The sequence below is a fragment of the Diuraphis noxia genome, unplaced genomic scaffold (assembly GCF_037042655.1).
Source record: "Diuraphis noxia isolate RWA-SAM2 unplaced genomic scaffold, SU_Dnox_SAM2 contig0002, whole genome shotgun sequence".
NCBI classification, from domain to species: Eukaryota; Metazoa; Arthropoda; class Insecta; order Hemiptera; family Aphididae; genus Diuraphis; species Diuraphis noxia.
The window spans coordinates 44790607-45332272 of NW_028301712.1; the positions used below are offsets into that span (position 1 = coordinate 44790607).

The 541666-nt window shown below is 26.8% G+C and overlaps 6 protein-coding genes, 1 long non-coding RNA gene and 2 pseudogenes across 11 annotated transcripts; 7 read left to right on the forward strand and 2 right to left on the reverse strand.

Moving 5' to 3' along the window:
- Nucleotides 1–17605: 17605 nt before the first annotated feature.
- Nucleotides 17606–33422, reverse strand: LOC149058509 (uncharacterized). Its single transcript, XR_016190355.1, has 3 exons — nt 33304–33422; nt 19309–19645; nt 17606–19250 (listed from the first exon to the last, which is right to left on the reverse strand). It is a non-coding gene; the product is annotated as an uncharacterized LOC149058509 (long non-coding RNA).
- Nucleotides 33423–34327: 905 nt separating this feature from the next.
- LOC149058510 (uncharacterized) lies at nt 34328–36131 on the forward strand (annotated as a pseudogene).
- Nucleotides 36132–65115: 28984 nt separating this feature from the next.
- Nucleotides 65116–85761, forward strand: LOC149058511 (uncharacterized). Its single transcript, XM_089219940.1, has 7 exons — nt 65116–65439; nt 65501–65660; nt 68592–68792; nt 79708–79926; nt 82651–82751; nt 83267–83446; nt 84940–85761. The coding sequence occupies exons 3-7, from the start codon at nt 68616–68618 to the stop codon at nt 85058–85060; spliced, it is 798 nt and encodes a 265-aa protein (XP_089076066.1). The 5' UTR covers nt 65116–65439; nt 65501–65660; nt 68592–68615; the 3' UTR covers nt 85061–85761.
- A 27953-nt stretch (nt 85762–113714) lies between these two features.
- Nucleotides 113715–383938, forward strand: LOC107164817 (zwei Ig domain protein zig-8-like). 2 transcript variants are annotated; one of them, XM_089219193.1, is made up of 9 exons: nt 113716–114231; nt 149397–149529; nt 176507–176587; nt 233205–233222; nt 318585–318745; nt 354712–354922; nt 375140–375267; nt 375403–375571; nt 381044–383937. In XM_089219193.1, the coding sequence occupies exons 2-9, from the start codon at nt 149466–149468 to the stop codon at nt 381154–381156; spliced, it is 945 nt and encodes a 314-aa protein (XP_089075319.1). In that variant the 5' UTR covers nt 113716–114231; nt 149397–149465; the 3' UTR covers nt 381157–383937. The 2 variants fall into 2 exon arrangements, with proteins under 2 accessions (XP_089075320.1, XP_089075319.1); XM_089219194.1 differs by lacking the exon at nt 233205–233222 and having other exon boundaries at nt 113715–114231; nt 381044–383938.
- Nucleotides 383939–385647: 1709 nt separating this feature from the next.
- LOC107164816 (neuropeptide SIFamide receptor-like) lies at nt 385648–438591 on the reverse strand. 2 transcript variants are annotated; one of them, XM_089219191.1, is made up of 4 exons: nt 438342–438591; nt 421381–421673; nt 395563–395813; nt 385648–392270 (listed from the first exon to the last, which is right to left on the reverse strand). In XM_089219191.1, the coding sequence occupies exons 1-4, from the start codon at nt 438491–438493 to the stop codon at nt 391482–391484; spliced, it is 1485 nt and encodes a 494-aa protein (XP_089075317.1). In that variant the 5' UTR covers nt 438494–438591; the 3' UTR covers nt 385648–391481. The 2 variants fall into 2 exon arrangements, with proteins under 2 accessions (XP_089075317.1, XP_089075318.1); XM_089219192.1 differs by having other exon boundaries at nt 385649–392270; nt 438052–438478.
- A 21146-nt stretch (nt 438592–459737) lies between these two features.
- LOC107164820 (uncharacterized) lies at nt 459738–471689 on the forward strand. 2 transcript variants are annotated; one of them, XM_015512779.2, is made up of 12 exons: nt 459738–460344; nt 460434–460993; nt 462152–462302; nt 463567–463638; nt 463730–463801; nt 463890–463958; nt 467039–467292; nt 467387–467520; nt 467682–467941; nt 469489–469614; nt 470614–470798; nt 471643–471689. In XM_015512779.2, exons 2-11 carry the CDS (start codon nt 460543–460545, stop codon nt 470774–470776), a joined length of 1752 nt encoding a protein of 583 aa, XP_015368265.2. In that variant the 5' UTR covers nt 459738–460344; nt 460434–460542; the 3' UTR covers nt 470777–470798; nt 471643–471689. The 2 variants fall into 2 exon arrangements, with proteins under 2 accessions (XP_015368265.2, XP_089075375.1); XM_089219249.1 differs by having other exon boundaries at nt 459738–459929.
- Nucleotides 470885–496451, forward strand: LOC107164819 (uncharacterized). The gene is made up of 16 exons (XM_015512778.2): nt 470885–471387; nt 471643–471689; nt 476687–476794; nt 476982–477200; nt 477852–477933; nt 478012–478236; nt 478351–478493; nt 478596–478767; nt 486223–486563; nt 493182–493388; nt 493879–494114; nt 494499–494657; nt 495281–495349; nt 495576–495644; nt 495769–495924; nt 496033–496451. Exons 1-16 carry the CDS (start codon nt 471324–471326, stop codon nt 496121–496123), a joined length of 2388 nt encoding a protein of 795 aa, XP_015368264.2. The 5' UTR covers nt 470885–471323; the 3' UTR covers nt 496124–496451.
- Nucleotides 496452–520325: 23874 nt separating this feature from the next.
- Nucleotides 520326–524232, forward strand: LOC107164821 (uncharacterized). The gene is made up of 3 exons (XM_015512780.2): nt 520326–520482; nt 520781–522751; nt 523202–524232. Exons 1-3 carry the CDS (start codon nt 520471–520473, stop codon nt 523418–523420), a joined length of 2202 nt encoding a protein of 733 aa, XP_015368266.2. The 5' UTR covers nt 520326–520470; the 3' UTR covers nt 523421–524232.
- Nucleotides 524233–532212: 7980 nt separating this feature from the next.
- LOC107164814 (alpha-(1,6)-fucosyltransferase-like) lies at nt 532213–537287 on the forward strand (annotated as a pseudogene). Its single transcript, XR_016190085.1, has 8 exons — nt 532213–532428; nt 532523–532544; nt 533759–534112; nt 534365–534531; nt 535364–535574; nt 535633–535782; nt 536900–537122; nt 537210–537287. The product of XR_016190085.1 is annotated as an alpha-(1,6)-fucosyltransferase-like (transcript).
- The last annotated feature ends 4379 nt before the right edge of the window (nt 537288–541666 follow it).

Genomic DNA, 541666 nt, shown 5'->3' on the forward strand with positions numbered 1-541666 from the left:
ATATTTTTCAAATATAAGTAGGTTGATTAACAAGAATTTACTGAAATATTAATACATAATAATAATAATAATAATAATAATAATAATATTTGAGGACCCCCCCCACAAAAATTTTGAAAATTCGCCACTGCTTAGTACTTGAAAAAAGACTTACTAAATAATATTATCTTAGTAATATTAATTGTTAATAAATAATACCTACCACACGATTAGTAAACAGATTTTTTCTTGAATATAACTACTAAAATATTTACTTTATTTATTTTATCAAAGTTGGTACCACTTAAAATAATTTTTGGAGCAAATCAATTAATTTGGAATCAATATGTTCTATCGATAGAACGTTTTGTTTTTATAAAAGATAATTGGAAACAAAAAGTTCTATCACTAGAACCTTTTGTTTCCAAACTTGGAATTTTAAAGTTATTTAATATTTTGAGTAATTAAAAGAATTTATTTTTCCAATACCTAATAATAAATCGATAGAACGGAAGTTTGTTGATTTTTTGATGCCAAATATTTCAAAATCGCTTGGGCGAAAATACGATATTTCAATTATTGAATCTTAAAAACGCTCTACTGAACAATTTAGATATTGTCACATAGAACTCTTTGATTCCAAGCCCACGAAATGTCAAATAAGTGGTTATAATATGCTTGCGTTATTAGCAACCATTTATAAATAAACAAAAATTTCCATCCCAAAAAAAGGTTTAGCTGCTCTCGAGAGCACGTCTTGTTTGTTTAAATGGTTGTCATTGACTACCAAAAAATATTATTTTTATTTAGCTCATTTTTCGCTGGACAGATGGCGACACTGTCATTTCATCATCACCTCGTCGTATTCTTCTAACCCGGTTTCTCAAATTTTTTATGCCCAAAACCTTCTCTGTGATGTCCTCTTTAATTTAAAAAAAATTGCAAGACGATCCAATAAGCAGTTTTGAAGCCAAACCGTAACAAAGATTTCCTCTTTTGCTTGATTTCAGTTTTATTTATTATATAGATATAGATTATAATATATTATATAAATATTATACTATTGGAGTTTTGAATAAGCAGACTAATATGCCAGCATTGTCATTTGAATCTAAGCAATTAATTTTCGATCACTCTTTATCTCAAAGGAAGCTGAATTTTACTTGTCATTCAATAATTGAATTTCTACTGACACTATTTAACTTTGTTGTTTTTGTATGTTTTTTTAAAAAGATGGAGAGAATCTTCTTTTGTACGTCATGAATTACCTTTAACCTTCTTATTAATGTATGAGTTGTAAATTCCCATTAGGTAATACTCGTGCATACCTCTAAATGTATTCATAAATAACTCAAAATAACTATTTTTATATTTTCATACCATAAATTTATAACGTGGTACTATTATAAAACAACTTGCTGCGGTATTATTTTTTATAAATGATAATCATTAACATTATTCTATGTCATAATATTATCGTCTTATAAAAGTATTTATTACGCTATTTCTTTAATCAATGAATATGACATGTGTCAAAATATATTTAATACGTATTCGCAATGAATCATGACGTTATAATCAGTTACTATAGTTATCAATAAAAAGGTTTATCAGCTTATCATTTATTAATGAGTGTTATGTAATGTAAATCATTTTGTATTTTTATGGATACACAAAATTCACAGAAACTGTAAATTAAGTATGAACATGTAAACGTAAAGTAGTTACTGATGGATATTATGTAAACAATTTATAATTTATAAATTTTTAATTTTAACTGCATACGACCATATTAAGTTATTGTTGGCTGATATTGTGAGGTGGAATCATCACATAAATGAGTAGCTGCACCTGAAAACGAAGTCCACGCACGCCTATATGCATTAAATTACTATGAAGTGTATGTATTTAATCTTCTGTCGCTATTGTGTCACAAAAATCATCACCACGATTCGAGTTTCTGAACTAGCAACAATAAAAATATGAATTTTGATTGTTATTTTTATAAAAAAAAAAATAACAGTGGATAATATATTGCGTATTATAAGTTAAGAGAAGTGGAACAGTCATGTGTTGATGGAACGAGTTTATTATTTAATATTTTATTTTATATTAATAAATAGACGATTTTTATATACCTACACGTATACAGAAGTTAGGTATGATGTAATAGAAATCTAGAACAACTAAATAGCCTTTTTTTTTTACCAAAACACTCATCTGAGATAAGTTGTACGTCTATTTTATTTGAATGTTGTCAATACCTAATACTAGGGTCATACTTTTTATCAGTATTATTAACCGTGTAAATTAATAGTGAACTGTTGCTTAAGATAATGTTGAAATAACTACACAACAATAAGTACCAAATAGAGAATGTGTGGCTTTGACGAAAATACATTTCTACAGTCTCGAGCATGAGTACATGACGTGTCTATGACTGATCTTATCGGATTAATTCAACACATAAAAACTGACTAAAATAACAACAAAAATGACGCAACGTTAGTATTTGTATTTGGAATATTTAAATTTTAAATAAAATTTGAATTTACCATTATCTCATTTAGTTTGCATTCAACTTGTTTTTAAATAATAATTTAAATATTATTAAAAAAATAAAAGTGGTTTTTTTTTGTGCTTCTTTCTGTTTAATTATTTAAACATCAGAAATTATCTAGGAAACACTAACACTTCTGACTGTAGTACTATTGTAACCAATTAAATGTATTTTAAGTGCGTAATATTTATTATGATCACACGGCGTCTTATATAGGCAATTTAGCTTCATATAGGTAAATAATAGATAAAGTTTGCCGATATTAATTCATAATAAACTAATTGAATTATAATACTTATTTATTTTCTGTCAACAGTTTCAATTTGAAAAACATACATGTGTAAAAATTAAATTGACTTTCATACTGTTACCCTAAGTTATAAATAATAAAAGTGCAGTTGCTTTACATTATTTAATTATCGTTATAACTTATAATTCGTACTATGTCGCACTGTGTATCAACAGTTATTATAATTTTAAAGTTATTTATAAAAAAAAAAAAATGATTTTATAAAATTACACAAGCAATCTATTTTTACATCCGAGACTTTGTTGTACTTGATCTACATTGATAATATTTTAAATATTATGTTTCTGTTAATTTCCACATTCGTCATATAATTTAAAGAACACAGAACTAAATATGCGATTGCCTTTAAAATACTTTACGAATAGTAACGGATACAAATCAAAAATATCATAATATAATTATTATCTCCAAACGTGGCCATAACAATAACACACAAATAAAATACAAATCCATCAGTACACTATATAGTATATATATCAAATATACATATGTCCTATAGGTCATAAAACTTAATATATTAAGTAATGTTGCTATTGGATTTGAAACATTGAATAATACAGCATATCATTTCATCTTATAGGTGCTTTTATTCAGCACATAATCTTATGTACAGGTAAATAATATAGTTGTTTTTAATTTTTAGTAATTATTGTTCTATGTTTGAAGAACTGCACAAAACAGACCATAAGTTAATAAATAAACAGTAATTTTAATAAATCACTTATATTTTAGTCACTTATAAAAATAAATTAAGCAATAAAATATAAATATTTATACCATAGTTCATAAATATATATATATATATGTCAACGTTAATTATAGATTAATATTGTTAGTTTTATTTAAATTGTTGAAAAGTTTAAATTTATAAAGAAAATATTATATCTATATAAATATATTAAATTATATTTAGAGATCTGATTTAAACATAAAACTGTAAGTTAAACTACAATTATTTAAGGGGAAACTTCAAAGATTTTAAGTTTTTATTCTCGATTTCCAAATTGTATATATTAATTCAAAAATAAAGTTAAATATCAATAACCTATGTTTAAAATATTTTGTTGGACACTGAGAATTAAGTGACGTGCTTGAAAAGTATCTTTCTTCAAGTACTAACAAACATTAAATACACTAGTTTCATTGACATGTTGTCAATATCAATACACTTTTAATGATATATTACATTTAATCTCCCTACTTTCAATTATTTATTAAATGTCAAAGTATTTGAAAAAAAGATTTTTTAGTGTCTTAAGAAATCCTTTGAGTTCGGAAAGCATGGAAAAGGCTGAAATGTAGGTATATGAATTTCAAGATAGTTATCGACGTATAAAAAAATATTTTTAAGTTTTAAGAATTCGATTACTTATATTATAGTATTTTAATATAAAAGAGAGGTATTATAGATGTCGTATAGAATTTTTGCTTATCGTTATAAGCAAATACCTAACCTAAATATAATGACAAAGAAGAAGATGCTGAAGGGTGACGACTTCATTATGGTTCCCAGAGAATCTGATTAGTACTTAAAATACAAGGAGCAAACTGGGACTTGAATTGGGAATTGTATTTGTAACATTATATAATATAAAACAGATAATTCCATGATTTATTATCAAATCCTGTAAAATATCAAAATAGAATTTGACACTTTGAAGTTTGGTAACATGTAATAAATAATAATATTTACTTCGAAAAACATATTTCAATAGATTTCGTGTAAATATTCCACCAGATTATTTTTGAAATAATCATAAAAATATTCAATAAAATATCTTCAGTATGTTACTATTAATTTATCAACAAACAAAATTAATATTTAACGGAATCATAATGATATTATTCTATACTGAGTTATTATTGTTTCGAAAACAGATCTAATGATGATAAATATGCAATAATCCGAACATAAGAGACTTTCGCATATTTTTATGTATTCAATAAAATGCTTATTCAACATACGTGACTATTTTAACTACACAAAGCAAATATTAATACTCTTAAAATTAGTACCTATGTAAATATAATAAAATAATTGAAATAATGTTCTATTTATTCAAAGTTTAAGTACAATACTATTAAGTATTAAAATCAAATTTGTAACAATTCGTAATCATAATGTCATAGTGTAGATAATGTAACATTAAAATATAAAATAATATTATGCCATATTCTACGTTATGATACATAGAAAATAATATATTTTTAACCAACTCGACGCCGCGGTAAACTTAATAAGAAAAAAAATTATATTACAGATTTGTTCGGGACATGTTTTATATTTATCATAATGATATATCAAATTGTTCATTCATTTTTTGATATTATAATATTATTATTTCTATGATAGATTGTGAAAAACTTTATAATGGCATTTAAAATAACTTAATAATATCATAATAAAATGGATGATAAGACGTATATCGTAGGTAAGTACGTATCATAAGATATAATTTTATTATAAAATGAAAGATGAATAATATATAAAATATATTATATATTATGGTTTTTTGAGAGCAAAATAAACATCGAGATATATTACTAAAATAATTTTGTAAATACCTACAAGACGTGATGAAATCGAATTATCTTAGAAACTATAGCATCGAAGTAAGTTTTTGTAGGTATATACGATGAGCATCAAACGATTCCGCAGCGATAATAGTTTCGCGCACGTTTAACTTTATGTATTGTTCTTACTGTGAATTAAATTAAATTAAAATTCTCAGAGCGTGACTATAAAATTTTTGTTAAAAAAAAAAAAAAAAAAAAAAAATGGATGTATAGGTATACACGTTTTACGGTTTTTCTCCCTATTTAACGCATTTATTATAATTATTAATATTTCTCTCATGCTCGTCCCACCACGGTAGTATTGTGTGAACACAGCAATACCTGAAAAATACGATATACAACTCGAACAATGCCCGAGGGGTTGTTATTGTTTATGTGAAAAAGTTAATTTTCTCGGGTGACTGTGGAATATTTAATATTCGGATTTCTTAAAGGTAGCTGGTGTAGCTGGAAGTATAGGTGCCTGCTGGATAACTGGTATAATATGATAACAGGGCTACTTGGCTTTTGAGACGCCTCAGGTTTTATTATTATTTTTTTTTTTTAATTTCTTTCTTACCGTTCAGATTTTGTTTCCTGTTTTTTATTTCGTTTGCTTAGGTTTTATTTCATACACTTTTCACCTCGTGGGAAGAATTTTTTCCTCCTACGCATTTTCATTCCGGAGCTTCTAGATGCCGGGTGTAGGCGATGCGTGCAATCTTGTCGTATTTTTTATATATATTATATACGCTTACCGCGTACTGCCCAGACCGCTCACCCGCCTGTCAAGTGATGAGAGTGAATAAAGGGCTGCAACCTGTGACTAGCGGGTGTGATGGCTCAGGATACGACCACGATTGTGTGGCGGAGGGGTGCCATTTTAATCCGAGTAATGGCTCGTTTGTTCTATACCATCTCTTTATGAAAAGGAATGATTTTTCAACCATACTGATGTAAAAATTATTCAACGCATCGTCGACATATGTGCCGAATATACTGCTGGTAATTTATTTTGTCCGCGCGCGGTGCGAAAGAGGGAGAGAATAAAGGAGGAGAGAAAAGACGGAGGGTTAAAAAAAAAAACTGAGGTAGCTTCCCTTTCAAACCGATGTGTTCTGTTCGTGATTAAAAGACCGCAGATTTGTTTTGGAAATGGACTAAATAAATTCTCCCGGTGCAATTTAAGCGACATCGTTCGGGAGGGTATACCTACACATCAAACATTTTTAGCTTTGAAATATTTTTACGGAAATTATTGTTATCTATATTCCTATTTCGGATTTGATGTGTAATTTTCAGGGGGAGGGGGGTTGAAAATAAACATAAATAATAAATAAATAAATTTAGTTTAAATATAAATCACCAACATTGCATCGACGTTTAGGCAGTCCCACAAAATTTTCATCTGAGTAGCGAGCGCAAATAATTTATCGATGTTATTTACTTATATCTATCCTTAAGAACTTTCAAGAGATTGTTGTTTGGATATGGCCAAGGATTTGCATTTAATATAAACTATCAACTATAAAATGATATTGTTTTATTTGTGTACTTTTAAAGTTATTCTGTCCACAAGAAGTTATTAATGTTTGCAACATAAAAAGAGCAATTATATATTATATTTAGTTAATAGTCAAGCACTATTTTACTTTTAAATTTGTTTTATTTTAGGTATTATAAAATTATAAGTAACAGCAAAAACTAGTATAATTCTTGTATAGTATTAATTAATTTACATTTGAAACTAAATGTAAGTAAATGTGAAAATATACAATTATTATTAACTATAGTAAATAAATTCAACTTTTTTATTTACAATAACCGAGTATGATATATTCGCATTAATTATTAGAAGTTTTAATTTGTTCAAACATATTTATTTAATTTATTTTTACTATTTTATTCACACAATGATTTCAAAAAAGTGAACATATATCGTTTGGAATTCATTACCTAAGTTCCTTGCTCCAGTTCCTGATGTAAATATTCATGTTAATCGTGTTTATCATGATAATTATAAACTATTTTTAATTAGGTTGATTAATCAATCATGGCATTGTTTTAGAGAGATTAAAATTTAAAAAAAAATAATATCAATAAATCTGAAATAATATGACTCGACGTTCAAGTGATGTAACTTTCAGGCCTCAACTTTTCCAACATCGATATTTTAACTAGGTAACAATGATTAAACACGTGTAAATACAACTTTTTTCAAAGTAATGTAAGCCCTTCATCAACTATTCAATGGTAAATTCAACCTAATTTCATTTTAGATAACTGTAATACACAATAACAACATATTATATGGTAAAGTGATGTAAACCACAACGTATCCAACAGAAATTGTAAACGAATCCAGTCAATAATGTTGCTCTTACTATAATAATCCATTATTGTTTTATAATATTTACAGTTAACGTACCTCTAAAATTATTATAATATAACCCATCATTTCAAATATCAATCTAGGCGAGTACCTAATGTATCCCACAAGTAGCACGACATCTTTAACTTTGAAGCATAATGGATTTATAATTTAAAATATAATATATACTTACATTTGTCTGTAAAATTATTTATTGAAATAAGCGTTAAAATTTATAAATGATTATCTTTGATGTACAATCAGTAAATTATTCACTAGTGTGTACATTAAATTTATTAATGCATTAATTTAGTCACATAGAGTTGATATAATGAGAAATGCGTATATCACTTCCGGAAATCTATCTCTGTATTTTATAGTTTAATATGCATAGCATATCAAATTTCATTTTGAATATTATCAAATTAAATTAAAAATTCTAAGTTAGTATAACTGCAAAATCATTGTACTGCTCAAATATTTTCATTCTCTAAGCAAGAAAATATCTAATATTATGTTTAATTTATACGTAAAATTTATCATGGATACAAATTTACATTTTTTCGTAGGGTTTAACAAATTACTTAATAATTTTATCTTGGAAGATATTTTACCCAACTTTATAAGACGTAGTTTATTGTAACGTTTGTAGCATATTTTAATATTTTATCAGTAATAAGATAGTCAGCTTGTAGCTGAAATAAATAATAATTGTCACCAATTAAAAGTCATTCAAAATTCCATCGTAATTTAATATTTTTAAATTTTTAATTTAGTTATCAACATTAATAAAACGCAATTAAAAATAGATTTTTGTTTGGATATTACTTAGCCATTAAATAACTGCAATTTTCATAATTAATTTAGAGATAGAATACGTATTTGAAATGAAACTTATTTTAATTTTATGGTTTTGTAATAATTGCTTATTTGTTTAATTGTTTAATATTTAAAAAATATGTCTCAAAGATAACCAGAATAATATTACAATAATACAATTTTTAAGTTTGATAAATTAATATTTTATAAGAGTCGTAGATATCGTGATATTTTAATGATTTGTATGCCATAAAATAATACAAAACTATTATAACTTTACATAAATATTTAAAAATATTTAAACTATATTTGAACGAAACTATATCTACTGGCTGGTTAGTATAGAGTATTATATTATATCATTATAATATTTCTTCTATTATAACATTAAAATATCGAAAAAAATAGTCTGATATAGATTTTAATTATAAATATATTGATCTACATTGTTTATAGTACTTAACAATAGCATTATACAGTTTTGAATACATAAAATAAAGATTGGATTTTGTTGATGTCTGTGAGTTATAAGTATACTCCACGCTTGCACTAGCTTTAATAGTTCTTTTCATTATTTTTCGATGGGTAATTTATAATTTGATGGGAGTTTTCAACCAACTCTAAATCCCCGGGGACAATCGACGACTTAACACGAATTGACAGCCACTTCATACCCACCTAGTTGCAAGTAGACACTTTGCTGTAACTTTGTGTAATGTGGGCATAAAAGAACTAGCCATGCACTTGATAGTTACGCTTTGTATAGAGTGAACCAACTACATATTTTGTAAAAAAAAACACTGGTGAACATCTTTTGATGAAATAAGGTACCTATTCTTTAGGAAATCAGTAATTCATTTTTAAATATCTATATAACTATTCTATGTATGTATAGTGATAATTTTTTTTATCTTATAAAAAATCTAGTATGATGATGGTTATTAAAATTTATTTTGAAAAATTTTATCTAGTATTGAATCAGCCTGTTAAAAAGGAAGTGTGAGCTTCTAATATTTAGACTTAATCTTACCATTTTCGAAGATACACAATGAAGTTGTCTGAAATTTGGATGCATTACAAATTATTTGCATTATAATATCTCAGAAAAATATTTCAAATTATTTTTTTTTCTCTTAAATATAAACTTTTTTTCAGGAATGAAAATGTACTCGGTATTGATTTATCTATTTATAATTATTTATAATATAAAGTATCTGGAATTTTAAAATTTGGATCAAAATACCTGGTATAGTTGTACAAATAGACGGTAGTAAACTATATTATTAAGTATACCAGAGTGAGCGAAGAAAAGACATTATTATAGTAAAATTTTAACGAGAAAAGTTGTTCACAAGATGTCATTTAGGTTACCTATATCATTATACATTCTTAAAGTTATTAAAATGTGAATAAATTATATGCATAAAAATCTTAGCCTAATTTACTTCTATGCTATTCATGAACCCAAAGTTTTTTATTGTTAAATAGTAACCACAAAATGTGCATACTAAATAACCCCTCGTTTATATTTAATATACTTATTAATATACTTTAAAAATAAAGTTAAGAGTAATATCATAGATTATCTAAATATTCTAAATTAAACTTTTTAATTACTATTTTTGTCATAAATTGGGATTGTATTGAGAAATATTTGTCTGAGATAATTTGACTTTTAATTTTTTTATTCAGACCGGTGGTTGCTCAATTGCAATATAGATTGTAAAATAGTATACGATTTCTACATGCATTTTTATACAAATAATTTAAAAGTGTGACAGTTAAAATATGTATTAAACATTAATAAGAAAATAACAGAGAGGTTTAATGTCAAGCAGATCAATAATAGACCATATTATATTTACGCTTTAACAAGTAGTAAAAAAGTACTATAAGTTAAACAAGCCACTTAATCTTGATAGACTTTAAACAGGCATATGACTCCTTGTAAAGAGCAAAAATATGGAGATACTTAAAGCTGTAAGGTTTACTTATAATCTTATAACATAATATCCTATAATATATCCTCAAGACAAACATCGGTGAAAAGAGGAGTATTGAAGGATCGAAATGTGCAGTTAAATTTAGTAACAAAAAATCAGAAGAATTCCAAACAACACGATTAAAACAAGCTGACGCACTATCACCATTACTATTTAACAACATACGAAATATGGCGATAAGGGAATTCAATATCAAGGAATTGACTGTGGTCAAAACCTACCACTAATTACATACGTATATCGATGACGTTGTTATATTAGATGAAAGTGAGCATGGACATTCAAAAATCAACAAGATTTCTGATACAAAATGCAAAAAATCGGAGACTCGTCCTGGTCGAAAGTAGTTGTCTGCGTCCTTAAAATAAGAGATATCGTGACTGCACTTACTACTATCGCGTGTGCGTTAATAAACGGCGTAATAAATTAGTATTCGTTTATGTAACAATGGATTATGTGTGGATTTTGTTTACGCGTTCTTGTTTCAATTAAGGCTGATCAGTGATTTTATTTCATTACCTAGTCTAAATGATGTATGTAAATAAAACTATTCAACTAATTTACAATATATTTTATCCATGCGTGTACGAAAATGTTATATGAAATATTTTGATTCACACCCCTGAGTATGGCACTGTGTCCAATGCTCGAAATCACTGAGATTTACCTATATTAAATTACGTGTTTTAAATTATATAATCAATACTCATATATTAAGAGATATTTTTCTACAATTTTTATGTAATTACACGAGTTTGTTTATTATGATTGGGGTCGTGACTAATATTATAAGCCCTTAATAATTGCTACATTTGTGACTACCATGAATATTCACAAATTTTGATCTCTATCCAAATTTAACTTAAATTGTCAAGTACCTAATACCAATATAATCCAATTTTGTACTTCAAGCTTTTAAGAATCTCTATATTCGCAGTTACCTTCTGTAATTACAGATATTGATCGCCGCCCGAATGTAATTTAAGTTATTGGGTGCTTAATATTTATGTAATCAAATTGTGAACAAAATACTTGCTTTTAAGGATCCTTACACTTGTAGCTACTATTTGTCTTTACAGATATTGATCGTCACCTCAATGCATTTAAGTTGTTGAGCACTTAAAACTATACTTAATAGTAAGTTATGATTATGATCTAATAATAATGCTTTAATTATATTATATTATATTACGACTATAGTCAATAAACTATATAATTTATGGTTAAATAAATTATGAGTGAGGTGGTTAATATAAGGTTTGGGGGAGATTAATAATTAACAAATTAATTTGGTTAATAATGTAATTTTGTAATTAATTATATGTTCATACAGGCTGCTCGAATGATTCAATATACATACGAATATGAACGAATTCGTTTGAATCTTGAAAATATTGTCGAAATGTGAAGTGGTGTGGACGATGTGTCTTGAAGCTTTTACTGAGGGACTACTCTGTTGATTTTTTCTAATCTTTATTTAGAACGATTTTTGTTTAATCCCTTCCATTGTTAGTGTTATCAAGTAGACGGAACTTATTTGAGGTATCACGATGAATTTATGGTTTTATGTTATATGGTACAACATATATGAGTATATTATATTTTTATTTAAGATAAAAGCTTATAGTTATAGTTATAGCTTATAGCGTACCTACATAGTTATTCTTATTAGCCTACATTTTTATATCTATGTGTATTTATGTAGTATATATACATTTTTCATAATCTCACATCCTAGGTATATTGTCCGTTGTAATGAATTATACTGTGTTTTATATTCAAGTATTCTATGAAAATATTTCTTAATATTACATAAGTACAACAGCTTATGCGATATATGAAATTGTTAAATCGTGAATTATGTACGTATTATTATATAATATTTGATGAACTATGATGATATTATTAGAATTCTGTGGAATATGTCATTTGAATTGTGCACAATTATGAGATCTAAAAAAATCGAATTTACAAAATAGAATAGGTATGTAAGTAGATAGTTTAACTTGTTATTAATTTATTATTTTACTGATTTACATTGAATATAATAATATAAATTAAGGTAAACATAAATTAAACCATTGAATAAAAAACAAAAATTTATCACATTGATTGATATATAACAATGTAAATTTTGTATTTCAATGTACAACACATCATCTTAAAGCACAAAGTACGCATTTATTTTGTTATTATATATACACAAGGAAAATATATTAAAAATATGCATCTCTATTGGATCTGACGACTGACTTCTCGGCAAATATATATTATTGTTTACCAATTATGATTACTTTAATCTACTATTAAGGACATTGGCACTGAATCTGCAATGTATAATGTTTCGGGGAGAAGAATCAAGTGAACTCATACATATTATGCATTTCTGGTGATCACAGATTAAACGGTAAAATTTCATAATATAACACTATTCAAAAAATCAATACTTTAAAACCTATTGTTACCATTACAGCTTAGATAACTCAAATATACTGAATAAATATTAATAACCTTTTAGATTTCACTAACACTTTTCTGTACTCATCTCCGTTAGGTACATTAAATCATTAAAAATAGATTTTATTAATTTTGAAAAGAACTTTGTTGAATTATTGTTGTATAAAAAATAACCAATGTTATTTTGCTAGTTGATACGGACTGATTATTAAAATAATGATTGTTTAGAAAATTTAACAAATCAACACTTGTTGATATGATTTATGAAATTAGTATAATATTATATTTTATTGTTGTAGTGATTATTCTATACTATTTTAAAATACTAATGGATAAATAGTGATTTATTAACATACAATATTAATACATCAGAATCAAGGTAGTTCAGCAGGAAATCGATTAAAGCCTTATAAATAATATACATTTTATTGATTATACAACTCAGTATATTTTTAAGGAAAAAAGGATATCATATTCCTATAAAATATGCACGTAAATATTTGCCAAGAATATTATTTGTATTTATTATAATTATTATGTTGTATATTATATATATATATATATATATATTATATATTAATTAAGTTAAAAACGAGTGTTTTTTGTAAGTATAAATTTAAGCATTATGAAGGTTCTTAATTTTAATTATTTATTTTTGGTTAAAGCGTTACTTCTAAGTTTTTAATATTCACTGTGTAAATGTATAAAATATACGCGTATTGCATACATTTAATCAAAAAAAAAAATTTTTACTTTGCACCAAATTACGTCTATTATCCGAAGATTGGGTATTAACTGATAACTATAAATATTATTGTTGACTACGTCGTTTAGAAATTTAATGATGATAACAGAAACTACTTATATTCGATAAAATGACCAAATGAAAACTTTATTTATTGTTCTTTGTTCATAAATGGAATCTACGAACAAAATTCCGGTAAAAAAAATCCCGTGGAAAAAATACGATGTTATAATAGTCCGCGAACAAGAGTTCCGATTTATTTATAATTTAATTATATGTTTATGTACACAATATTGTACTTTTGTATGGTATATAGAATAGAAGAGGTTGGGATCTGGGAATAAAAAAAGATATAGGGATGAACAGGACGATAAAACGTTTTATTTTTAAGTTTGACAAATCATATTTCAACTCCTTTAGTCGCATACAGCACATATTGGACTTAATACAAAACATTTGCATTTAATTTATAGTTGATATATTGGTCGTTATATCGACAAAAATTATAATATAATATTTTTATTGTACCAATAATATTGTTTTGAAATTGAAAAATGTATAACTTATATATAAATATACATATAATAAATAAACTGGGCTTTTTTGCGGACTTGAAAACTAATAATGATCGAAAATCGCAAATACCTATGAATAGTTCAACTTTAGTCGAAAATTTTTGAAAAATACATGGTGGATACTTATATAAACATTCGGTGAAAATTTCATGTATCTATGGTCATTTGTTTTAAAGTTACATCAAAAACCAAAATCGATTTTGTCGAAAACTGATTGTCCGTAAAAATTTCCCGTTTTTCCTTTAATTTTTAGTTTGTTTTTCTCGAATATTTAGAAAAGTATTAAGAATTTTTCACTTTTGACCCCCCAAAGTACCAACTAGATTCACTTTCTGATCGAACGAGGTACTGAAGTCAAAAATCGAAGCACTTTTACTGCCCCAAAACGAGATGACAAACACACACACAAAAAAAAAACACACATCATGGTTAAATCAATACATTCATCGCTCCGCTCAGAATCTAAAAGAGTTAATTGGAAAGTATACGCTATATTTTAAACTATGGTATATTTTCGATTTGTATTATTATTTTTTTTTTTAATTATTACACTTGATTATTATTTATACAACGATCATTTAAAAAATTATACAAAATATTCTCCGCTCAGAATGGTTTTTTGTATGCAATTATTTGTAATTTAATTCAAATATAATACATCCTTTTGTGCATAGTCGACAACTATTTTATAATTTTATAGCAGAGAAATACTAGTCCTCCTTTTTTTTAAAATTTATTCAAAATATCAAAAAACTTAAACACATTAGTGCGTGTTATATGTTTATACAATACGTTTAAGGGTGTGATTTCAGATGAAAGGATCAAAAAAACTAAATATGAACTTGCTGATCGTATAAAAACGCGAGTAGTATCGGTATTTTTCGTATATTGCTATTGCATCGTCATGTGACACTTATTTTTACTTATAATTTGTATTATAGTCATCACATCTGACGAGTGGCAGTTGAAGTGGTGGTGGTGGTCGTGACGATGGTGGAGGCCGTCATTGTGGTCATCATCGTAGTATGGTCGTTGCGGAGACGTCTCTTATACATCGACGGGCGTTATGCATTTTCCGGTCCAGCGGTTCGTGTCCAAAACCACCCCCGGGTAAACGCAGATTCGATTAACCGGCACGTCCGGATGCTTCAAACACTTCAGTTGTTCATTAACTCGGGGCCGACACCGCAGCCGACAAGAGCGAATAATATTATATTATATATATAAAATATATATATTTGTATACCTATAATTGTATACACAATCCTCGATGTTAGCCGGCCCGTATGTCTGTCTATATCTGAGTTTGTGTGTGTGTGTGTGTGTGTGTGTATGTTTGTCTCACTCCCATAAAATTTATATATCCCCGCGAATCGCCAGCGCTCCACGGACGAGAATTCTCTGTCCTGCTAAAATCACCCGATCGTTATAGTTATAATATTATAGTAAACTATCATCATCGTAGTTGTCACCTTAAAAAATGTTCAGCTTTGTCGTATATTCTGCGTAGAACGAGGGGTTCAACTACATCAAAATCCGTTTCGATCGATTCAAAGATAATGCTATGTCTGCATATTGAAACGTTGTAGTATCACACTGTATAATAATATATTATTATTATTATTATTAGTGTGACAAAAATACTTGACTCATTACCGTTAAGCATAATATTATTGTTCGAACGAAGTTGCAGTTATTACCGCAGTGTTGGTACCGTCATACACGCACATATTATTATACTGACGATCGGCCGCAAGCGGTGTAATAAATTGTTTAATTATATATTATACGTATACAACGAAAACCATTCGAGCTGCATTACTTCGCAGTAGTTGTATGGGTCATAACATGACGGTAGTTGGCGTGGATGGTGTGGGGAGGGATAGTATAAGGAATCCGTGATAGTTCACGGCAAAACTAATTTTGCAGCACATCAGACGACGGTGGTGAGACTATTATACCACAGCATCATGTATTCTGTATATTATTATGATCGAGTGCTCGTTTAATGATCCGATAACATCGGACAGGGCAAAACCATCGTTATCTATGCACGGTGTATGTGTATACTATAATTCTAAATATATATGTATACCTATTTCAAGTACGCACTGATATATATATATATAACCGATAATACTTATGTAATTGTTGTGTACTGCAGGAGAGGTGGAGGGTGTGATTATCACGAAGGATATCGAGGAAAATATACATTAACATCGCCTCATTTCAAAAAGAATCAACAGGATCGTTGTAATGCCCAAATATTTGGAAGTCAAACGATAACTATCACTGTAGAACGATTTTTAGTCAAACGGTTTTAAAACGATTAAAGACGAATTGCGCAGACTTTTGATTTAGAAATTCATGCACTCAGAAATAAAATGAAATTTCGAATTTTTTCCAGTATCTATTTGTGTTCCCCGCTCCAGGCGTATAGCAACATGTTATAGCAAGTGTCATGGTCGCTTTGTATATGAAGTTAGATTAGGATAACAACTACAAAATATTTTAAAAACTATGATTGCACATAACAATCTATTTATACATAGTATCCACTTAAGAAATTACATAGGTTGTATTATATTTACAGAATTATTATTTCCTCTGCTTGTACAATATAATAAACGTTATTCATAAAATAGTACCTATGCATATAATATCATATTTATCGCTAAAATCACTTTTTATGTTTAATATACAACTCAAGTATGTTATACAATTAGTGTATTATTATAACATCAAGAAAAGGTTATTTCCCCCTATATATGATTTTATTGGTGTACCGTTTGAGGTGTTAAAAATAAAAAACTTTTCTAATCATAAATAAATCATAAGATTAAATGCGTAGTGAACTGTTTATGACCATTAAACGAAATTAAAAAAATATCTAGGCAAATTGCATCACTTATTACTGTAGATAATAATATATATATATTATACATACACAATGCAACTGCTTGTTCTTACGTCTAAATAATAAAACTTTTATCTATATTCTATAATAAAAGTCAATGTTTAAGCAGAAAAAATTATTTGGCATGTAAGTATTTTTGTTTTTTTATAAACAAAAAATAAACGACAAGGTTAACTTAACGACTCAAATCTATTCAGAACATCTCAGATTATTTCGGCATTAACTTAAAGCCTTGAACTTGTATTTTTTTCTAAATTTTATTATCGTATAAAAAACAATGATAGTGTACTGTACCATTTATTTTAACCACAAAACATATTAACGAATTAAATACAAGCAATATACACCATATTTAGAAATTTCACAAATTGAATATTATAAGGCACTCATTATAATGAAAGTTTATTTTTCTATTATACTATTATGCAGGTAACTTTTTTTTTCCGTTAGTATTGAGAACCGGAGGAGGAACAATGCTGCTAGTACTTCTCCTCCAGCCACCATCGTTTATTGATAATAATAACCAATTAAACATTTAAGCACAGATTGTATAAAACCAGATGGTGCACTTCTTCGATTTACTGATAACACGAACCTACCTCAAATAAGTAGGGCCACATAAGAGAAATAAATTAATGTACAACAACTTTTACCATAATTTTTAATTATTGTATCAAATAATATTTAATACATAATAATATTATATGTACTTTGAATGTCAACGGCTCAATACTAATAGAATTCCAAAAATCATCTAAAATTTTATGTAGCTTATTTAATTCATTATATGGATTAGTCTGTTATAATATTCGGGCTTATGTTTATCAAACCTACTTGTATTTTTTAAAACTTTTAACAGATAATCATTTTAAGCTCACAAATACTTCTCCAATATTTTTTTAGAAGTGTTTTTTAAATATTTAAAATACTTTTTTGTGCATATTATTCCAGAATACTAAATTTGTTTTCTCTTTTTTGATATTATTATTTATACTTCAAGAAACAGGGACTCTGTTACACAATTTAAAAATATGTTACTGTGTTACATCACAAAGACAAAGAGGAAATACATTATTTTAAAAATAACAACAAATTTTCGTTTGTGGCAGGAGTGTTAGCTCATTCATTATAATGTTCTTCACAAATTCAATACTAAAAAGATAAATAAATAAAAAAAACTATAGGTAGAGAAGATTAAAATCAGATTCCGTAAAAAGGTTTAATGAATAAAAAATTTCACACTCAGCATACCGCGTACGTTGAACAATGAGCGTAAGTGCCGTAAGCAAAACAATAACAGTAATTCGGTACGAACTATCATACAACGGCTGAACAGTGTCAAAAAAGTCAGTGATGCGTTGTTAAAAACAATAATTTCTTATAAAGCCTTATTTTCCCTATCCGTGGTGACACTGATTTGAGGTAGGTTTTGATTTTTGCATTTTTGAGAATTACATGGGCCGAATAGGGAGTGCACCCTATAATATGTGATTTAAGTAGCTGTGACGAGCCAGTCTCCCGTTAGCTATTACGATAGATAGTTATGTACAATAATATTCGAGAGCTTGCCTTCGGTTACATTTTTAAAAACTTAACTATGTTATTATTAGTTCGTTGAATCCGGAGGTCTTTCTGCGGCCTGACGACATCGTTCCTCATCCTTCTTTGCAGTAAGGATGTTTTCTACCATTCGATAAAAAAAGTTTGAAAACTTCCTCTGCTTCTATAAGAACCACGTGCTTCTCGATTGGATCCGGCGACAGAGTCTCAAACACTGGACCGCAGATCATGTTGGACACGTCCATGGTGCTCGGACGACGACTTAGCCGGAAGTTTAGTGCTTCCCGGAATCCTTCTCAGTAGACACACTGGAATAACGTGTGTTTGGCGTCGTCAGAATCGTTTGTAGACTGCCAGCAACATGGGCTGGCGTCCTTGCTTATACGATGGAGGTACCACTGGAAACAACCATGGCCCTTGAGTGCCTGTATCATGTGGAACGTCAGAGATACTCACGAGACGGTCCTTTCTAGCCATCTTCCCAAGTCATGTTCACCGTCCCGACTGAACTGATGTCTTGGTGGTCGCGCACGGGGATCTTGTAGCCGACAATTAGGATCTACGCATGTGCGTGCAGAGTGCCTCATGGTTGATCACTGGGCGTGGTTTGGTGTGCCTGCGTACACGGGAATGGACGTAGTTGGCCGCTGGGCGTGGTTTAAGACACACCTGCGCGAACGGATTTGATGATGCCTAGAATAGTGACTGCCTCTGGAGAGCTACCAACCACTAGGTGCGTCTGCTCTGAAGAGCTGCCACGACTCCATTGTTATTATGCAGGTAACTGAATAATCTAAAAAATATAGATTAATCTATTTTAAAACTATCAACGAAACTTACGATACTAATATGTCAAACTTTACTGGATAAAAATACTTCCAAAAATACCGATAGACGAGGACTAATTTTTTAATCAAAATGAATTAAATTATTATTTTTTCCTACTATGGTATTATGGACTATAATATATTCTATTCTAGACAATTTACTATTTTTACATACCTAATATTAAATAATACGATTGTACACAGTTATCAGTTGATTTAAATGATAGGTACATTTTGTTGTTTCCTAAATGATTATTCTAATGTCTTAAACTAAAAACAATTTTAAAAAAGGATTAGGTACCTACTTAAAAGAATTTGTGTTTTTAATCCTAACAAATAAATTTGTTCATGTAAGATTAACTAACCACAATAAATGCTTGTTATACGAGTATTTAATATAACTGGTTAATTATCTAAAATTGTTGTCATCAAGGACAGGGGTTCAGGGACATGAACACTCGTATACTGTACAAACAAAACAACAAATATTTCATTTTTTTTTTTTTTACATAATATATACTTATCATATAACATTTAATTAATGGCAATATTTTTTGAAAATATATTAAATATCACTGAATAATATTTAAAACATGAAATAATATAAAATTTCAAAATTTGTACTTAACCTAAATATAGTATATGGTAGTATAGTTTATAGACGAATATTTCCCACAAACAATTACATTCTTTAAAAATAATTACACTTAAAATATACCTATAATTCGAATAGAACATTGTTGAAGTATTACAGACTCAAACCAAACCGAAGGGTCGAAAAACATGAGTTATGATAAAAAGTAGGTCGATTTTAAACATTTCTAATTCAATATTCGTTTGCTTGTTATATACCTATGATTGTCGATATATCGTCCCATTCTGAACCGACCAAAAAAGTTTAGGACTCACGAGTTTCATATTGATTTGTACATTTAACTTTTTTATTTTTACAAGATATTTATAATCCGTTTGAAAGAGCAAAAAAAAAAAAAATTGATAACAGTTTATATGACATGAGCAATATGACGGAAGAAACCACCCATTAATGGCACTACCTATTTTGAATATTTAGTTAGGAGAATTTATAATCTAGGTTTCATGTAACTAACAAGTCGTTACACCAGTTACTTTTAAGACATGTATCGGGATTACCGGGAATCGTAGATAGGTGCTGCTAGATTTTTTATAAGTGGGTTAGGATTACTATTTAGGTAACTTACTGTGGAAACTTTTATAGTAGAGCTTTGCGTTGTCTTTAACGGATTTAATCCTGATATCTAGATGTATAGAGTGGTTAGAGACATAAGGTGGAGCATTAAGTAGTTTCTTTAGTGCAATATTTTGAAATGTTTGAATTTTGTTGATGTTAGATTTTTTAGAATTACCCCAGAGCTGTTTGTCATATGTAAAGATGGGTTTAATTAGAGATATGTAAATTAGAAGTTATTAGTTTCAATGTGTGTGTATTCATTGTTATTGCAAAAAGTTTTTAATAGACGCAGTCTAAAGTTTAAATTAAGCCTTTAAGATTTTAGGTGGGAGGTCCAAGTAAATGTGTGATCTAGAGTTAGTCCTAGATATTTGACTATAAAAGAAGTAGGGATTTGTGTGCAATGTATAGATACTATCACAGGGCAAACAGAGACGAAGTGTGAATGTAGTGTGGATACATTTTGACTGATTAATTTTTAAATGCCATTTAGTATACCCATCTTCCATCAGGTTTAGGTAATTTTGAAGATAAGGTGATGCTATTACCGGATTAGAATTAATAAATATTATGGCTTTGTCATCTATTTATACATTATAAAATAATTTTTTCGTAATGTACCTATAGCTTTTGAAATCAAACAATCACCGTGATAATATTTTGACATTATCACCGTATCCTATGTTAGGATTGGAATAAAAATTAAAACCAATAGCCGTATTATCTTTTATAGACTCGCATAGTGTAAATTTATAGTAATAATAATTTTTGACAGTGTTTTATTCTGTGACAGACGTGACGCATGCATCACTTATCACTTATGCCATCTGTGGGGCGTTCGCGTCAATGGTTCAGAAACGCATTCGTTTGTATACGTATATATCATGTACACAGCGATGTGTTGTGCGACGAAAGAGTACAAATATAAACGAATCACCCAACCGAATGTTTTACGAGATGCCGTCGACGAACCACTCGGGAAAACTTTTATACTTCCGTGCATGTCCGTAAAAAGGTTAAGATGACGATTCTAATGATATTTTGGAAAATTAAAATAAACTTATAAATACCAATTCAAAATATTTTACGAGTGTTATCGTCAGATTTATTTCCATTGTTTATTGTTGATGATTCATAAATAAAATAATTATTTAAAAACATAACATATGCCTATTGCAGTTTTAGAGTAAAAACACTTGTTATAAAATCGAAATAACCTAAAAAAAAAATGATTACATTTATGAGAAATTATGTAATATCAATTTTTGAATACATATTTTGAATATCAATTCATTTTACAATTAATTGAATTGAAAAAAAAAAATACTACATTTATTATTTAAAACATGATATTTATTTTATATATATATATATATATATATATTTTTTTTTTTTGTAAGGAGAACCCGCGGCAATATGGGCCATTGGGGTAGTACGGTTATTTTTGTATATTTGTTTGTAGGTTTTTAAGTGGGTAGGGTTGTAACACGTGTTTGTGTATGTGTGGCAAGGATATGTTGTTAAAAATCCCGGGTGGTCATCCATCCGGGAGCTAGCAACTGCGGCTGGTACGTACGCTCAGTCTCACCAAGCCACTTATTTTATATTACTAACTAATATTGTCATAAATATTTTACCATTTATTTTATTGTTTGAAACTTTAATTATAACATTATGACCTAACATTGGAATGATTATACATTTTTTAAGAGTGTTTTATTATGCTATATTAGAATTGTATTATTAAAACGCCTATATACTAAACTCGAATCAGTGATATACATAACATTTCCGTCTAAATAATATTGCGTTAAAGAATTTGAAAAATGTTCGTGAAAATTCGATGAAACTTGTACACGAATTTAAATTTTATATATTTAAGTAAGGGTTGAAAAAAATGCAAGAGATTGAAAAATCTATTATATAGTTTATTATTTTATTAATGTCATGTGTGTAACATAATATAACAATAGTGTGATTGTTGTCATACAATGTAAGAGTTTATCTGATTTAAAAATTAATTATTCAAAATATTAGTTATACTTTGTTGTATGTACTATAAAAATCACAGCATATTCACATGATATAGTAAAATGGTCATGAAACGCAAAATCACAACTATATAGATTAAAAAAAAAATGTATAAATAAAATAAAGGCAATTATGAAAGTTTCAATAGATCCCGGAACAGGAAATTTAAGTATGAAACCTTAACACATATACCCACCATAATATCTAAACGTATAAACTATGCATAATATAATATATACGTTGATGAAAGTTTATTTAGATTTCGAAACTTATTAGTCTGATAATTACACATAATATTACAATACGTATATGCTCTCACTAACTAATTACCAACTACCATACCTTTAATAAATTTATCTACTAATAACAATGTTATACTAAATGAGAGATAGGTTGTCTACTGTGTTTTATTTGAATTATTATGTTTTACTTCACCACCCTTCTTGTGATATAAGTCAATGATAAATATCGTATTTGGACAAAGTGGTATGAGCAGTGAGTTGTATACGTTTGTTAGATATTATATCAAAGCCCGCCGGATTGCTTTTGATTTGAGTGGTTTGTGTGACACTTATAAATTTCAGTTTATATGATTAGGATACCATTTCAGTTGCACACTTGCACCTATACTCTAAACTAAATCAACATAATTCATGAACAATACTATTTTACTTTAACTAAGTTTAATATCTGCAATAGAAAATCGTATACTATTATTATTTTGTATACATTTAATATTTTAAATTAAAAATAAATACAACTCTAATTTGTTGAAATATCGCTGCATAATATTGTTAATGTACATATAGTTACTATTATATTTTGACCAACTATTTACTCGCGGATTTAATAAATTAATTAATAAACCCATATTAATAATTGGTATTTATCTTTATTTTATTATTATTATAGAGACTGTATTACAATCTGAATAGATATAAACTAATAATGTAAAAAAACTATTGTATTATTTATATGTAACTAAATACCTTTAGTTTTGTTGCAAGCTAATAACCTTAGCAGTTGAAGCTGTACCGTGAATAAAAAAAAACTAACGGTGTCTTAATTCGTTAATGTTTTATAAAATAAAACAGTCAATTTCCGCCAAAAAAATTGTAAAACATGAAAAATAATATATTTTATTAAAATATAATAACTTTAATGACAAAATAAATTATTGTTACCTACGTTTTATATTTTTTTGAGAATATCTTAACTTCAATAATAATAAAACTCTGGTCACTCAAATCCATAAAAATATAAAATTTAAGCATTCAACTTAAAAAACAACTACTTAAATTATGGATACAAAAATTCCTTATGGGCTATGTAAAAAATTATCTGAAACGTGATTAAATTTAGTTATATAGTCATCTTTATGCTGTAAAACGATTTATCTAGCCGTTTTAAAATTGTATTTTAATCGAAACTATTTTAATATATGGTTCATATTTAATGTAATATTATAAAACCAGCAAATAATATAAATTTTATGTCAATATATATTCCAGCATAAATTTGGTATTTGAAAGTTTAATGTAATACTTATCATTCTTATTTTTTTATAAGATCAAAATGAATAAACTCAGAAATATGTGGAAGTGATTTAATGATGTTCAGTAATATCCATAAAGATCATAAATTCACATTAAATGTCATTAAAATAATACTATTATCACATTTGTGTATTGTAAAGAATAGTAATACTAACAATAAAACTAGTGGTTAGGTAGAACTTGAAGAACTTAAGAGGACGCTACACCCGCATGTGTTGTCTCCGTCTTACAAGTGCGTAACATTGCAAAAACTGTTTCGCGCGGGAAAGAACCGAGAAGGCTACAGTTAGTACAGTTATAACTAAGAAACGAAATTTTCACCACATAATAAGGAGAACATTTACTGTGCAACGTTGTTTTCAATTTTTCGATATCACAAATAGAAAAAAAAGTTCTTATTGTTTCAAAGTTCACTATTTTTGCGTTTTTCAAAATCGAATAACTATTTTTTCAGTTCTAATATCAAAAAAATAAAAACAACGTTGCACAGTCGAAATTCCTTTTTATCTGTGGTGAGAATTTCGTTTCTTAGTTATGACTGTAGCCTTCTCGGTTTTTTCCCGCGCGAAACAGATTTTGCAATGTTACGTACTTGTAAGACGGAGACAACACATGCGGGTGTAGCATCCTCTTAAATGGTTATTTAATTTTTAAGGTGTTGATATCCGCAAACACTCATGTAAAAATAAAATACTCTAACAATTCAATACCTACTTGATATGATTATTTGAGACCTACACTTTATGATATCGTAAATCTGTCTCTTGGGATCAAACAAAAAAAAATAAAAATAAAAATACACGATGAAAAAATATATTTTATTTCTCGATCAAAATATGTTCAATGCTGAAAGGAATCAAACTGAATCGGTATTGTTTAATCACTATATTATGAACCACATGTGTTTAATAATAATAATAATAATAATAATAACGTGGTAGGGGGACCTTGTTACGATATTAGTTATCCAGGGAAGGTTTTCTATTCCTTATGGATAATTTTTTCGTAGCTGGGGGTTAGAATACTGTGTATGAGGTATTTAATCAATAATAACTAATAAGAAACGTTTGGTTTATAGATCCATATTAATTATTAAATTAAAAATAATACTTTACTAATGTAGATGGCTGTTAATAAGTATATTGGTGAGTTCGCTCCTGTTGATGGTGACTGTCGAACTAACTGCTGTGTATCATTTTAATAATAAGTAATTAAGTGCATGGGCAGAAAAGTGTTGAGGGTGTGTATTATGTATTGGTCAATCATATAGTGTGTGTTAAGTGTGGTTATAATATATATACTATAATATATATATATAATATATGGTGTAACGAATGTTACAATATTATTAACAAATAAAATAAAATGTTATAGACAATATCTTTAAGGTGAATTACCAATATAACAAATTATAATAGAAAAGAAAAAACATATTGTTTCCCTTATTTTAAACATATTCCCAATATTATATACGTATAAGGATTAAAAAAACAATAAATACATATAATTCTGTTATTAATTAAATAATGTTAGTCGTTAATTTTTTTTTATATGTCTTTTAGGTCGTCTTAATTCTTTACTTTCATTTGCATCAACTTTTTTCTCACTGCTCCTTCTCTCTTTTAAATTGTGTTGTAACAGTTGATCCACATGTCTCTTTATTTGTCCATACTTTAAGTTAACCAGAAAAATTACTTTTCCTACTTTTTCTTTAATTTTTCATGTAATCCATTTATGTCCTTTACTATAATTCCTTTCCAACACAGTATCACCTATTTTAAATTTTATATTTCTTTTACCTCTGTATGATTTTAGATTCTGAACGAAGTGATGAATGTATTGATTTTACAATGATGTGTGTTCTTTTTTTGTGTGTGTTTTTGTACAAGTGCTACAATTTCAAATTTTGGGGGTGATTTTTGATATGAAAGTGAATATCCTTGGTGCATTGTAGAGGTCAAAAGTAAACATTTTCCAACAGTTTTCAAAAAATTCGAGAAAAATGACAGAAAACGGGAATTTTTACGCAAAACCAGTTTTCGACCAAATCGATTTTTTTATAAGGTTGTAATTTAAAAACTAATTATTGTAAATACTTGACATTTTCACCAAATGTTTATGTTAGTGTGATATATACAGTTCAATTTTTTAAAATTTTTTGAATTTTTTGAATTTTTTAAGTTATTTATAGACTATTGAAATATCGATTTTCATGAGATTTTTTTGTTGTCGGTAGGTGTGTCGGTAAAAAAAGTAAAAGTCGTAAAAGTAAGTGTCGGTAAAAAAATTTAAGATGACCAAAAAAACTTGAAAATTTAATACAAGGTCCCTTATGAGTTGTTCTTTTGCAGCTAAAAAAAATTAAAAATCGTAGGTCGCAATTTTTTTTATAAGCGTTTATAGCATAAAATTTGCAAGTAAGCAATAACTAAGGATTAAAAATAAAACACTAAGTTTTCCGTAAGTTTTCCTTCAAGTAGCTATAGAGAAAACTCGAAGCATCACTATAGGAAAAATTTTAAGTGCGTTTGAATTTTAAATTTATACGAAATAGCGTAACGATAACGATTTAAAATATTTGTTATTGTTCAAAAAGTATAAGTCGTAAATACTTGAAAATTTTACCAGTTATTTAGATTGGCATTTTCTTTATGTGATTTAATTTTCAAAATATTTTGACTTTTTTTGAGATATTTATAGACAACTTTTTGGAAAAATTGATTAACCATGCGTTATGCAAAATGTGTCCTCATTGAAAAATAAAATATTTGTTTCAAAATAGAATATATATTATGACAATATTTAAATATAATATATCCTAGACTGACAAATCATCTCCATTCAGAATCGTTTTTCGTATACAATGATACCTATCATTGTATTCAAATCTAACCTACCCTAGTCAGAGGTCCACCCCACCACCTAATGTACAGCAGAGCGACATCCACTTACCCACTTTTTTAATTTTTCCTGACTTAGTTCAACCTTAGTTTTAACATCAAGATTCAAGATTATTATTTAAGTAAGTTTGTTTTTTTGAACAGTTTTAAAATTAAATCAAATTTATTATTTAATTTCCTCTTCATATGTAATTCTGCTGGACTTTTACCTGTGGTGCAGTTTATAGTATTCGTATAATCTAATAAAAATTTGGAATTTGCTTGTATATTATTTGGAGTATTATCTATTATGTTTTTAATTTTATCCTTGAAAATTCCTACCATATTCTCAGCTGCGCCATTACTTCGTGGATGATAAGGTTGTGTTAAAATGTGTTTAGTATAATTATTTTTTATAAATATTTGAAATTCCTTAGAAGTCCACTGCGGTCCATTCTGTCACAAATGTTCAACAAACACCATACCTAGCAAAATACTCCCTCATAACGTTTATAGTATTTAAAGAAGTAGTTGAAGTCATTGGTATCACTTCTGGCCATTTAGAAAATTCATCGATTATCACAATAAAATTTTTTTTATTAAGTTCCAGAATATCCACATTCGCCCTTTCCCCCGGTTCATTTGGATATTCCCATACCTGTAATGGAGATTTAGTAGGTTCTTATCTGTATTTCATACAAGCACTACCTGAAGCTACTAACTGATCAATATTTTTGTTTAGTTGTGGCCACCAAAAATAATAATTCCTAACCATAATTTTTAACTTCACAATACCAAAATCAGTACTATGCAATTCATTTAAGAAAATTTAATTACTATGGTTTTAAAGTACGTAAAAAGTGATGGTGGTACAAATATACACGTACATAAAAGTTACATGTTCTACTGCAAAAAACAAACGGAAACAAAAACCTATTGGAAAATATGTTCATTGTATAAAAAATATAAGTGTGGTGGTCGTGTTCATGTGGAAAATGACAAAGTTGTCAAAATTTATGAACATAATCATGCACCAGATAATGCTCAAGTGGAGACAAAGGAATTAGGTTAGGGAAATATGTTTCATATAACATGAAACACGATGCACGAACCTCCGCTGCTTTAAGTCATGGAGTCATAGAAAATTTAGCAAGTCAGGTAAATTGAATTATCTAAATATTTTGAATCTTAAATTAAAATTATGAAAAAGTGCTCGATAGTACTTCATAAACATCCCCTTTAGTGTATGGAATTGTTATGATTTAGTAGTGGCATACCTTCCACGAACTAATAATTCAGTTAAAGGATGGCACAATTGTTTTTCGTTTACACTTAAATCATCCAAACATCCATAAATTTGGAGATTTATACATGCACTCCAAAAAGAAGAAAGTATTAATACTTTAAAAATTCAGCAGTTTGTCGTGCGTCAAGAACCACCATAAAAAAATGTATAAAAATTAAAGTGAACATTAAAAATAATATCTGTGCAGATTATAATAACCGCACAACAGTCGATTATCTACGTGGTGTTGCTACAATTTTCAATTGCAAATATAAAAACTATGTGGGTACCTACCTTAATATTATTGACATCCACAAACGTGGAAAAATACTTAACATTGTATTTTATTTGTTATATATTATTAGTATATTATTATTATTTTTATTATTGATTCATTTATCTATTCATTTATTTAATGTTATGTGAACATACGAACAATGTACGCACGAATAATTTTCGTATTCGAACAATTTCCAGGCAAACATTAGACGCGCGAGCAACTGTCGCGCGAACTATTTTCGGCGAACAATTGATGCATATCCAATACTTCAGTACTATTTTTAATAAAATTAAAATAATAATTTACCATCCTTAATAATGACTTAACTTGTGTTATATTAGAAGGAATTGGTGCCTTTACAATTGCTTTAATTTTTGTATCACTTGTATTTACTCCATGTTTATTTATCTTATACCCTAAATACTGTATTTTATCTTGAAAAAATTCACATTTTTCTTCTCTAACTGTTAAACCACATTCTTTAAGATTGTTGAAAACTTCATTTAATTTGTTTATGTGTGTGACTAAATTATCACTATGAACTAAGATATCATATAAAAAACAAACTACACTTTCTATTTTTCTAAATAAGTTTTCCATCTCTCTTTGAAAAAGGTCAGGTGCTGAAGCAATGGATATCCGAAGCAATTCTGTACATTAATCTATTTAGTACATAATATAATCCCTGATGAGTGGGTAAAGTCAGAATTTCTTTTGAATTTTTTTCAACTAATAATTGTATATATGCCTATAATAAATCAATTTTTGACCATTTTACACTACCACTGATGTTAGAAAATAAATCTTTTATACGTGGAAGTGGATAGCTATCTACTCTTAAATAAAGATTTATTGTAACTTTATAATCTTCACAAATACGAATAGTACCATTTGCTTTAAGTACTGGTACTATAGGAGTTCCAAAATCTCATGTTTCTACTAATGTTCATATACCTTCTTTAACCAGCCTATAAAGCTCAAACCCTACTTGGTCTTTAATTTTGTATGGTAATAAGGATCTTGGTTTAAAGAAAATTGGTTTGAAATCCTCTTTCTGATACAATTTACATTCATTTTTATTATAAGTACCCAGTTTATCAGTGAAAACTTCAGGGAACATAGTGACTAATTCTTTAATTTGATTTGAGTAACTCTGACTTGTCATATTATTTATTTCAAAATCAACATTAATTTTAATACCTAAATACTTCAATCAATCGTTACCTCATAAAGATGGGCCACCATTTTCAACAAAATATAATTTCACGTTATAATTTTTTTTATTGAATTTAACTTTTACATTTATTAGTCCAATTGGTGTTATACTTTCTCCAGAATAACTTCTTAAATTTAAATTTTTGTTTTGACAATACGTAAATAATTAAAATTATTTTCATAATCTGATAAAGATATTGGCGAAATAGCTGAACCTGTATCTAATTTCATATCAATTATTTTATTTTCAATTTGAACTTTATAATATTATAATTTTTTGTATTCACTTTTTATTTGGAATAATGTATATATGACTAAATTATCTGATGCCAAAATATTATTAGATTTATTTACTTTGTTTTTAAAAACTTTTTTACTCATTGCTCCAACATTACTTTTATTACAATTCTTATTTTTACTACTTAAAAACTTTGGTTGAACCTTATCAGTTTTATTCTTCTTATGAAAAAACAAACCTTTTTAAATGTCTCTTACTGTTACTTATTTCACAATTTCGATTTCTAAAATAATAATTACTATATACATGACTAATATTACCACAACACGTACAGCATTTGCCATCAGAATTATCACAATTTTTCCCAGTTTTCCAGTTTTGCTCCTTCTATTTGTTTGATGACTTATTTTTTATGATTTTAACATCTCCTTTTATAGCATACGATCACTCACACCATGTACTATTTGATCACGTAATGCTTTCTCCAAATTATTTCCAAAATTACATAACATTGATAGTTTTTGTAATTTTGTAATGAATTCAGTACCTACTAGTTTCATTTTCTTGTAGACAATTCCAGAATTTTTAGCGTTCCGCAAGAACTGAAACTTTCAGATGTAAGTAATTTTTCATATTATTTACTAGCTTTTCATACTCGACATCTTTTGGTAGTACTGGAGTACAAAGGGATTTCAGTACAATAAAATATAATATAAGTATAAAATCAAAAAATTTAGATTTAAATACCAATATTTTTATTCATTTTTAAATTACATCGTAATTCCATCACTAAATTTTATTTTTGGTGTGTAGGTGTTTTCAAATGGATAAATCAAAAACTAAGTTTTATTACCGACTAATGTTAGTCAGGTCATATCAAAACAAACTTTTACGATTGGAGAATCTCTGATAGCATTATTCATTTAACAAAATACTTTTACCGATTAATTATTAGGTATTGCTAAGCATTTTTTGTACAATAGCTCGAAACACATAAAATTCAGTTAAATTTAATTTTATCAAGACCTCGAAAATAACACATCCTGACTATTTTGCTAGGGGCATCATTTTCACCTCTTTTGTTTACAAAATAAACGATAAAGAAAAAGAAACCCTAGGGCATTTTTGTTCGAAAACCAATGTCGGATATTTTCCAACCTTTCACTGGTGTTTGAAAAATAAAAGGAAAAAATAAAATAATACAAAATGTAACAAACCTAATATTTACGGGACGCACAAGGTCTATTGTTGGAGATTTAAAAGAAAGAAAGAAAAATTGTTGATATTTCATTGTTTTTGGAACTAAAATAGATTCCTTAGTATATCATTTAAATTGTTGACAATATTTCTTAAGTATAAAGAAACATAAATATATATATATTTAAGTTCCATAGAGAATATTATGTAATGCTTTATATGGACTTAAAATTATATTTTGGAAAAGTTGAGTCATGAAATGTATTCAATAAACTATCAATGTGAATAAACTCATAGAAGTATACCTTTATATATTATCATTATTATATTGAAACTTCTATAAACATTTGATACATACGATTATTCGCATTCAAGTTATGGACCTTATTTTTTTATTTTGTGACCAATGTATAGTACAGATTATGTGTGACACAACAGTTTTGCATTTCTAAACTGACATAGTAAAGAAGAATGAAATTTAACATATTTCTTTAGAAATATCTTGTGGTCTTTATCATACATCGATTTGCACTAAATAAGGTTTTTATATAAAATCTTGATATATGATTAAATTATTATGAAATAAATTCACCTTTGTTCATAGCTAATGTTTATTAATTTAAAAAACATTTTTATTTTTTATTTGAAAAAACATAATATTTACAATTTTTTATTTACAAGTTATATAATAAGTAAATGTGATGTTGATTGATTGACAGGAGGAAGAAGTTGCCCAGTGGTGGCACCACGATTTAAAAAAAATATATTATAAACTAATTAATAACTATAAGATTTGTAAATATTTTAATTCAAAATGTTTTTATAATATATTTTATGTCAATATTATAGTTAAAAAAATTTATACAAGCTACACAATTTTTTTCTCATTAATAAAATAAAATTCCAACTGTCTATAATGAATGATTTCTAACTTTCTTGTTACATCAAACTTCAAAGTATACATTTTATAACATCAATTTTACTTATTTCAATTTAATTTAATTGTATCATAATATGATCCATTAGTCAATAATTTGAAGAAAAATTTACATTTTAACAAAAGCTATAAATAATATACTTCCTTTATGTATATATTATATAAATATATAATACATTTATTATATCCAAACATCATTAATTATAATATGCATTCAATAAAAAAGGTTTTAAGGTATTGTCCATGTATAAAATATTTTAAAATATAGTGTTAAACATGATAAATAGAGCGTTTTTTTAAAATAAATCCAATCAAAGATATTTCCTATGTATCCAATGTATCTAATAATTTATTTATTTTTATTTGAGATGTTTTTTTTTTTTTTTTTAATAATGATAAAATTTGAACTTTTGTATTTAATTATATTTTTCAAATCTATTCAGTGTTACAATTATATATAATATTAGATACGTATAGGATACGATAATGACAGTATGAACACGTAGATGACATTGCAACACACCTCCTTCGTCTATCAAAACTAAGTGGTTGTCGATATTTATACCAAATCCTATCCAGTTAAGGAGTAGTTGGTTAGCTATTCCTACTACACGAACTAGTCTTGAGAACCGGGTTGTTGGATCGATACAAATAAAGTTTCCTAAGTTATATTTTACAGGTCCTAGGAACTTGTGACCTGCGTTCATAGACTAACACAATGGAACACGATATAGTAACGCAAAACAAGATTTATTAAATAACTGAATAATATATATAGTATATAGTACACTATCACCTGAGTAACCCTGTTCTAGAGGGTAGTATATTGAAGATCACAGGAATAGCGGAGCACGAGCTGAACAATTAAATGATTTTTACAAGGTAGGCTTCAATGTGTGTTTGGACACGACCGTGGTTTAGACTCGACTGTCTGGCTATATATTTTATAATATACATATATGCTCGTACTATACGTTCCTGTGTTCTGTTAACCTAAGCTAAATCGGCGAGCGTGACATAAATGATGAGTCAGTAATCTGTAAATCGTTACAACATGTATAATAATATAAAACAGTTAATGTGGGTAAATTCAATTCATTATTTTATGTGAACTAACTTTTTATTATTTTTTTTTTGTTAAATTTTTATAAAAACTTTTAATTTTTATCGGCGATTAATTAATTAAACCTCAAAACAAATTAACATAATAATATGAAAAATAAGACAAACGCTTAATAGTTTGTTTGGTATTAACAAAAATTGGAGTTTGGAGAAACATTTTTTCTTTGCTTGATGCTTTATCAGTAGGAGTAAATTTGCAACAAAAAAGCTTTTGATTTTTATGATTGTTTACTTTTTTTTTTTACCCAATACTAAACTAGCTCGCAGAAACTTTGTTTAAGTATAATAATATGCACAATGTCTGATTGTATACATAATTCTGGAATGAATAAATTTAAATATATTTGGTATCATATTATTCACACATAATACTTTTATTATCCATAAAAATTTTTGTTTTTACTTCCATAGTGTATGCTGTTCAATTTTAACGAACATCAACACAGCATAGTAAGTTTCCAAAGTAAAAAAAAAAACAGTATCACCATTAGATTTGTTAATGATGCTTAAACTGAAAAGCTAGACGGTGCAGTCAAGAAATTAGTTTAGTTAAAATTGTAAAAGCACAAAATTCAACCTCGTATATCGATAAAAACCAAATCTTCATTATTTTTATGAAAAAAATCATTAATGAATATCTACGAATAATCTATATATATATATATAAAAATTAGCTATTTATAGGTAATCAATGAACGATGACCAGTTATGCCATAGATGTACACTCCAAATCGCTATTATATACATCCATGGTATCATTAATTGGTTTGATTCCTATTATAAATTACTCTATGTAATTATTCATTATTTTTTAGTTTGTAATGTTTATTTCATCATATTTATTTATTTATTCGTATGGCCAAATTAATACATTAACAATACAGATTGATTTTTATTCGTAAAAAATTTTTATTTGTGAAAAATTCCATGACCAAGGCGACAGAATATAGGCCGACGATCACGTAATTATATCGCCCAACAGTATTATAGAAGTTCTCAAAGTGAAAATGCACAATTACAATTTCAACATTTACGAAATGAACATCGAACTAAATCTGCAGGTCCGTCAACAGATCCAGTATCAAAACGAACGTCACGAATTTCGCGTCGTGCACAAGCAATGGAATTTGCTGCATTTCATTACTACAGTGAAATGGATTACAGTGAACATGGTCTTATTGGTGGAACGACGGTGAAATGTCTACATTTTGCTGCAGCTAAATTTCCAGGTGAAACGGCTGGCATGTGTTGTGCTAATGCAAAGTGAAATTGCCAGCATTCGAACTCCACCTGATCCACTGCAATCATTGATTTTTGGAACATCACCAACGTCCAAGCATTTTTTGTCCCACATTCAAGAATATAATACGCCATTTCAAATGATTTCTTTTGGTGCGACGAAAGTTGTAAGAGACAGTTTTATGCCGACGTTCAAGGTAATTATTTCATACGGACTATCTTTCGAAAAATGCAACCTGACCAGCAATTATATTGATATCTTCACGAATTATGATCCAATGTCAAATTGTATTTATCATATGTTACAGATTCAAGGCCAGATTTGTCATAGAGCTGGTTCATTATTGCCATTCCCTGACATTGAACCTCAATAATTTTTGGAAATCTATTTTGTTGGGAATAGCAATGATGAAATGAATCGGCGTTGTGCAATTGCTCCAAGTGCAAGGCGTCAAATTATTTTGGACCTGCAAATTTTTTTCCATCAACACAATGGATTAGTTCAATTGTTCAAAACCGCTCTTGATCTTATGCTATTCGATAATCATAGGATAGTAATAAGAGCCGACAAAACGCCTTTTGGAGAGCATGCAAGACGCTTCAATGCACCAACCATTGATGAAGTGGCCATTGTAATTGTTGGAGAGCAATTTCTATCTCGTGATATTGTGCTACATCGAAGAAATGAGCAATTGCAGCGTGTATCAGAGCTTCATCGCAGCTATGATGCATTACAGTATCCATTATTGCACTGGAAAGGCGACGACGGCTATCATATCAATATACCAATGATAGATCCACGAACCGGTTACATATTTATATGAATTGAAAATGTATTCATTTTAAAACAATCAGACATTTAAATTTTCTATCACTGTATTTATTACAGGTCGCGACATACCAGGCAAGACAGTTAGTGCGATGAACTATTACTCATATAGATTCATGGTTCGTCCACAAGAAGACAACTTCATTTTGAGGTGTTGCAAACTATTCCATCAATATGCTGTGGACATGTATGCGAAGATTGAATCAGAACGTCTCAATTACCTTAGATTCAATCAAACGCAATTGCGATCGGAAGAGTACATACACTTACAAGATGCAATAGTGAATGATGGCGATGTCAGAAAACCTTTTGATTTATGTGTGTACGCACCATAAGGAAGTAAAACAAAATATTGTGTATCCAATTATTAACTTTTCTTGATAAAACGAATATTTATTCGTACATAAACTAAATTGAATATCGCTGTAAAATTATTCCTTAATATATTTTAATCGTTATCTATCTATTTGTATAAAAATTTATTGCTAGCATAATCATAGAAAACGAATTTAACACACAGTTTAAGCAATAAATGTGGAAGGATTTTTAACGGGCTACGAAGTGTACGGGTTCAGCTAGTTATATAATACTATAATGTTATATTATATTACATTATATATTAATATACGTATAATTCTCGTGTGAGTATTATAAAGAATTTATGAAATAAGAATAAAAACAAAGGTCATTCAATTGTCAATTTATCTTATTTTATAAAAATCCACTGTGTGTACCTACCTTTTTTATTTTATTATTCATTATTCCATGTATTCTAACATTATCAGTGTTTTGTGTAATGAAAGAGAAATTCTCAGTTCTCCTTTAACTTAGTTTTTTAATTAAAATATAACGTTGAATTACATTTTATAATTTAATAGTTTCATCTGATAATAGGATGCAAGTGTTTAATTTTTATGGAGCTGATTATTTGGCAATGTCCAGATATAGTGTCAGAAAGTTAATAGTAATAATTTATGTTTATCTGAGATAAATTTGATAAAATTTGGATTTAAAAATAAATTCCATTTCAAGAAACAAATCTAGGTATATTTTTGGGAGCATGAACGATATTACGACCATTACGGATGAGTAAAGATAAAAAATGATAAAACCCATTGAAAGATTATACATTATTTTTAAAACTGAAGTTTGATACTTATGATTTAAATAATTCATATTATTTAGTAATTGTTCGTAAAACTTATCATACAACAATTTAAACATATAGGTAGACGAATCCACGGAGTACATAGGTATATTTTATATTACTGATACTGATATATATTGAAACTAAAATTGTATAAATTGTATTTATTTATGAGAAAGCTTTACCGTAGTAATTCATAAGCTTTTGATTTTCACATTCACACACAAACTTTTTTATTAAATTTAATTTAATACACAGTAAATTTTGCTGTATCTTTAATCGTTATCATATACTAGACATTTGGCACAGAATACAAAAGTATCAATTATTATAGAAAAGTTTCGTTGTACGTGTTTTCTTTACCTGTATTTTCGTTATCGATCTTTTTTTTCTGGAGCCAAAAAAAAAAAAGATAAATAAATAAAAATAAAAAAACCAGTAACACGTCTTTATACAATGCGAGTAGTTTGCAGTTTTTGAAATACATAGTCTTTTGGCACGAAAATGTATTTTTTTCAACTTCTTTCTTGAGCTTGATTCCTATATTACTGTTCCATTATTTTTGTCATACACGAACAAAAAAGATAAAACAAATAGTGCAATGTAATCAGTTTATTTGCTTATTTAAATGTTGAATATATATATATATATACTATTTTATAGGTTACTCTTAGAGGTTCATATTATCAAAACATGATGAGTTGCTACTTAGGTACGTGATAATAATATTTACAATATTTATTGTGTATACAATGTTTAGATGTAAAGTATAATATATTTTACTCTTAGTTTTTAGTTTATTTAGTAGATTAAGATATGCTTCTTATATGTAGGTTTATTATATTGTATATAATTCAAAAAGTTTAAAGAATACTAAAAATAATTATGATCAAAGAGAATTTCTACTAAATATAAAACCCGTTATAATTTTTACTGATCATAAAATTAATTAATTTTTATTTCTGATTAAACGTTTGCAATCAGAAACATATTTTTTCAATGATTGTTCAAAGAAAAATAAATAGTCAATTCAATATTTTGTAATTAATTTTAAATAGGTATATGTAGGTAGGTATAGGTAGATATATATTCAAAATACACCCAACTCAAAGATGCTCACTGAACTTATCTATTGAATATTGATTTTTGGTTATTTAAAAATAATTATGTCACAATAAACTATTCCTAGAGTAGATAAAGGTACTGAAAATAAAATTTTTGGTCTAGTTATAATATTTATTGTAATAAATCAGATCCTTCTGTAAATATTACTTAATATTTAACTACTTAATTAATTTAAACATAACAAAAAAGATAATATATTTGAATAAAATCATAGGCACCACTGTTCTAGATGCCTTCTTTAGAATATAAAATCAAATTATAATTAAAAAAATACTGTTTTACATGAACTGATAGTGTCATACAATGGGAAAAAAATGTATACACAAACTACAGGACTTATTTTAAGATCTGAATAAATCAAAAAATATAAATATGTTTTGTAAGTACACACATATTATAATAATATAATTATTGCATTGTTTTTAGGGTAAATATAATAAATGTACTCATTTGGTGACTACAAAAAGAGCTAATAAATCCTTGTTACTTCTTTCAGCTGTTACTATATTCAAGAAAATATAGAATTCATTTTCAGAAAAACTTACTATGATGGTTGTAACCCACCCCAATACATCAACTGATATTAAAAGAAGTGATTGCCGTTTAAAACGTCCAAAGTTTAAAAGCTGTAGTATCTCAATGTCGTTGGTGATTACATCACTAATATTTCGTAGAAATAAATTCAAATAATATTAATTACAATTCGATATCGGTTTTAGGTGCTACAACTTTTTTTAGTAAATTCTTTATGGTGAATATCAGTTTCTTAAAAAAACACTGCTCAAATAATATTTAAAATAAAAAAGGGAAGTTAAAAAAAAAATTAACAACAATCAAACGGGCAATTAACTGGATTATAGAATCATATTAAGTTTAATAACTATTACCTCTATCAATAATCAACGTTATCAGTGAATGTTTCTAAAATATGGCCAAAGTATTGTAATCGATTAGATATCTGATAACGTCATTGTTCACGATAGGTTTTACATATGTATATTTTTTCAAAATATGATATAATTACATGTCAGTGATGATTCTGATAGCTACGTTTAAAAAGCTTTTCATAAAAAAATTTGGTTTCTCATAAAATAAATATTTTTTGATATATATCAAACACTTTTTCTTCGGTATCCATTCAACGATGCAAGCAAAACTTACCTTTCAAATCTTATTTTCTCGCATTTAACGAGTCGTGTTCCAAATAATTTATTAAGTTTTACACAAATTGTTTACTGATAAATTCAAATCAATATTATTATAAATGAGATTTTTACATTGAAATTAGAAATACTGAATTATCAAATATGTCACGTGAAAAACATTTAATTATTTCTCAGTAAAAAATTAAATGCATAAAATAATGGATAAATTGTACGAATTAAATTTATAAAGGCTGCATCATTATAAAATGTTTAATGTGCAATCATCATAGTTACAATTATTGTTTGGGTAGTTATCTTTGCTTTTTATTTATATAAATTGAATGAAATAACATTGGTTATTGTTAGGTTAGGTTTACTTTTTAAATAAAATAAAGTGACGATTTAAACCACTAACATTATTTATCCTAATTTTTCATGCAAAATATAATAATGTATAATGTAAGTACCTACAGTATTGTGATTGACAAATTTATCAATTTTAATTTTTAAAAATTGGTTTATTTAAATATTTTCTTAATGTGTAATTATTTTGTTTCTTTAAATTAGATTTAAATATTATCCTCAAGTCTTTTTCTTATTATTCTTTTAGTTCTATTTACCCTGTAAGAATTTTTGTCGTGATCAATACTTCATTTTCACTTCTCCTATCATAAATTATATATATCTTATCTTTCTAAATGTTTCTCTAATTAAATTCATTCACCTGTTTCTTGGACGTCATTTTGGTCTCTTCCCTGTCGGGGGGCTCCAGGACATAATTACTTTGACCATGTTACTACCATCTGATTCTTCGGGTTCAGATTATGAGTTCAGCTTAGAATTAAAAACCCTACTTCAGAAAAAATGTGTTTGTTATAAAACCATTCATAAGTATTACGAAACAATATTTATCGTTGTGTAATATATTATATTACACTACATAATTTTGTAATAGGTGAAATTCTCAATTTAGATTTATATATAATATATTATATTATAGTATCATTTAATTTTTTTCTTAACATGTATTATGTTATTAATTTATTTGTGTAGTTATTTTTACTTTTTTGGCAGACAAAGGTCGAGTAACTTAAAAAATCCGATCGATACAATGCAGTATTAAGGCACAACTAGATTGCAGCCATATAATTATATTTATTATTTTTAGTAGTTTCTTTATAAAACATTAGTTTTGATCCTATTTTCAAACCAATAAGTAGATTCAGGTTATATTGTGTAACATAATTATTATTTAGCCTAAATTTTTAACTCAATGTCGAAATCTTGAGCAAATTATATATTCTAACAAACTTATGTTATGATAAGGTACACATACTAAAACGGCTGTTCTGTCAACACTTGACTGACTGGAAAACCAATTGTTTGACAAGCTAAAACAACATCGATGCCATCAGGCGGCAACATAAGATGGGGTGACTTTCACGGTCCCAAATTCAATCAAAAACAACACGGTTGGCACCAGGATTTCATACAGGAACACTCGTCGACCAGATTAATTTCATTACTAAAAAAGCTACCCTCACCATACCACATACTTAACCGAACATGCCCAATTCCACTAATTACTAAACTTAAAATACTTAAACTATACTTCTCCTCCATTTTTAGATATTCTGGCTACTCTTGGGCCCCTTTCATGGGTCCTTCACATTGGAGGCATATAGAAGCCGTCACAAACATCGGTAAACGTACAATAATGAGTATGCCCACTGTCATCAAAAATTACGTTCTTCTTAAATTTGCAAACTTAAAATTCATCCAAACCTCTATTCAATGTTCTACAAAAACTCCTACTCAGATCATGACCACATTGGTCTTCTAGGTAAAACTCACACTCCTTCAACTACCAAAAAAACAATTCAAACCTTACTCATTCACATGGGTTAACCAATAAACAAACTTAATCATCTTCAAACTTCCATCCACTAGTAGAGGTGCAAGCCTGATATAGTTAACGAAAAGCCATCCCCCCCACGCAAAGCAAAAAAAAACCTAAAAGATATCAAGACATCTTAGAAGTCTTAGGAGGGGCTCAGAATTTTATTAGCAACCTAGCAACAGTCGAAGAACACTGCCACCAACCAAAGCAGCCAGACGAACAATAGCTGATGACAGTCACTACCGACCAAACAGTTCGATGATTGAAGAAGTGCCCCATCAGCTGAAACATTACTCGCAGCTACTATATCGACAGCGACAGCAACCCGCACCGGCGCGGCAATATCGAAACCATAACCGTTCTTTTTAGGAGGACGTCAGGGCGCCGAATATAATCAGCTGCTATAGCAAACCTAAACCTGACAGTAGCAAGCCCAAAACTGTCTTTTTCAGAACTGTTTCGGAGCGAGACCAACAAGCATAGACTTCTGTAACGAGTTAAACTCGCCGATCCGAATGACGCTATAAACCACTGACACCGGCTGGGATTAGCTGGCACGGAATCCTCGCCTATTATCTCGGAGTGTCGATCTACATTCCACATACACCGGAATTTCAATACACGCATTCCACTCATCTTCCACCGAGAAACTCCATTAAACGAGAACCAGAGTTAGAAAGATTTTGACGAACGACGAATTGGAGACACATAAAATTGCCTTTCTTAGGGCATTCGTGACTAATCTAGTCCCCCCAAGCGCGCCTTTTTAGGCCACGCTATGCGGGTGGACCCACGAAACGCCACTGGAGTGGTAGTCTGTAACCTCGCCCTAAATTTTACATTGTAAATATACCTTGTTTTGTACTGAGGTTTCGGATCCAACGTTCGTATCCATGGTCGGGGGAACTGTGAACCTTCTATCCCCAAAACTTTGTTTTGCATAATATAACATAATATAGAAATAAACTAGTCTGATTACCTACTCAGAATCAACTGGCATTTTTTTCAATACGTGACGGTCGCTTGTGACCGGCGAACACCATAACAATTACTTACCAGTTTTTTTACTATATATTCAAATAAGTAATCTTAATAAATAATATATACTTTTGAAAAAAATACAATAATATTATACTGTTTAACTATATTGTTAAAGGATTCATAATTATTTAGTCAAATAAATCAATACTTTACAAAATATAAAATAAACATAATAATAACATACATTAAAGATCACCATAGTTCATAAACTAATTTATTGTTATATACGATTTTGTAATTATATTATTTAGGTATCAATGAGTTCTTGTGTAATATAAGCATTATATGTTTCTAAATATATATAGATACGTAATATTATAATATATTGGTAACATATTTATCAATAGCATTATTAAGATATTAATGTGTGTGTGTGATGCATAATCTCAAAGCCGTAATCGAATATACAATGTTGTTAGGGCACTAAATGTTTAGTTTATATTACTTGTATTAAGTTGTTAAGAGCCAAGGGAAATTACGGCATAACATGAATCAACCCGAATTGACATCGTGTGATCAGAACTGGAATACCACGCCTTTGAAATGCTCGGATGAAATAGAAAGGGGTTATTGCAGGGTTATTGCTTGCCGCTTTGCAAACATATATGGTGAATACAAGATTGTTGGGAATGCATCCAAATAAAATATTATTATTGAACTATAAATCATACAAATTTAGAACCATATATCATATTTAACAATTAAATTAGAATATACATTATTTGAAAAAAAATTAATTCAATATTTTAGATGGAAGCAAAAAGAAAAAAACGTTTCTCAAAGTGTTTTGATATGTGTCTTCATCATGTTTGTGTATTTACTTATAAATGTGTGTGTATGTATGTATGTGCACACGTGTCATTTTATATTCAAACAATTATTCATTGAATACATTTTTATTATTGCTGATAACTTATTTGTAACTTATGTATTGAATTCTGCATTTAATCAATGCATAATATTCTAACCTAATAGTAATAAAAAATGTAATGTTTAACTTGACTAAGTTTAGAACTTTAAAAACAAATATATATATATGTATATATATTATATGTATTAAAGTGGAAGCAATATAAATTAATATTAATTAGCCATTGTTATAATGATTTGGTATTAAAAATATATCATTTATTATTTCGACTCTGAAGGTTACGTTAGGCAAAGATATAATTTTGTATTACATACATTTGATGTTAATGACTGATATTGATCTGTATCAATATATCTTAATGTCTCGTGTGTTGATAAGTCTATTAAGTTATTTATATAGAAAAAGATAACCTAAATAAAATAAATTATAAATTATTTTGACTATTTTATTATTTTGTTTGTTAATAATTAAATTTGAATTATTAAATATATTTACAACAAAAAATGTATTATTGTTAAAAAAAATAGTTATGGTTAAAATAAATTATGATCAAAGAATCTTCAGGAAAAAGTCTTATTTGTTTATAATTTATAATTTAAGTTTAGTTATGAAATAATCATCTTATAGCTTTTGAGATTAGACTAAATTAAAATAAACAAACTTTAACTAAGTATTGGGCAGTATTTACTGTACAAATGTTTAGTCAATAACGAATAATTTTAAAAATTCAGTGAATAGTTAGTTAATATGTGTATTAAATATAACGCATTATTATTATTATAATTTGTAGCCTTGTAGGCTAAGTAAGTGTAGTAATTTAATTTAATTATAATTATTAATATACTATAATATTTTGAAAACTTATCAAGGCAATAGCGCAATGATTATTTTTTATTAAAACTTAATATCTATATTCTATCTAATACAAAAATATTTCAAATATTTCAACAAAAAATTTTGATTCGTGAATCTTAAACTACTTAAACCTAATCACTAATATTTATGTTCTATTTAGTTATAAACTAACTCGATTGAGCTTATTTTTCACGCTCATCAAAAAGTTAAAAGTATTATATGGTTGTATAAAATACTTTTTATGGAAAACCAATTGAAATTGATAATTAAAATTAAATTAAAAGATTATTTTAAACACATTTGCTCATCTTAAAGATTCTTTTTTAGTTTGTTTCTTTTCATTGAACAATGTTAACAATACACAAAATTAAAAATATTTAATTATTTATAGTCTACCTACTACATTACCCAAAATTAAATACGAAGATAGAAGCCAAGAATTGTCATGATATGAAAATATTGGATGACGACTTTAATTAATCAAAAGAAACTGATTTTATTGAGAAATATCATAAAGAGTAACAATAAATCATTACCTAATAGTTATAATATTACCTAATAGTTATAATATTATTTTATATCTATACGATATATAGTGGGTGAATAATTATGAATTTTCATTTATTTATTAATCGTACATTATGTTGTAAAACTAAGGTTTAATCAGTGAACTGCAATAGGTAGTGGAAACAAAAGAAACTTTTATGAAGAAAGAATCGTCAAAATAATAATTTGTTTCTTATTGAGATTTGTTGAATTTGTTGATCATTCTATAATGATAAGTATACCTAATTATTTTTAATTGAGTCAATAAATTACCGTACAAATACTACTGCTCTGTAAGGTTAATTGTACTTAAATAGAGTGGGGTATTTTTTGGCTGAAAAAAAAATACAAAATAATCGATTTTTACACAAATTACTGATGGAAATATAATTTGCGATAGTGAATGATACAATAATGCTTTTATTAACAAGAAAAATCAGTATATGTGTGTGTGTAAAATAAGAATTGGGCGTTCAAAACTAATTCGTGAGTATCACACTAATCACAGTGAAGTATATTTTATAAACCTAATTTCACTGATATGAGACCTAAAGATAAGATAACAATAACCCGATCAACTGAACAAAAATCTTTGACTACAAATTGAAAAGATTAACTAAATAATAGTAAAAGTTTCTAAATGTACAAACATTTATAAGTACCAATGAAAAAAAAAAAAAAAAATGATAATATTATTTAGATTTATATCATATCTAAATTCTAAATTTTAAAATTAATAACTAATAACCATTTTTGTTTAAGCATACCATTACCAAAAAAAAAAAAAAAAAATGATTGAATACTGAGGTTAGGTAAATCAGACCAATCATATCTTTTATTAATGGATTGATTGACATATTTGTAGAATAATAATTATTATGTTAAACAATAAAATGATGTGGGATGTGTGGAATAAGACAGGAAATGAGATGTTACTTTTATTTAATCAATATTTATATTCTATATTGACACCAAAGATCACTTTTGATTAGTAGATTGTGCAATTTTGAGTAAGACGTGTTATATATATATATATATAAAAAAACGTTTTAGATAAAGACTTTTACGATCTATGTTGTAAGTATTCATTTATAGTTCACTGCAATTTACTGTTTTTTGAGATAAAATAAACTACTGCTTGAATATATAATATGCTAAGTATATAAAATCTCCATTTGCTTTAATATTCATTTATTCCATTTTGTAATTTACTCTTACTCACTAATTTTTAATTTCCTAAAATGTGTTTAATTATACCTCTTACATTTTACTCTACCATATAATATTTAGCTAACATTTTCTATTGTTTGTTGTTTTGTACAAAAAGATTAATAATATGGCCCAATAAAAAGATCATGATTAAATTTCTGTTATGCATAGTATGCCGTAATTTTGTATTTTCTATTCTATCAATATATTGGACACAAAAATTAAGAATGTATACGCTTCTCATACATAATCACAAATGTTATAATAGTATTCCAGGTGGTTCGAGTTAGCTATTTCACTATAATTTGCTCGTTCAAACATTAAATACATAATAGATACCCATAACTAATTGACTAATTGTTTAAAATTCAATTTTTATACATGGATCAACTCCAAAACATATTCAAGTCATTTAAAAAAGTATAACAATTGTGATATATAGTTGTTCATATAGTGAACAGCCTCATTAATGCGATCACTACAAAGGAATTTGTGAGAAGTTTCACTTTTAGTTATCATCGCGAGATTCCTTAAAATTTCAAACTCGGTTCGACTTTGTTGGGATAATTAAACATTAAACTTCAATTCGTCTACTTTTAGCGGAAACCCCTAGAACTATGATTGGAATTGGAAATTTTTGTTTCACATTCTTCTCGTCCATTCCGATAAAATACAACCCATGTTATCGCGATATTATAATATATCAATGGTATATCATTTTAATAATGTCTATATCTTATTAATGAGTGTTTAATACTATATTTAAAAAAAACAATAACTCTATTTGATGATTCTTTTTCGTCCAACTCGTATGTTTTTTACGACTTATTATTTTATAAATATTACAACTAAAAAAAAAATTGATGCATTTTTTTGTATAATAATTTTAAAATCTTTGTTTAAATTTAAAAAGTACTAATTTAGTAATGAGTAATATATTATTTGTTTTGTTTTATAATATTTTGAGCTTTGTAGTGCATTACATTTATATTTTATATATAATTTTAAAAATAACTCATTGAATTTTTAAATTATCAGCTATTAGAATAATAATAGTATCACCCCAGATTACAAAATGTTTAACAATGAAATATTGTATTTATCAATATGATATGTATCTAAGAACAAATTTTTAAATAGAATTTTTTAAACTACATTTTGACGAAACTTGATGTTTCAAACATAAATAGGAAAAATTTAGTTACTTTGTTGTAATTTAAAAATATATTCATTGTATGTAAATACTTGAAATTTGTATGCAATGGTTTTATCAAATATTTATATTAGTTTCAAGCTACTGTCTATTTATATCGAATAACGGCTAACGTATAAATGATAGTAAAACAAATTACTATGATAACAATATAAATTACCTTGCCCAATACCTCCAGACGTTTTAAAGTAAATTATATAAGAACAAGAATTGGTCATACTAACCTGACCCACGGTCATATTATAACACACGAGGAGCAACCACTCTGTAGTCCAAGCGACGAACGGCTCTCAATCAAACACATTATAGTTTTAAACTGAACGCTATCCTTTAGTGTAAGAAACATCCTCAACCAACCTTCAACGATGTAGGAAGCACTAGCAGAATATAATACATACTTGATCTATAGCTTCTTCAACTCGAAAATTTAATATTAAGATCAAATTGTACAACTAAAAAAAATGCAAATATACAATTATGTAAAAACTACTAACCCCGTGTAATCACCAATCACAACTAAACTAGCCGTCTAATTGACCACAATTTCTAAATTATGTTTTTCACCAATGTACCTACCTGGTTTTTCTAATAACTTAATTTTATGTCAAATACAATATAATATTAAAACCAGAAATTAAAAAACTTATTTTTTACAATGCTCTTTGTGAAAAATTTTAGTAAGTATTGGTTAAACAACGACGATATCGAAGTATATTACTCCAAAACTAAGTAAAAGAACAGATTATTATACAGCATAGCATGTAGTGTCAGATTTAAAAAAAAAAAAAGCGGTGTCGTATAGAAATGTAATAAAATTATCCGATAAAAGAACCTCCGCGCCGTATATGTATATAATATTGTGTGCATATATATTATTTAGTATATACGTGAGAAGCGTTAATGGTATAAAATAAAAAATAAAAAGGTTTTACTTTTCGGCAAGAATCTTTTTGGAACCGCTCCAAAGGTGCGTGACTGGCCATCTCACATGTGAAGTAAGGGTAAGGTAAACGAGATAGTAAACTGCAGTTGAAAAAAAAAACGTTTCAATTCGTCGAGTTTTTGGCGCAAGCCCGGGGGGACGTGTGACACGTAAGCATGTATTTGTGGCTATATGTGTATATAAGGGTGGGCATTAGCAGTAAAGGATAGAAAAGTTGGGTATAGAATGAACAAAGACGAAAAGTTATATTGGATAAGTTTTCAAAACCGATTTTAAATTACAATTGCAAAATCCAGAACAAACCCGAATCATTCGATACATTTTTTTTTTTGAATTTATTGATTGTAATCGTTGTGTTCACCTAATCGAGAGATGAATACGTATTAATACCTATATATTGTATACAACTATATTTTGTTTCAAATAAAAATGGTCGACAAAGATTCAGGTTATTCAAATAACTTTTGTATATTATAAACATTTACATTTTTACAACTTAAATAAGTATTCGTTTGATATACAATTATTAGGAGGTTTCAAATCATTTTAGATTGAAATAATTTGAATTTACAAACTATTATAAAAATCTAAAAACTAGCAACTTGTTTCATATGTATTTATTGAGCAAAAGTAAAAAAAAAAAATTGTTTTGATGGTGATTTTTTTCATACATTATAGTATGAACTTTTTCTTAGCTAATTCGCTCCTAATAAATTATACACAATCAATTGTATTTTATACATATTATATTTTTTTTTTAAAGATGAAATCTTTTTGATTCAGTTTTCAAAATAATATATATATATATATATATATATACATTGATAAAGTTTTAATTTATAGTATAATTTGTCATCATAAAATGTATAGTTTTTTTGTTGAACTGCTAAATATATATTAATGATTGGTCTATTGCAAGCAAAAAATATTTATTTTTTTATAACATTATGACTAAAAATAGAATATTTATCTTAAGTGTTGGATTTAGTGGGTAATTTTTTTTTTTTTATTGACAAATATTTGACATCAGCAGTAAAGATCATTAGTCACAATTAATATGCACAATTTTATTTTTAGATTTTATTATACAGATTTTTTTTTTGAGAATTTGAGAAGCCATGCGATGGTGGTAGTGTCTGGCCCGAGGCTTCAACCAACGTAATGGGTAAGTTTGAATTTCTTTGTTCATCCGTAAATTGGTGGTATTTTGTTATTAAGTGGCAGACTGTTAGTTTTATTCCACAAGAAATGTACGTGGTTTTTCTTCCTTTTTCACGAGGTATCTATGTGTAAGACGGGCGTGGCCAATGCAGAGTCTGTATACGATGATTGTATTATCCCTTCTATTCGGGGGGAAATTAGGACAGCTGAAGATTGTGTTTTTTATTTTTCTTAGTTTAGTGTTCTGATCAAGCCAGTGCGTATGCCATTTCAGAAATATGCGTTCCTTGATTTGATTTTTTGAATCTGCATATGTTGCAATGTATATCTTTTGGACGTATGAGGATTTTGTTGCTTTCTTGGAATTTCAGTCTGATTTTTCGTTACCTTCAATATTACTGTGCCCATGGTTAATTTTGTTTGTTCCTTTAGGTAAACGCTAAAACTACAATGAAATTAATTTAAATTAAAAAAAAATCTATTTATATTCGCAGTAGTAGAATACAGAAGTTCCTGTTTGGAAAATTATTTCCTAAATGTTACACACTATTTAATACAAACAAAAAATACTTGTAGTTAATTAATTTCATTTGGATATATTATACAATACGTCTCTATTGCATTTAAAATTTAAATATTCTTATGTTAAAATATAAATGAAACTAATTTAGTTTATTATCCAAATCATAAATTTCAATTATATTGTGTATTTTGAGCAGAGTAAGGAATGTATTGTTTTTACACTTATTCACCTATACCAGGGATGGGCAACTGGCGCGGCGGCCCGCGAGCCTTTTTTATCTGGCCCGCAATACATTTTCAAATTACTTAATATAAAACCTCATCCTCAAGTATCACATTAAATAATAATTGTAAATATAAATAAATAAAGATAAAAATAAATGTTAGTAAATTTTAAGGACTTTTTTTTTTGCTTTTTCCTGTACACTGCGGCCCGCTAGATTTTAAGGTACTTAAAAGTGGCCCTCTTGTTACTTTGAGTTGCCCATCACTGACAAATACAATGAAGTGTGTTTATTTTTAGATATTATTAATAAAAGTTAAAGTTATTTAATGATGTAGGATCCCGATTTTATTGAGATATAAAAAGTAAAATCCTAAAAATAGAACAGAAAGAGTTTGATTTATTTTGTTTTTGCATTTATTTTATTTTTGCATTAAAAGCTTTGTCAATAATTTGGATAAATTCCCTTTTAATTTATTGATTTTCACAAAGTACTTTTAGTTAATTAATTCTTTTATTATTCATAAACTTGTATTCAAATGCATCTAATTTATTCCAAACATGGTCATATAGATATTTTGTTACGGGATATATTTATTAGGATTACATGTAACTAGAGTCTGTACTATCAAAACATCTACTTACTTCAGTCAAAAAATTTTTCAAATAATATAATTACTGATATGAATTTCGATGTAGGTACATTGCATTATTGTTCTCCAAAAATATTTATGCGTTTCAACCATGGTTTTTATTTTTATTACAGCAACAACTGCGTTGTTATAAAATTACAATTATTGCCTCTAGTTAAAATTAAGTATGGTTGTTTTATAATATACACTTTCATGCATTATTCAATTACGATAAGAAGTTATTTATAATTTTTCGTCAATTTTCATTTTCAAGGAGATCTCACCACTACCATTATTTGGAAAAACATACACCTATAATACGCGTTTCAATAATGTACCAACTTAAGCTTTTCTCAGATAATAACTTTAAAAACATATTTGAATTTATTATGAAGTCTATCTTTTTACGAGCTACATTGTAATACACAAGGTCTTATACCACACGATTTACAACTAAAAAAATAACTTTGTGATTTGCTATCAATGTTTTTACTCAAATTAAAGTAGTATTATTCTAACATTTTATCGTTATCAACAGTTGTTAGAAAATTATTTATAATATTATTATTCTAGTTGTTATTTTTTTCATTTGAACAATTGTTCATAAATATATTATATTATACAATACAATATACATATTAATATTTTATACACTGTTTATTAAATATTTTATTATAAACGCACATCGGTATGTAATACGGTTATACGGGCAAGTATAGGTACGAACATCCTAACATACCTAACCTTAGATATAAAAATACATCTAAATACTGTATGGCTGGTACTAGAAATGACAATTGAAAAAAAAAAATTGGGTCTCGGAGTATAATACAGATAAAGTCCAACCAGGAAAATTATGATATTTTGATGGGCTCTTATCTACTCGTGATAACAAAATAGCAAATTATAATTTTATTGATTGATTGTATATTAAATTATTGCTTTTACTATTATTTTTATGTTATAGTAACTCAAATTAGGATTTATTCTTTTTGAAAACTGATTTATAATAATATTGCTTTATAATATGTTTAAACAAAACACAATGATATTTAAATATTTGATTTACATTATATGATAATAACCTTTGCTTGTGTATTATTCTAAATTTCTAAATAACAATTAATTGAATTAATTGGTATTAATTTATATTTTTTATTTCGATAAAAAAATTTAGGTTGCAATGTTGCATAGTAAACGTGATTTTCAATTGTTTGGCAAATGTAATCTATTGGCGTTTTAATGATTAGTCTCCTCGTTATGTACGTAGTAATAGATAGAAGAAATTTCGTCTAGTGGTGCATGTGACATGAAAATGTTAGTAATGTGAGAAATTGATGTAAGGAACAAAAAAAAATATTTCGAGGAATTTCCTGGCAAGACTATAGAGAGAACTGGTAAATCGATGGTTTGATTTTGGCAACGAATCAAGATCAAATTTAAAATAGAACGTAGGTTTTCGCCATTTACCGTAGCTCAGATTTTAGAATTTTATGATTTATAATTTTTGAAATAACGATTTCAGGGTCTCATAAAAATATTTTTATCAATTCCATATCAGATAGTAGTTTATAGTTAATTTTATTTTAGATTCTGAGCGGAGCGATGAATGTATTGTTTTTACCATGATGGGTGTTTTTTTTTTTTGTTTGTGGCTGTAATCACGTTTTGGGGCAGTATAAGTGCTTCGATTTTTGACTTCAGTACCTCGTTAGATCAGAAAGTGAATTTAGTTGGTACTTTGGGTGATCAAAAGTGAAAAATTCTCAATATTTTTTAAATAATTGGGATTAACAAACTAAAAATTAAGTTCCCTTAAAACGGGAAATTTTATGGACAATCAGTATTCGACAAAATAGATTTTGGTTTTTGATGTAACTTTAAAACAAATTATCATAGATACATGAAATTTTCACCGAATGTTTATATAAGTATATTCTATCCACCATGGAATTTTCAAACATTTTTGACTTAAGTTGAACTATTCATGGATATGCAACTTTCAATCATTATTAGTTTTTTTTTTCTATTAATGTGAATAAAAATGTATTTGTGGGGTTGAAAAGCTTGAAAATTTAATACAAGGCTCCTTACATATTTTTATAATATCAGTTGAAAAATAAAATAAATATATAGTCACAATTTTTTTTTATAAGCATTCAAAGTTCAAATTTTGACTAAATGCGTAAAAATTACGGCAATGTTCAAATTATGTTAGATAGAAATTCATAAAAAATTTCTTTTTAAATCTAACATTTTAGAATTTTTAATAATCTATTATATATTCTAGACAGATAACCCGTCTCCGCTCAGAATCGTTTTTCGTATATAATGATATAATATCATTGGATTCAAATTTAATTCCATCCATTACAGTAACCTACTGTACAGCAGAGCAACAGCCACGACTGTTTTTGGTTTTAATTACATATTGTATGACAGATTTTTATACATTTTAGTGTACTTATATTAATTGTTATATATTCACGTTAATCACTTAATTACGAATTGAATTTTAGGTTACAAATACAAGCGACAAACATAAAAAGTGTTTCAAATATTATTTAACGTTTGAAAAAAGGTAAATGATCAAAAATCAATCAGTACAGATAATATTAATATACCATATAGGGCGTGGGTTTCTTTGATATATAGATATATATTTTTTATGTAAATATTCCTAACTATGTTTAATATAATGAATAAAGTAAAAGAGCCTAACATATTACATTTACCATGTTCTGCTTTAGATCTTTTAAAAATTAGATCTGACAGAAAACTTATTGTACAATGTTTTATCTTATAGTAATATACGTATATTTACAGGAATCACTTATTACAAATAGTTTCTATTCAGAACACAGTTTATATTCTACCGATATTGTATACAGTCGATAGGCACCCCTCGGAATTATATTATAATTTATTCATTTAACCTTAAACAATAAAAAAACGGGAGGGATACAATATAGGTACCGGATGTTTTTGCTCGTCTCAATAGATAGCTAAAAGCACATTCAGTTTTCGAAAAAAAAGAATGTTAAAAAAAATCCTATTTGAGTTTTTAGCTATTATACACATAATACGTATCACATTATATTAATGTTCCACTGATCCCATTATTGTTACAGGTTGTACTTATCATATTTGGGTGCATAGTTGTTAAAAAATTTTTTTTTCTTCATAAGTTGTAAATAATGAACAACACTTTCAGCGTTTTAATATTTACCCTCATTAAAATAGTTTTATATAATGTTTTAACATTGATAATAATAACATCATTATGTTGCATTAGAAAAATAGCAAATATTAAAGAAATAAAAATGTGTTTTAATTAAAATGGGTAAAAAAATAATCAATCTAATTAACTAGCGTAGCTGTTAATATTAGTGACATATAAGACGACTGGTTGACTAACTACTAGCTACTACCTACTCCATGAAGCGCTACTTATTATTGAATAGTTTCTTCAATCAAGCCAACCAAGTCCTCTTATGTGTATTCGTTCATCTATTGAGATAGTTGAAAACTATTTTATACAGATTATTGTACAAATTAAAATAAATATACATAAAAAAAAGATCCAGTTAATAATTTGGGAATTTTAATTCAAAAACGTTCAATCGATACTTAGAATGTAGTATACATGCGATAATTTTATTATCACGCTTGGAATAAATGTATATAAACGTGCTTTACTCAAGACATATCCAAGCCCATAGAAGTCTTGTTATACACCAGTGGCGTGGTTCAAACCCTATGCAAATTGTTAAAAAATGACCCACCCACGTTTACCGCTACCACCATGGCACCATAGTAGGTACTCCATATCTAACTACCACTGCAGTGTGTACGGACCTGAATACAGGTAAAATGTGCAAAATGTTAATGAGCCTTCAAGGTACCAACCTCCCCTGAACAATTTCTAGGGCTAAGCAATTGCATTAGGTAGTAAACGTAGTTCACCACGCCACTGAGTTACACATTAGTACACAAGTTTGTATTAAACGGTGTATCGAACTAATTTTATAAAGATTAAGTACGAATAAACGATTATATTTATTTTTAGTTTAATTTAAAGCACTACTTGTGCTTTCAATGTATATATTATATACATAGTGTCCCGTGAGAATATATCTATAAGCTGTAGATGAGGACTCGCCACCCGGACAAAAACCGGTGTTTTGCCGTTTTATCTGTAATATAATTTTTTTTTTTTAAATCACGGGATTAGTGGAAATACATTGTTGAAAGGTCAAATTTTTCAGCGAAATAAACTCTATAAAATATACATCTTTAGTTTTTTAAATATTAAAAAATATTTATTTTTTAACTTTGCTGCCAAAAAATGTAATTAAAGTAAAAAATAAAGCACATATATCCCTAGTCTATGTGAGTCTCTAATAAAAAATAAAAACAGATTTATGACATATTTATCATCTCAAGTGATATCGCAATGGGTAAATCCTTACGGGACACTCTGTATATGCATACATATAAATGTGTGTGTTTCAAATATTTGACTGCAAATAAATAATAACTAATATTGAAATTTTATCTCACAAACATCGAATAAATTAATTTTTAAACTGGTAAAAAACTGTATATTTGTAATTTAATAAATTGAAATAGGTATACGAATTTTTACAAAGATTTACGAACAAAAAAATTATTCAAAAAACTAAATTTTATATTATTTTAAATTTTAATGAGGAATTTCAATAGCCTCAATAACCATAATAGCCATAATAATATTATGTTGCTTTAATATAAGAACCTACTACCTAAAACATAAAATATTTGTAAATAAATCAGTCTTCAAATAACTTAACATTGTTGATATACACTTAAATTATATAAGTACTTACCTAGGTATATTATATGTATTATACACACGCATGTGCTGTAAGTGGCAACTTTTGTTCTAAAAACCTATCCAAGTATGATAATTTAATTTAAACTACAATTTGAAATATAAATACATTAGATAATTAGGCATGTATACAAGTAAAATGAATTAATTTAGATTATTAAGTTATTATACAATTACTATAACTCGTTTGAGAAAAATCAATTATAAATGTATAAATTAATTAATATAAAGAACATAATTATGGTTTTTTCTATATTATATATATTGAATTATTGTTTGCAATATTCTAAAATTCATATAATTATTATTAATATATCCTATTCATTATTCCATTTAATATTGATATTATTTCATTCAATTTCATGGTTTAGACTTTAGATAGATCTTATTTTGAATATGAACTTAAATATTTTATTGTGGATTTATAGACTTCGATATAATATATAAAAAATATTCAATTGCTTAACAATTAAATTCTTTTTGTCTTCTTTATATAAACATGTATACTATATAGTATTAATTGTTATAACTGGTTTATTTCCGTCATACATAGTAGAGGTTCCTAACGAGACATTGGATACCCATAAGTGAGTTTGGTATTATCTATTATTAGTCTGTTAAAAATCATTTATTTTCTTATGTGTAAAAGTTTGTTTGTCCAGTGAAAATTAGAAAGTTGATTTAATTTAATTTTATATGTTTAATTTTTTGTTTAACCACAATTTATAAATTATTATTCAAAATAAGATGATATCATATAATCCTTATAAAGTAGGTATAGGTTATTTCAAACTAAAAGATTATAATCAAAGATTGTTTTAAATTAAATTGTACATTAGAGTATTATGACTATTTAACTATTGTTAAATATTTTCATACTAATCTCTAACAGTTTAAAATACAACAGAATTAAAATATAACTTTGTAACATTTTCTTTTTCTTTCGTTTAAACCCGTTTTATCGGATCAAAAGTTTGACAAAACCTGAACATAGAAAAAAATAATAATTAATTGTAATATTTTATACACACTTTATACTTCTATAGTTATAATCTGTCTCAAATATTTATAAGCAAATTATATCTCGCGTAAAAGTTTAAATGAAAATAAATTTTTTATTTTAAATAATATTATGTCATACATTTTTTTAAACCACTGAAAATTTTGAATTACTCATAGGTTTACAATTTGTATTTTACGTCAGGTTAGATGTTGCTGTTGATGAATAAAATTCTCACTTTTGTGTTATTTAATACAGATTACAGTAGCTTTAAGCCTTTTCACTGCTATCATATTTATTTTTGGTTTTTGAAAAGTTTAAACATTTTGTTAACCAAAGAGTACAACGCTTATAAATATCTAACATATTGTAATGATTGTTTTGTTGATAAGCTCTTAATGTCAAAATTAGTAGATTAAATCTTAAATAATTCTTATTCATAAATTACTAATTTAATATGTGATAATACGACATAAATCATTTTAGGATAATTATTTGCTTGAAGTTAAAAATGTAGGTAGGTTGAAGTAATTTAATAAATTAAAATCTTTATTCATTATATTATATTAATTAATTTTATCGAATATCGTAAAAAGTCTTTAATTTTATTAACATTATCTATATTAAAAAAGGTGACGTTTTCCATTAAATATACAGTTTTAAATGTTTTAATCATTTGTTTCCATAAAAATGATCACTCTATATTTAAAATTCCTTACTATGGTAGTCCTAATATCTACTTAATATTTTTCTATTTTATTTTCCCACTAATCATTCAAAAAAAAATGTCTAAATAAAATAAAACATATTGAAATTTACAGCCGATAAATAAGTATGATAAAACCAATAATGTATTTTTTCGAGTGAGCACTTAAAAATGTTTCCCATCTCAGATTGGATTTAATATAACCAGAGCAAAATTTCCTCGTATTCGATAGTATTTAATATGTTATTAATATGCAATATTGTTTTGATCTAAATATAAAAATACAACCACGTAAAATCATTATTATGTTTATATATCTCACTATGGCGTTATGGCGCCTATGTTCTAAATTATTTCATTAAAAGTGTGTCACATAACCCGTTAACTCATAAGCCTTAAATCGACACACATGATGTTTCCAGTCAGTTTAATATCCAGGTATAGGATCGAAAGATTATACACGATAAAAATAAAAATGCCTGAAAAACAAACAGACATGAGAATTATGATAACGCTGCAGCTGTGTGTGTACTGCGCGTGTGATGTGAATAAACTTGTGAATATACATATGAAGTACGCAAGAAGGTACTGGTCACGATTTCGTTATTTATTTAAAAGAGAATAAGGCTAAACCGGTGACAAAAGTTTCAAGATGATCTTTTACGATTTTCTTAAACCTATTTTTAAATTCTAAACGCGACCCTATTTCAGCACTACATGGTCATGTTTATATTACATAGATGCTTATAAAATATTTTTCGTGGTAAACAAATCGGAAACATAATTCATATTAGGTATGTATTTTATAAAATTGTAAAATTAAATATTGTATGTTTACATTTTATAGTTAAGATCCTTGAATTGTAATAGTATCATACTCTATAATTACTTATATCGATTTATATTTGTGTTAGTATTCAGCAATAATAAAAACTACAGGATGAATTCCATATCATATCTGTACAATAATCTTTCAAAGCTGTTACTATACTAAAAACAATAGACTTAATTTAAAAAAAACATGTTATACATACAAACAATATAAAAATGCAATATTCATTGCTCATTGACTCATTGATCATTCTAAACAGTATAGATTTCACGATACGTCTATTAAACATCGAAAAATACATAAAAAAAAACCATTGTATTATACCGCAATTAAATATTACCTTCATTTAAATACCGGATCACACAAATAAAGAAGGCTACAAAATAGCAGATAAAGAAGCTGCAAGATAAAAATAACGTACAGCTTCTAAACATCTCATAATATTCTGGCATCAGAATAAATATTTAAAAACTTAATCCGAATAAAATGAATATCTAATTCGCTGGTTGAGATAACAGACTAAACTCAGAAAAATTAAAAACATAATTCTTAATTGGTAGAACCTGACTCTTAACGAGTTCGAAAATATTTAATCATCGTCTGCAAAAAAACTATAGAAGGTTAATACACAAGTTTCTAATGACCGAAAAGAGAAACATATCCAGTATGGTGTTATCTTAATGGCTAAACATTAAAAAAGTGTTATCAATATATCAATGCCCTTAACTAATATCAAATTTCAACCAACATGAACAAGTAGTAGGTACTATTTTCTATCAAAAAGAATAATTTTTGTTATAGATATTTTCTTTTTTTTAGTTCAAGAAAAAATGTATCCAGTTGTGTTAATAGTATTTACAATTCATAAATTTATTTAATTATTAGGCTTACAATGTTGGCCATAAAAAAATTGCACCAATTATAGTTGACCAAATTTACTAAGCAATTTAAATTTTATAATTTTTTTTATAAATGTCTTACCATTTTCTGTTTTCGTAGTAAAATGTATTGTAAAGGTACCATTGATAATCCTTGAATAACTTAGTACATAAAAGTCTAATGATTATGAAAAATTAATAGAAGTGTACATTTTAAACAACCAGGCTATACTAAAATTTAGTTATGTTCATCGTAAAAGAAACACTAAAATACATCATAATAATAATACTTCTATATGTAATTCTCGGGAAATTTGTATATCTACGTGTATTTCATATCACAAGTTATGATCGACAATAAAGTATGTCCATCTAGTTTTAGTTAGGGGCCTTATCTATATGCAATAGCACAGGTTAGGAATATTTTTAGCCCTAATATCCCATACGTCACATAATATAACAAAATGGTTATGGTATATTGTTTCTAAAAAAATATTACAAGAAATGAAAAAGAAGGTGTACAATTGGTAGTTATATATTCCTATAATACAGTTATTGGTGGTTTATAAAGGAGAAATAACTCTCATTGGTATTTGACGATAAACACTATAATAATAATACAGAAGTATTTTCGAACTATAGGTATGAATCAAAATTCCTACAGTTAAAATCCAAAATAATATGTAAATATCAAGATGATATTATATTGTATAGAATAAATCAAATATAATTTTCTGCACAATATTATTCAATTTAATAGAAAATTATATTACATAACATAATGAAATATAATATAATTATTTGTTTTGTTTTGTTTTTTAATGGATCTCTTTCCGATTAACGTCATTCAATTATTTGCGTAGATATATTTTATGAACATAGATAAATTGTATAGGTATGTAGGTGTCAACAATAAAAAAAGAGTAAACTACTAAACTACAACATTAGTGCTTTTAAATTTTATGTATTATTAATATTTTTTTTTTATTTTTTTTTTAATTAAATGTTATTTGAGATTTATAATTTATAAATATTATTTAATTTTACTTTAAAATATTAATTTTTACAATTTATTATTTTAATACGTCATTATAAAAATTGTTATCGATTGATATATGTATTAAAATATATATGTATTGATGGCTTATAGAAATGATCGACATGTATTTTTCAATTTATTTGAAAAACTACACTTTTTTTCCCGTGAGAAAACAATCAACTAAATCCTGATCTCTGCCGAAAGCATTTTATAGAACATACATTTAAATAATAGTTTCCATAAATGGAATTCTGAGAAATATTAGCTTGCTTTGATATCACAACTATTCAGTGTATATAAGAAGTCAATTTCACAATCCCTCTGTAAGCGACCGAGTTCCTCCGACACAACCGCAATAAAACTTTTATTGCACTTGGTCGAATACGCAAAGAGTGGATCTTGAAATGAAAATAACATTAACCAAAAAAAGATCACATAGGTTTACTCATAAAAGGATTATGGAAATAGTGAATGAACTCCTTTAATTATTGTCAGAGTTTGAAAATAGTTTTAGACACTATAGTTTCGGAATAAAAATGGCTTAAATTCTATCAGTAACTGGACATTTTTCCTTTGTGTATTCGTAAACTCTTAACGGTTGATTTTTTTTCGCAGAATATACACGTTCAAAAAACAAACTAATCAAATATTTGATGAGTGTGAAGACACCACTGAGGACATCAAAGCTTGAAAAGTTAGAGTTTTTAAGCTGGCATTAGAATGATCATGCATTTGGCCAGAACTCAGTTCCATTCGAATGAATTGTTGGTGGGTTCATCTAACTGGGTTTAATAAGTGAGCCAAATTTCAATTATTAATCATCGCATTTTTTAAAACGATTCTGAATAAATTATTTTTCGTAAAATATGCAAATTTAGTTAAGAATCTTCACTGGAAGGAGTTCTTTAAAAAAAAAATCATTCTAGTTAAACTATTCATCTTTTTTTTATTCCACTTGGAACATAAATATTAAATGTAACATTATTTTATGTTTTCAAGTAATAATTCATACTTAAACTATTAAAGTTTGGTCGCTTCTTTCAAGTACAATTACTAAAAATGTATATTTGTGATAATATTATTATAACGTATTTTTAGTGAATATCGTTGTAGGTTAATATCATTAGGCATATACTAAAAAGTAATAAAAAATTAATGTTATTCATGTTGTCACATATAATTTATTTTATTAAATACTCGTAAGACGTGTTTAAGTGTAATATAATTAATCAATGCAAGCTTTTTTTTTTCTTACACATTTTTGCAATGATTATGATTATCTGTCGATGTAAAAATATTTGTTCACAGCTAATTCTATGGGCTTAGAATAATATTATAATTATCCATTATTTATATTTAAAATGGATTCATATTTGACAATCTTGTACTATAATATTTAAAATAATATACCGATTCGGCTTATAGGTAGGTACTGAACTTTGGTTCGTCCAAAAATTATTACCATCACGTTGCGTTGTGTGTAGGTACAACACCTGTGTATGCACATTACGACTGTGAACGCAGTTCGGGCGCGAGTTGAAAAATAATGACGGCGCTATAATCGATAACTATTACTATTAGCATCGAATTTTTCTCAGCAGTAGCGTATAACAATATAATGTCACACATTCAGTTATATAGGCCTCGGCCCGCATATAGATTTAGGTCAACGCCAATGACGACGACGGGGGATGATATCGTTCCTGCAGCAGCAGCCGTTCTTTTCCATCTCAGAGAGAGATGCGTGGTTATATACAGCGTCTTTCGGAAGACGGCCATTATCAACCCAACCCACCCATCCACACTACCATGATTCGAGCGGCTGTATACACCGCGGGACACGAATCTCACGCGTTATTTATACAAGTTAGTTGGCACGGTGTCAAATAGCCGAGCCCCCGGTAGTTTGCGCACCATAAGGACGTACAACACATACATACACACGCAGCACGATACTTGCGTTACCTTGCGATGTTCAGCGGCTCTAATGGATAATCTCTTGGGCGCATTCTACACACACACACACACACACACACACACACGTGCAAAACTATAATATACGTACGCTAACGAATAACCTCCAACACTGCAGCTCAACCGATATAGCTTTTATTGCACACTTAAGTTTATTTTATGGTAATCCTCAACGGCTGATAGCGCGTGTAAACGGATTTTTATTATATTACGCCGCCGATGAGATAGTTGTAATAGATACCTAAGCCACCGTCACCACCGTTAGCCAGTTAAAGAAATTCATCGAAATTTACAAAATCAAAAATGATACCCATACGAGTCAGCCACTCCACCGAGAGATAACCTCAAATCATTGAAAATGTTCAGTGTTCGAGAAGTCAAAAAACAAGCCAAAAAGAATAATTAAAGATAATTGTCCAAAAAAATACAATTTCGAATCACTTATTGTCTTCTAGCTAGTATAACTATTATTTAGAAACGGATGAAAATATCACAGTCGAATTATTTATATTCTGATGTAATACTTACTTATATGAATTTGAAACTTATATTAACTATATTCTGACCACAAATCAGAAAAATATTTTTATTTTTATTGTGTTGCATAGTTGTCGTCATCTTATTTTGATCCTTCATTAAGATTGTTTACCTTGGAAAATATATTATACACCAGTATGAACAGAAGCTCAAACTTAACCCATTCAATAATTAAGATTAATACATTTAGCAATCATATTATTAATAATAAATAGTATTGGACAATATATTATTCTAATCAGTATGTGTGACATCGCCATGGCGATTTGTCATTTATACATTGTAAAAAAAAACATTTTACGGTAATATTAATATTATTACGTCAATATAATAAAATATTGTAGTATATGGTTATAGCGTGAGTTATAATATTATCATGTTGGTCACGTTTGTTGTAGTTCTAACGCTCCTCCCAGGGGTGAAATTCGTCGACGATAACATATTTTATTCGGACGGCATAGAAAATATTGCAGGGGTAGGTGTTGAAGAAACTTGGGCTGACGAAGCATTACTGGACGTAGCATTTTATTTAAGGCTACATAAGTTTAACGACTTCGATCGGAGGTAAGCTCAAAAATAACATCTTATAGTAAAAAAAAAAAAATAAATAGAATAGTATGGTTAAATTATGTATAATAAAAAAGCGCAGAAATCGATGTTATATCGTAATAATAATACATCTCCAATATATTATTTATTTTTATTGTCTATTGACACCATAAAACAATTTTAATATTTAAACTTTTAAACTTGTAAGTCACAACACTTTAGTAGTACTGTAACTATAAATTATTATAATTTCAAATTTATGGACACAAACAGAAATAATAGTATTAATACATATTATTAACTTAATCCCTACCTATATTATGATACATATATGTATATTATTATTATGCATATAATTTGGTTAAAATCCACAAAAGTGAAATATCATAGCCTGTGGACTAAGTGCACTTAGTCTTGTATGGCTATTCGACATAAAATATATTTTAATATATACCAATTAGGTGATTAGTCAAACTTTGTACATACCTTAACGATTTTTGTATTACTTTGCCGGTATCTAATCAAAAAAAAAAATCCAATGGAAGCACCAACCTAAATAAATACGTGAATATGGCTTTAGCAGCTTTGTTGGTTTCAAATATAACCGAGTTATAACAAATAATTATTTTTATAAAATATATAGAAAGATGGATATATGAATTTTATAAGTTAAAAAAACCGCAATATTATCAAACGAAATAAGGCAATATAAATATTTCTAAGTAAAAAATTACTTCTTTCTGTTAGTAGGTACGAGATATAAGTATTAAATTTATAATTTCAAAAATGCATCATGTTTTATTCGTTTATTATAACTTAAGAACTTTTTGTTTAAAATATTGAGGGAAGGATGACACCATCGTACATAGTATGTATATAGGGCTTTTTCTTTTTCTAACAAAGGATTATCAAAATGTAATCAAAAGTTAAATGTTTTTGTTTTCACATTAAATATAGTCCCTAATATAATGTTGAGTATCCTGATAATCAAAACGAGCCGTTAAGACTTGCAATAATTACGCAAAGTATAAAATAAGTCTTCTCAAATAATAAATTAATAAATTGTGTTTAAACATTATTAATTATTGTAATGCAATTAATTGTTCTATTCTAGTTCAACAGTAAAATAAGGTATAGTAAAGTACTTGATTACATCTATAATATAGCACTTGTTTATTTTTAATGAATAAATTAAGAATACAAGAAGCATAAAAGCATAGGTAGGTACCTATGTAATTTGAGTGGTTATTGACAATGATTCATAATTAATTTTCCTCTTACTTGTATGTAGCTAATAATGGTATACCTATTGTCCTCCTATTCAAATTCGTTTTCGTCAATATTATTTTTTGTTAATATTTTACAATTAGGACAATATATATTAAAATAATAAGACTTAATAACATTTTATAAAATACATGAAATAACGGAAAAATTTTCTGTTATTTTGTTTTATAGTTATATTAATGTTTGTGTAACTACCTAACGATTTTAATATTTACGGTTCATATGGTACTAATCCTTATAAGCAAGGTGAATTTAGAAGGTAATGACATTAACAATGATATTATTATAAAATTATAATATGGTCTGGTATGGTGTATCGGAGGTACAGGTCAAAATGGTAATAACATACAGACCAGTGTGTATATACATTTCCTATTTAAATAAGTTTAATTGTCTGGGGTAGGAACGTCCGGGACAACGGCGAATTATGGGATACGATATCCGGGTACACGGCAGCGAAAGGAAATAGTGTCCATACGTGAGCAGTAGGAACGTTTGAATTCCGCTTTTGGTTAAATTACAATATTCCGAAGCACGGTTATGATATAGTTAGGTTTGTTTTCCGAGAATTTACGATTTCCTATTACAAATATTATCATCCGATTCCGCCGTTAGGTACGATTTTGTGACTTTTGCTACATATGTTCATAATTTGTAATTCTAGTAAATTCAAATATTTTGTTGGTGAATATTAAAAATATCTTATTTTGAGTAAAATAATATATATTTTTTTTAAATTCAAACTGGTGGATTAAATACCAATAATGAACTATTATAGTTGTAATAATGATAATGATGTTAAATAGGTATATAATATATATTGTAATGACGCATTATAAACAAAATTGTAGTTCATAATATACTAAGAACTATAATTGTTAATTTTTTGTCTAATTTGTACTACTATCAGCATCGTAAAAAATGAAAAAAAAAAAAACTATAAGACTCAAGATAAAATAAAATACCTATGCAGCTATGCGTACACAATCCGAAGAAACATTATATTAATACATAATGTTATATGGTAGAACAATTTTAAGAAATTATGGTTATTTTTAATGTTTAACCAGCCAACCATAATATTTTATCTAAAAAAACATTGTAAATTCACATAATATTATTACCGGATATCATAAATGAATATGCAACTTGCTTGGTTAAAGACATTCCATTATACGTATTATAATATGTCGTCAGCTCAGAGCAATTTTTCACTTTTATGTGCATCGTGTTGTGGCTAGAATATGGTGACTATTTGGAGATCGCAACTACTGAATATGCATTTAAATGTAGATGTATACTTTCAAAAATTTGATATAATCGATACCATGGTAGTCTACACTCCATAAAAATTACTGTCTGGCTACTGTAAACACTGTAACGTACTGTAGCTGAAAATAATTTAGTTTAATACGGGAAATACTTGAATAGATAATTATAATATAAAACGTTTAAAATTATCAAAATAAAAAATAGTGTTTGATTGAACTCATTACTGAATAATTACTTGAATAATATTGAGCTGTATTCGTAGGTAATGTATTATTGTTTTAATGTTATAGATTAAAATAAATTAACATATTTTTTTTACCAAGGTTTTACACGAAAAAAAACGAAAACAATTCATATTTCTATGCTCAGTTTCCCATACCTCCTTTAATAACATTTCATTGGGAAGTATATGAAAAGTGTTCACAAGACTTTCTAATTTGTTTGAAGTACTTGCAAGATGTCGTAGTTGAAACACATTTCCAGGTAATGCGATATTCCTGTATAACAAAATTATGATACAAGCCATTTTTAATAAAAAATTACTCTAATCATTGAATAAACTAATGGTCGGTCGTTTATTGTGTAGCATGTAGATATCGTTTTCAGATATATTTTTAAAATATTAAAAGCCTATGTATTTTTACACGTATAAAATGTATTTTTGTTTTAATGTGTTAAAACCAAATTTGCAAACTGTTTAAAAAAATCATAAATTACTGTCATTGACAAAATTATTTCATGCGAAGAGATTATGAATGGATTTTTCATTGTTATTTTTTAAAATACTATTTCTGAAAACGGCATTTGCTGAATGGTTTTTTCTTACATATCAACGTCTTACGTCTACTTATATATTTTTGATAAAATCATTTTCATCTCAAAGTTCAAGTTTTAAAATTATTGAAAACCATAATATTACGAAATTGGATATTTAAATGAAAAATAATTATTTTTCCTTTAAAAATGTTAATTATAATATTTAGTTGTATGTAGTATTTTTGATAAATAATAATTTCAACCAATCATAACACTATTATATAGTTAAACTGATATTTATAATATAGGTAAACAAATTATATTTATAATATCTTTAATTATTTCAGTATACTCTTTTTTATTATTGAATTTAAATTTAACACTTTCCTTACAGTAAACACATAATTATAAGGTACATTTAAAACGACTTACTAACCATCAAAGTGTTTTCTCGGATTTTCAATTTTTTAATCATATAAAATTGTGTTTCAATTAATTGGAAAGTCGTAGCATTAATTCAAAACTTAATTAGATTATATTGATGCAGTTTTAAAAGCATTTTAGTCTTTATGTGATAGTTCACTAATTTGCAGTAAAAAAATTATCTTTGTAGTTTTTTTTTTTTTTGATTTACGAACGGTAAAATTCATATTTTTCTTTTGTGCAGTATTTCTATTAATATATAAAAAAATTAGAATTACTTTTTTGAACACAATTAATTATATACATCACTACGTAAATCCATTTTCAATCTACCTCGGATACTTATTATTTTATAATTGTTATATATATTTATTATTACTTCATTAAACTAACATTGAAAAACGTACGCGTGCCTCTTATCTTTATTTCAATTACCTCATTAGTTTGTATTATCCATCTGACTACCACGATATTTTTATATTCATATATTAATTTAATGAATGGATACAACATACGCGTAAATCGTTGAATTACGTGCATAACATACTACGGCCACTGCATATTATACCTACTTTACAAAATCAGATACATAAACCAAAAGTATATAAATTCTAAAGATCGATCCACAATTAAAATAACATAAAATAATGAATTTTATTTATCGAATGCAAAATTGACATTCATTTACCAAGAACATAGACATTTTCTTATGAATAAGACGTGTTTATAAATATGTGAAAAAATGTAATCGACAAGATTTAAATCAACCACGATCAAAACATGATGATATCGGTCCACAAATATTAATTTTTCCGAATCAATTCCATGTTCTGCTACTAAATAAGCAAATTACAGTGAAATTAAGACATAAATTATTTTATTGTTTCACTGAAAATCGGTCCCACCACCCCCCATTACAAGATTTAAATTATAAGGAACCTATACATATTTTCTCACTGCGTTTTAAGAAGTCCAACAAAATACAATTAATTTAACCCATTCAATTTTCGTTAGAGATGTACATTTGAACTTAAATTTACTAATATCTAAAACTGATGAACCAGTAGTTGACCAAACATACAAATGTTTGCAATAACTACCGTTTAAATATACAATAATATATGTTCTTAATATTATCAAATTCATGCTTAATTTCATGTCTAAAATTAAAAAAAAAAAAAAAACAATAAATGTTGTTATTTGAATCATAATCCTTTTAAGAAACTATTTTAAGAGCTTACACTTTTTTCACTAATAATAATTATCGTTACTTTTATTTTTGAATCAAATATTCAATATAACTACCTATAGAAGTCTTATAATGAACTTTTAATGATCAGACATTTTTTAATAATTATAAAATTATAGGCAATTAATATCTTTAAAATTAAAATCACCACTACCTTAATTTCTTTAAGCCTTTTATCATGGATTATTTTTTGGAGTATTAAATAAATTTAGTTATTCACACTAATTTTGTGAAATTTAATTAATTTTCAGTAAATAGTGCAGAGTAAATTGACACACACAAAAAAAAAACACACATCATGGTTAAATCAATACATTCATCGCTCCGCTCAGAATCTAAAATAAAATATTAAATGTATATTATATATATTTTTACAGAATTTTTTAATTTTTTAATAATTTTGTTAAAAATTTACATCTAAATAAGGTACCTAGTTCTCATTTGAAAAAAGTTTGAAATGAGACAGATAAATAACAAATATTTAAATACTTTAATATAATAAAAATTAAATAATTTTAAAATATAGTCTTCAAGTACATGATAGTACTTACATATTCCAAAAAATATAATTTTATTTCAGTATATTTTTTTAAAAGCTAAAAAGGTATGGTTGAGCATACATTTTAAATTACTCTGAATAAACATAGCTCGTAATAAATTAAGGTTATGATGGGCGTGTGCTAATCCGATAAATACTTGAACAAAATGATTTTTGAACATAACTAGCGTTTATTTATCCTTTTATTTCATAATATAATATGTTCCACATGTCCTATAAATAAATGTTAAATAATAATGTATAACAATGAAACTGAGAAAGAAACGTTTTTTTATTATAACCTACAAAAAACAATAATACTGATTAAAAAAACACGAGTAAAATAAATACTATATAAATACTTATCATAGGTAGTAATAATATCATCTTCATACATTTTAATGAACTCTCTTGAATTTTTTTCTTATATTATCTATATACGCTGTAGAGAACTTCGTCTACGGATTATATTATGCATCAAATGAACTGGACGGTAGAAAAACATGGTGGTTATATACATATGGTTAATGATGAGTGTGTACGGTTAAAAACATTAGATTGGACCAAACCCGAACCTTTTCGTGGCCCGTTGGACAGATTTCGATGGAGGGTCACAGCAAGTTATTTCATGTGCTGGTATACAATGCAGGTGAATGGTTTTCATATACAGAAAATAATATTATATATACGTAAAATAAGTGTGATTGGGTAGTGTTCCTTTTTGGAGTTAGATTGCCAAATTCTTAGGAAATCAAAAATTGGCCGTATGCCGAATACAAACAAGGTTCTTTTTTTATAATGAATGAAAAAAATGTAATTCATTGGTCATGTAATAATATATCTACGTTTCGGTCCTACTTCAATCAGTTATAAAGTTACAATATTTTTAATTACATATTAAATTTATGAAACAAAAAATCAATAGCTACCTACTTCAGTTTAACATAATACAATTTTATTAGAATTTATAAAACTGTAGGTAAAAAATACTATTTTTTATAATTAATAAGCATAAGTACTTGTGAAAGCTATATTTGTGTTAAAATTATATATTTTCAATACTAATTAAAATTTTCATAGTTTTAAAAACTATTTTAAAAGTCATAATAATTGTTGAATATTGTTGAGTATTTCAACCTATGAACACATTTTTAAACATTATTGTGATATAATACAATAGGTACAGTTATTTTTAGAATTTAAAAAGCTGCTTATTCATTACTTGATATTTTTAAATGGTTTTTTTTTTAGATATGTATTCTGCTTGAGTTATGAAAATTCAATATTCTAGTAATTATTGAAAAAAAAACGAAAAAAATAAAATTTTAGATTAATAGTATAGGTGTAATATATTTGTTTTTAAAAATAGTTGTTTTGTACTAGGTATGTACCTAATTAAAATTATATGAAAGTATTTTTTAGTAAACACGAAAATATACATATAAAATAAATGTTTACTGTAAAATAAGTCATCCTATATATATATATATATAATACATCTTTAATTTATTTAATTCCATTTTTATATTACTATTTAGACTTATAACAAAATAAACGAATTAATTTACTAATACATAGACTAATTATATACATGCTACTGAAAACTTCTTTGTTAATTAACTTAAATTATATTCAAAGTTTATGACTGTTGTTATGGCGAATGCTCTAATAATTTGTAGTACTTTAATAATACTAATAGCAGTATAATTCATGAATATGATGCGTTCATTATTGTTAGGTTAATATTAGTTAGGTCTTTGTACGGTAGACAAATAAATTACTGTACATTTATTTACAAAAAAGCGATAATATATTTATTTAACTAACTGAATATTAGTCAAAAACGTATTATTATATTTGTTATATTATAAAAATCTTTGTTATGAATAATAAATTGTTCTTAACATTAATATGGTGTGTGGTGTGTGTGTGTGTGTGTGTGTGTGTGTGTGTGTGTGTGTGTGTGTGTGTGTGTGTGTGTGTGTGTGTGTGTGTGTGTGTGTGTGTGTGTGTGTGTGTGTGTGTGTGTGTGTGTGTGTGTGTGTGTGTGTGTGTGTGTGTGTGTGGCCGTACTTATAGTACGTTAGGAGATCCGACGTATGGAAAACGAGCAGCGTTACGAGATCCGTTTTCGTTGTGAGATCCGAATGGGTGGATCTCGCAACGTTTGTACCATATATTGGTATAATATGTGTCCTTGAACGATTTCCAGCGAAAAACAACAGGATCTCGCAAAGACCTATTTTTATAAATGTTGTGTGTTCTCCCGTGTATATTTTATTATGTACAATTGTATTTTGTCTATGTTCGCGTTTCATGTAGTAGATGTTGTGAGCTCCGTAACGTTTAATGAGAACGGCAACATTGCACTGTGTGTCCATAGTGCAGTATATGCACTTTACGAGATCCCATTTAATATATTTTATAATTTGTATAGTTTAGATAATTATTTTATGTATGATCTGCGAGCAGCAGTGTCAGAGTGCAATGTTTGTCACTGCACATTCGATAACTTGCTACGCGTGACGGGCCGTGTCTATTTACGTAACGAGTATAATATATAAATAGCAACATAATAATAATCATTACTTGTTATGATTTTTCTGGAATTATTTTAGAATAATAAATAAAATAACAATAATATTATAAGTGGACATAATAGTTATACATTATTGTGCTTGTAATTTGCAATAATTTGTATTGTGCATTTATCAGTAGTTATAAGTTATAACTTATTACTTATCATTTATATTATAGTATACCTACCTACCTATAATATATTGACAAATGTATTGTATAATATAAACTATAGTTACACTTGTTATTATGCATAGTAGAATATACTTATGTATTTATATTATAAGTACTAGCTGAACCCATGCATTTTGTAGCCCGTTGAAAATCCTACCTATTACTCAAACTATGTGTTAAATTCGTTACCTATGATTAGTATGATTATGCTACCTATGTAGCAGTATGTTTTTATACTTATAGATGATAACGGTCTTGATTCATTACGATATCGATGGACTGGTATGTTGTCGTTTCGCCTAGAATTTCGTTTAAAATGGTAATATTGATTGAATTTACATTTTAAATCATAGTTTTTGGCTGCCAATATGGCCCATGCATTGAGTCACTGACGATTACTGTAGTTATCGTTTGTGGTAGATTTGTGTCAATTAACTCATTGGTCGTCGATTGGAAACAAATAATAAAAAAAGCGAGTAAGTGGATGTCGCTCTGCTGTACATTAGTGGGTGGGATGAACCTCTGACTAGGGTAGGTTAAATTTGAAAGCAATGATAGGTATCATTGTATACGAAAAGCGAATCTGAACGGAGATGATTTGTCAGTGTAGGATATATTATATTTAAATATTGTCATATACTTATTCTATTTTGAAACAAATATTTTATTTTTCAATTAAGACGCATTTTAAAATAAGACATTTTTTATTTTATTAAAAACTAAATTTAATTAAAAATAATAACTAAATAAAAAATAAAAATAATTAATAAATAAAAAATAAAAATAATAAAAATTTAATTTGGTAATCAATTTTTCCAAAAACATTGCATGTAGTTATCTTAATTCATAATACCTTATATTGTGATAGATATACAATATACATATACCTGATTTGAGGATAAATCGTTATTGTTACGCGATTTCATAAAAATTTAAAACTCAAACGCTCAAAACATTTTTCCTATAATGACGCTTCAAATTTTCTGTATAGCTATTTGAAGCAAAACTTATGGAAAACTTAGTGTTGAATTTTTTAACCTTAGATATAAATACAAACAATTTTTTGAATTTTGAACTACAAAATTATTTGCAAATATTCATGGTTTTGACGAATTTTTGTCAATATTTGAACTTCAAACGCTTATAAAAAAAAGTTGTGCGTTAGTATTCTTATAATTTTTTAATCACTATAAGAATAACTTATAAGGAATTTCGTATTAAATTTTCAAGTATTTTGATAAGGCCGAAAAAATTTTATCGACACTTCAAAAAAAAATTTTCAGAAAAATTGAAAATTTTAGTTGTCTATAAATATCTAAAAAAAAGTCAAAATATTTCGAAAATTAAATCATGTCAAGAAAATTCCAATCTAAATAACTGGTAAAATTTTCAATTATCTACGACTTATACTTTTTGAATAATATTAAGTATTTAAAATCTTTTCAGGATAAATCGTTATCGTTACGCTATTTCGTAAAAATTTAAAATTCAAACGCACCTCAAATTTTTCCTATAATGACGCTTCGAGATTTCTCTATAGCTACTTGAAAGAAAACTTACGGAAAACTTAGTGTTGTATTTTTAATACTTAGTTATAAACACAAAAAAGCGGGTAAGTCGTGTATGTCGCTCTGCTGTACAGTAGGTTACAAGTGGGTTACTGTAATGGATGGAATTAAATTTGAATCAATGATATTATATCATTGTATACAAAAAACGATTCTGAGCGAAGACGGTTTATCTGTCTAGGATATATTATAGATTATTAAAAATTTTCAAATCTTAGATTTAAAAAGAAAAATCTTTATGAATTTCTAGTTTGAAATAATTTGCGAATTTTCGTGATTTTTACATATGTTATCAAAATTCAAACTTTGAATGCTCGTAAAAAAAAAATTGTGACTACGCATTTCTTTTATTTTTCAATTTTTATTGTAAAAATATATTATGAGCCTTGTATTAAATTTTCAAATCTTAGATATAAAAAGAAAATTTTTTATGAATTTCTAGCTTAAAATAATTTCTGTATTTTCGTGATTTTTACATAATATGTTGTCAAAACTCAAACTTTGAATGCTTAAAAAAAAAATTGTGACTATGTATTCCTTTTATTTTGCAACTGCTATTGTAAAAATATGTTAGGGGCCTTGTATTAAATTTTCAAATCTTAGAATTAAAAAGGAAAATTTTTATGAATTTCTATTTAAGATAATTTGAACATTGCCGTAATTTTTATACGTATTCAGTCAACATTTTAACTTCAAATGCTAATTTAAAAAAATTGTGTTCATGTATTCTTATAACTTTGTAAAAATGTTATCAAATATAGAAAATGCCTATATAAACATTCAGTGAAAACTTCAAGTATCTGCGGTCATTTGTTTTAGAATTTTAGTGTTACACCAAAATAAGAAAATCGCTAAATGTGAAATCCAGTGAAAATCCAATGTTGTAAAAATTTAAATTTCAAATGCTCATAAAAATTTAATATGAATTTCCGGTGGACTTTTTATTTGTGATAAAGATTGACAAACTTGTAAGGAATCTTTTATTAAATTTTCAAATCTTAGATTAAAAAAAAAATTTTTTATGAATTTCTAACTTAAAATAATTTGTGAATTTTCGTGATTTTTACATAATATGTTGTCAAAACTCAAATTTTGAATGCTTATAAAAAAATTGTGAGTATGTATTTCTTTTATTTTTCAATTTTTATTGTAAAAATATATTATGAGCCTTGTATTAAATTTTCAAATCTTAGATATAAAAAGAAAGTTTTTTATGAATTTCTAGCTTAAAATAATTTCTGTATTTTCGTGATTTTTACATAATAATATGTTGTCAAAACTCAAACTTTGAATGCTTAAAAAAAAAATTGTGACTATGTATTCCTTTTATTTTGCAACTGCTATTGTAAAAATATGTTAGGGGCCTTGTATTAAATTTTCAAATCTTAGAATTAAAAAGGAAAACTTTTATGAATTTCTATCTAAGATAATTTTAACATTGCCGTAATTTTTACGTATTTAGTCAAAATTTGAACTTTAAATGCTTATAAAAAAAATCGTGCCTACGAATTTTTAATATTTTTTAACTTCTATTGTTACAATGTATTAGAATGCCTTGTATTAAATTTTCAAGCTTTTCTACCGAACAAATAAATTTTTATCGATATTTATAGAAAAAAAAACTAAAAAAGTTGAAAAATTAAAATGTCAGTAAACAGCTCAAAACAAATCTAAATATTTTGAAAATTTTATCAAATATATAAAACGCCTAGATAAACATTCAGTCAAAATTTCAAGTATCTGCGGTAATTTGTTTTAGAGTTACACCAAAATAAGGAAATCGCTAAAAGTGAAAATCCAATGTTGTAAAAATTTAAATTTCAAATGCTCATAAAAATTTAATTTGAATTTCCAGAGGAATTTTTATTTGTGATAAAGATTGAAAAACTTGTAAGGAATCTTGTATTAAATTTTTAAATCTTAGATTTAAAAAGAAAATTTTTTATGAATTTCTACCTCAAAATAATTTGTGAATTTTCGTGATTTTTACGTATTTTTTAAAATTCAAACTTTGAATGCTTATAAAAAAAAATGTGACTATGAATTTCTTTTATTTTTCAACTGCTATTGTAACAATATGTTAAGAGCCTTGTATTAAATTTTCAAGCTTTTCTGCGTAACAAATAAATTTTAATCGATATTAATTTTAAAAAAACTAATAATGATCGAAAATTTGAAATGCCTATGAATAGTTCAACTTAAGTCGAAATTTTTTGAAAATTGCATGGTGGATAGAATATACTTATATAAACATTAGGTGAAAATTTCATGTATCTATGGTCATTTGTTTTAAAGTTACATCAAAAACCAAAATCGATTTTGTCGAAAACTGGTTTTGCGTAAAAATTCCCGTTTTTCTGTCACTTTTTTTTGTATTTCTCGATTTTTTTCATAACTGTTGGAAAATGTTTACTTTTGACCTCTATAATGCACCAAGGATATTCACTTTTCCTTCGGAAACCACCCCCAAAGTTTGAAATTGAAGTATTATTTCAATTAGTTATGCTGTAAATAATAATAACAAATTCAGGGATATTAATTACCTAATAATTACTTTTGCACTAATTATTATTATTATTGAAACCAATAGCAACTAATTGTGATTACAGTAACTAAAAGCAGTTGTCTATAAACAAAAATGTTCATCGTAAATTTCAAAATTTCCGTTGGAGCACCTCCAGGCGTTGGACCTACCACTTTTTAACTTAGCGTATCTTCTGCCCATAGGTCTAATCATTGATTATAAATACATAAATATTTATAATCAATGGTCTAATATATCTCTGTACCAAATGTTATCACAATCGGTCCAGCCGTTTAGGAATGCATAAAAGACAGATGGACAGAAATCCATTTTTATATTTATTGAAGAAGATAATTTACTACTTACTACTTATAAGGCTTCTCTGTATAAACTATTATTTGTCAATTAGAATTGATAATATAGATATTATTTCTATCAGTTCTACGAATTTTTAGTTATGCTCATTATTATTTTATTTTTTAATACATATTTTCATTTTTATTATCTGATCGTTTACTATTTAGGTATCGAAATATTTTTTAGTAGAAGATTTTAACATAATATGCATTGTATTATATACCAAATGGTACAAGCCGACTATATTTTTTTTATTAAGTTTAAAAGGATACTGTTTCCTAGAACTATACTCATCCCTCTATCCTAAGAAAAAGAAATCATAACTAATTACGCTACCTACTTGAGACTTGATACTGTATTTGTTCATTATTGAACTTTTAATTGTTTTAACTTGTATTACCTACATAGTAACATGGAAAATTAAACTAACATGGTACATATAACGATACACAGCTTAAACTATAAAATATGCGCAGCATAAATCGTAACAAAAAGTTAAGATTTGATATATGTAGTGGTACAGAAATTATATTATGTGCGAATTTACGTATTTTACCCTGTTCCATAATAATCTCTACAAAAATTATTATTTTTTTAAGAAAATATGAATAGTACAATTAAATTTAAAATATTATATTTAAGATACTAAAAAAAAAAAAAAATAATGTAATCAATGTAACGTTTACGACTACTGGCCATTGTCGCCGATGTCTTTTGATCAATAAAAAAAAAAGCGGGTAAGTCGTGGATGTTGCTCTGCTGTACAGTAGGTTACAAGTGGGTTATTGTAATGGATGGAATTAAATTTGAATCCAATGATATTATATCATTGTATACGAAAAACGATTCTGAGCGAAGACAGTTTATCTGCCTATATATATATATATATTAGGATATATTATAGATTATTAATAATTTTCAAATCTTAGATTTAAAAAGAAAATATTTTATGAATTTCTAGCTTAAAATAATTTGCGAATTTTCGTGATTTTTACGTATGTTGTCAAAATTAAAATTTGAATGCTTGTAAAAAAAATGTTGACTATGCATTTCTTTTATTTTTCAACTGCTATTGTAAGAATATCTTAAGATCCTTGTATTAAATTTTCAAACATTTCTACCTAACAAATAAATTTTTATCGATATTAATTTTAAAAAAAACTAATAATGATCGAAAATTGCAAATACCCATGAATAGTTCAACTTAAGTTGAAAAGTAATAAACCGACAGTAATTATACCTACTTGTATTGTTTTTAATTTTTTACTAATTATTTTAAAGAGAAACAAAAATATTATAAAAAGTGTTTTTTATATTATTTTTATTTTTATGTTTAAAGCTATTTTTCGTTTTTTGTTTTACTGAATATATTGTTAATAAAACGATATACATTATTAATTATATAATTAGTTAATACATTATACAATTAATAATATTAATACATTATTAATTGTTAAATTATCATGATACAAAAATAAACATAAAAATCTGTCAATTGTAATTTTAGCCAGCAGTTCACTCCTCAGATAAAAAATCAATTACACTCATTTATTTAACTAATATCAATCAACTTATTTTATGACTTTTTATGTATAAGTATAAATTGCAATATTAATTAATATGTAAGTCCCTAATATATCATTATTTTATCTTATCTTATTTTCGTTTGAATATTACCTAAAGTTCTTATAAAATATATTAAATTAAACAAGAAAACGCCTAAATACATTAAAAATAAAAATTCTTATTTATTAATATAAAGAATCATATTTATCTTAGCTGAGAAATGAATTTGAAGGTAAGTAGTTTTATACTGAAGTGTTAGATAGGTATGTTCCAACACTAAAAATCACGAAAGGTCAAAATAGTTATATGTCGTACGTCGCATTACTACATGATGTAGTAAATTGCTTTAAATTGTTATCTCGATATTAAACCTAAAAGACGTTATCAAAGATTGAGCTATAAGAGCAAATTACAGTACAGGTAAGTAGAAAATAATATTTCTGTCAATACAGTCACGGAAAACCGATTCAACGTTATTGTTACGGCGACGATCGGTGGCCGTGGATTCGGCTTAGAACAGTTAAAACAGTACATAGGTCAGGGTACTAGTACCGTATACAAGTATGAATTCATAAGACGGCAACATCGCATGGATCTCATAAAGTTGATACTTTAAAATAATATACAATTTAGGATCTCGTATGGTGGTGTAGATATAGTGACTAAGCTTAATACACACTGGATCTCACAACGTCTACTATACTATAATTTTAACACGAGTATGTTGGTGTATATAATGAGTATATTATATCCAAATATATTTTTAAAATTTTATATTCTGATCCCGTTTAAAAATACTTATTTAAAGTCATGGATCTCACAACGTCGACTTTTCCAAGTGGATCTCGTAGAGTATTATAAGCCCGTATGTGTGTGTGTGTGTGTGTGTGTGTGTGTGTGTGTGTGTGTGTGTGTGTGTGTGTGTGTGTGTAATATAAAACCAATATAGTTATAAATAAATAGAGTATAGTAGATTATAACTGCCAACAAAGTTAATTTACGTAAGCCAATAGTAAAGTAACTGTACCATCCTTTTCAAAGAAGTAACGTAAGACAACTGAAATCGTATTAAGATGGTACTTCTTATAATATATAATATACGACATTATTTACTGAAGGACAGCATATTATAATATATGAAATTAATTTCAAAAAAGATAGAAATCGGACCAGTGGCTTAAAATAAAAATTTAATATTACTAATTAATTATTTTTATATGTTGAAAGGTATTTCTATTTAGTTTATCATATTACATTATAATATATTATAACTTATTAAATGTATGTATAAGTATATTATGCGATTAATTAATTTGTATTTATAGTTAATGTACCTACCTAATATGGTATATAATAAAATATAGAGTATTTAAAATTCAAACATTTTCGATGAATAAATTTCCTATAATTTTAATTTCCAACATCTACAAAATATATAATACTTTATTTAAAAATGTTCACAAAATCTTATTTTATAATTGTATACAAATCTAATATGGTATAAAAAATAAAACTGATAGCGGTGTTAGGTATAATAATATAATTACGTTTATTATGTTAAAAACATATTGAATTTATTTCATATTCAGGTATTGTTATTTAAATAAAAAGATTAATTAATATAAATATTTGGATTTTTGACGAAGTTATGAAAGCACTGATTTAACCATAGTTATGATACCTATGTCAAGTGTGTGTGTAGTCTTAATTTTTTCTATATCTGAAGATAACTAACTAATTATTAACTTCATATAATAGAAAATATAATCTCATCTTCAATATCGATTCTATTTTATTTGTATAATGGAACTGGTGGAAGATGTGTAAATGCCACAGTAATTATATAAAATGTAAAAATAATAAGTAAATGGTAATATTATATACATAAAACTAGTTTTAGTAAATTTTGTTTTGTTTTTGTAATTCAAAAACATATAGTTTGAAGAAATTAACAGATTTTAAAATAAATTATTATTATTGAAATAGTAACATATAACAAATGGTTAATTTTTTTCATAATTTTACGGTTTTCAAATTATGAAAAATTCGCAATAATCGTACAAATTGCAAAGTATTTTATAGGACGACCATGAAAAATCTATTTGTCTCCGATTAGATTTGATTATTTACCCTGATTTATCATTGAATTCAAATTTATCATATCTATTTTAACTCAATGACGTTGTACACTGAACGCCTACGCTAGATAAATAGCACATTTGCAGAACAATTTTCTAAATTTTTTTTATCTAAACATAATATTATGTGATTAACATATATACCATTTTATCATATTGAAACATCAAACAATTTGAAAAACAGATTTTAGAGATTGATATGAAAATAAATTATTTAACAATGTACATATGTATTTATAAAATACATCAAAACATAAATAATATATTACAGTTAAAATATTATTTTTAGATATGTAATGTGTATGGATTATAGCTTTGTTAGGAATATGATAGAAAATTATCTAGTTAGACAATAAAGTTGATGAAATGCATGGGTAATATTTAAATAGTCTTTTTTTTTAATATTAAGACACATTATTGTATAAAAATGATTTTCTTGTTAAATAAAAGCAAATTGTAGGAGTACCTATTATATTAGTAAATGAATGAACGGTTTCCTTTGTCTTTCTTATTATGTATTAAATCATATTATAAAAGAACACAATTACTGTTGAGAATAACAAACTATTATTTTATAATTAAATTATATTCTTATAGTAATAACAATATAGTTATAAATATATTCTCTGTGAGTGGGTGTTAATTGAATTGATTTTCCAGAACATCACGTTACTGTCACGGTTTAGCGAATCTTGTGATGATATCGGAGAATGTCAAAATGGTGACAAGCTTAATGATTTTCGAGCTATTAATAATGTCCCTTATCAATGCGCCCTGTACAGTTTTTGTCCTGACCAATGCTGCCCATTACGACAGGCTGCTCACCCGACAGAATGCCAAGATGTGAATCCATGTCGACATTCAATAGTGGAAAATAGTGTAAGGTGACTTAAACTAATTCGTATGCAAGATTAAATATTATGCAAGCATGGTTAAACTAAAAGGTAAAACAATAATGCAAGACATTTGATCGTACATTTTACTACAAAATAATAGTAATTTTTACCATTCTAAATGTTGTGTATAACCTCATAAATTGTAATATATCATTGTTTGCAGCTGTCACTATAAGTTACTACTACATTTTTAATCATATAATATGGTAATTAGAAAACAAACAATATTTTATTTTATTTTTATTTTTTGATTGGTACTGTAGGTTTTTGGAACACTTGAATATTTGGCAGAATTTCTAGTGGGCACCCGTAGGTTTCTGCCATGCTTGGGTGGGGAATGGCGGCCTCTCTCTCTCTAGACACCGTGACTGCCCTATGAGAGGTGCCACCTGTGATCAAGGTTCGAACTAGCAACGGCGTGAGTCACAGCTTAGGCCTTAAAACACTTGGCCACTTCATCCCTCATAATAAGTTTATTTAGTTAAGCACCTACATAAATTTACTACATAAATGACTATCTTTTAGGTTAGCCCCTCAAAAAAAATGAAAAATAAAAAAATTGTATTGAAACAATCACCTCAAGATTGAATAATATAGACAAATATACCTTAAAGAATTTTGATTGTAAAAACAGTAAGATGAAAAAATTTAATGATAGATTTTCAAGGTAGTAAAAAAAAAAAACCAAAAAAATGCAATATCATTTTAAATAAGTATGACGTGAAGAATAAATTATAGACAATAAGCGTGACATACCCATAACTTTTATTAGCCATATTTCATATAATAAGGTTAAGGTGATTAGGTACAAGTAACATAATTAGGTACTTTAAATGTTTTTTTTCCAATTTGTTAGAAAATAAATATGATTTACATCATTTTTATTAGCTGTATAATATATATTGCATTTTTCCATGCCTTTCTTTGTAAATTTGATTTTTTTCAACTAAATTTTTTTCATAAATTCAACATATTATCTAATATAATAAAATTGATTTATGGATAAATGTAAATAATTGTTATTATACATTGAAAACAAATTCATTGTTGTTTGTAATATGGTAAAATATATATTTCTAATATTTCGGTAGTAATAATGTTTTTTTGCTTTAAATCAAGTATTTTACCAAGTGTCATTGTACACATAACTCATAAAAATATATCCATTGGCCTACGCTAATATAAATTATAGATTTAAGAATTTTTTTAATTAGAAAATATTTAACTTTAAAGTTAATTTTACGTACCCCTCCTGGGCTTTGTAAAATAGAATACTATTAAATCACTATGGGCAAAAAACAAATTTCAGCAAGTTACAAATCTTATTATTTTCATAAATGAATAAGTACATTTAAAATTTATTTAATTTTGTAGTTTAAATTTTATAATCAATATTGTGCAAATATATCCCAATAATTATGTAGATAAGATATCAGATGAAATTTTAAAATTGAACCTAGATTAGATAATAGATAAAACTTAAATATTCATTTATAGATACCTACTAAATAAAAATAACCAAATTTATCTAAATAATTTACTACTTGCATTTGTAAAATAGCATTTTCCCTCTGTCCCCCTACGCACTCCCACAATTCTAACAATGAATAAAATTGAATAAACAAGCTATATGTGAGAATAATTAACATGAATCCCACCAACATTTTTTTATATGAAAATAAAATTTAAAATCTTGCCACAAAAAATTTTTTAGATAGAAATACAAAGATAAATAATTTAATCTATATAAAACACAAACAATGATGTTGAAAAAAATGTGGATATCGTACTTCATCCCAATTATAATGGAGTAAATAAATGTTTTTCTTTGTTTTGTAGTTAACTTGATAGTATAATATGATGCTATAAATGCATTACAAATATTAAGTTATAATTTGTTTAAATAAAATAAACAGTAGTAGTTTTTTATGCGACTTATGCTCATCTAATGAATTTGTATTTTATTAAATGTCGTATTTTTTTTTTTTTTTTTTTTTTATTGAACTAAAAAAAACATCAACAACAAAGGTTATTAGTTTTTGTTAAGATACAATGTTAACGGTATTACAATGTTTATATGATGCTAACTACATATGGTTACTATTTAAGTTAATGTTACAATTTTTTTTTTTTTTAATCAATACGTTTAAATTTTGCTGTACAAATCCGATCCTTTGAGAAAGGCTATCATGTTCGATGTGGTCTCGTTGCTCGGTCCCAGAGCTCCATACAAGTTGGGTGGAATGTTGTATTTCTCCATAACTTCTAAATATTGATAACACTCTGTTATTATATGTTTCACAGTCAGTGTGACCCCGCAGGCTGCACATTGAGGGGGTTCTTCTTTGGCCATGAGGTGTTTATGTGTCATCCTTGTGTGGCCTATTCAGAGACGATTTATAATAATTTTTTCTCTTCTGCTGAGATATTGATTTTTCCAACTTAAGATTGTGTTTTTTATTTCATTGAGTTTGGTCCGTTGTTTTGACCAGTGCGTTTGCCATTTTATTAGTGTATTGTTAAAAAATGTCGTATTTATTTCACATATTTTATACACTATGAGGTAATTCTTTTTAAATGTATAGTCGAATAATTTAAGCATATTGTTCTTGAAAAAAATACAGTTAAATATCATAGTTTTTATTAGATAATCCGATATTCAATTATTCATATTAAAAAATAAAAATGTTATGTTTTTAATAAACAGTGCAAATTCATTCGGAAATATAACACCTGGTTACCATCTATCATTTATAATGAATGGAATGTGTCATGTACTTGCAATACTGGATATGAATGGGAATCAAGGTGAGCAATGCACCTAATGTGTATGTGTGTTTTATGTATTTATAAATTAAAAGTAATTTTTTTCCATAGTATATTTATTTTATCTTTAAAACATCGTATAGTACATTTTTACTTGGGTGAATATTTTAATATTTTACACTTTGCATAGCGTATAAGTTAATCATCCGTACCAAATGTATCGAAATACCAAGATTTTAGAAATATTTTTTATAAAAATTATTAATGGATTAATCTAAAAGTTTCAATGATAGTAAGAACTAATAATATTTCAAGACCATTCTTCCATTCTTGTTGAAAAATATACATATATTTTACATAATTAAAACTTGTTTACTATTTCACTATAATCTTGCATTTTTTATGTTACATATTAATTATATACTTATGTTTTTAAGCAGATATAAAATGTATGTTCCTCCCTAAAACTTTGTGTTGGCTTTGTTTGTTAAAATGCTCTATGAATAATATAAGATTATCATACACATTATTTAATTTATTATAATTTCTCTTTTAAGGTATAGTATGTGTATTGATATAAACGAGTGTATTAAGAATCTTGATTTGTGTGATAACAAGTCTGAAACTTGTATAAATCTTCCGGGACGCTACAAGTGTATTTGTCGCTGGGGATTCCAGTGGTCAACAGAACAGCAAATCTGTGTACCGGATATGTTGGTGAAGAGTGCGGAAATACGGTTGGTGACTAGAATACATTATCTTAAATTAATGTTTTTATTTGAAGAAATATCTATATTAACTTGTTAAATAATAATTGAAAGTATTAACAGTTAAGTACCCGACCTTTTCTTATCAGCAATTAAAATATTTATTTTTTTTTCTTATTTGGTATAAACAATGTAGTTATGTGGTTAGAGTTAAATACATAGAAATTTATTTTATTAGTCAGGTTTGGAATTAATAGTATAAATATTATGTTTACAGATGATACTTGATATGATAAATTATTCACTAATGACACTCACCAATTATCCTTTTTTTTTATAATTATTTAAGCTATATTGTTTGAGAATTATGTATTCGGATTAGCAGAAGGGAAGGAGTATACAAGTAAATCATGATACAATTTTCTATTCAGATATTAGGGAAGGTTACTTTGAATAGAAAGGACCACGTATAGAATTTCGTAATAAAGGGTTGCTCTAAGAGGTAAGACGATTTTGGAAGCGTTAATAGTGAGTTATGACATATTCATGAACTAATTTGATTTTTAGTTTGAAATGGATAGTATAGTGCTATTCGTAGGGGGGTGGGGGGAGGCAAAAATATTGAATTAAAAAAAAATCGTTTCACATACATGTAGAGACTAGGTTTTCATCATACAATAGAAGACCACCTTATTTTTATCTAATTAACGCATAATAATGGTATGCTGTAATATTATTACGCATGGAAGCAATAATCATCGAATTGTATAGTGAATTTAGTTTAAAACTAAGTTTAATAATATTAAAAAAATGTTTCCATGACGAGTCAATAATTATTTTTCTTGCTTAGAAAAAGTATTCAGAAAATAAAATTTAAAAAATACAAACCATACTGAATTTCCAATTGATGGATTGGATCAAATAAAACTCTGGAAAAAGCGATATTTCCACTGAAAAAGATAATAAAAAGAAAACGCTATTTTCACAATAGTCTTTTGCATTCCAACTCTTTCTTTGCTCCAATTAGACTTTTGAAAACAACAAAGCAACATTTTAAAAATGTATACGATTTTGGTAATTAACTCTGGTTTATCCATTGTGTTGTTCAAAATTTTCCAATAAATTAAATTTCATTCAAATTGAAAGCATAAAAACATAAAATATAAGAAATGGAAAAATATTTCAACATTATTGGTAGATTGAAAGTTTTATGTATTTATCTTATTTTATTTAAAACGCAAAAAGTTTTCTGAAATAATTCATAAGCTATACACACAAAAAATGTCACAAATTAAATCAGAGAAATAATATGTTATATAATATTCCCATGAAATAATGTATAAAATTATAAAATATCACAAGAATCATTATAGGAAGAAGAATAATGAATAGGAATTAACTCTTAAAATAACGATTATCAATGTTTAAATGAATAAAAATAACAATTATTCTAAGTAATTTTAATAAAATTAACATGTATCTGTAAAATATTAACTTATTTATTTATGTAAAATTGTTTTCAGATACGGTCTACGTTATGAACGTGATGAAGTAACATATACATCAACTTCGGTTACAAATATGACTAATTCCATTTTGAATTTCGTCATAAACCTTTGGAATAAATTTCGTCACAAGATTTGACAAAACTACATTTTAGTGAAAATATATGCATCTACTCTAATAAATCGACATTTTCAAGAAGAGTGATTTGAGATCTTGCCACTGAAACCCAGAGTATAATGTTTCAAAGAATTTTTTGATAGATGTGAAAGAAAAATGTATCAACTAAAAAATGAAAAGAATAATATTATATTTAACAAAATAACTTTATTTGGGTGACGGTTTTTGAAATTTCATTTAAAGTTGAATGTTTGATTGTTTTGATAAATTAACTGAGTTTTATATAAGATTTCAAAAAATACTATTTTATAGTATAAGATATTTAAGTTATTAATTCAATAATTGCCAACATTAAAATTTAAAAATGTTGTATAGTCTATTCTATATTTTTAAGGTGACAAAAGTATGAAATTGTTGTTTTGTTATACATTAATTTCGTTGTGCAGTTACGTACCACAGGGAGTGTTTTGGGAGTTCAATCACCCTCTGAAATATTAAGTTCTTGTATAGTTATTTACTTATTCTATTTTAATGTTAATTGTAATAGTATACTTTAATAGACATGTATAAAATAACATTGTGTTTGTGAAGAACCGGCTAAATCAAAATAACTAATTTTCAAAAACAACCCCCAAAACTTTTTTCTGGGTCCGTTACTGTTGTTGTGATGAAATATCAATACTGTGAATGCTAACTACCGCACATTTAACTTATAATTATTACCTGTGTAATTTGAAATAAATTATGATTAATAACAAAATATTTAAATTAATAAAATGTATATACTTTAATGAAAATATATACTTCAAAATCCAATGATTATTTCTATTTTTATATCACTTAAAATAGCAGGTAAGTCGTGGATACTGCTCTGCTGTACAGTAGGTTACAAGTGGGTTACTGTAATGGATGGAATTAAATTTGAATCCAATGATATTATATGATTGTATACGAAAAACGATTCTGAGCGGAAATGATTTATTTGTCTAGGATATATTATAGATGATTAAAATTTTTCAAATCTTAGATTCAAAATAAAATTTTTTTATGAATTTCTAGTGTAAAATAATTTATGAATTTTCGTGATTTTTACGTATGCTGTCGAAATTCAAAATTTGAACGCTTGTAACAAAAAATGATGACTATGCATTTCTTTTATTTATCAACTGCTATTGAAAAAATATATTAGGAGCCTTGTATTAAATTTATAAATCTAAAATTTATATTTCAAATGCTCATAAAAATTTAATTTGAATTTCTGGTGGACTTTTTATTTGTGATAAAGATTGACAAACTTGTAGGGAATCTTGTATTAAAATTTCAAATCTTAGATTTAAAAAGAAAATTTTTTATGAATTTCTAGCTTAAAATAATTTGCGAATCTTCGTGATTCCTACGTATTTTGTCAAAATTCAAACTTTGAATGTTTATAAAAAAAAAATGTGACCATGAATTTATTTTATTTTTCAACTGCTATTGTAACAATATGTTTAAAACCTTGAATTAAATTTTCAAGATCTTCTACCCAAAAAATATTTTATCGATATTAATTTTAAAAAAAACTAATGATGATCGAATGGTGGATAGAATATACTTATATAAAAAATTCAGTGAAAATTCCATGTATCTATGGTCATTTGTTTTAAATTAACATCTAAAACCAAAATTGAATTGATTTTGTCTAAAATTGATTATCCGTAAAATTGCCCGTTTTTCCTTTAATTTTTAGTTTGTTTATCCCGATTATTTAGAAAAATATTGACCCACTAAAGTACCAACTAGATTGACTTTCTGATCGAACGAATCAGAACTGATACTGAAGTCAAAAATCAAAGCTCTTTTACTGCCCCAAAACATGATGACAGACACAAAATAAAAAAATAAAATAAAAACACACATCATAGTAAAATCAATACATTCATCGCTCCACTCAGAATCTAAAATGTAATAAAGTAAGTTCTAGTAAAAATATAATTTAATTCTTAAATTTCATAAATTTTTCAAATATTAAATTTGTAAAATTTTACATTAATAAGTTTAGTCATAATGAAAACACGAATTTAAAAAAAATGAATATACAAAAGAATAATAATTATGATAGCTATCAGTCTATCACTATCTTAAAATTTTATCAGTACTTCATATTTATAAATTATATAATACAATTATTAAAATATTTGTAATACAAGATTTAAATTTTTACTCCACATTTATTGTTAAATACATATTGTATCATAGAAATAAACAGACCTTTTTATAGATTGATCATTTTATTTGAAAACTTGAAATCTCACAAAATTATATTTCAATAATTATATTAAATTTAACGTTGTGTCAAATCGTACTTATATAGTCAATATAAAAATAATAATATTAAAAAAAAAGTTTAACAATGAAAGTTTAGTACCATTGTTATAAATCGTAGACTTCAGGTATGAATATCAAAAGACACAGAAGATAAGTTTTTGTTTTAATAAAGTTTGATACTCTGAGAACAATAAAATGTATCCGACAAAAATGACTGTGAGGATTGGTTCCTAGAAAACAAAATGTTAAAATTATATTTGAGTTTATTTTTCATTCTTTTTGAAAACATAATATTCTATACTTAACATGTAGAACAAAAGTTAAAATATCACTCTGGCACATTCTCATTGAAGGCATTTCTCAAACATCATATTTTTTCATACAAATAATAATTAATCTTGTCCTCCGTGTTTTTTTTTTTTTATCATATTATTGTGAGAAAATAATACATACGGTGGAACAAAAGGAGAAACGATTCACTAGCTAATTTACCCACTCTGTGTTAATCTAGGACATCTCGGCGCCAAGACATTTGCAGGGCTTAACCACTGGGGCGTTTTGTTATCTCAACAAATACAACAATTATAATTTATTTACAGCTGGATTATTCTACGTAAACATAATTAAACATGAATATATATATATACACATCTATTATTTTATATACAATAAACTGAATATTTAAATACTTGTTGTAAAATAAAATGGTCATTCAACAATTCAATATTATATGTATATTACTCAGAAAATATCCAAAAAACCAGACTTTACAGTATTATCAGTATTATGTATAATAATCCATAGCAACAAAATTATATTAAAACCATTTATCAATAAAATTTATAAGTTCGTATTATTTCACGTTAATTGTATTAAATAATAATTTTATTTTGAATTTTGATAAACATTAAGGTTTGGCTAATTTTTGTATTAATATTAAAGAAAATGTACGATGAATTTTCATAAATAATAACTTTATTACACACGAAATTATTAATAATTGAGTATCCTAAAATTATTGTTGCAACTTAAACATTATACTTAATATTGTCATGATGATGACAATGCCATCTACAAAGTCAATATTTTCATAAATCAAATAAATAGAAACATTTGAAATATCTTTCAAAATAACATTATCACTTGTCAAGGTGAATGGTCCTTTTACATGGTGAAAAAAATCTAAAAGGTTATTAATTTGATATGCCGGTTGAAGCAAAAACTCTTTATCAAATTGTATCACAGTGTTTTTACATTGGCACTGCACTGTTATCTTCTCATTTTTTACATCTCAAATGAAAAGGACGTAAATTTAATAATTTTTATCAAATACAAAATATTATTAGATTGTAATTTTAATTTTCAATTATTTCTACCAGCTTCATAATTGAAACCTATTCACACTTTGTGAGTATAATTAATGTTTTATACAGTTCGGTCACGACCGTTGATAATGAAGTGTCGCTATTATATCACTTGTTCTTAATTACTTTATTAAGTTTTCGTCCGTTTAAAAGAAAAAAAAAACATCGAACTTGATCAACAAAATACCAGCCTTCTGACTAGCTAATCCAAACTACAAGTTATCGAAAATCAGTGTATCTAGCTCAAATTTGGTAACTAATTTAATTACCTTAACGAATAATACTGTTACGGTCATATCTAATTAGTACGGTCGCGGTGTTCCGCACCCGACTAGCCCACATTGGGCTTCAACGTTATCTCGCGATCACCCGCACCGACATCTACGACGTCGTACCAGATAATCAAAAATCTAATACTGACCCCCCGTTATAACACAAAAATCTCGTCAACAGTGTGTGTCAAATCACAACTCCACCTGACAATCCAAATCCCTACCGATGGGTTCACCACACCTAAAACCAAAAATACAACCAGTAATTATTCGCTTCCTCACCAAGTTCAGCAACACAAAATAATAAAATGTTTGTTTCAAAAAACCGTTACTCCTTGTTTTCAAATGACACCGAGTCTTATGAAGACAATGACAACCAATCTGACAACATGTATTTAGAGCCCAAAAACTATCATGACTAAGCCACCACCACCGATATTCAATAGCGTAATTACATATTTCAATTCCTTCTGTAACTTCATCAAAGAAATAACTAGAGTTGAACAGTTCTCATGCAAAAATTCAAAAAATGGCGTTAAAAAATTAATTTCTTCATCAGATTCTTACCACTTAGTAAATTTCTTCAAGATAACAAAGTGAACTCCCTTACATATCAACTGAAAGAAGATAGGCCGTTTCGCGTAGTACTGAAAAATCTTCACCACATCACCCCTACAGAGGAAATCAAAAACGAATTACTCATGCATGGTCATACAACCAGAAATATCACTGATGTTCCAATTCATACATTACACTAAGATCAAAAATTGAAGAACCTCGTGCTAATAAATTAACAATATAATGTCTCCACTGTCATGAGTTTGGCCATACAAAATCATATTGCAACCAACCCCCAATATATGATCGCTGTGGAGATATCCACCTGTTCACTTCATGCTTAATATTCAGATTCTTCTAGAAACATGTGCTATCTGCAATAATAATCATTCAGCTAATCACAGCGGATGTTTAGTCCATAAGGAATTCCAATCCACTATATAATCAAAAAAAACCCTACCCCTCTATCCACCTTTGTTAACCCAATAAATGTAAACGCTACTTCAAAACCAACTTCAGATTCTCATAAAATGTATGGCCAAGCCTATTCTAAACCCAACTCTTCCACCACTTCAGATATATTTCTTGAACAATTTAAGCTGACAATCATCTTTTATTGTAAAACTAAAAAATCTGATTTGGCCTCTGATCTTCTTACTAACTACTGTTATCCATAAACTCATATCCAAAGTTGATAAATAATGACCAAGTTATTCATTATCCGATATCCATCCTTCTTTGGAATGCTAACGGCTTATTGCAACAAATAAATAAATTAAAATCTTTTCTTACTGTACAAAATATAGATATAATCTTAACAAGTGAAGCCCACCACACTCTACACTCAACTTTTCATATTCCTAGTTATTCAACATACCAGTCATCGCCTATTATGTATTATTGTAATTTTACTTATACTATTATTTTATTATTTCAAATTATCTCATGTATTTTTAAGACTGAGTATTATATATTGGTTTGTATTAATTTATTAGTGGTAGCTCTAGCTGAAATTATAATATTTATATTTAATGTGTTATGTTTGTTGAAACAGCCCTGCATGCTTTCAAAGGCGTCTTTTTTTATGTTTGGTTCTACGTTGTCTGCGTTGTGATAGGTTCTAGTAGTCGCACGTGTGCGGGTTGTATTACCTTATATTTATTGCTTACGTCCCGGTACGGTCGCGTGCGATAAAATCCGCTACTTGACCTATCACTAGTGAGTTTTGTGTATTTATTATAGGTCGACGAGCCTATTTATTATTACTATATTTATACTATCTAATATTAGAGTTTATATGGAAATATTATGCTGTTGTTAATAATTATTTATATGCTATACTATTTGTTAATAATTCATATTATGTAACAATAAAGATTAAATTGTTATCAACGCACAAGTGTTGTCAATAATATAGTTCCTACATGGATAGCGGCACCTTGTGTTGCCTATCCATTAGGCCGTTAAGGCATTTATCTATTAATATTGTAGATTGCTGAAAGCGAGCCAACAACATCTATTACAATTATTGATACTAAAAAATATATAATCAATTTAACTTGATGAAATACAATTTGTACATAGATAACAACAAATAAACCACTAGATATACTGATATTTAAAACATATAAAGTTCAAAATATTTTTTGAAATAATGATAAGCAATATTTTTATTTTAAATATTAATTTAAAATATTTTAGATCGGAGCTCTTTATCGGAGTTTATTTTACAACGCTTTGTGTTGGTTTTTTCTTATGTGTGTAGATGATAAGGTGTCGAAATAAAGCTTTAATTTTCAATTTCTTGAATTTGGTCGCTCTAAAACTACATACATGCCCCCACTACTACTTGACAACCACACAGTTTACTGGTCCAAACAAGCTATATACCTTGGCGTTATAACAGGGCGCAAACTCAACTTTGGGCAGCACGTCCAAAACAATTCCAAAAAGGTCACTCGCAAACTTCAAATCTATCCAAACCTCTTTTCAGTACCAATCCAAATCAATGTTCTACAAAAGCTCCTTCTCTGATCATCACCACATTCGACTTCTAGGCAAAATTCACACTCCTCCTTCTACCAAAAAACAACCGAAACCCTACCCATTTACATGGACTAATCAATAAACCTAACCATCTTCAAACTTCCACCCACTAGTAGAGAAGCAAGCCTGGTATAGTTAACGACATAGCCATCTCCCCAAAGCAAAGCAAAGCAGAACAATCAGTCTTTAATATCTTCTCAAACAGTCAACTCCTACACTATTATAGAAGAATCGAAGAAACGAAGACCGCCATCAGCCAAACGACGACGCCGCAGCTAAGACGCTTCATAGCCAGCACGCCTGCAGCCAACTACACCGCCCCACAGCGACGAGCAGACTCACCGGGAAAATCGAGACAGCAGACCAACTGGCAGCCAACTCACGAACGTCAACGGAAAGAAGCACAGTTGACACCGCTAGTCACGTCGACTGGTCTAACTCGAAGTAGCCACCTGCATAGACCGTGATCCGACCGTGATGAACTATAAGTGGCGTGACCAATCAGAATTACCGCTTTTTTTAGCCAACGAAGACTAATACTTGCCGGCCCTACGATACCGCCAGACCGACCATCACCAAAGCCGACCATCGCCACACCCGACGCAGTTAGTGACGACCACACCCGGATACGGAAACCTGATACCGGCAACCCACCAAATCCAGACGATTTGTCACCACCGCCAGCGTCCAAGGAGCGTACCGCGGACGATCTAGTAGCCCATAGTCAACGCCCAACACCGGCCGCGGCCATGGGGCCTGAATCATCGAGGAACCCATTATCAACGGCTAGACGGAGTATACTACCGGAACCCAGCTGAAAGCTGAATCATAGTGATGGTTCAACGACGAAACCGTGCTCCGGCACTGTTATATTTTGATTATTTATTAAACAATAAAAGGACATAATATCAATACAATCTTGTATTCACATTCTTTCACGATACGGGCAGTAGCCCTACTGCTCCGTATCAAGGCTACTAATATATTGTTACAATGAAAGTTAATAAATATTAAAAATACATAATCACAATTACTTTTAATAAGCATTTAAAGTTTTAGAGTTTTATTATTTTGAGTTCAAAATTCATAAAAATTAATCTTATTAAATCTTAGGTTTGAAAATTCAATACGAAATTCTTCACGTGTTTCTTCGTTCTTCGTTTATCATTTAAAAAATTTCTACTAGAAAGTTAAATTAAATTTTTATGGGCATTTGATGTAATTCACATTGGATTTTCACTCAATTTCTCGTGTACCAATATTCTTATTTAAATGTTATTCAAAAACCAGTAACTGTAGAAACTTCAAATTTACACGATATGTTTATTTTATTAATTCTCATACTTGATAAAATTTTAAAAATATTTCAACAAGTTTTAAATTATTTACAGACATTTGAAATTTTCCATTGTTTTAGTTTTTGATTATGTTTTAGTTGATATGAAAGCAGTTGGAAAATATCAAAAATATATTGGCACGTTTTTTTTTATTTAACCATTTAAAGATATAATTTTCAAAAAATGTTTAAATTGAAAATTTACAAATTCTTTGGTTTTTAAAAATTTATAAGACCTTTAAATTGTATAGCTAAGGATTTAAAATTAAAAACAATGTTCCATGTAAGTATAGTTAATTCTGCGGCAAAAAATCTAAAAACAATACAAACACAGGTTTTTTTATAGTTATTTTAAGCACCAATTTATATGAAATTATCTATTAAATAACCAAAAATTACAATTTTAGTTATATTATCGTAATTTAAAATAACCCACTTGTCAACTACTTTACAGCAGAGCATCATCTATTCACCCACTTTTTAATATTTTTATAAAGTATATTATTTATTTAAAAAAACAAATAGCTAATTAACAAATATTACAAATTATAACTATAAAATGATGATGCTTTTTTAACTAAATTTTGAAAACAAATCATAAGTGAAAAGTAAAGTAACGTGTTACATGATGCTAAAAATGGTATAGTCTTTGCATATAATTTAACTCTGAACACGTATGATAAACGTAAAATTGGTCCATAAATAATGCACGCAAAAAGAATATACTTTTTTTAGCAATCTTAGCATTTTAACGATAAAAGTATTATTGTAGAGTCACGTCGTACCTGTCTATCAGTCATTTATATGAACGTTGGTACATTGAATTTCAAATAACAATAAATTTCAATTTTCCTACACACCTATTTAAAAAAAAAAGGGAAATACAACAAAGTATCATTTTTCATTTATTTTTTTTTTAAATTCGCTGTCAGCGAAGTTAAATTCTTAAACATTGTAACCTTATAGTAACAGTACCTGAATTTTTTGACTGTGAATGAGGCTTTATTTTAGAAAATACAAGGAATTTAAATTTTGCAGTAATATAGTATCTGTTTTAAGATTTAAAAATTTTAAAAATAAATAATTTAAATATTTAATGCATTTCCTTATGATTTAACAATAATGATATGATAACAGTTTTAACTTTTGATAATTTTTATTTTTATTTTATTGATCTTAAGCCTGGCGATTAAGGCCATTAGCTGTTGGGATTATGAACTGTGATATGAGTAAGGTTTTGGTACGGTATGTTGTTTTTACGGTTTTTACGGTAGGTAGCAAACATGTGTATGTGTGGCAAGGTTTTTAACTACTATGAACCCAGGTGGTCACCCATCCGGGAGCTAGTAGCTGTGGCCGTTACTTACTCCCAGTCGTATTCCGCGATTGGTAGCAGCTAATGCGCCACTCCAAGCCATACATAATGCTTGTATATTATTACAATATTATTGTATTAATTTAAATCATTTAGTATAAATATATAAAAATTACATAACATTCCAAATATGTCGTTGAAATCTTCTAACAATATTCTCTACGTGTTCTGAATACCTTGTACCTATGTCCTATATAAGAAGATTAGTAAATATTAGGTATACGAATATTTTTGAAATCTGGACCTAAATATTATTGGTCAACACAGTATTTTTTGAGAAGTCTTTGGTTCATTTCTAAAACTTTACCAACTATTCGTAATACTGCATCGCTACCCCTATTAAAACTCATTTGTGCTATGACATCCCTTTTTGGCTATATACGTATCGTTCTACAAATGTGTAAAGAGAAGATTATATAATATACCGTTAACTCAAGAATTATACGGGCACTATATAAGTATATAATAATATATAATATATATATACATACAGAATACACTCGGAATTCGGAATTAGCGATGTGGACGGCCCGGTGAAATAAAGTGAGATCGTTGAGCGGACGTGACACTTGCGATTTATGCTCGGTACAGAATTCCATCCACTTTCGATTTGAAATAACCATTACGGCGGTCGTGGTTAGATGAGTGGACGTCTCTGTTTTTGGGTGAATGGTGTGGTAAGGGGAAGGTGAACCGATCTCCGAGACGATTGCCGAGCACTATTGATGTGCCTACCCACAGTAATTTTCGGTTGTTTGCTTTTTGCAAGCGCACACCACCACCATACCCGCTCACTATATATATCATATGGTCATACCTCGACGGTGGCGTGGCATTTACTTGCCACAGCAGCAGCTCCGACCAACGGGCCGTAATTGATTTGGATTGACACAACACTTCTACCGCCCGATCATCGACAAAATGAGGATTCTAAAATGTGTGATCAACAGTCGTTTATATGAATTATAAATGTAAAATCGACAATAACGAATTACAACAAAGGTCGTGAATCCGGAACGACGTGTGAAATCGACGAACGAAGCATGTTGTCAACCATTTTACACAGCGCGTATTAACGCATTTTCGATCGTATAGAACTAACAATAATATATTATTTATATAGGTACATAATACCTATACGTATATCTGCAGCAGACAATAGCTCGGATTAATAGAAAAAGCGGACAAAATTGCGAAACAGTAAAAATCAAAACATTGCAATTATAGTAAAATTATATGTCGATAGTTAAAAAAAAAATCGGGAAAGTGGGTATCACTCTGTTGTACATTAGGTGGTGGGGTGGACCTCTGACTAGGGTAGGTTAGATTTGAATGCAATGATAGGTATCATTGTATACGAAAAACGATTCTGAACGGAGATGATTTGTCAGTCTAGGATATATTATATTTAAGTATTGTCATATATTCTATTTTGAAACAAATATTTTATTTTTCAATTAAGACGCATTTTGCATAAGGCATGGTTAATCAATTTTTCCAAAAACATTGCATATAGTTACATATACCTGGTTTGAGGACAAATCGTTATCATTACGCGATTTCATAAAAATTGTATTAAATATTTTTTAAATATTAAATCAGAGTTAGTTAAAAAAAAAAAAATAATAAATATAACAAACATATTATCATTATAATTTTAAGATTTAGATAGCATAAGATACCTATTATTTTTTGTGAATAGTGTTTAGTATTTACCAACCTATTATTTTCTTATTATTCAATTTTTGCTTTATTTCCTCAAAAATATTATTTTTAACATTATATAGTTTTATAATAAATTACCATAAGTAGTATTTTAGTGGAAAGGTATTGAATCCTATTGTGTACTCGTATTTTCAAATCACACATTGTTTGTCTATAAATATAAATATATAAATGCTATAAATCCAACATATATTATATTGAAACCAAAATTTTGATTTTGATTTGGAATTTAGTTTTTGAATCTCACAAAATTGGATCATCGAATTGAAATTTCAAAGCTGTTGTTAAAAATTTGCTTTTAGTATAATATTTTTTGCCAAACTAAAATAAATTACAAGATATAAAGTTGTTATAGGTATACCAATATATTTTTAATATTATATAAAATTCAATAATAATGTTTATCAAGTTATATTTATGTGATGTATATTCCAATAGCGATACTATGGTTAGGTTATATTAAACAAATAAATGGAATACAATCTTTGAACAAAGTTAAAAGAATTAATATTATTCAAATCTTAATGACACATTTCAAAATATTTTCGTAACTTTGAATTTCAAACAGTTAATAATATATTAAATAATGTATACATAACATTATTATCAAACCATAATCATATTAATATCATGCACTTTAAATGAACAATGATGAATAAAAATAACATTTTTATTTTTGTTCTGACGTTATAGGAGACTTATACAAATTTCAAATAAAGTTATAATATTATAAATAACAATATATTATGATAAAATAATTTATTCTATCGAATTCATTAGGCATAAAAAATATATTTCATATTCTTATCTACTTTTTAGCTGAAAATGTTGGTACGATATGAAAAGTATTTTGCTGTGTAGCATAAATTTTACATTTGATTTTAGATACTTGCCTAGGAAAATATTATTATGCTCATATATACTTTTCATAATTTTCCTTTAGTACATACTTTAAACAACGGTGAAAGTTACATTTCATAGAACCATTTTTTGGTTATAGCTATTTTCCCATGACATATACAGATATATTACAGGGTGATTTTTTATGGATGCTCATTCTACTTCTATGGTTAAATTATGTATATTTTTTTTTTTTTTTTTTTTTATATTCAAAAACAATCTGTACAACAAGCACATTTAGTAATTTTGATATAGAATATATACATAGTTTATTTAAAAAAAAAAAAAAAAAAATTATGTATATATATATTAAAATGCAAATTTTTAAAATTGTAAATAAATTTTAAGACCATTTTCAGAATCATTGACATTTTTTTTACACTTAATGATGATGCTATGAAATTACAAACTTCAGTTACCTAATCAAATAGGACCTCTTTTTATTTTCTTTACTAATAAGCCAGCCGATTTTTTTTGAGAACATAGTGTTTTAATATAAAATTATATCTATGACGGTAATGGGTTAAGTATATATGGGGCTTAGACGATTTGAAAAAGTTAGTGAATAAACATTTTACTAACTAAGAAAATACTTATTAGAATTTTAATCTAAATACATCAAAATTTTCAAAAAAATTATTCGCTGAAGAACAGAAGTTGGTGTCTCTTGCACAGGATAAACAGTACAACAAAATAATATTAGAGATTTTAAAATATGAAATCAAACCTACTCATTAATTATAAATATCAGAATTTTAATAAATATACTATTAAAGAGAAAATAGGAATGAGCATGCTTAAAAAATCCCCCTATATATATAGGTATCCATAAAATACATACTTAAGTTAATGTTGGAAAAATAAATAATAATAATAGTGACAAATAAATACAATTTCATATAAGATATTACATTTTATATGTGATTTAACTATTACAAACTATTCATTTGATAAGAAACATATATTATTGACAATTTAATGTGCATATTTATGTACCTACCTAACTATAAATCCAAACTAACAGATATCTATTATATATAGATAAGTACGGTTTCACAATTTATTATTTTTGAAGTCAGCCAAAAATAGACTTTATTTTTTTTTTTTATATTGATATTATTTATATAATATTTATTATGTCAAGCCTATCAAATAATTTTTTAAATAATTATGAATAAAAGATGCATCGATTTCAGTCTGGGTGTTGATAAAAATGATAGTTAAACTAATCAAAATATATATTATTATTTTCAGCAGCTGTTTTTCTTATATCCTGGTGCATTCTGATTGATCCTACTTATGTCATCGCTGTTATCTGTTATTGGTATAATAGACCCGGTGGTTTTGTGACAATGTGTTTCACGGTAAGCCCAGCATTTTTTTTGCGGATATAAGTTGAAAGTTATTAACCGATGGCTCTCCGAAACACAACGTTTTACAGCTATTATAGCGGCAGCAATGGCTGACGTTAAGATCTCTATCCAGGTTCGTTCTTCTCCAACCCGTTGTTCTTCGCGGCTTTATATGACATAATTCAACATAACTAAATAGCTATCCAAAAGCACGTGTATATATTAAGTATTTAATTAAAAATTTACACTGTCGTTAATATTAAATTATTCGAATTCTTGTGATTACGTGTTTTTTTTTTATTGTCTACTACTTACTGAATTATAATTTTTAGATAATATTATGTTTGCAATTTGGGAGTCATACTAGTGTTTATTCATACATTAATGTATTGTTATTTATATATGTATTTTTTTTTAATTTTATAGTTTATGAATTTAAACACTAGAAAATACTCAAAACTCATTATTAAAAAAATAAATAATTGAATATTTTATTGTGTAGATATGCAATCACAAAGAGCAAAATAACGAGGTGATGTGGTTTCATATAATTTTATAATTAGAGCTGGCTTTTAATGGGATGTAATTATTTTTATGGTGCTTAAAAACTTAGCTCCATAAGTTGATAATTTGTTTTAGACAATACTGATTATTTTAGTTTTGGATTTTTTGGCAAATTAAACTTTAAAGGGGTCTTGTTTTCACATTTTTTAGTTTTACAGTATTATTCACAAAATTGTATAATTTTTCTATTAAATAATAGGTTAAAAGTATCACTATCACAAAATATTTAAAAATTTTAAATTATAAATGATAAAAATTAAAAAATATATATTTCTGAAGAAAAAAGAACCTAAGTTATTCCAATAATATGCTCTAACTTTTGACATCGGTTAATAACGAAAACAGTTTGTTAGACTACAGAATTATATTCTATCAGGTCTTTCGAAAATGATATTCCAGTTAAATGTTTTGTAATTTTCCAAAAAACCTAGGGGTTGTGGCATTTAAAAAACGATGGACGAGAAATTCGTTAATTTTATATTTATTAATATTTGTATTTTTTATTCTTTTCGTTTTTAAGCAATAAATGTATTGATAGGTTATGACGGTTATGTGGTGGATATTAAAAAATGATTAAATATTTTTAATCTGTTAAATCATTTCCCTTTTTAGTTTTGAATAAAATGATTTGATGAAAAATATACACAGAATAAATACCTATATGGTTCTATTAAATATGTTTACTATGGTGTTAAAATATATATGAATACACGATAAATATTCATAATACAATATTGAACCCACTGATCTATAAATTGACTATCATGAATATTATTGTTGAATATTACTAGAGTGACAAAATTATAATAAAATTTCATTTGTCATTGCCTTTAACGATCGAGTACCTGTATAAGGTGTTTTACACACACCAATTGAATACATATTTTCATTCATACAATATACATTGTTAAGTGCAGTCACAAAACTCAGATTTAAAAATTATCAATTGGTTCAATTATATAATAATATAGTGTCTTTAGTCTATGTATGGTAATATTCTACATTCACGATACGTTGAATTACAAGTTTAAACGCTAAGATTGCTCTGACATGTATTGTAAAATACGATGCTAACATAGTATTTTGTGTTAATAACAGTATATTTAATCGATCACATGTAGTTTTCGAGATGTATTTTAATGGAGATGGATAAATTACAAAGCTATGTGTTTGATTATAATTTATATATGCTGTACAAAGACCATCTCACGACGAGTGAAGGAACATTGTAGGATAATTACACATTGCTTCACCCTTTTAAACTTGGCTGACGCCCATAACATAGATTTTTACTTATGTTTTCGTTGAAAAACATTAAATATTTATTTATAATAATTAAAAAAAAAAACATTATACATCGATAAATAGAATTTAATACAATACTTCACAAATAAGACAAAAATAGTGGTTAGCCTGATGTCTCTCTGCTGTACAGTAGCTAGGTTACTGTAATGGATATCATTAAATTTTAATTCAATGATATAATATATACAGGGTGATTATTTAAGCATGCTCGCCCCATTTTTATGCTTAAATTATGCATATATTCAAATTTTGATTTTTGGAATATTTAAGTGTAGTTAAAGGCGATATTTTTGAGTACTTAGATTTTTCACAACTTTTAAGGAGTATCCTGTAGCGATACCAACTTTGGTTTTTCAAATGACAACCTATATGTTTTAAAAATAAATGTGATTCAGATAATTTTTCTGAAAATTTTGACATATTGCAATCAAAATTCGAACGAAAACTTCCAGAGTTATTCTACTTGAAATACTAAGGAATAAGGATAAAAGTCTAATACTTAAATGCCTACGTTGTAAATGGATACACGTACATATTTCACATTTGTGCTATTGTACACTATTGTTCGGTATTTTATTATAAGTAGGTATACCTATGTTATACAAATATTAACGTAGCCTATAAGGTATAGGTAACATGGATAAAATAAAAAGGATATTATTTTATTCATATTTTCTTTTCTTTTGAAAATTGTCAGATGCAATATTTGGCCATTTAGTAATAAGTAGTGATTATTAACAAATATTTTATTTTTATATTGTATACCGAATTATAATTATCGTATCCATTTACAACGTAGGCATTTAAGTATTAGACTTTTATCCTTATTCCTTAGTATTTCAAGTAGAATAACTCTGGAAGTTTTCGTTCGAATTTTGATTGCAATATGTCAAAATTTTCTGAAAAATTATCTGAATCACATTTTGCTTTAAAACATATACGTTGTCATTTGAAAAACCAAAGTTGGTATCGCTACAGGATACTCCTTAAAAGTTGTGAAAAATCTAAGTACTCAAAAATATCGCCTTTAACTACACTTAAATATTCCAAAAATCAAAATTTGAATATATGCATAATTTAAGCATAAAAATGGGGCGAGCATGCTTAAAAAATCACCCTGTATATATATACAATATTTAATACGAAAAATTATTCTGAGATGAGATGGTTGGTCAGTCTAAGGTATTTTATATTATATTATTTTACTTATTTTATTATGGTAGCTGACAGCTTGAATTAATATTATTTGCATATTATTCTTAAATTATCGGTGATGTTCAAAAAAATGTTCTATATAATTATGTTAAATGGGCTGTTTTGGAACTGATGCACACGGTGCTGATAGATATGGCACTAAAAAATATTTTTAGATAATTATCAGGTATTTAGATACTTACTAGATCTGCCATAATGTTTTATTTGGAGATAAAAGATCTGTCTAAATTTGGTAAATTTTAATAATATTTTTGTTGTGTTACCATAGTCAATAAGGACATCCAAACAAATAAACTTTAACGAAGTTACTAGAATTATTACCAAATGCCAATGCTTGATTAGATTCATGGTAGGCAAACACTTAAGTAAAAAATTTAAAAAGTAATTGAGTTTTATAATAATAATAGAGATACTTATTATTAATGTTTAAAGGACCCACAAATTATTTTTATGTATCTGACTTATCCAAATTTTAAATTATATAAAATCTATAAAAAAAAACCTATGTTATTATATTTTTTAGATTTTTGGTGACAATATGATTTATGGTTATGAGTATTCTTTTGTTTAAAATGTTTGATTACTAAATAATTAATGCATTTTCGAGAAGGTTATGCATTTTGTAAAAATGTCAACATAAATTCTTACCTATAAAGAAAATCTTGCATAGGAAACCTTAAAATGTTCTCAACTATTGTTATAACTACTTATGAGTATTTTTACGAATTTCTAGCGTAAAATAATTTATGAATTTTCGTGATTTTTACGTATGCTGTCGGAATTAAAAATTTGAACGCTAGTATTCCCAGTTTTTCTCTATTGAAGTTTTATCTGACAACATATTTTCAAATAATGATAATGATCGTTCGATGTCAATGGTCAACCACTTTGGTTGGGTCAAGTTTGACCGACTAAGTATCATTGTGTCTTGACAATAAATTATTATTTATCGTACAATTAATCATCTTTGCCTATTATAGTAATAATACTGCCTTAATTTTTATTGGAATTATCATGAATTTTATTTGAAGTGTTGCTCTATTTTGATCCAGGAAAATCTTGAATTTTTTCTTTTATTTCATAAATTATTGAAAATTATTTTATAAAATATCGTATTTTAAGTTTCTAATTTCTTTTTTGGTATCTCTACAGTTGAAAATAAATAGATATAAAATATGTTAATTCATTGAAAGCAGTATTTTATATTCAAATATATCTAGTACTTTTTAACCATTTTGCATATCATCCTTTGTTAGTATTTCGATAGCTTATTGATATTGATTTGTTAAAATAATGTCTATAATATAACAAATTACGAGGAAAGAATCCATGTCAAATTGAACTACTAATTTTCGGAATATTTACGGATCGAACTAAACGCACTAAATGGTGTGTCGTTTGGAGTGGTATGTCGATAACTAACTGTCATAACAAGAGCGATTAAGATTATAAATATAATAGTTTAGGTTATGGTTGAAAAGTTATCTTAGCTTTAAATCAATTCGTATTCAGTGCTTATAATCATGTGTATTTGATTTTCTTATAGGTAGGTCAAAATATTATTTTATTGCTTTTTAAAAAAAAAAAAAAAAAAAAAAAAACTATTTGCAATATATTTTAATTTCGTAAAATTATGCATAAATATGTAATAACCATTAAACATGCAGAAATGTGCAAAAAAATGTAAAAATGTTCGTCAGTCACATCAAAATCTTATGATTTGTAGACAAATAACAGATAAAATTCAAAAATATGAAAAGGAAAAAAAATATGCAATCATATAAAAAGTCACATTCTTTTTATGAAGAACATTATATTACATTTTCAAGCATTTTGGTTCAATGAGTAACATTTTACTGACATTTATAGAATAAGAAGCTAAACAATTTTCCATCTATAATTATTTCAAACTCTCGTAAAAAATAATGTAAGAAAACTTAAGGGGAGACTTTGAAATCTTAGATGTATAAAAAAGTTTATACCTATGTATTTCTAATCAAAAGAATTTACGAATCTTCGTAATTTACACAAATTTTATGTATGTTCAAAATTCAAACGTCCATAAAATAATCAACGCAAATTTTTGTTCAACTTTTTTTTAAATTTACACTTACAAAAACACACGAATAACCTTGTATTATATTTTAAAGTCAATTAATATTAATTTAAAAAAACAATCGAATATTTCATAAGCTTATTAATATTTCAACACAAACCAAAATATTTTTAAATTTGTATGGTGCATAGAAAATTCGAATATAAACATTATGTAAAATCTAATGTGTCCACAATATATTTTTTAAATTACTTCAAAAATCAAAATCAATTTTGTAAAAAATAAATTTTTAAGCAAATATATCAGTGTTTTTTGACACTTTTGAAAACTTTACTTTTCAGTCTCCTCTCCCCCAGAGTACTAAAAAGGTTAAATTTCCTATCAGAAAAGATGTCGTTGAATAAATTCGAAGCATTTTTTGGTCCCAAAAGGTGATGAAAGAAAAAAACACATTATTGTAAAATCAATATATCCATCGCTCTCTGATCAGAATCTGAAATGTGTTTTTAACAAAAATACAAATTTCGCAATGATATGTATAAACTACCAAAGTAAAGAATCAAGTAACTACTTACGAATACATTTTTGCCATTGATACTGAGTGTTGTGAGTTGCGACTATAACTTTGGCATATACGCGGTGAAAAAAGGCCTCAAAAGTCAAATGTATACACTAATGACTCAGTTATAATATTTTATACAAAAAAATACAAAATAAATAAATAACATTATTATAACAATTGAAAAAATAATTTATCTATTTAAAAATAACAATATTTTTCAACAAAAGTGTAACATTATTACTAAATGTTATGAATGTGTGTTTTACTAGCTACTAATTAGAGTTGTTCAGTAAAAATAAATTTTTATAAAACGAATTCATCTATAGGTACTGTCATCAGCAGCACCCATATAATGCTTCATAAAAATATTGAATAATTTTCAATAAACGATTCGATACTGAATATCATCGATTTAAAACGATGATTTGCCTTTCAGTCACAAGATAAGGTATGCAATGCTGATTGAAGGCCATAGGCGACGTTTGTGTCTTCTCGTATATTTGTGGTACTTATTTGATCCATATTTCGTGCAGAAAATATTTATTTTTTTTAGTTCATAGAATCGTACGTGATTATTCTACAGACAGTTTAAAATTTCTCGTTTGTCAGCTGATAAAATCGTTGAAATGTTATAGAACGCTGTGGAAGAAATAATAGTTTTGACTGGCCAGAGGCAACTGTGAATTAAATTATATGACATAGCTTAAATTTATTGTAATATAACTCATGTTAAGAGTTATATCGTTGGTTAAATACATTTTATAATAATAATAGTTATTCAGTTCAGTTATTACAGTTATTTCAATGGTCAATGTATAAATCATAGTAAATACTGACGTACCTACAACAATATTATTTGAAGAGTATAAAAAAATAACTTATCATGGCAGTGAATACCTGTATAGCTGTATGCTAGCGGCTACTACACACTGAAGCGTGTTAAGAGTCTATTCCAGCTACCCAGGTGCTAATTTTCTTTTTCTTTTTTTCTTCTTGTAAATGCCAACTCTTAAATTCGAAATACTAGGTTAAGTTATACAATGTATCAATTGATTAAATAAGATATATTGTCAAGTAAAGTAATATTTTTTGCATTGAATTTATAAAAAAATGTATAGGTATATTATCATTAGAATAATAAGTATGGAGTATTCGGAGGCATAATAATTAAATAAATAATTGTGCTCGTCTATCTTCAAATAATAGAATATTGAATATTATCACCTCAACAAACTAAACATCAGAAATTTATATTTTATGGCCTATATAGTTTTTGAAGAAATATGACATTAAAATATTAGTTTTTTTTTTTTACACCAGCGACTAACCACACTCAAACTTAAATAATATATTTTTAGTTCAATTTCGACTAACCATCATCGTTTTTGTAACGCTCCAAAAGTTAACAGTCAGTGTGTCATGAGATAAGTCCCCGCAAATCCCTAATAGGTACTTGCACCCGTGAATGACATCGTACACTCATCAATGACACATAAAAAGGGTAGCTTCCAAGTTTTTTTTATAATAAGAGGTCCAGCCATAATCTGATAACTTTTATTTATCTACTAAAATCTGTGCAATTTAAAACAGATTATTTTTATTTTGAATTAAAAGATTACTATACGTATAATAAATTATACAATATTATGTATATTTTGCAATAAATGGAAAACTTCTTAAATAATTCTTAAGCAATAATAATAAGTGATAACTAAGTATATCATACAAAATAGTGCAATAAAAACGCATTCAGAATACATACGTCCATAGATTAGCATTTAATATCTACTGAATTTATGTCTTAAATAATTTCAACATGGTGTAAAATCCCACTCATTCTTCTTTTATTTTATATAATTACCTACATCATAGTTCAAATTAAAAAATAGAAAAGTATTATTTATCATAATATATAGATGTTTTTTTTTTTTTAAATTATTCCATTTTAAACTAGAGAAAAAACATTATTTTGAGATGTTAGGCGCATTAATATAAATATCTCGTTAATTGTGGATATTTAATTAATTCCATTTATATTGTATGTGTATCAATAATTTATTCAACTTAAAATATAATTTATAATTTTGTTTTTATCCAATTGATATTTTAAAGGATTTGTACGGTTTAATAGTGTTACAATGGATATTTTATTTCCATGGATACTTTTTTGGGTGGTAAAACTGTTTCAAGAGAGTTTCTTTAACATCTTTTTATATTAGTAATAATACCTTTATGTTATCGTGAAAAGGTTATTCTTTTTTCTATACAATTTTCTTGAATACAAACAGAATTCGCAAAATAAATAGACATCTGTGAATTGTATTGAAAACATCTTGAGAAATTCAATTTTAAGTATATTTTTATGAGTGAGATGATTTATCATTATTTTTGTGACGATCCTCGTATTTTATGATAGTTCAATATATTTATTAATTTTACCGATTATTATATTATTTGCCATAACCTACCAGTTTTTTATCTCCTCTACGTGACACTGGACACTTGATCTCGTGTTACTCGTTTAATGTTTTTTATTATTATTATTAAAAACGGATTACCATCTTTCAATCATTAGTGATACAATATATACTCATCTAGCATAGTACCATATTTTAAAATGTTAAAATGTTATATAATGGAATAATGAAGCTTCAGTAATGTGGTAGCCACCATAAAATTAAATGAATAATACAAATTAAGAACACATCACTATTACTTCTTAATGTTTGAGTTAAATTCGAAACAGAAATAATGAATATACATATCATATTCAGATTAATATTATGCAACTTTAACAATAGACAGGTAATGTAATACCTATTGATAACTGATCTATAGTTTCAATGTATGATATGTAAATGAAAATAAAAAACTAGACAAGACACAAATGCCGTACATTTGATATTTGTCCTCAAAAAACAATGAATAAGGCTAAATAATATCACATTTGAAAAACGTTTCTAGACTGAGGTCGGTTACAAGTTTTATGTAATGCGATTTCTGAGATTTTATCAACATTTTTCGGTGGTTAGTGTTAGTTTTAACTCACAGAACTATTGAGAAAATCGTTAACTTACAATTTTAAAATGCTCTCAAGTATAAATTTGTTATTTGAAATTATATCGTTCCAAGTACTTATTCTTTAAAAAAAATATGTTTTATAAAATAAAGTATTATTTTAAACACTATAAAAATAACATGAATATTTTTTTTCAAGATTTCAAGATTAACTCACAATATTAAATCATGGTTATTGATAGGAATACAATTTAAACACATTCATGGTACTCAAGTATAAACTATTGTCATTTTTAAATTAGTTATTGATTAGTTTCATATCTTTATTAAAATATTCATTTATAATTTATTAAAATAAAAATGACGGTAATGTTTCAATATTTTTATACTGACAGGTATGGTGGGTATGGTGTATGCATAAAACAACATTTTAACCCTATTAGAATTGTGTTATCTAAATTTCTTCGTTGAAATTTAATGTAGTTTAATACTAAATCTTCATGACTTCCAGAAGTTTGAACAAAATCGAAAAAGGTTAATCGTCTTTCAGAGAAACGCGTTTCGTTTACTAGTGAAAAGAAGTGGAGTCTGGAGAATACATTGATCACGTTTAATGACTTAATTATCTCTAAGAATACATTAACATGAATAATACTTCCTTTAATGTAGATAATTTAATTTAAAATCGGTAGTAACGTATGTTTAATAACATTGGTGTACTATTTACAACTTTAAAAAAGATTAATATACCAGCATGATTGTCAAAATCAGAATCTTGTTAAAATAAAGTTTAAAATCAAATCAATGACATTGACATCTTTTATTATTCCTCATTTCATGCATGTACAGTAAATGTTGACAAGTTAATTAAAATGCGTAGGAGATTAAATTATCCATTTCAAATGTAAAAATTATAAATGATTTAACAAAATAATAATCTATTAAACGTAAAATAATTGAGCTGAAACAAATAATTAATACATGTATAATGTATATGAAATTATATGTCAATAGTACAAAAGCAATAGATGGGAATAAGAAAAATAATGACAACCGCATCATGTTTTAAAAATTGTTATTGGTTTCATTTTGTTAGAGTCTTATTTTTTTTTTTATCATGTATATAAATTATTGTTTATTTTGATAAAAATAATTGAAAATAGAACGCATCGTTTCATAAGTATGTATAATATTTCAAAATTTAATTTTATGTATTTTAAAGATATATTGTGTTTTAACATATTATTAGTATATAAGTTGGCCTACATAGTAATATCCACTTCAAACCACCAATAAAATTTCGATAGTTATTTTAATGATGGCAAGTTAGGTTGGTACATTTAAATTTTAAAACATGTGCAAGTTTATTTTTTAAATTTACAATACCTACTCGTTCTGATGGTTATAGAGTATATAGAATACATTTAAGTTGTTAATTTAGTCTATCTAAGTTATCCTCAATGGTCAAAATCATTACCAAATGCTTGTTTTTTATTTACATACGATATTTTCACTTCTTTTTCTGGTATTATTAACCCATTCAGACAGTAACTGAAAACTTTTACTATTGCGAACTTAATCTACCAAGTTGTTTTGATTGGTAGAAATTGATACAAAACAATTATTCTTCATTTGCAAAAATTTGAAAATTTGTTTTTGGCATCCGCTCTCCCTCAACTGATCACAGTGAGGTTTTTAGTTTCAAAATCTAAGAGTTGCATTTTCCGATTTGCATTTACCTAAAAAAAATTATATAACATCATTCAGAGTAGATTCTGCACCTTTCTATCAGATTGTAAATTCTGATTTTGATTTTGTTATGCACTCATATTGAGCTCTGTTCGTTTGTATTCATGCTTATAATAGTATATTTCCAATTTTCATTTTTTTTTTAATGTCGAAACTAACACTTAATGCTACAGTTTTAAGACATACATATAGCATTATTAATTTTTATTCGCACTTAATACATTTTGATTTAGGTACTCTTATTAGTTTTTCTCAAAATCCAGAAAAACAAACTTTAAATTTCGTAGCACCAGAAATTTATTCAAAGAAACTTCAAACATTTCGATAAAGGATTAATATATTTTAATACATTGCTACATTTTCAATTTAAAATTTAAATGACAAATTTAGGAATCTATATTTATTTAAGGTTTTCAGTTCCATTAATTCATTATTATCGTAAACATTCATTATCCATTGTTCTTGAGGCTTGGATAATAGATAATGTGATATATAACTGCATTTATATAATCCTACATTTGTATTTACTACTGAAATAAGGACCATAATGTAAAGTGTTAACCATTATCTTCTTGAAGAATAAATAAAAATAAAATAATATATGACAAATATAAATTTGGTTTGCGAGTATCTAATACTTTACATCATGTAAAATACATTTTTTTTTTAATACTGTCAAATAAAAAATGTAAAAAAATGTGCTGCTTCAATAGTTTTCTATACTAATATACTAATATAATTATAAATTATAATCATATTGAAGAGGTCGATCTAAATTATACTGTAAGTTATTTTACAAAAATATGTCTTTTAAAATGTTTAGCTTTTAATTCTACAAAAAGATTTTTTTTAAAGTGTATAATGATAGGAATGACTAAAGTTAGAAAATGTTTTTATTTTTAAACCTTCGCCTCATTATTTCAGCACGCCCACTGTTTTTTTTTTTTGCTTTGGCTTGCGAATTTTTTTTTAAATCCATTATACATAATATCCACTTCATAATTTCATAGAATAAGGTTATGGTTAAAGAAGAATTTTAAAATTTTGCTCCATTTTCCTAGCACGCTAACCGTTTAGTTTTTTTTTCATAATGTGTGAAATTATTTTTTTTTTGCTTTGTAAATGTTCATACTGGTGAAATCATACTTGATGATAAATGAGATGGTTTCGAATCTTTTGTTTTACCCAAAATATGGATTCTAAAATAGTAATTATATAAATATCAAAATGTAGGATTCCTTTACACTTTCGAAATTAAACTGATTATTTTTAAATTTTTATTGTAAATCTTTACGGAGATTTAGTTTTTAGGTTAAATATTTGTTGATTAAACTGCATTATGAATTGATTACACAATAACATTTTGTTTTATGCTTAAGCCAGTATGTATAGTATTTGTATAAAAACTTGTACTCACTAATCGACACTAAAAAATTAAAATTAACGTTCATAATAATATAATATATTTTATACGATTTGATTTCAAATTCAATTATACATAATATTCAATTTGAATTATAACATTTAAAAAAAAAAAAAAAAATTAAAAACAGTTACTTATACTTAATTTAAATGTATGTAATAGAGTACATGTGTAAATTAGAATATTGAGTTCCATAATTGACCACATTTTATAATTTATATAGGACAAAACTAGATTAATTAAAAATATTATTAGTTTTTAACTTATGTTATTAATTTTCAAATATTATTAACTTTAATTATCACTACTATTAAAATCATATTTCACAATCATCACGATAACTAATACGAGTCATGACTCAGTTAGTATAGTTGTTTGGCCAACTTTAAGCAACGGTCTGATAATTAGCATCTCAGTAATAAAGTGAGTTTGTTACTTATATTTAGTTAAATGTATTTAAACGTCCTTTTGGTTAATCACTTTAAACTATGTAAGTTGTGAGACAACGGAGAAAGCAAAGACCTGCTGAGTTTGTGACAAATGTTTGCGTACATTTTCTGTACTGAATACCACATCAACTACGCTCTATAACAAAAATAAAACCGTGAAAAATAAAAAATAATCCAGAAAACACGTTTTTTCTAGATACTATGTTCATCAACATCAAGTACTCAGCATTATAGGTAGATAACAAATTAATTTTGAATTTACTAATAAACCATTTTTCACAGAATAAAAAATCCTGAGAAGAGATACAAATAAACTTATGTACCTATAAAGTGATTAAGACAATCATTTATGATGAACACATCAACTATATAATATGCAGTGACTCCCTGGGTACACTCAATAGCTTAAAAAAACAGTTCAAACCTGATGAAATCACTATTAAAATTTTGGATAAATTAAATGAGGCTGAAACCAAAAACGAATAAATCACTCTCATGTTGGTCTCCGGGCACATCGGCATTGAAGGAAATGAACAAGCTGACAAACAAGCCAAGATGACTGCCAGATTTAAGACTTTACCAAGACCATTCTAAAATTAAATTAAAAGGTACATAAACTATATACCTAAATACCCAATAATGGATAGCTCAACACATGGAAACAACAAACTACCAAACTCAGCATAGTAAAAAATACTCTAAGGTAGATAAATAAATCTTTAAGAAAAATATAACAATCAGTACTAAACCGATTGAGAATCGGACATACACGACTTACACATGGGTACCTAAAATGACAATGGAAGAAACTTCCTCCCCCACAATTAACAGTTAAACATATTATAACCGAATACCTCAAATATAAACAAGATCGATAAATCATTGAGCTAGATAAGTGATCCTTTACGTTGACCTGGGACCTGGAACCGAGGAGAACTAAATTAAGAAGATCCAATTTCTGAAATCGACATGTCTCACAATTTAATTGAATAATATGTTAACTAGTTCTGTTTAAAATATAACCATAATTTTATTTTTTATGTTGTACTATATTATATATATATATTTATAAAAATTGATTAATAAAAAAAACTACTTTGGTGTGTTACTAATCATTATTAGTTTACCTTATATTAAATTTCTATTGTTAGTAATTCAATTGAGTTGAATAATAAAATATGGATTGAGAAAAAGTTGTAAGCTTTACTATTGTAAAAATAACTTATCAGAGACCTCAAGGTATGCGGTAATTTGTTTGATAAGAATTCATAAATTTAAGGCCAAAAATCCAATTTCAAAAAAATTAGTTTGACTTTCTTGATAAATATTTTTTTTGCTAAGAATATGAAATTGTAAGTTAGAAATTGTGTTATTTTTTTAGAATCTTAAATATAAATTGAATTTGTTTTAATGAATTTCTAACTCAAAATAATTTATATATTTTGGTGACTTTATCAAAATTCTAACTTCAGACTCTCATAAAAATTATTGTAGATTTATGTTAAACTTTTTTTAAATTGTTGTGAATAAAAACTTGTAAAGAACTTTGTTTTAAATTTGTAAGAATTATGACTTATAACAATTTTCATTTTTCTTGATACTTTCAAAAACCCCTGGAAATTTTAATTTTTTTTCCTACACGTTAAAAATTAAAACTGGAATTGAAAATCCTAGAATTATTATTTTAACTATTTATTGTGTATACTATATAGTATATACAATACGTAAAGACAAGAAAACACATATTAATTATAAAATTAAAACATCCATTGCTCCATTTAGAATTCAAAATTAATTCAGTGTTGTCAAAAACTCGTGTTTTATACTTTTTATCGTTTTTTTATATTTTTAAAATAAAAAAACCAATCAGTTATTCTTACCTAAATTCTCTTTCTAGGTATCAAATAGTTGGTTCTCAAAATTTCCCTAAATTTAGTACATTTAATGAAATTTACTTCTCCAACATGTAATAAAATATAATCAAACATCATCGTTAAAATTTTCATTTAATTTGGATCTGAGAGCTACTCAAGACTGAAGACAAACAAAAAAAATCAAACATCACTAAACCAATACCATGTTTCAGCATTATACCTCTTTCATGTTCGCAATTAACCATTGTGGTTTATTCCTACAAAAACGAAGAGAACCATGGTTTCTCAAATTACTTAGTGGCACTCGGTAACGGAATGAACCCTATCCAATCGCTTATACAAGTAGACTTTCTGTCAACAAAAATTAATTACAAAAGGAAATTATTTTCTTTACATCTTGGTTTTAGAAAAAAAAACCTTTGAATTATTTGAGTAATTATTAAGTCAATGGCTTAAATTCTGTCCAGAGACCGATCTTCAATTCATCCTACACAATTAATATGAACCTTAATTTCACAGAATATCTTTCTGCCACTCCCTCACCTATCACATCGAGTACTGGTATGCCGCCTGATTGTGGCGCTTCAGGTATATTATGAGGGAACGAATAATAAAATTTTTAAATCTTTGGGAGGATTTTATTAAAATTAAAATTAAAACATAAAAAATACTATTCTTAAGATTATTTAGAAAATAAAAGTTAATCAAACCTAAAATGTTTACAGAATTGAATATAAACGATTTTAAATTCTGGTTTTTTTGTTTAACTTATTTGTCACAAAAAATACACCATTCTTGATGTCTAATATCCTCATGAGTTATATTGATAACCCGCGCATTAATGGAATATAGTAAAAATGTAAAAGATTATTAATTTAACTCTAAATTTAATTAAACAATCGTTAATCATAGGTTTTGGGTTTGTTTTTCGTGTTTATTCAAAACACATTTGAATTATACAATTTGAAATTAGTAAAAGGAATAACGAACTTTCATTAATGCTGGTCACCAGTTATAACGACACCCAAAATTTCGTATTTCACATGTTCTGTGGTGCTGTACGTGATTTTAGGCCCTGATCCCGGTGGGGATGAAAATTATTAATAATATCGTATAATATTCGTAAAGATATCGGCCGGTGCGTTTATAACTGTACCGTAGCGTGCGCCGGTCCGTTGTGCGCCGCCACATAAGTACGGCGCGAAGGCGTATGCCCCGGTACGTAGCGCGTTGCGGTTTCAGTTGCCAAAAAGCCACCACCACCGACACGGGTCGCGCGAACGCTGTCACTTACCCCGCCGTAATCTCCGTAAACATAGTCCCCGTGAAACGTGCATCCGGATGACAACATTATAAAAGTCGCAAACGCCACCATTTTCATCATTTCGATAATGATCTCGAACAATTATACGTGACAACAGCCGAATGAATTTTACAATTATTGTCAAGTTCGCCCGTGTGTGTAGGTCAGTGTTTCGTTATACTTGTAAATCATTACCTACCAGTTACCACATAATATAACTATTAGTGTAGTAATCGGGGTAATGTCGTGTTTTATGCGTTTTCGGTGATAAGTGTGATGTGTGATAATTATTGTTTTGTTGAACATTAACAATTATCCAGGTGAAACCTGTGGTACATCATACAGCGGCAAGAAACCGCGGCCAAGACACTATAGCGGACGTCGACTGGACGGCACGACTTGTAGCCGACCGTATCTACCTATTGTTGTAGACGACTTGGTAAACACATTTGCTTATAATTAATAATATTTCCATGAGGAGTTTATGTTTTGTGGCTAGGCCCGACAACAGAGATGTAGAAATATAATATAATATTGTATTTTTGAATTGAATTGAAAAAATACAAAAATACAAAATATTGTATGTGTTTATATTAATGCTGATCCAATAATTCTGGGATACGGTTCTTTGGAAACACTACTCAAAGTGTTAATGCTCAACCGAAATTATATTAGTGGTGCCTTGTTATGTATATATATTTTTTATGACGATCTCTGAGTCAATCAGTATATAATATATGTTTCAAGAGTAACCACGAAGTAATGTAAAAAAAGCTCTTGTTTAGTGTGCATTAATTTACTTAAGTTTACTTCTGTAAACCATAAAAGTAAATGCACAATGTACTTTTTATAGTTTTGACATTTCTATATTCTAGTGCATTATCGTTATCTTTTTACACGCAATGTGTTTATTAAAAAACAAACACTGAAATACTATAACCTCACCTGTTTATAGCATTTTTACTCTATGGTCTTACATACAATTCATATGAAGGAAACTTTGTACGTAAGCAATACAACTTTAATACTGCAATACGGAATTCTAGAATGTCTAATAAAAGCATTACGCTATTTTGTAAGTTTATGCTAACAAAAGTTTCATGAAATCTGCTCAAATAGGTAGCAACTTGAGAAACGTTATTTTGATTATCATAATTAGTTTATTTTATAATCTCATACCTTATATTATACGTTTAAACAAATTAAAATTATTGTAATTTACATATTATATTGTAATGGTCATAAGAATAAATAATTTATTAATTTAGTTATATAGGTGGATAGGTAATTATTTAATGTTACAAAAGAACATTTTAACATGATGGAATATTATTACTTAAAAAAAAATAAAATACATTTACCTCTTTATAGCTGAATGAAAAATATTGAAACCTCATCAAATTATTGGGTTGTGTTGCATTTTTCATTAAATAACACAATAAGTTCATTGTAATTATTAAATTACCTTTTAATTTTTCAGTTTTACACTAATAAAAACATATTATGTAAATTTAAATACATTCAAACATTTTCAATTAATCAAACTATACTAGGTTAACAGAATATATGGCTGTGAAACCATTTCGAATTGTTTTTTGTATTTAATGATTCATCATTGAATTCAAATTCAACAAATCTATTACAGGAAATACTCAATAATGAGGTAAGTGCGTTTAGATACGTAGCATTTAACGATAAATTAAACTCGTAAAATCAATATAAAACTTTTTCGATGTTTTACAATTTAACACCATTATATGTTATAAAATATTTCGGAAAACGAAAATGTTGCTGGCTCTGCAGCTATACTCCTTTAATATTTTAATAAATGGGGACAGTATAATTTAATATGTAACTAATAAAATAGGATAACTGTTGTATGTTATGTTATGATAAAGGTGATTATATATAATAAAATTCCAATTATTCAACCATTTAGAATTTAAGGGTACCCAATCAATACGAATTATATAAGTAAAACCATTTAAGAAAGACAGTAAAAATTTTGCACAGGGTAGGTTTATAAATGCATACGTATTGAACGCAGCCATGAATGAATAAATAAAAAATAATCATAACGCAATATTGTTATAAGTTAAAAAAATATATAGTTATTTTCAAATATTCAAACTGTTTAAGTTGATAATAATTATTTTCTGACATAAAATAAAACTATAATATATTAATATATGATAAATTGATACAGAAAATTGTATAATGAAGTCAGCTGTAATATTATAAAATATATATTTTAATTTTAATACCACATTGACTTTGATCATAACTTTAAAATATGATAAATTAGTAAAGAAACCAAATTTTTTCCTGTGTACAATTTTTAAAATAGTAAAATTATCTGTTTTGTTATAGAATTCATGAACATTGTAAAAAAAGTCTTTAAAATTTTATATAAAGCAGTTTTTAATTCAATTTATTTAATTATTAGTTGTGAATGTGTTTCCATGAATTTTTGAATAGATTCATTGATTTTGAAGAAACTTTCAAGAATTATAGGGAATATAAATATTGCATCGTTATAACATACAAGTACCTATCTTATATCTACCTGTTGAGTAAATTAAATATAAGCAAAAAATAATTGTATGATAATATTGTGAGATCATACTATTTTGAAAGTATCGACGAACTTTGCGACTACGCCACTACGGTATAATAACTCAGTTGGATGATAAGTTTGTAAATTGTAAGTTTGTATTGTACTAGTTTGTATTTTATAAACTTATAAACTATGTACTTAGTGATTGACTTGGAGGAGGGGAACGCAAGGAGATGGAGCACCTGAGAAATTAATTAGGGTACCCCTAATTTTATTTTTAAGGGAAACGCACGGGGAGCCGCATCATTCCGCATTTTTATCAAAATTCACGTGATAACATCATGATTTTTTTCTATGTAAAATCTTAGATATTAAATGGTAAAATAAATGCAGAAGAAAACCGTTATCCAAAAAAGATAAAATGGAAGATAAGAAAGAACAATATTATGGAATTACGAGTATTTAAACAAATATTTAAAATGCATTGTGTTTTACTTAATTTTTAGTTATTTTTGAGTTTTTAAACATTTTATAAGTTATAACTTATACCTAACTATATAATATTTACAGTATTTTTTTTTTTTTTTATCATTTATAAATATTTTTTATATGATTTAAATATGGGTATTAGGAGTTGTGGTGGCGTAGCCCTTACGACTTAGTAACGTTTAACAAGTGATGGATACAATATTTTTTTAAAGTTAATAGAGTCCCTCTAATTTAATATTGCCAAGTCAACCACTGCTTATACTCCAAGTACTAGGGTACTGAAGTATACACCTAGGTATGTTTAAATAACGCTCTTTGTAGACTCAAACAATAAAAATTCACACTTAATTTTGGTGACTTAATAAACTCGTAGTGATCGAGGTACATTCTCTTTGGTATGTCCAAACATAATAAAAAACATACTAAGTATATGAAGCATGAGTGCGTGACTTCACATCCTCGTGTTCGGTAATTTATCTGCATTTCTGAATGCGCACTTTTAATGCGATGTATGTCAAGAGCATAAAACTCTGAATCACATAGTACTTAGATGAGACCACCGAAAAAATTGATTATCACATAAAATCTAACTTATAATTATTTCGTACAAACAAAAATATATTATAATAGATTGTTAAATTAAGAAAAATTGAAAAAAAATGCAATTTCAATTATTGTTGTTAAACTTGAGTTATTGATCATTATACATCTGTATCATCATAAATCATACCTATTGGAAATGATGCAATGTATATTTTTTTATTTGAACATTAATATGTTAATTTACTGTAAATAATTATGTATCATTAATTAATATCAGTTATAAAATTATATACACGGAAACTATTGTTGTTGGTCATATTTTTAAAAACAATAAATTATTGATATATATAACTATATCTAGATATATATTATTATTATTAAATTTTAACTATGGCTAACAGCTGTTTTTCTAGATTTTTAATAGGTATGTTTGATACTGTAGGCTAGGGTATGGTTGGTTTTTGGATATACGCATTTGGGTTTATGTGGCAATGTGGCAAGGATGTGCTACTAAGAACTCAGATGGTCGTCCATCTAGGAACTATAATAGTAGCATCGGTAAGTGCTTACTCTCAGATCGCATTTCGTGATTGATCAAAAACATCGTTTCAAGACACTCATATATATTTGTTTAAAAATGTAGAAAATTGTTATAAAATATTAAATTAAATTAAAATGGTAAAATTTAAAATGTATTTAAATTACATTTTTAAAGCAATTCAGTGGTGTAAAGAAGCATCATTATTAGATGTCACATAATTATATAGGAGTCTACCTTATATAAAATCAGTTTTTGTTTCATATGATGTAACAGAAGTTAATATAATTGAGAAACCACATTTTACACGATATAGGTAAAAGGTAATAATTTTATCAGTGCATTATGAAAGCCATTTTTTTCAAACTAGAATTATTCGTATGACATTTTTTCGTCTACAGAAAAAAATTATAAATTATTGGCTTAGATTGAATTATTTTCCATGTAAAAAAATGAATTCTATAAAAATAACGAATGAGTTATTTTCTCATTTATATTTGAATAATATAATATAAATATTAAGTATAAACCATATATATATATATATATATTAGGTTGTTAAAATATGGTAGTTTCTTACAAAGCAAAATTAGAACAGAATAATAGATATTAGGTACTTTTATAATGTGATTGTATCAAACCTGAAAAGATAATATTATACTATGATGTACAACAAATTTAATACTGTTTATCTAATTAAAATGTCATAATATAGAACAATTTAAAAAATATTTATATATATATGCATGCATGTTGAGTACTTTAATTTAATTTATATTGGTTAAATAGTAAAAAATCTATTTTTAAGTATGTCTAAAAATAATTTCGTAAACTAACGTATATAATTTATAAGTAAACATTCAAATTTGTTTATATTAATTAAATATGAACACGAATAAACAGATAAGTTTCTAAAAGTTACATAGTAATATTCAAAAATGTATGACAGGTTTATATAATCAATTATAATAAATATAAATGTTTACTCACTTATTTGTATTTCAATTCACTTTTTTCACATTGTGAAAGATAACCGATAAAATAGTTATTATAAAACTAAAATATCAATTAAACTAGTGATTGATATTTAATTAGTTCTTATAATATATTTATATTGCTTGATGTTAAAATTTGAAAAGTCAATCATTTTTTTTTTTTTTAATTCGTTCTGAATACTCTTATAATATGTATAACAATATATGTATGTAATTTAATAATACTTTTAACAGAAAAAAATGGATTAACAAGGTGAGGAACGAATAACTTAATGCTTAAACCCAATTATATGGCATTCTATATAAAGCATAGCGTCAATTCAACATAAAAATCAATGACAAATAACACACATAAAAGTTCTTTTTAATGATAAAATAAATAGCTCACCAATGTGTGCTTTATTATGTAAAAACCCGAAAGACATAATTTAATGATGTGTAGTGGCAAAATGGTGTATGAATGGTTCTTATTCTTAAACATGACAGTAATAGTATGGAATTATAACTCGTACTAAATTATATTAATAATTATTAGACACTGTTTAAGATGAAATTGTACAAACATTTATTTACAGAAACAATTTATACATAGGTATTCAGTCATTAAAAAAAAGCGGGTAAATGGATGTCGCTCTACTGTAAAGTAGTTTACAAGTGTATTACTGTAATGGATAGTATAAAAATTGAATTAAATGACAATTATATCTTTTTATATTAAAAACGATTCTAAGCGGCGAAGGTTTGTCAGTCTAAAATATTTTATACTATATTAAATATATTGTTATTATTTTTTTTTTTTAATGTAGGTACTTATAAAATAATTGTTATGTTGGTGAATACGCGATACAGGAACGGGTGGCAGTATTATGATAAACAATTCCCTCCTGTTCCTTGATTTTGAAAAAAATGGGGACCAACAAAATAAATTCCAAATTAATAAAATCAGATTCATTATGTATCTGACTCACTTAGTCATTCATAGTAGGTATATATGATTTATTAATATTCATATATTTTTAATAAGTATTAATATAAGTCATTAACGACATTAACTATTACAAATAGAATGTAAAATATACTCTAGAAATTTTAAGCACCCACGAATTCTTTTTAAATTACAATAATATATCTAATATTGTTATTTTTAGTTATTTAATAGGTTATTTCATCTAAATCAGAACTTAAAATAACTATATAAAAAAAAACTGCGTTTGTATAGTTTTTAGATTTTTTTGCAGCAGAATTAACTATACTTACATGGCACTTTGTTTTTAATTTTCAATCCTTAGCTATACAATTTAAAGGTCTTATAAATGTTTAAAAACCAAAGAATTTGTAAATTTTCAATTTATACATTTTTTTTTTCAAAATATTATCTTTAAATGGTTATAAAAAAAAAAAAAATGCATATGCATTTTTAATGTTTTCCAATTACTATTATAATCAACTTACGGGGAACCTTGTATTGAATATTCAAGTCTTTTGACCCAATGAATACAATTTTATTCATATTTTTAAAATAAATACTAAAAATAACGAAAATGTCAAATGTCTATAAATAACTTAAAAATTGTTGAAAAATTTTTTAAATGTTATCAAGTATAAGAATTAATAAAATAAACAATTCGTGTAAATTTGAAGTTTCTACAGTTTTTGAATTTTATTTTATTAATTTTTTTTATTGTTTTTGAATAACATTTAAATAAGAATATTGGTACACGAGAAATTGAGGGAATATCCAATGTTGTAATTAAAATGCTCATAAAAATTTAATTTAACTTTCTGGTAGAATTTTTTTAACTAATAAAAGTAGACAAACTCGTGAAGAACTTTGTATTGAATTTTAAAACCTTAGATTTAAAAAGATAAATTCTTATGAATTTCAAACTCGAAATAAATCAAAAATTTTCGTACACCAATATCAAAATTTGATTTTCTTAAAAATTGATTTTGTGTGAAAATCCCAGTTTTTCCTTAATTTTGTTGTTGTTTTTTTTGGTGCTTTTGAAAACTACTGGGAAATTCAAAATTTGACATTTCCAATTCACTAACTAAATTCACTTTCCAACTGGAAAAGCTACTAAAGTTGAAAATCGAAGCATTATTTCGACAACTTATCATTTACACAGACACACGAAAAAAAAAATACACAACATTGTAAAACCAATACACTCATCGCTCCACAAAGAATCTAAAATATAGTATTTTCCATCTAACAGTATAAATAATACTTTTCTTTGTCTTTCTATATTTACTCTGATACAAATCTCATCACAACTATATATTTTATTAGTATTCAGTATATTTTGTTAAATGAAGCCCATGAATTGAAGACCTGAATAAATACAATACATTTGAAACCTATAAAATGGACATAATATCTTTGAAAATATTTTGCGTTCAGAATTATAAATTAAATAATATTTTTGACATAAAAATGTGAATAGATATTTATAGTAGTTAGTAATAATTAACAAAAATATTGCATAAATATGAATACGATATTGTAGAAATAGATAATATGAAACATAATAATTTTAAACCGGCCAAAAATGTAATATACTTTTATTACCATAAATAAATATTCTTAACATAATCAATAATTAAATATACAGATTTAAACAAAATCGTATCTCACATAAATAAGTAATATGAAATGGTGTGCTTAGAACAATGCCTATATCTTGTTGTGTACCTATTGTACCTCATACCGTTTCTGCACCTCGAGCTACCCTTAATAAATACAAAAATTTTTAAATTCAATTTTTATAATTTTAATTAAACACAATTTTAATCAAATAATTTAACCCAAGATTGTAATATATGGTAATATGGTAATATTTTAATCCACGTGTACATTTTCATTAATATTTATTGTTTATATACGTAAAGTATACCTTAAAAAATAATAATATTCATTTTTATTCACATTAACCGTAAAATATTACATTATTATTTGGACTACTCGTATAGGTAATTAATATTTTTAATCACTGAACTCAATCAACTATCAATAATTTTAATTTTTTTTTTTTTGTCAAAGTAATTATTTTCGTTTTAACCTATTAATCATACATACTTAATACATATAGTTACATTTACTTGTAGGTATTATTAAAAATACAATATTTAAAACAAGTGAACTTTACACATAAACTGTATTACGCCTGAACACCTCGGCACGATCACAATATTAAAACCATACTAGGTGATTGCAATTTTAGTGTGAATAAGATTAACTTCTAAGTATAGAAATAAATCTTTTTAAATACGATATCGTTATAAAAGACAAATCAAATCAAATTATCTATTGTTTTACTTAAACAGTTAAATCATTGTGCGTATCTGAGTTGTATTGTTTCACCGCTACATTTGTCACTGACAGAATACTTTCAAGTTACTACATTTTGTTTAATTCATGACCATTATTGCAGTCTAGATTTATTATCTTAATAATATTACACTAAAAGTATTAATTTAAAATTTAAAATAAATACATAGAAATTTAAAATTACGTTGTTTATTAAAAAAATATTGATATTTATAAAGGCATCATTCAAAGAACAAAAGTACTTCAAACTATAGTATATTTTATTTATATTTTTCACTTCACAGATTTTTCATTTTTTGTTCTGCATTTTTTTTTTTTTTTTGCTGAAACCGATAGTGCAATTGTAATTAAATTCTCGGCTTTAATTATTAAGGTAAAGATATTTCAAATTAATTCATACCTATATCATATTAGGTATGTCATATTATATTAGATATTATTGTTTAATATATAGCTAAAAATGTTGTAAATAATATTTACATAATAATATTATTTTAAGCAAGTGGAGGTTAAAAAATTAACCATTTTTTCAGAATTTTTCCAGTATTTTGATACTTATTCACAGTGACGTCTTTTTTCGCACTTTCAAACAGTAAAAAGTTATACAAGTTTTAAGTGGCGTATCACATATTATACATTGGAAAACAAACTTAGCAGAAGATACTTTATTTGTTTTATTTTTACAATTCCTCTTATGTTTGTTAGGAAATCACAATAAAATGAAAAAAAAAATAATAGAAATTGTGTTTTTTTTTCATGAGATAGTATCTCATTTTTGTTATTAAAATTGAATTATAAAAATATATACATAAATACTTAAAAACGATGTGATATAATTCAAAGTTGTATGTATTTTTAATAAGATAATATTATTTCTATGATTAAAGTATAATAGGATATATATAAATCATTTGAATTCCGCAAGTATATAAAATAACCTTTGAATAGATTAATATACTGCATTTATGAAGGCAAACGGCCATAAGTGTATGAAATGTTAATCAGTTAATATAAACTAAAACGTTACATTATAAAAATAAATAGTATTTTAGTTAAATCAGAAGTCTTGAAAAAATGATAAACAGTTAACATGCAGTATAGTTAAGTCTAAATTCTAAAATATGTTGTTTGCCTACGTATTTGTACTATAATGATTTAATGAATGAAAGACGTTAAAAACATATTATAAAATGATAATTCATAAGTCATAGTATTTTAGAAGATAATAAATGAATCGTATTATATAGGTTTTTGTCCAAAACTTGTCAAATATTAAAAGTACCGCATAATATATACTCTCATTTTTTTTTTTTTTTTTTTAAGATATAGTAATTTGTAATTTTTCCTTGTATCACACAATTGAAATAATAACTGTTTAAAAAAAAAAAAAAAAAGTCCATTTATAAATGTTGTAATACCTACAACATTGGCATAATTATGATAAATCAACATTTGTATAGTTTATCAAATTTATTGTGATCTTATTTAATAGTGCAAAAGATAGTATTTGTCGTAGTATAATTTTTTATTAATACATCTGTTTAAAAATGTGTACATACTGATTTGTAACAGTTCTTTTTTTTTATTAGTCTTAAGCTCAGAAACTATGACCATTAGCTATTGTAGGGGTTACGTTTGAGGTAAGTGTATGGTTGGTATAGTATAGACTATAGATTGACAGCAAGTGGTGCAAGGTTTTTGCAACTAAGAATCCAGGTGGTCACGCATCTGGGAACTAGTGGCAGCGGGTGGTGTGTTTTCTCAATCACGTCACTGATTGCATCAACCACGGCCACGCTAAACCACAGTTCGTTTATATATAGTATTATTATTTAATATATTATAGTAGCACTTTCGTTATATTCATGGTAAATATTTTTACATTTAATACCGCGTAATTCATATTTTTTTAATCAATGAAAAGGTAGTTGGCCGATACAATATGTTACACATACATATTATAAGTAAGTAGTTACAAATTACAACAATGCATCGTAATTCAGGGAATAACCTTGGAAAAAATATTTCGTTATATCCATAGATAATCTTATTTAATCAATTAAATCAATATTTTCAGATGGTATTTAAATATAATGAATTTAAAATAATAATGCAAATTACAATAATTTTTGATTATTTAGCTTAAAGTTTAACTCATAAGAAAAATGAACCTAAAATACTCAATTTATACAAAAATAAACTGATTTTGATATGAGGTTAAACGTGTATTCATTCGTGATTAAAATATTATGATTAATGGTACCACTTTATACCTATAAATCTTATTTAATTAAAAATTGTTAATTCTTATCTTCCAATTTTAATTTGCCTTATTTATTTATATTTTTAAATTTGTTTAAAAACATATGAAATTCATATTAGTATTAAAACTTACAATTCACATGGAGTTTTAATAGTTTTAAACAATTTTTAATTAGTTTGAGCTTATTTATTTTTAAATCCCCTTATTATAAATGTATAAGTATAACAAGGTCTTCAAAATACTTCAGTTATTCAGGAAATGTTTTAATTTATTTTGCTTTTAAAATAACTTTGTGCAATGTCTTGTTTTATTAATAATGTTTAACGTTGACTGGATCCCATTGTTATTCGTACCAATTTAGTAAAACAACTTTTATTTGTATGACCGTCTTTGATTTTTGCATTCGTAAATAATGACATCTTAAATAATAGTGATGTAGGTATAATTTAGGTGAAATCACGGTGACGGTATTTCTTGTTTGTGTTGTGATATAACTTATTATTAAATCAATGATAAATCACAAACTTTAAAAAAACTTAATATGGAGTTTGGTTAAACTCGTTCGTGATTTATATTTTAAATATCTTTAATAACTATTTTTAGACTTCCACAATGCATATAACAATGTTTGATAAAACCAAAAAAATACGTTTTCAAATTAGATACTAACTTGAATATTTAAAAAATAAGATATATCATCAATATGGATTATTGTGCATAGAAATATTATACATATTTTACTAATTGTTTGATGTCATTGAAACACAAACAAATGTCTAGATATTTTCTCACGACCTTAAAAAAATACATAACATTCCAACTTAGTTTTTCACTATTATTACGATAATTGATATTACATTTTGCCAACAATGATAGTCACAAATTATATATATGAACTATGAAGGTATTAAAAAAATAAAGTCTTAACGTATTTTTACCGATTATACCATGACTTAATATTCCTAAGCTAATTTAATTACTAGGTACATATATTTTAAATTATTAATTTATTCAATTCTCTTTTTTTCAGTAAATTTATTTCGCGTTTGATAACATTTGAGTATTTATTATACATACATGAACGTTCTCAATTAAAAGTTTATCTTTAGTGTTAAATATAATAGAAACACGTGAGTGTTGTGGATATAACTACCCTTTTCACTATATTCGCATGCATGCAAACACATTTAGATAATCAATAATTTGATATGTGAAAAAAATAATGAAACAATCAAAATATTTCAACCATATAAATTTCAACTAAAAGATATTCGTTATGTTAATTTGTATAATTATATAGTGCACTATTGGACTATGATATGATTAATATGAATTGTATGCTTAAATATAAATTGCATACAAAATAATAATGTAAAGAGTATTTTATGGCACACTAGGGTCTACTATTATAACTTCGAAAATAAAAAAAATCGTCATGTTTTTAATCAATTCGTGTAATGAAAATCGGTATTCTATATTTATTTTGTAAATTTTCAAACTGATAAGCAATGTTTGTGTTTTCTGCCATAATTGCTAAATTGTTCTTGCCACCGAACTCTATATTTATTACAAACTATAATGAACATATCTATCTCTCATGGAAGATATAAATTACCTTTATTTATTTTATTTACCTACTGTGGTGAGGCCAATATATTATGTGAAAATGAGCTATCAAACGCAGTTGGTTTGCTACCTTGGTAAATCATTTGCTAAAAATCTGAAGGCTGCACGTTGCAAGATGTGCAAACCTCTACTATCCAGATGATTGTATGTATATCATTGTAAAAGTAAAATCGTATCCCTAGAATTTGATCTGGGGAGGGAGGTGGTAAGATTTTCCTACTACACAACCTTACATCAAGATCCGGATTAATAAGTCAAAAACAGCATAGATATAATACTACTATGCACCTAATAAACTCATGTTTGGCAATCCTGGAAATCCGTGAACTGATTTTCTTTTTGTGTACGGGAATAAGTACTGGAGTAAATTCATTTTAAGAACCACTTTAATTTTAATTTAAGTTACGATTGATACAGTTTTTAATCATTGGTAATTTAGTATATTAAATATTTATAGTGTATTGTATACTATTTTTTTTTTTAGATTTTAAAGTATTTTTAAGGTTGTTAAGTTTGTTTTTAAAATTTGTAGTATACTTTATAATACATTTTTAAGGTGTTTATTGAATTTAATTCAGAGCTCTACGAATAATAATCTAAATAAAAAGTTTAATTTGCATACATAAACAAATATTATCCTATATAAATATATATACACTTAAGAAAAATAAATTAAGTAGGTACCAACCAAAAATGTAGGTACATACTATCTTGATGAGAAGTAGTACTGTTCACACAGAGCCTCCTCTGTTGTCGGTTTTAACAGGAAAAAAAAATACACATTATCTTGATAATATTGTGTTAGGTAAAAGATCAAAAGAATGCAAATTTATGTTTTGTTATAAATACTTAACAATAATAATAATAAATTGTTACATTTATCATTTTTTAGTATTGTTTGTATTTTTTAATTATATTGTTTAATAATAAGTTTTATTGTATAGCTCAATTATTGTTACACACTTTAATTTAAGTATTCGGTAGGTTTACAAATTTCACTCAAAAACGTTTCATTTATATAAAATTAAATTAAACTATGAACGTTTTAAACAGAAAAACAACAAATATTTTACATTTAACTTCAACCAAATAATGTATAATTGTATACTATTCACGTTCTGTTCGTTTATACATTCACCGTGCATAGTTGCATGTGTATCGACTAGTGATGGGCACTACCGAATAGTTTACACTATCGAATATCTATTCGAATATTTTTTAAATGACCGAATAGTAGTTTTTAAATAAAAACTATCGAATAGGCTGATAAACTATCGAATAGTTCGAAAGACTATTCGAATAGCACTATCGAATAGTTCGGAAGACTATTCGAATAGCACTATCGAATAGTTCGGAAGAATATTCGAATAGCACTATCAAATAGTTCGAATAAGTTTCAAATAGTTTGATTTTTAATTTTTATGGAGAGGGATTATTCGAATATTTCAATTCGTAAGTTATTACTAGAGCATAGATTTATATGCATTAAAAACACTATCGACGTATTGCTATAACGCTAAGCTGCTTCATATCAAAATATTAACGATTATTATAATGGTTTTATAATCATTGATTTTTTCCAATTTTCAAAATATTAGTACTTATTTGTTTGTTTTTTCCTTAATTTAGAAACGCTTTGAATCAGGAAGTTGATATCGTTGAATAATTATGAATAGGTAGTGTTTTTACACCAGTACATTTATTTTAATAGATATAAACTTATTATGATATTCATTATTCAGAGAAGTTTAAAAATTATAATATATTAATTGGCATAATTCTATAGGTAATACAAGCATTTGAAAAGAGTTATTAAACTTTGGAAAAATAATATGAAAAAATTAAAATAAAGTACTTTTGTTATAATAACATGACAACTATTTAACATCAAAATCGAACTTACGAGGTTATAGATTTTTATATTGGATATAACAATAAACATACATAGAGTAAAAAAAGAAATTTAAAAAATAATATTTATTAATGCTATTTAAATTTTTTATAAATTTCTATTGTATTTCTTCTTAAATACATAATATTTTCGTTACAAATAGTGGAAATTTAGAAGAGTGATGTCTTAGAAAACAGAATATCATGGACGTTAGTTAACTAAAAACTGTCATCTCACTGAACTTTCTGCAATTGAAGTTTACTTAAATTAAATGGTATTGTGTTCGTAAACCACAACAACATTACACTGGCATATTTTTATAAACGTTTAGTAAGCCATAAGAGTTAACCATATGTAATTTAAGAGGAGCCTCGTGGTCTAGACACGACTGAGTGAAATATGATATTTTTGATTCATTATACATTTTATAAAAAAAAATATATATATAGTTACGTAATAAAGTGAGCAAAAATAGGAAGTACTTGAAACTTTAAAAATATATTATTGCATTTTATATACACTATGACATTTCCAAATGCATTTTTTTTTGGTAAATATTAATTTAAATTACAGTATGTTAATTGCTTAATAGTAAAATAAATTGCTTTTATCAGAATATATTATCACAGAATATACAAAATATAAAATATAATATTATTGGCTGACAGACTGTTTTTGCTCAGAATCGTTTTTCGTATAGATTGAAACAATTGAAATTGAAATTTTACAAATCCATCATTGCAGTGACAGTACTAGACAAAAAGATATATAGCTAGTAGAATGTTACCCACTTTCTTGCGTTTTTGAATTTATGTAATTAACTTGAAAAATGCCTATTTATTTAAATCAATAATTAATAACACTATATTAATAAGCTTTTAATGAATATTTTAAATATATAACATATTAAATGCCTACATACGTACTAATATAAGACGAAAATATAAAGAAAACATATTTTAGCTAACCATAATGTTCTAATTTCTATAAAATGAAATTTTATTTTGTATTTCAAGACTAATTAAATCTACACGTATTTTGATTTTAATATTTTAACTAAGTTAAGTAAGACATATTTTTAAATGAAAATACGAAAGTCGCATTCATACATCAATGATACAATATTTGGAAAATAGTAATTACTTACTGTACTTATAATTTATATATACAGAATAAAGTGTTTAGTGACTATGCTACTTGGTTTTTATTTATTGTTAAATTAAGATCTTACGAAGATCATTAACAATATTTTTTCAGGCTTTCTTATTATTTAAGAAAAAACAACTTTTTCAAAATGTATAAGAAAAGAAATTGAACATTTTTTAATGTCTATTGATATCTCAAAAGCGTCAAAATAGTTATTTTGAACATTTTAATATGCGTAGACAATTTTTATATAATTATTTTATTAAAATGTATGTTTTCCAAGGTCATACAAACGTATTTGAGTAACACCAAAAAAATATTCTAAATTTGATTCAACCCAATACGTACTAGTTTTGCGTATAAATTCACATTTTTCCTTGATATTCGTCTTTTTTGTGGAAATGAAAGAATTTGTCTCAAAGGGGATAATAGACTGAAAACAACATATTGTTATCGTAAAATCAATACATTCATAGCTCTGTTCCGAATATAAAATTAGAATTTGGATATAATCATTACTCGACAAAAACATTATTGTGATCATGCTTGGTGAACCATCACATTCTACACACATAAAAATGCTGTGAAGGCATTGTTTAGTTGCGATTCTTTGAGAAAATACTCAAATACACACGAATATAGAGGCTTGATAACGTTTTTAGTAATATTTTCTGAATGCCTTTTCGCAGACTCAATAGAATCGCGACTGTGTACCGGGAGAAAAGCTTTGTGTGATTCCACGCATACTGCACTAGCGATGAACGGTACTGAGGCCCTCATAGACTCGACAATCGTAATATTGTATTATAAATCATAATATTATATATAGCTGCTTCTGTGAAATATACATATAAAGCAATTAACTGTGTGCGACTCGTAAGTCAAAACGCCAACGATAATAATATATAACATTCACATGCGCTATATACACACATATTAATATATTATTATATTTAATTTCGTACAGTCTTTTACGGTTATTTGATAAAAAATAATAATAAATTATACACGATTATGGTTTAGAATTCGGAGTTCTAATAAAAGAGATTTATGGAGAGTAAGTTATAGAATTAAAAAAAAAAAATAATAATCATATAATTAATTCAATCCTCTGATTATTAGTGTATAATTATATTGATGTAGATTATAATATGCTCCAACCACATATTCGTCATTCACGTCTTTGTTCTTATAAAAACTAAACTTTTTAATATTTCTATAACAAGTAACTTAAAAAAAAAAAAAAAAAAACATGAAATTATCAAATGAGCATACAATTAGTGAACAATAAAATGTTTTGGTGATTTGGTTTTACAAATTATTTAGATTTTTTAAGATGGGATAAACGACCCCATGATCAGTACTCCACTTCTTTATTATAATGTATTATAGCCCAGTAATCTTGAAGTTCCCCTTCAGAAAAAAATGAAATTTCATCGCATGATATGAAACTATAATATTATATTATGTAAAGCACTGAGTATCACCGATTCGTGTTCGCCAATGTGTTTCGAACATTCTGAATGGAGCAGTTGGTGGACTCTAATCGTGTCGTATAATCAAACCAACGACCACTTAAAAGATATTATTTATTATCTGAATATTTTTGTAAATTTTTACATGAAAAATTGGTATTGTAGAACCTCAATCATTTGGTTAATTTACCGGTTACGCGCGTGCATTATTACGATCCCGATTACAGTCAGTTACGCTATACTATAATGTTATAATAACACGGTTGACTGGGAGAAAAAAAAAATCATCTCTCGTGCATAATGCTTGGCCTAATACTATTATAATATACCGCCGACGCCAAACAGCAGACACGTGCTCATTTCATTCGTGAAAACGACAGTTCAGCGATTGCATAAAATGTATGGGACTCGTCATCCGTATGCCACGCCACCACTTCTGTGTAGATTATAGTTTTTTTTTTTTTAGAGTTTTTTACAACTCCGTCCCAGGATTTTAATATTTTTTTTTTTTTTTTATTCATTTCACCACGTTTAGCTGATTTAAAACAATACTGTCATCAGATGGCTCTGTATTACTGAATTAGTTAAAATATATCTATTATATTTGGTACCTAATCGAAATCTGATACATCGTTAAAAATAATGATAATCTCTGAACAACCTCAAACAGAAAATGTGAAATTATTTAAAACCAATTGTATTACAAATTCTATAATAGGTACTCAAAAAAATTATTAGTAATTTCTACCTAGTAAAGTATAATAAATTATAAAATATTGTTTTTAATTATGCATCAATATAATATAGGTAACAAGATTTTTGTAGGAACCTACCAACGAACCTATATTGTATGTGGCTTTATATAGATAATCACAACATTAATGTCCCCCTTAGTCTATTTACAATTAACACTTCAAATTAAATCGTCACTTAATTTGTACACATCAATTATGAGATCAGTGGTATCCTATGCCTGTCAAGTATGGTCAGTATGGGCTGCTGCTTCATTGACTAAAATAAACTAAATCCAAATTTAACATAATAAATTTCTGAGGATTTTCCTCAAAACACCATGGTTCATGAGAAACCGTTAAACTCACAACGATACGGGTATACCCTTCACAATACATGGTTAAAGATTCAGAAACTTTCACACTAAGCTAAAAAATTCAGACAGAGCCCATCATTACAACCTAGAAAAAAAACAGTCAAAATACGTTTGTAGCCTCGTCACATTCTCTTAACGGATACACAGATTCATCGTAAGAAGATCAATAAGACTTCATACGCTTATACTATTACTATAATTTACTCAATTATATCACTATCAATAATTCAATATCTCTAGTAATAACTCAATTCATTGTAAAAAATAAATACTTGTAATGTGCTGAAATATTTTATAATATTATAATATAGACGTTTATAATATATTATTCGTTTGTAATTCGTACGTGCCGTTATTAATGTAAGCATTATTTCTATAACAAATAATAAAATATATTAGAGTTAACACAATAACACTCTAATTCAATAGGACAAATTTTTATTTAAATAACAAGCTGAGAATATTTTTATTTTATTTTAAATAGGTGTAATATTTAAAAAAATACACCTTTTTCAGATTTCTGACTTAACAGTCTTTGTCACTCGGATGATTCAGTTTTTAATATGAATAATTGTCAATTATGTAGAGACTAATATACATAATACTTACATTATTTAATAACATTTAATTGAAATATTACTTTATCAAGATTTAATAATAACACAATCATGTGTCTTTATTAACAGTAAGATAATAGTTAGGTAAGCCTTAAAAATTATTAATAGAAGCTTGAAGTTATCAAAATGAAGCATTCAATTAACGAAAGTTATTTATTATTTAATCAATGAATAAAAACGAAAAATAAACTCTAAATCTACAATAACATTAATTTAACTTTATGTTTTTACCCAACAGTTAAGTGTGTTAAATGTTTTTAATTCCTCCAAAATATCAAACATACCATATACGCAGTAGTAGATACCTGTAATAACATAGCCTTACCAATAAAATATTGATCCCCCCTTTCCTCAAAAAGGTAATCCTATCTACGGTACTGAATAATAATATTTTAATCAGAACTCGGAATTCTTTCTGAACACCTAAGATTGTAAGCATCATTTTATATTTATGGAAAATGACGTTTATTATAAATAATAAAAGCATATATTGCACATTGATTTGTACGTATTTAAATACAATTAGGTTTTTAAAATAAATTAGTTGTATGAATGAAATATAATAAGTGATATCGTAATTTAAATATACATATTACTTATATCATGTGAATTGTTATCGTAGCTTTTTTTTTCTAATGGTAACTAAATATGTTCGTGTAAGGAAATTTATTTACATGATTCATTTGTCACGTATAAGTTTGTTTATAGTTTTCAGCAAATTAAATTAGATGTATTTTATTTTATTTAACTTTGAGGTGCTGGTAATTCCAATATTAATAAAAGAAACATACCATTATAATATTATAATAATTCAATCATATTTAAGGTATCAGACCCGGTTCACCCAGTTCACCGGGTCAACTTAATTTAAAAAAAAAAATTAGGCAAAACAACGTTTGCCGGGTCAGCTAGTTGGTATATAATAATATAGTAATTATATAATAAAATTGCATAATCACATGATAAAATAATCTTTTTACTGGGGCCCTCCCTTAGATATTAATATCCAGTAGGTACAATATATACCTATCTATTTCATTCCTAAAAGTTATTAGTTGATCCGCATGCTCTTCGTTGCCCATAAAAAATACCAACTCTATATGACTCAAAATGTTTGTTTAATTCGGTGTTTAATAACTGGCTAGTCATGTTTGAAACTTCCTGTGGATTTATAAATTTAAAAAAAAAACTCGAAAATGTAATATGAATAATGCGAAAACAATTTATATACAGTTTAATTTATTTTTCGCTTTACATTTAAATATTATGAATTGTATTCGATCAAAATGATAGTGATATCTAATTGAAACACGTACATAATTAACATAATTAATAATGATTAATAAATTGTAATTGTTTTTCTGAATTTTTCTATTACTCGTCAAGTAACTCCTTCGGAAAAGGACAAACCTTTAAAATGTCATCGCTCAATATTCGAAGTAAGAAAACTATTACTAGATTATTATTTTATTTGATACAAAACTTAACATAAAACTCTTGGAATTTTATATGGTTTAACTAACGAAATTTGTTTATTACATCACATAAAATAACATTAGATTTTATTGTGTGTAATTTAGGTTAGCTCAGTGAAATTATTTTGAATTATCTTCTTGAATATATGGTATGACAGTTCATATAATATTTTGTTATATTTTGTTTGTACAGTACATTTTCAAAGCTGAAGAATATTATTAAGTTCACTTGGTCCATAATGTACATATTACATATTATATATACTCGTACATGAATTCTTCCTTTCAAATGTATTATTGATTCTTTATATTATTAATTTCTAATAATCTCAGACCGACTAAAATATTAACAGAAGCTAATCACGAACAACTGTGATATCAATAAGATAATTTTGAATTAGAGTCTTCATTAACCTTTCTTGTGACGCTGACACGGTTTTATTCACATTTTTGATTTATAAGGAAGCTCAAAACTAATAAATATACAAAAAAATTCATCTCTGGTGTCAATAAATAATTTTATATAACTTTCTAGTTAGTAAGGTTTCCTTGATTAAAAAAATTATATGATCATGTATTGCAAAAAAAAAGTGTTATAAGAAATAATATTTTTTTTTTTCATTTTTATAATAATTATACGATCTACACTTTTTAGCATAATGAGTATAAGTGATAAGAGACAGAATAAAAAAAAAACACATGGTATTCGTGATTAAGAAGTCACCCACTAGTGACTCTTTGCATGATGGGAAATTTGGAAAGAAAGGTAATAATATTTTTATTTATTTATTTCATTTTTTTTTTTCCGGAGAGGAAGAGTTAGAGTGATTATTGTAAGATATCTCTGCATCATCTCCTTTTCAGTCGATGACGAGGATTATCAGGAAGTGTTAATTTATTTAAGTTATTGATTAGTGGGTTATTATGGTTTGCCAGACGTGAGAAGAATCGCTTGTAGAATAATACAGATTCCTCTTCTACTGATTTAATATTTAGATCGTTGTGGAGTGTTATGTTTGAAATGTATTACGTTAGTGAGTTAGTGAGTTGACGTAGAGTGATATTCTGATAAGATTGTATTTTGTTTAAATTCGATTTCTTGGCCGCGCCCCAGAGTTGAAGACCGTAAGTTCAGATTGGTTTTAAAAATGTTTTGTAAATTAGCAATTCATTTTTAAGCTTGTGTATTTATTTTTTGAAAGCATAGATTTGAGCATACGAGAACGAGAGTTTAAAATTAATCTTTTGGATCTGATGTGTGGATTTCAGGTCATTTTTTCGTCTAAGATAAGGTCTAAGTATTTAACTATATCGGATGCAGGTATAGGTGATCCAATGAAACTGGAGGATTCCACGTTTCAATTCAAGGTGAAGCGATGAATTGACTTGGTGTGATTCAGTTTTATTCTCCATTTGGTGTACCATGATGAAATAAGATTAAGATGAGTTTGTAGATTACCAGAGGCTATTTGGGGATTTTCATGAATTGAAATTAAAGCTTTATCATCAGCGTAATCTGCAACAATTGTGTTTTCGGTGACGGGTTGATCCGAGGCATAGATGTTAAACAATAGTGGAGATAGAATACCACCTTGGGGTACGCCTGCATTGATTATAGCCATTTGTGAGACACAAGTTCCAATGCGGATTTGAAAATATCGATCCGTTTGGTATGATTTAGTAAGGATAAACAGGGGAGGGGGAAGCAGTTTGCGAAGTTTAAAAAGTAAGCCATCGTGCCATACCCGATCGAATGCCTGTGAGATAACTAAAAAACACAGGAACAGTATTATTTACGTTCCAGCAAGGTTGATATAGAATCAACCAGGCGGTGTACTTGATGAATTATGTTATGTTTAGCACGAAATCCGAATTGAGATGAAGGAAGAATGTTATTTGAGATTACATGTGGGGATAGTCGTTGAAGAATAAGCCTTTCACAAATTTTTGAGAAAAATTGTAAGAGGCTTATAGGTCTCTATGAGTCTGGAGAGTCTGAAGGTTTTTTTGGCTTTGCAAGACTATGTGTGACAATTTTCACATAAGAGGGAAATATGATAGACGAAAAATTGCATTAAATATTTAAGTCAAAAGGACTATAGCTTTTTTAGGTAGACATTTTACAACCTCAGCTGTTATCAGGTCAAAACCGGGAGATTTTTTATTTTAATGTTTTAAAATTATATGTTTGACCTCGTTGGGTGTGGTGTATTTCACGGGAGGTCCATTAGGTAACGGAGAGTCTAAATATTTTCTAACATTATCTATGTGCTAAGGGTCTAGTATATCAGCGTGAGGTTGAAAAATATTTGATAAATATGTTTGATATACTTCTGCTTTTTCTAGGTCACTGATAGCTAATGTATTGTTTGCTTTTTTAAGAGGAGTAGAGGGAGATTTATATTTTAATAGCTGTTTAGTTTCTCAACAAAGGGAACAGTCAGCAACAGATATAGGTTGCGCAATTTTTGCTCAAAAGCATTTGCTTTGTGTTTTGCAAGGATTTTTTCAAAGAATTAGCAAGTTTGTTATAGGTGGATTTGTGTGAAGGAAGACGAAAGAGGTGGTATCTTGCTCTTGCTCTGAGTTTTTCCACAATTAAACTACGAATTTCTTCTGGGATTAAAGGGTAATTTAAATTATAGTTTATTAAATTGTTTGAGTTAACAGTTTTAATAGGTTTGATGGCGGCCCACGCTGCCGATTGAGTTAGAGCTGTAAAATTTTTGACAGCTTCGTCGATATCAAGATTAGATTTTAACCTAAAATTTAGGTTTATATTTTCATTTACTAAATCGTGAAATCTGTTTTGATCTGTATGGGTTGAGAATAATTTGAGTGGCTTAGTACGTTCTAATGGCGTGGCTGAAATTGTTAGGAGAACCGAGGAGTGATCAGAGTTTAAATCAAGGATGTTTTGGTACAGAAATGTAGGTTGCTGGGTATCTTAGCGGTAAAAATATCAAGAATGTCAGGTTTTTTTTTAGTGAGGTAGGCCAATAAGTAGGTCCAGGAGGCGAGAGAATATTAAAATTTTTTTCGTTGGAAAAGCTGTGTAGTATGATACCACGAGGGTATAAGATACAATATTAAAATTATTTTTTATTTATTTTTATCTACATGTAGTTCTACTAATAATTAAATAATTAATTTCAATTTAGTTTAATCATGCTTTAAATAGAGTAAATTGAGACTTTGAGGTAATCTTCATTAAAATTGAATGATAATCAATATTTTTATAAGTATTTTATAAAAAAAAAATTGTCAATGAAAAATATCATTGAGTAAAGATAAACTTATACAGTTTATGAAATATATTACCTTATGGTTTCAAAAACATTTTTCACTTTTAATTATTATAACTATTGTGAAAACTATTAATGTTTAATTAGAGAAATCCAAGAATTCTTTACATAATATATATGTTTATATGTTTAAATAATTTGAAAAACAAATTTGTTTTTATATTTTCTATAAATACATTTCAGATATAAGGCGAGTTTAAAAATACCATTATATAATAATTTTATAAATCGGAAATTGAATCTTAATGAACACTGGAATGGTATTGTTATAATTTTCTCAATACATTTTTTTGATTAAGAATCATCTTGAAAAAAATGTTTAAGAAAATGCTTGTTAAACAAGCACATGATCTTTACAATTTTTTTTTGTCAATGATTTAAAAGTGTTTTTCAATTTAATAATATTAGTTATTACACATAACTATATTGGTACCTACCTTGCTAAGGTTAAGATAATACAAATCTATGGTTAAATAAATAATTTTCTATTTCCCGACTTTTGATTATTTTATACAATATATATATTATATATATTTTTGTTTTTTTGTCACCTGTAAAATAAAATATGTTAATAACCAATATAAAGAGTGTGGCGTAAGGGACTGATGAGTTTAATAGAGTCATTAGCCTGAGATAAGATAAGTGCAGGTCTTTATCAGAGGGCTATTTTTAATTCCACGGTTATACCGTTTTTAGTCGTAATCGTAATTATGATTTCGACAGGTGTACATCGAGGTTTCATTGTGCGTGTGTATTACGTAAATAACCATTCTATGATTGATACACTAAAAGCTTTTCATCTAAACTTCAGTATTCCACGAGTCCATGTCCTTCTACTAACATTATTAAGTTTTGGATATGGTAATTAGAAGAAACTGGAAGTACCCTAAATTGTCGGAGACATGGGCCATCAGAAATGCTAAGAACTCCGAAAATGTGCAGTTTGTTAGTGAGGCAGTTGAATACTGTCATCAAGACGCTTTTTCCGGAAAAACGTGGTTGCTTTGGAAATCTCAGGCTGTTCTAAGAGTATTATTTTTCATGAAGATTTGTCATTCCATCGCTATAAATTAATGTTTGTCCAAGAGTTAAATGCTACTGACTGTGATAACTGTAAAAATCTCTGTCAGCAAATTCTTCTGCAAATCCTTCCGACAACATTTTTTTTTCTGTAGTGACAAGGCCCATTCTCATCTTTCTACAACTTTAAATCAGTACAATTTTCGATATTAGCTGAAAATAACTCAAAATGCTCCATGAAAGACCACTTAACTCTCCTAAAGTGATAGTTCGGTGCGCTGTGTTCCAATTTGGAGTGATCGGACCGTACTTTTTTAAGGAGAAAAAGATAGTCACTGCCACATCTACTTGTTACGTTGTTATGTTAAAAACTTATCTGCAACAAAATTTTGATGAAATTGCTGATGAACATGGTTTGAGAGATGTATAGTTTCAACAAGACGGGGTTATAGAACACACCGCTCGAATTTTACTTGCAGCTGTTTGTTGAAAAATATTTCCTGGGTGATTAATCTCTCTGAGGGATGACATAGGCTGGCAAACATGTTCCCCCAATTTAAACACGTGCGACTTTTTCCTCTGAGGCCACCTTAAGGATAAGGTTTTCAGACAGAAATTGTCCCTATACCATAGACTTTAATGCATGAAATTAGTGGTTGTGTTATAATACTGTAATACAAATCAATTACCAACGTTTTGAAAAATGTATAAAGACGCATATATCATGACGATATACACAGATGAAAAATTACGTCTTTCTGAAAAATGTACAGTAGGACATGCGGACGTTAAAACTAAACGATTCTTCAGGTTAAAACGATTTGATTAAGTAAAGTGCACGTAACAAATCTCGGAAAAGTTAAACCCTAGTTCGGATATTTAGTGCCATCTACAGCTATCGTATAATAAAATTATACGTTTGTACACGGAAAACGTACACACTTTTCATTCACTGACTACTTCAAAAACTCGTAGCAAAACGACTACTATTTTTTTCGACATAGTTATTATTGATGCGTGAAAGAAATGCCAATGTTTTTCCTATATTCTCATGCTTGGTATGGAACATCGAAAAGGAAATAACAATAAGAACAGACGCTACGGCGCCGCTATAAAATTTTCTAACGACTAGCCGCCTCAACGGACGGACGCATCAAGAGAGACCGGATGAAAGGGATAGCAGGGCATTTTTTACCATTATTTTATTTTATTTGATATTTATTTATTTTTTTATATTCATATATAATATACATTCGAATGAAAATTGTTATTATTTAAGGGTGTGCCCGGTCGATGCCGATTTGGCCGGGAATCAAATGAAACGGACCGGGTGAACTGCGTGTGGTAGCGTCGAATGAATGGGGCGATAAATAATATCCGCGCAATATCAGCCCCCGGTGGGGTATGAATAATTGTAAGTTGCACATCATGTGCATGAGCGATTGGGTAGAAAATAAAGGCGAATGGTGGTGAACCACAACTGTGTTGTACATACCATGAATGTGTCAAAATATGAGCAATGTGAATCACTACTGTAGGCAGAACAAAATATTATGTTCGAAAAACTACTCGTCCAATTCATGGACACTGAAAAATAAATGATAATATAAAAATAATAATCAAATATTTATTACGGGCCAAAAAAATTATATCATTGTCTAATAGTTAATACATTGCAGTAGATCATAATCCATCGTAATATTAGTTTGCTATACGATTAAGTATTTACTGAAATTGTTACTATACTAAATTTTTAACCAACTGTTGTTTCGTAAAATACAGCTATAATAAGTAATTTTTTATCAAAATTATCTAGTCTTTGCCCTTTTGTCATAAACATTTTTTTAATAGTTAAATTATATTTTTTTTCCTAAAGGCTGTTTTTTATCAGTATAGATTTTTTTATTTTTCATATATATATGAGGTCTTTCTATTATGAGAACTATTACAAAAGCTATGAAAACATAATAATCATTAAGTTGCATAATAAATATGTTTAAAAGTGTACAAATATTTAAATTGATCCAATATACTTATTTATTTACTTACATGTAATACTATGTTTGATTCCTTATGAAAGATTAAAAAAATAAAAAACACAAGCGTTCATTTTATTTAAAGTATTTTTTAATTTATTAAGGTTAAAAACAATAATAATTTTAAATCTAGATTGGATAAAGTAATGTAACTAATTTAGTTCATTGGAATTCAGTAAACTTTAAACTATTTGAATTAGAATAAACTTTACAATATAATGTTATGAACTGATAATAAACTCGCAATAATAACATTTATATTGGTATTTTGAAAAACTTTTAACCAAAACTTCTTATTTTCTCATCGTGACTAATAACTATATATTTTCTAATATATAACCCCGATCTGTAAATATTTAGTCTATCGTTGTAGTTGTATAAAGAATATATTTTATGTAGTATAATTTTTTTATACAGACATCAATATGTCACAATAGTACAGTCTATTTATTTATTTATTTATTTATTTTTATTTTTTATTAATATTTACAATTAGACATTCCTAGCCGATAGGCTAACTACATCTATGGATAATAAGTAATATTCATTTTTTGCTATTTTAATATGATAACAGTATAGTAGTGATATAGTGATAATAACAATAGTAAGACGACGATAGCAATAGTTAAGATTGGTTAGACATAATGTAGACAAAAATTTTAGTGTAGATAAACAATAATTACATATTTACATTCTAGTTTATGATTTAATTAATAGTAATTAACGAATAGTACAGTCTATAACAGTGTTTCTCAACCTTTTTGATATCACGGATAATAATATTTTTTTCATGCGGAACCTCTTTGAAAATTATCTTTAGGAACATAGGTTAAGAAACGCTGGTCTATAAAACGATCATGAAATCTTCAAAATTTAGAACCATATTAACTGTCCGAAATAATACTGTTGTTATATAAAATTCTCATACTAAAAACTAAATAGAATATAAAACACCTAATATTTATTTCAAATGGTTAAAGAGATTATTTAACTACTTTCTTGTCAAATTAAATTTATATAAGCCAAATAGAACATATTTGGATATGGGTAATTGATTAATGTGTCAAATTTTGATATTACGGATTTCCCGTTTTCCACTGTCCCACATATACTAGCTGTTATTCTGCGTTCCTACATGGTATAATAATATTATGGTTAATCCACTGAGTCCATTTAAACATTACAAATAATCAATTGATGGATATATTGGGGTTAATTAATAAATTATTATTATGTTCAGTTGAATCTATAACATTATTAAAATAATGGCACTTAACTTATTATAAGCAATTTGCATCCAATAATATATACGGAAGTACTACCTGAAGTCTGAATCTCGGTCTGAATAGTAATTTGACAAAACGTATCTGATTACAACGGAAAAGAGTGTTGTACGTAACAAAAAAAAGTATTGCGTATATTAAATGTTTTAATATAAATGATTACGGTCTAGTCTTGAATTTATTGAGTTATTAAGAAGACGTCAATTACCTGCATGTCATGTATGTGTTTAAGTAGCTAACATGTTTAAACATAGAAAATCTATGTCTCTATCTAATATAGATATTCTATATGATTTATTTATTGTTAATATTAAAGCATATTTGATGTTACGTAAATAAAATTTTTCTCTGTAAATAAATTTTTGATATAATCACAACCAGTCAGGTTTTAAAATAAAAAATAAAAACAAGCTAACTTAACCTAATCTAATCGGGTACGATATACTCTTAAGATGATATCAACGCACTTATTGTTTTCTGTCTACGGCCCAAATGCAACATACCAAACTTACGCTTAGCTAAACTTACTATGTGTTATTAGTTTTAGTATTAGAGTGAATTCACCTATTATCAAACTCTTCCCTACGATAGATTTCTTACGATATTTAAATAGCCAACGTAGAGAAACAAAATAATGTTCTTAACTTAAAGTTTAATAATAGGTGAATTCACTCACTATTAAAAGTAACAACATAGGGTGTGCTAACATACATTTTTTTTTTTAAGATGATTCCAAATATTTTATTAATATTGAAGATAATATAAAGTTTCATTTCATTAAACATACATATGCATATCATACATATCAAGGATAATAGTATGTGGTCGGTTTCAGTTACATGTGTGAAAAATTACAGCATAAAGATTATCCAGATGTAGAATTATCATATTTAACTCAACACTATTGAGCTATAAAGATAGTGATCTTACAAAAAGCTTTTTTTTTATGGTCGTTATACTAACCAACATTAATCTTTATAAATGGTATCATAATATAATATATAGGTAAGTAAAAAATGACGTAATGTATAAAAGTTAAAATGTCAAAACTAAAAATGAACATATTGATGGTTTATTGTCTATTTCTATTAAATTACTGCGATACTAAATGTATAGTTAAATTTCACAAGCTTTAATGTTCAATGTTTGTATCTACTCAAATGCGTTGGTATTCACCACATGATTTCTTTTAAACTTTGATTAAACTTTTTGGGCACCTCATCACAATTGTGTTATATCGTTTAAATTTGTTGTGACTATAGTCATACACAGTTATCCTTTATTCCCCATTATACTATAACTGGATATATCCAGTTCGAATTATGTTAGGTATAGATCATATACCTCATGGTAAACCCATGCCAATTACACCCTTATTCGAGTCAGGGAAAAGACTACCATTTATAATATTTGTTGTTGTCCAATTTCTACATCATTCTTGTATGCTATGAAGGTATGATTTTTTTAGTTTATTTGGTATAGTTTAAAGAAGTTTTCTTTACAGAAAATAAACATATTGTGTAGAAATTAAACCAATGCAAAAGAAATAAAACACACGTTATTTAAATGTTCATAAAGATATAGAAATAAATGGTAAACGAGTAGGGTGGTGATACCATCTTAGGTAACTAAATTTTAGAAGATAAAATTATTGATCAAGGCCTAAAATAAAAATAATCCATGATATGGATTTCATTCATAAATAAATTATTTGTTTCAAAATAAAAAATGAGAAATGGACAAATGGTAGAGAATTTAATCGGTTTTTAAAAGTTAAATCAATCCAACCATATACCATATATATTATGCGTATGATAAAAGTACAATCTTAGATCATATTATAAACATAAGTTTTGCACACTAACATTTTAAGAAAACATTAAAAGATTATATAACTTTTATAATGTTATTCAATATAAGTTTAGAATAATGAAAAACAAGAGTTTTTTGTTTTTCTTTAATAATAAAATATCGTAAGATAATTTTGTAAATGGTGACGAGGGTAATATTACTTTCAGTAGTATAAAATTATTGATTTTGCATAAACAGTCTTTAGTTTTAATACTTAAACATAGGAAATATATGTTATGTAAAATGTGCACAATAGGGTCAAGTTTTGTTGAGAGAAACGTGATTAATTATTATCCAATAGATGGTATGACAAAACCATTTGAAATTGTATATAAACGACTCTATCTGGGTGTGGAAAACACTGACAATTAAATTATTAATGAAAACATACAGCGGATTTGGTCAAAAATCGTATACCTCATAACATATTTAATGGGTATATAGCGTACGCTGTACGCCGAATATCGTACATAGTCTGCATATTACATTATATATATATATATATGTGTATGTGTGTGTGTGTGTGTGTGTGTGTGTGTGTGTGTGTGTGTGTGTGTGTGTGTGTGTGTGTGTGTGTGTGTGTGTGTGTGTGTGTGTGTGTGTGTGTGTGTGTGTGTGTGTGTGTGTGTGTGTGTGTGTGTGTGTGTGTGTGTGTCTGTGTGTGTGTGTGTCTGTGTGTCTGTGTGTCTGTGTGTGTCTGTGTGTGTCTGTGTGTCTGTGTCTGTGTATAATATTAGATATTATTATTTATATAAAGGTCATGATTTAAAAAAAATATACACATTACATATTATAATATATTATAATATATTCGATAAAATTATTATTTGGTGAAATGATCGTGTAGTGATCCCTCACTAACGCCTATATTTTGAGTTCGACGACGTTGGACGACGATCAAGTGTTTAAAAGGAGAAGGTTACAGAGTTTATAAATAGTACAATGTTACAAATTATAATTAAATGTTTTTTTTATTGATCGCAAAAAATAACATCGACAACAAAGGCCATTAGTTACAAAGAAATTAAATGTTTATTGAGTTAAAATAAAATAATATAAATTTTAGCACAGAATGAAAAATAATATAGAAGTTAATAATCTATTCACTAAAAATAATGGGAAGGAACTTAATCTGGAGGCTATGTAGAGTACGCGGACTCTACGACCAGATAAGTTCTACACGTATGGGAGATGATTGAACTAATTACCTATAATTCTGCTATGGACGAAGTCCTGTATTTATGCAGAATTTGGGTGGCTAAATTGTTACACGTAAGATGGAGGTCAGTCAAAAGGTACCGACGTGGTTGTTATTGCCAAATATAGCTGAAAGTAGTTCCTATTCATAGCTTTTTAATAATCAAATATGTTCAATGTTCATGAATTGTAATAAATCAAAAATGGTAATAATATTATGTGGTTTTTCACGTACATGCTCCTGTAATCCTATAAAACTTAAAATAGTAAAGTGACTACGTCAGTTTAGTATAGTATTTCTATTAATTTGCAAGAAATCTGAAATGGTAATAAATTAAAGTTGTTTTGACGTGGTTTTTGACTCTTTGTTAGGTACTAATGTATATTATTTATTTATTTATCGCTACATTGTAATATTTAAAATAGTAAATTGACTTATTCAGTAACAATCGTCTCAAATTTATGAACATGCAATTATGTCAAACATCGATGAATGAATTGCAAATGCCTGAGTATCATATTAATTTATAAAGTTGTAATTGTCATTAATATTTTACAGTGCAGTTGGTCAGACAATCAGGTGATGAGTTGAAAAATATTGGTTATGACAGTAAACTGACAGAGACGGAAATAAATTAATCAAATCGAGAATAATAAACAGCTAAATACGCCAACGATTATATTATGGTTCCTATGCAACCATATTACTGTAATAATATGTTCGTCACTGAGATATGACCAATAAATCCGATTTATCTTAAATTTGTGTTTACGTACAAACTAATGAACATGTTTTAATTTTCCTTATTTATTTTACAACACATATTTATGAAAATTTTTTTTTTAAATTGTTTCACACTTTAAGGTACCTAATTAATAAAATAATAAGTGGTTCTAATTAGATAACATTTTAGTTAAGTTAATATGTCGACTACTAACAATTCATTAAGATAATATATTTATTATTACATACCATTTAACAAAAAAACAAAAAAATCTTGTCAAAAATAATAGTTAGGATGTTATATAGTGTTTAAAGTAAAAGAGCTAATTTCTTAAAAACAGTAATCACCTGGTTATTGCATGAGATACAAAGTCTGAGCTTCGTGCCAAAATATCTATAGTTAAATACACAGAAAATATCGAGATAAATAGCTCGCAGTGTCACGATGAACGGATTGTATAGAATATAATAAAAATACAAATGAAAATTTTATATCAATTTATGCTATATTATTACAGACTTCGAGAAAATATCATTGTCGATTGAATAAAAAAATAAAATAATGCTATTTATGTATAATGTATATATTGTGATTTTTCATGGAAAATAAAAATAGTATTCCCATCGAGATTGAGGTACTTCAAGAGTACAATTGAACACGTAGAGCTCAACACTTCCATGTAATGATTAGAGTGCTAAAAGCTGATATAATTATGATAATTCCACAGTCGTTTCGTTTGATGAGTATTATGATTGCGTTCACTGGTAGATTGATTATGTAATTAATATTATTAACTGTATATTACGAATTACGATTAAATTTTAAAAAAGAAAAATTGTGAATACAATTAGGCAAACATATAAAAAACATTAACAACAATAATACTAAGGATTTTATTGAACAGAATAATTAACCATAAGCTATTATACAATTGGTTGGACAAAATACCATAATATATTATATCTAATAAGATATTAAATAAGTTTTCATTGCACATTACATTACCAATCTCAAAGACATTCTCTATTTTCATGTTGTCATATTTATAATATGTAATTTGTCACAAATGTTTAGTCTATAGAAACGTACACTATATTTGGTAAAATATGATATTTAAATACTATATATTCCTCAGAAACAAACAAAAATGACTGATTGTTTATATAAATATTTTAGTTGTGAATTTGGAAAGTAAATTATAATTAAATATCGATTTTAAAGAAATTTATGTAATATAAATATTTTTAAGTTATTATTTGTAAACCATAATATATGCACGTAAAAAAGATAATGTCTTCTACTGTTGAAGCTTGTGAGTTATGGTTAATAATAATAAAAAAATTGATTTATTCATTTGTTTTTATTTATTGTATTTTATGAAAATTAATTAAAATCAGAAAGACATGGACAATATAATACTATAATAAATTATTTTAAAAGCAACAAATTTTTGTAATCTAATTAGTAGAGATACGTTGTTAGGTTGTAAAATATTAATATATTATTATAAAGCACATAATATCATACACTGAAAAAAAATATCTAACTAAATCTATGAGTTGATTCATATTTTCAATTTTGGACAATAGGAGTACACGCAATTTATTTATTATAAAATAATTACAAATTCAATACACGTACAACAGGAATTATAATTAATGGCGGACGGTTTACACGTGATCATCAAATATTTATAGGGCAGCAAACCATATTTAATAAAACGATATCCAGTAAAATTACAAGATACGTGTGTTACAATGATTTTTTATGGTCTCCACTTTCCAGATGTTTTTTTTTTTACTTTTAAACATGTTTTTACGTTAAACAATTATTATATTGGACTACGTAATTCATTGATAACAGTATTAAACGGGTGCTAAACTATGTTATCGGTAAATGTATAATTTGTTTTTGCTTAGTACCGCTAACAATACAAAGCATTAACCTATATAATTTATGAACAATAACACACTTCATCCTTTTACATTGCAAAATCTATCAAGCAGATTATAAACAAACAGACATCAACACAAATTTCATCAATATTAAATTACATTTAAATATATAATTTAACATTGGCGTGATAAATATATATTTTATTCAACAAACTTATCAACATAAATTGCTATTATTAACATTATATAAAAATAATCTGAAACATATGTTTGTTTTTAAAATATTTTATTTTTATTTCTGTATACTGAATGCGTAATAACAAACAATTTGGTTCTTCAATAATGTATGTAAAAACTTTGACTGTAGTAAACAATTTATTATTACAGTTAAAACTGATCGAGCGATTTGTTTGCATTATTTTTGATGTATAGTATATATGTATGTATGTATATAGCCATATAGGTACACTAAACTTTTTGAATAAATCTTAAGAATTTATTTTTGTTAAAAAGTCCACTTCAACGGTATAAGGAGATTGATCAGAAATTTAAAATAATAGTTACTTGGATTCTTTAAACTAATTTATAACATTACACTAAAATACTACAATATACTACTCCAGAAGCAAGATTGGTCATAGTTTTTAAATTTTGAGCAAAAACGAATGTTTTTTTTTACGTACCTATCTGTTTTGTATAATAATCTATTTATTTCTTTTTGATTAGTATTTTTTCGGGTGGTTTCATACTACAGTATTATAATAGCTATATTTGGAACTTCTTGCATAGTCACCACTATTGGAGAAGGGATTATGTACTCCGAATATTTCCATATGCCTCTTAGATGAAGAACAACAAGTCTCAGAATTGTGTTATACACAAAGCTAAAAACCAACTAAGAATAATAATTGTAATAATTACTATTGCAAATTAATCCGTACAACAACGTTTTGTGTAGTTTTGATAAAATGGGAAAAGGATTAAGTTATAAAGTAACTTTATTCTAAAGTTGATTTTAGTTATAGCTTTAATCAACTAACTTAGAAATTAAAAATCAATTTACAATTACTTAAAAATTGAGCTTTAAAACTTACAATTTATTCAGTGTAATAAGGTGAAAATGGGGAATAATTGCAAACACGTGTAGAGACTTAGGTTGGTTTAAACCGACAATTTTATTTATATTTTGTGACAGTATAGAATTGATGGAAACATATGTTGTTACAATGTCAGTTTATCCTAACGCATTCTGTATTAAAAATGTAATAATGAAAAAACCAAGTTTTCTAAAATGAAATTATTAACTTATAATAGAAACTAATTAAATTATTTAAAAAATAGTATATATAGTGAATAAATAATGCGTGCTATTGATTATAAACTATGTTTTATTTTTTTTTCTACAAGTACTTCTATTACAATGGCATTTAAGTCATTTTTAATTTAATTTAATAGAAATCAATAAGATATTATGGTATTTTAATCAAATATTTCCATTTTATATTTTGTCCGTGTTTTTACTTTGAAAAAAAAAAAAAAAACTAATCTTTAATATACAAAATTATTATAAATAACATTACCATGATGAAAAATTATATATTTGTTTCAATATAGACTTCTGAAATTCCTCCTATCTTTTTCACTGTTTATTTTTGTCCAGAAACGAAATATTCTTATTTTGGTGTCTTGTGTGAGTACTGATTAAGTATATTATACTCTGTTTTATTTGAAATTATTATTTGTTGTACATTGAGAGAAAAATTATTTTTTAAAACAATAGTGTCAAAATAAAATCCTTTTTTTATCGTTATAGCATTAACAACAAGGTTATTCGCATACAATTAAGGTTTAAATTAAAATTATAACGTAAATATTAATAACGTGTACATTATAATGTACATTGGGTGACTTTTAAAGTGGTATAAGATTATATTATTAAGTTGCATACTTACTTAATTCGATATTTTTTAATAAGTTCATTATTTTTTTACAGTCAGCAAAGGATCCTATATATTATCATATATTATCTAAATATAATAATTAGCATAAGTACTATTAAAGTAATACACTTTTTAAGAACACTCTTTCACCGTTGTTAATATTTTAATATTAACCAATCTTTAATTTGTATATTTTGCATTAATTTTTAAATAAAATAAAATACATTTTCCATTTTTGGTAGATGATATTGGCATAATATTTATATAGTTATATAAATACTTATTTGTCGTGTTTCAGGGCGATACAAGAATGCGATGCTTATCAGTGGTACTTTAGCTGTCCAACTGAATTTATAAACCTTAGCGGATGACCTTCATACATTTCAGGGAAATGGTACCAAATTTGTTTTTAGTTGCACTGTTTATCAATGGTAAGTTATACATCTATTTAAATATTTAAAATATAAATATTATATTATTCATTAATATTAATTTATTGTTATGATGTGGTAATTATAACACATACAAAAAACGTGTTTCAACCAACTATATATTCCCTTATAGTTGAAAAAACTACTAAAAATAACCACCCAATAGCTATTGGCCAACTAATATTGGCTAAAATATATGGCTAATGTTGCCACAGATTAATTGATAAATGGTAATAAAATAATAATTTATTGTTGTGAAATGAAAATTTCTTTCTTTTATTTTTTGATTGAAATACAATATCTGCGTATAGTTGTTTTATAATTAATAAAGTTAGATACACATAAATGCATAGGCTATTTTTATTCTTATATACCCTAACACCAACTTCTGATGTTTTATATAGAAAAAAAAAACTATTAAAAATAAATTAATCTTTATTTTAATTTGAAGTGAGTTAAAGGTTAGGTTATGCTAAGTAAATAATAGAAATTAATATATAATACATATTAATACTTATTATAACCTAACTTATAAAGTACGATTGAAAAATATAATCACTTTTGTCGGATCTAATTTATAAATTTTCACTATAAAGGGTTTAATTTAAAATAATCGAAAAAATATAAAATTAAAATAGTTAGACGCCTAATTGTTTAGAAATATTATAATAGTTAATAGTCATAGGTTAATTACTATTGCATAAAAAAATCATCATATTATGGATGCATAGCTGTAATAATTAAGTAGTAAATATTTTTCTCTTCTTTTGTCTTAAATATGTATATATCATTAGTGAAATACAATTTCATTGTATTGTATTGTATTCATTGTATGAATTTATGAATTCAGTTACATGGATTTGTGTACCAAAATAGGTTACTTTTTATAATTTTGAATTTATAACCAACATTTTAGTTTCTTCAAAAGAGTAGTTTTGAATGATTTTCAACTTTTCAACAATAATATAGGTTTGGTTGATATGGAAACTATATTTAAAATTCTTATAAGTTATCACCTAATATAAGCTTATAAAGAATGTATAAGCTAATGGCCTTTGTCGCCGATGTTTATGAAAACAATAAAAAAAGAATGTATAGTTTATACAATTTTCTGAATATTTTAAGTTCATATATACTATATAAATTATGAAATTTATTTTATTTCTTTGTTAAACTATTTTTAAGGATTATCCTAAATATATTTTGATAACTAAGAAGCTCATTAAATTCTTAATTTATAAAAATTACAATAAAAAAAAAAATAAAATCGTCTGATTAACAATTTACTATAAAACAAATTTGGTTTTCATTTAATAAAGTAGGTTTGCATCATCATTGTAAGCTTCTTAAATTATTATAAAATACATACACCTATCTATATTTTTGAAAATTTGTTTCGTTAAATATAATTAATAATAAAAATAAATTGTATTTTAATAAGTTCATTATTAAATGAAAAAAAATGAAATAATAGAGTAAACATGCATCAAGAACCACTCAGCTGTTTGATGAAATATTATAAATAGACATGGTTAATGTTATGCTATTGTAGTTTTAAATGTTTAAGATTTATAAATTAATTTTTAACAATAATATTTTGTTCGTCAAGTTAATCAATACTGTATATTATTAAATAATTTTAGATAATTTATTACATATAATTGTTTTCTTTTTTAATTCAATTTGATTTAAGCTTAAGACAAAACGGTCGTTGTCATCCTATATAATATTTAAATGATCGATGCTGTGGCAAGATTGCAACTTGCAAGACGCATTTATCAAATACCATCAGAGAAACAATAAGAGCTTTTGGTCACAGTTTTAACCCTTGACAAGTGAACTAAAGAAGGACATGAGCAAAATAACAAGTAGTATCTCATACAATAATATGCTCACAGTATATAATAATTTCAAAAAACTTTTGTTTCCGATCACCCGGTACAGGGCCCATATTATATACTATTATATTCTTTAATTCGTTATTAGAGACAAGGCTGTCATTGGAAAATTCACTGCTACATTTTCCTGCACGTTAATAATGAACATGGATCGATATATAACAACGGAAAATAAAGTTATTTCGTTAGATTTCGAATAGAAGTTTTAACCCTGTCAAAAATGATTTATAATTCATTTTTGTTTACCCGAATGCTTTATACTATTATATCACATGACGATATTATTATACCAAAGAGTGGATGTTTTAATTATTTTTTTATTTTTTTTTTAAGACCCTTAAACCATTTATTATTTTTCTTCTTATTTTTGTATAACCATTTATAAACAAATTAGAATCTAATTTGTTTATAATCTAATTATTAGATCATTGTAAACGTTTAAAAATCAATTATAAATTATAATTGATTGATATTTATTGTATATTATAATAAGGATTTTACTATTAAACTATTTCTACTGTATATTAATATGTTAAAGAATAAATAAATAAATAATTGATCACCAATAGTTTAGTGTTGGACAAGCTTTACGTAAAAAAGTTAAAATAACCTTTAATACAGTAAAATAATATATATATTATACATGTTACATACAATGTCCGGAATTGTATATTTCGAAATTTGTACAGTGATTATTGTTCACATCGCGAATTGTACAATGTTGCTGTACAAAGTAACTAGATTGTACAAGTTTCATTATACAATTCGCGATGTGTACAATAATCACTGTACAAATTGCGAAATGTACCTTCATTGTTCAAATCAGATGATAACTGCTAGTTTTAAAGTCTTAATTATTATTAACAAATAAATAGAAATACTGGATATTTTAATATAAAGTTATATAAATTACAATATAATAGGTGGTATTTTTTAAAAGTATTTTCTTAACAAATATTACATATTAGTATATCATATAAAATTTTTTTTTTTAATTAATATTATTTTCAACTTCACTCATTCTGCCCGATTATATATCACACTATTATAAGTTGAAATATTGCAGAAGTTCCGATTACAATGCACTAGTCCGTATTGAAATCTGTTTAAATTATATTTCTGAACGACTCAACGACAGTACTTATTGTAAAGTAGTTTAGATCAACTTTATCATTTTTATTGCATTATACCATTAATAATATGTTAGATTCCACATAACGTGGGAAAAACAACTCATATGACTATACGAGATGAAATTATACATCTTATTATAGATTCACGTATTTTATTTCATATCACAATGTGTACTGTGTACACTGTACAGTGTACAGTAACATGTAGTTTTATACGATTTGTAATTTTTATAATATGTTTTTAAATTTTGAGATTTGTTCGATGATTGTAGTATACTAATACGTAAAGACCAGGAGCATCTAATCATATATGATATACTAATATTTAATATTTGTTAAGAAAATACTTTTAAAACATACCAATTATTAATTATTATATTGTAATTTATGTTTTTAAATGTTGTGATTTGTACAATGAAGCACATTTCGCAATTTGTACAGTGATTATTGTCATATCACGAATTGTATAATGAAACTTGTACAATCTAGTTACTTTGTACAGTAACATTGTACAATTCGCAATGTGTACAAAAATCACTTTACAAATTGCGAAATGTACAATGAAACTATTTGTATAATAACTAGGTAGGTGATATAATTTTAGGTGGTTATTCAATAAAAACATTAGTTTAACATGTCCAATTTATTTATTTTACATCCACGAGTAGTAACATTGATCTAAAAAATATATATACAGCATAAACTGTTTTGTCGACTTTCATATTACCTTTTAGATTCTGAGTGAAGCTATAACGTTTGTATTTGTTTGACAATGATTCCTTTTTTTTTTATTCAATATCTATGTTGTTTTTGTCATCGCCTTTTAGTTCAGTACCTATAAATGCCAAACTACAACATTGTGAATGACTTCTAGAACCAAATTGGATCTTTTTGAAACTTTATGTAGTAAAAAGTAGTATATTCTCTTTTTAAAATAATTGGCAAAAAAAAACAAAAACAAATTTTAAATAACGGAATACTATACTAACGCATCACCAGTTTATAAAATAATCGATTTTGTATTTTATTGCAATTAAAAAATAAATTACTATTGACACTTGACATTACTTAAATATTTATACTAGCCTTTTTTTTACTTACAATAATTTTCAATATTTTGGCTCTTTTTAAGCCATTTACAAACGGTTGAATACTAGACATATCTAGTTATTTTTAAATTTAAATTGATATAGTCCTTAACTAAGTCTAACTTAAGATATTTTTACAGAAATTGAAAATATATAGATGTATATTATCATAATGCACATTTTTATTATTCATTTAAATACTTAAAAATTGATATTTATTTTGAAATTAAAAATACGTAAAATATTTAATTTTTATAGATTATAATTATTGAAAATTTATTTTATAATATTTGATTTTATTTAGATTTATTTTACATTATATTCCTTAAGCATTTATTTTTCTGGAAATTAAAAAAAACAGTTAATTGTGAGACCAAAATATGATGCAAAATATATTCGATTTTATTTGTGAAAATTGATAATTAATTCCACACTCTTAAACTTTCAGTATTACTCTCAGAAGAATAAATAATTGGGTACTAGTATTAGTTCAATAAAATTATAACATGCATTTCTTAGAAATATCGAGTGTCATGTTGTCTCTTATTTTACTAATGCAATGATTCATGTTTTAGCTTAAATTTAACATTTTATCCATTAGCTCAAAGTTGACATCATACACACAATTTACAAGCAACCCAACTATTTTTCGTTTTAAAATGTTTTATTTGAAAATACCTGCATAAGCAGTGGCCATTATAGTATAGATATAGATTAATTTATTGTTTTAATAATAACAGTAACTGTAAAATTATAATGGTTATGGGAATAAGAATCGAGGCCTTGATTGAGCGGTTCAGCTAACGGTTGTAAAAGCTATTTGGTTTTCTCTGGCCTATGCATGATGTAAACTCTGCAGGAGGCGCATATCTGATTTTTTTTCACTCCCAACACTTGACTTTACTTGAATAAGAAAATAATAATCACATGGATATTGATGATGTATTGCATAATATGTTGTAATAACTCTGTAAACAATCATTATTTTATTGTTGTATTTGAATTTTGTAACTTGTGTAGCACGAGTGTTAGTAAAATAAGAACGGCAGAAAAATTACTAATATTTGTTTTTTTTATATAATTATGAAATTTTTTCAATTGTTTTAAAACAATTTTATATTTGAATACCATATCACAAAAGCACTGTATTCAGTATTCTATATTAAAAATTAAATTTCTATATCATGGCACATTGATTTTCATATAAAAATATATAATTATTACATGAAATAATATAAAATGCAATCGTGTTCGGTAAAATATATGACCTATAATAATAAATACATTGAAATCTCACAACATGATGAACAAAATTGAATTAATCGACTAAAATCATCACTAAATTAATACAATTTGGTGAGTAAATAACAGTTAGATTAGTCAAAATAGTAATAAATATCAAATAATATGCATACATTTAGTGTATGATATTATCAAATGAACTTCTCATCTTGATAAAACTATCCATGAATAAATTGAGCAAATAGTACATTTTTACATTATAATATTGACGCCATACGACAATTTTAACATGGTTTAAAATTAATAATTTGATTCAATGACTGGATATAAATATGCACCAACTTATTAAATATTAGGGTTATTTTTACGCAGAAAAAAAATTATTTTAAACATTATAAACTTTTTGGAATTTCCCAGTTTTATGTAATATCATACAAATAATCGATCCTTTGCGAAAAGTAGATATATTATTATTATGACTTATTATAGATTTTAATTACAAAACTGACTTATTAAGGTATAAAATAAAAATGTATTGCTATTTTGAAATAAGTAAATACATAAGATAATATGAAAATCACCAAAACCTATATTCATAACTCCTGAAAGTTTATTTTACGTTTTAACTTGTTAAACCTAACGATAAAAAGATGCCATATGAAATAAAATATTTGAAATGTATAATTATATTTTTTTTCACTAAATAATATTCTAAATCATTAAAATAATACTATAAATACAACGATGTTTTTGAAAATATCGTCGCTTGATTATAAATCACCTATTATTGAAACATTTGTAATCAATATAATTAGATGATAGTCAGTTATAAATAAATCAGTTCTGTAATTTGAATAATATTATATACTTCTTACCTATAAACCGGATGAGACTGAACACTGAAAATTTTTTTATACTTATCAAAACTTTGAACAAATGAAAGAATGAAATCACTGCAGTTAGGCACTAGTATGTGGAAGGTGATTTTGAAAAAAAATTTTCAGTAATTTCATACTACAATCATCATAATACGTATAGATTATTCGAGGAATCCGTTTCTAACACATTCCAGAATACCTTAATTTTGACATTGTTACTAAATAAATGAAGAAAGATAATACAACTAGCAAGTTCTTATCACAAAACACTTTAAACTATTTTATTTTTGGCGTTACCCCATACCGTTTAACTATTAGATAGTGGTAATTATTTTATATTTGTCATGAAAAATTATGCTTAAATCCATTCTACTAAAATAATAGGTGGTAAACTCAAATATTATAAAATATTACTTCAATATTAAAGCTATTACTATATATTATATTATAATATTTCTTAATTATATTAAACCAAAATATGTTGATTGTTATTTTATGATCTTAATTTATAACTCCTATTTAATACTTCAAATATAACGATGATGAATAATATCACAAACACTGTGACCATATTCTGAGAGTATGCGTATGTTTTGGCAACGAACATACTATACAATCCATCATTGACCGATGTCGTGTCACGTGACTCAATTAAGAACGGCTGCTTCTAACGTACTTCAATCTTACTCTTCCCCTTACCGCTACCCGTCAAACGTCACTCTTTCGTTCCCGACCACCATTCTGAGGTGAACGTATAATGACTGCGTGTTTGGAAACGGTATAAACATTCATCATGTTCTCTGTTGAATGGTGATCCATTAAATACGATGGCTCAAACAATTTTTCCACCCCCGCCACCTGAAAAACGTCCTTTTAACATCTATCTAGTCCGTTACGGCATTAATTATGACGCTTTGGTATTTATCGGTCGATGTCGGGTAGAGCCGTCAATAATAAGACATTATACGTTGCGCTGAAATTGGTTTAGATGCCACCCTGCAACGAATATACGCTTTAGAACTCAAATCGGATACAGGAAATTGTCTCTGTTTTAATGGTATTTAGGGAAGTTGGTTTTATTAAGTTAAACGAATAGAAGTTATAGCCTACCCATAATTAAATACGAAGTATAAAACTATAAATACTTATTACGTGTCTTAGTAATGTTTCAAAGACAGCGTTGTGTATATTTAGCAGGTAATTTATGTAACGCTCAACATAATTTTAACTATTTCGATGTTAACACATTATTATTTAATAATTTAAATAAAAATAAAAATATTGTAATTTAAGTATATTAAATTTTAAAAGACAAAAATAAATAAGACAACTTTCTGCATACAATAGGTATCGAGTTTCGAATATACATCGTTCCTGAGAAGTAAACTACGAAAACATAATATATGTAATCAATTTGAATAATTTAATGTTATATCATTACATGCACAAAAGTATTCTGAGCGTAGATTAGTTATCACTTAATAATTATACTAAATGAAAATATATTTTTATATTTATCAAAGTAATTTATTTTATTATAAGACGTATTACGGTTGTTAAATTGTTTTTTTTTACGAAAACATTTTAATTGAAAACGTCGTTACATAAACAAAATATTATAATATACGTTAAAAAGACAAAATAACTAAAACCATTATAGTTTTTTCTCATGATAAATTATTATTATCTAATTGCGTTTAAATTTGATAAACTGTTATGTTATTTTTTTTTATTTGTTGGCTATATAGTTACATAATGAGCTTTTTGGGAAAAACCTTGGATAATATTTTCAATCTTTCGCTATACAATATTAATATTTTATACAATTTTAACTACAAAATTATATTCGAATTTTTGTGATTTTGACTAATGTTGTGAACATTTTTATTACAAATAGTTATTAAAATTTTTTTCCATTTTGTATCAATGACATTCATTAAAATTACATTTCAAACTTTTTGATATTAATAAAAAAAAAAAAATGCACTGGGGATCACTCTAAACTTCAAAGCGTCCGATATTTACATTTATAGACTCATTTAGGAACTAACTAAATATAAATATATCAGTGTATAATACTATTAATTTGAAATAAAATATTACGATCGCCAGCCTACTAGACTTCTTTCTCACCTCAATCACCAGTATTAGGGAAATTATTTGAAAAAGTAATGCTTAAACGAATTAGACCCATTCTCAAGCCCCACAATATTATACCAAATACCCAACTTGGTTTCAAAGAAAACCACTCCACAACCTACCAAATCCACCGAATTGTCGATAAAATAGCCTCGTCATTTGAGATCAAAAACTTCTGCCCGGGAGTATTCTTAGACGTATCACAGGTATTCGACCGTGTCTGGCACACCGGATTACTATTTAACCTAAAAATGTTCCTCCCGACTCCACTCTACTTGTTGACCAAATCATATCTACAAAACCACTCATTTCTCGTCCGCCAAGGAGACTCCTTCTCATCACAATTCCAAATCTTAGCAGGAGTACCTCAAGAAAGTGACTTATCACCAGACCTCTATAACATTTACACAGCTGACATTCCCAACTCCAAAAATACACTGATAGCCACTTACGCTGACGACACGGCAATCCTCTCATCCCATTCCGATTTCACAACAGCATACCAAAACCTCTAAATTCATCTTGATAATATTTCAAAATGGTCCACCAAATGGAGAATACAAATCAATACAGACAAGTCCTTTCACTTTGAGAAAAGCTGTTCTTCCTACAATCTATTTTCAAAACAATCCAATCCAATCCAAACTAAATACTTAGGTCTAATTTTAGACAAGCGTCTAACTTGGTGCCCACACCTCAAAATCAAAAGAAAGACTCTTAACACCAGATTTCATCTTTTACGGTTTATTCTCAAGTCCAAACACTCTATTGAAAACAAATTACTAATTTACAAATCAATGCTAAAACCTATCTGGGCCTACGGCATCCAAATATGGGGATGTGCCAAGCCTTTCCAAATACGGACTTTACAAACCTTCCAATCTATTTCCCTTCACCTAATGACATCTGCGCCATGATACGTCTCAAACCTCTCACTACATAAGGATATTAAAATTGAAACAGTCTCTAAAACAGCCAAAAATACTACAAAAATGTACACATCAAAACAGCTAACCACACAAATCCATTGATTTCCAACTTAGCCAGTGAATTCATACCTAATAACCCCCTACGTCGATTAAAAATACACTGGTGTCGCGATCTCCTGAATCCCGACCCTAATAAAAAAAAAAATAAAAATAAAGCATCTTCCCCGAGCTAGAGGGTATCCACACTGGTGGGCCTCCCTCCTCACGCCATTTATGTTATTGTTTATTTATATTATCAAATTTACTTATTGTATATATATAAATTACAGATTGTAAATATTCTATTTTATCTAATAATAATAAAAAAAAATATATACATATATATATTACGATCCTTCCTATAAAATGTTAAACAATTATTATAAGTTATTTTAAACTTGAAACTTTATTTTGTATTTTAAGTACAAATAGCAGTATTAGTTAATTTTAACTAGCAATAAATATGATATACTCTTTAATTCATCAAAAATGTCCAAGCAGTATGAATATAAAGCCTTTTAATCATTAATTATTATTTTATATTTTATAATATTATATTTGCAGTCTGTATTTTGTTTTTTCCAAACACCATGCCTATCGTAATCATAATATTTATCCCCAACAGTTAATTGCAACACATAATAAAATGCATAGCTTAGTACAATATATACCGTAAACGAGAGTTAGCTGGGTTTATTCACTATAGTTTTTCGTAATCCTCAGTTTAATGAACATTTCAAAATTTAAAGCTAGAACATAGATAATATATCGTTTAAAACATAATATCACATCATAACTTTTAAAATTATACATATTATAAGTTACGTAGTATTTTTCTTTTCTTTTTTTTTTTTGTAAAATATGATTTCATATAATCTCGTAGAAATAATATGAAAATTAAAAAAGAAAAAAAAACATAATAATATTATATAAATAATTTAATCTATTTGTTAGATTAAGAATATCTTCTGTGTTATTGTAGTTTAATATTAAGTTTGATTTAACATAATTTAAATAGTTGTACTGGTGCAGAGACTTAGCAACAACTAAAAAAAAAAAAATTACAATATAATTCAAATAAGCTATACATTTAAGTACCTCACATCATATGTGTTACTTCATAAACCCATCAGTAACTTTTCCAGGATAATTTCATAATGTTTAATCTGTGAATACTGTCTTTTTAATTTTTAATGCAGTATAATAATTTTTAATGCATTAACCTAATAAGCAAATTAAGTTTTATATAAATGTTTCATATTATTTATGTATGCTACATATTATTGCTTATTTATGTATAATATATTATAAATATATTTAAATATATTTTGCTATAACTTTTTTACTTACATATTATATTATTATTACATACCCACAATTTTATTTTTTATACGATATATTTTTACCAAACAAACTCAATAGTATTAATTGACATTACCTTTTTTAAAATGTTTAAAATATTAAAATCTTGATTTTTTACAAATGACTACTGGACAAGTGTTTGAAACTATGTTATGAAAATATTGTTTAAAAAATGGCAACTCCCGTGCATATACGACGGAAAAAATATTTTACGTCCAATATATTAATGCAATTATTTACTATATATTATGATGCAATACATAATATGTAGTACATATTATAAACTAATGATTTTCAATTGAAGAATAATATTTATAGTACGTCTAAAAATAAACATCACTTATACTTTCCGTAGCCAACAATGTGATGATATTATTATATATCACGGTAGGTGTACAGCAATTTAAATTTAAATATTTCCAAAATAGATATTCAAACACTTTGAATTTTATATAAGTGGTTGTCGATATGCCATAATATCGTGATAGAAGGACGTTAAGAATCCGAAAAACTGTTTTATCAGTGTAGTCAGTGTATCGGAAGAAAATCAAACGCATATGGAAAATGTATGAGCCAAATGGGATATCTGATAAATATACGGAGTGATTCATTTATCACATAAACAGTACATAATAACAAAAATAAATATTTTATCAGTAAAAGTTTGTGTTTTTGAACTGTGCATAATAATGAGAAATTATTAAAATAAAATATTTTAGGGTACAATTATTTTTAGGTTTTACTATTTTTTTATAGTGATCATTACCAAACATATTTTAATTTTGGTCAAAATCTTTATTTAAATTCAAGTAATGACTTTGTAATTAACTACTAGATAAAATAAATGCTTGGAATGAACACGATCGAAAGAACTTGTTCCGATGATTTTGTTCAATTTTTAGGAACTTAACGGGAACGTAGTTCTTTTTTCGTGTGAAGGAACATAATGAAAATTCGTTAATTTTTTAGAGAAACATAAAAGACTTTATTTGTTCCATTTTTGTTCATAATATGTTCTTGAATATATGTAATTTAAATAATTTTCTTCTGAAAAGTGTTTCTATTTTATTTATTTAATATTATAATGAGTTATATTACACGATGTTATTGACAATGTTTATAAAAATTTTGAGACAATCATGACAGTATTATGTCGTTCTCAACTTGTATGAAACAAGTTAAATATTTTAAAAAAAAACTATTACTTCATTAAATAATTATTGATAAAAATTATATTCATATGATTTCAAAATGTTTAAGAAACGTAAATGTTCTTTAATCCAGAACGAGGAACAATGTAATTCCTTTTTAACAAAATAAACGAAACATGAACTTATAATTTATTTTTTAAAGGAACTTTCCAAGCACTGGTACAAATAATTATGCCTAGTTGCAATGACTTCAAAATGTGTATCTATGTGTGAAAAAAAAATTACAATCGTACCCTATTTAATAATATAATAATATAACCCCCACATAAGTTAAATGTGGTAAAAAAATACATTTTTACCCAATACAATTTAAGAATATACTTAAAAAACCAAAAAAAATAATGTTTATGTTTGCACTGTAGGCAAATTTTTGAAGCATGATCGTGGACGGTAGTGATGACCAGAATCAAACATAATATACAACTAATATATGTGTGTGCGTTTTATAAAGGATTGAATGGGTTTCGTGTCAAAAGTTACTTAATTATCCGCCGGAACCTAGTGTTGAGGAATGACTATTTGTCGGGTACGACAATGAGCCACCACCTAAGTCTCGCGCGCTGCTCACCGTATTACATTATGTGCGTTTGTGATTCGTAATATCGGAACATTGACCGGTGGCAGAAGCGTTTAAGTGGTCACGCTGCCCTAGGGACGGTCAGGTCGTTTGTTTTGAAAACAGTTATCTGAGGGGATTTTGGGTCGACGGGAAATTGGAAAATTCCATTTGACAGTCACCGAGACTGCAGGATATACCTATCTCACGATATAATAATCGAAAGCACACGGTGAAAACTTTAAAAATTCAATGAAGGATTTTTTTTGTACTACAATTTAATTTCGAATAATGTCATATTGACGGCGACTTGTCGGTAAATGATTGAACACAAGGGGATCGAGTTTCTATTTTCGTACTTTATTTTTATTTATTTATTTTTTGTATCCGAATCGAATTCAATCAACGTCTTAAATCACAGATATCCATTGTTATACCATATAGATGAATATAACTTTTTTTTTGAAGATCATAAAAAATTCCAAATCATTAACTTTTGTTCGGTTAATTATTTTATTACTTGAAAAATCAGTTTATCATAAAGCAATTTTAATAAGTCACAATAAAAACAAACGTGCAGTTTACTTTATTGATGATACAGTTCTTATTAATAATTGCAAAAGTTAATTTAACTAAACCCTATTTAAATGGCTATAAATATTTTTAGACTATAATATTACAATGACATTTTTCATTTATTCGTATAATTTACAGACCAATTTATAAATCTGTGTGATATGACGTAATTTATTTTACTAATTATTGAAGGTAATAAAGTATATTAGTCAATAGCTTAAAAATTATGAATAATCGAAACTTTGTAAAAATCTTATCGCATAAAATACATTTAGAGCAACAATAATGATATACATATTAAATTAAGTATTTCAAGTCCCAATGAATAATTTTGAATTAAAATAAAATAAAAGTTCATCAATGTTTGTTTAAATATTTAATTTGATCGGAATTTGAAATTCAAAAGTCAATAAAAAGTATGAACTACTGATGAGGAACTTCACATTCAATGTTCAAGCCAATCTATCCGAATTTAACATTTTGTAAATTTAATTGATGTTAGCAAAACATACTTTTTTTAACTACAAAATAATTATGCAAAATGTTCGTTATTTTGACGAATTGTATTGAAATTCTAACTCCAATGCCTTATATAAATTATAGTAGATTTATTCAATTTTTTTTTTAATTCTAAAAATGTAATCGCCGGAGGAACCTTATATTACATTTTAAAGGTTTCTATTAACATTTATAGTGTTGCATGGAACTATGTCCTGCAAATACTATTCAATTCTTCTTTAATAATTTTAAACTAGTAAAATAAATAATATAATTTATTTTGATTTAATCACCTTCAATCTAGATACATGGCTTTCACCCCTGAAAAAATTAATCACTTGCAACGAAAAAGTTCAAGGGTGTTGAGTTTACAAAGTTTTAATACTAAGATAATTAAAATTATAATTCATGATCAATTTTTCTTGACTTCATTCATGCCCATTAACTCTTAAAAGCGTGATATAATTTAAAATAATGGATTAATAAATAAATTAAGAGTAATGTTATACAAACGTGTCAAAAAAAATATTTTATGTTTCAAGAATATTCTTTTGGGTGACATGTAGTAAATCAACATTAAAAATGACGGGTCGCGTATTGTATAAAAATCGGAATGTATGAGAATTATGTATGCATTATAATATGTGGAAAAAATATATCCAAACTTTCTTCAACAGATGGATTGAATTTCGTGACATATTAAATGGGAATCATTACGCTGCATTGTATAATATATATATAAAATCATTACCATTGTAGAAAACGTTGAGTCTTAACATTTATGTATCAGGGACAGATGGTATTTTATACGGTACTGGTCGCGAGGGTTGGTAGTGGTAAAATGCACGGTCAGGAATGGTGTGGGACATGGGCAAATTGCTGAGGGGTGACGCCAAACGAGATAAGCGAATGGTAGGAGAGTACCATGTTGTAACGTTGGGTTTACATCAGAGTTACAATCGTTGGACATTTTTTTCTGTTTTTTTTTTTTTTTGTTATTCTACCTATTTTCTGCTGTTGGCGTTTTGTTCCATTCCATCGAAATACCTGTCCTGTAGTCTTAGGTCAGTCAACACGATAACGCTATATCGCCTTAATCTAGATGTCCAAGTGCCGATTTCAGATTAAGTCGTACTTACGCTGACATTAAGAAACACGATATTATATAAAAAAAATAAAGTATTGAGGCTGTGATACTCTGAAAAAAAAAACCAAAAGATAAATTTAAAATATCTTACGATCCATTCTACTGGTTGTTACAATCAGGTTGGAATGTATAATAATAAATAATTTTGAACATGCATTTTATGAACTAAACCAATAAAATATTTACATTTAAAATCCTCAGGAAACGTTATGATGCAGCACCTTTTTGTGAATGAGCTTTAATAAATAATATAGCGTAAAAATATATTTTTTATTTTATTTATTGAGTGGTAGTATACGAAGACATTTTAACTTAAGACTAAATTAATTGTATATTATTTATTTCATATAGGTTTTCCATTTATTTGTGTTAGAGTGACCAAAGTATTGTTTAAAATGTTAGGCTTGAACGTCAAGAAAAATTGTTTGCATTTTATTACAGCCAAAATCTAATTTTAGAGACTTTTAGTTTTTACTGATTATATTTTTAAATATTTTAAGGTTAGCATTATTGTTATAAATTATTTCATCCAGTATTTTACCAGTATTCTAGTCATTAGTTGTATACTCTTGTTCATCTGGGTATAGAAAAAAATTGTTTGATAATATTTTTCCTTTCATTCAGGACTTAATCTTATCAAACCTCACATTTTGAATAGTAAGGTGATTAATGTAATTAATAAATAAATGAAAAGGTACATAGAAAGGTATCTACATTTTATATAAAATCTTTCTAATCTAATCCAATAACAAATAACTATTATTATATATATATTTAACTGAATTAAAATAAAAATGTTCGTTAACATAAACGTTAAATAATACAATCCTCTAATTGATAAACAATATATAGGTATAACAAATTATAAACAATTGGAAAAATAATTATTTAAATTTTGAATCGGTAAAAAAAATTAATTACGAAAATATGCTGTTACTAAGAAATGATTTTTAATAGGTACCTACAATAATTAAAAATACTATGGATAAAATTAAAGAACCATTTTGAAAGTAACAAATTTTAATATTAATTGGCATAAAGTTTAGTTTATTAACTTTAAATTTAACTCAACACAAATGATATTGTTATTTTACAAATCACTAGATACATTTATCATGGAAATCAAAGATACCATATCTTAACTTTGGTTTTTATAACTTCAATAATTTTTATTTTGTAATATTTAGGAATAACAAAATATATTTGTAAATAATATAACACTGCAGCAAAAAAAAAAAAACCCTTACCCACCCCATTTACAAGTGGGGCCCAGGCCCCATTGTGCCTTGTCTGGTACCACTGTACCACTGGTAAGTCACACTGTTGTATATATTTAATTTAATGAGGAAAAATACTCATTTAGGTTTATAGTTATTTCACTAAACAAATACAATATTATTTAACATCAATCATTATTTTATTGAAACTGTATAGATTTTAATATACATTTTATTGTTATTCATATCATAAATTATTACTTGTACATTACTAGTGGTTTTATCCCAATTCGTATTTTTTTGATTGAAAATAAAGAATGTAATAATAAAGAAAAAATGAGAAATATTGAATTCTCAAATCAATTTTTCTATTTGTTCAGCAGTCCAATGGATATTTCTTTGATACCTATGTAACAAAGTTTTATCAGCGGTGATTGGAAAACAGTTATATTTTATTGTGTACAGGTATATATGAAAAGTAAGAATATCCAGAAAGCCAAATACTTTGTAATTCATTTCATTTTTAATGTAATTTAAAATATCATTAAATTTATTCAAGTCATATCGAATTCGACAATAATTGTTAGGCATAATGTGCTTTGACCCTATTTTACTAATCCAATATTTAATTCTTATATTTCGACCTCATTGGTACAATAATTATATTAATAACTGTAAACATGTGTAGAAAACAATTTATTACTTATTCGTAAACATATTATTCAAAGTATCGTAACAATAATAAATCATTATAAATATTTTTTTTCAACCTAACTTTCTGATCAATAGTTTCGTTTCTTCGTATAAATTAATTAAATAACAACATTTTGTAAATTTTTCAATTTACCTATAAATAATTTAAAAATGTAGAATAAATAGTCAATTTAAAATTTTTTATTAGTGAATTTTAATTGTTTTAAAAATAAGAAAAATATCGTCTTAAACGCTTTAGTTATTGTATTATTTAAATTTTAAATGTTACCTAATATAATAATATAAAACTTTTCGTTTCTTCTTCATACAATATGGTATAATTTTTGAAGTATATATTAACATATTATTTCAAAATAAAGTTTAGTTATGTACAATTTTTATTAGTTAAATCTACACTTTATAACTTATGTTTTAATTTTTTTACTGTGAAATATTAATTTTTAACTTGCAGAAAGTTGAGCGATCATAAGAGTTATAATTTTTTTTTATTTGGGTCATAATAATATGATATTATAATATAATACTATATTCTATGATTCATTTAACTATATTCTCTATATTTCAAGATTACATTTTTAATTACACTGGCAGAATTAGGTAGAAGCAGGATTATACTAAAAGATAAAAATTACATGGAATTTTTACCTACTTTTATTCTTGGATGCATCGTATTAAATCGATTCATTAAGATATTATAATAGTAAGGCATTTTTTCTCACAAATAATAATACTATATGTTTATAAAGAATTTATCATATACAATATATATGGTATCATGCATAAAATAATAAAAAAATATGTCATATTTTAGCTGATTGTTCGATTTTAATATTTTAATCTTGAGTGGCTGAAATTAAAAAAATGTAATTCTTAAGAATTATATATTACTTAAAACAATATTATTTTTATTTATACATCAACCTTAAAGAATTTAAAGAATTGTAACAGCTTGATCTAATAAATATGAGAGGGACTTTAAAGCTTTTTTTTTAACTGATTGAATTAAGGTTTTAAAATTTCATGAAATTTATTATTTTTTTAATATTTCATATTTATGAAAAATAATAAAAAATCATTATAATATAAATCTAGAGTAGAAATGTTATTGAAATATTTTTAAATGTCTAGTACATTATACAAATTACATAAAATTCATATAAACACAGCTACTTAAAAAAGTTTCAAAAACATGAATTACTTATATCTTCTTTATGTTTATTTTTTATTTTATAATTACTAATTATATATAGTTATAACAAGATACCCTATTATAATAATCTATGAGTTAAAACCGTACATAGTATTCCTATTTAAATTCAAATAAAACAAAAATTTTATATTTATTAAATCTTTAGTATAATAGTATTATCAATTATCATTATAATTTATGTACATCAAAGAAAAATATAAGCATGCACAGATAATCACTAATCAGCTATGAAATCAATGTGACTACCTAGTGATGATTTTGTCGAACATACAAAAAAAAAATAAATTAAAATATTATATTTTTCAATATTTCAAGGAGGCTAAAGTTTCAAGTTTGAAATATTTCAAAGTGAAAAGTTCATGTGAAATATTTCCTACTCATAATCCTATATTGAAATATTCAACAAAATTAAATTTTATGATCATGGGTTTTAGAATGTTTTTTTTTTATTTAATAAAAACTGCTAAACATTGTTACGTTTTAAGGAAATATCATTTTTAAATAAAAATACTGTTGGTGATCGCAAACTGCAGAGATTCGTTCAAAATGATTTATTAAATGTGATAATGAAGAATATAGATAGACTTAAAACAATTTCTCGAACTTATCAATATAGATCTAAATCACTCAATAATGATAGAAAAATAATAGTGACTTCATTCGGTGGCATCTATTTGTTAGAACCAATGTGTCACATTTCCGTAATTACAAGTACTGTATATTATTTTAAATTTTAATTGTATGATAATATATAATACTATTTACAAAATATGCACAATTGCCTTATTCTTTTATGTATGATGTACATTGTACACAGTAAAAGTAAATTGGTAAAAATAAAATTCTTTTTTACATTCTTAAAATACTTGATTGGCACGATTCGTTATAAACTAAGAACAACACTGGGTGGGATACAAAAATCATGGTTTCCCATCATAGTTACCATTACTTTTACAATTTTTCTTGTTTTAATTTATGTAATTTTTCAAAATTAGTATTTTTTTTTTTTTTTTTTGAAATAATTTAATTTCTACTAACTGCATCATAATATATTAAATAACTGCCTAAGTAACTATTAAACTGATGATATAAGCCAATGCTTAATAATTAGACCTACTAACAACATTATTCAACAAGAGTAGTAAAAAAAAATCTGTACTTACCACCGTATATTTTTATAAATTAATTAATTATTACAATACATTTAAACCACGGATTTCTGGTGTATAAAAAAATGTATCCCTAAAATTTAAATATTTTTAGTAGGTAACACGTTAGAACACGATATAAAAATTGGTAATATATATATAGCATGTATTCACAATTATTATATAATATTCAACTTAAACTTTAACGTAGTTTTAATATTGTTAATATTAATATTGTTAATATTATATTTTTTTAACATTAATTATTGTCGTATAATGTTCATGAGTGATTATGCATTAAATACAAACTTAAAATTAATGTTAATTCCTTTGTTTTCATTATTATCAAGAAATAATGTAATTGCCTTTTTCATTTAAATACCCAAATACACTGGATTATTCGTCTCACATTTTATTATAACTATTATAAGCTATATAACGTGTAAAATTATTTAAAACGTGTCGTTTTTCATTTTTATTCAAAAAAAAAAAAATATATATATTATTCAATCATTCATATTGCTGTATTATAAAATACTACGATTTTAAAATAACATATAAACTCTAATTCATACTTCTCTACAATTTCAAAATGTATCATTTATTTGTGATTAAATCATAATTATTGTATGATAACGGTTTCTTAAATATCAATTTCGTCTATCATCCTTATCAAATATTATTACACATAAGCTTATAAAATAATAGTCTAATAGATTTTGTATTTGTTTTTACTTATCTTATTACATGTCTCTTTTCCTAGATTGGTTACAATGAATGATTGCATCACTGACACGTCAACTCACACGTCATATCGTTACACATATGTGATTCGATGACACAAAATAATATGTGATGATATTTTTTGATGAAAATAAATTCTTTAAAGCGCTTCTACTAGTTATAACGGTGATAATTAAGGAAAAAAATAAAATACCCTGTGTCGATCACATTTTGCTCAGGTGGTTTTATAGCAGTCCCTTCGGTTTTCGATCTAAAACTTCATGAATATTTCATAAGAGTGAACCATCCCAATAGTAGTTTTCAAGGGAACTGGCAATAACAGTAATAACCGATGTGGTATATTTCTACACAATGAGAAGATTTGAATTTACCAGCAGGGGACGATTGTTGGTACCTTTTTAGAAAAAAAAATGAAACATGATACCATTGTACTGTTCAAGTAGTAAATACTAAGAATTGTGCAGCCGAACAGTTGTGTAAAACGTTTAAAATGTACAACCAAAGTTTAGATTTAATGAAAACACGTTTAAAAGATTGCATTTTTGTCTCAAAAATTATATTTAGTAGAATAACAACCAAATTAAAAATATAAATATTTTAAACATATTTTGGACAAATAAATTAATTCAAAATTATATTTTTTGAATCACTGATAAATGATAATACAATATTTTATTAATATTTTAAAGAGCTACTAATCATTACTAATGATCATAAGAACCCCAACGAGGCATATTCAATTATTCATGGTTAATGGTTATAAAGTAATAATAATTTCAGTGTATGTACATTTTTTTTAAATGTTTAAACCTTCGAAGACGCTCCAATGAAAGTGAACAAATATTTAATAAAGTAAAATAATTATATTTTCCTAATAAATTAAAGATAATTCAATTGAATAGGTTTGTAAAAACCTATATTATTGAATAATAGTAATAATTTTGATCGTAAAGATATATTATTAGCATTTATAATATAGTAACTGATATTCTATAATATTCTTGGAAACAGTTTTCCTTAAAAATGTTTAATTGAAATCCTCTCGTAAAAACGTAATTTGGTTTTACATATCTAGAAATACATAATATTGTTATATCAAAATTAATCTATGAACTCACTAACAGTCAGACTAAAAACTGTATTATACACTATGTCCATATATTAGCAACGTAATGAAATAATACACTAATTATAAAAAATAAGTTCAATAATGTATTATGTGTTATAGACATTTAGTTGTACAAGATTAATTCATACAATCTTGGCAATTTGGAAACCCTTGGAAAAAAAATAAAAATAATTTTCAGTCATCCACTTAAGAGAAGACTTACCTAAGATCATTCAAGTGATTATCTCATTAAAGCCTTACGCATGCCATCGCGTAGAAAGCGGCTCTTACAATTTTTATTCATCATAGTATCGGGTGTACAGTAGTTTTTTAGTACAATAGAAACACCGAATTATGCACCATGATATTGCAACTTAAATTGTTTTTAAATAATCAACAGGAATAAAAAAAATAAATAAAAATGATCAAGAAAAGATTCCCCCATCGCCTCCCAGCGTAAATACTCCACCAGTATTGCACAAATAATACAGTCGTAAATTCAATTCCAATTTCACTGATTTTTAATATATCAGTCACAATTAATCTTCGCTTTGGTGGTAAAAATGATAAGAAATAACTTTTTATGGTTGTGTATCGTAATGAAAAAGTTAATTTTAGTATTAATTCCAATAAAGTTTCATATTTATTCATAATCGTGTGATTGATTTACATATATTATGCAAAAATAAATATACATCAACGTACCTAGTAAAGCCTTAAAACTCCGTAACATTATCTGTATATATGTGGAAAGTACATCAAGTGTGTCATACATTCGATCACTCAATTGGTATGTAAATTTATTTTCGATCTCTGAAGCAAAAATAACGAGATTCTACAAAACTTCGGAGTAGTTTGTTGTACGAAAAAGTGAATAATATTTGATATTGAACGCTTAACTTTTCACAATATTTAAGTCAAATTTATTAAAATATATTCATGATTTTTGCAATGGATTTTTATTATTACTAGAATTATTTGATTTACATTATTATTAAGTATTAAAGTATTAATTGAAACATCTGTTTTTTTATTTAAAAACATTTTTATTCGTAAAGAAACCTCAAACATCATTTTTATGTCGTGCACTCGTGCATGTAAAACTCATCGTTTGTCCGCTGAAATAAATCATGTGGCCTTGTCTTTAAAGTAAATCAATAATTAAAATGTTTTATAGTACATTATATATTCTATATATTCATAATCTGATTAGATTGTTAGTATTTACTAAAATCTAAACAAATTGATTAGAAATTTAAATTTAATTCGGAAACGATACTGCAGATGAAATATATGATATTATCATATATTATTATATCCTCGTATACTATTTAACATGCGTGCATATGCTTGTTTAATAACAAGCAAATTGTTCTGCGATTTATGGGCACTTTTGTACATCATTGTTGAATAACAAAACATGAGTATGATAATATACGTTATATCAATTGTGGTTCTGTGAATATTTTATATTATTAGTTGTAGTTCTCGATCATAATTCATTATTTTATTTTTTTTACAGCAATACCTACCTATCAATAAAGAATAATCCTTCTGTATAATATATGATCATTCGTGTTATATCTATTATAAAAATGTATTTAGTAATACAAGCAAACAGGACTTGAAAGGGACTTGATCAATGATAACAATGGTGGTAATATTATCATGAGTCGGCCTTTACAAATGACCGTCTCAAATAAAATACAGAAATCAAGCTACTTAACTCATTCAATGATGAAATATAGAGTGATCACTAAGCATGATCAGTCGTAATTTTTCTCTCATAATGAATTTATTAAATTATGATTTCTGAAATTCCTAAAATATATACTTAAAGGCCATCTTTTAAAATGCTAAAGATTTTGTTTAAACAATTTGACGAGTTCCCTAAAGTCTTATAGTTATATAAACTTCTGATTTTTCCAACAATAATTCACCTATTTTGCTGTTAATCATTTATCGGATATTTTCAAATTTGTTAGGAAATGTTGTTGGATATAATTCAAAATTCTTACAAGTAGTAAGTATGTCAGTTATCAAAATGCCAGTGACAAGGAAAAGAGCCGTTTAAAGTTTAAATGGCTTTACAAACATATATAATAGATGTGATATTATATATAAATAATAATAAATATAATATTTACACCATATTGGTAAACATTATAAATGTATGAATAATTAATAATACATATAATACTTACACCATACTGACAAATATTATAAATGTATGAATAGTTCATATAAATTCGTTGAAATTTTGATTTAAGTAAGAAAATATGTTTAGAAAAATATCTATTAAAATCCGCTAAACAATTTACAGTATGCAATAAATTAGTCGTAGACTCAAACATTACAAATGCAACAATTCTATTAGAGTCTCTTACTGCGATAAACAACATATAAAATGCACACATCACTAACGATAAAAACATGCAGGTAAAAAATTCACTTCAACATAAGACAGGAAAGGGAAACACGGTTGAACTTTGCTGGATACCTGGTCATTCGGGTATCATCGAAAATGAAATGGCTGATAAGGTAGCAAAAGATGAAATTACTAACTCTGTAGCAACAGCATCTCAACTTGTAACTAAACAAGATTTACAACCTGTAATAAAATTGCATTGTACCAATATGTGACAGGCAAATTGGAATTCCTTGTGCACAAAACTCCATGGAATAAAAAAAGATATGTTCATATAAACATATCACATATCCCGCATAGCTTCATAGAAAGTTCGAAGTTATCATAACTTAACTACGGATTGGGTACACACAAATCACTCATAGCCATGCCTATAATGAGTAAAAATGATCCCCGATATTATGCCCAACACGCGGCACCGATCTAATAACTAAATACATAATGACCAAATATTGATTATACTCCGAACCAAGATTAGCCTCCAATCTTCCTGAACACCTATCAGAATAACTAGACCTCAACAGTTCATCGCTCACTGCCAACTTCAAGTTTAGCACATGGGAAAAAATGCAAAATAAAATATAAAAACTGTATTAATAGTAAATTTATTGATGTAAATAATGTAAAAAAAATGTTGTTACCCAAAGCATATGTCACCAACGGTGAGTTTGTGGTGATAAAAAAAAAATGACGATTTGAAAGATGATGTTTATTTGTGAAATTAAAAAAAAACCTAAGATTGTATCTTAATTCTTCACAGAGAATTTTTCGAGTAGTTAAAATTATCAAGAAAATTCAATTATAATGTTAAAATTTGATAAATACTTATAAAGAAGTGGTGAAAATATATTTCACAATATGATATAAATTACATATTTGAAAAATATATGGTAGGTAATGAATCGTTAGTTTTGAATTTTCATAAAACATTTTTGATTATTCAATATTTAATATTTTAACAATACGAATTATTTGAATTTTTCGGCTTTTAATATTTTACATATCTGTCATGGAAATAGTTTTTAATAGATGGTGGTTAACATTAGTTGAAATGTATAGTCATGCAGACATAACATCTATAACACGCACTCTGATGACTGATGTGACCTGATGGAAATGAATTTAACACGAGAAATAAACGTTGTTGAGGGATGCCTAACTCTAAACCCATTAACTAAACGATTTATTTTATTGAATATGTATATAATATAATATACATCATCTAAACTGCATGTCATGAATGCAAGGTTTATATTAATGTTGTGTTTTTGAAATTCAGTTATAGGTATGTAGTATTTTGTATATACTGAAATAGGTACATTATGTAATATTGAACTTTATTTTACAAAATTCATACTGATTAATATATATTTGCACATAATAAAAGTATTTAAACGTTTCGTTATTATTAATTAATTCAGTATTTAATTAACTTAAACTTTTTAAAATGGTTAATTTTATTGTTGTGCTATACAATCGTCGATCGGTTAATAACTACAGTGAAACCTCTAAATACCTTACACTCTCGGTCGCTTAAATGTCGTCCGCTATTTGGAGGTGTCCGCTATTGAGAAGTGTCCGTTAAAGGAGGTTTCATTGTATTCACTTTCGTCCATATTGAAATAAAGATAGATTTTTCACTAGACATTCTATTTGGAAATCTTAATTTTTATTTTTAGTATTGAAAATGTAAGATGAAAGTGTGCAAAAGTTAAACCAATCAATATTATATTACACTTGAATATGTGTTATAGTAAAAATATGATATATATTATTATTGTAGTAATGTTATGGTTCTTTTGTCACGGTTACACGAGTAAAAAGACTTGTACATTTATTTATACATAAGAGTATACAATAAAGTTACATTTTACAGTATCCTATGATTGTATTTTCCATAAACATATTATGAAAGTTATTATTTTTTTAATGATAAAAACTATATGTTGAAGACGTATAAATTAAATGGTTTAAAATAATTTTGTTGAGATTATAATATAGGTATATATATATTAATTCTTAAATTTCTCAGCAAATCTATTAAATGTAATAATTTAAAGAATATTGCGAGGTAGTTTTGTTTATTTTTCAATATTTTGATACTAACATTTTAAAATAATAAAACCTTGATCAAGATACTCATAATTTGTGCGCAAGGAACTAGTATATTTTTTCGCGGCTGCATAATACAGTATTGTATTATTGTTATACTTTTTGAAACAATGATAAAACCATCGCATTCAAAACAAAATCCTGAGCAAAGTTCTGTCTTCTGCAGTGTTTATAGTAAGTTTTTTAAAATTCTAAGTGCTCATAAAAATAATTTACGACCAATGATTTTGAAAATGTATTGAATATTGTATTAGTAATATTGCTTAAATAAAAATGTTTGAATAATACCGGAAATGACACATTAAATCAAAATATTAACATAAAACAATTCATAAAAATATCGTCGTTGTTTCATTTTGCAAATTCAATTAATTTCATCATAATTTAAATTTGAAACTTTAATTAAAAAAAAAAAAAAATACAAATAATTCAGTCCTAGATCAATATAATATAAAATTTTCCACTTTGTAATTTAATTTTCCGTGATAAATTTAATATAAGTACATTTTTAGAGTATCTTTAAGAAGTTTGATATTTTGTTGATTTGTTTTTAACATTGGCCATTTCACGTTAAATGATGGCTGCTACACGTGGATGTGTGAAACATAGTATCATATTATCAACTATGAACAATGAAAAATATAAAAATAAACCACGATTACAGTAGTTTAAAAACAGTTTAACATATCTTAACCTATTTTTTAAACACACGCATAACATAATATGAACCATATGATTACCTTACTGAATTTGAAAGCTATTTGCAAACTTACGTATACCCATGATATTGTCAATTCACAAATTTGAACTGCTAATATAAAATAATATTAGATGCCTATAATAATATCATTATGTATAAATACAATATAAACAATTTAAAAATATCAAAAATGAAAACTATAATAAATTGTTTTCTTTATTAGAAACAATGTACAGTTAAACAGCCTAACACCATATTTTATTTATGTCGAACGTCTCTTACTATTCTTAATATTTAAATACCGATAATTTATAACTTAAGTGATATACGAATTTCCTTCATAAATATTTTAATAGTTCTTAAAATATGTTGAATACATTTATACAAATAGAATGCATTAAAATCAATTCAGTGAAAATTATTACACAAATCAATTGGCATTTCAAAGGCTAGTTCAAAGTGACAGTAGGTACATGCAATTAGACATCATTATAAACGTTATAATTATTGTTTATTGACAAGAAGATGGTGGAACACAAATCAATTCATTATTGTATGCATGTGAATGACGCACAACTACGTTCCTAAACCGTTGATAGGGTAAATCGAGTACCCAAATATTGACGGAGTACAATAGTAGAACCTATACATATAATCAGTTTTCGATGCGTTGTATAATATTATTACATTTTCCCTGTATACACACGAGACAAGTTTTAAATGTCAAATATCACGTGCAGCTGGAAACGCGTTATTGCACGAACTTCGTATTTATGACAACATACAAGTCTATATATATATCACAGTACGACTTACGAATCGTCCGTGTTTAAAACAATATAATATATTAATATAATGTACGTTTAGCTCGTGAGTTTAATCGATTATTTTTTTTTTCAGTTCCCGATTTATGGGCCTCAGACAGACGGCACAGTCGCCATGCATCGGTCGGTGGGGGCATGACGAACCAACTAGACCCGAGTAAGTAATTGCAGTGACTATTATCGCTACGTATAATATAAAGTTTATGTTGATCAGAGAAAAATTAGGATTAACTAAGCCAAGTATTATCTTAGTTAATATAAGGTTATTTTACCTAAGTTACTACCTATGTTATACTTAAAATCAAAATTACAATTACCCAGTATATTATAATATAATTTATAAATTGATTTTATCTGTAAAAATGTAAGTCTGGATGAATTAACATTGTAAATAGGAAACAAAAAAAAAATATAATTGATTCAATAGATACATATTATACAAATATTTGTGTAAATTATAAATACTAAAAGCTCAAAAATATTCATAAAATATATATTTTGATACATTTCATAAATTCTAAATGAACGCTTTTCGTAATCATAAAAATGTCCATGATTAAACCTAAGCATGGTATCATTTTATTGACCTTATATACATAAATAATGGCAACTCATGTTTTTACAATTGTAGTTTGTAGCTTTGATATTCATCCAGGGTAAAAATGCAATATTAAGTTAAACGTTAAACTTTTTATTTAAAAAAAAAAAAAAAAAAAAAATATTGTTAAAATATATAGAATCTAATTTGAAACTTTCTTAACATATACAAAATACGTCTAAATTTTCTAAGAATCGTTTAACAATAAAATCATTATGATCAGAGGATATTATTAATCTATACGACTACCAAAATGATTGCTATTTCAGAGACAGAGAATTCATCTTTATACGAATTATTTTTGCAAAAGTTATAAAATCAGCACCATCTTTCAATTTTTCATGTTTTATTTCTTATCATATTGAAGATAATGTATAATTATCGCACCTGATATTATACATGCGTAATGTAAAATGTGGTGATGTTTAAGTTAATAATGTACGAAAATTTAATGGTGTTCGAAATTAAACAGTAAAATAGTATTATTTTATCCATAAATAATCCATTTATTTACACAACATGCACATGCATTTACATAATTGTCGTTTGATATCATAATTGTCTATTATATCACAGTCATATAAATATTTCATGCTATTATCGAGTTAAATTCGATTTATTCCCAAAGTTGACGTGATCTTTATGAAATTATCCACCTAGTATTAACATTACGAATATTGAATTAAAGCATTAACATATTTACAGTAAATAAACTGTGTACAATCATATATGATATTTACTCACCTGCTTGATAATTATAAAATAACTTAATTATTAGAGCATTAGACTATAACCTAATAAGGCACGGGATCTTCAAATATTCACAAAGCAGATGACAGGTGAAAGATCATGAATAATTACAACGAGTGACAATAATATACGGAAAACAAAACTTAAGACGACGCATGACGAATGATCATTTGTGCTTTTCAAGTTTGTGACAAAGAGCGCAATACTAATAATATGGTAAATTTGATTAGGAAGATTAATTAATGATCAATCACGTAAAAAAATCGCGAAAACTTCGTTTAAAAATAAAACAATAAATTATTAACAATATTTTCCAGTGTGGTCAACTATAAATTCTAGTAAAATATTCAACTCGGATATTGGACTGATCTGTATTATAGCAGAGTTTAGCTAAAAAAATAATAAATATCTGCAGAAAATATTATTACAATTTACCTAAACTGTTGTACTTATATGTTATAATGAATGTAATAATTACTTTTTACACCAAAATAGTTATACTAATTATAGTTTTTGCAACTAAAATTTAAGAGCCATTATTTTTCTCTGTAGTAGTGCACCAAAACTGCAGATATATGTACACCACTGAAGTTGGCCAAAAAGTATTTTAATTTCGTTAAGTGCCATGTAAACGATCAATCGACGAGTTTATGAAATTTTCTCCAAATTCGCATTTTTTTGAGCTGAGTATAGTATATAACGAGGTGTGGCGATGATTTAATTTCGCTTTCTACGGACACGTCGTCACGCGTGTTCGCGTGACAAAGTTTTCACACCGACAAACTTTACACCCACTCTTTGCGTAGTCGTACACGGACAAAGTTACACAGACCCCCGCACATTGGTTGTTAGAACGGCGGTGGCGTACCTATGACGAGTAGGTATACTATTAAATTTGACATTAATGAAAACGGTGGACCGTTGTTTATTATTATTTATTATAATACTGTGGTATCTATATAATGGTTTTTTCCTGCTTGTTGGAATATGAGCTTACCGTTGAGGTATGCGGTATATCTGACACTATTTATACCTATATAATAACACTATTATGCGTGTATAGTACTACATAACTCACATAAAAATTATATATATGTAAATACAGTGTTGAAAAAAATAAAAAGATACTTTTACAAAATATACATAGCACTCGTACTATCAAAACTAATCGTTCAATAAAAAAAATGCGACTTAAAGTTTTCAAACAATTGTAAATAACTATATGATAATTAAGAATTGCATTTTATATAGACAGTAAGCTTACAACTATACACATAGGTACCAAATTATAAGGATTAATAAATTTAATTATAATTGTATTAAAAAGTTTATGTGGCAATCATCCAAATATTATTGTTTGTAGGTATTTTGAAAAGTCTGGATTAGTAATTACCATTTAATTAACTAATTATTAAAACCTCCAGGTCATCATGGATAAAAAACAATATATAAATATTTTTAAGCTGTAATGTAGCATATATCTATATTCTATATATAATAATCTAGATCAAATTATTCAAGGACAAACATAAGCTACGTTATGACACCCAGTTCGCTAATATCTAATTTTCCGAAACCTAGTTCACCTACAATGAGTATTCCATCATTTCAATAAAATCATTTATATATTTACATCTAAGTCCCGATTTTTTTTTCCGACTTCATTAACCATTCCCTGGCAGAGGAAAAAATCTAATTTATAATTATGAGTTATAACTTATGAGATTTATTATTTTTTTGTTTAATTTTAATAAAAAAAAAAATTAAAAAATAAATAATACATAATATTACCAAAGCTATATAAACTCATCTTATAGATCAACGCACACATATGCAATAACATCAATATAATTATTAGATTAAACTCGATTTAAGTTAAACAAAAATATCCAACAATTTGGATATTAATTGCAAAAATACATCTAACAAAACAGAAATTCCTCAGTGTGAATTTGGTACCGCACCACTGATCAAAAATAAAAGAAAAGAAAAATCTGTTAGAAGAATATAATGATTTCAGTTAGGATATTCCAAATTTTTTAAATGCCATTGCTAATTTTATTAAACAATGAGTGTACCTACGGAATTGTTTTATTTGAAATTTGATATTATATGTTATTTAATTATTTGTTTATTTTATAACATAATTTTAGAATTATTTATATTTTTTTGTATAATATATTTTTTTAATACAAAATAAAAACTTTTTTTTTTGATTTTTAGACTTAGATGTTTTATCTATGGATATTTTGTCCAATTGTCTTAGTATAAGTATGCCACATGCATATTAAAAGATGAGTCGTATATTCGATTAGTTATATTATCATAATCACGTGAATATGAGATACTGCATCCACCCTTTGGCCTTTATATACATTATATACCTAATATAATATTACGTAGTTCATATAACACAATATAAACAGTATGACACTATACAACTCCCCATATTATATTGATTTTTCGTACCGTCAATTGTCTTGTTATACGGCATTGTTGTGCAGCGCCGTCATAAAATATTATACATATTCAACGCGTATGGAATCGTATAGTTAATTATTACGAACCCGTAAAAAGTTAAAAGTAAAAGTTGGTAAAAGTTCGAACGAAATATTGACATCAATAATATTATACACCTATAATAGGTAGGCGGGACATATTGTTATATAGTATCTGCGTGGAACGTGCTAATACGCTGTGATGTTATTTTTATTGTTTTAGTTGATATTACGATAATATTTAGCTGAACATCATAATAGACGCGTTTATGATGAGTTTCTGTTTTCAAATTAATCTGGTTTAAATATAGAAATACATCAGACAACCAGTAAATAAGAATGTAAATTGTATGCTCTGAACAAAATTTTAAGTATCTATAAATTTAAAATTTTGGCTATAAATAATAACAAAATAAATAATTATAACATAAAGCCTTTATTTTTACAAACTCATTTTATTTTATCATCAACAATATTTTTGTCAAACATTTTATAGTGATTATTTATGAAAGCGCAACATTTTTGTAAAATTTCAAAAGTTTAAGTAAAAAAAAAAAAAAAAACAAAGCCAAATCAGAAACTGTATAACTTTCTATTTCAAGTGATTCAGTTATAAAATAGTAGTTTTTGAACTACACCTACAAAATAATGTCTTAGAACATCATATTGTTGTAGGTACACATCTTATGTATTATGATCATTTAGAAGGTAATATATAAGACTATTGGGTTTGGATTTTTGTTGGCCAACAAGTATTAGTCCTTTCTTCGATACATAAATATAAAGAAGGGATTTTAGACGACCTTACACCACACCTCGATCAAATACATTTTGTTTATACTGAAAAACGTTCAGCTAAATCTTGGATAGTTGTTATAGAACTTGAATCTCGAGATGTTTTATTTTTTTTTTTATTTTACATACATCATGTATATAAATTTACATGTGAGCTGGAATAGAAGAAGAGTATCGTTATTTTTGGACCGTTTTCATTTCAAGCCCGTCGTACCAATGATAAATGGTCGAGGGAAATAAAGGTTATACTATAAAAGAGGTGGCGTATTGTTTGTTCCATAGGCAATATATGAAATAAAAAAAAATAAACATCGAAAAAACCACAAGAAAAATAGTTGAAAAAACTATAAGCCCCATTAGAATGATAGTAAATGGTTGGCATTTTATTTTTAATTTAAATTCTGTGGAATTTTAACTCTTTGATCATTACTACCACTTCCGTACCTATGCACGTTAATAAAGTGCAAAATGTTGTTCCAAAAAAACCACCAAGGTCGTTTCATAAATTCATTTTTTTCTCTCATATATAATGGATTATTAATGACGTACTCTTGAATTTTACCCATTAATAACACTAGGTAAACAATCTGAAAGAAAAAAAAAACAATAATTTTTCAAGTGAACAAATTATATACGTGCTTGGTAAACTATATTAATAAATTCTCGTAAAGAAAATCTACCTATTAAATAAAATTAATAATTAAATTATAGAGATATATAAAAAAATTAAATGTGAACCCATATAAACTATTTATAAATTGTTTATATCACCATGTGCATTATATTTTATGTTTTTGTGGACAAAACATTCATATGAATTTATTTGATAGCTTTAAATTATTTTTAAAGTAACTGTTTAATCAATATTTAACGTTTAATTTTTTAATATGTTAAAAAATATGAAAACATAATATTATTATGGGCATACAGATTTAATAATATTGGTGCATACGTTAGTTAGTGCTATCGTTATATCTTGTGTGACGTATCATTTAATCTATTCTGTGGACGTATTACTTACTGTAAAATGACCGGCTTAAATATTTTTCGAAATTCTATTAATAATAATAAAGTCAATTGAATTTAAAAAAAAGGTACCTATATTTTATCAATTTTTGTTCAAACTTACTGAACGTAGAATTTAAAATATATGTACGCAAAAAAAAAAAATACAAACAAACACATAAAAAATAAAAAATAATGAGGTAGGGCTAAGCACATTACAAAACCCAATTTCACACCAAACACGCGATGTGTCTAACTTTTAAACTTTATGTTTTGTACTTTTTTGTATTAAAAACTTATTTACTTATTTTAGGTATTATATTACATTGATACAATGGCTGTTGATATTTAAGACGTCGTCGCGTAGTTCTATATCATCAACCTCGAATAGTGGTACTACCACGTTTAAGATCATTATTATTTTTAAGATTACGATTATGGAGTGGAAAAGGAGATATTAAATATTAAATAACGTTAATTTCCAAAAACAAAAAATCAAGCGTTTTATCGTCAGTCCCAATTTTAGCCATAGATAATGACGTGTTTGATGACTATCTCATTAATTTATCGTAATCAAATAATACCTCTAGCAAATATTTGTCATCAATTATTAGGTTTTGATGTGCACGATATTTATTTATTTTATAAAATTCATAAAACATTCAATTTTAATCTATAAACCAGAAAAATATATTATAAGCTCTTTAGTTATTGAACGTTGAACGTGCTCTTAAAAATATTTAGTATGGTATTGTACAATTTATAAAACATTTGAGAATTATTTTAGTTTTTTTTTTTAATTTTTTTTCTATACATATTGATAATTATTTTAATTAAGCCAAAATGTATGAACATAGAATATTCATAAATAATACTTTTTAGAGGAGTAGTATTGTGCAAACGGATCCTCCTCTGCTATCGGTTCTAATTGGAAAAAAAATAATACTTCTAGAAACTTAAAATCATCAAAACTACATTTGCACAATGTATTTTTTATCAATTGAATTTAGAATTATGAAAAAATACGTCAAAATCACTCAATTTTCTAGAATATTCTATAGTTAAAACTATTTTTTTTATGCATTTTTAATTTTTATACATGTTTAAAAGTTGAATGAACAATATTTTTCATAAGTCATTTTTACAGAAAATAAAACATTTGAAGTAAATTTTACAAAATTGAATAATTTGTACACATTTTAAATGAAAAATAACGATTATTGTTATTATAATATAACATGGGTCATTTTAATTTTATTCGATAAAAGTTAATTCATACAATGAACTCGTTGTTTTTGAACATGTTTTGATACATTTTAAGATAAATATAATGCCATGAATCCATTATCACTGTTTGGTACATCAGCATTAACTATTAACATGATACATATTGACTCTGACTTGTGAATAACAGCTAGAAATATTTAATATGAAATAATATTATAATATTTATAGTTATATAATAGGTATATAATAGGTGTATGTGATTTGTTTTTATAATAATTGGTTTAAAGCTATAGTATCCTGGGATACTATCCGAGAGACTCAGTGGGACCATGCATTTTTTCTCTATAGATACAATAAAATAAAATCGATAAAAATGTTTATAACAATATCAATGGAAATATACAGACAATCTCTGCAGAGAATCATTATTGGCATACAGAGATATACCATATCATATCAAACCAAAATGTATATAGGGTTATAGTATTTAAGCATTATAGTACCCTACTACATGATGGTTTACAGTCGATATTTAATATTACTCACTAAGTGAGTTCTTCGTTTTTTTTTTTTTTTTTTTTTTTGATGAAATATTTTTATAAGATAACTTTAGTTATTTATCGTTTTAAACATTGATTTTGAATTTTAAAATTAAAACTTTTTTAGTTTTTAAATATATTGATAGCTTATTTAAATTTTTGGAAAATATTATATCCAAATATACGAATGAATAATTCATAACAAAAACAAATAAAAAAAAATACAGTCGGAAACTAATGATATTGAAGCAATTTCAAGTACATAGCTATATAAAAAAAAATATGGATAGATAATCAATATTATAGAAAGATTGTAATAGCATAATATAATAATGTTGAATATATTTAATATAAATTATGGTTTTATCAGACAAAATAAGAAATATTTTTCTGTTTTAAGTATCCTACAAGAAATTACTAGCTTATTAATTATATGTGTCAAATTATTAATATTCACGATATCTGTTATGGTATTATAATATAATGTATTATTATCATCAGAAAATTAAAAAAAAAAAATATTAGCATTAAGAAGAAAAAGAATGGATGAAGATAATTTTATTTATACTATGCTGAGCTATAATTTAAAATACATTGCAATATTGATGTTTTACATATTTATTAAGAGCGGTCATTTTGTGTTGTACAATGAATTTTTTTTTCTTGATTTTAAGCCCGGCGATTGAGGCCATTAGCTATTATAGGGGTTATGAACTGTGGTAGCGGTAAGGTTTTGGAACGGTAGGTTGTTTTTACGGTTGTTACGGTTGTTACGGTGTAGGTAGCAAACACGTGTATGTATGGCAAGGATTTTAACTACTATGAACTCGGGTGGTCATCCATCCGGGAGCTAGTAGCTGTGGCCATTCCACGATTGGTAGCAGTCAACGCGCCACGACAAGACATAGTACAATGAATTATTAAGATATAAATGTCGCAAAAATGATTATAAATAGATGAAAATCTGTTTAATTATTTCTGTGGTCAAACGGATTCAAATATTTATGTTTTGTACATATAGTTTATTTTTTTTTCAAATGTTGAGTAGACTCAAACATACAATTTAAAACTAATAGTACACTTTGCATTAATTAACTCACATCCATTGTACATTTTAATTACAATCTTTATCAAAAAGGTTATTTTCCGTCAATTAAGTAGTATTATGAATATAATCTAAAAAAAGACATTTATATATTTGTGTTAAAATAATTTTTAGATTTTTTTTTGTTTCAGTATAAACTACTTATGCAATACCTACTTTGAATTAAATTTTTAGGTTACATGAATAAAACTTATTCTAAATGTATATAGAATAAATAAGAATAATTTATAAAAATAAATCCAAAGCTTTTGGCTAATATTAATTCAATCTACCATATTACTAATAGTAGTATAAGCTACTGTAGCAATATTAGTACATTATACAATTATATACTAAGTAAAAATTGCTTAAAAACCATCTTAGCACGGAATTATTTTTCGAATGCGATGATTTATCATTAAAATCAAATCAATTAACCCATACATTGCAGTGGTACACGAGATACACCTGACACTTAGTATCTCCATTATTTGAAAAAATTTTTTAAATGTTTTATAATACATAAATTATTATCTCGTAGTTTTATATAGAATTGAATTAGAAAATTATAATTTACAAATTACTTGAATGTAATATTTTATTATTTTGTAACTTATGATTTTTATACATATAGTTTTTTTTAAAGTTGTCACGATATGTAAATGTTAAAAATCAAAGGTAGTAAATTTAGTGGTTCGTAAAAAAATGAATTTTCACGTTACGAATTTCAAATACTTAAAAACTTACTCTTAATTATAATTATTTTTCAATTTATACAACTTAAGAAATGTTCATTTAACTAATTTTCTGGTAACAATAAATTAAAAATAATGATTAAATTATGATCAACTCGTGAGGGTTTTTAGCCCATTAAATGTTAAAAATAAATAACTTATATGATTTTATACCTAAAAAATAGGTACCTGCTATAGTGCTATGTATACAATTTGTATTAATTTTATATTTAAAAAAAAACAATGATAGAATAATATTTGTAAGTATTAGCAAAATGAAGTTCGAAATGCAATCGGTAAATCTTTTAAATATTAATCAAATAATTTTAATAAATGTTTGTTAATTAAGCAACATGTATATATATTTACAGTTTTGGTAACATAACCAGTAAACTGCTCTTCCTGAGATTTAAAATGATTAAATTTTTTAAGTGTTCTACACATAGTTTCTATTGTTATGTTTTATTCAGAATTATTTATAATAATAAGTCAAATACAAATATGATAATAATAAGAATAATAATTATATATATATAATTTTTTTTTGTATACATATAATTTTTTAATATTTTACTATAAATATAAGTGCTTTACGGATAGAAATATTATAAGAATAAAATAAAATAATTATTATATATATTAAAATTATATTTAGTCCAAGCTTTCATAATGCAGCTGTTTTTTTTACAATTATTATTTAAAATTTATGAAGATACATAATGAGAATTTGTAAATAAAATTATCATACATTAAACCATTTATTTAGATTCTCAGTTTTTATGATTTATCAAAAAATGTTCTTAATGTATTACTTTTTTAAATTTTTTATTCCGTTTTAGTTAAATAACTTTGAAGCAATTTATAACTTCACATATTTATGTCTGTTATTAAATATCTGTAAATGAATAATAATGAATTCGGAATCTAACTTTACAGATTTTATGTGATCCGTTGGATGACAAATAATTGATTATACAATTATTTTACAATTTTAAAATAACTATGAATATATTATATTTATAATTCCAAAGGTCAAACGCAGATTTTTGTAGATTTTTCCATACCTTTTGATTAGTTTGATGTTTAAAAAAATAACTTTAAAAAGTGCCTAAAAACATTAAAAAATAAAATCGTGATCAATTGTGTGCAGAAGATTGAAGTAGTTCACTGACTATAATTAAATGATCTATTTTTAAATGTATTTTTTATATTATAATACATTTAATTAAATGTCAAATTAAAAAAATAGCATTTACTGGATCGATAATAAGTTTCATTGGTTATAGTTAACTTTCTTACCAGATAAATATATAAGGAGTTTTAAATTCCAATCCTCTCAAAAATATCAATGAGATTCCCGTAAAATATCCTAAGGTTCATAAACCACAACATATCAAACATCCCTAACTATTTTTTCACGTATAATATAGGAGGTTTAAGACGTTGGGAAATTGACGTAAATCCTTCTTATACACTTTATTCGATTTTCCATGGGTGGCTAGTAAAACATGAAATAGTAGGTTATCTTGTTAACTTGGGCAAAATAGAATTGTATAAAAAATAAATATAAATGAAGCATTTCCGTCAATAAGTCAAATAGGACAAATTGCACACATTAGATCAAAAAAAAAAAATCTAAATATGATAAACTATCTAGCAAAGAAGATGCATATACCCAAACATGTATTTAATACATAATGAAAAGTAACAATTCAGTTATCACTGATTATGATTGTGGATGATAATGCAGTAGTCTGAGAAATTAAAATATTTTATCATTTTAGTTTTTCAACAAAATAAGAATGAAGTTAATCAAAAAAGTATTCGTATAATTAATTGTTAATTTGTTATATTCGTTCAACCACATTCTTCGTTTTGAAATGAAAAAAAAAATGTCGTATGCATCAAAAATATACCCATTATTTTATAGATAAATTCAAAGAACTGAATACCTTAAACAATATATATAGTTCAAACTATAATACAGTTATTTATATTAAGAATGAAAAACTAATATTTACCTTAGTACAGAAATCATGGCAAAATAAAAAGACCTGCATATGGTAGTATAATAACTGGGTATTGTGCATACTATTTATATTAAATTATGGATCATTCTTAAAAAACGCCAATAAAATTCTAAGAATCCGAAATCATTCGTTAGGTATATTATAATATTATACTTATGTGTAAAAATTTATAATTTGATTAAAAAAAATGACTCTAAAACAATGTCTTACCAATTATTGTAGTATATTAAACAGTGCACATTTTTTTTTTTTTAACACTTACTCTTCAATATCGAAGATTAATCAATAATCATAACAGATTAGCGCATAACAAAAAAATTTATAACCATAAAATTCAAATATTGTTCAATCCTTAAAATATTCTAAATAATATATTATATTCGCATATTGTTTAATTGTAGGATATAATATATAACAATTTTTGAATTAATATAAAATGCAGACTGATCAATCTTTATTCGTATAATCTTAAAATATATGAATTGTAAATAGGTAACACATTTTTTAACAATTTCTATAAATATCAAAAATCTAAAAGTCAGTATTTTTTTTCATTTTTTTAAGTTGTTTTACATATAATAGTAATTTATTGATCAGTAAATCAGATTTGTTTGAATTTATAGTTTTGAATGCTATAGTTCATTGTCATTTTAAAGTTTAGAACGTTAACACAGACCCAAGTTTTTCGCCCAAAAAAATATAAAGCCTCTCTTTACGTACAAATAATACACAGATCGCCTTAAACACGTTATATGTAGGTATAACATATCAAAACTTTGTATTTAAAAAATATTCTAGATACGACTTTTGAGAAAATGTGTGTAGGTAGGTCAATCATTAAAGGTCATTAAGTTAAAAAATGTATTATGGCTTGGCGTGGTGCGTTGGCTGCTACCAATCGCGGAATGCGAATGGGAGTAAGTAACGGCCACTGTTACTAGCTCCCGGACGGGTGACCACCCGGGTTCATTATAGTTAAAAACCTTGCCACACATACACGTGTGTGCTACTTACCGTAAAAACAACCTACCATACAAAATCCTTACCCCTACTACAGTTCATAACCTCCTAATACTTTAGAAATATTTAATTACAATACAGTTGATTAATATGTAATTTCTCATTACTATACACTCAATACAATGTCTTTAATAATGATGTTTTTACATTATACTAAATTGTTTGTAAAAATATATAAGTTTTAAAATACTTGATTCATAATATTGACTGTTATCAGTGGATGTTTATTAAATACAAAACATATAGATACATAAATGTATAAAGAAGTGTTGATGGCGATATTTTTCAAAGGCAACTAGTCAACACAAATTTTATAGAATATATTGAAATTATTCGATGTTTCCTTTGACAATATTTAATAATAAAATACTTTTTTTTTAAATTCTTTTTTTTTTTAAATATAAATTATAATAATCTTAAGAATATTGCATCATTGGCGATTAGGTAATTAGTAATTATATTTTTAAATAGATACTTAAACATTTTTTTTACATATATTATATATAATAGATTTTATAATTAGTCTAACTGCCAAGAAAGAATTGCAAGTGATCATTTATTAATGGTGATTCGCCAAAAACATTAATAAATATATACTTAAATTGGTATGTAAAATTGATAAATAAATACACTGCGTTATGTTGAAAATATGTTGTGAAGAAGCGAATTTCAATAACAAAAAATTAGAGTGATTACTATAAACTCATACAAACAAGAAAAAAAAACAATGCAGATTGTTATTCTTCTTTAGTTGAATACCTATTGTTAATAAAATTGATTAAAATAGATTTATCTTTCATCGATATACCTATCAAAATGTATTTTATTATTTAGCAAAATCATGTAAAACAAATATTCAATATGACTGCCTATTTAGTTATTTGATCATTTAAAAATCATTTAGACATCAGCACACCTGTGATTTGTTTAATTTTTGTAATAATGTTTATTGTAGAAAATAAATTATTATATTCGTAACTATACCTTTTTAGTATTTTATATAACAACACGTTTACTAATTTACTAAATAACTTAACGCACATTTCGTATCACACGAGGGAAAAATAGGAATACTCGACTCGCTCAGTTATAATTTAAATTATGGTATTTATCAACACTATTGAAGCATCATAATCTAAAGACAACCGATATACTCCATTATCATTTCCCAAAAATCCTTCCCTGGATTCATTCAATAGTCAACATCATGAATTTACCAGAATTTAAAAATGCATCCACAAATGGTAAAACCTATAAACACCACTATCTTCAAATATTACACAATTTACCGGATGAAAAAATATACACAGACGTCTCAAAAAGTCAAGCGGGAGTCAGAGTTTCGGTAATTTAGAATGATATAAAAAGTATATAATATAAGGTACTAAATGTCAGCTCTATTTTCACTGCGGAATCATTCAAAATTCTCAAATGTGTAAAATAAGTTGTAGACTCGAACATTGCAAAATAAACAATTCTGTAAGATTCTCTCACTGCGATAAACAAGATAAAAAAATTCACACATCACTAACGATAAAAACATGCAGGTAAAAAATGCACTTCAACATAAGACCAGGAAAGGGAACAAGTTTGAACTTTGCTGAATACATGGTAATTCGGGTATCATCGAAAATGAAATGGCTGATAAGGTAGCAAAAGATGAAGTTACTAACTCTGTAGCAACAGCAGCTCAACTAGTAACTAAACAAGATTTACAACCCGTAATAAAATTGCATTGCACCAATATGTGACAGGCAAATTGGAATTCCATGTGCACAAAACTCCATGGAATAAAACAAGATATGTTCATATAAACATATCACATATCCCGCATAGCTTCATAGAAAGTTCGAAGTTATCCTAACTTAACTACGGATTGGGTACACACAAATCACTCATAGCCATGCCTATAATGAGTAAAAATGATCCCCGATATGTCCAACAAGCGGCACCGATCTAATAACTTACTAAATACATAATGACCTAATGTCAATATTATACTCCGAACCAAGATTGGCCTCCAATCTTCCTGAACACCTGTCAGAATCACTAGACCTCAACAGTTCATCGCTCACTGCCATCTTAAAGTTTAGCACATAGAAAAAACTGCAAAATAAAATATAAAAATTGTATAAATATTACATTTGTTGATGTAAATAATGTAAAAAAAATATTGTAACCCAAAGCATATGTCACCGATAGTGAATTTGTGTCATTGAAAAAATAAAATAAATTGTGGTAAATTTGATAATCAAGTTTACTCGAAGTATACTTTTCAAAAAAAAAAAAATAATATTTTATTTGAATACGATTTGTTTAAAAATATTAGGTCATTATTTTAAGTTATTACTTATCGAAATCAACATGATTTTTTATTACAATTTACAACATACAATTTGAAATATAATTATGTTATTTATTATTATTATTATTTATTTGACAATTCGTCATAAATAACATATATTTGACGCAATAAGGATTTTTATTACAATATTATATCAACAACATTTATTTATTCGAAGGTTTTTTTTTAAGTATTTGCCCGAATGCTCGTTTATAATAATATATGTATATTTTATCTCCAATATTTCACCTCGAAGTTTAAACGCACAAACCGTAAAATATATTTATATTGAGCTCGTTATTTGTACCACCAAACCAATAAATCATACATCAAAAATGTGTTGTCTATTCGCTTGTAGTGGTATTATGTGCATATAAAATATTGTGCCATTCCTTTTGTCAAAATTATTGCATGAAAAATTCAACTAAAGTTCAATTGCTTACTTGTGATTCTCGATACTTGAGCACAACGATGCATCACATGAAATTTGACTCACACATCGTGCCCAAACGACGATAGTTTATCGAGAGAGAATGTACATTTTAAATGGTAAAATATTCTAAGTATATACTTCAGAATAACAGTTTTCTCACTTAGTCGAGATTCAGAAATGTGAATTCTTACGTATAATTTACTTCATATGATATATTATATTTTAATAGTTTTCTGTGGAAAAAATTCGTATTTGATACAACATAGTATGTTTTGAATAACGCTAAAAAATAAATGCTGCAGATCTCTGTAATTCATCTTGTATACCTATTCAAACATAAATTATATTATAAAAATCATGAACAATCATATTATGAGTTAAATATATCGTTTTAAGCGGGTAACTACCTGTATTATATTGGTATTTATTCGAATATATACCTATATTACATATGACATACGTTGTGAAGTTACTTTTAACCTATCAAACCTTATCAACCGATCATAAATCAATAATTAATCACCATACTTAGTGAACCTTGAGTTTTCTGTATTATACCAATATTAAGTTTGCGTATATTTTGATAATTTAGGATAATCATATAAATTTATATATAGTTACTTGTATACTTTTCATATAATGGCCACAGTTGAACTTTCAACTGTTTATGAATATTCTTTAATATACCAATTAAATGTTAATAAATCATTAATACTACCTACCTAATAATTGAAAATTAATTGCAATATAATTAAAATAAGAAACCTAAATACTATGAAACAATTGAAATAAAGATATTTGAATTAAATAATTGACGATAACTGAACATAATGATTAACTAAATCTTTATAAAACGCCCATCTGTGACCCTCAAAATTGCCTTTATTTTCAAGAAACAATAAAATATCCGGGATTATGAAAAAAATAAATTTTTAACTGGAAAAATAGTTTATATTTTTAAATGAATGTCTTGACGTTATAAAAATATATAAAGTTTTACATTACGTAAATATTAAAGATCACAGGTCTACAAAAATATAATGGCAAATAAATACATTTATATTACTATGATATAATTTAATTCAAAATATTATACACCTATTACAGTGAACTACATGAGTACATGACACCAAATACAGGATGTCCCATGAGGATTTACCCATTGCAATTTTTTCTAAAATAATGGAGATATCTAAATTCTGGTTATGTAATTTGACTCGTAAGGATAAGAACTACAAATTTTTCATATTTTAATTTATTTTAATGTTTTGATAACAAGTTTAAAAAAAACATTTAATTTAATTATTTCCAAAAAAGTCAATTTTTTTTCATTATTTTGGTGATTTTAGATTCTGAACGAAGTGATGAATGTATTGATTTTACAATGATGTGTGTTTTTTTGTTTTGTTTTGTTTTTTTTTTTTTTGTGTGTGTCTGTGACCTGTGTACAGCATAACTAGTCAAAATAATGCTTCGATTTCAAACTTTGGGGGTGGTTTCCGATGTAAAATTGAAGATTCTTGGTGCATTATAGAGGTCAGAAGTAAAAATTTTCCAACAGTTTTCAAAAGAATCGATAAGAACAAAAAAAAAAATGACAGAAAACGGGAATTTTTACGCAAAACCAGAATTTGACTAAAACGATTTTTATATATGGTTGTCATTCAAAAACTAATCACTGTAAATACATGAAATTTTCACCAAATGTTTATGTTAAGGTTATCTATATACAGTTTTATTTTCAAAAAATTTTGACTTTTTTGAGTTATTTATAGACCACTGAAATTTTCAATTTTATTGAGAATTTTTTTCTGAAGTGTCGGTTAAAAAAATCTTGGACGATCAAAAAAACTTGAAAATTTAATAAAAGGTTCCTTATGAGTTGTTCTTATTGTAGCTAAAAAAATTTAAAAATCGTAAGTTACAATTTTTTTTAATAAGCGTTTATTGTTCAAAATTTTATGAAATCTGTCGAAAACGCGAAAATTTGCAAGTAATTTCAAAGTTTAAAAATCATAAAAATGTTTGTGTTTATAACTAAGGATTAAAAAAACGATAGTAAGTTTCTCATTGGTTTACCTTCAAGTAGCTGTAAATAAAACTCGAAGCATCATTATAGGAAAAATTTTAAGTGCGTTTGAATTTTAAATTTTTACGATTTATCCTGAAACGATTTTAAATATTTGTTATTATTCAAAAAGTATAAGTTATAGATACTTGAAAATTTCACAAGTTATTTATATTGGCATTTTCTTTACATGATTTAATTTTCAAAATATTTTGACTTTTTTGAGATATTTATAAATTCTGAAATTTTTTTTTGAAATGTCGATAAAATTTGTATGGCCCTATCAAAATACTTGAAAATTTAATACAAAGTTCCTCATAAGTTATTCTTATAGTGATTAAAAAATTATAAAAATAAATATGACTTAATACGTACAAATTACGGCAATTTTCAAATTATCTTAGATCGAAATTCATAAAAGTTTTCCTTTTTAATTCTAAGATTTGAGAATTTAATACAAGGCTCATAATATATTTTTACAATAGCAGTTGAAAAATAAAATAAATGTATAGTCACATTTTTTTTTTTACAAGCATTTAAATTAAAATTTTGACAACATACGTAAAAATCACGAAAATTCGCAAATTATTTTAAGCTAGAAATTCATAAAAAAATTTCTTCTTAAATCTAACATTTGAAAATTTAATACAAGATTCCTTACAAATTTGTCAATCTTTATCACAAAAAAAATGTCCACCGGAAATTCAAATTAAATTTTTATTAGCATTTGAATTTCAAATATTGACAAAAATTCGTCAAAACTATGAATATTTTCAAATTATTTTGTAGTTCAAAATTCATAATATTGTTTGTATTTATATCTAAGGTTATACAATTTAACACCAAGTTTTTCACAAGTTTTGCTTCAAATAGCTATAGAGAAAATTTGAAGCGTCATTATAGGAAAAATGTTTTGAGCGTTTGAGTTTTAAATTTTTATGAAATCGCGTAATTATAACGATTTATCCTCAAACCAGGTATTCGTATAATATCTATGATAATATAAGGTATTATGAATTATGATAACTACATGATAACTACACTAATTGATTAACCATGCCATATGCAAAATGCGTCTTAATTGAAAAATAAAATATTTGTTTCAAAATAGAATATATGACAATATTTAAATATAATATATCCTAGACTGACAAATCATCTCCGTTCAGAATCGTTTTTCGTATACAATGATACCTATCATTGCATTCAAATTTAATCCCATCCATTACAGTAACCTACTGTACAGCAGAGCGACATCCACGACTTACCCGCTTTTTAATATTTTTTTTTTTAGTTTCAATAAAAATTTCAAATTATTTAATTTCGCATTGTTATAAAACATGACGTGCTCTTCCACGCTACACGTGTTTTCGTACAGCCAGTCGAGTCGAACACTTTCAGATTTACTAGAAAATACTAAAGTTAGGAAATTAATGAAAATGCAATTTTGAAACTTCAATTTTTTCCAAAAAATAAATTCTACAAAATGGCTATCTTTATTTTTAGATAGATTAGTTTTACACAAGATCTGTGCATATTAAAACGGTTGGAGGTAAAAAAAAGTAATTTTCTTTAACTATTTTCTGTTTAGTATAGAACGAAAATTATGACGCTCCAGTAAAGCATTATAACTTACAAGTCATAATGAAACAACTTAAACAAAAACCGATTAAAAATGTATAAGATAAATGTGTTTCGAATTACCAATATAATTAATTTTTTTTCATATAAACTATTATTAAGAATAAGATTAAATGTTATTAACTACAACATTCTTCTTAACACTTGAGTCTTAAACACAAATATATATATATAAATTCTGACTGTTGAATGGCCATGGCTAAATATTCGAAATAAATGTCTATATAATATATTATTATTTTTTTTATTGTCCTTGTATTTCTACAATTTTATTAAGAATTAATAATAATAGTTTGTATATTACGGTTTACACGGTAAACATTCAAGGTCACTTAAAATTCAGTAATCACTAAAGAATAAATGGTAGTTAATTTCATTAAACCTATTTTTTGTATAGTTATAAGTTATTACGTTTTATTTAATTTGCCATTAAAATTCAGTCCAGTTTTAACGGTCAACATACGTGGTCGCGTGTTGCTGATTGCTCTGTTATCTATTTAAACTTCATTCTAGTTGGTAATTTATGTTTTAGTTGAACAATGCCAGATAAAACTGTTCCTCCCATAACAATTATTAATAGGAGCTTTGTAGTGCACAGAGTAAAATGGCAACGAAAATAACTTTGAGAACTACCAACATGTCGCTGATGGTAAGCGACATTAATAATATCAACTTTCATCTCATCTAAAGTGGACGAAAAAAAAATTAAATTAAAAAAAAGCGGGTAAGTGGGTATCGATCTGCTATACATTAGGGGGTGGGGTGGACCTCTGACTAGGGTAGGTTAAATTTGAATGCAATGATAGGTATCATTGTATACGAAAAACGATTGTGAACGGAGATGGTTTATCTGTCTAGGGTATAATATAGATTATTGAAAATTTTCGAATCTTAGATTTAAAAAGAAAATTTTTTATGAATTTCGATCTAAGATAATTTGAAAATTGCCGTAATTTGTACGTATAAGGTCATATTTATTTTTATAATTTTTTAATCACTATAAGAATAACTTATGAGGAACTTTGTATTAAATTTTCAAGTATTTTGATAGGGCCATACAAATTTTATCGACACTTCAAAAAAAAAATTTCAGAATTTATAAATATCTCAAAAAAGTCAAAATATTTTGAAAATTAAATCATGTAAAGAAAATGCCAATATAAATAACTTGTGAAATTTTCAAGTATCTACAACTTATACTTTTTGAATAATAACAAATATTTAAAATCGTTTCAGGATAAATCGTAAAAATTTAAAATTCAAACGCACTTAAAATTTTTCCTATAATGATGCTTCGAGTTTTATTTACAGCTACTTGAAGGTAAACCAATGAGAAACTTACTATCGTTTTTTTAATCCTTAGTTATAAACACAAACATTTTTAAAAAATTCGTATTTGATACAACATAGTATGTTTTGAATAACGCTAAAAAATAAATGCTGCAGATCTCTGTAATTCATCTTGTATACCTATTCAAACATAAATTATATTATAAAAATCATGAACAATCATATTATGAGTTAAATATATCGTTTTAAGCGGGTAACTACCTGTATTATATTGGTATTTATTCGAATATATACCTATATTACATATGACATACGTTGTGAAGTTACTTTTAACCTATCAAACCTTATCAACCGATCATAAATCAATAATTAATCACCATACTTAGTGAACCTTGAGTTTTCTGTATTATACCAATATTAAGTTTGCGTATATTTTGATAATTTAGGATAATCATATAAATTTATATATAGTTACTTGTATACTTTTCATATAATGGCCACAGTTGAACTTTCAACTGTTTATGAATATTCTTTAATATACCAATTAAATGTTAATAAATCATTAATACTACCTACCTAATAATTGAAAATTAATTGCAATATAATTAAAATAAGAAACCTAAATACTATGAAACAATTGAAATAAAGATATTTGAATTAAATAATTGACGATAACTGAACATAATGATTAACTAAATCTTTATAAAACGCCCATCTGTGACCCTCAAAATTGCCTTTATTTTCAAGAAACAATAAAATATCCGGGATTATGAAAAAAATAAATTTTTAACTGGAAAAATAGTTTATATTTTTAAATGAATGTCTTGACGTTATAAAAATATATAAAGTTTTACATTACGTAAATATTAAAGATCACAGGTCTACAAAAATATAATGGCAAATAAATACATTTATATTACTATGATATAATTTAATTCAAAATATTATACACCTATTACAGTGAACTACATGAGTACATGACACCAAATACAGGATGTCCCATGAGGATTTACCCATTGCAATTTTTTCTAAAATAATGGAGATATCTAAATTCTGGTTATGTAATTTGACTCGTAAGGATAAGAACTACAAATTTTTCATATTTTAATTTATTTTAATGTTTTGATAACAAGTTTAAAAAAAACATTTAATTTAATTATTTCCAAAAAAGTCAATTTTTTTTCATTATTTTGGTGATTTTAGATTCTGAACGAAGTGATGAATGTATTGATTTTACAATGATGTGTGTTTTTTTGTTTTGTTTTGTTTTTTTTTTTTTTGTGTGTGTCTGTGACCTGTGTACAGCATAACTAGTCAAAATAATGCTTCGATTTCAAACTTTGGGGGTGGTTTCCGATGTAAAATTGAAGATTCTTGGTGCATTATAGAGGTCAGAAGTAAAAATTTTCCAACAGTTTTCAAAAGAATCGATAAGAACAAAAAAAAAAATGACAGAAAACGGGAATTTTTACGCAAAACCAGAATTTGACTAAAACGATTTTTATATATGGTTGTCATTCAAAAACTAATCACTGTAAATACATGAAATTTTCACCAAATGTTTATGTTAAGGTTATCTATATACAGTTTTATTTTCAAAAAATTTTGACTTTTTTGAGTTATTTATAGACCACTGAAATTTTCAATTTTATTGAGAATTTTTTTCTGAAGTGTCGGTTAAAAAAATCTTGGACGATCAAAAAAACTTGAAAATTTAATAAAAGGTTCCTTATGAGTTGTTCTTATTGTAGCTAAAAAAATTTAAAAATCGTAAGTTACAATTTTTTTTAATAAGCGTTTATTGTTCAAAATTTTATGAAATCTGTCGAAAACGCGAAAATTTGCAAGTAATTTCAAAGTTTAAAAATCATAAAAATGTTTGTGTTTATAACTAAGGATTAAAAAAACGATAGTAAGTTTCTCATTGGTTTACCTTCAAGTAGCTGTAAATAAAACTCGAAGCATCATTATAGGAAAAATTTTAAGTGCGTTTGAATTTTAAATTTTTACGATTTATCCTGAAACGATTTTAAATATTTGTTATTATTCAAAAAGTATAAGTTATAGATACTTGAAAATTTCACAAGTTATTTATATTGGCATTTTCTTTACATGATTTAATTTTCAAAATATTTTGACTTTTTTGAGATATTTATAAATTCTGAAATTTTTTTTTGAAATGTCGATAAAATTTGTATGGCCCTATCAAAATACTTGAAAATTTAATACAAAGTTCCTCATAAGTTATTCTTATAGTGATTAAAAAATTATAAAAATAAATATGACTTAATACGTACAAATTACGGCAATTTTCAAATTATCTTAGATCGAAATTCATAAAAGTTTTCCTTTTTAATTCTAAGATTTGAGAATTTAATACAAGGCTCATAATATATTTTTACAATAGCAGTTGAAAAATAAAATAAATGTATAGTCACATTTTTTTTTTTACAAGCATTTAAATTAAAATTTTGACAACATACGTAAAAATCACGAAAATTCGCAAATTATTTTAAGCTAGAAATTCATAAAAAAATTTCTTCTTAAATCTAACATTTGAAAATTTAATACAAGATTCCTTACAAATTTGTCAATCTTTATCACAAAAAAAATGTCCACCGGAAATTCAAATTAAATTTTTATTAGCATTTGAATTTCAAATATTGACAAAAATTCGTCAAAACTATGAATATTTTCAAATTATTTTGTAGTTCAAAATTCATAATATTGTTTGTATTTATATCTAAGGTTATACAATTTAACACCAAGTTTTTCACAAGTTTTGCTTCAAATAGCTATAGAGAAAATTTGAAGCGTCATTATAGGAAAAATGTTTTGAGCGTTTGAGTTTTAAATTTTTATGAAATCGCGTAATTATAACGATTTATCCTCAAACCAGGTATTCGTATAATATCTATGATAATATAAGGTATTATGAATTATGATAACTACATGATAACTACACTAATTGATTAACCATGCCATATGCAAAATGCGTCTTAATTGAAAAATAAAATATTTGTTTCAAAATAGAATATATGACAATATTTAAATATAATATATCCTAGACTGACAAATCATCTCCGTTCAGAATCGTTTTTCGTATACAATGATACCTATCATTGCATTCAAATTTAATCCCATCCATTACAGTAACCTACTGTACAGCAGAGCGACATCCACGACTTACCCGCTTTTTAATATTTTTTTTTTTAGTTTCAATAAAAATTTCAAATTATTTAATTTCGCATTGTTATAAAACATGACGTGCTCTTCCACGCTACACGTGTTTTCGTACAGCCAGTCGAGTCGAACACTTTCAGATTTACTAGAAAATACTAAAGTTAGGAAATTAATGAAAATGCAATTTTGAAACTTCAATTTTTTCCAAAAAATAAATTCTACAAAATGGCTATCTTTATTTTTAGATAGATTAGTTTTACACAAGATCTGTGCATATTAAAACGGTTGGAGGTAAAAAAAAGTAATTTTCTTTAACTATTTTCTGTTTAGTATAGAACGAAAATTATGACGCTCCAGTAAAGCATTATAACTTACAAGTCATAATGAAACAACTTAAACAAAAACCGATTAAAAATGTATAAGATAAATGTGTTTCGAATTACCAATATAATTAATTTTTTTTCATATAAACTATTATTAAGAATAAGATTAAATGTTATTAACTACAACATTCTTCTTAACACTTGAGTCTTAAACACAAATATATATATATAAATTCTGACTGTTGAATGGCCATGGCTAAATATTCGAAATAAATGTCTATATAATATATTATTATTTTTTTTATTGTCCTTGTATTTCTACAATTTTATTAAGAATTAATAATAATAGTTTGTATATTACGGTTTACACGGTAAACATTCAAGGTCACTTAAAATTCAGTAATCACTAAAGAATAAATGGTAGTTAATTTCATTAAACCTATTTTTTGTATAGTTATAAGTTATTACGTTTTATTTAATTTGCCATTAAAATTCAGTCCAGTTTTAACGGTCAACATACGTGGTCGCGTGTTGCTGATTGCTCTGTTATCTATTTAAACTTCATTCTAGTTGGTAATTTATGTTTTAGTTGAACAATGCCAGATAAAACTGTTCCTCCCATAACAATTATTAATAGGAGCTTTGTAGTGCACAGAGTAAAATGGCAACGAAAATAACTTTGAGAACTACCAACATGTCGCTGATGGTAAGCGACATTAATAATATCAACTTTCATCTCATCTAAAGTGGACGAAAAAAAAATTAAATTAAAAAAAAGCGGGTAAGTGGGTATCGATCTGCTATACATTAGGGGGTGGGGTGGACCTCTGACTAGGGTAGGTTAAATTTGAATGCAATGATAGGTATCATTGTATACGAAAAACGATTGTGAACGGAGATGGTTTATCTGTCTAGGGTATAATATAGATTATTGAAAATTTTCGAATCTTAGATTTAAAAAGAAAATTTTTTATGAATTTCGATCTAAGATAATTTGAAAATTGCCGTAATTTGTACGTATAAGGTCATATTTATTTTTATAATTTTTTAATCACTATAAGAATAACTTATGAGGAACTTTGTATTAAATTTTCAAGTATTTTGATAGGGCCATACAAATTTTATCGACACTTCAAAAAAAAAATTTCAGAATTTATAAATATCTCAAAAAAGTCAAAATATTTTGAAAATTAAATCATGTAAAGAAAATGCCAATATAAATAACTTGTGAAATTTTCAAGTATCTACAACTTATACTTTTTGAATAATAACAAATATTTAAAATCGTTTCAGGATAAATCGTAAAAATTTAAAATTCAAACGCACTTAAAATTTTTCCTATAATGATGCTTCGAGTTTTATTTACAGCTACTTGAAGGTAAACCAATGAGAAACTTACTATCGTTTTTTTAATCCTTAGTTATAAACACAAACATTTTTAAAAAATTCGTATTTGATACAACATAGTATGTTTTGAATAACGCTAAAAAATAAATGCTGCAGATCTCTGTAATTCATCTTGTATACCTATTCAAACATAAATTATATTATAAAAATCATGAACAATCATATTATGAGTTAAATATATCGTTTTAAGCGGGTAACTACCTGTATTATATTGGTATTTATTCGAATATATACCTATATTACATATGACATACGTTGTGAAGTTACTTTTAACCTATCAAACCTTATCAACCGATCATAAATCAATAATTAATCACCATACTTAGTGAACCTTGAGTTTTCTGTATTATACCAATATTAAGTTTGCGTATATTTTGATAATTTAGGATAATCATATAAATTTATATATAGTTACTTGTATACTTTTCATATAATGGCCACAGTTGAACTTTCAACTGTTTATGAATATTCTTTAATATACCAATTAAATGTTAATAAATCATTAATACTACCTACCTAATAATTGAAAATTAATTGCAATATAATTAAAATAAGAAACCTAAATACTATGAAACAATTGAAATAAAGATATTTGAATTAAATAATTGACGATAACTGAACATAATGATTAACTAAATCTTTATAAAACGCCCATCTGTGACCCTCAAAATTGCCTTTATTTTCAAGAAACAATAAAATATCCGGGATTATGAAAAAAATAAATTTTTAACTGGAAAAATAGTTTATATTTTTAAATGAATGTCTTGACGTTATAAAAATATATAAAGTTTTACATTACGTAAATATTAAAGATCACAGGTCTACAAAAATATAATGGCAAATAAATACATTTATATTACTATGATATAATTTAATTCAAAATATTATACACCTATTACAGTGAACTACATGAGTACATGACACCAAATACAGGATGTCCCATGAGGATTTACCCATTGCAATTTTTTCTAAAATAATGGAGATATCTAAATTCTGGTTATGTAATTTGACTCGTAAGGATAAGAACTACAAATTTTTCATATTTTAATTTATTTTAATGTTTTGATAACAAGTTTAAAAAAAACATTTAATTTAATTATTTCCAAAAAAGTCAATTTTTTTTCATTATTTTGGTGATTTTAGATTCTGAACGAAGTGATGAATGTATTGATTTTACAATGATGTGTGTTTTTTTGTTTTGTTTTGTTTTTTTTTTTTTTGTGTGTGTCTGTGACCTGTGTACAGCATAACTAGTCAAAATAATGCTTCGATTTCAAACTTTGGGGGTGGTTTCCGATGTAAAATTGAAGATTCTTGGTGCATTATAGAGGTCAGAAGTAAAAATTTTCCAACAGTTTTCAAAAGAATCGATAAGAACAAAAAAAAAAATGACAGAAAACGGGAATTTTTACGCAAAACCAGAATTTGACTAAAACGATTTTTATATATGGTTGTCATTCAAAAACTAATCACTGTAAATACATGAAATTTTCACCAAATGTTTATGTTAAGGTTATCTATATACAGTTTTATTTTCAAAAAATTTTGACTTTTTTGAGTTATTTATAGACCACTGAAATTTTCAATTTTATTGAGAATTTTTTTCTGAAGTGTCGGTTAAAAAAATCTTGGACGATCAAAAAAAACTTGAAAATTTAATAAAAGGTTCCTTATGAGTTGTTCTTATTGTAGCTAAAAAAATTTAAAAATCGTAAGTTACAATTTTTTTTAATAAGCGTTTATTGTTCAAAATTTTATGAAATCTGTCGAAAACGCGAAAATTTGCAAGTAATTTCAAAGTTTAAAAATCATAAAAATGTTTGTGTTTATAACTAAGGATTAAAAAAACGATAGTAAGTTTCTCATTGGTTTACCTTCAAGTAGCTGTAAATAAAACTCGAAGCATCATTATAGGAAAAATTTTAAGTGCGTTTGAATTTTAAATTTTTACGATTTATCCTGAAACGATTTTAAATATTTGTTATTATTCAAAAAGTATAAGTTATAGATACTTGAAAATTTCACAAGTTATTTATATTGGCATTTTCTTTACATGATTTAATTTTCAAAATATTTTGACTTTTTTGAGATATTTATAAATTCTGAAATTTTTTTTTGAAATGTCGATAAAATTTGTATGGCCCTATCAAAATACTTGAAAATTTAATACAAAGTTCCTCATAAGTTATTCTTATAGTGATTAAAAAATTATAAAAATAAATATGACTTAATACGTACAAATTACGGCAATTTTCAAATTATCTTAGATCGAAATTCATAAAAGTTTTCCTTTTTAATTCTAAGATTTGAGAATTTAATACAAGGCTCATAATATATTTTTACAATAGCAGTTGAAAAATAAAATAAATGTATAGTCACATTTTTTTTTTTACAAGCATTTAAATTAAAATTTTGACAACATACGTAAAAATCACGAAAATTCGCAAATTATTTTAAGCTAGAAATTCATAAAAAAATTTCTTCTTAAATCTAACATTTGAAAATTTAATACAAGATTCCTTACAAATTTGTCAATCTTTATCACAAAAAAAATGTCCACCGGAAATTCAAATTAAATTTTTATTAGCATTTGAATTTCAAATATTGACAAAAATTCGTCAAAACTATGAATATTTTCAAATTATTTTGTAGTTCAAAATTCATAATATTGTTTGTATTTATATCTAAGGTTATACAATTTAACACCAAGTTTTTCACAAGTTTTGCTTCAAATAGCTATAGAGAAAATTTGAAGCGTCATTATAGGAAAAATGTTTTGAGCGTTTGAGTTTTAAATTTTTATGAAATCGCGTAATTATAACGATTTATCCTCAAACCAGGTATTCGTATAATATCTATGATAATATAAGGTATTATGAATTATGATAACTACATGATAACTACACTAATTGATTAACCATGCCATATGCAAAATGCGTCTTAATTGAAAAATAAAATATTTGTTTCAAAATAGAATATATGACAATATTTAAATATAATATATCCTAGACTGACAAATCATCTCCGTTCAGAATCGTTTTTCGTATACAATGATACCTATCATTGCATTCAAATTTAATCCCATCCATTACAGTAACCTACTGTACAGCAGAGCGACATCCACGACTTACCCGCTTTTTAATATTTTTTTTTTTAGTTTCAATAAAAATTTCAAATTATTTAATTTCGCATTGTTATAAAACATGACGTGCTCTTCCACGCTACACGTGTTTTCGTACAGCCAGTCGAGTCGAACACTTTCAGATTTACTAGAAAATACTAAAGTTAGGAAATTAATGAAAATGCAATTTTGAAACTTCAATTTTTTCCAAAAAATAAATTCTACAAAATGGCTATCTTTATTTTTAGATAGATTAGTTTTACACAAGATCTGTGCATATTAAAACGGTTGGAGGTAAAAAAAAGTAATTTTCTTTAACTATTTTCTGTTTAGTATAGAACGAAAATTATGACGCTCCAGTAAAGCATTATAACTTACAAGTCATAATGAAACAACTTAAACAAAAACCGATTAAAAATGTATAAGATAAATGTGTTTCGAATTACCAATATAATTAATTTTTTTTCATATAAACTATTATTAAGAATAAGATTAAATGTTATTAACTACAACATTCTTCTTAACACTTGAGTCTTAAACACAAATATATATATATAAATTCTGACTGTTGAATGGCCATGGCTAAATATTCGAAATAAATGTCTATATAATATATTATTATTTTTTTTATTGTCCTTGTATTTCTACAATTTTATTAAGAATTAATAATAATAGTTTGTATATTACGGTTTACACGGTAAACATTCAAGGTCACTTAAAATTCAGTAATCACTAAAGAATAAATGGTAGTTAATTTCATTAAACCTATTTTTTGTATAGTTATAAGTTATTACGTTTTATTTAATTTGCCATTAAAATTCAGTCCAGTTTTAACGGTCAACATACGTGGTCGCGTGTTGCTGATTGCTCTGTTATCTATTTAAACTTCATTCTAGTTGGTAATTTATGTTTTAGTTGAACAATGCCAGATAAAACTGTTCCTCCCATAACAATTATTAATAGGAGCTTTGTAGTGCACAGAGTAAAATGGCAACGAAAATAACTTTGAGAACTACCAACATGTCGCTGATGGTAAGCGACATTAATAATATCAACTTTCATCTCATCTAAAGTGGACGAAAAAAAAATTAAATTAAAAAAAAGCGGGTAAGTGGGTATCGATCTGCTATACATTAGGGGGTGGGGTGGACCTCTGACTAGGGTAGGTTAAATTTGAATGCAATGATAGGTATCATTGTATACGAAAAACGATTGTGAACGGAGATGGTTTATCTGTCTAGGGTATAATATAGATTATTGAAAATTTTCGAATCTTAGATTTAAAAAGAAAATTTTTTATGAATTTCGATCTAAGATAATTTGAAAATTGCCGTAATTTGTACGTATAAGGTCATATTTATTTTTATAATTTTTTAATCACTATAAGAATAACTTATGAGGAACTTTGTATTAAATTTTCAAGTATTTTGATAGGGCCATACAAATTTTATCGACACTTCAAAAAAAAAATTTCAGAATTTATAAATATCTCAAAAAAGTCAAAATATTTTGAAAATTAAATCATGTAAAGAAAATGCCAATATAAATAACTTGTGAAATTTTCAAGTATCTACAACTTATACTTTTTGAATAATAACAAATATTTAAAATCGTTTCAGGATAAATCGTAAAAATTTAAAATTCAAACGCACTTAAAATTTTTCCTATAATGATGCTTCGAGTTTTATTTACAGCTACTTGAAGGTAAACCAATGAGAAACTTACTATCGTTTTTTTAATCCTTAGTTATAAACACAAACATTTTTAAAAAATTCGTATTTGATACAACATAGTATGTTTTGAATAACGCTAAAAAATAAATGCTGCAGATCTCTGTAATTCATCTTGTATACCTATTCAAACATAAATTATATTATAAAAATCATGAACAATCATATTATGAGTTAAATATATCGTTTTAAGCGGGTAACTACCTGTATTATATTGGTATTTATTCGAATATATACCTATATTACATATGACATACGTTGTGAAGTTACTTTTAACCTATCAAACCTTATCAACCGATCATAAATCAATAATTAATCACCATACTTAGTGAACCTTGAGTTTTCTGTATTATACCAATATTAAGTTTGCGTATATTTTGATAATTTAGGATAATCATATAAATTTATATATAGTTACTTGTATACTTTTCATATAATGGCCACAGTTGAACTTTCAACTGTTTATGAATATTCTTTAATATACCAATTAAATGTTAATAAATCATTAATACTACCTACCTAATAATTGAAAATTAATTGCAATATAATTAAAATAAGAAACCTAAATACTATGAAACAATTGAAATAAAGATATTTGAATTAAATAATTGACGATAACTGAACATAATGATTAACTAAATCTTTATAAAACGCCCATCTGTGACCCTCAAAATTGCCTTTATTTTCAAGAAACAATAAAATATCCGGGATTATGAAAAAAATAAATTTTTAACTGGAAAAATAGTTTATATTTTTAAATGAATGTCTTGACGTTATAAAAATATATAAAGTTTTACATTACGTAAATATTAAAGATCACAGGTCTACAAAAATATAATGGCAAATAAATACATTTATATTACTATGATATAATTTAATTCAAAATATTATACACCTATTACAGTGAACTACATGAGTACATGACACCAAATACAGGATGTCCCATGAGGATTTACCCATTGCAATTTTTTCTAAAATAATGGAGATATCTAAATTCTGGTTATGTAATTTGACTCGTAAGGATAAGAACTACAAATTTTTCATATTTTAATTTATTTTAATGTTTTGATAACAAGTTTAAAAAAAACATTTAATTTAATTATTTCCAAAAAAGTCAATTTTTTTTCATTATTTTGGTGATTTTAGATTCTGAACGAAGTGATGAATGTATTGATTTTACAATGATGTGTGTTTTTTTGTTTTGTTTTGTTTTTTTTTTTTTTGTGTGTGTCTGTGACCTGTGTACAGCATAACTAGTCAAAATAATGCTTCGATTTCAAACTTTGGGGGTGGTTTCCGATGTAAAATTGAAGATTCTTGGTGCATTATAGAGGTCAGAAGTAAAAATTTTCCAACAGTTTTCAAAAGAATCGATAAGAACAAAAAAAAAAATGACAGAAAACGGGAATTTTTACGCAAAACCAGAATTTGACTAAAACGATTTTTATATATGGTTGTCATTCAAAAACTAATCACTGTAAATACATGAAATTTTCACCAAATGTTTATGTTAAGGTTATCTATATACAGTTTTATTTTCAAAAAATTTTGACTTTTTTGAGTTATTTATAGACCACTGAAATTTTCAATTTTATTGAGAATTTTTTTCTGAAGTGTCGGTTAAAAAAATCTTGGACGATCAAAAAAAACTTGAAAATTTAATAAAAGGTTCCTTATGAGTTGTTCTTATTGTAGCTAAAAAAATTTAAAAATCGTAAGTTACAATTTTTTTTAATAAGCGTTTATTGTTCAAAATTTTATGAAATCTGTCGAAAACGCGAAAATTTGCAAGTAATTTCAAAGTTTAAAAATCATAAAAATGTTTGTGTTTATAACTAAGGATTAAAAAAACGATAGTAAGTTTCTCATTGGTTTACCTTCAAGTAGCTGTAAATAAAACTCGAAGCATCATTATAGGAAAAATTTTAAGTGCGTTTGAATTTTAAATTTTTACGATTTATCCTGAAACGATTTTAAATATTTGTTATTATTCAAAAAGTATAAGTTGTAGATACTTGAAAATTTCACAAGTTATTTATATTGGCATTTTCTTTACATGATTTAATTTTCAAAATATTTTGACTTTTTTGAGATATTTATAAATTCTGAAATTTTTTTTTTGAAGTGTCGATAAAATTTGTATGGCCCTATCAAAATACTTGAAAATTTAATACAAAGTTCCTCATAAGTTATTCTTATAGTGATTAAAAAATTATAAAAATAAATATGACCTTATACGTACAAATTACGGCAATTTTCAAATTATCTTAGATCGAAATTCATAAAAAATTTTCTTTTTAAATCTAAGATTCGAAAATTTTCAATAATCTATATTATACCCTAGACAGATAAACCATCTCCGTTCACAATCGTTTTTCGTATACAATGATACCTATCATTGCATTCAAATTTAACCTACCCTAGTCAGAGGTCCACCCCACCCCCTAATGTATAGCAGATCGATACCCACTTACCCGCTTTTTTTTAATTTAATTTTTTTTTCGTCCACTTTAGATGAGATGAAAGTTGATATTATTAATGTCGCTTACCATCAGCGACATGTTGGTAGTTCTCAAAGTTATTTTCGTTGCCATTTTACTCTGTGCACTACAAAGCTCCTATTAATAATTGTTATGGGAGGAACAGTTTTATCTGGCATTGTTCAACTAAAACATAAATTACCAACTAGAATGAAGTTTAAATAGATAACAGAGCAATCAGCAACACGCGACCACGTATGTTGACCGTTAAAACTGGACTGAATTTTAATGGCAAATTAAATAAAACGTAATAACTTATAACTATACAAAAAATAGGTTTAATGAAATTAACTACCATTTATTCTTTAGTGATTACTGAATTTTAAGTGACCTTGAATGTTTACCGTGTAAACCGTAATATACAAACTATTATTATTAATTCTTAATAAAATTGTAGAAATACAAGGACAATAAAAAAAATAATAATATATTATATAGACATTTATTTCGAATATTTAGCCATGGCCATTCAACAGTCAGAATTTATATATATATATTTGTGTTTAAGACTCAAGTGTTAAGAAGAATGTTGTAGTTAATAACATTTAATCTTATTCTTAATAATAGTTTATATGAAAAAAAATTAATTATATTGGTAATTCGAAACACATTTATCTTATACATTTTTAATCGGTTTTTGTTTAAGTTGTTTCATTATGACTTGTAAGTTATAATGCTTTACTGGAGCGTCATAATTTTCGTTCTATACTAAACAGAAAATAGTTAAAGAAAATTACTTTTTTTTACCTCCAACCGTTTTAATATGCACAGATCTTGTGTAAAACTAATCTATCTAAAAATAAAGATAGCCATTTTGTAGAATTTATTTTTTGGAAAAAATTGAAGTTTCAAAATTGCATTTTCATTAATTTCCTAACTTTAGTATTTTCTAGTAAATCTGAAAGTGTTCGACTCGACTGGCTGTACGAAAACACGTGTAGCGTGGAAGAGCACGTCATGTTTTATAACAATGCGAAATTAAATAATTTGAAATTTTTATTGAAACTAAAAAAAAAAATATTAAAAAGCGGGTAAGTCGTGGATGTCGCTCTGCTGTACAGTAGGTTACTGTAATGGATGGGATTAAATTTGAATGCAATGATAGGTATCATTGTATACGAAAAACGATTCTGAACGGAGATGATTTGTCAGTCTAGGATATATTATATTTAAATATTGTCATATATTCTATTTTGAAACAAATATTTTATTTTTCAATTAAGACGCATTTTGCATATGGCATGGTTAATCAATTAGTGTAGTTATCATGTAGTTATCATAATTCATAATACCTTATATTATCATAGATATTATACGAATACCTGGTTTGAGGATAAATCGTTATAATTACGCGATTTCATAAAAATTTAAAACTCAAACGCTCAAAACATTTTTCCTATAATGACGCTTCAAATTTTCTCTATAGCTATTTGAAGCAAAACTTGTGAAAAACTTGGTGTTAAATTGTATAACCTTAGATATAAATACAAACAATATTATGAATTTTGAACTACAAAATAATTTGAAAATATTCATAGTTTTGACGAATTTTTGTCAATATTTGAAATTCAAATGCTAATAAAAATTTAATTTGAATTTCCGGTGGACATTTTTTTTGTGATAAAGATTGACAAATTTGTAAGGAATCTTGTATTAAATTTTCAAATGTTAGATTTAAGAAGAAATTTTTTTATGAATTTCTAGCTTAAAATAATTTGCGAATTTTCGTGATTTTTACGTATGTTGTCAAAATTTTAATTTAAATGCTTGTAAAAAAAAAAATGTGACTATACATTTATTTTATTTTTCAACTGCTATTGTAAAAATATATTATGAGCCTTGTATTAAATTCTCAAATCTTAGAATTAAAAAGGAAAACTTTTATGAATTTCGATCTAAGATAATTTGAAAATTGCCGTAATTTGTACGTATTAAGTCATATTTATTTTTATAATTTTTTAATCACTATAAGAATAACTTATGAGGAACTTTGTATTAAATTTTCAAGTATTTTGATAGGGCCATACAAATTTTATCGACATTTCAAAAAAAAATTTCAGAATTTATAAATATCTCAAAAAAGTCAAAATATTTTGAAAATTAAATCATGTAAAGAAAATGCCAATATAAATAACTTGTGAAATTTTCAAGTATCTATAACTTATACTTTTTGAATAATAACAAATATTTAAAATCGTTTCAGGATAAATCGTAAAAATTTAAAATTCAAACGCACTTAAAATTTTTCCTATAATGATGCTTCGAGTTTTATTTACAGCTACTTGAAGGTAAACCAATGAGAAACTTACTATCGTTTTTTTAATCCTTAGTTATAAACACAAACATTTTTATGATTTTTAAACTTTGAAATTACTTGCAAATTTTCGCGTTTTCGACAGATTTCATAAAATTTTGAACAATAAACGCTTATTAAAAAAAATTGTAACTTACGATTTTTAAATTTTTTTAGCTACAATAAGAACAACTCATAAGGAACCTTTTATTAAATTTTCAAGTTTTTTTGATCGTCCAAGATTTTTTTAACCGACACTTCAGAAAAAAATTCTCAATAAAATTGAAAATTTCAGTGGTCTATAAATAACTCAAAAAAGTCAAAATTTTTTGAAAATAAAACTGTATATAGATAACCTTAACATAAACATTTGGTGAAAATTTCATGTATTTACAGTGATTAGTTTTTGAATGACAACCATATATAAAAATCGTTTTAGTCAAATTCTGGTTTTGCGTAAAAATTCCCGTTTTCTGTCATTTTTTTTTTTGTTCTTATCGATTCTTTTGAAAACTGTTGGAAAATTTTTACTTCTGACCTCTATAATGCACCAAGAATCTTCAATTTTACATCGGAAACCACCCCCAAAGTTTGAAATCGAAGCATTATTTTGACTAGTTATGCTGTACACAGGTCACAGACACACACAAAAAAAAAAAAAACAAAACAAAACAAAAAAACACACATCATTGTAAAATCAATACATTCATCACTTCGTTCAGAATCTAAAATCACCAAAATAATGAAAAAAAATTGACTTTTTTGGAAATAATTAAATTAAATGTTTTTTTTAAACTTGTTATCAAAACATTAAAATAAATTAAAATATGAAAAATTTGTAGTTCTTATCCTTACGAGTCAAATTACATAACCAGAATTTAGATATCTCCATTATTTTAGAAAAAATTGCAATGGGTAAATCCTCATGGGACATCCTGTATTTGGTGTCATGTACTCATGTAGTTCACTGTAATAGGTGTATAATATTTTGAATTAAATTATATCATAGTAATATAAATGTATGATATAAACTTAATGTTATTTATTTTACTATTATTAATACATAGGTTTACTTAATGTATGGCAAAAACATTGTATTTTACATTGCATTATTTGTAAAAAACCCAATAATATACTTAATGATTTTCTATAGTACCCTTAATCAATATTTTAAATTAAAACAAAATAACTAAAATAAAATTCTTTGATCGAATCACTTATGATATGTGTATATTGTATTAAATTGTAGAGTCAGAATTATAAGTTCAACACGTGATGGTTTTAATTTGATTTTATACAATCATTATCTATGGACAGAAAGTCGATTATCTGCGAAAGTTTCAAATAGGGCTATCAATCGATTGAACATGATGTCTGTAGGTAATACTTAATAATTTTAGCATTTAACTTGGAATAAATTTATCTAAGTTAAATGAGAACTACAAAAAAATTAAGAAATTTAACAATAACACTCGTATCATGATGTTTTATGACTGTTTTTAGTTCGTGAAGTTAAAATCATTGATTTTACATTTTATATAGCATGATAATAATTGCAACACACTCAGGAACTGCTGACACTTATCAGAACTTTTTAATATCAAACATGTTTTCAAAATAATTTTTTTTTGTTCCAGTTATACTATTATAATTTATAATACATAAATTAATCGATTATTTATATTTTATTTATTTATTTTAAGTTTCTTATGATTTTGACAATGTCACATATAAAAATTCTTTTCACGAAATACGCAATTTTTTTTATGGTTTAGATAAACTTTTAAAGAAATAAAGGAACAAGATTAAGATTACAACAAAGCTAATAAGTTTATTGTAAGTTAGTAAATTACTTACCAAACTATGAAATACTTAAACTTAATTTAGTAATATAACTATGAATTTATTATAAATAGAAATAATAATTATTTGTTATATGTATTTTGTTAACTATGTTTCAAACACACTAATTGAATTTAAAAATAATAATGAATAGAAATTGATAATATAATATCGATAAATTGAAATAGTTAATATTACTCATAGCTAAAATAGATATAGATGATTAAACAAAAATTAGTGTCAGTATTTAAATAGTAAAGTTAAATTTTAAGGTTTACAATATACATTAACAGAAAAAGTCATTACCTATTCATTATTCTGTTGAGTAAAATAATTATATTAACACATTGCAATCAAACGTTTAAAAATATTTTATAGAATTCGTTGGTTTGATACACTTCATTAAAAAAAAATTACATAATTTTATTATTACATTAAAAATTTCACAGCCAACCTAATTTTCATATTAAGAAACAAAATCATATTATAAAAAATTAATTTTTTTTCATGATTGAATTGTATGATTATGAAGTTACGAAATGATCGTCCACTTCAATTACTTTGCCAATTGATCACTATTTTTTTTTTTTTTGAAATTCACAGTTATATTATTAAACAACAAAGTGGATTCACTACTCTGCATAAAAGTTAAATTTGAACAATAACAATAAAAAAAAAAAATGATATTCATGGATTAAACTTATAAACGTTAGTGTAATTTCATTGACCATAATCCCTTACAAATGTAATTCAAAGAATATCACATTTTTTTTTGTGTTCCTTGTAAATTATTAATTACTTATCTAAATAACTTCTTCAATATATATCTAGAAAATAATATAGAATAATCCTTATAATATAGAACGATACGAAAGTACACGGAAACTTTACAACCATATTTTATTTAAATTACTTGACTGTACTAATCTGATGACTTTTTATAATGTCGAATGGTCGAAATAAGTAGTAAAAGTGTATTGAAAAATTTTTATTCAAAATAAAATAGATGTTTTTTAATATATTCCATAAATATGTGTAAGATTGGAAGATTAGAGGATGCAATGGACCGGAATGTATGGAAAAGTTTGGTTGAAGCCTGCAAAAGGCCTTAATATGGCCTGTATAGCACCAACAAATTTAAAAAAATGTGTATAATTTTAATTAATTGTAAAAACATACAATCTCAATATTTATGATTTTTAATGTACAATATAATACTTTAAAAAAAAATGTATGTTCGTGTATATCATTAGTTTAAAATAATTAAATAATACATTTTGTGACAACACAATAGCTTAATGCGAATAATTTCAAACTTGTATGATCATTGATATCAGGTTGCTCGTCGCATATAAAAAATAAATATATTATGTAATTTATTCCAATTTTTCTTTCTTTTTAAAAAATCAATTATTATACTATTTAACGGGTTTTATTTCGATACGTATATAATATGTATTTAATGAACAATTCATATCTGTGATCTTTTTAATGCAATTTATTTTTTTTTTTTTTTTACTCATGGGACTATGGGAGTAATAAATTCAATTTTCCTTTACATAATAATATATTATTATCGTCATAGTGTAATTCACCACAACAAAAGACTAAAATTATTACCACACATTCCAATTTCGAACAATGTTTTTTTCCAAAAAAGATACCCAAATACCAATAACCGTTTTCACGTTTAATTTTAAGTTTTATTCAACAATACACGTTAATACAGGTTTCAAATTGAAAAAAGTCCATTATATAATAATACAATATCGTCAGAGGCATTATACGAATCGTGCGTATAGCTACCATTATGGTGCTTACGTATTACCTAAATAATTTTAATTCACCAGCCAGAAAATGTATAGTAATAAATATAACCCACATGAGAATGGAAAATACCGAATTCGTATTAAGAATCCGTATCCACGGGTTGAGTATGAGATTTTATATACGAAATTCGGACGTAGTCGACGTCGACGCCGCTGTCAAACGGACGTAGGAACTTTAATATATACGCGTAGGTAACGATTAATATTTGGTGATCAATCCGTTTCCACAATGGTGTTGGGCGACCAGATATCAGGTACCTGGTCGGAAGAGAAGTAGGTAGTTAAACAACGGACGTAATTGATCGATACGATGTTGTATTCCCGAGGAGACGTGTTATATACGGTTGACGAGTTCATGACCGAACAGGGAGTGTAGTACATCGCAGGAGTTGTTTTTAGCTGTTAGTTACACTGCGGTTCGTAGATTAATGGACAAAAACAAAAGCCGGCTTTTCGTCAACTGGCATAAAATAGTGAATTAATAAAGGTTTGTAGGACAGATAAAAACGAACGAAAAATGTGTATGGACCTGCGCCACCGCCGTGTCGTAGAGAAGGACGAAACTTGAGAGATACTGCAGATAAGTATATGTTCAAAACGGTAATGAATAATAATTAGGGTCTCAAGCCCTATAAAATATGCATTTGAATATGTTTCGGGCGTTTGGATAGCAAGGTGGGTTTTCAGAATACAAATTATAACGTTACAAAGTTGTATGCAATATTTTACTTTACATAATTAAAATGATGTGAGTCAAAACAACGTTCTGTGGTAAAATCACAAAATAATTTTTAAAAAAAAGTGATTAAGTAGGTAATCACTCATATATAAAGAAGGTGTTGAGAACACCTAGTTATTGTGAAGTCACTGAAATGTAAGTGTTATAAATTGCTGCATAAAAAATTATTTGAACCGAAGATAGTTTATTATCCTTTATTAATAATTATAATTTATACTATAAGTGTTTATATTTCTACTTTATTATTTTTATTTTTAATATTAATAATATGGTAGATCGATTATTTTTTGGGAGAAAAAATGAATTGATTAATGTTTATTAATTTTATATTATTATTAATTAATTGGTTTACGTTACATTTTACATCATGCATCATACTTATTAACTTTAAAGTCAATATAAACTTAATGAAGAACGGTGAAAAAGTACAATTATAATCATAAACATTTCAAGAAATGATGAACTATGTACTTGATAAGATGGTAAAATAAATCCATCATTTAATAGTATAATTCATCTTGAAAGCAACATGTATATTATATAAGTAATACAACGTAGAAACAATATAAAAATTGCTCTAGAGTATCTAATTTGATTTAATTCTTTAATGACAATCAATCACTGAAATTTTATATTTTATAAGTCTATGGTTAAATCATAGTTCAAAATTGCTTTATAAAATCTCGTTTTAGACATAACACCCCGTTATGAAGTCACTTTGACTTCCTCCATCGCCTCTCATAAATATGTCCTTAAAAAAGATAAGGAGCCCATCACACGTTGAAGTTATTAAATTAGTAAATTATATTAGTAAATTGAATTGCAAAAAGCCAAACAGAAATATGATCCACATAAAAAAAAATCGTTACATATTAATTTACAAAATAATAATAATGTTTTGCATTTTTAATATGACATTAATATTATGGTTATATCTGATTATATATAATTATTTGAGGTAAATTGTGCATAAATAAATTAAAAATTTTGTACATACATATTACACATTATATTTAATCAAATATTTTTTTTTCCTAAAAATATGTGTTATACTGTGATACATTTTTTTTTTTTTTTTAATGTATGTATTTGGTATAGCATATTATGTTACTTTCATTGGTCAGTTACGTTTTTAAGGTTGTATTTTACCATGATATGCTTTATAATTAGAAATAATATTATAATATTATATATATACAGAGAAACCTCCAAGTAGCGGACATTTTTCCAGAAACTGGGACATTTTCACTATTATTATACAGAAAACCCCCTCAATAACGTAAACTTTTATGGTAATTTAATTTTAATTTTAACAATTCTAAAATATAGAATAATCGCAGAATGTCTTTATAAATATTTAGCTATCTATTATAGTTTTAAGTTAATCTTATCTGTTCATTATCGCGTCAATTACAAAATTTTTCTAGTTTATAATTTGTGAAGTATCCTACATTACTATTTTCTACTCGTATTAGTTGTTTTTGTGATTCCACTACATACGAACGTATTCGTAAACGTATTGTCTCCAACGCAGTTGAATTACAAAATGCCTTAATACACCGAATTACTATGAATTACGGTCTAAACAAGATAAAGTAACTGAATTATTCATAAAATTTTAAATAATAATACGTACAAATAATATTTTCATTAAAATAATAGAAATATAGAAATATCATTGATTATAAATATTATATAAAATATGTAATTATTAGGTTCTCTGAGTTAATTTAGAGAATCCCCCTCCTTCAAATAGAGGACACCTCTAAAAATAATGGACAATATTACGGTGACCGAGAGTGTAAGGTATTTAGAGGTTTTATTGAATATATACACACAATTATACAAATAATATTAAAATAATTATAAAAACTAAAAATGCTTATTATAGTAGGTATATGTTTGTTCTTAAAAATAGTTTAAACACTTCTTCTCATATAATATAATACAATTTAAAATAGGTACTATTATATTATTCATTTATGAAAACTCCTTCTCACCTTGTTTTTCTTGTTTTATGAACAAAGAAACCTAGGCAATTATAATATGAAGTGTACCATAATAATTCTTATGTGAATAATAAAATAATTATATGAGTGAATACGATAATTATTAATATAATATAGACTATAATTTATTATACAATGCAGTCTATATTAAATCGAATCGTTAAACCAGGTTCACTTTGTCTAAAGTAAATTATTGAACCACAAATGACCTTATGAACCAACGAAGTAAGCCCAAACTTTACGATAATATAGTTTAATATATACTTTAGGACATTATTACGATAGAATAATTATTATTAACCAGCTTATTCCCTATATTAACGTAATACCAATAATAATTGTCCAAGTGGATATTCAAACTATATTTTATGATACAAATGTATCATAATGTCGTTATCAAAATTATTTTGAACGAAATGTCTAATATATTTATCACGCAGATTATGAAATGATACTTAAATCCTAATAATGTATGTCTTAAATTATTGTGGTCGTATTAAATTTATTTTTACAAAATTTGACGTCGTCTTAATAAAATATGGTATTTTAATGTATATTATAATTATTGAGTGTTGAATTGTAAATACAATTTTAGTTTACATAAATATGCTCATTGATAAATGCATGTCTTCAAATTGAATAGCATTACCTTATCAAATAACTTATTTTCATGGCTTCACTCATTGGAATAAAATTATATTTTTGCAAGACTTCCATTTTAATTAAATATAATTATTTCATATTTGTATTTTGTTTTGCATTGGTTTTAGGCCTATTCAAAGAAGTAAATAAAAATTATTATAGAGCTTATAAAAGAGCTTATTTTTAAAATCGCATTGATTAACATATTATGCTGGCTGATTATGGACATTTAATTAGTTTAATACTCACAAATTTATTGTTGGTGTATGAAGTAGATGTGTAATTTTTAGTAGGAAATTTCTATTTTAGAAAGAAAATATTATTTTTGGTGGATATATTAAATGTCTTTAGCACATATTACACCTATTTATTATATTTTCCACTTTTTTTTATGAGAAGAATAAGTTATTTCAAATCTATTCATAGCGTCCATTTCAAGTGAAACCACAGTGAGTGTATCAATACTGAAAATTGAACCGACCCTCCTCGTTAAGCCTTCTAGCCATTTGCACAGACGCTTAAACCACTTTTCCCTTGGGGTTTTTTCCCTGCCCTGATGTTTTTGTCCTAAATGAGCCCAACCCCACAGTCAGAATTAAACTATCTTTAAAATAATATTCGTATCTTCTAGGTCACGCAACCAATTATGTACACCACACTGCTATAATATAAACCACCATAGTGGGTTGTACTTCATTTAATATTCATCCTGTAATGGTGCAAATATAGCTACTTCTCATCCCTACAGGTTTATATTCAAAAAGAACAATTATTTGTCTTCGAATTCACACCAAAATAGTATTTAATCTGTCTTCATTTATTTGTATACATAATATTGTAATATATTAATTTATTATTATTAGATATACAATAAATGTATTATATCTTTGTGGATGATTTTGTGAGGATGAATACAATATCATATATATATATATAATATATGTCCACGTGTTTTGGGGTGGAGGGGTTGTATGAAAAATATGATGGATGACTACCAGCTCAACTTGGAACGAATACCTTTTTAGAAAAGTACCAGCCCACCTCGCTTATCTGTCCAAACGTGTTTTCATTCTTCTATCACTTTCTTTGCCTTGTATGGATCCCTCTATTGAATCTGTCTGATGAAAAGTTGAATACCTATTGGTTGAAACGTTATTTTCGTGAACGACGTGCGATGATGGCTTAGAAACATGCGTACTTCTTGCAAACTATCAATATAACTAGAACTATTGTACTTTTCACGTAAACTGCTATAATCGTTTTAGATTAAACTTACGTATAAAATCGTTTTCATTGTGTTTCTATCGAGAGGTTTCAAACACGATGGCATATTTCGATTTCGATTTAAAATGATATTGAATTTTTGCAATCCATTATCCATTATTGTCGGTTATATCCATTTATGCATGTATAATAAAATATAATTTATTCTTATTGTAGTTATGGTGATGTAATAATCTATCTATATATATCAAGGAATTTATCCTCCGGAGGGATCACCGTAGAGCTTAAACCACTGGGCAGATCTGCTTTAAATTTTCAGGATAGATTAATCTTATAATTTCACCGAGCTTTAAGAAAATTTTTTTGGAAATTCAACCCTTAAAGGTAAAATTAAGTGGTTGTAAGTATACAACAGTAGCGCCATCTATCAAGCAATATCTAATATTATTAATAATATGTTTACTTATTTATATTATTAAATTATTATTAATATTATTATTATTGATTAGAGGTTGTAATTGGAAATATAATATGGGCATAAGATATTATTGATTATCGAGTTATTTTTACCACTTTCATTTATAAAAAATATCATCTTTTTAAGACATTACTGTGAATGGTATGTTGACATCTCAAATAGTTGTACAAATTATTGGTGATGGTGCCTGCCTTTTCCGTCCAATTTCCTTTCAATTATGTAAGACTCGAGAAAGATGCAAGGAGATCCAAAATACAATTGTTGGATATGTCTCTGATAATTGGAATACCTTTGTTAATATGTCTTACAATTCATATGGTGACGACTTTTCCACTGCTGGGGATTATTTTCGTGATATAGAAAATCCTACTGTCTACGGTGGTTACTGAAAATTGTTTGCAGATGGCAATATTTTCCCATATGTATTTAAAATTTATTATAATAATAATCTTTATGCCAAATTTGGTGTAGATACATTTCCAGTAAAAAAATTGGGTCTAACCGGAAATATTAATTGCCGGCATTTTGATGTTTATTAATCCATTTCTAAAAATTTAATTTTTACTTCAGACAGCGATTTGTCTATATTTTGTAATAACGTTAATGTCACAGACAATTTAATGAATAAAAGTAAGAAGCGTTGCCGTGCTAGATGTATATATAGACCTCGAAGCAACTAAGTCAAGGAAGCTAAAAAAAGACGAGAAAACCATTTTTCGGTCTGAAAATCCATTGCTCAAATGGAAAATTATTAAATTAACTGGTCTTGCATATGATCCTACAATTAATTATTATAAAAATTACATTGGCACTATGAACCAAAATTGTAGATTTTGTAACGCTCTCAAAATGAAAGTCAAAACACCTGGAATGTGCTGCAATTTAAGTAGAACAAAAATCGATGACTTTCTACAGTCACCAGAACCGTTACGCAGTTTACTCATGGGTGACCATCCTGATCACGATCACTTCAAATCGTACAAGGAAATATAATGATTATTTACAAATGACATCGTTTGATGCTAAACAAGGGTTTGAAGAAGGTTTTATGCCATTTTTTAAAGGCCAACTATACCATTTGTATGGCAGTTTGATTCAAAACAATCAGGAAAACCCAAAATGTTTACAAATATATTTTGTTGGTGAATATGAAAATGAAATTCAACTTAGATGTTCTCTTTATATAGAAGTTAAACGAGAATTAGTCAAACAGCTACAAAATATTCTGCATACTGAAAATAAGTATATTTGAGAATTTAAAAACACAATAGAAGTCAACATTCTACTAATTTTAATGTGGTGATTAGCGCAGATAGAAAACCTGCTAATGGACACAAAGGATGTTACAATGGAACAACGTGGTTTGTTGCATACTTTTATTGCTCATATAAATATTGAGATAACCAGTTCAATAAATTCAATGAAATACGTATGAAAATATGCCACAAAAGGTAGCGATCACGTAGTGTTTGGTTTAGGAAAAACTGACAATATAGATAAAATGGGCGGTGGTAAACTCTCCGATGGTAAACTCTCCCGAGTTAATATTATGTTTACTTGAAGTAAATGTGTAAACTCTCTCGGGTCAAAATTATGTTTACCAAAAGTAAATGTGTAAACTCTCCCGGGTTAACTTTATAGTTACCTGTAGGAAGTATGTTAACTCCCCCGAGTTGTTTTAAATTTTAAAACATTTTTTTTAAGAAAAAAAATAGGTTCCCTAACTTTTTTTAAATCTGTATGTTCTTATTAGAAAAAACAATAATTTTAACATTTTTACGTTTATTTTGTATTTGTAACTTATATCATTATTATTATTATTATTGACTATTTTTAAAAGAAACTTAAATGCATATTAGATTTTTGAAATTTTATCTTTTATTGTATTTTCAATTTTTTCTATAATATTATAGCTCATAGCATCTAAAGACATTAATTTATATTGTAATTATAATAATATATAATCAACTATTTTTAAACGCAACTTAAATGTATATTAAATTTATTTTATGATTTTTACTAGACCTGGGAGATTTTACATGTTTCCATTAGGTAGTACAGGAATAAACCCGGGAGAGTTTACCATCAGGAGAGTTTACCTCCGGGAGACTTTACAATCGCCCGATAAAATACACCTTGGAAAATTTTAGGTCTTCATATACAAGATTCAGCTATTACTCATTTTGATGTTCACATAGAAAATGGACAGCGTGTTTACTTTACAGCAGATAATGTCACAGAAAGAATAGAAAATCCACCTACAACTACTCTTCAGACTTTTTTCTGAGATGTCAAACCGATGATTTTGCAAGAATATTGGTTTATGCACAAGTTGCTTCGTGTAATGTGTGGATAAATAAGAAATTTGTTAGACGTAAATATGGCCAGAATTTCGCGGGTTGGTTATGAGTTAAGAAATATACAGCTTTGGGTAGAATTTATACAACCCACCTAAAGAATGTTGAATGTTACCATCTTTGTCTTATTCTTCATCTCGTAAAAGGCCCAACATCTTATTTATTTTTGAAGACTTTGAACAACACCAAATATCCGACAGTTCAAGCAACATGTAGAGCCCTTGGATAAAGAGAAGATGACGATCAGTGGAATTTAGTTTTAGAAGAAACAGCAGTATGTCGTTCACCTAATAAAATGAGAGAACTATCCGGTGTAATATCAATACTTTGCAATCCATCGGACGTTTCAAGACTTTGGAATAAGCATAAAGACGATTTTTCGAACGATATCCGGTGACAAAACCATAGAAAACACATGGAAAATAATATAACAGATGATGAACTTTGTAATAAATATTTGGTATTAATTGAAGATTTTGTTTTGAATCAAGGTGGAAAGTGCTTAAAAGAATATGGTTTGCCAACTCCTACAAGATCTTGTGGAATGTTAGAGAATAAAGAATATTTAAAAGAAACAAGCTATGATTCAATTGCTATGCACGAGATTGTTAAGCAAAATGAACACTCATTGACTGAGGAACAGTGGTTTGTTTACAAACAAATATTAAATAGTATCAAATTAAATTTATGAAAATTTATATTGTATATTTTTCAATGCTCATGGTGGAACCGGTAAAACCAACTAAATCAATTTACTTTTGGCTAAAATAAGAAGCTCATATGGGATTGCAATTGCAGCTGCATCATCAGGAATTGCTGTTATGCTTTTACATGGAGGAACAACTGCTCATACTGCTTTCAAATTGCCACTCAATTTGAACACCATTGAAACCTCGACGTGAAATATTAATAATCAATCAAATTTGGCGAAATTTCTGAACAAATATAAACTCATAGTTTGGGATGAAAGTCCAATGTCTCGTAAGAAAAGATTTGAATCTTTAAATAACTGTCTGAAGAATCTGAAATATTTGAATTTATTTATGGGAGGAGTTACGGTACTGCTGGCTGGAGATTTTCGACAAACTCTATCAGTCATACCAAGAGGAAGTCGAGCTAATAAAATTGCAGCCTGAATATTTGTAGACTCTTATAGAAAAAGTTTCTTTGACCATAAATATGCGAGTACATTTAAAAGGAGACAAGACTGCTAAGCAGTTTTCAGAATTACACTAAAAAATAGGAGATGGAAAATATCCGGAGAAGAAATTAATTTGCTGACCGAATTAGGTACTGTTGTAAAAACTATAAAGGAACTCACAGACGAATTATATCCAGGCATCGAAAACATCAAAGATAAATCAATGGACTGAGAAGGGCCATATTGATATCAAAAAATGATACAACAGGAGACATAAACAAAATATTATTGGACTCTTTCAATGCAAAAAATATGGAATTCAGATCAGTGAATTCAGTACTGGAAGTATCTAAATTTTCCAGTTGAATTTCTCAATTCACTCAACCCTCCTAGATTTCCACTACATTTTTTAATATTAAAAATTGGTTATCCTTTAATGCTTCTCAGAAATCTCAGTCCACCAAAATTGTACAATGAAACACGTCTATAGATTATTGGTCTACAAAAGATTTTGATTAAAGCTATTATTATGACTGGAATCTGCAAAAGGAGAATCAGTTCTTATTCCTCGCATACTAATGATACCTTAAGATTATCCTTTCCAATTCAAGAAAATACAGTTTCCTGTTAAAGTATTTGTTTACTTTACAATAAACAAATCACAAGGGAAACCCTTGAAATTTTCAGGGATCGATACAAGAGAAGATTGTTTATCACATAGACAATTGTATGTGGTATGCTCCAGATTCAGTACGCCGACGAGTTTAGTTATTTCGGCATCAACAGGAATTACAATGTAGTTTATGGAGAAATATTAAATTAACGATAAAAATCAGATTAATAAACAATTAATATTTACATAAATATTACAGATGGCTGTAAATAGGCAAAAGTATATCACAGGTAAAATACTTTCAATACAATATTAATTTGTTGGTATGTGCCCATTGCAAACATGTTGGAATATTTATAATTTTTAATTAAAAACAAACCATTTTAAAAGTATTTTGACGATACTTATCTTGAAATATGTTATATAAAATCATTTTAACTTCACTGGAGAAAGCGGTGTTGTATTTATATGATGTTTTTTCTTCAAAACAAATAATCGTAAAAAGTATTGCTTTTTTTTACTACGTCGTTTCAGTTAAATCCTAAAATGGTATCCAATAATGGGATTTAGAAAAGTTTGATATTTGTTGTACAGCAATAATGTGTTTATAATTTTTTTTTACCGACGTCGGCACATCAGTGAAACACAACGGAAGCCTAAATGATGGCTTCCAGGTAGTCCAGTTGTTTTAACGACCTCGTATTAGGGTGAAAACAAATGTAATATTAAATTACTGATGAATACATGATAACCGAATTCAAATATAAATTCAGAGTGAAACAAATAGTATTCTTTTTAATGAACATTAGCTATTGTTTCAAAGAAATAAACTCCCAATTATTTTAAATGTATTTATCTAAAGAGTAAGTCGTACCCGCATGTGTTGTATCCGTCTTACTAATGTATAACATTCCAAAATATACGTTCAACAGTTCCAATGTTGTGTTGTTAGCTTTAATATTACAGTGAATTGACCTATTATAAAACATAGAGGTAAGAACATTATCTGTGTTTTCTCGTTGGGTTTTACGATATTCTTGTTGTTAGGAAGTTATGCGCACCTGTATAAAATAATAATATTTAAAAATGCTCATAACTTGCTTAAAAATATCAAATAAATTGTTACAAAAAGAACACATATAATTCTTAACTTTGTAATAAGTCAATTCACATTTCACTCTAATATTCTAATGTGAAACATAGAAACTCGAAATTGGAACTTCTTAACATATATTTTAGTATGTTGTATTGTTGTTATACTTTATACATTAATATGACGGTGAAAACACTCATGTGGAAACAATGTCCTCATAATTTAAAAACTATTTACTTATAATATATTTAAATATATAAGCTAGATATGAGGTAAAAATATATAGCAACAAAGTATATTAAGTAATATTTAAACCTGTTATCATTGATTCACAAATATGTAACATGAAAATTCTTAAAATATAAAAAAATTCAAGTGGCAATAAAAAATAAAGTTAAAATATTATGTTATTACATTTCTAAACTGCTTTATAATATTATATTTTAAATTAAAAGCACTACATTTTTAAATATTCATTGTGTTTTGAAAATGTATTACTATTTACTATCTCAGGCAGGGCTGTCTTTACCTTTTTGAGGGCCTGGGCAGTAGCGGTTTAATAGGGCCACTACGACTTGGACAGAACACTACTTTATTAAAACAAGTAAATAGTGAGGTGATAGATAAGGAAAGACTAGATTAATTTAACTGAAAATTTGTATTTTTTTTTTTTCATCTCACATTAAATAATGGTTGTATAATACAAGTTTAAAAATAATTATAAAATAACCCTGAAATGTTGAACATTCTATTTTATTGAAGAAATACTCTTCTAAGAGCTAGGGGGCCCTATTGAATGCGGGGTTGTGGGAACGTACCCAAAGTACCCAATAGGAAAGAGGTGGCTGATCTCAGGTCTACTTTATGACTAATGATACATTTTCTGTAGAAAAAATCGTGGGTAGCTCTCACTAAAATCTTTTATATTCTCACATAATACAGAAAATATCAGTATGTTCTAGATTTACATTCAAAAATTTAGTCTAAATTTTGCTTTAATGTAATATTAAACATGTGTAATACGTTTATGTTTATTCTAAGAAATTACTTGATCAAAGACAAAAATATAATCACATGCGACATGCTGATAACCGATAATATATTTCATTTCTATTATCTGTCACTTTAGTTGCCCATAGATAAATATAGGGCACTTGGTTAAAAGAAAAAAAATCGTTTTTGAAGTATAAAAATTGCATTATATTCAACCAGTTTTTAGACGGATTTCATATATTTAATGTAAAATAGTTCCATGCACTCACGATCTGATCATCACAATTCTTGATTTTTTTTTGCATACTGATAAATGTTTGTTGTATAATGGTGTTGTATTGTACACAACAATATTACGTGTTGGTATGTTAGGTGTATTCTGTTTGTTATAATATATATATTCTTTTAAACTCATTGGCCATCAGTTGAACCTTGGAATATTTTTTACTTTTTATACTTTGCTTTTGTATATTAGGTTATGTAGTATTTGATAAGTTTATGAAACTTCAATAAAAAATAAAAACAAAGCCAACTCACATCATTTATAAAGGGTACATACATATAATGCCAGCAATTGTCTTGGAATAACCACTAGTCATATGTTTTTGTCATTTCACAATAATTAATAACGATGATAAATTGTTTTAATCATAAAATTACTCGGACAAGAGAGTATATATTATCTCAATTAAAGAAGAATTAAGAGCCAAATTAAATTTGTTTAATATGTGATTCTATTATATATTATAATGAAATTATAGAGAAAAAAAATATAGGGATTTTGTTTACTTAATATATAACTCTAAAACTGTGTGTACCTTTTTATTGAATCATAGTGATGTATTTAATACGTTAAAATTTTTAATTTAATGATAAATTGATTCATACAAGAAAAAAAAACTGATATTGTTTAGCTTTTTACCTTACAAAGCATTAATTTTATTGACACGTAGAATAGTATTTAAATTTAAATTCTAACTAGTTTTACAGCTCCAGAAGTTGATGATGAATATGAAAATAAAAGCTAAATTCATGTTTAAAAATTCAAACATGTTAACACGGCATAGACATTTATCACAAACATTTTTTCGTGATTGTTTCATGAAATAAAATATTGTATTATATAAACTGTTAATTTATAAGTGTATGATATACACTGTATATTTTAATTTATATTCTATTTCAAAAGGCTTAAAACTTCATAATAAACAGTAACTATATAAGCCAGAGGTGTACAACTTCGGAACGTGAATTAAATCCAACCTACTATCATTTATTTGAAATTATTAATATTTTGGTAGATATTTTTAGAAAATATAATATTGTACATTAACGTCTAAATAGAAATAGTTAAAAAATAAAACATATAATAAATGCATATATTTTTATTAATGTCAATATCAGGTATATAAAATAAAATTTAAAATTATCAGGACACCAAGTATAAATACATTTTATGGTCTTGTTGACCACAGTAGAACAATTTGAAGGTAATTAGTAACTACTATTGACTGTTTTAGAATAGGTATTCAATTTAAACACGCTTAAGAATAAATCGGATGTAGAAAATTACGATATATTTTAGTAACAATAGAAATTGTATATAATTTAGTCATGCGTCCATGTCATTAATGACTTTATATTGATCCAATGAAAAAAAAGAAAATAAAACTATTAAAAAGAAAAACTTTAATATTATATCGTCAAGACTTAATTCAGAGTTGTTTTCAAAACTAATGATTAATGATACTAAAAATAAAAATTTAACATATATTGATGATTGATGAAAATCGGTTCTATTGATTATAAGTTGATAATAGTATAATGCATAAGTATGTATGCATAAATACAACAAAATAAAGCACTATTATATCATTTTAAATTGTGTGAAGAGCAAAAACTTTAAATACTACAATTTCTTTTAATATTTAACAAAAAACAACTTGAACGTTTCAATAACTACAGATTATAAGTGAACATGCTCGGAAATTATATATTCTGCTTAAGCTAGAAGAATAAAATAAAATAAATAAACTGATAAAAATCAACTAAAAGTTCCTAAAATTTTCTCTGAATTGTACTTTTAAATTTGTTTTTTTTTTTGTTTTTTACTTCTTTAGATACATAAATACTCAATATATATAATATATTTGTTACAAGTTATAAAACTGTTGTACATCTACATAATATTATTATACCTTTTTTATTGATGTAAATGGTTACTATAATATTTAATTTGTTATGTTTTATTATACTGTATTACTTTTTTTAAATTTTTTTATCTTGTTAATAGAGTTAACATTTAAAATATAGCACTATTTAACAGTTATACCCAAAATGTATGTTGTACCAGTGAGTTAGCCATATAAGAACCATATCCACGATTAAATTATTTCTATAATTTGACTATATTATGTTTAATTCAGGAGATTAAATATATGTAGAATTACTAGAATTCTTAAACTATACACAGTCAATTTTAGTAAATATTTGAAAAAATAAATTTAAAAGTTGAAATAATGATCTAAAGTTAATAAATAATATTAGTTTTTTAGACAAATTGTTATTAATTCGTATCCATTCTATGAAAATCAAACTTGAATATTATTGAAAAAAAAAAAAAAAAAACGGTTAGTTTTTTCAATATCAACTTAAAATTGAACACTATAGCATATTATATTCCACACATCATGACAGACGATGTATATCTTTTGAATGCAAATTTCTTACAATGATAAATTGAGATGAAATATTTATAAGTTGGAACTTATAAGTGCCAATGCAGTCAAATCTGTTTTTGGTTAACTGCAAGAGAAATAATAGTTCTTAAAATTCATTTTTTTCAAGAACAAAAATCATGGATATTAATTGGAATATAAGTTTTTCGTTGAAAATTATATGTTAAGTGCATTTTATTTGAATATTTCTTTTTAACTATTTTTGGCATCAACTACTTGTATAATGTATAATTTTAAATTATTTATTCAAAGTTCATGAAAACAATTTCGGTTATGTTTCAAGTATTATAGTATCACCATAACTTTGATTTATTCCATGTTAATTTATTTATAAATTCACCTATATTATATAATTTTGCATAGGATAGCAGATGAGTATTATAAATATTCAAACTGGAAAATACATTACTTAAAAATAAGATTACATTGTATTTATATTTTATAATGTTATATGTTAGTTAATATTGGCATAAAGTAAACAATGTTTAAAATAGCTTGGCTTATTTTAATAACACAACATTTTCATACGAAGATCATAATAAATTAAAACATATTTATAATACAAAGACATAATCCAAAAAATGAAACAATTTTTGGAATTCACCTGTTTTAAAACTAGGAAATGTTGTACCTACAATTATTAGTGTTTAAACTATTAAGGTTAGATATCTAACTTATAAAGAATTTTCGTCTTTTTATTTTTGACGTAGCTTTCAGTAAATATAAATATTATAAATATTTAATTATAATACTTTGTATATCACCTATAAAAATATAACAAATGCACTTTATTGTAGGTATTGAATTAATATTTTAAAATACTAAATAAATTACCCATATGGTCATAATATAGTAACGAAAACATATTTTTTTTGAACATAACAAATTAATCCAAATGGTTTCTTCAATAAATTTCAGCGTTAGAACAATATTTTTGTCATTTAAAAAAAAAAAAAATTGGTGCTATCTGTAAATTCATAATTAAATTGATACATTGGTGTAGTATCTGCAGAAACTTGCTTTTGTCTATCAATTGACGCATAGCATTTTTGTTCAATCATGTTAAAAATTAGCTCTCATCATGGTTAAATTATATAATATTTTATACTTCACGTGTACTTTGTAGGGAAGACCGTGGTAACTATCATTTTAGATTCTAAGCGCGATAAATGTATTGATTTTACAATTATGTTTTTTTTTTTTTTTAACAGTATTCATAGTAAAAAATTGTTTTTATTTTCAACGTTAAAAATTGTTTCTGGTAAAACTAGTAATAGTTTACATTTTAGAAAGGTAGGTGGTTGAAATTAAAAATATCAATATTTTAATATTATTATTAAACAATACATTTTTTTGTGACTGGTTAAAATTAGAATATCTTTTTTAGAAAATTATTTTTTATCATGTTGTACTACATATTATATGATATGATTATGTGATTTATCATTAGATACAAATTTTGACACTTACATTTGTTAGTTTAATATTTTATGGGCAATGGAATTTATTCTCAGTTTTTACGTTGGGGTATAACATATCATTGTTCGATTAGTGACGATAGTTTTCACATTTCTCACATGGAACGGTGTGTAGGATGATACATTTCATCAGTTCATATTTAAATGACAGTCAAAATATATTTATACCTACTCAGAATTCTATACCTACTGATCGCGTCACTATTTAAATAAAAACCAATGACTTGTCTATGTGCAGATCATTTCACAGAGTAGGATTTCAATTACATTGCATTACATTATATATGTATACATAATAAAAATCTAATAACAACATAAATGAAGAAAAATACTAAACAGTTGTATATATCATACAGATACCTTTTTATGGCAATTCACGCCGGATGAGGGTATTTATTGGGTTAGTTTGGATATCTGCTGCAAGATATTGCACACAGCGAATTGACAATTCAGGATTTAAATATTAATGCGATGATTCTGTTCGCTCCAATACTCTGCAGTTATATAAAGGATCATAATCGGCTTTTAGCTATCAATAACAGTATAACACGTTCATATCAGAGAAAACCATTTTTTACCCATAATTAAATTGAATTTTAAACTATTTGTACACGTTTAAATTATTATTATTATTTTTTCTTTTTAACTAACGTATCTATGAATATTGAAATACATTCAAATGACCTAAATTAAATACAGGTAACAACAAACGATTGCTTTAATTGCAAAGACAAATTTGATTAGGTATTATAGACAAATATTGTGATATATTAATTCAAGTGTTTAAGGTATGTATTCAATCTGTATTCTATCAAAGTATGCCAAGTATTAAGTATTTATAATGACTATTGGGAACCTTAATAAATGTCCATCCTTTATATTTATTATATGTATATGCAATGTGCACTCTAGATTTATGAAATAAATTATTTAGGTACATATTCCTAGACAATATATTTAATTATAGGTATGAAGAAAAATTTATTGAAATACCTGAAACATTCTAAAATTTGAATATTTAGCACAGCCCCATATTATTTGAAATCCCTATGGCCAGACTGGACTTATTATGATTTTTTGATTTTAAGTTAGCAGTTGAATGCTAATATGGTTTGGTTATTATATAATATTAGTGAAGTTTACGATTTAAGTCAGATACTTGTAAACAATTATGCCTAGGTATTTTAATACGGATATGATAGAAATTATGATATATTATTAGTTTGACCGACATATTTTATTATCCTCAAAACATTTATTTTATATAATTTAGTTATTTAGGTGTATGAAAGCCTAGTAGTGTGTTTTGTGTTTATGTATTAATATACTTTTGTTGAAATTCGCAGGCATAAATACTTTGCATACCGTCTTAAATATATGTAATTACTAATTATGGCTCATACACCACTTGAATGGTATACTGCAGTGATATAAAAGTACCAACGTACCGTTCAATACCGAAATTAATAATACCTTATACTATATTAGTTAATGCAAATAACGATTTTTTCAATATACCTAGGTATCTGTTACAATACCGAAAAGCTACTGATATCGCATTTAAATACCGTACAATAATATTGCATAAATCTTGAGTTAGAAAAATAAAAAAAAAAAAAAAAAACTAAATAGACTATAAGTCTGACATACATGAATAACATTATAATATAAAATGAAGTTCCAACTATATAAGAAACCCACAGAGTAACACTAACGGTCAACAGTTACTGGAAATAATAATATGTCGTGAGTACGGAGAGGAGTTAGAAGAATGCATCCAACACCTTTAATGCAATACAAGGGGACAAAAACCTGAAAACAACCAAAGCATTTAAATTTCCTAAGAAAACAAAATTATACAGTTATACCTAATGAAATAAAATATTTAAAAAATTAACTCATTTAGGCAACATTTTAGGTTCATAGCTATTAACCAATGGCTTAGTTTTAAAAGTATAAATACATATAAATAATATTGTGTACGTATTTTTAATTTAAAGGATTAGTTTAATGTTGACGCATAAAACATTAACATATTCAAAACTATATTATATTATAATCGAATAAGAATTTCGTTATGAACGCCGTACTTAAAATACGCATATTTTATGATAAAAAGTACTTACCTAATACGTGTTCATAATAATGTTACGTACCTATATAATAATTTTTCATGGTAAATTTTTGGTTGCAGAATTGTAGTGTATAACACGTTATATTTATATGTTTACTGATTTTCAATAAAAAGAACGAATGTATATACGAATCGGAAGATGCATTTTGATAGGACTCTGAGTATATATTGTTTATTGTTAATATTATACGGAACCTATATATGCATATAAACAACACAAAATGTAATAAAATAATAACATTAATATAACTTCTCTGTATTGGAAGACACACTGTCTGTGTGTACTAAAATAACCCAAATGATAAATCAAGGTTAGGTGTCATACTTTTTTACACTTTTCTAATCATACATTTTAAATTAAAAATATGATAAAACATATTTCTATGAAAAAAAAACGTGAATGATTTTTCAGGTGTAATTATATTATGTAAATTCGTATGCTCCCTTTTGAGGATGGATTATTTATCACTTAGAAATAGTTATTTATTTTTAAAGAAAGGAATTTCTTTAATTTTTCTCTGAACTAGAGTTTAAGATTTCGAATCACTAGGTACTGCTAAAATAAAATTGATTCGATTAGGTATGTTATTTACACATATCATTGCATCCTGACTAGTATATTTGTAAATTACTTGTAACTCACTTTCTGCTATACTTTATTTTTAACTGGTAAAATATTAAAACATTATTCAACCTGTGAAATTACAAATAATACTGTGATTTTGATATTGCTCCCACATTCTCTGATTCACTAATTATAAAAATAACTATTACTTTAATTTGTTAAAAAAATGTATTATTATTATTTCAGGAAACACGGCTGCAATAAGTAAGTGCTTACGGATGTTTTTCGAAGCTATTATTATGAGGAAATGAAGCTTACCAACATTAATAAATTGTATTCTCTGTTGTTAACTTCTGACTTAATTATTTAAGATTAAAAAAATTTGAATGCTTCATAGAATATTACAATAGAGCTTAGCTGTTACAGGTATTTTACATAAATTATTAAGTGTCCATAGTTTGTGATTTTCAGTGTACATCAAATATATGGTTAAACTAGATTTAGTTATAAATATAATTTATATACTATGAAATAAACATTTAATTTTTAACTAGAAGTAAAATAGTATATTGTTTGAAATTGTCAGTGTTATGTTTTATCTGTTTGTTCAAACTTTTATAGAAATAACAACAGTTTATTTTTTAAGTCAATGTAATGTATAAAATATAATTTCATAACGATTCGGATTATATGACATAATAGTGGATAAACCATCAAAACATATTTCCGTATATCATCGTTTATGACTCGTAGAAGTAGGATTACTTTTTTATTTTATTTTAAATAGAACGAAATGCATTTTATCTTCGTATTTTTTTAGGGGTGATATTTATTTTATTTTATATTCTGTTATTTACAGTTGAATATGTGATAATTTTTGTTTTAGCATAAGTTATACAGGATGTGAAATACATAAAAAAAAATGTCACAATATATAGATAAGGTTTTATTATAGTACAAACTAGAAAAAAATTGTGATTTATTACTATTTTACGAGTTGAAATAAATGCAAAACAAACAATATAGTATTATATATTGATTAGTTTGAAAATTTTCTAAAAAAATAACAACCAAATAGTAGTGATAACAGTGTTGTACATTTCTTATAAACAAATATTAACAAATATGGTGAGAGGAAATAGTGGAATATTGCAGGTGTATTATATTATAGTTGTTAAGCATAGATATGCCAAAGAAAAAATTACCAATATTTTTTAACAAAATACATTTCAGTAGATTTAAAGTCTCAACTGTTTTCTTAATAATTAACACTGGATAATAATGTACAGTAATCGCACTAATAAGTTTAATTTTAAACTCTCTTCATTATCTATTGTATATTTGACATACCATTTAGCCTAAAACTTTGTAAGGACGGTGTGTGTACTATGAAACTATATATCTCCAAGGTTTCAAAAGTTTTCTGTGTCTGTACGAAAGTATGAGAAAACGCAATTACAAGACTAATTAATTAATCTGAATATTATGACGAACGAAATAATTACGATATGTTGCGTGGAGTAGTTTAATATTACCCGCCTATAAAATGTGTGATTAAAAATTGATAACTCTGTGACTCTGCATATTATGCAAAAACGTTGAGCTTCATATAATTATATGATGATAATAATATGTTGTTTAACGAATCATGCACGTTGCCTGGTCTTACGGCACTCATAAATTTCATTGCTGTGGATTTATACGATATTTTTCCGTACTACAACAGTAGTGGTTGACATTCGTTTCCGACAAAATTCGTGTTTATTCGCCAGAAATTTTTGTGAACAAGTTCAATCGGTTATTCAAACTATATAAGAACTGTCAAAAAGTGGGGCTTCCTAAGAGCGGACTTACAGGGCGGGGGGGGGCACATTAATGAACAGGACTTAATACATACATATACGTTAGTAAATAAGTATACATTTTCGTACGCCACGACATGTTGTTAATTATTTACATGTCGCGAAGCACTCTAAATAAAACGTTGGTTGGGAAATACTGTTAAAGACGGAATTCAGTTTTGGATACAAAACACTCGCCCAGTGGCTACCCATGCAAGGATCGCTGCACAACTTGTAGTTTTCCTTATTTTTTTTTTTTTTTATTTAGCTACCACCGCTACGTTAAGCTTAACATAACATATAGGATATAAGGGATAATCTACGAATTTTTACGAAAACTTTCATCCAAAGAATCGGTAACGTGAATACGGTGGAAAAAATGCCGTGGACGGGGTCGTGTGAAATACTGACAGTTGCACGAACATTGTATGGCGTAGGCGAGAACCCTAGAGAAACTATAAATTCGGTATAACATACTGTATTATACCTACACATACATTCGTTATTATTATCCCGAAACATCAGCTGTCGTATAAAATAACTCACCGAGTTCACAATAATAGGCGTGTCTATACAGCCTAATATCAACAGTAATTAAAGGTGTAGTATAATGCATGGGTTTGCCGCTATTTTACTCACGTCATATAATTATAACACATCGTTTATATTAAGCTGGTAGATAGTGTTTATCAAAAGATATCGAAAATTGAAAAATATATACACCCGTTTGAAATTTCAGAATTCGATTTATAAAACAACATCATATTATTATTATGCATTGTATTTCTTTCTTGTACATACATATCAGTATATCACCGTCCTATCAGTCTGATACCTGAGACTGAGACTTAAAATTTTAATAATGTGTATAATACTAAATAGTAGTTATATAGATTCAACCTATATAATATTTAGATAAATTCATTATGATATAAAAATATTTGTTGTATTTAGTGGCTGTTGTCTATGAGAGATACCTTCGCTAATTAATAGCATATTTTTATTCAAAATTGTATTTTAAAAATGATTGTTATAAAAAAGTTACTATCATAATTTTTTCAGTTTATAATAATTTAATTTATATATAATATATATTATACAACTCAAAATATAAAATAAAACTCTCTAAAAAATTAAAATGTTGTCATCTACTAATGATAAAAATAGTACAATATAAACATTTCCACTATTACACTAATTTCTTGTATGCTCTAGCTGTGTCCTGTTTATGTTTCATAACATAAAATTAATTACACTATTTATTAAGTTTTAACTTTGAGTTCTAATTCATTTAATTTTAAATAATAAAATCCAGAGTTATCTAAAATCGTACGGTTATAGGCGATGACATTATTTAAAAAAAACAACGTAATAGTACATTTGGAGCAGTTGAAGGAGTAAATGTTCTGGATGTAACAGTACGCAGTACGTCCATATCAGTGGCGTAATTACGGGGGGGGGGGGGGATTTGGGTGTCGTATCCCCCCATGACCTTTTTTTTTAGACTGGTTAACTACATTCACCTATGTACTTCTTTATCTAATAATATTATTATAATTTTTTTATATATATATATATATATATTGAAATCAAATACTTCGGCGAATTAATATTATTATAAATAGTCCATTTTATACTTTATAGAAATAATACAAAATAAAACAAATCCTTTATGCTAGTTGCACATAAATACTTCGTAGGTACCTAGTTCGTTTAAATGCAGCTACGCAAGTTTATAAGTATCATTATTGCAATATGTTTTGTGCATGTTTTGAGTTTGTTTATGCATTGTGTAGTGGTACAAAAATAAACCACCGAGTAGCAAAGTTTTATTTTATCGTGGATCGACGATGCTCGACGATTATCAGATTATTTTATCTAGATTAAAGACTATTGTCATATCTATCCTATCTTATCCTATCCTACCATTTTTCCGTAGTCCTATTGAACTAAAAATAACTTATCGATTTGTACACTTAATCGGAATTTATTCCATGTCTTATGTGTACATAAATATATTGCTCTGAATTCTGAAAGGTGCTTATAATAAATACTTTTTATTTATTTTTCATGGGGGGGGGGGTATAGGTTAAATGTTAAAACATTTCATCCCCTCCCACAAACACGGCCAAATTACGCCACTGGTCCATATCAATTAAATGGTTAATAAATAATAAGTAGGTACTTAAATTTAAATTTAAAAAAAAATATTTTATGATTGAAGATTTCTTTTCATCTTAATTTCTAAAAAATAAATACATTTTTATTTTATTTATTGTAGACTTTTAATTTGAATCACGTTACATAAATATTAATTATTTCATAACTACTAAAACCTCCCTTTCCATCATATCATAGGTTTATTTTTTATAAGCATGGTATCGATTTAAATCCTTAAAATATTAAAAGGATGTTATCTATGTCAATTTTAAATTAATATAATATCTCGTATCATCAAATTATCATCTATAATTGTTGATATTTCACCTATAACTTGCTTGAAAATTAGAATATTTAAAAATTGTTGACGCTTAAACGTAGATAATGTTCTTACTTAAAAATATGATAGCAGCTAAATTCCCTCTAACATACTAATAAACAGTACACTTTTGAAACCAGTGAAAAAAAATTCACTATGTCAAACAAGTGTATGACAGAGATGATAATTACATATGTAACGTCCTCTTAACCTAAAAAATAATTATTTAGTTTGTAAAAACCCAATCTCCTAAAAATTTTGATTTAATTTGTTTGCAAAAAGCTAGTACTCTACATATAGTTTAATAATTACAATAATCTAATAGTCAGCCTTTTAAAATGGAGAAATGTAAATAATTTGCTTATACAATTTTAAATTATTTTTCTTTAATTATTCATCAATATAAATTTTAAATAATTACTATTTATGAACCATTAGTCTAAAATATTTAGATTAATGGATATCAGCACGATCATTTAAATATTCTCTTTGAGAATTCAATCAAAGATTAAGTAATACCATTATATTCAAAATATATTATTATTATATAAATACAAAGGTATAATAACACGCTTACCTTGGGAACTATAATAAAACTGGGTCACCTAAATAAAAACTGATTGAGAAATTATCACTTTGAGTTAAATCAAGAACGAAATGATCAAGCTATTTCTGATAACATACTAGTTTCATAATATTTTATGAATATGATATCAGCTATTATTATACCTATAATAGCATTAATAATTGTGGCTATACCTTATAGATTAATTTATTCACCGTATTTCCTTGTTCAATAGACGAATAAGAAAATCAAAATTTATAAGTAAAGGTTGACAAGCGATAGGGCACTGTTGAATCATATTTTACTTGTAGTCATTCATCATATCAATGGAAGAAGATAATAGAAGAACTCCTCAGAAAACAGTTCTATATGTTCAACTAAACGAATCCGTCCGTGCGTAGAAATCACTTTTGGTGGTATCTTGATATCGAAAAATAATTTCTTCTGTTATTCGGAATATATATTTTGACCGTTTATAAAAAGATAAGGTCCAAAAATCGACGGCCCGAGTATTGAAAAATTACTTTTTTTTTTCGTTCGCAGTGAAACCTCGGTTATGTTTTTTTCTCAACTTATGCCCACACCCCGCCATCGTCACCACAACTATACGTAGAAGCCAAACAAGTTGAATATCATTGGGTTGAAATTTCGGTTATTATTATTTATTACCACAACATCTCTCCTGGGTGGCTTAAAACCTGCGCTCGTTTTTCTTACACTCTCCGTTCCTCATACACACCCCTTAACGGAAAAGCGTTACCCAACCACTCACGGCACACCTGGCGCCAGCGCTTTACTACTTCACCGGCCGGTCGTCAACTGGTATCGCATTTGTCACAGTGAGGGAAGGAAGGGAGATTCTAGGCTTTTTCTACTTTTTTCGATCTCGATCTCCGCCCTCATCGCCCTACATCACATGTCCCTAACCATCTAGTCAAAATGCATCACCTAAATCTTCTGATATATATGCTTGCACATTTTTTATTCCCACATTTGTGCTTTATATATTATGTACATAATAAGTATATGTCATCAGAATCTGGTATAGTAATTTTTAGACATTTTACGTGTTAAAAACCATGAATCTTCGATGTTATATACATATTTTTTGTCTACAAATATTACGGATAATTCAAATTGGACTAAAAATGAAATACGCCGTTCACTTATTCCTTTATATGAATAAATATACTAATATAACCATGCGGTTTTTATGTATAGTCCAAGTCTCGCTGTAAATTGTCTCGATATTATTGAAATAGGTACAATAACTTATCATCCTAAGCTATGTCGTGTATCAGATTACCAAGAAATTGAAGAAAATATTAAATTACGCATTAAAATTCATTCTCCAGTAACATCCACATTAATTTTAATTTTTTTCCCATGTGATAGTATTTCGGTATATCAAAATAAAATGTTAATTTGGTTTATTTGTTTTAATTAATGTTAAATTATAGTTCAGAAAAAATAACTGTTGTCTTCCACCGATTAGTTTTTTTTTAATTATTTTTTTATTGATCATAGCTTTGAAAACTGTGGCTATTAGCTGATTGAAGGGAGATAGTTGGTTTTTGAAAGTCTAATGTATGTGTGACAAGGATTTTGATACTTATAACAACGGGGGTTAAACATCCGGCAACTAGCAATATCGGTCAGAACGTACACTCGGAGTGTGTACGCAACTGAGTGTAGACATTAGGCAAAAACAATAGCATAACAATAACAAATATTGTTTTTGCAATAAATTCCTATTTGTACGATAAGATAATAATAATGTCAAATATTTTCTCTATGAATTATGGAATATTTGTCCATGAATTATAACAATAGTATATAAATATAGACTAAAAATGTATTTTAAATTTTTTTTTAATGTTATATCACAAATAAAACAAATTCAAGTTATAAACTTCATATAAGTTAAAACTAATGCCATATAAATCATTATTTATTTTATTTTTATAATTTATAACTTAAATTACATTTGGTTGATGAAATTAATTAGTGTTTGGTTAATCAGAGAAATAGCTGTTTTAATTTTATATTTAAATCGAATTTATTTCATTTTTTTTTCACACCACATAGAACACTGTATTTATTAATTGTTTTTCCATACAGAAATAATGACCATCTGCTTTCTAACATTAACACGTTTTTTTTTCTGCAAAATATTTTTCATTTAAAATACGCATTTAGTTTAAAGGATTATGTAAACAACATTAAAATGGACAAAATTACATTATACTATGTCTGTTGTTTTGAATGTTTCTTTTTAGTTGTTTTTGTTAAATTACCTAGTATTGAGAAAATACATTACAAGGCCATTCGTCTACTCATTAACACTGTGCCTTGTTTGACCCTAATCAGAACTATAGTATGCATAGTGTATTAGTGTATACACACGAGTAACTTAAACAAACTAAATAAATTATCGATGGATTGTAACTTAATACGAATTTTATATATCATTATAATAATATATAACACGAATCATGTGAAGGATCTAGTCTCATATTTAGTTATGTTTTTAATGTTTTAATATACTAATGGTAACATTATAATAACAATTATAATACATATAATAGCATGTGTTTTTTTTTTTTTTTGAAAATTTAGAAAAAAAATATTAACATGGTTCTAAAAAATTTATTCAAATATTTATATGACATATTATTTTAAAAAATGCACATCTTATGAGAATTACATTCCACAGGTTTTAATAACTTAAATAATTCCGATTGAATCTAAAATACATTGCAGTTTTTTTTTTATATCCGTGGTTTCCCATGGAGATTGACATTTAAAAAAATTAAATAACTTGTTTTAATCAATATTTAAAAATAAAAATAATATTTGTTTTCAAATAAAAAAAATATTATAATGCATAGACACTTGTGCTACATTTTTGGCGTACTTTTTAATTTTTTTTAATTTTTTAATACTGAAAATAAAAAACTTAAAAATTGATCAAAACAATTTTAAAAATATTCAATATAACCAATTTTTAAATCTTATTTTGAAATTATAAATTTATATAGTAAAAAATGTATTTAAGTCAAATGGCTGATTTTTAAATTATTTTTATTATTTTTATTCTCGTCATAAATAATTGCTATCGATTTGTTAGAGACATTATAATTTCAAAAAATATAAATTTACCTAGGTACATATATTTTTTTAAATTATAATGTTTCTAGCATAAATTATCATAATTTACTTATAACTATAATATTGATGTTTAAAATTTTTTTTTTAAATCAGCCATTTGACTTATATACATTTTTTTTACCATATAAATTTTTCTCAAAATAAGATTTAAAAATTGGCTATATTGAATGTTTAGGAATTTTTCTCATCAATTTGTAATTTTTTTTTTTTTATTATATTTCATTCGTCATATTGTCAGATGTCCGTGGGACACTGTATTTACATTATATATTATATTGTGCCACTGTCTTACTTTTATAGTTTTTAGTCATGTTTTACATCATTATAATGACGTTTATATTGAAGTTAAAATCTCCATTTTATTGAGTTGTAAGTTTGACTATAATCAAAATTTTTTTCTTAATTCAAATTCATTCTCATATTGAAATGTATTTTTGCAATTTATTATATTTTAATTAATAAATAATAAGTTCTATAAGTTTTGTTTATTGATATACATTATTAACAAAATCATTTTTTGAATATTTTTTTTTATCGCATTAAATTCAGTTACGAATCTAAGTTTGCATTTTTTTTCCAAAGTGATGTTTCTAACATTTTGAAAACTTAAAAATGAAAAATACAAATTATTGACATACTATTATTTAAAATGCACTCACAGGACATAACTATTACTTTAGTTGTATTCATTTTTACTTTCTTAATGGCTCGGTAATGGATAGTTATCTAACCAAAATAAACCAATTTTTTCCTTCACGCTGATCGAACTACCTAGTAATATGATAAGAATTTTAAAACTGACTTGTATTTGTTATAATATCTACTTGATATTGGTCATTCGACATTTCACAATTTTACCACCACCCTTCCCCTCCCCCCCATTCAAAGTCTGCCCATACAGACATTTTTAGTTTGTGGCATGATCTTCCTATAAGATAAATAAAATAGTTTTAATAATAAAAGGCTGAAGTAAGACTATAACAGCATTACTTAGAAATTCCCATAGGTGGTTGTTGTTTTAGTTATGATTTCTCTCGAGAAGTTCAAAATAGAATATGAGAGCCAAGAGGTTGATGAATTTATGTATAATTTATTTCAATTGTTTGTATTTTTTGTGATTCTCATCTATATAAGATACTATAATACCTTTAGTATATATTCTTAACGATAACAATACAAGTTGATATTGTACTATAAAAATGTCACTTTCATTTAAATAATTAAATCAGTTCAAGAATACTTACATGTATTTTATTCATATTATAATACTAATTTTTATTTTATTTCATAAATATCATACAATATGTTGAAGCTTTATACATATATTGTTATTATTAAAAGTGTACCTACTGTGAATAATGTACGCAAGCGTACATTACATACCTACAAGATAGATAATTTAATATTTATTTAGCGTAAAATACTGATCTGTCTTGTTTTTTATAATATATGTATTAGGTAAGTATACAGATGTAAAATTATTTTCTTTTATTGAATATCTAAGTCCTAAGAATTTAAAAATATTAAATCTCAGAAGCAAATATGATTGCATCAAATCTTTAGCTATTGTGTAATTTGATATAATATCCACCAATGCTTTTGTACTTAAACTATTTACTTTTATCTTTAAATAATTATTAAAGGAAGTTTTCTGCTTTTTCGGTTCGTTTTTTTAAGAAATCATCTCTTTGACATTATTAAAAAAATCATTTTATACGGGATTCAATCAAATTAATTGTTCATATACTTCAGTTCACTACTGGAAATAATAAAACACACTTGAAGCATACACAAGGTCAAAGCTATGATATACCCTCATCACATCAGCAACAGTTAATAATATTATTAAGCGGTGAACTATTGTTAATTTTGGATGAAAGCTGATGATAATACTGAACATAGACACATCAGTCCATTAGGGTTTTCTAGTCGTCTGGTTGCGTTTATTCGTTCAAGTGTCGATCTGGGTGATGTGCCAACGGAGCTGTTGTCATAAACATTTTAACCAGATAGGATAAAACTACTATCTATTAAACCACTCTACGTGAAAGCAGCATACTTAATCATTGGTATCTAAGTGTTCATTTTATGATTTAGTGAACTTTGAAATGTTGAAACCTCTTGGTTACCAGTTAAGTGATAACTTACCCATGTCCTACATTCCACATAAAATCAATCAAATTCAAATTTTTAGGTTAATTTGAATTTTCGTATGTATTTTATCAATTTTTTTTATTATTATACGTGAAAATTATTATAAAAAGACAAAATATCAAAAATAGAAGCAATATATGTGTGTATTGAGTTCTTCATATTTTATAACAATTGGCATATGGACTAATAATACAGTCACAAATGAGTGAAAATAATGATTTAGCTTGTCATAGTTTTGATGACGATCATTTAGTACATGATCAAATCGACTAAAAAAAAAAAAACTAGCATCAGACTTGTTTGAAAACTGTTACAAAACAAATAATCTTAGCAGAATCATCGTTATTAAATACATGTAATTGTATAAGATTAAAGATCAAATAGAAATACTGCTATAGATAAAATAATAATTATGTGTGTAACATACAATGGGAAGCACATGATAGTCATATATAATTATAAAAATGTTGTGTATATATATATATATATTATATATATATAATATTTAAACGATTGACATATCACTAATATTAATATTAACATAGACTTGCATATAATATGTACATGAAATTAAGATACATGAAATAAATATTACAAAAAGTTAGACCAAGTCAGTGATTTTGGTTCTTAAAAAGCGAGACGCATATTGATTATATAACGGTTTTAACATTTTTTAGGTGGTCTGATAAAAATTTAAAAAGTGTATTATATCCCTGGGTTATTGTTGGAATTAAGTCAAATGAATACTCCAGACATGTTTTTTAAAACGCTGTTAGTTGTTTTCCAAATATGACGGAAATTCTTCAGAAAATACATACGATAAATTAAATTATTTTGTACCAAAAAAAAAAAAAATGTGCATTATGCATAGCCAACTAAATTCTGCTTCGATAATTTTGTTCCAATCGAATGCTTAATTTATGATAATTGTCTTAATATACTAAGATAAATGAAGAATGAGAACTTTTAATCACCTGGTATTTTGTTCCTTTGATTCGTTTTATTTAAAAACAATTTTTTCTCAATTATTTTTATTTAATTTTTATAAATTATTCGTATAGAAATTATAAACTTATTTTCAAAAAAATTAACAAGAAAAATCAGTAATCATTTATTTTTATTTTAGATACCGAAATTATAATCTCGTTCTTCATTATGTAGTTTAACAGTTATGAATTTTTTTTTTCTTAATTGGATATTGTATTTACATGATAAAAATACTATGTACTTAGTTAAATTTCAAAACTAGTTTATAATACTTACTAAACTACTATTATTAAGTTTTATAAAAACACGGCATTTGCAATAATTAACGTAATTTTAAACTTGAATTTGCTGTATTTTCAAAAATTGACGATCATTTTATAGTAACCACATACTACTAGTTATTAAAAAGAAGAGATACATGAGTTGAATATACTACACATTATTTATCAAATGGGATTAATTATGCATTTGATATTTTAAAAATAGTTTTAACGGATTTATAAGTTATAAAACAATAATAAATCATCCATGACAAAAAAGATTCAATTATTGTTAACATAATTATACATTATTGACACAAAACACACACACATTTATTAATTCAACAATGGTTGGATATTATCTAAAGTTAGTGGATCGTTGCATACACAACGCAATAGGTTTTACTTTAGTCACGGTATGGCGTATATCAAATTTGGTATTGTTTTCGAAGACACAAAACTTCTGACCAGACTATTCAGAATCCAATTCCACATTTTTTAACCATTAACTATGTTCAATCGTATCGGCTTATTTGAACGCAAATTGATACTACTTTAAAGTACTCAGCATAATTACTCAAATGTAAAGCATAAAACCGTATATACAACGTTATGAAGGTAATCTATTGTTAACAATTCAATCAATAACAAATCTTAACTGTTTGATATCGGAATCACAGACAATATTCAATTCTTTGTTAAAAAAAATTAAAAATATAATATTGTTCTTACTGATTTAAAATGCCAAAATAATATTATAATTTGTTGTAATGTTAAAAATGTATACATTCCCACAGCAGTCATGTAGTCATTTTGCCTATCCATCGTGCCGTGTTGCAATCCTATAACATTATTTTTATTTTTACATCATATGAAAACGTGATGTCATTATTCAAATTAATAGCTTGATATAATTATAAGTAAAATTATACTAACTGAAAAATGCTTATAAAAATATTTTTTAATGATATTGTATTGTCAATACTAGGACATTATAATGGCAAAATAAATTCAATGCGAATCGACATTTGATAATAATATCATAGGTTCTCAATTTAAATGCATTATAAGTATATAAGTATACTGAATGACACGGCTACCAACTTAATTGGGCAATAAATAAATTCGCGTTGATTAAAAAACAAAACAAAGTATTTTAATAAAATATAAGGAATTTTAAATTAACTAATTGTGTTATCATTAAACAATAGCAAAAATCGATCATTATAGTCTCTGAGTTCTGCGCAACCTAACAAACAGTCTTGTAGTTTTGAATAAAAGATGTTTTCTCGTGGTGCAGCCGTTACTGAAGTAAATAAATTACAGCCAAGGCCCAAGTCTAAATGCACAGAAAACAAGAAGCCTATGTATTCTATCCCATACATCACGGCTGAATAATTTATAGGTGTAGAAGAAAATATGTTGAAACAGAATTACAATTAAATATGGTCATGAATATATTTTTTGAATAGTTATATGTTGACATTTACATCAGTTGTTCTTATTCAGTTACTAATCTAACACTAAATCTAATATTGCATTTAAGTACTTAGTTGACATTTATGAATATTTAAATTATATTTAATCTCAATACAAAACAAATAATCTATGTTCTATTTGTATGAAAGCGTTATCATCGTTATCATTAATAATAAAATTGTAACAAGACATAATTATACTAAATTCTTGTGGAATTATCCACGTGTTTTTAGTACCATTCTATTATTATAACGTTTTGTGTCGTTAATTAAATGTGGTTCTGAGAATGTCATCTTTGGAATAGTTATTTTTTTTATAAAAAAGATCAGTATAAATTTAATAATTTAAGAGTGAAAATATGTATAATATTTCATTTTGATAAATTTATTTTAATTTTTACTTAATGCGTTTTTCATACAAATCATTGTAAAAATAGATTCAATAATTATTAAACATATTATGACTTACTAAGTATATCTTTATTTAATAAAATTCATTATCATGCCTGTTTAATTGTATGATAATAGTTGAGTTCTAATAACCATATATTATATAAAGATACAAAAATATTACTGTTTTTACATATAAAATAGGTTTTTAATTTGTTTATATACTATGCATTTGTCGGTACTCGGTATACCTAAGCTATGCTCAAAGGGGAAATTTAACATACATTATTTCAGCACACATTTAAGTGAGCATTATAGCATAATATATGATATTAAAACAAAATATCACAAAATTATAACTATAATTTAATGAACCAATGTGCTATTTATCATTGATAAGGTGTTAATTTTTAATTTTAATTTTTTTGGTTTTGAAATTTTTTAGCAATGCATTTTATATTACATTTCCACATCTAAGATGTATGCAATATTAAATTCTCAATCAGTTTATTTTTATTATCATTTGTTTTCCTTTTAAATCATTGCCATGTTATACAATGTATCATCATAATTTATCAATAACTCTATAATAATTATATAAATATAATATAATAAAACTAACATATGCCAGAATACTTAAAAAATATTTATAACATGATTTTATTAAAAATAAATATTATAAATCTTACTTTATTTTGTACGTCAATAAGTTCAGATCTAAATTTAATATCTGCGTATACTTAAAATACACGCATATTATTTGAACTTTTTTTTAATAAACAAAGAAAAACTATCAACGTTTTGTTGATGCTATTAAATTTAATTTCTCTTAAACTAGTAAATTTTGCATTTTTAATCTACATACAAACTTGCCTTTTTATACTGTATATTTAGAAGTTCTATTAAACATAGTTGACAATGTACTCAATTTTTAATTTTCAAAACCATGACAATCATTTAATGTGTCATAATTTAACGATTACTTTTATAGCAATTTATTTGAAATTATTTTCTACTGGTGGATTTATATAACCTTGGCACAAAGGATTTTCATGCACCTAAACACATAATATATAATAGAACCAAATAGTAAATTGGCTATCGTGAAACATTCAGCTGGTTCAATGTGCACATTGCCCTATAAACATAATACTCACCAAATAAGACAATTTAATTTTAACTAACAAATAAAATAAATGTGCTTAACGTAACGATAAATTATTGATGAATCAAATATATTAAGTAATTTACAATAAATGTACTGTTTCTTTTAAATTTTTTTATTTTTTATTTATATAAACATACAAGTTTACCGATGTGTAAAATCTATTGCAAGATTGCAATGCTTTGATCATCAAAGTCGACTTGTTATAATATTTTTTGTTATGTATTTTCAAAGACCAACCGACAACCCTTTAAAGAACCAAATTTATTATAAAATTATTATTGCTTTGTTGAAAATAAAATATTCATTATAAGTTTGTATTTGTTATTTACATGTATCTACTTATTCATTAAATTATAAAACCTAACTTTATCGTAGTCATAATGTTGTCTTATATTCAATAAATCAAAAAAAAAAAAAACAATAACATTTAGTCAGAGTTGGTAATAGAGAATAGACACATCATACTAGTTTTACACATATTATATTGTACCTTCATATACGAAATGTCATCAAAATATGAAAAGCAATATAATTTTACCATATTTTATGAACAAATTTTATTTTATTGAAGTCCTAAAACCAATTTCATCGTAGTCCTTTTTTTGTGTTGTAATATCCTACGTTCGCACTTTCTTCTTTTTTTCTCCCTCTTTCTTTCTTTTGTTGCTATCCCATAACTATGCCATGTATTTTATCCATGGCCACTTAAACGAGCCTATTATAAACGATAATAGAAACAATAAATTTTCAAAAAGCTGACATGTTAACCGCTAACGTTCTCGTTGTTTTCATGATTAAGGCTCTCGAATATTAGTAAACCATAATAATTATTGTTATCTAACTTTTCTTAAGTTTGATTTTTATTAATTATATTTAACTTAAAATTTTTTATAATTTCTGTGTAAATTAGGCAATATCTATAAAAACAAACAATAAGGTACATTTTCACATAATATTTTTAAATAATAGTTTTTTATTTTTTTTTATTTCATAACATAAATTTCTTTTGTTTATTTACATTACTTATAATGTGTATAACCATGATCGACTAGCTTATGATTCTTTCCAGCTATTCGTTTACATATGGCATGGTCACATTTTTCAATGTCCATTTTATACGCTTATACATATGTGTATAATATATCTAGTGTATAATAAAGTAAAATGATTGAATCAGTTAGGAAATCATGCTTTTGAATTGGTATACTTTTATGGGTTAAGATACCACATGGTCCGTACTTTCATCTTCTGACCTTCAATACATTTCTATTAGCTATGACCGGTCGTGGAATGGTTCGTGGCTACGGTTCTACACCCGTAACTACTTTTTGTATTATAGAAAACAAATTAAACAAAGATAGACGTTGGAGTTTTATTATAAAATAATATGGTTAGGTCAAATTATTAATTCTTACGAACACCACAAAAAATACCTCTTCAAAGTGTGTAGTATATCTTTTGTTAATTATATTAAGGCGTTCTATTATAACATTTAAATACCCGAATTTGATAGTTATAATATTATTGATAATTATTATGAGAATAATCAATTGAAAGTTACTAGAATATAGTATAAGAATAATGGACATGAAATGATTAAGATATTCTAAAATTGTATATATATCGTATTAATTTTTGCCTAAAACAGCCTATGAAATAATTATGAAATAATATTTTTCATAATTATGATTAAAAATTTATTGAAATAATGATATAATAATATATTGTGTTGTGTTGTTTAAAAATGAATCATGTCTTCAGAATTTCAAAATCATAGAAACTAATAAATTCCGATAAACAAAATAATAGCAAGTATTATTTCGTTTCAAGATTATAGTTATGAATGATGTGGTATTTTTAGGTTATTTATCTAAATCTGATTGTTATTTTTTCCACATTTATTGATTTGTCATGCCACAAAAAAGTACGTTTGCATTGATTGTTATTAAGCTTTAAAATTAAATTATATATCTTAAAGTTGTTATTTTGTTTACTTTGAAACTTCTATAAATATTCTTAATTGAATTCTCATGCATTGATATTATTTTTATAAATAAATCTGCCTTTTTTTAACCTCATTATTAATTTACTGTATAGGTAAGTTAATTAGAGGATTGGTATTTAAAATATTTTATTTTTTGAAAGACTTGCATTATTTATTTAGCGAAAATTGAATTATCTAAATTGAAAATTAAATTGAAGTGGCATAACACCTTTGTATGAATTGTAAAAATCATTAATTATACGATTTAAAACTGTAAGGAAAACAAAAAATCAATATTTAAATGCTTGGTTAAGACGAAATATTACTTACTTTTCAACAGTATACATTTAAAATGAATATCTAGTGACTGCAATGTTCTTGATTGCTATTTTCATCATGAATACTCAAATATAACCTAAAACTTTCTTCATGCTTGCCTCTATATCAGTAGATATAATATATAGTAATATAATATATATATATATAGTAGATTAAATTATTGTTTGAAAAGCCTTTTTATCGAAAACTTGTACAGAGTTTTATTTAAAAGCTTAAACTTTGTGACAACTGGACTGTGCTGGGTGTCGGCTGGGGGCGTACTAGTCCGGAGAGAAGGAATAAATAGATTGCCATCCTGCCTACGATATTTTAATATCTTCAGTACGTCTTGAATCAGCACAGTAGAACCTGATTTTTTTCAAATCACTCAACAATAATACCAATGGCTTGGACTGTATATTTTTCCGTAATGTCGATACGGACCTTAGTGTCGGGCGACATTTATGATTTAATCATGGTTGGTTGATCTTTATACGACAAATGAACTTGAATATTTGTCATTTTACGTAGGCAGTTGGTGATAAAAATATACTAATAATAATGTACTGCTTATATTGCGGACAAACGTAGAGAATTTAATATCGAATAGTTACGGACAACATAATATATAACATGACGTACCAACTACACATAGATTTCATAACAAATCACGCTTGAACGGTGACCGTCAGTATAATAACATACACTATAATATAATACACTTCAATTCGTCGTTTGCGTTGTACGGATCGGTGACACATAACGTAATCACTAGACCGTTACTTTTTGTAGGGCTCAAAACGTTTAATTTTTATAATCTACACGCACAACGATATATTTAACAATATTATTTTCAATATTAAGGAGAGGAGGTAATCCGCAATGACATTAAGACTCTCGATTTATAACGTGATGTGATAATTTTATCCATGGGAAATATTTTTAACAATAGTATACAAACTTGTTATGTGCATCTAGTGATATTTGTATTCTAGGCAATAAACGGTGTTAATCTTCTAGATAGTTTCCCCAACAGTACATTTTTGTTCGGTCATTCTCTGTATCTATGTTTATAAACATGTATACATGTGGGTCTTATGTAGAACCCTATTTCTTTTTTAACAACCCTGTTTTAAAGTACTGAAGCATGAATTGTCAAATGTTTCTATTTCATTCACAATTTTTCACAAGCGCATTTCTTCCAACTTGACCAACTAATTCTGTTTCATATGTTATTTTGTCACTTTATAACAGTTTATATTATACCCCAGGCTGTGACTATGTCAACATTTTTTACTTAAACATGCTTCAAATTTAAGCGACAACCGATACATATCTTGAACTCAACAAAATATTATATAATATAAAATGTTGTGATTTTTTAATTTTTCTATTTTTCAGTGAGGTACCCCTATCAAAATTCAAAATTTCAACCTGTTCTCCCTAAACCTATATTTTTTTTTTCAACATTTACTAGAAATTAATGTTTAAATAATTCAGATCTTCATTCATTAATGTTTTCCAATTTCCATTCTAATCATTTTTAAAATATATTAACTTATAACACCATGCTATTGTCTTGTAATATTGACTTGTTCAGAATAGTAACTTCAGACACATATTGTAACGGTTTTGATTACGTCATAATAATATTCTCATTAAAATACCTACTTTATAAGTAACAAAAAAAAAAAAAAAAAAAACAACAACAAACATAGTATCGCATATTTGATTTATCTGTTAGTAGTTACGTACCTATTCGTGGGATTTGAAGTTCAATCATCACCACATGACTACTGAATTTAATTTTTTTTCTGTTTACGTGGCTATATTATATTATGTACATACATTTATGCAACATTCTCTGTTTAGTATACGCATCCGGTTACACATGATTCGAATATCTCATTTACAGTTATTATTACCATTACAATAATAATTAATGCCCTACCATTAGTAAGACACGAGGCCATAATGCGTATATTATGAAATATACGTTTATTGAAAATTTGGTGAAAATGATCTGGCACGTACATTCTTACCTATATGTATTATATTGAATGTGGGGGACATACCGATAGTACATATTATATACGTCACGAGAGAATGCTGGAACTAAATATACGCCCTTTTTATGTGTCCGCGGTCCATTATCTCGAACGCTATCGGAGCCGCCACGGTCGGCTGGAATAGCTCACTAGGCAGTGCGGTCGGTGCGGTGTGTTTATACACGCTCGTTGACAGGTCCATGTTGGGAGTTAAACTGAATGTATATGACATGGTGTATATAATATGGCACCATGTGGCATCCATTGAAAAAACAAAGTTTTCTACCGAATCACTTTTTGATGTGATCGATATGGTCTTCGGAACACATTTGCCAAATTTACGTGGTAATTTAATCATTATTCCTATTTGGTCTCAAAATAAATTTTTTGCAACTGAAATAACGCGTATACAACGTATTATCGTTATAAATATTAATTATTATAATCAATACCACTTAACGGTGTATATCATTTGTCATGAATATATTACTTACTCTAGTTATTAATACCACTGAGCCTTAAATTTAATATATTTATAAATAATTTAATTAATATTATAAAATTGTTAACTTTAAAAGTAATCTTGGCAGTTATTATGTAAATTTTTAATTACATATTATATTTACTTCCTAATTATATTCTAAATTAATATTGTAAATAATGTACCCTTATTATTATATAAACCATAATGTTTGACTTTTAATAAGACTGTGTTTATTACACAGTATTATTATACCTCCTAGAAATAGCATTATGACTGCCGACTGTTATAAGAAATTATTATTTTTTTTTTTAGAAAACAAATCAATAAAATATAAATTCAGCCTAAATATAGTTTCAGATTTCTATCATCGAAAATTTTCAAATATGTCAAATTGATCTACCTATGATTCCGTGATTTATGGCTAGGTAGTATGAACTGTAAACTACAGTGGATTAAAAATATAATTTATATTTTTTAAGATCGGACGTGTTAGTGAAATTAATCAATCAACTTTCGATGAAACTCAATGCTTTGTAACAATTTGCAGTTGTTTAATTCAAATAGTTTTATTCATAAGTACACGAATTCACTATGGAAGCTGATATACAGAATTAATGGAGAAGGATAAAAACTATTGACTAGGTACGTATACCAATTTTTCAGCTAAAAAATTAAAACGATATGAATTTACCTGAAATAGAGTTATGATAGTTTTGTATTATAATTTATTACTACAAGGAATTTAACATTTTACTATATTTTATTGTATTTTTAAATTTCAGTATACTCTATGGTTAAATAACGAATTAGTAATGGATACTAGGAAATAATATAATATACTACTGATAAAATGTGTGTAATACTTCTTTACATGTACACCATACATATTTTGAGATTTATGAAGTTCAATCCTTAAATATTGCGAAAATAATTTGGAAAATTGATCGATTTTCAGTGTACACGGGTATTCAAACAGAAAATGCTTACAAAAAGTTTCGCGTGAATCTGAGTGATGGTATTTTGAAAAGGTCATTTTTCTTTGTTAACATTGGTTTATCCTAAGAAAAATCTACCTACGGCCATCGGACATTTTTGAAGAAATGCGAGTAGGGTCGGTTTTGAAGAATTGTCAACAAATGCGGTGTATACATAATTTCGTTTAGGATTGTTTTTTGAATGCCATGATTTATGTTGTGGATATTAAATATTTTTTTCAAACGATATAATAACGTTGAGCATTGAACAAACTTAAAATAATACGAAATCGTACATGCAGGTAATCAGTTGTTTTTATTCAAGACGTGTTACAAATGCCCATGTCTTATGTTTGTACGATATTTATACAGTTTCCTATTGTATTTATTTATTATCATTATTATTATAATTACTATTTGCATTATTGTAATTATTTTATTAAATATTCATTTATTATTTACTATTAACTTATGATAAATATTCCACTATCACTAGTTAATAGCATCCAATAATGACTCAGTACCTCACATGCCCTTACCTATAACGGGAAAGTATCACGGAAGAGTCACCGTGACTCATTAATCGTCGGATCACAGTTGCCTGACAATCAGTTGGTTATTTCCCGTCATTCGATTCACTGAATAATCAAGAAGTCAAAGTAAAATAAGTAACTTTCTTAACTGAATGTATAATACTAAAATTTAAGTTTCTATACTTTCCCTACAGTGTAGAATCATAATTGATTTTACTATTGCCTGTATTAATAAACATAAATAAGTATGACAATTTTAAGCAATGTTTAAATGCATGTACAAAATTCAGCAGAGATACTTAATGTTTAATTTATTTTTGTTTAATCAATAGGTATATATATATATTGCAACACTTTCACGGTCATCCACTGTCGAATCTACCATGTAGGATGGACCGCGTTAATAATATACAATAATGCCACTATGAGTTATGACCGCTAACATGTATAATGTTTTTTATTTAATTGTCTTGTCCTAATTCATGAATTTTGTAACTAAAGAGATATTTTTAACATAAAAAATTCTACAATAACTTAATATTGGTAATTTTTTTTTCTTTAATGGATCTAGTTTGTGTTGAATTTGAAGTGATTGATAAATGGTGACTGTAGATTAGTGGTTCATATTGATGACGATAAGTTTATAATTTATTAAACTTACACGTAAATTAATTTTATAATTAAGTTAAAGATCTTATAGTAACTTTTACAGCATTTTATTCGTAGTAATTTAAATGTATGGCTTATAGGTTCATCATTTGAAAAATAAATAATATATAATATTCCATTTATACATAACGTTCACGATCTACATAATTAAATTTAATCAAGTGATTTTCACTGAACTAATACGATTATTTGTTCACACAATGCAGATGAGCATTATATTTTAAGCTCATACTCAATTATTCTGATATACGTAATATTATTATTGTTGAAATAACATTGATTTAGATATTCAGACATGATTAGCGATGATATTTCGTATGATAAAGTCTATGATTATTCGTTGTTTCTATTATTGGGTTTCATCATACAATTAATGCGTATTTCATGAATGCATTAATAATATTATACATCATATACACATAAATAAATTACGCGAATCGTCAGACAGTCGTGTGCAGCGACATTCATTTATACGCTCTACGCATACAATTAAAATAGATTTACTGTAATCTAGGCTCCGTTGAAACTATGGATTTTTCCGAGTCGTATTGTTCTGATTATTAATAATAATATTTTTGTCGGTAAAATATGTCGTTGACGAGGGTAAATGCGAACGGGCTATTGCTGAGGTCGTGGGCTGTGTCGGAGCATGTGTAAATCAAGTGTGTGTGTTTAGGCGAAACCAAAAGGCATAATAAAGAAACGAATTTTCCGCTGGCCCTCCGCCCGCCCAAATCCCTGTAGTGGTGCCATTTTCAAAACGCAGCTCTTACAACACAAAACACGTACGCTAAGCACCCATCGCCTTACAAGCTGCAGTACATAGTTAATATTGATTAAAATCCAGGGATTAAGAAAACCCGTTGCCAAATACGGCTTGTAAGTCGGCGGGTGAGACGCGCGTGGAAGAAGGCAAACTCGTTAGGGTCGTTGTAGTCATATGTTTTTCTGCACTGATACACACCTCTATACGATTGAACTTTAAAATTACAATGTCTGTAGCTCGATCTAGTTGGAACGATAAAAACTGAAAAATTAAAATAATATAATAATGTTATGTAACAGTTCTATTATTATAATACGTTAGAATTTACTGAATACAATATGCGTACGGTGGTCTCACACATGAGCAAGAAATGCAATTTGATTATTTTAAAAGTCCAACACTCGTTTAATTAATATGTCATACTGTTTTTGAACACTTTTTTTATAATTACTTTAAGTATTATGAAACAACAAGATTAATTTCTCGTTATTGGAATCAGAGTAGAGTGATAAACGTATTGATTTTGTTATAGGTTAGGTTAGGTTTTTTTAGGTTATCTTTTTAATGTTTTCATTTTTGTGTACAAATACACTTTTTAGAAGAAAAAATGAACCAATCATCAAATCCTATAGAGTTTTCTGATAAAATGTAATATTGTTTATACTTGGTTGGGTAAAAAGTAGTAATTTTTAAAATAAACGGGATGAAAAAAAATAAAAATAATATTTAACTAAATTTTTCGTAACCTTGGCTACCAAAAATCAGACTGTCTTCTATCAGTATTTTTTTTTTTTTTACATACCTTGATTTATGAACGAATTCAAATTAAAATCATACATAAGAGGACGTTATTTCCGTATGTATTGTCTCCGTCTTACAAATGTATAAACTATAAAATTTTAAGGTCAGCTGATCACATTTAGCTTTCTTATTAAAAAAATTTAAGTTAATTAACCTTTTATAAAAATTAAAAGTAAGAGTATTGTTTAGACGACCTCATCGGCTTTTTACTACATTTTAATTTTGAAGCGAGTTATAAGTATAATAAAATTGTAATTTTTTTGTACATCTTAAAATACATACGAGTATAACTTGCTTCAAAATTAAATTAATTGCATTTAAATAATTCCATTACCTTTAGTTTTTATGAGAGGTCAATTCAGTAAAATTTTTAAAATAACGAAGCTAAATGTGACCTGCTGAGCGTAAAATTTGCCATGCTACGCACTTGTAAGGCGGAAACAACACATGTGGGTATCACGTCCTCTTAATGAGCTATACTTGACACCTAATGTATAAAAGCATATGGCAGAGTGGTTATTTAAATTACCTTTTTTTTTTCAATGACAACATACATTTAAATTTGGACTACAAAATTAGAATATTTTTCTAAACATTTTTCATATTAATTTTATATTTTAAACGGATATGTAATTAATTAGTTATAACTTATAAATATTTTAATTTTTAATTTAGTCTTATAATACGTGTGATTTATTATCATCAAATAATTGAATATGTTTTAATAATTTGTATGCTTTTTTCTTGGATCAAATCTATAAATTTTGGCCTAGAGGTACAGATCAGATTGTAAATTTAATTTAGTTTAATTAAAAAAAAAAAAAAAAAAAAAAAAAACAAACACAAAAAATTCTTATATTAACATATATTGATCTTTAGGAGTACCTATCTTATCTACAACGGTGTTCATCTTAACTTTAAATATGTCGTATATGAAACTTATTGACAACTAGCATGATATGTGATTAGGATCTGAAGGCCACTGAAAAAATATGAGACATAATTTATAAAATGCATAGGTAATATCTCTATTACACGTTTGTTTAAATAGCCATATTTTTATTTATAATTATGCTTCTCCTGTACAAAATCGTTTCCATTTTTTAATATTTACAAAAACTGTTTTAAAATTATAATAATGTAGTTTTTTTACAATCAAAATATGACTCTCAATTTTTTATACAAGATTCATTATAAAGCTATACAGATAAACGAATTAATGGATCTTTGTTTTCCAAACTTTTGTTTTATGATTGATATAACCCGTTTTATCAAGCCTTCATTTTTTTTTCCATAATACATTTTAATACGACCTACATAAACAAGTATGTGGCTTACACTTTTTAGCCAAACAAATAATGAATACAAGTTAAAAGTGTATAACAATACATAAATATATAATGCATATGTTTAATATTTTATCTTACACTGGAGTGTTCTGAAGTGTATTCTTAAAAATGTATGATTAATTTTTTATGAAATGTAACTATAATCTGTAAAATGTTGTAGCAACATGCTTGCATACTAACAAACGTCTCAAAGTTAAAATGTAAGCATGTTGCTACAAAATTTTACAGATTCATTAAGAAAGATTTTATTTCTGACAAATATGGAACAGTGAGAAGTAAGAATATTAAGAAAAAAAATGTTTTTTTCTTTTGATTTATCTACTTAAATATTATATAATATCTTTCGTAATGAATCTGTAAAATTTTGTAACAACATGCTTGCATATTAACTTTGAGACATTTGTTAGAAATGTTTCCAGATGATTACACAAAGGCTGGTTTTAGCGTTTGGTGTACACTTTTGTGGTCCCATGAGGATACTATGGTGTGAATCGATTTTCTAAAACTTTTTGGTATGTGTGTACTTAAGCAATCTGGGTATAAAATACTACTGTGCCTAATAAACTTTTGGTAAAGAGTTTTTACTAAAATAACTAAAAAAAAAAAAAAACAGTGCTTATTGGATTATATTAACATTTTTTTAATGTCAATTATCCTTTTTCAATATTATGATAAATTTCAGCTTTATTCCCTTGAGTCAAGATACCAGCAATTATTATTTAGACGATAAAATACCATTATTATCATATTATAATAACTTTGTTTTGGAATATTTTGAAATACTTTCTTAAGATTATTAAATTTTATTTTCTAAAACTTTTAACTGTAATATTTTCAATACTTTAAAAAAATAAATAAATTTCTATAAGAAAAAAAAAATATATATATTATCACTTTCAACAATTTACCTTATCCATGATATGTTATTAAATCTTTAGCTTAGTAAAAATATAAATACCTAATAGAATAGCTACATCAAAAACTTAAAATTGTTCGGTAATCTGTATATATTTTTTATTCTATTATTCACTTTTATTTAAAATGTATTCGATGAATTGATAAACAGTATTATAACGTTATTTAATTAATAAGTACAATTGAAATTGGTATGATTTAAAAATTATTGTGTTTTTGAAATTTAATACTGGTGTGACTTATCCATATTTTATAATAGTATTTTTTATTATTGGTCGAGCATTAAAATATATCTTATTTTCGTTTTTTTTTTTAAATTTTGCATGATAAATAAATATAATCTTGGGATTAATTATTGAAATTTTTTTAATGTTAAATGTAAGACTATGAATTAGGTATTATGATATTCATAATATGTATGAATTAAATTTTTATAGCTTACCATCATGTAATTTGCTTTAATTCTTAAACAATGATGCATAATTAATTTAAGTTATGAATTAAAAAGACTACGTTACACATTAAATTAGTCATACCTATCTCTGTATTATTTTATTTCTAGAATGAATATCACAACAATGTAAAATATCTCCACTCTCCAGTACATATTATAGTTGATGAGCCAAGTGCAATAATGATAATAATTATGTTGACATATTGACAATACATGTTTGTTAAAAAGAACAAGAATATTGATTTATTCAATGGGTGCTTTTTTTTCTTTTTGCTTTGGGGTAACACTTGAAGAACTTTTAATCATTGTTTTGTATAAGGCTTTTAACTACGGGATGATTATTTGATGAAAACATAAAACTATGGTGAAAGTTCTGCGTCAAAATTAATGTTTATAAATTTCTTTGACTGTTTAAAGGGAAAGTTTAAGTAACCAAAAATACATTGGAGTTGAAATAACCTCATTCAAGTTATAACTCGAGTTTTAAAATTATAATATATTTATTATTTAAGAAGAGCGTTTAAAATTGCTTTTTACATTATCCTTATAATATAAAATTGTATATTATTTATTCTCATCTCGCTGCTTATGTAGTATGTAAAATCTTGTAATAGTCTATAAATTTTCATGATAACAATATTTATCCGTGTTGTTATCATTGTTGTATCTCTAAAAAAATACCTAGAATTTAAATTTAAAAAAAAAAAACAAATTATAATAATATTCAATAATATTTTAGATTTTGAAAGATGGATAAATGAATTGATTTAACGATGGTATGGTAATTTAATTTTGTATCACCTTCTGCATCAAAAGATCTAACGGTTTTTTCTCAACTCAAAAACTAGACACATAAATTAAAGCAATTAAAGTTAAAACTTTGGCAAAATTTAATATTTAAACGTATACAAATCCCAATTTGTATTCTTACTGTATTAGTTCAAAAGATATTAATAGTATAAACTTGAAACATTCAATCATCAATCAAATTTATATTTTCTAACATGATGCAATTTTAGAAGTATTTACATCAGTTTTAAGCTATTGCTTATTTTTACTAGGTAACTAATCACATCGTCTGTGGTACGTCGGTATGACATAAATATTGTTAATGTCGGTTAGTAATAAAATAATTATTACGTGATTATAATATATGGGATTTTTTTTTTTTTTTGACAAAAATATTTCGATTTACCGTATTATCTACCGCAACATAAATGTATAATAAAATATCTTAAAAAAATATAAGGTCGTATCAAACCACCTTCGCTCAGAATCATTTTCCATAGGTATGCACTAATGTATTTTTCATTGAATTGAAATTTAATACATTAATTATAGTGACCTGCACTTCGGCACAAATAGTACATTAAAAAAATACAATAATTGGGATAGAAATATAAAAACTAACAGTAAGTTATCAATATCTTAAAGATGAATACAATTCTATTAAAAATATATTGATTATTATTGAAAAACTTTAACATTTTTTTTTTTATTTTACAAATGCACATACACAATCTATACAATTTGCACAATCAGCGTATACGATAAGAGTTAAAAAAAAACATGGATTGCTTGATGAAGAAGCCACCCATTAGTGGCACTTACTTACTTGACGAAATATTTAGGGTGATTGTGGGATAAGACATTTTTTAAATTCAAAAATACGCAAAAAAATTATAAATTGTTTAAAAATTAACAATTTGTTTTCGTACTTAATATAATTATACCTACAGTCACTTTTACCAAATAATCGATATTCTATAAAAGTTTTCCATGGAAAATATAGGGTTTTATATTTCAAAAAATAAATCTTTGTTCAACCAACTAATTACATACCTATAATTGATTAAAACTCGATTAATCGATTAATCATTCAAGCCATATTTATCTAATTAGTCTAAAACTTAGATACATTAAGAGAGAATACAATTATTTTGAATCAAAATATATTCGTTGTCTTTTATAAGTTCTAGAACCTGTTAACAATAATAAGTAATCCATTTTTTTTTTAAATTTATATTGATAAACAAAAAAATAATTAATTTTTATACAAATAATTTTCATAAAAAAACAATGGCCTAGTTTTAGAATATATTTTATTAAGTATAATTAATCTAACATCACGATTGCGTTATAATAATAGTAGTAGTAATAATAATAATAGTAGTAGTAATAATAATAATAGTAATTATGTTATATTTTTTAATTTACACTATTATTAACTCTATAATATATCAATATAAGATACATTTTAAAACTATAAATTATATTTAAAATAAAAGCAATATCTTTATTTATTGACAATTTTGTGTATATTGGAATTTGGAATTCACGAACTATTCAAAATAAAAATTATGCAAATTTAATTTCAAATAAATGTAAACGTTTTACGGACATAAGCACAATATTATATCTGTAGAAAGCTATGACAAGTAATTTGTACTCGAAATTATATACTGAAATATTATTCACTATTTTTAAAAATATATTTGTTTTATGATTTATCATTCATTACTATTAATTACCAATGATAATTACATAATTGTTCGATAACAATCATACTGTTTTAAAATATAAATAGTTTGATATACTATATTTATATACAATTTTATTTTTAGTTTGAATATTTTAAAAACTCATTATTTTCCAACCATATTAATATTATATTGTTGTGATTGTATAAAACGTACTGCCTGATCGATCGTTCTCGAAATGTTTTATTTTTTACTCGAGCTCGACCAAATCCGATAAATATGTCGATAAATCATAACGATTGCATTTAAACAAAACTCGAGCGACCAACGTTAACGGCATTATTTTTGAGGATGAAAAGCTTAATAGCTTACTGTCTTCCTCTGGGGATAATTTTAATGGCATATAATTGTACATAAAATTATTATATTCGTCGTGCATATAACCTCTGTGTGCCTTTTTATGTTTTGATGAATTATATATTTGTGAGATATTTTTACTTCTATTTTAGTGTTTTATAAAGATTAAATTACTCAATAATACCTACCTTAAGATTGTTTGTAGCAAAAAGGAAGCTTTTAAGCAAAAAACAATTTTAAATTGTGTAAAAAAATATGAAAAATTATGTTGAAAAATTTAAAATTAAATGTTCTTCTTGTAAATTCTATGATACATAGATTCGAATATCATTTTTACAGGGGTTTGTGATGTACACAAACACAAGGTAAAGAACTGCTAGTCCATTCATTTTAATGAACTACAACACTATGTCGATGCTAGAATATATAATATAATAATAATTATAATATCTTTTGTATGATGTATGATATGTTATTGAGTAAAGAGTAAAAGTAGTGAAACCCCGTTATATCTCATTAGAGTCTTAAATTAAAAATAAACAATAAAACATAAAAAATAAAATAAAAAATAGAAAATTATAAATGATAAACTTATTTCATCAAATGAGATGTCTAAAAGATAAAAAAAAAAAAAAAAAATATATTTCACTTAATATTATTAATTATTAAATATCCTATGATTTGAATTCAATGTTTGAATGCGATGCAATAAATGAAAACCTAATTTGAATAAGGCATATATTATATATTATATTTATATCATAAGTAACATGCATATTTAGAATAGTTATGTCATTTTCTCAAGTGCTGCATCTTATATTAAAAACTAGTAATATAATAAAGTGAACCATAAAATTAATGACCGATGCACCCCACAACAACGATGTTTGGTTTTTCGGTTGTTAAAACGCAACTATCATACGATATTATTATTATGTTTGTAATTTTTTGAAAAACATAATATACATTTTTTCAAGTTGTTACCTGAAAAAAGTGATTCATACAAAAATAAAATAAAAACTTAGATGAAAATAATATAGGAGACAATAAACTTCTTTGGTATTAAACAATAAATACGTACTTATTATTTCTAAACTTATAATCGATTATATTAATTATTGATATCGTTTGAACTGTTGTGGACATTATACAATGAAACGTTGACAAGAACGAAATTTCCCGATGCCATGGCGTGTATCATTTAATTCGTTATATAATTTGTAGTTTTACTTACAACTTAAATTATCTTCTATTAGTATTACTATATTTGAGTAGAGGTATTGTGTATAATTAATTTAACTTGAAATTAATATTTAATCAATTAAAATTGAATATTACAAAAGATGATTACAACTACATAGGTAGACGTTAATCAGAACTGTGGTTATGATAAATTATGTATTAATTAAAATGAGAAATGGCATATTATTATTAGATAATCTGAATAAAAATAATAAATACTAAATGCGAACAATTGTTTTTATAATAATTTAATTATCTTATAATGGTTATAATTTTAAAGAATTTTCCGATAACATTATTTCGAGTTTTATATCATGTCAGTTTTGAGTCATAATATATTTTAGTTATGAAACTTTACTTAAGACAAGAATAATTTAAAGCTTACACTTCAATAAACAATCTGAAAAAGGAGATGGAAAAATGGTGATTATTCTTCTTATAATCACAAGAAAAAGTCATTAATATAATTATTAAATTATTAATAATATATCTATTATACTTTATGTATAGTTATAATTTAAAATATAAAAAAATAATATTACTAATATTAATAATAAATAGAATATCCGTACAATTTACTTATTTTATTTATCAACAATAAAGTTTAGATTTTCATCAATAAGAATCTAATAGTTTTTAACTATATGTCATGTTAAATTTTATATATTTTAAGTCAATATTTTCATTAAAGTGCTTTTTTGATTCATTGTTTTTATTTGATCGTATTTTTTTTTTTTATAAAATAAACTGAGACACTGCGTAAAAGTCTAGATTTTTTCCGGCAGGTGTGTTGTAAATACTAAATGTTAATCTATAGATATTTAAAAAAATATATTCTAAAAAATTCTACATTTTAAGTAATTATAAAAACAACATACAGTCTTTAATATTTAATATTTATTTAAAAAATATTCATAAAATGACCGGGAAGAAAGGATATTACTCCTTCAGACACCATTAAAACACACTTGTGCCACGCTGCTATAGGTATTAAAATCGTACCTACTCCATATTACAATCAGTTAATTTAAGCTATGGTAACGTAATAAAAAATGTTATTTATATTAATCATAAATAAAATAATAAGTTTTTACTTTTGAATGATAATAAAATAATATTTTAATATTGTAATTTTCACTATAAAGATGTCTATGTAGTATGTTAAAAACTGGTGGGACTGAGATTGATATATGACAAAAGTACATATTAAATTATATTAATATTCGGTTCTTATATAATCATAAAAGACTGATTTTATTTTTAAACAAAGCAATATAAATACCTACGTAAACAAAGTTAATCTGGTTGTTGATGTTTGTCACTAAGATGAAATAAAGCAATTCATGTTGGGTATAGTTGTAGAGGCCTAAGTTTAATCAAAAATGAGGCTATAAATTTAAGAGATGATTTACGATGTCGCATAATACAACACCCGCAGTAATAACTCATCGACATTGCCACATAATTACACTGTCTACGGTTTTAGACTTGTTCAGTATCATTACTGATGTAATATTATAATATAATATAAAGTCAACCATTTAATTTATATCAATAAAAATTTGTATTAATAAAAAATATTTAATTAATAATATACAAAATAATATGTTAAAATGCAATACTTGATAAAAGGTTAGAATTCAATCTGTATGCATATAATTTCGTATAAAGTGTTTAGTCCCGATCGTCAATTCGTGATAGCCATCAATCAGGAATACACACGAACACATATTTTGTTAAAGTTTCTGAACATTAAAATATTTATAAAAATAAATGATTAATTTGATTCATTTTTAATCATTATGTACAATATCTTTAAACTATGGTAATGATGCATAAATTAGTTTTCTGAAATTGTTTTTTTTATTAGATTTTAGAATTCATAAATATTATACTCTTAAAAAAAAAAAGAAAAAATTTAAATTTTATTTTTTTATACAAATTTATTTGAGTTTTCACAATAACATTTTAGTTTTACACTAATTATTATGCAATAAAAACATAATTATGTATTTTCCGAATGGATTTCCCAATTATCATTGAAATAAATCTTTAATTAAATATATAACTAAATTTAAACACACTGTACATGCCAAATTTATTTTTAGAGTTATTTTCTGTATTTTTTTTTTTATTCTGTCTTGTTTATTTTGTTGGGCGTACGTTTCATTTAACAAATTAAATACAATGTTGATTTAATGATAAACAAACAAATGTGAGCATACTTAAACAATTCCATATAGTACATGTTTTTGATAAAATTAATATTATAATTAATGAATAATAACTAGATGACTGTTTTAATAATATTGATACACATATTAGTTAATAAAAATAAAATTTTAAATAAAAATTATAAGCATGTATGTGTATTAATATTAAATAATGTAATGCCTAAGTAAATTGGTTTGAAATGATTCTCTAAAAAGCAGAAAACTAAAGGTAAATTTTACCGGTATCTACCTATTAATATTCAATGTTGGGATATAATACATTTATTATCTCTTACATTTTATTTTTCATAGATAAAATACCTATATCCAAATTAAATACAGTGCATAATTTTCACTTAATCAACTATATATAATAAAATGAGCAATTTATTTTACAATTAAATATATTGATACGACTACAGGTATAAAGCGTATAATATATAAATATTTATATATATATATATTTATTGAAATATTAATATTGCGTATAATCGTCATTTAACAATATTCTCACAAAAATTATAATTATTTTAAATAATAGGTTTAATTTTATACAGCTAATAAATTTCCACATTTTTTTTTTACCAATGATTTTACTTATTTTTGAAAAATAATTTACGGTTTAATTATTATGATACTATACCTACAATACATATTATTTTTTTTTGCTTTGCGTTGTACACATTTTTAAACAAATTAATTTTAAATTAGTAACATGTTTTCATTATGCAATTTTCCAATCTGCAATTTAAATATTATTTGTTATTATGAATTAAACGCAAGTTTATCTTGTCGACAAAATCCATAAGTTTAAACAAATTCTCACGGGTAACAATAATTAGCATATATTTTAATAGGAATACGCGTAAGAGTGTCATTAAAGGAAGGGACGTTGTTGTTAACTTTGTGGAGAATTATGGTAATATATAAACGTACACTTAACGTTTAACGATTCAGGTAGTGTCTTTTATGTGATTTTAAATCAGTCGTTAAACAGAAATATAAAAACCGATGATAAAATCAATTTTTTGAGGTGTTAAAAAGGAGGCAGTAGAGTGTAGGGCGTAACATTACTATTGAACAATAATAATAATATTAAAAATAAAATAAAATAAACGATCACTATTACCAGAAAGTTGGTAAATATTGTGGCCATCACCACATGCGGACGAAACACGAAGTGTAACCTAACTATTTTCTTCTCTTTGCGTAGCTAAATCATCGGTGCAACATGTCCCCTCACTTATTCTATCACTCTCTCTCTCTGTCCTTCATCTCTAAACCTGCATTACTCATCAACCGTGATACTCAACTTGCTCCAACAATCTGTAACTAGTCGTTATTGGCCAGAAAAAAAAACTGAAAACAATACTTACTCTCTTTATTATTGTACATATAGTTGTAAGTTCGGTAACGATAATGGCTGACAACTGCTGTTGATAGCTAAAGGAAATAGTGGACCCACTCCCCACCAACCAACCACCTCCCCCACGAAACACACCGACACACATAAAAGTAGGCGATGGTATGCGTGTGTGTATGTATGGGAACCTTAGTGCTGGTATGTATGTATAAATATATAGTTCCGTAGATACAACATAAAAGCTTTTAAAGATAATACGGGCGAGAAAATAACATCGTGCCGAGAATGTCGGAGACGACGGGCATCGAGTTCATTGTTGGTGGCCATTGTTAAGCATGACAACGGTGGCGACGAGACTAGCGGTGAGTCGGTCAATGGTGGGGAGGGGATGATAGAAGAGGTTGGTTTGAAACAGCTGAACCATTTACTGTTTATATCGTCATCATAATCATCCGAAAAGTTGCCCGTTTTGTGTCCACGTGCACACCCCTTTTTCGTCACCATCGAATTATATTTGTCCAGTTATTCACGCTAACGTTCCGTATACTCTTAAATTCTAAATACGAAATAATATTTATAAAAAAGGTTTTTTTTTTACTCGTGCCATAATATTATAAACACTGTCGAGTGGCGTTAATTATATAAAGACAAGACTTTAGAGATGCCACCAACCATAAGGCGAATGTAAAAAGATTTTTTACTAACGTCTTCAAATACTGAATATGGTTTCAAAATGAAATGCGTATTTCGCTCCAAACGCCGAAATATAGCAAAGTCATGTTGGTCGACACGAAATGCTTTAGCCAGCTAAGACCGTGCACTGATCAGACGACCAGATGCGTCTATTCGTGATCGATATTATATAGCATCCTAAAATGTTTTTTTCGCGTCCGTTTTCCCATGCAGAATATGTCATTATACTATTAAAATTATCAGATTTTTATAAACCCGTTTCTTTTATTATTTATTCAGTGCAAGTTTTCTTAACAAGTCACTGTAATTCTTGATTTTAATGGATCCATAAAGCGAGTTACTCTATCTACTCGTTGGTGCCTATAGATAAGTATGCTACGAAAAATTCACCTTGGCTCTTGAACTGAAAAACGAGAAAAAAAATTCAAGACTCGAGAGGCGTTGAATTTCATATAGAATTAAATTTTCCATTTAACTTTTTAAAATATATAAAAACTAAACATAATATTTGATGCTTAATGCTTATGTTGGTATCTTAAGAATTTCGGATATCCGTCAGAACTTACCTTGTATACTATCCTCATATTTATATACAATATCTATAATATTATAATTGAATATCGAATGATGATATTATTATGATATAAACATTCAATGCAATTGAAAATATTATCATCTTCATGCGAGATTTTTCAAAAACAATATTCTATTTTCCTATAATACTATAGCTACATATTAAAATAAAACGTGAACAAAATTCGTTTACCTATAAACGTACCTAGTTATGATTTCTCAAAGTTTTGATATTAATATAATTTATTTGGTATCAGATGCATAAATTAGAAATTAGAAAATATTTTCGTACCATGAATGTGTGTATATTGTATAATATAAACAGATTGTACTCTTACAATTTTTTAATACATATTTGTGGAATGAAGAAAATTTTTACAATGGATTAAAACGGTTTCTAACACAAAATTAACCACAGGATATTATTAATAATGCTCATTAAGTACTGAAGTTTTAGCGAAACATGCTCGTTAGTCACATGCGTCTTTAAAAGCCCAACTTTTATTCACTCTTTCACTACTCACACACCGTGTTTAACTAGAAATAGTCTCTTTAAAACGTCTAATAGGAGTGGAGTAAGAGAATAATTAATGTGCTTAGCAAAAACTTCTAGATTAAAACTGTACATGCGTAGTTTTGATCAAGTTTATAAAATTAAGAAGTATAGACGCCGTCAGAAACGTATGCTCTACATATATCAACTTGTCACGTGTGACTAGTGACTACTTGGATAAGTGGTTAGAGGGTAAACGTAGTTATATTTTAAGGGAGATATTTCGTACGGTATCACACACGCCTTGTGCGATAAAATGCTCATCGTCGTATAGCAGTTGTCGTTAAAACCTAAATTTTATTGTTGTAAAGTGATGAGATAATTTAATTTTTTTACCTTTCTAATAATGGAAAAATTTCATAAAAATAAACTAAGACATCTACCAATAATTTGCGTAATGATTGTCAAATAATAAAATAAACGACGACGTTCACGTTTTTGAGTTCATTACAAAACAATAGTTACACTATAGTTTACTGTAGCACGCGTTTGATACCTTTAAAATTGCCTATTTAAGTATCGTATTGTTATTGTTATTGTTATAGTATTTGTAAAATGTTTTGTGTAGTTCGCCTATATTTATATGATTTAAGTGATTGAACAGCATTTAGATTAAACGTGGTGGTTATCTCAACATATACCACACTTGCTGAATTAAACATAAAACTGTTTTGGTTTTTTTAATAAACATTTTTTATTTACATTCATTAAATAGGTATACACATATTTTTTATATATTTTTTAAATATTTCTTATTTTGTGTTGATTATTAAGATACTTCTTTGATAAATAATTGGCTTTTGATTAAATATTTTAATAATTGAGGATGTTTTTCTAAAAATTGTATAATGAAATTTGATATAAAATAACTATAATACTCATTTGAAGTTCAAATGCAAATGAGCGATTGATTCATGATAGTGATTAAATCTTACATTTCTCCGAGTAATTTTTCTTGGGAATTTGTTTTTATTTACTCTTTTACCATTGTACTTTTACGTAAAGTTTTTTGATTACTTAAATTTTTTATATATACATCTAGTGAGTCTACTTGATTGTTACCATTTGTCATCTAAGAATTCTCACTAAACAGTTTGATAAACTTCTTAAACCAAAAATAGTAGTTTTTTTCTAAAATACTATAACCAACACGAGTTTCAAAATCCGATTCACATTAAATATTTTATTGTCTAATATTTCGATATTATGTCTTCTTAATGTTGTTCAGGTTAATAATTAATATAATGTAAGATATAATATAATATAATGAAAAAATTCATACCAAGAATTTAAGCTAAAATAAAGTATGTTGAGTGTTTTATTTTTTAATTCAATTCAAATTGTTTGCATCTCTTATCCTTTTTAACTATGCACAATTTGAGTATTTTAAAATACGATGATTTATTTATTTATTTATTTTAATATCTAAATATATTATATTATATTATATAAATATATATATATTTTTAAGAGAGTGTGGTATTATAATAATAAATGCATCTATAAAACTGAACTTTTAAATAAATGTATTGGTTTAAAAATTCTCAAATTAAATCATGGTGTTTTCAAGAAGTTATACAACAGAAAAATAATGATGTAGCTGGTAATTTTTATTAAAACTGGTTCTGTGTTATGAAAAAAAAGACCAATATCATATCTCGAGGCGTTCATAAAATAAATAATATAATACGTTTTGCGTGAACAATACGATTATAATGGAAAATATGAGGGAGGTACGAATTAGTTTGGTGGTTTGAAGTATTCATTAAAATGCAGGCAATTCTTTAATGCACCAGACGTATCTACTGAATTTCAATTATGATTCAGCATTAATAATAATTTCGATTTTCATTATACCTCATCACCCTTGCAAACATAATTTCGACATTCCTGAGTGATTGGAAAAAATATCGACTACCTTCTGGTTTTTACACGGGTACCGTTTACTGTTCATTCAGGAATGCGTGTCGCCACCATAGCAATATTTTCAAGCCATCCAAGAGGAGACGGCATTTAAACAGATAGGAATTCGGTAAAAGTGAACCATAAAGTTTGGTGTCAACTTGACATAAAGACTAGTTTCAGATAGAATAGAAAGGCGAGACTGTGAGAGGTTTTCCAACAAATGAATTTTTGATTTAAACGTTTTCGAGAATGCTAAGTTCTTAATTTCGTTTTACATCAAGAATAAACTTACTATAAGTAATTACTAAGTATTAAGTTAATTCATTAAATTTCATACCCAGAACAGGGTTTATTTTCAAGTTTTATTTAATTTTGTTACGTGTGGTACTAATGATTAAAGAATGTAAAGATGAATTTCTGACACTATTTACATTATTTTAATAACTAATTATTCATAAAATTATTTTTTAATTTTATAATAAAGGATAAATTAATTGATAAGATTTGAAGTTATTTAAAAGTCATGAACATAATTTATCAGATTTGGACTCATGGTTAATATCAAAGTATATATGATAACACCTAACACTGTTGGACATTGTTAAATTGCATTCAAAGTAGTTAATGAAGAACCATATGTATTATATTTACAATGTTTTGAATCAGACTTAAACATTTTTATTAGCATTTATAGTAAACAATTTGTAATTGTCTATAAAAAGTTAAAGATTTTTCTTGAAATGTATTTTTTAAATTTTATTGAACACAGATAATCATAATTTAAACAATAGTGCAATATTTCAAGTTTCTTTTTTTGAATGATATCAAAATAATGCAAATTATATGTTGATTAATCGTTGTTTTACATTTAATATCCAATTTTGTCACTAATTTAAATTTAAATGCTAAGATTTAAATTGCTTAAATTATAAAAAGATTTTATCAATAAAATTTAAAAAAATGGTATATTTACAGTTATTTTTTGAACAAATGTATGAAACTTTTGAATATAATTATTTTTATACCTAGGTAGTTGTATATGAATAGTATATGAGGCATGTATATTGTATATACCATAAGCGTTGACAAAAGAACACTTCACGCACTATTGAAGCACATAATATAAGTTTTGTTGCGTGTTGGAAATCGCGAGAAATAGGTTTGTACAGTCAAAATATTTCATGTGGTTGACCTCCATCACCTACTACACTAGTATAACAACGTGTTGTGAGACGGACGTGTCTCGAAACCGCAACTAAAATGTCAAACTTGCAAGCAAACATAGTCGCAGCCTTATAGAGAATCTGTTAGCGCAGTACACGAATTGGTTACTTAAGATGTTCAAACATTTTTTGGCCATCCGTTATGTGCAACTTTTACACTAAAATAATCTGTATTAATGTTACAGCAAAATTGTTTGTTATTTTAACTTTTATTTAGAATTAAATAAAAATTTGTTTGATTATTATTATAATAAAGCAACTTATTAAAAAAATAAAATAAAATATAATGCATAAATCAATGTTTGACCGTAAACAATACTGTGAAATTGTATGTAGTCACTGTGAAAATTAAGTGATAATAATATATTTAATTGTAATCAATTTTATTATCTATAGTTCTGGAATTATCAGATATAGACAAAACATCGTAAGTTCTATGAATACATTATATCGGATTCGGGTACTAAGAACCATTTTACAAAGTACAATTTTAAAGATTTTATATGCAATATAATCCACTCGAGAAAAGGAATTTCGTTAACTTAACTCATAATGCGTGACGTAAGCCTTCTCTGAAATGTATGGTCTCCGAAATATCTTTAGTTTCCAAATAAACACTAACAATAATTAAATTCATACAAATATTATAAAATTTATCTAGAACTTACAAAGTTTACATCTTAATAACAACAGTCATTTACTTTTTCATAATAATCAACTTGTTTTAAATGACTAATGAATTCGACACTTTGATTATGTTATCAACAACAAACTATCTATATGTCACCATTGTTGCAATAATTCAATAGGGGTGAAGTTTGTGTTCAACCATGCCATGAATCTTCATTTTTGTTTTATAAAACAAACATAAAATATTAAATGCTTATGTAAATAAACTGATTATATAGTTGGTTCACTCATTTAACAATTACTAATTAAGTAAATTCGTCGCACATTACTAAGTTTGATACAAATTGCTGTATTTTATTTTATATAGATCACACATGTTAAATAATTAATAAAATAACCGGCATTGTAAAACAATGAGTGTGTGGGTACATTAGGGCTGTTAAGGGTGCATCAAGACTTCTTTAAATATAACTTTTATCTTACTTTCTTAAACTACTCAAACTATTTAATATGTTAATTTAATTAATACATATAACTATGTTTCATCTTAAATGTAAATATATGCCTTTTATTGTCAAAAACAGTCAATACCATAATTCTTAAACTTTTTATTTTTTCATTAGATTTAATCGTAAGAATAATATTTATAATTTATCATTAAACATGTCCCCTATTATGCACATACCTCTGTATAATAAATTACTAAATTATTAATCTTTAAAATATTTCAATAATATTCTAATTAGTTCTATTTTGAATGCCTGATTCTTAAATTGTGTTTTATAAATTACAAAATAATTTATGATCTATAAACATTTTATTTTTTTTTTTTTTAAATTATAAATGAATGGTTTATTTTTATCTTCAAAAACAAATTAAAGAACTTACTAATCAAATATACATAATATGACACTAAAAATACGTAAATTGTAAAAGCATTTAGACTTCTGTTTTTTCATTACTGTTTTTTTTCTCGGATACTATTCTTAACTTTCTTGACTTAAATTGATAACCTTTCAAATGTCAGTCAAAGGTACAATCTTGAGTTTCTATGAATCAAATTCTCTTATTGAAACTCGATGCAATGATTATGAACCGAAACGGTAGTATCAATAGTAAAAAAGTAGGTACACATGGTTACTTACTTCAAAAGAAAACCTATCAAGGTATTTTGTTTTATCAGGCATGAATATTACAATTCTATTTAAACTTAAGACCAAAACGAATCAGCGGTACCGAGTGAGCGAGCCGTGGTTTTAAAGTCTTCTATCGGTTAATTCTTACTTTCATTCTGTAGTTTTTAAGTAAGAATATTATTTTTAGTTATTTAAAAAAGTTTCAATGTCCACAATGGTATTATTTTTATTTATTTACATTATGCTTAATATTATTCATCTGAATCAGATGAGGTATTGGTGCACATTTTTTTTTTTTGAGATTGTTAATGGTCTAGAATCTCAACAATGGTATACATTGTCAAACCATTATTAACGATTTTCAGTGCATTACATCTACATGAATGCCATTTGTCAGAGTATACAATTTGATAGAACTGTAAACTGTATAATAGTCGATGATAGAATATTTAAATCATTTTTTTTTTGTGTAACACAATTCACTACTTGGTATAATTACAATAATTCACATTTTCACTCAATACAATATTAGTATTGATATTTAAAGTAATACTTAGGGAATTTCACTGTACTCGATTAATAATAATAAAAAAAAAATATTTAATTTAAAATAGGTAATAGCCAATAGGTATTAAAAATATACTCATATTATATAACAGAAACAAACGATACATTTTTCTCAATAGATAAGAGGGGTATACGTTATTTTCAATTAGGTACAAGAAAAATAATAAGATTTTTACTTATTTATGACACGATAAAAATAATATTCAATATTAAATACATTATTATTTTATATTGTATTTGTAGATGTTCAATATTTTATTTATTTTTTGTACTATCTTGATTTGAGTGTATTCGTGACTATACAGTTATAACAAAGATCATAATTAGTAATATATAATGGAAACATTGTATTTCAGTTTTAATGTATGCCTTCTATTGAATAAAACTTACATATTATTTATTTGTCTGTTTTGGATGTTTTCCAACACTATATTATTACATCTACCCGAACAATTATACATAATTTTGTATAAATTCAACATAATATAATATACTTATCCTAAATTCTGGTTCACATTAACTTGGTTACATACATGTTTCGATGGTTCATTAACGTGTTCAAAGGATCGTTGCCACTAAGCGGTTTAAAGGGTTCTTTAAACCCTCAGGTAATCTTTAATAATATGCTCATTAACATTATTAACTCACGGATATAATTATTACACCTCAATATATTTAATGATACTACCTAGCTAGAATCAACATCATTATTATATTAAAACGATATAACATAATTATCTACATATATTTACCCGATATGAAGCAAGATTATTAATATTAGGTACATTCAAGTCATAAAATACATTTAAAAAAAAATAAAAAAACATTTTTTTCCATTAATCAGGTGAGCTTAGAACATTTTTTGAATATAAATAGATTGATTTTGATTTTAGGAATGCGATGTTTTGTGGTTGTTGCTAAAACTATGCGTTTTGTAAAATTAATTTTTTCATTAAATGTAGTTCCTTAAAATATATATTATAATAAATTACAGTTTTTAATAATTTGTATTATACAGAGTGTAACAGGTATGGTATATTTTACTTATGCTTTAACTTTTGTTCTATTCAATATTTTTAAGTTTTTTTTTTTTTTATGATTTCTAGGACTCTTTGCTATAATTTTTATATGTCATATTTTATTTTATTTTTTTTTTTACAACTAAAATTAAATATTTAAAATTTTGTAATACATTTTTTTCTTATAGGTAATCCAAGATAACTAATTTATAAACAAATATTTAAAAACAGTTTTAGCGTTTAAATCTTTTAAGTTGGTTACGTAATTGATTTTTAAGCAATTTTCAAAGTTTGTTAAAATTAAAATTTACTCCTTTTTAATAAGTAATATGTCATAAGTAAAATGTAGGCAATCAATAATATATCAATATATTTTCTCATTATTTAGAATGACCACATGATGCATATACTATCATCGATACTCAAATAGACTTATTACACCCTATATATCGTATATTGTATTTAAAATATATTATTAAATACGTAGATATGTATGAGCATAATTATTACTGTTTACCTATTTTGTTTTAAGCGTAAAAAAAAATTCATAATGATAACAACAATAATATTGATCTTTATTAAACATTCCAATATTTACCTATAGTTAATATTAAATAATATGTGGTTCGATGAATAAACAAACGAATCTACCAGCTGTTGGAATTATAAATATTATTTTTGAATGATTGATGTGGTATTTCATAGTTAAATTACGTTTCATTAAAATTAATTGTGCAAAGAAATTGTATAGTGTTGAATTGAATTTTACCAGTGTTATTTTTGTATATTATTATTGTGTACCTATTAAGTTTTAATAATAAATTAAAAATACTTTCACATGAAAATTGTTCAAATATGTAATTTACTAAAAAAATTTGTTGTTTTGAGATAGTAATCCGATCATAGGAAATAATATAAATTGCTTACAACATAATTATGATAACGATTAATGATTATATATCGTTAATAGACTAATAAAACTTAGATTTTTTTACAAAAGATCCAGTTCTAAAAATAAAATAAAATACTCTAAAATTAAGTTCACACAATTTTTACGAAAAAAAAATTTTTAAAAAGTGTTATTCTAGTATATATTATATTGAATGGTATTTGTTCGATTTTTATACTTTGTATGTTCGGTTTTTAATTTTTAATTTAAATTCATGCACTCATGATGCACGTACCTATACTGAACAAATTAATCAATTTTAAATGTAATCCAAAGTTTAATTAATTATAAATAGCGTTGTGCTGAAAGTTAATATTTGATAGATATAAAGGAACCTGACAAGTAATAATAATAAACCTTTTGATTTAAAATTATTGTTTTAGATTCTGAGCGGAGCGAAGAATGAATTGATTTAACCACGATGTGTGTGTTTTTTTTTTTTTTTGAGCAGTAAAAGTGCTCTTCGATTTTTGACTTCAGTACTTCGTTGGATCAAAAAGTGAATCTTGTTGGTACTTTGAGGGGTCAAAAGTAAAAAATTCCCAATATTTTTCTTAATAATTGGGATAAACAAACTAAAAATTAAGGAAAAAACGGGAATTTTTACGCACAATCAATTTTCGACAAAATCGATTTTGGTTCTTGATGTAACTTTAAAAATAAATTACCATACATACATGCAATTTTCACCGAATTTTTTTAAAAGTTTATTCTATCCACTATGCAATTTAAAAAAAAAAACGTTGACTGAAGTTGAAATATTTATAGACATATGCAATTTTCGATGATTATAAGTTTTTTTTTAAATTAATATCAATAAAAATGTATTTGTTGGGTAGAAAAGCTTGAATATTTAATACCAGGGTCCTAACTTGCTACAATAGCAGTTGAAAAATATTCAAAATACATTAGCATGATTTTTTTTATAAGCATTCAAAGTTTGAATTTTGACAAAATACGTAAAAATCACAAAAAAATCGTAAATTATTTTAAGCTAGAGATTCATAAAAAATTTTCATTTTAAATCTAAGATTTGAAAATTTAATACAAGATTCCTTACAAGTTTGTTAATTTTTACCACGAATAAAAATGTCTACGGGAAATTCTAATTAAATTTTTATGAACGTTTGAAATTTAAATTTTTACAATATTGGATTATCACTAGATTTCTCATTTAGCAATTTTCTTATTTTATTGTAACTCTAAAACGAATGACCACAGATAGGTACTTGGAATTTTCACTGAATGTTTATATCGGAATTTAATATATTTAATACAACTTTCAAAATATTTTGATTTGTTTTGAGCTGATTACTGACATTTTAATTTTTCAACTCTTTTAGTTTTTTTTTTTCTATAAATATTGATAAAAATTATTTGTTTGGTAGAAAAGCTTGAAAATTTAATTCAAGACACCTAACACATTGTTACAATAGCATTTGAAAAATATAAAAAATACATAGGCACGGTTTTTTTTTATATAAGCATTTTAAGTTCAAATTTTGACTAAACACGTAAAAATTATGGCAATTTTCAAATTATCTTATATAGAAATTCATAAACGTTTTTCCTTATGAATCTAAGATTTGAAAATTTAATAGAAGGCTCCTAACATATTTTTACAATAGTAGTTGAAAAATAAAAGAAATATATTATAATATGCTCTCAATTTTTTTTATAAGCATTAAAAGTTTGAATTTTGACAACATACGTAAAAACCACGAAATTTTGCAAATTATTTTAAACCAGAAATTTATAAAAAAATTTAATTTTAAATATAATATTTGATAATTTTTAATAGCTTATAATATATTCTAGACAGATAAACCGTCTCCGCTCAGAGTCGTTTTTCGTATACAATGATATAATATCATTGGATTCAAATTTAATTCCATCCATTACACTAACCCACTTGTAACCTACTGTACAACAGAGTGATATTCACGACTTACCCGCTTTTTCACATAATATTATACAAAATGAAATATTATTATCATATACAACGTATACGAAAAAAATGAATATTAATACAAATTTCATAATCGCTAAAGCAAGTACAAAAATACTTTGATTAAACCATTATATTCCGTATATAAATATATCGTTATTAACTGATTGAAATACTAAGAAGTTATAGGTGTATTTTGTATTTAAAATTTAAATCATATAATTATTATTAATATAATGTCTTTGTATATCTTAAGGATTTATTATTACAAATATAGGTAACTAAGACACGCTGTTATATTTTTGACACAGGTACCTTAATTTATTTAAGTACTATGTCAATGTCAACTTTCAAGATTTAAAATAAATCTTGAAAAATACAAATAATTTATAAATTGAGCTTATCTTTAACCTCACGTCAACGTCATAAAATCCCACTTTAAAACTAATAATTTTTTGTTTCATAATATAATGAACTTAATATTAATCATAACTTTAGTTTTGAAAAATATTGTTTAGTCTATAAAAATCGAAGTTTTATATATTATTTTAAGAATAGGTTATATTATTTATGGCAGGGGTCGCCTACCTTTTCAAACCAGTGAGCTTCATTTGAAATTTTAGCCCAATTTAGGTCTTTAGGGAGAGATTTGTTTTATGAGCAAAAAAAAAAAAAGGTCTAAGCTCCAAAGAATAAATATTTATTGTTTCTTCATGATGATAATAATAATAATAATAATTTAATATAAAAAAATATATATACTATGATAAAATTAATTTTTATAACGATCGACCTATATTCCTAGAAAGATCGATCAGTCGATCGCGATCGACTGATTGGTGACCCCTGATTTATGACGAAGGTAAAATATGATTTCAGTTGTCAACAATTTTTTTCTATACTGATGGGTAATAAAATCTTCAAAACTCAATTTTAGTGAAATATTATCATAACAAAAACATTTCGTCGATTTCTATGTGAAAAATTGCTGAATAGTATAAAATAATCAGATATTTAAGTACTATAATTAATATCTGATATTATTAATAAAATAATAAAAACAAAGTAAATTTAATTAAAATATACTTATTTTATTTAAATAATTGATTTATTTTGAAAGAAATTGTATAGGGTGTTTACCTTGCTCATTCTCTTTTTTCTTTAATAATGCATTTATTCAAAATCTAATTTTTGGAACATTTAAAATTTAAATATACTCGAAGGATATGCTTTTAATGTCTAGAGATTTTTAATTTTATATCACTTAAGGAGTGTCCTGTGTTGATAAAAACTTTTGTTTTTCAAATGAAACCCCCTTTTTTACTGTTAATCTTTTAGCAGGTATTTTTTTTTTTTGCTGAGCATTTGAAATAAAAACTCTAATGAGTAAATTTTGAGTTTTTAACTTTGTCTTCTAAGGATTAAAGGTCGATGGTTGAGGCTTATAATATTAGTTATTAATTTAGTCAGTAATATTAATCCACAAATATAAATTATTTGTAAACATGACTTAAATATCATAAATACTAGTTAACGTACGTAAATATGTATTTTATACTTTTGTAAAACGATGTTTAAGGACTATCATCCTTAGTGCAAACAATGTAATAACAATTTTTTTTTAATATCAACTAAATAATTAACAGCAAAAAATTGTGGTTCTCATTTAAAAAAACTGAAATTTCTATCGCTACAGGACTAACTCTTTAAGTAGTACACAAAACCTCAAGACTTTTAAAATATGGTCTTAGATTATATTTTAAAATTCCAAAAATTTAAATTTAAATAAATTTAATATTAAAGGAAAAAATGTGGCTGAGCATTCTTGGTGAATCAACCTGTATACTTTATATGACACGGGATCACGTAAAATAAATAAAAGCAATTAGAACTTTATTATAATATTATAATGAACATTTCTACATTTTGTCAAAATAATTTCTTGTCAAGTAAATTGATTATTAAAAAAAAATAAGTGTACTTTAATTCAATTATTAAAATAGTTTGTTAAAGCAATCACATATTTTTTAACTTAACAATTTTTTGCATTGAACTCGATGTAGTATTTTTGATTTGGTATTATCAATTTTTTATAGTCGGTAACGAAATGAAACACGTCGTAATCATGGATAGTAATATTTTTCCCAACTAGTGAATCAAGGTTTTGTACCGAGGACAACAAATTGACTAAGTGACCAATCGGTGCTACAACGAGAGGAGCGAAAACCACGATACCAGATTTTATTATAATTTTCCATTAAAAAATGTAGACGTTTCTTTTACTAATTTAATTTATAACCGCACAATATTGATGATTTTTACATAAAGATCGTCTGAACATTTTTCTGATATTTTACAATAAATTGATAATAATGTGGTGATATCAATTGATTTATTAAATAATTATTTATCCGATCTGATAAAAACGCTTATATTTACATGGTTTAAATGCGCAACTTCTGCTTTGAGATGACAATATTATATGATACAGTGTCACTACTATTTATTTGTTTTTACTTAAATCATGCCATGATATGATGTTGGATTGGACTTATGGAAAAAAATTTAAAATCGCCTAAAGTTGATCAATATTTATAATTTGTACTCGTCTATTTTATTATTTCATCTGGATTGGACAATTTCGCAAGTCAATCATGAAATAACAACTTATGTTTGGTATGCTTTTGTATTTTATAATTCGATTCATTTTGCTCTGAAAATGTGGATTTGTTTCCGCTTATTTTTATTTCGTTGTTAGTATTATCTATATTATATTTCAATATCATAATTTGATAACTATAATCTTTTATTTTTTTCCATCTGATATTAGAATTTTTCACATAAACAATATACCTTATCGTAAACGGTGTAATTCATATAATACTAGTATATAGTGGATAACAATACTATTGTATTGGGATCAATAAAACGAAAAATTGATTGTACCGAGCATAACGTACATGAAGTTTAAATTTACTGTTATTGCCTTTAAGATAATTTAATATTTATTTTTTTAATACAAATGTTCATGCACGAAATTCTTAATCTTAAACCTTTATAGGTATTCTTATTATCTTCTAATTCACTGAACCGGAAATAAACTGAATTATTTTTTAAGATTTAAACCGTCATTAAAATAGACAACATTAACACAATAAGTATTTTCATGGAAAATAATAAATTTTTAGTTATATTTGTCGTATTTTTTTAGAGCCTACAACTTTTATTTTGAGATGCTCGCACTTTTCTTTATCAATATGAAAAGAGTATTTATATGATGTTTTTGTAATAACTTATAAAACAATTGAAGTTTTAGGGAAAATAATTCTCATAAAATTTTCAATTAATCGACACAGGCTGGTAAAATGCATTGTATACTCAGTATAATGTTGCTTAGCACAATGATAAATTTACTACAGTCCACCCTTAAATATAATTTAGCAATTGAGAACTTAAATTTTCAAACGAACTGATTTCAATCTGAACTATGTTTTGAATCGAGTAGAAGAAATAACAATCTGTGTTAACTGGTATACGAATGTAGTTAGTCAGTTTAATCAAGTATAATAGGTAGTTGGTCGTTCCCATATTCTGTCTTAATTGTAACACATTTATCTGAGAAATAATGAATAAGGCTAGTAAGAAAAATTATAGTTTTATCATCTTTAATCATTTTCAAAATAGCATGTTCAATCCTAAATGCACACTGTTTTCTGTACCAAACGGTTTAGGTACTGTACATATTACTGCACGTTCGACGTTTATTATTACTGCTATTATTTTTTTTTTTTTTTTTTAGAATCTCAGTTTTTTTATGTACTATACGCTGCAACATCCGGACTATAATTTAAACTCCTGTGAGTATGAACAAAACGTATTAATGAGAACATAAATCACGACCGTTTCCTGGCGCGTTCGTCTTCGTAAATCAGACGTAGTAATCATTCGCGCAACTATAACAAATAGACATAGTCCGCGCATTTAGAAACAACGTTTGGGCAAAGTGTGGTGATTGTAATGTGAAGATACATTATAGATTTTCAATGACAATTGCTACAATTTCGTATGACGCTGTGAACGTGATTGCAATTGTTAATTATTGTAATGTTGTTTATGTAGTGTTGTTATGAATACAGTTGGACATTTATTGCCTATTTGTATCAGTATAGGTAATTAAAAGTTATAAATATATAATTCAAATCTAGCGTTATGTTTGTACCTAAACGAGGGATAAAGTTTTTTTTTTTAAGACTATTCAAACTTGTTCATATATCATATTATGTTCATTAGTGGATCTAAACTTTTTTAAGGCGTGGAAGTTTTATTAAAACTATATTAAATATGCATAATATATACATATGGTACTAATATTGTTATATGGATATGCATTATTATTTATAGTGAATAATATTGGTATTTCTATACTTATAAGTATAATATGTATGTTTTACTTTTATTAGTTTCGTCACATTATTAAAAAAAAAACTGCCTTAACTATTAATCTAGACGCTAATCTTGTTAGAGAGGCATGTATCCCGTATCCATTTAATAATTTAATGGATATTTAATATGAAATATTAGGAAATTATTGAGAACATAATTTTTTTGTCAAATGTTCATTTTAAAAGGTTTTATTTACATTGCAATTATAATATTATTTTAAATTAGATACTTCGATATATAATTTAAATTAAAGGGAAAGCGGAATTCAGATAAATACAGATATAATGGCAATGTGATGACTGTGTCTTGGTATATTCTTATAAAATAAAGTCATTATTTATTTAATATTATATTATAGAAATATTAATTTTTGTTTCAGTGCATTTTTCATTGAGACTATTGTCTACTTTAAGAACGTGTATATTGTACCAATAATAATATAATATTATAAATGTATTAACTTTACCAAATAATATAATATATATACGTATATAATATATTCATGATTTTACGACTTTGAAGAATAATACTTATATTTAAAGTAAATTTTCAAAAGTTAAAATGCGCATTATGAATACACATAATTGTTATAAATGAAAGAATTATTAGTACCTAATATGAATAACTATTTACTATATTATTATTATAGTGATCACTGATCAGGAATAAGTATTTATAAGCAAATAAAATAAAAATAAATATGCCAATTATGATCTTTTTGCTAAATGGATAAAAATATACAGCCTGAAATACAACAAATATTGTGCGATTAATCAAAATGAATTCAAAGAACATAACATTTTCAAATAATCTGGTTTGTATGAACGTTTCGAAATTATAATATGTACATATCGCTGCTGTAAACAAAATAAATATTATTAAGAATATTTTTTATTTAAACTATCATATCATTATCAATAGTAAAAATTACTACAACTTTGAGCATTAATATGTGAAAGTGCATAAGTAATAATTAAAACAATTTTCATTAAACAATAATACATAATAAAAAAAACTTAATATTTGATGAACGTGTTTTATATGAATACATTTTGAATTGTTAAACATTGTATATTTTTATCTAAAATTATTTATAACACAACAATATTAACATAATTAATGATGTTCAATTATTTAAGATGCTTACATTTAAATAATAAATCATTTATTTATTTATTTATTTATTTATAATAATAAACAGCACAGGCATTCATAGCCAATCATGCAATGTTCTAACTCTTTACACTAATAATTTATACGTATCGTTAGTGCGTCACTGCTGATCGCTCGTTCATAATATTACGAGATTATTACTCTTCTTAAACCAACATATTTTTTCTCTCAAAAACCATTGATAATCGTTAAACTTTATTGCACAATTATTTATAGGTATACCACAATTACCTTCATAATATGTTTGTCATAAGCGTGAGTGGCGACACTTTAACGCTCGAAAAGTTCTCTTTTTCGTTCCTAATGAGTCTGGTGACACTCTTGTATTATTATTTAAGCTTTGAGTTAACGTTTTCGGTTCCCACTAAAGTATACTAAATCACCAAAATTCTCTAGTCGCTGAGCTACAATCTGCCACTATTCCAAATGGTCTTCTCAAGCGTCTAAAATGCAATTAGTTCTAAGAATACAAATTCAACTCTCAACTGTCCAAAGCTTCATTAACGGATGTCCACTTCAATAAGCAACAAATCATGTCTTCCCAATCTCCATCTGCTGATTGTGTAATCAATGTGAAAAACAAAAAGCAAATATATAAAATAAAACCCTTTTGTTGCAAAATATAAAAACAATTAATATTATATTGAATAATAATTTCTAATTATAATGGAAATTAAGCAATATTACCAAATATTGTAGCATTGAGGTTGAAATCTAACGATGGATGTCGAAATAAACCCCATGGATTACCTAACAATGATGTACGATTAATACTAAAAAATATGTTTTTATCATGCTGTTCTATACTATCTAAGACTTTTAATAAACTTATCACATACATTATATGATATGTAAGTTGTCATTTAACAATTAAACGCCATTTACGCAGTATTTCCCTTAATATATATACATATAATTATTGGTCAATTCTTAAACATTTTTTTTATGAAACTTTCCATCTTAGTTAATTGAAGTTGACACGTTGAGTGTATTTTCAATTAAGGTATTATAAAAACAAATAATATTGAAATGATTTCACTAAAACATTTAAATAATAATACCCATCGTGTATAAAATAGTTTAAGAGCTAACTTAACGTCAGTTACTATATGTTCCAATTAATTATTTACATCAAGTTTTTTTTTTATACTCTCAAATACAAGATGTGTATTAATACGATTACCCATCGGTGTATACAAAAAAATGGACGATAAATTAAAAAATAACTTCGTTTGATGTTATACAAATAAAAACATTAATACGTATACATATAACTTGAAAATAAAATAAAATAACAGACAATCTCTTAAACAATTAACACTGTCAACCACCAACTTTTTAAGAATAAAAAATAAATTGGAACTTATAAAAATTGAAAATTATGTATAGCAATTATTTCATTTGAATATATATATATATATTAGTTGAGATAATAACATAACATTTTTACCTAGATTATGGACAATATCATGAATAATATCATACCTATGATTGCTTTGAAAATTAGCTAATTAGTTAGAAAATATTAACTAAAAATTAATATATTTCGCCAAAGTTAATATAATAATATTGATTAAATAAATTTTTTTTAAATCCGTTATTAATATTCTTATTTAAAGATGTGTTTTAATAGTAAAAACTATTACGTTATAATTAAAAAAGAAAATATTCTTAGTGAATATTATTAAATATGTTATGTGTTTAATGACTCTAGTCATATAGGTATGTTAGTTTATTAAAACATTAAACGTTTTATAAACTAAGTTATTATATAACATACGAGCTGAACGTTAGAGATATTCAACTTATTTTAAGGATGTAAGGTGCTCTTGACTCTAAGATATTGCTGTTTCTGACAAATTGGAAGTAAGAAGAGGGCAAGGAAATACAAGAAAGCTTGAACATAAATTATTCCACGAACGGCTAACGGTAACATTTTAACCACAATCCGATTACGAAGATTATTGTCTAGAAACGTCAGTTATCTTTCCTTGAATCGACAGACTACATTATCAATATGCAAACATCATAAATGATACGAAGGTGATAATATCATGGAACGAAAAGCTTATCATAATAGAAAACATCGTTATAACTAATGGTTTGAGATGTAACTAAAATCTATACGAATTTCAATTAATATGCGTACAGAATTTTCACATCATTTATAATCAATAATGTTGGGAAAAATAGTTTTACTGTTGTAATGACAAATCGATATCCGTCAATCCAAACCATAGAATCACACGCAATACATTTGTTTTAAACGGATTTCCTTTTTGTTCATCAAGCCAGATAATGTTTGCCTTAACAAACACTGTACAGTACTGTCATATATATTATTATAATATCTATGCAAAGCTGAGTTGAACATTACATGTTAAACAATTTTAAATTTAAATTGTTTATATTATACGTTCGAATGTTCGTTTGCAAATTTACAATACGCACTGAATTATAATTGTTAAATTAAATTGTTTCTTATTATTCGCAGAAACAATTTAACTATAATACATTGTACAAGTAAGAGAGATATTCGTATTAAAATTACTGTAACCAACATAGAGTTAATTACATTTCCTAATGGATTTTCTCTCATAACAAAATATCTTCTGCATTATCATTTATAGAACACGTAACTATTATTAAAACTATCTTATGCATTTGAAGATTCATTATTTTCGACAGTAACTTATTATTTTTTATAAATATAATTAAAACTAAATGAAAATAATTTTAATTGAAATTTGTTATTCACTGAACATGTAGGTATTACATTTAAAAAATAAGATATTAATATCTGACAATGAAGAATTTCGTCATGATTGAATAACGTTTTTCGTACTTACAATATTATATTGAAATAATTTTGAAACTATGACTTCCACAGCTATCAGTTTTCAATTAAACTAACAAATACTTATCTACAATATCACGTCGATTATGGTGCAACATTACCTTAAATTTAGCAACTTTACAAGATACTGAAAAGATCAATCTCTATTCAGTTGATAGAGTACTCCTATAAATTGATTCAATATCTATCTAAAATGTTTGATATGTGATGTTTCTTCCAAAACATTATACCTACCTAATTATATTATAATATTATATACAAAAATGACGTGTTGTAAGTAATCGTACATTTATGTAGAGTGCTTAAAAACATAATATGTTTGTAAAGTATTTATTTAATACAAACTTTATTGCAAGTTAATGTAAATCAAGAGTATTACGTTTTTTTTACAACAGTTTAACTTAATATTTGAACTAAATGTCAGGGTATTTTGAATATAACCTAACCTGCAGTATTATAGGTTGGCGCGCGGATGGGTGAGGTTGTGAAAATCGTACCGTAAATTTAGATACACCATAGAAAAGTAGTACCTATTCATACTAAAACGCATCATACGTCAATTTTGTATTACTCAGAACTTTTGAGGAAATCGCATTAAAAGTCCATCGGTAACGCATTGTATGGAATGCATGCAATGACCGTCGTCGAAGTGAAAAATTCGAACAGCAACAATCATGCATTCACATTGTTCGACACTCAGTGAGAATCCATTATTTAATTTTCCTGTCTGTACGGTTTCTATTATTCTTCTGTTTGATACGCAGTCGAAATGTCATCGAGAAAATCCTCAAGAATATCACGTGTTAGCATTTTATTTTACTTTTATCTGAAACAACGTTTTTGCCACAGTTTTCAATTTGATTAAAGTGCTTGTCAATAACATTGTAATTTATACTTCCAGGCAGTAACGATAGAAAATGGGTAAGACAAAATAATTAATTTACGTTTATTTTCTACTCCTACCTAAAAATAATAAGTATTACAAACAACTTGAAGAAAATAAACATCAATATTTTCCAAACAAAGATTTAATAATAAATTGTTAGTTAACATTCATATTCCTACACTAAAACAATATGAAAAATTAATTCACACTCATTATAAAAAAAGAATCATTAATACATATAGTTATTATTCAAGACTCATTGAAATATTTTAAAACAAATAATAATAATAACTTATTTTAATGACAAACTCAATCTTCACGATTTAAAATTATGTTGTCTGTGTAAAATAAACATAGTATTATTATATAGTTATACATACGTACTTATGATATTTATGTTTAAACAAATCTCAAAACTTCTTCTCTAACCTTAAACAATTTTATGGTACAAAGTACAAAAACAAAAAATAAATAGTGCCTTGAAAACACTTTCAAACATCATTAACTCGAAAAGTCAATATTTCGAATTTATTTTTTTCTGTCCTTGTAATTTTTAGCCATCGAAGAACAACACTGAACTGTGAACACAAACCATGGGTAGAGTTTTTATACAGAAATACAATTCTATAAAAAAGTACAATAAACTTAAATTTAAATAAAAGTAAAACTATGATGACACTAACAGTAATAAACACAAACAATAAAGACATATATATTTTTTACACAAGATTAAATGAAAATTGTTTTGATTAAATTAATTTTTGTAACTCGCAGAGTAGATGCCAATGTGGTCGGGTGTTACGTCTCAGTCTGTGCAAAAATCGATACTACCTGTTGTAGGTATGTACATTTTTTTTTTATTCTCATACGATAATGATAAAATATATATTTGAGAATTTTTTTCTGAGTATGATTCACTTGAAAATGTTCGAAACATTTTTTTATATTTCGTGGTGTGCAATTTATCACCGTTGGGTATTATTTTTATTCAAAGTCTCGATAATTGCTTTTTCAGTCTATTTAATATTACAATATATAAAAATTACATAATTTCAAAATAGTTTGTAAACGATTTATAATTTATAGAGATAGTTTTTCATATTTAAGAATGTTCTATGAATTCATTCTATCCCGGGGAAAAATGTATATGCTTAAAAAACCATTATCGTAACCACAATAGGTTATAGGTTTTTAGATCATCATTAATACTTATACGAGTACACTTCATAAAGCATATCGTTATTTTATAAAGATAAACTTGTTTTTATATTATTACATCCGATTCCTATAATGTATCACAAATAGGCTCGAGAGACACGTTCAAATGTACCAATCATTACATCATTCATCCTCAAAAGGAAGAAAATACGCCATAATCTAAATTATAGATCTATGAACATTATTATAGTTTAATAAATAATCGTATAAATATTCTAAATTCTATATTCATATATTCCTTGAAATATGATTGTCTTTATTTTAGTTATCACGCAAAATACAAATGAAAAAATCGAGTAATATTACCAAAATAAATGCTGTGTTGAAATAATGCCATATATTCATAACTTAAAATTATTTTTGTAAAAAAAAATATTGAAACGTAAAAATATAATTTGAAATATTAAAAATGTATAAGAATTTTAAAATATCAAATATTAATTATTTTATGAAGAAGAAACATAAATACATTAAATAAATGGAAATATCAAAAATTGTTGTTAAAAAAATATATAAATAGGTATCTACTGAGCGTTATTATTAGGTAAAGTAATTTTAAAAACATTTTTTTCAGTTCGATAGTTTTGTTGATAACGTGCTATTATAAACTAAAATATTATTTTTAGCATTATTTTCTCAATCGATTTAATCAAACTGGTGCATTGTAAGTGTAAGATATTATTTTAAAATTCATATTATTAAGAACTGAGAATATAACAGTTTGCAATAATTACTACGATGATGGTGCATAATGTTAAATATTGCGCAATAATTTTTTAGATTTAATGTGGTGTTAAAATACAACGTTGGTAATAATAATAATAATATTCATGTTTTGTGGTTATTCTGCGGTACCATAATGCAGTCAGATGAAAAACCGTTCGATGGTAGGTACACTGCTTTAGTAGTTTGGTGGAAGTTACCTTATTACCGTGGTAGTCTGTAGAGTATTATAAAAATAAGTCACTTTAATTAAAATTTACTTGTTTTTGTTTTCTAGGTTTTCTGTATTGTAATTATTTTAATTTTATTCCATTTGCTATTATATCCTCAAAAATGTATGTGATTTACTTTAGTTTAAAATAGATTTTGTGAATTGTGTACACAGAGTAAAATTCGGTCTTACAATTAAAATATCCTACAATATGAATTTTTTTAAACTGTATTTTTGGGTAGAACGAGTGATTAAAATAGTTTCATATTAAAATATATCATCGTTGGGCATTGACGAAAAAAATAATGAAGCTATGATTAATCAATTTTTGATTTTTACAATAGTTTGTTCACGTGTAAGTTAAACTACTGATAAAAGCCTTCAAAAATATTTTTTGAGATATAGAAACAAGGATTCAACATTTTTGTAGATCATGGTATTTATACAGATTCCTCTAATTTTTAAATACAATCATTGTCTTAAAATGTTTATTACCATGCACAAATACATATATATTATATAATACATAATATCAACTTTTATCATCATCATTCGTAATAGGTGAAGAAAATGAGATAACGCCAAGTGATTACAACTAAAAAATAGGTTTAACTTTTTTATATTTAAACTGAACTGGAATTGTAAAAAATTACAATGTCTTGAAATTACACACGTATAATGAGAACTCGGTACTTACATAGTATGTATACCTACTTATACAATGTGATCTAGTTAAGCGTATACACTAATTATTAATAAATTTATGAATTTCTTTTAACATATTATTTTTTACAATATTGTATTGCTATAATTAAATACCTAAATGTAAATTTCAAATTATAATTTTTCGGTTTAACTCCTTTTTTGAATGACAACATAATTTTTATTTCATATTTTGAATCATAATATATTTTTGGAATATCTATACATATAACAGTTATATTTTGAACTAGTGTTTATAATTAATTTCAATTATTTAAAGGACAAACATTTTACAGTGTACCACTGTGCCACTCTACTCTTAGATAATATTATTTAACTTTATGTAAAACTGTTGATCGTATTTTTTTTTATTCTTATATTCCAACCACTCTTCAGTTAATGTAAGATGTATTTTTTTTTTAAGTATAATATATATACATAAATATACGTTTTTTTAAAAACTAAATAAGCCAAATATTAAAACTAAAATAAAAAACTTCGGGCATAATGGCTTATATTTATGTATTATGTTATAAGAAGATTATTTTTATAATTTAAAAAATAAATTAACATCTTTACATTAAATAGTTTATATAAGTTAGCTTTTAGCTAAAAATGTCATATAATACATACACATATATGTATACATAAATTATATGTATTATGGATTAATAATATTTTTGTGTGCTTGAGTTGTTATTTATATCGACTGATTCAGTGGTTTTATTATTTTGCATTATAAATAAACATTGTCACCCAACATTCAAATTTATTTAAGCCATTTGTAAATAAAGTGAGCACCACAAAAAATATTTACCATTAATTTTGTTCTTAAACGTTTAATATACTCCCAAATTGTTAATGGGAACTCGGTGTAAAAACAGAGAAATGGGTATAAACTGACCTAATATAAATTATATACGATTTTAAATTGAAAAGTAGGTGATAATTATAACTTTAGTTTTAGCGTTTTTAATAAAGAATTGATTATAATATTGGCTTTAAATAAAATTTACATTTTGTTTATTTATTTTAATCCAGAAGAACTAAAAACATAATATCGATATTTATTTTATTTTTGGCTTATTATATCATATATAATCAATGTGCAGAGATTATAATCTGTGAATATTTTTATAAAGTTAAAATTATTTTTAAAAGGCAGTCGAAATCTATATTTCAAAGTTTATTTTACGATATTATTGCTACAGGAGGTTAATACATTTTTTCCGAGAACATTTCATTTGAAAATGGCATAGTGTGTATAAAACATATAATTTACAAAATATTTAAGTAGATATACGTTAGGAATAGTATTGTTCAAACAGACCTTTCTCTGTTGTCGTTTAATTCGGAAAAAAAGTAGATATCCATGAATAATTTTTAATATTCTACAAAATATTTGAAATTGCTATTCTTCGTTTAAATATCTAATTAAGTCCAAATTTTAATTTAAAATATCTAAATAAATTTGAAATTCACGGTCCTCATTATATAGGTGTGCAATATAACTGCTAGAGGGTAACAACAATAATTCTCATCGTTTGCCTGTCGGTCAGTCTGAGGAATCACAATTATTATCACTGGTTTTCTTCATCATGGTCCCTCATTGTGTAGCCACTTGATATTCATTCAAACTGTTTTCGCTTCGTAAATCACGATTCACTAGCACATATTATAAGCGCTATGACATAACGGACCTTGTCCTGTTCCCTACGTATATTTACCTGTTTCGTTGATTAAGGTTCAACAAAAAGCGTCTCCCGTTTCTCGACGATTATATGTCATATGATCTAAAGATAGCACGTCAAAGTAAGATCATAAGACTATGATGCACTACATCATGCCAACGTTATTATTCACTAGTTGATTAATGAAACGGGTGAGTGTGTTAAAAAAAATGAACCCTTGAATATGTATGTAATAAGTACTATTTTGAACCTTGATAGATTAAATTGTAAAAATAATTGAATGATTTAACTATTGTTACCGTAAAACAAATTTAATCATTACTATTGAGAATATAAACTGTAGATATAAGTTTAGGTAAGTGTAGGTATCTATTAACACCTAGCATGTATTTTGGTTTGAGCTTAAGATTGATGAGAGGTATCGGTTGGTAATCGTTTTATAATCATTAGGTACCTACGCATGCAGCTGTATTCCAATAAACATTATGCTATAATATATAACTGCTATATTATAGCTTATAAAACAATTGAATGACAAATTTTACTACATTTAAAACCAATCAAGATTAAGTGCAGCACCAAACATTATATCATGCTTCTTATACTTATATTAAGTTTTAAAGTTTCATGGAGAAGGGCAAGTAGAAAATCAATGTTTTCAGAAATTATAGTATAACTTTATTATTATTTTTTAAGTCGAACTCATAAGACCAATAGAAAAAAAAAACATTATCATGCATAAAGAGATTAATCTTTTTATTATTATTATTACCGAAATGTATGGTTTTACTTGATATCAAATCTCATTTATTTTTCATAATGAATAAGTATTTTGATTTTCAAAAAATTATGCTGACAGCTAGCTGATTTATCAACCATTTCCATAACCTTAGAGTAACTAGGTATCTGTATGGTCCAAATTGTTCTATCATTCATATAATATATATATACATATTATGTCGTGGTAACTCAAACATTGATAACTCGAAAAACTTATTAACTAAATTTTATTTTATTCCCCTATTTATTAGTTAGACATTTTGAATAATACATAATATTTCGAAGCAAATTTTCACCACTCATCAACTTCGAGTTATCATGACTTGACTGTATATAGTTTTATTTTATGAATAATTTAGTTATCACTTGTATCATTGATCGATGTTTTTAATCTAACAAAGTCAAAGTTAATAATTTACTAGGTACATTATAAGTTATTATATAATAGTAATACATTATCTTAATGTAAAATGGATATTTCTTTTAAAAATATCTGTGTGTTTTAAAAGTATTAATAATTAATATATTTAAACAATATCTATATTATTAATATCATGTATGTATATCATTTTAATACTGACGTATTTTTCTGTCATAAATCTGCAGTCTAATGTGCATAATTTTATTTATTAACGTTTTTGTATTTCTCAAAAATATAAAAAATAATATAATATAGAATTAAGTTATTTTTTTCCATTGAAAAAATATTTTATAAACTTGAACTGTAAAACTGTAGTGATTTAAATTGTACTTGTATGTTGAAAAAAATGGAAACTGAAAGATTATTAGAAAAAAAAATGTTGTGTTTAATGATGTAAAAAACATATGTCATGTTTTCTTGTTCTTCGTGTTTCCTATCATTATTTCATTTGGGTTAAACCAGCCTTTTCAAAAAAAAAAAAAAAAAAAACACAAAACAACACTCAAGGCACATTCTATTCAATTTAAAATCATCTTCTTTTTACTCTACACGTGTCACAATATGCTTTTCAATAATCGCTAACTATCACGTGTTACAATTTTAATCAGTTTTTTTTTTCAAAAATTTTTTTCACATATTAATATTGTACTGCAACGCATATCAGATGAGAGGGAATATAGGTAGGATATGTGCCCCTTGGAAAATATTTTGCTAAATTTTCTGTATTTCTGTATATTATATTATTTTTAAATCTTACGTAATGTTGGTTTTCTAAATATTTTAACCATTATTTTGATTATTATTTCTGATCGTCTATAAAAGAAAAAAATTACGGCGATTTTTAAATAATAGTTAAAAAAAAATGTTCAACAGTAAAGGTAATAATAGTTTTTATTTAAAAGTAAAAATATAAAAGTGCGCAAGTTGTGTAAGCGTGGGTGCCATGAAGGTGCTTAAATTTAAATGGCTTGGTACATCTAATTATGCTATGTTATGGTCTCCCTTATGTGTATATTGTGTTTCATTTTCTTGAATCAGCCTTTTAGATTCTACCTGGATGTGATTAGTGGAGAGTTATCATTTTTAAAATAATGAAAATTACATTTTAATGTTACGAATATAAATTAATATTTGTTTAGATGGATTTAAAAATCATAGTTTTTCTGAATGTATTTTTTTAACACCTGCAGTTGGTCGATTTACAAACTTCTTGTTCTGCAATTGTTTAAATTTTCCAGTATAGTCAACTTGAAATCCACGATTTCATGACTTATTTAATTATAATATGTTTTACTGGTCAAAACTACAAATCTTGACGTCTTATCATTATCGAATAATATCTGCTGTAACCACTAAAAGAAAAAAAATGATTCGAGTGGAATTATTGTAGTAGATTAAAACATAAATAAAACATATATTATGTATAGGTATTATGTTACTTAAGCTTACGTTCAAACTTGATTTAAAAAAAAAAAATTCACTTGCTAGTTAATTTCGTTTACGACGTAATATGAAAAAACTTATTTGGTAAAAGCTGTCGTTTACGCCATTTTGGCTTGAAACAACGAATTATGTGTGTTATTATTAAATCTAACTATTCATCAAAGTTTCTCTACTGAGTTTTACATTACTATAGCAAAAAATGATATAACAGAATAATATCACTAGGAAATAAGTCGGCTTTTCCTACTAATTGAGCTAATTGAGCCTACCTATCTGATTAAAATCAACTTTTTTATTTTTCTTGTTATCGACGACGCTGCCACAACTGCTTTTGCATTACGTAGACAACGTTGCCATCATATATTATACACGAAAATGTAAAGTTGTGTATAAAAACTAGTACAAATATCGAATACACTTACCTATGTTTTAAATTATCAAGTCTTCTTCGATAAGCCGGCTTCACGGGCCGACTTGAGTCCGCCACCCTCGTCATCTGAATAAAATTAACTGTGAATACATGTTATATACCTGTATTTTATATTTTTTTTAAATTATTTTTCATACTGAAATAACAATAAGTCCAAAAACTAAACTTATAAGTTTAATTTTAGAAAATGTTTTATTCGCATATGATAAGTTGGGTCCGGAAGTTCATGTTTTTACTGAATAAACCAAAAAAATCTCTGGACCAGCTACAAATTTGATTTATATCCATGAAATAATATCCATTTAAGTACAACATTTTATTTTGCATATTTTGAGGTTATTTTTCAAATTTATCCAGTTAATTTTAGTGAATAAAGACAAAAACAATTTTTAAAAAAAATGTATCAACACCACCCTAATATTAATCATCATTATTATTTTTGTTAATCGTGAATTTTACTTTAAAATATTGTTTGTGTAAATTATTAATATTTGTGAACTTATTCTACACATTAATTATAATTTGAATGCTTTTAGAAGAATATAATAACTAATCAACCATGGTCAAAGTATTTGCTATCTTTTATCCATTTCAAAATTACTTAAATATTTTTTTTAAAGTGCACACCACATATATAAATAACAAATTACTATAAAACAAATACTTACTATAAATATCAACTAATTTCTGCTACATATTTTAAATTGCATAATAATAATATAATGATCTCATGAGCAATATAAAATTAAAACAAATTTTGGTTATATCTTACTCAATTAATATAAAAATAGACTATAATAAAACAATATTGTCATACATTATGCTAGTTTATTTATACTTAATATTTGTTGAACCATCGTAGTATTTATTAACAGCAAATTAAAAAAAAAAAGAAACAAGTTCTAGTTATTAACTTGCAATAGGTAATATAATCGTTTTCTAAAAATGTTGCGTCATTTGAAATGTTTAGAATATATATTTGGCGTTTAAAAAAATAATCCTGAAATTGTTCACCTTTTAAACTTATTAGAGTCGTAATTTTCCCACCCCAGTGGGGTTATTAATATGATTAGACCAGACTTTTTTTAATTTTCGACCCATTTATAAAATTAAAAAAAGAAAAGTTAATTGAAAAATATCCTTGTTTTTTTAATATGTCTAATGTCTAATGTCTACATAACATAATATTTATGTATGATATTATATTATAGAATTTAGTACACTCATAAAATAATTAAAATGTTTATATCTGATTTTTTTTCTTTGATCATTTAATTGTTAAATACTAATAATTTAAATATTTTGATGAAGTACGTAGTATGTTATTACAGTTTATAATGTTAATTTATACGAGATAATTATAATTACCTACTTAGTACGAATTAAATAAAACGATTAAATATATTTTTGTCCTAACTAAATATTTAATTTATCTATTTTGGCAACAGTTCATTCATTTTATATATGTTTGCCATCAAAATTCAAAACTATTAATTATTGATTTCAAAAACAACGACAATTTCTGGAAAATCACGCCTCCAGTATAGTTAAATTAGACACTAAAATTAAAATTTAAACGGTCTGAATAACAGAAGCCATTGGAAGCTACAGGGATTCGGGATCTGTTCTCGATAGCTTGTTAAAGGGATAAAATGAATAATTTAATTCTGGGATAGGACAAATCAAAATTATAACCATGTCCCATTATTATATTTTCAAAGAACCAAACATGTTGTGCATTAATGTTAATCTCGATAAATATTATGTGGCGTTAGTGAATATGTTCCAGCTTAGAACTTATCACTGTTTCACAAAAATGTATTACTGGTTAATACTAGTTAAATGCATGGAATACCCAAACAATATGAGATGGAATTTAAATTTACATATACATATATAATACCTCATTCTAATTTTTCAATAAAAGTAACACATTTCAAGTGTGTGCTATAATGTATGTATATTCAATGCATATTATGTATATATATATATATATATATATAATGACAATTTTATATATTGTCATATTATATATGTATATGTTTCATCTTATTTATAACCGTATAAATACAATTAATACAACTGTATATACCTTTGATGAGGTTCAAAAAATACATTATTAAGTTATTCGTATGTCCTCATTTTAATTGACGATGGATTGATGGTCCTATGTTAAAACGGCAGTGTATTGAACATTTTGAGTTGTGAATGGTCTTGATGAACCTTCCAGTCAAGTTTTGTAGCATGGTTTTAGACTTTAGAGTTTCAGTATTTGGAGGTGTTTTTGTATGCTAAGGTTTCTTACAAACCATGGATCATTTATTATTACTTTTAAGGTATTATTTTGATATCCATATTTTCATTACTTTAAGTAGGACTTGAGCACATTTTTTTCAGATAGGACAAGCATAATATGCAAATAGTGATATACATATTTTGTATCAAATATTTATCAAAGAGACCTTTGTTATTTTTATTCAATTAAATACTATAAGCCAAACAAATTTATATCCAATATTAGCACTAATTAAATCTAAGTTATGTGATTTCAATTACTATCAAAAATATGATAAAAATCCATTGTTTTTTCTTTGTTCCAAACATTATATTTTACTACTGAACTATAATACATTAATTTGGATATTTAAATTATTCAATTGCATTATTTAGCACTTAGGTAAAAAATAAAACAAATAAAACAAATAGTAATTTTAGACCAATTAAATTTTTATGTTCTATACATTTTTATTACCTGTTAAATTTAAATAGATAAAATTATTAAAATATATCTATGACGTATAATTAATACAAATTTAATTCATAACGATTATATTAACAATTTTTTAATTTAATACTTTTACAAAATAAATATACCATATAACATGATGTACTGACGCAGTGAGATTATTGTAATTTTAAACTATATTATTTGACTATGTGTCATTACATTGTTATTGAATTTAAAACTAAAACCACTTCACAAGAATTTATATTTTATTCATAAATAGTACTCTCGTTACGTCTGGTTCATTAGATAAAATGTAGTTTTATAAGGTCAATGTAAAGCAATAACAGAATGATTCATATTCTGTGAACGTTTTGTAGGGCTCTGTGAGCAAATATAAGTCTTTGAGAAAATAGAATAGTTGAAAGCACGTGTGTGATGTCTCCCCTCAACTCCTTCATAGTAAAGGCCAAATGTTGGTTATATGTCCAAAGTTCACAAGGGTTTGGAAATATAAAAATATATTATTTCCCTTCGTGTTTTCCTATAAAGCGTAAGTTTCCTCAATTTTTAAAGAGCAGAGTTTAATCTGAATGCATGTTTGTATTTTCTTACGCGCAATTCAATACAAACCGAATATACAATTCTGCACGTTGCAAACTCTGATTTCATGATTTCGTTTAATTTTTTTTTCCCCAAAGACATAATCTAACAAAAAACGCCCAGAAAAGAGCATCCATGCTGCTGATTTTATTTTGCCATGCAAGATAGAATTTATAAACTGGAAAAATGTTAAATATAAAGTACAGAAAAGATTTCATATTTTGTAAATTTAGTATTAGCTTAGTGTCACATTAGATTAATAATTAGAATTAGTAAAACAACATAATATTACCCTAATATATAAATGTGAGCTAGAAAACAGAAATACATCAATAATCGGAGATAGATATTATGTTATTATGATTTTTTTTAATATACTAGTACTAAGCTAGCTTACTTGAAAACCGAATAGTTAGAAGATCGTAACTGAAAATATTATTTTTTTATTTTTACGAACAGTATAAAATGTACAGTAAGATTATCACGTTTTAAATTATAATATAAAATATTTATTATATATTTACACCTAATACATATAAATGTAAAATTTACAAATAACATTTACATATTTAGTAGTTTCACGGAGTACTCAGAGATTGCGTCAAGTCACGTTAAAATGTGCTGAAAAATGGTACTAGGTAGTGAAAAAGTGTTTAAAAAAACTATGGGCTACATTATATTATGTCTTCTACCTACAGTCTATAATACGCATACAATAATCGTAATAATATATTACATGAGAATATTTTACGCATCATATAATACTCTAGATGATGTAGACAAATTAGGTACTCACTATAAATGTAACGAACTTAGTTGTGTAACAGATTCATGAAATTTATATTTGTATTAAAACTGTATAAGATTATACCAAGTTTAGAAAATATTGTAGAATACACTTATTTTCACCACAATTCGTTCAACCCCGTCTAGACCACACGCATTGCTTCCAACAAATATATTATTGATTCTACATGGTAATAGTATTACAAAAAGTCTATAGGAAGGGTAAAATATACTGTTTTATATGAATAATGTAATACCTAATCTATGAAAATATGATATTATACGCTACAAAATTTACACAAAACATCATTTTGTATCAGCGATTTACAAAGAACCCACCACCTACACGTACGTGAGTCGATAGGACTATCACGAAATATCCATTTTGGCCATTTATTTAGCAAGAGAATACCATACAAAATCGCTGTTTTTTGAAGTGTTTTGTTACAGTCCGAAAAACCTTCACGACAACTACAGTCTTTATCCTAATAATTTGTGACTTGTTATTTTCAATATGATTAGAAATTTAATATCACTCGTAATAAATGTTTTACCCTAATAAAGAGAAATATTCTATCGTTTGTCATCATTCTCGTATCGTACGTTTTAGCATTGACATCGCTGATGCCATTAGGTATTATCCGTTGTATTATATTATTTAGAGACATTCAACATTTTTCAGAGACGGGTTGACGGTATAATTGATATTAAAATAACAACGAAATATAAAATATTATGTAATCTTTCAACAGATTACTCACCAAGAGTCGGAACAGCAGGGGCAGACAATTTTCCCGCTAAATTTATAAATTAAATAAGTGACCTGACCCCGGTGATTTCTCCACTGTTTTGACGGGGGGTGGATGAGAAAGCGAGTGTAAGGTGAGAACACATTACCTGCTGTCTAGATGGGGTGGCCTGAGAGTGTGGGGTAGACACTTTTCGTAAATACGGTTCCATTTATATTCCATACATTATAGCACGGATAGTGGCGCTTTTTTCAACCATGGCAACAAGATTGCCGCTGTTCGGTCCGAGCACACACGCACACGAGGACACAGTTGATGATGATATTGTTAGAATGCACGCACGTACACGCATTAACGTTTTCTCTCTATATAATATGTACATATATACACTGTGCCAATCGACTGTGTACACGCAAACTATCACACATGCACACATGCATACACATACACACATACTTACTTTTCAGATATGTACGTATATATTATACAGTTACACGTACTTGTCGCACGCGTGGGTAAGTCCCCCAGGGGACCCAGACCATTCTCGTTTCGTTCCGTCACGACGCTATACATAATTTAATATATGTATAATATTATAGTAGGTTTATATATGTATGCGTATATGCATAAATATAATAATAATACTAACACTCTATAGCCTATACGTACCGGTATATTATGTATATATTACACACACAATACCGCTTGGAAACCGGACCGATCTGCAGACAGTTCATACCACGACGAAAGTTTCAACATTAAATCCCATCGCGTCCGATACGCAAACGCGCCGATTCCCCACGTATAGTAATTAGTGGCCTACACGTATATTTCGTCGTCTCAGCCCACCACATACGACGTACGTATAGGTACTCAAAATATTATTACTGTAATGATAATAATATGAATATACCTAGTATTATCATTTTCCCTAGGTATTGCAATAATTACCTTGGCGCGTACTGCAATATAATAATATTATTATAGCCACAGCCACAGCGTGTCGACCATTAAATTATCACCATCATTATTACTATAGTATTACAATATTGAAATTGGCAATCCACTACTAGAACTCTAACATATTTACAATGAACAATACTTAGGTGCCCGTCAAAATAATTGAATCATGTAAACTCGAACGAGCGAAATACTTCAAGGGTGTTGGAGCCTGGAGACGTCTAATGCTTTCTAAAAGCTCTAAAAGTAACCTCAATTTGATTTATGAACCATCATACTATAAGTTATTTTAAAATTATACATGAAATATTATATATATATATATATATATATATATATATATAAAAAAAAAAAAAAAAAACATTAACTTATTAACACACCAGGACAATGCAGGACCAATGAATGAATGAATGAATGTGGTGTATCGAAATTGCCTACATAAAAAGCTGTGTGATTTTATCATTATTTTATTGATACACCTTAAAATAAATGTATAGTTTATATAATGTAATATTACTTTGATATACAAGAATAATACATTCAATGATTTTTCCAACTGCCAACGCCGAAATATCGAAAAATATTAAAAGTCAGACTGAATGTGTGAATATTAAGAAATGTAAAATAATAGGAATTATTCTTAAAATATAATAAAATTATATATATATTCCAATCCTTATGGTTAACTATTAGGCGCAAAACTAGTTAAACTTTTTTTAATAATAATATAAAATATAATAGACTATTGTAAACGTATTCAAAGAATATGTTAGAACATTAAAGAAAAGTAATTTCTGTGTTAAGACATAACACATTCATCACCGTATAATACTTTTCCAAATAACCATTTGAAAGTATCAACTATAATATATTAACTAGAAAGTACGTTTTTACAATATTGTAAAATACATTTGTGATTATTTCAATCCATTAAGCATCAACACCTGTACTTCAGAAATTTAGAAATTTATCATAGTAAACTGCTATCTAAGATATATTACGATAAATTCTAGAATACAAAATTGGGTTAAGTAATCAATATAAGATATACAATTTAGAAGATAATAAGATCTACGTATTATAATTATTATTTTTTGTTATGATTAAATACCTTTACACTAAGTATATGAAATTTTACTAATGCAAATAGTTGAGAACACGTTAAAATAACTTTAATGATTTAATATAATTTCCAAAAAGTTTTTTTTTTTTAATCTTGCATTTATTACAGAAAAATGTCCATGGAATGAATTTCTGCGATGACATTGAGCTATTCTACAATCGTGAATTCAAGTCAATGAAAAGAATCGTTAACGAATGTCTGAATATAGTATGGCGATGTAACTGCTGTAGACGCACTTTGACTAAAGGATACTTTATTATGAGATGGAAAATGTAGAAAAATATTTAGAGAACTATGCAGTATATCTAAATCAATAAAATGAAAACAATAATAACCAAATTGAGATAATTCCATGTAGTCGTTTTTTCGCTTTTGATAAGATTCTGAATTACTTTCGATATATTGTATTTTCGCAGTCATATCAGTGGTTCACATTTAAGAGGATATACGCATGTATTATATATTTCGCTGATTGGAATTCCAGAAAAACTAGAAAAGAATTACATCATTTAGAATTATTATGGGGAAAATGAAAACGTTTTTACGCTTGTGAAAACGATAAATGGGTGTAACGTTCACATTAGGCTAATGTATTTAAATGTATTATTAGCAGCTATAAATGCACATAAAATTACATTTTGTTGGGGACCCAAACAAATACTGGAAGGAATACATAAGTAGAAAAACTTTTGGATTATATCTTTATATCTATTATAATGGTATTGTTTAATTTTCGCCCGAAGATAAGTATGATATAGAATTACCTGTTTTTTATAATAGTAAAACAATTTTACTAAAACTGTTGAATAAAATAATTCTAATAGTGTACTAAAGTTATTATTTATTTTTCTAAAAATATTTTTAAAAATTTAAGAGTGTTCAATTTTACAAAAATAATATTAAACCCAAATACACATCGCAATAATAATTAATTTTAGTTTTTGTATTAATTTAAAATATTACCAACATCTGTTCAAAAATAAATAAAATTGAATTAAGCGTAATATAATGACAAGAGTTAATGAGTTTGATAAAACACTCAATAGTGGTTTTTATGATAATTTATGATTGAAAATAATTGTAAAAATAATTAATTATTAATATAATTAATATTTGTCCACTCAATATCAAAAATATATTTACGGCTTATAAGTATGTAGATAATAAGTAATATAACAGTATACAAATTTAAAAATATAAAATTCAACCATGATTAATATTATTAATTGGTCACCAATTATTGGTATCATAATTAATTACGCTTATTGCACTCAAAACAGCTGTTCCCGATTTACTGGTATAGTGTATACTGATGCACATTTTTCTATTAGTTCCACATACTGGTTAATGGGGTAATTTTAATAGAAGAAATGTAATTCCAATCAAATCTGTATGGATTTTTTGTAAAAAACTCATTAAGTATCTATTATATACCACAATATTATTAATTAAACAACATGCCTATTTTATAGTACATTTTCATACGTTATTTTTACTATCATACATTTAACTAGCTGCAGATCCACATGCACTTTGTTTCCTGTTAAAAATACCAACTCTATATGATTAAAAATTGTTGTCTAATTCGTCATGTATACCAGGCAAGTCATGATCAAAACTTTCTGTGGATTTACCAATCCTAATCTCCATTAAAGATTTTTAACACAGCCGTTTAAAATACAGGACTAAAAGTATATTCAATCATAATAATTTATCGCATGTTTAGCATTGTAATGGTAAAACAAATGAGTGAATAGATATGTTCCTCTATATATAGGTACTATGTATATAGATTAAATAATAACTGAAATCTATATAAATCACATACAACTGTTATCAGTTTCGTTGCTTTCAAGGTTGATGGGCAAAATTATATTTAGCAGTCTAAACTTATCTTTATTTTTGAAGAGTGAAGGGGGATATACTTAAATTGCCTCCCCGAAATTCCAACAATAACGATCTCATGATCATAACAACACGTGAAATTAATAGTGAAATACATAAGTCGTATTATGACATATTATTTCGTCTGTAACGCGATTGCATACCTATTAAATTTAATAATAATGATAAGTCCCGTGCCGCGGGTGTGTGTACGTACATATATTATAATAATAATATAAATGTGTATAATAGTCTCGTGTTTCGCGGTAATCCTACGGATAGATGCGCTGTCGTCAGCGTTTTATTTTCCACTCGACTTTCCCATATTAAACAATACGCGTATGCCGTGAAATCCCCGACGGCGGCGACGCTGACATGTGGGATTAGATATTCTGCGATGGTGACAACGCGCTGACAATATAATGATGTGTTTATACTGTTTTGTGTATACGATCGCTTCACCGTTTGTAGTATACAATATGATACATGAAAATCATAAACAATGATGTAATAAAACAGGAGCGTGTTACTCGTGAGCAAATGTTTGTCAACATTTAAGAAGGCGCTTAAATGTATTTTTTTAATAAAGCTTAAGACTTAAATCAGGCAATCAAAATTCTATAATACACACCCTTTTTGTCCAAATGATAAATATTTATTCAGCTCTACTTTATAATATTTTGCAACCTTATAGTCTAAACTAGTAGTTCCCAAACATGTTTTTCCATCGTGGCACGCTATTATCAGATATTATAAGTCATGGCAGACTTTGAAAAAATATTATCTAAATAAATATAATAATTTTGTAATGTTTTTTTTTTTTATTGAAAAAAGTTCAAGTTGTCACCTTTTAACTTTCATGGAATACCCTTTGGGTTCACTAGTCTATACCTATTATGTAATAATCAAACAAAATATTTCTATAACAACATAAAATCAAAAATGAATTTAACTTGTTGATGTTTGTTGAACACTTTTAATAATACTAAACAATAAATATTTTTTTTTCCAGGATTGTATCAGGCGAAATATAAAAACCATTAATTCCAAAAATGGACCAAAATAGTTTCAAATATAAAATAATAACAAATTGTTCCAATTTTACATAGTTACTACTTGCAATATTAGGTACCAAATTTTAAGTGTTGTGATTAGTAATTATTCAAAGGGACTGAAGAACCCTTTACAATTTACACAAACTGTTGAAACATTACCTATCCATAAGCAGAACTTTGAGAAAAACCGTTTATAAATCATGACGTTATAAATAAATTTAAATATACTTATAACTAAGGATCTGAAACCAACCATACATCGGAAGGTAATTCTATGAGTTTTACAAAAAATTAAAATTAATTTCATAAAACTGAAAAATTGATAGTTGCTTGTCAACAAAATATCGTCTCAGACGGCTAGATTAATAGCTATACCTACCCACAAACCAAGCTATGCTATTATCGTTTATCTTGTAAACACGCGTTCGAAGTCTTAAACTATGAACTTTTATTATCGAATAATATTTTCACTCATCCTATATTATTATTTAAACCACATTTTTCATCGATTGTAATAATATATCGTAATATCTATTTTTCTGACAACTGTAGTGGTTGGTTTTAGATCGGAAGGAAACGCGTGCGTGAAAACATGTAGACAAGTGTCGATGGGGATTTTAAGATCGGCTCGTTATCCCTCAACCGTGTAATTACATGACAATTGTCCTTTGAACGGTCGTTTGTTTGCTGTGCTCTTTCCGGAAGTTTTCCTATTTTAGAGAACGACTTCATAGCACGGCGCACCCTTCTGCCACAACAGTCAATATATACCTATTCCGAACCATCGCTACCGGCAAATCGAGTGCAATACTAAAGTGTTGGTGAAGCAGTTATCGTTAAAAGTTTTCTTGTTTTTACTTTCACAACAGCGATTATGCGGCCAAAAGCGTGGTAATTCGATGGTGGATCCGGGTGGTTTTCGTTTAGCTCTTAACGTTAATTATTATTACAGTGAAGAAAAAATATATATATTATTATCAACGCGTAAAGGTTGATGATGAAATAAAACTTTGAAAAAAAATACGTGAAATGACCACGAGTTTAGATAAGAAATTAAAAATTATTTTTTCAGACATTATTTTTTTTTATCTGAAAATTAATACATTAAATACATAAGATACTAAAAAAAAACAACAAATTGGCACCATGTCTTTATAAAACAGTATTTTAACATAATTATGGTTACGAATATGATTAATGGTTGATCTAAATAGTGATAAGCAGGTATGTGATTTTAAATTTTTAAGTTGTAAATTAAGTTATTATTAGTGCTAAAATATATTTAATAAGCGATAAAATCTAGTTGAGTATGTATTTAGTTTTGTAAAAATATGCTAAATACTATAATCTAGTTATTATATACCTATAGTTACCAAACTACCGTCAACAAAAGCTAAGCATATTCTAATTTTAAAATATACTTAGTGAGCAAACCAATGTTGATGTTTACATAATTTAAGTCATTTATACTCTTAAATACAAATTTATATAATTTTTAATAGATTTTAAAAAGTTTTTGTTGAAGATAAATTTATTTTTGGAATCAAAATTGACAGCAATTATACAACTTGCATTTTTTATGTTTATATTTATAATATGCATTTATTCCCGAAAATTTCTAGCAAAATTTGTCGAATGAAACATGCGTACCATGAATGAATAATTATATGATTTATAGGTATTATCATCGTTGATGATATTACAATTAATAATGATATATAAAATTATAATATGATACTTATTTTATAATATGTATATATATTTTTGATGTGTTAACATTTTTACGCGCCAACCCCCCTCCCCAAAAATAATAATAATAATAATATGTGTAAAAAAATGGGGCTAGAGTGAATTGGTATAAATTCGATGTTACGAAAATAGTGTAACGGAAGTTGCGTAATCACTTAATTGGAAAATATAATAACCATAATATTATCACATTTATTGACCACGTGCAATAACCAATCACAGCGACGCAGTGGGCGTGGCTTGGTGAGCAGTGGTGACCAATGCCATGGGATACCTGCGTTATCGCCACCGCGTGATCACGCGCAATAACTAATCACAGAGACGCAGTGGGCGAGACCACGTCTATAAATACGAGTGCGGAGCACGTAAACATTCAGTATTTTATACGTCTTTGTCGTAGCAAGACCCATTATGCACAGAATGGCGCTGTATAGACGTATTATTTTCTCCTACACGCCTTTGCCGTAGCAAGACCCACTCCAGACAGACTTGCGCGGTTTAGATTTTCTTTAACCGATAAATAACAAATAATGGCAAAAGCAAAACCCCACTAAAAAATGGTAAAAGCATATCGAGAGCGTCAACGTGCAAACAATAAGCCAAGGCCTAAAATAAAGAAAATAAAGAAATCACAAAAATGATGAACAGGTTAATGTACCAAATTTCGACGCTGCATACAGTTCAAACGAATTAATCGTTTCATGGTCGAATTGCAATTTACAAAAACCAAAACAGCAACATTACAATAACAACACACATGACCGTCAACAATCGTCAAGCAAGTGCAATGGGCGTATCAATAGAAGCCATTGCTAATATATGCACAACTGAATTTAAATTGGAGAATGGATAGAAAGTACTTACGGTAGTAGTCTATATCTCACCAAATCAACGAATCCAAGCCATCATGAAGCTTATACATTTCGTACTTCTTCCATTTACTCCAGCTGGTTCAGCACTTCTTGAGGAGAACTATTTTAATTAACCAATAATTATGATAGGAGATTTCAACAAAAATTTTAACGATTCTGAAACACAGCCACTGATCGAATCCTTGAAAAACGAATTCGGGCTACAGATGAACTCAAATAGAAGTCAACACACAACACTACATGGGACAACTATTGATGCTGTTTTCCAAAGGTAATTGGATACATTAAAAACAAAAAATTACGTATCTTATTTCAGCTATTACGATTCCTTTATTTACTATTGTAGCTATTTGTAGGGGGTGGATAGATGGTTTAGAATATGAGTTTTATATGTGGCAAGGATTTGTTGCTAAAAACCCCGGTGGTCACCGCACAGGGAGTTAGTAAAATTGCAACACCTGCCGGGACGTACACTCAGAGCGCTTCCGCAGTTGAGCGTACGACAACGTCACACCAAGACACTATAGGTAATTAATTTCATAATATAATATAGCACATATATATTATGATGTAAAATAAAAATAAATATATTATATATTTAAACTCTTAATCTGCAGACACGTGCCTCTTTTAACGTTCATTGTCGCATATTCAAAAAAATATTTTAACTCAAACATTTTATTTTTAGTACGATAAATACACGTTTTTACTTCAACAAAATTTGTTTTATACTTGGTAATTTTTCTTGTATTGAATCCAACTCGTGTGTGGGGTAAATGTGATCCACTCTCATTTTGCAGCTGTTTGACATAATTTAAAATTTTCTATTTAAAAAAAATCAATGAAACGTTACCATACAAACCCTCAGCTAAATATAGAAAAATAAACAAATTATATTTTTTGTAATTTATAAATTTTATTTTTGATGGGGGTCAGCTAGACCCACACGCGCTTGCTTAAGTATTAATATTATAAATAATACGAGTGTAAATTAGTATGATCTGATAAAAATTCATAATGTTATACATTCTACATATCCACATAATATTTAAGGATCAAGTGAGACAGACTTTCATGATATAGAGTAAGATACTGAATAGTTACCCTATAGTAGGATATTAAATGAAAATATAACTATTGTTTTCGAGATATATGATTCACTAAAACAAATAACTACAATAAACCGCTTAGTGTTAACATAATTCAGATGGTCAATAAAATATTGTCGAATGAGATTCGGTTCTCGTAATACAAAGGCTTATTTTAAAGGCTTCGTGAATAAATAAACTATGACAACCTGCAGTAGTATAGCAAAAAGAGACGTTATAAAATTTTTTTAAAACATGTTTTAGAACTTTGAAAACATATATTTTTTTTAACAAAAAGCATTATTGATGTTTAAAAAACTTTTTGCGTTTGAGTATGAAAATATCACCAAGAATTAAAACGTTTCTGCCATTTTAATTTTTTTAATTTTAAAAAATATCCTAATGTCTCGGTTTATTCGTATAACCACGGTGACAGTTTATTAAATATAAATATTATTTAATATTAAAGGTTAGGTTATTTGTGATTTAAAAGGCATTAAAAAAGGTATTGTAGATTTTATAGTAATGTAGATTATATTAATATTGTATCGACTGTTATAAATCAGTTCCTAGTTAATAATTGATTCATAAAATACATTTCAGACATACATGTCCTATAATGATATTGAGTAGATATAAAATGTTTTTGTATTTGATTTTATCAAATAACTTTGTAAATTATATATTTCTTTAGACATTGTTCAAAATCCATTGGTATTGTAAGACATACTTCTCGTGACACATTCAGACTTGGCATGTTTATTTATTTTATCTCTTTATTTTTTTCTAAGCTTCAATATCATAAATTGATACTGTTCCAAAATTATACGTTTCAAACCATTGCCGAAATTTAAGAGATTTATTGCACACAATAAATTTTCATTGTATTACTTATTTTTCAGCACCCAAAACATACGTTTTATGTGTCATATAGTGGAAGAATGATAATCGCAGAAAGATAATATCTCTATTTGTACCATATTATTAAGTCAATATTAATACGCCAATGCGAATACTATAGTGATATTATGTTTTTAATAGCGAAAAAAATTACGATTTAAATGTATAGTGCTTAACTAAATTATTATTTATGTCAATCATTTTTAAATTAGTGCATATAACTATGAATGATTCATTACTGTAAGTAATTTTATCACTCAGCAAAATTTATTTGTAGTTTAATGTATACTAATATAAAACACAACATTTAAATAAACCTACTGAGAGACAAAAAATTTTTTCATGAACTTAAATTTTTTTTAATCTATTTTTCCAACTATGAGCTCTTCTCCAAATAAAACTAAATCTTCAATCTACAAAAAATGTCACGGCATACGCTAAAGTTTCTTCAGTCACTGATTACAACCAACCTTTCTTAGACGTTAGATGATAAAGAAGTTAATGGTAGCTAAATTAAACCTTCTCATTTCTGTTCAAAGAAAAGCTATATTACAGATATTTATGGTTCTTAAACTCTCAAATACAAAATTTCCACTCATATAAATATAAATGTATATATATATATATAATATATCTTAGAACATGGACATACACAAATTATATTTCCTTTTAAAATTCACTCATTCGTGAAATCAATGATCTTGATCGTATTTAGTAACAATTAATCTGATTCATATATTAAGATTGATTAAATATTGTATTACATATTATAATATGATACAAATATAATTAAATTAAATTAAAAATTAACACTGAATAATTCAAATAAATATTACGCCTTGCCATTACCTAATTATAGTTTGATTTGTCTGTATACACCAAGAACATCGTTCTAATTAAAAAAATTCACCACAAACATTAAAATAGGTACTTGTAAAAATATACCTGCAACGTAATAATATATATTATATTATTATATATCATGAACAGTATAGTAATGATTTTTATTATTTTAAATTTAGATCATTTAAGACTTAAATGTATGATAATATGATGAATTTCAAAATATGTTAACCTATTATTATTATTTTAATGATCAAAGCGTTCATTGACATCGCTCATTATACGGTATAATTAATTTTGACAAAAGCTCCCAATTAAAATTTCAGACAATATGATATTATTAAAAAGTACACCTCAAAGAAATACAATAAATTTATCTTTCTCACAATTATTATTATTTTTTTATTTACGCACTTTTTTATAAACACGTGTTTGTTTTTTATCTTTAGATGAAATTAAAAAAAAAATATATTTTTTGCCTAAATCTTTATTCTTTTCTGCTTTTAAAAATATGAAAATAAGAATACAATATAATTTACTTAGTTAATTAAGTCAGTAAGTTCACACGATTTTTAGTTAAAACACCTACCTATTATGAAATCGTTAATTAAGGTTTTCAAGTCTGTAATTACTATATAGATTTTAAAATTAACTTAACGTTAGCATTTAATCATGAAAGAAGTAAAGTTAATAATCCTCGTCTATCTATAGCTATTAAACTTTGAGCAAATATATAAATCGTCGGTATTCAAAATTCCTATTTATCAGGTAATTATGTAATATACTACATTTTATTTTTAGCCTCATATTTCTTATACTTATGGCATATAAAAAACTATAAAACGAATCGCCTTTTATAACTTGAGATACGAGTTTATACTATTAGGTTATACTATTTAAAAATATTATGTAATCGAGAGAGTTGTTCAAATATGACATATTATTTAGAACATATAGAATTATAAGAATACGTAACACTCTTTGCTTTTAACTAACTCAATGATTTATACTAAAGGTACTATAATACAATAACGATCTAATTTAGATTTAGATTTTATAAAAATAACAGTGAAAATTGTTATATATTTTATATCTATGCTAATGTAAATGCAAATTATCTTCTTTTGAAAATCTGTTTGAGTGAGTATGCATATTTAAGTTTACAGAAATGTTCTCATAAAAATGCTGCTCAAAAACTAATTATAATGCATATAGATTTACATTTTGATTCATGTTATTTTGAGTATAATTACATTAAATTTGTATTTATTGTGTTAAAAATTCTTTAAATAAGGTTCAACGTGACATTGTGCACATTGAATATAAATGTTTATAGAATTTACCTAGTCATTCTTCAACAAAACATTTCATCGACAAATACAAGCGCTATACTCACTGATTACACTATATCGAATTTGCATCCGATTTTTCTCATGGGAGAATCTCTGGGTGTGTGTTGTATGCATTATACACAGTAAAAATCCAACTACTACAAAACCAATGACCTATTTAGTTTAAAAAAAAAATATTGAAAATAAACGTTTGCCAAACGACCGGTCCGTCCCAAGGGAAAGCAACCTAACAAAATGGGATTAGATTATGTCTTAGGTGAACCATTTGGTTTTTGCAAACACGAAGAAGGTTAGTAGGGGACACACTTTACATGCGATTTAAAGTGATGGGATAAAGTATTCAAGTTGGAAGGAAACTGAATTTACATTCTTATTTCTAATTTTATTCTTCCAAATGAAGTTTTCTATCTAACTGGTATAATATTTTGCATGGCTTAAAATAAAATGCTTCCATTAATTTACGAAAAATCTGTCAATAAACCACAGCAAAATTAAACAAAAAAAGTATTTTGTGTAATTTTCCAACCATTTTTAAAATTATTTAGTAATAGCATTTGCTATTCTAAGGTAATTCACTTACAGATCAACTATCGTCATTATTATTATGTATCATATTGAGGCCAATATATAAATGAAAAAATTACTATCAATTAAATTGATCGATCAAGAAAATTAAAAAAAAAAAAATTTTAATCGTAGAATCTAATATTATTATTTTATATTTTGATTATCATAACAAAAAAAATATAATTGGATTGGTAGTATAAAATTTTTATCCTAATAGAGAAGCTGCTAGTCAAACAAAGTTGAGCATTGGAAAAATTAATTATAACTTTAAATGTAATAGTTTAGTTTTATCTTATATTTAGTATGATCGTAAATCAAATCCAAATCATAATTAAGTGAGCATAAACTATTAGTTTAAAAGAATTTTAAATTTTATTTATTTAAATTAATGTAAATAATTTTAAGTATTTTACAGTTGAATAGTAATAAACAGTAAATTACTGTAAATTGTTACTAATACTAAAGCAATCAAGCCTCGCTCATCCACACTGCAGGTATAACCAAAATATTCACCTACGAATACTAGTTGATAAAATTGCATTTATTGCACGTAGTGCACTAAATTTACTATGACTATTTTTATAGAGTTTACATAAAATATTCAAAACTCTTACTCATTAAAATATGCAAATTTACTACAATTATTATGATAATTAATACAAAAATGACATTGTTAGTGATTTATTCCATTACTGTAGTTGTTACTAAATAACTACAATTAATATCCTTACAATTTTCCAATATCTTATCGAACGTTAAAACTGCTACGATTTTTTTAAATATAATGTGTCTATAATAATATGTTACATATATTATGTTTATTTCCATTTTCTTAGCCAATAATTACTAGTTTACTGATTTCACATCGCGTTTACACTCCTCACTACATATTAGGTATACAATATTGGTTATTAGGTATTATAATATTTAGTATTTTAGTTCCATATTATATGTCATTATCACTACAATAATCACTTCAATTACAGTTAAGCTTAAGGCATTTAGTCACAATAAAATGTTTAATACTAACATATTATTAAATTATTTGTGTTGACATATTGTACTATGTCCGTAATGGTGATCACCATCTGCGATTGTCATGTAATTGGACGTATCGTATATAATTATATATCTTGTATATGACGACGTGGGACTATCAATTTTGACTTCGACCTATTGTGATTGTGAATGTTCGTATAGTCTGTTTAACTTACTGATATGCCAGAGAATGAAAATGTTTATACTATACAAACAAAAAGTAGCACTACGGTACTCATGTACGATTAAATATTTAAACTATATGCGACAATTATAATAATATGAAGATTACCAAATTTTTGTCCGTACTAAAAATATCAAAAAATACAGGTCTAATTACATAATATCTAAACTTTTTAGTTTTTACTAACTTTAAATTAGAATTTTTTTTACATATATAATAGTATTAATTATTAGTTTATGTTTGCCATCTATTAGATTTTACCAGACGTATTTTTTTTTTAAGTTATATTATTATACATATTACATGAAACTCAAAATATGATATTGGTGCGACGTTTATTTTATTAATATTAATCAGCGTATTCACAACTGCAACTGTTTGTTTAAATAGTAATGGTTATTATGTTTAGTGGGTCTGAGAATTATGAATGTGAAATTTACATGAACGGATTTAGATTTGTTTTAATGCCTGAAATTGACACACAACTAAATTTTAACGCTGATATCCACAAGAGGCGTGTCAAACATTATTATCCAGCTAGTTTCATTCAATCCAAAAATATTAGTTAAAATCATAATTGTTGATTTATTCTACAAAATTGATTCTTCAATAATGTGAATAAATACACTATCGCTTATAAAAACTCAAAGAGTAAATATATAAGATATTTATCAGTTAGATCAATTTTATAAAATATTTAAAATATGCTGATATTTTTTTAAACTAAACACATATAACTATAATAGAACGCATAAACAACAGTTATTGTAAACAAGAGTATTTTTTTTTATAGCAATACACATATTTATAATATTATAATTACTGATAAGAAAATATATATTATAGTGAGCAATTATACATTTACCCTGTGTGAAATTGTTCCAAATGCATATGCAAAATAAAAATAAAATTCTTTTTCGTTTTTGTATGAAATGTAAATAATTATTTTGAATTCATATTTTTGAGTTTTATATTGAAATACTTACGGTATATATATAGGAATACTCACTTTATAAAAAAAATCATTAAGGTTTAAAATCAAGTATAAATTATGCTTTCAATTTAACCAATAAAAAAGAGCGACACAAAAAAGTTGAATGAGCAAATCCCTACAAATACTGTTTAATAATAATTTAATAAAATTATAGTATTATTTACAAAGGATTATTGTGTATTACACTGGATAAGTATTTATTCACTTCGAGACCCGAGAAGTGTTTTTTTTTTTTTTATTTACCAATAATAAAAAAATAATATAATGTAATCATAAAACAATGTCCTATTAGATTTATGTGAAATTTTTGAATTTATAGGTATAAAATATTATACCTAAATATGTATAGGTACTATGATTGATATTTTTTATTCAATTCGAGTTTAATATTGAATAGAGAATATTTTGTTACAAAAATTTTATAATTGATCTACATAAATAAACCATAATTTTGATAAATAATAATAATAATTATAATAATTTAATGTTTTATTCAAATATTTATGGTCTTGATCATTACATTTTTTTTCAACACACCATTTCTTATCAAATTATTATTATAAACAATTCAATGTTGTTAGTCTACGATAGGTTGATTTAAAAAAAAATTTATTTATAAAAGTTGTTTTACGTTTATATTATCAAATGCATATTTAAAAAAGTTGATATCTCCTCCACATTACCCCTTCATGGTATGCACAGTTATAAATAACTAATAATTTTTATCGTCATAGTGGTATAAATAATCAACCAACCAACCGTATGTTAAAATTAGGGTAGAACGCTCACCTCTGGCCTCACACCCACACCAATGTTTAACAGCGCTCGCTTTTATAGATACAATAAAAAAGACAAGTTGGTGATAAAAAAAAAAACAAAACAAAACAAAAAAAATGTAACATTTATATCTTTAAAATTAAATTTTTGTAATTTTTAATATCTACAATCTACCTATATTAGTTAAAGTCAAATGAATACGTTGAATTTTAAACAAGGTAATTAACGGCGTCGGAGCTGGTGCGTTTTTAGTACAAAAACGTGTTTCATTTTTTTATTTATTCAACTAGATGGATCAAAGACCAATTTTCGAAATTATAATTATAGATAAGTATAAGATAAATATGCATAGTAAATTTTTGTTATTTTTAGAACATATTTTCCTAGCTATATTTAAAATCAAATGAATATTCGGGATTTAATCCAACTTGAAAAAATTTTTCACTTTTAAGAAAAAAATAAAATAAATTATCAAGATCTGATTTATAAATGAGGTGTGAGAGTTTTTCCTATGAAGTCATTTTTTATCCATATAATACATCGTATCAACCTCCCTTAAATAGGTATCGCCGTAGCAGACAGTGGATCAGTAAACAATTACTATAGTTAATGTGGCAACTAAATATAAAACATAATTTTAAAATTAAAATTATTAACATTTTATTTCAGCACAAAGCTGAAATTTATAAAAAAAAATATATCCTTAAATCGTTCACTCCCAAGAAAAATTCATCAATTTAGGTATAATGGACCGGTATGTAACATAAATTATTACCTATATTACGATTAATTATAAAATATAGCGATTTTGTTGACACATTTTCTGATTTAAAAAGTAGGAAGATTAATTTATAATTCATTTTTATATTATTTTACTTGGTATATTTCCCTACGTATATTCAGTTTAAGTATGCAAAGTATTATATTATTAATTTTGTTGTATAGACAAAACTGGACAAGGTACCTATTATATTTTTAAATATATTTCCCCTCATGTATTTATATATCTATAAATACAACTGACAAATTTTTGACATCAATGAACAACAAGTAAAAATGTTAAATAATATTATTGTGCATAGTATAAATGTTGGATAATCACGTGGATATGATTATTTTAAATCAAAAATGGGAAACTTTTAATAAGTACATTGAAATTGGTCAAAAAATATAATTTTGGCTCAAAAGTTTAAAAATTATGCTTTGACTTACATCTTTTATAATATGTTTAATCATTATAGTTATATACTATAGTAATATACAAACCATATTGAATTCATTTGGACATGTCATGTCGTAAATTTGACATATATTTTTTTTGTTTTTGCACAATTTTTCTGTAATCATATTAAATTGTAAGGTATAAATTAAGATATTTATGAGTGGAGAAAAAATACCAAAAATACCAGCTCTATATATTACTGTCTAAATTTAAAAAACCGTTCCATGAAACTTTTGAAAAAACTATTTATAGCTAAAAAATAAACACATCCTCACACGACTGACTGATACAAAACACGTTGTTTGTAATAACGATAAATTCCTCTGTTCACTTGGAATCTTAAATCTCACCATGTAACATGTAAGGTGTTACAAAGTATCGATCAGTAGAAAATGCATTCGTGGTGGCGGCGACTTTTCAAATATTCTCTATAATACCTACTCGACAACAACAGTTTTACGTCCACCGTAGTATAAATCGTAATCGTGCCCGTAAGTTCAGGGTATTATAATAAATTGTATTTTACACGTAACGAGATAACGTCTATTTATCGACGACTATTATTATGCATATAGTAGCGGAGGGTACGGATGTGGCTGCGGTGGTGGTGACGATGATCGTTGTATTAATAGGTACCTATAACCCTAAACTGCGGGAAATTTACATGTTTATAATGTCATTATAATAATATAATGTTTAGCCATTTAAGGGTACACGAAGAATTTTTAATGGGGCCGAGCAAAAGTCTGTATAAAACACTGTACAGAACACTACCACCGACGTGTGCATATCAAAATAAACAATAATTATTATCGCATACGTCCTCCGTCTCTCACAAAACCACCATCCTTTACCACCAATTCGTTATGTCTATACTCTATAGTTATGAAATAATCATAATAATAATACAAGTATAAGGTATACAAAGTCGTGGGCGGGCCGTCTCTTTTTAATATTCAACGTACACGCGTTGAGATAACTTCTGCGTCAGGAATTAATGGAATTATCAACTTTGCTGCATGTACATATATACGAGTATACGTGAGCGTTTGTCGCGCCGGGTAGAACTTTTTGGTGCCCGATACGTGATTATGAATTCTGCTCACGTTATACCGGCCGTCTCGGCATGGTAAATCTCACTAGGTACATGTATTGAAAAATGCCGTATAGATTTAGACACGGAGTTTGCTCAACTTCAGTCTTGGGCCACACGATGCTTAGGCTTTCTCAGTGAAGGTACCCTATTGGTTTCCACAACCTACTAAAATAATAATAATAATAAAAAAAAGTTCGACTTTCAGCAACTATATCTTAACCGGTTTTTACTATAACTACTCATGATTGATGTGACATGTTAGGAGCATAAAATAATATAATAATATCATAATTAATAATATCATAATATGCTAGTCATCGATATCAAGTGAATAATGTTCAACAATAAAAATAACGAATCCATTGCTTTTGTTAAACGATTAATTTATTCGTTTATATAAAGTAAAATGGTACGATTTTTCATGTAGCAATATCCTTACGATATATTATATATTTTTTTTAAATTGTTAGACTATTATTTTTCTAACTAGTTTATAAACAGAGCTGAATACTATAGCATCAATATTTTTATCATGTTTACTGATCACAATTTCCAGTTTAATTGTTTTTCTAAACTAATATTAAAACAAACTAAAAACTAAAAACAGTTCCGTCATACTACATGAATTATGATTAACTCTATACATCAATAATCAGTTGTTATTTCGAATAAAATATTTTAAAATCAATCAATATATCAAAAGACTTAAAATAAAATAAAATTTTCATTCTGATAAATAAATAGACTAATTTGTCCTATAATATATCAGAAAATGTTTTAATAACTTATTAAGCTATATTTGTTTATAAGAAACAATTATCCAATTTTATAGTGAAAGAATTTTCAAAATGTTTAACAATTTTAACCATCTAATATTTTGTTTGTACTTTGTAAATTTTATAATATAATGTTTAAAATATTCACAAATCACAATTCTAAGATTGTTGATCTACAAAATAATCTTAAGTAGATCAGGTATAAGAAACAAAAATCTAACAAATTAAAATGATTTTCATTATTTTGTAACGTTAAAATATACTTTCCTTACTTATAATATAATTTGTAAATACATTCACGTTAGATAGAAATACCTTGAGTCCGGTAAAACAAAAAAAACAATTACACTCCCAAATTTTTAAAGTTACCGTTTCTGGATTAATAAGTTATTTTTTTCGTCTAAAATATTGATATACGTTGATGTGAATTTATAAAATAATAAAATACAGTATTATACTCTACACTGTAAAACTGTGTTGTCTAGACTATTAAATTATATAAGGTTTTGTTTTAAATATACTTGGCAGTCCGTTCATTTCAATTATGGTCGAAGGACTACTTAGTAATGCCCCGTTTATTTCAACAAAAATAAATAATTAATTATAATAGTAACAACAAAATTAATAATTTATTGTTATTAACTCGTATTTTGTTTTTGTTCACAGATACTACTGCTTCTAGAAAGTTCTTGCAGGAGTTTCTACAGGATATCCCACCACCAATTATAGGCCCAGTGTTTGACAAAACAGTGCCGAATAACGTGACTGGGTTAGTTGGTAGAACCGCGTACTTACATTGCAGAGTCAAGAACCTGGGAAATCGAACTGTAAGTAGTTGATACTCGAACATCTCTAAATAATATTTATCAAGAATTGTCTTAAGTAATCAACGGAAAGCATTTAGTGCGTTTTAAATTAAAGTGCATAATGGCATTGTAATAATATTATAATAGTATTACAATTCATTATTATGGGTAGTCTAAATTTTATTGAATAAAGGTTTATGTTGTATCAAAATTATACTGTATATAAATCGTTTGTAATAGCGATAAAAACTTACAACACTAAAATTAACTGCATAGGTTTTTTTCTTCTAGTAATAGTAGTAGGTATATAGTCTAGAAATAATTAACGATACGAATGTAATAAAATAAAAAATAAAACATTTTCTTTTATATCCAAGCAACAATTTATACTTGTTGAAGCTGTTTTGAAATTGCGAGGACAATAACATTTTTCTAAAAACATCTGTAGCGATTGTTTCTGAATTTACTGTGTATTTTATATCTTTCAACATCTGGTAAATATTTTTTTAAGTATTAAAAGTTCAGAAAAAAAAATTCTTGAAATTAAATTTTATTATTTATATATATATATCATAATTCATAATAGGATGTTTTATTGACAATCTTATTGGCTATGCACATTTAAATGTTAATTGTACAGGATTATAATATAAGAACAGAGATGGCTAAATATTTCACAAACTTCGTTTTTTTTTTTAACGAATCAATTTACAATAATAATATCACTTTAATATAGGTTCTTATGTAATATAAAGGTTACTTAACTAAGAATGATAATCTTTCTACAATTTGAATACTTTGTTTATCCTGCCTGTATAATATGATCTTTGCAGATTTATGCAGATAAATGTGTTATTTGGATTTAATTTACCCACTTAAATACTTGTATATTTTTGTATGAAATAACTTCTTTATTACTTTAATCATATATTTGTAGTTAAAATGTTTTAAATAAAATTAAAATTCACTACAATAATAACTACAACAAGACACTTATGTTCATTTTGTAAAATTAATTTTTTTCTAAGAATAAACAATTACATTTTTTAATCTTCGAACAACTTAGATCATTTAAGTCGGATAATTGAAAAACCCTGTGAAATATAACCGTTTTATGGTTATTATTTTTTTTTATGTGATATGGAAACATCTGTTTGAAATTGTTCATGGATGTTATTATGGTTGTGACCAGTTATTTCGTCTTTAAGTGTCCAGGTGTTATTGTTGGATGGAAAGCAATTTTAGTTATAATAATTATTAATGTCGATAAAAAATTAAGCTGGTCAAAAATTCAGATACCACTATAAAATAACAAAAATTATTGTTCATCAATGTTTTATATTTTTTAGATTAAAATATCATACCTACTATATCTAAACACAATAAACAATATTTGGCTTATATTATATATATATATATAGAAACCACACAACTTTTTAAATTTATCAAATTAAAAATTTTTAAACTAAAAAACTTATCGTAAATTGTTTATTTAATAGGAATATAATATTACAACAATTAAAAATAATTAAAATTGATATTATTATCCTTGTATATTTAATATTTGTAGAGCATAAAAATAATTTTTACAATGTGTAATTCTAAGCTGAATGCTGAATGTAAATTATTTGAAATGCTTGCACAATTCATTTTTGAATGATAATATACTTAATATAGTACGTATATAATATGAGTTAAATATTCTTTGTTTAACTATTATCATAGACTAAGGCTAATAATATGCATTTGTAATCATTATTAATCATAGAAATTAGTATAAATTAAATTGTATAATATAACATGTGCCATGAGGAGGTATTTGGGCCATCAAAATAATTAAGTAATCAATAGTGATAAATTGTTCTATTTAGTTAAATTGAATCTAGGGACAATATTTTAAAAATGAAAATTCTATAATTTTACAACTTCTTTATAGTCAAGATGAAATAGTATTATAATAGAATCCATTTTAGAAATTGTAATTAAAAGAGTAATGACCTTAAAAGAACAACTGTTCATATTTGTCATGAAGGTAATTTGTAGAACTAAATCAAACTAAATTAAAAGAAAATACGTTAAAAAATAATTTCAATTTATCTATACATTATTACCCAAATTGATTCATGATTTCAGATTCAACACCCATAACAAATAATAATCTTGAAAAATAATTATTTATAAGTATTTGTATATAATATATAGTGATGAATTAACTATATATTATATTATATATATAATGTAACCTTCGATAATTATTATTATTACAGTAATATAACGAGGAAATAAACTAAGCTTAGGCACTAAGTTTGTAGATTGATAAATACCAGAGATTTAGTAGAATGATAGAAGAAAATAATATTGTGTTTTTCAAATATTCAACACAATAATATTACGTTTTGTAATTATCTGCTGCACTAGGCGTTGAAATTCAATTTTTTTGTAAGCAAGCCATAAGAAACTGCAAGCAATTATTTTTTTTAGCACTATTATGATATAATATAATATTTTGTATCGATAAATTTGCCGTTGGTTCGAGTTATTTTGTAGACTACAAGCTAGCTATGATGAGTCATAAATTCTTCACACAAAAGTAAAATATCCCGTTAAATTATTTCTACGAGAATTTAATAAAACTTATAGGGGCTATAACAACCACTCAGCTAGTAATGCACCCCCCAAAAACAAAAAAAAAAAAACAAAAAAACTCGTGTCAACTTGTGTTTCGTGGATTTAGACGCCGATGTAGTCAGGATACTGGCGACCATCACCTTTCACGTGCATTTTAGTATATATTCTCAATTTATTTCAAACCTGTATATGAAATTTTTTTTTAAAATATGCTATTTGCGTTCGAATTTTATATGTGCATGAAACATTTATTGCATACATAAACACAATACTAACGTGTATTCAAGTGTATATTATTTAGAACAATTTGATGAACCAACTTTTAGTGATTTAAAACAACTATGACAAATTCTCATTAATTTGAATGAATTTCTTAATACAGAGATTGATAATGTGATATATAATTTTCGACATAAACGTAATAAGAATCTGTATTATTTAAATATATAAACTAAATTATTGATTTAAAAATATATTATTATAATTATAAGAATATAATTATGTAATAACTTTAAACTTTTAAACACGCCATACTGCGTCAGTACATAATACTGTCAGTCAAATTCCTAATAAGCCTTGAATAGCGTGAAGGGAAATTTAAATAATAATAATGAATAATTCTGATTCTATCTTTAACGATTTTTCCTGAAACACATACCTAGTCAACAATATAATATATTTTATCACAAATTGTGACTTTAGAATTTCAAACTCTTTTTTTTTGAAATAAATTCTTCCGAAAATGTGATGAACACAAATGTCCAACAAATCTGAATGAGCGTTTATTTGGTCCATAATATTAACATATGGATAAAAAAAATTAAAAGAAAATAAAGAAAATATCTTCCTCTTTACTGCCCGGTAAATAAATTGCCACAAAGGATCACATTTCTGTGTGTATATTTCAAGTTTATTATAACTTAGTCTAAGTTCTGTCAAACACGCCTTGTTATTTATTCTGTACTAGTTAAAATATATATAAACATCATGAAAACATTTTTCTGCTTAATGTTTTCAAGCAAATGTTCGGCAAGGTTATATTTTTTATCAATTTTGACCCTGCTAGAATGCTGTAAAAAGTAGAATTTATAATCCTACATTTTTAAATCAATATAGGTACCATTTACTCATTCATTACTCAGTATTGAAAAAAAAAAATACTTTTAAAAAGTATTTAAAATACTACCAACCAAAATACTATTCTATTTCTTGATGAATAGGTAGTAGGTACCTACTAATAAGTAAAAATGTTTTCGTATAGTAAACATGGTGAGAGGGAGGGGAGGATCTGAACTTATATTTTAAAGGTGTTGATGAACCAGAAAAGGTAAGAACCTATTGCTTCAGATAATTTTTGGTTATTTTTGAAGTTTACTTGATGAAAAATTTTATTTTAAGATTTTTTCATGCTTTTACATGGTTTTTGTATAAGTTTTACAAAGTGGGACTATGTATGTATGTACAGGAAAATAAATATTTGATACTTTAAAAAATAATGTCTGGAAATAAATAATATTTAATTGTTTTTTCTAGATTAAAAAGTCCAAAATGATCAATTTAGTTTTTAATTTAAATCGTATAAAATTACTATTATCATACCTATATAATAATATTATTTACTTAATAAAATATATTAATATTGCATTTTTTTCAGTGTACTACTTAGCCCTAATTATGATTTTTATTACGTTTAATATGTAATATAGTAATTGACATACGCCCTTAGCTGACAGACCGTCATAATTTCAAATCGTATCAACTATCAAAATCATATGCAATGATTTATTATTAAATTAATATTGAACACATCCATTAGTCATTACAATCTTTTTCAATTAAGAGCTACACGTAAACTTGAGTACTCGAAAATTACTGTATTGAAGAATTATTGCTAAAATACTCAACTATTATTATACTAATGTTCAATGAATAATTAATTTATTGTTGTTTTAATCTATATTTTACGGGATTTTTAATAAAAACAATAATTTATTACAGAAATAATTAGTATAATATTCATTTATGCAATTTATTCGCCAAGTTGAAATATATTTGGTTTTTTTTTAACTTACTGTATTTTTATTTTTACTTTATAAAATGATAGCTTACATTTTAAATTTTAAATTCTAAGGAATTTAGTAATTAAATAATTTAATTTTATATCAATATTTACAAGTTAGTTACAATTATTTAAAGTTTTAATGAGAAGATTGAAATTGTACAGGAGTACCCCGAAAAATGTTTATCCACTTACAGCTAATTATCTACTTTTTCGAAATTCAGTTTATATGTATTGAAAATTGAATTGTATGAAAAACAAATAAAATTTATTTTATGATAAATCAGTAATCATAATATAGTTACAATAATATATTTGATAATATTATTTTTAATTTTAATATTAAAATATTATATTACAGAATATGAAATATAAAATATAAAATAATCCTAGCGATAAAAAGTCTAATTTATTTTTCAAAAAATTTAATTTGTAATGACTTATAATTATTAAAAACCAAATATGTATGTACAAAAATGGAAATACTGTTTGAGAAAATTATTTTTTACCTTTAAGAGAACTTTTATGCATATTAATTAATACACATTACACCTACACTACACAGCAAACGCATTGTATTTTGCGAGGTTTTAAATACCTTACAGCAATCGTTCTATTTTCAATAATGACTTTACTGTAGAAAGACGTTTAAACAGTGCATTAGAAATTTATGTATAAATTACATTACGAGATGATTAAAATTGTATATCATAAGCCTTCAAATTAAAAGAAAATCGTTGAGTATACGTTTAAATAACGAATAACTAAGTCACATGACATTACTGCATTACTCCTATAATGGCATAATGTTATTCCGATTTTCAAAACAATTCATGTCAACTGGAAATCATTTAATTGTATAATTACAATTTACTAGTTATTGATAGTTGGTTTATTTAATTATTATATAAATAGAAAAAGTTATATTTAAGAATACTTTTTGTGTAAATGTTATTTATACGCATTTCAGATAGGTGAAAAAAAAAATATATATACAGGGTGATTTTTTAATCATGAACCACTCATTATTTCAAAAAATATCAATGTTTTTGAAAATATTTTTTTACAAAGTTTCATGTTGTTAAAAAATTAACGTTTTTATTGAAAATTATGTTTTTAAATATTTTTTTAAGTTTTTACTTTTTTGAATAACAACCTAGAGTTCTAATTTCATATTCCAAAGCAGAATATTTTTCTTAGTATTTTGATACGTAAAAATCGAATTTTGGACGAGTAGTTTATGAGTTATACGTATTTTAAGTTTAGACAAGCAGAGTAGTGGACAAACATTTTGCGGGGTAACCTCGTACCACTCCATTCCACAAATCTAAACTTTAAATACTTATAACTCATAAACTACTCGTCCAAAATTCGATTTTTACGTATCAAAATACTTATAAAAATATTCTGCTTTGGAATATGAAATTAAAACTCTAGCTTGTCATTCAAAAAAGTAAAAACTTAAAAAATTATAAGGATAAAAAATATTAAAAACATAATTTTTTAATAAAAGCGTTAATTTTTTAACAACATGAAACTTTGTAAAAAAATATTTTCAAAAACATTGATATTTTTTGATATAATGAGTGGTTCATGATAAAAAAATCACCTTGTATATATATATATATAATATATACCAATAACCAACGATAATTGTTATTTATTCTATGTTAAGAAAAATTAATCTATGTAATTGCTGAGGAAAATTCTTAATGCGAAGCACTGAATAATAATAATTTAACTTTTACGTTACTAAGTCAGTCGCGTCACGTTGGTCGTACAGTTCACACGTTTATTAAGTATCTCAGTGTTATGAATAACTCAGTTATCTTAATACCAACTGAATCAAACAGCCACTTAACCTTCCGGTACAGCCAATTGTTTCAATTCAATGTCGGAACCCCAGTTCTGCGAGTCTTTGACACTAACCCTTTTTCTGTGGATAGTAAATATAAGACTCTTGTATTAAAACAACAAAATTAATTTATATTATTTGCATTAAATTGCAATATAGTCGTCAACAACTTATACATACTAGAATATATTATTCTGTTTATTCAAGGCATCATCGCACATGGTGGCTTTTGGACTCCGCGATTAGTTTAAACCGTTGCACCATGTCACATGGTTCACCTTCAAATAATAAGAATAAAACCGTATCGCTAATTTTAATTAAAAATAAGCATAAAGTAATCAAGCACTTCAAGGCTTCATCAAGGCTTCGAAGAACTAAAATAAGAGATGCTTACCTTCATTACCAACGACACCAACAATGCCACCTAATGAAATCACTGAAAAATAAAAGCTATTTGTCTCTCCTAATCGCAAAGCGCTCTCGCCAAATTTCAGATGTTGATGATAATGCTGACTTACTTGAGTTTGTCAGTCAGGAGCCATCCGGTACCGTTATACCTGCATCAACGAAAGTGTCGTTGACGCCACCTGTTTTTTTTATAAAAGGCGTATTAAATTACTCAAACCAACTCTCCAAGCTGACAGAGCTAATTGGTACAAACAGCTTCATTTTTAAATCGATATCTATCCATTTAAAACTGCAAGCCGGTTAACCTGACGACTACAAAAAAGTACTCAATATTTTAACTGAAAACAAAGCATCATTTTATATCTACCAGCTCCAATCAGAGAAATCTTATAGAGTGGTCATAAGAAATCTCTACCTCTCAACCCCAGCTGCAGATATCTCCTTGGAAATAGAGAAAAGTGGATTCTCAGTTAGGCAAGTCACAAAAACAAAACATCACCAAACTAAAACTGCTCTTTCCATGTTCTTCGTTGATTTTGAGCCTGAACCCTCCAACAAAGAAATTTCCAATATCAAGTCACTCTTACACGTGTGTGCTATGCCATAACATCCATCCAGCCAACTACAAAGGCTGCACTGTCCATAAGGAGCTCCAAAACCACCGCCGTCAGCTTTTAACGTCAACCAACCCCAACCAGAAACCTACTAGATGCTAAACATGATGCCTAACTCTTATACTTCTTACTTTCTCCTCACCCTTCTTTGGAATGCAAACGGACTAAAAATCACAAAAATGAACTCGTCCTCGCCTTTTAGGAAAAGAGAATTGACATTGTTTTTATAGGAAATTCTCTCCTACAATCTTTATCAATTACCGACTCAACTGTCATTGCGCCTCAAAATTACACCCACTAGCCTAATTCCCGTCGCAAAATGTTAGATATCTTGAATATTTTTGTCACTATGATTCCTAGAAATCTCCACACTTAAGCTAAAAATAATTTCTCAGCTCTATCTCAATGTCCAACTCACTGGGACAATTTCAGTTAAATTCTATCCGAAAAAACTTCCTTAAATCTCTGCCTAAAGACCACTTTAGATATCGATGACACAGCAATCCTATTCACAGCTAATATTCAAACATCTGTGTGGGACTCAGTCAAAATTTACCCCCACACGTTAAACCTTTCTCTCATCTCCCATCTTACATACGAACTATCATCTCGTGTTATTTGGCAAAGATTTCAATACACTATAGAAAAATTTCATAACAACACACTTTCCCAAAAATTGAAAACTCTGCTAGTAAACTTTAAGTCTGAGTCCTACGCCAACTACACTTCTCCTCTCACTGGTATAGATGGCGCCCAACGGATAGCCACCAAAAAGTTACTGGTGGCAGCTAGGCATTATCTGAATAATCTCCAGCTGACACTTTTTAACCACGCCATAATATTATCTCTCCAACCAAAACTTATGTTGAATTTAATCTAAAAACAGCTTCATAAAAAAAAATCTACTGACTTTGACCTAATTTTATCAAAAATAGTCAAATACCTTCACAGGAAAACCATAATTTTCATGAACCAAATTTATAATGCTATACTTCGTTTATCTTACTTCCATATATTATAGAAATACTCTATCATAATATTCATACTAAAACCAAAAAAAAACCACCTAATTGTCCTTCTCCACAAAGACCTATAATTCTCCTTCCGAAACTCCACAACTATTTGAAAAAGTCTTTCTCTAACGTAGATTAGGTACCAATAGTTGAGAATTCCAAAATACTACGTGACTTTCAATTCCAATAGCCATATTTACTTTCAGCCCAGATCTTGTCTTAGCCTCCTCTTACATACAAGATCATCTCAACTCTTTGAATCGTGGTAAAAAACATGAGTAAATCCATATAAATAAATACATATATATTTACTTTACAAATGAAACCAAATCCAACCACGATACCTTTGCTCTTCGACATGGAATATGCCCAACAGCCTATCTTAATATTCCGGTACCTCGGTATCCTTATTGATAGTCGTCTCACTTGGATATCTAACCTAATCTGCAGGATACGTCTCATCTCATATAATTAGCAAAACCCGTTCACTTAATGATCGCTTCTGACTCCTTCGACCACTTCTAACATCTAAGTACATAAAGCTCTCCAATAAGCTCCTACTCTACAAATTCTTCTAAGGTCCATCTGGACTTATGCTATCCAATTGTGGAGCACTGCCAAAACTACCAACATCAACCACATTCAAAGATTCCAATCTTAAATCTTACGTACAATTCTAAAAGCGCCATTCTATATCTCTTAACCTCCACTCTGATATCAAAATACCTTTTGTCTCTGTACTGGCAAAAACATATTACAAACGTTTCAATAGCCGCCTAGCAAACCATAAGAATCCCCTAATCTCTGATCTTTCATCTGCTTATATACCAGGCCACTCGATTAAAATACTTAAAAGATAGAGGTATAGTGAAATGGTAGCCTAAAAAAATGTTGTACCTCTGCTGGAAGGCTTCTGTAGTCTGTCTAATCTAAATTTTTATTTTATTTGTTTTAGCTGAATCATCAATTGCTCTTACTATTTTTTTTTTTTTTTTGAAACAGATTGAATAAAAAAAAAACTTATTTACCAAAAAAAACGTTACTAAGTCACGATTCGTTAATTCATAAAATATTTTTCTTCTCTCTTCATTAACGAAGAATAAGCATGGTTATTAAACTATCATTGTTTTTTTTTCTCTACGTTGATCAGACAGTCATTCAAACTGCACATATTCGATTATATTTTAATATTACGTCCATCCCGCCTAGCAATGCCCATGATACTCGCATGTGATTATTAAAGCATTATATTATCATTTATCTGGTAGGCAATCCATCTGTGGTGGAATTGCAAACCCCGCGAGGTGCGTACATAAGTGTATAATCTTATAACCTAACCTAACTCTTAAGTTATTAACCACGTTTTTCGTTTTTACTTAATCTAACCCATGACAGATTCAGTACAATGATTCATCCGATTGTTTTTCATAAAACAGTATAACCTGACTTTGACTGGGGAAAAAAGCATACATTAATACAAAATACGGTGTAATATAAATAATTAGTGTATCTCGGTTTTAGTAACTACTTCAGATTTTAATACGCTAGAACCCTTAGGATTATAATATGGTGAATAATATGATGTATAACATATTTTTCATCTGATTTTGTTCGCAATAGCTTAGAACCCTTTTAGATTCTGAACAGAGTGATGAATGTATTGATTTTCCAATGATTTGTTTTTTTTTTTTTGTGTGTCAGTGTACAGCATAAGTAGTCGAAATAATGCTTCAATTTCAAACTTTAAGGGTGGTTTCCGATAAAAGTAAATATCCTTGGTGCATTATAGGGATAAAAAGTAAAAAATTTCCAACAGTTTTTAAAAAAATCGAGAAAAACAAAAAAAAACTGTAATTTTTACGCAAAACCAGTTTTCGACCAAATCGATATTTTTATATGGTTGTAATTCGAAAACTAATCACCACTGTAAATACTTGAACATTTTTAACAAATGTTTATATTAGTGTTGTCTATATACAGTTAAATTTTCAAAATTTTTTGACTTTTTTTGAGTTATTTATAGACAACTGAAATGTTATAAGAATTTATTTTTGATGTTTAGGCAAAAAAATTTTGGATGACCAAGAGTACTTGAAAATATAATACAAGGTTCCTTATGAGTTGTTCTTACTGTAGCCAAAAAAAATTAAAAATCGTTGGTCAAAATTTTTTTTATAAGCGTTTATATTTCAAATTTTTACGAAATCTGTCGAAATCGTGAAAATGTGCAAATAATTTTGAAGTTGAAAAATCAGAAAAATGTTTGTGTTTATAACTAAGGATTAAAAATACAACACTATATTTTCTGTAAGTTCTCCTTCAAGTAGCTACTCGTATATAGAAAACTCGAAGCATCATTAAAGGAAAAATTTTAAGTGCGTTTTAATTTTAAATTTTTACGAAATAGCGTAACGATAACGATTTATCCTCAAACGATTTTAAATATTTGTTATTATTCAAAAAGTATAAGTCGTAGATACTTGAAAATTTTACCAGTTATTTAGATTGGCATTTTCTTTACATGATTTAATTTTCAAAATATTTTGACTTTTTCGTGATATTTATAGACAACTGAAATTTTCAATTTTTCTGAAAATTTTTTTTGAAGTGTCGATAACATTTTTTTGGCCCAATCAATATACTTGAAAATTTAATACAAAGTTCCTTATAAGTTATTCTTATATTGACTAAAAAATTACAAGAATACATTTGCACAATTTTTTTTATTAGTGTTTGAAGTTCAAATATTGACAAAAATTCGTCAAAACCATGACTATTTGCAAATTATTTTGTAGTTCAAAAATCATAAATTTTTTTTTTTATATTTAAGGTTAAAAAATTCAACACTACGTTTTCCATAAGTTTTAATTCAAATAGCTATAGATAAAATTTGAAGCGTCGTTATAGGAAAAATGTTTTTGAGCGCTTGAGTTTTAAATTTTTATGAAATCGCGTAACGATAACGATTTATCCGCAAACCAAGTATATGTAAATCTACGATAATATAAGGCATTATGAATTATAATAACTACATGCAATGATTTTGGAAATATTGATTAACCATGCAAAATACAAAATTGAAAAATATAATATTTGTTTCAAAGTAGAATATATGACAATATTTAAATATAATATATCCTATACTGACAAATCATCTCCGTTCAGAATCGTTCTTCGTATACAATGATACCTATCATTGCTTCAAACTTAACCTACCCTAGTCAGAGGTCCACCCCACCCCCTAATGTATAGTAGAGCGGTACCCACTTACCCGCTTTTTTGGGTTAACCCTACCACGAAGGTTTATCGCAATCGTATGAATGGTTTAGGAAGGCATAAGATGTATATAGAAAAATATTCATTTGTGTATATATATATATATATATATATATATATATATATAATATATAAATAGCTGATCCCGTGTACTTCATTCCCCGTTAAAAATGTATTTTATAAAAAATTCTAGTGTCATTATTTTACTATCCATATGGCACCACCAGTTAATTCTTATTTTATCTCTCAATATTTTATGAACATGCAGAAGTTAAACCTTTACAACTATGATTTGAACCTTCTCCATTCTTTAATTTAAAAAAAATTATTTAAATATTCAGTTGAGTCGTTGCCGAGAACATTAGCGTCTAACGTTTCAATTTTCGATTTTATATTTTAAGTTAAAGGCTAATATTAATACTAATATACAATATAAAATGGTTTTATTTTATTTATGTTCAGTTTGAAAAAAATGTGTGCATTTTTTAATACCAAAACAAGCAGTTGCATATATTATTATATATTATATTGCACTTGTATTTTTTTCCTAATGATAATATATCGCTCCAAAGTGATAAACTGTCACATGAAACACTGGTGATATCTTATATTATTTTCAATTTATAGTCAGATGGCCAATGGAGAGCAAACATGTGCTAAACTAACAGGGTCGTTTTATCCGTTTTACGTGTTTTGTCTTCGAAGCTTATATTTACTAGCCACAATAATATCACCTGCCAGACGCAATATTCAACCACGCAAGACAAATAATAGCATTCTACGCGTATCAATACCGAACGCACAACTACGTTGTCCATAGATAATCGTTGCGTAGTATTCGAAAACGCCTAACTAAACACACTGGGGATTTTCTTCAAGCTATGGCGCATAAATATCATATGAGTTTATTTATAAAAAAAAATTCATAAGTAGAGTGGTTATTCTGTGTCTGGCATCAATTTATATTGTTTCATAACTAACAGATACGTGGACAATTCATATTATAAGATAATAAACCCAACCGTGGGTTACATACCACACTCCCATCGATGGTGTGTGATTAGCGTATTAACATTCTACAATATCATTTCCATGATAACTATCTGGTTTTAAATTTTGGTAATTTGTATTTAATATACACTATTTTATACAACCGATGCTATAAAATTACTGGCGTACCTATTATAAGCATTTGTACATTTTTTTTTTTTTGAAACAATTTAAAATATGCTTTATTTTCGTAAAATGAATAAGTATAATATGATGTAGGCAAGTACCCCCTCACACTATACACAAGTACCTAATATTTGACTAATGTGTAATTTATATAGTAAATTATTCAAAACCCTATAAAATAGTTATAATTTCACACTCATTAAATAGTTCAAAAAATATGTTAAAAAATCGTCTGGACTTTGTTCACATATCCAAAAGTTGGCGAAAAAAAATTGGCAGAAGCTCAGCAAAATACAATTACCCCCAGGGGTTCAGAGTGCAATCAAATATTATTATATATACCCCGTCGTCATTTGATTGACGAATTAAGTGCAATTTAATGAAGTATGTTTTTGACTGTGTTTAAGAGTGTGGGTGAACGTCTGTGTTTAAAGAGTGTGTGTGAGCGTGAGTGCGTTATTCCATCATGTGGGTGCGTTGCAGTAATTTATGCGCACCAGAGGGACAATTTGACTCAGAACCGGATGCAGATATTCATATATGTACACATTACCCATATTATAATATGAAATATTAAGGCTATTTACTTAATAAGCCACCCGGGGAGCGCTTAATACACCATTATTTAGACGAACGCGTAAACACACGCTACTATTGTGCGTGTGTCAAGTGAGGTAATGAGAAGTCAAGACCAATGTGGGATAATTATATCGAGTTCAGTAGTTCACATTATAATTTACTCAAACACGTCTTGTAAAATCGTTTATAATAATATAACAACTGTAGACGGTGATTGGAGTTTCTCCGAGATTTCCACTCGTGTATGGTTGCGGTTGTCTACCGACTTTTTAAGAGTAGGTACCCGACAGCGTTTATCTTTTTAGTGTTTTTATTTTATTTTGTTATGTGGGCAAATAATCGATTATATTTTAATGAGATAATTTCTCTTTTATCATGCTCAAAAAAAAAAAAAATTTATTTGCTGTGTTTTGTAGACTTAAATACAAAATATAATTGCTCAACTGCAATCTGCAGTTAAATTTGTGATACATTATTGTACTTTAGCAATATTTTTAATAATAATAATGTATTATACATTATAATAGTAATTTAATTTTTAGTGGTGGTTTGCCTCATTTCTAATTAGTGACTACTGTCTATCAACGGTCACACGAAATTGTTGTGGAATTTACATATATACGCATAACACTCGTATTATCGAACCTTGACTCTCACGCGTTGAGTAGTCACGATAGTTTTTTAAAAGTTTTAATTTGAAAAGGCTGACGAGCAACACCACCGCACAACCTATCGAGGAGATCCCCGATGGCACGCGACACTACCATAGGAAGTAAAATATTCTAGTATATGATATATTTATATACACGTAGAAATTCTATCCGGTGAAACACTAATGAAAAAACGTTATATTGTTGTTGTTTCGTCGACAATAGCTGTCGTTAATTAAATATTGGTAACATTGTTATTTCGTTGTCCGCGTGCAAGTATGTGGTATTATTTATGTAACACACATTATGCTCTTTTTTCCACCAGAGAGAAAGAAAATTAATCCTATTTTCTCGTCCAATTTTCACAATGTGTGTGTTTCTGTACTGTTTGAAACAGCACTGTGCAAGTGATGAGAGCGGGACTGTTCTTTGGCGGTCATACAAGATAACAAGCGTCTGTCGGCGGCGTTGGTGTGTTGAAGCACTCGAGTTTTAAGGTACCTATTCTTCGTATAATCACACTTGGACATCATTCTCTAACAAAACATGGGTGAGAAGTCTCCCCCTATTAAAAATACCAACTAAGCTTTTCAAGCGCTGATATTCCATGTTCTGTGCGTTTGTACGTAATTTAACGATATAACAGTATTCGATTTCATACACGTGATTGGTCACAGGTTTATACGTCTATATGACACGAGTAACTTACTTCTGAATCGAACAAAGTTTAAATTAAAATATATAATTGGTAGATTATAAATATATTTTATTATATAATCATATTGAGTAACACCGAATTTGATGATCGATATGAATTATTCTCTACTGTTTTATACTGTATTTTTATTTGGTTAACTATTAAGGACTGTGAAGGAAACATAAGGACTGATTTCCTCATTATAACTAATTTTTTATTTACATTTTTTTTTTTAATCAGATTTGCATACAAGGCAGTCAATATTAACATATCACATAATGGCGAGGATAGGATCATGGTTTAAATAGCTCGAGATTGGACGGTTTTCGAGTTTTTACGATCCACATACACAAAATAGCTGAGAAACAATAAAATGTGACAACAAATGAATGAGCCAATTTTTCTCACAATAAAACAAATATAAAATATAACTTATGTTCATTTACTTGTCACCGAGATTCACTATAATTTAAAATATATAAAATAAAAAATAAAACCTAATCACATTTAACAAATACTTTATTACAAAAAATCACATATAAATTACAATTATACCGTAGGATCCGGAAAAAAAATACCCTACAAATCTTGATGAATAATCTGAAAAAGTCAAAATTTGATTATTGCTCTTTGATTTAAACTGTCCGATTAGTAAAGTATTTTTGTTTTTATATGTAATTGCAAGATAAGTAATTTATACAAACTTTTAGTGAAAAATCCTCGACACACTTACCTACACAAATTCCTCAACCAACCTTAACTCTAACGTATAATACTGTAATACAATTCGATAGTAAATATTGTGATATTAGTATTCCAGTGTAAATTAAATATATAAATATAACATATTTTTATATAATATCACAAATTTACTATAGAACAGGCTGTTTGATATGAAGTTTAAAAGGCACAAATGTGCGTAATGACAGTGTTATAAGAATATATTATATATTTTGATTTACTGTCCCTAAATTTGTTGTATCTTCTGTAAAAAGTTTCACTACAATAACAAGTATTATAAAATTATGAACCGTTTTAATTCACGTCAAAGCGCAATCATTTTATGGTTCTTTACTTTCTTTCACCATGACCTCATATCTTCTAAATGTATAAATAATATACAAACGTCATGATTTAGACATATTGTACCACATTTGTACACATTTTACAATCATCTGACTATCTGAGTTAAAATAAAATATATCACTCATGTCTATGTAATAATATATATGTAGAATAAAACTTTGGTGCATAAAATACCAAAACACATTGGAGGTATGTGTTGGAATAAAAAAAATAAATGCTTAAATCTTATATTATATTGTACAAAAAAATGTAAACATTTTGCATACTGTACATGCCAATGGAAAGAATGTTGAAACTAAACAATTAGTCAAGGAACAAATTCTGAACTTTTTGTATTTTATATAATATTTTACGCAGACAACAGTACCTATACTGTTTTACTGCATTTTAGTAGTTTTTAAACAGTTTGAGTTTTTTCTCCTAATAACATAAAATAAATAAATTCTAAAACTAGAACGTATCATCTATACAATTTGTATGGTGTATAAAACGTAATTTAACAAAATATTAGTCTAAAATTAAATTTCTTAATTTAAAATTATTTGTCAACGATAGTTACATCTTATAAAGAGAATAAAAATCATAAAATACTAGGGTAACTTCAATGTTTTCACGAAGAAAATATAATAAAAATACTACTTTCACATATTTTATGTAACTATACAGTCTATAATAATATATATAAAAAATGTACTACAGTGCACAAAATAGTGTATTTTTGTACGATTTTGAAAAAAAAAGATAGCTCCTTATACTTGGTAGTGACGCAAAAATAAAACATATTGTTATCGTCCATTAAAATTTCGTTTATGCATTAGTGACGGATTTATCAGTCATTTAGTTGGAAAATTCCACTGGAGCTCCCACCTATATTTTGTTCTGGGTACCATCTCAATTAAATCAAAATTATTTTTGAAAAGGAGATTAGGGTTACGAATCCAGGACAAGTTATTCACAAGAACAATTCTTATGTTTTTCCGTCTATCTACTATGATTTAAATCTCAAATCTAGCATTATGTATATATAAATATATATTATATAGAAGTCATCAACGTAAATCACTAAAATAAATATGCATTTCACTTAAAAGGTGTATTACAATATACAATTTTAGCAGTTCAATTTTTAAAGATTTTTTCAAAAACTATAAAATCAATATTATTATTTCGTTAAAATAGATTATACATAACAATGGTAATTATAGTAATAACAGTTTTAACTAGAGCTTAGATTTTAAGTTTAAACGTTATAATACATTTCTATTGGGAAAAGTAGAAAATTATATTTTTATAATGACATAAAAATATGACTGGTAAAATCAAACAAATTATTTAATCAATCAATTTTTAATAAGTCAAGTATACAATAAAATCAAACATCGTTGATATAGAAACCTGTATTCAAACCTAAATTATAACCAAAATGGATTATAATTATTTGTTTAACTATTAAATATTTATAGATAAGATAATATTATATGGCAGAATATAATATGATAAATGTATTTGTTTACGTTTTATTATGACTATTACAATTATTTTTAATTCAAATTTAAATTCAAATACATAATATTATCTAAAAATGTCTTAATTTTTTTTTGCATTGGTAAAAAAACATTCACGATTAAAGAAAAAAAATTAAATCACTCTGTATCCCGTTCACGTATGTGGACCTTTGAAGATCCCGCCAACGGCAATTATTAAAACTCGGGCCCTTCGACCATCTTTGACCGAAAATGCCGTTATTATATTACCGAAGGTATGGAATTTGTGCCATTACTACGATATTATTATTATTATTACTATTGTACGCTGGTATTAATGGCTCGGTGGTCGAATGTGCAGCGCGCCCGATTTCACATACTTCTCGCGTGTCTCCGAAATTTGTGGTCTCAACTTTCCAACGACCATCGTGGCCATGATGTGAAACTAAATAGCTGGTCTGAATCTCAAATGGTATAATATCCTATATTCTAATACATTGACTATGAAGAAACGAGCACATGTACTATACAAAGATAAAATAGTCAAAATTATATTATATTTTGAGCCATTAAAATATAAATACTAAGTACGGTGAATCCTCAAAAATGTTCTACTCCCATTTTTCATTTAAAAATATATTCATTAAAATTATGATTTAAAAAATAAAATTTAGTATACTTATATTAAAAACCATAAACGTTTTAAATCATTTATTAGAAGATTCATATTTCATATTTTTTTTTCAGATAAAACTAACTTTTTTACTATGCATTATTAAGACTATGTTTTTTTTATATACATATAGAATATATTATCGTAAGTAATATGTATCTAAATCAAAACCCAAAATAGATTCAAAATTATTACAATTTATGTAAGTACTACAGAATACATTTATGGAATATTATTTTCATTATATATATTATATGTGTTTAATGTATATGCAATTTATTATACCCTAACTAATTTTACAAATTATTTTATGTTGATAAATTTAAATTGATTCATATAGTTTCAAAATTAATTATTATGGACTCATTAGCTTTATTGGGTACACCAAATTAAATATCTCAAAAACAACTAATTTCAATTTAAGTTTCGATACATCAAAATTTCAATAAATAATTTTCTTAATAATTTACAGTAGGTAATAATGGTTGTTGCTCATTTTAAAATTTAAAGGATACTGCGTAAATCATTTAAAAAATATAAGTGTTTCTAAAAGATAAATTCTTTAGATTTCTAAAATTCAGAATTTGAATAAAATCATTATTACTTGTATTGGTTAGGTTTAACTTTTAACTGCAGCCTACGTTATAACGCAATATTTGCGTAACAAATGGCTTTGAGAAGAATCGCCAAAAATATCAAGTGTTTTCTTCAACAAACTAATATAATAAACATTTTTTTATATGTTATAAAAACATGATAATAAGGTACAACATTTTTATTTATAGCTTACATCAGTATACACACACAAAAAGTAAATCGACTAATTTATACATACCATACACATATTATAATACAACCTAAATATTTTGTAGTAGATGATAATATGATAATAATTTTTTCCTTGGAATAGATTTTTGAGATTAAAAAAATACGCGTGACAAACCCATTTGAACGTTCGTTAAATATTATAATGAGTTTATTCGGATTTATCGTTGTTGGTAATTTTTATTAGAGACTTGTACAATTCAAACTAATGACTATTATATTAGTAAATGACTGTTAGCATAATATATGTATTTTATATGAATCGTATAATTAACATTAATTCTTGTAATATTTACCAACATATTATATAAGTACATAATATAATGCTTCAATTAGAACATAATTAAAGCACATAATGTTTGCAAAACATTATGCTTTCAGCGTTCGTATGTAATTAAGCGATAGTTTATTTCTCCCTTATTCCAGTCTGCGGAAAATTTTATCTCAACTTATGAACGTTCATTTCCCGTCAACTAAAAAACCATGATGGAAACAGCAACAAAAAAAAAATAAAAAATCCATTAAACGCATTATACCCGTTTATTATATTGTGGTCTCCGCGTGTATAATAATAATAATATCTTGTTATTTATCGCACTAGATCAAATAAATTCTAAACTGCATTATAATAGCCGAGACCATCCAGGCCTCGTCTGTTTTCCAGTAAAATCACTGCTATAATATTATATGCTGTGATCAATATTACACGCAGACTTGGTCTAACGACTTCCAAGGCTCTCCGCCTCCACGCCTACAAAACAGCTCTAATGTCTGAGTGTTATTATGTTTTAGTAAGTTTCCATTCCATTTTCCAATAGATGTGCCAAGGAAAAGAAGGTTATTATGATATATTGTTATATTCATAAATACAACATATGTGATACTGTAATCCTCAAACGTTGTGTTTTAAGTACATGTGGTATAAATATACTCTTGTTCGGAAAACGAGTATTATGTCAAAATATTATTATTTATTTTCAACAAATCTGTATTATTATTTTTATATAATTTAAATAATTTTTTATTATTGTTTTAAAGTTTCTTAAAATAGTTAAAATTATTATATAATATAGTGCTTACACCATCATGTCTTATCGAACTTCTTGTTCTTCTTCTTATTATTATTATTATTATGTTCAACAGCTGTAACATTTATGTAAATACAACGTCTAAGATTAGTTTTAAATATTGTTCAATGAAACAATTATGATCAAATATTTTATATTTAGATGATTTGAGATTTGATAATTGATAATATGATGTCTAAAATTAATAAGTTGCATAAAAAAAATGTATTGACTATGTTTATTTTATCAACATGTGTACATCACTATATACACTTTATTAAATAATATACAAACTGAATTAACAATGTTTTCAATATGTGATGATTAAAAAAAAATAAACCATAGAAATATATTTTATCTGTAGTTATTCATCAATACGAGTTCAAATTTGTTTTATAACTACGTGAAAGCACTTCAAACACGTACACGTCTAAAATGTATGGATGTTCAAGAGGTAGAAGAAATATACACTGTATTCGTTTTACGTTATTTAATTTACATTCACCACTCCAATGACAGGAATATATACCACAAATTTCATCTTGTTTTTATAATCTGATTATAATTTTTATAACTATACTTGTCTATATATTATATTAGGAAGCTAGTTGGGCTTCTGAAAGTATATTTATTATAATTCAACATTCCATTATTTTAATTTTTTTTATTAAAAATAGTTTGAAAACATTTATAGGTATGCAGTATGTTACCATCGTCCGTCAATTATATAAATTAAATTTTAACAGTGCGACCATGCATAACGAAAACACTCCTTTTCAGGACTACCAATCAGAGTTCAATATTTACGAAACACACTACAGTCTCACTTGGAGGCTAAATTACAATCCACAAGGACACCACACGACTACAGCAGCTAGCCCATCGGGTAGAACAGATAACAGCAAAATTAATAATACCACCCCCTCAACAATAGCTTAAAAACTGTCCAAATACCAAAACAATCCGTACCGATAGTAAGCACATCAGCACACGGTCGCACACCCATAATTTACTGGTCGGTACGGAGAATAATATATGTACCAGGCATTTTCAACAATAGAATCATCATCAGTCAGAATCATCTCAGTTTTCCTGTCTATATATAATAATCAGATGCGGTTCTACGCTTTCTTTAACATGGGTGGCCACCGTAGGTATTGGTTGGACGACTACTACGAGACCCATTATCTCTCCAGTTCTCAATGAAGCAACAAATCGAAAACAAGACCGTCAACGTGAAGCACCCGCTTGCTTCGCCTGATCTGTCAGAAGAAAGCTCCATCTTAGGTGACTTATTTATAAGCAACTCCACTGGAACCCCAAGCCTAAACTCCACTTCATCCACTGAAACACCTCAAGTCATTCAACGGGATCGAATACTACCAATCATCGTGAGCTCTCCACTCTGGGCTACTGTTGCACCTAAGATCATGTCATCATTATCTCAAGACGAGCTCACTGTAAAATTCATCGAAAACAACATTAAGCTACAACTCTAAACACTCAATAAAACCGAGCTGGAGTCCTTAGGATACACCATCACTCATGTGTTCCAGTTCTTGAAAGATAGCAGGAAACTTTGAATATACATAATATGGCATCTGTGACACCCAGGATAGCAAGAGCATATTTGACATCCCTAGTCTGTTCTAAGTGAATGTCTGCGTAGAGGTCTACAAAACATCCGAACCATCTCAGTGATTAACATTTCAAGGCTTCGGCGCATTACAAACTCTAGTCAACATGAGTTAAATGTGGCAAACGACCACGCAACTCAGCCGCCAAAATACTGCAACTGCAATGGTGAGCACACAGCTAACTACCATAAATGTCCTGCCTATATCAAGGCCACCATTGCGAAGAAACTGAATCCTATCCTTCATACTGCTATATCCGCTATATCGAATTACATTATTCTGCAGAGTGTATATACTTATTATTATGTAAAATAAACTATGCAGGGGAGCTGGCAAACTGCTCCATCTGTATTTTCGTCCCCTTTCGATAACATAAAAAGGTCCTAGACATGCGTGAGTATAAATATTATAATCAATAAATTATCACAAGTTTAATTTGTTTAATTTTTATCAGTTTAAACATTTTAAAGATTATGAAGTGGTGTAAACTAAAATGTTAATAAAGTGTAAATATTTATTGCTATTTTATATTATTAATAGTAAATTATATAATATTACAAAATCTTTTTTTGCAATATTTTAAGGCATAACTGTTATATTATAACATAAAAAATAAGTAAAATAATATTTTATATAATTTACATTTAAGTAATGCTATGTTCTATATATATTGGAATATACGTTCCTTCAGATCTAGATGGTCAAACAAATATTTATGTAAAATGTTTTATTTCATTGTAAAGAAACGTTATACATATTTATGAACATTGTCTTACGTATTCCGATTAATCAATGAGAATATTAAGTATGTTGTTAAAGAAAATTAAAATCCTCTTTAGGAAAAATTTCAATATTAGTTATTACCACTCCAAACTTGCTGATGAGAGGTCTATAGGAGAGGTGTAATATTTTTTTTTTTTTCACTTTACCAACGAAGTTTTTAAGGCAACCAAAGTTTTTGGATTACTACCACACAGAACGTCACACACCCCAACATGATTTATCGTTTTGCGACTTTCAATTATTTTCTTACCAACCATGTAGGTCTGTGAAACATCTAATGATGCGAGAAAATCATAATAGATTTTAAACATCCACTGTGACTTGTAGAATTTTATGAACAGCAATTGATTTTTTTTTAATTTATATTTTTTTTTTGTATCCGAGTTTTTACATGGATGATTTCTATTTTATAATATCAAATCAGGAAATATTTAGTTTAAAATCAAACAAAAATTAAATTATTTTTAAAAATATTTTTATCCATGATGTGAATAATAATATGGTACACAGTTCAAAATAAAGAAAAAATCAATATTCATGGCCAATCAACTAAAAACTTCTTATTTTTCTAGAAAGTTACATTTGTAAAATTTGTATAATGCTATCATAAAAAAGTCTGTTTGATCATTTTTAATTATTAGAAATATTAAGAATCGATGTTATTATAGGTTTAAATTCAAATTGGATTATTAAAGTCAGTATTGTACTATTTTTATAATTTTTCATAAATTTCTACTGATTACACAATTTTAAATACACATTAAATAACATCTAATCAATGGTATTATAATGTAATCTTGCTTAGATGAAAATAATTTGTTTATAAAATTAGAAATCTATATAATTTTAAGACTAATATTCTTTATTCTAATATATTTCAACGAATTTTCTTCTCCATAATATAATAATATAATAATTATTTTCTACAAAAAATAAGACATTCTTCAATAAAGATATCCATTATTTAATTACAATAACGTACTTATTATTTAATTAACTCAAAATAGTCAGCAATATAAAGCAATTATATTCGGATTGGTGAAAGAGAATGTTATGAAGAAACAGCTATATAGTGAATGAATAAAATAGTTCTGAACTATCGAGGTTAAAATTATTAATTTATAAAAATAAAGCAAGCCATTGTACATAATTCATTTCACGTTTCCAAGTAATTTTAATAAATAAATCACAAGTTTTCGGGAGTTTTGCGTATATAGGTTACGCATATCACTTTATTGGTAATAGTAATGAATGTTTGAACTACAAAATGTAATATTTTTATGTAGGTGTACCAGTGAATCAGACACTATATGATATAATTTTTTAGCACTAGACGTAACAAATTTATTAAAATATTTATATGTTTATTCTTATTTAGTTTATTTTTACAATAGCTTATTTTGGTAGGTTTTCTTGTAACCCATATTCTTTATAAAACTATGTGTAAACATAAAAGAAAATTAAACGATAGAAACCATTGAAACAAGTTTTTAATTCAGTATTTTTTTTTTTTTTTTTTTTTTGTGATATACAACTAACAAATATTTGACCATTGACTATATTACAATAATAATAATGCAATGAAAAAAAATAACCTATTTTGTCTCTCTTTATTTTTGTCAGTTTCCTGCTAATTTTTCCACAAATATATAGCAGTTATAACTTATAAATTATAAGTTCATATTACGATGAATGACTTTTACCTATGAAATAATCTAACCTACTCTTGACTACTAGGTGTATGATTACAAAAGGGAATATAACTATAGCAATAATTACTTAATAATCTCAAATCTATCAAATACTATAAATACTAAATGATTCGTTTGATTTTCGCTAGTATAATGGTCACAATAAATACCATGTAAAAAAAACATTTGTGTGGATTTAATTTTAAAAATGTATCTGATAATTATGGAAACTTTAAATGCATAATTTGTGGTGCATCAATGATGGTTCATTATTCTGGAAACTAAACAAAAATATCGTATAATATTTATTAGGTTTCATACTACGACATTAAGTTTTGTTCAAACCTTTTAGCCACAATCATACGCTTAAAATTAAATTTATTCTAGTAGGTTTACTCAATAATGACATTAGGTATGTCATGACATAATTAATAGCATTAAACCTGGCAATGATTTGAATTTGGAAAATTATTTATTGTTATGTCCTATCACATTAACGCGGGCTGGTCATATTTTAATCATTGCAGTGGGTCCTGAATGGCTATCTGACATACCAGGAATTATTATCATGGATATTGCGTGGTACCTACTATAATTATTGTTATTATTATGGTTATAATTACAACACTAGTGTTACACTCATAAATCGTGTTAAAATAATATGTGGTATATACCTATAAATACTCTGGTTCTCTTAACAAAAGTGAAGTAGAAAAACATTGTAACATTTTACAATATTTTCACGGATTTCAAACCCTAATGAATGATTAATCAGTTGAGTTTGGTCCAATTAATAAATTACAGGTATTTCAGAATAAGCAATCCATTATTATTCTGATGATAAATGGCTAAAACAAATTGTATATTATTTTTATTATTTTTATTTTAGTTGGTTAATCATTGTCAGGTAAACGGTTTTCGGAGAAATACGTTTTCGATACTGTAAGCGCAAGGAATGAATAAATAATAAAACGTTTTAATTCAATTTGCATACCTTGGATGATATCCAAAATGGTATTATGTCCAGGTCCAACACAGTGCCAAGATAGTTTGACCGTTCCAATCATCCGTGAAAATCTATCTCAATAGGTTACAATATTTCCTTTTTGTGCACCCATTCACGCCTTGGCTTGTCTACTTTCTTTGTTGTATTTTTTTGCAATCGTTTTATAGTTCAAATATTGTTTTATTCTTCTAAAACGCCAAGGTTATAAACTTGATGCTGACTTTCAGATTTGAAAAGAAATTAAATGAATCTACTAAAGATTATTTTTATTGTGTGTGTTTTATGATGAATCAAAACCTATAACAGAACTTACTTATAAGACATATTGCTTGATAAACATTTATTTTTTCAATTCATAATAAATTATTTGAACAAAATATAAAATTATATTATATTTAAAAAATAATTATGAAATTGTATGATAATTTTTGAATTTTTCATAATTTAATAGAACTGTCCTTATCTATTATAACAGCTGATATAAATTTCATTAGATAATTAATAAAAAAGTATTTGTAATACATTTATTTTACACGTAAAATTTACGGAAAATACTTAAAGGATTAGGTGGTAAAATATAATATAATACAAAATATTTTATCACTTTACTTTACAGTATACAAAGAAAATCTATTTTTTGATTAAAAACATTATTAAATTGTGTGTTTTATATTCATTTATAATACAATCTATTATATAACCATGTTGTCTATGATGTCGTAAAATTATATTGATAGACATTTTATTGATATAATTAATAACAAAAGGTAATTAAAAACCTATTTTATATTTATTATTTGTTAACTTTGTATATAATCTTAACTATGTAATATTTTCATTTAATGTTATTGATACATCATACAGCTAACAATTTATTATGTGATCGAAAAAAATATGGTAACTATGTTAAATCACTGAAACTTTACAAAACCGAAACATGTTTAATGACTCACCCTTTATATTTGTCATTATTACCTTATATACAGAATTCAATGTGTTTAAATAAGTTTTAACATCATTATATGACCAGACAATCGTTGGCCATTGCAATTAAATAAGATCACATTTATACATGGCAAATTTTTAATAAGCTGTAATGTATTTAACACGAACATTATTGATAACAATCATTAGATAGAGTGTAATATAATAATTTTATTAAAACACTCAAGATTAAAAACCTCAGCACACGTGGTTGGAAATGAAAGATAGGTAAGAATAGAATGGGAAAAAGAAACTTTGGTACATTTGATCAAGTTAAGTGCCTTCGTTTTTAGAAATCTTTCTATGATTGATAGCAGTAGAAAACTTTTGACGGCTGAATGAACGAAACCAGCGGCAGTTAGTTACCCTCCTGCATGCCGATCTACTTTGAGTTTATAGAAGAGATATTGTTATAAATTCGACAATAAGATTTATGTTAAATGGCTGAGAGTGTAGTAAGAACCGTAGTACGATAATGCTTCTTTTTTTCCGACAGGAAGCACAAGACGTGAAACGTTGTAAGGAAAACTTTCTTCATCGATTATCCAGTAATACAACGGCGACGTGATTTTATGATCCTTGAGCCAGGGATTACCATGCCACTTCCGGTATTTTTTTTACTCTGATTATGCAAACATCTAATGAAAGTTTGTATATTATAGTTAAGTTGAAGGTGAATCCAAAATTATTTCCATAATTTTTATCTACAGTGTAAGGCTTAGGTATACATAAAAATAATAACATTATTGTAAATCATGTAAATTACATTTAGCTTAAAATATTTATATGAAGGTATCTGACATATTAATAGATAATATCATATAAAGCATGTTATGCTTATTTTATTATTTATAAAGATGAGATAAGACGATTTTATTTAATTTAAATATCAATAAAATCAATAAAATATTAGAACATTGTAAATATTGTAAATTATATTTTATATAAGAGTGAAATTCATACTCGAATAGAACATTATCTACAACATTTAAAAAAATAAAAATCATGATTTAAATTTTATCAGGGAAATTTAAATTTCTGATTTATGTTTATTATTCTTTTAATCTATTCTGCTCTATAATATTTACTTCTTATTTTTAATATTTCAAAAAGAAGGGGGATAAGAAGATTGAAAATCTAAAACACTGTAAAAGTGTTAATAATAACAAGCATTATTTTTCATAAGTTAGTTTATTTAGTTATGCCCATTATAAAAAAGCTAAGGAGATAAAATAAGTGACTAAAATACTCTAAAAGTATTTACTGAAAAAGCAGTATTACGTTGTCAAAAAAGCTTACGAAAAAAAATGGATTTCATATTTTCATTTATTTTTTTTTAATGAAAAATAAACATTTATATATAGTTTTAACTTGAACCTTAATACGATATTCTTAGAAAAAAAATAGTATCTTATTCGATCATTGCATTATTCACAAATTTCCTAAAAATTGTTTTTATATTTATGTTTATTTCAATAAAAAATGGTCGTTACAAGATTTCAGTGTTTAAGCATATAACTAATAAATAATATATATTTATATGTGTGTGTGTGTGTGTGTGTGTGTGTGTGTGTGTGTGTGTGTGTGTGTGTGTGTGTGTGTGTGTGTGTGTGTGTGTGTGTGTGTGTGTGTGTGTGTGTGTGTGTGTGTGTGTGTGTGTGTGTGTGTGTGTGTGTGTGTGTGTGTGTGTGTGTGTGTGTGTGTGTGTGTGTGTGTGTGTGTGTGTGTGTGTGTGTGTGTGTGTGTGTGTGTGTGTGTGTGTGTGTGTGTGTGTGTGTGTGTATCATATAAATATAGTAGAATTCAGAAGCATTTTAATTCTTTGGTAATACACTTAGAAATTCCAAAATACCGATTCCCACCTCCTCGATGACTTAGAAGTTAGAACTCATTTCAATCAAAATATATCTTAAACAACACTAACAGCTTGAAAAATGTTTAAACCAAAATCTAATAATCAGCTACAAGTTATCTAAGCAAATTAATGTGATTTATAAATTAATTCAGCAGCACTTGACTAAAATATGATGAATCTGCAGTGGTAGGTACATACATATCAATGAATTGTTATAATAGAGTAATAATTTATAACGGTACTCCTCGACAGTCACTTTATCAATAAGTAATTGTATAATTCAAACAGGAGTAAACAATAATTTGATCTTATCTTGTAAATTTGATGAAAACGCACGTTAAATCCCTAAGGATCACTGTGGTGGTATTGGAAAAAAACACTTTTCCCCGATGAAACAATAATGATCAATAGTCACACGTAAATAGCGAGCTTAGACGGTGTAACATCAAACGGCGTATAGCTTTCGTGTATAAAAGCTTGTCCTAATCACAAAATAACCGCTGCAAAATAAGATTAGGTTGTATGTTATAACATGAAACGTATATAACCTCAGTGAAAAGGTCATATATTAAGTCGATCAAACACAACCACAGCGATTAAAATCACGATCACGTCACCCAGTAGAACATACTGTAAAATATAGTGTATATTATATATTTCATATTATATTTTATAAGTCACACACATAGGTAATTTTATAATAACGTTATAATTATTATGGCGTGTTTAGAATCCAATTTTACGCTGTCAAAGAGGATACAAAACGTGACGAATTCAATCAAAATATATAATTTTATGCAATATATTTTAGACGTCGCAGTCGGAAAGTCGAAATTGCAATACATGGTAACACGTATACTGTAGTGTAGGACGTACAACACCAAATCCATTTAAATTCTTCCGGGGATGCGTTGTTTGACGGTGACATCAAGCAAGCTTAATTTTAAGGTTTCCGTGCGTATGTGTTTATAACTATACTACAAGTTATCACTAAAAGAGGCATAGAAACTTATTCATCTCTGCCTAACCATTTTCTTCTTGATTTTCCCTCATAAATATCCACAAATTTGTCGTACACGTAAATAGTTTGTTAATACAAAAGTAAACATTAAACTATACTGGTAAATAAATACTATTGTTCTTTCTTTTTTTTTTTTAAATGTAATATCATAATACAATTATTACTAAAGTTGTATTTGTATTTACTATAAAATTAAAAAGAGATTAAATCTTACTCATTCCATTAGATACTTAAAAATTTCACTAACCAAGCTGCAATTATTTTTTCTGGTGACAAAAAATCTCAGCGAAAATATCCTCAAAAATCGTCTTAAAACCAAAATATTTTACTATAAATATCCATAACCATAAAATTTGTTAAGAGTAAATTAATTTAATTTAAGTTATTCAGACTAACTATTTTTAATTTACAATTACTTTAGATAAATTACTATCATTCTTCCACGTACGTCTATTCGCAACTTATACAATAAAGGATAAATATGAATTAATACTAACGTGGAATATTTCGACATGGCATATTTCTGGATATTTTTTGTTGTTAAAACAAATTTTTTTTATAATTAATGTGATTTTTCGTTGATCATCGTATAATAAGTTTGCTAAAATTATTATTAAATTTTTTTTAAATGTATTGATAATAGATTAAGGCGTTTTAGGTATTGATATTTTAAATCGTAAGTTTTTTAAATTGCAACTTTTAAATGTAAACAAAACCTATAGATTCAACAAATATAATGTAATATGTCCTAGTTAATAAAATAAGGGTAAGAGCTAACATTGTTAGTTGAAAATATACAAGTGGTTGGCGTACTCAGAAATAAAACATAGACGTTTTCGTTAAGTTCAGATAGCTTAAAAAAAGTAATGGTGGAGTTGATTTTCAGAAACTATGCATTGTACTACAGTATTAAAAATAAAACACATAAAATAAGTATGTCTTAATACAAGTAGTATTTTCTACAAATTAAATTAAAATACGTAATCAATTTGATATTTTATTCGTAAAATATTCAATTTATAAAGAAGATTAGATTTTTTAGTTTGATATTTTCATTACCTGGTTCTTATGAGATCGATATAAATTAAAGTAATTCGTATATACTCGTATTATAAAAACAAATTAATCATCTTATTTATACTTCAGGGAGGTTCGAAAATTCTATCTACGCCACTGAGGAAAATGTTTTTTTTATATATTATGAACGTCAGCTTAAAATTAAACGGTACGAATGTTGCGGGTTGGTAGTAAAGTCTACGAGGGCGTAGCGTAGCGAAAATCTTAATTAAAACCGTTATATAGAGCTAAGGACTAGTTAAAATTTAGGGCCATAAAAGTATAACAGTAGATTTATTACCACCCTCATCCCCCTTACCAACGATACTACCGCCAGCTGGTGACTTTTCGAATACCATGGTTTACATCGACGCGTGGTGGTGTTGGTGGTGACGACGACGTATAATAAAAACTCACCCTGACTTAAAAAAACATAACTGCTAAGACGTTGAATCTAATTGTTTTGTCTTCACTTACCGACATAAATGATTAAAATGATTATTACTTATGTTATATTTTATATTGTATTATTATTATAGTAATTATTACGTTCCGACGACGATAATAACGATTAACGACTACGATGGTAAATACATATGTAGGTATATGAATAGCCTACAACGAAATCACACGTGAAAATCTAATTTTATTTAAGCTCCTCGACTACCAATGGAGTATAATTGACCCATTCACTTTATTTTTATTTTATATTTTCATTCTTTTATGTATAAGAAAAAGAATTGCTGTTGTTCTTTCGTTCTACGGTTCTACCAGTTATCCCGCTGAAACCTGTACAATAAAAGAATCTCCTCCTTTCCCTTTTTCTTTTGCGAATTCACAAATAAAATAAAATTTCAGCACTTCAACGCTGCCGCAGCACTCTACATGCACTTTACGAAAAGTCAGAAAATGATTATTGCTTTGAGTTTGCGTAAGACCATCAAAATATATATACGTATCACCCCGTAAGTACCACACTAGTCTATAAAAATATTATGAAATAGTAATTTATGGTAATTGACCGACGACAAACCAGCTATGCGCACCAAAGCCATTCGTTATGTACAAATTTGCAGTAATTCAAAAAGATTTAATATTAATCTTTAATCTTATAAAAATACATGTTAACAAAAAATAAATAAAATAAAAAACGATTTAAAAAATATATATATGTATTCAACTACGACGCAAATGCAATCATTGGAAGATTTTATTGAATTAACGTGTTGCAGTTCTCATATTATGCTGTATTATTATTTCTTGGCTATATATATAAATTATTAAGATAACAAATTAATTGTAACTTTCCATAATATAGTATTTGATAAATTATCTATGAAAATTTGTGGTCGGTGTGTTCCAGTTGTTCAGCAACCATTTCGATACTATTCTATCAGAAAAATCGGTAGTAGATGGGTATATTTATGAATACCTGAATTTCTTATTAATATCTATTACGAAGAATTATTATGAGTTATTATGAGTTTATGATGAATAAAATGCATCATTACTATTATGATATGTTTAGAATATCATATTTGATAGTGGTGCTAAGGGCTGTTTTAGTTTTTTATAAATTTAAACCAGTTGTTTAAATATATTACAACGGCTTCACAATCGGTGTGTTCTATTATTAGGTAACTAAAATTTCAGGTATATCAGTAATCAAGTGTTTAAGTGGGTATACCCATACACAAATTTCACTAGAAAGGGACTAAAAGTTTTTAAGTGCTTTTGTTACTATTGCTCGGTTCATTAAGATGATTTAGTTTCAAAACCTGAAGTTATTTAAACAATAAGTTAAAATATTGCATAAATATTTAATTGTTTATTATTTTCTTGAAACATTTTTAAAAACAATTGTAATTAGTAATTACCAACACTTATAGCTACTTCATTCCCATTAAAATGAAAAAAAAAATAAAAATATATCTAACCTAAAATAGTTTTAAGCTTAATATAATATGTTGTGACTACTGACTCATGAGCGTAATCTATTTCAAAAATAAACATTAACTATTACACAAAGAATATTTTGTATTTTATTATTAAATCAAACTTGAAATTGTATCTATTTCCTTATATTTACCTAACCTATATTTAACCCATATTTTACGCATAGTGAAACTGCGTTAGAAAAATAACCATAACTTACCTACAAATTTGATTCAACAAAATATTTAATGTCCTTGTGTAAACTATTAAGTAACAAATATTATTATTATTATATTTTTATTTTATTTTTTTTAAATAGTTTTTGTTCAATTACATTAATATTATGATATAAATATTATGAATATACAACATTCATTATATTATTGAACAATACTATTAATACAATCTATTTTATTTAACAAACTTTCTTTTAAAATATACAAAAATAGAGATTACATTTGTAAGAAAATAGATTTAAAATTTTGAAGTAAAAAAAAGTATCGAATATTATACGGATAATACAATTTTGTATAATTGTACGTTCAAACTATGTACGAGTAGGTACCTGCTAAAATACATAATATTATACTTCATTATACATAACATAGTTTTATAAAATAAAATTTAAAATATAAAAATAAATTACTACTAACAATATGGATTCTGGGTTTTAACTAAAATAATTTTAAACATGTCTTTGAACCAAAATTTAGTTTTGTGTGAGTTAATAATTAATATTATACACTATGGTGATATGGTGATTCATTTTGTGAGTGAATCATTATTACTACAATATAATAATTTCGGAAATCTATTAAAAAAAAAAAAAAAATGCCCTTTTAATGCTTCTTACTATAATGCTTTATATTTTCCGAAAAACTCTCTTAACACATTTATTTTTAGTTGTTGACCTTTGAATTGTCCACGAATAAGTTTGTCTATAAATGGTGGTGCAGCTTATACCCCTTGTGGTAAGTGTTTGTGTGTGTATGTGTGTGCGCGTGCCTGCGTGTGTGTTGATTACACAGCTTAATGGATTGTATCGATTATATTTCTTGCATCAGTCTATCAGTTGAGTGCTTAAGATGGCAATAAGGGCAGACAAGTATAATAATATTGGGCTTGACATATATGATTGTTTGCTTGTGTATACGACTAATAACGTAAATTCGGCTTTTACCTTTTTTAAAGTAAAAAGTATAAATCATGATTTTAATTTTTTTTTTTACATAATATTTGAATCACATATAATATAGCTGTTTTAAAATTCATAAAACTTTGACATGCTGACCAAATTAATTTTTCCAAAATGAATTGATTTTAAGATTTTATATTTTTTTATAGGTTATTATTATTTTAATATCAACATGTGACTTAAAAAAAAAAAAAAAAATAATTAAAAATAATGGCTCAGATTATTTGTATATCCTGAATGTTCCTGCCCAACTCCAGTGAAAAATGTATAATATTTTTATGCAAATGTTATTTATTTAGCACATAATAGACAGCATAAAACATGTCACAACTTCTACGCATTTGGCATCATGACGTGTGTCCAGATTTACTTATATCACAAATTAAATTTATTGGTATTTTTCCAATTAGAATATTTTGCAACTTATAATATTAACTTCCATTTATATGACTGGTTCTACAACTCCAACGTTTTCTTAGTTTCCTGAAACATTTGTCCTTATACATATATGTCCCCGATCCTACCTTAAGCAAAATATTTTAATTTTCAAAAAATAAGTTAGTCTTATCATAGAGTTGTATATATGAGTTAATAATAGTATAACTTTTTTAGGTAATTGAGAAGCTACTTCAGCAGTTATTAGGTCAAAGCCTGGGGTTTTTTTTCGAGCAGATATTTTGTCTATGGTATATTTTACTTCACTTGGTCGTATGTGTTTGGGAGGTAGATCCATTGGTAATGGACAGAGTAAAAAGTGATTTACTTTGTGAATTTGACTAGTGGAGAGAGTATCGGCGTTTGGTTTAAATGTAGAGTCCAGATGGTGACGGAATATATTCGATTTTTCAGTGTCGTTTATTGCCCACGTTCCATCTGCACATATGAATATAAAATAAAATTAGACCACTAATATTGTAAAAAAAAATTGTAAATATATATAATTGTAAAGCCACAACTTCTAAAGCCAATGGCCTATGTTGCCGAAGCTATAATCAATAAAAAAAAAAAAATATTTAATTTTATGACAAAATACTTTATAATAGTTTAACCAAAGATCGACGGATTGAACCCATTTTCTAAATATAATATTTTATTATTACATTTTTTCACAATTTGCATTAAATTTTTTAATTTAAAATTTAAATTCTGTAAAATATAATTATTTCAATAAATAAATTATCACTTAATGATATCTTTAGAAAATAACCAACTTTGACATCAAATTTATATATTATAGTGAAATTATTAAGATTAAAAATAAAGAATAACCTTTGAAACTAAATGTTTTTTTTTAATATTCAAGTGACCGAAATGGAAAAGTTTTTATAGATTTTTTTTTTTGAAAATACTTGTGTTTTCAACTTTTCCTGAGGATTTTAAATTTACCTCTATTCTTTTTTTTTATTCTCAACAACTCAAAAACATTAAACATACACGAGGACATTGGAACATCTGTAGTTGTTCTTTAATTTGAAATAACTTTAAAGGCTTTGTTTCATTTCACACCTGTTCTGCCTAAAAATATTTCCAAATCGGTTGTATCAACTAGAAATATTAAAATATACATAAGAGCTTTATTTGTGTGTATCAAGTTTAGTATTTTCCGAAGCTATAAAGATAATATTTTAATATCACTGTTTCTTTTTATATATATATAAGAAAATATCTATTTGCAGTGTTTAGAAAGAACGTCGTTCATGAACGCATGTTCACACATTCACGTTCATAATTAGTGAACGATACGTGAACGTCGATCATTTTTTTTTTAAAATAGAACGTGAACGTGAACGGCGTTTATATTTTTAATGAATTTGAACGATTTTGAAGACGCTCAATTTATTTACTATTTAATAAATATAATATGTATATAATTTAGATACTTTAGAAAATGTATATGCTCTAAAGTCTAAATTGTTTTTATTTTTGGGTTGAGACCTATATGTTTATGGGTTTTTATACAAACTGCTGGTAAACTATTTATAAACAAAAAATTAGATGAACGACCATATGAATGCGTTCATTTTTTCAAAGAACGTGGACGTGAACGAGTTCCTTTTTCAAGGACTGAACGTGAACGAATTCATTTTTTTAGTGAACGTTCCGAACACTGTCTATTTGTTTTATCTAATAAAATGACAAATAGTTTTGTATACACTTATTTCCATTTCTTTAAAGTTACAAAATAGTGAAAAAGTGTCTTCTAGTTCATTTTATTAATACCTACATTTACATACGTACATAGATGTATATTTTATTTGAGGACCTGGGGGACAACAACGAGACATCTCCAATAAACTAAATTTTTCAGGAGGAACAAAACACATCCAGATATGTTTGGATGTTGCATCAAATAATCAACTAGATACCTCCATTCATTTAATATCCCAGTATCTACTATCTATATAGAAGATTTGGATATGTCTTCTGGTTAATGTGCCAATCGATATGTTTTTCAGGTCTTCATTTTTTCTCCTTGTATAGTTAATCCGGTGTATTTGTTTCAAAAATTGAATACTTTTCTAATATTTTAAAATAGTTAAATATTAATAATTTAAGTAAAAATATTAAATTAATAGTGTTTAATGAGCTATAATAAATTAACAATGGATATTTTTAATCATCATGTATATTGATATTATTATATTATTAATACATCTTGTAGATTACGAATAATATTATGTATTTATATTATAATTTATAATGTTATCAATTTGAAATGCTTAACGTGTTTCAGGTATCATGGATCCGACATCGGGATATACATCTCCTTACTGCAGGAAGATACACATATACAAGTGATCAACGGTTCGAGGCCATTCATGAACCACATTCAGAAAACTGGTCGTTAAGGATAAAATATCCGCAAAAAAAAGATTCTGGTATTTATGAATGCCAGATAAGTACAACTCCACCCATAGGACATCCAGTATACTTAACTGTGTTAGGTAAGTCACCATTAATCTAATATGTTATAATACAAATTTTAAAATATTAAAATATGTAAAGGTAGGTAGGAATTTTATGAAACATACTCTGTATATCGCAAAGGTAAACATGACCTAAATTTTTTTACATGCTTAAATAATAAAATAAAATACAATATATTTAGTAAAAGTTAATTTTTGAAAAATATGTACCAAACATTTTTTTTTTTTTATAAAGTTATATTAAATTAACTTATTTTTGGGCAAAATCATATTTCTCACATACATTACGAATATCTACTTACAAAACTAAATTATATCTAACTCCGAATCGTATATTAAGAGATAAAAGTGGAAACTATTTATTTTCTAGCAGTGTATTACTTTGTTTTTATTTTTTGTATCTATATACATTTTTTAGCATTAAAAATGTTGAGTTGTGATAATATGCTGTATACTGTGTAATCTTCTACCGATAGAAAGTTGGATTAAACATATTTTAGATAATAGTTTATTAGTAAACCTTTACAGTTTAAAATATTTAGTTTTTTAATTTAAGTTTTTTAATTATCAGACATTTAAACATATTTACAAAATTATAATTAAAAGTTGAAATTACATTTTAACACTGGTAAATTTAATGTTCAAGCTTATTAAATAGGTATTCTATGAAATCAAGTTTTAATGTTTTAAAAATAAAAACATTCACATACGTTATCTTATTTTTATACTTACAGCATTTTTAAAACAATATAGTTTATTCATAAGAAACTTAAATAAACTGTAATAATTAATGAAGTAATACGATTATAATGATTAATATTATTAATAAATAGACTCCAAATATAATTAAATTAAACAAAAAATGTATAATATGACCTTAACTATCAACAATGACTGTCTCAACAGAATAATATATTATACATTTTTTTTCGTCTAACAAAATATTTAAAGTAATTGACCTTTAATGATTCTATTCATAGCCCGATTAATAAAAATAAAAAATATCTTTCAAATTGTATAATACAAAAATCATCATCATATTATGCTAGTTACATGTAGGCATGTAGCAGATAAAAAATTAGGTTTAATTTATGATCAAAAATATTTGGCATAGTTAAGATGACTAAAAGTACTATAAAAAGAAATAGCTTACAAATATAAATATTAGCTTTCAAAAATTGCCGTTCAGTTGTAATAATTACAATTTTTATTCACTAAAAACTTTTATTATTAACTTACTTAATTAACACTAAGAATTGAATTGAAAATCCTGTTTAATAAGAAAACATAACTGCTGAATTGACTTTTCTAAATTAAAAGCATTATAACTTTTTAATACACAATAAGTACTACCTACAAGTATGCATAATAAAACGTAATGCAATAATACTATAATGTATTATTTACCATGAATTAATATTAAAAAACATACTTTTAATACAATTATGGTAATTGTATAGAATCTATTAGCGTATATTTTATTAAAATTATTTTTTTTAAATACTATCATCACAAAATTCTGACATACATAATACTCGAATTTAGAAAATAATATCTATTAATCACCATTATAATTTCATTAGTTAAGATTATTAAACCTTGGTATTCCATAAGTTAGTAAAATATATTGCTTTCTAAATTTTAAATAAAAACGTGTCCATCGACTTGTATGAATGATAGACCTGTTTGCTATATATCGATTGACAATAATTTAATGTGACTGTTTGATCACTTCGTGGTTGTATATACATTTTGTGATAGTATGTAGATCGATTGAAAAAAAAACCCAACTGGTCTGAATAGTAAGCATTGTATAATACATTTTATTCATCGATATTCCTTTTCTATCTACGAGTACTAACCTAGAAAATAAATGATGCGTTAATAATATTGAATATATATTATATAGTAATATAATATATATATATATATATATATACATACAATGGATAACACATATATCTGTTTAATACATAGGTAAAGTATTATAGCGAATTATTCAATAAAGAGACATACATGACATCCACCATACGGTGAAACGGACACTTACTTTCTTAATTTTTAAACATATATTCTATAACGAAATAGGTACTCGTCATCCCTGTTTACTACAATATACTATTACTGTGTTGTTGAAAAAGGAAATTTAGTATCTTTGTGATAAGTTATAAATGTAATTATATTTCTTATAAAATAAATAACGTGCAACAATAATTATTTATTTTGTATTTTTATGTATTAGTCCGAGAAAAAAGATGTTTGGGCATACTAAAATTATTTTTATTTTTATATTTTACTACAAACAAATTTAAGGTAAAGAGTTTTCCAAATTTTATGAGTTAATAAATTTATCGATAGTAAATTTAGTTTATTATCTCGAAAAAGTTATTTTTCGTTTTTATCAATAGTTTTATTTTAAAACGCTTATAAATAAGATAACACACGCACTTCATTGTAAAATCAATACATTTATCGCTCCACTTTGAATCTAAAAAGCTAAATTTACTTTTTTGGTGATTGACAAATAATTTTTTCTACAAATCTATATTACTGTACATAAAACAAACCTATATGTTAATTTGGTAGGTGTATAAAACATATTATAAATGATATAATATCAAGAAAACTTATATTTGTATTTCAATAATACTTTAATATTAATAATAACATAATAGCAGATTATAGTCGAGTAATATTGAAAACAATATATATTATGTATTCGAAAAATGTTTCAAATGTTTTAAAAAAACCTATACCATGAAATTATATATTTGTACATTGACGACTATTGAAATGTTTTTTATAAAAGTCTATTTATTATATTCGTTAAAAACGTCTCTATGAAAACACATACTCTGAGTGATTTATCAAAATATTTAGCGACACAATAGAAATAACAAACGATTCTCGGCATTTAAATAAAATTAAATCGTTGTAATGTTTGTAGATATTATGTACGTCGATATGAATAAATCTATGTATACTTTATAGTGACATGAAAACACGAGCACGGAGGGAGAGCAAGTTGAATGTAAATTAGGAGACCCCCGTTATCCGATTAAACAAACTGCTTGTGAGTCAGTATTATCGTATGGGGACACACGACCGTGACTCAGATTCTCGGAAAACTTTTTTTACGTTATATCTTTTTTTTTCACTAGATAAATTTGCATGTGACGATATAACCTGGTCTCATGGGATGAAGTAAAAAAATGCAATGCGAAAAAAAGTTTTCTTTGGTTTAATGTAACCAATAAATCTGACAATAACTTATATATGAGCGGAGTCTTTCAACAAAAAAAATGATCATTCACAAATTTATGTTAAATAACTTTTGGGCAGTACCTAATTAATATATTAGTATGGTTTATAAAAAAAAATCAACTGAACTATTCAAAATGAGTATGCTAATTTATCAGATTTTTAACTAAAATTTGAAAAAAAGACAGTATAAAATATATATAATTGTATTTATATTCTTTATATTTAAAAAATATACCCATACCATTAACTTTAAGAGTTGAAATTTAGTAAGACCAATTTCACTGTTTGATTTGCATGTATATTGTATACTGTATGTTGTTAGAGTTTTTGTATGTAATTATCTATAGATTAATTTATAAAATCTCATTGAGCTGAATAGAAATTAATTCAAAATTCACTGCATTACGATTGTAGGTAAGGATAAATTATTTAATATTACCAAAATTATACAAAATATATATAACAATTTATATAATATTACAATAATATTTTGAAACGCATTTGAAAATTTAAATCCAACTTTTGTTGACCTTTTTCACGAATATGTTTTTTCTCGGTATTATAATAGGATACCATAAAAATACACAATAAACAAATATACAATTCTAATTTAGTAAACGCATGTAGGTACCAAGGAAAAATACAGATTTCAAAGCAAATTTAAAAGAAAATAATTTCTTATTTAAAATAAGAAATTCTATATCAAGGAAATAATTATTTTAGGTGGCTATGTCCTTTAAATAATTTTTTTAAATTGTAATTATATTAGCCACTTCATTATATAGTTATAATCATCGAATTGTTTTTACTATATTCAGACCAGAGAGTGATCGATAAAAAAAAAACGATATTGTATATATTATAATATTATTGTATTTTTTCGTTCAAATAAGAACTTTACCAACTAGAATGCTTTCCAAAACTAATTTTAACTTAAAACAATAGTTAATACATACTATATAATATATTTCCTATTTTTGGTTTATCACGGTATTAAAACAACGAATTGTGATGACTGATGATAACATATTATTATTTGTTACGGCATAAGTAATACTGATTTTGACGTCTTGGATAATCGGTTTTCTCGAAACGACTGGAATGAATATCCGATCAATGCACTAAAACATATCGAGCTGTTGCAATGTAAGCACTAATAATTCGGTTTATTTCGACATGCACAATACAATAATATACGAACGCCGTAATCGTGAATTTAATTTTGCTAGAATAACGGTATTCGCGATTCACACACACCTTCTCAGAGGTATAAGCATGTATAGATACATACATACATACATACATACATACATACATACATACATAGTAAGAATATATCCGATGCACTATCACACATTTATTATTATAATAATGGTGTCGCAGCCATTTAACTTGCCAGGGCCTTCGGCTTTATATTAAGTGTCGTGAACCAAAATCAATAGGTAAAACCACTCCGGTGAACTGGACAGGTAAACGTATACCTAGATATATATATATATTTTTTTTTTTCGATGATGCCCCGGGAACTGCTAATATCTAAATACTATATTTAGCGGCATCAAATTATATTACCTACATACCTATAGTATATACCATAATGAATAATGGTATTAGATAATATAAAATTTATTATAAATTATAGTATATTGACTCATTTCGTATAATATTATAGTGTTATAACTGATGCGCATGTTAAGAGTACGAGGCACACGGGCTATGAAAAATAAAAATAAAACGTAACAGTAGAGCAAACTCGGTGGAAAATATAATATAATATACCAACTGAAATGAAACTGTTCATGGCAACGCGACAATGTCGTTGCTGTCATAACACTATATCTACCACTATACTGCAGAGTAACTTATATGTTGTGTTTCATTTTCACTGCTGCGAGCCTGTCCTCTCTGTGCGTGTAGGTTATAATGAATACTTCGCTTTACCCCAATTCGAACGTTAAAAGAAAATTGCTTCCTTGGTATTCAGATTTTTATATATTATACGTATCACAGAAAACGCAGCATTCCGAGCAAGATAAAAATTGTGATAATAATATACATAATATTATATCCAATCCGTTTTACATGAAATGATAATGTTTTGCTGTTGTTTTATATATATATATATATACTTTAATAGTGGTAGAGGTTCGTCTATATACACTATTGAATAACATAAAAATAACAAGTAAAAAAGATCACCTCGATCAGCAATAAACTATTATTTATTTTGTTCGCCTTAATGTTACGGTGAGCTCAATGTTTAATTTTTATTAAATGTATGATTTGTGAATTGGTTTTATTATGGACTTGAAAAAAATTGACTTCCCCCAGGTGTGATAATTGATCCGAGGTAAAAATAATAACTTCCCAATATGGAAATTGTATTAAAGTTTATACCTATTATGAAACATGCAAACATGGCACATGCAGCAAAGATAATATTATAATTGTCCATTTTTAATTTTAATACAATTATTCGAATTAATCTTACTGAATAATTTACAATAAATCAGTGTTTCATTATGTTTGGTGGGTGTAAATATAGTAAATTATATATTTTGTAATCCCCCATAAAATCCTCAAAAAATATAGTAATGATTACCATGATTACAAATACTCAGCTGATCACACAACACCCAATAAAATCAGGCAGAACAAATAAATATATTAAAAATAACAGGTTTCCTAACCATTAATAGGCTGTTACAGTTTTCAATTATAATAACACACTTAATAAATATCATGATATTAAAATAAACTCTTTGATATTACAAGTAACATTATTATTTAAATAAAAAAGTAATAGAGTTATGGGGTAATGCAAAAAAATCAAATATAAACAAAATACAAACTTTTCAAAACATAGCACTCAGGAAACTTCTAAACGCTCCTCCTTACGTCTCAAACCACACTATTCACACTGATCTAAAAATTAAACTGGTACATGAAGAAGCTATAGATCATTACCAACGCTTCCACAATCGTCTTTCCTCAAATAGCAACCCGCTAATACGTAATCTTGCAGTCCATACTATTCCTGGTAACCCACCCAGACGTTTAAAACGTAAATGGTGTCGTGACCTACTTGCTCACCCCCCTGCCCTCAACTAATCATTTACAGAGTATCAGTTGTTTAACTAATTATTCTAAAAAAAATAAAAATAAAAATTTAAAAAATTAAAAAAAAAAAAAAATCAATCAATTTGAGTGTCATTAGTGGATGACTTCTCACGTCAAGCGTATCATGTTGTAAATTCTTTAACCATATAAACTTATTGTGCCCCTAAGGTATAGATTGTTTATCTCAAATAAAGAAAAAAAATAAAAAAAAAATAAAAAAGTGTAGTACTAAAAAAATTATCAATGAAATAGGTTAAATTAATAAAATTGTAAAACAAAAATTGATTTATATGCTAATTTATTTTATTTTTAAATTTATTTTTGGATATTAATACGAAAAAAAAATGATTGGGTTAAAATATTGAAAAAGTATCTAAGAAACAAATCAAAGCTTACATACCACACCCGATTCTCAAGAAGTATGCTATGTTTACAAAACTGATCATTTATGCCTAATAAATAACAGTTCACAGTAAAATTATCAATTGATATTAACTGATGCATAGCATGCAATATATAGAATGATAGATCTAAGTAATAATAATTTTATCTACCTACTAATTTTAATATAATGAAGCCATCCGCAGTAATATTGTGACTTACAAGTAGCAAAAGCCAATTATATGTTTGTACATATTATTATAATTGAAAGGAATTGATCAATGCTCTATAGCACTTAGAAACATATACAATTGTACAATATTATGAACCAAAATAATCAATAATAAAAAAGCATATACAATTATACGTATCATTTATATTTGAAGATTATAACAATATAATATAACGACTTCCTATTCAGCAAGACTTTGTACGATACAAAACTCAAATAATAACATAATAATATAAATTATAATAAGATGACAATTTAAAACATTTTATTGCAGCCCATACCATTTTTAAGCTAAATTTTGTAAGCTTACAAAAATGAAAATAGATTCTAATTTTTTTTTATCTGAAAAAGTAATTGTTAATGAAAAATACAAAATTAGTTGAAAAATAAAGGATATTATAATACTTTTTGATTTGTAAAAATAGTAAAATTGCATAATTTATATAATCAAAAAACTAAAATACAGTTTGATAAATTGTTTCCCGTAATAAGTTTTACCGTAGCTATTTTTATTTATAAAAAAAAAAGCGGGTAAGTCGTGGATGTCACTCTGCTGTACAGTAGGTTGGTTACCTACTGTAATGGATGATATTAAATTTGAATCCAATGATATTATATCATTGTAAACGAAAAACGATTCTGAGCGGAGATGGTTTATCTGTCTAGGATATAATATAGAATGGGGTGGCCACTAATCTTTTATCTTGGGAGCCGCAAATTTATAAAGCTATTTTGAAATGAGCCACTTTGTTAAGATAGGTAGGTATGTTTATATAAAACGAAAATATATTTTTGATTTTATAACAAATAAAGCATCATTCATTTTTTACACTACATAGAGCATAATTGTTCAGGTAGTAAGATAGTAGGTATTAAGAAATGGCCAAATGTGATTTTACTTTTGAGGAGTGTTTTTTATATGTATTATAATATGAATCGATTTTACTCTAAGCTTAGTTTCAAATGTCAAGAGTCACACGAGACTCATTCGGAAGCCGCATTCGGCTCGCGAGCCTCGTTGTGCCACCCCTGATATAGATTATTAAAAATTTTCAAATCTTGGATTTAAAAAGAAAAATTTTTATGAATTTCTAGCTTAAAATAATTTATAAATTATCATGATTTTTACCTATGTTGTCTAAATTCAAACTTTGAATGCTTATAAAAGAAAATTGTGAGTATGAATTTATTTTATTTTTCAACTGCTATTGTAAAAATATTTTAGGCGCCTTGTATTAAATTTTCAAATCTTTGATCTAAAAAGAAAACTTTTATGAATTTCTATCTAAGATAATTTGAACATTGCCATAATTTGTACGTATTAAGTCAATATTTGAAATTCAAATGCTAATAAAAAAAAATTGTGCCTATGTATTCTTATAATTTTTTAATCACTATAAGGATAACTTATGAGAAAATTTGTATTAAAATTTCAAGTATTTTGATAGGGCCAAAAAAATTTTATCGACATTTCAAAAAAAAAATTTTCAGAAAAGTTGAACATTTCAGTCGTTTATAAATATCTCAAAAAAAGTCAAAATATTTTGAAAATTAAATCATGTAAAGAAAATGCCAATCTTAATAACTTGTGAAATTTTCAAGTATCTACGACTTATACTTTTTGAATAATAACAAATATTTAAAATCGTTTGAGGATAAATCGTTATCGTTACGCTATTTCGTAAAAATTTAAAATTCAAACTACTTAAAATTTTTCCTATAACCATGCTTCGAGTTTTCTCTATAGCTACTTGAAAGAAAACTTAGTGTTGTGTTTTTAATCCTTAAAAATCCTAATTATAAACACAAACAATTTTATGATTTTTCAACTTCAAAATTACTTGCAAATTTTCGTGTTTTCGACTGATTTCATAAAAATTTGAACCATAAACGCTTATAAAAAAAATGTGATTAACGATTTTTAATTTTTCTTAGCTAAAATAATAACAACTCATAAGGAACCTTGTATTAAATTTTCAAGTACTTTTGGTCATCCAACATTTTTTTACCGAACTTCAAAAAAAATTCTCATAAAAATCAAAAATTTCAGTGGTCTATAAATAACTCAAAAAATGTCAAAATTTTTTGAAAATAAAACTGTATATAGATAAAATTAACATAAATATTTGGTGAAAATTTCAAGTATTTACAGCGATTAATTTTTGAATTACAACCTTATAAAAAATCGGTTTGGTCGAAAACTAGTTTTGCATATATATTCCCATTTTTTTTGTTTTTCTCGAATTTTTTGAAAACTGTTGGAAAATGTTTACTTTTGACCTGTATAATGCACAATGATATTCACTTTTACATCGGAAACCACCCCCAAACTTTGAAATTGAAGCATTATTTCGACTAGTTATGCTGTACATAGACACAAAAACAAACGAAAAAAATCACACTCACACACATCATTGTAAAATCAATACATTCATCACTTCGTTCTGAATCTAAAAAAAAAACACACATTATTGTAATATCAATACATTCATCACTCCGTTCAGAATCTAAAAATAGATAGTTAATACATTCTATTTATACTATACATAAAAATGTATAAAAATATTTTAAAAACGATGTGAGTGGCTTTTATTTGTTTGTCTGTCATAATTTTTTAAAACAAGAAAAATGTTTTAATCTTTAACTAAATTTGAGTACATCTAAATCGAAATTCGAATGAGTAATTTCAGAATTATTAAGCTTTACGAACTAAGGATAACTATAATAAGATTATTAAATCCTTTATGATTGTTTGACATTAAATATTATATGTATGTAAAATATCTTAGTCTAGTAATTATTATGCTCAGAAAATGATTACAAATTATATAACTGTAATAAATTAAAATTAATAACTGCAAATTCTAAATCACCACGGGGAATATGTATATAAACCTATATGAATCTATAATAATAATTAACTGCTGTTATTATTACTTAAGTTAAATAACTCAAAAACTACTCATTTGGATTTTACATTATATTGAAATCGTCGGTAAAATGAACTGTTTTGGAATATTCAATTTAAACCACAATATATTATTATTATGGTATTGACAATAAAAAACTCGACTATCCACAGGGAAAAATCTACCTTGTTTGATACAATTCCTCTGTTTGATTGTAAACGTTGGTATTAAGATAAGTAGGCTTTCCCTAAATCGTGATTCGGGCCAAAAACGTTCTCGAAAGTCTCTCCTTGCCGACAGTCCTTTGAGAATTATCACGACGACGGTATGGACATACAGTGTTTATTGTACCAGCAACTAGGATAATCGCAAAGACTTGACGTCTTAAAATGACATTTTAATGCGACTTGGATTCAAGTATCTAAATTGTCAAAATGCCGGAGACACTCGCACTATGTATATGGTCGCAGTGCACATGATATTATACGAAGACGCAGTATGTTGCTCTATAACATTAAACTAATATAAATACGATGCGTATATGTATAGTGTGTATATTTTATGACTTCCTGGTACGAATTTTCCCGTCTGTATATTATTATGTACTACTATGCTCCTTTACATTCAGCTCGCGTTCGCATCAGTGATTCGACTTATTCGTATCGGAAATAATTCAATCGTCGAAAGAAATGCGCCCGTTGTATTTCACACATACTTATGTCCTGTGCTGTATAGCCATTTTATTTCGGGAATGCTGCGTGTATATTAGAATACGTTATAGGTATTCATATATTAGCAAATATTATATACGTATATTTATATAAGATATTTTTCACGGAACATACTGTATACAGTTCATATGAAACACTTGAGTTCGTCAATTTATATGTTATATTATTTATATAACTATGAAGAAGGAATTAAGTTCAATTTTATGTATCATAAAAGTACATGGTCTTGTTTGATTTTGTAAACGTATAATTTTGACAAAAAAACTAAACAATAATTATATAGACCATACTGTTTGTAGTATCTCCTGATACATAGGGTATGATTGTAAAATTATGTTTAATTTTATTTATTTCTGACGATATTTAAACTTTATACATGTGTTAAATTTTTTTCTTAAGTAAAATTGAATGAAAAATTTCTCCGTTCAGGTATTATAGTTGTAAAAACTTTTATAACTAATAAGTATTTGGCACATATTTCTTAAATTTTTTTTTAAATTGAGTAGTTGAATGATTTAAAACTGTTTTACTTTTTATGCCTAAAATTAAGCGATTAATCAAAAATTCAATAAGTCTATTCAGAAAAAAAATTAATTCTTTAATTATTGGATATTTATATTTTATTGTTTGACTATTTGTCCATTAAAATATATACTTTAAACGACTAAATAAATAAATGTTCTATCTGAACTTTTATTCATGTTTAAAAAAAAAAAATTAAAAAATTTTTATTGTTTTGTAATAAATATTATTATTTTTTTGAATAATGATGAGCAACACATTCAATCATTGGTTTAGATAAAAATAAAGTAAATTCTATATACAACGTTTTCAAGTTATGTACTTATGTGTTCAATCATATATAAAAAAAAAAAAAAATTAAAAACTACAAGTCAATAGATAACAATAACTATAATTCCTTCATTAATGTATAATTATAAGAAAACGTGATTCATTTATTAATAGACAAAATCTGTACCAGTATATTATTGGGATATAAAGATTCATTGCTTTTGAATTTAAAATGACTATGTCCGCTATAATCCCTGCATGGGTATGTAGCTTATCCTTCGTGCAAAGTATATCCGGATGTTTCCTCTTTTAATCCAAAGCGACATGTTTAGAGATATGAATTAATTATTTTTTTTTATGTATAAGCCTTCTTTTTTTAATGATGAAATACAATATACAAAAAAATAGAAAAAAAAATTATTAAATAAACTAAAACCATTTCCAACAAATATTAATTTTAACTTAACAATATTTTTATAACCTTTAACCTCTACATAAAACATGTATGTTTAGGTACTTAATGTATTAAATATTAAATAATATCATAATACATAGCCACTGTATTATAATATAAATATTCGACCTGTGTATTTATATATGTAAAATAATTTGACCTATATGGGTAACTGAAAGTCACGAATCAGATTTAGCACTCCGTATATTTTTACTCTCATAACTATTTTTACATCTCTAAAAACAATCTTTGAGATTTTCGTCAAATTCAATTGAGTAATTTTTGTGTATATAAGCTATATACACAATACACATATACATCTTGTTTCAAGATGTTGTTTCTTTATTCAATGCTATAAGCACTACAATTTGATGCATGCTTGTACATGATCTTAAACAGGTAACCAATGGCAATTATTTATTATTAAAAATTAAAATACAATTTTTAACTATTACTTTTATAATCCATAGCCAATGAAAATCATTTATACATTAAAAAAAAGTTTTATTTTCCTCTTTGAATCTAAGATCCCTGTAATCACCTTTTTAGAATTCAAATATTGGAAGACATTTTTCTCATTGAACATCTAGATAACTAGGAAAACCACTATTCAAAATTTTAAAATCGAACGTTTAGTAGATTTTGAGATGTATAGATAAATAAGAGAGCAATGATATGTTTCAGATTATCTATACATTTCTACATTGATTGATAAGAATAAATTGACGCAGTTGATAGCTGTTTCAAATCTACAGATTTAAAATAATGAATATAATTGAAAAACTTTAACAATAATAACTGTAGTTTTCCTTCTCCTAAAATGTATTGTTTTTATAAGAGTATTTGCAGCCACGCCATTATACAATCCTCTTCCACATTCCTTGGTCCTAAACTAACCCACTCCATTTATGTAATTCCATTATATCGAGGTCTTATATCACAACTTCTAGGCATATTATCCTGGGCCGACCTAAAGGTATTTATCACACTGGTTTTCAATATTATTCAAGACCACTATATACTTAAATTATCCTCTCTTCTCTCTATCGTGTGTTCCAAACATTGAATTATCTGCTCTGCTGACGAATAACGGTAGTGCATGTTATTTTTCTATTGATAACATTTAGATTATTACATTTGAAAAACTGCAATGTATTTAAAAAATGTGATCGATTTGTTTAATTTAATTAAATAACTTATTTTTTTAAAGAAATTTTTACTTGGTAAGTTTTTTTTTTTAATCTTAAAAATTTACACACTGAGAACGATCAAAAGTTTTGATTTATGCATGTTGTATTTACCATATTTTTTAATAGTAAATCGACAATATTCTATAATAATCCGAGTAATTTCATATATATTTTTTTTCACATAAAAATCACATCTAAATAAAGCACATTTCCATTATTTTCACAAAAATTATTAAAAGATTGTTAAAAAATATGATATATACAATATGCATAAATCAAAAATTTGGCTCGCTCTCAGTAAGTAAATTTTTAAGATAAAAAAAACTTAATAAGTTAAAATCGCTTCAATAAATTAAATTAATATTAAATAAGTAATTAGTTCAAATTTGAACTCAAAAAGAGGGGCTATAATTAAAAAAAAAATCGTTTTGTTGCACGTACGTGATTACATTTTGAAAATGATTGTAATATTAAGTCCTTTATGTGTTATGCGTTTAAAATATTGTGTGTTAACTAAATCGTTGAGTACACTGTATATTATGTGCGAATAGCAATAACTCGTTTAAACAATAATTATATTATGTCTTAAAATTATTACGCACTAAGAGATACTACCGTGGAGTTATTTGTTCAACACAAAGGAATAAACATGATTGTGGTAGAGTCATCCCTTTTACTTTTAGTGAGTATCGGTTGTACGAATTGTTATAGGAGTGTGATATTTTTGCAAGTGTATAATAATATGTGTGTACCTATGTATCTTGAAAACGTACAATTTTCCGGGAGTTCACCTGAGAGGTTTTGTAAAACTTCAGTCCGTTTTCTCACTCGTTTGTTAATGAGAATTATATCATGTATATGCCTGTTGTATTATTTTACACTTCGTGTACCATATCATGGACATATTGAGGTCAACTTATTATGTATATTTATTATAATACAATTTAGATATACATTATACTACAATAAGTATAATATTATAATATATAATAAAAAAAAAACCATGATACGTGAATTTTTCATTAATCGATGTTTTTATTATTCAAAACAGTTAACCAATTATAATCAGTTTATTTTTATTTCCATTAAATCATTTTTGTTAGTTAATTTATTTTTTAAACCATAAATAATACACTGTAAAAAGAAATAGAAAACTTTTCAAACAGCAATATACTATTTATTATTATTAATTCAAATTTTTATATTTTTCAGAGTCCTTTTAAATTACACTTATCCTTATAATCTTCAACATCGAGACTCTAATTTAATACAAAAACACTGACGTAGTATTATATGTATGATTTTGTATCTAAAAATTAATTAATACTATATTTTATCATAAACGTTCATCGGTTGTATAATATTATAGCATCGGCAAATAATATATTATTGAAGGTATTGTTGAAATTAAATGTTTTATATGTGTACGAAACATTTATCAAAAAAAAAAAAAAAATGAATGTTTACCTGAAGTAATTAATCGTGAAAGTATGAACAAAATTAATGGTTTTATTTTCATTTTTGTATTTTTATACATTAACATCGTTGGCAATGGCCATTAGTTAAACATTTTTGTTGTTGCTATATTATTAAATTATACAACTTTTTATTATATTTTTTATTTTTAAATTAGTGTGATAGTATCCACTTTGAGAGGGAGTACCTACTGAATCTAAGGTATATAGTGTAATTTTAGGCTGATTTTATCTGTGTATTGGAGGTATTTGATGATGGTATTCGTATGGTTGACTGAGAGTTCAGTTTCTTGATAATTACTTCTTGGTTTCTGTGTTTTTGTCATTATATATTCATGTAAATCGGGAGTTGCCGATGCGGAGTCTATTGATGATTACCCTATCCATTCTGTTTAGAAAGAGGTTAGTCCAGCCGAAGGTTATGTTTTTATTCTTCTTAATTTGTTCTTCTAACAGTGAGTCTCCTATTTGATTAGAATGAACTTCTATTTTTTAAATCTGCATAAGTCGATATGTTAAGTTTTGGGATATCTGTGGATATTTTTCTGCTTTCTGGGCCTCGTTATCTACTCTTTTATTCTCTTCAATGTTGATGTATCTAAGAATCAAGATTTGAGACATGTTTAGTAATTATTTTATTATTTTTAGCAACAAACATTTATTAAATTATTTAAATTTTAACTTAAAAAACAAAATCGGAAAACTATTTTAAAATATCAAAGTATATAACTTTTTGTATTTTTTTAAATAGAAAATACAATTTTATTGTTTTTTTGTTTTTTTGTTTATTGTGAATAGTAAATTATCACTTGTAACGAACATGAATATCACGCCTATAATGGACACTAGGTGCCGCCACTAATACCATTAATATACCAAAATTATGATAACAAGTGACAACAGATAGCGCACGAGTAGGGACAGAATCGAGTATGGTACTACGTAGGAGATCGTCTCCTCGTGGTACCCCCTGGGCAACGTTAATCTTTTCAAGACGAACGGCTAAATGTCTTTCAACTCGTCGGCCAAACTAGCGTTTATAACGCTCTTCTGGCCTGGTTACATGCAATCAAACCGAAAAAAATAAAATGTAAGTTCATTACACACTATAACGAAATAATAGATCTTAAGGTATTAAATGGCATACTCAAAATAATTATCAAGACAATATATTTAATTCCAAATTATAAAATCAACATTGCTTGGGATTTTCAAGAGATTTCACGGTGTATGAACTTAAATCTGATTATAGAGTTTTACCTATTCGATAATACATGAAACACCCAGCTCAAAGGATTATTAATTATTATTGTGATTTTAAAATATATTTTGCATACAGTCCACGCATAAAAAATATTAAATAAAATATATCAAACATTCAAAAAAAAAAAAAAAAGCGGATAAGTGGAAGTCGCACTGCTGTGCATTAGGGGGTGGGGTGGACCTCTGACTAGGGTAGGTTAAATTTGAATGCAATGATAGGTACCTATCATTGTATACAAAAAACGATTCTGAACGGAGATGATTTGTCAGTCTAGGATAATATATTATTATATTTAAATATTGTCATATTATATTCTATTTTGAAACAAATATTTTATTTTTCAATTAGGACGCATTTTACATAGGCATGGTTAATCAATTTTTCCAAAAACATTGCATGCAGTTATCATAATTCATAATACCTTATTATATTATCATAGATATACATATACCTGGTTTGAGGATAAAACGTTATCATTACGCGATTTTATAAAAATTTAAAATTTAAACGCACTTATAATTTTTCCTATAGTGATGCTTCAATGCAACAATTATCAGAAAATCATAGCATGACATTTAACAAAATTAAAAATACTTTTAAAAAAAAAAATACAAAATCAAAAATAAATATTTTAAGACTTTAATAAATTACCATTGATATTATTATTTATTATTAAACAATTTATATTACAGGAATGGTTTTAGTATTGTTCACGTCAATAAGCATAAAGTTATACGTTATTAGTATGTAGTTTGAGTTAACGTTTTTATTTTTTTTGAATTCAAGCCCTAAGGTGGAAGTCAAATTAATTTTTAAATAATACATAGGAATATTATACACAAATTCAAAATGTATGGCACGAGTGAGATCAGAATTTATAAAATCTCTGTTATATAATATAATGTATTTTACGCATTTATACGTACATGTATAATAATATTAAATATAATATATTTATTATAATCTATTTAAATTTTATTATTATTATTATTATTATTATTAAAACTTTGTAGCAATAATACAACGAAAGTTTTGTGACGTTGACATGATGCTCGTTGCCCTTTTTATTGTGTCAGTGGTGGACAATTGTAAAAAAATGTCCAATACATTGTGAATTGCTTTATGAATAAAATAGATTAATTTTAAATTGAGTTTTATTTTGTATTTATTAATGTATATCTTAAATCAATAATATTCAACAGAATATAAAACTTTTATAATGATAAAAAAAATGGGGTTATAATAAATTATTTATATTACCTCTCCAGTCCTTGAATTGTCTTCTCAATTGAAACCGTGGTTAGCGTCTGAGGTATAAGGTGAGGTAACCGATTTGTATTTTAAAATAATAAAACCTTTTTCTTTGGTCTATTAATATTACTTTTATTTAATTTATTTCTAATGCAAATACTTTTAACTAACTTATTATTTTATTTTTAATATACATATATATGGTTTTGAGTTTTGACTTTAACAATATTACTTATTTCTGTATAGACGATCTGTGTAGTCTTTTACACTCGCTTATGATCGTCAATACCAAAAGAACGATGACATTACGTCTGTCTTAGTGACTAAAGACGGAGCTCCTTATATCTAATGCTGTATGTGTGTGTGTATGTGTGTATGTGTCCTATCTTATCCTTAATGGCTAACAATTATTATAATTATTTTATTATATATATTGAATTAAAAACGATATGATGGCTTAAGTGCACGTCATTACATCCACCCTAGCCTTTTTATGATGCAAGGACGCATCAAAAGGCGAGTATAACATACAAATTCAAATTATTAAAGCATGAAAGTTATACGATAAAAACCACTAGCATAAAAGAATTTATTTTTTTCATTTTTTTAATAAAAAAAAAAAAAAAAAAAAAAAACGTTGGATATTTTACTGACTGAAACGATTTTTGTGAATATTGCTGAATTTTTTATTAAAAAAATTGGTTCATACCCCGTAAAATAAAATATTTTGTCTTCAATTTTATCTCATTATAGATTGTAAACCAATTGTTAATGTAATTATTATACTTTGGTAGGTTGGTCTGAACTTAGACGTACAATTAATTTAAATTTATTCCAACAATATAACACATATATTTTTGTATATATATATATAATATAACCAGTATAGTAATATACTATCATACACATAAATTGCATTTACACAGGAAAGTATACTAAAAATATGTATGAAAAAAAATGATATTATATTCTACCTAAGTATTACATTCACATGGTGACAATTATTAAGGTGAAATTATATATTGGGTTCTACGAAAATATAGAGATACCATTCTATATCGAGTGTGACAGTTTTTTAATATAAAATATTGGTGACAACTTGAGTATGGGTGTTTCAATTTTTATTCTCATATCATTGCTCGTTGGGATTATTCTACATTATTATGTTTATTTTTATTTGTTTAATTGCATTACATTATTATTACCTAATGTTCAAATTAAACCCTTTCAGAGTGTTGAAGTTTAACGGAACTTATTTTGTTGTCAAACAAATAATTATATTGTTAACTACATAAGACACATTTGTTTTTTTAATTACGAATGACATTGAACGAAAATCAAATTAGGTAGGAAAACTGCAAACTATACACCAAATACAACATAAAATGTAATCAATCAGGAATTTATAAATCAAATGTATACAAAATTATGTAGTACATATTTTATTCACAACTAGCTGCTATCAAAATATAATTTTTCAATCTTTACTAAATATTACATCATCGTTATCAACAAAATACGCATTCACTGCCATTTGATTTAGATTTCTACTGTAGATTTGGCGTTTTTGTATAAATACAATGTTACTGGAGATAGTTATTTTCTGGTTGTTATTATTGATTAATTTATTTTGTCTTCAATCTTACAAACAGCATTATCTGCAGCGTATAATATGTTAAATATATAAATCTGTAGTATATAGACTATTATACTTACCACACTTATTGAAAATATTTTTTTTTAAATTTAAATTATTATTTAAACCTATTCATTGAAAAAAACTATTATTGTTCTGTAAAAGAAAAATTGAACGTTTTTGTTTAGTTTTTTAGTATTAAAGTTATAAAATATTATGAATTATTTATACACACTCCAGTTTTTCTTTAAAAAACAAAATTTAGTATTCTGAATTTGTAATTAGTTATATTTGCTTACATTGATCAATATTTACTGAAATCGATAAAGTACATACATTTATAAAGTTATTCGTATATTCAAAATAAATAAATTGATGATAAAAATGCATAATATAGTAGATATTACAATAACTCAACTATAGGTTATATGCATAAAATAATATTTTTAATTACATAAATAGTTAATTCGGAATTAATTAAATAGTTATTTGATTTCACTATATCACTGGTGTTTGAATATAATTATCTTAAGCATCTTCTATGTCATGCATAATATATGCGATTCATATAGAAAACTTTTTATTTAACAAACATACTTATAAATTGAATTTGATTTTAATTCAAGTGTTCCAAAGACGAACATAATATTGAAAAATACTTCGATGTTACATGATAAAAGATAACGTGTAATAATAATACTGATATATACACAAATACAAATTAATATACCAAATTAATTTTATACCTACAGTTCCTTGTTATCTTCTAGAGTCGTCATATGTTATAGTTACATCCATAATATAAGTAATATACTTAATTGTGTCTTACTGATGTCTAACTTACTCATATTTTTTTTTTATTGTTCCTAAAAGTATGATGCATACAATTTAATCGACTTATTAATAGATACCGAATGAATTTACCAACGCCAGAGGTGTAGCTAATTTGCCTATACAAGACATACAAGATGCTGTGTCATCATAATAGTATTATCGGCAATAAAATAATAATATAGTTATTATTATACAAGTATAATTTTACTGCACCGGTCAAAACATAGCGTGAAGGTTCATTACATAGGATTCCATCTCATAGTGACAATTCTTATTTATATAGTAAGATAGATAAATAATTTCCGAAATCAACATTATATAATATTATAATGTGTCAGTTTCTGGTAACACACTGTTTGGAAAATACTCTTCAATATCTGAGGTATTAATTGTACAGCCGTTAATTTGTTTCCTCGTACTTCTACAATTTTTTTGCCGTTTATAATCTTAACAAATAACTTTGAAAATTTTTACATGTGCACAATGTAAATTATCACTAACTATTCTATTGTATTTATTATTATGCGATTAAGTAAACACTGTGTAGCTGAAACACAAGGCAATAATTTGAATTGCAATAATATTTATTCATAAATGAATCTTGGTAAAATTATTAATAATCAACCAAAGTTTCCAAGATGAAAAAATGTGTATTGTGATTTGTTTGCAGAATAGTTTTGAGAACGTTTGCTTTATTTTCAGAACCAACTACCGAAATACTGGGAGGTCCGGAGCTGTTCATTGATCAGGGTAGCACAATAAACCTCACCTGCTTGGTGCAGTTCGCACCGGAACCTCCGCCGACCGTCGGATGGACGCACGAAAAACAAGTGAGTGGCATAATTTACGTTCTATTTTCGACAACATTGACTAAGAAGAATGGTCCATTTCGGATTTGGTTTTCAAAATGATATGTTTTGCTACATGGTTTTTTTTTTTTTTTTATGTGTGTGTGCGGTTCACAGCCCATAAATTTCGATTCTCCGCGAGGCGGAATAAGCCTGGTAACGGAAAAAGGGTCGACCACCAGCAGCAGATTATTAATTCAAAAGGCGTCGTCTTCAGATACCGGCTACTACTCTTGCGATCCGTCAAATGCAAATTCGGCCACCGTCAGGGTTCATATATTAAACGGTTGGTTGCCTTAAATTATACTTGAAAATGCATAGATGGTGGACTATTTTGTACACATTATGCCCGTTATTATATATCCTATCTGGGTCATAATTTTTTTCACCCACAAAATTTAAACAATTGAAAAATTATGAAGACTATTAAAATAAATGAAGGTACATTTCTAAAAAAAAAAACTAAGGTCCTCGGTAATAAAAAAAAAAAAATAATAATAATAATAAAACTATACACGACGTTTTAGGGATGGTAGAGATTTTAAATATGGTTTATTTTATTAAATTATAATTCATAATAATATAGAAAATCGCATTTCAGTGTCAAACAAGGTCTGCGTGTGATGAGTATTTATATAAACATGCGAGTGTAGGTACCTTAACAGATAAACTTTAAACGAATAATAGGTAGCTACATTTTTTATTTTCTTACTGATTAATTCAAATACATGGAAAATTAGTATTAAAGATAATTAGGTATATGATTAAATTAAAATATAGAATAAGTGAATAAACTTTTAACACGTTAGTATTATACATATTATATAATATGTCCAATAAATAGAATACTCCTACTTCTAGTACCATTTTGTTGAGCTGATTGCTATAATAGATGTTTTAAATTTGAACTCGATGGTAAATTTGATAGCTTTCACTTAAAAAAAAAAAGAACAACTATTTGAAGTTGAGATGGACACCCAGCCTCCAAAGAATGTTTCATAAGGCATTTTATTATATTTTCAATTAGTAATGTGATATTTTGAACTGTTTTTTGACCAAAAAAATGCATATTACTTTATAAAAAAAAAGTATTATATTCCTAGCAGTCATTTCGTAACCTTTATGTCAATACTGAGGCATCATAATATTCATAATAGAGTCAATTTAAGTTTTTGGCAAAAATATTTAGCTAAATATTGTTAAAATCTCTTTATTTATAATAAATAATATATTCGAAGAGATAAAAAGTTACGAATCCCTATAATTAATTTATAATTTTTTCTCAAAAAAAAAAAAAAAAAATTGTATTAAGTCTTACTTATGATTGATTTTTTGTTCACACGATACTTATTTTGTTACTATATATTATATTTATTGCGAATTATATGATTCCTGCATACTCCTATACAAGTTGAAAAGAATAAACTAACTTCAATCTTTACTTTTTGTTCAAATGACCAATTTTATTAGCATATTAAATAGAAATGTCTATAAAAAAAAATAATAATATGTATTTTTAATATTTTTTGATTACTATGAGAAAGACTTACGAGGAATTTCATACTATATGCTAAACCTTAGCTTTTAGAAATTTAAAGTTAAATAAAATTTAAATAAAAAAATAATTAAACATTTTTTCATTTTGACAAAATTTGTCGAATATTAATACTTTATTAATCGGAGGAAAAAACAAACAATTGATAACATTTTAATATTATTTGTATTTTATATATCTATATATTTAATTATACTCAAAAACTACTGGGCCATTCTTAAAAAAAATAATTTCAATAAATTCTTTGAGATTTGGGAGTGCTTATGGCTTATTTTTCCGAACTCTAGCTTTATGTTACTATAAAGAAGTACAATCGTGATTAAGTTTGACTCACGTTTTTTTTTTTTTTTACATTTAAATTGTTAAAATGATAATGAATTAAATAAATATAATAACTGCCTAAATAGTAATAAAATATCATATAAAATTAAAATTAAATTCATATGATGAACATGATTTTTTTTTGATAATATTACTTTTATGATTTCTGTAATAATTATCTTTGTACTTCTGGATATAATATTTTGATGATAATACATAATACCAATCTAAATGATATATGTTGGATTATAACATGAACTAGTTGCTTGTGTATCAAAAATATGTCCACAATTATTATGAAGTGGTAAATCATAAAATGAATCATTTTTATTGTGTTAGTGTTATTTGTTTAACCAAATCAAAACAAAAAAAAAACAATTAATGAATAGATTATAATAGAAAATTGTCTAATAAAGAATAATGGGGTTATATTTTAATGATGCAAATTATGTAAATTTGTTGTTTGACCACATGGTACCAAATGTTGCACAAACATTATTTGGGATTGATGAGTTATAAGATTATTAGAATAGAGTCACAGATAAAAATTAATGAGTATGATCGAGTTTTATAGAATTTCTCATTCTCCACCGATTTCAACGATTCGAGGAATCTTTAGATAATTGTGTTTGGACCAGTTATTTCAAGGTGTCTTAACAAATATTAAGAGCATTACATTCATAACCACATATTTATTTAATTATTTAGCTTTTGGTTGGTGTATAGTCAAAAAAAAAGTTACTTTCCTACTAATTATTACTATCTACCACAAAGGTAAAGACCATCTCGGTTAAATTTATCTCTGGGGAATGCCGGGTAAAACAGCTAGGTAGTTTACATTTTTAAAATACATTTAAATTCCAAAAATCTAGTAAATCCTAATAAAAACTGAAACTCACTATACTATGATTATTTTGCATTGTGGGGACATAATTACGATCTATATATTGCCTATATTATTCCACTTTTCTCATTTGTCACTAACCTTGTAATTTTCTTGGTGCCTATTAAATTGTTATATATTATTATAAAAATCTTGATTATTCATTTATATGTGATATTGAATAGTTTTACATTTTTCTATCGATATTTTATTCCGTTTGAGTATTAAGAGTTAATTATTTCTTTACGGAGATTTATATAGCCACTAGAATTGTCAAGCAGTATACCTAAATCACCAACAATAGCAGCAGTGTGATATTGACGAACTCGACCCTCGCGAATTTTGATTATTATCATCATTATTATCATTATAATTACTATTACTTTTAATTCACTATCGCGTGGCACGCAATATAATAATATACAAATTATATAGCATCAACGGTGCGCCTCAACGATAACAATAATCTCGCACAGAGTTCAATCCCATTGTTGATGTGTACACTATTAATCACAATTGGTTACTGGGTAATAATATAACACCTATAATACACTGTATAGTGTATATAGGTTTCTGTATTATTATTATAATAGGCTACGCGAAATAACTCGCTACAACCCGAAGAAGAATGATTCGCATTTTGAGGTGCCGTCGTCGGTCGCGTGATATATTATATAATATTATACACGGCAAAAACACCGTTGCCCTGACTATTGTTCGTATATGTAATATTATAAGTAATAACATGTCTAACAATGCCATTGAGATAGATAAGTATTACACTGGATTGCGTACTAGTCACCAAAAATAAGGTAAGGCGAATAAAATATTCTTGTCAAACAGTACCTATATTGTGGGTAAGGGGGGGGGATAACCCTGTTAGCTGTCATGACGTGACCACTTTTCGGACATTTTTTTTACGTTGTGGTTGTATAGAGGCCAGGGAGTAAATTTTCCAGTATTATTATCTATCTTGATGGTCGACATGTACCTACTAATAGTACTAAATAATATGATAATATACAGTAACTTGTACTCCACTGTAACGGTAGCAGAATTTAACACGAAACGTATCAGCTTGATAATATTACAAACCACCCACTTATGAATTAATATTTATTAAAATTTCATAAACCGATTAACTATCATCATGACATAATATAATAGAACTGGCTTTTCAACAGTGTTTGAAACTATGTGATCAGCATATTGTGTAATAATTATTAAAGTTGGTTTGGATGAATGATATGTGGTGCTATCTACATTCATAAAATAGCTATTTTAATATATCACACTTTCTATCTTGGTGAGATAGATGGCGAAATGATTGGATAGGTACAACTTTACTATCGACAACCTCATACAGTAATATTAAATATATATAATATATATATATCAATTATTTATCACCTAATTTTATTATTATTTGTTTTTACGTCGATACTAAAAAATATACAAGAATGTCGGTGAACATTAAATATAACTATTTTTATACAATATACTTCACTATTATGTATAAAATAATGCTATTAAAATGGTGAAAGGCAAGCAAATAAATAATACAATTAATATTTATATTATTATCATGAAATTAAGACTAAACATTGTATGGTCTGATGAGTAAAGTTTTTTTCTACACTTCACTTGAATAAAAAATCTAGGAAAGGATCCGACCTTATGTATAGCTAAAAAAATGTCATTTTTCAGTCTATACTCTATACTATAGAGTCTATAGTATTAATACTATACTACAAAATATTAGTTTGTAAGTAGACAGTGCCTCATACCAATTTCCCGATGTGAATATAACGCCGCAATAAAGACGTCGAGTTTCCAAACCTATCTTTTTGGCCATGACTTTCACTATAATATAGTAAAAATATTATAAAAATAACTAAATCAAAACATTAATATAATATTTTCAATTTAATATTAACTTGATAACATTAAAAATATATTATAAAAACATTTAAATTTTAATGTTATTAATATAACTAAACTACAACATTATTAAAATATTATTGTTAGGAATTTCCTGTCTGGGATGCAGTTTGTAGTAATCAGTTAGACAACATAAAAGAAAATAACTATAATAATAATATAATTATGTACCTACGTGAGTACAACAATATACAATAATTCTAAATCCTAACCATGATTACTTGAGTTACCGTAAAGCAACCAATAAGTGTTAAATATATTGTTAATAACTACAAAGTGTTGTAGCTAATAACATTTTTAATAGTATTATTTATTTATTTCAGATTATAGGAGTATAATATAAATAATATAAGAGTTTTGGCATTGTTGGAAAATAATTGTTATAAGGGTGGGATGATTATACTAATTATTTTCACATGGTACTTGGTTTGAAGAACTAATATACTGACTACCTACTAATAATCTTCACTGTTGTAGTGGTGAAGAGCAGAGCTTACATACTGTATTCCTAGTATATCGTTAAATATAAAATAATCAAATATTGTATAAAAAACATGAAACCATTTGTCAAAAATAGTTTTTTTAAACATTTTATTTTCACCTTAATTATTCCTAATATTATTTTTATTTTTTTGAAGTTCTTGAAATCTATTCACTGGCCTCCAATCTAATCTAATATAAATGTTTTAGCATTAAAGTTAAAAATCAAAGCATATTTACATTTAAAAATGGTAATGACAGAGACAAAAATAAATACATTCATCATTGTAAAATCATTGAAATCATCGCATCGCTAATAGTATAAACTCTGATCACATAGTACATTATGATTAAAAAAAAAATATATTAAACTATTAATTATATTAATTATATTGAACATAAAATTAAAATGTGCGAAATTAGTCAATGAAATAAAAAAATAAAAATGTAATCTCTTGTTTTTTACAATTGAATTTATAGTGTTATCATTATTGATTTGAATTGGCCAGTTAAAAAATTCCCACAAAATCCGATATATAAAATAACTGAAAATAATTAAATCGTTATTTTGTTTTCAGGTGAACATCCGGCCGCAATGCACCACGGTCAGGGCAGCATTCCACTGTGTCCGCCGATTGTCAGCGCCATGATCGTACCGTTTTTGCTCATCTTTACTGCCAGAGACCTATAGTACCAACAACACACACTTGTTCACCAGAAATATTTAATATTAACATATTATATTATTTTTAAGAATAATAATGTATATTATTATCATAACATAATAATGATATAGGTTGAAACATTTTCTGATTTAAATGTAAATGCCTATCGTAATAATATTGTACATAATATGTACTCATTGAGCAATAAGCTCAAAAACGTTGACGATGCAGTAGACGATTTTGACGTAAGATTTTATCTTGTCTTTTAAGTCACTCGTATTTATTTTCATCGTTAAATACGCGTTTCTTTTTGGAAACTACGTACGCACACAAAATGCACGCCTACATGCGTACTTCTAATAGTATTATTATTATATTATATATACACGTCCGTCGTTGATTTGTTTCTCGTTACTTATTAATTACATTGTTATAACATAATATACCCCCCTAATCGTGTATAATATAATAGTATAATATAAATTATATTAATATACTTCTTTTTGTATTAATTGGCACAGATTACTCAATACGCGCTTCTTCAGCGTATATTTTTGAACCGTACATAACCATGTAACATGATAAACAGGTGAGATATCTCTGCGTAATATTATGCACCACCGATAACATTTCATTGTAATTCATTTATAAAACCGATTCATGAAAAATAATTTTTGTGTAACACCAATTTATGTCTTTTAAATGTATTATCGCCTAGAGAATTAATTAATTGAGAACAGCTCTGAATCGACTAACACAAGATATCTGACTTGATGATAAACTTCTACGTATCCGAAATGTCACACATTTGACTGTTACATGTATAATCTTGGGAACCATTCAAAATTGATGATAAAAATTACGTGGGAAAATATTTCTGCTCATTTTAAAGTTATTAAGATTTTGGTTGTAGGTATAACGATTCTATAAAATAAAATACTATAATATAGTATTTTATTAATACCTTGATCTCATATAATAAACGCAGTGTTGATTTTGTATTGAAAATTAAACAGATTTTGTTAGATACCAATCATAAAATTGTTACAATAATTATTTTATTTGCATTTTTTTAGTCAAATGTGGTTTATGTTTTTTTTTTTTAGAATGTGACATAAATATTTACTATATAATATGGAATATACTGTTTTAGATATACATGAAACTGTGACTCACAAATAACGTTGTATTATTAGTATCAATGTAATGTTCTAGTCTGTTATAACAAATTAACATTTAATATATAATAATAATAATATGTCAACAATTATAATAATTATATAAAATTACAATACATTGAACATACTAGGACTAAATAACCATCATAAATCATACACTTTTTCAATAATAATTATTGTACAAATAAAATATTTTATGAAGTAGGCATATAAATACAATACATATTATATTTAAGAAACGTTGTTTATATGATATTAAAAATAATTCATTTGTTCAAATCTATAAGATATACATGATTATATTATTATGCATAAACAAACAACCCAAGCAAAATGTAAGGAAATTAATACAAAGTTCTTACCACTAATATTATTGTGTATTACTTAAAAATTGAAATCTGTTAGCTTAGTGTAAACAAATTATTAATATGTATTTATAATAACGTAAAATAGTTATATATAATAATGACTAATGAGTAATGATCAAAACAGCAGATGCATTCACCTAAGTTATTATATATTAGCACTACGTTTTATTTCACGTTTATTTCCTCTAGTAATTTCTATATTCGGTCATCAAAAAAACTCGTTAATGTGGTATACATTTTTTCAAAGTTTTTCTAAAATTAGAAACTTTAATATACCAATTTACATATCACAGTAATAATAAAATACTGTTAAAAACAAGACAATTTCTATATTGAATATGATTTGCCAAATTAGTTCTGTATTTTTATAAACGTATTATAAAAGTATTATAAAACAAGGATTTTAACTACTAACGATTATAACTTTTCATAAAATTACAAAATACCTATACCATTGTATTATTTAATCTAGTTAAACATCAGTCTATGCATTACGATACCTTTTTATGATTTCACTATAATTAAAAGTTATGATTCATGCATCAATAATTTAATTTTGTAACTCGGACAACAATTTTTTTTCTTGAATACCTAAAAACCATTTTGTACAGTATATAAATATATAATGTATTTGTTATATATATATCAATATAATGTATAAACATATTGTTTTTTAAATGTCATCAAACGTTATTGTTATAAGATAATTTTTTTTTTCAAACGTTTAATATCTGTTAGATTAAATTAGAACAAAATACTTATACACAGGGTTGTCACACAAAGAGAATAAAAACGATTGTTTAATTTATTTATAAACATAATTCTATACAAATAGTTGTCCACTGTTATAGATTTAAATTTACAAAATAAAGTTTTTTTTTAAATTTAAATTAGTACATATTTACAATCTGTGCACAATAAAGATAATAATATTATGTATCATAGCTCTATATTATTATTTTTTTTTTTTAAATACACCTAAATCTATGTGTAGATAATTATTATACCTACCTAGTTACTAGACATTATACAACGGTATTTTAAAACTAAATTCTACTTTTACTTCACATTAATCTATAAAATTAACTCTTCACGTCAAGTTTTATTATATTTATATATATATATCATCTTTGATAAGTCTGAATTTAATTTGAAATACACGTTTTAGTTTTCAAGTGACAACCTGTATAACTAAATCTTTAACATTGTGTTTCGTTATTAAAAAAAAAAGTTATGAGTTACCTATAAACTATTAAAATATGTTTATAAAAGATTTAATATTTGTTTTGTTGAAAAAAATAAGTTCATGTTTAGTATTATTTTGTACTTACTTGTTTATAATATTAGGTTTATAAATTACATGTATATATAATTCAATATAATTTATTGTACAGTAAATCTTATCTTCGTTTTATTGAATCAATATTTGTTGTATCCAATTTAAAAATATTTATCAATAAACATATTTATTCCATAGCTATTGGTGTTAAGTTATTCAACCATTGGAAAATATATAGATTAGTTTATTACTTAGAAATTAGAATTTTCTTATAAAAAATATGTAGGCATTAAGTTTAGGATTAACTATATGAACTTTTAATATGAAACTATCATAAATAATTGTAAATGTTAATCTTTTAAAATTTGCAATTGAAAACTTTAGGATGAAAGTTGTTTTTTTATTTGATAGACAACAAAATATACAAACAGTGTTTATATAGACAAACCAGTACACTTATAATACATCTAATCTCATAAACATGCTTTTGGTATCTATGTGCAATAGTCGCACTTAAAAAAACTTAAATAAAACTTAATATCTATATGTACATTAAAAAAAATAAATATTTTGTTATATCAATATCATTTGTAGGGGCTTAAATTATCATATAAATCCGCCTATTTTTTACCAGATATTGCTCCCAACTACGGAACAACTTGTCCTACACCTCTATTGAGCCCTGCGTCCCTTCAAATTCTTCTTTAATTGTACTAAAAAATTTTTTTGACAGTTCCTAGACAGTCTATTTTGCCTATCCATCTGTAATATGCAATCTATATAATATGCACAAAATGTTATATAATGAAATATAGAAAATTATTTAAAATGTAAAAAAATCCTTAATGAAGTTGGTTGTAATTCACAACCAAAATTGTGAATCCTAAAAAGCGTTATCGAAACTTCAAAAAAATTGAATATTTCAGTTGTCTATAAATATTTCAAAGAAAGTCAAAATATTTTGAAAATTAAATCATGTAAAGAAAATGCCAATCTAAATAACTGGTAAAATTTTCAAGTATCTACGACTTATACTTTTTGAATAATAACAAATGTTTAAAATCGTTTGAGGATAAATCATTATCGTTACGCTATTTCGTAAAAATTTAAAATTTAAACGCACTTAAAATTGTTCCTATAGTGATATTTCGAGTTTTCTCTATAGCTACTTAAAGGAAAACTTAGTGTTGTATTTTTAGTCCTAAGTTATAAACACAAACAATTTTATGATTTTTCAACTACAAAATTACTTCAAATTTTCGCGTTTTCGACAGATTTCGTAAAAATTTGAACTATAAACGCTTAAAAAAAAAAATTGTGACAAACAATTTTTAATTTTTTTTAGCTAAAACAGTAACAACTCATAAGGAAACTTGTATTAAATTTTCAAGTTTTTTTGGTCATCCAAAATTTTTTTACCGACGCTTCAAAAAAAAAATTTCAGGTCTTTAAAAAATTCAAAATTTTTTTGAAAATTACCGTTTTTTTGCTTTTCTTGATTTTTTTGAAAACCGTTTGAAAATGTTTACTTTTGACCTCTATAATGCACCAAGGATATTCACTTTTACATCGAAAACCACCCCCAAAGTTTGAAATCGAAGCATTATTTCGACTAGTTATGCTGTACACAGACACACACAAAAAAAAAAAAAAAAAAAAAAAAAAAAAAAAAAAAAAAAAACACACACATCATTGTAAAATCAACACATTCATCACTTCGTTCAGAATCTAATAATTAAAAGCTTTAAAACAAACAATAATCTGAAAATCTTGTATTAAATTTTCAAGTATTTTTAGTCATCCAACATTTTTTTACCCACTCTTCAAAAAAAAATTCCCATAAAAATCGAAAATTTTAGTTGTCTATAAATAATTCAAAAAAAGTCAAAAATTTTTGAATATAAAACCGTATATAGATAACACTAACATAAACATTTGGTGAAAATTTCAAATATTTACAGTGATTAGTTTTTGAATTACAACCATATAAAAAAATCGGTTTGTGTCGAAAACTAGTTTTGCGTAAAAATTCCCGTTTTTCTGTCACTTTTCTTTTGTTTTTCTCGATTTTTTTGAAAACTGTTGGAAAATGTTTACTTTTGACCTCTATAATGCATCAAGAATTTTCAATTTCCCATCGAAAACTACCCCCAAAGTTTGAAATTGAAGCATTATTTCGACTAGTTATGCTGTACGAAGACACAAAAAAAAACACACATTGTAAAATCAATACATTCATCACTTCGTTCAGAATCTAAAAGAATAAAAAAACATTTCAAACAATATTTGTTTAGATATATAGATAGATAATGGTTAAACATTTAAAATATACTAAGTACCTAATAATCTTACAGTTCTAATGAATTTAATTTAATATTATGTAATTTTATTCGTTTTATCAAGATAAGTCTGACAATTCAAATATTCGATTAAATTATATTTATTGAAATGAATTGGGTAGACAATTTTTTTTGTTCTTGCTTCTGGTTTGTACACAAATAAATCAGAAGGTTTTCCAACGCGTGAGCACACCACATTATAGAGCTGTACATGTGAGAAGCGTGAATTTTACAAATTCAGTCTAATCTCTTGATTAGGTATTATCTTGTGTATGTTAATTTTATTGTTAATAATATTGTTTCTTTTAATTCATATCATAAAAATAATGTAATATATTTTTTTTTTGTTTATAATTTTGTGTATGTTAATATTAATAATATAATATCTAGAACCAATGAATTTTTACTATAAGATATACAACCTTTTCAACTTTACTTTGTAAACCATTCATGGTCTTTGTTTGATCTTTATCTATTGGGCCCAGGCCATATAAATATAAATAAATAAATGTTTTCGTCAAGTATTATATAACATAGATATTAGACATGTATAATACGCTAGGTACTTACGCTTGTATAATATAATACATTATACAAAATATACATTTATTTTAATATAATTAATGTCTACTATTGTAAATATACACTCAATAATGTCGTAAGTATTATAATATGAACGTATTCTATAATATAATATAAAAAAATATTGTGCTTCTGCAGACGACGTCCCACATAATATAAAGGTAAGCAGTTCCTCTAACATTTTATACTATAATTTAATTACTACATATTATAACATAAAATATGATTACCAATGCGCTTTATTTTTTTTTTTATTTATTATTATTGTCTAAAATTGATACCTATTTTTCCATACTCAACGTTATATTATTGTAATAATTTAATATATCATTCACCTATATTTTATTATTATAACAATTTACATGGTGGTATTACAAGTGTATTGTTGTCAATAATGATAATAATAATAATAATAATATAAAACAATAAAACCTTATAATAATATAGGTAAAACTAATGACTATTGTAAAAATTATAATACTATTAGAACACTGCAGCGATAGTGAAACGCGCGTGCAGATAAAAACTCTTTAATATTATAACAATACTTTATCGGCATGTATAAAATTTATAACTTATAATATAATAAGTATATAACTTTAAATATTTATTTTAATAATTTTTATTATTATTATTTGTGTGAGTCATTGTACACATTCGTAATGAGATCTCGAAGGTATTTGTTTTCATTCGATTACTATGCATAGGTATACATTTGAGCGGGGACGTAATTTTTTATACATAATTTTTTTATACATATTTGATCCATTAATAATATATACTATAATTTTATTATTATACGTAACATAGAACAAAACAGCACTAATGAATATTGATAACATATTAAAATATATTAGTATATGTAACGATAAATAAACACTACGAAGGTAGTGGAATACATGTTATAATGATATCATACATAAATGTATATAATAATATGTTATTCTTTACTCGATATAATATTTATGGTCAAATGACTGCACAGAAAATTCAGTTTTTAGTTGGGATGGCACAGTGCACATTTTCACAAATTATAGGATGCAAGAACATTAAAAATATTTGATATAACGTCGTAATTATATTAAATATAAATCTTAAATATTATTACATCATGTATTATATTTCATCGGCATCGTTCGTTGTCATTATTACACAGTATAGGTTGACCCATTTGATGTAAGCCACTTATTAACTTTTATGTTTTTGAAAATATTTCCATTACATTAAGAACTTACAAATATAATTTTTGAAAAACAATTATTTTTGCTAATTTCTATCAAAGTAATTTTTTAAAAGTTTTTAGTCTTCTAAATGACTACGTAAATTTTTAATTTGATATTTCTAACTCCTAAGCAAACATTATTTTGGAGTATTTGGAGTATCTGATTTCACCAAAGTTGATCATTAGCTATACGAGTATATATATAATAGTAACTGTTATGAGTATTTACATTTTAGATAAACGGAATAGTGGTCCAACATTTTTCAAAGTACCACACTGGCCAATTCCACTCATCTAGTAATCATAAAATCTTCTTTTTGGTTTTTTACAGGTCTTCGGATTTATTGTCGCAACAAAATACTGCCTCCACTCTTATTTTTTTCTGCATTCTTTACTCTCAATATCTTTAAATTATACTCTACTCAAAACATTCACTGTATTAAGATTTTCTTTTGAGTTTCTTTGTGATTTGGATCAATGGTATTATTAGCCCTTCTCCATAATTATATAACCTATCTAAACTTATTCTTGTACTTTTCATAGTTTCAATAATACTTGGTTCGTATTGTATAGCTCTTTATAACTTTCATTGATCTCAAAATTATTGTCATTAATTTCTTTCTCTCAAATATTTCTAACTTTTTTCAACTGATTTTATTTTTGCCTATTGTAATACATGTAATGTATACATGTATGTGTTTGACTTCCTTGATATCAATAATGATATTAATTAATAGTAGTCCCTGTTTGCTGCCATGAGCTGTCTTATTATTTCTTCATGAATCGTGGCTATAAGTATTTTCATTAATACCTAATCCCAAGTATGTACTTCAATTTCTTGGCTTTATAACTTTTAAATAATTTTTTCTTTGGTTCAGTTACACAGTATGATTTTGTCTTCAGCTCAATACTAACTTTCAAACCGATTTCTCTCTCTTCATTCAAAAAAAAATTACTGTATTGTTTAATTCACCTTCCGTTTAGACTATTTAAACATAAACAGTTAAACTCAAAAACTGTTCGTCTGAAATTCGTTTGTATAATGACAAATTAGATACTCCAAAAAATACTCTGCTTTGGAAGAAAATATTGAAAATTCATAAAAAAACAATATATTTATTTATATATGTTTATTACAATAAAAAATAAAAATAACATAATTGTATACAGAAAATTATAGTTTCTTAATGACCTAAAATTAAGGAAAACATATTTTCAAAAACAACAAAAGTTGTTTAGATAGTAAAAATCTTATATTAATTGAATCTCTTATTATAGTAAGTTACGAGTTATGACGATATTCAATTATTTTTATTTTTGTTTAACTGTTAGATTAATTCTTCGATTACATTTAGAGTGCTCGACGACTTCACATAAAATATAAATTAATAATGATAAACACGTGGTATGATATTTGGAGAAATTACCCACTTGTTTAATATAAATTAATATCAATTAAAATAAATCATAGCAGCTAGTGCCTCAAAAAACGTATAGGTACTCCAGGAATAAAATTTAAGAGACTTTTGATTTGAAATCTATTCAGATTCGGTCGAGACATCATGCGTCAAAATTATTAGTGATTGGAATGTTCGTTCAAACTCAATTTCACAATGATCGTGTGCTATCGTATTTTGTGTACCTATAATAATATAATAATATATTAATGTGGGGAAACGCCTCCACCATTTTCATAGAAATTCTTAATCTGATGAAGTTTGTAAACTAATATAATAGACCGCGCAATACATCCTAATACGTACTTGAGTATAATCAAATATGACGTATAACATATTTATGATATTTAATTCGAACGAGGAAACCAAAACTATTTCAACAATTAATTTTTGTCTCCCTTTAAGTATATCCCGAAAAACAATTTATCTAGGTACATAAACGTGGATACCTTCGCAGGAAATCCAGTTTAAGTATGAATTTTTATAATTTATTAAATATTCATGAACGTGGTCGTTTCACTTTAATATAGGAAAAAACGATACTAAGAAATGAGTTTCAAATGTTATTATATTATGTGTTATATTATTTTATTTTGTTCAAATTCCTGAAAATACATAGAATTCCCATGTAATGACCAACCTTGGGCGAGTTGATAAATAATTTTAAACGGTTTAAGTTCAAAAATAAATAATTTTTAAATTGATCGGATTTCCGCTTTACCATTTCATGGATTGACAAGAAAAAAGGTGTTATAGGTTTTAAGCTGTTCTTCTATATTTTTGTCTAAGCTTTATGATATTTCTAGAAAGCATAATATGCAAATTAATTAGTGTTAGAAAAATAACTGAAAAATAAACCGTATTTTTAGGATTAAAACAATATTAATTCCATATGTTTGACAAGGTCGGCTAAGTATTTCGGCGAAGTTGCTTGTTTTTCACGTGCAAGAGTTTTAAATCGTCAATATTCCTCATATTCACAGGTCATCATATCAATTCAATTTCTATTTCATGCAAGTAATATACATTGTGTGCGTCTGAAAAATGTTTTGTTATTATATTACTGTTATGGCACTTCCTGACAGATCTTAAATGAAGTCTATCTTATTTTAAGAAAATATTTATAGATAACTACTCTTCCAATTAGGTAACAATCAATAAGTAATAAATATTCAGATTCACAACATTTTTTAAAAACATTTGTATCCCATTTCTAATGATCTCAAAATCCTATCATTGCTTTAAGTGCAATAAATTATCTTGACTATGAATAGTTTTAGCCAGTGTGTTCGACAGTGATACTATTACTTACTCTGACGGATAGTACATTTGTGAAAAAAATTACCCTATGTCTAACATCTATAACAGCATAGACGTGCGAACGGGTATGTAGGGCATGCACTTGAATATCTTGTGCTAGCAACGTTCAATTTTGTTTAAGCGCATATGAACTATGAACATATACCAAAATATGTCATTTAAAAAAAAAAAATATTTAAGTACGATTGATGTTTATGGATTAATTAAACGATACGATAGCAATTATCCATACCTAGCCTTATTCAATAGACAAGTGTTAATAAAAAATAACATTTTAATCTTGGTGATAAAACAAATTTTGAAGAACCTATCATTCTTATGTATATTATTAATAAAACAATAATAATTTTAATGATAAATATTTCCCTGGCAATTGTATGCCCATTTAGGAGCATTTTTATCAGCCAGATTAGTTTTTGCATGCCTGTGGTCCATAGTTATATATTACGATATTATAAATACAAAATAATATAATTTTGTGGGTTTTAAGTATACACTTCACAGTCTACGAGTCCTTTATATAAATGAAAAATCTATGGTATCTTTCTGCATACGATCTGGCCCGGTGACTGCATATGAATGGGTGGATAGTGTGAGTGTCGGAGATCACACGAATGAATTTTCGCGTTTTGTTGGACAGAACTGCACCACGGAACCGGCAGACCCTTCGGCAACGTGTGTTTCCCTAACCGATGACATCTTGACGGGTCGTTGAGTGGGTGGCTGCAGATGCTGAGTTGCAAAACGTTGCTGCTGCTGAACAGGTCGCCGCTGCTGAGCCGTATGCTGCTGAAGCTGAGACCGCGCGGCGTGTACGTATATGGCACCAATTGTCTTTCGGTTACGATCGCAACGATCTTTGTCGTTGTTGTTGTTGTTGCGCTTGAACAAGGCTGTGGTGCCAGCCCGACCACCGCGCAGGTACCTCACCGAGTTGCTGTAGTCAAACGCTTGGCAAATCTTGCCGGACAACAAGGCCCGGTAACCATCCCGAAACCTATGGTTAAAGATGGCGTACAACAGCGGGTTAATGGACGAATTGGCGGCACCCAACCACTGTGCAACCGGAAGTGAGGCGACAGTATAGCTCTCGACGGCTGGTGGTAGCGGCCAGAACTTGATCAGCGAGAAAGCCACGTACAGTGGTAGCCACGACACAGCGAACAGCACCACCACGTACATAATCATGGTGATCACCTTCATCTTGGACCGCTGCACCATGTTGGCGCCGTTGTGCATCGGCTCACCCGGCACCTTGCGTCTGCTCACCTTCTGCCAGATGAACATGTAACACACTGCGATCACCGTCAGCGGCAGCACGTAACACAGCAACAGGTTGGCCAGGACAAAGTACAGGTTTCCGCTCTCCACGGTTGGCCAAGATTCCAGGCAGATCTATAAAAACACAAGCACGATAATATTATTATATTATAACTGTGTTGTTATCAGTTTTTGAAAAAAATACTCTATAAGCGGATTTAGGCATGTATTGTCACGACAATATATTATTATGATTAAAAGGGTGTCCGTTATGGAGTCTTAGTCTTACAAACATTGGTTACAACGTAAACGATTTTATTGGGGTTTTTTTTTTTTTTTAATGTTTAATTTAAATGTTCATAAAAATGTATGTTATATTTCAGTGAACATTTTTTTATTAAAGATAAGAAACTCATGGATAATATTTTATTAAAATATTTAGTTATATCTGTGAAAATAAAAACTTTTATGAATTTCTAACTGAAAAATAATTTGCGAAATTTGAGTTTAGAATACCTAGTACAGTAGTACCTACATACAGAAATAAAAATCGTGTTTATGTATTATCTTTAATATTTTTGAACTGCTATTGAATAATTGTTGATGATATTGCATTAAATTTTCAAAATTTTTTCCCAAGTGAAAATGGCGTATTGGAAATTACGATTTAATAGCAATATATAAAATGTTGTATCTAAAAAAAGGGTGTGGTGAATGGACAAACTTATAATATGTCAAATAAATTTCATGGATCCAAAAAACAAATGAAAACGATTAGGTAGCAAGTACGACACATGCCTCATTTTGTTCAATAAATTAATAATATATAACCAAGGAAGTCTGTACACTTTACTACAGCATTTAAATTATTTATAATGGTCTCGAAGAGAGAAACATTATATAGATCTAATGGCTATAAAATAGTAGATTTTATTATAGTTTGCATAAAAAATAAAATAGAGTATCATATATTATAAAAAAATTTGTAATCATATTAAAAAATTTTAATATAAACCGCAATACTGAAATTCTTCTAGTCATTCTCTTAAACTGTAGACGTTATACCCATCATATCAAACTTCAAATTGGGGTTAATCTAAGTATAAATTGTAAACTGTATAAAATGTACACTGTTTTATATAGTTTTTATATTTTATATAAAAAAACTGGTTATAACGAACATCGGTTTTACTTAGAGCATGAAAACTAAAATTTGCAATGCGTAAGTTACAAAAAATAATAATAATATGCTTTATAATATAATATATTGATATAGCAGAATTTACAACAATAAATTGACATACGTTTTTATTTTTAGAATTTCTTAAGCTGTAAGAATATAAGTTATTTTTTACTATGTTAAATGCAGTTAAATGAGTTTACCCTATCCAAATTTTTTGTAAGTGTTTTATGTCAATGTGGTATGTATGAATACCCTGCCAGTAATGTCTGTGGAGTCTTATGACTGCATGTTCACATAGGCATAAGCGTACCCAGACATTATCCACAGCATAGACGCATATATGCATTACGCATTCTTTCACTCATCATATTATGTAAATTATTGTGGTTTATTAGTTTGGATAAAATATTATATGAGTTATAAATAAAATAATAAAATTAGCACCACCTGAATTTCATACCAATGTGCGCCTATGATCCGTAGGGTAGTCATAAATAATATTACTATATATATATTTATTATTGATTAAAGGAGAAATAATTTGTATAAATTAGTATTTTAAAGTAATCTGAGTTGTATTAATGTATAGATATACTATATTGATATACTACTTGATATATTATCGCACTTTGTCCACGAACCGACATAGTCGGGTTGCTTAATAGGGTGGCTGAATTGCACTTACTGCTGCAAATTATATCCAAAAAAAAATTGAATAATCACAATTTTTTAAAGGGTTGTAATTTTTAAGGGCAACGAAGTGCATGGGTTCAGCCAGTTGTAATAATAATAAAATGTATTTAATATTTTAAATGTCACGCGTTTTGAGTGATTATGATAATATTAAATATTATTCAAAAGTATTTACCTATATTATTTAATAATTAATTCCAAAAGGGTATAAATAGTTAGTGCTATATATTATCATTGATGATATTCTGAAAAATTACGCGAGTTTTAAACTGATGAGTCTGTTTTAAGCTATAAATATAAATCTGAAAAGTGCTGATATTACAGAAGTCGAATAGCCCTACTATAAATGATGTCTTGATTATAAAACAATGATAAATCACTGAATCTGAAAATATAATCTGATTCAAACTAAATTTTATAAAATGATCAATATATTTTGAATTAAAATTCCGCTTAGCTAATACATTTTAAGAAAAAAAAAATATTAGAATATTAATAAAATCTAGGTGTCTAATATAATATTTTATAAAACATATAAATGCCCAATTTATAAAATGTATTAAGATTTTGTATACTCATCGTAATTCGTAAAATGCATTCCACGTTCTGACTAAACTAGTTTTACATTAGTTATTAAATTTATTTTATTAACATAGATTTTAATTATTTTTTAAGCATATTATATTTTTTATTTTATTTTTTTATTTAAATACAATTCTCGTTTTCACTAACATTCGGTTATATACCAGTGGATAATTTACTGGGTAAAGAAAATGATGACGATGATTATTAAAGTTACTAAAGCTTGTGTACGTTGTGTTATAATAAGTTTTGAACGATGATACATTCCGTAAATTTAAGTCTTTAATTTCTAGTGAAACATATTCATAAATAATCAGGTGGAAAATAAACAACAAAAAATATATGTAATACATATTCGTAAGGCTACAGAAAGTAATTTGTAAGATTATGAAAGCAAGCCACATGGTCAAGATGTATAGCAGCAATATTATACTGGCCAGTACATCCTTCATTTCCAACAAAAGAGATGAGTGGATGCACCAATACATAGTAGGTATAAACTATGCTATAATATTTCAAAATATAAATGTTGCGGTATATATATTACACTGTATTATGATTGTCGTCATGATTATAAATATTTAGGTTTTAATAGCGATATGTGCTAATATTGTGTACTATTATTACTGTGGAAGCTTATAGAATATTATGTGTCACAATAACAAAATAAGAAAAAAATCTAAACTTTATTAGTATGTAGATACGCAGCAGACAATTAATATTCGTAAGTCGATAAAAATATACTATTTATATAATGATTAACAAATGTTTTAAACAAAAAAATATGTCATAATACCAAAGGTATTTTAAACATTTGAGTGACTCCTTATTTTAATGTTATACGGTAGTTGATAGATTGGGAAATTATCGCTCTCCATTATTTTATCTGTAATATATACTATAAAATAAAAAAATACGTGGGTACACATTTTATTACAACAAAAAATTGTTAATTTAAAATAATGTAACCTGATTATCACTGCCTTCCTCCATGGGCTGCAAGTCAAAGTATATTGCCCATGGCATAGTGATGGTAAGCGAAATGATCCATATTATGGCCACGACTCGCTTACAGACGCCTTTACCCACCGGGTTCATAGGGTAGCAAATGGACAAGCATCTTTCCACAGAGATAGCCATCAACGTGTTTATTGAAGCGTTCACAGACACTCCTTGAAAGTACGGCACGAGTTTGCATATGACCAGTCCCAAACGCCACTCTATAAAAAAACACGTGATAAAAATCTATAAAGACAATACATAATAGTAATATATTTTATTTAAATGATACATCGTCAAAATTGTTTAAGTACTTCCGCCTAGTTCAATAAAACGGTACCACATTTAAGGCACTTATTCGGTATTTATTTGTTTACTAAATAATATCTTGTTACACAGTATATTATGATTCCTATGTCTAGTAAAACTTATAAGAAAAAAAACTCTACTAAATATAGAAAAAATAAATAATTAAATTTTTTAAGTTAATTTTAATTTTTGTTTTATTTGTTGTTTCGATATAATATTTCATGATTAAGGAATATTACGTAAATAATATAATTATATTGCGGGAGCCGTATGTTTCGATACTATAATATACCTGTTATACATATAATTGTATTCGAACGCAACATATATATAACATATATGTATATAGTGGTAGAAATTGAAAATTCGAAAATACACAATTAATGATTGCATAGCTGGTGCTTTAACTATACACAGTTGCTGCGCAAACAATCGTTTCCAATTTAATAATATTAACGAGTATGATTTTGGTTTGAAAACTGTACGTGCGCTTTACAGAGATTTTCTTCACTTCGAAAAACACATCATCAATATAAGTAAATGCAATTTCAATATGTCTACGCTCAAGTGTGTCGAGAGAGTACACATCGCAATCGATATTTATATTCCGTACACGTTTCGAGAAAAATTTACAGTTTGTGTACTGCATTTTTATTCCTTTAACTTTGACCTGTAAAAAGAGACTTTACTATGAGAATAGAATGCGTTTTCATTCGAGAAATTAGAAATTTTTTCTCATTTTACGTTTGTGCATCGCTAAATGAAGCATGTCAATTGTTTGACTAAAATTCTTTAATTTGTTTTTTTTTTTTAAACTTTGACCATTTCCATTGCACTATATTAAGACCTTCTTTGAACATGACGTCTTTAATGCACATGTTTAATAACTATGTATTTTAAGTTTACGGCCAAATCCCTTTATGTTCTTAGAGAACTGCAGTACTCCGTGATTACAACCATACTCACCTGAACTTCAAGACTTAGCAATAATAAACTTTTATGTATTAAAAATTATTTAGATCAATCTTCATTTATTTTTTATTACTTTATAAATACTATATATTATTTTTTATTTAACTTTTCCCTGGACATTTAACTAGCCATCTCCAAACACGTTACAATATGTGTCAACTTAAAATGTTATTCATTTAATCAGACGTTATTGAAAATATTTTGTTCAACGACTTCAAGGGTTATAACTCTAATAATAATAGTATTATCATTAATTAAACATATATAAATATATATAAATATATTCTATGTATTTATTGTTATTTAACTATTTTTTTTTTTGTGTGTGTAACCTAATAACCTAGTGTTGTTGATGCTTAAACACGAATAAAAAATAAATAAATAAAGAATAATAATAATAATAATAATAATAATAATTGTATTTGTCAATGAATATTACTAAAAACTAGATTTAATTATAATTAAAGTGCATTATACACTGGTCTCTGTATGCATACTGTTTTCAACGTAAAGTAATTTATTGGAAAGCAATCTCTGGAGTGATTACCATCCTATGCCCAAATACCTTGCTTTCCTTACATGCATGTCCTAAAATTATTATGGTGTTGTTATTGATGACTTAAAGAGGTTTTTTTTTTAAATTATATACCTATAACCTAACCTAACCTGAAAATTATGAATACATAAAAAAAAAATTTAGGAAGTCAATATTATTATACATTTTTATAATCTACACGCAACGGGTTTATTACTGTGAATTGTATACTTATTATATCAGTGGTTCACAAACTTTTTCCATCAGGGCAAATTATTATTACCATTTATTAGTTACTATAAATGTTAGCAAACATTACATAGACATTGTCTATTTGCCTAAATTATGTACTTAAAGATCGGTTAGTTTGGTTGAGAAACACTGCATACTAGATCTTTAACTTGTTATAATAATAACAATGCTAACGACAACGATTTATGGACAAGTGAATAATTTCGTTTTTGATGAACCGAATTCGTGCTGCAGTTTAAAGTGAAGTGTGTATAATAATAATAATAATAACAATGTATATAAAATAAATAGTCACGGCTGGCACTCGTCCTGCCGCCTATTCACCAGAAGCGGGATGAGCAGAACTATTGGATAAAGTTTGCGTTTCCGATTGCTTTTATTGTGATATAATTTTTGAAGTTAACGCTCAATGCCGTATACTTCAACTGCTGTATACAGCATAATAATATAATTATAATAATAATAGTAATATATTATACACGCTGGCCGTACGATTGTGTATGTTCGTTATCGGGTATTCAACGCATGGACGTAGCTGAATTGCCTATACAGGGCGCCGTCTTGTTAAAGCTAACGTAGCAGTATTATATTATTATACGAACGATAGGTCGTCAATAATGATAAATAATTAATTCCAAGACTATGGTTAGAAAACGATGGATTTTCTCGTATTTATATGTAAAATCTGCCGATATAAATACGGTATTTTTCGAACGTTATAATAATTACGGGTCTCTAAATCGTGTGCCACGTATATACTATATAATATGTTATCGTTTGGCGTGTGTACCGCAATAAAATATTTTCATTATTATCTCTATTTTGAAATCAGATCAGAGTGCGAAAATGTAGGCGTATACGTGGTCCACGAAATGCTACCTATATGATATATTATTATAATATATTGTTGTATTATAATATAATACCCATGACCGGAAAAGATTATTTTGTACTTAGTAAGCGAAAAAACGACGTCACGCGATGCCGTTAAATTCCTATAATAATAATAACAAAAATGGTGATTTGTACACGTACACGCATTTACTATTGTTTTTTTAAAACAATATTATTATACCACCGAAAACAATGACGGGAATCGTACATTATTAAACGACGCGTAAACTTTAAACTTAAATTATTTTACAAATTGCTTTTGTCGTGATGTGAGTGATGTGGAAGGAAAGTGTGGTAAGTGCGTTAGATCAAAATATAATTCACTTAAGCCTTAAGGTACGTAAATACATAAACGTCAATCGGGTTTGACGAATGACATAAAAAAACATAGTAAATAATCTGGCACAAAGTTTGCTGATAATCTCCTCAAGTTAATTCAAACCGATATAATTTTATAAATCACAATCGTATAAGTTATTAATATTCTAGTAGTATGTTACACGTATGTTTAAAAATAAAATATATGCGTGTTTCAAACAAATGTATGTACAATATAAGGCATGAAGCTTAGAAATTCTAAAATCGTCTTCAAGTTAGAAATGAGTAAAAATAAAATTATTAACTATTTCTAAGTAGTTTTAATTTTATATAAAACGTGACAGCAGTATTCAACATTTCATACAATTGTTTTCAGAAATCTGACTTGATATTTAAATTATAGTATTATTATTATTCATATGAATTTCATTAACTTCTGTTTTATGAAAATATTAAGATATTTTTCTGTTTAAATACCAGAAAGATAAGTTAATGATTTAAAACGTGGACGTGTAATCACACAAAAGTCACTTTGGTGAGAAAAAAAGATTGTGGTTCATGCAAATAATGTTGATTGTTTTCACTTCGATGAAATATAAGTAAAATCCAAAAAACTATGAACAAAGTAAAAGGAGATAAAAAAAGAATAAAATCATTTAGTCTTATAGTTTACAACATAGAAAACAATTCTTTAGAATATTAGTGTTTCTGTTTGTTCAATATAATATTATAATATGTAGGCGTAAAAATTATTTTTTTTTTTATTAATCGACCCATGGCAACATACACCATTGTGTAAGGGTAGGTACCTACATTTAGGGCGATGAAGATTGATATGGTTGGTTTGAACACGTGTGTAAATTTTTCATTTTTGTTTTACTTATAAGAGATCATGTAGTCATAAAAACGTATTATAATATAACAAATCACAATAATTTTGATACCTACATAGATAATACATTTTAAAAATAAACGGAGTAATCATAAATTCGTTAAGTAACATAGCGGGATTTAGTGTACTATTTGGCGAATATCTCTGTATAATGTACGACAAAAAAGTATTTTATTTTATAATATTCTATTATTTTCACATTATACTAATATTTAACTATAAATTAAAGAAGAATATTTTGTGTACAATATATACGCTTTTGATTATGTTATTTCACAATATCAATACAATTAGCCATAGTCAGTACTTGCGATAAATTGTATAATCAACAACAATTTCCATCGATATGGTTTTGGGCCATACTACCAAATATTATTTAAATGTTTGTTGCACAAACAACGATTATAATATTATATTACGTTTTGAAATTATATATTTTTTCTGTATTATTAAATTATTATTATACCTATATTTGTTTTGTATTGTTGAAGATCGTTAATATAACAATATAACAATATAACAAATAACAATAACGTTCTTTATATATATATATAAAAAAAAGAAAAGATAATTGTTTAAAATTATTACATATTGTAAAGGCGTACTGAATCTATAATGCGAATAAACGTATTTTAACAACGTTATTGAAACATAAAATGTATTACCTATGGTAGATATACCATGGTAGGCGGTAGCCATTATATTATTATATAATGCAGAGATGGACTTCATATATATAAATATTATATTTTTTATCTAGCCTGATTCGGTTTGAAGCGATTTTCTATCCGCGTCCATGGATTTTTCAAATAGTTTTTTAACCGGTTGCCGTTTCATGATATTTCCGTATGTTATTTAGATCAATGTTACCATTTGTACATAGTAAAGTTTAACGATGATAAATTAATATAAACTATCAATATTACGTCATGTTTAAAAAAAATATACTTCTGCGGCGTTTTTGGCCCAACATCAGTGAAAGTGTATATTATAATATATTTTTGTCGTGTAAAATCCATTTTATAATTGAATGAAGTCGAACTAGACAATTGCAAAATTATTTTTACGGTTATTAGTATAGATAATGAATGTCGGAAAGTTAAAATACATATTATAATTATTATATTAATAAAAATTCGAAATTCTTTTCCTATCCTATTGTCTGAAAATGTAGATCGAAAAACTTATTTCAATGATTTAAACAAAACTTAACGAAATAATTATTTAAAAACAAATTTTTTCTCAGTGAAAGTTTTCATGGTAAAATATCAAAATAATCAAATAAAATAAATACAATTCTATTGATTATTTGTTTACATTAATAAAGTGACTGGATGAATCAGTTTGATGTGAGAAAGTGACTAAGGATGATAAAATTGTAATATGTATTGATGACCTGCATATTTTGTAGTTTCTTATTTAACCAGACGACATTATACTCATTAATAAATGCTAAAATACCATTTAAAGTCATTGAAATTTGTAGTAAATGTATAGACAATCTACATATATACAACATTAGCACAAATTTATATCACAAGTGCAACTATTGTTTCTTAAACTGGTTAAATTAACAGCAAACACAATAATAATAGTTATTCTCAAAAATTACATTTACCGAAATCCATTAATTGTTTTAACAGTTTCGTGTCACTGTTTCGTACCTACGTGACTAACACCTTATTTTAAGTTCTATGTACTACACAAAAATAATTTAGTTCTAATTAATGGCTTTTCTACTCAAGAGTGAACAAATTAAAAATATATAATAGATTTTGAAATATACAAATCAACAAGTCAACTTCTGCAGTTAAATATATACAACATAATTATTATACAATATAATTGTGTTAAAATAACAAAATATAACGAATCATATTTTGTAATTTTCGTCAATAATTATAAATATTGCATCTGGATATAATATGACGTCCTGTGCATAATATTATACTATGATACCATCTGTCGTGTATATTTTTGAAAAAAAATAAAAATAAACAGAGGTAAATATTATTTGAAAATATGGTCATTTATTACATTTCAAACATTTAATTCAAAGAATAATGGTAGTGATGGTGTTACACTAATCAATATCAAATTTGATGCTAATGGTGAACCACTTTGATCCTGATAAACGATCCGGATGCAATAACACAAATAGTATCGAACTTAAGAATTAAAGTGATTGTGGGCTATTCTGTATATTTTGTATTATTTTTTTTTTTGTTTTCAACAATGCGTGCACATTCGTCGGACACTCGAAATAAATCTCAGTATAATACGATGCTATGGTAGATATAGAGATGCAGGCTTAATTCCATCGTTGTGGGGCTGCTATGAGGGGTCTAAGCTTATCCACCCTCTTTGCACTCATGTGAACTGACAGGTCGAAATCACTATATCAATTAATGATGAATCGAATAGTTGCATAGTGACACGCTCAAATGTGACCCTAGGACAACCAAATTTATATAAGTCGTTACAAGCGCCAATGAGATTTCAAAAGCGCAAATCCGCTGAGCTTCACTCGCAGAGAGAGAGAGGGGAGTATTAAATAATTATTTAAATCGAGCAAACATTTCGGTGGATAAAATAGGAATGCTTGGAATTAGATTGTTGTGTAATTTATAATTTGAATCGCCTACAACAGCAGCGATCACCTCTCGTTAAAACAAAACAATTTTTATCCGCATAAAATATGGATACATTATGATCGATTCTAAGCTCCTGCTGAAATTCAACCAATTGTTTGACTTAAATTGCTTAAAACATTATATACCAGCCGTAGATTTATGTTCTAGTATTGATAAAATAATATTATATAACTATACACCTGTGAGTGAATTCGTGAACACCAATCAAATATTTTAATATTTTTAAGATATATGATAATATAAAAAGTATACTTGTGTTCAATTAGAATAGTTTTGGTACCAATATTTCATAGTATTTTATTGTATTATTCAATTTGATTTTAAAACTTTTGCTTTTACTCATTTCATATTTCTTAAAATTTTTATTTAAATAAATATTTATTTATTTGTGTATATTTTTTTTCAATTTCTATGGATTTTTATTATTACTCCATATTTAACAAATGCTTTGGTCACGATTAGATAATGTATAACACAGTGACGTTCATTTTCATGTATATTATTTATTTTATTTTTGTTTTTAATAATATTAGATAAATTATATCACATACTTTTCTGTCATATGAAGAGTAATACTAAGGGATCCCAACTCACAGCTCTTTAGTTTATAGATGTATTAGGATAACAAGAAATACAGGTGATAACTGTTTTCGGGGTCCATTAAAATTGATTTTTAATTATTGATATTTTGATATTCTAGTCACAGCTTAATGACTGGTTAAACCTTAGATTTAACAATTGTATAAATAAATATGTTTCATTTGATTTCATTACGGAATTTACGCCAATTTTTTTTTTTGCCTTAAAAAATGGCGAAGTGAATAATGGTCTACTGTATATTAATTGTCTAGATTCTAGCATCACTGTAATCGATGTATTAAGTTTTAAATTTTAGTTAGATGATAATCAAATCATAGTACCTATTCAAGAACGTTCCGTGCGAAGATGATCTGTCAGCCTATATTATTACTTACTGTATTTTATGAAACTTTATAGTCTATTTTGATTAAAGAAATTTATTTTACGATTAAGCATGGGTAAGATAGTTGGTTAAATTCATTTTTGCAAATACAATTATATTTAAAACATGTAATTTTGAGTATAAAATATAATAATTAATTCTATGTTTCATATATACTGTAACGGAGTTCTTATTACCACATAAAACGGTCCTTCTCAGGACCACCAATCACAACACAGCACGCCCAAACGACACCACCGTAAGGGTTAAGTGGTGAATTAAAAAACCTTTTGGTCATTTTACATTCTCAACAAATACGGCTATGGATAAAGGAGAATGTAACGAAATAAAAAAATACTATTACCATAATCAATACCCAAAAATTGTACGAATAGTGAGGCAAACCGTACCGACGGGAAACAGTTACGTACAGCGGCACACCTGTGGTTTACGATTCGGTACGGGACACAGTATAAGTATATAAACCGGTCAAATTTACGAAACATCATCATTCGTCCGCCAACAACACTACCGTCAACATCTACTTGAAACAAGGCGGCAACCGACGATACTGCAGCGAAAACACTCGTCAAAACGAGGCGGCAACCAACGATACCATCGGAGGAAGACAATTGACGATCCCGACGGGTACATCGTGCAATATTCACTGTACGACATAGTACCGACTACCGAGGCAATTGTACGGTAATACGCCGTGTGCAAATACCAGCGGCCCTACACGCAGTTTTGCTCACGGTCGATTCAAAATTGCGACTGACTAAAAAGGCTCTTTTCAGAGCCATCAACCATTCTCCCTAGTGTGCCTGCGTAGGTGTCACTACGAGTTGTATTAACATAACTCACGACTTATTAGAGACCGTGAGAAAGTTAATATAATATAAGCTTATTCCCCTTCAATATTAAATTTCTTGTTTGTAAATGAAATACCAAATATTGTAAAACTATCTGTCGCGCCTCTAAAGGCCTGATACCGCCCGCCGTGGCCGCTTCTTTAAGCCAGCCACGCGGTTCGGATGTAAAAATTATTATTATATGTTTTAAATGTCAATAAACCATCTTGATTATACAAAACTAATAATCAGTAAATGATTATTTCCGTACACGGTACATCGAGTATCGACGCACCGTGTCAATATATATATATATATTTAAATTTACAACAAAGTTACTAACATTATGATTCTTGATTTTAATATATTTATTTATTTATTTCATTCAAATTTGAATAGAAAATGTTTGTAAAAAATAAATTTGTTTATATAATTTATGACATTATATATTTTTTTTAGATTCCTTGGTCACAGTATGAACTAATTATGGAAATCCTTAATTTAAATTTTCAAATCAAAGCTATACAAATTAAATATTTCATAATTTTTTAACTTTAAAACATTTTAAAATGTTTAAGATTTTAATAAATTTTGTCAAAATTTGAAAAATAAACACTTATAAAAAAATTGTACTTATGGATATTTAATATTTTTTAACTGCTACTATAACTGCTGATGAGTGAACTTTGTACTAATTTTTCAAGCATTTGACCCAACGAAATAACGTTATTCACATTTATAGAAAAATGATAATATAAATATTTAATACAAATCTTAAGTACCTACATTAACTACTTTTTGAATAACAACAAAATAAGAATATTGTTGAATGAGAATTTGTTAATATTTAGGAGTTAATTTCTAATGTCTACCTTCAAACAGTTGTAAGTAATTAATTTGACTCTCCGGTTTCAATTTTCATAGTAATTTTGATTGAATTTTAAAAATCTTAACTTAAGACGCTCTAATAAAATATTGTGAGTTAACTCTAAATCTTTATTTTTATTTCCACTAAAAATAAAAGGAACGTTATAGTACATTTTAAAATTATATTTTGTGGCTTGATGAGGCGTGTCGTAGTGGCCGTAAGCTCAATCTGCGGAAACGCACTAAGTGTACGTATCGGCTGGAGTTGTTAGCTCCCGGATAGGTGACCACCTGGAATTTTCAGCAACAAATTCTTGCCACACATACACAAAACACTTCTTCAACCCTACCAACTCAAAAATCTAAAAACAAAAATAGTCTACGCTCCATGCTCAATGGCGATAATTGTCGTAAGTTCTCCCTTAAAAAATTTGTTTGACAAGTTTTTTTGATAAAGCCAAACAATTTAATGGACAATAAATAAATAAAAAAAAACTATCAAGGAATTTTATTATGCATTAAGCTCATTAAAATTAAATCTTGAACATTGTGCCTTACGAGGTTATTGATAACATATAAAAATTCTGTGAAAATTGTATATATCTACGGTTATTTCCGTTTTAAAAACTATTAAGGATTTTTTACTTTTGATCCTCCTGAAGTACCAAATAGCTTCACTTTCCTATTAGAAAATATGCTCTCGAAGAATATATATTAAGTATTTTTAGTATCTCAAAGATGATTACAAGTACAAAAAATGAAATTTAAAAAATACATATTTTTTTAAGATCATTAAATATTTTCAATAAAACAAATCGCATCGCTTAGAATTCAAAATTTAATACTTTTTGTATTTTTGTTTTATATATTATTCTTTACCAAATTAACTGGCGAATTTGCAATAAATTCGTCTATCTCCATAGCGCAATTAAATCTACTTGAATGTTTTTCTTCATACTAATATTATGTAATGATAAGTCGTTGTTCGCTTCTATATCGAGTAACATTCGCGCTAATAGACTACCAGTTGTCACCGAACGCAAGAACCGGGACACTACCGTGACAACAGATCGCGCTATCCGCGACCTATTTATCAACATCATTATAGATGATGTAAATCTAATCCAATTCTAAATAAAATCTGCATATTCAATATTGGAATGAAAATAAAACAACGCTCTAAATACGACCAAATTGTCAGCGAAGAACAAACAACAGAAATAATCAACAACAAAGGTCAAAACCATGAAAAGTGACCTGTGCGAGTTATAATTCGTTACTGAAGACAATTCTGTAGCGTTCGTACCTATATCGCAGTTGAATACTTATGTACTATAATATTGTACTATGTTATCCAATAGTATAAAAATCACAAATTGTAATTCACAAAATATGATTGTATAAAGAGCGCACTCAATTAGCCTTTCAGTTGTTTCTGTGAGCAATTTCAATTGTTATATGATATCGCTCATGAAATAGTCCAACATTTAACCATTTTATCATGCTTGATCCATAGATAATATCGATTAAGAATAAGAAATATCATTGATGACAATCGATCAGTCATAAAATTATTCACAAAACAAAGTGTAATATTAAATGTTTAAAACATTACTTGACACGTTTCTCGCTAACATGGTATTAATTTAACTTATTGGCTGCAGAATGGTTTTTCGTATATTATATAAAACTGAATGGTAAAGAATAATATAATAATTAATAACGTCACAGAACATTATTATTATATTGCTATCATGCCAGAAGTTGCATTATTACTCATTATTTCATTAAAATAAACACAAGTAAAATAGTCTCGAGAATTTTTTTTTTCAAAGGTATGTATTACTACGAAATACGGAGGTATACCAGTTGGTTTTAAATACGCAGCTACAACGTTGTATGGTTGTTTTTTAATTAGTTTGAGTAGAATACTAATAAATGAAAAATAGGTATAACAATATCAATAGAACAACTTTTTTTTTCAAACCAATCGACCAAAACCATGTTTTCTTTCGTGTCATATACTAAAATCGTGACGGAAAGCTATGCGCGTGTGTAGACCCCGTCGCCTACGCACTATTTTGTATTCTCGTTTTACAATTTAATTTTATCGATACTGTAAAATGTATTGATAATACCGTCAATATTATTGTTTTCAATATTATTATTATTATCCGAACCAAACGAACGAATAGCTGCTGTACGTTTTGGCGAGACGACGATGGTGTCGTAACACGTGGTTTGGAAAACCGGCTAAACTGGCTGTCATACAACATAAAATTATGTATAACTGCAGACGAATAATATACATAGTAATGTATAATATCGATTATTATATTATATTATATTATTACGGCGGACCTCATTATCGTTATATGTATATATATATATATATATAAATTACGTGGTATATTAAAAAGCTGGACCGCGTTTCGGAAATCGTCGAGGATGGCAATATTCAAACGCTCATCAATTGTCAGCAATTTAAAAAAATTAATAAATTGTATTATTCACTTTCGCTTTTGTATAATACTTATGTAAGTATATGTCAAAGGAAATATTAGAGAATCGATGGCGATTAACTAATATTGCAGAGGTTCCCAACCTGAGCACCACGAGCTCATTTAAGGGGCACCACGGCTCATCCGAGAGTGAAAAAAAAAATTTAATTATATATTAAATATTAAAAATGTATTGTAGTTGAAAAAAGAAAAAATTGTTTTACGTACAAAATTACTATAGCTATATCTAATATTAAATATAGTGTTTCTAATATGTATCGAATAATTCAATAATAGATAAAAAAAAAAAACAATGTCAAACTTTCCAAAAATAAGCAGCCTCAATATCTCATTGATTATTAGTTTTTCACTATTAAAGCAGAACTTTTTCTTTTTACTTTCAACTATAAAATTATAATTTGTTAATAATATGTTCAATAAAATTATTTAAATCAGTTATGAATGAAAATTAGTGTTTATTTTTATCACATTCCTCGTGATATTCACAGAAGGGCACCTAACAAAATGTGTACAAACAAAAGGCACCGCTGCATAAAAAGGTTGGGAACCACTGTAATATTATAATAATATATGTTCTCACGAGACGATAAATTTAAAACTGAACACCATACATAGATAACGTTTTGTTTAATTGTTAAGTATTCATAACACACGTTTTCAAAAAAAATAAATTCGTGATTTTGAAAAAATTTATAAAATCTCCAGACGCTCATAAAAAAACAAAAATGGATTTACGCTCAACTTTTTTTCTTATTTCCATCTATAATTAACTTAATAATATGAGGAACTTAGTATGAAATTTTTCAAGTATTTTACAGAGTGAATTTTGTATAATGACATAATATTATGTTTAAAAAAATTAATTTAAATCAAAAAATTCACATAGGTACCTGTATAAATAGCTCAACAAGAGTCAAAATATTATGCAAATTTTATGGCGTAAGAAAAGCGATAATATTATAAACATTCAGTAAAAAATTTCTTATACCCATGGTAACTTTTTTAGTTTTATCAAAACCCAAATCAGTTTTGTGTAAATATACTCGATTTCCCCGGTTTTTCTCATTTTTTTTTTTTTTTATTATTTGCTTGTTTTTTCCCAGTGGTTTTTATAACTACCTAATGGGAATTTTAAATTTTGACCCTCCAAATACATCAACTAGATTCACTTTCCTACGGAACTGAAAAGATATTAAAGTTAAAAATCTAAATCTAAGTATTATTTTGTCTACTTACCAATTGTGTACAAAGAAACACAAAAAAAAAACACACACAGATCAGAGTAAAATCAATACGTTCATAGCTCTTCTTAGAATCTAAATGATAATTTTGGACAAGTAATTTATGAGTTTTAACTTAAAATACATAAAGCCAATAACCTACTTATTTGAAATTAAATTTTTATAGATCTTATTAATTTAATATTTTGCTTTGGAGTTTTTGAGAAATTAAAAATGTAGGTTGTCAATGAAAAATATAAAACGTTTTACAGTGTCTTAAATGTATGCAAAACAATTATTTTATAAAAACTTTAATGTTTCCTGAAAAAAAAAAAAAAAATGGTATTTTATACTAAACAATTTACCTAGTGTAGTAACCTAATAATTTATTCCAAACTATTTTATGCTTTTGGATTAATTAGATATAATTTCAACAATCAAAATTTGAAATCACTAAAAACGTAAATAAATTATAATATAGGCTATGAATTGAGTATCTAAGGCATTGTATTTTCAAGGAGATTGATTGAGATAACGAATGAAGACAATATAATAGTTAAATGTTCAAAACAATGATTGCAAACTGTAAAGCAATAGAATATCTGAGTGACTGAGTGTAAGTAGGTACCTACTAAGATTAAACCTTCTCGTTTTGGTCAATATAATATTATTATTATTATTATGGTGTGGTGGAGAAAAATTACAAGCGAGCCAATAATAATAATATACTTATCATCCCGAGTCCCGACCCGAATCATACCACGGTTGCCGGCTCGAACCCATAATGGGTGCATAAAAGTTTCATAATATATCTGTGCGGTGAGCGTGTTCCGCTCAAGTGGAACTCTTTTTTTTTCCGGTGTGTACATACGGCTGCAACGCTCACGGTAATATTAAACAACGGACAATGCGAGCGACTCACACGCTCGCTAGATGCTGCCCGAATCGTTGAATAAAATATGATAAACACTACCAAAAACTTATGTAATACTATAAAAATATAATAATATAATAGGTATATTTATTATGATAGTATTATTATTATTACTATTATTATAATCATCACTACTTTATTAATAAACGTGGTGTACAATGTTTTTCCGACCAATGATGATGAACTAATGATGAAAAATTAAATTTTATTTTTCAATAGAACTTATTTTTTGTAAAAATTTAAAATATTCGTTGAATTTTGAAGTCTATTTCATAACAATAAATATATAATGTACACATTGTATTAATTTAGATATGTTATTTTTAATCATAATTATAGTAAGTATGGAGGTAATTATAATACTATTTAATATTTTCGTGGAAGAATACTTATAACATTCGCAGTATTGCTATTTTATCACAAAAAAATAATAAAGGTAAATAAAAACAGTAATTTTTTATTTCTCTGACGAACAGTTTTTGTTGAGATGCGTACTGTATAGATAACACAAATAAACTGTATACACACTAAAGTCCATCTTCTCCACCAAAACTCATTTTTGTACACAGTACACACAACGATATAATTAGTACGTGTAGTTGTACCCATCTATATACGAGTTAAGAATTTATTTCAGGCAACCTTCTATTTTATTTTATCTTATTTTTCTATGATAGTAATGCAATTCGCTGAAATGAAACTTTGACCAGCACGTCCGTTTTTGATTACGTTATACAAAAGAAAATTTAACTTTTTTTGTGATAGGTAATTTTCACGAGAAAATAATGATTTAAAACTCTCAACGAACGCCAACGAAAGCTCCTCCCCCACGAGATTTAACTGCCAAAAGAACAGCGTTGGCAAAATTATATATATTATTTAGTAATATTTTTTATAACAGAATAGACCATAATAATGTATTAAATAAATTCCACAGTGAAATAATTAATTAATATATATATAAATAAATAAATAATTACTCAGTGTTTACTACATAATTTCCAACACCATTATTGTGTATTGTTATATATACAATATATATACAAATTCTTGAAGTTAATTATGTTATCAATTGAGTAATTATTGAACGACATGACCAGTTGAAGTAAAAATTAAGCCAAATTAAGCCAAAAGATTTATTGAGCCTTGGAGTATGTTTATACCATATTGTTCAACCATGATAGGCAGATAAACAGTAGGTTGAACATGCTTTTTATTTTGAAACACACGCAAATCAAATGTTTTTAGTAGTTTGAATTTTCAGTTAAAAACATTGTGCACAACTATTTGGCCTATAAAAATATTACATAGTGCATGCAAGTATATATGTATATACTGTTCATTATGACAAGCGTACAAGCATTATTCATATCGATATTTGACTGTATCCTCTGTAATTCTTAAAATAATGTACAATTTACGTTTTTGTCTTGAATAATGCACATCAATACACCCACATTTGTACTGTTACGCTGATCGAAAGCAAGTAAATTGTTATTGCCGTTATTTCAGTTTTCGGTGTCGAAGTATTGCACCCTTGTTCAGCAATCTGAGCTTTCTGTATCGCGCCTCTTGTTCAGTGTACATATTCAATATGTGTTTGATTTCGTTACGGTATCCACTGATGTCATTCAACGTGTCCAAAAGCTTGTCAACGTCGTCTTTCAACAACCGCAGACCCAGCTCTAGGTCAGCGTTCTCCGATTCAGAGTAATAAGCACCATTCATACGTCCCCTAGCTATCTCGTAATAGTTGTTCAGGTCGATCACGTTCGTTCTCAAAAATGAGCATAGCTTTATGAGTTTCCTTTTGCCCCCACGAACCAAGAGATCGTGATCGACCGTCAGGTCATCAACGGGTTCTGCAACTAAACGTAATGGTTATTCGATCATTTAGATATTTTTAAATCGTAACCTTAGTACAAATACTAATCAAATCAATTTAATATGTCTTTATAATCTATTTAAATAGTAGTGTACTCGAAACTTACAAATATGCAAAAAGTAAAACGTCAAAGTTTACAAAGATTCGATCGAAGTAAATGTAAAGAAAAGGATTATAGGGATTTATGGTAAGTCTATATTTCATAAAATTAAATAAATGTTTTATTATGTTTAAAACTTAACGATACCGTTGTTATATATTAAAAAAATTATTTAAAAATTGTACAATTTTTTATCTAATTACAAATAGCCAATTCCAAAAAATATAATTTTTTATTAAATTACATTTAATCCAGTCACTCAGTGATAATATTGTTATGATAATAACGATATAAGATTCAAATTTTATGAGAGAATAATAATTTACCAAGCAATTAACAGTATAACAATACAAAATAATACTAGATATACTTAGCACCTACGTAATTTACCAACAATTATGAAAAAATTGTTTTCGCACTCAGTCTAGTAGTTTTCAATTATTATATCACTTACATTTTACATTTTTTTCTTGTGCAGTGTTGAACAGAACACTGCGCACCAATGCACAAATTTTGTCGCACGCCCATAAATTTGATTTATCATCATTCGTTTTGTTTTCAGTTTTTCTCTCTTGATAACGAAGTTTTATGCTCTTTTTCAATGACCTGAGTCTCACATACCGGTTCTCATTTTCAGTGTACATTTTCAACACATATTTGATTTCCTGTCGATTACCAGTGATGCCATTTAACGTATCCATCATTCGCTGAACGTCTTCATCCAACGACCGTAGTTCCGTCTCCAGATCGGCTAGTTCCGATTCGGTGTAATGTTCACCACTCACGCGACGCCTTTTTTTGAAAACGGATTTCAGTTCGTCCACATTCTTTCTTAAAAACAAACAGAGCTCCATGAGTTTTTTCATACCCTTGAGGTCCACGCTCTGGTGATCAACCTCAACGACAGCGTCCACGGGAAAATAATTAGGATTGCAATCTACCTCAAAATTTACATGTGTGTTCCCTGCAAAAACCTTGGATAACTTCTCGAAGTGCTTTCGAACCGAAACTCTTCGATTCTTTTCAATTTGATAATGATTCGGCGATATGTCCCAATGATTTAACTTCGAGATCATGTCATTTGTACACATTTTTGTATTTCATTCTTTCCGATACGTTTTGTAATAAGTAAAATACATTTGCTTTTTTAGAAATAATAATATGACATCTATAGACTGTTTATTTGTTAAATGTTACATTATGCTGAGATATAAGTTTAATTTGTATAGTAACCGTTTTGAGTGTGTGAGGAAAAATTGTAATTTTACGTTTAAATATTTTGCTTAGAATTTAAGAAAGAATAAAATCATGATTTACTATGCTAAATATGTTTAACTATAGAAAGAAAAAATTAAAAAGAACATTATATTAAAATTAAATATAATTAAATTTAACTACCAAATATTTTTTTTGAAATGTCGACCAATTTAGTTAACATTTTACCTAAAAAGTCTATAAAAATATTTGTGAATTTCAAATCACTCTGCGAGATCTAAAAAACATTTTGAATATTGTATTCATGAAATTACTATTTTTAGATTCTTAAAATTCTTAGACTGGTTTAGAACAAAAAAATTAATTTATCGTATACATAGACTTAGTTAAAGAGGTATATAAATGTATAGTAAAATTTAACAGAAAATTGTATGAAAATTTGTGTTAAAGCTTTGTTTTAACCATTGATCAAATTTAAAATAAATACATTAAAATCATAACAAAATATTTATTTTTTTTTAAAACAGAAAAAATTAAGATGAATATTTAGTTAAAAATTAGCACTAAAAATGATTTCATAACATCATAATATAAAAACTTCAAATAATTAAATAAACATATTTAAAAAAAAAAAAAAAATTGTGGGTTTTAAAAATATTAAGCTTTTTGTACGGATTATGTGGTTTTTATTTACTGAATTATAAGAAAACCTTTAGTTTATAATCTGAAATACTTTTTTATATTTAAGGTCTACAACCACTAATTTAGAATCCAAATTACAGTATAATATTTATTATTTTTAATATATTCAAATTCGCTGCCATTCTTATATATAATACTAACATATCACAACACATTTTACCAACTCAAACATAAATTTTTATAATATTATAATACAAAACATTCGTTCAACTATCAAACCAAGACATTCATGGTACAGTATTAATTATATTTTGTGCCGAAGTCTTCGTTAAACACAGAATTAAAAATGATCATTGTGTTGAAAAACCTATCTTATAACAGCTCTTTTGCATGATGGCCAATTTAAACCTTGCACGTTATTGACATATATATATAGGATGTAACAAAACGACCTGACTAAAAAAAACAATTTTGCTAATTAAACGTATGACAAAATTTGCTAATATTATGTGATAAATAAATAATTTAAGAAATATACTCATGTCAGCAAATTCTCAAAAATCATATTTAAAAAAAAAAAATTTTTACGTTCCGAATTAATTTAACCGAAAACATATTGAATTTTAAAAAAATTCTAAAAAATAAGCTTCTTGACTTATATAAATTATTTTTCCACCAAAATTATTCTTATAATCAGATTCACAAATAGCCTATTTTGATTTAATCCAACAATTTTTTATCAAATTTAAATTGTTTTTATTTTCAGTACTAAAATATAAACATTAAAAAAAATACTATACATTTAGTTGTAGGGTCACTTAATGAATAAAAAATAAATAAAAAATATTAATTTTAACAAAAGTTATCCCAAAATTCAGTTCTATCTGTTATATCTTGTATATACTTCTGCAGCAGCCAATGGTGCCATGAGTCGTTTTGGGTATTATTTTCAAGTAACATGGTTCGATAAAATATCTTTCCGAAATTCAGATATAAATAATAAATCAACCGTTGTTCCATCGCGAAGTTTATCTTCCTGTCAAAAGGATTGCTAAGATGAATAATAATAATAATAATTGTATGTCAACATCCAGTGTCCGGTTACCAAAACCTGTCATTTTTTTTCTTTATCCATAATATAGACTTATTGTTTTGGGTTGTTTCAGATGGAGCCGTGATCGTTTGTCATTCTGAACGTTATACAGTTTATTGTAATTCGCGTGTACAAAACGTATAATATAGTCATATAGATCAGAATTATGTCTGATATTCACACATTTTATATGAGATTAACGAGTGTGGGCCGTCTGTGAAAAAAAATAAACAAATCAAAATACGCGTTTCATAGTAATAACATATTATTATTACACTGGAATTTTTATGTTTCCGTGATAAATTCGTTGTTGTTGTAGTTGTTATTGTTTTGAAAGACGTGAGTTATATATTAAGATTTATAATATATTAAACACACTCAAATAATATTTTCAACGAGATGTGACATGCTAGTGTGCGTGTATGTTATATATATATATATGTATATTGTATAACTTATCAAATGTGGTTTTTAATACAATAAAGTATTTAGTAATTTGTTTTCAGAGCAACAATTATGAATCGTGTACGGCAAGATGGACCAAAAACGAGGTATTTTTGGGTGAGTAGTTCTTATATAATAATAAACTATACCGAATAAGAAAATAAGTTTGGTGAATAAGTTTATAGGTAAATTATTAATCTATAATATACTAAATATAAATATGTATTAGCAATTACGCACGATTGTAAATTTATGAGGAACTCTAAGTTAAGTAAGTAAAAAAATATATTGCTAATATTCTATTGTAATAATATAGTACAGAAAAGTAAAATATGAATAAAATAAATAATCATGTGCATTGTGCATTTGTACATCATCAAATGTGCATGTTGCTCACGAAAACAGAATTAATTTCATTCACTCAAACGAGTAATAAATAATTCGTCAAAATTAATTACGCTCACCTTAAATAACAACTGACCATAACTTACTATTATTGACGTATAAAATAAAATTTTAATATAAGATCGAATTAAGTAAACTGCTTATTGATTCAAAAATGGATATGTCAATTATTTGGTTTGGCTAGAGGACAAAATGTTATTAGATCTATCCGAATAGAGTTGGGTTGTTGCATTCAAAGCATGTGTATGCCAACGAATATAGTATAATAAAACAACAATGGCAAAACTAAAATTAGAGTGACAGATTTTAATTTTTAATATTGCTATTCTATAGAATTCTATTATTACAAAATGCATTGATTTTCATTTTTATTAGTAATTCTAAAATTCTAAACGATGTCCAATATGCAATGGACATTTCATAGAGCAAAATTTTGTTTGAAATAACATAACATTGTTAAGTGGTATATTATTACGGTAACTATTAAAAGGCAGCTACTTCTGGTCTGTAGTGATAGAAAAATACCAAAAATTGATGAGATTTGGGTGTTGCACAAAATACTATTAGTTAAACCGATAATAAAATTTAGCATATTTTGATATAAAATATTATAGTCATAGGCCTAAATAGTGTTTTAATTTAAATCTGGAGGGGTTGAATCTGTAGCTCAGATCAGGATACTGAATATTCTTATGATGCTTTTAAATTAAATAATGTGTATCATGAAGTAAAATCATTTGGTTTTTTTTTTTTTTTTTTTTGGGGGGGGGGGGTGCTAAGCCCCCCTAGCCACCTTATTTGCGCCTATGAATACTATAAATTATTTTGCTTTACCTATGACCTAGTAGCCAATGTATGGATCAAATGATGAAGCTAGATGACTGGCTGACGTATATTAGAGGCCGAAGATTTATTATTACTATACATTTTTTTTAAATTATAAACAGTGTTATAGATACCTAATTATTGTGATGGAACTCCGTTATATTATGGAACGGACAAATACGACACACCGGCATATGGGGCACAATATGCATATTATAATAACTGCTGTTATGATGTTTCAAACCATCACAACGCCATTACCGTATTGATTGCTTAAATGAATCATGGTCTCAAATCATAAACTTAAAAAAAAATAGTAATTATCATTACGTAAAACGTATACATAATAATAATTATGAAGCTTCAGGAAAATGTTTTATGACACAAATAATAGTTCGTTATCGATTAATTTGTCATTTTTTTTTTTTTTTTATAAATTAATGCTATAGAACCGATTAAAATAGATTTTAATACGAATAATATTAATAATTATTTAAATCTTCATTATAACAAATAACGACACTTTTTCCAATTGTACGTCTCGGTAAAGCCCCACAAACATATTTTGAAATTTTTACGATTTACTATGATTCTATAGTTATAGTAAAAACTTCAAAATTCAAATGACGAGTCAATATATAAAATACAATAAAAGTATGTGACACAATAGAATACGATACGTGACTCGTAGAAATTGAAGGTCCATTTCAAACAATGTACAATCGGGCAAAGCGAAAATCAGAATATAACAAAAGACAAGCTGTGTCTTATTGCAAATTTCAGGTCACGAACAACCCTCGTAGTACTAAAATTGTTTTCAGAGAAAAATAAATGAATACAAACAAAATTATATACGAGTGATGACTGACCACTGTCTACAAACTTAACTATAGACAAGAGGATTGATGTAGTTTAATGTAAGCCAACTATCAATGGATAAAGATAAATAAGAGTCGACATAAAATAATGCCCATTCAATTTATGTCGGTATTTAAAAACTTATATTTTGAGATATAAAAAGATAAAGTTATACACTATGATAAAAAATACTGGAAAATACCTAATAATATTGAAAAATTCAGAAAAGACAATTTTTCATAAAAAAGTTGACAACAAATTGGAGATAATAGTAAAAAAATGAATTACAAAAGTGTTTGTCGATTTAGCTTAATTCAATTTACTATCTACAACAAATTTCAATTTGTCCAAGAATTTACAAAATAATTACAATAAATTAAAAACAAATTAAAAATTAAATTAGTCTTATATAACATTTTAAAACCAATATTTAATTATTAATGATAAACTTATAAAAATATAAAATACATTTATAAACATGTTGGCTCTTGATATCATTGTATTTATCTATGTGGCTCGTGGACGTATTCATGTTAGCCACCCCTGCAATATGCATTTATATTTCTTACAGCCATTGATTTATTCAACTCGGTGATATAATACATTAAGGTTAATAATCATAGAAAGAAACAATATTTTTGATAAATAATTTGGCCAGTCTTAAAACTTAGATTAAAAACAGTGCTTACAATATAAATATAGTATTTAATGTACGTTGCTTAAATAAGTCTTATACTCGAAATTTTTACGTGCCCAGGTGAAACTGTAGTACCTATTATTTTCCCAACCCATTCTTATAAAATAACTGGATCGTTTAAAATATTATTTTTCATAACAAAGAAAATAACATGGTCATGGCTTTCAATACACAGTGTGTGCCTTTTTGTTCATCGTTAGTTGGTTTTTCGGTGCATAATAACAATAGATTCAATAATTAAAACTAACATTTTTAAACAAGATAACAATTTATGTTATAAAATATATTCACGTAAATAAAGAGTTTCACCCAGGGAATCACCTTAGATAGGCTAACCCATCTAGCCACCCCTTAAATACATAACGAATTATAACAATATTTATGAACCACAACCATATGTAATTTCGACCTATATAATTCGTGTTTTCAACAATTGTAATAAATATTTTTAAATATTTTTTTTAGAGCAAATAAGCATTCGGAAAAATATTTTATTATAAATATATTGCTTTGTAAATATAGAAGTCGTAGATGCATTCCAAACAAACTAGTGTGAATATCAATAATTATGTAATGTGCATTGTACATTGGCGTTTTAATAATTCATAGTACCTAGTTGTTAGTGGTCGACATTATTTGTGCAATTTCAATAAAAAAAAAAACTAAGTTTGTCGGCTATTGATACAAAAAATGTTATTTTTTCTTCAGTTAGCCCACAAATTATTATAGGGATGCTAATTTAAAAACCTAAAGTACTGAGAAACCCCCCTCCCCTTAGATCCAAGTGAAATTACTGCAAATCAAATCATGGGTAAGTAATATTTACACGCTAATCAATTTTAAATTAAATGATAATTTCATTGCATACATTTAGAAGAGAAAATCAATGTCAATTTTATGTAGATTATAAACGTCATTGATGGTTTTTGAATCAACAAACTTAACCTAAATATCGAAAACTAAATCGTTATTTTAAATAGGAAATTTATTTACGCATCGGAATTACATTTTAAATACAAACAGATTAAAAATTAAAAGTGTATGAGTAATTTAGAGTTTTAATCAGTCTTTGTATTAATCCAATAATGAAATAAAACTGAACTAAAATTTTGTTTTTGAAAATTTAATTTAATTAAAATGATCTATAATTGGAAATTATAGTCTTGAAAGTTGTAGCTGTAAGTATAAAAATTAAATACGTATAATACAAATAGTATAAGAAATTGTACATTTATAATATTCATTTATGAAAATCCTTTTTTATAAAAACTAAAAATATATGCAATTGTCATTTATTAACTTCAAATTATAGTTGTTTTCAGATTATTTCAATTATTTCAATTATTATAAAATTGTATTATTTTAACCAACCGATATACATTCAAGTATGTAGCAATAAAACACTATAATAGAATCCTAAAATAGAATATTATTTAATATAACATAATAACATTCAAACCATTATATTATATCCATAAAAGAAAAATATTTTGTCTAATATCTTCATAATATTATTATATTGTTAGGTAAGTAGGTGAGTACCAATTTTGAGTTGTAATAACAAGATGGATGGGTATAACCTAACGGGCGTAAACGAAATATGATTTAGAGGTTGATGTGATAGAATATTTTATATTTATAAGTATATAGATACCTATTTTGATTTTGGAATCAAAACTATTCTGTGTGAAATGTGATTGTTTTTATACAGTAAAAAATAAATAATGAAATAAATAATGAAATAATCTGTAGTTTTCAGTAAAATGAAATGGACAATTTTATATTTTTTTGCAGTTTGAAATAACGAGAATAGTTTGTATTCATAAAATGAAGATCAAATATTATTGTTTTTATGTATAATATAATATATACAGGGTGATTCTTTTATCAAACAACACTCATTATTTCAAAAACTATTGACTTTTTCCAATTTTTTTTTTCTTCAAAATTTTAGATCCATCTTGTTCTAGAACTATACATTTTTAAAATATTTTCAACCTTATATTTATCAGGTAAACCACTATCAACTTTTGATTTTCAATTGAAAACCTATACTTAAAATATCATAAACAAAAAAGGCTATTTTTTCAATGAATTTTCACGTTTAAATTTTCATTTTTCGTTAATCTGTTTACAAGATATATCTTCCCAAAGTTGGGTGGTTTTGGGTGGTGTTTGTGTGTTATAGGTGTATGTTAGGTGGTATTTACACACGAACACCCTATAAGTGTTGTTTGACAAAAAAAATCACCCTGTATATACATATATATTTTTTATCAAATTACCAACAATGTTATGATTTATTTGTTTTTTATAATTCAAAAATTGTTTTGGAATACCTTTAGGATTGATTTAAAGGTTTAAATGCAAAAAAAAAAAGTCAGCTATCAAAGTAAAAATATCTATATTATGACCAAGTTTACTAGTCTACTCTTTCATCAGACCGCAACCTAAATCTACTCCTGATTTCATAAACAATAATAATTGATTCATAGTTTTTTTTTTCATTATAATTACAAAAAATATTTATGATACAAATAAATATAACAACATATTACTAGAAAATTCTCTACGCTGAGATAAAACTCGTACTATTAATCACGATAAATTAATACTAATCATCTTGAAATACAAAAGAGAAGAAAGAAAAATAGTAGGTAATGATAATAATTACAAGAAAGCCAAAACTATTCTTATATTAAAATAATATAAAAAGTAAACGATATGCTAAAAAAAAAAATATTAAATATTGTTCACGACAATTATCTTTTAATTATAATGCTAGTTTTATTTGCCTTTTATTCGTTATCAACACCTGGTAAAAATTTCCTGCAAGTACGAACTTTTATTTTCATTTTGTTCAGTTTCCTCGCCCTCATTGCCATCAACCACTCGTTAGATTTTTAAAATACTAGCCAAGTATTAATCAATAAAAATAAAAAGAGCATTTTTGCTAATTCATGTATGAATGATGTTATAATATGGGCTAAAAAATATTTAAACTTAGCCACGATGTAATGATCACAATTACTTTGATAGGGTAACTTTTTTTGAAATGGCTTAATATGTGCTTAATTTTAAGAGTGCCCAAGTTATTTCAGCTTAACCAATGTTTTAGATTTCAAATTCCAATGAAACAGGAAACAGAAATATAGGTGTAAAAAACTGGGCCAATCTGGTCATGTAAAAGTACACTTGTATGTTGCTTAACTTGGCACTACTAGATTCTGAGTCAAGTGACAAATGTTTAATTCTATATTTTTTTTTATAATTATGTAATGTTTTATTCTATTTTTAGGATCTGTCATTATCACCTATTGGATCGGTAAAAATTAGTCAACATTTGGCTTCAAGGGTGTTTTTGGTAGTAAATATTTTTACCTCATCGGTATACCTACTCTAATATAATATATTAATATTTAATATACATAATAATAAATTACCGGTAGTGATGCTGCCGATAAGTGTGAAAGGCACGCAAACGACGATGACCAGTAGGTCAGCAATAGCCAGGTTGACGATGAATATGTTGGTGGGCGACGACTGCATTCTCACGTTCTTGTACACCACCAGTACCACGGAAATGTTGCCCACGAAGCCCACCAAAAACACAGCTGTATACGCGATGCAGAATAGCACAGTCACCTCGGGTGAGTACCTCATCTGGTACTCCTGCCACGGCCAACCGTCCAGCCCACCATAATCCCAAAGCGCACCACCACTCTGATTGGCGTCCCTGCACACATTTATAGTTAAATATTGTTAAATTATGAGTATTTTGTGTGATATTATAATAGTGCATATAATATGATTCATACAGCTAAAACATATACCACTAAAAACGTACTTTATTCTGTTTAACCTCCTATACTGGCTTTTATATAACAGAATCAAGTATACATTTAATGTTGAAAATATTTAATATGCTCATTTAAAATTATCTGTTTAAATACACAAATACATGAGACTTTTTATTTTACTTTCAGCTCTCAACTGTCAATTTTAATTTTCACTGAAAACTGTAATACTATTTTATACATTATAGAGAATTCTACCCACGTGTGATATCTATTATAGTTGTAATATCTGTTAATCTCATAACTTTTTACCTTGTCATTTAGGTAGTTATTATGTGTACTAATTTTCTATAGTCTATAATTGGTTAGTGGTTACTATTTACTCAACATGAGAATCGTTATAGCAATTAATACCAGTTATTATATCAGTATTTTAATAAGTTTAATAATAAGCTATTATTACAAATATTTTTCAAACCCCGAATCGGCTTAAGAATTCATTTTTGACTACAAAGTAGATTCTTTTTTCTATACACAGTATTCAAAACCTTATAAATAGTGGTTTACTGTACTTACTCAAAAACGTTAAGACATTTATAAAGATAAATTTAATATATTTCACCTAAATAAATCCAAATATATATTTGTCATCATTTTATAATATTAAATTATTAATAGATTCACTTCTGTAAAAATCTAATGTTATCATAATATCATGTATTACACAAAATAATCATAAATCATGAAAAAATTCTTCAAACTATTGATGTAATAGATTTGATTTTATACAATTTAATCAAATAAAACTTTTATTTCCATCTTATTTTATGTTCATACAGTTCAAAATAAACTTAAAATATTTAAGTTATGAAATAATTAATGTTTTCTATTTTATTGTTATTTATAAATTATTTTTTCTGAATATTGATTACGATTGAGTATCAGAGTATAAAATTATATAAAATTTTCATTTAGGAATATAATTTCTACTTGTTCACAAGCTGAGTCTGATTGATTATTATTATTATTATTATTTTTTTTTTGGATTCTATAGAAAATAGAAATGTATTATTGGATAACTTATAGATTGGATAAAAACGTATCTTGTGTGAATTATGTTATCGTTTGCAATTAAAAATCCATGTGTGCGTGTTAAATAAATCAGGTGCCTTCTAAAGTAGACGTTCACAGTTATTTATACGTTTCTAATATAAAAGCAGCTACGAGTATAGTATATACTGTTTATATATATATAAGAGCGTAGCAAAAGTACGCACAAATAGACGGTAAAATAAACAATATAAAAAAGAGAAAAAAACGACTTAGCTGTTATATTTATTTTCTACCCTTACTCGAAATTTAAACGAAGTTACCTCAAAGTTTTATTTTATTCATTAGTTTACTTTATAAAATAAAACATAAATATTTTATAAATACCAAAAAATATTTTGTAGGCACATCGCACATACCATGTACATGTGTGTACAAAAAAAAAAAATAAAATAAAATAAAATAATATCGCATGGTTAAAATAAAACAAAGTTTTTACTAGATACATTATAAATCATAATATTTTACCATGTTTTTTTCATATATAAACATAAAATAATACAACGTTTTGAAAATAATAAGATTCAAAACGACTGTGCCAACATAATTATACAATATATATGAGTTAAATGAGACTATGATGAATATTTGCAAGTACAACAGAAGTCTCTGAATATTGATTAACCCTTACCTATATAATCCATAGATACAAAATCATGCTTGATAATGTTTAATATTGTAAGTAAATTCTGCGTGTGTATGCGTAAAATTCTTAAAATAATAAGTATGTATTTATTCGTAAAATAATTTCAAATCCAAATCCATAATATGTTATATAATTTAAACACTTTAGAGAAATACGCTCTTATCTAAAATATTTAATACTGCATACTAGCTGTTTCTTTGATATACAAAATAAAAATATTGATTTTCAGTTAAAATTTTAAGATATAAATTCAATTTTAATCACAAACATCAACGTAACTATTAATCTACAATTAATATATAAATATATATGTATTAGTAATATACATGTATGTTTATTTATATGGTTTAAAGCAGGTCATTTAAAAAAAAAGATCTTTCCAAAAACAATTTTCTGAATAATGCCTACTTATAGATATTATTTTATATGACAGGAATATCTACACAAATAATAATAGTAATTTTATTTTTTTGGAAATTTTCTGGACTTCGATTGTATAGGTCAATTTATTTAATAAAATTCATATTACGCTGTAAAGAACAAACGATATTTAAGAATCAAAATAACACGGATCGATGAAATACTTTTTATATTAAACAATAAAAATTAACCAAATGGCCTATGTTGCGGCGGGTTCTCCTTACGAAAAAAAAAAAAAATTTAAAAAAATTTAAATTAAATATGAGATTCCATTGCAGTGACATATCTTATGTTTAAGGTGTTAATTTTGTGTATTTTTGTTAAATTTGGAAGTTCAGTTATTTACAGCTGATGAAAAGTTTTTCCCTGATCCTGGGTTTAATAGATTAAATTAACAATCTTACAGTGAATAATTGGAAAAACAAGTCTTGTTTTATGTTTAAAAAAACACAATTTTATTTTAGATGGATCAACAACAAGAAAAAAAACACCTGTTCTAGATATCTGGATATGAAAAAAAATTGTCGAGAGAAAGACTACTATTTTATACTTTTTTTTAATAACCAAGCAATAGCAAATAGACATTGAGTATTATAATGTTAAATTTTTTCTAATAACTCAATAAAAAAAAATTGTTTTTCGTCATAAATTAAATGACATGAAATAAATTAAGTACTTATATAACTACATAGAATATATTTGTATAATTGTATTACTAAACTAAAATAATAGTTAGTTTAGAAAAATCCCACTAAAAACAAAAAATGTATTATATACCCATAAATTAAAATACGAAAAAATAATAATCTTTTTTTTAATTATACATATAATATACTAATTGTTGCATAAGTTGAAATCTGCAAATTAAAGTAATTGTCCAACAGACGTACACACTTTAGTTAAATACGACAAAATCAGGATTCTTAAATTTACCAATCAGTGAACGAATTATGTATCAAAGTCCAGTTATTTACTGTACTAGAAAAGAAAATCACTAACGCTTCAAGTGTTTTGAAGGGTTCGTGACCAGGAAAGATTTTCAGTATATTTAAGCGGAAGGTCATTAAATGGCAATTAGTCCTGGAAAAAACGTGATAATTTGTCTCAATTAAGAGGTAATTTGTAAATTTTTAATTGTTTATTATCTCAAGCTTTAAAAGATTCTAAACAAATTATTTTAATGAAAAAAATAACGTTAGCGTATTATTATAATATAGCCACAGAAACAATATATTTTAACTTACCCTTGCCAAATACGGTATACTATTATAATACTTAATCGAATACACACATTTTTTTTTTTCATTTAATTAAAATGCATTACTTATTTTACTTGAATTGTTTTTATAAACGTTAATTCATAAAATTTAACAAAATCAAAATGAGTAGATTTATGTACTTATAATAATGATAAATTCAAAAATTAATTGTTCTTTAATTATAATCGAAAACAGTTCTCTTAAGTAAAATGCATTATAACAATATAACATTAATAAGTAAAATATTAGAATTGTGTGGGCAAGTTACAATTTATTATTTTTTAACAAAATTATTCAATAGCAATAGGTACAATACAATCATTGGAGAAGAAATATACGATTTTATACGATGATAACGAAATCGCTATATTATATATTTGATGTACAATACGTACACACTATTATGTATTATTGTATCGCGTGTTATATATTATAATTAATATCATTCAAATCACAATAAATATGCATGTATATACTTTTATCACAATCATTAGAATATTGAGCAATTTTGGTGGTCGACATAAGGACGGCTACGGTACATGAATACGAAATATGTATAATAAATAATTTAATTTTCTAAAATTGATTTCAAACGTGTACAATTGAATACGGCAACCTAATAATTGAAAATGAAAACCCTTATTATTTACCCCTAGGGCGTGATGTGAGGCATAAAGAGTCCACAGAAAATTATTGGAAGAATCTTCTATCCTAAATAACTTTTGAAATTCTGGACTTCTGTTTTACTATAAGTACTGGTTCACGAGTTCCGAATTCAAAAATTAAAATAACTAAACTACTAAACAATTGGAAATTTACGTAGATTGTTACCAGAAATACCTAACCTAAATAATTGAAAAAATTATTTTATATCAACCTTTATAACTAAATATGAATTTAAACAATTGAAACTAAGTGGTCATTCATGAAATACATCTTATCCGAAATCAACATCAAATATTTTCTGTAAATAAAATGTATTGACAAATTGTCTTATTAAATATAAAATGTTATGCTAATGAAGCAAATCAAGACGGTAATGTAACATAGGTACCTCATATTAAAAAAAAAAAAAAAAAAAAAACAAAAATAGTCAGCATAAAAACGAACATATCACAACCCAGAGTAATCTAATTCATTTTTTAGTTTAAAGTAATGTCTCATTTTAATATACTGCAGCGTAAGTAATTACATAATGTGATTCTATAATTATTATATTATTATTCATTTGATAAATTTTATAAACTCTAAAAATTTAGAACTGCGCAGAGATCAATTATGATTATAAACTACAAAAGAATATTTTCGCAGTAAGAGGTGGCAGGAACATGAATACAATATTTATCGGATACAAATTATATGATTCGCACAATGAACTCGCAGTTCTGTTTTGTGTTATCATATTGTCTATGAAGTTGAATTTAAATACTCTACCAATAGTTTTATATTTAGTTATAAACACGCAACATATTATACTGATTACATACCCATAACAGTCATTTTAAAACATGGCGTGTTTTAAATAAAATGGAATCCATGGCTTTTCTTTCAATATGTATTATAGTTATTACCCAAGTTATTTCATATTGAAGTATAATATAATATAATAATAATACTGTATAGTATAACATTCACCATCGATTGTCGTGCACAAGCTTAAAAATTATAGGTTTTTATTTTAAATATTAGTTAAAATATAATGCAGGTAACTTGTTAAACTATTTCTGGGATAATAAATCGTGATGTAGGTAAAACGTATAGTGATTCACTAAGCGTTATACCTAATTATCATTTTTTCTTAAATAACTGTGTTATTTAAAATCCTATTTTTAGTATTTTTAAATAGGTATACTTGAAATATTATTGAGATTCTTTGTAATTTTTAAAGAGAATCCTTTAAAAAAAAAAAGAATTTCTGATACTGATCTGATACTGCAACAAGAAGTATCTCAGTTTTCATGATTTTACAGTAGAGCAATAAAACGTGTTTTACTTTATTGAGACTCTTGGCAGGAACAGCGATTTTCAATGTGATTTTAATGAGATACGCTGTGTTATGACCAACGTTTGATATACGTTATGTTATCATTTTTGTGATTTACAGTCTCACCAGTTGTCTAAGCAAAAAAAGTCTGAAATAAAATATTTCCGGACGGTGTTTATCTACCAATATCAATAATAATCTCATTTTGTCAAATTTTGAGATACATCTTGTTGCAGTATCAGCGACGATATGTTTTTCTTCTTTATACTGAAAATTATTTAGCAGATAATTCAAAATGTTGAAGTATTAAAATCAAAATTCAAATGAATAGTTTTTATGTTATTTAAATTTGTGTACAAAGGTTTAAGGATCCGTTAAAGGTCCATAATGATGGGGATAGTTAGGATTTCATGATTTAAATATTTAAGTAATTTATAATAATAATTCAAAATTTATGATACAGTTATAAAAATATAATATATTTAGATCCAAAATCACATGCACAGTATATATTTTTGTAATTTACAAATAAAGTATCATGTTAAGACTAGATTTTTAATTCAAATAATTATTGTTATAAAAATAAACAATTAAAAGGTAACTTTTATATATTTGATGTTGATACTTATAATACAATTGTGTTTAATATTCAATTAATTCAAATTTTAAATAATTACTTTAATAACACAATGAAAATATTTCCAAAAAATAAAGTAATAAGGAAAAACTCAAATAATGAATTATAAAAATATAAATATAAAATTAAATAAAAATGAAACACATACCATTCTGTAATATATGAAATTTGATTTATAATTAATGGCAATTTACTAATATCACTACTTATAGTCTATGTATTAAGTATAACTTAAATAGTTAAATGAAAGTAATAACACAAAATCGTTGTAAACTTGCAAAATAATAAAATTGTACTAAAAACCAAAAGTTTATTTAAAGTTCCTAATAACAAATAATATGTTTTATAATTATAGTAAAATATGTTGTGTGTAATAATGATCTTAAAAATCTGTTATCGAATTGTTTTGATAGTTTGAAAAATTCACGAAAAACCACTTAAAAAACAATTTTTGGTATGCTTAAGGTCGCCGTAGACAATTTTAGTGTACATATATGTACTTATGTTGTTGGTCTTGTGTGTTATATTCACGACGAAGTTTTTTTTTATCATAGAATATCAGAACGTTTTAGTAAAACTCAGAAACTCAGTAGATAGCTATAAGCCACTTAAGTGAAAAAAAAAATAATATTACTAAATAAAACGCAAGGTTCTGCAAAACCATAAATTAAAAAAAAAAAAAATTGAACTTTCAAATTATATAAGTGTAACAAAACATCTAACATTATTGAACGGAATTTTAATTTGAATATGTTGGTATGACTTTTGATCAGATAACAAATAACAATTTTTCTAATCCAACTTTAGACAATTTAAGATTATTTAAATACCTAAGAATAATAAAACATATAATACAGCATCTTGCAATTTAGATAAATACAATGAACAATGATGTCATCATGACTTTTTCATCATAATTCATAGTAAAAATATACAAATTAATGACTATAGACAATGATCAATAATATAAATTAAATACTAATTTATATCAATTATAGACAGTACGAGGTATGTATAATAATATTTTTTCATTTGATGTGTGATTAGCTGTATGAAATAAAATAGTTTTTTATCTTTTAAAAACAATCAAAGAATTTTAACTTAAATTGACTTGCATAATACGTTGTAGAAAAACATATTATTTAAAAAAAATAATAATAATAAACATTTACTATTTCACCATTGTTTTATAAATGTTGATATTAAAAATATTTTAAGGCTGTAAACGATTATGATAAATGGCACTAAAATCGACATGTTCGATCAGTAGCATGTAATATTTTTTAAGAGCGTTATACATATATAAAAAAACAAATGATTTGAAAAAAAAAGAGCTTATTTTATTTTAAATTCATTATTATTACTCAGTAATTTTTCAAAGCTATATGCAATATGAATTCGTTATGAGTAATAACATCAAAAGGTTCAAATGCAAAAAAAAACTGAAAAGTTATTTTAATACTTTTAAACATTAACATTTCAAAGATAAATTATATTTAAATAATTTATTAACAAAAAAAATCTATTAATCATGAGTTTGGATGAACTTATTATGGTTATTAGGTAAAAATATGGCACAAATATCCGTTACCGTTTCGCTGCATATATAATATATATAATGATTTAGTGAATGTAAATTATATCTTTGATCTTATACGAACATAAATATTAAATAATTGTCGAAATATAAGAATTCATTTTTAACCATATATTGATAGAAGAGTATAATTTTTTATTTTGTAATATTATATAATACTATAGTATTCAAAGTTAAGCTAGTTGAATTTAAAAAAAGAAAGTTTATTTGAAATTTGTAACATTAAAAAAAAACCAATAGATTGCTTTCATGCAAATGTGACGTTTTCGCTCGCTGATAACACTTCTTCAGTATTAATTATCTTTTAGTAAATATTGGTACACATATTATTATTTGTATGGCTAGGTTGTGGCTGTCAGTTGGTAGATACTTATTTTTTTAGTTTTTTTAGAACCAAAATAGAATGAATATAAGATGACGTATCTCAATAATTCATACGATCGAGTTGGCCTTGTCGAAAAAAAAATAATATTGCGTTATGCTTGCAAATGTTTTATAGGTGTGAATGATAATATTAAATTTATATAAAAATATATCTATCATCGTCGGCGGGACAATCGAAATAAATCCAATCCCGAAGTAATTTTCCCAAAGGCACAATACGCTGTGTCGTTTATACGTACGTTAATACATATATATATATATATATATATATATATATATATGGAATAAAAAAATGATGGTATAAACACACACGCGCGCGTACGCGTAAACCATTTATAAAATGTTTTAATGGGTTTTTCGTGAGCTTTTGTCACTATACAAAATATACATGGGAGTGAAAATATAATGCGCCGCATAAAAATAAAAACCGTGGAATTTCCGTGAGATTTTTTTTGGATGCAAAAAAACAATACGATACAAAGGGGTTTTATCTTCTTTGCATCTTTTAAAAAGAAATTCAATAGGTCTAAAAAAACCTGGCAGCTCATTTTTTCATTTAGGTACTCGTAAAAATAATTACCTTGATTGGCTAAAACATTATCGTTAAAATCTTTAGTGTTCAAACAATATAAAACGATGTTTTACCCCGCTTTCGGTAACCCAATATTGTGGAATAAAATTAAATCAACATTGATCATCAAAGAACCAAAAGTAAATTAGGTATAATATCTATTGTAATGACATAATATTAGGTATAATATCTATTGTAATGATATAATATTAGGTATCTACAACTTACCATCACGATTTATTAAACTTTTGATAACGACAAGACACAGCCACATTCAAATACAACTAGTAGAAATAATATTATATTATAATATGAGCCAAATGCCTCAACAAATAACTTCTTCAGATTCTGAGCAGGGGTGTGAATGTATTGATTACACAATGCAGTACTTATGTATGTTTTTTGCCGATAACATGATTTTTAGTACTTAAAAACCATAATAATGTCTACTTAGGGTCCTTTTCTATTGAGTAAATGAATATTGTTCTTAATTTTGGGAGATAGTCAAAATTTCAAATATTTTTCAAAATTGTGTGAAAATACTAAAAAAAACCTAAACATTTTCACCAATTATTTATAATGGTGTAACTTCTAAATGATAAAATTTAAATAATAATTTTAGATTAAGATTTAGGTGTACGATCACTGAACGACGCTTTTAGGGCATTTGTATATTAATTTCAAGCTTTGGTTTTCAGTCGAAAATAACATAAACATTTGTTGAGTGTCAAAAAGAAAATAAAACAAGCCGATTTCACAGAAATTACTTGAAAGTATAGTTATATTTAAAATTGACATGCTACAAAATATTCCAATTTTGTCTGATTTAGGCATGAAAATCCTTTTGAGAATAATATATATTATGTTAAATATAATAAACATTGGCATACCTATTGTTCAAGTTGAACTTAAAACGGATTTTCATTGTCACTGTGAGTCACGAACCCGTCCCAAAGTATTTATTGATGTTCATTTGCGGAAGTTTTCCCACAAAACTATCAACTTTCATTTAAAACCATACTACCTACACCTGCGTCAAATCTTTCCGAATCACTGGTCATGATAAACTGATTCAATGAAACTCAAATCGTAAATGATCGATAAACGCTCACAATGTATTCAGTATTGTATTATATATTTTCAGCAAACTATTAATGGTTAATTCATATATTTTAAAATGCTTTCAAATCAAAATAACGATATTAATTTATATTTTTCACATAAAAAGAAAACCAAACAACACGTATAATTATTATTATATTTTCATAATGTTAATTTTTTTGTTCCATTGTTATATTTGTTTCAAAACAAATTTGAGGTATCTATCATATTTTATACCTTCTCTCTAAAATAAATTTGAAATTTTCCATTTGTGCACAATTATTTTGTAATTTATAATAAGTTATAGATTAAAACAAATTAGTCGACTTCGTTTTTTTTCAAATGCGATCAATGATTAGAAGAGGTTAAAGATAACAAATAATAATTAAGATATTGTTAATAGGTATTGTAGAAAAACCATACCTTTATAATTAGCATGTAGAATGAAATATCATCATAACCTAAAACTCGAGGAAGGCAAAGTAATCGAATCTATCAAAAATGTTGAATAATTTATTGAAAGACCTACAAAATTTTATTATAATAACTATTGTGCCTATATATTTTCAGCGTGCATTCAATTTCACGTGAATGATTTATCCTCCATCCAGTTATGGGAAATTTAAATTTAATATTTGAATTCCGTGACAGGTATAATGATATTCTGCTGATTTTTTTATTTCGTGACATTTCACTACGTTTTCATAAAATCATAGTTTTGGTACAAATAAAAACATTTTGTATTTCCACTTGACAATATTTTCAAATCGTATTCTACGTATAAACGCATGCATGTGTTCGAACGTGCATACACATATTTTATGTAAATTAAAAAAATAATAATTACGATGGAATTTTTTTTCACCATTTCCTCTTGAATTATTATTATTTTTATCTCAATGTTTCATATATTTAAATATTTAATCCTGATAATTTTCTTCCATTGAGCTATGCTAACGCATAAAATTAAAAACCATCACTTCAAACTTTCAATAATTTGAAACCTTTGGTAATTTAAAGTAAATTCTAGATCCCTTGAAAATCACGTGGTAATTAATTAAATTTTTGGAGAACTAAACACGTGAAAATTTGAAATTATCATTCGTTCAATGCTCGGTAATTCGAAGTAAATTCACCAAATTAAAAAAAAAATGAAACCAAATTCAATGAAGCAGAAAACCATTACAGATTTCTTCAAAAAATAATAATATTAATTTACATAGTATAATATTATTAGGTATATAATTGAATTTAATTAACAATTTAAAAACAATAAATAAATCTAATATATGTACCACATGATATTTTAAAATAATTAATAATATTATGAAAAAAACAAAACTTTTTCTTAACTCTTAGCTATTAGAATTTTTATTTTTGCTCTTTTGTTACTTTGAACTACTCAAAAATTTGAACTCTCGGTAATTCAAACAATCTCGTCAACTTCGAATTATCGAGAGTCGACTGTAGTACGAATTTAAATATAATTTTATTCACTAATATGTAGGTAAATCTATATTGCATCTATAACTAAAATATAGTAGTATAACATAAGAAATAATCACTATAAATACTATATCAATTAAAAGAAAATTATGTTCGTATAAAATATATTGTACATAATTCAAAAAAAAAAAAAAAATATGTAATAATTTTGAACAAATGATTGATTGAAAACAAGATGGAAAGATTTAGACTGTAAAGGCATAGAGTTACTTAGGGGTGATTCGAATAAGAAGTAAAAATTGTTGGTTAAAGAAAAATGGAGGCTAGATTTAGAAACGGGATGGACTTCAGTAGCTGATAACCAGGAGAAGAAGAAGAGGTAGTCACATAAAGTGAGAAATAATTATCCAAGAAATGTGAATTAAAATATTCAACATACATACACAGAAATGTAGGCTATTTAAAGACATTATTTTATATAATAACTAGTTTTGATTTTTATTAAAAAAAGTTTTATTTTTATTTTTAATACATAATACCTAATTGATTTGATTTTTATACATGCATGTTAGAACAAACAAATAATTTATGAAGATTTATTATCTTGAGTTTTTGTGTTTCACTTGACATAAATGTATTTTAAAAGTATAAAGTCCTTCTTCTATTTTAATTTTGTTCATAGTTGAACTAAATTTTACTCGTTTTAAGGTGGTTTTGATATATCCTTAAGATTAATATATTAGGAATATTTTACGTAAATAAGTTGTTTGCTTTATTAGTATTTGAATTATATTGATATTTAATTCTATGTTTTGTTATATTTGATTAAATTCAATTACACACTAATTTAAATGAATTTAAAACAAGAATGTAATATCAAAATAATCAATATGTAATTTCATACATACCGATCGATGATCACGAATTTTCCAGAGATTGTATTGAATATAATTAAATGAAGTAAGTTATCAACTGCTAGAATCATTTAAATTCCGAAAATTCTTTAAAGGTAATTATATTTCAGTGAAGAGACACTAACGATTAATCTATAACGTATCAAAATCTCAAACGTGCACTGAAAAATTCGATAAATTAAATAACGCATTTAGTTATTTAATTAGTTCTAGTTAATTTCCCAAAATAATCTCAATGAAGAACATGAGTTTCAAAGTTTAAATCAAAAGCTTTCAATTCGTTTATCATCTTGCGATTGATAAATTTATCACATAATTATAATCTGATTTTAATTTTTTTGATGATTGCAACGAATTGAAAATAATAAAAATAAGTTATTCAAATTATCATTATGTTACAAATTGACAATAAATAATAAATGTAATATAAAGAGTGTATAATAGTAGTATAATATGTGACGTTTTTTTGTAGGTAACTATCTAATAAATAATAATAAGATATTTTTATAAAACATACTATGTGAAATTCACACTTTCTTCAATACAGTTAACTAACTAAATTAAGTTTTGAAAAATTTGTAATTATTTAGTGTGTGTTTATGAAATTCAACTAATAATAAATTATTATTATCGTTGATTAATGAAGAAATGTATAACTCACCTTTTTAAAGGTAACCTACTACCTAGTGGTTAGCTGTAAGAAAAATATTAAAATAAGTAATTTAATTTGAAAAATCATATTATATTAAATATTTTAATTGCCAATTAAAAATTATTATAAATTAATTTAAAAAATAAATCTTTATACATTATTTTAGGTCAAATGTAAAATAACTACTAATATAAATTTCATATTCTATATTCCTTGCGTAGAATGAACGCTTTTCTAATTTCCATAATAAACTTCATAATCCATTGTATAAGTAGGATCAATTATTCTTCGTTTTTGTGTTGATAATCAATAATATCAAGATGGCAAGATAAAACATGATTCATGATTAATTATTATTATATCAGTCACACAATGTGCTATATATAAAATATGGATGAGTACTATAAATTTTAATTTGGGTAGTTATTGGATACCTATCAAATATTTAAGTATTTATTTATTTATACAGTTTATCAAAAAATTATAATAATATCGAAATATTTGTTAAATAAATTTACCTAAACGATCTAAACTATATCCCTTATAAATATTTCAAATATCTATTACCTCTAAACTATGATTCGATTATCTGTTTTTAAAATTAGAAATAATTTACATTAGACAGGATTTAGACATGGATGTTGTGTTATAATCTACGTATATTCAACGAGTTAAATAAATGGTGGTATCCGATAAGATAAATATATATTATCTTATGATATTATTTTAAATTTGTTGAATTCTAATATGTATCGATAAAAAAAAATGAAATTGGGTAGTCACTCAACTGTATAGGTACTATACCTATGGGCTGGCTACTTACGTAATGGTAATATGTTGCATGTGGCTATTAATTCTTTTAAAATCTATTAACAAAATTGTATTCCACATTTCATGCAACTGCATAATGGAAATATTTTATATTGACCCCTGTGTTTAGAAAAGAAGTGATATTATTTTATGTTATACTAAAAAGTAATAAACTAAATGTTTTCATTGTATATAAATCATTTGTTTAAAAAATTATTGTTGTAAATAAACTATAGTCGTATATAAACGAACGTGTAGTCTACGATAAAAATCTACCAACGTTAACTTGATTTTAAATTCAATATTAAAATAGTAATTTTTGATGACATATTTTGACATTATGACTATATTATATTCCTTTTATACATAACGCGTTTAGATTTCGATAATATTATACCTACCACCCATTAAGTTTAGAAAATATTCGTGAATAAATATAAATAAAATATCTAATTTGAAACGATTAAATATTATTGTGTTATTTATTTACACGGAACATTTGCTACAAACTACAAAGTACAAAGGTAACCTACTATTTCAAAAATTTACGTTAAGATTTAAGACTATTATTTAGAAGCAAACAAATAACGAGACTATTTATTTATCTGTATCATCCCACTACCAACATTCACCACACAACGATATTACAATCAATATATTATGATATAATAAAACAATTTCTGTATAAAAATGTGTGATGCTTTTGGAACTTAATTTTTTTTACTTCAATTTGTGTGTGTTAAAATTCTTAAAAGTACGCCTTCTTTAGATGTTTTAAATTTAAATTCCCTAACAGAATTAACAGAAGTCACATAAATAAATAAAATCAGATGCTCAACATAAATTTATTTTCCTGTTGGAATTATAAAGAAAACACCTTATGTCATGTAGTTTATAAATAATCTGTTCACAGTTACATACTTTTGTACAACAAACTACGATTATTTATTTTTATAACATATTAATCATAAGCAGTCGGTATAAACAGTCATTGATAAATTATACTATGCCTCGGAACACAAATGTTTATCGTATCATTATACTTATTATTATCTATATACATTTTAGCTTCTGTATACCTATGTACCTACCCAGTGGCGTAGCAAGGATTTTTCAAGGGGTTAAGTAAAAATTAAACTTAGTTTTTTACAGTTTTCGTAATATTTGTTGCCCAATTGAACTATTCAAAAACAAAGCTCAGTTGTGAACTTGTGAAATGTGAATGTACAATATTTTATAATTATATATTATAAACACCTCAATATGAAAATTAATACATTTTTATCTACACAGGTTATAAAATTATACATAACAAATCAAATCCTAATAATATTATGAACATAGCTAGGTATAATATTTACTATTTATCTATATCGAACGTATTCTTCTTTTTTTTATTATTAGTATTACTTAACTCACCGCATTAATTTTTGATGATGCTTGAGATACTGCTAGACTTGTTTTTAGGTGTGTTAACCTGGCACCCCAAGGTCAAAATTTCGACTTGAAAACTGTTTGGTATTATGTAACATTTTGTAACGACATCGGTGCCCCGGAAAACGGCGTTACAAGTTCCGGGTGCCAGGGTAACGTTACCCCAGCACCCCAAACATTAAATAATTAAAATTTAGACTTGAAAACTGTTTGGAATTATGTTATTTATTATGTAACATTTTTGTAAACGCAAAACAAATTTTGTAACCTCATCGGTGCCCCGGAAAACGGCGTTACAAATTCCGGGCATTAATGATGAGATGGATAAAATTCATTTCTGTGATGTATAGAAAAAGAAGCATGTAACGAAAACTATGATCATAAATTGTATTTATTCAATGTATTTAATATACATTATAATGTCTTATGTATAAATATAAAACAATAGATATGGAAAAGCCAGGGGGGCATATACTACTCACCCTCGTCTTAGGCATTATTGGCCTGAGCAGACTATTTGAGCGTGTTTTCCTGTATCCGGATCAAGCCCGGAAATCCGACATACACATAGTGAAACACACAATAATAATTATACTATTTATTTATGATTCCTATTCAAATAATATGTATTTTGTAGTTTTGTACCCATTTGATTAAAATTTACTTTCCTTATTTAATCATTTATTTATTTTTATAACAATACTCGTATACCTGTACTTGGACCGTAGAACAGTGTCCATTTTTTAATGCGAGTCTCCAAATTATTTATTTTCTTTACAATAACCAAATGAGCTGGCAGGTTATTATCAATTATCTGAGGTACAAAAACCACCCTGTAGTAGTGATCCTTTTCTTGTGTGATTTTAATGAAAGGGTTACATTTGATATGTCAGGTCTCAGCGCTATTGGTGATCTTAATGTCCAGACCAAATTATTTAAGTGGATTTCTGGGATGTGTTTTTAATGTACATCTTAAAAAATATTCTTACAATTGATAGGTACCTATACAACTAAAACTATTTTTCCATATTATTTGTCTACAAAATATAAATTCACTATTATATATGATTCATAGTCTAACTATTCGATACATCTTGTATAAAACAATGAATTTTGTAATATATTTTGAATTTTTCAAGTCAAAAAACTTTTTAACATTTTTAATTGAGTATAATATTTTTATGTGATTTTTATATTGGATATTTATTTGTTTCTTATATACATTATTATTATAATATTATACAAATCAACAGGCACTCATAGTCTACAAAAATTTTAAAACTATCATCATGCATCTGTAAAACTATTGTTACCGTGGTATAATAGGCATTTATCTGGTAATGTAGACGTACCTTGGAAACTCCATGTATAATATATTATGATATTATAATATTTAAAGGACCCGCAGCTCTTGTCTGTCGATAAGCAATCCCACTGCCCAACAAATCGACGATGTTAGTTCAAAACAGTTTTCTATAATATGATATAATATATATGTCTAAGCGTTGTGATTTGCGAGTTTTATCGAATCACGATGGTAATAATAACAATAATAATGTATAATTATTATAGTGAGTTCTCCTCTCGAAAATGCCATGGACATTGGTGTGGAGGATAAATGGCTGAGAAAAAGAACCGTAACTCATCGGTGACGACTTTCCCGGTGGCCATCAACAAGTGGTGAGTGGGTGGTCGAGCAGGTGACGGCGTTGACGGTGACGTTGTCGGCGGTGACGGAGTGACTAAGCGGTTCGGACACCGCGGAAGACCGGCAGCGGCGGCGAGATGTCGCATGTTTCCGCGACCTGGAATACGTACGGGAAGTTACGCGAAAACGGTGCGACGACGGCGTCTCGCAACCGATGCGATGTGCGTGCGCGCGGCGGAACGGCCCCCAGCTGTCTGCGAGCACGGCGCGCCGGTTCGCGTATTATTATTATCATTATTTTCGTAAAGCACGCGGCGGTGTTTTATGTACAGAGTGATTCACCTGCAAACATGCTCACAACCTTTTATTGTTTAATGCGGCGTATTAAAGTTATTCGAATTATGTTTTTTTTAATTTATTTAAAAAAATAATATATACTTTTAAATCTGAAGATCATAATATTTTCGAAAAGTTATTTTTATTAATTTAGTGTAATGTATTCAAAGACTGAAATATACGCACTTTAAAAAAAATGTTTCTGATTTTTACATTGATTTTAGTCAAACGCGTCCTATAAAAATGCTCATGGATTTAAATCGCAAAAAAAAAAATAATAATTTGTATTTGTTTTTATATTATAGTGGATCGTGACCTTTGTAAGAATACCGATAGCTTATCATATTAATCCGATGGTTACAATGTAAAATGCTTAAATTAATACTTGAGGCAAAAAGCTGCAGCATTCTATTCATTATTGTTTGAAACATCAGAATTTTAAGAAAAGTAAGTATTCTTAGTGGCGTATTTACGAGAGAGGAGGAGGTCTAGGGGTACTGTACCCCCTCCCCAGAACCTCTCTCTTACAAAAAAAAAAATTAAATTCTTACATATGTGCAAAACCCGATTTATGAACGCACGCGTGGACATAGTTTTTCTTCGTGAACAAAATATTATATAAAATATAGTTTAAAATTAGTTATTACAACAGCTAAAACAGATACATGTTCCTGCAGCATGGTTTTCAGTAATAATTATAAAAATTATACATTTATAGTAACATTATTCTGACCACGGTTTCCAAGTTACGATTTATAAACTGAGAATCCCCAGGAAAATTTGAAAATGAATCACTGAGCTCTGAGTATTCTGCTTCTAATTATTAAAATTTGTGAAAGGACCTTAAATATTGCAAGGATAAAAACTGGAGTTTTTTGTGAGGGAGCAAGGCAGTAATATTAATGAATTCATAGGATGTTAAATTTTAAGTAGAATTCAATATAAATTAACAAAATATGTAAGGTGAACATTAGATTCGTTTAGTTATGGACGATTATTAAATATTATTATTATTATTATTATTAAACTTATTCTAAACAAAACTGAAACTATCACATATTTACTGATGTTTCTTAGAAACTTTTCTACATATCGTATTTTTTTATATAGTTATATCAGTGTATTAACTTACATACAAAATCAAAGCAGAAATTAACAAATTATTTTTATTAAATTAAAAGAAGAAAAAAGTGGGTTAGTGAATGTCATTCTGCACTACAGTAGGTTACAAGTAGGTCACTGTAATGGATGGTATAAACACTAAATACATATCATTGTAGGCATACAAAAAGATTCTGAGAAAAGATGGTTTGTCAATTTAGGATAAAGTCTAGGATAGTCTTTAGGAAACTACATAATTTGTAAGTTTTTAACTAAACATTTTTTTTTCAAAAATTTGAAATTTAAATGGTTATAAAAAAAAATATACTTACTTACTTTTAATATTTTCCAACTTCTATAGAGAGTCATTCATATAATTTCAAGCATTTTGAACCAACGAATAAGAATTTATTGACATTTATGGAATAGAAAACTCAAAAACTTTCAAATTTCAAATGTCTAAAGTATCTTGAAAAAATGTATGGTGAATATAAAATGCTAATACATTTAGTGAAAACTTCATATATCTCCACTCATTTTTTTTTAGGTTACAACAAAAATAAAAATCCCTCTCCCCCCAAGTACTAGATTCATTTTTCAATCAGAAAAAATATTGTTGTAGAAAATTGTAGCATTTATACTATCCCAAATGGTTATGACAGACGCAAAAAAAAAATAATTAAAATAATATTATAAAATTAATACATTCATAGCTCCGCTTAAAATCTAAAATTAACATTTTTTTAAGTTATAAATATAAATTACTAAAATAAAAGTCTCCTGTTGGGACACGTAGTATATTAAATCAATTTATCTCAATTTCACAACGTAATTTTACACGATTTGAAATTTCTCGTAGCCTTTCCGTGGCAACACTATATTAAAAACACTGTCATTAATATATTATTATTATAATAAACCGCTATAATATAATATAATATAATAGTATAGAGGTATACGACTCGTATTATTTTATTACTTAGTACAGACAGTATACATTTCGCAAGCACCTCCCTATCAAGTCAGTAATTATTGAACATAATCAATAAGTTACTGTGATTTTATCACCTATTAATAATATGTTAAGCCGATTTTTTTCAATAAATATTCACACGATTTAAAAATGTTCATTGTTTTTCCGCCGTAACTTTAGACTTCCGAAATAATTTGATAGAATCGGATCGCCCTGTATGCTACAGTCGTAGCACGTAAGTAGTAGTAGTACTACTACTAGTGGTAATAGTAGTAGTATTTGAAGTAGTAGTAGTAGTAGTCGCGTGTAGTAACGTCAGTAGTAGTAGCGAGTGCGTGCCACCCGCTGTCGACGTCGGACGACGGGAAATCCGCGAGAACCGGCCCGCTGATTTTGGCGGGATGCGGGGGTAGCGGACATTTACGATATGAGCGCGCTCTGTCGGGCCGTTGCGCATCGAGATTATTTTATACGCACGACTACCACGATTATACGAAACGTCTGTATATACATAATATATAAATGTATATTTTATATACTATACGGTCGTCGTCTGCTCCTCTTGTTATTATTATTATTATTATTATTGTTATACTCGCGCCCGAGAGCCGCATATATTATTATTGTACGTGTAGGCCAGCGCATACAGGGTGCACTGGACCTGAGTTACTGCAGTGAAGTGCAGTCACGGTTTAAAAACGATTTTTGAATACCTATAGTTCGCATGATTTATTTGTAAAATTATTATACGATCAGTGGCGGACACGAGGGGAAAGGGTGATGGAGCGATCGCCTACCCCCCCCCCTTGGGCCATATTTTTTACGTAATTTTTATATTATAAAATTGGCCTGAAAACTGATATTTTTATTTTCTTGATACTACTATAAAAATTACACACAAGGCATTAGTTATGACTTATGACGTTTATTAATTTCATATTTATTTAATTTTATAAGTGAAATAATGCAAATAATTGTAGCCTCCAATAAATTACAGATTATATAAAAAAAGTAATTTAATTTTGGAAAATTCACACCCCCTCCCCCTTGGGAGACCTCTAGATCCAACGTGACTGTATACGATTTAACAATTTGTGTATTATTATACCACAGTGGTGCATTGTCAACCGGTCAAGTTTAAAATTTATTGTTCTGTTCCAATTGAATGAGCTGCTGAAATGATTCTCATATATGCAGTGAATCTGCCAAACGTTACTTATCTGTTTTACAACTCTTGATAAATTTAAACAACGATTGCGTATGCTATATAACGAAATGAAAATACAAACAAACGTGTCTGACCGGTAGATGTGATGCAGTTTTATCGGGTAACATATTTTATTTTTATTTTTTCTGATATATAATAAATCCGATTGGGATAGAATAGCAGATTTATAATAATATATTGGTACATCTAGTTGGTGGAGGCGTAAGGACTCCACTTTGGACACCCTGTATACATATGTACCTAAATATACGCACATATAAGTATACATTTATTATATATATATATATGATGTATATATATCATATCGATCGGGTCGGCGGCGCAGCAATGCGACTATGCGGCCGTATACATAATGTGCACGGTATAAGTACGCTTATTCACCCGCTAAAAACGCCACCCCCGTCGCCACCTGCGTATACCTTTTGACCCCGTCTCGTCACGGCAATACATGGAGGACAAGGTGCCATATATATAACTACGTGTAATTTACATGGGCCATTGGTATATATATTATTGTATGACGTATGTATATACAAATTAATGCGTACGTCTATATCGTGGAACTTATATAAGCTCGGAAACCAATTGGCCCCAAATTTTGAACTTATAATTTTATCCTCAAAACTTGGAAAGTGTTTATACCTTAGATATAAACCGGTATAGCATGATGTCATCATAGGTGAGCGGTTTTAGATTACGAAAATTGAATACTTTCTATGATAAAGTCTGTAGGTATAGGCATATGTTATACAACCACAGATATCATACGTCGTGTTTGTTACTTAACACCGCTGAAAAGTCACGTGATTTATCGATTTTGAATATATGTATAATAGGTATGGAATACACATGAAAATAATTAATTAATATTGTACTTATGCTCATTTTTTAAAATTTTATATTAAAATAAAAATATATTTTCAAAACCTAACCTAACCTAACCCATTTTACATTAACAGATTATCAGCTGGACAGTGATTTGTATATATTAATTAATTTATACAGTAATAAAGCACAAACTCGATTCACGTGGTTGACGCAATGCAACTCTTCCTGCTGCAGTTATTGTTACTACTTGCTCGCGATAATATTGTTTCAAGTACCTATACTAGCACATAATATATGTCGCAAATTATATTATATATATATATATATATTATGTTATGATATGCAAAGGCCTAAACTATTTTTTGTATATATTGTACAATATTAGTTATAACTACTGTCTACTCGTATATTAATTGAATTATATTTACACTGTATTATTTACGCTTTTTTATTACTATTGAACTTAAAAGTCACATTTCATAAGCGAGGTTGGTAAAAATAATTTAAAAAAATAATATTTCGAATACTAATAATTATGAAAATGTGACAATTTTTCATAAAAAATGAATACACTCTGAATCTGTTATATATTATACCCAATTTTTATTTATTCCCTATTATAACCTAACAATGTTTATATATTTTTCTCTCTCAAACAAAAAAATTAAACTGTCGTGACCTTAATTTAATCCCAATGCTAAATGTAACATTTTTCTTCAATTTTTTTTTTTTCAAATTTTTAGATACAATGTGAGGTTTGAGTGTTAAAATGAGAAGTAATCACCCCTAGAAATAATATAAAATATAAAGTGTTATATATAAACTAATCTGTAAGGGTAATTTTGTTCGTATTTACATTGAAAGTTAATGTGATAAAATAGCAATAGGTAGTTATTGAAGTCGTGCAGATGTTATACTATCACGCAAAGATTAAACAATACCATTACTTTTGTACTCAAAATGTACGATTAAAAACAAAATATTTAAATTAATAAAATGTGTACAGTATATTTTTAATGTTATAGATTATACTTCAAAATCAAATTAATTTTCTAATTTACATGTCTTAAATTAAAAAAAAAGTAAGCTCTACTATAAAATAAAATATAATTTTTAAATTTCAGAAATCTTATGGAAATGTTTTGAATATAAAATTTCTGAAATCTTACATATATTATATTTTGTTATACCTACAAATAATTTATAACTTGCATAATTCAAATATCATATTTTAACAGCAATGTATATTGCTGTTTTGAAGTATTATTTGTTTGCCAAAGTTAAGGAAAGTGTGGATTTATCTAGTTGTTGTACCTAAATCTATTATTTATATCATCGTTTAAGTAATATTTATTTATATAATATCCAATATTAGTAGCATTTTAAATGTTATTCTTGTTTATAATTAGTAACCAATATCTTAGCTTTAAAATATAGATGTAAGACATATCTGACATAGAATTTACTAATTTATAAATTATTAAAACTTAGTGTAAAAAAAAAAAGAGAGAAGATTAAAAAAGAAAAATAACACATCATAATTATTGAACTAATACATTCGTCGCTCTACTCAGAAGAATTTGAAATTGACTTCACGACAGTGCATGATGTGCAATGTGCATCATTCGTGAAACTGCAACGGAAGAAAATTATTATTGTATCTACCTCTATTATATTATTATAATGAGGGGCTATCTAAATTTTAAATTTCAAAATTCTCTGAAACTATACCAATGACCGTATTAAAATTATTATTATTATAACACTGTTGCAATGAGAACGTTTTCGTGGGCCGTTGAAAGTTTCGTCAGAATAATAATCAATTATTGCCGTCGGATACGAGCAGCGACGTGTTGACCCGGAGCGATCGGATTCTGCCCGACAGGTTGCGCTGCTGATGATGTTCAAAGTTTCCCGCGCACGCCGGTCAGCTGTGCCGTCGTTGTCGTCGTCGGGCACCGTAAAATGTGCACTACGCGTAGTAGTATATATATGTAACCCTAATAGTACAATTCTGTACGATATACATATTATGAATATACAGGGTGAAGTGTTTTTTATTGTCTATTATTGTTTTCAGGTTGCGATATTTTATGACTTCTAAACGGTTTCTTTTATATCAATACATCAAACACGGCTGGTAACCATTAAAGGTGCCTTCGATTAATATAATAAAAGTTATTTACTATATATTATGATAGTATTATATGATACGTTCTATCCATAAGAAGGTGTTTCGTAAAATTTTTTTTTTTAAATTTGGAGAATATATTATGAGGAAATGGAGACGAGCGAGATCGTGGTCCACGAATCACCTATATTAGAATATTAAATTAATAAATACTTTGAGATTTTCGTAAAAAACATAATATTGTTATTTATTATGTCAGCAATGAAACGTAAATATTTTAAGACTTCACAATACATAATAACTACCGAATATTGGTTATTATATAATAAACAAATATCAAAATAAGAGTAATTTGTGTAAATCATAGAACATTGGGCATATTTTTTGATCTTCGAATCAGATGGCACGTGTAACACCAGAGGAGATTAAATCGCATAAAATTACAAAAAACAATTTAAGAGTCCAACCGCAGAAAACATGACCGAAAAAACGGCATAATAACATTGCAGCTAGTATGATGATATTAATATCACCCCGTACAAGCGGGTCATGCGGTCGTATAGGCCGTGTGTGTGTATTATGTGCTTTGGTTCGCAGCTGAGCCTCGACGCAGGTTATGGGTAGGGGGTGAGAAGACGTAGGTGCACTTTTGGACCTCAGGAGGGGGGGCTGCGCCACGGAGGAGGGTTAGTGTTCGTGAAAGTTCAAACCGTGCCGTCTGGACGCGTGCGCCGCAGACACTACGGATTATCCGGCACAGGTACCTTTCTCCCGTCTATCCTTTTAATGCGGCCGTTGACGGCAAGCGGTTTTGTTTTTGTTGTGCGTGAGCTCGTATAACGTTCACCACTCGACGACGTGTACTTAGATATACATATTATGTGACTTTTTCTTTGACGCGGGCCCCCCCCCCTCTTCATTATTCAACGCAAACAAACACCCAAAAAACAAAAACAATTTCAACCTAATATTAAATGATATATTTTACGAGTAAACGGGCACGTGTGTGCGTATCTATATAATATGTATTATAATATTAAATGGTTATGCTGCACTGTCTATATCGGGTAGGAGTCCCCAACTTCCGGATCTAGTAGGATGCATAATATAAAAATTAGAAAATGTGTTTATAGAGATTTCGGCTCTTGACATAATTGTGTTAAACCAATGTGGCTCACGAACATAGGTATATAATAAAATTCATGTTGACCAACCCTGATCCATAGTATTGTACACGATCAGAAAGATATCATAAAATAGGTATCTACGAGGAAGATGGTCGTTATGACTAGATAGTTAAAAAGTATTATACCTAAACATAAGTCAGATATAAAAAATGTATTGTTATTATGTTTTAACTTGTGAAGTTAACTTGTCAAAGTATTAACTAATTCTTATAGTTTATCTTATAAAAGTTTTTAATAAAACTTGAGTTAAAATCATATAGAAAAAATGTACATAATATCAATAATTGTTTAACTTATATTTTCACTTAACAATGACGTATACAATTATATTAAATAATATAAATAATAAATAATTAAAATATGCCGTAATAGAATAATGGTTTATACAAACGTGTAGGTAATTACTTAAATCGCAAATTTTTAAGCAAGATGAAATGTTTAATTATAATTTAAGAAAAAATTAAAGTTGCAAAATTATTATAATATTTTTGACCTGATAACTTATTTTTATCTAAGTTAAGCTGATATTTTTTTCCATATTGAATTTGAACTTGTATTAAATATATTGTTGATTCATTTTTAACATGTAACTTAATGTTATTAACGTTAAATAATATTTATAAAATCAAATTAATTGTTTTTACTAAATTGCTTGACTTTGTAGGTATATATGGAAATAAAAAACTCATAACTCCAATGTTATTATAATTATTATATTCTAATATATAACGTCATGTCGATGCAAATCAAGACTTCACATTCTATTTTTTTTTGGACTTAAGTTCTCTGCAATTCACAAATTTGTACGTACCAATAGATTAAATAATAGAAATAATTATTTCATTTTTATATTTTAAAATGGTTTTCTTTTATCTTATATAATATTTTTTTCACATTATAATATATTTATCATATTGTGCTTGATATGATTCAATTTAAGCACAATTATTTTTGTTCAAATTCAATCTATGGTTTAAAACATTGAGCAGTTCTAATCTTGATTTAAGTGTCCTTAAGTCCACCTAACGACCTAACGCCTTACTTTCCGTCATGACTTGTTAGTTGCTGTCATTTCTGTGTAGGTAATATAATCATGTAAGTAAAATTTAAAAAAAAAACTGAGATTGCTTTGGATTTTTTCACCATATAGCAGCACTTATGACTTATTATGGTATTTTCACATTTAAGTAAGTATCTTACAACACCGTTTTAAATATTTGATTAATATAAAGTGAATTTTGTTATCTAAATCTTATGTCACATCCTGCTGCGATATGTGGTAACTATTTTTCAGTGATACGCTTGAATTGATGACGTAGCCTCATTGATTTCTATGAGTATCCGTCCATTTTTTATATTTAATATTATTATTGATTCTCAACAAACGAGTGAGCGGTGGTGATACATATATGGCAATAGAGTTATACCTAAATTAATTCAAACTGTCAAAAGCATATACAAGTACCTCTATATTATCCCCAAAGTTCAAAGCGACGTGTTTTATAATGAAAAAAGACAAAGATGAAACTCTTTAATTATTATTGCTTGTTCTAATGTCCTCTACAGCCGCAGGGATGTGAAACAATTTAAACTGTGAATATTACGATATAATATACAATAGTTTATTAATCATTTTATAATAATATTATAAAGCACAGAAGCCAATCGTACTTCTTGTTTAAATACACGCACATCATAAATACAAAGATTTTACACTGCTAGTGCAGGGCATATTATACATACCCGCACAGTTACCAGCCGTACTTAAAAATAAAATATATGCCTACACGTCTTGTTTAATCGATAAAAAATGGAACGTAGCGCCACTGTTGTATACCTACGTTGGCTTGCGGTTTTCGAATAAGATTTTTTTTTGTATCGTGGCACAATGAAATTTCTGTCTAATATTGAACTATTATTAAAAACAGTTTAAATACGACATGGACCTAGAGAATAATAATTATTTTATATTTTTAAAAAACATATTTTATTTCAACCCTGCGTAATATACACATAAAATATTGTGTTTTGATGAAAGGAGGTTATTTAATAATCTCAACGTCTTTAAAGTTTTATTTTTTTTATAAATGTACATATGATTACGTGTTTATCGATACGTGTAAATATGGGTTTAAACATAAAAATATATATCTAATATATAATAATAATATATATATATATATATTATAGGCTGTAAAAAAATAAACTAAAATGTATTGTGTTTATTGGAAAACGGAAAATATTCTGTACCATTCAGCCTTCGTGAAATCCTTGAACACTGGTTTAAAAATATATACTACTTTGATACCACTATGGACTGTATAGTTTGTGGAGATAAGCGTGGCTTAAAAAACTTTAAGGTGCATTATTATCGATAGTAAATAAATTCTTATGATCATAAACAATACAAAAAACCAATCTGTAAATTGTTTGGCAGAAACATATAATATTCAATGACGAATATTTTACTAAAAAGTTATAAAAGTACAATACTATAGTGAAATATAAGTAGGTATTTAATAAATAATGGGAAATTTCAAAAAAATATTACCTAAATCGATACTCTCTAACTTAAAAGGAATTTTGAACAAGATTAAATCAAAAAATTAAATTACCTTATTATACACATGATAATAATATTTTAGATAAGCATTAGTTTTTTTTTTAGTTAATATCGAGATTATTACCATTATGTCCATTTTTTTTTTTTTTAATGTAATTAAATAATAATTCTAAATACTTTATGTTTTTTGGCATGAAATAATTTGACAAATGATATCAACTTTGGTTTATTTATTATAAAACTGTTAAAATAAAGAGCTAACTAGGAAGACTTCGTAAAGAGGTCGAGAATATTTACAGCCTAGTTGTTAATGTGTAGATAACCTACGTAACGGTATTAAACTTTTATAAGCCAGCTAAAAATGTTCACTACCTTGCATGCATCTATAAAATTCATAAATAATTGAAATAATACATATTTATACTAACTATACACTCGACTTCACTTGGGTTAAAATTAATTAATCTTTTGATCCTTTTCAGTTTTTTTTCAGTTAATATACAAATAATTAATTTTATTATTTTGAAATAATTCATTTTTAATGTAAACATAAACGACGGAAAATGGATTCAACCAGTGTATGAAAATTGACATAAACTCCATACCTATTGAAAAATTTGGTATTTGCCTTTATGTAATTACATCAAAATGATGTCGTGAATCAGGAAAAAAATCTTGATTGGAAATCATAAAGAAAGTAATAATTGTAATATTTGAATATATAAAAAATGTTTGATTCGTTTTTTGTTTCTAAATATATATGCAAAATATAAAACAACCTGTTAACTGACTGATCAATCAGCGAACAGCCAGCCACAAATTTAACACACAGATAGCTACTAAAAATTAGGCATCTACTAAGAAAGGATTATTGGAAACTAAACCCATAAAAAGAAAATAGAGGGTAATAATAATTAAAGGAATACAACAATCGCGCGAAATATCTCTATTTAAATAATATACAATTTTATTGGATTTCAAGGAACACGTTTTTTTTTTTTTTTTTTTTTGGGGGGGGGGGAATTAAAAAATCATCGAGATATTTTCATAAGAATAGTTGACTTGGTTATGGTTACTGATTGGTTAATCTATATAGATTTTTACATTGGCTATATTCCTTTTTAAAAATATTGAAAACTGATTCCATAGGTACTTAAAATGTCACAGCTGTAACAAATTTTGTAATTTATTTTACAATGTGTTAAAAAAAATAAATTTTAACCTAAATGCTAACTAACTAACTAACTAACTAGCTCTGGTAATTGTCAATTGGAAATGGATATAATTTTGTTCAAAAAAACATAATATTATTATACTGCAGTATTAAACAGTATTTCTGTCATTATAATTTATTGTGAAAATAATATTATTTAAATTCAATAATTTATATGGTTAAGAGAACCAAAATATGTCAAAAGATCACAATGACGTCATTAACATATTTTAACAAATAAAGTCATCATCATGATGCCATTATAGTATGCCAATTCAGTTCAAGTAACTGCAATTTAAAGGAAAAATGTTCGAACCATCCACATCAAATTTTTCACTGCAGCATACATTGTATACACAGTTCACCTAAAACCAACAGTTGTATTTTAATAGTTTGTAAAATATGAAAATATGAGAGTACCTAATATCTTGAAATTTTACATGCTACAATAAGCTTAATGTGGCTTATCTATATTTTTCATACCATTATATTTGACACATTTTCCCGATACCAACTTCGTCACATAAGAAGTAAGTACTATAAAAAATAGGTTATTTTATTTGAACGCGTTTCAATAATATAATATTATTATAGTAACACGGCGTTCTGGATATGCAATTTAGGTACAGATATCGCAATTTATTCTAATATTATATTTATATTTTTTTTATTACATTATAACACAATCTTTACACAAAATATTAATTACAATAATTAATTTGATCTTATTAAATATCTCTTAAGTTATAAATTTTAATATCATGAGTCATAACAAACTCTACAAATATTATTAAACTACATAGTGTTATAATTTATTTTTTAACATTCTTTCACTCGTTGATTTCATTATTTTTAGTATACAACAATAATTATCTAATAATAATTAATTTGTTTGTCGGATGATTGTAATATAATTTAATTAAACTCAACAAAATAAATAAAAAAAGTAAGGTAGAATATTATAATATTTGTGTTACATAATATGATGTATACAAATTATAACGTTTCTCTATAATTATTATAACATGTTTATGTTTAAATTCTTGTTTAGTAACAAATATAGCCTTGCACAGTTCTGTTGATAGTAAATGGTCTCAAAAGTGTAGACTGTATCAAAAACTGTAAATAACACAAGCTAAAAAAAAACATATCATGATATTACTATGTTAAATCACAAAAAATCTTAACTTCATTACGTTATTTGCAATAAATCTGTAAAAAAAAAATCAAAGATTTTAGTAGTATATAATAAGCGGGTGGATAAATTGATAGCATCCAATTAATATACAAACCTTTTATATTACGTCTAGCCCGCAATTACTCATTTAACAAGTCATGCAGTAAATATTCCAAATGTTTACTGTAATAAATGTATGGCCTTTATAAAGCATAATTTGAAAGTAAATAATCACACGTAATAATGTATTGGTATAAAAAATATACTATGTTTTCGTGCTGACCATGGTAGGTTACTGGGTTTCCCGTGGAGTCATATTATTTATATTGCTTTTTAATCAACAAACCATAGTAATTACTTAATTATTTTTTTTTAATATTATGTATATATATATATATATATATAGTAGTACATTAAATAATTAGTATACATATTAAATCATGAGATCATGTATACGAAAACTGGTTTAGAGATATACTGTGATTTATGAATTACGTAGAACAAACTATATAAATTAATCATAGATAATTACATATGATATATTATCTACATGCACAATTTAATGTATTTTAAATTTTAATTATAGTATCAATATATATTGAGGCCATTAATCGTTAATATGGTGTTATTATAATTTAAGTCTTATGTAAATCGAATAATATTACATTAAAAACAGTTGCTTACAACAAGGATTTAATAAGATCAATGCTATGACTTTTTTTTCATTACAATATAGGATTAATATTACGTTATTATTTTTTTTTTCTGCAACCAGTAGTTGACTAATTATATCATGATTTCTAAATGCTTAGATCTCTAATGTAATGAGAAAAATATATGATGAAGTAAAATCGTATATTGTTTTAATAAACATGTACGTATGGATCACCTTCTTCCCTAAAACAAAAGCTTGAAAACGTAAATACCCAATTAACTATACACATCAATATTAGATTTAAGTAAGTATGTTAACATGTGTTTTGACTGAAATTAACATTCAGAAAACATCTTAACATTTTTATATTTCAAATACTATAAATCATATTTTAAACTTGGGGCAATAAAATATATAAGCTTATTTTTCAATATTATTTGTGCTTATGTGTTTAAGTTAGAATTTGGGTTAAGATTATAGTAAATGATGACAAATAAATAAAGGACCTTTAGAATGAAGTTTTCATTACATTCAACATTTATTTGAAATTGCAGTCAAAAAAAAAAAAAAATATGATACAAAAGGATTAAACTTTTAAGTCGCATTTATATGAGTATAATGATATACTAATTAAAGCTTTTTTTAAACAGTATCTATTAATTAATTATTTTTTTAATGGAATAACACTAACAGTATAATAAAATACATTAGTCAGAAGTTTAGTACGTAAAAATAATTATTTTCAAAACACTGCATAAACATGTAATATATTTTTTTGATTTGATTTTGACTCTTAATTATTTTATTCTTTAAAAATAAAAAAATAAATAATTTTAAAATTCTGATAAAATACTGAAATAGCTTCAAAGTTTTCTAGTTATTTACGATTTTGCTTAGCTTGTATTTTTAGAATGGTTTTAATATCAAAACTATTTTTTTAAATACATGAAATGAGTTGTAAGTTCTGATATTTCTGATTTTTGTATTTGTACACATGAATTTTAATGCAGTGGATACAATATTATTTATGCGATTTTTTTATAGCCTCATAATATCTTATTTTTAAAAAGCTCGGTGGGTATTATTAATTGTTTATAGTTTTTTTCTTTTTTAAATGAAAAATAATATTTATTATACCTTAATAAGTTATTTTTTCCTGTATTTAATATGAACATTTGATTAATAAATTAATAAAAATAAGTCTTAAATATTTAGAATTATTAGTTCAACAATTTTATTGAATTGTATTAATTAATATTGATAATTAGTTTATCATAATTAGGTAATGAATTTGATTAGAGGTATGCGAGGTATAAACGTGCAACTGATGTGAGCTTTTATTCGATCGTTTGAATTTAAGTTCAACTGAATAAATTAAATTTACAATAAATATAAAATAATTGGAATTGTAAACGCATATATTAATATGTGTTATGTAAATAATCATTTCAAATCCCAATTAATGATGAGTCACATGCATTATTGAGAAAAAAACTCGAATGCCTGAAGCCTGAATAATTTATAATAATTTCGACCAACGATATTATAATCCCACACGAATCAAAACTAGAATAACCCGAAACTAAACCACATACCTAGTACATATCCAAGACCGTCATGATTAGCTATCATCAATGTACCAATTCCATTATGATTCATTGCGTTTTTCATCATTGATTGTAAATAAAATATTGTGAATTATGAATAATATTTCTGAAACAATTATTAGCGTTAAACAAATAACAGCGTGGGTTTATTTACACAAACGAAATAAATCACGTGTAAAAAACGGTCGTTGCCTATCTACAGCTCACATTTAATATCACTGCGTACACAATATGTTTTTACCACAACAAATAGTGTTCGAGGGTTGTTTTACCTGAATAATTGGGGTTATACGTACTTTCCCCTAAAACATTTATTCATTTTAAATTTCGGCTGTTTCATCGATTAAATAACACGCGTACGCACCCTGCAACATTTTCTTGTAAGAGTGGTATTGAATTCATAATAAATCATTACACGTACGTAAAATCAAGTGTTAATGCCCAAAAACGTCGAGTCCGTTGGAATTTAACGGATCGTTTAATGTTTATCAGACATCGAATAAATGATCGGTGATCGGTGTACTTTAATTTTTTACGAACCGTTAATTTCATACAATATTTATGCAACCTGCTACTGAATAAATGTGTTCATAAACAAGATTAATAACAATGTTCAGATGAATCGGAAAAACCATAAGGTATCCCGACGTAAGTATTAATACAAATACGTATTCAGTGCAACACGTTTGGTGGTTTCTACAAAGATATTCATGAAATTCAAAATTCTTACAACGTTTGGGAATCACTCAATCTCCCTAAAAATAAACCACATTGAGGAATCAAAATAAATTGAAGCAATGTTATATTGAATATAATATTATTACACTATAATACTGATAATATTTATGATGATTCAAATAGATACGTTAAAATTAATTAATTAATTAATTAGTATAATGTTCGATGCGCTGTGCCATATTAAACAAGGATTGTTTAACGTGTAGGATAAAATTAGAAATGTTGAAATAAATTTAATATTAAATATTTCTGATGGATTTTTGATCTTGCCCGTGAAATCGTACTTGATCGTGCCAACGATAATAATATATAATCGTATTAAGTTCCATTCCAAAGCCATATTATGTTAATATATATATATATATATACCGTGTGTCCCAAAAACAGGGGCCACTTTACCACTCATTACCATGAAAATATTTTTCAATTCTGTTTGCGGGACATTAAACTAGACTAATGGATCATACATTTCTATGACTTACAATTTTTTTAACTCATGTATCTTGCGCATGCGCAATAAAACTTACATTTTTTTTAATGGCAACCTGTAATTTGAATATCATATTCGGGTTTATTGATTTTTTTCAAGCCATTTTGATGTATCAACTTGTGTCCTAAACCCAAAATTGACTAAACTAGAGCTATGGGGAATTTAAAAAATTAAAAAATTAAATTTATAATATAAGTTCCACATTTTAATAGGTATAGGTAGGTAAATAACAAAAATAGAAATACCAATGCTCATTATTATTTTAATAGATACTTAATTATAGGTAATTCTGATGGAAACAAAAATACACTTCTTCTTCTTTTTTGGTCTCGGCCAATTAAGACCATATGCAATTTCATAATGTGTAATAATAAAATAAGATAATAATTCATAAATAGTAAATAGTTAATTAATTTAATAATAATAATTTTGATTGTTTGGTGCATGGTGTTTAAAAAAAAAATAAGTACGTACTACAGTTAGAAAAAAAAAATTAAATTAATTTAATTTTTTAATTTTTTAAATTCTCCATAGCTCTAGTTTAGTCAATTTTGGGTTTAGGATACAAGTTGATATATCGAAATGGCTTGAAAAAAATCGATAAACCCTAATATGATATTCAAATTACAGGTTGCCATTAAAAAAAATGTAAGTTTTATTGCGCATGCGCAAGATACATGAGTTAAAAAAATTGTAAGTCATAGAAATGTATGATCCATTAGTCTAGTTTAATGTCCCGCAAACAGAATTGAAAAATATTTTCATGGTAATGAGTGGTAAAGTGGCCCCTATTTTTTGGGACACACGGTATAATATGTTACATACACTGTGAAGAGTTCTTTACTTTAAAATCTAAATTTTTAAATATTAATTGCATTGTTACGACAAAAATAACTATAGTTACCTGCTACCAGCCCAAGTCATAAAACGTATGTGAACGTTATTTGTTTTATATTTGTGATTAAATAAATAATTAAGACGAATTATTAAATTATTGACAATAAGAGTTTTTTTCATTTACACGAATGTTTAACACTGCAACAGCTATATCATAAAAAATAAATTAAAAATTTTAAACAATCAATTGAATTTATAACCTCGGATAATATCAATGAACTTGATTTGTTATATAAGTATACCAACTTCATAAATGATAAATTGATAAATTATTTCATTGAATATATTATTATTTACATTAATAAAGATATTATTTTATGTCAAGATTATATAATAATAATATCAATATAGTTATTAAAATAAAATAATATAGTATATGCAAAGCGATCGTAAAATTTTCATCAGAAATAAATATTTATCATTTAATTAAACAAACTTATTTGTCAAAACCACCTATATAGATTTTTACCACACTCGTTTTATGCATAATATTCATAAAAATTATACGTTATAAAAATATAAATTTTTAAATCACCTGTAACTGCGTGTATGTATATCGGATAACTGCATATTGATCTTGCAACCTATGTTAAAAAAAAAAATTTATGCAATATCCATGTTATGATGTCTATACTATGAGTATAAAATTATTTAATTTATGTCACGTCTCATTTCTACGATTTAATATTTTTATGTTTGATTTAAATTGGTTTAAATTATAAACAACTTAGTGTTGCCCACTAGATATATAATATGAAACGTGTCCATATAATGATATTGCACCTTAATAAATATTATATTTCACGTATTATGAACACAAAACTACTAATCAAAAATAATCAGGCTACAATTAGACGATTTATATTCAGATTAATTTAATTAAAAATTGTAAACATTTGAATATCATAATTACACACATGCTATACGCTTTCCAAATATCCTTAATTAAATATTCTGTGATAAAATAGATGTTATAATAGTATATTTAAATTGTATTATACTATAATATGCGTCACTGAAGTGACCAACAGGAATAACCAATGTTGTGTAATTTAATTGCTTTCTTGGGCAACCATTGCATACGATTATATAATGAGTGTGTTTGTATTATATTTTTCATTATCATACTATAAATCAATAGTGTATTACGAATATTTAGAAAACCATTAAGAAAAAAAATACAAGTATACTATATTACTTAAATATATGTTATTATATTCTTGAATCTCGAGGAATACATTTAGCCCCGTTATGTTGTTATATTTTAGAATTTGCTAGATGTAAAACATTTTTCAAGAAAATCTCTTTAAAACGCATATTTTTTAAATTTTTAGATTGTTTTTCGAATTGAAAGATATTACTGGTAATATAATATTACAAAAGCCCATTAAATAAAATATACAGATGTAAATCATATATAAGAGTATATTTTTTTTTTTTTTTTTTATTAATGATAAGGCTTCAACAGTAAAGTCATTAGCCGGAAAAACATGTTTACAAGTTATTTACAATCATCTTAATATTAATATTTAAATAAAGGAAGTACAGTATAATACAGGTATATGGTGTTAATGGTATAAGTAACAGTAATATATAATTATTTAAATTCTATTATAGAGATTAGTTATTTTAAGGAATGTTATTAGGAGGTTAAAATTATCTATACTTAAAATATCTTTTAATGTTAAGTGTGGAAAGATTTTTCTTTGTTCAGATAGATTAGGGCATTCCAGGAGTAGGTGTGCTGTGGAAATCGGTGCGTTGTTGCATAGTTCGCAGTTTGGTCTCGGCTCTCTTCTCATTAGGTGTACGTGTGAGATGTTAGTGTGTCCAATTTTCATCCGTGTCCATATTACTTGTTGTCTTCTCGTACTTGAGGGAGGATTTGAGTTAGGTGACTAAGAGTATATTATAATAAAATATTGAATGAATCATACTTTTACCGATACCATTGTTTTTCTTTTCTTCTGTCAAATAGATGAAACTCACAGTTAAATAATAAATATCATAACTATTATTCACATTTCTAAAAAACTGTTTATGCTTTCAAATTCATATTCTATGTAAAGCAATACTTTTTCTATAAATTTATATTTTATATATAGGATTGTATTTTATGAGCGTTTGTAGTTTAGTGGAGCTTACTGTTAATATACGTTTCTCAGGTGTCCATACTAAACCTCACTTTCAAAAATGCTCATATAGTAAATAATTAACTACTATTTTTATGTAATTATACTTTTATATATCATAGTTTCCAATATATAAATATTTTTTTTAAAGAAACTAAAAATAAAAACATTAAGTATAATAATTAAATGGTAAATAAAAACTTTATACACAGTTTTTAAAAATTAAATTTTTTAAACTCATTAATCTAATATATATATATATATATATATATATAAGTAAGGTGTACTTAGTACTTACATAAAACTATTGAGTACAATTATCAAAACAGAAATGTTGTATACAATATTCGTGTGCACGAAAATGCAGCATGACAAATGTATAAAATTTAAACTAAAATATAATATGTAATCGAAAGCTTTCAGTTCAACCGCATATTCTATTGTTTTTGGCGCATCATTAGTAGTTATTGGTATTGTATTAGATAATCAAGATAATTGAATATATAACCGTTATAAACTATTTCAATACAACTACAATTATTCATAGTGAGAACTTATTTTTGATATTTTTTATTATGCCTTCTCGTAAAAATTTGTTATAAAAGTTATTTAAAAAAATTGAAAATACATATATCCACTTTTTTGATAACATTTGTCAAATTCAGGAGAAAATTTAAAAGCTACCTATTCTATTTTAAGAAATGTATAGCATATATAATATATTATGTACAATGTACATATTATGTAAATGAAAGGTTTAATGTTTAAAACTAAGGTTTGAAAATTCAATAGATGGTTCATTATAAGTAGCTTAATATACTGTGAATATAAAATAAAAAGATTATTAATAAACATTTTTTTCACATTTTACGTTCTATATTGAATGAAATAAACGAAGAAATCTGATTTAAGTTAGAATAAAATTTAGTTGTTATTTAAAAATTTTGTTTGTCGGTACTTGAAACTATTAACGTATTATGACCTATATTTTATAAACAAAATGGTATTTTTAAATGCAATACATTTTCAAATTTTTTTTTATTCCAGAACATATTTTCAATATTAAATACATAACTTTAACTACAATTTAAATATCTTAAAGTATACTTGTTAATATAGTAAAATTATATAGTCTTCACTGAGAATCGTACTTCGTATGAAATGATTTATCATTGAATTTAAATTTAATTACAGTGTCTAACTCAAGACGAAGTAATTAAGAAAAATCTACTCTACTGAGTAGTAACATATTTTTCCCTTATTTTTGAATTGATATTTTTTTAAATACATATATTTTAAACGATAATTTCGAAAATGTATAGTATAAACCATGAACATTTTTAAGATGTTGTTAAATTTCAAAAAATAAACTAGACGGAAGTACTGAAAACGTATGTCAGGTTATATGTGATATTCTGCAAATAATTTCTATGAAAATATTCAAAAAATATTTTTGATTAATAAATTAATAAATACATTCATTGTGTTAAGTTATTCGCTGCAGTGCCATCACAGTTATCAAACTCGAGAGCTCTAAAATCAACATTGCGGCGAGTAAATTGTTACGCACTATAGTTTATGTTTAATACTAAACTTGACAAAATTTAATAAAATATAATGAATGTTTCACGTTGTTGTGTTTCTAAACTTTTTATAAGGCATCGTACAGAAATGCAAGATTGGCAAAATGTAACACATAATGCCACTTTACAGGCTTTAGTAATAATTCTTCAGCACCAACTAGCCAAAAGAATACAAACACGTAATATCATACTTCAATCATGTCTATAATAATCATTATGTTACTGCAGAAATTCCGAAAATGGCGACGACCGCGGTTGATTTTAAACGGGACATCCTGTGGCGCGAGCGACGAACAATAGTACGAGTAAACTGTGTTCTGACAATAATAATAATTATATGATAACATTGAGGGGAAAAAAATTATAAAGAAATGGCCGAAACAATGCACGAAATGCGACGAACCGGACGGAGGTGATGACAAACCATAACGACAACGAACCACCGCGGTCGTACAACAAAAGGGATTTCATGACGGACGTAAAAATGATTACCTAATAATATAATTTTAATTATTTGCGATGTTTTGTATTACACGTGATACAGGGTTAACAGCAGTCGCACAGTTCGACGACGAGAGCTGGCCGAAATGGTGCAACTGTGACGACCTGTAGCGATCTCTTTATACCGGTGATCTTAGACCTTATATTGAACTCGATACCCATTTTAGTTGATACTCGTGATCCATAAATGGATGGAAAAACAAAACAAAAAGTCATTTGAAATAAATGTATATTTCACGAGTGTAAGAACATTTTTATTAATTTAGTGTTTTATTAATAGAACGTCATAACCGCAAGTATTTTATCCGTTTGTACTAACGTATGCAATATAAGCGATGTGTGTTTAGCATTTCCAATTAGAGTGATCTATCGTACCAATCATAAATTTAACAACATTATCCTTGTTTTCTCGTGAGTACCTATTTTATGACATTTTAATTTCTAAGCAAAGTTACGAGAACCTTTAAATATTGTAATATTTTATGCATAATAATGTATACTATCATAACTTTCTCAAAAATTAAAGTTTCGTAAACTCCCTGTATTAAAAGACAGATCATAAGTCATACCTTTAAGTTTAATCATAGCGTCAATTCACTTTTTAAAATCCATCATACTAAATTGAAAATGCTGAACTGAAAATTTTCTATATCGTAGGTACGTACTCGTTTAATACAACACACATGAGTGGGGCGTCCTATTCGCTTTATTCGCTTCGTAAAGGATTAAATGTGTTTTTTTTTTAGTTTAAAATAGTATATCTCGATCTAATCGTTCTAAAGTCGGCGAAATCCCTTACAAAATTGTGATCCACAAGTTGGAGCGACCAAATCAATACTCAGGCCAATCGTTGTCATGTCGCTAACATTCCAAATATGTGGAATTTTCGAAGCGGGTGCAAGGAGGCGACCACGACCAAACAGAGTGGCCACGGCGTTGACCATTGTACTGGCATTTGCCAGGCTGCAGCAACTCACCACGTGGTTCTGGTGCTACGCGGTCGCGGCCACGGTTAATGGCACTCTGTTCAAAGCGGTCGGACCACCATCGCTTGTCCGGCCGGCGTGGATGGACGTCAGCGGAAACGTAACGTCAGTGGGCCGGGTGGACGTGTGTGTGTTGAACGCCTGCGAGGCGTACGTGAGGATGCGCGACGACCTGGCCAACGCAGTGCGGCCGATCAACGACAAACTGCGTGGCGACGATGGAGTTAACGGGTTGGGAGGTGTGGCCGGGGATAGGAGTGCACAGCTAGAGGCCAGGCTACAGAGGTTGGACAGACGACTCCGGTCCGTCGAACAGCCCGGCGAGTATACTTATATTATTATAACATATTGTATAATATATGATACATTTAATTTAAGATAATCATTATTTGAAAAAACGAAATTAGTGCTAATGAAAATATTTTTTTTGCAAAATTTTAACTATAAAGCAGTAAAAAACAATGCATATTCTACTTTACATTTCGTCGTTTTAGTTTTTAGTAGTTTTCTTTTTTAGTGTCAACATGCATTTTAAATTTATCAATTTAAATAAAAATATATGAAGTCATTCAAAAATTGTATAGGTACGCAATTCAGTACACAGTTGCCTATGTTAGTTTTAAACATAGTGAGCAGCAAACCGTCTTTAACGTTCATTTTGTATAAATTACTGTTTTTCTCACTGAGAAAATCGAAACTTTTCGTTCACTCTTTTTACATAATCAACATATACATTTAACTCATACTATAATATTTAAAGACTAGGAATATCCCATGGAGATATACATTTTTGTTTTTGAAATGCGATCCACTTTTTACGGTAAATTATTTAACAGGTGGTTTTTGGGAATTTTGATGTAGGTATCTCAATTGAAATTTAAACGAATAATTTCCGAGTTATTAAACATTATGATGTTGATTATATAATAGTCCATGTAATGGGCTTCAAGATATGAAGGATTTAATGATTTGAACATTTTAGTAATTAATTTTATAGTATGGTATTAACTATTTAAAATTCGTAAAATTATATGAGTATGATACTATAAGTACTTGATCAATCATAACGTCTATTTTATATACATTTTTTAAGCTGTTTTTAAAAATAAAAATGGAAGTTTATTGTTGTTAAAACAGAAGATGGAATTTCTGAAATGGTTCAACAAATCAATGCATTTCCAAAAATAAAGCCATATTAAATAATGTGTATGTTTTAAAAATCAAAAAATTAGAATACAAATGCATTTTTTAAATAAAAATTTTAGGGGGTGAGAATGATGGGAAAATCAGCCTGTATAACTATGGTTATCCCCCAAGTGTCTACTAGAAATGCGTTATATTATAATATATATAATAGGTAGCCCCTGATATGTCTGTTATTATAGAATACGGTGCGGGTGGCGTGTTAGTTATCTAAGATAAAAACGTGCAACAATTAATATTGGTGATGGTATTTAATAATATATTAACCGTTTCAGTGTGGACAATTACTTCCGGAGTCTCCCGGTGGAAGCGCTGCAATCACGGGCCGTGCAAGTGCAGGACTGAAACGCGTTCGGTGAGCTGTTGGAGAAAGGACTTTGAAGAAATTCCACCGGGCCAAACACTGCCGTTCGACGTCAGCGCAATGTAAATATTACGAGAATGTCGTTCAACTCGTGCCTATTACATTATATTATGATATTATAAAACATGGCAATCGCTGGGCCAACAGTTAAAACATAACAAATAACAAATTCCCTTCCTTACAACGTCCAACATAATATTTAATATACTATATTTTAATCATCACTCGCCGATGCTGATTATTAAATCATATCGAATGATCGTTTCGAAACATTCACGATAAATTTACACTTTTTTAGACACGGAGAACCGCTTAAAAACCCATCAAACAACAATAATTCCTCGAACGAGGTCACTAACTCGGCGACCATTATAATAGGTATTATATTATGTATATGTGAAAAATGAGAAATTATTACCAGATAGTTAGGCTTATACCGCTATACATGTATTAGGTCTCAGAAGAGAGACAAAAAATGATTATGTATTTATGCTCTGCAGCTACTGTTGTTGTAAAAACTATAATATTATTTTAGCAATCAATGTTGATACAATTTTTATTTTTAAACCACATTTGCTGCAGACAACGTAAAAAATCGTGTAATGTTTAAATCTTTTTCCATTGTTATCATCGTAGAAAAATTGTGTAACAGTTAAAAAATCACAAAATGTGTATGCTCAACAAATAATCGAGCGCGTGATTTAAAAAAATATGTATCATTTAGATCAAACACTCATATACACGCCTCGATCTATATAAAAAAGAAAAAAATTAAATAAATAAATAAACGAACGATTGAGAAATGTTTATTCCTGATTAGAAGTAGTTTCTATTGACCTCTTTACATTTTATCATAATAATAATATTGTGTTATTTATTTATCTGACATTATTCGGTCAGCGCGGAGTCCTGCAAGTGAGTTTTAATAAAAGTGCAAGACGATAAATTGTCAGATTAATGTTATGAGGTAGGTACTACCTACTTTGGAAATTAGGTACAGATATAGCTATAAGGGTAATACGTTTATTTAGGTTACAAATTTTAATCCGAAAATCGTTTATCTTTGTTTCACGATCTTTATCATCAACTAAATTAATAACAATAAATTAGAAAGAGATAAATATTCAACTTTTACAGCCACGTTTGTAAAAAACATCTCAAGAAGCTTACGGTAAAATGAATCAATGGCAATCGATTTTTGAATGTACATAATATTACGTACAATAGGTTATGATATTATTATAGTCTGTTTAAAAAAGACTATCGTCTCTTGCAATGGTGTTTTTAATTTTTATTTTACGTCTACCAACGTTTATGATTTTTCAGAGACCTGAGCACGAACAGTATAGTGTCCCTGCACAAAGACACGTTTAAGGGACTGACGAACTTAACGGAACTGTAAGTGAAATTCCCTAATATATTTTATGTACCACGGTTAGTGTTGCGCCCGAGCGTTATGCTAAATAACTTGCTCTCGTGTACATTTTAGGGACCTGACGGACAACGACATCGACTTTGTGCCCACAGCCATTTTCAACACACTGGAAAACCTCACAAAATTGTAAAATAAATAATATAGTTTAATACAATTAGTTGTGTATTGTCAATAGTATAAAAATAATAAATTGTTTTGTATGCGACGCTTTTAGGAGGTTTCATCGGAATCACTTGATTGAAGTGCCATTGTTGTTCAAAAGAAACACAAAATTACAGATATTGTAAGTTTTTTTCTAATTGTTAATAATAACTATAAAATATTCAAACTGTATTATGTGAATTACATTATATTACACTTGCATGTATACATATATTAAAATATTTTTTTTCTGTTCAGATAAATCATAGGTTTGTTTCCTTGAAACTTTTTAATAATAATAAATTATGATATGCAGGTAATATTTATTAATACAAATATCGTGTATTGAGTTATTGCATAATTTCAAGGTACCTAAACGATTTGAATACCATTAGATAGTATTATTATCAGAACAAATAGCTGTAGCTCACCAGATTAGAAGAAAATGATAAATTGTATAAGAATAATATTCAAAAAAAGGTCCTGTTTAACCTAGTTGACAAATTTATAAGAGTTACAGCTCCAGCGTTTCAAATTTCAAATTTCATATATATATAAATAATTATTTTCATATCCCCTTTTTTTATCAATAATTTCGGACGACCTACTTCATAAAATATATAAATTACGTGAATAAATATAATAATAATGTGAATTTTACTGTTATTAGAATTGTATGGTGTTAAAGGTAACAATTTTAAATATACATATTTAATAATACTATAACACTATTACTTCCTGATAGCATATTTATTGTGGCACAATTTCAATTAAAATCCGTTTAACTTAACTTTCTACATTACGTTCGTCGTACAATTATTATAACGGTTTGAATTATATTCTCTAATTAAATAACATCAGTCTCTCATTACGTACAACATTTGTTTATTTCTTTTGTTCTTTTATTCGCAAAGATAATTAATACCTAACTGATTTTAATTTCGATGAGTCCAAATAGTTGAGTATGACTAAATCAGTTCAATATAAAAATAACTGCCAAGTAATTGTAATGCAGTGTTAGTTGGTTCTTTTTTTAGAAAATCTCATTATATCGTCGTTAAACATTATCAATTCAGTGATTAATTGTAAAGATTTGATATTTCCTAACACACAAATTAATTTTTTATAAAAATATGCACACATCAATGTACACCCAATAAACTCAGTTGAAAATATTATGCGATAATGAAAAGTCAGCAAATCAACTGCTGTTAGAAAAAAATGTATGACGAAAAAAGTGAATGAACGATTGGAGAAAGGCTGATTTAAATTTTTAAACCAGTTCTATGATTATCGTTATATAATTGTTTTTTTCGCACAAATCGTTTCATTTGCCGCTATAACACATATTAACTACATGCATTAAAAAAAAAAAAAAAAACTGTAATATAACGCGTAGGCAGTTAAGGCAGTTTGAAGGGTGTCAAATATATAATACCTATTGATGTTTAACCGTGATAAAAATCATTTCGATAGATAAAAAAATGAATTTTAAACTTTTAAATTGCAATTTTATTACATTTTTTCTGGATGTAAGATTATTCAATACCTTAGCGTATTGTGAATGTGAATCAATTACAGCTCTTTCATGTTTCGACTTTCATCATAAATATAGAAACGAATAAATTATTATTTTATATTTAGTCTTCGATATAAAATATAATTGAATCGATAAACATTACATATTTTGGTCCAATTTAAAATACTAAATGAAGAATAATAGATACTTATGGCTATAATTTCACACATTTTAATAATTAATATTCATGCTCCATGTTTTAATTATAAGTTATTGAGATTCTACTTAGCATAATTATTGAGCTTAACAAATAAAAATTTTAAATATAACCTCATGATAATTTTCATATGGTAATTACTTGTGTTTTATTTGAATAAATTACTAACAAATAATATGACAATAAACTGAAATGTATTAATTGTATAAGATATTAAGATGACTATGTATCCAAATGATGAAGATAAATGTGTAAATTTCCAGTGAATAATTCATAGTTTTGCTTACTTTTAAGTTATTTCATAATAATATAGCCTATTATAATGACACTGTTTATTAGGGCGCAATTATTAACAAGATTTTGTCCTTTATGCATATTTGTTTCGGTAGTCAAGAAGTTAGCTCGGTAGCTCGATTCCATGCGAAAAAGTTGCAAACAATCAATTAAGTATTTGTATTAAAACTTTTTAGTTTTTAATACTATTTTGTGTTATTATTATTTTTTGGTCTTACGATTTAAATAATATGTTTCATCAAATTCAGCAAATTCCGTTGTTCATTGATGGCATATTATTATCATTACTGTTTTTCTTTATATGTTTGAATCAAAAACTATTGTATTGATATACATTTATCTGGTGCTATACTAACTGAATATTATTTTTTTTTTCATTTCATGCTCATTGTTGAATAATGAGATTTATGTGTCGATTTATCGATCTAATCGTCCTCATACGAGACAGTGATGTGTGATTTTGATTGAGCACTTTATAATATTTCATTGATAAAATTTTATGTTTTTACATCAAACATTCTGCAGAATTGACACAATTTAATTATGCATATATTTAAAAAAAAAAAGCATATCCAATGTTATTTAAATTTAATACAACGTAATTGAACTTATAATATATTAATACAGTTTTGTGTTTATATTTTTTACAGAAATTATTATTTATTAAATATGTTATTTTTATCATGATACTAAATACAGACCATCGCTACAGTGTATACTTGTATCATGAATCATATTATGCTTTATAGTTACCAAAACTTCACTGAATGGTGTTTACGGTTATAGAATAAAAGTTTTATATTTCATCAATCTATCGAGCCGTTCATTTTTACCGACATACATTTAAAATCGTGATTCGTCCGTCAACACGCTTATGTTTTTTAATGATTCATAGAGTTATTATAAATTGTAATTTATGTTGGAAATGGTTGTACCTGCAATAGTTACAAACTTTAAAGTATTTAGTATATTTATGTGTGTGGACAATGGAAAGTGATTATTTCCATTCCAATTTTTTTCGATAACGTTTTGACATATTATATTATAAGATTTTTTAAGATTTGGAAATTATGTACATTTTATTGGAAATATTGTAGGTACTCATACTAATTACGAATTGCAAATTATAATATTTATGAAAATTGATTTTTGTCATTCTAAAATGTCACACTAATAATTTATGCACCCCTAGAGACATGTCGATGAACCATATAAAACAACTGCCGGAAACGTTATTCCAATCGACGAAAAACTTGGTGTTATTGCATCTGTACGGCAATAAGATTGAAGTATTTCCAAAGTCGATATTCAAGGATCTGAGCTTACTAGAAGACCTCGACTTGTCGGCGAACTCATTGTTGGAGATATCGTCCGATATATTCCGAGGCGTGTCGTCACTCAAGAGGTTGAAATTGCAAGAAAATCAACTACAGCAGCTCCCGTTAGGTAAATACTAAATCTTCTGCAATAAACTTACGGTTAGGGACACAAATTACAAACACAAAACCACTATATAATGTTGTTTTTTGGTTATTTTTAGGGGTGTTTGACGACGTCGAGTACTTGGAAGTCTTGTCGTTGAGAAACAACCGCATATCGTTCATTCGTCCCGGACTGTTCAACAACATGCGTAGATTGGTGTATCTTGACCTGACTGAAAACTGGATAAATTTAGTGAGTGATATGTTATATAATATTAGGTATATATAGTAACCAATTATTATTATTATAACTGTCGTGATCCTGACTAAAGCAACAATATTATCATACCCATCACTTTCTGTTTCTGTTTGTGGCATAATATTATTAAATTGTTTACGCACAACATAATATAGCTTAACGGCAACGAGTTCACTGACTTGGTAGCCTTGAACGAGCTACATCTCGGTCAAAATTACTTGGAGTTCATACCGGAACGGACGTTCAAGAATTTGGCGTCGCTCGAAAAACTTTACCTCTTCTCAAACAACATCCAACAGTTGGACGTCAGCAGCTTTTATGGTTTAAAAAATCTTTCGTCGCTGTTTCTCAACAACAACGTGATAAAGATTATCGATGACAGGCTTTTCGAACCGTTAATGAATCTTAGAAAATTGTAAGTTTTTCGTTTTCGAATTGCATATTAATATCAACTATTCGATTTATCTTTATTAAAATACAATTTGGGTAGGTAATTTTCATAGTTATTTCACAATATCTGAGGCCGATGGTCTATTGCGTTATCATTGAAACCCAATTGTTTTTTTTTAAATATTAAGCTACCTATATTTATAAACTGGGGGAAATAATAACATAAAATTAAATAAACAATTAAATTAAATATATTATCATGTTATTCAACAAATATAACATAATTGTAATTCTAATGTATATCACTACTCATGTCAATAACTTATTTTTGATTATTAAATGATTATAAATACAAATAAATTATAAAATCATTATCTACCTAAAAATATCAATATCAAGTGTATAATTTAAACTTGTAATTAATAATGTGTTGCATGGACAGAGGAAATTTTATTTGAACAATAATTTATATTAATTACTATCATAACTATTAATTACATGTTATTAAACTAATAATAACTCAACGCTTAAAAATAATAAGTAAACAGCTCTTATAATAATATTGTGATATAGTAAAATAACCATTTTATCTCAAACAATTTTAGTTATTTTGTTATTATACAAAAAATATTAATCGAAAGGATTTTAAATATTATTCGTGTTACAATGTTGCACAATGACATTTTCAATGAATTTAAATTATTTATACCATAAAGTTATTCCATGGAATTTCGCTTTTGTCTTGACATACAAGTTACAGGTATATAATGTTATATAGGTACTATATAAACTATGTTTATATCGACAATTAGTTCAACCTACTGAGTTCAAAAATAAAATTTAAAATAGTACAAAATAGAGTTTAATAAAACATTAGGTATTCTTGATGAAATATTTTATCAAACATGCTAATTTACCTGTTTCCTTTGCATAGAATCTTTTTTCATGTACGAGTATAATGATTGATTATCGTTGATTTCAATACCACATAACACGTCATGCATGACTGTGATTTACTCAACGATGAGTTACACTTGAAAAAATTATGCAACAAAACGAATAATATTTACTTTTAACATAGTTTAATATTATTACCGTAGGTATAATAAAACGAGTGTCTATAAAATTAACATTTTGAAAACTAAGTATACACACGCTCGTTATAATAATTGACCGATCAATTATTCATCGTTTTTTACTTGATAATTGAGTTTTTAATAACAATAAAAACTAAAATATCATTCCGTGTTCTTGAAATGTGATAATAATTGACGAAAGGCATTCGATAGCTTTTGAATGGAATTTCACACATATTTCACGTTATCTTAAGTTGACATGGCACTGTACTAGACATTTTTCAGACATATTGTTCTCAAAACTTTGTATTCATTCAAAGTGTTATTACATTTATATCATGTCTACTTATTCATTACTTAAACGAATTAATAAATTATGCATAACACTATATAAATCCCCAGATGTCATTTCAAAATAGATCATTTTCGTGACGTTTAAATAGAACAAAAAATAACTAAGTAGAGAAAAGTAAAATTACAACTTTTTACTTTTCAGGCACATCGATAGCAATAAATTCCAATTTCTACCAAACGACTGTTTCAATCATCTACCAAAGTTGGAATCGTTGAAACTCTCAAAGAACCCGTGGCACTGCGATTGCACAATATTATACTTGGCTAGGTAATTATGTCAGATATTTGAATAGAGTAAGTTTATTTGATTGTTTGACGTTTCGGTTTGTCAAACACCGCATGGTAATTACGCATAACATCGTCATATAGGATCGACCGTAGTTGTACTTACCTGGTATAAGCACATTCGATTTCCAATTTGGTATGCGAAATTAATTTATCATACTATATAATTGTATATACCTACTATGCATAATAGTTAATACACACGCATCTACAAATGTTTCAAATAATATTGTTTGCGAACAAAAGTTAATCATTCTTAGTGTTCAGCGAAGAAACTTTTAAATAATTTCAGTATGATTCAATACAACAGTTATTCGACAGACAAGCGACACTACACAAGGTTTGATTGTAATGTGTAGTTGTTCACTAGAAAATGAAAAAATCTCTACAAACCGCGTTACCACCGTTGCAGATTACACGAAAGAAATTTTAAAAATAGTAAACAATAATCTGCGTTTACAATATTTTATCGAATTGATAAAATAATTTTACTGTCAAACGTAGAGTAGGTACCTATAGTGTATTATTTTTAACAGTATGACGAACTATAAGTTGTTCGGTGTTCAATTTTTTTTAAGATTACAATGCGTATAATATGTATACCTATATATATATATCATATTATATACAATATTACCAATACAAGTAATTTGTACGACATAATAATATATTAATGAGTTGTTCGTCAGAGGTAGGTCGTAGGTATTCGTATAATATAAAACCATAAAATGAAACGAGCGATTAGTGTTTTTTTTTTAGTTTTAGCCGTAACCTGATGGTGTTATAATATACGCATAGTTGGTTCCGTTAAAATGAAATATTATGATATTATATACGGATAAATTACATTTTTAAAATCGAAAAAATCCGTGATCATACGTGAAATAAAAAATAATTATTGAATAATAATATTATTACGATGGAACTTAATAATATATTTTTTTTATTTTTTTTTTGCGTTCTTCGTCATATCTGTCTGCAGATGGCTTCGGGCAAACCGGCAAAAAGTGTGGGACTCCAACCCAACGTGTCGTGGTCCAAGAGACTTGGGCGGAAAGCCCGTTGAAGACATGACCTTTGAAGACTTGTGCGATGGCCAATGGGCGAGCATGGTGAAGCTCACACCTCGCGTACCCATTCGATAAACGACGGCAAATATCGTTATCGGTTATCACATATTAATATTATTATAGTTATACATAATATATATATATATATATTAATATTATATTGTTCTGAGTCGGAAACCGCGATTGATAACTTTTTCTCGACAATCTACGTTTGAGTATATTATATTATATTGTATATTATTATATTATATTATTGCGGTGGTGTGCGTGACGCGTGTGCGGACGCGTATTGTTTCTTTTGTTTTTAATTGATCGCACAGTTTAATTGCGCGCAGATAAGAAGGCGGCTGTTATCTGGGATAGGCACTGTGTAATAATTTTAACATTTATTATTTTTTTTTTCCTTAATGTGCCACTCGAGAGTAATAATACTGTGTACAATTGTACAAGCGTGAGTGTGTATGATGTATGTGTGTGTGTGTGTGTGTGTGTGTGTAGTCATTTATAGATAAGAACAGTAAACAATTTTTGATCTTCGTCAAACATTTTTTTTATTTTTCGTACTGCAGTCAGCAATAAGCGTTCTTTACGATCAGTTCGAATCTTAATAAAAGTAATAATTATGGTCGGCATTCGTTCATCGTTGTTTTATTTACTCTGTTTGGTCCTGATTCTTCCCCCCAGCGGTAAATTAAATATTATTTATTTTACATAGTGCATAAGTTATGATAAAAATAGGTACATTGCAACTGTAGAAGATGTAGATCAAAATATATTTTTATTTTTTGTAATAAACATGGCATATTACAATATAAAAATTCGTGTATATTCTAATTTTGTAACGATTACTTTAAAATAGTATGTCATGTAAAATATAAAAAAACATGTTTGTGTCACCGCATAGTTTGATTTTCATTTTTGTGACTTGATTTTGATTTTAGATTCAAACGAGTTGACTAATTTCGAACATCAACGATTGAAAAATTCAGTAAGTAATCCAAATAGTGTAACGTGCATTACACACATTAAACTATATTCGAATACAATCGCAAAGGTAGGTACTAAAACCTACACAAAATATTTTTAGTATCTTAGTTCTGATGTAAAATAATTTTATTTGCGTTATTCTATTTTATTTGCGTTAGTTGTCATATTGTTATAATAAAAATGTACACGATTGCATTTTAATTGATATTAGCTTTTATTCACTATACATATTGTACTGCAGCACACTTCCGTATATTCCCAAAGAACGCCAAATATGTCTAACTTATTAAATTATAATTATTCTAACATGTTTTGATGTAACCAGAATTTTATTCGTAAGTAATAAGGATGAACGACACTTGTTGAAACTCCAAAGAATTATTATCAAAATATATATTATTTAATATTATGAATAGCAAAAAAAACTCTCCGTACAAAATCAATAATTATTTGGCATATTATATAAAAAATAATCAATTATAAGACATATTTTATTATATTATGCAAAACTGATAACACATGAAAAAACATATTCAATAGGTGTTTGTTAGCTTTTAATAAACACGCTTCTACAGTGTAAAAATATAATATTATTCCTGTACTTTTGTTTAGGATTTTTCAACAACAATATTATATTAAAATATTATACGGTACCTAGGAATGTTGTCATTCGTATAATATATGTTAATACCATGAATAAGTTTGAAAAGGTACCTACGCATGGAATAACCGAGATTGACAAACCGAAAATTTTAATAATTAATTAAAATTGCGGGTGGGAAATAAAAAATGTAATTACTTAGTAACATTTCTCGTTACTGTGGTTTTAAATCGAACTGCAGCACCACCACAATACCTATTATTAATTTATGGTAAAATATAAATGTATATTTGTGTAGTTAATCATAAATTGATGATTAATGCTCGTTTATACGAAAACACATGAATATCCACAGTAGGTAAATACTTATATATTGAAAAACAAAACGTTGTTTCGATTGTCATATAGGTACATTATTGTACATGATAATATGATGGCTTCGACTTCTATGCTTTATTATGTGCGTTCAATTATAAGATAACCTCGAACGTCATCGTTTTCGATACATATAATATGTGTATATTGTTATATTATTTTAATAACCACCAAAAAAAAGATCCGTTTGAACTAAAAGCATCGTAAAATAGAACTTATCTCATGTTTGAGCAATGAGGTACATAGAATTTACACTCAGTGGCATAGTGTACATTTTTTATTTTCCATAAATCATATTATTAATAATATTATTATCATAGTGACGATAATTAACATTTTTCGTGTGTCAAAAATATTGCTACTTTTGAACGTTTATGTGTGTATACAGATGAATCCTCTGTTATTGTGTCTTTGGTCGACGCACCATGTATTACACATTACACGCAATACTATACACTTGACCGTTTGATCTGTAAATAATACTAATTGGATTAAAATTTAATTTCACTATAATTATCGAGTTCAATTAAGTGTAGTGTAAGATATATTATTTTCATCGGACCAATTATATAGTTGGACGTAAATTGGATAATTAAATATCGTTTAACCGTGCCCAGGCTTATCTCACGCGTGTTCGTCTGATTACAATTCATAATAATATAAATATCTTCTATTTATATCTGTTTTGTTCTACACTACCTATATCTTAAAAACCACAATGTAATAATAATCTTATTTTTTGTAAGAAGCCACTCGTAATGTGATCAATGATCAAAATATTAGAGCTCATAATACATTTTATCGAATCACATTCCTAATAATACGTAATATTGACAAAACTTGCATAATATACTGGTTGGCTTTTATCATTTTTAATTATTTTTGTACTTTTGTCAAATTATAGTAGTTTAAATATTGTTTATAAATTATACAAAAAAAAAAAATGTGTTATTACATGATAATACCTAATGGCTAATATCAATCATTATCAAATAAAAAATATACGAGTATGTATCTATATTATAAACAATGTACAACAAAATTTATAACGTTACATTTAAAAAAATAAATTTAGTATTCTAATACTTGAAATTTAGTTAAAAAAGTATCTATTACAATACTATGCATATGATAAAAATCCTATCGATTGTGTTTTAGAGCCAACATAAGATATTAGATTAGATATCATTAGAATAATGAGATCAATAATAATCTATTAGTTTCCGTTGTAATTACATTAAATATAAATTATGAAGATTTACATTTTACATAATATTGACGGAATTAATAAATTAATAGGTACGAAAAAACAACAAATATTTGTTACATTCTATTTGAATGATGTCATATGTCATGAAAACCAATTAATATATAAGTGTAGTATTATAAGTACCAATAATATATTAAACAAAGTTGCCAACCGTTTTTGACTTGATTATAATAAATTAAAGACGTTTTTCAAATCACAAATTATTATAATTAACAAGGTAAACATTAAAAAAAAATTTTAAAAATGATAGTTCTTCGAAAATTTTAGACAGCAATTTACTTGGGCTATATATATATATATAATTATTATTTAAAAATGAAGAAAAAACTTAAATATGTATAGTGTTATTGATGAATTGTTCATGTCAAAATATTGTACCCATACGAAATAATAATTGAATTGACTATTAAAACTACTTATATTCAAAAACTACAAAAAATATGAATAAACCTATTCAATAATAATGTACCAATGCATAATTTACATCATGGGCACGCTATATTTATACTTGTCGATTTATTTGAAAAATAAAAGTAACAGGATAATTTTTTTAAGCAAATATTTTGAATTACTATTACACGTAATTACGTAACTATATATACGTGACTGAAATATTAATATTATGGTAGTCTATCCACATTTTTTTTTTTTTGTCGTAAGTTAATTTTAAAAATAATAATATTTTGATATTTTAAAAGACGTACAACAAGATTGATTATAAAGTTGTTCTAAAAAACGAAAATCGTCAATATTGTTATAATAGGTATTTTAGGTAACAGATGAAAGTTGAGTTTTAACACAAGTCACTATCTATACACACAATTATATATAATACAAGATGAATAAAATAAAGCCATCTATGTTTGTCGAAAACTGATGTTGACTCGATTTACTCACTTGTGATATGCATCTGTACATTATTTTGATACTATAGACAGTTTTCCAAAACATTCTAGATAATAGTGTATTATGATCTACCTAAATCCTAATAACGAGAAAAATAGCTAAGAAATGTATTGAAACAAGCTCGGCCGGGACGCTATTTGTTCGGTTCTAGTGGTTCTACTACAAGATATCTAAAAATATATAATATATTGCAGTTTATAATTCACCATTCAATGCAACTGGCTATAAGTACATATACAATTTTAAAATGTGTTATAAAATTCCTCTCGAATTTGGAATATTATATAGTAATTAATAACATATATTATGATACTATGAAATTATATCAAATGCTATACAATTACGTTGGAGCAACTATATCCTCTAGACACTTGCCCGTGAAGAATAAATTACTCTTCATCCAGATTAAAATAAAATTGTATCTATTGAATATTACATTATTATACTATAATATAGCAATAATACCGATATTGACTAACCGATTTATTAGACTTGTTTACTTTGCAGACGTCGTTAAGTTGTTACGTTTTATATATTTATAAATTATCCGTAAAATTTTTAATATACGCCATTATAATTCGTCTTATACAAACGAAAAAGCTGTTGTAATGAATATTATAAGATATTCTATTTAATATGAATTAGAATCAAATTTCAGTAATTTATACAATTTTCAATAATACTAAACTGAAGTTGTTATTATTGACATATAATTAATTATGTTTAGACATATATATATATATATATTTAATATAATAATACGATTTATATAATTTCATAAAAGTATTACATAACGGTATGTATAAGAATATAACTTAAATTAAATAATTTTTTTTTTAAATAACTAATTTTGTTTGATTTTTTCCAGCATACAGATAATTATTTCTGCTGCTTTATAAATCTCAAGAAATTAATTCTGTTTATCCATCTAAAACAAAAATCTCGTATAATTAACAAATATTTTTAGAAAATTTGTTTTGCTATCATCAAAAACTGAACCTTATGGGATTTTTATTAAAAATGAATATTTAGTGCATATTTTTAAAACACCTATAAATATTAAAATACTTAGAATAATAAATTATTAAATTAAAAAAAATTTATATATAATGTTTTATTATAAAAAATCAACCTGTATTATTTTAAGTTTTTAAGTGTAATATATTTAGGTTTTAGTAATAACTTACCACTTATTAGTTATAAATTATAAATTATCTTAATAAAATAAATACATATGAAATTGAATTATTGAGATAATAAGTTATATTTTCAAACGAAATTTGTAGTTGTCAATGTAAGATAAAATATCAATAAGCACGAAAATAATAATATTTATTTAAAATTTAATAAAATATCAGTGATCACTCGAGAATTACGTTTGATAAATAATACAATAACCAATAATTAATTATGAAGACAAAGAAATAAAAATCATAATGCGTCGTAGTGCCATTGATTTAAGTATTATCTATTAAAATAATTACTTAGTTAAAATATTTTACTAAATTTGAAATAAAGTGAATGACAATCAATGTGCATCACATATTTACTGTAACAGCATAGATAGGTTTTTTCATAAACAATTTTAGTAAGCCAGCTTAAAATGTGTAACCTTCTTAAAATAATATAGTATCTAGTATGAATAATAATCACGTTAACTTATAATTGAATACGCATTTACAGCTATTATAATACCTACTTATGTATGTAGGGTTATAGAATTCATTGAATTTAAAGATAAATAGAAAATCGGTAGAGGTGCATTATCAACACATTTGATTTCACTCGCAACGAATGATGTTTAAATACATTGAGTACCTATCAACCTATAAATATTTTTGTTTAGCACGAACTTGGATCAACTACTACGAAAAATGAAGTTGGTGGCGAGGAGGATGAAGAACAATATCCTTTTCAAAAAGCATACTATTCATATAAAGTGCAATCTAATGAGGTAAATAATAAAAATAATATAAACAAACATGATTTAAAATGTAAGATGTGAGAAGCAGTTACGACATGGCTATTTACCGTTTTCCAGTTTTTAGTAGAATGAAAAAACGGTGGTTGGCCACACTGTCAATTATACCTATCGCTTTAAAAACGAAAATAATAATAATTAATAAACGTTTATCTTTCAGTTGTTAAAAGATGTACGTTTAGATCCACCAATTGATTATGTAACGCCTGCAGAATACAGCTTAGTGTTGGAACCAATTGTTCATTTTTGTCAAAATGTGGATCAGAGTATTATCAAGAAATTTTCTTCGTTCGGGTCAAAAGATAAGGTGTATATCAATGTCGATGTGGATTTAAGAGACCAAGTGACCAATGAATCTACGATTGTGTACAAACTTAAGGTAATATGCACAGAACGAATAAGCATTAAAAAAGTAAATAAAAAACTGATATATTATGAAATAAATTGTTAAATATTTATATAAGTAATGAAACAGCTAGAGAAGTATTATATTACTAAAATATTTAATATGGCGTACGCACAATGTTATATTACTAATCTTTAATTAAATTGCACAAACATCAACGTTATTATGTTGTATTTGTTTAAAAATTAATAATTAACGGGTTATCGATATTTTAAAAAATAAGAGCATAATACAAGGATTATCATTATTATTGGTATTTAATTTTCGAGTGAAAAAAAAAATAATAATGCCCATTTAACGTAGTATACCTAAAATCAAAATTGTGATTAAGAGAAAACAAATAAACAAATTTTAGTCAAAACCAATCACAGATATTACATAAATTAAAACATGTTTTGAGTTTTCATAATGGATATTATTTATATATATCATCATAGGCGATTTTTATATTTTGTTAGAATACTCCAAACAGGGAAATTAAAGTGTTCCAAAATAATTAATGACATACAATTTATAGTAACATTGTACTATGTCCATTGAAGTTTTGTTTGAAATGTAATATTTATTGAAATCTATATTGTTGTTATATTTTATTTAAAAATAAATAAGCTATTTAAATTTTAGTCGGTAAAAAAGGATGATTTGAATAAGATCGGTGGTTCTACAACTGTACTCATCAGAATTGTTCAATTCTTACCTATTCCAGGTACCTACATATTATTATACTTTTTATACAAAGTTTTCAGAAAAGATATATTATGCAGTTTTAAATGTTGTTATATAGATACCGTATTAGCGTTTGAAGAACCAAGTTATTCCATAAAATTGTCATATGGCCACATAGGCAAAGTTTTCAAATTTAAGACCACGAAAACCACAAACAAAGCGAAAGAAAAAAATACAGATAATTCGGTTGATTTAGAATTTGAAAAACAACCGGAAAACGATGAATATCTTTCAAAAAACGAATATTCTTTCAAGGGAAATTACTCTTTGGAATACGTACCTGGTATGATAATTTATTGTAACATTTAACAATACTAGTTACAACGTGTGCGTTGTGCACTCTTATTATTTACAACAATGCACATTCATACTTAATATTATATCAAATTAAATTCAGAACAACTTCTAACAAAATTAAGAATTACTGATGACGGTGAATTGGAGGTATTAGGAAATATCGACGAAGGGTACTACGATTTTGACGTCATAGCAGTCGACTATGGTCCTAATTCTACGACTGTTTTAAAAGACAGGTCCAAAGTAATATACATATTATATATATTTTATACATTTTTAAACGACAACTTTACAAAAAATATTTTAATTTGTTAACTATTGTGAATTATTATGTTTAATTTTTAGGTGCACGTGTTCATTGACAATGTAGCGGCGTGTAATTCGTTAACGTCTCAATTCATAAGGGCATTTAGTAAACATTATATAACCGAAGAGACTAAACTAATAACAGCTGTTCCGGGCACCGAATCGAGAAGTCAATGTAAATTTTCGATATCACATCAATATCCATTCGGCGGTAAGTATATACAAATAATATATAGGTTAATTTTTTAATCCAGCCTAAAACTATCAAGGTACACTATACATATCATTAGGTATACGCACAGCCCCTATTGGACTTTTATTGAACCGTTTCATAATTACGAGTATTATTTAAGTGTGAAATCGTAATTTTTCAAACAACAATAACATTGATATAAATTTAATATAATATAATATTATAATGTAGCTCAAGTCATGAATTCCAAATAAAAACGAGGTGAAAAATCTGATTTTACGTCACATATAACGAATTACACACTGTAATTTATGAACACGGTTACATTCATGCTATATTTTAGAATACCGCTCATAGAATAATGGTCTTGCACACAAGCACTAAAATAATGCTCCAGCAACGTCATTATAATTAATTATTTACGTATATTTCCGTAGTGTTATAATTATTGTATTAACAATATACATGCATTTAAATATTTCATTTATTATACATAAGTTGCAATAACATCGACACGATGAGGAAATACATAAGGTTAGACTGTAGTCGATTTATATGAGTAACGATATTTTTACTTAAGATCTTTAAATATTTATCCGTTGTAGTACTAAATTAATAGCAGCTATCGACATTTCTGATGTCCCTCCCTTAAAATGTAGGTATTTGAATAATATATTGATTAATAGGTGAAGTATGTATAATTTATTTTTGAACATCACACAAACTACAGTGGCTCGTATTGAACAGCGAGTTTTTAATTTTTTCATACAAAATAGGTACCTACTTCAAACTATAGTGCTATATAGCGGTACTGCTCGTAAATTGCGAAATTAGTATTATTATTATTCATTAAACATGCCCGATTACGATCGAATATTATAAATCATGTCGATTATTATCGCTAATATGTACGAGCTAATATAACATAAAATTACTAGCATACGATATTCCAATTATTTTACTACGCACGTATCAAATATCGAAACATTATAATTAAAAAGCAACATAAATAATTTTGTAGTTAGTATTGCAACAGTACCACGTGTTGACTTGTGCATAAACGCGCCTATTATATTATATGTTAAACGATGTAAAGACGCCAACGGCTGTGTAGAAGCAACCCATTATAAGTCTGAAAAAAATAATAGTATTCTGCTATTGTAATGAACTAATGAATAATTGTGAGGTGTAGTATTACTCGTAAAACAGTCCAAGTATTGTACTGGTATTTTCCAATGCAAAATAACACGAAGTTTCTCGAGGAGTGCAAAAAAAAATTGATTATTCAAATAAATATTAGTAATTTTCACCGTTACAATATTAAATTAGTACCTAACTATGATATCATTTGTTGAGTACTGCTACATGACGAATATTAAATTAACGAAGTCAAGTGTTCTAATTGTTGTGCGTACAACTATGCTATGATATATTAATATACAGTGTGTAACAGAAAAATATGACAGAATGTTATATTATCTTTTAAATGTTTCATTTGTCATATTTCTTCCCAAATATAGATCGTATACATCTAAAATTTCTAAATCTAAATCAATGATACTTAAGACTTAATATCCAATTCGAAATTCAAATCCAACCGAGATTCCGATTGCATTATTCATACAAAAACACATAATCAGAAAGGTTATAAGTAGGTTGGAACTTGGAACCTATCAGCGCGAAGTACCTATACAGATGCAATCGTAACGATCTCGCGTGTTGCATGAATCCCAAATCTCCCCTCCCCCCCCCCCCCAAAAAAAAAAAATAAAAATAAAAATCGCCACAATTACGCCAATAATGATACTATTATTAAATATTAGTATGGTACTACGAAAACACCACCACTGCCCGGCGAAATCATTAACCGCCAGAGCAATATTTAAAAAAAAAAGTACATAATCAAACCCTTTCACTGGTTTTTCGTGTTGTAAACCCACGTGGAGCTTGTATAATATAACATAAGAATATTTTTTTACACGGGTGGGTTAACTGGGTTATCACAAAGTAAGTATACCAGTGCAATATACCCACGGACGCGTTCGTAACGATCTCGTAGATTGCGTGAGTCGACAACCCCTCGGGACTTCTCATCATATCGTTTGTCCGGCAAAAACGTTATTAAACGTAATAATATCACTACCTGCATAAAAATATTATACTTTTAATATCAACGTATACCGCATGTTCATAATACTATTAATACAATAATAGAACAATAATATTATTATTAGATTGGACTGCGATGGTGGATTTTTCGTATCACATGTTCTATACTTTTTTTATCCAAGTTCGTTATGATGGGCAAAAGTTAAGTTTCGAATATCCATACCGAGAAATATAATTTATTTTAGATAATAGGTTAAATGTTAGATATATTGTTACATCATAAAGTAATAATAATAATATTAAATATAATATAAATGTTAAATTATATTTTTATTATTGATTCAAAACAATTTTAAATTTTTTTCATGCCTATTATAAAGTACTAAAGTAATCGAGCTGTCGAGTTATAACCTATAAATATTGCGAGAAACAAAGTAAAATATACAACTAAGTGGGAAAAAATTATTATCATTATATCACATGATATGCATATTATAATAGGTACTTAGTTTATTAACAAGTAGTTATTTGGAATAATTATTGTAATTTGAAAAATCAATATGGTTGTTCATCGCTGCATTAAAATAATGTATATAAAATCTATATAATAAATTATACCTATAATGTTCTAATATGAATTGAATACAAATTCAATCTTCTCTTCAATAGTAATCATAGCGATTTGAAATATAACCGATATCAATTTCAATTACAATTTGAGGAAAATGAATAAATAATGATTGTATCAAATATTTAGTAACAATAAATTACAATAATAGTGTTAGCTGTAACTAATCGTAAAGCTGTAACCATTTATATACAAGAATTTCCATCGTTAATTTCGATATCCTTTTTAAAATGTCCAATAAAAAAAAATTAAGGACCATTTATCGAAATAATAACTATTCTATATTTAATTTGGACCAAATAACACATATATTAATCATAATCTTATACAAATTGGTTGGGTAATTTTGCATTGCGCGTAAACTCGTCGTTAACGAGATTTTTATACATAAACATTTAATTTGCAAAATGTATCCAATTTTATGAGTTGGACCAAATCACACATATCGATCATTATCTTATGAAAATCAGTTGAGTAGTTTTGAAGTGCATCGCAGACACACCCGTCGTACACGAAATCGTTATACTTATAAAGAAAAGATATAGTATTGATATAATATAATATTGTTCAGTAGTTATTCGTTATTATTATTCTTACGATTACTTTTCAATTGTTTCGTTTACAAGCTAAAATGCATGCTATGGGTTTATGACTTAATTATAATAAAAGTGACCGGCGCCGAAATAGAAACCCAAACAATAACATTAATTGTATGTGTGAGCGTATTAACAAAGTATGTATTATATCATAGTCGTATCTAGTTGAAACAGCGTTATTACAGTATTAAACTACATCAGTTGTCATTACTGGTTGTTTATAGTGTTATTATAATGTTCGAATCTCACAAGATCCCTTTCACCTTTGTTTACGATAAAGCATTCTACTATAAATATAAATTCTACACTGGATATAGCGTAACAATATTATAAAAGTTTTCAAATACTAAAAATAGTAGTTTATATCATGATAGAATCATATAGGCATATCATAGTAGGAAAAATTATTAATAAATAGCATTTTATTTGATGTGAAGACGTTTTGGTGCGCGCAACTGCAGACTTTTATTAGATATTGTGGACAGCTGATGATGATGAGCCGAGATTTTAAATTATTTTTCGTATGAAATTGTCCATATTCGATTCACGGACGTTTACCAAAATTATTAAAATATATATTTTTTTTTTTTTATCATGGTATAAAAATATATAACTACCTAAGATGTATATATCTATAATGATTATTTATTTACCTAATGGGTTCGTAAAACAAAAGTGTTTATTGAGTCCTTCACGGTGAATATGAAGTACGTAGTTACGCTATAATAATATATAATTGCTCGAAATCACAGGTACGAAACGAATGATTTCTCGCATGTACTTGCTATATTATACTAAGAGTAGGTTGGGTCTCGGGGTGGAAAGAGCCGATGTGATATTCCGTCGCTTTTCTCCCAAAGCTCGTGATAATAATAATATTATACATCCATGTCACTGAGTTGAAATGACGAGTAAAAGTAGTATATTATTATATATTATTACGCACGCGTATAATAACTCGAGGCGGCAACGTCGACGTCCAACTACATCCGGATATATGTCTAGTTTAATAATATTTGTCTATTTAGGCCGCCTCGAGCGGTCGAAGAGAAAAAAAATTGGCGCATATCACATTCGTAGGTATACATCTTGTTTTCATATATGAATACATATACACTAACACCTCTGTTTATGCAATACACTTTTATATACGCGCTACTATATAATATATAATAATATTCATTATATATATCATACACCTAATAATAATACATAAAAAATAATTTCCTATATGTACCTTCAGTATAGTATTTGCATAATGATATTTTCGTTCCGGATTCGTATTTGACTTTATTTTATCTCGAAACCGATGCCGCTCATTGACAGAAAATATACAGTGTGCAATTATTTGTTATATTATGCAACTTATGAAACTTATGAATAATCTTGTATTTAACCATCAAGAATTTCGGCCCAACGACATTTCTATTGATATAAATTCAAATTCCAAATATCTATAAATACCTTGTAGGTAGGTACAAAACTAGTCAAAATATTTTAATATATTTCATGTGTAGAACGTTGTTAAATAAAACTTTTTTTTTCTTTTATTACCTATTATATACACAATCTGTACCTCAAGGTTACAATTCTAAGTGTATTAGCTAAAATACAAAAACTGAAATAAAATTTGACAAAAATATTGAGTCTCTATAATATTATAAGTTTTTAAATTAAAACAAAATACGACAATCGTTTGATGATAATTTGTTTATGGATGAATATTATATATTGTATTCATGGTTTTGGATTTTGATTGATGTTTAGCCGCGATAAAAGGGTAAAGATACACCACCATAATATAATGTATAATAATAATAATAAAAAACAATAATTCAACATATTTGTGCTATTATTATAGTATTGCATATTATGGCACGCAATTCATTAAATCCCGGCCGCTTTTTGTTATATCGACCGCAAAACTACTATACACCGTTTAGCTGCATACTTCTCCGAACAAACGAGTTCTGACGTTAATGTACACACGTCATATTATTATATTATTATATAGGTACAACAAATACGACGGCTGTAATATAATAATGTCTTTTATCTCTCAGATTTGCGTAACACACTAGTATTTAATTTATACGTGTGGTGTGTGTGTGTGTGTAGAACATTGATACGCGTATTGTTTAGCGACAATTAAAAAATTTTAATCATCCCTGGAACCGAATATCCATGATAAACATCACTGGTGCCACGATTATAATCAGTGTGTATAATATAAAGAGGTGTACCGATGATTGACGTGGTCGCATGTATGTAACAAGTGTGAAGTTTGCCCAGCCCCAACATGTCCAAATTAAGCCTAGATAATATTGTAAGGCAAAAAGCTCAAAAATTGGCTAGAAATCACAAGTTGAGTTGTAGAATGATTTGTGAGTTCATCGATACGAAAAAATGGCCAAAGTTGACACACACTTACGCGTTTTTACGAGGTGATGGTATGAAACCAGCAGCTCGGAGCATACGATTAACACGTACGATATTACATTTACACGCGTCAAAAGGCATTTGCTTTACAATCGGACTTTTAGATAGTAAAAACTATAGTTATTAAGTGTTTTAACTTTCAAGAGACATTAAATTAATTGCAGTTGTGTCGTTAACATTTTTACGTGTTATGATGCCCTAAATAACTATTATAATATTTTGTATTTACGACGTCTGTTGAAAAAAACATATTTGAAGGAAACTTAATGCACTTAAAAGTCTTTTTTTTTTATCATCTCAGTACCTATACCGTGTGATCTATTTAACATAAGTCTTTAATCATTTCAAAAGCTATAACAGTTTTTTTTTTAAACATTCTACAAAATTTCAAGTCGTTAAAAAACATACGTAGAGCTAAAAAAATTATCTTTCCTGTTTTGAATTATTACATATCAGTTTTTATCAAACAATAAATGAGTTAAACTGTTAAAGAATTGTATGTTACGGAGAGGACACTTAATACTTATATTATATCTTACAATAATATAAAATATTTGTTCAAAATTTGATTAATATATCAATATAATATTCTGCATTAGAATATGAAATTAAAAATTTATATTGTCATTCAAATGAGTAACAAACTAAAAAACTATAATATAAAAATATAATTATTTTCCAAAAATGTTGATAGCATGCATATGAGATATGACTTCAAATTATATAAAATTAATATTTTCACAAACTTTAATTAAGTGACTTACGTCAAATGGATCACTCAGTATATTATATCTATTAAATGGGTATCTAGGTAATTATTATACTATTGGTTTCTCAATATAGGTATTATCATATCATATGATGACAGCAATTTTCATCATATTCCTATCAATTTACACTGAAGATTTTTTTTTTTTTTAAATTGTTTCATAACGAATCGTAAAAGATTTATACAGTGGGTTTGACAGCAATATATTTCTAAAAACAATTAAAAAATCATGTAGTGTATGCGTTAATATAGGTACTTTCTCGAAATAGAAATAAAAAAATACAACTAAAAGATAAATTATTTTGATGGATTTAAGTGATGTTTAACAACTGCGGAAACAAATCGTTGAATATTATTGTCATAAACTGTAGGTAGTAATAAATATATATTTTTTACAATAAAATCACGAATACGGTCGTTTAATAAAATTAGCTACATATAGAAACAAATTTTGTTTCATAATTATTCAGTCCTAAAATTAATTTTATAATATATTAGTATAGTTATAATTTTACATAATATGATTTATATACATTATCTATAAAATATATAAATTTGTGTACAAGAAATTTACAATGTATATCATTTGATATAATAAGAATATGAGCCATATGAAAAATGTATAACTAAATAATAAATCCCAGGTATTAGTCATATCATTTAACAAACAATAATAAATTAATTAAAACTATAGATATCGGTATAAAAAAAACAAACTTAAAAGCAATCACGCAATTATAAAATGTTGTACTTTATTCTGCTAATTAATAGTAATATTCGCTTTAAACTAGTTATTTTTACACAAATTCCAATTAAAACCACTGATTGACTTGTGTTAAATTCGTATTCTCCATGTAGTAATAGATTAAATTATAATAATTTAACACAATATTATTATGATTTACCATGTAACAAAACGTTATTTTGCACAGTGGGAGCGGACTTCTTCACCATTGACGAGATGACTGGTGCCGTTCACGTGAAAAATCCCATCGACAGAGAGGCGTACTCGTTCGAAGACATGGAAGAACCGTCCGTATACTTGAGGCTAAAGATTCACTGTTCTCCTTTGGACGATACGCCAGCCGTTCAGCCTCTACATTTGTCGGACGTGGACCAAATTGTCTACGACCCAACTACGACGTTGGTACAATTGGTCATCGTGGACATTAACGACAACGTGCCAGTGTTCTTCGACAAGCATATAATCGTCGGGTATCCCGTGCAGGACGTGGCTAAAGAAATTATACCCAACCACCTCCTACAGGTCAAGGTAAATAATTATTGACCACCGATTAGTATTAGGTATATTTTATGCGTTATATAAGTACTAAATAACTATAATAGTTGACTGGAAACTTTTGCAATCATCATAATAGGTTCGTCCATATCTAAAAAAGCAAAAATAAAATGTAGGTACAAAAAATCGTATAGTCAACTGAAGAGTGCAATACTGTTGTTAAAAATAAGTTCGTTCCATACAATACGGTCTTATGTATTAATTACCGACTACTGATGTATTTTGGTGACCCTTACTATTACTAAATATTATCATTTAGTACTCTATATACATAAACCATATTTAAAAATAGTATAGAAAGACCCATATTCCATGTATACTATATTGTAAGTATATTATAATTTATAACACAATATATCGACACAGATTTCATGTAGGTACGTACTTCTGGCAGTTTTATCTTAGTTTTTTTTTTCGTTTATGCGTTTAAGTCTTTTGAAATAATTACAAAACAGTTCGATGTTATATAACCACATGTGACTGAACGGTCAATAGAAATTATCGAATTAACTGGCAGTTATACCTGGTTATCGATACACATCTCTCTATATTCGACGATTATCTTCGAGACAATCACTATATACGTCCGTCATTCAATTTATATGCGAAAATCATTGTCTGTATACCCGCTTATTCCTGTACATGAAACAGGTACACAGGCTTAGCGCAAGTTATCTAACAATTCACGTTATAATATATTATTTAAAACATCTAATGAGTCTGGTACTTTTCAAAGATCTAAATACATTTTAGTTTTTATTCCTATCAAATACAACGTTTTTTGTTCAAAAAGAGTGTCAACAAAACATAACTTATCTAGATATAGTATTGAGTAATATTATATGGATTATTAATACTCGTGCTCGTGTGTACGTATCAAGTTTTCGCATCAACAACACGTGTGAAAGTAAAACGTTTTATCGGGTATCTACCTTATAATATATCTAGGTACATTAAACATTACATTTAAACACTATCGACGTTTTAGATACATCATGGTCAACAAATTTAGTGAACTAAATATTGTTATGTTATTAATTATATTACACAGGTTTGTATGGCTATATTTAAATGTGCATATATCATCCACGAAAAATGTACAAGGTCGATCGATATTATTATTATTATTATTAGGTACTGTACCTATATACCTGCTACATTGTCGCGGTTGTGATTTAAAATTGCGCGCGGGGTCTAGGTCACGCACGACATAAATTTACTGTGACCGGACATCGGAAACGTCGTTGTACTAAATATATATATATATATATATATATGTATTACTCTGTATATTAGAACGTAAAATGTGTTTGACGTGGTGTATTTGAGTCGATCTAGTTTATAATAGTATAGGTATATAGGTAGGTACAAAGCGCAGACATTCAAGGCAAAACGGACGCCTTAAATAGACAACGGTGACGATGACGACGACGACGGAGCGATTATTACATGGCCAAAACATGCAGGTTCAGGTCGAATCGTATTATTATTATAAAATCGCGTAGACTGCAGTACTGCCTATGTGTGCCGTGTGCCCACTGTTGTTATGAAAAAAATATCACCCCAGCGGCGGCGGTGGTCGTAAAAATTATTGGTTTAGAACAGTCTCGCGTGTAACCGCAAAATAAAACTATGAACAGCTATAATGAGTACCTGCAGCTGTCATGATCCTCTCAACTCTCAACTGCACTGCAAGTACCAGAGTGTTCGACACCATATATAATAGTATATAATATTATTCTAATGCACTTATAATATAGGTATTTAGTTGTTAGATACACATCAGATTATCAAAATATCATTATTTTATTATTATTATCGAGAGCCCGAAGCAGCGTGGTAGAAATCACCCGCGGCCGACGCGATGTTTTTTCAATTTTTGCAATCGCGTTTCGCGGCGTCTGGTCTGTCCATTATTATTATTATTACTATTATTAGTAGTATTGTTATTACTATTTTGTTTTCGTCGAGCCGTGATTAATCGACTACGACGAGAAGAAAGTCGTATATCGCTTAAGCTGCCTACACTGCACTCTGCATCAGTGGAAGTATCTATTATAATATTATATAATATATATGTGTATACTGTATATAGTATACATATACCTAATATACATACTATAGTCAAACTCACAAACTATATATAGATACGCTGGATATATTGCTGCGCGAACGTATAATAATAATATACACATATATATAATATATATTGTGTATGTGTGTGTAAAGTGTACACGCAATTTAATAATTATTATTATTTTAGCTATTGTTTTCTACAAAATCATATAGTAATACATCACATTATTTTTTATAATATTATATATTATTATTATTATTATTCGTATTATTATTGTCCGCGACAATGTTAACATTTATCGAGGTTTGCCTCTTCTTTTTGACCTTTGACAGTGTCAAACAATGTTTATTGAATATTGATTTATGCACAGTACGTATTATTTAGATCCATAACAATAAATTGCATCCATATTGAAATGATAATATCATATTACAACTTTATGGTTTAATGGTATTTACTACCTACTCCTCATTCAGACAAGTGTTTAAACATCAGCGGCGCCAAATAATCGTAAACACTAATATTGATTTCTTTTTAGGTTTTACCTATTTGACTACCCATTAAATTATTTACAGGCTCTTCCGAACTCCGAATGACTTTGAAATGGTGGAGACTATTCCAGTTCTTACACAATTCCTATAATTTTTGTCTCACAACATTTTGGAAACCCTATATCAGGGGTGGGCAACTGGCGGCCCGCGAGCCTTTTTTATCTGGCCCGCGCTACATTTTCAAATTGCATTAGGTATAGGTATACAATTTTAAACTTTATCGTCTATACTCTGTAATCTATAATGTCTAGTATAGTGTATACTCTATCTTATCGATATAATAATTGTTATCTGGTATTGAACATTGTTAAATGTATAAATGTCACAATATAGTTATAGTAGGTAGGTATATAAATATTTAATTAAATTATTTTTAATAACGCTTTTTGTATTACTTATGTCCTATTTCATTATAAACAAAATAAATGCTATTTAAAATGTATATTTTGAATGACCTTTTTTTTTTTTTTTGCTTTCTATGCTCTGGCCCGCTATATTTTACATTTCTAAAAATTGGCCCTATAGTAACTGTGAGTTGCCCATCCCTGCCCTATATCAACGTATAACAAATATTGTATAAAGGGGAATTTTTTTTTGATAATTATTCACGTTTTATTTGAACATAAAATACAAACTATAAATACAATATAAATAGTAATAAATAATTTATTCTTGTTAAAAATGTAACTCTATGTATTGTAATACTTAGAAAAAATGCAACTATGAAATGTGTAATCAAAAATTCATGACATTGTTTAACAAGCAAACACTTTTTTAATTATCATGGTAAAAATACTATTTTTTACAGACTTCAGATATTTTCAAAAATGTTAATAGTTTTTGAAATGACGATTTAGTGAGAATAACGGTGTCTTACGTATACTCGTAATTAGTTAATGTATGTCTGAAATGTACGTCTGAATACTGATACAATAATATAATATACTTGGTATTTTGTGAACACATTAAATTATTCTTTCGTGTAAAAATCAAATGAAATATTTAAAATTTTCTTAAAATTCTAATATACAGCTAATAACAACGATCTATAGTACAATTTAATAATTAAATAATGTCTTGACAATGGTTATAATCGATAGGTTATATTATCAACTCATGTCATTATAACGAACGGTTTGTTTCATTGCTAATTCAGTATTTTATGCTTAACATTAGACTACAAATATTTATCACTGCCACAGAGATTGATTTATTTTACTTATTAATTCATGAAATATTTATGCCATTACATACTATCTTAATTTTCGCATATATTTTAGTAAACTATTTTGCAAAACAATGTCATTTATAAATTTCATATCACGAACGCTATTTTTCATTACCTATTACGTATTAGTACATTTATTTATTTTCACAATATTGAGTAAGTATACTATCCCTTACAAGGCCACATTTTTTACAATTGTTGAATTTATGTTTTAAAAACAGCATACACTGCAGAATAAATGAAAACTTAAGTTTTCCATATTTTCTGTATTTCTGTAACTCTGCATATAAAAGCAAAACAAAAAAAACGGGTGCAACTATAATTTATTTTGTTACACAACTCGCCTTTATAAGATTTGAGAAGGGCTGCAAATACCTAAAAAGGGTATGTTTTCTGTGTTAAAAACTTGGAAGTAAAATAAGATGCAAAAATATTAACTTTAAGTTGTAAATGTATGATATATTTTTTAATTTTATGTTTTAATTTTTATGAATAGCATCATCCATGTCTTATATTTTCTATAGTCATATTTTGTAGAAAAAGACTTTTATATTATTTTTAAATGATATGGTTTACATACTATTTAGATTTTTCTAAAATTCAAATATTGGTTATTAATATTAAAAAAAAACTTTAAAAAGGTAACTACTTTAAGTGATAATCTTACTTTTTTATAATATTATACTTCAAATGTGTACCTACATATAAAATTTAATTATATTGTCTCTATTTTTAACTTTTACTATATATACGTTTTAATGTCATACATAACGTATGTACTATATAATCAAACAATTCTTCAAATTAAACCTTTAATATTTCAATTAAACCTACTAGAAACCCCACGCAATAACATGATACATTTAGATTGTAATCAGTTCAAAAACTAATCTGTTGTTACTTATACCATTATACCTATTGTGTTGCACATTATACCAACAGTTAACATAATAGGAGGTTACAATCAGTGCAGTTTATTAAATAGTATGTGTGATTATATATATTACGTGTGTAATGTATATATTTAAATATCGGCTTGTCGGATTTATGGTCATCAGATTTATATTGAAAAAAAATATTGAAGAATATTATTTTATTTTACGCTAGATATCAACTCAACATAAATTCATTGTATTAATATATTATATTCATCTTTTGACTCCAGAATACCATTAGTAGGTTTAAGGTTACCTATATTCAGTAAGATATCGCGGACAATATGGCACTGTATAGAATATTTTTTAAATTGTAAAACTGTCTTTTAGTAGTTTCATTTCTGTAAGTTTCAAGTATAAAAACTAAACACCGATAAAGATTACTATTATGTTTACAAAATTTTTATTTTTATAATTGTTGAGCTATAATTGTTATACTACAAAAAGCTAAGAAAAATGACAAAAAATTTAAAAATTATTATTACATTTTTACTTTATTTTATAGTAATTGCTGACATATAACAATAATATTTATTAAAATATAAATCCTAAATTCGATGTATGGTACAAACTAAAAATAAAAATGAGCATATTATATTTGATCTTGTTTAAATAAATATAATATGTTATAACGAAATGATTAGCTTGTGAAATCTAAGATAATAGATGAAGTTCTAAAACAAAAAAATATCGAATTATATTAAGATGTTAAAAAAACCTTTTTATCATTGTATATTTAATAAAAAAGTGCTGCTTCGTAAAAATGGTTAAATTAAACAACATTTCTAAACATTAAAAATTATTTTGTGTAGTAGACAATACTCAAAAATTCATTTTTGATTATTATGCAGATAGAATGTATACAATTATAATAAAATATGTTCCAACTCGATTTTATATTCTTCATTTAAATTATTATTAAATACATAAAATATTCATGTTGTAGAAAATTGTTCAATCAACTCTCGTACTATACACTTAGGTGTTTATATTTATGCTCATTTTTCACGAGTATTTGTAAGTTTATTTTGATAGAAAAAAATTTTTTTTTTCATTCCGAAGGTGAATGTTTATTAAATTGTTTTTTATTAATAAAAATTAGGTTTTTAGTGATTGAGTCAACAAATCAATAATGTGTTATAGCATTATATATCGTTGTATTGTATTATACATTTGAATGCAAACCATTTATTTTATATTTATCTTGATATCGTGAACTATTTGTATTTTCATATTTTGTTAACTGTAAACCCAATAATGGTTTTAAAATTTCATAACATAACTGCATTTATTCTTTCTTGTCAAACTTTTTTATTGAATTCTGTTCAAAAATGTCCAAAAAGTTTTTTAATCATTATACTCCTCATATATATCTTTTGGTCGTTATAAATGGTACATGCTTTCTATCAAATATAATCTGTAGGGAAGACAAATTGTGTAAACATGTTTGTGTAAACTTCTTAAATTACTCTGAAGAAAAGAATTCTTTCTCTAAATTATATATAAGTCGAATAAAAATATATTTGTTCAACATACCTATGTCTGTTTTCTGTTAAGCAATATATATAATACGTACAAGCGTTAAAAATGCAGTTATATAATGCTTACCAACACATATTATGATGTACTTACATAGTATCATAAAGCTTATTGTTTTCTTACCATTTAGTACGAAAATATAATATAACATGAACGTAAAATAACAATGACGAATGGAATGGCATAACATAGTAATTACAAAATATCTATTATAAGCATCATTTTTTTTTTTTTTTATTGTTTGACGGTTTTGGGTTTCAGGCGACAGACAAGGACGCGGGAAAACACGGAAAAATACAATACTCACTGAGAGGAGATGACGCTAACGACTTTATCATTAACTCAGAGACAGGAACAGTATACTGTACTAGTCTGGTAGACGACAGCACTGTGAGCAAATCATTTGAGGTGGTGGCCAAGGACAACGATGGTAAATCCGACGGATCCGAGTCCATGCTGGCCATTACCGTAAGCATCGGGGGATTCAGTGGCGTGACAAATTTAACATTTTCCAGAGGCTAGTTTGATATTTTACCCACCCTGCAGCACCAATGACCTAACAAAAGCAGTCACTGTAATATTTTTAACTTGTCATTATCATTACTATACAATATTATTTCGATACCTAATTAACACAAAATTACCACCAATTGCTCGTTACTTACGTACCCATACCTTTAAAAGAAAATCAGATGTAAATAGCCTTTCGATCTCTTCCTTCGTCACGCCATCACTGTTAGATCGATCTATATTTACCACATCGTATAATATACATAATACATGGTAGTATTGTGGACGCATTGTTTGACGGTCTGTGTGATGGGGGGGGGATGAATAGAATTTTGAAATATTTGAGGATTTTAAGATAACTTGGCATCGTGGTGCATATATTTTAAACGATTATCAAATATTACCTATACAATGAACTTAAAATAGGACCTTGGTCGGACGATTTCAGGTGAAGTTCCTGACGTTTTCGGACATCGTCAGGGTGAACGTCCGGTTCAGCACCACCGAAGACAACGCAGCCGTCGAATCACAGCTATCCGAAATATCAGGGGTTAGAGTCATGTCACTTACCAACGACGTAATCAACACGTTCATAGACGGGCAGTGGCGCACCGAGAGGATGATGATCGTGTATGGGGTGAACAACTCAGATAATTCACTGGTGCTGGGATCGAATTTGGAAAAGTCAGTGGAAATGATTTATATGACATAAAATTTTAAAAAATTAAATTAATTTAATGTTAATTAGTATCCCCTTCGAAAAATTAGTTTAGATGGGCTTATGATAAATTATAAATTTAATAATGCGAATTGCTATTAAAAATTATTGTAAAAATCCTGAAAGTAGAACCTGGTCGGCGCAACTTAGAAAAGTAATACTAATATCATATGGTCTATACAGATAATTTCTTAGAAAACGGTGGAAGTGAAAGGTTGAAGTTATTTTAGCGAACTTCCTTTCAAAAAAATAATTTATAGATTAATTAAGCATTTTATTTAAAATTTATTTTTATACGCCTGGATATGACATTGAAATATAAGCATAATATTGCATGTATAATTGTTCAGACATTTAGGACAGAACGACAAAGTTTTGAGTATAACTCAACTATTCGATATGAGCGCCAATAGCGAATCAAGCACCATGATGTCCTTAGTGTATGCTGCGATGTTTTTCCTGATGCTTTCAATGGTAGCCGTGGGTCTGTTATATTTTGGATACGTCAAGTGAGCACACGCATTATGTAAACTTAATAATTTAAAGCTAAACAATTGAATGATTTTTTTTTTAACTCAGTTAAATTAATTTTAATTACTAAGAAAAAATTGAAAGTTAATACACAAGTTTTTTAAATAAAACACTAGCTTAATTTATTTTTTACGAACTTTGAACTGTTTTTTTTTTATACAGTATGTCTATAAAAAGCTGCATAATTTCTTACTTACTAAAAAACTAAATACCAAACGTTACCAAAATATTTGATGATATGAAAACAAAATGAATTAACTTAATTTCTTTAAATAAAAATTGAATTCATTGATTTCTTGTTAATTAAAAAATAATTAAATCAAGTTAAAAGAAACCCGAAAATAACTATAGTTAAGTTATAAAAATTAAATTAAATAACTTTTGTAAGTTGTCTTTAACCTTTTGACTTTTTAATATTTAGCTTTGCATATTATTATATGTATTATTATAACGCGCAATTTATTTATGTTTATATTATCAAAATGTACGAATCATGTTGAAAAAAAAAAATAAATGTAAAAACAGTTCAGACCACCTTTTGTCAATTTTACTACCGAATAATGTTCATCCAAATAACGTTATGATTTTATATGTCATATAGGAACGGCCGTTACTTGTCATGTATTTCGAGTCCGTCTACGACGCCGCTGAAAGACGATATCGAAAACATGTGAGTACCTTTAGCTACGTACAGGCCGTATAACTCGGCCATTTATCGAATGACTGGCCCACGTAATGATATTATTTTAATAATAATATATAAATTATATATACATAATATTATAACATAGGTACCACGTGCATATTGCGTATACATGTAATATTATATCATTGTACGTCAGTTTAAACCAGTTTTTTATTTATTATTATTATTATTATTTTTTAAACATTCGCAGGAGTCAGAGCAACTGGATTACTACTTTCAACAGAACCAACCTGACATCCAATAGAGTACGATTCCCGGGGTGATTATAAAATTATTTTTTATTCATTTTATTCATTTTATCGCCGCGATATATCAGAGCAGCATCATATAATATTTCGATTTTATATTGTCCAACAACACGTGGTGTTTTGTATGTTTCGCAGAAATATCAACTCCGAGGCGATGTTGTGTCGAACTAAAATTCCGGACAACGCAACCGTAATCGTGGAGAACAGCCTGTACGAGGCCATACCACCAAAAGGAACTTGCAACGCCGCCGTCTTGGCCGTGAATAATAATTCCTCGATAGTTAAACTTGAGTAAATATTCAAGGAGCCCCAAAAATAATAATAATAACATAAACCTAAGATAATATACTGCGTGGTTCTATTGAAATTCATATTATATAGTTTTATTTTATTTTTTAGTTCTAAGGTATCCTTCGAAGACGACTTGATAAAGTTAGAAAAAATGGATGGTGCGCTTTCGCCCACGGACGACATGTCTTTTAACTATTGAGAATCGGACTGCCCGCGATGGTATAAAAACACTATAAGACGTTCGATAGTGGTTCCGGTTCGACGTGCACATTTTTTTCTTATCCGGATAGCACTCTCCGTACACAGATTTCTATACACCTATAACACCTATTACCTATATAATACCTACTGTTAATATGATAATTGTATATTATGTTTAAAACACGTTTACGAGACCTTACAATACTTTTATAATATGTTTGCACATGTTTTAGTCGTTCAATAGTCACCTTGAATATTGATAAGTCCTTGCCCAATACTATATTTTATGTTTATAATATTATATACTCGGAAGCTCACTCAATTTATTAAGCGTATAATATCAACGGCGTTAAAAACCGTTACACTTTTTTGCAAATAGGAGTGGTAATATTTTTTCGATGATATTACTATTATATGAACCTGTTATTAAATTCAACGATTCGCCAACTTCAAAAGTGCTTACCAATCACCTTGTAACACATATTTTATAATACCGATGCAGAATTTAATTAAGATAATAGCCCGTGTACACAAACACTGGTAATACCTTTAATGTACGTGCGTGTGTGTGTGTGCATAGATCAATTTTTAATTATGATTAGTTGTGTAATTTTGAATTTTCGATTTACCATGAAAAAACTGTGCTGCTCGTGGCTTGCTTTAGGGTCAAAACGTGCTCGGCTATACTTGCATTGTTGGCAGAAATTAATCTATATTAAAATCCTATTATCAAAACGATAGACTTGAGAACAAGTGAGTCGAATCATTTAAATATATTGCACTGTTTTGTATAATTCATTTAAGGAACGTATAATAATTAAACTGAGACTATACACCACAATATTTCGTATAGTACAACTAAACTATAAAATGTCATATTACTTTAAAATTTATAATAAAACTATAAACAAACTATTTTATGATTAAACTTTATTGATTTTGGAGAAGCTCAATAACATTTAGCATTTTCAAATTTTAATCATACTATAATCTTTTTTTATTTTCGTATTTTACACTTTATATTATAATATTAGTGTGAACCTCAACTAGTTTCAAATCATTATTCTTATGCTTAGGATGCCATACAAAATAATTAATTTCACATCGATCTCAATCACATGTGTTCACAAAATGACTATCAACAAAATATTAAAGGTTCTTTAAGTGTAACTTTATTTTGAAATTGCATACAGTTATTGAACCTAGTTTTTGTTTTTATATAATTTCAAATATATCAACAATTTAACCATGTAGTAGGCAGCATTACGTTTGAATAGAAAACTATAATTTTCCTTAAATTTATTCAATTCGTTTACCTACTAACAAAATGTCTAACACAAGTACACTTAAAATCTAACATTCGTCATTTACGTGAACACTAATCATTTTAAAAGAGTAGTTTTTATATCGTATTATAATTTTTCTTCTTTCATAGAGAACAATTTATTCTATGTGTATGTATTACCTAAGTTTTTATAGTTATTATTTAATTTAACGTTTATAATTTATAAAGGTATGCATAAATATAATTTTCTTGTACCCATCTTATGATAGTTATAATATTTATGTAATAAAATAGGTGTACATTTTGTTTAGTATACATTTAAGATTTTGTTTTTATACTTCGTTAATATGATTAATTGTATTAACAGCTGAATGGGATCATTTGTAAAATAATATTTACCTATATATATTATATATAAATGAAGTATATATGTATATAAAATGTTTGAATAAATATGTAAATCATAATACATTTTATGCATACGTCATGCAACGATGAACACTTAAATTTTCTTCTTTTTTTTAAACAATTACGTATTTGTATATCTGTATCTCGATAATTTAAATTGTAGAAAACAAGATACAGTTTTATTTTTCGACTTCAAAGTGTGTTCTTTCTTAATGAGTACCCAATCAATAATATTTATAGTCCACGTACACAGATATTATTCCTATTCAATGTAAACTTATTTATATAAATGTTTTAAATTAGAATTTGATTGACTTTCTATAGGATTATTAATAAGTGTGTCACACAACAAATCCGTGGACGTTTCCCAAAGGCCCGCGTGTAGTTGCCATATTTGTGCCCCCTTCAAACCGTCACCGCAGTCTCGCGGAATCCACATATTATTATTATTATTATTATTATTACCGATATGTATCGTGGTCCACTTTCATAATAGCGATAATATAAACGTTATAATTGTTATTATTATAAGCTTTGGAAAAAAATACCAAATCGATCCTAGGGTAAGGGTTTATTGGCATTCCACACGGTATGTTCAGTTACCTATATAGACACATAGACCCAGAACCATAAAGCAATATCCCATGGGTACATACTATTATTATGGATATAAAGTTATGACAGCGACGTTGCAATATCGCTTATAATAATATAATATTATAAATCGGTAATACTATATTATATATTATATGCACCACTGAAGGCGGCTAGTGCCGCCGACGAAACCGGTTCATACGGGTATAATTAGCGTTGGATTGTCATCCGCGCGCGAGATTATACAATTTGCCCAGATACATATCGAGGGAGATCGTGTACCTATATATAATAATTATTAATATCTATAATTCTTGTCTATGTATTATAATATATATTTTTTTTAAATAAAATATCTATAGGTAATGTAATATAATATAATACGAGCAGCAACAACGCGTAACACTGCACGTGAATTATCTCTCCTTCTCTCTCTCTCTCTCTCTTTATATATATATATACTTTGTATATATTTTAAATATTATAATAACCCTCCAGGGATACTCTCCTCAACAAGACTGGATCGTGATGTATTGTGTTACGGTTGGGCTGCATGCTTGTTTTGAAACGGATGCCTCGAGTATACCTAACTATAATATAATATACAGAGTGATTTAACACACAAATGTTCACCCCCTTTTTTTTCATCAATAATGCAGTGGTTCGAAATCTGATTTTCTGAACTTTCAGTATACTTAAACACTACCCACATACATAGGTATTCTCAAATCTTTAGGATTTTTTGTATGATGGAGTGCCCTGTGAGGATAAAAATGTCTTTATTTATTTTCAAAAGAACCCCTACTTTTCACTGAACATCATTCAATAAATAATTTGCTATAAAAAATTAGGATTTTAATTTTTAAAACCGATGTTTATATCACCATAGGTTGTACGGAAAATCTCAAGAATTTGTATATAATATTATGTTATCATAATATATTTAAAAAATCATAAATTTAATTATTAGTGCAAGAAATAGTTGTGAGCATGCTTGGCGGATTACTCTGCATATTGTATAAATATTATAGTAATTAAACGGTGGTGTCCTTTCTTTTTCCACTACATTGTAGCTGGTTGTCACAGTTTTTCAACCGAAATAAATAAGATAGACCGCCGAAAGCCTGACAGAACGCAAACCCTCGATTTGTCATCGACCATTATAATAGTATTATAATAATTATTGGACCTCATATGGACCTTGGTGCGACAACACTTTACCTACGGTCTATAGTGAGCCCGTGGCGGATTCCAATATTATACGCTCATAATAATACTATTATTATTATTATTCGTTTTTGGGCGGCGTGACTCGCGTTTGACCCGTCATCGTCGTACGCTCAGAGTACACGTACATAATGTTTATGGTAAAACGGTCGCCCGCGTGTAGAAGATCAAAACACACACGCTCGGCGTACGATTACGATCGCACAGCGCACATTCCGATCTCGAACGTTATTATGATTAATGACATTCATATATATTATGTATATATCGTATTTTAACATTATACTGTACAATACAACATGCTGCACGGAGGTGGTCAGATATTATATTATTATTATTTCATTTTATTTTTTCCAATCCGCCGCCGTCGCCGTAATACCATAATAATAATATTAATAATAATAATAATAATAATAATAATAATTGCAATATTGATTATTGTTGCGGCGGGATGATGCCCCGGGCCCGTTCCGTGTCGTTTCGTAACACGTACAACTAGTATACAGCAGTGGTGTGTAAAAATCGATTAGACCAATTATTATATGATAATATTATCGAAAATAATTGACAATCTCACTTCACCCATCGTCTCAAAACGAATCTTCAGTACAACAGTGACAGGTTGCATAAGACTTAAAAACTAGTCATAGCCTACTGATAACCGTGATAACCTACTGTTTTCATTTTTTTATCAAATAATTGTTTTAATTACTCTGATATGCCTTTTATAATGGCCCATCACTTATGAAGTTATATTATGCTTACTGTGTAAAATTATGTTTTTTTATTACATAATATGTCGGGTTCGTCGTTTATTGCTATCAATCTTCTACCTACCGTATAATTTATACCTAAAACAATGATGCGTGTTATATAGCTGTGGTATATTACTCCTTATATTGTAGGTTATTATATGAAAAGCTTCATTATAGCTATACAGATAACCACCACGTGGGTTAGTACTTAGCAGATAAATACAGGCCTTATATATAAAAGGAGTGGTTACTGACCTTAATTTTAAGAGTTGAAAATATACGAAGCGAACGAAGTTGTTAAGCATGTTTATAATATATAAAGACAATTTTTTCATTTTACAATAAATGAAGGAAATTTTTTTTTACACTACACAGAACATTATTGTTCAGGTGCACATCAAGGAATCCGATTTCACTTTTAAGAAGTGTTTTAATGTTACATTAATTAGTTAAATTATAAAATTAGTGCCAAGTTCCGCATGCGTCTCTAGAGCCTCATTATGACCTCTCCCCTTGTTATATAATATACCCATTGACTGCCCCTAACTATTATATCACTAACATTATGCACCGTGAGCCGAATGCATTGTATGATTAAGTGACCGATTTACGCAGGCAGTTATTTACATGTAATGAAGTAAAATTTCATTATAACGAAATCGCTTAGAACAAATGATTTTGCCGTTATTGAGAAGTTTCCATTTAAGGAGACTAACAATTAAACGAGATTAAGCTGGTTAAACGGGACTGTAGTTGTTATTTTCTGGAGAATCTTATAAGGCAGGGATTCCCAACCGCCGTGCCGCGGCGCATAAGTGTGCTGTGGAATTATTTAGGTGTGCCATATAATTTGTGTCTTACATTGTAATTGTTTAATAGAAATCTCCTAAAAATAAAAATTGATAAAATATCCAAATGGATATACAAACAGCTATTATTACCATTTTCCACATCATGCCTTTGTAAACAGGCATTTTCTGCTCTGAACAATATAAAAACAAGTAGTAGAAATCGTTTGAAAAATGTTGAACCTGATTTGTGTCTTGCTGTTTCAACTGTTTCACCCCGAATAGAAGAATTATGTAAAAAATATCAGTCTCAAATATCACATTAAAATAATAAATAAAAAAATTTATTATATATCAATATTATGGCATTATGTATTTCATTATTATTTATTTGTGTGCCGTGAAAATTTTTAAAATTATCAAGTGCGCCGTTAGGTAAAAAAAGGTTGGGAATCCCTGTGAAGAAGGATCTGTTACAAGGATGTTTTGGTGTATCTATATTTTATAATATATAATTATCGCTTATAATAAAATGTGGGTCACGGGGATAGGACCAAATCTGAACTGGATTTTTTCATCACAAGAAGTGAGTCAATAAATCTTCAGGCGAGCTCATTTGATCCGTTGACCAATAGAGTGTCGTTCACCATAATATGTTCACATATTATAAAATAGGTACAAAAAATCAGAAATTGTATTTTATTTATTCGAATTTTGCTCTAGCGCACACTCTCAAAATTGTTAAGACTGGCATGCTTTGTGCTATGAATAAGATGATAAATATCATAATAATATGCTCGATTTTATTTCTAAAACTTGGGAGTTCATTCCCTGCTAAGAAGTATCAATAAAATGGTTGCTTGTCTAAAATATTCCGGATTATTTTCATCATTTTCATCCCTTGTTCCTACGGCTCACTCTGTACTATCACTAGCGACCTCTAACGCATGGGTCCGATTTGAATTCACGTAGCAGACTTATAATGAGTATAAACGTCTGCGGTTGTATACACTATACAGATTAACCCCCAAAAAACGTCTACTGAAATTTTGCGCACAAAAATATATTTTATAATATTATAATTAATGTAGCTGTATTGAAGAAAACCGTCAGTTAGTAATATCCTAACAAGAATGATAGTCGATATAAGAAGACATTTTAACGATTTTTCGAATAAAAACCACCAGGTACGTGAATATTACATAAACAAAACACTATAACACTATACTTATACGTTAGTAATGTCATATACATATAATATTATTATTATTATTATTATTATTATTACGGTGTCATTTAAAAACCATTGAAATGTGCAAAATGTGAGTTTCGATTATGGTCAAAAAGAACATAATATTATAGGTACTTAACCATGTTTTTCGTACCGTAAATTTACTTGCATACATGTAGGTAATATCAAGTAATATTATTATAGTACGTATTTACTGAGAATCGTTATAGAGCAATAAATTACAACGTTCTTGTATATTATTATAATACTATATATAAAATGCATATAATATAGTGCACGAGTCATGTGTATAATATATATATACATGTATGTACACACTTTCAGCGTTAAAAAGTGCTAAAACCCACACACTTATGCCATATTATACTACTACAGCAAAAAAGATAACACGTTTTTATCGTAATATGATTTTTATTTTACCGCGTTTTTATTTCTATAATATTATATGACTCATGATCGTTTGCATTCATATTATTATTAGTTATCATGATATAATCAAAATCAGTTTAGTATTATAGTCCATAATGAGTTGGCTATAATTTAATCCATCTTATTAGCACCTACACTACATATTATAGTTATCATCACATTGCATTGCAGTAATTCAACAACTATCTGATTTACCCACTTCACTTGACAATGACCAAAATATGAATACAAATATTTGATTATTCAATGAATAGAATATCTGTGCAACGATTTTACTCTGCGTAATCGATTAAAAGTATTTAGAAATAGGTATTTGTATTATGTGATTTCGTGATTAATCTATACACGATCGACGATCATATAAGTATATAAAAGTAAGATGTGAAACAGGGAGAACGATAAAAAAAAATATGTTAATACAAGACTCGTTATAATTTTTCATTTTTGTAGAATATTAATAATTTTGTTGATTCGTTGTACGATACGTAGGTGCACAAAAAAACTAAGGAGACAAAATACAACTTGCATGTTATTGGCATACAATTAATCGAGTTACTGAATACCTCTATAGGTAATTTAAATATATACTTATCGAGTTTCATTAAAAAATTCTAAACCAAAAATTAAATATCAGATACCAACCGTTTAACCAATATACCCATCTAGTTTTCGTTTTTCGTAGGTGTCAATATAATGAAAAAATATATATTTTTAGTAACTATTAGGTATGTATATGCTTGTGTATGTATAATAGTTATTTTCAAATTTAAACGAAGCATTTTAACAAACATATTCGCGATTGTTTATAATTTCTCTTCATACTTTCAAAACATATAATATAGCTATGACTTAAGTACGTGTGATTGTGCATTGTGTAAGCTATATGTAGGCATGCACAATATTGGAAATTGATATATTAGTATTTCTGTAGTTCTTACAACTAATAGATTCTATTATTTTAAAATAGTAAAATTTTAATTGTGTTATTAATTATTAAATTTTGTTAAATACAGCAGATTTTAAAATAAATTTAATTTTACGTTGGTAGATAGGTATTTAAAGGTTAAATCTAATACAATCACATACGTAGTTAAAAAATAAAATATAAACTTAATATAGTATGATTTGAATGATACAATAATTATATACGAACAGCATTGATAGTAACTATAATAATATATTATTATTATAAATCAGTGCTTGCAAGTTGAAGCATATATAGTATGCTGCCTATGATGTAAAATGTAAATAATACAAATTATAGTTAACACTACAGCTATATATTATATATAATTTGTCTCTTCAAATATAATGTACAACCTGCCATTATATAATGAATCGACTATTTATATGGTAATATAATGTACCTTAAATGTATATTTTATTGTACAGTGGAACCTCGATAACTCAAACCTCTATAAGTCGAATTTTTGATAATTTTAAGGAATGCCTTAGCCCCGGCCTTATAACATATGATATGTGTGATAAATTTTTTTGATAATTTGAATTTCGCTAACTCGAATTTCTCTGTAAGTTGAAATATTTTTAGTGACATTTTGGCTTATAACTCGAATTTATATAATAATATATGTACATATAACACGTTCATACCTTGATAACTCGAAGGTCAAATAACCAAATGTATTATTATAAATTTATAAACAACAATAATCGTAATCAAAAAACAATTAATATTATCAATCTAATCTTTGCCTAATGCTTAAAAGGTTACAGGTTACAGTTATAAATTCAACGATATAATGCCTATATCTCCGATAAATTACGTTTATCTACTACATACATTTATTGTACATTTATTATTGGTAAAATTATACGTCGATTGAACTACGAAATATATATGTTAATATTTAATATATTGCTGTGACAGCAAATTTTCAGTTTATCTTGTGATTTTGTGAAGTCAAGATGGATAAGCATTTCGATAATTCGAAATGCTTTGCTGATTTGAGGTATCGAGGTTTTCCATAAGTTGAATTTTCGATAACTCAAATTTTTTTTTCATCCCATACCAATTCGAGTTATTGAGGTTCCACTGTATATACATATTTGTAATTTTAAGTGTTATTCCATACTAAATATAAGTTCATTCGGCTTAAAGTGAATACGTTAGTCTACAGACCTACAGTATAATATCTGAAAATTTAAAAAAACATTTTTTTTTTTTTACACATACCTTGTGTTTTCATCATTATATGTGACATTGATATTAACAAATACCTAAGATAAAGCAAAGATAAATTTTAATTCACATTTTTTTTTAAATTTAAAACCAAATCAGGTTCCTTTTCAAAGAAAATTTCTGAATCATAGATATGTGTTTGGATATAGTGCAGTGGAAAAATATCTAACAGGATGTTACATTTAGTTAAGAATTTAACTATTTTCTTTTTTTGCACTTATTGTTGATTTTTGATTCTAGATTAATAAACAATGTGTTACAAAAGTCAGCAGCACTAAAATTGGTTAGAAAAAAGCCTAAAATCATATACATGTTTACAAAAAATCTGTAATAAACGTAGCGTGTTATATGGTATACTTGATATTTTCACTGCTGCACAAAAATATTGAATCATTTATATACATAATTATTATATATATATATATTTTTTTTTTTAAATTAGCAAAGTTCCTATGTTGATGTTATTAAATTATGCATATGTCCCAAGGGTCAATCTTACGAAAAATCCTATTACAAAAGTCATGTGTCCATATTATGTTGAGGTGTGTTTATTTTTTTGGCATCTATAGTAACATAATAATTATATCGGTTGCTACGGATAACTTAAGGGCCATCACTACCTATATTCAATATAACTCGAAATTATAACTTTATAACAATAAACCATAAATACGAAAAAAAAATATGTATTCAGCCTAAAAATATATATCTATGTTAAAAAAAATAATAAGCATAATATTATTTTTGAAATTTACATATTAAAAAAATGTTCATGATTAGGTACACCGTATGTGGCCGGGTGCTACGACATGCGCCGATTGTCATATTTTGGCAAATCTTATAATATTTCTGTTACACCGCGTGTGGCCGATCCACAGAGAGAGGATGGCTACCGTGTACCATGATTCGGCTATGATAAAACAGTAGTAGATGTCGGAAGAAAAAGTAAAAAAGAATTAACGTATGCGGTGGTAACACGCTACGGGTGGTATGCATAGGTTGGCGCCGGTTACAATGAAACTTTTTGAGTATGATAAATTATGACGACGGAATGCGCCCGAGAAACTCCGGTTCATCATATAATATTTTACATTTACAACAAGTCATAGTTCTACGATGGATAAATTTATTTATCATGACGTTTATGAAATTTTAAATATCGTTTTATGTAGTTGGTAAACACTCGCCACACCACTGTCGTGATTCAGAAAGCCACCGTTATTTCCGTCGTTGATATTGACAGCTGTTTTGATACTGATTAAGTGTTTATAAAGTATTATTATACAAAACACATTAATAAATTTGACTTTAAAAGAAAAATGTTTATTAATTGATCAATAACGCCAAAGTCATGTTTAAAAGAAATATGAATTAAACCCGAGGAATCTACTTTGATGAATATACTTTTTTATAATTATTATATCATGATCGGAAGCAATGTAATCGAAATTACGAAATACGTTAATGGCATTCTATTAAAACATTTACAAGATCTATATGATACAATTTTAATTCTCAAAACATTATTGATATTATGATTATAATATAAAACTAACTTTTAAATTTAACCACATACTTCAGGTCATTATAATAATTTTATGAAAATAATATAACTTACAGTTTTATATAACATTTATCTTAAAAGTTAGGTAGTAGAACCCAAATTTGGACTGAATAAGTATCAAAATGATAGTTTAGCTAATTATCATTGAAAGTAAAATGATCATGACATATAATTATTTTTTCTTAATTCAATTTTATAGTATCATAAATCATGAAAATATATCAAAACAAGATCAATTTCAAATTCACTTCCATCCTCGCTAAGGCAATATAAAACATCAGTATCCCATAGAAATAGAAAAAAAATACTCTAAATAAGGTCTGATTACATATGATATATATTTTATTTTATACACATGCGTGTTTGGTGCAAGAATAATTCAGCTCTTAGACCTATTTTTTATTTTTTCACTTTAATGGGTCCCCCAATTTTGTCCAAGGACCAAATTCGCAAACATTACATTTATTTTTTATAGATTCTTTAACTTTCAAATCATCCAATACTTTATACAAACGATTCATCGAATCAAACGAATCGGTATTTTTTGGTCGATGGTCACTGTTTAAATTAGTTTCGATATAATTTCGTACTTGAGATTATTGTACCCATATATAATCATATATTATACGCACTACCATAATAATATTAATAATAATTATGACACTTTAACTTTTATTTTCAAACATCGTTTATCGCTATTGGTAATAACGTGTCTATTCTTAAACGATTATTAATTAACGATTAATAATATTATAGATGCTCAACTGCACTCACTCTCGTTGGCCGGCTGGTGCCGTGCTGGAAAATCTCATACACAATATTATCAACGTCATATAACATCGAACTAAATTAAAATATACATTTATCTACAGCAGTGGTTTACGTGCGGCGGCGATTGGCAAGACCTTGCGCGAACGCGGCGCGCGGCTTATTAACTATCTCCTTATAAGCTGTGTGGTCCGAGCACTTAAACCGTTAACATCGTACGGTATGTCTGCGCTCGTGTGTGTGTGTGTGTGTGTGTGTGTTGCTCCGTATGCTCATATTACGAAACTAGCTACCGGTGTTCCCCGTAGACCGCGACTGTCGACTGTCCAAAGGCGTCAGTATTATAGCACCCACACACGCATATATTGGAATTTTACTAGTCTGTACTACCTATGTGCAGACAGTGTACATTATATTACGAGTATATGAGTCTGCACACGCACGCGTGTATGATACGTTTCCTCCGGTCTCCTTACGTTCTAAATTCCCTAGTTATGCGCTATTGTTGCCAAGGTTCGGTGTGATTTAATGAAAAGTTGAAGGTCCCAGAGGTCAACCGGTTGTCAATGAATCATTTGTCGGACCACCAGTATACGAACAAACCAACGAACACACATACGCGCGCGCATTTTCTTCTCAAAGCACAACGGGTGCGTGGACTAAATGCACTTTATAACCAGGTCAACCACCACATATTATAACACTGCAACGACAACGACGACAAACAGTCGTTCGTATAGTAATATAATTGTCGCCATAGTTGGGATATCAGTTATGATATGCACATTATAATAATTGAGTTAAGGATCCATCTTATATTATACTATTTGTTAAGTTATAAACCTTAGATTTAATATTCTAGTTTTAATAGTTAAGAAACAACTAGTTCAAACTTTGAATGAGGCACATGCAAATTTTCAAAAAAATTATCCACTAAATAGTTAACAACTATTAAAAAGGTGCTTTTTATTTGAAACTCACTCCTTAAGTAGCATAAAAAATCTAGGAATTTGAAAGTATATTCTTTGAGTAGGTATATTTAAAAGTTTTAAAAACAAAATTTTAATGTATTCATTTTTAAAAAAAAATGGGGTTGAGCATACTTGGCGAATCACTCAGTATATGGCTTCTCGTAATCAATATACAGCACATATATTATCATATCATTTTTTCTGCGGTAATTAAGGCTTAACAATAATGAAATTTGAGTTTAACTTTGACCTCCTTGTGACTCTTCGATTACCTAAATCAACGTACAGTTGTTGTAGTATCCTCGCCGCATACATATAAATATTATTAATTCGCCGAGTAAACTGAACAGCAACTGATGTATAAATAATACATAATATCGAATATCGATCGATGGCGACACCGCTGACAATTCAAGAATACACTTCACAGTGTCTATACGCAGTGTACACGAACATCGCTCCGGGTGTAGTTAATATATTTTTGCAATACTCGTTTCTGACACTCGTAGTCTAGCCACAGTAACCGCGTTAATCGATCCAATTCGTTTTAAAATAAGGAGCTGCTGATATATTATATTAATAAGCTTATCCCAAAAATCGAACCACTTTTGGTAAACAAGAATGATATATTGCGTAACGTCAATTAATAAAAATGTATGGCGTTTCTATATACGAATGTACGTATTCATGTATAGGTAATATATTATCATAATACCTATCAACGCCGGCGCAATCGTTTCGTTTGGACTTAGCTAAAATATCGCTCGTGTGAATCACGGTCGATTGCGGGTCGCTACGATAATCACGATTTTCTGATCTCCTAAACGCCCGGACTTCAGAATATGCGCGAGGACGTGAATATCAATAGCAATAATAATATCATTATACTCACGAATGAATCATATTTATTATATTTTGAAAGGTTAAATACGACCCACGTGCACTATTATAAACACATTTTCGTCACATGTATCATATTATAATATTATTATCAACCAATATACGTGGGTTACCTATACGATATAATATTTTAAAAATACTCGGCGCCACGCCGTTATGTATTTAAAACGATTTGTAAACACGTTCCCATATTATAACATGCACATTTATCGAACAAAAACGATATTGATAATATGATTATGCATTATGCATAATATTATGATATTAATACTCGCTCACACACGTACGCAGAGTATAATATTATAAAATTGATCGGCGACGGAGAGTTGCACGTATATTATTGACGTTTGGGTGTTACCTTCCCCCCTCCCACCATGCGATATGAGCACGAGAAAAGCTTCGTCGGCAATAAATTATAACAATATTATACGGCTAACGGGCGTGCTGTATGTAATTATTATCAATAATAATATTATCATTATTGTTGTAGCACGGAGGATGACGGACTTGTGCAACGGACCCTTCGCCAAAGCGACGGTGATCGTGTATTATGGTACTACAATGGGAGCGCGCGAGTAAAACGCCGTCCGGCCGATGGACAGCAATAATAATAATAATAATAATCTCAGTGCGCTTTAGGAACGGATCATTAAGCCGAAACTGTCACAAGGTCGGACACTCCTACGCGGGAAAACGTATTTTGTTATTATTATTATTACCAACGTGTATTGTAAAATACGACTGTTGTGTACCGTCTCTAATTGAAACGTGCGTTTTCTCGTCCGGGTACCGCCTCCCACACCCGCCCCCTTTCAGTCGTCCGACTACGCGCCCGAATGTCCGTCCGTTCCGTTTCGTGTACCTTATGAATGCGTGGTGACGACAGCGGTGGCGGCCCGTCCTCGACGAGTTTACACTGGTCGTCTACGTATTATTTTCACAGGCCGCATATACGATGTTTATCTATTGTGAAAATGTTTTATAACTCGATAACGGTAATCTCCACAAAACGGAAAACAATAACAGTTCCGTATCGTCTAAATATCCGGTATATTTTAAGTCACCCTATTTGATGACAAAAAAATCAGTTGACCCACAGCTATGTCTACCCGCACCCAGTGCTTTGAAATAGAATACATCGGCATACAATCGAATGCGATTTCAAAATTTTTGGATTTTAAAGAGAGGCTCATGCGGGATTTAGTATTAGCTCATCAGAATAGTTGTTTGTATTTGTTTAAATTATTTTTGCATTGGTTATATTACTATTATAATATTTATAATAATATTAGTAGACAAATGGTATGGAAAAATATTCACAATAATTATTGCATTGAATAGTTTTATGATTTTCTTTCTTAATCCTAAACATGATATATTGCAGACGAATAGGTACCAATATTAACGATATTCAATTTAAGCTGGATTTTAAGCATTCATTGTATATACTCGTAATGTCTCTAGCCATTTTTTGATAACAAAAAAAAAATATGTTTGGAACACTATAAGAAGCGGAAAATCAAAGAATTATTCTATGTAGTATGTAACTATAGTGTTTTATATTTTAACTGAAATAAAACAGAAAACGATAGAAAAGTAGATTGATTTTAATCCAGGAAAAGTTGGACGTATATAACTATGATTAATAAACCATAAATAAACTACAATAATATTATAAAATCAAAATCAGCTAGTATTATATAATATCATAATAGCCGTACAAATATGGATTTAGAATTAGATTTAGTACTTGTATCGCGCACGTTATTGCACAGAGTTTATCGAATTAAAAAACGATTATTACTAGTTTTAGTACCACAGTATTTTTATATATATTATATTATTATTATTATTACTGTTATTATTATATGCTCGTTCACACGAGTTGAGCAACTCGTCGTATAATATTATGATATGCGTACGGCATTAAAGTCGTTGAGACATCGAGTGTGTGCGTGTCCAGACCACGCGGCTCACCGCCGCATCTCGTATTATCTGGGTCAGACCAGGGGCCGCAGTTTCGATTTCGATAAACGAGATTTGACAAAATATGACATATTTAGCCTACGGTCAACGAGAGATGACGATGACCATTGCAGTTTGAGGGCCGCAGCCTACAAACCCTTTTTTTATTCAATATGTTTTGTAACACCTTGTATTCTTGTATAATAGGTAAGTACTTGAGTAAAAGTATTTAAAGTATTTGAATACTTTTTAAAAAGTACTTTAACAAAGTATTCTGAATACTATCTCAAAGTTTGTGTATTTAAAATTAAATACTAATTTTCAAATAATTATTCTTTTATGTTTGTATATTTTCTATTTTAGTAATAATTTTAATTTAAATCGCATAAAAAATACAATTTATAATTTATATGGTTTTTATTTTTTTACTATGAATTATACTCAACTGAAAATTCTAATACTTTGGCAATAAAATACATATGTCTATGTATAATCTTGATAGCACACCAAATGATAAATGGTGTACAATTCTCACTGTCCTTGAATACTTTTAAAAGTATCTTTTACAAGACTCCGTAAAATATAACAACCAGCTCACGCCATAAGTAATAGATTGACGTGATGCATCTTCAACACTTGTCAAGTTTTTGTACTTGCACATTAACACTTTACGAGAGTAATATAATGTACAGTGGTTGCCTTTGAGAGCCCGTCTAGAATATTTTGAATTATAATTACTAAGATTTTGGAGTTAAAAACGTAGGTGGCTTATACAAGTTATTATGATACTATATTATATTCTTATTTTGATCAACCATGTCTGTATAAATATTAAATAATAATATGTTTTGAAACTTAATTTGATATCCTATAATCGAGAGTGACATTCATAGTTTTAATGAGATAGTTTAAAACTTAGATCGATATCACGCCTACAAAAATTATTAATTTATCTAATATAATATATATACGGCGCTGTGCATCATTTAGGTACGTGCCCATCGTCATGACATACAGACAACGTGACTTTGTTTAGTTCGTGCGTTAAAATCTCTGTGTTTCGTCGGTATTTCTCGCATTATAGCCGATAAGTAATATATAAGCCTATAGCCATTATATATAAGTGTATATGTTATACTTTAAGTATCTACCTACCTGTACTTGTCGGTAATAATCATAATTCAATTTGCACCGGATCACAGCGTTAATTTCAAACGCCCGGGGTCCCCAAATCCAATAAAGCACAAGAATTTCTTGGTGTGACCGCCGATATAATAATATAACAACTAGGACGGATTAATTGTCGTGAAACAATAATCTAAAATTATGTTTCACTAAGCGCTGACCTCAAAGTTCGAGGCTGTCCGCTTCTCCGGCGGAGGTCTCTATTGTCATAATAATGTTTCTGAGACCGTCGTACTGTTTACATATTATATATTGGCATCTATCACCACAGAGAATTATTACGATACACGACGTTAATTTTTCATCTCGATCTTATAGAGACAAAAATGTTATCGTTAAAATGCAAATCAATTTAATGGGTCACACAAATTGTTAGTTGTTTTTCGTTTGGCTGCCAGTCACGAATTTGTCTCGGTGTAAGTATGCCTAGGTGCCTATACTAATAATAATCACGGACGCCGTCGATCATGTAGCGGCTAATGATTTCATTACACATAAACGCACACACAGGCATAATAATAATATATGCGTCGCCCGACTAATGGAGTCTTCATAATCGAAAATACTATTTGTAACATCGTATAACAATTTATGAGGCATATGCGCATATGGGCGGGAGCCGCTCTGACGTGTATTTATTATAATAATAATGTTATACGAATATCCGCAAACCACTCGAAAAACGCGTATATTTACTACAATAATATATTTTTACACATCACCGTGTTAATATACTACACATCGATAGGATACCGATGAGTATGTTTATACGCGTCCCACGCACACTGCTTACATGCACGACTTGCTGTGAATATGAATAATAACGTCCCTCGATCCGTACGTCCTGTAATAATTATCAAATTAGCAATCCTTGTTAGTCCTGAATAAATAACCGACGAGCAGTTGACAAACGGGTGCACAAATATTTAAATTTCACACGACAATTATTATATATATATATGTACTGACGCATAGATGCATCCACCGCATGACATACCTTTACAATATTGGCTCTTTTAATATACAATGTATTTTTATGATTACGACATGAAAATATCTAGGCAATGAATCGTTTATAATGCTGATAGATATTCATCAATATTAATATATTATATAATATAATATTTCACACGTCTAATATAGTTGTACACGAATACTGTGTAGAATAAATACAAATATAAGTGATAATTCACTCATTTTTTTTTTTAATAATGAATTTGTTCAAATTATGATGGTTGACATTTTTAAATGCACTTAATACCATGTTTTTAAATCCTTGATATTTTTTAGTGCAATTCCTGATGATTTAGACTTCTGTTTTAAAAATGACGATCCCTACCTTAATTGTGAATTATTTAGAAGATAATATTTTTTTGAAAGTATTAAGGTAACTAATACAAATTTTAAACGATTAGAGTTTCTCAAATTATTAAAATATTAATATCAATAAATAAAGTCCTAAAAAATGGGTTTAAAAAAATATAAAATATGGTATCAACCATATATTGTACTACTTAATATAAAATCTATAATTTATTATAATATGTTTGCGTCATTCTTAGAAATCATAAATGTTGATAGATTTGACTAATTAATACAATTTTCAAATCATCATATATTCATCAAGCCCATATCTTTTTTAGTACACAAAATAACTCAAAACTACTCGCTTGAATTTTTATTTTTATAGGACAAATTTTTCAGTAAAATTATATGGTTAACTGTTTACAGTAAAAAAGAGGGGAGGGGGTGCTCATACGAAAATCAAAAGCTTATATCTCCACAGTATACTAAGGAGTCTTTAAGCAGTACAAAAATATTAGGAATTTTAAAATATTGTCTTTAATAGTATATTTTATAATTTCAAGTTATTCAAAATTACAAATGAAAACATTATTGAAAAAAAAAGCATACTTATTGAATCACACTGTATAATGTGAATTAAACACGTTGCGTAATTTTTATAAATAGGATACATATAACTAGCGCAAATTCATTTAAGTACGCGTGTATGTCAAAGTATCGTGGGTATACGAGATTGAATAATAACAATAGTAATCTCCATTGCACTTTCCGAAACGATTTTAAAAATAAACAAATTAAAAAACCTTTTTATTGCTGGACACGCCGAATGACCATTGTAGCACAACAATATTACTGTCGTATTTGGGTCATCACATTTATAAAAATATTATATACACAATATATCCTCATCTAAAGGGTCTTTTATTGCCACCAGTTGAATGCTACACTAAAAATAAAATAAAAAATGTAAACGTAAATAATGTGATTTACTATTTTCACTATATTCACAATAATAATATTTCTGACATTCTCATTCTTCGCATAGTTGCATGTCATTTACCACTCGCGTCCTTGTGAATATAAGAATATAACTCGAACGATAGAAATACAATCCAGTACCTACTGAAATTATGTTATCAATTATCATTGTGAAGTGCGACAATGACGACATCGTTTTTGTTAAGGCATGTCATGTAAATATTATAAGTCTATAAAGATATATTGAACATTATGAAAAAAATTGGATTTTTTGTACGTAAAAACAGCATTCAATAGTAGTTATTGTGATTTACGATTCAATAATAATAATTTGTTTGAATCGACATAATATATGTAGTATAGGTACCTACCTAGTATTGTATTATGTTCATATTGAATATTAATTGTAGTATTTAAAAGTATGCAATCGTTTAAAATATTACAAAAATATGATTATTTTCATTTTTAATTGTTTAATTTAACTTTACATCATATTAAATTAATTAATTAATGATCGATTGGTCTTTAAACAAAGAGATGTCTGTCATTCATTATTGGTACAACGAACACCTACGGTTATATTTTAAATCTGTGAATTCGATTTCAGTCATCGGAAAACAACACTAAACGGTTTGTGTAGTCACTTCAAACCATTGAAGATATTTAATTTTTACTATATCTCCTTGACGGAACTATATATAGACAATTTGCTAAACTTTTACAAATGGTAATGACAATAAAACAAAAAAAAAATTTAAGGAGGTTGTTGACCAGTATTTTGATTTCAGTTGAAACTTGAAGTTAAATAAAATAACCAATTACAATAGTATGTTTAAATACTCAATCTTTTTGCAAAATATTGTAATATAGCTTATTATTTCTAATAAGTGTAAATAAATAAATATGTATTTTTCAATAGTTGAATAATTAATACAACAGCCTAATCATATAGTAACGTGATTGAATTATTTCATTAAATAATTATTCTTATTTAATCATTGTCTTAATTATTTCCATAATGATTTTTCTGCATACGGAACCGAATATCATAACTTAGTTTTCTGTAGGATTCCGAGCAAGTAATAATTTAGGACATGATATAAATAAAATGGTAACATGTTTCACAAGTGTTTTGCAATAGTGTAATCTATAGGCCTCGATATATTCTATAGATTTACAATAATAGTGATAAAATTTATACCATATTGTTATGGAAAAATGTATCAAAATAATAAATAATATTTCATTATATAATCAATTTTACAAAAAATAAGTTAGTCTATAACCGTATAATATTGAACGTAGCAAGATTTTTTTAAATTTTGTTGATGGAATAATGCACTGGGATACCTTTATCTATAATAATATATTTATATATGCATGTATATAAATGTATCGTGTTAGGTCATGGCACATTTTCAGTAATAAACTCAGTAATAATACGGACACTGCAGTGATGATAAAATATTAAAAATAAGACGTGCTACACACAAACAGAGTTATACAACGATGTTAGATCGTAAGATAAGCCTCAATATTGTCCATAGATTTAAAATTGTAATACAAAAAAAAAAAAAATCATATGCAATGTCTATTAAAATTCTTAAATATAAATTATAATATTTTGTAATCAATTTTATAGATGAAAAAGTCAACATATGTAAAGCTGTGTGTTTTTTATGAAATCAAGTGCGCGGATACGTCTATAATAATATTATATAATGTACCATACTACAGCGGTAACTGCAATTGCGTGCGTAGATCATGGTACAAATTTTTTTGTACATAATATCAATAACGCAGACACAGTGCAGATGATAAAATATTTAAAAAAAGACGGTACAACGGTGTTATACAACAATGTTAGATCTTTAAGATGAGACTTGATATTTTCAATGGATGTACAATAACAGCAAAAAAAAAAAAAAAATTATTTCTAAATTCTAATTACTCGTAAAAATCTCAAATAATATAATATATTTAATCCGCTGCAGAAATTTAAGTCTGTGACGCGTGTATAAACGTCTTTAACGTTCTTTGTGGAATAAAGCACGTGAAAACTTTCATATAATACCGGTAATACTTAAATATACCGCGGTACCAATTGAATGTCGCGTAGGTCTCCGATTATAAAACGGTCGGAATGTTAGATCACAACAAAACTTCAGAACCAGTTCACTGGGCGTCATGCGTTAAAGCACAAAAAAATAAAATATTTATGCATAATAACATACGCCACGTTCGTATATGTATACGTTGCGCGCTGTACAATTAAAACCGTTTTCCTACGTGCACCTGCCATAACTATACCGACAATAACAATATTTTAATAATGCGGCGCTCGTGATTGGGTGAACTTGTTTGGCCGTTATTCAACTTAATTACACAATGTTTTTTTTTTCCCATTTCTTTTCGGAATATCACGAGCATATTATTTATTATGATCTAAACGAGTCGTACGCGCCAATTGGATGTGGCGAAAATTCTCCGTCGAGTCCGCAACGATTTTAATCTGCCCATAAGTCCGTTTCGTAACAGCGGACCGCTACGACGACGACGGCGACGACTGTAGTATAGGTAATAGCGTCCCGGGGATGATAAGTGTGGGCGTGTGCGGGTTTCGGCGGTATTTACTAGCACACGCGTTCCCTCCAGAGCGATAAATAATATTGGCGTGTGCGGTGGACATGCTGACGGACCGATGATGGTGAGGGGTGTGGGGTCCAACGCACCGGGGGGTGACACGATGCAGCCGCAGCTGCTCGCCCGTCTGATGGCACGCGAAAAAAATTATTAATATTATTGTGTTGTTGTTGTTGTTGTTGTTGTTATTATTATTATTATTATGTATTATCTCGATGACAGTTTGGGTTATCTGCCATCTCGTCGTATATTTCTCTAAGAGCGCACGCGCGTTCCGATTTTATCTCGATGGCGGCGGCTGAGGCGCGTCGTGTGACGCGTGTACCAAATAATTCTACGCCACTGAATAATAATGTAATAAAATTTATAATATTATGATAATAACAATAATAATAATAATAATAATAACGATGATAAATATTATGGACAGTGCGCCTTCGGACATGCGAACGTGAATTCCGTACCGAATCTTTTCTGCGGCTGTATATTAATAAAACAGTCGTGTGTGTGTGTGTGTTTCTCTCTCACTCTCTCTCTCTTTTTCGAAGAGATTGTGCAATGTTTTAATATTATGTTATCTCATAATAAAAGAGTTTTTATTTTGCTTCTAACGAGCGGGGTTTAGTGATTAATGTTTTTTTTTTTTTTGCGCGCAGCAGATCCGTGATCCTTCCCACTCGTGTCCGCAACCGCCGCGAGACGAATACAGACAGACTATATCTCCACGAATTAATCCCTGCGCATAATACGTATAAACAAAACTTTAAAAATTATGGTTAAAGAAGCGAAAATAACAAAGTCCTCGTAAACATATAGGGCTGTCAGACATCATTGTTTAACCCTGCAGAAAAAAAACACGTTTGTTAGTCAAATGAATAACGCAATTATTGAATATTTAATTTTAATTTTAATCCAAATTAATATCCACTCAATTTTCCACTAATTGTAAATTTTTCAAAAGCAATCGTGTGTTTGATTTAATTTTTTTAATTTATTTTAAAATACATTTTAACAACTTTAAATATCAATCGTTTAACCATCGTTAAACTCTTTTTCTGCAGAAAACTCTCATCTTATATCTTATAGAATAATGATTAACTTATTTTACCAAAAAAAAATTTTCAATATGCAAACCGTACTTCTATGTATAAAATGTGTATATTATTATTCTAATTGTCATTTATAGCGTAAACATGCTTAGCCTAGTTTTGTATTTCATATTATTATAAGTACCTAACTAATTTAATGTATACATAACGTATCAAATGCTTAACATAAAAAATATTGATTAATAATGTACCAATTACTATTTTCATGGATTTTAAGTTTAGAACTGAACTAAGACGTTGGTCTGCTGACTTTCAGAGTAATCATATTATTATTAATGTTTGAATGCGTATTCTATATCCTCATTAAAATGCATACATGCGAATAGGGTTCAAAAATATTGGGCTCGATAATAAAAATAATAAAAAATGCTATTTTACAAAATATGTAAGTTTTTAATTATTTATTTTATCCATTATCTGGATAAAAATGTGAGTGATATATCGTTTGTATTATATTATTTAGATTTAGATTTTAATAATTATCTGTTATCTTATTCAGATAATTTTTGGGTGATCTCAGATACTGTGAGTCAAAATATCATACTGAATAAAAATAAACTAAATTGTGTTCTCCATACAATTAAAGTTAAAAAATAAAATAATTACAACCTGTAAATATGAAATTCTTAATTGAACAAAATTACCATCATAGCATGAAATCGTTAATCCATTCTAAGCCCACCCCATTCCTTATTTACGAATAATTAAGTGAAAAATGTTTGCAAATTTTCCCTTGATTTTTGTCAACGATGACTATATAGACCACCAATAAATACTTCATCAGACTACACCAATATACAACAAAATCTGCAATACAAGCGCTTAATAAATCGCGAAAATCATCGTACCTGCCGTCACTGGTCGTAATTTTATTAAACTCAAAGCCCACAGTCACGGTTTTATATTATTATGATAATAGTATAGTATAATATCGCTAGTTAAATGTTTTTTAAATAGTTAATTCTGTACACAATTACTATTCTATTTTTATATTTTTTATTATTGTATTGTCCGACATAGTTTGTTCATACCCACACGCATTGAACAAATGTTCACTGTCAAATACTAGTGTTTCGTTTAATAGTAACAGGTAAAAAAAACCGGTATCATGTCAGCGTTGACTGAATTGTTAATGATTTTTGTTCATTACATCGTATAATGGGCTTGTAATTAAGTACCCCGAGGTATAATTTTATGTATCACTAATGAACATGAAAACCGAAGGCGTTACTTAATAAATTAATCGACGTATTAGCATCGCATAAAAATTAATGCACTCAAAAATAAATCCCAATTAAACGAGATTTGATTTAAATTCAAAGTGGGCGCTAAATATTTTGAACGGTCAAACGTCACATCAATGTATAACAATGTGCACATTTTCGATTGATATTCCCCAAAAGAAAATGAAATCTCGTTTTAAACGTTCTGAACGTATTGTACGGTCAGCGCGTTATCTAATACATTTCAAGGCCGTTCGTAACAACCATAATATTTCATCAGGTCGCACTAGGTATAACAGCTATAATATCTCAGCTGTAAATTGATATTTTGTTTTGCGGTTATGTGGACTGCTTCAAAATATATACCGTGGCCGTTATAATTATTGACGATAAAAACGATGGCTATAATATTAAATAACCATACACAACATCGATATTGACCAGGGGGCAACGTTGTTGCATATTATAGCCACACCAGCGCAACCGGCCCCCTTAGTAACCACACCCAAACGTTTGGACCAAAAAACCGCCTCGGGGGCTCTAACTGGTGACAAGGTGATAGTAATCTGCAACGAGTAGGGGATAACCGTACGTTGTTATGTTTTTTTAGCCTCCTGACAGAAGTGGGATGTATTATGTATAAAATCTTAAGCGCGGGCTTGCACCTAGTGATTGGTGTCCGTCTAACGAACCGCATCGAATCGTGCGCAGTGTGTTGGTTTTCGTGTTAGTTTAAATTCGATTTACTCGCGGGTTTAAGTGATTTTTTTTCCCGAGCATCCAGAGAACCACCGCTATGGAATTAAAGGTATGTAAAAACATTTTTTTTCCGTGTTCGCTGTCTTAAATAACTTTTAAATAAAATATGTATAAAACCAGAGAATACGAAATAGTATAATGTAAATCAATCCAAATATTATTAGTACGTCCATGTTCTATAATATTATACATATTCGTAACATATGTAATATTAAATAGTTCAATTGGTTAATTAATAATTTTATAATTTTATAAATGTGTAAAATGTATTAAATACATAATATTATGTATATATTATTGTCTCTCAGTTTTAAATTTTTTTAAATCATTTTCTTTATAATTAAAAGGTATTAGCGGTTACGCTGTTGTTGGCCGTAAGCTGCAGCTGCCAATACGAGGCAGAAAGTCATCAACACGATGATGGGTGCTCTCATCCACCAAAATATGGACCTAGCAAATCTGATTACACCCAAAGTTTAGTATCTTACGCTCCTGCAGCACCCAAGCCAGCTTACTTCAAGCCCAGCTATGAAGCTACCAAATATTCAGCACCGAGTTACTCGGCACCAAGCTATTCAGCTCCTAGCTACTCGGCTGCCAGCTACTCGTCTGCCAGCTACTCGGCTCCCAGCTACTCGGCTCCCAGCTACTCGGCTCCCAGCTACTCGGCTCCGAGCTACTCAGCTCCGAGTTATGCAGTACCTGATCCGAGCTACGCGTCACCAAGCACTCCTAAATACTCTTCACCGAGCTACACCAACAATTACAAACCAGCAAAGGCTGTGTACTCTGCACCAGCGTACAAACCAGCTGTTTACTCCACACCCAAATACGAAGCACCAAAATACGTGTCAAGTACCACCGAATACACGCCCCATGAATACAAAGGTGATTACAAACCAGCTGCACCATACTCAGTAACCACCCCGAAATGCGAAGACGCTGCTCAACATGAATACACTACCGCCGCACCATCTTACTCATACTCCTCAGCACCACAGTTATACGTAAGCAAACCTGCCTACTCTCCAGCACCAGCTGCATACTCTGCGTCCAGCTACTCGACTCCAGCTCCCAGCTACGCTGTACCCAACCCATCTTACTCCTCAGCATCTTCCAGCTACTCCCAACCTAAATACTCGCCGTCCAGCTACTCTTCATCCAGCTACTCATCGTCCAGCTACTCTACCGCCGCTCCCAGCTACGCTGTACCAAACCCATCTTACTCCTCAGCATCTTCCAGCTACTCTCAACCAAAATACTCGGCACCAAGCTACTCTTCATCCAGCTACTCATCATCCAGCTACTCCGCACCGGCTGTCAGCTACGCCGTACCAGAACCAAACTATGCTTCACCATCCGTACCAAAATACTCTTCATCCAGCTACTCTACACCAGCCCCTAGCTACGCCGTCCCAGAACCAGTGTATGCCTTCCCAGCTGCACCAAAATACTCCCCAGTCAGCTACTCCACACCAGCCCCGAGCTACGCCGTCCCCGAACCAGTATACGCCTCCCCAGCTGCACCAAAATACTCCCCAGTCAGCTACTCTACACCAGCCCCGAGCTACGCCGCCCCTGAACCAGTGTACGCTTCTCCACCAAAATACTCTGCTCCCGCACCCAAATACCAATCATCGAGCTACAACTCGTACTCGAGCAGCAGCTACAAGGCCGCCAAGCCCGAATACTCTGCACCAGCACAGAAATCCATAGCGTACTCTACTCCGTCGTCGTACGTCGCAGTGGCACCACCAAAATGTGATGAGCACGAACAGGAATACGTCACCAAAGCTCCGTCTTACGAGTCCAAACAATCGTACGCTCCAGCTCCAGCATACTCGCCAGCCGCGTATACGTCATCGAAACAATCTTACTCGTCCGCTCCGATCGCCGTGTACTCTCCAGCCGCTTCTTATGGCTCAGCCCCTGAATACTCTGCCGCTCCCAGTTATTCAGCCCCTTCGTACTCTGCTTCCCAGAGCTACCAATCTGCATCGTACTCTTCTGCCGCTCCAAGCTACCCGTCGCCGTCGTACGCCGCTGCCCCTGCCCCGGAATATGCCCCGGCAGCTCAGTCATACGCACCAGCAGCCCCGTCGTACGCACCAGCGGCCTCGTCGTACGCACCAACGGCCCCGTCGTACGCACCAGCGGCCCCGTCATACGCACCAGCAGCCCAGTCATACGCACCAGCGGCCCCAGCATACGGATCAGCAGCACAGTCATACGCACCAGCTAAGACTTACGCGAGCTACGTCACACCACCAAAAACTGGACCGACCAAGAACGTCGTAAACACTCACTTGGAAAATTACGTAAGCATAATAAAATAATAATAATAGTAATATTCTAACAATAGCTAAATAGTTAATAAAATAATATGAGGGCATATATCATACTATACATAATATTTAAATATTTAAATCGATTAATGTTCGTTTCGAAATGTGTATATTTTTTATTTACTTACGTTTTAAAATCGACGGGAAACGTAATAAATTGTTACTCAACAAGAAGTCAGATTTCAAAAATCTAAATTGTATTGTAATATTACGTGGAAACAAATATAAATTGGCGTAGGACAATATTATTATTTATTTTTGCAACGACCGACTCTCGTATGTTAAAAATATGCCATTATGTAATAATCTTACTATTGCAATGATACAAAGACTACGAGTATATATATTATATATATATGTATCGTTAACTAAATACGAATCCCATGACCCAGCGATTTATTATGTTTTGTATACATATTTCAGGATGAGAACCCAAGATACGCCTACGAGTACAGCGTAGACGATTCTTACACAGGTGACAAGAAGAGCCAAAAAGAAGAACGTGATGGGGAAGTTGTGAAAGGAGAATACAGCCTTGTCGAGCCTGACGGTTCCATAAGGACAGTAACCTACTACGCCGATTGGGACAACGGATTTTTCGCTAATGTCTCTAAGACACCAGCAGCAGGAGCTAAATACTAATTTCCAAATAAATATATAAACTTAATGTATTTTTAACTCTTTTTTTCTATACGCCAGATGTTAAAGAAATTTATGCAAAATACGTAAGTCCCATCATATAGCAAAAACGATGCAACTCATCAACACCATATTCATATCAATTATATTACCCGTTTTTTGCGGATATATTTTTAGACCATGAAATACAAATTTTTATATAGATTGAGATCAGTAAAGTTATCTTTCGTTCGAATCGAAATAAAAAGAAACGATCTCACAACATCGAAAAACGTATCAAAATTAAATCCACTTCTACTTGTAACTTAACATTATTATAAACAATCGTATTATTTTTATTATTTTATTAACATTTCAATAGTTTAAAATTTAACTAAAAAATCGAATAAAAACAAATGCTCAAGAATGAAATACAATAAATCAGCGAGATAATAATATTAATCAGTGTAGATTGACTGCCGTCAACAACGGTTTTGTCACTTATTATTATTATTATTATTGAAAGCCAACAACATTTAAATACGTTAATAATAATAAATTGTCTCATTTTATAATAAAATTACGTTCTTCCTAGTTCTGTACCTTATGCAATTGTATATATTTATACTTTTCGATGTAAAATTTTTATTATTATTTTATTATGTTTTGTATTATTATTATTATTATCATTAGTATTAGTATTATTAATCTTCGTGTATAATCTTCATATGATTTTTATATTATTATATTTTATTATGTATCATGACGATAGATCGATAATAATTTTTGACTTATATACATTATTATAAATGAAAACTTCGTAGTTACCAACACAATATCGTGTTTTTTTTTTGGCAGTATCAACGGGAAGAGAAGGGAAGGGAAGAATAGCCTTCAGGGATTTTATCCGCGAGATTTAGGTTACCCGAACGCGTCGTCGTGAGGCGTCCGTGGCGGCGGCAGTGCGGTGGCGTAGTTGGTCTTCGAAAAACCGGTCCGGGGCGCCCCCGGGGCTGATATATATATTTCGTTATTTATGTTAATCTCTCCGATGTGGGAGCGAGCTATATATTATTATGTATAGTACATAATACCTGTGCAGTGCGGCGTGTGAGTGTGTGTGCGCAAACAACCGCCGCCGCATGTATTTTCATGTGCGTTATTTTCTATTCCGACGAGAATGTTGCGGCGGCGTAGGTACACAGCTGCTATATAATATAACCAAGACGAGTGTGTCCAAATCGAGAAGTAACGTATAATATAGTTATGCAACATAATGAGATCGACCTGGAACTGTCACACACACACACACACACACAAATGTGCACTTATTTGCGGCGAATTACGCACGCGTACCAGTTTATAGTAAAATTTAATATAAATTGTTCGTTTTAAACTGACCGAACCAGCTCATCCAGTAGTTGTAGGCAGTAGCTGGTAGTACGAACTGCAAATGACGTAGAGGAGATATCAGATATGGTTCCGACTGAAAACGACGAGGAAATCGGACGACTCAGGGTTGTAGTCGTCACACTTGTTCTGGTACGAGGTCTCTACGATTGAAGATCGTTTTTTCCCCCTCAATCATTAGCACACTTATATATTTTATGACTAAAAACCCAGGTACCCTTCGCGTAAATACTATATTGGTATTATGTTAACCCGTGACCACGGTAACGTGAAAAAGCGCGTTATCGACGGACAGTGGTTGGCCGACAAGCGCGGATACGTAGTCGCGTTATATTTATCGTCCTTGAGCTGTCGGCGAGAGGCCACGAGATTAAAAAAAAAAATGAAACGTTACCCACACGCGAGTTTGAGACGGCTCGGGTGTAATATATATATATTTATTATATATTATTTTAATTCGAGCACTCAAGGTTCGAAAACGTTAATTAAGTCAAATTGAACGACGTGCAGGTTGAATAACGTTTTCATAATCTTAGAAATTATAATTACAGCTGAGGTGAAAGCGTCGACAAAGCTCGCGGATAATACTCGTATAATATCCGCGCGCTGATACGCTGTACCGCTTAGATTTTTCCTTAAATATTAAATACGAAACTAGGTACATACAAATATTATGTTTTACCATTTTTCATGTTTTATTTTCTTCTGAACGTATAATACGTCTTATTATAAGCGCAGATATGTAGTAGGTATAAAATAATATATTTGATTATTATTATTATTTATTATTAACAATTTTTCTGACTTATATCACAATTAAACTTATGCATTACAATTGGAAATTTGTATAGCGTTTGTTCATCAGATATAGCATAGCGTATGACTGTCTACGCACACTGAATGCAAACACTTTGTAATGTTTTTGCGACATGTTAAGCAACATATTTTGTTTTTGATCCAAATCGTTGTGTTCTCGATTAATGCCAGAAATAATTATGAGTACATACCACTTAGTTAAATAAAATTTATTTTATATTTTATGATAGGTGCCTAGTATTATATTATTAAGTTATGTGTGCAACGAAAACGTCTGTTATGGTGATCTCTATATAACCCATAGGCAGGTACGTAACGGATATTGTTGTTTATGAAATAAATAAATAATACCTATACAACTTCACTGGACATCATGTACCTATGTAAGTACCACATCAGCTAATAAATAATTACATCAGTAATGAAAAGAATAGCACACATAAAATAAGACGTTAATAATATGGTATTTAATAACAAGTTCAAAATAGTTATATATATACACGCAAGTACGAATAACCAGTATGCGGTGTAATAATTATTGCCTATGATGTTGAATAAATATTGAAAATTAATTTATGAGTAATTAAACTCACGATTGCGGTCGCGCATCTGGTACACGCACAGCCCTCTAGTACGTAACAAAACAGTTACTTTCAATACGATACTTTCAGCACAGTAGGTACGTGTAGAGATATCCTTCGTACTGCATAATAATTATATTTTTGATTTACGTAAAATCAGGTTATAGTAATAGTATAATGTTGACATCTACACATTGTAAGTATTATATATTATACACATGTTATATTTACGCTTGTTTTTCGTGTGATTGGCCAAACTAATCACATAAATATTTCCAACTGTACATTAAAAATATATTGTATATTATTATTATTAGTTATTACTATTATATATAGCGCTTAAAATCGCATGATATTAATAAATGGTACCATAACAATATGTCACCAACTCATCTGGGCATAACACTAAGTTTATCGATTTACATAGTAATTGTAGGTACCATATCGATGAGTATAGAAGGTATAGTATAAAAACTAACAGACGAGTAATAATTCAAAAATATTTTTGCCATCAATATCGTAGCATTGTTTTAATTCAAATTTATCAAATATATGGTTAACATTTTCAATTTACACAAATACTTATTATAATATTATAAGATTTAATTGATTAGTAAATATAATAATATTATAGTTACAATAATAATATTAATTACAATTTATAAATCAGAGATCAATGCAAATGATAAGCAGACAGAAAGTGAAACCCTGATAAATGTGGAAACTTATTTGATTACGCAGATTAACACTTGATAGGCAGATTATACACAAATAACAATAATAATAAAAAATATTAAATCTTACATAATACAAAATGCAAATTATAAACTAATAATAAATACCGTTTCAATTGGCATTTCTTGACATACTTAGAAAATTTTATTTTGGTATAACTTTGATATTATTATTATAACAGTGGCATTTACTTCAGTTGAAACTATAAAAATTCAAATTTGATGAAGTTCTATTTAGGTATCGTACATTTAAGTTTACTATTGTGCTTGTTGCGAATGACTTTTACAGCTTGAAAATAAAATATTATTATTATTTCTGAAATTTTGTTTCCGCTGAATTTTACTTTTTTAATAAACTATTTATATATTTAAGGTTTAAAGTTATCCAATGGATAGTGTTTTACTGTTTTAAGATTTTACTTTTTTGATTTTAGAATCTTAGTAGTTTAAGTTTTTAATTTTATATTGCAGAACAGCATTTTGTATTTTCTTTACATGTAAATCGACTTTCGAACGAATAAATTAATAAACAACTTATAACTAGTTATAAGTATAGTAAGTATAAATAAATAATAATTATTTAAAGATTATATTATGAGCACAGATGTAAAGTATCACTCAATGGTAGGGTATCTACTGCCAAAAATATTGATCCACTACTCTACACATCTACTCAAACTTCGAGTACTTTAAAATAATTAACTACTCTTTTGTAATTTAATTTGTATGAAAACCTAGAAAATAATTCTGATTCTTAATATTAAATTGAAATATATTATATCGTCATTCAAAACTGTAAACTACTTAAAAATAATGACAGGATACATATTTTAAAAATGTTGCTTCATCAATAATTGTGTTTTAAAAAAAAGTAATACACTTTTAGTAATTATAAGTAAATTCACTGAAATTGATCACTTTCAACCTTATATATTATGATATATTTATATATATATATATATATCTTATTTATTGTAAAAGCGGAATTCAGAAAAAACAAAATCATATAGGAATCATATATAATATTGTACTTATCACTGACGATATTTAAAGTTTAAATATCATCAGTGATAAGTACAACAGTAAATTAAGCTTCAATTTGTATGTAAATTCCATTTTATTAATACCTACTTCTAATTATACTAATAAATTGAAAATTATTATGTCTTAATTTAACTTACCTTTTCTAAAAATACTTTTGTTTTATTCCTTTAAGTGTTGTCAAACGAATCATTGGTTTTAGTACGTTACTATAATATTATTATTATTGATTAGAATATAGTTATGCATCTCTATTGCCTATACAATACGCCGTAAAACATAAATAATATTATGAAAAAAAAAACTATTCACAGTATTAATTAAAGACTAGACTTATTTGACCAATTCACTGGATTGATTAAAAATCACTTTAAAGTGATATGTCCCATTAGTTATTGAAAAATATGATGTTTTATTGTGCCTCCTTATCGTTATGAGTTCAAAAATATGAAATGACGCCGATGCTAACTATAACTATTTATTGTTAATAATGAGTTTTTCAATAATTTACAAGTTTTATGTTAATTAATTAATATAAATGTTATTAAATAATTTTTTTCATTATTACTCTAAGCATCCTAATATTGTCTAGAAATAATAAACTTCCATAAAATATAATAAATGCTCACAAATAATATAGTTAAATCAGGTAATAAAATATATAAATATTATACAGGCCCTTATTCGACCCTATTTGGTTCCGAAATTCGGAAGTGTTGGTGCTAGGGAAATGCACCTAAATAACGTTCTAACTTATATGTTAAAAAAATAAAAGATACTCGTATTAATATCACTCTAAAATTATCATTTTATCAGATTTCATTTGATATATCAGATACTAAATCAATAAATAACAAATAGTAATACGGTCTTGATAACTCTAATCATAAAGGAAATATAAATAAATTTGACTTGCACGTATTTATCACATTATATATTTTAAATGAAACATAAAAACACACCAAGAGACAATCGAAGTTTTTGAAGCTTAAGTTATCAAGACTCGGCTGCATAATAGATATATAATAAAATATACTATAGTTTTATATAATATGTAGGTTTGTAAATTTAAAATAAAGTTACTCAACGATTACTGATGCCGATGTCGGTTTATTGATGTATTATTACCCCATGATAGGACAACCTTATCCTAAATCCATGAATACGATTATAAAAATCTAGTACCTATATCATAAATCATAATATATTATACGTTTCGATATTACAGCGGTATCGCATAATATTAATGCGAAGAAAAGCAATATATTTAGTATATAAGTATTACTTATATATTATTATTGCGACTCGTCGAATAAAGTAGTTGAAATCTGTCAAGCAAACCAGTTTACGTATTAAACTCTATGAACCAATATTTTAATAAATAATAATACACGAAAAAAAACTGTGTACATGTTATGTTATGCAGATAAATATTATATCGTTATGTGATTTCCGTCACGTTATAATAGTCTCCTCGGGTGTACGGTAGCAGTAAAATGGCGTCGTACACGTTTAAAATAGTGTTCATGCACTTACGTTTCAGCGCACTTTCTTTCAAAATAATTATACATTTCGTACAAATAGGCACATTATTATTCTAACTTATTAACGATTTATAGTATATTATTACGTACGCAACTGTTTGTGGGTAATAACTAATAATATTGTAATAAATTATAAATTATTCTGATTATTCTCAACAGCATAAAATACATATTTTATACACAACTCCTATAATATATTATTATAAGTAAACAGTGTCCGTAATGATAATTATATTGTCTTCGATTCGACCGAATTTTTGACGAGTTGAACTTGTTTAACCTAGATATTATTTTACTATAAATGTATAAATGTATAGAATAAAAAATATTATCGACGTTAAAATTCAACTTCACTTGAATTGTAAACCATTTACACAACGGTTTTACGGTTTTATAGATACCTATACTAGCTTCATATATGTATATTATTAAACATGTTTTGATATATAAAGTAATTATTTCAATAAATATTAACTTTTTAAGTTTAAAAAAATATGTTGGCATACTATATTAGCATTATATTACTAAGCTATTTTATTATTTTACTAAGTATAATATAATATCTATAATCTATATAGTCAGTACAAAATTTAAAATATATTTTAGCTGTGTGTCCGATTAAGTATAGAATAAAATCTGTACTTTGTAGGTGACTAAAAAAAATGCTTCGCACAGTATTAATGATATACATATGACTTTTTTAAACTGACCATCGGAATACTTTGAGTGTCGAACAGAAACATTCTTATATCAAATACCTTTTTTCGCAGTTTTATTTATTTTATCTTATATAATTAAATATACTAAAAACTACGATGAAGTTATAATTTGGCAGTCGGACTTAGTTTCAATATATATATGACTATTGCAGAAAGTTTGCCGTTTTGGCTTAAGTTTACTTTACCACACCTCCGGGAAAAAAAATTGTTGAAACTTACGTACTTCACCGAGTTAAGATCGATGGTGCAATTAGAAATTGTCACACAGACTTCGTTTCGAAGTAGTAGTCAAACATTTTATGTTTATAACAGTAATTACGCCTAGTCGGTAAAGATAAATCGTAATCATAAACGATGTTAACAGAATCGATAGAGTTTCATTTACAGACACATCATCCATCTTGTACTTCGATTGTGTACTAAACATTACCTTATGTGATAATCTAACATTCTGACACGTAACGTTGCCAGTTAAGTATGATTAGTAATCGTTCTCTACGCGTCTGTCGTCTATGATCGCAAAATTCTAGGTCCTTGGGAATCACCATCGACCTAACCGAATTTCATCATCGCATCCGAAAAATATTTTAAATACAAGAAACGAATATAGGCATGTGGACAGAACCACGAGTATCATTATATTTTGTAACGATAAAATGAAATGAAAATACCCAATAAAAATATAATGTTATGAATTTGATTGTTTTATATACATAATTTATCTGCCTCCAACGATTCTAATAGGTGATATGTTGACACACGTGACGATACACCTGCTGCTATACAACCAATAACAGTAATAATAGTAGGTAATTTAAATTAATATGAAAACTGAAAATAATCAGTACGCAGAACAACAAAAACCCGACATATCGGTTGACGATAATGCCCAAGGTCTGATCAAGAAAAAATTGCTATGAATCAGAATAATTTTAACGATTTTTTATCACTGTTAATATTAATCTGTTATTATCGAGTAGTAGTATTTGAGCTCAAAAGATAAATTATCAATTTATTTTTTCAAATTTTGTAAAAATTCAAATTTAAAATGATTATCAAAAGCTATTGAGAATTTACGCTCAATTTTCTTTTTAATTTCCAATGACAAGCAACTTACGAGAAACCTTGTATTATATTTTCAAGTTTTTTGACAAAGTAAAATTTTTTGTATCGGCATTAATTAAAAAATTACAAATAATAATTGAAAATTGCATATGTTTATAAATAGTGTAACACATCTCAAAATATTTTTAAAATTGTATGGTGTAAATACTAACATTCAGCGAAAATTGCACGTTTTTACATTAATTTTTTTAAGAACTACATACATCAAACATTAAAATCGATATGGTCAAAACCCGATTTTGGGTAAAAATCTAGGGTTTTCCTTAATTTTTTCGTTTTTCTCAGCCCTTTTTAAATTTACTAGGGATTTCTTACCTTCAACTTCATTTTTCTTTCGGATAAATGCTGTTGGAGAAAATTGAAATATTTTTACTGTGCCAAAAGTATACAAAAATCACACACACATCATTGTAAAATCAATAAGTATAAGTACACTCATCGTTTCACTCAGAATATTAAGTAAAATCTTACTTTTTATTATAAACAAATTTATTCACTACTTTAAATAGATTTTTTTTATATTCGCAAGACTTTGTTATAATTTTAGAAAACTAAATGACACAATTTAAGTTTAAAACACAATAATAGCCGTACATTCAAATTAAAAATGGTTTATTATTTATTTATCTCAATATTTTTTTTATTATTATATTTTCTATGTTCATTTCATAAGTTTCCAAAAATTTTCAACACAATATATTTAACGAAAAGTTCACTCTATGATCCTTACCTATAGTCATTTCTCATAATACAAGTTATACCCTTATTTCATATTCGTAATAATTTGTTGTATTATATCTTGAACATCTTAAAATGTTAAATAGACACTGAATCAGTAACAAAATAATGAAGACCTGTCGGTTATGGCTAAAAATGTGTATTCTTTTAATACTTGTATACCTATATTATTATTCTATTGATGACTATTAAACCAAAACAGCAACAAGTAGTTATCTCCGAGAAAAATACAAATGAAAAGCTGGCCAAAGTTCTATTAGAGATCGATTTTCTGCATAAAAATAAAGCTGAACTAAAACATAAAGTTCTCGTCTTAACTCAAAGGTAGATCGTATTATTAAACTTATTAAATTTCTTCTATGCGTGATTATCATATATTAATTTTTTTTTTTTGTGCATAATTATTTTATATTTTCAGACTAAGAATCGCCGAGAATAGTGTAAGTATAAATGTATAGTATCATGTTCTCAAAGATTTTCACATAACGGAGATATATTATACCTATTAATTTTTTTTTCGTGTTACGCGTACCTACATAAAATTAAAATTCTAAAAATATGTTGCTCTCATATTGTAAAGTATTTCCTCTAAAACATAAATTTAAGTATGAACTAACTTAAAACTAAGTATCCAATATAAATCAATTTAAGATTAATATCGTTTACCGTATTATGTGTAATTCTGATAATAAAGAATAATAAGTAATAATACTTCGTCGAAAAATAATCGTTTTTTAAATTATGGCATAGCAAAATTAATATTCGATATTTGCCGACACCGGAAAAAATCACCAACAACATCATCATAATGTCACGAATTCACAAATCTGGATATTAACGAATTAGAAAGTTAAAGTTAAGTTACTTTAAATAAAGTTCCTGAATTTTAAATCTAAATTTTAACTCAATGAGTATAATTTCTTCCATGATATGCAATAACTTATGGTTTAATTGAATTTATTATGACGTTAGATTATTTTTTCCTAACATGAACCCCATTCACTTAAAATATTTAAATATTATGTGAAAATACCAAATATTAACAGTTCATTTAATTTTTGTTAGTTACGAAAAAAAAAAGGTAAATACTGAGAAATTCTTCATTCTTGACCCCTCAATGTACCAATTAGAAATTATTCACCAGATACGACGCTCAGAGTTGAGGACTAAAACATTTTACCATTCCTAAAGGTGATGAGCAGCAGACATGCCATATAAAAAACACATTATTATGTAAAACTAATACATAAAACACTAGACAAGGTTTAGTTATATTATAACTTACTATACCTAATAAGAATACCGAAACAATAATAAACAGAGGATATTTTTTATTTTTTTGCTTGAGTATTTCATAATTTTTGTTTGTATTTTTTTACTCTTTTGAAAATTACTGTGAATTTTCACTTCCCAATCCCCTGTAGAGTATCAACTAGATTAAATTTTCTTCTATAAAAGATGCTAAAGTACACAATTTAAAATTTTTACTATCCCAAAACGTGATGAAAGATACAAATAAAAAAAGTACACATACACACATCATTGAAAAGTCAATAAACTCGTCGCTCTGCTAAGAATTTAAAATGATTAAATACCATGCATAAATGAAATCATAATAAATATGTATATTATGTTTAATGCACATGGCTTACAGCACTTAAACCAAAAAAAAATTGGGAAAGGCCCGTCCGAGAAGTATGAAGTACTGCGTCGCCGTATTTATTTCAATACAACGGAATTTTGGTATTACGTCAATTATGAACTATGACTGTTGACTAATACCGATAAAACCATATATCCGATCACAATTCAAATTTCAAAAAATTTCAACAAACGCTATTTTTCGTTATTGAATGACATAGCTAAATTAGAATCCGTCGATGGGCATACACGGTGGAGACGTAAAGAATACGTCTATTTGAGGACTCTAGTCCAAAAGAGACTAAGATTTTTACAAAACCCAGAAGACTGTTCTGTAGCGAAAAAACTCTTTTGCAACTTAAACTTGGTAAATATAAATGAATACAAATTTAAATTTAAAATATTATACTTGTACAAATTTATTAGTTTATGAATTTTTCTGTATTATTATACGCGAAAGCGTGCAGTGTTGTATATTTTAATGCAGTGGTGGATATTAGATATTTTCTGGAGAGGGTAGCGCTTTATTTAGCATAAATAGCTCAACTAATGGGCCATGTGGAGTGCAAGGCCCTCTGCCCCACCTTAAATTCGCCACTGTTCAAGTGTTTGCTCAAAGGACCGACGTTCGTGTGGATATGGTTGTCGCCTAAACCATCTCGTCAACTGCTTGGTCGTTGCTTATAGTACCAAAAGGACATTGATCCTCGACAATCCCTACAATTATTGGGGGTTTACAAGCAGTGTCATCATTGGACAACAACGAAACGGTTGTGCCTTGGCCAGGTAATATTATCTTTATGTTTTGACGACGATGAGTTTTACTGATTACATTATTAAAGAAGTATAAAGAAAATGTTTGAGTAAATAATTTAAATTGTATACGAAGTGCAGGTTTACACGTAGAATTTCTATCACCAGTTATTTTATATTTAAATGTATCCATATTACAATAGTGATTATTTAAATAGTTAGGTTAGTTTGAAAATGATAAAAACTAAAAATAAGCACTTGGGATATTTTATTTTACAAATACAACAGCGTTTATCTATTCAAACGATCGTATCTGTAATAGTAATCTATTTAAATACAGTAGACGCCGCTTATAAGACTCACTTTGTGCAGGTCCCAAAGTGAGTCTTTTAAGCGGCGTCCACTGTACCTATATGTAACAGATACTGCCGATAGACATTTTTGGATGACTCGAGTACCCCCGTTCTTAATTTTTACCTTTTTTTTAGTCTTGGTGAGTCTTCCAAATTAAACGAAGACTTTATTTGTTTAAAATGTTAAAAATATATTTGAATAAATCTTTTACTCGAAAAATCTGCGAGTTTGACCTTTAGCAAATTAATAGGCTTTGATACGCAACACGTGATATTATCAAATAACGAAAGTGATCAAGTAGTCAATCTCACTCTTCCCATTGCAGTAACCGATGGTCCAGGTCGTATGAATGGCCACTGTCACTGCTGTTCGAAAACGTAATGACTAAACACTCGATCCTTTCTTTCTGCGTTAGTCTGTCTAATGATAACGATAGTATTATAATAGAAATTACATCACGAAATTCATGTTAAGGTGTATTAAAATAATTACACTAAAACTATTTAATATTGTAATTATTTGTCAATTTGTCAATGTAAATACTTCAGAGTGCACATCAGACGAACGACGGACAAAATTTGTTCGTTTCACAATCTTGAAGAATACATGTACTACGACGTTGAACAGTTTTACAAATTACAAAAAATGAACGGAAGAAACATTTTTAAGACAATATATTTAGCTACAGATGATCCAACGTTGTTCAAGGAAGCTTCTAAAAAGCAAGTTAAAGTTGTTTTGTTTTTATTACATAATTATTATAAAAGTGCTGTGTTTTAGGTATCCTGATTACTATATATTTGGTAACCCAGAACTATCGAAAACTGGGTCTGTTATCACTCGCGAGTTGGACAAGTCGATTTTGAATATCAACATCGACTTATATTTTTTATCCCAGTGTGACTATTTAGTTTGCACTTCTTGTCACATGTATGTAAAAGTCAATATTTTATAAAAATTAAAAGAAGTTAAAAAAATCATTAATCTAGTGACATAATCATTAAATTTATAATAATATAGTTTCTGAACTATTATAATACAATTATACTATAAACAATTCGCTTAACTATATCTATTTATGTGTATGAGAAACCTAAATCAATTAAAATTTTTAATTAGTATCCAATAGATAAAACATTTTAGATTCTGAGCGGAGCGAGGAATATATTGATTTTACTATAATGTGTGTGTGCGTTTTTTTGTGTCTGTCATCACATTTTGGGGCAGTAAAAGTGCTTCGATTTTCGACTTCAGTTCCTCGTTCAATCAGAAAGTGAATATAGTTGGTACTTTGGAGGGTCAAAAGTAAAAAATTACCAATATTTTTTTAAAATAATTGAGATAAACAAACTAAAAATTAAGGAAAAAAACTAGAGTCTAGGACCTAGACAGATAAATCGTCTTCGCTCAGAATCGTTTTTCGTATACAATAATATAATATCATTGGATTCAAATTTAATTCCATCCATTACAGTAATCCACTTGTAACCTACTGTACAGCAGAGCAACATCCACGACTTACCCGCTTTTTTAAATTTACTATAGTATCTAATATTTAAATGTTTATACATTATAATATTGGCTATTATAAGTTTATATTGTACGATAATCAGGTATTTATATATTATATTTCGGTATTATTCTGTTGTTGGATTAATAAATTTAACTTAAATTTATATCACTTACTTCATGAATATATTTTTTCTATATTCCGAGTTATCAATTTTAACATTAAATAAATTGTAAACTAAATATTGATACTGGTAACTATCTGTAAAGTATCGGTGAGATTTAATGAATTGGTGAGACATACAACAAACGAGGTTTTACTGTGTAAACTCTTACTTTGAAATCTAAAACAATTATTATAACTTTGAATTATAATTAATAAAATATTATTCGTAGATTAAAATAAAATAGATTAAACATATTTATGTTAAAGATTATATTTTCATACTGAATGAAAAACTTTGCATTTCAAATAGCTATTTTTCCTCACAAGTGTGCCGATTGGCTTATGAAATAATTAATGGTATTCAAAATACAGAATAGATGCATCAACTCAGTTCACTTCGCTAGATGACATATATCATTTTAGCGACCGAACTCGTAGACTGTATGTTGCTATATCACCACATAAATCAAACAGACCGCAAGAGATGGATCTGCAAGTGGGCGACGAGATCGAAGTCATTGGAAATAAGCATAATGGATATTCGATGGGAACACATTTGAGAACAAACAAAACTCTTCTGTATCCTACTTTTAAGGTATCTATTACTAATAGCTGATTGCATCATTTTATCTATTTTATTATTATGTATTTTATACTGTTTTAATTATAAATATTGTTCTAGGTAATCCAAAAAATCTAAGTAATGTATTTTGCCAGTTATCCTGATATTAAATTAGGCTCTGAAGAATTGGAAGATTAATTATTGCGCAATACCTTAACATTACTAATATATTATATTATAGCATTTATAACTTATGAACATTCTGATAACGTTTTAAGAAATAAAAAAAATAGATATAGGTAATAAAATTGTTCTGTGTATAATACGTTTACAAGTAAGGTCCAAAAATAAGAAAGATACTTTTTTTCAAGGGAAATTTAAACCTTATTCATATAAACAAAATATTGTACACATTGTTATAAATATGTAAAAATGTATACAGTCGTAAGTCATTATATATAGATATTATTAGAGCAAATGTATACATTAACCGAAGAGCTGTAGTTATAGTACTAAGCCATATCGGCTAGTAAACCTTCATCGGCTTAATCATAAGAGCTGATTTTATTTGCATAACAGTCAATACGCTTAACACTTTTATTAGTCAGTCTGAATCTCTGAATGATTCTACGATGTAATTTTTACGATATTTCAATTCTTATGCAAATTATGATATGAAAATGTAAATAATTACAATTCAAAATTTTTTAGGTATATCTCGTGTTAATATCAAAAATAAAAACATAACATTTGATATTAGAATTTAAACAATTTCTTCAATATCTCGGAAGTTTGTAATTTATTTTGTAGCTAAAAAAATGTTAAAATTTTCAAGTTTTATAGATAAAGATTAAACATTTAATACACGAGGTTCCTAGGTTCCTCGTAAGTAGTTTATATTGCAACCAAAAAATCTAAAAAACACACAGTTTTTTAAAATATTTTTATAACTTTAGTATGATCATAATAATTTCTAGAAGGTCTGTAAGGTCAGAGAGGGTAGTTAGTAGTGTTGGCCAACGATATAATTTTCAATATCGATATCGTATTCCCCCCCCCCCCCCGATATCGTATTGCGATATCGGAAAAATACCGATATCGATATCGAAGCATATTAAAAATTTAAAACATTAAAAGTATAGAATGCATATTATATTATGAGTGTATTGAAAGTATATTAAAAGTATAGAATACATTTTGTTTTAATATTATATTATGAGTGTAAACTAATTATTAATTAACAATTATATATTATTTTGTATAAACTGAAAAGTATCCAATGTATTTAATCAAAAAATTTCTTTTTTCTTTTTATTTGTATAAATAATAAAATTAATAACGAACGTAATAACTACGAAAATAATTACGACGTCTCGCCGCGAGTTAACAACCGATACTGAATTTAGATTAAATTGTTTGGTGTGGTGGTTATTTCTTTGGAACATATTAATATCGCCTCGTATCATAATCTAGTAGATTAAATCTACGTTTTTATCTTTATTATATCTGTCAGATATAATAATTTATTATATCTGACATATATTTTTTTTAAATTTAATTTTATACTGTTTACTCAGTTTAGTGTTTAATCATCCGTAAAACCGCAAAATTCCGAGCCCCGATTAATCACACCGATATTGCGATATTTTCGAAAATTATTTTTAGATATCGATATCGAAATTATTGAAAAAATACCCACGATATCGATATCGTATCGAATTATCGATATCGTTGGCCAACACTAGTAGTTAGTATTAGTGGTGGTATTGGAATCAAATCTTAATTTAAGTAGCACTTTATGGGATTGGACAGGAAAAGTACATTTACAGTATTTTTCATAATAACTGTAAATAACTAACAAGATAACAACGGAAAAACGAAAACATTTATAGAATGCCATTTTTTAACAAAATTGACTTTCTTTTAAAATTAATAACTTAAGAGACTTGAAATGCTTATAATATTTATTTTATATCAGCATTTTCTGAAATTATCTAATTTTCAATATACCTCTATATGTTTTTTTTTCTTCAATTTAATTACAATTTTAAGCTTTTATTAGTAATTCATATAATTGTATGTTGGTCAAAAAGCTTAACATTTATTCATATATCGTCGCCTCAGAACCAATGACCAATCTCAAAAAAATTGAATTAGCGTTGTGTAGATTAAAATAGATTTGTATTTGAAAGAATCGCATGATCATTTATAATTAGATATAAAGATATTTAACCACGTAAAATACTCAATAAATAATAATATCTATATTATGTAAATAAAAAATAGCGATGCATTATACGTATTTCAAGCGGACGAGTCTGACCGTGAAATATTCGTTCCAGCCCGATTATTTTAATTCTAATCTCAATTAATTCTATAATATAGTGTGATTAAATAGAATAATACAAAATATAATAATGCCGTTCGGTAGTAATAAGAGGAGATAGGTACCTAGTACTTAAAGCAAACATTGGTGTTGACAGCTTTTCAAAAATAATCTACATACTTTATTAATTAATTACCTATATTTATTTCGTTTGTAGTAATTTCTGAACAGGTAATTGTGAATAATTAAACACGTTGAACAAACAAGCAAAACAATATTCAACTCAAATATAATTTATTATAATTATAATAATTATGATTATACATTATAATTTTATGCAAATACTAAAATATAATATTTAAAGCATTATAATCTCGTACAGGATAATGATTAGGAACACATTTTGCATCACTTGGTTACCTATGTAATAATAATGTGTGGTTGTACGCGTAACCTAATTTTACAATGGAAACGAATAAATTTATAATACATCATAGTAATATAATAACAATATTACAATTTATTCGGTAACACCAATATCGATCGTTAGGACAATATTTTTATGGGATAAGTTATACACGCATTAAATGGCGTCACAAGTGATAATACTTTCATTATAAAGTATATGAAATAAGAAACCGTATCTATACAGTTTTTATTTAAATAAATATTTCAGTAAGTATCTAGTTCAATATTAGGTTATTTCTTTTTCTACTTTCCGACACATCGTGCTGCAGTGCCTGAGTATCATGGAATGCAACTATTTACAGGATACTTTAGATCTAATTGATATAATTTGAATTATAATATTAAAAATATTTAGAAAAAATGAGAAATAACCACATTATAAAATTAATATATACATAAACTTTTTTTCTCCGTTAAAATTCTTCACTTCGAGTTATTAAAAAACATCATAGCAAAGAAATTTGGGATATAATTCTTTGAAATATTTAAGTACAACAGTAGCTTAAGAAATTTGTTTTGATTTCATGTACTTAGTGAGTAGTTTTACGATTATTATTTTTTATATCAATAAGTATCAATGATCCCGTCAAAGAAGTAACGTTCAGTTTTTTTCTCATTTGAATATCAAATGTATAATAGAATAAGAATTTACCCTTTTTCTGACACTTTTGAAAAGTACTAAGAATTTAATTTAAAGCTCAACCCCCCCCCCCCCCCCCCAAGTACCAATTAAATTCAATGTCCTAGGTACCAGAAAAAAATACTGTAGAAGAAAATCTAAGCAGTTAGTTTAGTTCCATAATTAATGTTTGCGAAAAAGCCCACACGCACACCAATCAATACAACCATTGCTCTACTCACATCTTAAATATTATTTTGTATATGTGCTTTTACGTTAACTGAATTGAAACACATCTATGAAATAATTTGAGATAACTCAATATTACCATAAGTTCTGGAAGCGAATATTTATGTACTCAGCCCTCATATGGGTTTTTTCTTTCATATAACACTTTATTTCAATTATAAAAATGACATTGTTGATAATCTAGAACAAACGCTCGCCATAGCACTTCAACATCTCGATGAGGTACACAAAACCAACATCGAACTGATAAAATATAAGAACGACTTAAGTAAAAAGTGCGTCTTTCCGCAGTTGTCCTTAATTATTATTTTGCCATCGTACTAGACACCACCATTTATAATACTACAAATGCAGAGTTTGAAAGATGTTTATCTTTTTATACTGTGTTTCGTATATAGAAGTAGGTACCTATTAAAATATTGTATAATATACTCGAAATATTTTTAACTGTATTTAGACCGTTTATAAAAAATTTCTGATTTTAAATCACGCAAAAACCTTAAAAATAAATCATCGTGTCAGTATAATATACGCCACGCTATTTACATTTGTACAATTCACTCACAAAATTATATTGTTTTCTTTACGACTCAAATTCTACGACATAATAGTAATAAAAATAATATGAAGATACCTAGCTACTTCAATATTCGTTTAAAACAAATGGCATACAATCATTTGTGTAGGCGTACGAAAAAAATAAAACCTAATAAGTTTTTTGAAAAAATATATCATATGCTTTTTATTTGTATTAAAACGGGATATAATATGGTGAATAAAACTGACCACTGTGTAAAATATCTTTCACTCTTATCTCGCAAGTTTAATAAAATATTATTATTTGAATATTTATTAAGCGTAATGTTTTATATGGTAGTATAATAGTAACTAATAATCGTATATCTTTATGTTTTA

Bases quoted from the DNA above. Each gene is read 5' to 3' on its own strand.
- LOC107164816 (XM_089219191.1), bottom strand. From the start codon at position 438,493: ATGCGACATCTCGCCGCCGCTGCCGGTCTTCCGCGGTGTCCGAACCGC. The intron at 421,674-438,341 runs GTTACGGTTCTT...AAATGTGTGCAG, and splicing joins GGGAAAGTCGTCACCGATGA to GGACGCCAATCAGAGTGGTG. The intron at 392,271-395,562 runs GTTACATTATTT...GTGTTTTTATAG, and splicing joins AGGAAGGCAGTGATAATCAG to ATCTGCCTGGAATCTTGGCC.
- LOC107164819 (XM_015512778.2), top strand. From the start codon at position 471,324: ATGGTCGGCATTCGTTCATCGTTGTTTTATTTACTCTGTTTGGTCCTG. The intron at 471,690-476,686 runs GTAAGTAATCCA...ATTTTTGTTTAG, and splicing joins ATCAACGATTGAAAAATTCA to CACGAACTTGGATCAACTAC. The intron at 493,389-493,878 runs GTAAGCATCGGG...GGACGATTTCAG, and splicing joins AGTCCATGCTGGCCATTACC to GTGAAGTTCCTGACGTTTTC.
- LOC107164817 (XM_089219193.1), top strand. From the start codon at position 149,466: ATGACCTTCATACATTTCAGGGAAATGGTACCAAATTTGTTTTTAGTT. The intron at 149,530-176,506 runs GTAAGTTATACA...TTTTTTTTTCAG, and splicing joins AGTTGCACTGTTTATCAATG to TTCCCGATTTATGGGCCTCA. The intron at 375,572-381,043 runs GTTGGTTGCCTT...TTTTGTTTTCAG, and splicing joins CAGGGTTCATATATTAAACG to GTGAACATCCGGCCGCAATG.
- LOC107164821 (XM_015512780.2), top strand. The intron at 522,752-523,201 runs GTAAGCATAATA...TACATATTTCAG, and splicing joins ACACTCACTTGGAAAATTAC to GATGAGAACCCAAGATACGC.
- LOC149058511 (XM_089219940.1), top strand. From the start codon at position 68,616: ATGCATCAAATGAACTGGACGGTAGAAAAACATGGTGGTTATATACAT. The intron at 68,793-79,707 runs GTGAATGGTTTT...TTGATTTTCCAG, and splicing joins TGTGCTGGTATACAATGCAG to AACATCACGTTACTGTCACG. The intron at 83,447-84,939 runs GTTGGTGACTAG...AATTGTTTTCAG, and splicing joins GTGAAGAGTGCGGAAATACG to ATACGGTCTACGTTATGAAC.
- LOC107164820 (XM_015512779.2), top strand. From the start codon at position 460,543: ATGTCGCTAACATTCCAAATATGTGGAATTTTCGAAGCGGGTGCAAGG. The intron at 463,639-463,729 runs GTAAGTGAAATT...TGTACATTTTAG, and splicing joins CTGACGAACTTAACGGAACT to GGACCTGACGGACAACGACA. The intron at 463,959-467,038 runs GTAAGTTTTTTT...ATGCACCCCTAG, and splicing joins AACACAAAATTACAGATATT to AGACATGTCGATGAACCATA.